The sequence below is a fragment of the Polistes dominula genome, unplaced genomic scaffold (assembly GCF_049000335.1).
Source record: "Polistes dominula isolate Pdom_NZ unplaced genomic scaffold, Pdom_raw_medaka contig_79, whole genome shotgun sequence".
Taxonomy (NCBI): domain Eukaryota; kingdom Metazoa; phylum Arthropoda; class Insecta; order Hymenoptera; family Vespidae; genus Polistes; species Polistes dominula.
Window position 1 is genome coordinate 2,435,932 of NW_028300916.1, and position 540,069 is coordinate 2,976,000.

A 540,069-nucleotide genomic window follows, 5' to 3' on the forward strand; every position below is an offset into this window, starting at 1 on the left:
ATAAATGTTAAATTAGTGAAATAATGATTAGTAATATATATTGTCGGAATAAATTACAATTTTTTATCGTTAATAATATTATTTAAACGTTAATCAATCTTATATAGATATATTGTTCGACAAATATGTGATATAACAAATTTAATTATAAAACTGAATGATAAATTAATCATACTAAGTTATTTTATAAAATAATAAAAAACAATATAGAAAACAATGATGATAGATAGTAATAGAACAAAGTTTCAATTTACGTATCTTTTATAAGTTTACTTATACTCATCCCTTTTACCCCTTAACACTCTACCCTTTTATATGTCCCTTGTTCCAGAACAAACGTATTAAATCTTAACTCGCAAGGACGTAATCATAAGTGCATTGAAATCGGGTGGATTTAACAATGAACAACGAATCCATCTTTGCTTTCTTTTCTTAAGAGGAAGAAAGTAAAATGATAAAAAAATAAAAAAAGAAAGGGAATTGGCATCTTCGTCGTCGTAGTCGTTGGGATTTCTTCGTCCTTGTCGGCGCATACCAAAATGATTAATGTACTTGGTCGTATTCGTCGTCGTAGTCTTCATCGTCATCTTATTCTTAGTCTTCGTTGTCGTCGATTTTACCTGCCTGCAGGATCCGCGCAACGCTCACGTCTTAATTCCCTCGGCATAATGGCCTTAACGATTTTCTACGGTCGAACATGGAGAAACCCTGAGATATACGAACTCGCACGCGAACGAATAAATGAACGAATAAATGAACGAATGAACGAATGAGGGAACATAGTTTGGTTTTACTCTCGTGGATAACGCATGTACCTCTTCGTTAGCTTCTCTTGTGTACCTCGAACTGACGTTTCCTAATCTTTAACTATTTTATTCTTATTAGTATTATTATTATTATTTCTTTTTATTTATTTTTCTTTTTTAGTTCGTTAAAACCGGAAGTAAAGAAATATCTCTTGAACTTCTGTTATTATTATTATTTGGATAAGTTTAATATACAAAATAGGTATGGGGGATAAATATAGATTTATGAAACATCATTGGATGCGGAATACCTTAGTTTATTTCTTTTTTATTATAAATAATTAATAATATATAATTATATATAAAAATATAAAATTTTATGTATAAATTTATAAATATACTAATATAATATATAAAAACAATATATGTTATAATATTATATATATATATATATATATAATAAAAATATAAATTTTTATATATAAATTAATATTTTTAATATTTATAAATTAATATCTATAAATATTAGTTATTAAAATTAACTTATTAATATTATTTATTAAAATAATTATAATAATGATAATATTTTTCTTGTATAAATCAAATCTATGAATAGATATACAATAATTATCGTAATTCGAATAACCGTAATTCGAATAGGAAGAAATTTAGTTTTTTTAAATAGTAATCTCGTTTGAAATCAATGTGAAAAGAAACGAAACAGTTGCGAAATATAGATATTATAATAATAATAATAATAATAAGAAGAAGATAGATATATAAAAATCGGTGGAAGGTAAGGCAGTTGAAATCATAACAAACGAATGAATGTAGAATGATTCGGTACATACGATGGAAAAAGAAAGAAAAAAATATTAAATGAAAAAAATTAGAAAAAAATTGAAAGAGAGAGAGAGAGAGAGAGAGAGAGAGAAAGGGCGAATATATTTCGTTCTTCTTTCGTTTGCCAGGTACGTTTAGGCTGATTTATAGCAAAGGAATGATGAGGCATTGCGCCACGTTAAACGCCGCTTTTATGACCCCCTTGCTCAAGCTCTCCAACTTCGATCGTGGATCATTAATCAGCAGGGTTGCTCGCTGCTGGTGCTACCTCGCGCGTTCCGCTTGTGAGTTTGTTCGAGATTGAGTCCTTTCCTTGCTTATAATCCCGTTTTACTTTACCTGTCTCAAACTTCTCATGGTCTATGCAAAATTACGAAATAAATACCGGTCTGATTATTCAATCGATTTTTCTTTTGATCAAACGAATTTTTAATTATCTGTATTATTTAATTGCAACGTTCGAAAAGTCATATAAATAATAATTTAATAAAAGTAATTTCATAGAGGACAATGTCTCAGTCTAAAGGTAAATTTCGAAGAGAAAGGTACATGGGTAAAATTTTTTTTTAAGGGATGCTCTAATTAAATAAATTGTGAGAATAATTATTTAAAAATTAATAACTGTATAAATTGTGTAAAGTTATATTATTTTATAATTTTAAATCTAATAAACATGGCATACTAAAATAAATTTAATCTAAAATAATAAAATAAATGTTTATATAATATTATAATAAATTATTTATTTTAATAAATAATAATATAAAATTAATAAAATAATAAAATTTAAATTTAAATTTAATTAAAATTATAATAATATAATTAATAAATAATAAAATAAAAAAATTATATTTTCTTATAATAAAATAATATATTTTATTTTATAATAAAAAAGTAATTTTATTAATATTTTAGTAATTACTTTATATCTTTTTACTAATAATATAGAAAGATAAATAATTGATATTAAACAAATTTAATTAATTAATAAATAAAAATTGCATTATTCACACTTTAATCATTTTACAATATTAAATATCGAAACAAATTGATAATTTTATATATTTAGAGATTGAAAAAAAAATATCTATACAAATATTACAAAAATAAATATAGTTAAAAATTTTTTAAAACTAATACAATAATAAGATAGGATTGTAGAGTCATAAATCTAAAGGATTTAAATCCACCTTAACGTTAGAAAGTTAACGCCTGAGGATCGTCCCGTAAAGTAACGAATCGTTCCTCAAACAAAATCGTGAACAGATACGAACTTACCGTACGTGAATGTTTATACGATAGATTAGAAAATCTGTTTGTAGTAATACTTAGTCGCGGCTGAATGATCATCCAGTAGCAAGGAACGTTATTAGACGAACGATCGAGCATGATGCATTCGAGTCTAAGTACATAAAGTTACCCTGTTATTTGCTCAATCGCTTAGTATCACTAGCTGGTCAGATAGAAAAGAAAAACAAAACGAAAATAAAAAAGACAATAAAAAATCTCATCAATAATATTGACTCACACACACACACACACACACACACACAATCGATTAAAAAATTTGTTTATTAATTGTGCCAATAATAATTATGAAAGTAATCTAATGTAAGATCATCATACATCTTTTTTGTTTAAAGATATTTCACAAAATTTTATTTCAACATTAAATTGAATTCTATTTAATAATATTGAAAATAATAACAAATACTATTTAACAAATTCACTTTTTTGACAATATTAAATATATATAATTACATTGAATTAATTTAAGTTTAAAATTATGTGATGAACTATTTTTTTAGTTTTTAATTTTTTATTAGACCACTTTAGTTTATTATGGGTACAATTGATTGACGGTTGGTATGATTTAGTAGATGTTATTTATAAAAGAAAGAAAAAAAAAATAAGAAGGAAACAAGAATTTTTTCGTAATATCATCATTTTCTTTTCAAGTTTAAACGAGATCAGAAGGAAAGAGAGAGAGAGTTTTGCACCCTCGGTGAATCCAATCGAAAGATGAGAAAGAAAAGAAAAGAAAAGAAAACGGAACGGAACCGAACGAAAAAAAAAGAAAAAAAAAAGAGAGAGAGAGAGAGAGAGAGAGAGATCGTTAACGCCACCGTTACGAGATGGTGTACAGCAGGTGTAGCGAACGAAGAGTAGTAGATCGTCTCATCGTCGCGAAGAAAAGGGTCGTGAGTGAGGAAGGAGAATGAAGGAAGAAGACGAGAGAGTGTGTATATATGTTTAAGAGAGAGAGAGAGAGTAAGAGAAAGAGAAAGAGAACGAGAACGAGCCGTGTACGAGGGACGACGAAGAAAAGACTCGGAGGAAAATCTCTCGCTTGCAACCTCGATGAATCTCAATGGTACCAGTGCAAAAATAGGGACGACCAGAAAGCGAAAAAGAAAGAGAAAGAAAGAGAGAGAGAGAGAGAGAGACAGGAAAGGAGGAAAGGGAGGAGGCGTGCAAGCGATTCGTCACAGATATTATTTGAAGGGTCCCCCTCTTCGAGATGAAGCACAATACAAGTCAACACGGCTGTCTGCGTAATGAAGTAGTTTCTGGAGGGTTGATCCCGCCTAACACACAGAATACTCGAGTGAGAGAAAGAGAGAGGGAGAGTTTCTACACGAGAAAGAAGAAGAAGAAAAAGAAGAAGAAGAGATCAGAGGGGAGCCAGTAATTGGGGGGTACCCTACACTACCCGCAACCCCCAGGGGTCTACGAAAACCCCTAACATATGCTCCCTTTCGATTCACCTTTCTTTCTCTCTCTTTCTATCTCAGTTATTTTACCCCCTTGAAACATCTCTCTCCGTCCCACGGTAATCCTTTCGAGTTCCTCTCGATTCGGCCGGTGTGTAATAGATAAATAAAGCTTGTAGCCACTCTCTCCTATCCTTTTCTCTCTTTCTTTCTCTTTCTCGTAAGCTTTTTTTTTTCTCTCTTTACCACCGAAATCTGTTCCACGTCGAGTGGTATCTCAAATGAGCATTCTGCTACGCCGCGGCGTCAAGAGTTTTCCAACTAACGTTTGTGTGGTTTTATCGTTGTTTTCGATATAATACTGCTAAGATAATAGATACTATAGTATTCTTTTCGTTTTCTTTCTTTTTAAACTGATCACGATCGAAGGATTTAATTAACGCTTTTTTAATCGTGAACATTTTTGTTTTGTTTTGATCTCATCATCTAACGAGAAACGTCTAGACAACTCGATTCATGTATAATTCGTCAGAGTCCATTCTATTGATTTTTTTTATATTTCCTTTTATTCTAAAAAATAACATAAGTGTGTCTAACAAGTCGAGTGATAAAATAATTAGATAACATCTACCTATTCGTATACGTAATTATTTTTTATTCTTACTGTTGTAAAGCTCACAATAAACATTCAATTGCAACCAGTCGAGGAAAAGTCAATTCGAAACCCTTCTTCTAACATTCAGTGATTTTTTTTTTTTGTTACTTTTTGCCAACACACCAATCGTATAAAGACGTTAAGAGAATATATGGGCACCGCAATCAAAGGCAACCATCATCGTCATCGTCATCATCATCATCATTCTTCACCCTACTAAAACCCCTTACGTGTTTTTTTTCTCTTTCTTTCTTTTTTACGCTTTCAACGATCACCATCTCATGATCGTAAACTTCTCTCTCTCGTTCTTTCTCCCTACCCTATCACCCAACCATTGTGTTTAACCCCACTCGCCCCCTTGTCTAACACAATTATACTACCAAGCTTGGATGTTTATTTCTATAATTGTGCGGCCAATCCGATGCACACCCTTCCGATACGCTCGAATCGAAAACATCGAGGGGTGTCTGTTAGGTTTCATTCCTAATGCGAGTTACGATAGATCATCAAATTCAATGCCCCCTCCCTCATTCGAAGTATCATGCATACTAAATGCGATAAAACCTACGCGATTTATGTCATATATTTCTCATTCCGTCAAACCTAACTTTAATTAGTCTTTATTTATATTACAGAATAAAAAGATTATATATATATAGTTATTATTATTGTTTTTGAGGTTCATCTTCTTCGTTACTTTTTATATATTTCACTGTAATCAGTTTAATAATATTCATTCTTCACAAAACCTATTCTTAAACAACGTGCTTACTTCGAAAGGTATCTCTCTCGCTCTCTCTCTCTCTTTCTCTCTTTCACTCTCTCGTATACAAAAGTATTCCAATAGGATTCCTTGTCAGAATAAGATATAAGGACTGGATGAAGATAGAAGAGGAAGAGGAGGAGGAGGAAGAGGAGGAGGAGGACATCGGATAAAAGTCACACACAGCGTGAGTCACCTGTCAGATCCACGTGACCGTCCTTGATTTTCCATGATGTCCCAACGTCTCCCTCTTTCAATCCGACATCCTCTTCTCTAGTAGTACTACTACTACTAGCTAACACTACCACCACCACCACCACCATTGCAACAACCACCCTCGTATACTCTCCACCTCTCTTTCCACGTGACTTCCATGTGCTCGTTAGCGTCGGCTTTGGGTGAAATCGAGAGCGTCGACGTCACCGTACCGAGAACGAAGAAAGACGGCCAAGGGGAGGAACAAGTAGAGGAAAAGAGAGAGAAAGAGGGAGAGTAACGGAGAGGGGAAAACGTTGGCAAAGTTCCTCCCTAATTGGGGCGGGACGACGACCACTGCAAACCGGGGATAAAATCAGAGCTACCTCCTTCCCTCTTCCTACTCCTTCTCACTCACTCACTCACTCACTCACTCACTCACTCTAACTCCCACCCCCTTTTTTTACTCTCTACCCTCTTCTTCGTGACCGATTGCGTATTTCGCTCTACGGGATTTTCAATTTTAACCCTCGATTCGACGAAGCGAATAGGCACTCAGATTCGCTTCGTTGACCGCAACTTTGCGTTTAAAATAAAAAAAAAAAAATAATAATAAAAAAGAAAAACAAAAAAAGAAGGATAGAAATTGTTTTGTTCGAAATTTCTCGCTTTACGTTTGAATCTATGACACGTTTGTCTCCCACAATTATGTCTACAATTTTGAATATTTCTTTTGGTTTATGTTTTAAGGGAATATTTTCCATCGATTCATAATAAAAAGAAAAATCAAAGAAAATAAATTCTGATTGGATATTAACAGGAATATATAAGCGATCGAGTTTATTATAAATTACAAAGTGTCAGAGTAAAGTTTCGTTTAGCGATTTGTAGGCGTAACGGAGGAAAATATTTGCGAGCTGAGCCAGCCAGCCAGTCAGCCAACGGCGGCCTACGAAAATGAGCATAATATTTGGTCGCGTAATCAATCAATTAGCGCGCAAGCAACGCGCATTAGTTTGCCACGCTGACCGACCATCAACCCACGATCAATCGAGTAAACAATTCGCTTCACCCTATCTCTCTCCCTCTCTCTTCGTTCCTCTTGTGCTTCACCCTATATTTCCCTTTACATTAGTAAAGCACGCAGCATTGATCATTGCCCTTTTCTCGATTCGTTAACACGCTAAAAATCAAATATTATATATTAGAAAATGAAAAGAAAAGAAAATAAAAGAATATGGTAGTAAGGTAGTGAACATTTCTTGGACATTTAAATTTGCTTCGTGTAATTTTTATTTTGTTTTTGGTTTTTTGGTTAACACACTAAAAATCAAATATTATATATTAAAAAATAAGAAAAAAAAAAAGGAAAGAAAATAAAAGAATATAGGAATAAGGAAGTGAAGCACATTTCATGGACATTTAAATTTCCTTCATGAAAATTGTTTATATTTTTGTTTCTTTATCTTTCTTTCTCTCTTTCTCTCTCTTTCGTTTTTTCTGTCTTGTTATTTTTTCCTTTTTAAGAATAGAATTTATTTTATTTCCATTTAGGTCTACGATCTGCGACTCGACACCCGCGTTCCAATTACAGGAGGCTGACGTCGAAGCAACTGGGGGGAAAAAAAATCTCGATGGGGTGAGTTTACCAGGCTGGAGATGTGAAAAAAGGGGCTCGTATGTAACTTTTGCTTTTTTCCGCATGGAACGCAATATATTCGACAGTAACGAGAAGCTTGTACACGCCGCAACGCCGTTGCTTTTTCCTCCTCCTCATCCTCCTCCACCTCTTTCTATTTTTTATTTTTCACTCTTTACGTTTGCGAACTAATTAAAAAAAAAAAAAAAAAGAAATAGAAAAATGGATAAAAGGAAAAACGAGGAACAGATGGTGGAGGAAGAGGAGGAGGAGGAGGAAGAGAAAGAGGAATATGGATGGAAAAAAGTAGGAAGAGAAAAAAATACGTTTGCGTAATTTTTGGATACGTGGGCATACAATTTTTACCTGATTTATCATTCGAACCGAATAGTGAGGGCTAGTTTTATTTTTTTTATTTTTTTATTTTTTTATTTTTTTATTTTTTTCAGTTACTTTTCGTCTACTCTTCAATAATCGTAACGATTCCCTACGTTTACCTGTTAAATCAACAAAGTTGATATACACACGATACTATTGAAAGTAATTTCGTTTTTTCCTGACACAATAAAGGCATTAGTTGATGCAAATTGGCAAATAACAATACATGAAATCGATGTTGAAGATTAAATTTATCAAATTCAACTTTTTATTTATGTACACTTGAAAGGCCTAGGTTTAATCCCGAAGCAAAAATTGTCTTCATTTTTACAAAAGAAAAACCAAAATTACTTTCCTAACAATCCAATATTATTATAAATTTTATTAGAATTTATTTCACATTAAATATTAATATAATTTTATTATTTACCTATATATATATATATATTACATTACAAATTTGATGTATCGAAAAGAATAATTTTTAAACGAGAATAATGTTTTATTATTTGATTATAATCGAACACACACACACCCCCTATTGCCTTCCCAAGTTACCGTATGATTATTTGTGATGTGTTTTAAATTAGGTATAAAAAAGCATGCTTATTTGTATGTTTTTTTTTTTTTTTTAACCGTGTTAACTTGTGTTACTTCTTTATAATATTCTTTTAACATTTCTTTTTTTCTCAATGAGAATTCTTTCTGTTATATTCATTGCGGTGTGGTTTTTATGAGAACCCAGAGATGCGAATACGCCGACGGTATTCGATTCGTATTTAGCATAAATGGCGAAAATGATCGCGTTAGGAACGAAACATGCGTGTGCGTGAGTGCGTGCATGTATGTGAGCATGCGTGCTCCAAATCTTTTTTTTTTTTTCTTTCTATCTTTTTCTTCTTCTTTTTCTTCTTCGTTGTTAATTTTTTTTTTTTTGGTTTTGTTTTGATCTCTTTCTATCTCACTCATTGTCAGTCAGCTTTCTCTCTCATTTTCTCTCTCTTTTTCTCTTTTCTTTTGAACCGAAGGGAAGCCCTCGTAGTTGGTCTCAGGTATTACGTTTTGTGTTGCGAGAAGCTTTCGTCGTCCACAAAAGGTGCACCGTCGGTTAATGCGGGGTGACGTGTGTTTATAAATACACGTTCAGAACCAAAAGAAGGGGTCGTAAGTGTATTTCATCATCCGTGTTGGTTGCAGCACGCCGCGTATCCTTTTGGTTATTATTGCTCGGTCATCGAGCATGCGTTCACGTGCTTAGGCTACCTATGGAAATCGGAATCCACAGAGAAGGGAATTATTTGCTTTTATTCTATCTCTCTCTCATTCTCGACCACAATGAAGAATTAATATTTTTTATCGACATATAAGTAGATTTCTACATTTCTTTAGATTAATATCTTTTTTCAATTTCTCTTCTTCTTTTTTTTGATTTACATAGATAGATAACATTTATACGTGTTATTTGCAAAACACATATTTGTCTTTTTGATTTAATTAATAATCGTTAATTAATTGTGCTTAACGCAACCCCCTTACAGTTCGTTAAGAATTTATAATAACGATAATCAAGCGCGTGAATTAATTTATTCGATGTAACGCTCTCGTAATTATATGACTCGTAGCGAGGAGTTAAATTTCGCGAAACATCATACTCTCGTTGCTGTTACTGTTGTTGTTGTTGCTGATGCTGCTGCTGCTGCTGCTACATCGTTAAAAAAAAAAATAGCATACACAAGAAAATGAAACAAAAAATGAAGTATAAATACGAAAAAGAAGAAGAAAAAGGAGAATGAAAAAAAGAAAAAATAGGAAAAAAACGAACGGGATGTGAAATAAAATAGCAAATAAACAAGAAATATATGTATATAATAAATCCAAAAAAAGGAGGTAAAAAAGAGAAAAATCTGAGATAGGTGTAGTATACCTGTGTAAAGCGAAAACTTGGTCGTCGTTAGCGTCTCTTTCGCTAATTCTCTCTCACTCCTTTTATTTTCTCACGTTTCTACGTTGAAAAATAAAAAGAGAAAAAGGTAAAAATAAAAAAAAAAAAATTAAAAAGAAGAAATAAAAAACGTCATGAGAAGAAAAGAGAAAGAATGAGAGAGAGAGGTAGGATATACCACGAGGACATAATAAGGCGTATATCCATTATTTTTCTTGGCATCCTTACCACCCACATCCTTTTGCGAATCATTGCTACTGTATACTCGGACCAATAACCCCCGAAGCCCTTTTTCTTTTTTTCTTCTTCTACTTCTTCTCTTCTTTCTCTCTCCATTTTCTTTCGTAGTTTGTTATTCTGAAAGTCTCTCTTTTATAGATGGAGAAATTCTACACAAGCAGTTCGGCCCATTCCACTTTCTCTCTCTCCCTCTCTCTCTCTCATTCACTCTCTTTACAAAAACCCTCTTCGTCGCTAGCATAGGAATAGCCTCTTTTCTTCTGGCGTCTACCCTCAACCTCTCGATCCCCCCATTCCTCCTTTCCTATACGTACCTACCCCGTTTTCTACCCTGTTTCTACCCCCTTTCCAGCGGTTCTTCTCACCCTTCGTTCCTCGTCGTGAGGCTAACCTCCCTTACGAAGAATGAAATTACCTTCGTTACGTGAAACTCGGTTTCCCCAACCCCTCTGGCAGAGCTTGTTTGTTTCTCTCTCTCTCTCTCTCTCTCTTTTTCTCTTTGCTTCTCTTCCAGCCTCCTCTCAGTCCCTCATTTTCTATTTTTCCTCGTCGGCGTCGACCATGGATATACATATATATACGTATACCTTTCGTACCAACACCCACGCATCCTTGGAAAGCAAACTGTGTGTGAGTGAACCGAGGCGATTCCATTGCGCCATTTTTACTCCCTCCTGCATTAAGTAATTCTTAGTTAGGTGGAGGAAACTTTACGAAAGTAATGATTACTTCCAGAAGACGTTCTTAGAGAGATGTCATGTTTCTAATACAAACGAAATATATATATATATATGTACATATATGCTTCAGCCATGCGTTGCTGTGATTTTGTTATAAAATATTGATTTAATATAATTCTAAAATATTTAGTTAATTATAAAAACACTCAAAATGATACAACAATTCCAATGGAATCACATAAAATAATAATACAGAACAAATATAAAAAGTAAGGTTGTGTCGTATGTAAATTGAAATAATTGAATTGTAATTCAGTACCTATACTATATACTATTATATTATTAATTATTATAATATTAATATTAATTATAAATATTATTTATAAAAACTATTAAATATTAATAAAATTAATTATAATAATATTACAATAATTATTATTATAAATGTAATACAGTACTTATACACTATATACTATTATATTATTATTATTAATAATATATATAATAATATATATTTATTATATTACTATTATAATATATACTTTTAGTATAGAATATACTATACTATATACTATACTATACTATACTATACTATACTAAGTATATACTATAATTTACATTACCTAAAGATCTAAGATAACCTTTCAATAATAAATCCTTTAATTAGCAATAAAATACTTATATTGTAAATAAAATGTTATTCTAATAACAATTTAAATATTCATTTCTATCTTTTGGTAGATGTAAATCATACGAATGGTCATAGTTCATTCACATCATCATCATTATCGTGATGATAACCATGATGATAGCGAATAAAATCATCGATAGAATAAAAGTCGCGAATGAATATGAGACAACAAAGGAACTCATCTATATATATATATATACTGACTTATAGTAGTGAATCTTTCAAGCAATATAGACACCTGGTTCATGTATAAAGGTACCTACCAACCTACCATTCGCGATAGAAGAAAGAAGAGAATTATTATTCTCTCGTCGGGAAGATAAATGGAGTTCATTGATAGCCGATCAATCGTGCGTCGAGGGGGATCTCGAGCAGCATTGTCCGCAGTTTTGTCCGCCAAAAGTATCCCCCTTCCACCCCCACCCCGATTCTCCAATTCGTTACACAGAGATTTGATACGCGATACTTACTACTACTCGTAAGTTGTGTATGCTTCAAGTAACTAGCCATCTAGGGGAATTGATATAAATAATTATACTTGTTTTATCTAACTTTTATTACTTCCTTTGTTTTTAACTTTTTTCTTTATTTCTTCTAAATCAAACAAATACGAAAAATTTGTTTGTTAATTTTAATAGTTGTAGATTTTTTAGAATTGTTTTCTTCTCATTTATAATGCAACATCAACTACTGAATACTAACAGAACCAAAGGACTTAAGTATCCTTAAATTAATCCCTAAATTGACAATAAAAAAGTTATAAGTCACTAAATAAACAAATCTATCTTTTAAGTTAATGAACATCAAATAAAATAAATCAATTTCTATTTAGATCGGTTAAAAAGTGTCGTTATTTATCGAAGACAAACATTTGTTCTTTCAAAACATAATGTAATATAATATAGAATCATTTTACGATCGACGGGTCTGTTGTTTATTTATATAAGTTTGTAAAAGATATTTTTGTCTAGATTTTCTTCTTCTTCCACTTCGTCTTCTTCGTCTTCTTCTTCTTCTTCTTTCCTTTGAAAAGAGAATCTCTCTTTTGAATGTACGTTCGTGTCGGGAACACGCCTAACTCTCCTTACAACCTTTCACGCGTCATTAGCCATCGTCCTTTGGGATCAACTAGAAAGAGAAAGAGAGAGAGAGAGAGAGATGCAAAACGAGACGGCAAAGAAAAAGTTTCTTTGGAAGAGAAAGAGAGAGAGAAAGGGAATGGTATAAAAAGGAGAAAAAGATGAAGAAATAGGGTTCACACCCCCTACAGACGTATCACGTGTCCCAAACGCAACGACTTGGCGCCAGCTCATCTTTTCTTCCCTTCCCTTTCCCTTTCCCTTTCCTTTCCTTTCGTTCTTTTAAAAGAAACCGCAAAAATCTGAAGGACTGGCCGCAAGGATCTTATGTTAGTGTATCCGGTTAACACGCGTGCTACTTTTCCTCAACGATTCCTGTGGTGTCGAGTTACACTGTTGCGCCTGCTATAACACCAATCGATGTCGACACGCGCGTCAAAAATGATTGAAATACTAACTCTCATGTTTAGATATGTTCTCTCCTATTTGTTTTCTTTTTATTTTATTTCTTATTTGGTTTTTATACAGATTTTTCTATTTCTTTTAAATGTTTTTATTTTTACGTCTAGCCTTAGAGGTGTGAAAGGAAAACAAAAACAAAAAGAAATAGAAAGAATAATGGAAGTATGAAAATTGGTTTCTTACGTAAAGTAATTTGTTAAATATTTTATTGATAGAATTAATTTAGAATGATAAAAAAGAAAAATTTCGTATTATTTTGTTGTATCATATTGAAGTGAAGAAACTTCTTAAGTTTGACTACTATCAATTGATTATTTTTCCACACGATTTCAAAATACGAGTTTGAACTTTTGTCAAGGGTTCTTGTTTCTTTTCTTTTCTTTTCTTTTTTTTTTTCTTTTTAAATCAACTATCGATCAAATTAACTTTAATATTGAAATAAAAAATATTTCTGTTTGAAGGTAAATAAAAAAAGGGGAGAAGTAAGTAAGAGAAAAAAAAAAGAGAAAGAAAGAAATAGAAAAAGAAAAAAAAAAGAAAACGGAAAAAGAAAGGCAAACTAAAGGCAAGTTGGACTCTCGTGCATTTTATGAATAATGATAGCAAGAAAGGTTCCGCGGTCTTAAGGCGTAGGGGTGGGCGTTCCTTGAGTTTTTTACGCTTCACTTTTACGATCCATTCGCTGTTAAGTCGAGTCAAGTCAGAGAGGATGGAGGCATTGCACGTCCGGTGGGCATCAAGTGAACCGTCACGACTTCGATACGCGTCCGAGTTCTAACGATTTCCTGCCCGATGAAATGTACCCCGTGAATCGTTACGTTGCTTTGCTTTGCTTTTACGTTGCTTTGCGTTGCGTTGCGTTGCTTACGTTGCATTGCGTTGCTTGCGTTCGCGCGCCACGTCCATCTGCATCCGCCATTTCTATATGCATAATAAGCATATGTAGATGCGTTTAAATATGTAAACATTTGTTATGTCCTCGATGATATATCGCTTTGCGTTTCGCTTCGTCCTTTCTTGCCCTTCTCTTTAAAGGTACCTATTCTATATACACATACATCCATACAAATATATATAAAAATGTATATATATATATATATACATATATGTATTCACACGCACGTGTATATATATATGTATAGTGATCAGCCCTTTAAAAAAAAACGCGCTCGTTATTTATTACTTTCGAAATGGATTCGAAACGAAGAGAAGAAGAAGGTCCGCCCTTCGAACTTTCCTTTAATTACAAACGACGGTGAAACGTCGTAATCTTCCTATAATTCTCTCTCTTTCTCATTCTATTCATTTACCTTTCCTTTTTCGTCTCTTACAGGTACGAAAACACGAGAATAGACACTAGAAAGGGATGACCACAGTTGGGGGAAACGGGTGAGGAAGAGGAAAAAATAAATAAAATCTTTTTCGGAGCGCGTAAATCGTGGTAAAATTTTGCAAGGGGGTAAGTTCGAGAGAGGTCGGTTAGGATCGTCGATCGGTTCGCAGCAGGTGCTTTTCCAGCACGTATTTACGGCACCCCTTGACCCCGAGGGTGCCGATCGGAATAAGTTTTCCACTCGGTAGAAGAAATACGTCTCTCCTTTCTAACTCTCTCTCTCTCTCTCTCTCTCTCATTCTCTCTTTTTCTCTCTCTCTCTCTCTCTTTTCGTGATATCGTGTTATACTCAAGATAGTTTGTTGGTTAGCTAGCTAGCAAGTTAACTATTTTTCCTCTTTCACTCTCTCTCTCTCTCTGACTCTCTCACTCGCTCATTCTCACTGATTCTTTCTCTCATTCTCTCTAACTCTCTCTTTTTCACTCATTCATTCTTTCTGACTCTCTGTCTCTCTCTCTCTCTCTTTCTCTGTTTGACTCGTGTGATTCTTTATTTTGTATATTTTTTTGTTCTTGTTTGATGGGCCCCCTCGATTTATGTGTGGCCCCAATCGAACGAATAACGATCTGTAAAGAGGTTTGTAAAGTTGGCGGGTAGCAAGAACCCTGTGGAGAGAACGAAACGGGCGGCCCTCCCTCGGTGAGGTCATCGTGAACCATCGATGCTCATCGCGCCTTCCTTAGAAAACTTTGTTGTAACCTTTCCAATATATCGATTCTCTCTTACTATCTCTTTATATTTTTCTCACAGTTTGTCTATCTCTCTTATATTCATTTACGTCTCTTTTTATCTCGTATCTTTCTCTATCTTTCTCTTATTTCTTTCTATTTTCTTCTATCCCTTTTTTTGATTCTCTTTATTTTTACATTTTTAGTTAGTCTTACTCTCTTTCCATGACTTTCTCTCATTTTTTCATGGTTTCTTTTTCTTTTTCTCTCTCTCTCTCTCTCTTTCTCTCATTGTTTCTGTGATATTCTTTTTCTGTCTTTCTATCATTCATTCATTTTAACTCTGTCTTCCTTTCTTCTTTCATTTCTAGTTTCTTTTTTTCCTTCCGTTTTCCTATATTTCTCTTTTTGCTCATTCCTCTTTTCCTTTTCAACTATTTCTCTCTTTTTCTAGTTCATTTTTTGATGTTTTTCTCTTATTTTTCATTTTGTCTCTATTTCCATCTATTTTTTCATGCGACGTGTCTCTTTTATAATAATTTATTATCTCTCTTTTTATTTTTGCTATCTCTAACAAATTTTTTTGATAACTAAAACGTACGAGAGAGAGAGAGAGAGAGAGAGAGAGAGAGAGAGGGGAGAGGAATAGAAAAAAAAAATCAAAGCACATTTAAAGTTTTTTCGTTCCATGTGTTTAAGGCGGTCCTCGTTAATTATCATTTATCTTCTCGAAAAATTCTCTCATTTTGACTAACATAAGACGATCTATTTATTTGTAGTTCAAAACTCCCCACTCTCCCACCCAAAAAAAAATGAGAGAGAAAAAAGATTAACGTAAGATTAGAATAATTTTGTAAAAAAAAAAAAAATTTATACCCACGTATAAAAGGGAGAAGAGTTCGAACAAAGGATATTACGATGAAAAAGTGAAGATTAAAAAAAAAAAAAATGGGAAAAAAATGATAGTCGAGAAAACGAATATACGTGTATGGTCGCCATTGTGTAGTTTCCACCATCATCGATCATAGTTTTCTACACTCTCTCTTTTTCTTCCTTTCTTTCTCTGTTTCAAATCGTAGGACAATTCTGCGTCGGTGGTTTTACCTTCGCGTAAGTAAAAGGGATGGTTGGAAGATATGAATAAAGTACAAGAGTAAGAATCATGAAAAAAGAAACAGGGAGAACGATGTTGTTGAGGACCACACGCAATATCAACGATATCCTTGTTGCTTCTGTCATTGACCAGTGCCGGACCAAATATGCTAAACATGGTAGGGAGGGGGGAAGCGGGGGGGGAAGTTTGAGGAAAGGGTCGACACGTTTTACAATTTTTCTGCAGAATTATTTCATTATAATTTCAATTGTTTACTTCAGCATGTAGAAAATGTGTAAAATTAATACACATAAAAGTATGATATATATTACTACATATATGTGCCCATAATTATGAAATTGGTCTAAGTCAAAATTAATAAAAAATTACTTCATCAGTTATTACGCACTACATTATTATAAACTAAATAAATTCAATGTAATTTTCACGATATTATGAAAAATGAATCGTTAAATAATGTTTGTTATTTCAATATTGTGTAGAATTCATATAGTGTTCAAGTATAAATCTTGAAATATCTCGAAACAAGAGATATATGACTTAGACCATTTTCATAATTATGGACACATATTATTTATACAATATATATACTCTACTACATACATATATACTCTATAAAATAAATAAATTAGTACAATAAATAAGTAAATGTGTACTAATAGGTTGTCAAGCAGAATATAGCTGAATGTGAAGGTGGAAAGGGAGTCTATAGGTTTTACAATTTTTCTTTACAATTATTTCATTATATAATTTCAATTGTTTTACCTTAACTTGTGTAAAATGTGTAAAATACGTACGAATAGGAATGTAAAGTAAAATGAAAATCTTATGTAAAGTAAATGATTATGCATGTGTAAGGAAGTAGGAAGTGGATATGTATGAAGAGAATGACGAAGGGGTTAAACAGTGGGTTAAGATTTTTGTTATAAAATCGAAACTTTCGTCTTTCGAAGCTTAATGGGAGAAAAAGTAAAAAGGTAGAGGCAAGATCAATAAGGAAGATCGATACGATAGATCCGATAACGTTACCTGTACGAAGATATATCGCTTCGTTAAAGAGAATATGGGATATTTTTGGCTAAAGTAAATTCAGGATCGTTATAAAAGGGCTTGGGAGAGTTTGTTCGTTCCAGCCCTGGAGTTACACCATTATCGTGACACGAAGTCGCGCTTATGGCGTGTCCTCTTTCAACCTTAGTAGTATGCCTTTTTGAACAACAACAACAACAACAACGCCAACAACAGACGGATACCATGATTTCTCATTTTGGCACGCCATGTTTTTTATCTTACATGTTTTGAATCTTCCTAACGTTGTTCTTGAAATATATGTATATATATATATATATTATTTAATAAATGTATCTTATTATGATTTAAAAAAAAAAAAAAATCGAATGAAGAAAATATAAAATACATGACCCTAAAGAAATTTAATGAAAATAAAAAATTCCAATGAACAAAAAGTGTTTTAATTTGATTATCTAGAATTATTAGTTGAAATATAATTTATAATATATATATTTCTTTTGAAAATAAATAATTATTAATTTATATTAATAATAAAAAATTTACATATTATATTATAATTACTATATTGTTAAATATTTAAACTTATTATAAAAAAAATATTTTTATTATTAAATTATTATTATATTATAATTAATATATTAATATTATATTAATAATAATGTAATATTAATTTATAATATGTGTATTTCTTTTGAAAATAAATAATTACCTCTATAATCTGGCCATTTGCAATGTTACCAAGTAGGTAATGAAAATGAAAGATAATATCGATTATGGTCAGGTATTTGAAAATTTCGATTCTACGATAGTTAAGAGATTTAAAAAAAAAAAAAATAATTTCTCATATATACATAGTTAGAGAATATGCGAAAGATACACAACGTTGGTTCGTTCGGTTTTCTAAACTCCCACACATATTTGAGCGTGGGCCTCGAGACAATCGCCACCTACAAGCCCATTCTTCCGTTCGGCCGAGCGCACGCGCTCTTACAACGAGCGAGATCGAAGATTTACGGTTTTCACGAGTTATGGCCAATTAATTAAACCGAAAGGTAGAAGAATGGCGTACCGTACGTGGACCGTAACGATCTCCTCGAGACGATTTTCAATGTTTCTTTCTTACGCGTACAGTTTCGCGATTCGTAAAACGTCCACTTCGCGATGATAATTTTTGTTTAATTCTATGTTCTCCCTTTGAAAAAATTTCATACCGAGAATGCATGAATACAATGTACACCGTAATCCATAATAAGATTTTCTATGAAATTCCTGATAATCCAATTTATCCGTTCGATCCAATTATCTATCAAGTTTTAATCTCTAAAATAAACCAACATATTTTTCTATACTCAGAATTAACACTTACCATTTTCCACAATACTACTACTACTACTATATTTACTACTAAATTATTAAAAAAAAAACAACATACAAAATAATATATAAAAAGTAGGGTTAGTTATGTCATATGAAAATCTGAAAAAAATGTGAAATAATTGAATCGTAATACAAAGCCATCTATTGAATACTTACAGAATCTACAGACTTAGATAACCTCTAAATAAAAAATCCTTAAATTAGATATAACAAATAGAAAATAATCACGATAAAAACTATTCCTATATTCTAAGTTGGACAAAATCACATAAAATCAAATAATTTCATACAAGATCGGTTGAGTAATTTCAGTCTTCATAGCAAATCAACAATGTGACACTACATTTTATATATAGAAGATTGTCAAAACTAAAACGTGCTTGCAATGATAAAGATTTACATTTTATTTACTCGAATATAATTTAACGAAGATAAATTGAGATTTTGAAAAATATTACGTTAGAAGAAAAAACACCTCGAGTTAGAAACTATTACCAAAATGAAGAACAGTATGGGTGGTCCTTTACGTTGATGGGATTCCTCAATGAAGCGGTTCCTTACGCATAAAAAGAAGAAGAAGAAGAAGAAGTATAGGAGGGGGAGGGGGTTGAGGAGGTGGATCTTGTCGGTCGGATTTCGGATGTAGGCGCAACTCGCGTCGTCTCGAAGCGCGAAGGTCCGGTGACGACCTAATGAGGAACAAGCCGGGAGCTCTTTAAACCATCTGGTCACCAGCTTCCGAGCTTCGACGAAGTTCCCTCCGGGCGCAACCACCATACCTCCTCCTCCTCCCTAATCCCCTCCTCAACCCCTCGTGTTCTCTTCTTCCTTCTTTTCCTTCACCTCCTTCGTCTCCTCCCTCTCGCGTACGTCTTCTCATCCTCGCACTTACGGGGGAAATTAATGTACCTCGAGAATTAACGAGCCTTCTCTTCTTCTTCTTTTTTTTTTTTTTTGGGTGTGTTTCCCCTCTTTTCTACTTTGAATTAGAGTGAGTGAATGAAAAAGTAGTGGCTCGAAATTGTTCGACTATTTCCTTTCCTTTTCTTTTTCTTTTTCAAAGTAAATGACGACAACAATTTGTTTTTTTTGTAAGAAATTTTACAAGTTCCTAGAGCAAGTTTTGTTCTAGCAAAGTTGTTGTAGGAAAAGTTTACAAGTTCCATAAATTCTGTAGGAAATTTAACAAATTTCTAGCAAGATTTATCATTGAATTTGTTTAATATTTTTAAATACTATTTCATTGTAAAATTTGTTTTTAAAATAATGTACGAATCCAACGATGAATAACAAAATATTCCTTTTGTTAGCTAAAGGTGTTGTTAACAAACTTTCAATTTAAAAAAATATCACGAATATTATAAATATCCTAAAGATTCACAAAAAATGCATGAATAATTGTACAACAAGTTATATAAATTAATTAATAATTTAAAAAAAAAAAAAACAAGAAAAAATCGAATCGTAGGATTTTTATTCGATTTAACGATTTGCAAGAAGAAAATTCTCTTCGCCCATTATTCGTGGATGTGTGATGCAGATGAAAAACGATGATAAAGAAAGAAAGGAAGAAAGAAAGAAAGAAAGGGGAGAATGAAGGGGGCTAGGAGAGGAAAAGGGGTGGAAGCCTGAGGCTTTGTTCCACGAAGATCAGAGGAGGGCGAGGATCGCGTGCATGGTTCGATCCTCCAACAAATCGTATTATCCGACGGGCAAGCGCATATATATACACACACATATATGTATATATATATATATAGTGATATGTAACGAGTTTCGCGATGATTTACACCCCGTGACCTCCTGAAACTAATCTGTATTTGTTTATTTATTCAAACGGCCGTCGGAATACCGCGAGCCGCATTCTATCCTCCTTGTTTCTCCACCTCGTGCCCCGAGTCCGACACGTGATTTAGGGTTTCGCCTTTCCGATGCACTTTCTCTCTCTCTCTCTCTCTCACTCTTTTACTCTCTCTCTCTCTCTTTCCTCTCTAACCCGCCGTTATATTTACAATTCCCCCGAATTTATAGCCTCACCTAAAGAAGATAGCCGGCGGATGAATCGAAAGGAACGTTCAAGAGAAACTGAGATAGGCTGAAGATGAATAAGAAGAAGAAGAAGAAGAAGAAGAAGAAGAAGAAGAGAAAAAGGGTAGGGATCAAGAGTGATTTCGCAACCTATCTTGCAGGACCTTCTTAGTTGAAACGAGTCCTATTATCTTTAGTGGAGAATCTTGAAAAATTCAACGAAAATGTCTTTCAGAACTCTCGAACCTAGTCTAACCTATTTTCTAATTTTCAGAGATAGTATATTGAGAATAGCATTTACATAATTTTTCAATTTGGTTTTACACTTAGACATATTTATTTAATATGCTAAAAATCAAATAGTCTCTGAACGACAAAAGTCAGGTAAAAAAGGTTATGTCATAGAACGTGTTAACAAATTTAAACATTTCTCGACTATAAAATTCAAATTTGGATTTTTCCTTATAAAAGAAAATATGTGAAAGAATTATGGTAATAAAAATGAGAAATCCTAAAAAAAAGATTTGGAACTTGTGTTACGTATGTGTTGAAAATTGATTTACCGCATGAACAGGTTACACACAGGTTGGAGATATAGGTTGGATTATGTTGTTAAAAGCTGGACGGTTCACCGAAGCATCCATCAGTCGTGGCTCGTATTTCGAGATGCGCACCTGTGCGTTCTCGTTATGGAAGGGCGTCACTTTGGAAATGTCCGCGAGGATGTCGCTTTTCGTTCACGTTCGCGTAACCTGTTAGGCTGAAATAACGCGTCCCGAAACGCACCACGTGCTCTTTCTCTCTCTCTTCTATCGTTTGATACGGGGGAGGTGGTTACGGCGCTTTAACTAACGAGGGTCGTTCGCCTATAAGCTGCCAATTAACGAGCTATGAGCCTTATACCGAGATTGGCCGTCAATTAATTTAGATTCTGCTTCTACCACCACCCTCTCCCTCCCTGAACACGTCAACCAGCCCGTAAACATCTACACTCTCGGACCTTTCTTTTTTTTTTCTTCTTTATATATCCATCTATCTATCTATCTACCTATCTATCTATCTATCTATCTATCTTTCTATCTATCTCTATCTTTGTTAGTCCAATTCTTTCCCCTTACCCTTTCACTCACAACAGCCAAAATAAGGACCACGTGCATCCTACTATTGTACTCTTTCATATTTATTATCCTGTAAGGATCATATCGTTCCCGTTGACAGGTGATATCATACCTAACACACCTGACATCGAAAGGTGTACCATTACTAAATAAAAATCTGTAATAGTATTTTCAAGCAGAGTTTAATCGTTAATTATAATCATAGGTATTTAGTCATCCGTCACTTTGATATAATAATTTCAATTAATATGATTATAAATAGATTATTAAACAAAAAAATATTATAGAAATTTATCGATGACCAGATCGTATACATGATTTATCGTTTAGTCCTCAACGCGATCCATCACAGATTCGTTCGCGTGATTTTCATTTATGATTCCTCGAAATCATTTATCTCTTATGGCTAGCGACGAAATCATTCCTCTCGACTAGGTGAAGAACGTTGAACAGAGAGAAACCTGAACTCGGTTAGATGATGCGCTTGCTTGGCTATGTCAGAATGCCGGAGGCGATAGAACACTCACGTGGTTATTCGTAAATCAATATAATTTATATTACCTGTCATTTTCATTTAGGCGTTCGTCATTACCAAGTCTCCAGATCCCCTAGTGCAATTGCAATCTGTGTTGTCCCTTTAAATGTGTGCATTCCAATAGAGAAATTGAAACTTGTAGGCGTGTTGGGGGTTCAATTTTTAACTTTCTTTTTTTTACGAAGAAATTTTTATTAATTTTCATTTATATAATACCGATTGGAAAGTATGACGAGAAATACTAGTCGAATATGAAAAGTTTGAGTTTTGAAATAAAATGATTGAAAAAAATAGATAAACATTGGATACAGATGAAATGGAAACTTCTGATGAAATCTGCTTCTGCAGATGAAATTGAAAGCTTCAGGTTCAATTTTTAATTTCTTGTTTTTTAGGATTACATTTTTATTAATTTATTTACTTATAATATATAATACTGAGTGAAAAGTATGACGAGAACAATTGAAATATGAAAAGATAAGAAAAGTTTGAATTTTGAAATAAAATGATTGAAAATAATAGATAATTGTACTTTGGATGCAGACGAAATGGTCACGTGTCTTGATGATGGCGCCATGCAGATCGATTATTCGCTAAAATAAAATGCATTTTAATTAATCGACCGATATAAGCCTCTCGTTAGGGGAGTAGACAACGGCTTGGCGTCGGACCGCCAACGACCGGATCGATCTTTTCTGTAATACTTGCGTCATCGATCGATTACGACGATTTCGTTCGATTGGATTACCCACGTTGATAATAATAATAATAATAATAATATTGATAATACAATGAGACGATTCATTATTATATAGTATTATTGTGTAACACGAAATAATACAACGTTTATTCGCAACGTGTTAAATAAAATATTTTATAAATTTTTGTTCATCGTCACAGGCTAACCTTTTATTATTTTTTTTTCATACATCATGTACATTTTAATTTCTATATAAAGTTATTGTATTTTGTTTTGTCTCTTTTAATGTAAAAATATAAATTTGAAAATAATCGTATTGGAAATGGTAAAATTATAAAGAATATGGTGTTGCAGATGAAATAAAATAAAGGTTTACTTATTCTACACCTAGATAGCCACGTGGGCGATCTTGTTGACAAATATGCAAAGGAGTATAACAACCATGCGTGTCTTCTCTTAGCTCCGCCTACCGACTTTGCTCGGCGGTGATGCGTGCAGTTACGTATGTATATCCAGGAACGAAAAGCACACAAGTAGTAGAGTACATCGTCAGACAAAAATTTCTTCGCAAAAGCCAGACACCCTAAAATAACGAGTAGTATCTCTTACTGTGCTACACTGCCAATCGGCACGACAAATAAACCAACTTTCTTCATGAACGTTTCGAACGTACTACGGACGATTTATTTCAACATGACGATTTCTATGGTGCGTATTAAATCGAAAATGGGTTCAAAGGATTGACAGATTTATCGTCAACGTTGTCAAAATATTTTCACAAATTAAAATGATACTTGTCTATGGTGCAATTAGATATCATCTAACTCTGACACATCATTGTTACTTTTCAATAATCCTTTCGTTTAATTTTACTTATTATTATTAAAAACACATATTCTTAAACGTAATAATATTACAACGAACAATCTAAAAGAAGAAGAAAAAATAAACCCAGAGGGTTGTTATATTATTATACCAAAATTTACTCATAAAACAAATACAAAAGACACGTATACGGGGCAAAGATAATTCGTTTAGAAAAAACAACGAATGAGGGTTGATATTTATTGTTAGACCAAAAAGGGGCTAACTTAGGAATTTTGTTTCGGTTTGTACCCCAACGTGACATCTCGCGGCTATTACGCTGACTCCCAGCGGCAGGTGTAACATCGCTCACTGTCCAAAGTCGATATATTCAAATGGCCCACTCACACCGTGGCCTACCATCTTGAGGCAGGTCTTCCTTTTTCCTTCTTCCTTGTCCTCCTCATCTTCCTCTTCATCATCTTCTTCTTCTACTTCTTCTTCTTCTTCTTCTTCTTCTTCTTCTTCCTATTCTTCCTTTTTCCTTTCTTTCATTTCTCATCTCACTTTCTCTCTCTTTCTCTCACTCAGTAACTCACTCGTTCACTGGTTTCACCCTCGCTTGCGCCGAACCTCAACACAGAGCGCCATCTTTTTCTTCTCTTTTTTATTTTCTTTTTTTTTTTCTATTTCTCAGAGTTCTCTTTTTCGGCACGCTCGTGAACCGCTAATTAGCGCGGACTTTGCGCGCCCTGCGAATCCGTGGAATCCGCACGCGGTTGTTTGTCACCCGCACGACTACGGAGGAAGTCCTCCTCCTCCTCCTCCTTCTTCTTTTCCTTCTCCTTCTCTTTCACCTTCTCATTCTCGTATTCTCCTCTACACCAACTTGTATTTTTTTCGTCGACCTCCTCATCGTCATAGGCGCCGAAACTTCTAGAAAACTTGATAAGGGTTACTGAGTAGTCAGTTTCCTGTGTCACGCGACCCCGAAGGTCGTCTCAAAGAAATTCTCATCCGACTAAAATCCCCTTTTCCAATTTTCTTATTTTTCTTGTTTGTTTTTTTTTTGTTTTTCATTCATTCTTTTATTATTTTACCTACCGTATTTCTTACCACCCTTTCAACTATTTCTTTTACCCTTATTTAATTTCTTTTTTTGTTAACCTTTGACCTCGATGCTTTGTCCCAAGGTAAAAAGAATAAGGAGACAAAAGATGGACGAGTTTCGTGAGGTTCATATTTATATATATATATATATAATATATTTTTATACGATTCTACTTGTGGATAAAGGAATAAGGTAAAAATAGTATGGTCAAAGAAATCATTTCTTTTGGGTTATTAAATAGATCATTATTTATTGATAAATATAATAATTATAATGATTATATTCTAGATTTCATAGATTTGTTTATTATAGAGAAATATTTAAATTATTTTGTAATCTAAATCTGTGGGTTTTAAAATAATACAGTAAAATATTAAGTTGCACGAAATATCGGTGCAGATGAATACACTTGACTATATATATATATATATATATATATATATATATATTATAATATTTTTCATAAATTTGTTCATTATAAAAAATATAAACCTCTTGATTATAATCAAATGAAAATATTTTGCTTACTATCGTAATCCAAAAACTTTACCTTAAAGAATAATTTTTACTAAAACATTAAGTTGCACGAAAAATCGGTGCAAATGAATACATTTACCGTTGAAGACATTTTTTTCCTATAAGTATCGATATAAACTTTCCAAACAATCTAACGATACTAAACATCAAAAAAACTCTTATTGATTAGTTTTGTATCTATTTATTAAAAAAATATTCAGCAGATATTATAAATGTTAGCAATGTTTTGATGAAAACCAACTAATCGACACGTTTATCTTGAAGATATTCCCTTAATTTCTACGTCTATGTGCGTCTCGTATTTCTCTCCCTTTTCGCAACGTCGAAGCAGACGCTTTGAGAAACTGCAAAGCACACGAGAAAGAGAAAGAGAAAGAGAAATGAGAGAAAGGGCGTAAAGTACGGCGCTTTTGATATTCCGTCATGGCGATCTTCACGCTCGCGCCTTGAAGTCTGAATTATTGGCCGCGAAGAGCGGCGCCCCTTGTCGAATGGTATCCGAGCGTGACATAGGGCGTCAAAAGTTTCCCCCTTCTTTCTCTTTCTCTGAGGAGCCCCTTTTCCCTTTCCTGACACGACGTAGCACGTGCCTTCTTCTTCTCTAACTATGTGAGTGCGTTTGTGCATAAATTCGTGAGCAAACCTAGCCTCCTCGCGTTCATTCTAAGCTCCCGTTATTTCAACTTCAACTTTCTTCAGAATAAGATCGGTGTTAACTTACCAGGAACTCAGGAAAAAGAATGAGAAAATTTGGAATGGTCTGTATATCCGGGGGAACTTTTAAAGTGTCTACTACACAAAAGTTTCCTTTCTAAAAAAAAACCCCATCAAAGTATTTCATTTCAATTGGATTGTATGTGTTGTTTTTTTTATTATTGTCAGATAATAAATGTTAATGTGGTAATAATGTGGAACTTGTGATTATTTTATATATTTATATTTATTATATATTTATATAATTATATATAATATATTAATTATATATTATATACTTAAACAATATAATATAAATATATATATTTTATATATTTTATATATATTTGAATAATGTTTAACTTAATAATTAGGGATTAGGGATGATGTGTATTATTTTAAGTAAATAAAATAATCTTACGTATGAAAGTTAATAATATAAAAAATAAATAAGAACAAATACGATCTAATTCTAATTTTATCAAATATACCTTCCAATTACATTTTCATACCAAAATATTTCTAACAAATATTGTATTATATTATTCATATAAACAAAAAAGGAAAATTTATATGTTATTTTAATATTTTGTAGATTGTTTTATATATATAGAGAGAGAGACAAAAAAGAAGAAAAAAAAACATCTCAACGAGTCGTATCTTCCATCTTGGAAGTATTCAATGTCGTACCATCGTTGGTGAAATCACGAACGATGGAAGAAAAAAAAACGTAGAAGAAGAAAAATAAAAAAAGGAGGGAATGGTAGGGAATGAAAAAAAAAAAAAATTGAGAGAGGAACACACCGAGAGGAGTCTCTCATATTTCCTTGTCGGATGGTATTCGAGCGTGAACTCGATCCAGGGCGTTAAAGGTCTTCGGATAAGGGTTGCGCGAGTACCGCGGAGAGTATTTCGCGAGAAAAAGCTTTCCTCCTCTTCTTCTGATACGACTGCGAAGCAAACGTAAAAAAAAAAAAAAAAGAAAAAAGAAAAAAACCAGAGGGATGGAATAAGAGAAAAAAAAGTGGTGAAAAAAAAAAAAGAAAAAAGAAAGAAAGAGATGTGGAATCCACGAGTCGTATAAACTCGAGAGAAATGCAACCAGGCAAAGAGATTTGAGAGAGAGAGTGAAAGAGAGAGAGAGAGAGAGAGAACGAAGGTACTAGAAAATCCTCAGGTGGAATTTTCGATAGACGAATGTGAAAATAAGGGGGAAGTAAAAAAAAAGAATAAAATTTTTCTCTCTTTTTCTTTTTTCTTTTTTGCTTTTTCATTTTATTCTTAAATATATATTTAAGAATAAGAATTAATATATATATATCTTAGTTCTACAAGAAATAAAATATAAATATAAAAATATAAATATAAAAAAAAATAAATATAAAATATATAAAATAAGAAATATACGCATAAAAAAAATATATAAATATAAATATAATAGAAAATATCCTAGTTCCATATATAAATATAAAAAAAATAATAAATAATAAAAATAATAAATATATAAAAAATATAAATATAAATATAATAGAACTATATATATATTTTTTATATATTTTATTTAGTATATTTTATATATTATATATTATAATAAAACTAGGGGGGATATTTTGTGAACGTTTCGAGATCAAATTAGAGATAAATTTTGATTAAAAACTCACGTATTATTTTTATCATTGTTACCTTTGATATATATGATAATTCACTTCTTTTTTTGTAACAAGTTAAATCATCTTATGATACGTATAAATTATGTTAGTTATATCATAGTCTAAGGATATATTTTTAAATAATTATAGAACAGAATTAATAATCTATTAAAAGACATGGTAGACATCGTAGACATCGTAGACATCGTAACATATCGTTATCCATATTATTTTCTTTTTATTTACAATCTTTCATTCGTTATCTACTATATTTATGCAATGTTCTTCCTATATTTATATATATATATTCCTATCGACGAATAGTTTTTTTTTGTTTTCCAATACATCAACAAGAATCATAATACTCGATTATACACGTTTTTCATTTTTTACTTTAAAACACACATCGCGTAATTTCTGATGTTGGTGCATTAAGTCATCTCAAAGATTCTCATTATCGTAACTAACGGGAACTATTAATAGACAAAGAGTGCTTTATGAATTTAACGATTTCAACTATTGAGTTGATATAACTATATAGTAGTAATAAAATCTGTTGTGATCGTAAATTTTCAAAAGAGTAATATCAATGTATAATTTAAAAAATCACGATATTGTATTGTAATATTAAATTGGGAAATTTATATAACAAAAAAAGAAAAAAAAGAAACAAAATTAACAATACAATGTATCACAAATTTCATACATGGATTTCATACTTGATATTGGAATAATTAATTGTGCCCATAATTCTGTAAGTGGTCTAAGTTATATTATCATTTATTTGAAGATATTTACAAAATTATATTTAAAATAAATATAAATATAGTAAATATAAATAATATAAATTACAATATATAATAATATAAAATATATTATAATTAATTATATTATATATAAATAAATATTTATATTTATATTAATATTTATATTTTTATACTGAATATAATATTTAAATATAACAAACATTATATGTTATAACAAATTTATTGTAGATAATAATTAATTATAATATATAATAACATTGGAATGAATTTAGTTGTAAAATAATGTGCAGTGTGAAATAATTGGTTTTTTTTTTTTTTTTTTTTTAAATTATGACTCAAATCACTTTGATAATTATGATGCACATATTTAAATAGTTTAATTATTGTAAGTAAGATTAGTATAGAAATAAAATCGATTATAGAACTAAGGAAAGGAAGTCATGTTTTATTTTTTTTTTTTTTTTTTTTTTTTATTTGAGGAATTAAATGAGACATCGCCAAGATGCGACAAGATGAGCGTCTCGTCGTTGTCCATCGGAAAGGTTCTTTTCCGATGAAGCTTCGGCATCGATCATCCGTGTTATCGACATCTCGATCCTTTTTTCGAACCGGTCGAAAAACAACACTCTGGATAACTTGACATCAACGGAAAGATCTAGGAATCTCTTTCGATATCCTCGATCACGCCTCATCGATTTTGAAAATGAACGCTCGTCAAATGTGAACCGAATCCTCTCGTTCTATCGATCCTACCTTTATCGTTTTTCGAAGCAAACGTTAAAACAATTTTATCATTTTATTTATTTATAGATGACCAATATGATTATTATGACGTAACTAAAAAACATTAAGGCAATTCGTTGATCGATAAGAAAAAACGAACGAACGAACGAACGAACAAAATTTTTATATAAAGAAACATGTTTTTTACGTAGATAAAATCAAAATTAATTGAATCACACATTCGTTTAATTATTTTTATAAAAAAAAAACATTAACAATTCAATTCGTTGATCGATAAGGAAAAACAAACAAATGAAACAAATTTATATAAAGAGACATGTTTTTTTTTTTTTACGTAGATAAGATGAAAATTAATTGAATCACATTCGTTTGATTATTTTTTTTTATTTTTTTTTTATTTCGATGAACAATTTTACATATGATGATGAATATAAAGAAAAAGAAAAAAGAAAGAATATTAGAAGAATTCGAAAAAAAAAATATAAATTAATCTTATAAGTATTATATAGAATAAAATAAAGATAGAAAGTAGAAGGTAAGAGAAAAGGAAATAAAGGATAAGGAAAACGAATACAAGGATAAAGCAAGGAGATAAACGGATAACTAATGAGGACTTTTATGGGCGGGCAAATGTTATGTGCGCAAAAGGGAAAAGAAAATTTACACTTAGACGGTTATGTACTCTTGCATAATTTGATCTGCCGCGGCAGCTTATAATTTCAATTTTAATGTTCCAACCCAGGTATTTGCTAGGTGCATCAAGTTTCATAGCATTTTCGCATAATCGAGCCGTTAAATCGATGGTACTATGGCTTCTGTGCATGAACGAATAATAAACGTTCAGTTCTATTAGAATTATTCTCGAAAATAGACACTTTCGTGTGTATCTGTGTCTGTATATATATATATAATGTAATATAATATTATTAAATATAAATAAATATATAATATAATATTATTATATATATTATATATATATATATATATATATATATATATATATATAATAATATTAAATATTTAAATAAATATAAAAATATATATTTATTAATTTATTTATATTTATTTATATTTATTTATATTTATTAATTTAATATAAAATATTACATTAATATTATAATATATATGATATTAATATAAAATATTATATTAATATTATAATATATATAATATTATTATTATATTATATTTATAATATATATATATATATATATATATTATAATATATATATTTATTAATTTAATATATAATATTATATTAATATTATAATATATATATATATATATATATATATATATAATATTAAATATTATAAATATGATATAATATATAATATTGTAATAATAACATACTTACGTATATTTCTCCTACATTTTTATATCACGTATCACTTTAATAAAATATCTATTAGATAATTTTATATCTTATAATATTTAATCGATAAATAATTGGAATTTTTTTTTATTTATTGGCAAAAACCAATCGGTCATAGGGAAGATTAAAATATTATTTTTATTTTCTTATTTATTTAACATACGTTCACTTTTATCAGCGATCGAAAAATCTAACGGGTTTTTAGTTGAACGATCAAAAGGAACATAGAAAATTGTGAATGTAAACGTTTTAATGGGAATTTTGAATCAAAAAAAAAAAAAAAAAGAAAAATAACGAAAAATAAGGTCTGCTTGATTTTTTACGTCTCATTCAGTTTCGTATCATTTTACGTTCGTTTAAAAATTCATGAAATATTTTTTTTTTTTTTACTTTTACAGAGAACGTAATAAAATGGACTTACCTTTTTCTCACTCATGTTTCCAAGAGACACACGATCGAGTTTTAAAAGTAATAAATTTATACTTACCGTCGAGTAAGCGGCATAAATAATGGAAAAAAATGTCAGCAAATAGATCGTAAAAAGAAAAAAACCAAAAAAAAGGGAAGAAAAATATAAAAAAAAAAAAAAAAAAACCAACAAGGTCCAAAGACCATTCTCCTGACCTCGAATAAAAAATAGAAAACAAAAAAAAAGGATACATTAAACTGTTATCGAATCAGAATGTGTTACAGAAGACAGGTGTGTGTATGTGTGTGTGTGTGTGTGTGTATGTTTAGTAATTTTATCTGAGGGTTTTTTCTTTCTTCTTCTTTTTTTTCTTCTTGTTATCGTAGATAGAAAATAAAAAAATCGACAAAACAACGTCAATATTATATTGTCAAAATATATTCAATGAAAAAATCATCTTGTAAAATTAGACAATCGTTCCATTCGTTTACATGGATATTTAATAATAGAAGTAATAATAATAATAGTCGTCGTCATCATCATTATTACCGGTTGGTTGTTTAAAAACACGACCGCTACCGAATGCAATTATAAAACCTTACAACCTATAGCGGTGCCTTAATAAGAACTTCGAGGAACGTCCCTTTATAATATATATATATATATATATATGTATATATATACACAACAATTATGATTATTTTTTTAAGTCAAAGATTTAATCGCTCGTTTGGTTATTTTTTTTTTTTGATCAACGACCATTGCGCAACTGTTTCAGATTTTTTTTTATTTTTTTTTTTTATCATTATTAATATTTATTATTATTAATATTATTAATATTATTATTATTATTATTATTATTATTATTATTATTATTATTATTATTATTATTATTATTATTATTATTATTATTATTATTATTATTATAAATATCGAGTGTTATATTATTATCTAAAAAAAAAAAATTCAACGTTTCGTTTTTTCTCTTTTCTATTCCTTTATTTTTTTTATTTTTTTTTTTTTTTTATGTAGAATGCATTTATTTAAATTACTAAAATTCTTTCGCGTTTAAGTGAAAGAAATATTATAATTTAATATATTTATTTAATCTAATATTTAATATATATATTATATTATATAATAATATATTATAATATATAATATATATATATATATATAATAATGAATTTAAACATTTGTCGCGAAATGAAAGTAAATCGGAAAAAAAGGGATTCGCAAATCGAAACGTTGAATTTTGGGTTAAAAGGGCAGGGGCAGGGGCAGGGTAAGGGTTTGGGCATGGGTGTGGGCATAGGGAAAAAGGGGGTTCAGAGCTCGCTGCATCGTCATAAATCGTAATCGTTTAGCTAATGCATTTTAATTAACTCTGGAGCGATTACACCAATAAATAGACATCGTGTTTAGCTAATTACATTTGATTTCTGCAGAAGGCTCTCCTCGTTTAAGCATTCTTCAGAAATATTTTCATTTTATTTTTTAAACGAGACAAAACTCTCTCTCTCTCTCATTTTTTTCTTTTATTTTTCTTCTTCTTCTTCTTTTTATTATTATTAATAATATTATTATTAATATTATTCTCCATCTTCTATTCCTCTCTATACAAGAAAATAATATTCGCGGACGTTCGCCGATTAGACTACAATAAATACAAGGAATTGTTTTTTTTTTTTCGTTTCTCGACTATTTTCAATTATCTTTACCTACTTCATCCATCCATCCATCCATCCATCCATCCATCCATCCATCCATTCATCCTTCCATCCATCCATCCATCCCTTCGTTTAAGTTTTAAACGTAATCGAGGGGCATTATAAGTTTCTAGAAAATCGATAATAATATTCCCGTGTATTGTGGTACTTGATTGGTTGTTATTTCTTTTCCATTCAAATAGAAAAGAAAAAAATAAAATGTTCTTACTTGTGGGAAAAATTTCCCCCTTGTTCGAAAGGATTCATCATTTCCTTTACGATAAGAACCACAAAAGAAAAAATATTATAGTGTTGCTAAATAAAACAAATAACCAAAAAAAAAAAAAAAAAACCAGGAATCGACTTTAGGAAACGTCGATGAATCTCGGATCACGGAGCTGAATTTGAATTTTTATTTGTTTTTTTTTTTTTTTTTTTTTTTAATTAAATTCATTTACGAATTGTCTTCTCGTGAAAATTCAAATGGTTGTTGTTGTTGTTGATGATCACGCGCAATCCAAGGATGCCAAAGATGCTGGACTATGTGGACCACCAAGCATGAAGGGAGGACTCATAGGTGGACCACCACTTCCACCGCTGTTGCCATAAAGTTCTAGATCACCCAATGAACCTCCGTCAACGACGCTATCGCACTTGTCCGATTTTCCTTCTTGTTTCAACACCATACGTCGCCATTTGGCACGGGCATTTTGGAACCAGACCTATAGGGGTGAGGGGAAACAAACAAATCAAAAAGACAAACGTTTAGTCGCATTATTTAAAAAATTTATTTTAATTTGAATTCATTTAACCCATATCGGGTGGTGTTAAGTTTTTATATCGATGATTTTTACTTATAATAAGTTATAAGTGATTTTCATAAATATGCAACAAAATTAGTTTATTATTATAAGAATAATTTTATTATTTATTAGAAATTATTTATCTTTCTTTTTAAGGGAATACTACAAATATGTGAAATTATTAATTAATTATTGAATAAAATATTTTTTTATTTGTAAGTCACTTTCAACGTGAGTTACGACGGATAAGGGTTAATTTAATTTAATTTGACTTAACTTAATTTTATTTTATTTTCTATAAAAGATTAAAATATATATATATATATATATATATTGTAATTTAAGAAAAAAAGAATTTAAACATTATTTATAATCCAAAGCAAATAAAATATTCATCGTCAATTGCTGTCGTTTCGTGGGAAGTGGGATAAAAAGGCGTGAGTATGATAAAAGTATAAGAAAAAAGAAAAAAAAGATGAAAAATAATTAAAAAGATTCGCGGAACATGATTTATGTCGGTGAGAGGATGACCGGACAAACGATTCGGTTCATAACGAGATGGAGTGGTACTGTGGTAAGGGGAAGGAGAAGGGTAGTAGATTCGCGGGCCCGTCAAAGACACCATTGTGTCTCCGTTCCTAACGAAATTCGTCAAAGTCGTGAAAAGAGAGACAGAGAGAAAGAGAGAGAGAGAGAGAGAGATATATTCTATTTCCGCGCAAAGTCGCGTCAGAGATTCTCTCGCTTTACTTAGAAGATTTCTCTCTTCGAACTTTATATGAGGTACGATATTCCAGAAGGGGTTTTATGAAGTAGGTCGAGTCAAGTCGAGTTGAGTCGAGTAATACGAGCGTTAAATATGAAGATGTCTTTTAAGATACTTCTTCATCTTCTACCTAAGACCTATCCTTGAGTACATTGATATCAAATATGTATACATAGATACATACATATATATATTACTATCAAGAGAAATAAAGAAAGAAAGAAAGAGAAACATTCAATTGGACAAGTAGGAACTCGAGATGAAAGAAGATGAGGATATCATTGAAGTGGAAGTGGGAAGTTAGAGAGGGTAAGAAAAAAAAAAGAATTTCCTTTTTCTCTAACACACAAAAAAGTTACGTGAAGAATAATAACTACATGTATAATACATAGTCGATACACACAATACTATGATATATATGTATATCGAAAAGAAATAGAATAGTAGTGTAGGAAGAAGGTTTAGAAGAAAGGAGAAGGGTAGGTGGTTGAGAAATCCTCTCTTTCATCGTCTCTTTCCTTTCACCCCCTGTTACCCCTTTTTATTCTACCGATAGATAAAAGACGGGCCGTGTGCTCTCGATGCACGTCGCCATTTTCAAGATAGTCTCCTCCCCCGCGAACCGAAAGACCCACCGGAGCCTGGCTGCGACGTCGACGAGAAGTGGAGGAGAAACGAGGAGGATCTCTCTTTCTCTTTTTCTCTTTCTCTTTCTCTTTTTCTCTCTTCCTCCCCCTTCCCCTTTGCCTTCGAAGGACGGACTGCCCTATGTGGCTGCTCGCGCGCTCGCGCACTCAACTCGCGTCTACGGGAAACCCCGTTTCTACGTTTCCTCCTCTTCTACCCACTCTGAACCTCACCCCACCCCACCCCAACCCATTCCCCCTTCTTTATATGTATATACAGAGTGTATATAGCAAACGCAGCCGCGAGCGAGTATTCGTGCGTTTCGCGATCAATATCAAGCAAGATGGCGACCAAGAACCCTATGCTGCGTCGAATACAATAGCCACCTCCTCCTCCTCCTCCTCCACCTCCTCCTCCTTCTACTCCTCGTCTTTCTCTTTCACTACCTTTTCCTTTTTCCATGTCCCGTCCACCCTTGACTCAGTCTTTCTTTCTTTCTTCCTCTTTCTCTCTGTTTCTCTTTTTCTTTTTCTCTTTAACATCGTTGGTACTTCGTATTTTCTCTCTCTCTCTCTTTCTTCTTTTCCTACCATTCTCGTAGCCTCAAGGACACCTTTGCGCACTGTTCTTTCTCTCTCTTTCTTTCTCTTTTTCTTTTCGAAACTCTTCTTCGCCCTTTTGAATAGCGCACGCCTTTCACGACTATATCGAGATGCTTTCCCTCCTCCTACGAGTGGAAAAAAAGCTCTCTTTCCTTTTTATTTTTATTTTCTTTTATGTTCTTTATTAAAAGAAATAGAAAAAAAAAAGAATTGAAACGTGAAAGCGTTAATCAAACGCTCGCCCTATAAATTCCAAAAGAGAAGAGTTTGTGAGAAAGAGAGTGATAGTGTGAGAGTTAGAGAATAAGAATGAGAGAGAATGAGAATGAGACCCGATACGCTTAATAAATTCACTCCTCGTGGGTTTTCTAAGTATAGATTACCAAATATCCATGCGACAATGCGTAACTACAAAAATATATCTTGCGTCTGGCGTTGAACGTAAGTGTACATAAAAAAAAATAAGAGAGTGAAAGAGAAAGAAGAGAGAGAGAGAGAGAGAGAGAGAGAGAGTAACTGAGTAAGTGAGTGAGTGAGTGAGTGAGTGAGTAAGCAAGAAAAGAAAAAGAAAGAGTGAAAACCGAGCGAGAAGATGGATAGTCGGTGGTTCGTCGTGTTCATGTTCGCCCTTTTTTGAAACGAGTATTATAAGGTAGCCGCCCTATAAAAATATTCACGCGAACGTGCGCGCGCGTGCTCCTCACTCGAGCGCACTCCTCCCAATTAGTGCGGCACACCGACCGGCTGACGTTGAAAGTTAAAAAGAACCGCGTGATATTTCCGTCGACGAGTTCCCGTGGCCTTTCTCTCTCGTAATTATGGCCCAACCCCGTCAATCCGGCGCAACTCAAAATCTACGACCGGGCTAAGTTTCTCTGTCGGACGCGACTCGACTTGCGACGAGCTTTACACCCCTCACCTACCTCTCCACCAGTACCCTCCTACCTCAACTCATCCACCAGTTCGTTTTATCTTCCTCCTACTTTTGCGTATCAGCTTGGTTATTATTAATCATCGTTTATAGTTTGTATTTCAATTTTCGAATTGATTTTTATTCGATTTCATTCGAAAATTTCCGACCTTTTCCTCTTCCTCTTCTCCACCAACTTTGATAAGTAAAATGTTTGATAGTGTATATATTTAACTTCTTTGACACGACGCACCACTATAGTGGCTTTCACAAATGTTTCTATCTCTCTGAACGATGCATTACTACAGTGGCTAACTTTATTAACTCTCACTAGCTCACCATTTGTTTACTAAATGTATTATTTAATTATTAAAGTAAATTTTCCAAATTAAAGTATGTGTATCATGTTTTTTATTTTTTTTTTATTTTTTTTTTAAGAAAAATTATAATTTAATCATCAAAAAACTTCATTTCAATGTAGCATCATTGTTCGTCACGTATTATAATTTTACCCATTTACATATAATTTTTGTTGAACCTTGCCGTAAAAAGGAAACAGCACTGCGCAAAATAAATAACCGTACCTAAGAGGTTAAAAATATTTTTTTTGTTGACAAAAATATTTGACTACGTGGAAGAACGTATCCGAATATCGGCAGGATAGTTATATATATATATATATATATATATACATGATTGGTATTATCTGAACAGATAGATAGGAAGTCGAACAAAGATTTTGACCACTTCCTTCCGTTTATTTTTAAAACCGTTGATTTTTCGTTTACTCATAAATAGAACGTTCTATTTTGAAATTTCGATAAGGAAGAGAGAGAGAGAGAGAGAGATGTCGGGGTTGGATGAAATTTAGGACGAAATACGTAGATATGAATTTGAACGTGTCATTTTTTTCGAGACAAGATTCACGCGCGAAAAAAAAAATATATTTTCTTGATTATAAGATGTTCATAAATAGATTTATAAGAAAATAAAAAAACATTGCAATTTTGAGAGATTCAGAATTTGTGTTTAATATTTTATCTCGGAAATTAAAGTTTCTATAGCAAAACTATTATATAAATATAGTTGTATTACGATAAACTAAAATAGAAGATAAAAAAAGGTATTCACAAGTTAAAAGTTCTCGTTTGAATATGATGAGAATCAACATCATGAAATGATAAATTGTAAATATGATTAAAACAAAACTATCATTGTACGTTAAACAAAATTATCATTGATCGATATAAAAACGATGAATGAGATTCGACATATTGTCGGATAAATATTCTACAAAAATAATATTTTAATTTAATATTCTATAATAAATCGGAGAAGAGGGAAGAAACATGTTTCATGAAAGTTTCGAAAATGATTGATAACGACGAGTCATCGGGAAGAAATAGTTTCTCTCTTTTTAATAAACCATTCGAAAACTGTCCCCGTCTGTTTTTCTTTCTCTCCACAAAATTACGAAATTGTTATTTCGAGATGAGATTTGAAAAATAAAAAAGAAAAGAACAGTTTAGAAAATATTCAATCGGTAACAGTTGGTTACCTTAAATAAATATCTAACAAAGAGTCCACCATTTGTTACGTAAGAAAGACGAGTAGCTGTATTAAAGAATGTTTACAAAAAAAAAAAAAAGAAAAGATAAAAGTACAAATACCGTAAAGGGACGTGAGAAAGAAGAAGAAAAGATTATCTCGATTTATCTTCTATTTCTCCTATCTATTCCTCTTTCTATTTTTCTATGAGTGAGTGAGTACGTGAGTTTGTTCGTTCGAATAACGATAGCTCGCGGAATCATCATCATCATCATCATCATCATCATTATTATTATCAAAGAAACAGAGAAATAGAAATAGAATGAGAGAGAGAGAGAGAGAGAGAGAGAGAGAGAGAGAGAGAGAGATAGAGAGATAGAAAAGGGTATTAAAGCTTACCTGCAGTACCCTTTTTGGCAAGCCAGTTTTCTGGGAAAGCTGCTTGAGATCCTTCGCGTCGGGATTGTGATTGATTGCGAAGTAACTCTTCATCGTCCTTAACTGGTGATGCTTGAAACTTGTCCTCATTCGTTTTGTTCTACTATTGGAGCCAGGTATGCCTGGAGTCCCAGGACCGCCTCTACCGAAGGGCATGTCTATGTAGTCGGCGTTCAAGTCTGTAAAACGTAAATTGCGAATCACTTTGATTAGATTTCCACTTAGGATAACCAACTTTCTTTTTTTTTTACTACTAGAGGGATTATGTATTATACATTTACCAAAGTTAAAAAGATTGTAAAAATATGATGAAACAAGTAAGAGTTAAGGGCGAAGAAGGGTAAGAGAAGATCTAAAAGTAAAATGGAGATTAGGACAGCCAATGTGTTATTTTATTTTATTGCAAAGATATTACGTATTATTTATATTTATATTTATGTAAAATTAACTTTGGAAAATGTAATATATATATAAATATTGTAATATAATAATAATAAATATATAATATATAAATATTAAGTAATATAATTTATTATAATAGTAATATAATAATAATATGTAATATATAAATATTACATTTTCCAAAGTTAAATTAGGATAGCCAACAGTGTGTGTTTTGTTTAGCTTTTCTTTCATTGCTAAGAGATTATGTATTATACATCTTCCAAAGTTAAAAAGTTTGTAAAAATATGATGAAACAAGACTAAGTTAAGGACGAAGAAGGGTAAGGGAAGGTTTAAAGGTAAAATGGAGATTGGACTATAGTTGGATAGTAGTAGATAGGTAACTAGCTAGCTAGCTAGTATACAAGCAAGCAAGCAAGCAAGCAAGTAAGCAAGGCACAGGTAGGTATACATTCACGTTGAAACGAGGTATCGTGTCTGCGAACTATTTGCTGCATAGAGTTGTAATTGGCCGTGTATCCAGCGGCCTTTCGCATACGCTATCACCCTTCTTGTTTGCACTCAAGGAGCTAATGAGCCGTGATACACATCAAACAGCGCTATAGACTCACTCGTGGCGGCCAACAACGGCAAACGACGTACACTTCCGACGGTTCGTCCTATCGCTTTCTCTCTCTCTCTCTCTCTTTATGTATATATGTATATACATATATATATACATATCTTTCTCGCTCTGGGAAACATTGAATGATCGTCGATGTTGGGATAACTCCATCGACTGATCGATCCTATCCAACAACTACGAGATCCGATATACCTTCTTGCCACGAGTTACAATCTTCGACGTCCAATGGAACTTAGGTATATGTACATATATACATATATATATATCTATATAGGTACCATAAGCGTCAATTAAAACGATGTGATAGAACCTAACTTACATACTTAAAATATCTATCTGAATGACAACGAGATAACATTGCGATTAATTGATTAAAACTATGAACGATATGAACTATGAATGAACAAGTGCATAAAATACTGATTGGTATATTCAATGGGAAAAGGTTGTTGGGTAGACCAAGACGTAGATGGGAGGATAATATTAGAAGAGATCTGAATACAAAATGGTACTACTTTGGTGCCATGCAGAAATTACGGATGGACAAGCGCCTGGTGGGTGGTTTTATTTAAAAATTAAATACCAATTTGTTGTATTAAACAGAATACATACTAAACAAAAAATAGACGGATACAATTAAGAATTTACGACAAGATTAGTAATAGCCGACAGCAATAAGCGAAATGATGTAAATCAGTCCTACCAAACGTGTGGTCGACAAAGTATTAAATAATACTAGGAAAATAATAAAAAATAAACGATGAATGAAGTTTGAGAAATGAAAAGAGAATAATCAGCAACCCCTGCCAAAATGGGATTTGCAAGAAATAAAATTGACGAAGAAATGTAAGAGAATTCTATTCCATAGACGACGAGTTGGCTAGTTCTAGAGGAACTTGAGGAACAGGAAGGTAGAAAAGAAGGAGGTGGAAGAGGTAGAGAAGGGAACTAGAAACAAGGCGACATTGGTCGACCTCCTCCAATGAAAATAAAAAGAATGGATAGTAGAAGGAGTATAGGAGAGTATTCTCACGTAGGAAAGAATGAGAGAAAGAGAGATAGAGAGAATGAAAGGTAAAAAGAAAAAGAGATTACAAGCAGAAGAAGAAGAAGAGACTCGGTCGTAGTTGTTGTTCCCACGGTTGGTCAACAATCGAAATTAAGTTCTCGAGGAGGAGGAGGAGGAGGAGAAGGAGCTCGTGTCTCGCTGAACTCTGCCCACGCGTACTCTGTCCACCAAGTAACGCGCGCTTCCTTCGGGAATAGGATTCGTGAATTTATGTAGCAGCGACAAATTTTATCAGGGTTCGGTGGCAAACGGCGGACGCCCACGCGTCCCATAAATCACGGGGAAAGGAGAATCGTATTCGTGTATCCGGAACAAGGGACTTTCTTCTTTCCACGTTTATTTGTTTCTCTCTTACTCCTAAGGGGTTTCGTTAGCTGTCTTCGAGCAAAGAAACATTCGTTTCTCTGCGATTTTCTCGATCTACGCGAGTAGATACCCTACTACATTGAATAAGAAAGAAAGAAAGAAAGAGAGAGAGAGAGAGAGAGAGAGAAACGTGTATCGAAATCCTGTTTCTCAGTTCTCACATACTTACTACTTAGGTATACGGATTGTAAGAATCGAATGGAATTTTGGTTTGTGTATAAGGATCTTGATCTAGACACGAGTTTCCGGTTTTAAAAGTAATGGTGGATCATTCGAAAGGAATAAGGATTAACAAGTAAGTAATGGAAATATAAATAAAGCACAACAAACGAAAATGATAATCTTACAATGTTTCATGGAGGAGCTCGATGAGATAGAAATAGTAGAGTAGATGAATAAGAGCTCACCGAGACTGGCGGTCATAGCCTCGAGATCCTTAGGCTTCCTTTTCCTTGGTCGTCCCTTTTGCCTGGGTGGTGGTACGACTGCTGTTGCTGCTGCTGCACCGTTGAAGTATGGTACTTTTGGAGGTGAACCAGCATCAGGGACGGACGGTGTTGAGGGTTGAAGTGGTACCGGACTGATGTGACTGTGAGGATGTTGAGGGTGCATCGAGTGAGGATGAGGTGGACCATGGCCAGCGACCGCAGCTGCCGCTGCCGCAGCCGCGGCCACCGTCGTATGATGATGATGATGATGGTGATGATGATGAAGAAATTCGGGTGATGGAAATTGGCCAGGATAATGTGGACCAGGTGGATAAACAGGAACCGGTGGACTTTGTGCTGGATGTAATTCAGCACCTATCTCGTAATGCAATCGACACAATACCGTGCCGTCCCTCATGCCAAAGTGATCGCCCTTTGTCAATAGGACCGTGCACACTGCGCACGAAAAGCAACGCACGTGGAACACCAAGTCTCGTGCTCGCATCACCAATTCCGAGGATAGAATCGCAGCTTGGCATCGCGCGCACCTCTTCAAACTTCCAAACATCCTGCGAACAAACATTTGATAAAGTTTGTTTTTGTTTTTATTTATTTGCAAAATTATTCTATGATCGATTTACATTTTAAATATCTATGTGTTTGTTAATTCAATAGTAATAATAATAAAATTCATTAAAGAAAAGAAGAAGAAGAAGAAGGAGAAGTAGAAAGTGTTGATAGAGAGAAAGAAAGAATAATATCAAGTAGTTTTGCTTAAACGAACGAAGTCATTCCAGTGTTAAACTCTCTTTCCTCTTTTTCAAAGGTTTCGATATTGCTGAGATATCAGACTACCTTCAGAGATCGTTGCTGGCGAGGTAAAACAAGGTACGATGTAGCGAAAGGTAGAAGAAGAAGAAGAAAGACAGAAATGAAAAAGGAGAAAAAAAAAGTAATATGAAAAAGAATAAAAAGAAAAAGAAGAGAATGAAAGAAAGAAAGAATGAAAGAAAGAGAGAGAGAGAGAGAGAGAGAGAGATGCGTACAACTCTCGTCGATATCGCGAAGGCGTAGAAAGGACACGGCTTATGTTAGTAGCCGCGAAAGTAAAACGGCGGAAGGGAAAAGGAATATACCCAATGCACCGGGCACCATGACATCGCTACTGCATTGGCGGCACCCTGCAGTCTCCATTACCGAAGCCGGTCGACTATCTCGCTCAACATCCACCACGGCTACCTACCTAACCACCTATCTCGTCGTTCTTTCCCCCCTGCCCACCTCCTCACCCACCCACCGCTTCTTCCAAATATATTGGCGTCCCCAACTTGGCCGTATGTTGCCCCAAGAACCTAGATAGAGACGTGTCCGATCTTATAACGCCGATCCGGACCCCGCCACCATAACCACCTCTTCCATAACCACCACCAATACCACCAACAGCACCACCATCACTAGCAACATCAGCAACATCCATAAATACGTGTGTGACTATCTTCTAAGTTCTTTTTTTCCCCCTTTTCTTTCAACTCTTTTCGAAATCCTGTTTTTCGCATTTCACAAACAAGCCACATAAGAACTTCTTTCGGATTAGTTTAATGTCGAATAATCGGTAAATAACAAAGAGGGAAGAAGAATTAATACTTGTCATATGTCATTGGAAAATGATGAAAACCTTTTTTTGTTTTTTCTACAGATGATTTATATTAATACTTCTTTTTTCTTTTCAAAAAGTAAACTATAAAATTTCTATGAGTTTTATAGGGTATTTTTTTTTCTAAATTCACCTTTAATATGCATTTAATATTTTTTTTTTACTAAATAGATATTTGTCGGATACATAAGTGTTATTAGATTTCTGATTTGGTAAGTTATGAATGGAACATTTCATGCGTAAACCCCAAAACCTAATCTAACGGATTAGTCCCAACAGGTCCTCTCCTTTCTAGAGGGTCTCTTGACTTCGAACATATTGTTGTCATTTCATGATCCTATTGACTACCCCAAAGACTTCCCTCTCTCTCTCTCTCTCTCTCTATTTCTCTGTTGGATTCTCTTCTGCTTTGAGTACATGTAAAGCCGAAGTATTTTCGTTTAATCGGATCTACCCAAGCGTGTACTTGGCCCTTGATCGATTGAAATACCCTTTGTACCGGTGCCCACGTATGTAGTCTACCCTTGTGATGATAAATCCTTGCTAAATTCCCTAGTTTTTTCTTTTTTTTTTTTGTTCGCATGAACTTTGCCTTCATCCGATTCGTTAGATTTTTCCTTCGATCTTCATCTATAATTTTCAAAGAAGGAACACGAACATAGAAAGAAGAAGAGGAAGAAGAAGAAGAAAAAAACTGAGAGAGTAAAAAATAAAAAGGGAAACAAGATAAAAAGAAGAAAACATTTTCCTAAGGAGAAAAAAAAAGTCCACGCGTTTATAAGAATAAAGCAAACAAACCGTAAAAACGATTTTGACTCATTCGTAGAAGACTTGGTTTCTGCTTTTGACGAAACCACCGAAAAATTTCCGTCTTCTTTAACGTAGGACAATACACAAGTAGGACGGCGACTTGCCTACGTTTGAGGTCTCACTTTCTCTTTCTACCAGGGTTGCAGATGAATGAATGAATGAACGAACGAACGAACGAACGAATGAATGAATGAATGAATGAATCGGAGCAACCGAGAATAAGCTCATTCACGTTTTCATCCTGTTTCATCGTCTAACGAAAAACCGTACAACATACATCTATACGCAAAATAATAATAATAATAATAATAATAATAATAATAATACTAACACATACATATAAAATTCGTACACGCAAGAATATTCACGTAAGGGTCACGGGGGTATTATTGGAAAGAGGAAAGAGGTGGGGGTTATGGGATGGATGTTAAGAACGCCCGCAGAGTTTTACAAGATGCGCCCCATATGCGATACATTATTATACAATGTGTGTACGAGTATTTCTAAACGCTCGACCAATGGTATTTCCAATACGCCTAAACACCACCGTTGTGTGTTGCCACTCGCCACAAAGAGTCGGAAATCCTTTATATACGCGAATCGGGGACCACTCGCAGTGCGTTCGCACACTCGAAGAATCCCGTGGAGCACGTGGAGATTCACTTTTCTCTCTCTCTCTCTCTCTCTCTCTCATTTCCTCTCTTTTTTTTTTCTTCCTCTTTCTTCTTCTTCTTCTTTTTTTATTATTATTATTATTTTTTTATATTTTTTCATATTTCTTTTTTCTGCTTCGTTTCTTTTCTTTCCTTTCCCTCATCCCCTCCTCTTCCTTCATTCCTTGAGATTCTTTTTCTTTTCTCTTTTTCCTCTTCATTTCTTATTTTTATTCTTATTTTCTCTTCTTTTTTTTCCCCATACACGTTCCCCATCATCATACTAGGACTTCCATGGAGATACAACCGCGAGAACGTGCGCGACTTCTTCGGAAAGGAAAAGGAACGTGATTTCTTCTCACGTATGAGAGAGAGAAAGAGAGAGACTGGACCATCCTCTCGTTTTTTTTCTGTATTTTGTGCACGAGACACCATCGAACTGAAACCACCATCGTTTTCTTCGCCAGCTGCAAGTGAAACCTCCTTCTCTTCTCTCAACGAATTCAACGACGAAATGAAAGAAAAATTACGCGAGTTCGTTTAACGAAATGAATAATGATCGAACCAATTCTCTTGATATAGTTTTCAACCCATATGATCTTTATGAGACCTACTCACGTATCTTACCACCCCCTTAAATTTCTTTCATATAAAAATAATGGTTCTAATAAAAATACGCAAACTCTGTCGAGACGAAATGTGGGGTGGGATTTTGTTTAGCAATGGGAACATTAATAGGATTGAAGTATTTGTGGTATAATTATAATTATATTTATAGTAATATTATAGTATAATATTATATATAATAATATATATGTAATAATAAATATTATATATTTAAATAATAATAAATATAATATTATTACTATATTAATAACAATAAAATAATATATAAAATAAAATTATATATATATATTATATTATATAATATAAATAATATATTACTTATTATACTATAACTATAATTATATAAATTATAATATAATATAAAACGGTTATATTATATTTATATAATAATAAAGATTACTTTTTTTTTTAAATACTATTCTATTTAATACGTGAACTTTAAAGATATCGTGATAGTACGGCATTTATCAGATACGATACACGAACGTCGAGAAAGGTAGCAGCAAAAGCTCTGCATGGAATATTATACTTATATCTACCTACTGCATATTTTCCTTCCGTAATTCTCGCACTGCTAACTCGTCCCCCCTGTTTCCTTCCCTTTTTCTTTTTTTTTTTTTTTTTGTTTAAGAAGGGAAAGGGAGAAAGGATCTTTTTCAAGCTCGTAAATTATTATTTTCGCGATAAAACTTGTCGAGGACCGAACACCAAGTTGAATTTTTTTTTCCTGAAGATCGGTTAATTAATGCATCCACCGATAAGCTATATATATATATATGTATATGTAGCCAATCTAATCTTTTTAAAAAGAAGAGTGAACGAGAGATAATGAGAGAAAATGAGAAGAAAAAAAGAAAGAAGAGAAAGAGAGATATACACGAAATCTCTTTAAAACGTTAATGGACCTTTCGAATTGTCGATTCTTCACCCTGACAATGAATTATTTGACTTCGATTCGACAACCATTCGACGTTTGCATTCATTTTATCTACTTTAAGTGCCGATAAACGTTGTTTCGTGTTAACTGTGTAAATAAACTCGATCTATCGGTTAAATCTTTTTACTTGATTGCATTGGTAATTTTATTAAAAATCATTAATCGAGATATATATATATATATATATATATATATATATATATATATATATATACATCTTTTGTTCTTTTATTGAAATTAATATTTCTGATAATTATTTTCCATTATAATTTGTATTCATAATTGGCAGAAATTTTGATCAATTGTTGTAACAATGATTATTTTCAAAGATCAATTATACGAAGGAGAAATAAATCGTATTTTATCGAGATGACCATTTAAAATTATTATGAAATTATTGTAAAAGAAAATTATTAAAAAAGAAATGACATATTTATGATAAATGGATTTACAATTGAAATTATTTCAAATGTTTAATATTTACATCTTGAAATTCATTAAAGTCATCTTTTTATATATATATTATTTTTATATTTATATTAAGATTTTTATTTTATACAATAAAATATTATATTTATTATAAATACATGAAGTAATATTATTTAAAAATATAATTTATAAATATAGTATTTATATAATATATATTATATTATATAATAACACATAAAAATAAAAAATATTTTTAATTTTGTATTAAAAAAAAATTTATATAAAAAAGTAAAATAAAATATATATTATAAAAATTTAATAAATATTATTAAATATTTATTTATTAAAAAAAAAATCAAATGTGATCCAAAACTAAAGCTATTTTATGCAGAAGAAATTTTGCGTCAGTACTGTAAAAGCTTTCCAGCTACATGGTAAGACTTTGACGGCAAAGCGTCCAGCGTTAAGATTTCGTAAAAATTAAGATGAAATATTGTAAAAAATTGAGACACAAATTCAGTAGTAAAAGTAAAAGATAAAGAAAACTAAAAAGTAAAAGAAAAAGAGTAGATACGTTCGATCGTCAGAAGTGAGAAAAATTGTTCATTGACGGTGGCAACTGTGTGTCGGTATCCCAATAAAAAGACATCAGGGGTAATATAGTGCTGTGATCTAGATTAATGCAAACGTTGCCGGCAGCAGTCACGTAGCATCCCACGCACAGCGGGTGTGTCCTCCTCCTACCCCCTGTTTTCGAGAAGAGTACACATACAACACCATCGGTGCAGTAGCTGATGCTGTTGCTGTTGCTGCTTCTGCTGTTGCTGCTGTTCAAAGTCTCGTGATTTTCATTTATAAATTATTTCTCGGAAAAAATAAAAAGAAATAAAAATAAAAATACAAACGAATCAAAATCGTACAGAAGAAAAAAACGAGAAAGAAAGAATAAGAAAGAAAAATTGAATAAGAGAGACAGAGAAAGAATGTGAATGACGAAAAGTAAGAAAGAGAAAGAAAAAAAAAGATCAAAGAAGAAAATCATTGAAATGCGTTGGATAGTTGGAATTGACATTTCATCTTTGACATGTCAATCTTTGATGCTTCCTTTTCTATCTCATTTCCTTCTTTATAATCAAAAAGTTTTGTATATATGCGTGTAAGAGAGAAGAAAAAGAGGTTACAGAAATACGAAGAAAAATAAGAACAAGAAGGAAGTAAGGGGTAGTAGGAGGGGGAGGAGAGTTTAACGTAACGCGATACTTTCTTAGGAATGTTTTATGCGGTGACATCGACGATATCATGGCTGGTTGGTTGGTTGGTTGGTTTGCTTGCTGGTTGGTTGGTTGGTTGGTTGGTTGAAAACGTAAGACTCGTCGCAAAAAGGAAAAAATAAGAATGAGAGAGAAAGAGAAAGAGAAGGTTGTCCGATAGGAGGGACCCCCCGCCGGGATACGCCGAATCCTCTTACGGTACAACGATGAGCAACGAGGCAGGTACTCGTAAAAATTCCCAACGAATCCCCGTAGAGGCGAATGCCAAAACGCGGACCTTAAAACATCGTACTCTAAGGAGAGATATTCTCGCACTAGGGAGGAGGGTTACTCCTCCCTACCCCTTATAGTCCTGTGAAAACCCCTCAAACCATAGAGAGTATCGAGTTTTATTATGGCGAGTAAGTTGAATCGTCGAACCAAGTTGAAAGAATTATTTCCGAGGAATACGAATGGAAAATAAGACGAAATCTTATTTTTCCTAACGTTTGAAGATTACCGCTTTTAATTCAATGGTTTTGTACCTTTATTTTGCTGGAATTTTTACGTATAAAAATATATATATATCTTTCAAATATTTGTAATTTAATTTACAAATTAATTTTTATATATATAATAAATTAATTATTATATAATTTAATAGTTTTAATATTTTATATAATATTTATATTTTAAAATTATATTACAATATAAGTTATATATATAACGTTTTGTTGTACTAAACACAAGTTTTTATCTCTTTACTTATCTACTTATTAAAAATATTCAATCTAACATTATATCAATCGTTAGATATTAAATTATAATAAAAATACAAATATTACAGTTTCAAAGAAAATTGCAAATTCAGATACCCAAAACCCTCTTTTTTTTATCACCGATAAACGCATACATGAGTATTCGTCCCTGATGTGGTTTTTGAGTTATGTGCAAACGTTTTGAATATAAATGAACGTGAGAAAAGAAAAACAAGACAAAACAAAAAGAAGAAAAGAAAACAAAGTGAAAGAAAAAAAAAGGGGTAAAAATGAGATAAAAAAAGTAAGGATATCTCGTAGATAGTAGATTTGGCGAGATAACCAAAGCGGGTAACCGTATTTGTACAGGTAACACCTGCGTACGGGACACTTCATGTATCACCGAAGGAAGAAGGGCCGTGGCCCTCGACGACATGGCGAGAACACGAACGATAGCTCCTTTTCCTTAGGCGATATCGCTTAAAGGAGGAGCGCAAGGGCCTTTGCTTCCCTATCAGATTCACGAACAATGGCGCCCCGCTATGCCCTACGTTTCTTCCTTCGTGTACCACCCCTTTTGCGTACCAGCTTCCATTTTAAAACATCCTCACTCTTGCTATATCCTTTAAAATATTCTTTTACAATTTATTTTCATTAGAAAAATTCTTCGGAAAATTATTTTTAATACGTCAATCATTATATTTTTCATACTTCGTGATGTATAGTATGATACTATTTTAAAACTTGTTGTTTTATTTCATATTTAGGCTAAGTACTTTTTATATTTATTGTTTTATTTAAAGTACTCTTTGGTTTATTATATTATTGTAATTGATAGAAATATTTTTATAATTATTTCTTGAATTTTTTTCTTTATCTATTGTAATTTTGTTATAAACTATCCCAGAGTTTAATTATTTTTCTTTATTTTGTTTTAATAAATAATATAAATATAAATATAATATAATATAACATATATATATGAGATAATTTAATAATATAATTTAATAAAATAATCTAGTAAATATAATATAACTTAATAAAATTATTTAATATATAGATATTATATGCACAAAATAATTTGTAAATTATATAACAAATATTGGAAATATCCAGATACATGTATGTATATACAAATTAATTTATAAATTATGTTTAAAATCTTTGAAAGATCGAGATACATATATGTAATATACACATTAATTTGTAAATTATATTATAAATATTGAAAAGATAGAAAAAAAAAAATGACAGATATAATAATTCTTGAGACACCCAGTTTCTACTATCTCGAAGGGAGTATCCTATACTACTCTCGGTAGGATAACGAAGGCAAGGAACATAACTCGGTGTCTCCACCGTGTTACGATCTCAGAAAGGGCTTGAGAAATAGCGCGACACCAGGACGGCTACCGATGATGCATGTCCTTGGAACGCGTTACGAGTCCCGCGTATTATGTTACTCGTTTCTTCTTCTTCTTCTTCTCCTTTTCCTCCTCCTCCTCCTCCTTCTCCTTCTAGTACCATATAAAATGTAGAAATAAAGAGATAGAAAGAAAGAGAGAGAAAGAAGGAATAAAAAAAAAATAAAAAAAGAAGATACTAAAGTTAGGGTCGTGACTCTATCATATTTATGTCCTTGACTATATTTTCCTTCTGGAGCCGAAAAAGCAGGGCGAATGCGTTGAAATTCCAACAGAAGATTACCGGATCCGATAACGTACGGATGATGATCGTCGATAGGAAGTTTCACGTTATAGTTATCGAGATTTAATCATTTCGTTCGTTCGTTCATTTCGTTCATTCCCCAACCCCTTCATTTGCTCTGTTCTGGTCAATGTCCGGCGACATTGCTTTGAAGGAGAAGGACGAAGTGGAGAAAGAAACGAAGAAGAAGAAGAAGAAACGACGACGACTAAAGTTTAAAGTCCGAGTCACCAGCAAAGTAGAAGAAGAGGATCCCGCCACGTCGTCGTATGTCAAACGACTGATCTTACTGATATCCTTCTCTCTTCTTTTTTAAGGAGCATGCTTTCGGACAAAATGCAGCCCATGGGATTTCGTAATGTTTCGAGCTTTACGAGCGGCCGTTCTTTTAAAAGCCGTAAGCGTTTTAGAGAGATTTTTTAACGTTCAACCAAACTCATCTTCCCATCTGTTATTTCCTAGTTTGTTTTTTTTTTTCATTTTTTTCTTTTCTTTTCTTTTCTTCTCTCTGTCGTACTATTTTATCGTTCATTTAAAAACACGTTATAATCTAGTCGAAAGTAATCAAAATCTCTTATCTATACAAATAAAAATTTAATTCTTATTACGAGTAATTCTTTTTCTTTTTTTCTTTTTTATATATGTCAAACACCATATGTATATATAGCTTATGTTTTTTTTTTCTTTTAGTTTTATATCTGTTAGTTGGATCGACGAATTTAACGATAATTCATTAATTCATCTTCCTTTTTATTAAAAGACAAATATAAAACGATAAATGGGTTTTTTTTTTTTTTTAACGTAAACCATAATAATAAAACCTTAGTAAATATACGTATAACCTTTACAAACATAAAAATAAATTTTTTGTAAACTACCAATTCTAATATCAAAGAGAGTATCACAAATGAAGTTGACAAATTAAATCAATACATTTCCAAACAACTAATTAATTATCTTACGAAGTAAACAATAATTTGTTTTTTTTTCCTATCAATAAATTAAATAATAATTTCTAATAAGAAAATCACGTTAAATAAAATTTAATCCAAATTTTGGATTCCTAAACATACAAAAGTATAAGTAAAAAAACGAAAATTATGTTAATAAAATAATCCCAAAATTTTGGATTCCTAAATTTACGAAAGTGTCAAGTAAAAAACACAAAAAACAAAAAATCAAACAGAAATAGGTGTTGTTTCTTTACCATTTCTGTTTTATTCATTTGACTTTAGAGTATTTTTTCCACCAATGGCGATGGTAGTAGGTACACCCGTCGGGCGTCTACTGCAGCATCTTAATTACGAGGGGTTAAATTATGAGCGAGCTCCCAGCGCTGAAATATTTGTCCGTTCACCGGGACCCGTGGGTTATGGCTCAATTACATCTCGCTATTTCCCGTTTGCACAGAGTTGATTTAAAGCGACCAAATGTCTACCAAAGCATCGGAGAAGATCTTTCTCTTCCTACCTGCCTTCTCTTCTCACTTCTGTGCATATCTTTCCAATCTTTTTTCTTCTTTATCTTTCGCACTCGAGTAACGAGTCCCCCCCCCTTTTTATTATTTTACGATTTCTACGAATATTATTTATCGTCACTTTCCAACACACATTCTTTTTTTATTCATTTTATTTTTTTTGAAAACCCCTTTTTGTCCGACAATGTAATAACTCAATGTAAAAATGAAATTGCATCCTTATGAAAAGATTCGATTTGAAATTGTACGAGATTAAATGTTTTCTACGAGACTTGGATTGGTGAGACTTCATTGGTGCTTTCTTTTATGATCTTACGAGGTAAGACCAAAAAAAAAAGAATAATAAAAAGGAAGAAGAAAAAGTGCTTGATTAACGATTAACGATGTCGAATGACATTTATGGCAAAGTATAGTGAGAAAATAAATGTCGTTTTGTTTAATATCATTCTATAACGTCACTACATATTAAACGTTGCACATTTTTTATCGAACATTTTAATTCTCTTATTATAAACTCTATAGAAAATTATTATCTTCTTATGTAACAATTATTTGTTCATATATATATATATACAATATATGTGAAACATGTATGCATGTGAAAACAGATATGCATGTGAAAACAAACGTTTTGTATAAATCTTGAAATAGAATGGAATATTAGTGAAATGTTTTATCGTAATACTATGAAACCGCAAGGATGTTACCTCGGTACCTTTTTATCGGATCTAATCATATTAAATAACTAATTGTAGGTATGAAATAATTATCACGTTAATTGTGATAAAAGATAAGACGAAACCACGTTGATAGGAAATCATATACATATTAACAGGTTTCTTACAGTGGAATGTATTTAATAGATTTTATCCACGTGTCGATAATTTATATAAAAAAAAACGATTTAAACGTTTTTTTTACATTGATTGGAATTTATACATAAATTAATATGATAATTATTAAAAAATTTTTTATTTTATTCGCATAGAAAAAATTGAATAAGTTAACACACGTATTTTACTTTAAAAATAAAAACATATTATCTCTCGTGCAACTTTGTTATAAAAGATGTCGTATAAAATAAGTTAACAAATGACAATAAAAATTAATATTAACTATAACCATTTGATAGTAATCTATTCTGTTGAGTATATATACGGCATAATACCACCTACAATAACATAGAAAAAGAAAAAGATGATCATTCTCGTGAAATGAATATCATCTCATGCAACATTGTTGTATTCTTCTAGATTTTATCAAAACTAGGAGAGCCGGATAGACGTTGCTAATGTAACTTTCTGCCTGAGTCTACTTACAATGACACGATGCATGCCGTGAGACTTTACATCCGGAGAATACGTGAAGGAGACGACGAATACGACAAAGACGAGGAAAGTACGAGGCAACGATAACGATGACAGCAACAGACCTTTTCGCATGCGTTTAAAGAAAAAAAAAAGACAGAAAAGATAGATAGAGTAAAAGGGAAGTTTCAAAGGTTTGATGGTGATGGTGCTGCTAATGGTGGTGGTGGGGTAAAGGATGGGTTTGAAAGGGTTAGGTAGTCGTTAAATTTACCGTCGATTCCAAGTACCGAAGGGTACGTCAGATCGGATTTGCGGGAACGTTTCTCTTGTAAGTTTATTTTCGTTATTGGTTAGTCGTAGAAATTATCGCTGGAATCAGCACTTCTCTTTCTCTTTTTTTCATTTTTCATTTTTCATTTTTCTTTTTTCTACTTTCTCTATCTCTTTCTCTTTCTCTCTCTCTCTCTCTCTCTCTCTCTCTTTCATTTTGAACAAAAAAAAAGAAAAAGAAAAAAAGGGATTCACCCGAACTCGCCACTCATTATTTATCGAGCAAACTCGTACCGGTACCACCACCATCACCACGTGGGATGGTGGACACGCATAATTTATCGCACGCGAATTTTTGTACCAATGCTGACTGTATAAGCACGTGTATATATCCTCTATTTCTTCTTCTGTGATCTTCTACATGCAAAAATAAATAATAAAAGAAAAGAAAATGCATACGATGAATAATTGAGATGAAGTTCATATCAAATTATTTTATATTTTTTATTTGTTTATTTTTATTCCAGCAATGGTCTGTAAATATTCTAAATATCTTGAAATTTGACAATACGTTTTGTTTTTTTCTCGAAAAATTACAATTTAAATAGTCAATCGTCGCTACTGTATACGCATGACGAGTATACTCGTTGATCAACTGGTTAAAATGAATCTCATAAAAGAAATAATCTATTTCATTCCTCTGTGATCTTTTCGATGCAAAAATAAAGAATAAGAGAAAGAGAAAGAGAAATTATTTTTAAAGTTATAAAATAAAGTGTTCTAAGGTTAAATATATTTGTTTATTAAAATGAATCTTGTTAATAAAAATGATCGTAAAATAATATTATCGATTTGTAAAGATGATTAGTAAAATGAATTATATGGTTAATTATCATAGAAATAGATCGTCTATTTTCAATGACCAACATTATCAAAATGAAATTCAAATGAAGAGAGAAGACGTATATATATATATATATATATATATATATATATATATATATATATATATATATAATATATGCATAATTTTGAATAAAATTGGCACGTCTTACGATATCGCGTATTTAGATCTTAAAGATTCTTCTTAAATCTTTCGAACGTTTTCATGTCTTAAATCTTAAATGTCCACGAATGAGAAAACAGATAGAGTTGGCAATAATACAAAGTTAGCAAGGTTGTTATATATGTATGAATTATGAGTCTTATTTCTTCTTTTTACTTCTTCTTAGTAAGTCGTAAAAACTGAAGTAATTATTTATTATCCTATTACAAATGAAAAAAAAAACAAGAATTGTCACTAGAAGGTTCTAGAACGGTTTAACAAAGTTTGACCTATTGGAGATCACCACTTGCACACCGTGTGTGCTATCACACTTTGCTATTATCAATTATTTTGTGTAAAGTATTCGTCGAGATAAGATTTTTGTTTTTTTTATAAATAAATAATAATTTTAAAAATATTATAAAATGTAATTAATAATAATAACGTTCTGTGGGGGCAAGCCCTTTTTACCTGACTTGTTTGTCATTCATACCAATTAATTTTGCTTTAACAAAATCAACCATTATACATATAATTATTAATTATTATAAATATAACAATTAAACAAACTTATTTACTTAGTTCTATACAGCATTCTGTATAATTCATCAATATTTTAATAGAAATATTCTTTTACAGAATTTAAATTTGTTATAAACATATATTTTCAGCACAGTAAATAAATATGTCTAATGGTAAGTGTACCACCGGTGGTACACGTGGCACGAAACGTGTTATAGTATAGAAAAACAAAATTTATCATTATAAAATTGACAATCTAACCAAAAAAAAAAAAAAAAAAAATAAAGAAATGACACCTAAGAACCGTGTTCGAAAAAAAGTCGTGGTTTTGAATGGGTTAAGATGGTCTTGTATGAGAGAATTATGAAAAATTTTAAAGGTGATTGTGCTTAGTATCTTATTTCATGAAGTACTTTAGACCAATTTATAAGCAACGTATGGAGAAAGAGATGGAATAAATAGTCTCGGTTCGATTAACGTCTACAGTTTTATAATATCACGTTGGATTATGAGAAATTGTTAAAGAGAGAACAAAAAATGTACATTTGTGGTTAAAATAAAATGAAATAAAAGTAGTCAAAGATTGGAGGATATAGAAACGGAAGAGAAAGAAAGAAAGATAGAATGAAGGAATGAAAGAATGAGATGGAAACAGACAGAAAGAGAGAGATAAATAGATAGATAGATAGATAGATAGATAGATAGATAAATAGGTATATATACAAGCGAAAGGCAAGCAGAAACAGAAATGAAAGAGTTAAGGAAGTTGTTCCTACGTCGACAACCACAACACAACGATCTCTTTACGCGCAAGCAATTTTTACGACAAAACCAGCCGGCCGGGCCGAACCAGCACGCAAGGTGACGAGAAACTTTCAAAGTGTCTTGAATAAACTATTCTTTAATTTCCATTTTTTTCTAAAGGACATCATGGGTTCCATTTCAATATATATATATATATATAGTAGGATGTTTCGGCCACGAGTTGTTATGGTTTTGTTATAAAATGTTACTTTAATATAATTCTAAACTATTTAGTAAATTATAACAACACACTAAATAATATCACAATTATAATAAAATAAATAAAATAATAATACTAGAAAAAATGTAAAAAGTAAAGTTATGTCGTATGCAAATTAAAATAATTGAATTGTGATACAGTGTCATCTATTGAAAACTTACAGTACTTAGGATCTAGATAACCTATAAATAATAAATCCTTAAATTAGCGATAAAAAATAAAAAATAAACGCGGTAAAAATTATCCTGTGTACTAAGTTGAACAAAATCACACAAAATGCAAACAAATTTCATACAAAATTCAATTCATTTCATTGGAAGTTCATTAAAAACCAACAGTGTGACACTGAATTTTTATATATAAAAATATTGACGAAACGTTTCTACTTATCTCATCACTTCATTTATCATCAAATTACGATAACTTAATTCGAGATAATAATTACAATCTTTCAAATTACGAATGAGATCTATCCTATTAAATAAATAATAAAAATAAATTGATTAAAAAACGTTAGATTAATCCGTTTGTCCAAAGTGTTTATGAAATTCTCAAAATTTAAAAACTCATAAAGAAACCTTAATACAATGAATGGAAGTAACTTTATTCATAAATATTTATTCTATTCTTTAAATATTACTTAAATGTACTATTTGAAATTATAAAAACATTGTTTCTAGTTTATAATTATACCACTTTTATCTGAAATTAATCTAAACACGTTTTTATTACATATCCCCTATTTTATTTTCAACCATTACATGTATATTCATTGATTATCTCTTATCCAAATTGTATATAATTTAATCAAATTATTTGAAATTCTCGTTTATAAGAGGATCCCATTAAAAAGACCAAAAAACAAAACAAAAAAATACCCTCTCCGATTAAAACGTGATACCTGATCTCGTAACTTGGGTTATCCAATGATTGGTTTATCGTTTACGAGAATTCTTAGTAATCATTAAGCAATGTGTTAAGTATTAGAAATAATTAAAATGAATATAGAAGAGGAGGGTGGGGGGTGGGGCTGGGGGAAATAGGTAATGACTTATTTCATTGACACAATCTTATTTTTTTTTCTTCTTCTTTTTTTTTTTTTTTTCGATAACTTCGCAATCTGTAGAAAAGTAGAGAGTTAGGCGAAAGTATGTCACGGTAGCATGCATGGCACACGTTAAAGAATGTTTCTTCGTGAAGAGTCGAACCGGACGAGACACGCGACGTGTCTCTGCCTAATAACAGTCAAGAAAGAAGAAAATAAAAAGAAGGAGGAACGACGAACGGTTGGAAACAACTTTGAAGCGACGATGGCAAGTAAGCAAGCAAGCAAGCAAGCAAGCAAGCAAAAGCAAGTACAGAAACGATGCTAACGGCTCGAAACGCGAAACACTGAGATAAGAAAGATTCCTTTAGGTTAAAATCCTGTCGTGACGGGATGTCTACCTTTCTATAATCTTTTTTTGTTCATTTATCTTTCTTGGGTTTTCCCTTTATTACCATTTTTAATCTAAACTTAATAGAACAAAAATGATTATTTTATTAATAATTGGGGTTTTATTTTTTTTAAATCTAATTAGTGCAATATTTAAAATTAATAGAATGCTTGCCACGAGTTGCTGTGGTTTTATTATTAAATGTTGATTTAATATAATTCTAAATTATTATTTTTATTATATTTAGTAAATTATACTTATTCTTTTTATAAATTTATATTTATAATGTTCTTTTTTTATAAATTTATTATTATAAATTATACTTATTATATTTAGTAAATTATGACAACACACAAAATAATATTATAATTAGAATGGAATCACATAATATAAGAAAATCTGAAGAAAATGCGAAATAATTGAATTCTAATACAACACCATCTATTGAAGATCTATAGAACCTAAAGACTTAGATAACTTCTAAAAAATAAATAGTAATCGCAATAAAAACTATTCTATATCCTTAATTGAAAAAAAATTACACAAAATAACCAACAATTTGTCTTACCCAACCTTTATACGAGTTTATGACACTTTTTTATTTAATATCTTCTCAATACTTATTCAATATTATCAGATAGGTCCCATCATTTTCCACTTTTCTGAAATTAACAGCAAACAATTTTTGTCTTTTATTTTTCTTTGAACTGAATTCACCCATCCATGTTATTTAAATGTACCCACATGATTTCAATTTAACTTTGTTATGCTGGTAACTAATAATCCCTCCTAGTTAGACAGTTGATTTATAATCAGATAAAAATAGAAGCAGGTGATATTATAAAAAGGTTGTTTATAAATTTGTATCATTAGATTATAATCGAATGAAATGTCATTTTATTTTTAAGGAGACAATGTTCTTAAAAAAAAAAAAAAAATAGTTTAGAATAATTACCAACACGTGAATCTTAATTTCATTAGATCATAATCAAATGAAATGTCATTTTGGTTTTAATGACAGTAACAACACGTGCAACTTCATTTCTAAAACTAATTCAATCATTTCTGAAGTTCGTTTATATTTATTTTCATTCTGTTTTACTTGCAATTTACATTTTATGCGATTAATACCAACCCTCACGTTCTTCTCTCTCTCTCTCTCTGTACACACACATACACACACATACACACACAAACACACACTTCTTTAATCTTTTTTATATTTTTCTTTTTCTACTTCGCAAGTAGAAACGCGTCCTTCTTGGCGCGATAAAACCAGCTGCTTATCCTAGGATCTCGAGCGTACCCTTCTCTAAGAAGATCGGTTAATGCGATTTTCGAGGCATACCACGTACAAGAGAAAGAGAAAAGAAGAGAAGAAGAAGAAGAAGAAGAAGTACGAAAAGAGCGATGACTGTAACTCCTTATTTTCTCTTTTGCAACCCTAACACTCGTGTGATCACCAAAATTATTTTCAAAGATAACATTTTATTTTCTTACAATTTTTTACATTCATTTTACATTCATTCGCAAATATAATCAAATCTTTACGAAGTATCAATGTGGTTTATCTGTGAACTTTTGTTTTTTTTTTTTTAACTTTTGTATTATTTGTCAAAATGAAATAATGCTTTTTTTTTTTAACTAAAATTCGATTTGATTAAAATGCAATATAAATATTTTTGTAAGTAATAAAACTTGGTCACCCTTTTGCATATTCTAATACATTTTACACGATTAGACATATCTTGTATATCATTACGATCATTTTAAACACCTGTAATTAATTATCATAAAATTTCGTAAAAGAGACAGTAATATTAACATTTTAATAGAATATGTTGATCTAATATGTTTTATTAGATATAATAATTAATTAATTATCATTTTAATCGAATTTATTATTTATTTAGAAAATAATTTAGAATTTTAACGTAATCAAAGTTGAATATCAACAATACCAAAATTAATATTTCAATTTTGTGTATTTTCTCAATCGGAAGTAAAAAATACAAAAAATATTAATTGTATTTAATTGACAATAATTATGTACGAATATTTATGTGACTTTTTGTACATATACATACATATGTATATAAGTTGGTAGTGTATATATATATATGGTGTAGAAAGGTATTGGTTGATCGTAACGCAAAGACATATCGTGGCGTCGCTCCTGAAATGTAGATCGCCGGTGATTTACTTATCAAGAATCGACGCTTCGCCGGAGGTAAATGGTCGAGTCGTGACCATTAGTCGATGGTGCGGTGGTCGAAGGCATTGCCGGTGTCCACTACGGATCTTTAGTATATATATATATACATACATACATACATAGTTCGTTCTTTCGTGCTTGGTAATTTCTTCTCTCTGTACTCTCTACTCTTACATTCGACTGAACCACCATGAGAGAATACGCTAATATCCTCCTTCTCACGGTGTGAGGCCTCAACTTTATCATTACATATATATATATATACTCCATTGAATTATATATTTTTTAATCATTGATATTGTAATGTAAAATTTTCAAATTCTTATACATACATAAAAATCTCTATTCAAATTATTCTACTATATATATTTTATTTATGTTATATATATATAAATTATATATAAATTATTATCTATTTAATATTAAAAAAAATTATATTTATTTAATAAATTAAATTATATATTAATTATTATTATTATTATTATATATATATATATTTATTATATAATAAAATATATAATAAATTATGTATAAATGTAATAATAAATAAATATATTTTATTTTAAATAAAATTAATAAATAAAATATTTTTATTTATTATTATATTTATATATAATTTAAATAATATTATAAAATATAAAATAAAAATTATATTATATAATAATTCATATATATATAATAAAAATAATATTATATAATAATTTATATATATATAATAAAATATATAATAATTTATATATAAAAATATAATAAAATATAATATATAAAAGAATAAATAAATATAATAATAATACGGGTTATAATACTGTAATGTTAAAAATATAGGATGCCATTTAAAAAATTAAAAGTAGCCTTAAAAACATTAAAATACATTCAAATGTTTGCTAATACGTTTAACATTGAACATTGAAATCTAAAGTACACACTGACTCCTTAATTTTTTTTTTATATATACGATTAAATGAACACAACTACTTACACAGTTTGTTAAATAACATTCGACATTCGTTGCGAAATAGTCAAATAAAAATGGCGTACTTTAAACGTGAAAAACTTGAACGTTAAATGTCTATATCCAATTCGCGTATGGGTGGTCCGTTTTTCTCTCTTTCTCTTCTTCCTGAACCTATTTTTTTTATAAATACACACACACACACACATATGCAAGCATATGGAAAAACTCGTTTGGGGTAATTGGCGTTAAATTACAAAAAAAAAAAACTATCCATGTTTAGAACAAAGTATAAGAAAAAAGAAGAAAAGGGAGTGAAAGTGGGATGAAGAGAGAAAAGGAGAGAGAGAGAGAAAGAGAGAGAGAAAAGTTTTCGCATCATCCACTTCATTCGTTAAAAAAAAAAAAAAAAACAAAAAACAAAAATGGCGTTTAGTTAGAATCTAATTCTATGGGTAAAGCTTCGTTACACTAAGTTTTTCTGCAGTCATTAAAGTCTCTTTCGAATTCTATCGAAAGAGAAAGAAATAAAGAAAGAAAGAAGAAAAAGAAGAGGAAGTAGAAGAAGAAAAAGAAGAAAAAGAAGAAGAAGAAGCTTTATAACCTCAAAACGTTTATCCAAACGACGAATGGGAGCAAAACTACGACGATTTTGACGAGTATTTTCTTTACTTTTGCACACTGTACCCGCATCGTGTATGTTAAAAAAGAAAAAAAGAAAGAAAAAAAAAAGAATTATAACGATAACTATCTTTTACTTTTGCATTGCGTTTCCATCATTTTAAAAATTTTTTTTTCTTCTTCTTCTTCTTCTTCTTTTTCTTTTAAAATATATTAAACGCTATTCATTCCTGTGACACACGTTAAACGTACGAGGATAATGATACTAGTTAAGATCAACCGTTTTTCTTCTTCTTTTCTTTATTTTTGTTGTTGTTGTTATTGTGTCGTTGTTATGTTTCTCCTGTTGGTTATTTTTTATTCGCAATACTTGGCCTATTAAAGTGTTGTTAAGGTAAAAAAAGAGGTAAGAGATTAAACAAAAAAAAACGAAGAAACAGGATAAAAATAAAATACTCGTCATTCAGTAATACCAAACACGCGTTGAGTTTAACTTTTTAACTTGGTTTGAATATTTTTCCCATGATTTGTGTTTTTTTTTTTTGTTTTTTTTTTTTTTTCAATTACAAATGAAATCGTGACGAAAGCACTTCGTCGAATACCTTGAAATGTCTCCAAACGATTATCTTAGAAAAATATTAGAAATATTCGATATAAACCTTGTACAAAATTGGAGAAAGAAAAAAAGAAGAAAAAAAGAACAACTAAGAAATCGATAGTTTAAATTAATTTATTCTAAAAAAAAAAAAAATATCAAATTGTATAAGAGGAGGATAAAGAGAGAAAAAAACAACTAAAGATATGTTATCTTTAAAAGAAATAAAAATAAAAGAACAAAAATCTCAATCAACGTGATAAACTACGAAACGTAATTAAAAGTTGGTGGTGGACTGATTATTGAAATAATCGAGAAAAGGGGTGGTGGTGGTGGTGGTGGTGGTGACGTAATATTGTAGAAATATATTTCCCTGAAATTTTAACGAAAAGGTCGAACTGCGATAACAATCCCTTTGGGATTAACTAAAACCTTAACACTTTAATGGCCCCTCACACAACATGTGTATGATAGCCGAAACAACCGTTATTTATTTACAACTTTTTATATATTTTATAAAATGAAATTTGTTGTTAAATTGTTGTTTTTTTTTTATGTTAATTTTTCTCGTGAATTTAATAAAGTTGTTTTTTTTAAATTAATTTTTCAAAAATATTACCGTGACTCCTGGCCACGTTTGACTAAGTAGACGTGCGGCCATTAAAGTGTTAAAATGTAAAGGTTGAAACACTAGGATTCTGTAAAACAACAAAAACAACAACAACAATAACGACGACATTTTACCCACTTACTATACTATTGGTTGCCCTAAGAAGAATCGTTTACTTTAACGTGAGGATTAGTGTCTGAAGTTAGATCGAAATATGGCAAGACAGGTGATTTCCGCGTATTTCTAGCTGCCAGGTCTGGCGATTGTTTCCCGCAATGGAAATTACTGGTTGAAGGGAAAGAGGGAAACGTGAGAAAATTCTTATTAAGTCGACGCGCGTTAAGTAGCAACCATGAGTTGTTTAGCTCACCACCATTACACACGTATTGCGAGTATGGGAAGTTTCGTACGATCAAAGAGAACGAGGAATTTCTTTTCTAACTGATCTGATGATTCAAAAAAAAAAAAAAAAAAAAACTTATGGCTTTTGCTAGAGATAGTTACATTTTTTCTCTCTCTCTCTTTCTCTCTTTATTTTTTTCCTTTTAATGTGACATGTAAGTACGTGTGGCCTGACTCGTTCAACTAATCCTAATTGTAAATTAAAATTAAACATTATCTAATTTCTTACTACAAATTGTCATATTTTTCATTTGAAAAAAGAAGTATAAAACACATGGTATATGAGTGATCAAAGATAAAAGTTAATATAATCAATTTATTTCTAACAGTTAGAATTGATACTTCAAAAATTCGATGTGATTATGGTTGCTCTACTAAAGGTAAAGTCTCGTTGTTTCTTTTCTGGTTTCTTTTTTTTCTGCCAACGTTGCAATAGTATAATGCATAATCGATTGCCATCGGAATTTATAATAAAAATCGTAGCTCGATCGAGCAACTTACCCCCACGTATCCTAATATTTCATTAGCAAAATAATAATCACGAACTGGGTCGGCTTTGATAAATGTTAGTTTCGCGTGCGATACATCGGATGAGATACATCCACTAGTAGTAATAGTAGTAGTAGTAGTAGTAGTAGTAGGTAGTTCTAACATTGCGTGCCGGATTATATTTGCAAATGTTAACTGCCATGAATCGCTTATTTTATCGTAAGAGACCGCGAACTTATGCGACTTATCGAAAGGAATTAGAAATGAAAAATTTACAACGTTGTGTAACTTTTCTTAGAACACTTACAAATAAAATAGATTTTTAATAGAAAATATAATTATATATTTATGTAAAAAAATTTAGTTTCATATCGTTCGTTCGTTTATGGACTTTAAATGAAATTATAAATGAATTTTATATGAAATTATTTTTCATTTTGTGTGTGTGTTTTTTTTTTTATCAACTTAGTACATAGAATAGTTTTTAACTTATTTTAGGATTATTTTGTATTTTTTCTTTTTTTGCTAATTTTAAGGATTTGTTATTTAGAGGTTATATAAGTCTGTAAGTTCTTTAAGTTTTCAATAGATGGTGTTGTATTACAATTCAATTTCAATTTATTCACGTGACACGTTCTTTTCAAATTTACATATGACATAAGTTAACCTTGCTTTTTATATTATTTCGAGTATTAGTTGTTATAATTTATTAAATAACATATAGAATTATATTAAATTACCATTTTCTAACAAAACTACAGCAATGCGTGATCAAACAACTATCCTAGTATTTATATAATAAAAATATAAAAAAAAGATATCTTCATATTAAGAATTAAAAAAAATGGGGTGGTGTGGGGGGTAAGGAAACTAAAAAGAAAAAAAAGAAAAGAAAAGAAAAGATGACGTGTAATTACGCAAAACGTTAGCCGGAATCCGTTTCGCGATTTTGCTGACGACGGCAATGCTGCAGCATGAGCGTTGGTGGTGGTATTGGTGTTGGTGTTGGTATTGGTGTTGGTGGTGGTGATGGTGGCGGCGGATGTATTTTCAAACAGCGCTCGTCTTCGAATGGCTCACGGAATCGCATAAATTACTTCTCGCTTGACTTATTCGCACGAGCCTACCGACCTATTCTCGGTAAGCCGTAACGAGTGTGTGTGTGTGTGGCTTTCATGACGCGGATTGTTCGCCGTCAAAATGCAACTCAGACGTTGCAAACGAGAAGGAGAGGACGTTTGAAACTTTCGAACGACGTCGAAGGACGTCTTTGAACTTTCATCACATGATTTTTCCTTCGACTAATTCGAAATTCGTTAAATTTAATGATTAGTTTTTTTTTTTTTTTTAATTAAAAAAGACAAAAATATAATTCATTTTTCTAATTTTGTTAATTACTCTATAGGATGAACATTCGTGACCATTATTATATGAAAGTGGTCTAATTGTAAGTCAAAATTTAAAAAACACAAATTAGTTTATCGGTTATTTCACAGCACATTATTTGAAACTTCAATTAATTCAACGTAATTATATTATTTAATATTGTCAAATATAAATTTTTGTTAGATAGTGTTTGTTATTTTCAATATTATATAGAATTCAATTTAGATTAAATCAGAGAAGACTCAGACCACTTTTATAATTATGGGCACATTTATCATCTCGTAGGTATATAATTAACCCTTATCGGTTGTCAGATTTTTATAATGATGATTCTCACTATGTTTTAAGTGATTTCACTAAAGATGCAACAAAAATCTTCAATTTTATAAGAATAACTTATTATTTATTACTTTTTTGAAAGAGTACTGCAATTATCTGAGATTATTAATTATATTATAATGAATAACATATGTATTTTGATTAGTAAATCACTAACAACGTGAGTTACGACCGATAAGGGTTAAAATGAAATTTAAAAGGAAAAAAAATATCATTTTAATAGGAATATCATAGTTAGGGTGTCTCCTCTTTTTCTCTCTCTTTCTAACTCATGTTTTAGACTTGATATAATGATTTAACACGGATTTCCGCGAGAGACACGGTAGCGTAAGCGTGACAGGCGTTACCGGCGTGCGATCTCGCTTAATGACCGTACCGAGAAAAATGAGGGCCGGTGGGCGGTCGTGTAAACACGCTCCGCTATGAATGAACCTCCGAGTAACGTAATAAATAAACTCCCTATCGACTTAAAGAGGAAGCGGAAAAGAGATCGCCAAGAACGATCTTTCTCACTTGAGTGTTGTAAGTTCGTCGTCATCTAAGCCGTCATGCGAATCATGTTTTTTCTCTTGATTCAGACCAAGACCAAATTTAAACTTATTCTATTTTATTTTTATTTTTTAATATTATCGACAATAATTAAATCAATCAATCATCTTATCCATGTAATATGATTTTAAACGAAGAAAATAAAAATCATAAGTGTATAATACCATTGTTTTGAATTATATATTAGATTAGCAACTAAGTGATTGCGGATTTTTTTGATAGATGGCTTTTTAAACTCAGTAATAACTTAGTTGCCAGCCCAATATTTTAAAATAAATGAAATTATAAAATGTAAAATAAATATTCCTGTATGTTAAAAACTATGTTGAAAAATAAAATGTACTCACCTATAGTAATCCTTTTTGCAGTAAATATTTCCATTTCTACAGAAACAGGTGACTTCGTTATCGAGGCCTTGACGACAATGAGAGCATTGAAGACATGCAGCATGCCATCTCCTGTCAACCGCCTGAAGGTAATATCTGTCAGATATCCTGAGCCCGCATCCTGCACAAACAACTCCAGGAACATCCTCGGATTGTGCCGGGGGCGTTGGCGGTGGCTCGAGTTTCGGAATGGTCTGCAAATGTTCGGAAGATTGGTGTTCCTGCGTATGAGTTTGTCCATGTAAATGCGAGTGATGATGGTGGTGATGGTGATGATGTGTCCCTTGTGGCGGCATACTCAAGTCACTCGGATTATTATCGAAACTACCGTTGTTTCTGTACTCTGATCCACCTGTTAAATGTTAATTTGTTTTGTTTTGTTTATTTCAAATCTCTGCAAAACTTCACAATTGTTCGATTCAATCTTAAATAACAATTTAGTCATTTTCATCAAACTCAAAATAAAATTACATGAAATAATTTCATTTCAAATGCTATAGAAAACATTTTTATAGAACCCTACAACAATATTTAAATAATAAATAAAAAAAAAAGAAAATAAACGAACCTCCAGGCGAATCGTAGTCCCTGGAATCGTAAGGGGTGGTCGGTCCGTCGTAGCAATTGTTGTTGGTGCCGCAATGTGTTTGATGTAAGGGCGTCTGATGGGACGTGTGATGGGGCGTGTGATGGGACCCGTGGTGGTGGGCGGCGGGAGGACTGCACGGTAAGGTGGTGGGTCGTGCAGCGTCGCCCATCGACGCGGGGAGGCAGGGACTGAGGTCCCTTGCCTGCTCGACTGCTCCGGGGCCCCCGCACTACCGGGCCCCCCTTGACGCCCCACAGCCAAGCCGCTCCCGCGCTCCTGCGAGCTGGCCGGCTGTTGAAACAAAATCGTTCACGTTAAATATTTCTTTTTTTTTTTGTTTTTAATATACATAAACATTTATTTGAAAATATTCTTCAAGAAAATTTTCTAATACTTTAATTATTTTTTGTTTTGTTCTTAGAAGTTTATTCTTATCTTCAATTAAACTTTATTAGCTATTGAAACAAATGATCGATTTAACGATCTTCCTTCCGTACCCTAAGTCGATAAATGTAATCAAGTTGGTAGCATAATCTCTACTACCGTGTCGTAAGAAAATCGTTTTAAGAGCACTAAGGATGATAAAATCGGTAGACTAGTAGTTTTTAGGAAGATTACACGGAAGAAGATCGGATCTAACAAAAAGTAAGAAGTTCAAAAACCGGTTGTCCCAAAAAAGGGTTTACTACGAGTAACAACGTCCATTTGGATGCGTATCGAAAACTCACCTTCGTCTTTCTCTTTCCTTTTCTTTCTTATATTTTGTTTTCTTTTCTTTTAATTTTCCTTTTCTTGATATCGCGTTATTTCAAAGGATCTCAAAAGTGTAAACCTCGTTATCGATCGTAAACTGTCAAAGTCAGAGAATAGAATGAATGAAGATAAACAAAAAATGAAAAGAATAAAAACAGAAAAATGCTTGACATTAGTGTGTTTCTCTGATATTATTTATAATATTAAATATATAAAAATAATAATTATATGCCTGTATATTTTGATCTTTTAACCTACATAACAGAAATTTGCATTACTCGACGGTCCAGAATGATCGTAAAAAGTGGCCTCGGGAAGGAGGAAGATCGATGCAGGAAGCGATCGATGCTACGACGGATCATGATCGATCGACAGGTCGAACCGGTAGGAGAAATCGCATCGAACTGATAAAAAGAAGAAACAACGCACGAGCGCCTGCTCCTCCTCCTTCCTCCTCCCTCTTCCCCACTACCAACCCTATCCCCTCGTATATTGCCTTCTCTCAAATGCTGCTTTCTCTGCAACTTGGTGAAAGAAAAGGAAAAAAAATTAGAAAGAGAGAAAGGATGAACATAAAGAAGGATAAGGAAATTCAAAAAGGACAAAATCAAATAAAAGTAAGAAGAAAAGAAAAGAAAAAAAAAGAGAAAGAAAGGAGAAAGAGAGTCAGAGTCTCGATCGGGTAGCGAATCGGCGGTTCGTTTCTGATGGATGTCGCAAGTCAGTGTGCGCATGCGCGCGACCCTATAAGGCGCCCGAAGCCGACCAATCGGAGTAGCTGCCGTGTTTCAACTGTCAACGCGCTCACGGCGTACCGCGGCGCGTACCGTGGAGACATAAATTACGACTCGAGTTGCCCTACTGTCGTCTCTCCTTCTTTCTCTTTCTCTCTTTCTGTCTCTCCTTCTGTCTCTGTTTCGTTCTTTGAACGTTTTCTGTGTACAGCACAGAGACTTACGTTTTGTAGTATATACCTACGTCTCGTGGAAAACCAATGGTGCACTTTACGACAGTAGATACCGGTATTTACTGCGCCTTAGGCGAAGCGGCACGTTTGCCGATCGTCTCTGAAGCCGCCCAACGGAAACCCAGGGTTGTGTTGTGTGCAAAAGAGAAGAGTAGGGGAGGTTTTGGTAGGGATGACAAAATGTAAAGGGAAACAACGGACAACGGACAACGGATGACAAGAGAACTCTTCCCTAGTTTTTTTGTTGAACGTTGAACGGCTCGATTTACTTGTTAAATTTGAACAAAATAAAAAAACAATTTTCAAGTCTTCTTTCGGTTAACTTTTTATTTACTACTTTAGCCACTATAATAGCTTTCACGAATGTCATATTCTAGTACGATGCACTACTATAGTTTTAAAGTATATTAGACCTAATTTTATTAATAATTATTAAAGTAAATTGTCTAAGTTAAAGTATATGTGTTAAATTTCTTTAATAAAAATTATAATTTAATCATAAAAAAACTTCGTTAAAATGTACTCGTGTAAAGAACACAGCCATTGTTCGTAACACATCGTAGTTTTATCGTTTACACGTAATTGAACCTTGTCGAACCCTACCCAACCTCCGCGCAACATTTAGCAGTGGCTAAGAAATTAAAAAGAAATAGAAATAGAAAAATATCATTAACCCGATTGATTTGCCATGAAATTCTGTAAATAAAAAAAATAAAATAAAACGGTTTTAGAGGTAGAGATTATAAAGAATAAACATGTCGGGCAAACGTAGAGAGAATTACGTTCTTAACCGTTATTTTATTTGAGATAGAGGTAGGAGCCACACGTTTGTGCGGTGCACCGGCGACGGTAGCAAACGTGTCGGACACATCGTCCCGTCGTCGAAGATAATGTTTATCGGCGAGAAACTTCGCCGATAAAATCGTTACCAAGTGGAAAGCTATATCTCTCTCTCTTTCTCTCTTTCTCTCTTGGTGTGCGTACGCTACCGTCTTTCTCCGACCACTAAATCGAAACACTCGACGAAAGTTCTGTTTCAAACCGATAATACCGAAGTGACCATAAAAAATATAAAATGGCTCGTTATGTCGATCGGTATTCCAACAGAAAATATATTATTTCTATCATTTACAATAAATAATAATAATAAATAATAACAACGTGCATTTACATTTTTCCCGTAAGTAAATTCTTTATCTTTATGAGTTAAAAAATAAAAAGAATCAATAAAACAAAGTATAGCAAAGAAGTTAACCCCCTCCCCCTTTACCCCAAATAAATAATAAATAATAACAACGTGCATCTATAAATATTTTGATTATATATATAATAAGTTTTTAATAGGGTTTGGATCTTTGATATTGTTGGCTTTTGAAATAAAGACAAAGTTGCATTTATCTATAACAAATCAAGTTTTATATTTGCAATATTTACAATATAAAAACCAACATGGTTTTTTTTAAATATATATTTTCTTTAAGTAAATTTTGTATCCTTATGCATTAAAAAAAAATAAAAGGAATCAGAACAAAATATAAAATATAGTAAAGAAGTTTCCCATTTATTCTCCCGTCACCCCAGTTATCTTTTCCTTTTAATTAGTCGTCGAAGATAACGATGTAGATTTAATTGGTAAATATATATTCCAGATATTAAATCGAATACGGGCAATAGTACTTGGGAGCCTTTAAGAAAATTCTAAACCGCCTACTTCGGATTAGTTTACAAGGTGTAACGCGCACTTCTCTACTCGGTACACGATCCCCGGTATTCATTCTCTCTTATGTAATATTGCGTCGGGTCAACGAAGGAATCGTTGGAACGCGCGCTTATAAGGATTGCTGGAATAACTCTTCGTTGGCGAGCGTGCGAGGGAACTTGATTTGTTACTTTCTGCATTACTCGTTTGAAACAAGCAAAACTTATTAAAGATTCGCCCAAAATTCACACTCATCCTCCAATTGATTCTTCGTTAGGATCATTTAACGATAAATTAACGTGACGATGAATGCTTTTTCGTATAAGTAAAAAGAAATTGAATACGAACGATTGAAACTATTTCATCGAATTTTCGTTTAACACTTTGACTGCCACGGTGGTCATTGATGACCGGAGCGTATGAACCTTTTACAATTATAAAAAACTAAATGAAAATTAGTTAGTGTATTTAAATATGACAAATACACCTGTGACCATCAGTAAGATAAACGCTCCATTTGATCAAAATGTTGTCTTACAACATGTGTAACATCAATTTAGTATTATTTTGCCGTTATATTCTTTGAATAATAAAAAACACAAGTTAAGTAGATTCATCGTCACCGTTATCATCGTTACCATTCGTTATTCGTTTATTCGGCAAATAATAATGAAAAGAAAAGAAAAAACAGAAGTCCCGTAGGTCTCTTCGATAAATCTTATAAATTTCCCACGAAAGTTACATACGACGATCGATCTTCGTTCGAGAGATCCTTATCCATCCGCGGAGAGTGGACCCAAAGCGGCAAGGAGACCGTGCTCGGACTGCAAAAGAGAGCCGAGACTTTCACCGGCGGCAATACTTGCACAAGACTCCGCCTTTTTCATTTTCACGAAACGTGAAGTAAATAACGAGCGTACAAGAAATCGCAATATAACCGAAGCTAACCAAAAGGCTTACAACAGAATGTCGCCAGAAATGTCGGCCGATCTTACTTACAGTCCTAAGCAAACTCACGGGGGCCCGTACAAGCTCCACGATCTTTTTCCTATTGGTCGAACGTAACCTAACCTCCTCCATTATTCGATAACGAATCCCAGATACTCACAATTCATTATAAATGGTTTTTTATTCTTATAAAATTTACAAATGGATTTTATCTATCGATCTTCTTTGATAGTGGTAATTGTAATAGTTAACTGTATAATGAGTTCATATAAATTTACATTTTAGTTAATTTTAAATTAATATAATATATAATTTAATATAATATTATCTATAATATAAATAAATAAATTATATACTATGTATATTATATATATTTAAACATTAGTTAATTTACTTAATTTTATGTTATAATTATTAATATGTTATTTAATTTAATTATTTAACCAACTAGATAATCTTTATATATAATAAATCATTTAAAAAATATTTTTACTTAGATTATTGTCACAGTATACACATTTCATTGGGTTTGATAATTTTTTGTCGTATTACATTTTTTTTTTATTTGTAACTAATGTAAATGTAAGTAGAACATAAGTTTCCATTAAAAGCCCTTTTTTTCTATTAATTCAATAATAATTTGCTCGAAATGTCAATTTTCTCGCTATCCTAGGAGAACCATTCGTGATCGGAATAACTTTCGAGATCTTCAAGGACTGACGACAACGACGACTATGACGACTACGACGTTCCTTCTCTTTTAACGACAAAACCTCGAGAGAGGACGGATCATTCTGAACGAGTTACCAACACAGTTAACACATACAGCAACTCTGTAAGTCTGAATCTGGGTCTGACCGTTCCATAATTTTTTTTTTTTCTTCTTCTTCTTTATTTTTTCTTTTTTCAATTTTTTTTTCTTCATTTCATTTCTTTTATCCCTCTATCGACCAATGGTCATTTTCCACGGTTTAGTCACAAGGGGATCGGATCGAATCGAATCGATGTAATTGGAACGGTACTACGTTCCTTTTGTCGCGTTATGAGATAACTTATGATTTCTAAGAAGCTCCTTAGTGGAATCGCGAAAGTCTTTAATCAACCAAACCAGAGTTGTATTAATCAATTACAAGATCGTACATTAAAGCATTCGATTTTTTTTCTTTATATTTTTTTTAAGTATTCCTAAGAGAAATATTTCTTAATTATCTTCAATACGAATACGATGTAATTCTAATTATATTAAATTCAATTAAGCAACTAAGCATATATACATTATCTATTTATTATATTATATAATATGATGATCTTATTACATTACATTATTATCAATGCAAATTAAATTACTTTAAATATCTTTATGAAATTAATTTTATCGTTAGATTAATATAAAAAGAATTTTTTTCTATTTGAATAAAAAAAAAAAATAAATAAATATATTTCTACTAGTAAGTAATGAAAATAAAATAATATTATATACAAAATTATTCTCTAATTGAATTAACATAAATTAAAATCACAATACAAAATATATATATACACACATATATATATATATTGTCGAATATAAATAATTTATTCTAGATGAAACAATCAAAAAAATATTAAATAAAATTCGAATGATTTGAAACACGGAAAATACTGCAGATTTGCGAGATGTAAAAAGACAAAAAGAAAAGGATCATGAAATATTCAAAAAAAAAAAAAAAAAAAATAAAATAAAATAAAATAAAGAGAGAAAAAAGATAGAATTTTGTGTTAGTTCGTGGCCGCGTGGTTTCACGAATATATCAGCTTCCCTTCTTACTCGAGAACGACGATAAGCGATAACAATAAACAGCCTAGAGTCCGAGTTCGAGCTCGTTCATGGTTTTCACTCTTATTCTTTTTCACAAACACAAACACACACACACACACACGTATGAAAACATATACATGCACAAAAATCTAAAAAAAATAAGAGTTGAGAGGAAAAATGCGTGGGCGACGGTTAACACCACGGTGGAACGATAAACGTTTCGCTATCTGCACTCAGAACGGCTACCAAGCTTGGGTCCCGGAGTGCCCGGAGAGACCGCAAAAGTCACCTAAAGAGAGAGAGAGAGAGAGAGAGAGAGAGAGAGAAAGAAAGAGAGAGAGAGTAAGGAGAAGAGCAAAGTGGTCTTTTCTCTCGAAAATGTCCGAGCTGCTGGTTTGCTCGACCACCAAGAGCTACCGTCCTAACTCCCCAAACTTCTTCTTCTTCTTCTTCTTCTTCGTACAGAAGAAAAAGAAGCAGAAGGAGAAACAGAAAAGAAACAAAATTTAGGGATGGAAAGGGAAGCCCACCTCTTGGTGGGACTGGGGAGGGGAGTGGAGGGGAAGGGAGGGAGGGGAGGGGGGGAATGGAAGGACCAAAAGGACCGGATGAGAGCGTTACGATCTCGATAAAATAAAAGAAAAGATTTAACCAACGTTCTGTGTCACCAACAGAATTTTATTTTTATTTTTTTTTATTTATTTTTATTTTTAGTTCTCTCTTCCATTAAACTTCCCCCTCTCCCCTACCCTGGCCTACCTCTGGCCAGTCTTCTATCTTTTTTTTATTATTTTATTTTATAACTCTTTTCTTTGACTCTACTTTGAGAGGATGATCGATAACGATGTTAGTTCATTTCTCTTTCTCTCTGTTTTTTTCTTTTTTTTTTTATGTTATTTTATTTTTTCTTAACTTTGTTTGAAAATTTCAATCGTGAGAAGCTTGAAATGAAAATTAAAGTAAAGTAAAGTAAAGTAAAGTAAAGTAAAGTAAAGTAAAGTAAAGTAAAGTAAAGTAAAGTAAAGTAAAGTAAAGGAAGCACTTTTTCTCTTCTAACTTTTGACCAAGTGCTATCGTAAATCGATCAAAAGACTAAAAGACACACAGCTTACTTTTATTAGAAGCTTTAATCTCGCGTTTTCTATTTTTTTTTTTGGCTTTTTACTTTTTACCTTACGCGAAATTAAAACTCTCTTCTTAACTTTTGCATACTGACGAAGACGACGAGGAAGACGATGATGGTGGTGGCATGGCGGTGGTTCTTTTTATGGCAAGCTTATGGATAAAGATCGTGAAAAAAAATCTTATACGAATAGATCAGACATTTTCAAGTAAGTAGAAAAAAGTGGAAAAAGTAACAAGGAAGAAGGTTAGTAGACGGTGAATTGAAAAGGGAGTCCAATTTTGTAGCAAATTTCATTCCATTTTGTCCCAATTAAAAAGGAAACAAAAAAAAAAAAAATAGGAAAAAGATCATCTCGTAATCCTCATTTTAAATTCACAGTTAAAAAAGAAACCCTTTACGAAATTTTGTTCATAGTCAAACGGAACAGAATGGAACAGAACCAAAAAAAAGAAAAAGAAAATATGAGAGTCGTCGATAAATCGAATCAAATTTTCTTCGTTGAGATAATACCAAAGATAACGTTATCTCGATTCTCTACAAACTCATTGTACAAAAAGAGATAAAAAAGCATTTAAAGGAGTTGATAAAGAAAGAATGATAGAAATAAATAAAGAAGAAATTTTGATCGTACCGGACGACAGCATTTTTTTCGCGCCACATCGAATAATGATCGATAGACGATCGAAATTGGAACCCATTCGCCATTTGTCACACGACGAACCTTCGTCAGGGGGGACACGACTTTGCCAAAAACGATCCTCGAGATTAAACGCGAATATTTAAACGTTCAGCCATTTGTTTCTGTTTTCTTTCTTTCTTTCTTTCTTTCTTTCTTATTTATCGGAATTTATCTAATGGATTATTAAATTTTTGTTTTCTTCTATTGCATTGAAATAATGTATCGAACGTGCCTTATATTTTAAAATCAAACGTAAAAAAATTATTCTAATTGAATGATAAATGATTATTTTGATGAATTATTCCATTTCTTTTTTCTTTGGTTTTACTTCAGAAGAAATCCTTTTAAAAAATTAAAGGGAACCAAAATTAAATTCAAATAAATTAAAATAAAATAAACTAAAATGATAGTAATATGAAATTAAATAAAATTAAATAAAATAAACCAAAATGATAGTGAAAAAAAAATAAAATAAATTAAAATAATATAAAATAAAATAATATGAAATAACTCAAAATAAACTAAAATTAAATTAAAATAAAATAAAATAAAATAAACTAAACTAAAATGATAGTAAAAAAAAAAGAAGAAAAAAAAAGCAGATTTGAGAATTGAAATGTTTCCAATGATTATATGAATATATTTCGAGTAGGATTATAACGGTGAATCTCGTTATCGTTAAAACCGCATTTTGCGATGATAGATCACGGTCCCCAAAAAGAAGAAAAAAAAGAAGAAGAAGAAGAAGAGGGGTGTGATCAACGGGTGGTGGGGAATGGAAAAGAGGAAAGAGAGAATCACGATATTTGTCATCGGATCGTAACTGAGTCGACCGATGTCAACGGTGCATGATGAATACTCCAACGATATAGAGTCAGGTGCTCGAAAGATATTCCACCGTGATATTCCTAGCAAAGAAAACCTTCTGGCAAACACACATATTACAGTTTCATCGTGTTGACGAAGATACTCGAATTTTCACGAATTATTCATGACACTTTTTCTTTTGTTTTGTTTCGCACAATTTCAGGAGATTTAATATCGAATATCACACCACCTATCACGTTCTTGCATTTTTGTATCTATTTCTCAAGTGTTAGGATAATATTTAACTATTTTTATGATTATATTCAATATGGTTGAAAAAGAAAAAAATATAATACTTGATTATAAGATATATTAGTTTCTTTTTTTTATTAAATAATTTTGAAAGGTATTTGACAAATTTTTGTTTTAAAGCAGAAATGAAAAGTATAGGTAAAAAAATGAAATTTAATACACTTATTCATTTATTACAATTATAGATAACGAAATAACTATATATATAACTAAATTTATTTATATTTAATATTATATTTATTTAGTTATCTATTATAGATCTATTATAGATAGCTAAATAAATATAATAAACTATAAAATAATATATAAATTATAATAAACTAAAAAAATATATAAAACTAATAAATTATATTAAATATAAATTTTTAATCTAATTTAAAATTAGATTTATAAATTATAATTATAATTGGATAATAATATAATTATTACTCAATATACTCAATAATATTACTCAAATTTAATGTAATTAATGGATCATTCTTAAATTACATCAAAATATTTGAACTTTGATATATCACACAAACCCTTTTTCCAAATACCCAATTCAATTTATGAAAAAAAGAACAAGAACAATAATAAAAATTATGATTAAATACACACGATTAACAAATACACTTAATTGTTTATTCCTAGTGTTACAATAATATTTAATTATTATTATTATTATATTATATTTATTATTCCCTTACCCAGAAGAGTAATAATTTGGCTTATAATTCTTGGTATAAAAGTATTTACTACGAAAACGTTTTGTGGAGGACTTTCATGAAGGAATATGAAATTAAAAAAAAAACACAAAAAGAAAAAAAAAGTGAAAAAAATAAGAAATGAATATCGTAACGATTTGAGCGATAGCACGGTTATATATCTCGTGGGTCGTGACGTAAGGTTATCATATACCGCCTATACTTTTTCCGTGAAAGGCACATTCGAAGCTAAGTTCAACGACAAGATTCGTTCGTTCCTTCTTGAAATTTTACCGAATATACATACACTCGGCCAAATTCATCATATCAAATCATTTCGTTCTTTCTTCTTTCCCATTTTATTGAAATTTTATTTTATTTTTTTTTTTAAATTTTACTTTTATAACATATAGTTCAGAAAATTTGTCGTGAAAAAAAGTAAACGCATAAAATGGTACTTGCTAGTCCCGGATACGTAAAACGCGTTGTTGTAGTTCGCGCACGTTTGTCCAATAGAGTACGTGCAATAAATTTCACTAAAATATAGGAAATAATCGTATAAAACGTTGACTGTTCGTAGTACTTGGATGTCGTTAATAAAATTGCAGTTGCTATTGCCCTTGTCATACATCCGGTACGTTATTACACCGCTGCTTGTGCTGTTTGCTATCGCGTATGATGATTGAGATGCAACCAAGAGAAACTAAACGGAGTTAGTTTTGATCACGAAAATACACGGAATTTCGTTTATGGGTAATCTAATATATCCGATAGCTAACTATAACAAATGATTCAAACGATTCATTTTAGAAAAATGGATTTTTTTTATTTTATTATTATTATCTCATGCAAGACAATTGAATCGTAGTCGAGTAATAAAATGATCAATCAAATGTAAGTAATTTATTTTATTTTAAAATTTGTTGAGAATGATAAAGTAAAATAAACGATATTTCTTAATAGTTTTTTTGTGAAAAATTAATAACTACGTTTTGATAAATTAATAAAATTGTTTTCTATAATGTGACATAATTAAATCTTAATTAACAATAAGAGAAAATTAAATAAGAAATTAAACACTAAATATATCACGGTTACTATTTCAAATTGAGAAATATATTTTGAAATAAATTAGCTATGACGAATGATTACGATATTTTTTTTTAAATAGGTATTATTGAAACACTATTAACAAATTTTTCTATCACGTGAAATAATTAAATCTTAAGAGTAAATAAAAATAACAAAATATATCACAATTTCTATTATTAAAATGGAGAAATATATTTTAAAACAAATTTCTTCTAAAAAAAACTATGACGAATATTGAAACGTAACGAAGAGAAAATTCAACAACAAAGTTTCTTCGAATTTTATATAATAATGATAATAAGAAAAAGAAGAAACCAAAAAAAAAAAAAAAGAAAAAAGAAATCAGGATCGTTAGATACTCGTTAAAATATATTAGACATATTTTACTTTTTATATTTCTTCTCAATAATAATAATAATAATAATAATAATAATAATAATAATAATAATAACATAATTATTATCTGTTAGAGTAAGTAAAAGTCATTTAATTCTGGAATTTAATGTTGTCAGCATTTTCGTAGTTGTAGACAGTGAAGAAGAAAATAAGAAAATGAGAAAATAATGATTGTATTTATGTTTTAAAAGCGACGGAGTGTCTCGGATAGGCACATGCCGTGGAGGCCAAGAATCGCGACCCGACCCAAGAGATTAGTGTTTTCCTCCTTTTCTCTTCAACCCCCTCATCTGAAAGTTTCATCTACCATCAACTCTAAGATTTCTGCGAACTTCTCGATCTTCCTTGCTTTCCCGTTCGAACAAACTCACTCCTAATATATATATATACATATATATATAAATTTGTATTTAATAATTTATTAGAAAAATTCAATACAAAATAAATCTATGAAAGTTATCATAAATAATAATTATTATAAGTATAATCATAAAAATAATTATTTTACACGTAAAGAGTACGATAAGACATTTATTAATATTAATTAATATTTAATTAAGTATTTCTGTAAATCCTGTTTTTCTATTATAAGTGAAGTAGAAACATGATTTGTTTGTAATTAAAGAAATTATTCTAGTTAATTTGTTTTGTAAGATTGGTAAGACATTTTAAATATATTATTTTATTATTTGTACTACAATATGAAAATGTAATACATTCTGTTCTCTTGATAAAACAACTTTTGTGAAACACTGTAACCATATTTACAAAATTCATATTAACGCGATTAAAAATCACGCATTAATTCGTGATAATATCTTTCTATAGATTTGTGATTCATAAATGATCATTCGAGTATCGATCAGTATGAAGAAAAAAGAAGAAAAAAAAAATGTTGGATGAGCAATCGTATGTTAAAGACATGAGAAACACAGAAAACTAGGAGTAATAAATTATGGTTGAAACAAACTCGGTGGACTCTGTGCTATCACTGGCAGACACGCTGTCGGTACAGGGAGGGAAAGGAAAAAAAAGAAGAAAATGAAAAAAAAAAAGAAATAAAAATAAGAGAAAGATGTCCTTATCTCGTCGGTTTACTATACAATAATCACTTTATCATTTATAATATGTGCTTTGCGTGTATTTAACGAAATTTTCCAATCGCTTTTGGGGGATAAATTCCCTTATGCCAATATAACTATATACAAGCGTGCGATTATTTAATTGGAAGTTACCAAAAATCACTGACATCGATATAGTTATTTTTATAAATCGTTCGACATCATTATGCCGGATGTAAGAAGACTACACGAGGTCAAGTTTTCTTATCTCAATCGTTTGGTGGTATCTTTTTATTTTATTTTATTTTATTTTATTTTATTTCTTCTTCTTCGTTAACTTAATCTTGTTCTTCTTGATTTTTCTTTTTCTTTTTTTTTTTACTATTACTATTACTTCTATTTGAAAAGTATTCTAATAATAATAAATATTTGAAAAAACTTATCAAATAAATGATCATTCTTAAAGTAATATCAAAAAAGAAAAAAAAAAGAAAAACAAAAATAAAGATAGATAATTTATTAATCATCACCACGCGATTCTTATCAATATTTTCGTCATTTTTATCTTGGTTTTTTTTTCTTCTTCTTCTTTCGATACGTTTAATGATTCTTTGAGATCTTTGAGAATAATCGATATGCAAATACAATGATACAGGAGCTTATAGATAAAATATTAAAAATAATTCTATTCGAATGAAAGTAAAAATGTTTCAACTTCAACCATCAGCCCTTTTTTGCATACTTTTCATCCGTCCGTCGGACGTCATAGTAAAACTGTACAACCAACCAACCATCATCACCATCGTCGTATTTTCCATTCGATAATTCGTTTAAAGATTTTGCCGAAAGGTGGTTTGTGAATACGAACGAATGAAGAAAATTAAGATGAAGATGAAAATGAAGATGAAAAAAAAAGGAATCAAATGAAAAAGAAACGAACGTGATTCTTTTTATCGACGAACGTACCTTTGAGAAGGCCGAAAAGGGTGACGGAACCTTTCTACCGGTTCTGCGCCTCGTAGATAATTAATTTCGTCTGGAGACAGGGCTATAATAAAACGGACTCGAATGTATGTATGTATGTGAGGATATGTTTGAACGATACCCCATGAATATATCCAAAAGTTAAAATCAACCTCGACCTCCTCATCTTATCCTTAATAATTTTTCTTTCAATATTATCTTTTGGCGATGAATGATAAAGAAACAATTTCATATAATTTTGTTGATGCTTTTTGCAAATGCTTGTTGACCATTTTTGGTCAACCTAAATTTTTCAAATTTTGTTTATCTTTATCGATAAAAATTCAAACTCGATATCATTGGTGTAAATTTTTAAAATTATCTCTACCAACAATTATGTTATTAACTTTTATAATTTTTAAGGGGGTCTTATCATGGAGTGTATTTTTATTTTGTGTGTTAGGAAACCACAACAATTTTGGGATTATTTTTCTATTTTTGTTCGTTTCATTTTTGTTTTAACTTAGAAGACGAACGAAATTTTTATTTTAGCAATGAATTGAAGATTTATAATTTGTATAATTGTTATAAATAACCATTTCAAATATTATATTTTACAATTAACTTTGAATTAGTTGTTCAGAAAATACATTACATAAACTTTTACTCATATTTTTTGGTAATTAGGAGTAAAGAGGATATTCATCTGCATGTATGTGTTAAAAATAAAATATTGAAATGAAATAAATTTTGTATTATTTTAAGTAATCATTTGAAGTGATAGTTTTGATTGAATTTTAGTTAAGTTAATTTGTATTGTACGAATTCGAAGGTCGATGCACCCAACCTTACGAAGAATACTTTCATTCGTCGAACTTCAGGAAAATATCACAAGGAACGATGCAACTCGATTAACGACTGACACTCTACAATCGATTACGCTTGTTTACAAGCTGTACGTATATACGTTCCACGTACGGCCAATTAACGAAAGTCGATCCTTCGGCATTCGATGTTCGATTTGTACGAATGACCCGGTCTCTTTTCTCTTTCTCTTTCTCTCTCTCTCTTTCCATTTCTTTAATCTAACAATAAGATAAAGATTGGTTTCATATATAAATATACTAAGGATGTAAAACGATAATATCAAATTCATATACTGCTACAATACTAACGCACGTGTAAACATGTAGATACAATTTGTACATATTATGGTTTCCTAAATTAATTGATGAAATTTGAATTTCAACCACATGTGGTGGTTCTTGAATATTATATCCACATATCTATATATATTTATACAACATATATATATATATATATATAATTAAGCTATTAAGACTAGCAATAGGGAAATAATTCAACTATAAATATACATAAATATATGTGTATTATAGAATTGTAATTTAATTTAAACAAATTTTTCCAAGCAAACTTTAAGCATGCAAAAAACAAAAAAAAAGGCACATCGATGTTTTTGAAATATCATCTTGTAGTTTAGGGATTTATGTATTGAGAGTTTGACACCATTGGTTAAAGTATTATTTGGACGAATGATGATGTTAAGAAATGACGATGATCGTTAAAGAAAATCGCGTGTGTGAGAAGTTTGAGTTCATTGAGCTTTGGTGATTTGAATTCGAAACGAGTTCGAATAAGAGGAACGCATTGAAGCGCAAACCTAAGAAGCGTAGGAAGGAAGAAGAACATCTCGCTGATGACGATAGGGACTACAGAGCTTGTCACGATATTCCCGACGTATAATTCTGACCTTGCCGGCGGATCCGAACTTCGTACCGTCCGTCGTCGTCGTCGTCGTCCATTTCGCAATCTCCCATTTTTTGTTTTTGCTTCTCGTTTTCTGTATTTCTTTTTAACTTTGTGTCTGTCATCGTTTTTTTTTCTCTATTAAATACTACTTGTTGTTTTGTATTTAGTTTAATTCTAATATTATTTATACCTATTTCTATGCAATTAAATGCATATATATATATATTTTTTTATAAATTAAAACTATTTACAAATCTAATTGTATTCATGTAATTCACAAAACATTTAAATTTTATTACAAATTAAAATATGTATTTTCAAATGTTATCCTAAACTTTGACGAGAATAATAAAAATAAATGTTCATTTAAAATATGAAAATGAATACATTCGATTCGACTAAAATCGATAGAATAAAATGGCACCCCATTTCCAACACCTTCTCTTTCTTTTCGTCATGTTCTTCTGAATTTTTTTTTTTTTTTAATCATTTACTTACTTTTTTCTTCCTGATTCTTTTAATTTTTTGTTTTGTTTTTTTTCTTTCTTCCCACTCCCCGTCTTCCCAATCTCGACAAGACGCGCAATCTACAACGACGCGAGAAAAGAAACCGAGAAACCCGTTTGCCATGTTCACTCAGGGAATATATCACCGGGCGTTACATTGCCGATAAGCCTTGGATTCATCCATGAACACAACACTTTGAATTCGACGATATATATATACATATATATCTATATATATATACTTAATGACGGAGTCAAAAGTATTAGGAATATTCCATTTCCTTTTTTGTATATTTTATTTATTTATTTGATTTTGTATTTCTATTAATTTCTATTTATTTTCTTTTTTATATTTTTTATATATTTTATTTTATTTAAAGTATATGCAATTTTTGAAGTATATTTTCTTTTAAAATCCAATATTTGTAAATATATATATATATATATATAAATTTTATATGTACATTTATTTTATATATTTATAAATTTTAACATTCAACGTCATTAGATATCAAAATCATTATACAGTGTGTTGTTTTCTTTTTGATTTGTCACCTCTTGCAAAACAAAATCCCTTTTTATTTTCTTTTCTTTTTATGTTAAATTGTTTGATTTGTATTTGTATTAAGAAACAAATAACTAAATTGTAAGTAAATCGCGCGTTCACTTTAAAATAGAGAACGAAGCCGGTTAACAGGTTTAACCACGAAAGGAGAGAAATACGAAGAGTGTTACGTAGAATAAACCAAAGTAAGAGCTGTTTATACCTTTAACGGAAAAACCGGAGTCTAACAGGGTAGTCTTACGAGTTTAAGAAAAATCCATAAACAATTGTCATTAAACCATTCATTCGAACTTCGTTATGAATTTATCTAGGAGTTTCTAGTGGAAATATGAATTTTTGTTCTTTGCATTGCAATAAAGATGAAAGATTCGAACGTTAACACGACTTGAACTTACCCCTATACTTCAAAATTCAGAAATATTCTTTACTCGTATCACATGACTCAAGTTTGCAAATTTATGCGAATGCAAAATAACAAAAAACGGTTTTATAATTTTCATTTTACAGATGTTTAATTGTCGAAACAATTTCTTATTTGATAAATAATTAAATTACAATTTTACCAGGTATATTACTATTATTAGGGAATATTACTAGTAGTTAGTGTAATATCACAAAAAACAATTCTAATAAAACGATGCTTGATTACCGGTATTCAATAAAAATATATTTCTATAAATGATAAAGGTATAAGAAAATTAATTGCCATACCTGATAATTAAAACATTAAGACGTATCCTAAATAAAAAAAAAACCATATCCACCAACGTAAAATCAAATCAAATACCAAAGATTCTCTTAACACTCACGATACGGGTGAATATAATGATCGAAATAAAAGAAAAAGGGTGCTAAATTACTCGGATATCTTTGTCGTTAACCAATAAGAAATCAAATAGAAAAAAGACGTGTAAATTCGTCGAGAAGAATAAAAAGACATATAAAAAAAAAAATGAGGGCTTAGAAGGGGGAGGGGATAAGACGATGTCGAATAGAAAACGTATGAAAGAAAATAAAAAAAAATAAAAATGTTCCATCATCCATAGTTGTTGGTTGAATGAGAAAAAAGGGGGATGAAACTCACCCAGTGCATGCCGGTGGTAGGAGGGGCGCGCTCCTCATATACTCCCATCAGGGTGATTTCTGTCTCGGGGTAATTCCCAGCGAGGGTGCGCGACGTCGAAGCTGCTTGGGGGGTGTCCCGGGGGATCCGCTTGCCGATAACGCGGAGATGGCGTCCGGTACGCGGCTTCTCCTCTGCTGCTTCTTCCACCACCACCACCAACACCACCACTACTACCACCTTTGGACTCCTCCTCCACCTCCACCACCACCTTCTCCTCCTCTTCCTCCTCCTTCTCCTCTTCGTTCTCGTCCTCTTCTTCCTCTTCCTTTCTAGCTTCCTCGTTCTCGCCGCGAAACCACACAACAACCCTCTACCCTTCTAAACTATCTGTCTAACCACCCCCTCCCTTCTTCTTCTTACGCCTTTTTAAACGTCCTCTTCATCGATCATCATATTATATATTAATTTTTTTATATTTAATTATTATTATTATATTCTCGGTTTACTTTTATTGTAAATAATTGAATGCTGCTAATATAGCAGCGCCCTCACGGGCACATCTTAAAGCACTCCGGTCCCTTTTTCCCTTATTGCCTTTTAACGACAAACCGAAAAAGAGATAGAGAGGGAAATAGAAGTAAAGAAAACAAAGAGATAAATAAATAAATAGATAGATTTAAGATATAGATGGAAAGAAAAAATATCTTCGAATATTATCACACGTTCGCGTATGTAATAAATATAAAAACTAGATAAAAAGAAAAGAAATAAAAGCACTGATGATCGTTCGCACCACTTGTTATATCGTTCTCACTTCTTTTTCACGTATACTATGCTATACCAACGAAATAAATATCAACACGACGAAGACGACGACGACGATGATGACGATGACTTCTTATTGAAAACCATTTTTTATTGCGATAGAAAAGAAAAGAAATTCTCTTTCTTTCTTTCTTCTCTTATTTTATAATTATTTCTCTTTCGAAGTAAGATTTAGGTTTAACACTTTTTAACGATGACGATGAATTAACGGTGACGATGAATTAACGATGACAATGTAGAAAAGAGATGATGATTTCGTAGTCGCACACGATTACATATCACAAGTTTGGACGCACACTCTTATAAATCCTCACTGTTCGTCGAATAAACGGGAAAATGAAATAGACGCAACGATGGACGAACGCGATTCGTCTCGCGAAAAATATGAGAGGACGACGAATGATCTCATTTCGTGTCGATACGGTCTCGTTCAGGGAAGCTCTTTTGTGGTTTTGGTACGTCGTTTAAAAAGTTTTAAAACACCACGGTCTCTAAAGTTGAGAGAGAGCCCGTCGTCTTCCGACGTGAAAGCCGCGACGCGGAGTGAGGGAACCGGCACACAAGCGACCGCTTTCAGTCGAATACAGCGCCGCCTTGCGACTCATCGGCACAATATTCACGGCCACGCCGAGTACAGTGGATTACAGCGGAGTGGGGGCGGACACGATTTGAAGAAGGCCGGCCCACTTATCACCCCCACCACTAACTATTCTCTACCAACAAGCTCCTCCTATCGACACACAGAACCCTCTTCTTACCCTTCGCACCCCTAAACCTTATACCGTCATTCATTCTCTCTTTCTCTCTCTTTCTTTTCTCTCTTTCTCTTTCCTCACAGACCCTCTTGGCTTCACTGCAATTCCCTCCATTGGCGTAGCATCCGATATTTTCTATATATTATTATTCTTTTCTTTTCTTTTCTTTCTTATTTTTTAATATTTTTTTAAGAAAGTAACTACAAGTTTTCAGGTAGTTTTTTGTTACCTAAAAAAATAACCAGAACGGTTTTCACAGTTAGTAGAATAGACGATGTATTTTGAAATATATCTTTCGAACTTAAGGATTATCTTAAGTAAGTCAATCTTATGTTACTATGACACTTTTCGATCGATCTATTTCATTTGAGATAAGATACTTCGTAAATCATATTTTCTTTCGAATATATTACACGTACGCAATGAATTTATCCAACTATATGAAATTTTACTATTCTTGCGATTATAATATTATTTCAAATGTGACGATGAAAATGGCAAAATCATATTTATAAAGCTTTTATTTCACTTTCTACGTTCCTCCTCTTTCTTTGCTTTTTATCTTTTAAAAATTTGTGTTTGTTTTATTTGGAAGCCGATTCAAACGAACGGTAGCTGACCATGGTCTCGCATCTTTTATTTGTTCCTTTTACGAAGGACTCCTAAAGACTTGGCTCGTACCTTAGTTCGATCTCGCGTGTTTCGTGTTCTTAAAATATCCTTTCATTCTTTATTTAATATCTTATTCATATTTAACAGTAAATTAGTTAATATCTTAATTATCTCATTTGATAATCGAATTAATCAAATTTCAATTAGTTGTATGTGTTGTGCTCAGTTATGTGTATTGTGTTATTTGAGTGCAAGATTTTTCACCAAATAAATATATTTATTTCTATTTCACATGCAATTTATGATTATGCATAATTATAACGAAAAAAGCAAAAACAGTAGTATCTACAATCAACCGAAAAAAAACATCCAAAATATGAAATATTTTTCGAACAAAAAGTCAGAAAAATCAAAACAATATTTCATATAATCGTTTGAAGATAAAAAAGATGATAAACGGAAAGAATAGATCGAGTTTGAGAGCCGCTGAAAAGGAACGAACGACAGGGCAATATTCCGTCATAAAAAAGAACCGGTTTGGTTGCAACGAAGACGGAAAGTGTCGTACGCGGGAGGGGGGGGGGGCGTCAATAAGAAATTCCCTGACATTCGGAGGTTGGCACGATGACGTTTTTGGATACATAGGTGATCCTCTCTTCGAGATGATCTTTTGGTTTGACCCGACGACGACAACGTAAGGACCTTACGACTCGGCGAGCCCTTTGTTACTTTCCTTCGGCAGCAATCATTTTATTTCCTTCGTACGATTAAACCAAGTGTTTACAGGGAGAACCAAGCTTGGAATGCAGAAAAACATGTCGACAAAATGAATCCACCAAGTGAGTCTTCTTCTTCTTCTTCTTCTTCTTCGTTGTCTTACTGCAATGCCCCTGGTTCCAATGATCACGCTTATCCTACCAAAATATTGTCAACAATATTGAATTATTTTTTTCTTTACTAACGTTGCATGTGAAAAATTAAAAGCTACAAGTTACCATTTTATTTAACATCTTTGGAAATTTTGATATTTTTTATAATTTATAATTTATATACTTATATATTTATATTATATTAAAAATAATATTATTATTAATAATTTATATATTTTATAATTTATTATATTTAATAAAATTTGTAAATAAAAAATATTTCTCTACAGTTTAGAAGGTTTCAAAAACGAATTCAATCCAACAAAAATATAAACCTAACAATAATTATATATTTAACACCCTTTCTTAAGTTGCGTTGTCAATTTAAAAAGATGAGGTCGCCAAAAGAAAAATGAATCGTGAGAACCAATCCGCGTATAACGAAACAAACAAAAAAAAAAGAGACAAAAAATCGGTAAGACGATCCTGTAGTATGATTTGATCCTCGTTAACTTTCTAACGCGAAATCGATCCAGAAATTATAGTTCGTTGAACCACGGGGGTGCGAGAAACGTTTTAGAAATTGGTATATAAGGAAGGGATGGAAAATACTCGGTGGCGAGTGTAGTTCGATTATTATTTGAAACGTTTGGATCTGTTCATGTTGGTAGCATGCACTCTCATCGCGGTTGGTCTCGAAACGCGCAAAAGCTTCGAAAAAGATCGACGACGTTGCTTTCATACTTTTCGTCGAGTCCCACTCATGGGGAGGGGCTTCTCAACAGGCGGGGTTCAATTCACCCCATGGGGCGCCGCTCTTCATTGTGCCAATACTGCGTGTTTAGTATTCACGCGTCAACTTAACAGCATCTCTTTCTCTTTCTCTCTTTCTCTTTAGTTTCATTCTTTCTACCTGGTGGTACCTTTCTCTCATTCCAAATGTTCCCGCAGAAAGATCTATTCTTCCTTTTCCGTTTACATTCTTTCCATTGACATTTTCTCAGATACGTCAACTGAGAACCGTTCGGTTTACACTTTTTCTTTTTCTTCTTTTTTCTATCTACTATATTGATACATTTAATATTTTTTTTATACAAATTTTGCAATTAATTTAAAAGAAAAGGTTACTAGTTTGTATTTATACATCATTTTTCTATAAATATATAAATATATTTTTATCATATAAATAATATTGACAGCTAATATACAATCTCTATTTTCTTATTCAAAATATAAATATAATATTATATAAATACATATATTATTAAATATATAAATGATAAATAATCTTATTTTACAAATTAATGAATAACTCAAATATTTTATTTCTCATTTTGATTATCCAAACCAAGTGAAATTTAAATAAAATAAAAGCTAAATCCAAATTGTAAACTTATAATGTCATTGGAAAACAAAAATAATACAAAGAAAAAATACAAATGTATGAATACAAAATATTTAACCCATTCATTGATTGACTTTAAGATTAGAAAAAAATTCATGTTTAGAAACCTTTAAAAAAGAATCAATTTTCTTAGATATACAATACTATTTTACATATCTTTTTTTCAATCTTTACGAAACCATTTTAACTTATAAATCCTATTACACCTGGAAAATTCTTCTTTTGTCATTTTCTGACATTATGTTAAGATATTCTTAAACTTAATAAAAGGGTTAACCTTAGGGACTAGAAAAATATTTATTTTATGTTCTTTATTGTAATAAATTGTGTATGTATCGTATTGAAGTATCATTTTGAAAAATAACATTTCTATGATACTTGAAATGTAAAAATAATATTCTGAAATTCCAATGATTATTATTTATTATTATACTAATCTTTAAGTATAATAAAATTAAAATAACATCTTTTTGTTTTTTTGACATGTTAAAACTACAAACATGAAAGAGATTTAAACATTATCTCCTTTGAAAAAAAAAAAAAAACCAACAATTACATTCATTTTTATTGTTTCAATTGAAAAGTTTACCAAATATCAAAGGATTTAATAATTGTGAAATAACACGAATGATTCTACAACACACACATGTATATATTTACGTATAGAGATACATAGAAGTTTAATGGGTCCTCGAGTAGTGAAAATCTGTTCGAGAATTTCTGCGGTTTCGTTCGTGTAAAAGCTTCAACGACGAGAGTGGGGATGAAGGGTTGGTGGGTGGTTTAACTGAGAGAGAAAGTATCACGAGTTTCAGTGAAAATAATTCACGATGCGCTAAAAGGTGAAAAGAAAGAAAGAAAGAAAGAAAGAAAGAAAGACTGAAACGGAAGGAAAGAAGAAAGGTATTTTTATCGGGAGACTATAAATTGCATGAAAAATGTAAAAACCGAGTGTTGAAAAGTTAAGCGGTACTTTTAAGCGTGACTTTAATGTATCAAAAAAATACACACACTTACCCTTTTAAATATCACCCTATATAGAAATAAAACTTTAATCGACAGAATACAAACTTTAACCGAATGTAAAGTACACATATGGGGGTGGAATGTTTCTTTTTTTTTCCATCATCTTCTCAAAATGTTATTACAAATCTTTGAAGGAAATAAAATATCTAAAAGTCTTTTATGAATGAAAACCTTTTGGATAGGTAGGTAGGTAGCTACACATATATATATATATATACGCGTTTAGAGAAAGCAGATTGAGTCGGTAAAAGTGGAACTAAAAGGAAATAAAGAAAGAAAAGAGTAGTGCGAAATAAGAAAAAAAAAAAAAATAAAATAAAATATAAAATAGGAAGTGAAAGAATAAAAGGGGGAGGACAGTTAGGTATGAAATTGAAAGCGGTAGTTTGTCCGAATGCGGAAGAATCGTTTTTCACGAGTGCAAAGGTGACAATGTCTTGGTATAAGGAAACTAAAACGGTACACCCTACGAACATTGTTGCTATTGTTAGTGGTCAGGAGGAGCACGCGTACAAAGTCGCAAAAACGCAACAATGTCGGCGGGTGGAGCACAGTTACACATACCCGTATATTCTCGACTGGACTATACTCATTTAACAATGATCGAGGAACTCTCATAAAACTTTCAGGATTCTTCTTTTCTCCCCTTTTTTTCTCTCACTCACTCACTCACTCACTCACTCACCCACTCTCTCTCTCTCACTTGACCATTCTATTTTTCTTCTTCTTCTTCAACACAACTATGGCGCACACCGGTCCTTTTACACGAAACGCGTGCTGTTGAATAGACGCTCACGGGATTACAGGAATTTTGTTGGATTCGTGAAAACGAGCGTGCGCCAACTCGTGCCGACGCTTAAGCTTCAAATCGTTTGAAATTAGGTTTAGGAAAAGAGCTCGTCGTTAACCTTTGGTCAAGCTACCCCTCCCTTCTTCCCTCCCTCCCTCCACCTACTCTCTTTTTTCTCGCTCTTTATATATATATATATATATCTTTATACGGTTGATCTATTCAATGGTCAGTTCGAATCCTTGTTGTTAAATCGTCTCTTGTCGATCTATTGATAGGTACGTTTCTAAATCTGAGTACTTTTGCGCTTTTCCGAGCGTTAAACCGTGCTTTGAACGTATTACCATAAGCTTTTGGACCCAGCAGTTTCTATCTGCTAATGATGACTATGATATATATATATTTCCACTCTAATAATGAATATTTTCTATCGGATCAAAATATTATTTTCTATTATAAACGTATATCTCTTTTATATTTAACTTTAGTATTGATTTTCTGTTTTTATTTTTATTTTTTTGATTAATATAAAAAACCATATGTCTAGCGTACAATGAGAGAAAAAATAACATTATTATTATTATCTTATCTTAAAAGTAACACTGTTTATTAAATTATCCTATAATACAGCGGTCGTCAAACTTTTTGACCTCACGGATCAGTAAATTCATAATTTAAATCACGCGAATCACTAATAGGAGTTTTTAAGTGTTAAATATATTTATAAAAAAAAAAAAAAAGGAATTGTGATCTAAGAACACATGAAATGTACCTAGTTAATAAAATGAAACTATTAACCTTTAGAGTGCTATGGATGCATATATGCATCCATACGCGTTTGGTAAAAATTACCAGAGTGGTCTATCGACGCATATACGTGTTTGTTAATATTAATGTAAAATAATATAATGGTAATATTAATTAATATAAATTATATTTAGAAACAAAAACATTAATTATTAAATATAATTTATTATTAATAAATTATTCCGTTGCTACAAAACATTTTAATTAACAGTATTCACCACTGAAATGGTTAATTGTAACCAAATTATGAAAATTATGTATTGTTATAAATTAAATTATGTTTCAATGTATCTTAAAACATAACTTAACGTGATGAGAGTAAATACATTCCACATTTTTCTGGATACCAACGAAATTTTCTCGCGAACCATCACTTTGACGATCACTGCTATAATGGACATAATTTTTATGCAACTTTTTTTTAAAAGCTCAACATATTACTCGCAATAAATTATGAAGTTTGCCCATGTTGTGGTTCACACGAAACCGACAAAGGGTTACCTGTTGTGCCCTATAATGCGTCGAAAAGAAATGGAAATTTCTTCGTGGTTGTGTTTGTCGGATCGGAAAGTTTGTGCCAAAGAAATGGAAAAGAACAAAAAAAAAAAAAAATGAAAAGGAAGAGTGAGAGAGATTGATAAAGGATTTTTACCTTGTTCGAGAAAAGAAGGAAATGGTCTCACGCTGAGACGAGAATAAGGAAAGAGAGAAAAGAAATGAGATGGAACCAAGGGAAAGAGAAAAAGAAGAAGAAGAAGAAGAAAAGGGCCATGGAAAGGGAGTGGGGGGGGGGGAGATGATGGGAGAATGGTAAAAGGAACAGGAACGATGTCTTAAATTTTTCGAAGCTGTCAGAAAGTAATACAGCCGTCGGAAGGTCGAGAAAGGAGAGAAGAAGCGTCTTTTTTTTTTTTTTTTTTTTTTTTTAAAGTTCTTCTCGCGTTTGGCGTTCTTTTTTCTTTTTCTTCTACTTCTTCTTCTTATTCTTTCTCAACCTCCTTTTATCCTACCCATTCTCTTCCTATTTGGGTCTTTCGAACTGAGATTTTTGTCGAATACGGTTCTTAGGAGCCATTTCTTTTTTTTTTTTTTTGTTATATTGCCAATTTTACAATATCAAATTATGTTTTTTTATACTTTAAAGATATTATTGATAAAAAAAAATCTTATCTTGACGAATACTTTACTCAAAATAATTGATAATAGTTCAGTGTAATTGCACACACTGTGTGCAAGTGGTTTCGAATGGGTTAATAAATAAAAGTTAAAAAAATAATAATTAATAGTCAATAAAATAAAATATATAATAATAAATAATATATATATTTTAGAATAATAATAAAATAATATAATAATAAGTCAATAAAATAATAATCTACAATATTACCAACAATGTTACGTATTTAATGTATTATCTAATCAAAAATTGTAAATATCAGAAGCATTTATTCTATCTTTTATTTTTATTTTCGATGATTACGAGGAGGAACACTTCACGGCACCTGAAATATTCTTTTTTTTTCTTTCTCATTCTTTTTTTCTTTTTTCTTTTTCTCTTAACGTAAGGACGATGCAAAAAATGATGGCAGAACAAGCTAACTCTCTTTAGGGTAGAACCGACGGATATCCTCTTACCGACACGTGGCATGCACGTGCCCTTTTGCCACCCGGTCCTCCGTGAACGTAGAATAAGAAAGAAAGAGAAGAAAAGAACAGAAAGAGAAAGAGAGAGAGAGAGAGAGAGAGAGAGAAAGGAATAAGAGAATGAGAAAGAACATTGGTTGAACGCTAAGAAGGGCTCGAATCCTTTTTCTATAAGGCTATTAATTAAGCGAGATTTCGAAACACGTCAGATTTTTCTATCGACGTGTCGTTTAACGTCACTGCTTTTAACATTTCTCTTTAAAAATTCGTACAATTAGTACGAACGTTTATAAACAAAATATTTCATCAAATATATCGTAATATTAACACTTTAATGGTTGCACGTTTACGCAGTCAAACGTTGCCAGGGGCTGGTATAATATTTGTGAAAAATTAATTTAAAAAAACTTTATTAAATTTACGAAAAAACTAGTATAAAAAAAAACAACAAAAACAAATTTAATTTTATATAATTTTAGATATATATAAAGTTATAAATAAATAACGCCCATTAATTGTTTCTCCGGCTATCACACGCATGTTGTGTGAGTGGCCATTAAAGTGTTAATCAACAATTGTTTCGATTTTTTAATCATTTTTTTTTCTCGATACTACTTGAATTTGTATTATAGTAAGCTTATACAACTCGTTGCAATAGGAAAGACTCTTGACGTGAGTCGATCTGACGTGTAAGGGATACTTCAGAAAAAAAAAGTCTCAACACCCTATCAAGTTCACGTGTGCCTTTTATTGTGGGAAACTAGGGATAATCTGAGCAAAACATATTCGCACTAAAATGTTCCCATTTTTTCTTTTTTATATTATACATTTTTTTTCTTCTAACGTAGACTATTAAGGCAAGTAAGCTTCATTATTATTATCATAATGGATATATTATTACAAATGATTCACAAAAAACGATATTCCACATACGAGTTTCCCCAAATCCTTGACAAGTTGATAAAGGCAGTCAGCTAATTTTTTTCTATTTTTTTATTTTCACATAAATCACTCACCATGATGTTTTATCAAAAAAAAAAAAAAAAAAAAAAAGAGATATCCATAACGTTTAGCAAGCAATGACATCTTCATAATTATCGATGGACGTTTTATTATCCGGCTTAATATTGGTAAGGGTCAGTTGATATTTTGCCGATATTTCACCTCCATAAAAATCTCATAAACAATACGATCAGCATGGACCCATGGGTAGGCAAGAGGGAGGGGTTTTGCGAACGTTCCTGTTAACGTTTCTCTCTCTCTCTCTCTTTCTCTCTCTTTCTCTCTCCCCTTTTTGGAGGTCTCGTGTTACGAATTTCCAGAGTTCATCCATCAACTCTGAAAAAGCCGGTCCGCTATGAAAACGACAGAGTGGCAGCTCGTGATTGATAAAACGTCAAATTAGTTAGCCCAAAATTCCACGATAATCTTAAGCCGTTACTAATGGCGGGTTTCTATGGCGTACGCCGCCCATTCGCGGTCTTTGCATTTCTCTTGTTCACGCATCTTTGTAAACTTTGTCCACAAAAAAAAATTATTCAAACACGATCATTATATATATGCTATTCCAAATAATTCCTCAAATACTCGTTGTAAATTCCAAATGAAAGATATTCTCAATGAAATACTTTTAAGAATGTAATCTGGATGATCTAAGGATCTTTGAAACTACTTCGGTTACTTTTAACAGATCCATTTTGATTATGCTTTATATTCGAACAGCTTTAACTTTTTTTCACTTAAAGAAAACTTCAGATAAAGAAAGAGAGAGAGAGAGAGAGAGAGAGAGAGAGAAAAGAAAGTAGTTTGTAACAAGGAGTACAATTTTAGATGGATTTGACCAAATAAAAAGGACTGCTCTCTTTTGTAATAAAAACCGATGAAAACTTTTCGCACGAATGACATTTGAAAAAAATCTTATATGCTGATGGTGTGTTATATTTTGAAAGAAACGACACCTGGATTTTAACGGGATCGTCGCAGGTGTGAGTTATGTTAAAACCCCCATAGGACCTCCTAGAGATTCGACGAGCCTTCCAAAGGGCACACCACAGAGATTGAAAAAGAGAACGAAAGAGAGAGAGAGAGAGAGAGAGAGAGAGAAAGGAAGGAGATGAAAAGTGATACAAAAGGGCGTGACGACACGCTGGGCACGTCAAGGGTAAACGAGTGATTTCACACAAATTAAGCATAGCCTATGGAACGTTAGTTTGCTGATGTATAACAGCTAATGACCCTAGAATCGGTAAAAGAGAGAATGAGTGAGTGAGAAGTGTATCCACAAACTACTACAGAGGATCATCTTTTCCTTTTTTTACTTCATAGGTAGTTTACACCCCATTCACGAATACAAAGAGAATTATCGTCTATGTTGTATCATGAATAGTAAATATTTGGGAAAAAAAGGAAACTCTATCCAACAGTAGTCCGGGTCCTGTCCGTTTAACCATTTTCGTTCGATTTCGTTTAGTTGAGCCTGAGTCTGGGTCCTCTTGCCAAACGAACTAATCACCTTACCCCATACCTTTCTCCAAAACTTTACTTTTAATCTTTTACGCTTTACTAACTGTGCGATGTTTATATATATATATATGTGTGTATCTCGTTGCAGTCTGTCCACTTTCATGTACACAGTCACAATTTCGAGCAATCGAACAAATTGTCAAAGAGGATACCAACCGTTCGGTCTGCCCTTTCATCTACTTTTTATTCAACAGAGTTAACGTTTTATAACGAGTACCAAATCCTGCCATATATATATATATATATATATATATATATATATATATATATATACTGTCTTTTCTCCTCTCTCTTTTTTAATATATTTTTTCTTTTTCTACTTTTTTGTTTAGATTTGTTTTTAATACCAACTAACGATCCAGTTAATTCACCGAGTTCAGGATTTTCCTAAGGATTTTCTATCTCTAAAGAAGAACGTAGTACAGAGAAATAAGTTGGATCCAAAAAAAAAAAAAAAAAAGAAAAAGTGGGCAACAAAATATTCAATTTCACGAGGTAGGTTTATTTTTTTTTTCTTTTCTTTAGTTCTTTTACTTTAGTTATCCTTCTGTAGAAGGTAATGGTCAGGTCGGAGTGAAAGAAAAAAGAAAAAGAAAAAAAAAAGAGAGATCGCACACGAAAGAGTTTCGAAACTCTCTTTTCCCGAGAGTAGGCACGTGCACGTTCGAGAGGGGGGTCTGTCTCTCTCACCATAAGAGCATATACACCAACATCAACTCAACAACAACTACGACGACTACGACGACTACTACGACGACGACGACGACGACGACGACGACACACGGTTGCACCCCATCCATCGAATTACTCACGCTTCAGCAATAACGCATCGGATTTACGCGTGTCGGGGTAGCCCACTACGCGTACCCAACTACAGGAGATCACATAGCAACGATCCTTTTCTACGTCCGTCGAGATCCAACGAAGCGTTTCATTAACGATCAACGATCAGCTTGCTAACTTGCTAGTTTACTTGCTTGCTAGCTTACTTGCTTGCTTTACTTGCCCATCCACGCCCTTCTACGAGAATGAGAAACGGGATTCCTTTTACTAACAGTGTCATCTATTGAAAACTTATAGTACTTAGAACCTAGATAACCTCAAAATAATAACCTTTATTAGCGATAAATAATAAAAAATAAACGCGTTAAAAAATATCTTATGCACTAAGTTGAACAAAAGAATACACAAAATACAAAAAAATTTCATACAAAATTCGTTTAATTTCATTTCAACAACATGACACTGAATTTTCAAATATAAAAATCATGAAACATACTCGTTTATTTAGAATTGTGTGTGTGTTTTTTGTTTGTAATTTATCAAATAGAGATATGAAATAAATGAAAGAAAAAAATAAAAAATGAATTGGTTTTGTTGTTGTTACTTCTTACATTTTGATTTTCCTTTAGTTTTAATACGTAAGCTGCCATTCTTTGCGCTTCGTGCCGCGTGCAATCTTCGAAGTGGCCGGTTATTTATGGCTGGATGTATTAGAGGTGGATATAAATGTCGGTTATTGCAAACACTTAACAGTCCGTATATCAATCAGACGCCAACTTGGACTACAGCCCCTCGAAAGTGAAGAGGGTTTATCCGTTGTTGTTGTTACGCGAGGTACCACGTCGTCAAAGAAATGCATCCTTGTTGATTCTGGGAGTCTTCCGAATAGAAAATGCGTCTGCATACACTCGACATATTACTGTATTAACTTAACCAAATAGTATTTCCGATAAGTATCGTTAAACTGTTATAATATTTATAGCACGATTAAATAACGAAATATTTTAATTGTATAACATTGGAAAGAGAGAGAGAGAAAGAGAGATAGGAGAGTATTATTGCATAATTTATTAATTAATGCAATAATTATAATATTTTTATATATCTTAAAGAAATGAATTATTATATTTATTATGTTTACTTTGTAATATAATATTTTTATATTATATTTTATTTTTTTTTATATAAATTTTAATATCTCTTTTTGTAAAATAATTTCTATTATATTTTTCTATAATAAAAAAAAAAAAAAATAAGTATGCTACCCCCTAAAGCAAAACTTTAATTTTACAATTAAACAAATTTTATCTCTATTCGTAATTATTATGAAAACATTAATTATTATATTTATTATATTTTTTATGTAAAATAATTTCTATTATATTATTCTAAATAAGATAAGTACACCCCCGTTTGTAAAATTTGTTATTCTTATCGTTAACCAAGTTTTATTTCTATTCGTAATCTCGTTTTCTTAAATCCTACAATAAATATCAATTATTATTAATAAATAATATAAAATAATAACATTTATATAATATTATTCCATACCTGTATCATTAACAATTTCTAAAGCAATTCAAAATGAAAAGAATACAAAATAAAAGTTAAACATAGTGGGTTTGAGATTGAAAACACCTTTCAGATTATCCTATCATAGTGCTCGTAAATAATTTAAGAAAGGGTTGGGAGTGAAGGGGAGAGGGTAACGGGGGGTTGGGTAGATTAGACGAGTCTTCGCATCACTACCGACCATTTGATAAGCCACAGATAAGTTTTATACACAAAATTCTTGTCCCTTGTGTCTTTTTTCCTATTCAACTACCACAAACGTGCCTTTTTCCTCCCGTCACTCTTTCCACAATTCAGTGTCGGTATCTTAATGTTCCTCCTCTTCTCTTCTTCTTCTAACCACCCTCCCTCCCTCCCCTCCTCCACCTTTAAGAATCCCTACCGATGCTATAAATTACACACGAACACACAGCACAGCTGCAACAACCTCAACTCACTCTCTTTTTCTTTTTCTTCTTTTTCTTTAAATTCTCATCTTCTTTTCGACACTGATTTTTTTCTCGAAAAAAAAAAAAAATGAATTTTTCTACCTTACAGCAACCGATACCTATCTTGAAAATTATTAATAATAATATTATATATTTATATTCTTCTAAAAATTGTAAAATAATTCATTAACAATTATTGACATTTAATATAAATGTTATTAATTGTAATAAATAAATTGATATAATAAAATGACGATAATAATATTAAATAAAGAAACAATTAAATAAACATTTGTCAATAATTATGTTAAAAATTGATTAGAATAAATTCGACAAAAGTTATTGAGACTCAGTAATTGCAATGATCAATTAGAGTGTGTAGGATGATCCTGTCATAGATCAAAATTTGTTAACTCGACTAGTAGTTGGCTAATATCCAGTTCATATTACTCGACTTAACTCAAATGTTTCGAGCAATGATTTCAATGTGAATTTAAATCTATGCAATTTACAACTAAAAACTTGCAACAGTTTGACGAGATTTTACATGTTGTAAAAAAGACATTGAGGGTTGGAAAGGGGGAGAACTAGTTCGTTTGGTTGTAAGAGTTTTAAATGTTTAAGGATTTCTAAAAAAAGGTAATAGAATTAAATGAGGATAGGAGTGGGAAAAGAAATAAAAGGTTGAAGGGAAACGATCGTTAAAAAAACATTTACCTACGATAGATCTTCATTCACGTACAATAAATAACTCACTCACCTATTCTACTGACTTGGGTGTCTTTTTGTTTCTAATCATAAGTGATATTAAGAATAAATTTAAAAAACATTGAAAAAAGAAAAATAATAAGAAGAAAATCATGCGTGATTATCTATTAAAGAATAATTTTTATATATAATTATAAAAATAAAAATAAAAAAGAAACTAAACTAAAATTGTATTATTAATTATATATAGAATATTATTATATTTATATAAATAATATAATAAATATAGCTAAATTATATAATTTATTATTATGTTTAAATAAAATAATAAATATAATTATAAATTATATAGTTTATTATTATGTTTAAATAATATAATAAATATAATTATAAATTATATAATTTATTATTATATTTAAATAATATAATAAATATAGCTAAATTATACAATTTATTATTATATTTAAATAATATAATAAATATAGCTAAATTATATAATTTATTATTATATTAAAAAAAAAAGAAAGAGAATAAAAAATATTTCAAAATAAAATGACATTCCGTAGTATTCCAATAGAAATGATTTGTTATAATATAATAATTTATTATAATAAAAAAAAGAAAAATTTAGATGAAAATATTATGAATATAAAATAAGATAAATTCTATTGATAGAAATAACTATCCAGAAAAATCGAAATAATTCAATGGTTTCGCTAATACTTATGGGTCAAGAAAAAAAAAGGAAAAAAAAAAGTAAATAGAAAAAAGGAAAGAAGAAGAAGAAAGAAATTGAGTGCTAACTGTCAAAGGAAATAACAAAACAAAAAAAAAAGAAACTTGAATAAGGTATTCGTATAAAAGCCGAAAATCAAAAGGGTAATTCCATGTTTACTCTTTCATTGTCTCCGTAACCGGTACGAGTGGTCCATAACCTAAAAAAATATTTACAGTTCGGCGCCGGAGGGACACTTCACGGATCATCTCTTTTCTTTTCTGTCACTTGAGAATTAAAAAATTTTTTTTTCCTTCAATGGAGGGATAAAAGTCGGATATTCGAGAATAGAAAAGGTGCGAGGAAAAGAAAAGAAAAGAAAAAGGAAAAGGAAAAGGAAAAATGAAAGTGAAAGGAACAAAGTTGAACGCTAATCGCCGATTTGTAAAACATTATTTTTCTAAGATCCTTCTTGATAAAAATGGCGATTGAAAATTTCTTTACTTTCTTTTCTTCCTTTCTTTCTTTTTTTTTTTTTTTTTATATTTTTTCTTCAGTGTCATGGTATTTTCTGGGTATTCTATTTTCCCTTTCTTTTTTTTTTTACTTTCTCGTAATACCTAATCGATAATAACAAGTTAGTAGGCTCGAGAAATACAATGTTTGAATATACGAAACGACTGAAAAAAATGAATTCCTTACAAATAATTAAATAAATGAAAAAATGATAAATGTACGAAAATTCCAACCATGAAATATTCGGATACGTTTTTGTCATCGAATAATAATAAATGAAACATGCTTTACCATTATGATATAAATATATATATATATACGGTCAAATTTGTTCGAAATTATTCAACTTTACGGTATTTATATTATACTGCCACTGTATCCAATATTCCCGTTTGAAATCGTAACAATTTTAACGGCTGATACGAAACGTCAAATAAATCAACGAATATTTCCTTTAAATATTATTCGCAATATTTCGATATACTATCTTTTAGTATAATAATATAATATTATCTTATATAAAAATATATAATAATTTCACGATAACTTTTAATATTATCAAATAAATAATATTAAATATAAATTATCATTTTTTAAAAAAATATTTTCCTTTTTGGATTAATTTCTTTTTTTTTCTTTAAAATTGCAATGCTATCTCATTGTACTTATAATATATCAGACATTATTCGTACGATTTGTTAGAATAAATTCGTGAATTTTGACATATGTGAGTACGTTATCACTAAGGACAAATCGCCGTTTAAAATGTTATCTCGAGTAGTCTGGCTCGTTACGAACCATTGAACGAAAGGTTCAGCCAAAACATCTGGACTTTACAGATAGTCTTGCTTTGAGGGAATTCTAGACGCAACTTTACTTCCCGGAAGCATCTATCTCTTCTTCTTACATCGTGATATGCGTATAAACGCGAGAAACCAGTGAGAAAATATGTGATATTTGTTTCAACATGACGTTTACTATTAGATATCGTTTTAATAAACACAAAATCTTTATTAAATGAGAAAGATAGTTAAGATCTTGTTTAATATAACCTTTTAACGATTTGCAAATGAGTATTAGTTGACATTAAATTGACAGTAAATTAATTACCGTTTACAATGTTATTTACGATGTGGAAATATTTCAGATATATGCGAATATTTTATTATTTTATGCATGCATATTTTATATTTTATTACTGGGACATTTGATAAATATTATATGAGCAATAAATTTAAAATGATCATTTTAAAAACTAATATAATTAAATATATAATACATATATTATAATAAATAATATAATATAAAATATAATATAAAATATAATGTAAAATATAATATAATATAATACAAATATTTAGAATATAATAATAATAACAATAATAATAATAATAATTATAATATTTTTGCAATAAATGATATGCATATATATCTTAAGCTTATATTAAAATAATTACTAATAAAATGGTAATTATTTAATTACTACTACTTATAATTTTAAGATTTTAATTTATTATATGTTATTATACGAAAAATATCAAAATAGTTTGTCAATTACTTGTTAACCAATCAATGTTTCGAATACTCAAAATACTCGGTTAAACATTTCGTTATAAATTTTATTTGTGTATGCTAAGTGTATAATAATAAAAAAAAAAACAAAAAGAAAAAAAAAAACAAGAAACAATTCGTGTGGGTCAAGTTTAGTCTAATTTTTTCTCGGATTCAAAAGATTTCTTCGAAACAGCACAGCACAGCACAGCACAGCATACAGCAGCCAGTCAGGCAGCCAACCAGAAAGCCCTTTTCGTCCAATATAAGAAGTTTCTTCTCGCGAGGAGAGTCTCGACCCATAAATACGCTCGCGTTTGTGCTCCCTACGTTGGGTTTTACGTGTGCGTGTTAGTCTACGATAAAATGAAGAAAGAAAGTACGAGGGAGATGCGTATAGATAAGTTAGAAGGATAAGGACGACAAGAAAGAGAAAAAGAGATAAACAGAGGAAGAGAGAAGAGTGAATTCTCTTGATTATAGATGCCCAACCTTGATAACCCTAAAAATGAATAATGAAACGATCTCTCTTGAGCTTTTAAAATGTACCTAACCGTGTGTATTCTACGCGCTCTGCATACACCTTCAAACAATTTTACTAATAAACAAACCTTTATGTACTTTTTTTTTATTACATTTAATTTAAATAACTTTGATGGTAATGTAATGCAATTTATAGAAATCTTATTAATATTTTATATTTTAGATATTATAATATAATAGAAATATTTAATATGTAATACTAAATTTTTATCATAGCATAGAAATTAATTTTTGTTAATAATTTTATTTAAAAAAAAAGAATTAAATTAAAATTGCTATTTTTATTAAATCCATCTTTGTAAATATATAATCTATATATGTTTTTTAAAATAAGTATTACGCATTTTTGTAGTTTTCAATTTAATTTAATTTGAATAACATTGATGGTAATGCAATGTAATTTTTATAGAAAATTTTAAAGAAATATTTTATTTTATTTTATTTAAAATAAATAAAATATAAACTATTATTTTTATTAAACCCACCCTCGTATATATAATCCATATAAATGTTTTTTAATTTATTATACCTTTTTATAAATTTAATCGTTTACATTTCAAATATCCTAAACCAATAAGAAAAAAAAATATATATATAATAACAATTTTGGCAGATCACTTACTCCATATATATATATATTTGTTAAGATTTATATTTCCATTAAAAAAAAAAAAAAAAAGCAAAAATAAAAAGATTTTCTCTTTAAAGCAAACAATGGAGTGTATCGATAATTTAGAGAATATCGACACGCGTTGCGAGAACAGCAAAATGATCTGTGTGTCGACACAAAGTGCAAAACTCGTCTTGACCGCTCGTTATCCCTTTTCTCAACGAGAGAGAGGGAAAGAGAGAGAAAGGATCCCTGGAATAATAACGTGTCCGTTCTCGCGAATAGTTCGCCGCGAGCTCGGTTAATAATTCATGAATTATGACATGGCGGGACTCCGTGTAATTACCATCTTGCGCTCGATACGATTCGAGACAAAAAAAAATCTACGGATGAACGCAATTAGGTATAAGGTACATCACACACGATGCATTTCTAGGTCGAATGGGGTTTCGTTCCTTTATCCTCTTGAATTCATTTTTTTTTTTTTTCAATCATTTATTTGAATTTGTTACCACGAAAGAGAAACCCCACTCACATTTTCTTTATTAAAAAAGATAAAAAAGAAAACCTAAACGTAAATAGCTTTGAGAACGATATATCGTTTTCACGAAGTTCATCTCTTCTTCATCTTCTTCTTCAGATCTTTTTGATCATCATCTTGGTGTCTCACCGAAAGTATGTTTCTCCCACCACCTTCCATGCTACTCGAGCTACCTCGTTAGATGCTGTATATTCCTTATCTCTAAACGTAAAGATATGTAAAAAGATATTCCCAGGGAATCTCTGACATGTATCGTTTAAAATGAATATATACATATATACATACATATATATATATATAACATTTACCGTAATATTTATCTACGAATGAATTATACACTTGTCGCACTATGTTTCATCGTCAGACAAAAATTCCTATCGATTTAAAACAAACATACATTATCGAAAAATATACATAAACAAAAAATATTAATTGACTTACCATATACTAAAATGAATATATTTAAAGGTATCTTTTTTCTTTTTAGTTCCCCCTTTTTTGGGTCAATCTCTCTCTATCTCTCTCTCTCTCTCTCTCTCTCTCTCTCTCTCTTTCTCACACACACACAAACACAGACTCTCGTATAAATATGTATTATACCTAGTATCTCATTTCAAGAGTCATCATTCATCATTTATCATTCATCAACCCTCATCGAATTACTTATTCATATTTTTCATTTGAAAAGATGATTATCTTCACAAGAACAATTCACTTTCACCTTTAGTCTTTTTCGGGGGTCTTTTCTGTCTCGTACGGTCATCTTCTTTAAATACTCCAACTGGCACGAGTGGCATTTCGTATCAGAAGCTTTCTTCGATCGAGGTACAAGAAAAAAAAAAAAAAGAAAAAAAAAAGAAGAAGAAGAAGAAGAAGAAGAAGAAAAAAAGGCTGACGATGAAGATGAGGATGAGGATGAGAATGAGAAGGTGAAACACGAACACAAGCAGCATTGTGTCGTTGAAGTAACGTGAGACTCAAGCAACTCGAAAGAGCGCCACTTTCTCTCTCTCTCTCTCTTTCTCTCTTTTTCTCTTTTTCTTTTTCTCTTTCTTTTTATATATCCTTCTCTTTCGTTAATACAAAGCTCGCATAACGCATGGCACGAGCGAGAGTCCGAAGAACGAGCGTGATAAACATGTCGACGTGAGTGGACCCCCTGTAGAGGTCCACCGTCGGGGTCCTGGGAGCTTCATGCCACTCCACCTGCCCCTCCACCTGCCCTTCTTCCTTCCATCACCTACCTCGTCCACCTACTTACCTGCTGCCGATTCCTCTCTCTCTCTCTCTCTCTCTCTATCTCTTTCTTTCTATTCCTTTATCTTAATCCTTTTCTCAATGGTATTTTTTTTACTGATTTTTTTCGATTACAAATATTTAACTTTTATGTCATCACTCTGATTTATTTTGTGAATATCTTAATTACGATTAGAAATTATTATTTGTTATGGTTTTATTAACATTTAATAATTTATTTTTATGTATTTAGGTTAAGTGTTTCTAATGTTGATATTTGGATATCTAAAATATGTTCATATTTTGTAATAAAATATTCTTAGTTTATTTGTTAGTTAATACTTTTTTTATAATTAAAAAAATAACATATAACTTTTGTGTTTCTCCCTTTGATCTATGTAAATTATTTATTGTTGCTTAGATTATTTAATAATTCATAATTTTTATTGAATGTAATATTTTTATTAAGGTTCTTTGATTTCTTGATTTTTTTTTCTTTTCTTTTTTTTTATATTAATCTTATTATTTTATTTTATTACTTATTACTGAAGGGATAATTCTTGAAATGAATTTCTAGAACATTTTCCACGTTTCTAACTCGTCATTATCATTCTTGCGTAGAAGAAGAAAAACGTTTTGAGAAATAACAGATGGCACTCGTTCCAATTCCATCCAATTGCACAAATTACGAAATCCCTTTTCGCGCCCTTTCACTCTCTTAACGATTTCCTACTACGAAGTGGTTAAATACTCGACAACAAGATGATTGCTATAATCGTAGCCTTTCTTTTCGTCTAAGAATTCCATAAATCGTTCCATTTTCCACGAACAAAGTTGAAAAGTACATAATACATATCATAATATATAATATTCATTTGAAAAAGTATAATACATACCTACAACCTATTCATACTAAAAACATTTCTATCTTTAAATCATTGTCAATTTTTCTAATATACAAAGAAATACGGCAAAACTAAGATTTTTATCATCGTATTATACCATTGACAAATACGATCCCTATCCCCCTCTAACCCTTTAACACACAAAAAAAAGAATAGAAAAATAAATAGAAAAAAAAATCTAAGATCATAACCGTACGATTGTAAAAATAAAGATTAAAAAGTATAAAAAGAAAGAAAAACTTTAAACGGAAGTTTCGATCTATCCAATCGTTCGTATCCATTCTGTAAGCCTTGAAGATGACATTTGCATGATACTCGGCCCTTAAATAGTCAAGAGGATTCCCTTTTCAATTTGTTTCATCTTTACATGGAAGATCGAGAGACGATCTCTAAGTAAAAGCAAGAACATCAACGTCAAAGAATACAAATGTGTGTGTGTGTGTGTGTGTGTAAGAGAAAGAGAGAGAGAGAGAGAGAGAGAGAGAGAAAGAATATATAGAAAGGGAAAGAAAATCTGATCAGTGATCGACGTTGAAAAGGGCTCATAAACGGAGGCTCATGGAATGTCGCTCATCTCAAATGCTACCTTGGAATCGGGTGGCAATACAGCAAATCAAGTATTTTATTTGGCATAACTGGCTGCCCTGGCAATGCGACAGCACTTCATATAGGTTATCTTTCCCCTCCCCCTAGCCCCTACCCTTCTACATTTGCCGCTCCAAATGCAGTTTTCAAATGCAGTGCGGTTGAACGGGGAATGCGGTCCCAATAGTGTCCAGTGATACTCAAACGTAAAAACAATCTCTCTCTCTCACTCTCTCTCTCTCTCTCTCTCTCTCATTCTTTCTCTTTTTATTTTACTTTCTTTTTTTTTTACTGAAAGTTATAAGTATACTCGTTAAACATCCTCCCGTTATCTACCCTATGATTTTCACCGGTCTCTTTAATACTAAAAACATTAGTTTGGTGTCGGCTTCGTTAACAACACTCTGCCTATTTCAACTTGACGACGTTTATTTTATTTTTATTTTATTTTATTTTATTTTATTTTTTTTTTCTTTGTTTTCTATTTTCTCCGTCTTCTTTGTCTATCTATGTCGGTGCAAGATGAGTTTTAAAGATAATGAGGAAAGAATGCAATTTGGTACGAACTTAATCTCCATTACTTATACGATGATATGAGAGATTAAAGTAAAAAAAAAAAAAAGGAAAAGAATTGAAACAAGGAAAATTAAAATTAGACGTTTTCACTTTTTTTCTCTCTCTCTCTCTTTTATCATATTTTTATTTTGTATCGAGTTTAATTTTAATTGACTTCCTACACTCGTTTAATTATTTCATTAAGTTTTTTTTATGATGTTTTGATATTAAAAATTTTGCTTGGATATCTCGTTAACGAGTATAGTAAAATTTTGTTTGTTTTGTTTTGTGTTTGTCGATTGATAAGAATGACGCGAACGTGTATACCATTTTTATTCCCTATTGGAATTTTTATTGAACCATCTTTTGAACAGGAAATAAAAAAAAAATAAAAAAAAAATACATCTTATTATACGAGATAGTAGAATGGTGAAATGGTGGTTCGAATTTGAGAAGCTCTGCCATGAGTATTATGCCATATTTCGTTTTCAACGTTGACATCGTCCTGCTAACACAGCTGGTATTGAAAAAAGAAGAAAAAAAGAAATAAAGAAAGATTTTTCACTACCTGTATGACATAGATACACCACCACCCACCAACTCCTCCAATCTTTTACACGAAATTATTGTCGACAAATCGATTTGAATATTTATTCGCCAAAAGAAATAAAATAAATGTTGCCTTAACACGTTCCGTTCCAAGTCCTTGTTACATGACCTGTCACTCAAGCCATTTAATTTTCCTTTAACAGAATTAATCATTACATATAATTATTAATTATTGTAAATATAATAATTAATAACAATTAAACAAACTTATGTGCTTTATTGTGCTATATTGCATTTTGTATAATGCATCAATATTTTAATAAAAATATTTTTTTATTTTTACACTACCGTGTACCACCGGTGGTACACCGGTTGCACGGAACGTGTTAATATTTAAAAAATAAAAAATAAAAACAAAACACATCTACTTTCTTAAAACTTTTATTTTACGAGGACACTTTTTAACTTCATCCCCCATCCCATAAAAAATAGAAATTATTATTTTCGTTATATTTATCATCCCTTTCGTAATAAAGTATCGAAAAAAGAAAAGAAAAAAAATAACTTTGAAATATCTTTAGAAAACAATTGTAACGGGAGAGAAAAAAGTAAAATTAGAAAGAAAGCCATTGTTAGGTTTTAAAAATAAAGAGAGAAGAAAAAAAGAAAAAAAAATATCCAGGAATCGGCTTCTAACCTTAAAAAGCATGAGATAGATAGATAGAAAGAGAGAGAAAAAGAGATAGAAACTGGCATTGGAAAAACGAGGAGAAATTTATATCCGCGGGATATATCTCTGTAGCGTTTCCGTTGCAACCGTGCAGGCTTGGATTTATGGTCTACAACCGCCTCATTGCGATCGTAGCGTAAAATCTATGGGCAAAGTATATCGGTCTCTCGTCTCGTTGCCTACGGGGCAAAACGAAAAATCACCACACCGAACGAACGTTTCAACTAGTTTTTTTTTTTGTCGTTTTCTCCTTTTTTCTATTATTATTATTATTATTATTATTATTATTATTATTATAAATTTTAAACGACTTGCTTTCGTACAGGTAAATTTGCGAACAAGTATGCCAAATGTGTTTATGGATTCCTCTCATGGTGTTTTCAAATGTTTCCGAAATTTTTCATTGCAATTGAGGAATACCAAGAAAGTGTATTTTAAAAATAAATATTATTATTAAGATGTTAAAATATCATATTAAAGTATATATGTAGTCTTAAGTTTTTAAATAAATGCGCAGACACGTTGTGTAATAAAAAATAAGGAGCTAAGGAATAAACTCGTCGAAGATAGAATAAGGGTGGATTGATTGAGAGGGGAGGGATGGTTTGAAATGCACGAAGCAGCTGCTGTAAAATTAAATTAAATTATAATGACCACTTATTACGTTGTGTGGTTACTTATTATATTACATTATTATTATTACTACTTAATATTACGACCATCGTACGACTATAAAACAAAAATATAAGTTGTGCAAATGTCTACGTTTTCATATAAACTTTACATAAATACTTATATATTTGTTGAAATTATTTCTATTAAAAAATATTTTACATAGTAATGTATATATATATATAATACTAGAATTAATGTAACTTTGTTATAAAATGTTGATTTAATATAATTTCTAAATTACTTAGTAAATTATAACAATACATAAAATAATACCACAATTAAAATGGAATACATAAAATAATATAGAAAAAGTAAGGTTATGTCGTACATAAAGATAACCTATAAATAATAAATCCTTCAATTATCAATAAAAAATAAAAATAATCTCAATAAAAACTAGCCTTTATCCTAAGTTTACAATGTACTACTGAATTTTTATATATAAAGATTTATAAAATATTCGAATAAAAATTTCAATTATAAAATTCGATAGAGATGGTCAATCCCCCTTCTCCTCTTTCGCGTCTAAGATTTCGATGAAAGGATAAATAACAAAATGAGTGAAAAACAAAGCACAGAAAAAAGAAAACTAGATAATAAAAAGAAAAAGAAGCGGAAGAGGAACAAAAAGGAAGGAAGTGTTACATAATCCGTTAGAATTCACGAGGGCTGAGCTAAACTGAACTGAACTAAAGCGAAGCGGCTAATTAATATTTGCAGTTAAATCTACGATCTAGATTTGAAGTGAACCGCTATCTATCCAGACAAAGTCTTACCCAGCCAGGTAGGATATCTCTGTACCGGCTCCTTGATTCCGTTGTCCGACTCGTTGAAACCGAGCCCCGGCACAGTGTTGTTTCCTCCGAGCATCATCGCGATAGGCGCATTCGTGTGAGTGTTCACTGACCTGACAAAGAAAGTGGCCCGACTGCCAGAAAGAGATACGATATACGAGCTTAAAACTCTACGGAAGACACTAGATACACACATACACACATACATACACCTCGTAGTTGTCGTCGTTGACGTCGTCATACGGAAGGAAACGTCTTGCAAGACTTATCATGTGCGTTCAACCATTTCCTATTTCCTTTTTGAATATAATCCGATGACAAAAATTGCAATAACCTCTCTTATTATAATTTATACATATATATAATTAATATAATTTTTACCTTCTTTCCTATTCCCTCCCTCTCCAATCATTTGTATTTTATTTCTAAACTGTCAATGTTCGAGAAAGCAATATTACTATTTGACATTATTTTAACATTCGTTAAAAAGATCGATCTCGAATGAAAAGGGAAAATAAAAAAAGGAAAATAATCAACAAAAATATAAAAGAATGATAGAAGAGAAATCTCGAAAAAGATCGAAGGAAGAGAACTGAGCAACAAAACTTGCTGCTAACGAGTTACGAGTGCTACGGACTCCGAGAGACAGGTGGAAGAAGAAGAAGAAGAAGAAGAAGAAGAAGAAGAAGAAGAAGAAGAAGAAGAAGAAGAAGCAGAAGTAGAAGAAGAAAATAAGAAAAAGATAGAAGAAGAGAGAAGAAGAAGATCAAAGAAGGTAGTAGCTAGGCATTGAGAAAGAAGATAATTTCATTTGCCGCGTGCACACATGCTTGGGAAGTAGCTCGAAGACGATTACCGAAGGGTTCCCGTGTTCCTGTCATCGACGAATCGAGATCTCCTATCTGATGCTGATTATGCGCGAGCGCGCCTTTACGTGTGTGTTAGTATCTGGCATACAATGTATAATAAAAACGTTAACCGTCTCTTCTACGGTCTCGCCCTCGAACGAACCTACCTTACAACACAACCAATCTTTACTAACCTCTACATCATTTCCGTGTATAAGTATAGTATATAAGTATAGATGCCTTTCTCGTTTATGCGATTTCAACCAAAGTTCCATGAATCTTATACCTTTATAAGTGTTACATAAATGCATCTATTTATATATTTACTAATGTATACTCATATATGTATGAGTATAAGTATTTTACGTAACTTTATATAGAAAAATTCAGTGTTACATTGTTGGTTTTCAATGAAGTTCGAAACTACTGAACCGATCTTCATTCGTGCGATTTGTTTCAATTTAGAATATAAGATAGTTTTAATCGCGATTATTTTGTATTTCTTATTGTTAATATAAGGATTTATTATTTATAGGTTACTTAGGTCTTTAGCTACTGTAAGTTTTCAATAGATGGAACTGTATTACAATTCAATTATTTCACGTTTTTTTTTCAGATTTTCATATGATATAACTAACCTTGTTTTTTATATTTTTTCGTAAAATATTATTTTATGTATTCCATTTTTGTTGTGGTATTATTTTGTGTGTGCTTATAATTTATTAAATTGCTTAAAATAATATTAAATTAATAATTTATCACAAAGATACAGAAACACGTTGCATAAGCATCCTAGTATACATATATATACTATATGTGTATTTCCGAAAAGTTCGTAGGGTACGAAGGGTCCGTTAGCTTCAAAACATGATCAAGTGCACGAGTACTTTGCGAAAATTTCAAGTCGATGTTCCTGAAATCACAGCCTCAAAACGAAAAATTTTTATTCTATATTTTTAATTAATTTTTTCATGTAGAATCACCTTCTTTTCGCTTATACCCCCAATTACCGATCACCCTGTGAATTTATATGTGGTTGTGTTAATATATATATGCACGTATCTACACTAACACTTATTTTACATAGTGTAGGAAGTTCCGCCCCGAAGAAACTCCAAGTTAGAATCAACCACGCGAACCTAGCGTCTCTGATTGGTAATTAAACGCATGACAGCCGACCGCTCATTCATCGCTCATCTTTTTCTTCATCTTCTCCCCCGATCTCCTCTACACCTCCCTTTTTCCTTCACCCTTTTTCATCCTCCCTTTTTTCCTGCTCACTTCTCTATCTGCTGGTTCATCCCTTTGTCCTACAAACTAATTTACGATACGTGTAACGATGCCTGAGCACGTAATTAACGTTAGTTATAATTTTTTAATTTTTTTTTTTTATTTTCACATCGAGCATTGCAACATTATAGTCGAGACAACTATGTATTATATTTAGTATAACTTTTCTTTTTTTCTTTTTTTTTACCCTTTTTGTATTTCAAACCATACGATATAAAACTTAATAAAAGTAGCCACGTTGGATTTAGATTTGAGATTACGTTCAGAGACGTAATAACACCTCGTCAACCCCCTTTTTCTTTTTCTTTTACAAATGCCTAATTGCATTTAATTACTAGCCTTTATCGTCCACGCAAAGCTGGGACTAAACGCGATTTTTCATTTCAACCTGAATGCTACGCGTATCATACATTTTGATTTGTATGTAATTTTGCGAAAAAAAAAAAAAAAAGAAAAAACAGGAGTAAATATAGGAGAAAATTTTCATTTTATTCAAAATCTAACGAGCGTTCAACTTTACACGATATTTTCCTGACAAAATAACATTCCTATGTTTCTCTTTAATATAAAACACTATTATGTAACAATCGATATTTCAAAGGGAGTCTTACTGAAATATTTCTTTCTTTTTATTTGTATTTCATTAAAAAGCGAATGGAAACTAAGCGGATAATCGAGTCGTCGTTGATTTTGACTTGAACAAAAAAAAAAAATAAAGAAAAAGAAAAAAAAAGTAGAAGGAAGTAATACACATACATTAAGTCCGATGAAATTCATGGATTCGCTTATTTATGCAAGATAATTATTCCCGCAGTGAATCGTATCGTGTTCGTGGTAACTCAAGCGGTTATGTAGTAATTTAAATAATGCCATAAGAGAGACCCGTCTGTCGAGAAGTTTACATCTTTATTTTCTATGGATTAACGTTAAATAAAATTTGATTAAAAATTTTCTACACGTAAGCGTGGGTGAATAGAACGACAACGACGACGACGACGACGACGACGACGACGACGACGACGACGACGACGACGACGACGACGACGACGACGACGACGACGACGACGACGACGACGACGACGCATCTCGTTCGATCATTTTATTCTGACGAATGACGGAAAAAAGAAACTAAAAGACTAGGGAAAAAGGTAGGGTTGGCTGAGTTGGAAAGAAATTAAAAAGACAAGAAAAAGAAACATAAAGTTGTTATTGTCAGTTTTATGTTATATCATAATTATATATATATTTTTTCTTTTTCTTTTCAACAAAATGACGTTAGCGTGCTAGTAAGCACTTACCTAAATCCTTACTTACTTACAAGAACACCGAAGCGAAATCTACATTTTAATCGTTCTCATTTTCCAGGAGATGGAAATCCTGCGCGTGCTCATCGATGCCAAAAAGCGAGCCGAGCGTGGAATCTCATTCACAAACAAGGCATTTCAGAAACGTTGCTTGGGTAAGGAGCAAAAGGGATAACAGAAAGTTCCATGAAACACCGTTTGCCAGTCGTTTGTCGGCAAAGCTAATTCCCGTTTATCGCGTTCATCTGGCCCATAAACAATAACAATTACGAGTATCACTAATTTCATGCTCGAGACATCCCCCGATTCTCGTCGTTTCAACGAACAGAGACTAACGATTACAAAAACGTATATATATATACAAGAACAACAAAAACAAAAACAAAAACAATAATCCTCAACCTCTTCCATATAACCGAGATTAAAAAAAAAAAGACATTTTTTTTTCTTACGTCTCATTAGAATATCATTAAACGTTTCTTTGTTAGTAACGAAATCTAAAATAATTTTTGTATTTTTTTTCTCTATGTAGAAATATTAGGACGTTTTGGTTTTGTTATAAATAATATAATTGGAAAAACTACATAAAATATTAGTATACGAAAAAATATAAAAAATAAGGTTGGTTATGTCATATGTAGATCTGAAAAAAAAAACGTGAAATAATTGAATTGTAATACAGTTCAATCTATTAAAAACTTACAGTTCTTAGAAACCTAGATAATCTCTAAATAATAAATTCTTAAATTAGGTATAACAGATAGAAAATAATTGCTATAAAAACTATTCTAAATGGTAAGTTAAAAAATAAGTCACACAAAATAAAATAAATCCTTAATTTAGCGATAAAAAATAAAAAATAAACGCGATAAAAACTATGCTATGTACTAAGTCTAAACAAAGAACACACACACACACAAAATAAAATAAATCCTTAAATTAGCGATAAAAAATAAAAAATAAACGCGATAAATACTATGTTAAGTACTAAGTTGAAAAAAACACACACACAAAATAAAAAATATTTCATTAAGTTCGGTTCAGTAATTTTGAACTTCATTGGAAATCAACAATGTGACACTGAATTTTTACATACAAAGCTAAAAGAAAAATAAAAAACGTAATAACAAAAATCACGATGATATCCAAATCTACAACACACGTGTAAATTTTTAGGGAACTGACGTTCGTCGAAAGAAAAAAAAAACTACACCCAACATTTAGTTTATTGAACTATTGTTAAGAGGAACCAAATTAGGAATAATTATTTTTTTTTTTTTCAAAGGAAAAAGAAACAAGAAGAAGAAGAAGAAGAAGAAAAAGAAGGATAAATAAAAAAAAAGGAAAAGATATGTACGATCATACGTAATCTCTAGTTAACTTCCGCTTTGAAAGGAAACTACGATCACGTGAGGAAGAAATGAAGAGAATGATTCGCACGAAAGGCGACTTACGTAGGCACAAAGTACTATCGTTTCGCCGTCCGGCATATAGGTAATAACAATTACGGATATCGCTAATTTTATGCGCGAGCCATCCCTCATGACCGTGCTCTGGCAATAAATACGAACGAGAATGGTGGAAAGAAGAGTGGTAGTTACTGATGTAGTTCACGGCTTCCCATTACACGGCAGTGTGAACCGTATCCCTTCTCCCTTTCTAACGACTCAACTCATTTATATACAGCCTGATTATGAACGATACATTTCTTTCTTTCTTTCTATCCCTACTCTTCCCTTCCCTTCCCTTTCTTTGCTCTTTTCATCGATTTTTCATTTGTATTTTTTACTATGTCAAATATTTAAAACAAACAAACAAACAAGAAAAAGGGGTTCGATTCGATACATTTTTCTTTCTTTCTTTCTTTCTTTCTTTCTTTCTTTCTATCCCTATCCTACCCTTCCCTTTCCTTTCCTTCCTTTTTTCACTCATTTTTCATTTGTATCTTTTACTATGTAAAATATTAAAAACAAGAAAACTACTCTAGTGACACAAGAATATATTAATTTAATATATTTTTCAAATATTAATTCTAAATATTGTCTATATGTACATAATATGTATATTAAATTTTCCAAAAATATTAATTAAAATTCGAAAAGTATAAAATTGATATTTGAAAAATATACAATAAATATTTTCAAAATATGTATTTAAAAAATATGTATCCAATATAATATTATAATAATATAACTTATAAGTTCGATTCACTTGCAAGGACTTTTACGTATCGTAAAACAATCAAATAAATTTTCTCCCTTAACTCTCATCTATTTGAATATTTTTATATATAATATCGAATAAAAGACAAAAAATTATATTTATTATCAAGTCAAAGATACGGATCAATTGCAATCACCCTATATACATATATACTTACATATGAGTCGCGTTACCAAAAGCGTAGGTGTTTCGATATACCACATACGATATACGTACATGTATATGTATATGTGATTACTACTCGTATGTGTAAGGAAGTAAGTACGAAAGGCGTTATCCCACCTGCACGATATCCACTCCGGAGGTATGCTGGTGTAGCACGGTGAACAAGTATGCCCGCTTCCTTCCACATTAAATCCCAGCGAATCGCGAATCTCTATTTCCATCTCTCTCTGTCTCTCTCTCTTTCTCTTTCTTTCTTTCTTTCATCCTCAATGGTGAATTGCCGTAGGGCACGCACATGGGATATTTCGCGCGTGTTCTATAGAACCGAATCACGAGTGCAACCTCGAGGACGATGATGACGATCAGGAGAATGAGAAGGAGGAAGAAGAAAACTAAGAAAGGTGTCTCTCTTGCGAAACTAACAGCTAGGACCATATATTTATATGTATGTATGTATATATGTATAGATTTAACTGTACGTGGATTAACACATGTGTGTATCTACCTGGGTGTGTATGTATAGCTGTAAATGTGCTCGTTTGTATGTGTATGCATGTATATACATTACTTGGAGTAACATATGTGTGTATCTACCTGGATATGTATGTGTAGTTGTAAATGTGATTGTTGGTACGTATATGCATGACTTATATTAATGTGTGTATCCGTTAGAGTGTGTTTGTATGTATATGCATGACTTCATATTAACGTGTGTATCTGTATGTATGTTTGTGTGTGTGTGTGTGTGTTTGTGAGCAACACGAATCTCCTATCTCTGTCTCTCTCATTTCTCATGGTACGATCACGGTGCTCATGATCAATCAGCACTTTCTTGGTAGAACACACGAAGGTGCTTCTCTGCATTCGCCTTGATCTCGATCCTTTCAAAGTGAAAGAAAAAGAAAAAGAAAAAAGAGAGGTAGAGAGAGAGAGAGAGAGAGAGAGAGGGAACGTTTTCTACGTTGGAAACTGTTGATATCGGTCGAACGATTTACTTACATTTTCAATAGGAATTCGTTATACATGGTGGGTAAAAGATCAGAAAACTTGTTCCTATAGAAAATAATAATTTTATATTCTAACACGTTCGGTTATAAGAAAGGATAAATAATATTCAATAAAATAGATAAATAATAGAAAAAGTTAAGATAACGATTGTACAAATGTCAAATGTTATTACGTTTTTCAAGATCATATCTGTTTAAGATGTTTCACGTAATGGTTCGGCATGTGTAACCAGATAATTATAACAGTGTTATCTGTGAGTATATTTATATATTTTATGATTTATTTTATAATACAAGTATTATATAATTTTAAATATATAGAAAATAAACCATTCATTTAATTTTATTGATTTTTTTTTGTTATTTATGTTAATAAATAACATAATTACGTGTACTCATAATTATGAGTACACGTAAGTTTTTCTTATAAAAATGACAAAAATCAAATAAATAATATTATTAATTAAAAATGAAAAAATAAAACAGATCATTTAAATTGTTGTAAATGGAAAACATAGATTTTTCAGGTTTTACTGTAAATGAAATACAAAGAAAAAAAAATTGTATAATTGTACATACACACACATACACACCATGATATATATATTTGCATGTAATATTATGAATGTATACACGTGAAATTTTAAAATACATATAAACAAGTTAGATTTACGTGATGATAGAAAAAAATGACGAGGGTGTATTCGGAATTAGGCGTAAAACGTTAGCAATTTTGTAAGAAACTTCAAGAAGAGATGGAAAGAGAGAGAGAGAGAGAGAGAAAGAAAAATAAAAATTATAAAAATTACAAAAATTAAAAAAGGATAAGAAAAAAAAAAGAGAGAGAGAGAGAAAAATATAAGAAGCCGTATTTAGTTGTGGTGTATGCATGTGTGTGTGTATGTATATTAGCACACGACTGTAAGAGTTGCATCGTTCGTGAACGGCCCCTCATAATCTCGCATATTTACACTGGTCGCTGTGAATAAAACTGTTACATTATGTTTCGGCATTCCCCACGTGTTCGTACGAGATCGCCGCTAAGAGGATGCTGGATGAAGAAGAGAGGTTGTGAGGGGACCACGAATGGGAATCCTTCGAACGATCATTTTTTTTTTTTTTCATTGCCAGCACAACGATTCTCGTTTAAAACAAAAATTTTCGATTATCAACTTCGGTTTTACTGAAAGGTCCTTCATTATTGTTCGTTTAAATATTCATAGGTAAAAAGTATATTGAAAAATTGCTACAAGTGTATTTAATTGTACCAACGTGAAAGATAAATCTATGACAATATTACGTTTGATACAATATATGTTTCTACAAATTGGTATTATGATGATTTATAATTAAAATGTCACACTCGTATATGTCATTTATAACGAATCTAAAAAAAAAAAAAAAAAAATCTAAACATTAATCTATATATCTCATAAATTTAAATGATATATTTCATTTAAAATATAATTAATTAATAGTGATTTATTATTTTATTTTTCTATTTTTTTTCCTTTTTTTTTATTAAAATATTAAAATACAATTCGTATAATGATAATAACGAGTCTAAAATTTTAAACATCAATCTTCATCTTATTAGTAATATAAATGATATGTTTTTTAATTATAATATAATTTTAAAAATTATATTTTTTAATTTATATTTATTTTAAAAATTATAAAATTATTATTATATCTAACAATTAGAAATAAAAATATTAGCATGAATATTTAAACTTAAATCCGAAATTGTGCACGTAAAAATAACCAAATTATTATTCTCAATCATCGAAATAAAAAAAATAAAAAAAAAAACCATAAAGTAAAATATTAAAAAATTAAAATTCTTATTAGACAACCATAAAAATAACTGGATAAACAATGTTAGTTCTCCAAAGAAGTGAAAGAAAGAGAAACAGACAGACAGCAATATCCTAAATCATTCGGAAGTGTAGACGTTTCGGAGATCGTACAGGACGATATTCAAAAATCGTTGACACACATCGTTGTTGTCGAGAGAACAAGTTGCGAGATGGAGTCTCGATGAAAGAGTGAACCAACCCGAATCTCCCCAGACTTATAGTTCTCGAGGATTACGGTAAAAGAGACGGTATACAACACAACTTTTACAAGAGAAAAAAAAAGAGAAAGAGAGAGAGAGAAAGAACAAGTTAAGATTTAATTATGTCCAAAAGATATAGGAAGGGGAAAGTAATACTTACGTAGAGTTCAGAAACTTTATTACTGTTTAAAGTAAAATTATTGCACCAACCGAGACATTTAATCACGCGTCTACTCGTGCGCAAGCAAACATAAGCATATACATTGTGTATGTGTAATATAAATTCAAAATCTTTTTTAAAAAAGATTTCACCGTAATTTACATAATGTCGTTTGTAAATTCGTCCTATGTTTTTCTTTTCCTTTCTTTTATTTTATTTTATTTTATTTTACTTTATATTATTTCATATTATATTATTTTATTTTATTTTATTTTATTTTATTTTATTTTATATTATTTCATATTATATTATTTTATTTTATTTTACAATACATATTTATTAATAATAAAATAAATGAAATGAAATAGTAGTATTTTATTTTATATTATTTCATATTATATTATTTTATTTTATTTTACAATATTTATTAATAATAAAATAAATGAAATGAAATAGTAGTATTTTATTTTATATTATTTCATATTATTTTATTTTATATTATTTTATTTTATATTATTTTATTTTATATTACTTTATTTTATATTATTTTATTTTATTATATTATATTTTATTTTATTTTAGAATATTTATTAATATATAAAATAAGTGATATAAAATATTAGTCTAGTATTAGAATAAAATTATTTCATCGTCCATTAAAATATAACGAGTATAAAAATAAATGTGCATGTCCTAATCGAATATCGAATAAGAAATAACAATACAATCCTATGTATGTATTATTGATATCAAATTTTAAAGATATACGCGTCATTTTTATTTTGATAATTACCGTGACTTTTAGAAAGTTATTATAATACGGCGATGTGATTAGTATTAGAATGGGAAGATGATAATCGTTACAAAAAAGAGAGAGACTTTGAGTAGTAAAGTAGAATAATTATTGTAACACATATGCTATAAAAGAGACTTGCATGGTGTCTCACGATAATAGATAAGATTATAAAAGAACATTCGTGTCAAAGATGTCAGATCATTGAGATGTCAGTTCGGTAATTTAAAAGAGAAAGAAAAATACAAATGAACACACACACACACACACAGATAAAGAGAGGGGTAAAGAGAAAGAGTAGATACATGCACGATTGTATAATAAAACATTGAATAAATATAATCAAGAAAAATGTGAAATACATATCTATATCATAAGTCCGAATTATTTTCCGCACTATTGCGATTCCTCTTCCGTTGAAAGTAAAATAGGGGAAGGAGGATCAAGGTCAAGGGATCTTAATTAATACACATTGTCCGGCGAATCGAGAAAACGTGTCAGTTGAATATTTTCCACTTTGCAAACCGAGAGGACGTTGTAATTAAATCTGATAAAAATACGAGTAAGAAGAGGGGAGGGAAGGTTAACTTACATGGTTACAAGAAACGTCAAGTTAAACTTCTCTCTTACACGTGTATTACTTTCTCTCTATCCTTTTAAAATAAATAAAGAGAGGAAAGTAAGTAGTAAGAAGGTGGTGTGTATGTAAAAAAGGGCTCGGGGCTCAGCAACAAACATTTACAGAGGTCACAGGCGTGAGATCTATGCAAGATCTTCTAAAGATATGTCGTATTGTCGTACGTAAAGTACCACAGCCGTAACAGAGATTACGCGAGTTAGCTAGAAAGAACGAAAAGAAACAACGAAACGAAACGAAACGAAAGAAGGAAAAGGAACGAATGGAACGAGTTGTGTTCCTATCTCTCGGAACTTTTTCTTCTTCTTCTTCTTCTTCTTCTTCTTGCAAAGTTTGCGGGGCCAACGTGCTACGAACGTTCCTACCGCATCAATTTTCCCATTCTTCTTTCCCCCTATTGTTTCGCGGAGCGTGCACTTACATAGAGAGTATATACATACATACATACATACATACATACATCGGCCAACTACGATCTGGCTCGTGCTTCTATCGTTAAACTTGATCCAACTTGATTTTGTTTCAATAAAAAAAAGAAGAAGAAAAAGATAAATAAAAAAGAAAACAAGTCCACTTTTTTGAAGTCGTTTCGTTAACTCTTTGTGGTAAGGGGGTGAGATTAAACATTGCATCACCTTTTTGGATAGATCGATAATGCACGGTGATACATTGCTAATCCCATCTCGAAATATTATTGCAATAAATCCAATTTGATTTCGTTGCAATTAGAAAAGGAAAAAGAAAATAGAACAATTCCACATTTTTTGTGGTCATTTACTTAACCCTTTGGTTCAGGGTGGGATTAAAAAAAGCTATTACATGATACCAATTATGTACAATTAGGTACGATTGGAAAAGCTTGGAAAAGGAAGCAAAAAATAGTTAAACAAAATAGTAAAATAGAGTTTACTTTGAAAACTAATTATAAACACTAAACTTTGCGTGAGTTGCACTAGCGGGTATAGGTGGATTCCTCAAACCTTTCTACGTCTCCAAATAATAATTACAAAGCAACCAGTGGTTTACAGTAGGCTCTGGAGGATTTTTTTTTGATGCCACTTATTCGCGGTGGTAGGCTATGGGGGATGCATTTTTCTTGCCACTTAAACGCGGCGGTAAGCTGTGGGGATGCTTTGTGAAAGGGTAAGAAAAAGGAAAAAAGAAAAGAATAAACTCGTCTTATCCTGTGATTCCAAAGTTCGATAAAATAAGGTCGACGATCGACACGAGTAGTATACTTTACATATCACATAACCCTCTGATGCACGCGATGACTCCAGCAAATGAACCACGGTCATTAAGGAGAAATTACCCATACAAAGTGGGCCTCATAAAGAAGCAAAGGAGACTCATATTAAAACCGTCGACGGCACTCTGTCGTACTCGACGATGGGGTTTACTCTCTGACGATGGGGTTTCCTCACTGACGACGACTTCCTCGTCGTGGCGCGATACTCGTCAAGCATCGCGAACCACCTGCTTCTATAAGCTTCTCGTTCATCAATTTTTCTTTTAACCTTAACACTTTGTATCATCTTTGCCATTAACTTCTTTGCATCACAGAATTTTAGATAATAAAAATAGTCTAATGTTGCATAGAAATTTTTTATGGAGTTTTAAATCCAACAAAATTGGTATATTTTTTATTACATAATGTAAAAAAGAAAAGTAAAAGTAATTATTTAATTGCATTTGTAACATTTATTGAAAATAATTACTACCAATTGTTTTGCATGAATAAGACGAAATATAATTTTATGAGAGCTATTGTAATAATATTTCAAGGTGGAACTAAAAATATTCCATCATTTGCATTAAGGTGCATCAAAATGGTGGGGCACATTTAATCCCACCGTGTCCTAAAGAGTTAAAGAAATTTCCTCTTCCGACACATTTTGTTTTTAATTATAACACACGGTTAAACACCACAACTAATCGGAAAATATTGCAACAAAGTAGCAAACGATGTACGTTTTTCTTGAAAAAAAAAAAATGTTGTAAAAGAAGAAAAAAAACAAAATTTACGTAATAATACTAACTTACCTGACTACGTAATTATTCATCTACGTATGCGAATAATACCTGTTCCGGTTTCTGCGTCAGAGATGTTTATCCATCGTTATTACGTCTGCCAGACACCTGCCAAAACCGATCTGCAATTAATGCCGAATGCTCGAGTAACATGCAATCCTTTCTCGTACATAACTTAGTATTATTATCTATCGATATATGTACCACATCAACGTCAAATACCGTCATCGACATTTTCCCTTCTTTTGACTTTTCCTGATCCTATTTCTAATCGTAAATTGAATCACTTTGCAATACCGTCAGTCATAAACTTACTTTATCCGATGCTCGTTTTTCCTCATCGATTATCGCCAATCGAAATCAAACTGTCACAATTCTACCTTTTACAAACTTTACATCCAATTACTATCACTTTTTCTACAAACTGATGTAAAAGTTAAAACGTTACACACATTCATCGTCTTTTGCGATTTTTCATTTATCACGGAATGAATTTAAATTGAACTATGATTTTTTTTTTTCAAAGTAAACGTTTCCAACATAATAAAAAAAAAGAAACTAAATAAATTATACTTAAAAATAAAAAAATAAAAAAATAAAAAATAAAAAGAGCATAGAAATAAATAACACGAAATAAACTCGAAAGTAACGTAAACGAGACACTTAAAAATGATAGAAGAATCTTGCATGGTGAAAGTATACGTGATAGAACTCGAAGATTTATTTTATGTATGCATATTATATTTTTTTATTATATTTTTTATATATGCATATTATATATATGTACATTCATATATACATACATACTAATACACGATATACGTTTTTATATAAACGAAGGTTCGAAATCGAGGGAACTCGAGATGGTTCGACGCCTATCGACGAAATTGCTTTATCACGTGAAATTAACGAGATCTTGGATTTTTAATTAATGCACTTTGCACGGCAGAAGAGCTGAGAACCGAGGCCGGCGCATGCATCCTGAGAACCACGAAATAATGCAACGAGTAATATGCGCGTTCTAACTAATTTCCAACCGCGTGAATCGACTATATTATCATCAAGTTCAGAACATTTGCGTGATTCCTGATTGGATACGATGATTACGGGACTTTTTTTTCTTCTTCTTCTTCTTCTACGTTCCATTTTCTTTTTACATATTCTAATTTACAATTAGAAACATACTAGAAGAACAATAGTGCGCATACTAACCGCAAGAAAAAAAAAAGGAAGATTATTAGTCGATAATTTGACTAAAATTTTGTTCCAATGAAATATCGATCGTAAGTCACGTGTGTGTAAGTGATTTAAACAAATAATAAAAATATGTTATTAACACTTTAATGGCCGCTCACACAACATGAGTATGATAGCCGGAACATTGGCCGCACGTTATTTTATTATATTTTTTTTATAACTTTATATATTGTATATTTAAAATTATATAATATATAAAATTAAATTTTTGTTGTTTTTTGTTTTATATAAATTTTTTTTTGTGAATGACAATAAAGTTTTTTTAAAATTATTTTTTGAAAAATATTACCGAAACCCTGACGACGTTTGACTGCGTACACGTACAGCCATTAAAGTGTTAATAATTAAATAATAAATAATTTCATATATTTGTAGAGTACTCCTTTCAAAAAAAAAAAAAAAATAAATACAAAAGAAATAATTTCTAATAAATAATAAATTATTCTTATAATACTGAACAATTTTATTTGTTTGTGTGTTGAACAATATTTAGCAAAGACCACTTATAACATGTGGAAATCATCGATATATATATAAAAATCTGACGAACCGATAAAGGGTTAACTAACGTTAAAAAAATTTGCAAAATTCTATAATTATCCTCTGTTTACCCCCCCCCCCCTCTTTCTCTTTCTCTCTCTCTCTTGGAAAAAAATAAAAAAAAAAAAAAACTTAATTTAAAGTACAACGTAAGCAAACTTTCGTTACGGATTCTTATTATCGCTTTGGACGGACACGATACAAACGTACCGTAAACGTCGACGTCTCGTTTGTCCATCGTTCCCAATCTTCATGCCGTTTTACGAATTAAAAGGAGGCACTAATTTGGTCGAACAATTAGTAACAAACGATAATGTACATTGGTCATGGTGCACGAAGCCCGCTTGCACCGCAACACGCGTTAAAAAAGGACGATACGTGCATGTTTCGCTAACGACTTTTCGACTAATCTTTATTGAAACCAAGCGAAACGGAATTTTTTTTTTTTTTCACCAAGGAAATAACTTTATTTCATTTGGCCAAAGTCATCTAACTATCTCTCTTTTCTTTCGTGAAAGAGAGAAAGAGAAGAAAAGAGAGAAGAAATGAATTTAAAATAAAAAAATAAAAAAGGAAACAAAATGATTTACGTTAATAATTCAATTAAAATTCTTTACAATCAAGCAAATCGCAAAGAAGTATAACTCGGTTACTTTTTTATTCCATATATTTATGAAAAGAATAATAAAGTTAATAGAAATCTTGAAAGAAGAAAAAGAAACATCTTCCTTATACACATTTCTAAGTTTTTATCTATTTGTGATGTATCTTTTTTTCTTTCATAATGATTACAGTAAAATTAAAGAAGAATTTAAACCGATAAACTCTCGTTAAACTATTTCAATATATATGTTTAGCTATAAATCATGAAAATCTTCCATTTTTACTTAAAATAATCAGACATTTTTTTTGAATATTGAACATAGATATGGAAAATAGATTAAACACCAATGTTCTGTTAATCGTACTGTTCTATCGGATCTAATCTATAATTTCAATTTCAATTTTATACTTTATGAATTATTAACACCTGATAAATTCATATATTAACTAATCGAAATACATAATTCTATCTACCTTTCATATTTAAACATTTAGGTATAGTTATTTCAAGATTTAACTAGTCATTTCACAAATTAACGAAATTCCCAAACTAACATTGTATTATTTAACCCTTATCGATCGTAAGTCACGTGGTAAGTAACTTACAAATAATATAAATATCTTATTAATAATTATAATTAATTTGAAATAAAATAAAATAATATAATATTAAAATAATTTCATGTAATAGCAGTATACCTTCAAATAAAAAAATATATAATAAATTACACTTATAATACTGAAGATTTTTGTTGCACATTTACTGAAATCATTTGCAACTTATGGTTAGTGAGGAATCATCAATATAAAAACCTAACACAACCGATAAGGGTTAATAACGTCAACCAAAAAGATAAATCATTTGATTGTATTTGTATTTTCCGCGAATATAGTGTACTTAATCGTGAAGTACGAACCTAAACGCGAGGTTAGTTTGTATGCCTCCTTCCGTTTACATTTTAACGGTTCTCCACTTCCCGTCTCGATCGACCGGTCGCCCTATGGTGTGTGCTCCATGGAAATCGAGAATTCAACTACGTAACGCGACTTGAGCTTCTTTCTCTCTCTCTCTCTCTCTCTCTCTTTCTTCTCTCTTTTCTGCTCCCGTTCGTGAGATCTCAAGCAGAAAAAAATGGTCTGCCGGTCTGATAAGATCGTCTGGTTAAAGCCAAACAAACTATTTCATTAAGTGAAAAAGAAGAAATTTTTCGCTTGCGGACCAACGACCGAGCACCTTGTAAAATCCAACCTTATGCTACATTATACATTGAAACTATATATATAAATGTATGTATGTGTGTATGTATACTAACACAAATATCGAATCAACCATTCTCAACAAACCTCTAGTTACTTTGCCTCTCGCTCATGCGTTTCTACCTTATCTATTCGATCTTTTTCTTTTCGCTCGAATATGCTCGCTCATCGTCTGCTAATTATTCCAAAATTATCTACGGATTTAAAAAAATATATTATATTTATATATATATATATAATGCATATTATATATGCAGATGTAAACTTTGAATCTACAACTTTTTCGTATGGAATCCTTTCTGACTATTCGAATATTTCATCGAGTTCATTATTTATTTTAACAATACTATAAATCTAAAATATATATATATTCGTGAGATAAATTATAATACAATTGAAACGTGCTGATTAATGGGATAACAATATAATTGAATAAAATATCTTTATATGAAAATGAAAATATTAATAATAAAAGAAAATGTATTATATATTTATGAAAATTGTGTTTAGATTGTATAAATCACGTTTGTATTAGAAAAATTCATCAACTTTGAAAAATATTTGTATTATTATTATTATTATTATTATTATTATTAGCGTTATTTAATTTTATTTATTAATTTATATATATATATATATATATATATATATATATTTTTAAATTCATCAAATGAATTTAAAGTGAATTGAAAATGTGATTACTATTAGTATGTAAAAGAATATAAATAATATTAATAAAATTCCTATTTTCGATTGTAAATCACGTACGAATTACTAAAATCAAATTCGATACCTGGAAAATGGAATAAGAGTAGTATAGATGAATTATGTGTATCGATAATCGCATTAGACAACTATTCTAGTGTCCCCTATGGGATAAATCACCTATACATATATATGTATATAATATATAAGTATTTATATGTGTATATATATATATTATCGTTGTTCCTAGAATGAAAACATTCATAGAAAAAAGAACAGATTTAGCAGGGACGTACAAAGTGTTATAGTTTCCTGTTATAGAAAATGGATTATCCTTTGGTTTCGTCTTAACAATACTATTGTACTTTTCGTCCTTTTTTCATTGTCAGGAAAACGAGAATACGAGAGAGAGAAAGAGAGAGAGAGAGAGAGAACGAAAAAGAAAGGAAAAAAAGCAAGAAATAAAGTGGAAGAAAAATAGGAGAAAAAAAGAAGTAGCAATATCTGGCCCCATGTTCTTCAAGCAGGGTTATAATGATATTTAAAAAGGACACATTTTCACGGCTCAACTTGTAAATGGTCGGATTATGGGGAACCTTGCTACCTATATAGTTTCCTACGTGTCACGGTTATTTCGAAGGAATACAAAACCGTCAAAGGCAAACCGCCATATCCTCGACTATATCCGTTCAACCCCTTCTAACATAAGACGATGATTTTAAGCGGTTCAAAGGATTCGAATAAAGGGGAGAGAAGGAGACATGAAAGATTCTTTTGATAATTCCAACGTTTATGAAGTGGTACCAACTGACTACTATGGTCCGAGACGACGACGTTTCTACATTTTGCAAAAGTTTACATATCTCACGTTCGTTTTTATTGTAAGAAACTTTTACCTACCTGTCAATAACCGTAACAAACTCTTTTTCGTCTTTTTTTTCTTTCTTTCGTATTTTTGCTATTTTATTTGAAAAGAAAAACGTTTTGGTAAAAAAAAAAAAACGAAAGATAGATAATAACATTCTACAAAGATTGAACACTTTGTTAACCAATTCCTTGTAAACTAGTGATGCGCTTTTCTTTTTGTGCAGTAAATTTTTCTATTTTACGAGAAACGATTAAAGGATATCCGCTTTGTCTTGAACAAGTTTTTCACACTAGCGTTTTAGATTCTAACCTAAAAAACCTGTTAAAAAAAGGAAGAAGAAGAAGAAGAAGAAGGAAGTCAAAGGAAAAAAGACATAGACAAGTGTCTTTATCGATTCTGACAGCTCATCGGATAACGTTTAAAACCGTGGTATACTTTAAATGAACGACAATGGCCCTTTTTTCCCTTTTTCGAAAGCCCTTCATGTTTTCTATTAACATTATAGATGTGTGTAGGTATATACATATATATATATATAGGTACGTGCGTGGCCATAGGTAAAATGCCACGCGACCACAGAATAAAAATCCCTCGGCGACCTAAAAGCCCATAGAGTTCGCACTGGTCCCCGTAGATGTCCGTCGGATAAGACGACAACTTGAATTATATTCACCGGTGAGCAGCACACGGCAGAGCGGCGAAGGATACCTATCCGGATGAGTTTCAGCTTGGAGATAAGTTAATAGCTTTATTAACTGTGGGAAAATGGGCCTGTTGTCCAACCACCACCGCCACCACCACCACCACCACAACCACCAACTTCGTTACCACTCTCGAGATCTCTTTCGTATTTATAACAAAAAATAAATTACAAATTTTATCCTAACTTCGATTACTCGTTAAATATCACTCATAATTATAAAAGTGTACGTCTAATTGTAAATGAAAATTTAGAAATACAAAAATGTGCTTATCAGTTATTTCACAATACTTGATTTTAAATTATTAATTAATTTGATGCAAAACGATATTGTCAAATATACATTTGTTAGATTGTATTTGTTATTTCAAATGTAATCCTTTATGAAGATAAATTAAATGAATAATAACTACAAATAAAATAATAAATTGTATAATGAAATAAACATTGAAAAAAAGAAGTAGAGGAAAAAATCTCATAAAAGATTTGTAAAGAAGAAAGTAAAAAAATTTCTCAACTACTTCGTTAACGAAGGTAGTAATAGTAGTAGTAGTAGTAGTAGTAGTAGTAGTAGGGCTATCCTTTCGCAAACTATGTTCTCACCCTGGCATGAATAGGCCGCACCCTTCGATGCGATCGAAATCGGTTGGGTAAGTGCGCGTCGTCGCACCGTTCGATGAATCGATACGGCATGAAATCGAAGAAGGGTGATCGGAACGATAACACCAGGATCGATCTTATCACTTTTTCACGTAATTACGCGTGTTGGGCACACATTGATAAGGGCTCGTCATTGTCCGATTCGAGTGGTTTTAACGAAGACGCACTATACCAAACTTGTACGAAAAGGGCTAAAAGATAAAAAAAGAAAAAAAAGGAAATAGGGAAAGAAAGAAAAAGAGAAAGAAAGACAGTGAAAAAGAGTAAGCTTAGAGCTCCCTGCTTACACGCTGGAAAATCAACGCGAGCATCAAGCAGCAAAATAGGAGAAGGGATAAGGCACACCACTGATTGAATTTCCTGTGGCAATAATTCTTCCCTTTTACACGGGCCCGCGCACCGTCGGTTAGCCAGTGTAAAAAGGCGGATGCCGTTAGCAGTGCAATTAATATCGTACGAAATCGTACATCACGGAACTAAGCCTTTGAATCTAAAGATTAAGTCAATCATTTCGAGTTATATTAATGAGAAACGATTAAGCAATAATTTCGTATATTTACAAATTATTTTGATTTATCGTACTGTCTGCACTTTTTATTTTTATTTTTCTTTTTATTTTTATTTTATTTTATTTTATTTTATTTTTTTTTTTGATTCTGATTAATCGTCGATATAATTTTGGTATAAACACAAGGAAATATATTATATTAATAATGTTTATTTATGATTTATTTTAAACGGACTATTTTAAATTATTCGATTAGAAGGGAAACCAATTAGAAATGATTTTCGTAATAATAGAAAAATCATCGTAGAGATAGAAAAGTTAAGAAGATATTTTTATATTTTTTGTAAAAAAGATTTTATATAACAAATCTTTTACCGCTTTCCGATATAAAACTGAGAAATAGTCTTTTTTTAACCACACTAAAGTTTAGAAAATTTATTACAAGCAATATTATATTACGAGTAGTACGAAATCTCGACTTATTGTTGTGTTTGACCGGTTGAAAAGGGAAAGAGAAGGGAAGAGAAGGGAAGAAAAGGCATTTCGAATTGGTACCTTCCAGCAGTAAACCAATAAAGTGATAAAACTGAGCACTTTGTTCAGCCGTTTATATATACGAAGCCTTGACCACTTTCTATAGGTTTTTATCTTACGAAAGTATCATCGTTTCTCTCTCTCTCTCTCTCTCTCTCTCTCTCTCTCTCTCTCTCCTCGACAAACTGACTTCTTCTACAGGACGACGTGAAAACAAGGACGTGGTATTTACAATCCGTTATAGAGACGTATACGTAAGTTCTCTCGTGTTTGAGAATCAGAGCTATCATCATTTCTATAATACAATACTTTATTACCTATGAACGATACTTTAGGAATAATCAACTTTACGACGTTGTTGTTAGAACACATTTTTTCTAACTTTAACCTTTCTTTTTTCTTTTTCTTTTCTATAGTTCAATACAATTATAAATCATTTATAGATCCAAATGATTAACTCAAATTTTATAATTTATTGTATTATTTAAATTATGGGATAATTTTTATCTCTATTTTTTATTTATTAATTACATTATGAAAACGTGCATTAGATAAATAGATAGATAAAATAAAAAGAATAGAGTGGATTTAATTGAATAGGTGAAAGAGAGAAAAGATTATCGTGAAACGTAAGCTTCACGTTAGGGCAGCTAGTAAAATGTCAAAGATGCAAAAACGGAGAGGAGGAAAGATGAAAAAGACGAAAGGCTAACGAGCATCCTCGTTCGATCGAAAGCAATATTTAAGCGCCTTTAGTTCAAGGGGTTGTTGTCGGTCCCCCCATGTAATCGTAGCGCATTACCACGACCAGAACACAACCCTTCGCGAGTTTTACGTCTGGGTATATATCTGTTAGGATCGGCCCATGGAACCGTACAAACTGGCTTATGTCTGCCTACCGATCACGAACAAATACGACCGCAAACATTTGCACGGACCTTTCTAACCACTTTGTACATGACAGAAGGCAACTATAATGTTTGGGGTGACGATTTGATCACATGGGTTTGTGTGTAACAGATTGAAATAATTTCTTCTCGATTCCCAACACGTGGGGGGATGATAAAAAAAAAAGAAAAAAGAAATAATAAAAGAAGAAAAAACTCTTGCGAATTCAAAGATCATGTCAAATATTATTACGAAGAATAAAATATATGTATATTATTATATAATAACACATATATATTTTATATATTTGTACAATTGTTCATTGATTGTTATATATAGAAAGATAAATGATCAATTATTCAAAAAAAACCTCACCAATCTTGTACTTTATATAAAATCTTAGAAATACGTAGAAAAATTTTGACATGATCTAAGAGTAGATAATACTGACACTCTTCCGTTATGTTTATTCAATATAAATCCTTGATTTATATAAATTTAAACATCGCGGTAACCTTGATGTATTAGTTACAATATTTATGAAAGTAAGAGAGAATGAAATAAATACGATCTAAATTCACATCGGTGTAGTTTTTCAAGGATAAATTTTTATCTAGTACCTATCTATGTAGAGTATAAAAAAAAGACAAATGTACAGCTGTGTGAGTATAAAATTATTGTATAAATAAAGTTTATGTGCATATATATATTTGCGAGCGAATATTTTATACTTAACATAAGATTATAAGCACGTTATAAAGAAATGAATTCACATTATTATTTTTTCTTTTCTCTTGAATAAAATAGGCCAATGAAATCGAACGACCACGCAAATATAGTTACGAAATATCCATGTTCATTTATGCTCGTTAAAACGATATTTAATAGAATAGCTAATAAAGCGAGAATAATCTCAACCGATCAATCGAAACTTTCATCATCGTCAAAGATAACGACACAACGATTTTAACTAGCAACACGCACTTACGTATTAGTAAGTATGCAACGTATAGTAATAACCACCCAACACAAGCTTTTCATTTTCCGCCCAACGTAAAATCCATCTTCGTAGATCATCGGAGAGTTCATCGAACGAAAATACCACGCCCACGTTTAGTTCGTGTCAATAAGTAAAGTAGATGATATTTTTATAATCTGTAGAGTGTCAAGTAAAATATATATATATATATATATACACATATATACACATACATAAGTTGATATTTTGTTAAAGTAGCCAATTAACGATCCAAAAATGTTACCGACCCGAATGATAATAATAGAAATAAAATATCTTTATTATTATTTCATATAAATTGTAAGAATTTTTTTAAATTAATCTCGATTAGATAAATTATGTACGAAGCAATACATGTAAGACATTTATTACCTGCTTTTCTGGACGAAAATGAGTAAATTAATGCACCATATCATCACTACTGACCACGAACAAAACACGTAATAAAAAAGAGAATGCATTTATTAATTGCATTATTAATTAAATGAATTTAACTGATGAGACAAGAAAACCAATCCTGAACTAATAATAAAATATACAATAAAATATACAATTTTCATGAGTAACTCCTAAGAAGGAATTACTCATGTGCTCGTCAATAATTTATTTAAATAATTACAACCAGTAACTCGTGCCGATTTGGATCTTTCATCCTTGGCATGATTGAGGACTGGAGGGACTTTAAATAAAAACTCACGGTTTAAGAAGTTTTGCGATGGCTCCAAAACACTCCTACTTCGCAGCAAGTATTTTAGTCTGCCGATGGAAGTCGATACTCGATTTGCCATTGAAGAAGATCTATCGAAGATCCATCGAAGATCCATCGAAGATCCATCAAAGATCCATCGAAGAATTCATCCAACATCTTTGAAAGGAAGAGAATCCATGGTTATATCTGTAAAATAAAATAGAACAAAACGATAAGTTATCTGGAATATTATCAAAAATCATATAAAATAAAATCGAATAAAATGTAAATACTAATATATACTTACAATGCATTCCAAGGAGATGCAGCTCTATTGCACCATGGTGATGCACCTCGCGTGAATCTAAAAACGCGGTATAAACGAAAATAAGAAACTATAGATGAGTTTCTTATCGCGAAACCGAAATATTATTATACGACGAATAACACTGACTCTAATTCGCGTTTGATTTTAACTTATTACTCGCCCGATTACTGATTATACAACTAATTCAAAAACTGCATTGCACGCAGTTTGATGATACCACCATAAACACTGCACATATGGGCCATTCGTGTACGATTGCAATCTGAAACTGAAATAAAAAACAATACTATTAATATCACTACTATTACAGAAAATCATTAAAATTTTTGAGGAATTATTTAATACAAAAATATACTCACTTTAAATCTTTATTGATGAATGCACAATGGGTCTCCTATCCTTAGGATGACGATGACAATGCACAAATAATTAATATAAAACTGCATTACATGAAATTAATTCAATTAACACTAGATTTATGGACTGAGCAAATGTGATTCATTTTAAACTTTTTTGTTACATATATATAAAATAGAAATATTTTAATTAATAGTAATTTCATAAAATTTAAATTTAATTAATTTTAAAGTAGAATATTCTTTTAAAATATATGTTAATTTTTAATACTGTAATGAAATATACATAAATATTAATTCCTCTCCTCTATCCACTTTTTTATTTAAACAATGTTTGTAAATTTTTAAAAAATAGTGAACAAAACAATAGTGAACAAATCTAGTGTTAAACAAATTTCTAAATGAATTTAATTAATAAAATGTGAATACCATTCCAACGATGATCTGAAACATAAGTAAAAACAAAATTATATAAATCGTTGTTATATAAAAATTACTATAGTTATTGACAAAATGTACAATATAAAAATTGACTTACGTTTATTCTTCATTGATGAATGCACGATGGGTCTCCTACCCTTAGGATGACGATGAGCACACGTTTAAACCAAATAAAAGAAACTTGCGAGTTTCTTAACCGAGCAAACGAAACTTTAACATGCGACGATCAACACTGAATCTACTTGTCGACTTTTTTATATTTTATTTTAACACGATGCAACACACGAGAACCTCATTGCCTACACGCTCGATTGCAATGATTTTCTGAAACATAACAAGAAAAAGAACAATTAATATCATTCTCGTAATAAAAATCAATTGAAATTATCATAGAAATGTTGGATAGTAAAATATACTTACTTTTAGTCTTCGTTGATGATTACATGATGGGTATCCTACCCTTAGGATGACGATGTACAAAATAAAATAAAATAAAAAATATAAAAAGCTGAAACATACTAAATATTATATTACAATATTTCCTGTAAATCATTTCTGAAGGCAGGGGACACATTAAAATCATTGAATATTTTATCAAAAATATTCAATGGTAAATATAAAGAAATAATTTAATAATTTATGAGAATTGACATAATTAAAAATTGAAGTTATTAAATATTTGTGAAATTTATCAAAGTATGCAACTATTAGATTGCATTAAATTACATATCAAGTATGTAATATTAGTAAAAATATTCATTAAAAATCTTTAAAGTTGTCTAAATGAAACAGTAATTGTATCAGCAAAATTCAATAAAGAGTAACATAAAAAATAAACCCGTTTTTATACCATTCTATGCAATGAAAAACTTTTTAAACTATTAAAATCAAAAAGATAACGTTAGAAATAAAATTATTAAATAATTTAATACGCCTTATTTTCGTTCATGTTTTCTCGTTGAAAGATAGAAGACGAATACGATATAAGTTACTACGTAACCTTAGTAGAGGAGATCTCGGGAGTTTCGAACGCTCGGCTATTATTCCTATGATATCGGCTGTTTACTTTTTGTAGCGACTCGAGGAGTGAGAGAGAGAGAGAGAAAGAGAAAGAATAAGAAAACAATACACTTGACATATAGACTATTATAAATGCGTATGTATATTTCCAGGAATTTCTCGAGTCGACGACAAAAATAAATAGCCGAAAACATAGGTATAATAGCCGAGCGTTCGACACTTCCGAGATCTCCTCTACCAAGGTTACGTAGTAACGTATCTCGTATTCGTCTTCTATCTTTCAACGAGACAACATAACCGAAAATAAAGCGTATTAAATTATTTAATAATTTTATTTCTAACGTTATCTTTTTGATTTTAATAGTTTAAAAAGTTTTTCATTGCATAGAATGGTATAAAATCTGGTTTATTTTTTATGTTACTCTTTATTGAGTTTGCTGATACAATTACCGTTTTATTTAGACAACTTTAAAGATTTTTAATGAATATTTTTACTAATATTACATACTTGATATGTAATTTAATGCAATCTAATAGTTGCATACTTTGATAAATTTCACAAATATTTAATAACTTCAACTTTTAATTATGTCAATTCTCATAAATTATTAAATTATTTCTTTATATTTACCATTGAATATTTTTGATAAAATATTCAATGGATTTAATATGTGTCCTGCCTTCAGAAATGATTTACAGAAAATATTGTAATATAATCTTTAGTATGTTTCAGCTTTTTATATTTTTTATTTTATACATCGTCATCCTAAGGGTAGGATACCCATCCTGTAATCATCAACGAAGACTAAAAGTAAGTATATTTTACTATCCAACATTTTTCTGATAATTTCAATGGATTTCTTATTACGATAATAACGCTAATTGTTCATTTTCTTTTACCATTGAATATTTTTGATAAAGGGCCCCTTTAAACAAACATATTTATTTAGTTATATTTGTACAATAAATAAATAGAAGCAACAGTGCAGGACAATAAAAGGTATCAAAAGATAATTGATACTTTACATCTTTAATACTCGAAGGAAAACTATTCGATAGATTTGAGTATCGATCAAAATCTAAGAAATTAATGTGAGATCACGAAACGTTACTTTTTCTATGCGTTTATCCGTAACACGTGTATCTCGTCGTATTATTCACCCCCACTTTCCCACTTTCCTCCTTCTCTCTCTTTCTCTCCCCCTATTCCTCTCTCATTTCCTCGCCGTTCTTTTCCATTCTTTTTGTTTTTCTTATTTTCCACACTTCTTCGTCGAAAAGACTACGAGGGCGACTTGACAAATCCACTGAGCTTCTTCGTATTTATAAACACTCTCACGGAACATGAATTTAAAGCCTCCGGACGACGACCACGACAACGACGACGACGACGACGGTAACGAAGAAGAAAAAGAAGAAGAAGGAACACACGTTGACGAAAAGCGTCTCGTATCTCGTCGCAGTTACAAACCCCTTCACAAAGTTTCTCTTTCTGTCTTTCTCTCTCTTTCTATCTCTATCTATGTATCTATCTATCTATCTTTCTATCTTTCTATCTTTCTATCTTTCTATCTCTCTCTCTCTCTCTCTCTATTTCTCTTTTACTTTCATAAATCACTCGAATTTCTCTCGAAGAAAGACATTTCGTTCACTACACAACGCGAGATCTTTTCTTGAACGACACTCAACTATAGTCTTACTTTTAGTTCATTTTTCGATTATCTTATTCGATATAAATAACTACATATGTGACAAAAAATTAATTTATTATTTTAACTAATTTTTTTTTTTGTAATAAACGTGAAATTGAATAATATCGAACACTTTTTAAATAGATGAAGATGAAGATCTAAAGTATAACAGAAAAAAATAAAATATAGTGTGCAACGAACTAAGATGCGATTTAATTCGTGGTAAGAAAAAAATGATGAAACGATGATCTTATAAATAAAAGAGATAAAGAGAGATAGATCGATAGATAGATAGATAGATAGATAGATATATAGATAAATAGTTGAAGTTAAGAAGAAAAAAAAAAAGAGAAATAAAAAGATAGATAATTGTGCGACGAAATGACTAGGAGAACGGTGCAAATGTTCGTTCCAAGAAATCAACGAGCCGGACCGAAGTTGAGAAGTGAAAACCTCTCAACTGGTTGCTCGGAATAGATCGAGATACGCGATGATATTAGAAGCCTGACTTAGGAAGCAAGAAACTACGAGGAAGAAGGTAGTACGAAACCCCTCACCCCACCGCCACAAACCTAACACTCCCTTTTCACCTCCTCTCAACTCAACTAGCAGTCTCTTCCAAATCGTAGGGTGGGTGGTTGGTTGGTTGGGTTGCATTTGAACGTTTCGATTCAACCCTCCCTTCCTCTACCCCCTTCTCTTTCTTTTTTGTTCTCTTTTATTTTGTTTTTTCTTTTATTTTCTTTCTCTTTCCATCTATCTATCTATCTATCTATCTATCTATCTATCTATCTATCTATCTATCTTTCTCATTCGTATACTCAGTCGCAATACCAACTCGGTCTTTGCTTCGCTACATCTCAACCGTTTTTACGACGCTTTGAGTCGCGGGCGTCGCAGCGGAATGCGCTAATGAGGACTTGGCTACCGTCACACTTCCCCCTTCGTTAACTCTCGTGCCACCCCGAGAGAGTATCGCGTGAACGAGAAGAAGAAGTGTGTGCGTCGCGACGCGACGCGTCCTAGCTAAAGCCATGCTGACTTTCCTAAACTTCTTCGAGATGACTTACGTGCTTCTCTCTTCTCTCTTCTATTTTTTCCTTTTATCTTCTTACTATCTTCTAAACTCATCTAATCTCATCTCATCTCATTTCATCTCTTCTCTTCTCTTCTCTTCTTATTTTTCTTTATATTACGTGATAGAGAAGTTTAAGTATTAATAAAGTATACACAATTCATGTCAATTTATTTTTAGTATGATTGATACCTCGTACAAAGTAAAGCTTACAAATATTCTTTTATCATACCCTAGTAGCACAAAATATTAAAAATTTAGAATACATGTGTATTTAATATTACAAAGACATTGAATCTCTTTTTAATATTAAATACACATGTATTCAATATTTTGTGCTACTAGGGTAGTTTGTTACATCTAAAGTACTCTCACTCTCTCTCTCTTTTTTTTTCTGTATTCGATAACAATTTTCTAATGGTATTTTCGTGAAACGAGATAAATCGACGGAAATAAGAGAAGGAAAAAAAAAGAATAAGAAAAAGAAAAAGAAGAAGAGAGTTTGGTGGAGTAATCATAACTACTACACCGTGCTTTCTACGACCTACCTATGTGCGTAGGTGAGTCAAGAAGGACTCGCTTTTGAGAAGTTCGCTTGAAGTAGCGCAGACACGCGAAGAGTTTCGGTGCTTAAGGGAGAATGAAATAAAAAAAAAAAGAAAAAAGAAAGAGAGAACGAGAAACACGTAGAAGTCATCCACGCCAGGCAGGGGTCCTCGTCTTCCAACGCGATGAATAACGAGCGAAACGCATCTTTTCTCCTTTTATTTCTCGACTCGTCGTCGCTTGGATGCACGTAGACGCGTCCTCTCTTCCTCAAAACGCCGTCGTTGCGTTAACACGAAGGGAAAAGTCGAAGGGAAATACCTAAAAGTTAGGATGATCCTTACACATTTATTTTTTTGCTAACATAAGCATACTCTCTTTCAAAGATTCAACCATGGAGTTCATCATGGACTAACTTCGAATCTAAATATCCTTTTTTTTTATAACACTACTTTATCATCATTTGATTTTATAATTAATTTAACATTAACGATGATGTTTAAATCTCACAAAATATCAATACGGTTAAATACGGTTATTACATAAAATAATATTGTTTGTTATGATCACAAAAACTGAATTATTTTCAAGAAAAGGTATATAATGTAACGAGAAATACGAGTATACAACGTAGGGGTAAAAGATTGGAAAAAAATGTAGTGAAAATCGTTGAAGCTTCTTAGATAGATACATATATAGATATACAAAATACCATATTCGGTATAAAATAATTCAATCTAAAGTTAACTTAGTTAGATACTTTGTAAAAGAAGAACAAATATATGTTATCGTTGTTTGGTCATCGGTGTTACCATAAAGGAATGAAAAATAATTGCACAAAAAAAAAGTCACACACAGAGGGAATGTGGAAAAAGTTGAACTCGAAATGGTAGTTCGTGTCAGACACGCGCAAACGTCTTATCCGTTGGGTAAAGGAAAGTGCAAATAGGGCTAAAGTTGGAGAGGAGGCAGGGGGGAGGGACGGGGTGTAGAAAAGTGGCATCCTTTTCCTTGGCGCCAACGTTTACGGTTTAGCGGTCGTGCCCAGTGCAAAACGCGATGCGTATTCCGATCTAGCGGTTGCACGTTGGATTACCTAGAGCGCATATTACCGTACAAGGGGGAAACACACACACACACACACACATATAACACCGGAATCTTTTCCTCTCTTAGGAAACCCTTTTTTTGCGGATACCTTGCTCATCGCGAATGCCTTATCGCGAATCCCGCATACAAGATGATGATACCTTCCTCCTCTCCGAATGGACATGAATCGCGCTTAACTTAATAACAACTAGAAGCCTAGCTAGCTAGTTCCCTTTTTCTTACCTTTTTACGCATAAACATTCTTATCTCTACTAGTGTTCCGTCCAACTGCTTACCTCAAACAATCTTTATTCGTTCCCTTTCTTACCTACTAGTATTCTTTACGTTACAGTTCTATTGTTATTTTATTTTACGCATTTCAGAGTAACTCACCCTTTTTTGCTTATTTTTTTTTTTTTTTTGTATTTTTATACATGTATTTTAGCATTTTATATATTTTAATATCTATTACTATTATATATATATATATTATTTTGTATATTATAGTATTTATATATTTTAGTATTTTTTAGTATTTTTATATAAAATATACAGGATCACATATAAATAATATCAAGTAAAACAAAAAGCAAAATTTGCAAACAAATTTGTTAACAAATTGAACATTAATATTTCTTTCTTGTAATAAAAATTATTCAAATATTGCATATAGAAAATATTGTAGTTAACGATGAAATTATGAAATTGAATTTAAAAAAGAATACAAAAATAAGTTTAAGAATAAAAACGGGGAGAGAGAGAAAAAAAAGAAAAAGGGAAATAAAAAAAGTATTATAAAAATTATAAAAGAGTGTCTCGAGCCAACTAATAATAATAATTATAAAGCGTGGACGGAAGGAAGCGCGAAAAGACGACGAGTGGGCTGTCCCCATTGCGACCGAAGGAAAATCATTATAATTTAAATTCATACGCGGCCGATTTGTAGCGTGCTAACGAATCTTTGTCTTCGCACGCTGTGCTAACGAGCCACGCCCGTTTGCGTGCGTGCAATTGGCTCAAATTGTTTTTCCACCTCGCGAAATGCACGACCCTTTTTCCTATTTACGCACACGCGAAAAAAGAGGAAACATTACGCGCGACGTATTTTTAAATCATACACACTATTATTCGTCCTTCTTAACTCTTAAACTGTGTTACACAGAAAATCTTTTACTTTTCAATAAATACCTTAAAACAACAACAAAAATAATAATAATAATTTTAATAATAATAATAATAATAAAATATACTGATTGTTAAATGAAAATAATTGCATCTTAAATTATACACTGCATACATTATTATTATTATTATTATTATTATTATTATTATTATTATTATTAGACCAAAATAATATTATATTAAAAAATATTATATTCATTTTAATACACACACAATACCATTATAAATTTCTAGTACAATTTTTCTATATATTTCTCTTGAATAAAATAATATTATTAATACCAATACGTAATAACAAACATATATAAGTATATGCACAAAGTGTGCAAGAAACTGACCTACGAAGAAAATCCGCATGAATAATAGTGATCCATTAGATCAAATATTAAATAAAAAAGAAGAATAAGAGAAAAGAAAAGAAAAGTATGTATAATACAATTAGCAATATTATTCCTGGTAATAGTGAAAAGATGAGTTAAATCTAATAATATACTATAAATCTTTTCTATTGCATTAGGCGTGTATACGGTAAAGGTTAATAAAAACAGCATCCTGTGTATAATTAATGAATATAATTTGACGTAGAAAAAGTTATTAGTTATTGAATTTGGCAGGTAAAAAGAGATAGATATAGAGAGAGAGAAAGAGAGATAGAGAGACTTTACGAGCTTTATTTGTGCCTCTGGATAAGGAACAATCGATTGTTGTAAAGGTAGTTGGGTGTTTTGTGTCACACATCAACGAAGTTTAATGAAAAGAGAGTCTCTCTCTCTCTCTCTCTCTCTCTCTTTCTCTCTCTTTCTTTCGATGAGCTGTCTCATAAATTCCATGACCGTCGTGTCGCGTTGGATATGCGGTAAGCCGTATAATGATTTCTTTTAAAAGAACGAAAAAGAGAGAAAGAGAGAGAGAGAGAGAGAGAGAGAGAGAGAGAGGGAGAAGATACGAGACGGTGCATCGGTCTGGCATAAAAATGAGAACTCGGTGCATTAAGCCGAGTAATGGGCGCCTTGAAGAGAAAGCAAGGAACATAGGCGCCGCATCCTTACACGTAATACCCCGTGACAAAGTGGCTCGCGCGCTAGCATCCTTTGATATATGTATGTATGTGTGTATGAGTGTATATGTGGGCGAGACGCGAGCCAGACGAAAGGATATCTTCCGTCTTTGCTTCTTGACCGTATCAAGTCCTATAGATCGCAACTACCCATGCGGATATCCTTCATCGGCCAGGTTCTTGCACCCTTTATATATATATATATATATATATATATATATATATTTATGAAATTGGTTATTCTATAATTTGGAAATTATTATTATTTTATATAGAAATAAACATGATTATAGAATAATGTATGTTTGTATTTGATTGGTTTATTTGTTATATTATTTTTTATATTGTTATATTATTTAATTATATTATATATTATTTATTATTTGTTATAGGGTTGGGGTTTGATCGTTAGAAATAATTTATATTTAATGTATAATTGTTGTTTTTATTAAAGTTAAGTTAATTTGACAAAATTTGTAATATATATATTATGATTATTTATTAGTTATAAATTTGTATATCCAAAAATAAATATTCTAATCTATCAGTCATCTCATCAACAGTGTTTAAAGATTTTGCACGCGGAATGATCGTTCGTACGAAAGGACAGGTGCATCTTTTAAATGCTAACAAATCGACAGGTGTTATCGATCTTACATTTTACTTTGGATACCTCTTAAGTGATCATCGAAATATAATACGCGTGTGTTAAGTATGTTCGTACATTCGACATCCATTTAACAATATTATCTTTGTGATCTTTCGTACGCCTAAATAAATCGTCTTTGATTGTTAATATTTTGTTCGAATAAAAAAACAATTTAATAAATTTAATATTATTGTTTGATTCGTTTGTTCTTATCAATTTCAACCAATTCTAAATTCAATTTCAAACGGAAATGAAAAAAAAAACAAAAAAATCGAATTACGTATTGGCATCGATGAGTTTTCATTTGAAAAAAAAAAAAAAAGAAAAAATGGTAAAAAAAAAAGGAAAGAAAAAAAAACGGTGGATAAACTAAAAGAAGTAACGATGATTGATAGGAACGTAGATCGATCAGCGCAAAAAGAAACTTCTCGTCGGCGGAAATGCGTGTTTTCTATGATATACACACATCCGGCACCACGCCTCCTTGGTTCACCTGCCGTTTCGTACTTAGACGTTTCTACCCTAAAGATAACGATATGATAATCGTATTAATAATATTATTAATAATGTTCGTTCCAATATAAAGTAACATTAATACGAATATATTATATATATATATACGAGAACTACTCGATGATTGATGTTTCGTATCTACGTATATCAAAACACTTGAATAAGATGATGAAGGTTCTCCTAATCGTATAAAAAAAAAAAAAGAGGAAATACAAACAGAAACTCTTAACAAGCTCGATTAATTATAATTAACTTTTAAATATCCTTTAAGTGTATTCGCATAAATTTTATTCAATACTTTCATTAATCTTTTTCTTTCATAAATATATTATTCGATTTATACATAAAAATAAAATCGTATTTTTATACATAAAAATTCAAATATATAACATTTCGTTGATTTTCAATGAAATTTCAACTGATCTTAATGAAATTTATTTTATTTTGTGTGATTTTTTTTTTTTGCAACTAAGGATATAAGATAGTCTTTATCGTGATTATTTTTAATTTTTTAGAGGTTATCTAAGTCTCTAAGTTATGTAAGTTTTCAATAGATGGAACTGTATTACGATTCAATTATTTCACATTTTTTTTTTCAGATTTACATATGACAAAACTAATCTTACTTAGTATATTTTTTCCTGTATTATTATTTTATGTGATTCCATTCTAATTATAGTATTATTTTATATGTTGTTATAAAAAAAAAATGTTTCATAAAATAATTCCTATTAAAAATATACTATTATCAGAAACGTTTGTTTAATTAGACGAAAAATTTATAAAATTAAATTAAATTCGATATTCTACAGGATGGGGGTACGGGAGGGGGGGTGGGTGGGTTAAATAGAAAGTTAAGAAAAAAGAAAAAAAAATATGAAGGATAATGTTTAAAAATAAATAAATATTACGATGAGATTAACGGTAAAAATGAGGACGAGAAGAGACGTTGTTAAAGTAAAAGAAATATTTTAGCAAACTACTACTACTACTACTACTACAACTATCCGAATAACGAGCGGCATCTCGCCGATGAGAAACAAACCGCAACGAGTTTGTCTCTCTCTCTCTCTCTCTCTCTCTCTCTCTCTCTCTCTTTTGTATATGTATACATATACGTATATCCGCGCGTATCAACCGCATTTTCGTTCGTTAATCCCCAACGTTACGTTCCGCCGACCAGAATACTTGTTGTTTTTTTTTCCTCTCAGTTCGAAGGAGGGCGGGGTATCGCCAATTTGTGGGAATATTCTCGTCGAGAATCGTCAATGTATATATATATATATATATATATATATGTATGCACATGCATGTATATATGTGTGTGTGTACGTATTTGTGTACTCGCAAAAGCTCACGTGAAATACATGGAATAATAGCGATGGGTGCTTGCACGCGTGTATATGATGTGTGTGTGCGTGTGTATGTATCGGGTAAATCGGTGTATCTACCATAACGAGCATTGAAGAGAGAAAGAGAGAGAGAGAGAGAGAGAGAGGGGGAGGTCTTGTTGGTCTCACGAGTAAGAACGTTATGCTAGTTACACGCGAACTCGGTTCAGCTCGCGACGAGCATTAAGCAAGCATTATGATAAACTATAATACAACCACCTTCATGTGAGCCAATTCGCGTCTCCGGTGTCTCACGAGACACAAGTCTCGTCAAAATCTTAACATCACAGTTCCTTCTTCCGGTAATGAATACAAATAGTTCAAATTTTTTTAAATTCATCATTATCGTCATCTTCATCTTCATCATGATCGCATCATTATCGTCATTATTTTAAAATGATCGTTAACATTTTCAACTCGTTATGTTATACTAAAAATGATGATTACATTATTGATAAGAAATAATAATCAATGTTACGTTCAATTAGTTTTAAAATAATATTAAATTAATCTATTGTTATGAATAAATATATTGTTAAAGTGGCATATATCTTTGAATAACAAAAATGAATGAAAATAAAATGAAATTGTTAAATACGTTGATAATACCAATCTCGCGTTATTGCAGTATTATTATTTTGCAAATATATGTTTAAACATGTTTTACACGTGATATTATATTATACTTGTCATTGTTTATTTGTTCTTTATGCATTTGTTTAATTTTTAACAAAACATGAATAATGAAAATGTAAAAATATTCATTTAAAAATTAGAATCTATTTTATTCGTAAGACAATCAATGAACAATGTGTTAACAATAAATAAGTACTGCCTGCTTGTTAAATGATGACAAATTTAATTATCATTCGATTATAATAAATAATAAAATAATATTCTATAAGACCATGTATAATAATTATTAAAAAAAAAAAAAGAATTGAATGATACCATTTGTTGTCCGATTATTTGGAACGTTATCAAAAGAACTCTCTTAAGGATCATCTGATTTGATTATTTTCATCATTGTTAACAAAGAAAAAAAAATCTAAACTACATAAGATGGTTATGTTTCCCGTGAGTATTTTTTTTTCACAGAGATGAGACTCTTTGAAGGAAAAGATAATCGTTTGCAACCGAGGCAATCGTAGGGAGCAATCGTGCGACATTCTCGATGAAGAAACTGCTGAATGAAAGGAAACCACGCGCGGTTCACACGAACGGTTGGCACGCACGTAAGACTGCTGACTTCTTCTTCTTCTTCTTCTTCTTCTTCTTCTCCTCCTACGGTCTTCGAGCATTTACTCTAAAGTAAAGCGATTTCCTTTTACACATCGTGATCCCACAACGTGCCGCCGTCAGTCCGCGCGTATCTCCTCTAGATTATCCTTTCCACCGTAGGTACACCTGCGATTACACCGACACGCGAACGAAAGAAAGAAAGAAAGAAAGAAACGAAACGAAACGAAACGAAACGCTACGAAAAAGGATAAGAACAACGAGAAGAAGAACAGATAGAAAAAAAAATTTACGAGATTTTTATACCTACATATATATGCGAGATATGAGAGAATACCTTGATGGTTTTTTGAATCTTTGGAAAAATCTGCATCTAACTGTACATTCTATTTTATTACATTTCTTTTCTTTTCTTTTTTTTTTTAATGATAATGAAGCATTAGTTATTTAATTTTAAATAAATATTACCAACGAATAGTTATTTCAAATCGAATTAATTTTACCTAAAAACTAAAGATTTGAAATTATTAATAAAAATTTGATAAAAATATGATATGGAAATAATTTTTGTAACAAAGAAAAATAAAACATATATCTGTGTATACAAGATAGAAAAATAATCTGTAAGAATGATCGCACCAAATAAAATATAAATTCGAAAAGAAAATAAAAGAAAAGAAAAGAGGTTACAAGGTATGCTATTAATGTCCTTTTTTAAAGGTATTTTCTCTAAGGGATTGTAGGTAATCGAGCGGTAGAATGGATAGAAATCTTGAAAGAAAGAAAAACAGAGAGAGAAAATAGGGTTGTTGTAGAATTTGGTACGCACTTCTAAACCCCTCTACAAAGATGGTTTTATCTGACCATGAGTCCTCTTGAATGCAGCCTAACTCTAGCAACCTGATAGATCCCACAGATACGAGAAAAGCAGTTATCCCAAAGAAAGGCCGTACCTGCTTCTACTATGGTCGTGTTAACAGCCAAAACTCATAAAGACATTTAAAGTGGCCTAAAAGAAAAAGATGTCTCTCTTTTACCGTGTTCCTGTCTTTTGTAGTCCCTTCTCTTACCCCTCAACACCCCAATCCCATCATCTCAACTCTCACACTCTCTCTCTCTCTTCTCTCTCTTACTTGTTCTATCTCTATCTCTATTTTTTCTCTCTCACGCGTTCTCATCTCTTTCGTAAAAGATATTTCAAAGTTGCTGGACACTGGCGACGATGAATAGGCCATTCACCGAACTCATATACACACACACATATATATACATTTGGATATACCTAAATATTCAAAAATATATCTCATCAGTTAGTCGTGAAAGTCGCACGAGCTAGAAAAAGAAAACGTTAATGGACCATAAAAGAAACACAAGATAAATTCTTTAATCATCCCTTCGAATTAAATTGTTCTTTCATTTTTTTAATAAAAGTATTAATGAGATTATTTTAAAGAGATGATCTTTGTGATCATTTGATATACACAGAAATTATTTTTGCAATCAAATCTATAATAAAAAAAAAATACAAATAGAAAAATTTATCTAAATAGATGAAAAATGAATTAATGACAAAAATACAAATAATTTGATATTAAAAGTATTTATGCTATTAACAAAAAAAAAAAAAAGAATTATATCTGCCAATACGATACTTAAAATAAAAAAGAAAGAACAATCAAGTATCATAATAATAAACCAATAATAAATCAATCATATCATCATAGTTCTATTATAATATTGAATAAAAATAATTACATAAAATTGGTTATATCAAAAATTGAAGTAATCGTCATGATCAACAAAAAATTATAATAAAATCGTATACTACATATATTATTTAAATAATTATAAATTATAAATTGTTTGTATTTAACAAAACAAGAATATCAATCAATAATGTGTGTTAAAGTTGATGATTTTTAGTGTCTACTCGATCAGGATTCAAAATAGAAGGATGAAAATCTTTTCTTAAGGTTTATCGGCGTGATCAAAGGGACGACGATAACGCATTGACGCGAGAGGAAGGACTTACCTGTTGTGTCGTCCCTTTTCCATGACAGCTTCACTACCTTCTTCCTTTACGGGCAGGTCGAACCCATTATCTTTTTCGTAGCTGACTTGTCGGCCCCGCGTAAAGTGGGGAGCCTTGTCCAGGAAGCAAAGTCTCTTTCTTTCTTTATATATATCTCTCTCTTTCTCATTCTCTCTTGTTCTCTGTTTCTCTGCGATCGATGCTCGATCAATTTCAAATTCCACAAGAGACAACGCGCGTCAAACGAGAAGAAATTCGTAACGAACTCTTCCGACTCCGAGATCATTTCTGTCCGATCTAACCGTATCGCATGATGTAGATACGATTTCGAATTCAACCGACGATAATAATAATAATAATAATAATAATAATAATAATAATAATAATAATAATAATAATAATAATAATAAATAACGGATATATTATTATAGTAAAAAAATTGATTAACCCATTACCCGCCAATGGCCTTTTTATGGGACGCATTTTCCAATATTTTTTCTTCTTTTTTTATAACTGTAATTTAAGATTGAAATATATTCGTTAAAATTATGAGATCATATCTCGTGTGATTCATGAAAAATATTTAAAATTCTCTATTTATTTTATTTTCAATCAATAATTAATGATATAAAATAATTTTTATTTATATTTAAATATAAAAAGAAACAAAAATCAATTGTTTCAAAAATTCTATTTGGTTAGTAGGAATATCATTATACAGTTAATTTAATTTCTTTTTTCCTTGCATTTTTGTATTGTGACAGGTAATGGGTTAAATTTGTCTTTGTTTTTTTCTCTTTTTTTCTTTTTATCATGAAAAATAAAACGCTTTTTGATAGATTTTATTAATCTTTTTCGTTTTCTTATTAGGACTTTGTTCTGTTGTCCCTAACTTCACACAGTCTAAAGATGTTTGTAGTTGTCATTTCTAACTAAAAATTTCAACCAATTGCATGTGTATCTCTTGTAAACTTCTTTCATTTATAAATTAATCTCATTGTTTGTAAAATTTTTACGTAATTCTCATCAATTCATTTAGAAATTTATTCGGTAATACATTTTCTACTTTGTTCATAAATTCATTCCTCACTTCATGCCAATGCATCAAAGGGAATACTGTGAAGTTGTGCAGTATTTGTATTTTTTCTAGTTTTTTGTGCATTTTTTTGAATGGTACTTTTTCAACAATTTTCAGGATTCATTTATATTGTTTATTTTACTGATAAAACACCTAATTTTTGTTTTGTATCATCGTTTCTCGCATATCATGGTATGTTAAATATTATTCTGAGTTTTGTGCCGTTTTTTAAACCTTCAATTTATCATCATTTGGTAAAAAGGTTTTCTGTTATTTTCGTCTAATGGCAAGAAAAAGTACTACTATTATCTTCAGTAGCTAAAATAGTCCAAAGTAGCTAAAAGTTCTGATATTATTTCTTCTCAATCGGTCAAAAAGGGTCCCGCTATTTTTGCTTGGTTGGTAAGGCAGTTCTGTTTTAAGGTCTTATTTGTTATTTTAGAGCAGCAGATGAACTCAATCGGTATCAGCAGATCTTTAATTTATAACTCTAATACAATTTTTTCCATTAACATATTAATTTAATAAATATTAATTATATGAGTTTACCAAGTGATAATAAGACAGAAGTTTATATTACAGAATTATTTCTGATATACGAAATTTACTTTGAATATTTTTTTGTAATTTTCTTATCGTTCGCTGATACAAACATTTTTGATTATTTATTGAATTATCAAAACAAAGTTTTTTAAGTTACAATATTACCTTCTGAAGATAAGAATAACGAATGGACACCTTTTGATACATCAAACATAAATTTTTATTTGTTTTACCATAAATTGGGAAGAGTTTCAAAGGGTATTATGTATTTTAAGTTAAAATTTTGGATAATATATCAAATTGAGAAATTAACTATCAATTTATACGATATTATATTTGCAAAATCTGTTTTCTGCAAGGTTAATTCAATGTAAAATTATCACGTGGATAATTTTATTAATTTAAATCGAATTTAACAATATTATTCCTCCTCATCAAATGATATTAAATAATGACATTAAATTAATTTGCTTTGAAACGGTAATCGTATTTTCAAAATGTTCGTTCAACTTTCAACTTTGTAATTTGCATTCATGAACCGCGTGAATGGGATTTACGTGTTACGAATGTAACTCTTTGCAGGTAATCGGTTGGCGGATGCAATAGTGCATTAAAAAGCTGTTCTCTGACTTTGTATATTTGTGTGTGTTTACAAAATTTGATATCCCACTCCCTCGAGTAACTTATTAAAATGTTTTTTAGAACGATTGCTTGAGTTTAAGACAAAGCATTGAATTATTAAATTGAATAATTTAATGAATGAGCAATGAATTTGATAATGACAATTTCATTGAAACGAATCAAAATTAAAATCAACGAATTTTTCCATATTCTTGGACAAGAAAAAATAAACAAAACGATTCCTGTACAATTAAAAAAAAAAAAAAAAAAAAGGAAACTTATTTGACGATCGAGTTATTGTTAATTAAATCGATGATGAAGTTCATTTAAAATGTTAGCATTTAGTGTCCCATTGAAAAACTTGAACAAGATACTCGAGTTTAAAACAGTCTATTACTTTCTTAAAGAAAGCGATTTAACTTTTCGGCCCTTGTTAAATACTTTCTTCAAGTTACTTAGCCTCGTGACACGAATTGACACTAATTTCTCGTCGAATTATATCCCTAAGATGCGAGAATTCAAACGTTTCGCAATTTTAACGAGCTTTGTATGTTACTCTTTTACACTTTTATCCATTAAATTGAATATCTATTATCGTTTTTTTTTCTTTTCTTTTCTTCTTTCACTTTCTCTCTCTCTCTCTCTTTCTCTCTTTATCTTTGATATTACAGGAGATAAAAAAAAAAAAGAAAAAAAAACGAGCGTTGTACGTTAAATCGCGATGGTCATTTGTAGGTCGATCGATGTAAGAACCACTTTCGCGCACACCTACGACATTAGAGAATAGTTCGAGTCATATACTACTATTTCTATCCTGACGATCGAGGAAATTGGAGTGCTTCACGTAATACAGGCTCTATCAAAATTAATCATCTTATTTTTAATCATATAAAAAGCTACTCTTGTTCAACGTACCATCAACCATATTTCCCCAATAATAATGAAACTTTAATTATTATTATATTCATTTTTAATCATATTTTTTATAATTCATTTTTCAAGACTATTCCTACATAATGAAACATCACAAATTACATTATTAAACAAAAGAAAAAAAAAGGTTAATAAAAGACACCCTATATGGTAGTAATTGAACGATGATTTAAACGTACACACGTTTATGATTGATGTAATCATTGTAATATCATCATGAAATCAAAGTATTCGAATTATCAAATATGCGTTATGATCATAGAAGCTAGACACTTGCAGCAATTGGCTAATCCAATGGTAGTTGTTAAATTGGGTAATCAAAAGAGAAAAACTGTTGTACGAGAAGGAACCGATTGTCCGTTTTATAACGAGGTAAAAGTTTGTAATTAAGAAATGGTCTTGTTGTAAAAATAAATTGTGTACATCTTTTTAGTTTATTGATATTAAGAATTATTTGTTGTAGTATTTCGTTTTTGATTTTACGGGAAACTTTGAAACGTTACTTTCAACAAGGATAACAATAGCTGTTTACTTGAGAAACTATTTACGGCAATTGAAGTTCTATGGAAGTAGTATCTTCGAAGTTGAAGCTGTGTGGGAACAACCAGGTAAAGATTTATTACATTTAATTAATACATTTCATATAGTTTATATTCTCTTTATCAATTTCTTAAGTAAGACAATCTTAATGGTTCGACGATAACCTAAGAAGATATCTTACAAAGCTTAACCTAACTTCAAGTTTAATCCAAATTTATTGATCGAATAAAATCGATGATAATAAATAACGAATAGGATTAAGTGTTAAATATTCGATGGTAATATTAGAATCTATATATTTTAATAGATCATCAGTATCATCACAAATGGGCGATGCTCACAGATCCAAAAAGCTTATCGACCGAACCAAAGGGATACGTTAAGTGTAATGTGGCTGTTAGAGCTAAAGGTGCAAAAGTTCGGGTTTATCCAGAAACCGAGGGTGAAGATGATATCGAGGGGTTAGGATAAATTATATCTCAATGATGATAAACCTAAAAAAAAGTAGACGTATTATATATCTTCAAGAAAAAAAGAAAAGAAAAATGATGGTGTCACACGAAAATTCATCCCATAAATTGTATGCTCAAATTTTATTATTAACACTTATCGGTCGTAAATAATAATAAATGTGTGTTATTATTAATAAAATAATTATTAATTTTATATCTTTATAGTACCCCTATAAAAAGATATAATTATAATTATAATATATATATTCTAACTAAACAAATATTAAGTTATTCTTATAATACCTGAACACAATTTTGTTGCATATAAATCTAAATCACTTATTACTTACCTTAGTGATAATTTTCAATATAAAAATCTGACGACCAATAAGGGTTAAATATTCGAACAATATCAAAAAGAAAAAGTATAAAACTCGCCAATTTTTATAGGATTTATGTTCCATCGTTTTATTTATTTTTTTGTTGTTCTCTTTCTCCGTTCTATTTTATAAATAAATAGTATCAAAATCGTATTAATCCTTTGAATAATTTCAGAAATTTATTACTTCCTATCGGTGGTGAAGCATTACCATTCGGTCAACGAGCCAGATACATTTTTACTGTCTATCGTGCAGATGGTTTACCGGATATGACGAGTATTTGTGGTTTTGGTGACACAGGAGGTATCAATCCTTACGTACAAATATCGTTCGCTGGTATGAAGGTATTGTTATTTGTCAAATAAATTTAATCCAATGATTTTGTACACACATAAACATGTATATTCACTTGCGTACATATATACAGACGATTTTCAAGTGACAAATACGATTTGTTATTATTAAGGGTACCACAAGAGTCTTATGGAAAACATGTAGTCCAAGATTTAACGAGAGGATCATCTTCTTCGAAACTTTCCCATCCTTTTGTCGACGTATTAGAATTACGCTGAAACATCGAGTCAATAGTTGTCGTACACGTACATTGGCCACACGTGTTATTCATATCGGACTAATATCCAATTCCGGAGAATATGGTTTAAATTTATCACAAATATCATCTTTATTTTATCACAAATTCTTTTAAAACAATTTCTACCTTTTATCGTTCTTATTTTTTTTCTCTCCTCTTATTGAATCTTTTAAATATTTTCTTTTTTTTTGTTTTTATAAAAAACATCTGTTATTTGGTTTAAAAAAAAAAAAAAAAACGAGTGAGATATCATTTTCATGAAAATAAAAGGAAAAAAAAAATGAGATAGTAAGAATAATGGATTTTTATCCAATAGGATTTCTACCAACGTACGGGCCATCTTTTCTTCATTTCTACTCTTCGAATAAAGAGGAAAGGAACATCTGCTGCACCTCCTTCTCTTCGTCTTTACCTTTTTATCGAGGAAGAGTACTCCTGTCTCTAAAAACCGAAATGGATGATCCTGAAACCTCTCCCAGAATCGGCATTGAAACAGAACCGGCTGCTCCCATTATCGAAGTCGGTTAATGTTTCTTTCCTTACACTCTTATAACTTTATCTTAACTTTCTTTTTTTCCTTTTTACTTTATCGATAAGATTTTATTCTTCTCGATTGGGCCACGTTTCATAATAGAGATATATCACAATTTAATATTTCAATTTGTAAGATTAAATCGATGGTAATAATTATTTGATTAGTAATTAAATTGAATAATTTGATTATTATAAAAATGTTTTGCAATTTTTTTTTTTTAGTATACATTTTTTTAAATCGGTCTTTGAATGAATTTATTCAAATTGTAAATATTAGATTGTTCTTAAAATAATTTCATTTCTTTCTTTCGATTTTTTATCATTTGGTTTTGTAAAGATAAATAATATTTCATAAATAAAAAAAAAATTCAAGAAGTTTTTTAATTTAAAATTTTATATTATTAAATATAAAATTTCAAATATTTAAAAATATAATATACGTAAATTTGAAATTTGAAATTTTTAAATTTACGTATGATAAGCGAAAAATTAACTTTTCAAACGACTCCCTTTAGTTATTTATTAAAAATGAAATATTTATTTAATATTTCAGTAGAACTTGTTGAAAACTTTTACGTAGAATGTTAAAGAAATATAAGAATTTACGTTGAAATGACATGAATGTAATTCTACAGTAAAGTAATTTGATATTCTTATAGAAAAGTTTATGGAAAGTGGAAGAATATGTATTACTTGGTATACTTTATGACGTATGTATGATCGATCGAAGTAGATTTGGTAAAAAATCGATAGTATTCGAATTGAGTATTGGTAATGCCGGAAATCAAAGATTTTCACGTGATCGATGTGATCCAGGAAACAATAACGATGACTATAACGAAAACGATGAGTATAACAATGACAATGACGACGACAATAATCAAGGTTTTTTGCTAATATTTATCATTTTGAAATTTACAATTTCATAAATGCGTAAAATGTGACTTTCCTTATTGTAATATAACAGAAACTAAGAGGAATATGTCGGAAAAGGAAAGACGTAAAGATTTGCCGAGTCAAACTGTACGAAGAACAACAGGAACTTTAGATGGGAAATATAATTATTTACCACTGGGATCTAGAAAGCCTTGCATTTATGTCAAATCTTATTGGCCTAATTTTGAACGTAGAATTTTCAACATTAACTATTTACGTTTCATCGTTAATTATTTAGTAAGTTATTATTTTTAAATAAATCAATTATTAAAATTATATGTACAATTAATTTTACAAATTGTAGATAATAATATTTTTATATTATTTTTTTATATTTTATAATTTAATTTTTAATTATATTTAATATTGTATAAATAATTATCATTTATTAAAAATACAAATTATATATTTTAATAAATTATATATATATAATAATTAAATATACAAAATTATATATATTATAATTATATAAAAAAAAATAAAATAAAATATACAAATTATATATATAATAATTAAATATACAAAAATTATAAATTATTGTATATTTAATTATATTTAATATTGTATATTATATATATATATATATACTAGGATGCTCCGGCCACTTATTGTGCTGCGGTTTTGTTATAAAATATTAATTTAATATAATTATAAACTATTTAGTAAATTATAACAACATCTAAGATAATGCCACAATTAGAATGGAATACATAAATTAATAATACAGGAAAAAATATACAAAGTAAGATTAATTTTGTCATATGTAAATCTGAAAAAAAGCGTGAAATAATTGAACTGTAATACAGTTCCATCTATTGAAAACTTACAGAACCTAGAGACTTAGATAATCTCTAAAAAATAAACATAATCACGTTCAAACTATCTCATATTCTAAATTAAAAATTATCACACAAAATAAAAAAAATTTGATTAGGATATACAGGGTGATCGGTAACTGGTGGTACAAGTAAAAAGGGGATGATTCTGCATGAAAAAATAAATCGAAAATATAGAATAAAAATATATATATATATATATTCTTTGATCAATTCAAAGAAACGTCAAATATTTTTTAAATTTATTTAACAATTCCAAACCTCCATATCTTATTTTTTACATAAATTATTCCTACGAGATCAATCAAATTATTGAAAATAAATTTAAAACTATTTTATATACAAATTGTAGATCATTTTTTTTTGTAAGAACCATTTATTCGATATTGAAACATCGAAATTTTTTATTATCAATTTATTATCAATCTTCTTTATAATTCTAACTTCTTAATATATCATCCTCTTCGAGACTGATCAATTATTAAGAAGAGAAAACAAAATCATTTTAAATTATATTACAAATTGTTGGTATAATTTGTTATCGAACGTTTGATCGATTTCGTAACGTTCTACCTTTTAAATTTATTTATAACACTTCTCGTTTAATATCACAACTTCTTTTTAAATTATTCTTACTTAGATCGATCAAAAGTGAAATAAAAAATTTAAAATGACGTGTTACAGATTGTAGATAATTTATTCGTATCATTGCGATCTTCAATATCGAAACGAATTTATTCCGATTTATTATTCCATGATTAATTTAAAAAAATATCTTCTTTTTATTAATTATAATAATCCTGTTTAAAATTTGTACTCGAATCGATCGAATGTGGTTTAGAAAATTGAATGAACGTTGAAGACATTCAATGATTCGTTTTGATTCGATTTGTTTTTTTTTTTTTCAGGAGAACAAACTCGAAGAAATTGAAACATTGGTTGCAGTGGAAAATCCTAAAGCTAGTAAGACTTACAACGAAACTATTCGAACGTTCAAGAGCCATTGCCTGCATTATTTGAATACGTTGGACGATGGTCGATACGATGCTGAGGGTAATGGTGGTGGTGGTGGTGGTGGTAGTGGTAGTGGTGGTGTTGGTAGGGGTACGATCAAATTGGATCGACATCGAGCGAATGTATGTTGTAAGCAAATCGACGATATTCTCAGGAGAATCAAAATAGACGGTGAAATTCCTAACAACCATTATATCAGAATAGCCATGGTACATGCTTATCAATATTTGCGAGAACTTCGGGGATTATGCGAGGATGTAAGTAAATACATTTAATAGCGATAAACGACAAGTAATTTAAGTGTCCTATTATGTCTTCGATCGATGAAAAATATTATTTTTTTTTTCTATTCTTTACATTATACAAAAAAAAATTATTTCTAAATTATTTCTTATTTAATTAATTTACATAATATTTTTTCCATGAGAGACGAAAATTGTGACCATAATTATTAAAAATGTTTTATAATAATTGTAAGTCAAAATTAAAAAAAAAAAAGATGTTTGAGTTTATTAGTTATTTTAAATTAAATTAATTCAATATAATTATATATATAATTTAATATTGGTAAAAATAAATTTGTTATATAGTGTTTGTTATTTCAATATTATTTAGTGTTTAAATGTAATTCCTTTAAATTTCTCGAAACAAAAAAGATATATGACTTATGGTTAGACCACTTTTATAATTATGGTAACAATTGTATATTTTTTTTTTTTGTAATTCTTTCTATTAAAAAACACTACCAAATTTGCTTTAATATTTCTCATATTTAAAAAAAAAAAAAAAAAAGGAAAAGAAAATAAAGAAGAAAAAGTTAAAATTAAAATGTTTATAAGTACCTTTAACGAAATTGTGTGTAACGAATGACGAGTTGAAATCTTGAAATATTAAAGTCGATGGTGAGAAATAATTCGCGAGAAGGAAGGAAGGAAAAAAGGGTAGGGAAGGAAAGGAAAGGGAAGGAAAGGGTCGTCGAACCGAACGAGACGTTGAAATAGATAGAACGTTGAACGAGAAATTAGACGACGACGGGTTCAATTCGATTAGAACGAACGAGACGGGCAATGGCCGTCTCTTTTTCCGGTTACTTTTATCTTTTTTTTTCTTTTTATATTTTTCATAGTCCGATCTAGTTCAGATATCGTTCAATGTACGTCTCTTTCTATCATTTTCCGTCGAGAACTAATCGAATTTAGGTGTGGGTTTATCCAACAGAATGAATCGATCTCATACGTCTCTTTTTTTTATTATTTTTTTTTTTTTCATCTAATTTACTTTACAAGAATTTAATCATCTACATTTCTTAATTTTTTAAACAAATTGTAAATTTTTCTCATCGTCCTGTGTAAAATATTCTAAATCGATTTACGTGGATTATTCGTTTCGTGTGATTTTCGTCTTATATTTTAACGCGATAAAAATAAAATTCGTTTAATACAGAAATTGTTTATCGTGTAATAAAAAAAATAAAAAAATTAGCAACGTTAATCGTAATTTTTTATATATAATTATTTTTTTTTATATATTTATATATTATTTATTACTAGTTTTATATATTATTTTTTATATAATTATTTTCCTACTAAATATATTATATATATATTTATACAAAAAATATATTATAAAATGTATTAAAAAAATATAATAATAAATAAAAATATAATAAATATATTTATATAAAATATTATTACACTTTATATAACAATTTCCCAAATAAAATTAAAAAGAAAACGAATAAAACCAAAATTTTTATTTCGTAGCCGCAAGATGGTTTGCCGCACGTTTATCTTTGGATGTTGGCTGGTTCGAAACGTGTTGCATACGTCAAATTACCTGCAGAAAAGATTATTTACTCTGAGAATAATGCGGAAAGAGGTGAAAAGTGTGGACAATGTATTAACGTCTTTTTGAAGAATCCGAGTAAAGAAACTGAATTTGGGGGTGAAACGATCGATCAGTGTGCTTGCAAAATTGAAATCTTTCTATGGCTTGGTAACGCAAAGTTCGTATCCTCATGTTGGAGTTCTATTCCTCCAGGCTATGTAATTTCGGACCATGAAGTTCGAACCATCGATGCATTTCCAAAGTACTTTGAATATGATCGATCTTCGGTAAAACATACTCTTAAATAACTTATCCTTTTCTTTCCACATTTGTTGTTGGTGTTGTTTTATTTTAAGTTTAACTCAATTAACACGAAATTTAAGTTTCATTCAATTATTTCATTTTAATTCGAATCATATTCGAATACTCGAATAAGATAGATATTATATTATAAATAATTAAATGAAACCAAACGAGAGATTATTACAAATTAATAAATTTGAATGATCTATCTAAAGATAATAAATAATAATTATCATAAATTCGTTAATTAACGATGACTTTTACAAGATGTATCATATATATATTTATATATTTATATAATTCTCTCGTTAATGCATTTGAAAGGATTTTATTACGTATATATATGAAATAATAATTTATTCGAGTTTATTAAAAAAAAAAAAAAAAAAAAAAAATAAGTAACAGATAAATTTTTAATCCCGTAAATGTACTAAACCTCATCGATGTGTGTGTTTTAAAGCGATGATATTGAAAATACATAGTTTATTTATTACTCTTAAATTTTCCTTCGTACGATATTACAATTGCGATGGCATATTTATATTTATATGTGCCATCGCAATTGTGATTTATCACGTAATTTAGTATTCACGAATATATTGGGATTAAAGTGTTGGTAATGTACATCTACGTATTACAAATATCAATAATGCGGTAAGCGAAAATGAATATCAGCAATGAGAATGTATCAATTCGAAACTGTAAAAGGAATGATGTTAATAATCTGCATTGCAGACATTTCAACTACGTGCACATATTTTTCAAGGACGTTTCGAGCCAGGTATGGACACGTCTGCTTTGTTGGATCCATTCGTACGTGTGACATTTTTTGGATACACCTTGACATCTAGCGTGAGTTAATGAGACAATCTTTTAAGATCTTTTGCAACATTGATGTTAACATTCGCTTCTACGAAACTTAATAAAAAAAAAAAAAAAAAAAAATAATAATATTTTATTGATGAATCATTGAATAATTATGAGAACAGGTCATACGTCAAAGTTTGGATCCATTATGGGACGAAAGTTTGGTATTTCCTAAAGTAAAAATTCATGGGACTAGAGAACACATTAAAATTATGCCACCTAAAGTAGTTCTTCAAGTTTTCGACCAGGATATCTGTGTGAGTTAGAGAAACTTCAACGATCATGCTTATGTATTAGTAAGTAAGAAATTTGTGAACTTATATATCATGACTACCATCACCAGCTGTTTCGTTTCGTATCTTCGATTTCGATTTAAAATAAAATAGAGAGAGAGAGAGAGAGAGAGAAAGATAGAAAGATCTAGTTTATCGTCGAGAATTTCCCCAACATATTTTTCTACGAAAATCACAGGGTATGAAGGAGTTTTGCGGAAGGTGCATAGCCGTTCCATTAGTTAAACTCTCTACGGAAACTTACTCACCGCCAGATTTTCAACCTAAACTACGATGGTACAGATTTCAGTCGGGGGGGAAGAATTATACCGGTTCCATTTTAGCTGCTTTAGAGCTTATCGAGGTAAAAGGAAAAGTTACCAACCAAAAAAAATTTTCATCTTGATATTACCAATAACATTTATATATTTGTATCTAGTAACATAAATATCATATAAGAGATACATATATATATATATAATATGATTTTGTGCAGACCGAAGAAACTGATATGGTTGACGTACCATTGGACGAAAGTACAGAAGAGGAAATAAAAAACATACCACCGGAAATAAGACCAAAAATGACAAGTTATCGTTTGGAGGTTATCTTTTGGGGTGTTAGAGATATGAGAAAATTACATTGGGTACCAGTTTATAGGCCAAGAATTGTCATAGAATGTGCTGGTGTTGTCATCAAATCACGTGTCATGGAAAATGCTAAGAAATTTAGTAACTTTGAGGAACCACGTGTTATGGTTGATCTGGTAATACATTATTTTTATATATATTAATTATTATTTATATTATTATATAACAACAAGAACAATAATAAAAAAGGCTATTGTTATAAGTTATAAAAAAATATACAGGAACGTGAGATAAATAATATTCTTCTCAGTTCACATGTCACGTCCTGTCAGTCAAAAGGATGATCGATATTGGCTTCTCGCCTCGCATACCTGGTTTGATGAGTTATTGCTATCAAAAATACTATAGTCAAAGAATATTTGTTAAATCTATGGATACAATAAACGAACAAAGCTTAGTGCTTCGATACGTTCATTGAAAAAAAGACTGAAGAAAATAATTTAAATGACAGTTCGATTAAATGAAAAAAGTTTAACGTACAAAGCAGTTTTGTTCGATCTCGTTAAAATATCTCCAACAGATGACGGATTGATTATGCATATATAGATAGATAGATAGATAGATAGATAGATAGATAGATAGATATATGTTACCTTGAAAGACCGAAATTGGAGAATGTCAAGATTCAAATGGACACTTGATAAATGTTCAAAATATTATAATGTATAAGAAAAAAACCCTCAAATATTCGATCTTTTACCACCATGTGAAACTCAACATTCTCCAATTTTGGTTTTTTTTTTTTTTTTACTGTAACACATGGAAAATGAGAAAATAACAAGTAGGACAGTTTAGTCTATGATCAAATAATTATTTACAACGATACTTGAAAAAAAACTTTTTGTTTTTAATGTTCATATTTATTTTAATCATTGTACAAAATTTCCTTTGCAAAACGTTTGAAGGAGATGCCAGTACTTCACGAATATTATCCATGCGTTACCATACGTGCTTATGATTCGCGTGGATTTGGGTGCTTCAAATATGCCGGTATCTGCATAATTCCAACAGTCAATGTGTTCCTAGAACAATTAATAACTGAAGAAGATTATCATGCACAAATATACCAAACGAAATCAGTACGAAAATTTGTTCGTGGTGTTGTTATACCATCTGCTGCTGCCACTTCTATTAAACGACGACCACCATGTAAGTGATTATAAGAGAAAGAGAGAAAAAGAGAGAGAGAGAGAGAGAGAGAGAGAGAGAGAGAGAGAGAGAGAGAGAGAACGTCGCAATGGATAATCTAAATCGTTCAGGGGATAGAAATTCTAACGGAGTAAAACCTTTGATCGTTTGCCAAACAACCTGGTTCTGGTTTCCCGTCGCAGAAACCATGATTTTACGATGTTAACGTTAGAAAGCTATGTACGTTTGACTAATAACACGTTGAATATCTCTGAAGAAAAATAAAAGGAGAAAAATAAAGATAAAGACAAAAAAATTAACGTAGGAATGAGTCGGGGCCTTTGTAAAAATTTTCCCTTTTAATTTTTCATGACAACTATTTTTGCCGAATCATTGAATCAACTTATTATATAATTATAATATTATAATATTAATTTAATACTATATTATAATATTAGGTTTAATTTAATTTTATAATGAAATTATAAGTTTTATTTACAAATAAATAAATAAATATTATATTATAATATATTATAAAATTATATATATATATATATATATTATAGTATTAAATTAATATTATAATAAGATAATTAAATTTTTAATTATTATATATGTAATTATTATAATTATTTATCATTATATAAATTAATTAAATTAATATCTTAATATAATTATAATATTAATAAATAATATAATATAATTTTTATATTAAAATTATTTATTTTTATTTTATAACTTTTACCTCTATTTATTTATAATGGAAACGATCAAAGTTAATACCCTTATTAAACGAATTAAATAAGTAATAATTATATTAATAATAAAAAATAATTCGAATTATTTGAATTTTTATCCTATTGTTAAAAACAATATATTAAACTTGAAAATTAAATATATGAAAATTTAATAAATACAATTTTTATGGAAAATATATTTGTTTGTTAATAGATGTATTATCACTCGATTCTACCGTTGAAGATGAACGCAAGGGTTTGATGGAATATAAAAAAGTGTCCTACGAAGGGTTTCCACGTAAAAGTTTCAATTTTTTGCAATTCTTCAAAAAATTATTCAAATGGAGAAAAATAATTAAAAATAAAAGAAAGGAAGATTATGGTACGACGACAGATGATGATAGTCTTGATTGGTGGAGCAAATATTTCGCTTCCCTCGAGGTATGTACTATCACTTTATCTCTATCTCTCTCTCTCTCTCTTTTTAATTGCTATTAGCTATACACCGTTCTAAATTTTAGCTTTAATATTAATTTAATTATAATATATATATACATACATACCAGATAATTTTATTATCTATCTTCCTATATCCTCTGTCCTTCACACACACATTTGTCTACCATAAATATAATTTTATTGTTTTCTTTTATATATTACTAATTTTATTACCCTAATTACACGTTGATATGAATAATTTTGAAACTATAATGGCATATGTGGTTTAAATTTATTGTATTATTATATATCAATTAATTTCTTATTTGTGTCAAATGTATAGAAAAGCAGAATTGTGTACACATATGCATATATGTGTCAGAATATTGCATAGAGGATTATGCACGAATACAATTTTATTAAAATGAAATAACAGGTATTTGCATAATCTCTCTTTTTTTTTTTTTTTTTTTTTTTTTATCTGACAGATTGCATTCTTCTTTTATTGTATAATCATAGGTATATACGTTATATCATATTATTCTACACTTCAGTTTTAACATTCATTTCATTTTTGTATGTACTATAATAATCCTACCATATATTTCAAGGATTTAACATAAAACTTGAGACAAACTGACTTTCCTGTATCCAATTTATTTTTTTATTCAAGAATTCATATATTCTTCTTTTAAAAAATACGAAACGTTATATGATAAAATAAAAATAAACATTTTAGTTAGCGAAAAAGAATTTTCTTTGTAATCGGAGTATCTTTTAGGAAGAAAATAAAAGAAAACACGTTGCCATTTCACATTCTTCAAGTTTAGTTTCATCTTTCTCTGAAACACCTTTGAACATTCCAAGAAAAGTATCAGTAGCTACGTTCAAGGTATGTTTACATAATTTAATCTATACAAAACTTTAGTATCGATCGAACTGATATTAGATATATTCCGAGGAATTGGAAACTCAACCAGAATTCCATGGATTTCAAGATAGATTAACCACATTTGAATTGTCGAAAGGAAAAAGAATTGAAAATTTCGAGAATGGCATTGATACTCTTGTAGGAAAATTTAAAGTTAGTTATTTCATTGATAATACATTTTTACATAATTATGATAAATATATTATAGACAAAAAAAGTAACACATGATTGTTTAAGATTTGAATTATGATTGATTAACAACACATTGATGATCTTGTAGAAAAATTCAGAATTTTAGTTATTTTCTTGATAATACATTTTTACATAATTATGATAAATATGTTATAAACAGAAAAAGTAACACATGATTGTTTAAGATTTGAATTATGATTGATCAACAACACATTGATGATCTTGTAGAAAAATTCAGAATTTTAGTTATTTTCTTGATAATACACTTTTACATAATTATGATAAATATATTATAAACAGAAAAAGTAACACATGATTGTTTAAGATTTTAATTATGATCGATCAACAATACACGTACTTGATTTATCTATTGTTTCACGTCTATCAATCATGTGTGTATATGTTTTTTTGTTTTTGTTTTTTATATCGATAATAACGGGAATTTTTGTATCAAGATCGATCATTATGATCATTTATCAAAAGAATAATATAGATTACGTTTAGAAGAGATTATTAAAATACGAATTTTTCCTAACACTACCCCCCACCCTCCCTTCGGGTGGATTTTTATTTACGAAATAAAAAACGAGTGATAAATTAAGGCGAGCAAACGCGGAACGATTTATCTCACAGGGAAATAACACCGGGACACACACTTTCACCTATGAAATAGAAAATAGAAGAAAAAAAAATGGTTCATTTTTTAACATTCGAAAAGTAATTTTTCATTTAACAGGGACACATTTCCGTGTATCGTTGGCCACATCCAGAAAATTTATCTTGCAAGACGAGACACGGTAGAAATGCCATTAATGGTTTATGCGATGATTATCCACCTCAGGAATCGGTTAAACTTTTAGTTAGAGTTTACGTTGTAAAAGGTAATCATTGAAAAGTCAAAAAAAAAAAAAAAAGAAAAGAAATCAAATCAGATAATAATAATATTAAATATATATTTATAATTTTATTTCTATAGGAATTAATTTACATCCTAAAGATCCATTAGGTGGAAAATCTGATCCGTATCTTCGTATAAAATTAGGAAAAATATTTATAAATGACAGAAAAAATCATATACCTAATCAACTTAATCCTACTTTCGGCAGGTAGAAAAACAAATTATAATTATTAGAAAGAGTTTTAAATATAGTAGGGTAGAGAGAATTTAATTGATTAAATTTTTACTTAACTTTATTAAATACTATCTTTCCAATTTAATTTCATTTTCATTAATTACGAAATGCTCCAAGGAATAAAAAAGTAAAAATATATATTATATATTTTTATATATAATTTTATTAATATAAAATTATATATATATTTTTTTATATAATTTTTTTTATATAATATTATTACAGTATATATTTTACTATTTAATATAATAATAAAATGTTATAATATAATATATAATTAATATATAATAAATATTATATTTATAACATATATTTTGACCTTTATTCATTGGCATATATTATACATATATATATATATATATATATATATATATATATATATATATATATATATATATATATATATATATATATATGTATTCGTATAAAAAATTAAAGTAAAATTTCTAGGAATATTTAGAAAGTTACCTCAAGCATAAAATCTTTCCTTTTTTTTAAAACTAAGACTATACAAAATATGTTTGCTTTAGATTTTATCAAGATTCGCTTGAATAATTTCAGAGTTTTTGAGATGGAAGCTACCTTCCCTAGAGATTACATGCTCTCCATTCAAGTTTGGGATCACGACGCAACTACCACGGACGATTTAATCGGTGAAACTAAAATCGATATTGAAAACAGATTCTACAGTAGACATCGAGCCAACTGCGGATTGGCGAGAACTTATGAAACCATTGGTTATAACGTTTGGAGAGATCGCGAGAAACCAACTCAAATTCTTGATTTTCTTTGTAAGAAGAACAATTTACCTTTACCTGTATACAATAAGGAAGAAGTTCGTATCGCTAAACGAAAGTTTCCTTTTCGTTTCTACGTTAACAATGAAACAGGTAAATAATTTAAACGTGAACAATTACAAACTTCCCTTCTATAAGGAAATTCAGGCAGATCAATTAAAATGTTAAACGAGTGATGTATCGATAAATTAAATTGGATACGATCTAATGTATTATTTAAATAATTTTTTAAAATAGGTTAAAATATAAGGTAATTTTTAAAATTAAAATTAAAATTACGAACAATGAAACAAGTAATGAATTTTAACGATAACAATATAAATACAATTGTTCTTACTAACTTCTATATAAAATTTATGCAGATCAATTAAAATGTTAAAACGAGTTATTTATCGATAAATTAAATTAAATATAATCGAATGTTCTTTTTTAAATAACATAATAACTTTAATAAATTTATACTAAAGTAATTTTTAAAATTAATGTTAAAATTGCGAAGAAATATAATAGGACGAATTGATGTCAATAAGACGTATCACGATTTTATACTTTAATACTTTTATACTTTTATACTTTTATACTTTATTATTATTATTATTATTATCTTTACCTTTACTCAGACAGAGAAGAATGCATGGCTTTGAACGTGCTTCATCAATGGCAAGAATTTCCTATTTGCGGATGCGCCCTTGTACCTGAGCACGTCGAAAGACGTCCGCTTTTCAATGCAACAAGACCCGGCCTAGAACAGGTTTTCTTCTATTCTATATTATTTCTTATTTTTTATTTTTATTTTTATTATCATTTATCCCGTTGGAAAAGTAAGCCAAGAAAAAGAAGGTATAGGCAAGGAGGAAAGAAAGAAGGAAAAAGAAAAACGGGGAAGTTGAAAGGAGAATTAGAGATCTTGGATATCTTTTTTGTTCAATTTTAATTTTATTATCGGTTTAAGTTAGCCAATCATCATCCGACTATCCATTTTCTCAACTCCGAAGGTTTCTTTCTGCAAAGAAAGTTTCTTTCCCTTCGTTTTTCATTCGTAAAATGATATTCTACAATGAAAATAAAAGAAAAATATGATAAACGATCGGTGTACTGCCAGTAAAAGAATAAATTGTAAATTAGTTGTACCTTTTTTTTTATTAATACAAAATTATTCTAAGGTTTCAGAAAAGGTTCTCAGAAAAAGGTACGATATTATACAGGGGTTTTGGGTTCGAAAATTGCATAAACGATTTAAACGATCAAACATATATTAGATTTATTTCAATATTTCAGGGTAGATTGGAAATTTGGATCGATATGTTTCCTATTGGAAATCTACCCCCAAAACCTGCGGTCAATATTTCTCCCCTAGTACCAGAGGAATATGAAATTCGAGTGATAGTTTGGAATACCGAAGATGTACCCTTGGTTGAAAGTCAATTTCTCACGGGAGAAATGTCATCGGATATTTATGTTAAAGGGTAATTTATTTTATATATTAATCGGCTGATTTTTAAAGTCTAATTTTAAAATTCTTACTAAATAGTTTAATGATTTATTCTCTTAACCTTCTTGCTTCTTTTTCTCATCATCTTCTTCTTCTTCTTTATCTTCTTCGTTTTTTTCATTTTCTTCATTTTTTTTCTTTCTTTTTCTTCTTCATCTTCGTCTTCTTCTCATTTTCTTCTTCTTCTTTTTCTTCTTCTTCGTCGTCATCGTCTTATTCTCATCTGATTTTTCTTCTTTTACTTTTTCTTCTCATCTTATACTTATTCTAATTCTTCAACTTTATTCTTAAATTTCATTATCGATTTTTTTTAGTTGGATTTTTCCAGAAGACCGACAAAAGACAGACGTTCATTACAATTCTTTAAGCGGCGAAGGTAATTTTAATTGGAGATTCGTCTTTCGTCTGGTATATTCTAAAAGCGAAAACGTTATGATCGTTCGTAAGAAATTATCCGTATTTGCGAGAAGCGAGACCGAGGAAAAACTTCCTTGCAGATTAAATTTAGAAGTTTGGGACAGCGATCATTTTTCCTCAGACGATTTTCTTGGTAATATCATTTTATTATATTTTATTTTTAAAATAATTTATCCTTAATATTTCATTATTATTTTGTTTATAATTTTGTATTCGTATCGTTCGTATTTCATTTCATATTTCCTTTCATTTTTTTTCTTCTTCAAAAATTGATCGAACCATTTTCACATAAAATATTTCTAAGATGTCAGCAGGTTGATATTATTATTATTATTATTATTATTATTACTATTATTATTATTATTATTATTATTATTATCGATAAATATCATCGTTTCCACTTGTGACCTAAGGAAAAAAAATTCCTTTTAGTCGGTTTTTATGACAGGAAGGGTATACCTCGGGGTTATTCTACATTTCCAACCCTTAACGGGAAGATCGTTATTCTTACCTTTTTTTTATGTTCTTTTTTTTTAAGGTGCACTGACATTAGACTTGTCAAAGATGCCACGTGGTAGTGCGAATTCAAAAACGTGTACAATGAAAGTGCTCGATACTAAATTGCCAACGGTGAATCTTTTTAAAGTTTCTCGTATCAAAGCTTGGTGGCCACTCGTACGAAGAACTGACGATGCTAAATATGTTCAAGCGGTATTATTATAATTATTAATTTATATAATTTTATTAATCTTTATATGTGGTTTTTTAATTTAAATGTTATATTACAAAAATTTAATATATCTAGTTATATAGAGTAATATTCTATGGGGGGAAAAAAGTAAATAGAAGGATTTATATTTCTTTATTTATTTTTATTAAAATGTAAAGTAAATTAAAGAAACTTTACTATATATATATAGTAAAAAACTATATATATCTAAAAATATATAACTAAAACTACTATATATTACTAAAACTGATATATATATATATATATAACTAAAACTGCTATATATAACTAAACCTACTATATATAACTATATATATAGTAAAAAATATAGTAAGAAACTTGACTATATATACAAAGGAAATCGATTGAACAATAAAATACAATTACAGGGTAAAATAGAAATGGAACTGTCGACTCTGCGGGGAGTTGAAGCTAATGAACATCCAGTAGGTAAAGGAAGAGATCCACCGGAAGAACTTCCACCACCTAAGTAAGCAAAAATAAAATTCAATAAAATCAAATTCGATTATTTGTTAATGAATCTAATTAAATATAAATATAAATAGGAATAGAAATCAATATAAAAATTATTATTATCATTAACAAAATTTTTATTAATTCAAGTCGACCGGACACTTCATTCTCATGGTTTTTCAATCCATGGAGAGCTTGTCGTCACGTGGTTTGCCGTTACTACAAATGGAGAATCCTGTTATGCGTATTATGCGTTCTATTAGTTTTATTAATTTGTTGTGCAATTTACGCTTTTCCAGGTTATTTGGTAAAACGTCTTTTAGGTGCTTGAAACGATTTTACAAAGTGTTTCGGTGAATTTAAACGAACGAACAGAAAAAAAAGAAAAGAAAAAACAAACGAAACAAAACTAAGAAATAAAAAAAAAAAAGAAATAAAAAGAACACATTCGAGATTTATTTCCTTTAGAAAACCAATAGGAGATAAAAAATAATCGAAATTTTGTATAGGTGACTGTTGAAAACTTATATTCGAGTTTGATAGAGTCAGGGTATTTACAGGTTATGTGCTATACAATCTAGGAAAAAGGGGCAAACGTGACGTAACTAAGAAATCAATAACTCTGAGAGAAAGCTTTTATCGCGAGCCTTCGTTAGGTTCGACTACCGTATTTCCAAGAATTAATACGATGATCACCTAGCGAAATCTATATCTATATGAATATGTAGACCTTACCCTATTGTGATTACAAAAAAAAAAAGAACAAAGAAAGAAGAAGAAGAAGAGACACAATACACAATTTTATCGTAACGTGAAAGAAAAAACACAATGATCGTTTCTGAGATCGTATATTTTTCTAAGTACCCTAGTATACTACCTTATACTTATCGCTTTTAGGTACTCGTTTATTTAAAAGACTGATTAGAAGAGTCATCACGAGTCACCGTACCTTCCCCGGTGTGCAGTTTTACCTTATCACGAATGAGGGAAAGAAATAGAACTGAAGAAAGAAAGAGATGGTGAGATATAATAGAATGGAAAGAGAAAGAGAGAATGAGAGGATAACGGTGTGAAAACGAAAGAGAGAAAGAGAGGAAGAGAGACAGGAAAAGCTTGAGAAAGTTTTCGTTCAGCAAAGTTAACGTTCGGTCATTGGCCCTTGATCGTAGATACCACGTGAAGATAAGACATGCAATGTACTAAAAGTGAATATATGTGTAACATAATGTATCTATGAATGTATGTATGCATGCATGCATGCATGTTTGTGTATGTGTATGTGTATATATATATATATGTGTATGCATTGGTACCACCTCACGTACCAACAACGATTCGTTGGAAACATTCCCAAACTGCTTACCAGTCAGCATGCTCGCGTGACTTTGTTAAAGCTACCAACAAGAGTGGAACGCGAATGCGACACACAGGGTTGAATGTGAAGAGAGGTAAAGAGGGAAGGAAATAGATGAAGGAGGAAGTGGATGAAGGGTTAAAGGGTTCGAGTGTCGTGTTGAGACAGTGGGAAATGGGTGAACAAGTAGATAGACCCATAGAGAGTGTATGAAACTATAGGGAAAAAAAGGTTAGTTTGATATAATACAATAATAGTTTCTACATCCATTAAAGTATCGAAGAAAATTGGTAGAATCGAATTGTCTTCTATGAAGTGACACTTGTATCTTTTTTTTTTTTATTTCTTTCTCGAAGTAGTCCAATGAAACCATTCGTTCTTTTCTAATGGTTTTTTTTTTTGTTTTATTTTTATTTCCTTTAAGATAGAATTATCTTTAAACGATCTAATTGTTTAGTAAATTTTGCAGAGATAAAAGTTCCTTTTTCTTGGATATCTTAGTAGTCTAATTTTCTTCTTTTTTTTTTTTTAAAGTAGAAAATAAAAGATCACGATTTTCTTAATCCCGTGTTATTATATTTTTCTTTATAAAAAAGTATAATAAATTATAGGGGTGTTAAAATAAGGAAACACTATGACTTATTATTTACACATTGGCACGTGCATTATTTGTCCAATTTACAAATATTATCTCGTTTTCGTATTTGCATAAGCCTCTCTTCTACCATTTGTTTTTTTTTTTTTTAAGAGGGGTAAAGGTGTATAAGCTTTTATGGTGAGATCAAGCATCATCGGTGGGACAAACGATCGCTACGAAGAGGGTGAGTGGGCTACGAGACATGACATTTCCATTTTTCTTCGGGATAACATTTTTCAAGAACGTTCCATAAATCTTCTCACGGACCGATGCTGAAAGTTCGCGTTATTTCAAATCTACCGGGCACTGTTTGCCAAACGGCTACTATTACTACTACTACTACTACCACTATTACTGCCATAACTACCATACCCTTCTATTTCTCTTTTTCACCCCTTCGAAAAATCTTTTTCTCCCTGGTAACTCGGAATAGCCCATCCACCTAGCAAGGGTTGGCTAGCTAACCTTCTACTACTTTTCTCTTTACTCTTTAGAAATACAAGCTTTTTACTCGTATACCAGAAAATGCTTTTTGTTTCGTTCCATGTTACACTTTCTATTTGCAGACGACAGAGAAAGAGAGAGGAAAAAAAACAACAAAAATGAAAAGAAAAAAAAATACATATGGAACATTTCTCTCTCTCTCTCTCTCTCTCTCTCTCCCTGTTTCTCTACGATTTAACAGGCGTAAACTAGTCATGCGTGCCATTTGGAACAGTCAAAATGTCCCTTTGGCAAATAATTTCGATTGACGTTCGACGGTAAAACATGGACACCACATAGTTGAATAGTTTTGTTCGTAATGGTTGAAACGTGATTTTCGAAGCTACCACATTTCGTCGGGAATAGTTTAATGACAAACCACGATTGCAAACCATCTAGCTGTCACTTTAACGCCGTTCGTACAGAATCGTTAAAGGAACCTTCGATTTGCTAATTTCTCTAACGCTTCAGTATAACCTTCGAAGTAAAATGACCTCGTTTTTGGATAACAGCCAATTTATTGCTTGTCACATTTCGTATTGCATTTTGTTTTCTTACCTTTTTGACTTTTGTTATTGACAAATTGTTGAAGTATATTTTATCAACTTTAAGTATATTTTCGATGTATCTTTTAAGTCAGTTAAGGTTAATTAAGATTTACGTTAGTTAGTTCGTTTTTCTCAAATCAATCGTCAAATAGTTTTCTTCTTTCTTTTTTTGTCTTTCATTTTTCACTTTGAACCTTTTTCCATCGTTACGGATACGAGAAAAATGCTTTATGTATGACCCCTCTTTGTTATAGAGTAGTTCCACTTGAACATTTCTATTGTAACTTTACACGTATCGTTCTATGTTATTTTTTGTAATTCGATTAAAACACGATGAAACTATTGTGTTACGATTTTTAATTCCAATTATTGAAAATCTTCCATTGTTAATTAAAAACAAATTAATAAGATAGTTCATTTCTAATTAACAATATATTTGTGTTCAACAATAATTTTGTGTTAAATAATATATTCATATGTTTATATGAATGATGTATTTACATAAAGTATTTCCTGTAGTTTAAAATACAATCAAATGCTGTAAATGAATTTGTTGGTACTTTGAACTACGACTAATCAACGTTTAATCGACACGTAAGGCACGTTGTTATCCTTTTGCCATAACACTTTCGTAGTTATCCTTGTAATATGATATTTCGTCGTTTGCACATACATATTCGCAATATTTCCCAGTGAAAATTTTCAAAACAAACTCGAGAATTTTGGTATTGCACGCGAGAATAGCGTAAAATCATGGAACTTTGCCAGTAATAATCGTAACGCTCCAAAAAGTTTGGAGAAAATTTCGAGAGGATTTAAATCCTTTCAACTTCACATCGAAATATCGCGTGACAATGGAATTGTTGTAGGCTTCGTGTGTTATTTAAATTATTATGATTTATTATTAAAAATTAACATCTTTTAAATATTCTCATCTCGCGTGTATGCATGTGTTGTATGCGTGTGTGTACACTGCTATTGTGTAATAAATAAAAGTGTAAAAATACACACATTTTCTAATAGATCGTAAAATGAGAGTTTTTAACTAGTTACATTCTTGTTATTTTTTCTATTATTATTCTTTATATTATTTATAAACCGATTTAATTTTTTTAAATAACTTTTTATATTCCAAAATTATTTTTAAAAACATATTAACGTTGACGAAGATTACGAAACTTATGTTAAATCGAATGTTGAGTTGATTGTTTAATAGTGCGAGTGTGGTTTACTGTGTCAAAGTAATTTTATTTTTTTTTTGTATCGTAAAAATTCTATTTTCTAGTAACATATGTTGAACTACAAATATGTTATTATTGATACCTAAAAATTAAATCTATTTTGCATGTATTTTTCGACGTTTAATTTTTCAAATAACTTTTATGTAATTTCAAAAATAAAAAAAAATAGTAACACTCACATGATAGACAAACTTTAAATAAGAAAAATGAAAACGAGTATGGTCGTTAGATGAAAATTATATCATGAAGTAGTATTATCTTCAACTATCACAATTTTTTTTTCTTCCTTTTTCCAATGAATATATTTAAGAGGAACTAAATAAAATAGATTGAACGAAAAACTTTTTCTCGTGGTCCTAACAAATGTCCCTTTTTCGTTGGTTCCTTCCTCGATCTCATCACACGAAAAGGGACACCGTACATGAACTCTGGAAATAAGGTCAATACGTAACTTTTGCCTATATATATATATACACTATACACTTACACGTGTGTTTCGGAAAAATAAAGTTTTTTTCTGACAATGAGTTTGACACGTTGAAGGATTCCGGTTAGTGGATACTGTCGATAAAACTCGTTGAACAAATTTTCACATGTGGGTTTCTTTTTTTTTTTTTTATTATTGCCTATATGGTTTTTTCCTTTTCCTGGAATATTTTATGGAATATGAGAAGTATAATTTATAAATTTAATATGATCCTTGATATTGATCATTAAATTCATTTTATTTTAATACATTTTTATTCGATTTCTTTTTGAGTTTTTTGTTTGGGGGAAGATGATTCAAGGAAAGTACACGTAAAAATAAGATAGAATATTATTTTTGTTATATTATGTTCTACTAACGAATAAATTTTTATTGTCAAGTGAATTAAATTATGCGAACAAAACATAGCAATCATGTTTCGTACTACTATCATAGATTCAAATAGAAGAAAATTGTATGCTGATATTTTATGCTATGCTAGGAGATACATACCAAGAGAAAAGTGAGTTTGAGAAACATGAAAAAGTAAACGAAATATTTTATGATTATTCGAGAAATGTATCTTTCCGATGCTTTATCGAATCGTTTCGTTCGAATCTTTGGTGATCGTTCTTTCGAGATTTTTGATTGAATAAAATGAAAAAAAAATATTTTAAAATGTTTAAAAATGTTTAAAAATATTTCTATTGTGAAATTAGACAACTTCAAATAGAAAAAGTAGAAAAAGAAGAAGAAGATGAGAAAAGACGAAAAGAAAATAACATATATACAGTAGAATAAAATAAAAATAAAAAATAGTATGAAAATAAAAAAAAATAAAAATAAAAAATAGAAAACAAAAAGAAGAAGAAGAAGAAGAAGAAGAAGAAGAAAGGGAGTCAATAAGAGATAAATAAGATCGAGAATCGAGAAGAAAAAGCAAAACAAACAAAAAATCCAAACTAAACCAAACCAAACTAAAACAAATTAAAAAAAAAATAAAAAAAAAAGATAAAAAGGGAAAAGAAAGAAAAAAAGGGCCGTTATTCGATCGATGTAGTGCAAAGGTTCGCATAACCGACCGAACGAACGAACGTTAACCCGCTCGGACGATAGTACGGCGTCGTCATCGTCGTCGTAATCGTCGTCGTGGTCGTCGTAGTCATAGTAGTTGGTCGTTGTCTTCGTCGGTGTCTGCTTCTGCGTCGGCGCATTTAAGCGTCGCGACGCGGTTCGTGTCCGCGCGAGGGCGTCGCGACGTAGTAAACCAATGAACAAGAGCGAGAACGAAGATAAAACGATAGAACGAGATAGACGTTAGAGAGGGAGAAACAGAGAAAGAGAGAGGAAGAAAGAGAGAGAGAGAGAGAGCAAGAGAGGGAGAAGAGAGAGAGAGAGAGAGAGAGAGAGAGAGAGAGAGATGGAACACGTTTCTACCCTCGGTAGCTTTAGTCTGTCGTGGTGTGTCTCATCGGCCGGCTCGTGCGATACCACGCGCGAACGCTCTCTTTTTCTCTCCCCCTCTCTCGCTCTCTCTCTCACTCTCTCTCTCTCTCTCACACTCACTCATTCACTCACTCACTCACTCACTCACTCACTCACTCAATCTTTTTCTCTCGTTGTTACCCTTTTTTGTCATTTATTTTTTTTTTTTGGTTTTTGTTTTTTATTTATTTATTTATTTTTTGATTCCATTTTTTTTTGTTCATTTCTATTTAACGTTTTTTGTTGTTGTTGTTGTCAAACCAACGGGAAGAATAAAAATAATTTTTCATCACGGATCACGCGACGCGAGAGAATTTTTTTATCGATCGATCATAATATAAAATAACACTGGATTTTTATTAGGTGCTATATATATATATATATACATATATGTATATATTTATTTATTTATATAAATATATATTTATAGTATAGTATAGATATCGGTTTGTCTTAATTCTTGTTTTTTTTTTCTTCCATACAAATAAATTTAAATGAAAGTGAATTATATATTATTTATTTATTTATATGCACCTTTATATAGGAGGAGGGAGGAGGGATTAATTTATATATACATATAAATATAAAGAAAAGAAGAAAAAGAAGAAGGGTGGAGAGGAAGTGGAGAGTGTGCTGTTTGGTAGTTAGGTGTAGTCCGTAGTAATTAGTCGTAGTAGTTTGTAGTAATATAGGGGTGGTAGTAGTAGATGCGCGAACGCGCGCGCGTGCACAACCCCCAAAAGAAAGGAAAAGTTCGCGCGCCAACGCAACTATACACATACATACATATGTGTAAATAATACTTACTCGTGTATATATATATATTACATATTTACATACATATACACACACATATATTTGAACAAAATTTGTCCCTCGTGTTCGTCTTCAATCAACGGATTGGTCATCCACATTTTCTTCTTCATTGGTTTTGTTGTTGTTGCTGTTTTTGTTGGTTGGTTATTATTATTATCAGAAAATAATTGAAAAGAAGAAATACAAGAGAAAGAGAGAGAGAGAGCGAGAGAGAGAAAGAGAGAATAAAAAAATATAGGTGGTTGTGTTGGTGGTGGTTGGTGGTGGTGGTGGTGGTGGTGGTAGTTGGAAACCGTTAAAAGCTAGGGGAAGTAAACGCGCGCGGTACTATCATCGTGTGCACGAGGAGGAAGTGGTTGGAAAAGGGGGTTAGAGGGGAAGGGTGGTTTTGGTTGATTGGTTTCTTGTGGGACGTGCTGCTGGTAGTGGAGGAGGAGGTAGTGGAGGAAGACGTGGGAAGAGGGGAAAGGTTGAACGGACCCGATGTTAACGGAGGTCAGGGAAGGAAACTTCGTTGGACGATAAAGATCTTAAGAAGAAGAGAATTGAAGTTAAGGGGGAAACGAGAGGGAGTTGTTGGCGTGGGTGGTGCTGGTGGTTTGTGAGAAAGGTTAAAGGTGATAGAAAACAAAAAGAAAAACAACAAAGAAAAGAAGAAAAAGTGGAGCTGGAGGAGAAGTAAAGTGGAGAAGATAAAAAAGAAGAAGAGGAAGAAGAAGAGAAAAAAAAAGGGAATGCTTGAGAAGAAAAATAGTCTGGCCGATGGACGACGAGCTTTGTAGTAGTAGTCGTTGTCGTCGTAGTGGCTGCACGTTGCCGTCTCGATACGGAGGGACGCTGAGGTAAGAGTTCAACGAACGCCGACAATGCTCATGCTCGAAGACTTCGCGGCAAACGCGTGTGCTTCCTAGACAAGTGCAGGTAGAGAAAAGCAAGGAAGATCGGGCTAGGAGAAGGGGGGGCGAAAAAATAGAAAAGAGAACGAGGGGGAGGGAGTGAATGGGAGAGAGCGAGAGAGAGGAAAATAGGAAAAGAGACTTTGGTTTTCCTGGGTTAATGTACTCTCGTTGGCCAACTTCGTTTTCGTCTTTCACTCTCTCTCCCACCCTCTATCTCGTTTATTATTTTCTTCTCAGTGTGATTCTTTCGACACCATGCGTGCATAAAAGCTTGTCTTGGTTCGTCAGTTAATGAGCAAGAAAATAAATACGAGTTAAAGGGAGAATATTGTATAATTTATTTAAGATTGGAAATATATGAATAATATAAAAGTTTTTTTTTATTTATTTAAAGTTATAATACAATTTAAGAGTACTTATACTCTATACAATATTATTTTGATAAAGATTTCGTTAAACATATTATATAATTGATTTGGAATTGGAAATATTTCGATAATATAAAAGTTCTTTTTATTTATTTATTTAAAGTTATAATAAAATTGAAAAGAGTACGTATATTTTATGCAATATTGGTTTGATCAAAAGTTTGCTAATTTTTGTCACGAGATTATTTTTATATCTCCAATATCATCACAATTATTCTACTATATTGCGCGTAATAATTAGATATGGAAATATTTTCCTTTGATATGCAGTATAAGTGGCAATTAAAAATTCACAAATTAAATAATCCAGGACGAATGCTCGTATTTTCCTTTGGATCTTTTATCTGCATAAAAAATGCGATTGAAAATTGATCATTTTAACTTGTAGTACGTGTTACGTGTCATACATTTATAATGCATAAAGTGACTCTTTATTTTTTTTTTTATCTTTTTCTTTTTTATTTACTTATTTATTGTTTCCTCTGGTAAAACCAATGGAGAAAAAGAAAAAGAAAAGATAAGAAAAGCAAGTATGTGTTTATTTTGTTGTTATTGTCTCGTCCTTGCAACATCAACCAAGAGCATGATTCTCGTATGCCGTCGGGTTTAGTCGATAAATAATAAGAACGTAGACCTTCCCGATCGAACGTTCGAATCTCCGACGTCCTTTCTCCTATTTAATCGACTAGGAAACTAGGTTTTTTTCCCCTTTTCTTGTCACGAGAAAAGGAATAACACATATACATATACATATACACATATCCTAACTCGACTTTAGCTTGTAACAGTCTTCTTCAAACAATGCTAAAAGTACAGTGCTAAAAGTATATATATCGATGAGAATTGTCTTTTTTATTCTTTCCAACCCTTTTCTAATTCTATTTACCTTTAATCGAACACAGTTCTCATCTTATCCCTCTTTCGATATTCTTTTTTTCTTTCTTTAAGATTTAAAGCAATATGTTATTTCTCTAAACTTTTTCCTCTCTTCCTAACTGTTCTTACTTTCCTTTTTTTTTTTTTTTTTTATATAGCAAGTAGCTAAAAGCGAAAAATTATCGAGCACAACAACGTTGAATGTAAAGACACGTCTAACCTTGACGTTAATATAAACGTTTTTTATCCCTCGTGTGATGCGTTCCTTGCCACCTTATCGATCCTCATGTTCTTTTTTATATTATCATCTATGGGAAACGTTTTTTAACATATGGCAAGAGAAAAAAAGAGAGAGTAAGAAAGAGAGAGATAAAGTGTGAGAGTGAGAACAGGTAACGTTGTCCTTTAATAAACGTTCAGCGTCAAAAAGTTTCCGTTTTCCTTTAACTCCATTATCTCGACCGGAACGCGACAAGCGGAAGGGATCAAGCGGAAGGAAATCTAAAAGCGATATCTCATGACCCTTTTTTTTCTTCTTTCTTTTTTATTTTATTTTATTTTTTTTTTATTTAAACACTGTTTATCTTTCGTTTCTTACACGTTAAACATAGAAGCACGAGGCAAAAATTAGAGTTTTTTCTCTCTCGTTGCTTATCGTTGTTTCGAACCGAAGGAAAATGACCGTACGATCGATCGATCGATCGATCTACCGATCCATCATCGTTAACCGGTTGCACCTAAATACAGCTTCGTGTTCGTCATTCGTCATTTGCATTCACGCACCGTCAAAGGTATTTCCTACTGCTATTTACCGTAAAGCGCGAATATCGACGAATTAATTACAGGTTACCAACCAAGTGCCGCCCTTTTCCCTTTTCCTCTTCCTCCGATTCGATAAACTCGATTGTACGAGTTTCTTTGAAACTGAGAACTGAAAATGTTTCTTCGTTCTTCCTTTTTAATCAACTATAATACTTTTTTATTTCTCATTTTTTTTCCTTTTTTTATATTTTCTTTACAATTTTATTTTACTATCAATTTATTCACTATTTAAAATGGTGACACACGTTTCTTTGTTTTTCTTCGTAATTTACGGCTTTTTTTATTTTTACATTTTTTTTTTCATTTTTATTTTACTATCAATTTATTTGAAATTTAAATTGAGACACTTATTTCTTCGTTCTTCTTTTTCATCCACCACCTTTTCTATTTTTCATTTTTTTCTTTTTTTTTACATTTTTTCTTTTCAATTTTATTTGACTTTGAATTTATTCGCAATTTAAATTGGGACACGGCTTATTCGTTTTAAATCGAATTATATTTTTTTTGTTAGGAAAGAAACACCTAATTTCGTTCATCGACAGTCCATCATTATGATTGGGCTTCTTACCCCAATCACGCAAAGCTTCCAGATAATGGAACCTTTTTGAGATAGGATGAACAACAGAGAGAGAGAGAGAGAGAGAGAAAGGGATAATGTGTGAGAAAAAAAAATAGGAAAGAGATAGTCGGAAGTAAGATAAGTAGAACGAATGAGATTTTTTACCCTTTAGCAAAGTTAGTTCCTCCATCGAAAGGACTGCTTTTTTTGGCAGGGTGAAAATAAATGGATGAGGATCTACAAAGTGACTGGAAAAAAATTCTTCCAAATGAACATGTTGTATTTGTGATCAGTTTAAAAAGAAAATAGGATTGACAATTTATTTAAATAAATAAAAAAAAAATAATAAAAAACAAAATACTTTAAACCAAAGTATCGTTCGTTCAATTAGAAAACTTGTTAAATGACACGTATAATTTTACGACACGATCCCTTCATACTCACGTTAAAGATTGTTCACATTCAAGTTATTATTATTATTATTATTATTATTATTATTATTATTATTATTATTATTATTATTATTTTCTATAAAATAAAACAGGATAATATGGTAAACGTGATGCTTGGCTAATATCATCAACCGAAATATAATTATTACGTAGAGTTTAATACAATTTTCACTCTATGAACGTGATATAAGATAGGTTTAGGGATTTTTTTTTTTTTACATAAAAGTCACGTGAAAGTAATACGAGATGTCCAAGGGGGAGGGAAAGAAAAGTAAAAAAAACCAACGTGCTCGTTAAACGACGAAGTCGTGTGCGATGATACACAACGTCGATGAACTGGATGAAAAGTGTGAAAGAGGGAGAAAGAGATGGATGGATTGAGTGAAAAAATAAAATAAAAAAAGAAAAAAAAACAGAGACGAGAGGGAAAAAAAAGAAGAAAATACGAAAAGTAGGATAAAAGCTAGGTGAGCTAGCTGGGCTAGGGTTGATAGACGAGACTTGGTGTACGATGCACTGACCGATATTCTTGAAGAAACTCCGAAAGAAGTTTTTGACTCGACTTGTTCTTTCCTTCCTTTTACTTTACTTCCTGTCTTCTTTTAGCATGAAACCACCAATAGTATAGTCTCTGAAAAATAAAAGATGAGAAGACATTCTTTTTGGCTTCCTTCTTGTCTTCCTTATTTTTTTTCTTTTTTTTTTTTTCATTCCGTTTCATGTCTTTCTTTTGGCAAAGAACTTTCATTCTACGGTGAAATTTTTCCTTTCCTCCTTCTCAACAGCTGCCTTCTTTCCAGCCGAACCTTATTTCCTCTTTCTCAGGGTTCTTCCTCATACATATATACACAACATACACGCACAAACACACACATGAATTTTAAAAACATACATGAATAGACAAACGGACAGATTCACGCACACATTTTAATATTTACTCGTATATATATATATATATATAGTTTCTCTTCAATCTTCCATATGATCCATTTCTTTTCTTTTCTTTTCTTTTCTTTTCTTTCTTACCATGGTCTTTTGTGAACCATAACCATACTAAAAAAAAAACCTACAATGTTCATACTTTATTTAATATACATTCCGTTCGGCTTAACAAGATAATAAAATATCTTTCAAGCCCTTATCTTCTATTTCGCTCGACCACTTTGCACCACGTTATACTACTACCCTTTGTACTATTTTCCTTGGACCCTCTTTTGCCTATCTTTCTTTTTTTTTTTTTTTTTTTACTGCTCTCTATCTTTCTCATGGTTGTGCAAAATTCAATTTCGTGAGAGTTATACGAAAAAGAGAGGAAGTGAGATGAGATGAAATGAAAAAAAAAAAAAAGAAAAGAAAAGAAAAGAAAAAGAAAAAGAAAACAAGAAATAAGGTATTGTCACGAATAAAATATATATGTTCACTTTCTCTTTCTCTTTTTCTCATTCTCTCATTCTCATCCCCGAGAGTCACCCATCGCAGTTACTTCTGATACGTGAACGAAAGAAGAAAGAATGAGAAAGAGAGAGAGAGAGAGAGAGAGAGAGAGAGAAAGAGAGAAAGAAACTCACTCGATTTATTTTTACTACCGTTGGAACCCAGCAATGCACCAAAAGAGTTTTTTATTCGCCGTGAAAAGTGCGCCGCGAGGAAAAGGGTTGAAAAAGTGGTGTTGCTATTGCGTCTCGCGGTCGCTCGTAAATAGAAATAAAAGTAGGGGGAAAAAAAGCAAAAAGAAAAGAAAAGAAAAGAAAAGAAGAGAAAAAAATCAAAAGAAAGGAGAAGAAAATGTTTTTCGCGCTCGTAAGGCTAGTCATAAGTGGCCTTTTTTTTTTTTATATTTTGCTTATGTGTATATACCCAAATCGAGTAATAAATAATTAAATATAATTATAACGTTAACAAATAAGATATGTACATTTATTAGGTTATGCATTGGTGTAGTTTTATTATAAAATGTTAATTTAATATTAAAATAAAAATATAAAATAAAAATATAAAATTATTTATTAAATTATTACAACACACACAAAATAATATCACAATTAAAATGGAATACATAAAATAGAGAACTACTCTTAAAAATATAAAAAGTTTGGCTAGTTATGTTGTATGTAAATCTGAAAAAAACGTGGAATAATGGAATTGTAATACAGAGCCATCTATCGAAAACTTACAGTACCTAAAGACCTAGATAACCTCTGAATTTTTATATATAAAGATTAGCTTATAAAATATTTCGAATTATTTTACTTCAATTATATATTTGTTTTATAAATTTATTTAATATATTTTTGTTTTATTTACAACGATAAATAGTATCAGGAAATTAATATTAGATTTTATTGAAAAAATTGTTTATATAAACTAACATAAGTAAATTAAAAAATGGCAACAAGTTCGTATGGGAGTTTACAATTATATTATATTTTTAAATTCTTATTTCTATTATATATAAATTAATAATATTTAATTGTAGATTTTCAGGATTGATAAATACTCGTCTGTAAAATATTTTCATTAATTAATTTTATTTGAATAATATTTTAGAATAAAAATGTGTGTGTATTCATTCTTCTCGTTGAAAATTCTACAAAAGTTGTTTAAGAATTTAAGATAAGATTTTGAAGATAATAATTATACGAAGTACCATAGAAAGAGAATAGAGAAATGACAATGAGTTTGTGTTAGTTATGAAACCCATTAATTTCCACGTCGTTGCGTTCTTCCCAACGCAACGTATCGTCAAGGGACCTTGAAAAGAGGAATTCTTTGACCGGAATCTCATGGATGAATACAGAACGGACTAAAGTTCTTTGTACTTTTAGAAATAGCTTAAAAAATATATATATATATATATATATATATATATATATATATATATATATATATGTATGTATGTATGTGTAATACCTGTTGCCATCTTATAATCGCTATTGAAACGATGTACTTTGAGTGTCGTGAAAATGGTACTTCATTTTACGGTTCCATTGCTTTTCTTTTAAACTCGATAAAGATTTGTCGATAAGTTTAACGAGGTAAAGCGTGAAAAGTAATCGTGATTGAATTCGTTCGAGGGTTTAAAAAGCAAAGGACGTTTTATAGATATTTATTGACGTTTCTTTCGAACAGTCTTAAAAAAAAAAAAAAAATAAAAAAAAAATAAAAAACAAATAAAAACTCCCAGACTCGTACGTGTTAAAATCTTTCTTTCTTTCCTGTCTGCAACATTTAAAAAAAAAAAAAAAAAAAAAGAAAAAAAAATTCGCTAGACATAAAGTTAAAAAGAAAAAGAACCATTCTTCATTATTTTTTAGTTGCACCTCGAGGAAGAATAGAAGAATATTAAAAAGAGAATGAAATAAATTTCATTGAAGAAAATTTAGCTAAATCTCTAAGGACAACTAAATAATTTAACGTTGAAAGTAATTGAACTAATTTGTACTATTCTTCTTTCTCTTTGATTTTTTTCTTCAAATAAATCTAATCACGTTTACATTAGTTGTCACTTCAATGACGACAGATGCTAGTCCCAGTACTTTTATCAAGACAACGATTTTTCTTTCCCCAAGAGTATTCCGTTTAAAAAAAGAAAAGAAAAACAACAACAAAAAGAAAAAGAAATATACGTCTGGCATCGTTTAATCCAAACGACTGATTAGCAGGAAATAGTTCAACGGATGTAGTAGTAACAACGGCACTACTACAGCTGAAGAAAAAAGTAACAGGAAAATCAGAATACTCACCCTTATCCTCATCCTACCCCCCCCCCCATTTACATCAGAATCTCTTCCATTTCTTTCGGTGACTCTCGACATCCAATTATCCTTGCACACGCTACGAATCAGGAAACTCGAAACATTCTCTAGTCAATCTTACGAAGAGACCACCATAGTTGTGTAGCAATTTTACGATAAAGTAAGAGAAAGAGAGAGAGAGAGAGAGAAAGAGTGAGATAGGAAGGGATGAGGGGATGCAGGAACATAATTTACATTGGGCAAAGTATAGGCGCATATCGCGACAGTGGAATACGGTGACGGTGGTACATCGATCAGAATAATTTACGTTACTGCTCGTAAATTTTCAAACGGACGGCATTATTTCTGACTCGAAACGGTCGTTAATTTTTGTCGAGAGAGAAAGAAAAAGAAAATGTGTTAGAGAAAAAGAGAGAGCGAGAGAGAGAGAGAATCGTCGTGCCCTGTGCCACGTGTTACCCGACGAATTCTCGTAAAAAAAAAAAGGTTAACCCACTGTTTAAGACATCGTTACAACGCCATTTTTTTTAAAAAGAACACTTCTATAAAAAGAAAAAAGAAATAAGAATAAAAAGAAATTGTAACAATAAGTTATTATCTAAACGAGTCACGTACTCGGTGAAAAAACACATTCCGTGTTAAAAACTTTATTCCAAAGACGTTTCAAACGAAAAGATAAATTATATATATATATGTAAGTTTAGGTAGTGAACGTAACATAAGTTTATTCGAATCGTGCCGAGTCGGGACTTTATTACAGGCCCACGAAATCTCGTAAAAATGTTAACTCCTTGTTTGAAACTTTGTTGATTCGTCGTTAAAAATAAGGAAAAACAAAAATAAAAGGGTAGAAATAAAAAGTTAGTTTTTTCTTAATCTAATGCATACACATCAATTATATACTATATGTGTTCCCATAATTATGAAATTTGTCTAATTGTAAATCATAATTTAAAAAAAAAATGAGTTTATCACTTATTTCACACACTCTACATTATTTTAAAGTTAATTAATTCAATGTAATTTTATAATATTCTTAAAAATGAATTTGTTAAATAATGTTTGTTATTTAAATAGTATATTAAATTCATTTAGTGTATAAATATGTAATTATTTAAATAAATATTATATCTAAAAACTAAAGATGTGTGACTTAAGTTAACCACTTTCATAATTATAAGTACATGTATTTTTATATATAAAAATTCATTGTCACCAACTTAGTACATAGAATAATTTTTATCGCGTTTATTTTTTATTTTTTATCGCTTATAGGATTTTTTATTTAGAGATTATTTATTTCTTTAGATACTGTAAGTTTTCAATAGATGGCGATGTATTACAATTCAATTATTTCACATTTTTTTCAGAGTTATATATGACATAACTAACTTTACTTTTTATATTTTTTCGTGTATTAATATTTTATGTGATTCCATTCTAATTGCAGTATTATTTTGTATATTATAATAATTTACAATTGTATTAAATTAACATTTTATGACCGGTATATCTTAGTATAAGTCTACAATTAAATCTTTCTTCTTTTTAATCTTATGATAAAAATGTATGAAAAAATAATTTTAAAAAAAGTTTTAAAAGAAAAAGAAAAAGAAAAAGGAAATTAATACCTTTCTATTAGGTCTACCAAGGTAGACATTGTAAAGTTTCGAAAACTTCAATATTGCATCAAGAATACCACTTAGGTTCTAAGAGAAGCCTATAATAAGATCAGGAAACTAGAACAATGTACGAACGAACGATGCGCAAAGATGCTTAATGTAACTGAATGGACCGAAATATGAGGTTATTGCGTTACTCTCTCTCTCTCTTTCTTTCTCTCTCTCTCTCTTTCTCTCACCTAACTGAGATAGCGAATAATACGAAAGGACGTGAATCGTTTTCACCGGCTGTTCGATAACTGGGTGAAAAAAATATCACAACATCCCATCGTATTTCATCTCGTTTCAATAACTCTCTCTCTCTCTATCTATCTCTCATTCTCTTTATCTCTCTCTCATGATTATTGATCGTACTTCAGAGTCGCTATTAAACGCGAATAGAATTTCACTAATTTATAAATTCAGTTGGGGATGTAATCAATCTTTGAAACATTTAATCCCTGTTTCCCCCATTTCATTTCAATATCAATCGAATATTCATTTTGAAGAAAATTTGGATCCTTTCGATTGATCCAAAATATCGAAATAAAAAAAATAATAATAAAACAACGGGTTTATGGTATAATAAAAAGAAAAAAGAAGTATTTATTGTTGGAAGAAAAATCACGCGAGGTTTTTATAATTCGTTATTTCAGTCTTGTAGTACTTCGCTCCCTTTTTTATTTCATTCATTATTCACACGGTAAAATCGATCGTTTCTTACTTCGTGTTGAAATACTATGAAAACGAATAAAACATAGTACACTTTTTGTTTTCTTTTTTCATTCCTCCTACCCTTCCTATCCCATATCCCATCGGTTTAAACCGGTGCCAATATCCGTTGTAACGATAAGAAAAACCTTATGCATGTGTATGAATAATTATGCAATTTAACTTGGTGAAATATAAAAAGAAACTGTGTATTAATTTAAGATCATAATTTAAATGTAAAATAAATGTATTTTTAACGAGCATATTATAAGTAAAAAAAAAAAAAAAATAGAAATTAAGTAAGAATAAAATTGGAATGAAGAAATAATAAAAGAAAATTGTTAGGGTTAGAATTAATGAAATTTTATCAACATTGATAGATATACGTTCACACTAAAATCTAAAAGTTCCTTTCAACATACTAATTCACAAAGTTCCCTCTCATAAAAACACATTTAGAACACTATCTTCGATTCTACTAAAGCTGGAGGAGAGCTTATAAATATACATCAGACTATAAACAATCGTAGGAAATCAAAATGTCAAGTTCAATTTGTAAAACATATCGACCTATCGACCATATATTTTCTAGTATTTCCATAACACTTCTCTTTTTTTTTTATATTATTTTATATTCTCTCTCTTAATTTTTCTCTTTTACATACACACCACATACACACTTGTATCGATGTATAAATATCATCGATGTTGAAAACAGAGTATACGATATATTATCGTTTGATATTGTAAAACTGTTTTGATTTTCTGGTATCAAAAAATTAAACTAATCGTTTAGAAACGAAATATAAAAATGCGCATATATGTATGTATTAGTGTATATATATATATAAATAAATGAAAGACGAGGGTAGCAAAGGAATTAACTTTAATGGGACATTTATGAGGGTAATACGTTCCGACGATCCTCTGTGACGATCTCTCTGCAACAAAGGCGAAAGTCTTCAATGTAAAACCCTTCATTTACAACGAGAAAGGTCACGCCCTTAGATAAATTGAATGTCTATATTTATATGCATCTCTAAAATATTATATTTACATATATAATATATATATATTTATATTTATATACATGAATAAAAAATGTGATCATATTATAAATATATTTGATATGTGTGTATTTATGTTTTATCCGAAATATTTGTCATTTGTAAAAAAATTTTTCACTTGCATGCTTTTCTACCGATTAAATAAAAAAAAAAAATAATTAAATAATTAAAATATTATCGTAAGTTAATATTTTTTAATAATTAATATTCGAATTTGCATAATTTGTTTGTCAAACATAACTAAGATGACTTACATAGAAAACAAAGTAATAAAATAATAAAAAAATATTATCGTACGTTAATATTTGTTAATATTTAACACACTAAATAATAAAATAATAAAATAATAAAAAAATCTTATCCTACGTTAATATTTTTAAATATTTAATATTCGAATTTGCATAATTTGTTTATCAAACATGACTACGATGATTTACATTGATAAATAAAATAATAAAATAATAAAATAATAAAAATATTATTTTGTGGGTTAATATTTTAAAATATTTAACAGTCAAATTTGCATAATTTGTTTAGATAAACATGACTACGATGAAAAAATATTGGTAAAAACAACAAGAAGAATGTTTAGCAATTTAAACGAAGTTGCGAAGAAAACTAATATATAATTTTGAGGTAAAACAATTTATTCTTTTGAAAAAATAATTTTAAAGTTGTTCAAAGTATCTAATCAAGATTTATATGTACATTTATATACATATATATGTACAAGTCTAGGCATAAGTGTACATGTATAACTCTGTTGGTTATCCATGAGTGAAATGTAAAGTACAAAATATAGATTCACTTGTTATATTGTTATGCTACTATGCGCACCTTACGACACTAGCATACGAAATATAAATTGGCTTCTTCGTTTCCTCTTTTCCTGTTTTTTTTTTCTTTTATTTTCTTTTTTACACGATAGCGTGATACGACTGAAATCAGTGTGCGGTTTAATTTGACGTTGCTTTGCGCAGAATGCGAGAAATTTACCGCATAGCTTCGTTAGCAAGAGGAAACACGACTAAAACCATTGAATCGTTTCTGTTAATGCACATTTGTCAATGAATTACTAGATTTAGTTAACACGTTCACTAATTACGTCATACTAATCATGTCAAACGATTTTTATCTTTGTTCAATTATCATCAAAACTTACATTTAACAAATTCTCAATATTTTGAGTTCTGTTTGTGTTTTTAAAACATTTACAATATTTTCAATTTTCAATTTAAATACCGAATATTTTATTGAGAAAAAAAGACAATATTAAAAAAAAAAAAATTGGAAAAGAAACCTTCTTTAGTTGTGCATATGACGTAATAAAATTTCGTTCAAAAGGATAGTATACAGTACGATTGACATTGTAACGTAAGAACGTTGTACGATATCAGACCATATCGGAAATGGTATACGACACATAGACCATCTATTTTATGTTCAATCGATTGGATTATGTCCAAGGTTTGATCGAGCATACTCGCTTATACGCGCACCTTTTTTTTTATGTATTTTTTTTTATGTTTTTTAATTTTCATCTTCCTGTAAGATGGATAATACAGAAAAGAAATATATACCATTTTATGTTACATTTTATCGCGAAGAAAAAAAATTACATACGTTACAAGTATCAATGATTATAAAAGTAGTTTTTAAAATAAAGTTTTTTGTAAAAAAAAAATCATGTGGGTAGATCACACGTGTTAGAAGTGAAACCTTCGAAAAACTAAGTTTCGAGGGAAAGAGACGACTGCAGAATGTAAGGAGTAGAATAATTGTTGGGTTTATTTGTTATCATATTATTATTATATTATTGTTATCACATTCAAAAATTATTATACGTTTTATTGAAAACATATATAAATAGATAACATATTAAACAGTAAGTTTGTCCTCAATTCAAAGAAATGAGATGGGTTGCTTCTGGTAACTTAAAAATGCATTGTAACAAAACACCTCTGTTAGTCTAGTAAAAACCTCACTACTTTTCGGAAAAAACCTCACTACTTTTCGGAAAGACCCTACGCACTTATCGGAAAGACCCTACGCACTTATCGGAAAGACCCTACGGACTAATCGGAAAGACCCTACGGACTTATCGGAAAGACCCTACGGACTTATCGGAAAGACCCTACGGACTTATCGGAAAGACCCTACGGACTTATCGGAAAGACCCTACGGACTTATCGGAAAAAACCTCACTGCTTTTCGGAAAAAACCTTACTACTTTTAGTAAAGTTACTCCGAAAGTGGGGTTTTTTCCGAACGGTAGTGAGGTTTTTTCCGATAAGTCCGTAGAGTCTTTCCGATAAGTCCGTAGGGTCTTTCCGATAAGTCCGTAGGGTCTTTCCGATAAGTTCGTAGGGTCTTTCCGATAAGTCCGTAGGGTGTGTTTAATTAGGCCTCGTAGACGAGTCTCGTAAACAAGCCTCGGTAAAAATCCTCGTAATCGAGTTTCTTGTATTTACAAACTTTTCTATTTTATTGAAAAATTAGTATAAATTTCCTTAATACGCAAACATTATAATTAAAAAACATGTCTTTGGATATTTATAAGAAAAGTATTCTACAATGTTGTCTAATTCTTTTTCTCTCATGTATCTTGTAATCAATTTTTTTTTTTGTAAAATTTTGCAGACAATACAATTATTTTAATCTATATATTTCATAATCATTAATAAGAATAATATTTACGAAATAAATAATTTAATATTAATTTTTGAATAAAATAGAAACATTTTTAAATAGAAAAGTAATGACACGTTTGGTAAAAAAAAAAAACATACCACGCTCCTTCCTTGTTTATGTCGACCGTCGGTTCGTTTGGACCTTATACTTTTGTCGCATACCTACGTGCTTATCTCTGTTTATTCTCTTACCCTTCTATCGCTCCTACCTACAAACATTTCGAGTATCGAAAAAATATGTGTTTTTACGCTTTGTAGTATGCAATCGCACACAAACACACACATATACAACCAGGAGCGATAACTACAAAGCATAGCATAAAGAGGAGGCCGAGATTAGGAAAAACTGTATAGCTATATTCCGTCTCATTCCCTCGCAGTCTAAATCCTATGTTTGTCTCTTTTTCTCTCATTATGTAGTATGGCAGCCGTTTCATAGCTTCGTTACATAGCTCCGTTTCCGTTTATTTACTTTTCAGATCACTCCCATTCTAAAGAAGTTTTCACTTCAAAAAAATTTTGCAATGAACAAATCAATTTTTGTTTGTACGTGAAAAAGATGATATGTGATTTTAGAAAGTTTTTATAATATTGTAAAGAAAATATCTATGTGTTATTATAAAATCATCGTCTTTTAATCATGAAAATCACGTTCGAATTCGATTACGTCGTTCAGCACGTGCCACTTTGCATAAACGCGAGTTTCTTGTGAAAGTATAGAAGCGTACTTATTCAGCAACGATCTCTGATTCAATCTTCTCGTTGAATGCATATTATATGAATGTATCCATTACGTATATATGTATATATGTAATATTATTGTATATAACGAATAGGAATTTCGATCGATGATCGAGTTGGATCCTTTGGTTTAGTATGCTTCTTCAATGATTTTGGTTTGGATTTTGCACGAGTGCCACCGTCTCGATACGCCTAACGTAAATAAACGTGAAAGAGTGCGTGTAGCTGATTTTTCTTGGCACTTTGCCGAATCACCAATCCCGTTGACGAGATAAAAGCAAAAAGCAACCTAATGCTTTTGAGATTTTATTTCGTTCAACGACTCTACTATTATTTGTACCTTTACTTAGAATTTTTATTTGTAGAGAAAAAGGGGGAAGAAAGTATGGATTACAATCATTTCATTTTTTTTTTACGATAATTAAAAACGATAAAAACTATCCATCAACGATGTTACTTGTGAAATAAATCAATTTGTATTGAGATACATTTTTTTTCTTTCTTATTTTTTTGTTAGAGATAAATGAAAATATTGTTTTTCAAAATATCAACTTAAATTCGGCGTTATCTTTATTACTAAAAAAATAATTGCGTTGAAAATAATTTTGACTTGTTTCAAAATATTTACAAATTTTTCTAATGGGTAGGAAAAATTTCTATAAACGAATGTTAAAATTGTGATAAATTATTTTTCATTTGTAATTTATGTTAATTGCATTTTCAATAAAAAATGTTAGTTAGTATCAATGATTTGCTAAAAAAACTAAATAAATTTTCATTGAGTTACTTTCTCTTTTTAGGATACAAATAAATGAAAATATTATTTTTAAAAAATATCAACTTAAATTCGACGTATTTTTATTACTAAAAAAAAATAAATGTATAGAAAATAATTTTGATTTGTTTTAAAATATTTCTTTAATGCATCTTAAAAATTTCTCTAAACGAATGTTAAAATTGTAATCAATTATTTTTCATTTGTAATTTAAGTCAATTGCATATATAAGAATAACAAATGTAAGTTAATTTGTGAATGTTATAATTGACAATTCCGTAAGTTCGATAGTATCGATTAAAAGACCTTTCTCGCATCGCTTGACTTGAAACGAATCAATGTTCATTTAATATTCAACGATATCGCCTAACTTCGTCGTCTGACTAACTCGATGCGAAAAGGTATGTCGATAATGGTATACGCGTTGGGATCCTGATTTCATTTTTATTTCATTAAATTCAAGTGCATCTACGTCTATTTGTATAAAATACATTAAATAATAATAATAATAATAATCATATAGTTACATTAACTGTATAATTTATAGAATTAAATCAAACGGAAGGTACAGCGTTTACGTAACTCGAGAATATTTCATTTGCATCCTATGGGTTTTCACATCATAGAATACGTAATAATTACTATCTAATTGTTATCATAGAATTTGTTAGAAAATAGATACTTCAATGAACTTACATTGTCAAAAAAAAAAAGATTATTTTAACTAACAACTTTCAAATAAAATAATAAAATTGTACTTGAAACCAAATTTTGTTCTGATTTCCGATATACACGCATAAATATTCGCATTATTTTTTGAAAGATGACTGAACAATTCGTAAAAACAATTTCCCTCATTCGGTCAATATTTGAAAAAGATGAAACAAAACAATCAACAAAATATTTCCATTCGAATGAAATAAAAAATAATACGTTTACAAAAAAAAAAAATTTAACACTTAAATATGAATCATTTTGTTTAATTGCAATCTCATTTGTAAACTAACATATTAATTATTATATAAACAAAATTACTATTAAATTATTATCATAATGGATTGGAATTAATTAACATCAGCTAATCGATGTGGTTGAACATTTTTAATTTATAGCATCAGTGTGTTTATCTCAGTTTGTTTACCACACAAACACTTTTACTACTAATCAGTGTATGCACACGTGTGCATATATATATCATTTATACGCATATATAGGAATACTTTTATCTGTGGCTATGTGTGTGTGTGTATGGGTAAGACAGGTGTTGACTTGCGCGTAATGGTTTAGGTTTGGGTACCGCCTTAGGCGCGTGTGTACGTGACCTCATTTGGGAAGCTTATTAAAACGTCGTAATAAGGTCATCCCTTCAGCGTGAATACAAGACGTGCTCGAGACGAACTTTCGTGATTTTTTTTTCCTTCTTCTTTTCTTCTTTTTCACCCCTTTATTTCTTTCTTTCGTTCTTTTTTTCCCCTTCCTTTTTTCTTCACTCACCTTTTTTCCACCCCTTCCTTTTCCGTTTCGTTTTTTTTTTCTTTTTCATTTTCTTTTTTATCATTCGACGCGAAACAAAGCCACTTCCTTTCAACTCTTTTCTTCTCTTCTTCCCCTTTTTTTACAGCCACTTATTCCCTTTCGAGTATTTTCCTTTACTCGAACTGAATTCGTTCGTGCAAATAACTCAATCGTCAAAGCATTCAAAATTGGTCAATAAGACTGTACGATTTGGTTTTTATTTTGAATAAATAATTGACCATAATCTTGTTGACTTTTTAACTCGATAAAATTGTTAAATCGATGGATAATCTCTAAACTAGGATTAAGTATAAGTTTGTAGGATCGTAAATGTTGTTGCATCGAAGTAAATCAATGATCACTGAAAGTAGACACTAAAGTCGTTCAAGATATACAATAAATAATTTATAGTAAGTATGTTTCTGAATATTATTTAAACAAATAAGCAAGATGAAAGAATGGTAGTTTAGAATTTTATTTTTTTATAAATTATTCAACTATTTTTGAAAGGTTTAAGAATTGTTTGCCTTTAACTCTTTGTAGAATAGTTTAATCATCGATTAATTGATAAATCATATCTTATTAGATAAAAAATTAAAATACGAATAATTGTTTAAAGATGTCTCACGTATATGCAAATACAATTATATTTAAATATAATTAATATTAAATATTAATAAACAAATGTGAAATTGTTAGAATACTTAACTTCATAATCGAAACTATCTTTTGTTTTAGAATTATAATTGTACAAATTGAACAAAATATATTTTACATATAAGCAAATATAATTACATTGAAATATAATAAATATTATAAGTTTAAATAATCAAATGTGAAATTGTTAGAATACTTAACTTCATGATCAAAACTATCTTCTGTTCTAAAATTATAATAGATATCACCTACTATCACTTAGAGATACGTCGCGAACTCAATTCGTGGGATCGTTGGTTAAATCCAAAACTATGCATTTGAAGTAGTACGATTCGTTAGGTGGAAACAAATCACAAGAGATGCATCTCGACGTTGCATAGCATTTCTGAATTAATGTGCAGTACGCATATAGTTCGTCATTACCTTCATTCGTTCGTTCGTTCGTTCGTTCGTTCGTTCGTTCGTTCGTTCGTTCGTTTGTTCGTACATTAAACATGCTATCTCTAGGTCACGAATAAAGAGTCATAGCAAAGTGTACTATCTCGAAGAAATAAAATTCTCGTACATTTGAAGAAAAAAAAAACTACAAAATTAAAAAACATACACAAAATATCACGTATTTTAGAATTGATTTTTTTCATTCATTCATTCGGTTATATTTTTTCTTTGAAAAATATTTCTTCATCTTCTTTTTCTTTTATTTATATTTATATTTTTATTATTCCTCTTCTTCTTTTCCACTTTGGGACAAAATTTTGTTAAAAGTAAATTTTCTAAGTTAGCAAGAGAATTGTTGGTTTGTAACTTGTGTAAATATTAAATATACTTTTATTTGCAAAATATGAAAATCCCAAATGGATTTCAATCGCATAATGGAATAACGCACTTTCGTGGACATCCCCATGAGTAAAGAACCGCTTCCATTTTTATAGAAAGTGACGTTGATATGCGAGAATTGGGAGAATACACTGGGGTTCAAGACACATAGATAGATTGAAGATGTATTTTCCTTTCCTCTCTCTCTCTCTCTCTTTCTGTATTTCTCTCTTTTATACTCGCTTGTATTCCTCTTGGATAAAAATGAGATCCTTTCATGCCAATCAAAAACAAAAACTTAAACATAATCTCTTACTTGTAACTTCGTATATTTGTAAGATTGATTGATCGACTTCTTAACAACTAAATTTCATAATTGTAATAATAAATTTAATAATAAATAAAAAATATCACTATTTTTTTTATTTTTTATCGTTTATCAGTGAATTGTTGTCCAAGCAAATTGAATAAAATGTATTATTTCGTATATACGTTTATAATATTTTGATAAAAAAAAATATATATATATGTGAAAAAAGGATGCAAAAAAGAGCAAATAAAACGTAGAAGTGTCCGAATTCGAATTAAAAACAAAAAACAAAAAGGAAAAATAAAACGTACTCGTTATAGTCGATAATAACGCAAATTCCCATGATACGTTTGTTTACGAAATGAAAATGTATTTGGAGTAACTGTTTCGAACACATTTTCACGAAAACCTATGAATAAATCGAGAAACGTTTTAATTAATATTGCCTGAAACGTTCGTTTGATTTGTCGAAACGTAAAGAGAAATAAATTAGTCGATACTGGAAAGAGTATCCATCTTTGGTAGTATGATCAAAAATGAATGTTATTTGTCGTTAAAGAAACATCATTTCTTGTACGAAAAAAGAGGATATCAAAATAAATTAATAAACTACAATTTTACGACAATTTTATTTCAAATTGATCAGTATACGAATAAACTTTTTACACACACTGTATAATATTATATAAATAAAAATGTGTTTGATTTAAAAAAAAAAAAAAAGATACTGTTACCTAAAATTAATCAAAAATTCATCGTGTCGATAAATTATGAAAAAATAAATTCGATGTTTCGAACTTTTTAAATAATTTAACATACTAAATAAATAAATAAATCAAAGAAGAATAATGTAAGTAAATAAATAAATGATTTTCTAATCCCTATCTCTCTTGTCAACGTACGAGGCAAGTAGTCTCGTCACAAGTTTCGATATTCTTAAAAAACTTTTCCTGGTAATACTATTGCTATGATAAAAAATACATGCTACAAAATAACGATCGAACTTATGTAACCCTAACGCATTATACGTGTATATTATATGTGTATATATGTATGTGTTTCAACAATATACTATATATATATATATATATATATACTTGTATAAGTTAAAAAGTTTTGAAGTTTGTGTTCAAAAATATAACAAAGTTTGTCCGAAAAAAAGAAAAAGAAAAAAAAAAGAAAAAAAAATTGTTTCTATGTCAGACATACACAAAACTTTTCTCATACCACTAGCATGATATAAAAATACATACTTCAAATCCCAGCCTAAGAAAACTTAGTCTCATATTTTTTTTAGTATAAAAATAATGTTTCTTCTATACGTGTATATATATAGTGTATCGTGTGTAAAATAGTGATAGGGTCTCGAATATCCAACTTTGAGATCGGAGTCCATTAGAAGAAGCGCAACAGCTTACAAAATGCTTATACTAAGAAAGATAAACGATGCTTTCTCAACGATGCTAAAGATTTCTACAAGAATCTTGTATCCTTTCTCCGATAGGATAATTCACATTTGTCAAACTGTAACTTCCTAATAACAAACAGAATTCCTATCGATAATATCAGAATCGATACGACCTCCCGACCTCATATCGTATATATCGATTTTGAATACTTCTACTACGGATATAAACGTATAATAAATTTATGATACTCTTGTACTTCGAATTTAACGAGAGATATAAAGCATAACGACTTTTTAATAACGTGTATTCCGATAAATTACGAAGAAAATTTTACGTATTAAAATTAATTATTATTATTGCAAAATCGTGCTTGTAATTATTAATTAAAAATATTCAAATGATCAAATTTAACTAACGTAAGTTTAGCGAGTAATTCAATTTGTTCTTTTTTTTTTTTTTTTTTAAGATCAAATTATTATTATCCATATTAATTATATTATTAATTATAATTAAAATACAATAGTATTGTATTAATAAAAGGAAATTTATATTATATTGTTACTTTTAATATTTTCCAATAGATTATAAAGTACGTAAAGAAACCAAGTAAAGAAACCAAATAATATTATATAATATAATATTATAATATTATTATATTACATTCTTAATAATTATATTATTAATTATAATTATAATAATATTTACTAATTAATATATTAATAATATTTATATATTAATAAAAGGAAATTCTTATATATATATTATGTTATTACAATAACATTTAATTTAATTTAATTACTATAACTTTTAATTGCAGTAGTACCTATTATATAATATGTAATATTATTATATTATTTTATATTACATTTAAATTAATTATATTATTAATTATAATTATAATAATATTATTCTATTAATAAAAAAAAATTTATATTATATTATTACTATAACATTTATTGTAATGTTACAGTAATATTATTACAGTATATCTAATTTATTAATCGAATACATTATTCTAATTTAATTATTGAATAAAAAAGAAAGAGAGAAAAAGAATAGTTCGTCTCAATTAGATTCTCACTTAGATATATCTCCTTCATTTTCTTTTATTTTCTTCTTTGGCAAGTGAGAACATGTGTGTGATAGTACATCCTTGACGTTGAGTCATTCGTACGGTTATTTCATCACCACCCCGCACACATTCTCTTCTATTACTTTCGTAAACAAAGACCAAAGAGAATCTACAAATGTCTCTCTCTCTCTCACCCTCTCTCTCTCTCTCTTTCTCACTCTCTCATTCTGTCTCTTTTTCATACATGTGTGTTTGTATGTCTATGCGTTTTCTATCCGGTCCATTCGTTTGCTTCATTCCCTTTTCTTTCAATAATGTTGATTTCAATTTGCTTCAAGCAAGCTTCTGCTTTCATCAGTTGAAACTTTTTCAAAAAAGACTCGAAGTTTGAAACTTTTCTTCCCCCACCCCACCCCTCTCTTATCATTTACTCAAAGTATAGAAATGGTACGTACAGTTCATAGTAATTAGCCATAATTATTTTATTATTTCGAGATAATGAGATTATTTGAACATTTTTTATCCTAATGGTAAAATTTTCATTACAATTATTAACATATGTAAAAACTTTATTGGGATTACATTTTATTGAAATGTATATGGCTACTATGTACTTTAAAATCTATTTTAAAATATTCAAAGTAATGTTTATGAATGTAAAATAGTTTATGAATGAAATATTTTAATCTCGTATTTTTAAAAAATATTAAAAAAAAAAAAAAAATTGAAACTTTATCTTTGATACTCGACTTTTCCTGTTTTATTTTTATTTTATTTTTGTAATCTTTATTTTAAAAAGTTATTCACGTCATAGAAAGATAACGTCTTAAATGAATATTTCAAAGCCTAACGAAAGTAAGAGAACTTTTCAATTATTCAGAAAATACAACTTTCCACTCTTACGTTTATTTTTCTTTTTCCTTTTTTTTTTTTTTTTTCTCGAAAACATTCCCCTTGCGACTTTATATTCAACGAAAGTAGAAGAAGATTTTGTGTTTTAGCCATGAAAAGAAAAACAAATCAAAAAAGGTAATAAAAAGAAAGAAAAAGTTCAAATACAATTTCTTTTCTCTTTCTATTTCATTTATCAATCCATCTATCTATCTATCTATCTATCTCGGTCTCTTAAGCTTGTTTTTTTAAGGTAAGGTTGGAATGATGAAAATTGGGATGATCTAGGCTAAGCTAGAAGAGAGATGCATTCCCTGTGTAAAATCTTCGATGTTCGGGTTTGCGTGCAAACAGGTTTTGGTTTGCCGGGGGTTCATTAAACGGAAGATTAATGAAGGGATCCGTCTATGTGGAAGCTCAAAAATTTGAATAATTCGAAGCAGTACCATTAGCAGTACGTTTGTGCAAAAGTACACTTTACCGCAGTACGTTAACGTTCGATAGCTTTTTAAAACGAAACAAATCTTTTAATTAAACACCACAATTTCGCTATTATTATTTAAATGAGTATATAAATATAATAACAAAAAAAAAAAAAAAAAGAATATTGTATCGTCAATATCATTGTTAGAATCATTTGTTGTTTATACAAATTAGAAAAAAAAAATATCAAAATTACACGGAACGATAATTGGAAAGTTAAAGATTTAAAGGATTATGAAAAAAAAAAAACAAACAAAATGAGGTTTATGTTGTCAACGTTAAACAAAAGATTGAACAAATTGAACAAAATAAGTTATTATTTGAACTAACCTATCGTTAGTCACGAAAGTGTTAATGTAGTTTAAGACAAGAGATGTAAAAAATAACAAGTGAAAAAAAGGTTTTATTTTTTCCTTTTTACACGAGCGCGATAACGAGAACATTGTTCCTATTAGAAAGGTGGAACTTTATCAACGATAATCTGGTTTATTATCGGTTCTCGTTAATCTCGATGTCCTGTAGAACAGCAGCCACCCTTTTCGCGAGTCAATTCACCGTTCGTATAATAACGTTGAAACGTCGATCGTGACGCGTACCTGACGTCGTCGTCATTGGTCGTCATACGTCGCGTTCGTTGTTCCGCTAAAATTGTACTTTGTACCAATACGATGACTCGTATCCGTTGGCACGAATCACTATACTAGAAATAACGAATTTCAAATGATAAAAATAGATTTATGTTTTATGTTATTTCTAATCATTATTTTTTACCTTGTTTTTTTTTTTATTTTTTTTATTTTTTTTTTGGGGGGGGGGATAAGAATAGTCATACGTTCGTTGGGTAATTTTTTTTTTATAATGGTACTTAGTAAAGTATAATAAAAAAGATATATGTACCTATACCACACATATGTAGGTATATATATATCTATATATAATAATAATATTATATATATATTACAATATGTATTATATAAATATTTATTATATATATTATATAATAATTATTTATTTATTTATAATAATATAATAATAATATTATATATTTTATAATTTATAATATTATAAAATATTATATATATATATACAATATATTAATAATTAATTAAAATTTATTAATATTAATATATTTTAATAAATTATTTTATTAATATATTATATTAATAGTGTATATTTTTTTAAATATATTTGTAAATATAATATATAATTGTATTTTTATTTTATATTTTTTATTATATTATTATATTATTGTATTATATATATAATATATTTTATCTAAACCAAACGATAGTCTTTATCACTAGGATTTAATCTTTTCCTTTTTTCCCAAGAGAATCTACGATCCAGGTCTTTATCCGGTTAACCGTATTCGTGAACACACACGTAGACATACATACATGACCGAAATTTTATTCTACCTATGTACGAGATTTATACCATTAATGTGATTTTCACGTGCTACTATCACAGAGATAAGTAAGCTAATACTTTTTCATACTTTAATAGCACGTTCGGGGAGTTTTATCCTTTTGATTCTAATATCACTTGACATTATTTAACGATCAAAACGTTCCTATCTACTACTAAACAAAATCATCTTATGTTTGATATCATAATTATAGCATATAAAACTTGTTTTATCAAAGGAACCAATATTTTTGTAATAACCAAATGACTAATCGCATAATAAAAAAAAAAAAACAAAAATCAAAAATAAAACGCTCTCTTCTCGTATTTAAAAATACTCTTTTCAACATTTCTATATAAAAAAATGAAACTATAGAAATATGAAAGAACAAAAATAAAATGACAAGAGCATTTAAACATTTTTATATTACAAAAAAACTTTACTTTTACTACATCGTTACAAAAAACTCATTTTGTCGTAAAATTCATTTATTTTTTTGTTTTGTTTATTTTTTTCCATTTTTCTTTTTCAACCTACTTTTTAAATAATTTGATTTACCAATAAGAATCATTCCCATAAATTTTTACGAAAGAATGATAAACGACACTACGAATGAATGAAAGCGTACGTGCTTGTAGGATAAATCTGGCATTAAGCCAAAGATTTGGTTCGTTTGACTTTTTTTCTTTTTTTTTTTTTCTTTTTTATTTTTTATTATCAATAGATCATTTGCCAGAGACTTTTTTGGAGACACGTGTGGTTTTTTTTTTTTCGTTAGGTTTCTTAAAGTAATCTGTTGCTTTTTCTTTCTCTCTATCTCTGTTTCTCTTTTTTTAAGACTAAGTTTTCTTTACCATGACGTACCATTACGATATATTCGACTGACGTAAATTCCATAAATAAATGTTCTCCTTGTAATATGTTTCAAAATAAGAAACGTTTGAAAATATTCTTACGAAAAAGATTTATTTTTTTTTTATGTTTTGTTTTATTTTTTTTTTTTTTGTATTTTTTTATTTTTATTAGTTACTCTTTTTCTCTTCCTTTTTCTTTTTCTTTCTTTCTTTCTTTCTTTCTTTCTTTCTTTTTTCTTTCTTTCTTCATTTTTCAAACAAACGACTTGGCAAATATTCTTACTATAACAAGACACTTCGTTATAGATTTTGATACAACCAACGTTCTGGACATTTCGAACTAAATCATTCCGATAATACGATCCATTTAATGAGATTTTTATCGAATAAACCGATAGAGAAAAAATTGAGATAAAGAAAATACAAGAATGATAATCTTATAAGATAGTAATAATAAGATTTTTTTATAGATAATACGATTTCTCGATATTAATAATAATTTCAAATAAAATAATTAAGCAATTCTACGAATCATATTAAATTAATTGAAAATTGATTTTTCAATAATACAATTTTGGATTTTTATTTTAAAAAGAAATTTGTGTGATAAAATAGCAATTTCTATATATATATATATATATATATAATAATTATTATAATTATTATTATTAATAATAACATAATTATTTAATATATAATATTAATGTATTATTTATTTTAAATTTAATATATAATATATATTATATATTATTATTAATAATATAATATATTTAATGATAATAATAATAATTATTATTCTTAGTTATTTCAAAGTTATAAACAAAAGTTCATTACAAATGTTATTAATTATTTACAAATAAAAATTTGATTTTCCAATAATACCATTTTGTTATTTCTATTTTAAGAAAACAAATTTGATAAAATCTCATATTCTATATATAATAATAATAATCATTATTATTATTATTATTATATTTTATAGTTATTTCCAAATGGGGTTTCCATGTCAGTGATTTTCGATTATTGATATCGATACGATAAGGGGATTTTTGACAAAGGAACCCTCTTTCTTTCCTTTTTCTTTCTCTCTTTTCCTTTTTGTATTTTTTTTTTCTGTTTCGACCCTACATGAGAGATAAGTACTTAGCATTAAATCAATACAATTATTGACCCGTTTACAAGAGGGAAACCCTGATATACCTACATACTTGAATGCAGGTTCTGTTGTCCTATAAAGATATCTTATATCGAACATCTGCCTCGATTATTCGATCCCTATTTTTGGGTTGACGTCCATTACACGTCCGCCTTTAATTATTCATTATCATAAATATCATTTAACATTCTTGCGAAATGGACGAGAATTCTATAGTAATATGTTATTAATTATTAATATATATATAAGAAGTTTCTATCTGTGTGTGTGTGTGATTATTCATTAATAAGAAACACCATACAAATCTAAAATTTCGAAAACCTCAACTTCCTGTGGTTGATTCTTTTCATATAAGAAATAAACAATTTTTATTTAACAATTCATAGAAAATAATTTTCACGATCCAATTTAAGGTATTTAACAAAAGATTTTTTTATTTTTTTTAAATTTATTCAAACAAATCCTGAAACAAAAGTAAAATAATAATAATAATAATAATAATAATAATAATAATTGTTTACTTCAAATATAAGTATAATAATATAAATTAAATACTAAATTATCTCTTTCTCTTTATCTCTCTCTCTCTTCTTGGAATTATATAAATAAATATTCTCATAAAATGAATCCCAACAAATGAATTAATTAAAATGCTGAATTAAATGTGTACTTGAATTAATTAAAAAAAAAATATTTTTTTCAAACATATTATAAATAACATTTAAAATAAAATCTAAATGTAATATATTCTTTTATCATTTCTATCTAAAAAAAAAAAAAAGAAAAAAACAAAAGCAAACAAACGAACAAAAAAGTACATAAAATTTAATTAAAAAGTAAAACACGTGGAATTTAAATACCAGTTATATATAATATATATATATATATATATATAGGTATATTTATTTACATAATTTCTCTTGGACGAAGTACAGGTAAAAAATCACCATAGGTCGTGGCATTTTCTGTTCGATCTAACAACGAAAAAGACAACTACAACAACGAAGACAACGATATCCCTGAGTTATCCATCGTCCAGGAAATTAAATTGCTAGACGATTTATTCGCAAAATTAACTTTCCACGATTTATACGTCAGAAAAGAGATATAGGGTTTGTCTTAAAGGCTTAAGGTTATCACAGGATGGTGGCAACCTTCGTCGAGGTGTATAAGTCATGCCGGAAAAGCTTACATTATCTAAAAGAGAATACAAAGAAAAGCTTGATTATCCTTTCTTTTTCTATATACGTAACACATTATAATCAAGATTATCTTTAAATTACTATTATATAATACGATAGTATTATGGTGATAATATGGTAATAACCATGTTGACATTTTCATTTTATTTCAACACCCTTATATGCATAGTGTTATTAAAAGTATAATTTAAATATAAAATAATACGAGATTTAGAGATATATATTTTATTATTTTTTAAGATATATTTATATATCTTTATACATAAATTAATTCAGTGTTATATTGTTGGTTTTATATAAATATAATACAATAATGTAATATATATAATATATAAATATTTAAATAATATTATATAATATTATTGTGTGTATAAATATTATAATTATAATATATATAATATATTATAATTATATAATATTATAATTATACAATTAATAATATAATTATATATATTATATATAATTATACATGTCATCTTTCTCTTTTTCTTTTCTTTTCTTTCTCTTCTTTTATTTTTTTTATTTTTTTACTGATTCACAATTCGTAATATTACGTATAAATACATACCAATAACTAATTTACATTTAGTTTACATTTCTTCTAGATTTTACAATTTAATGGGTACACGAAATATATACTAAATGTACATAAGTTCTGCAACGTGTTCCAATCTAAATCATCCTGTCTTATATTCTATTCCTTCTTCTTCTTCTTCTTCTTCTTCTTCTTCCTACTTCTTAAATATGTATATTAATTATTCCACACAGTTGGCACGGTCAAAGAAACTACGAGGAATGAAATATTAAAAAAAAAAAAAAAGAAAAAAAGTAGAAAGAAAGAAAAAAAAAAAAGATCTACTGACGCATAAGAAATCGCACGGTGAAACTCGCACGCGTACCTGGAATTTTTATTAAAGGATAAACCTTTTTTGGAGCACCGGGTTATTCTCTCGAGATACGCGGTAATATGACGAATAAAGAAAAACTACCCCGCCACTAGAGAGAAAAAGAGATAGAGAAATAAGAATTCAAGTAACGTACTTTAGCCACTTTTCTCAAAACCCCAACCCGACCCACCTCCCCAATCTTAAAATGTTAACCCTTAAACCGTAAATCCTAATGACAAGAGTTTTCCTTTTCGATGATAAAATTACGCTCCTTTATCATTCACGTCCCAAATACGTCGGTAGTCGTCATTTATTATTCGTTTAAGAAATAGAGATCAAGAATAAGAAAAATATAAAAGAAAAATCATTTGGACAACTTCCAAAATCAACACGCAGTCGTAACTCGTGCGTGAAATGTTTTCAACTGTACAACGAAACAAATCAAATTTTGTAAGTTATTTTAATAGAGAAGGAAATGTGAATAAATCAATTAAGAAGATTATAAAGAATAAAAAACACTAATATTTATGTTAATTTATTGTTTTACAAGATAATTAATTGTTATTTAGTTGATCATCGATTTATAATCGTAAACGGAAATAGTATTAAACTCTTAAGCACGACACACCACTATAATGTCTTTCACAGACGCCATATTTCTGAATGTGGCGCCATTATAGTGATTTACTCTATAACCTCATTCGCTTAACATTTGTATATCAACTGTATTATTAATTATTGGAATAAATGGTCAAAGTTTAAAGTATGTGTATTCATGTATTTAAGAAAAATAATAATTTAATCATCAAAAACTTCAATTCAATGTAACTAGCGTAAGAGAATTGCAACATTGTTCGTCACGTATTGTAGCTGTACCCATTTACATGCAATTCTCGTTGAACTCTGCCCCATACAGAGAGAAACAGCAACGTGCAAAATTTAACTGTTTCTAAAAGGTTAATAATATTTTCTTTTCAAACAAAGTTGCAAATCTTTGACAAATGTATTGTAACTCTCGTATGAAAAAAATTCCTTCTTACATTTCATTTTTTTTTACGATAGTTAAATAAAGAAACAATAATAAATTCATTATCTTTACTTCCATTTCTGAATTTGACCAAAAAAAAAAGAGAGAGAGAAAGAGAGAAAGAGAGAAAGAGAAAGAGAGTTGAGTTTTGTACGAAGAGGTCAGAGCAGCTTTAATTGGATTCGATTATTAAACAGCTACGACCTCGTGGCAGTTGAACACAAATCGATACTTGTAAAGGTATTAGTGATCTGTTTATATGTACCTGTGTACGTCTATATATCCTGCATGTAGATTAATTTCGACGATGACTATGTTGATATTTTCCCCGTTATATTCATGTATGGATCCATGCATTTAACTTATTATTCTATTATATGTAAATACATGTGTGTAATTGTATATGTAATTGTTGTATACGCGTATAAATAATCAATATATATATATATATATATATATATATATATATATGTATATGCATATATCTCTATTTTTTTATTTTATTTTTGGTAGACACACTCACATTAACGAAGGTGAAAGAAAAGGTGTTATAAAACAAAATGAAAAGAAAAAAATAAATAAAAGAGGAAGAAAAATAGAGGATTAGCAAAGTCATCAAAGTTGACACTGAAATATCGAGACGCCATCGAGAAAAGCTCGTGTGCATTCTATCCTAGACAGTCGAGTATTCTTTCTCTCTCTCTCTCTCTTTGTTCCTCTCGTTGAAACGAACGAAGCCGGTAAGAGGGCCGATTATCCCTCGTCACGATTGGATTTGCGGTCAAACGATGAAAGCCCATTCCCCCCACTCCCCTTCAACCCCCCCCCCATCTACTCTCATCCATTTTATCGAGGGTTGGAACGACGAGATGGAAGAGATCGGACACGAACCGACTCGTCGACTTCCGTTACGCACACACGATTTAACTCGATGCTTCCGTTAAGACGATTCCAAAGTATCCAATCGATTTTATCTTTATTTCTATCTATCCATCTATCTATCTTATTCTTTCACTTTTTCTCAGGATAGGATAGGGGTGGTGTGATGGTGAGCAAATTGTATGGGAAGATAAAAAAAAAGAATAATAAATCAACGAATTGTATTTGTTAGCAATTTATCTCATGGTAATAATGGTAAAATTAATTGGAGTCTTGAAGTTGTTTATTTTTTTTATTTAATAATTGAATTGGAATTAATGTTAATCTATCTATCTTACTATTTCCAGCTTCAGGTTGTGGCAAATTATATGGGAAGATTAAGAGATAGAATAATATTGTAAATGAACAAATTGTGCCCATAATTATGAAAGTGGTGTAATTTTAAGTGAAAATTTAAAAAAAAACAATTAGTTTATTAGAGTTATTTTACACCAAATTATTTTAAAATAAATTAATTCTAATAATTTAATATAAAAAAAAATTAATAAAATTCTAGTAATTATATAATTTAATATTGTCAAAAATTAGCCTTTAAATAGTATGTGTTATTTCAATATTATATATTACAAAATTTATTTAATGTTCAAATGTATTTTATTATTTTTTAAAATAAACAAATATTTCTTTAAATAATTTTATTAAATATCTCAAAACAAAAGATATAGAATATAATTGATATTTATCATATTCCTAATTATGAGCACAATTATTAGTATTATTTATCCAATGTAAATTAAAGTCCTAAATTAATTTAATTTTTTTTTGAACAATTAAATAGGAATAAACGTTTAATTTAAATGATGTTCATCGAGATAAAACATTTCTTTTTTTTGAGGAGGTGAGGTTATGTTTGGATAAAGATGAATCTCATCGTATGTACTATCATTCGTTGTTTAATAATTTAATATAAAAAGTAAAAAAAAAAAACAATGGAGATTAGAGTATTGAGGAATTCGTGCACGTATGCTACTAGTATACTCGTATATCTCAGTTTAAGTATAGTTTATACTTACGAGCTACTAGAAGCGACACCACAACGACGAGCACGGGGATTCCTCTGGCTATTCTTATAATACCACTTCAGGTATTATGGTAGTAGTACCGTTGACGACGGTCAACCCTACAATCTCATTTTCTCTCTTTATCTTTTAGATCCCCTTTCTTACCTGTGACGTTGTGTTGTCATCTCGTTTTATTCCTTTTTGTCATTTAACTCGGTCATAATATTTTTTATTTTTTTCCTGGAAATGATATAATACAATTCAGTTGAATCGGAAAATTTTCTTGGAAATTTATTATATAAAAGTATTTTTTAAATATATAATAATAATAATAATAAATTGTATTTCAACCCCCTTCCATTGTCAGCTGCAAAAAATCTCATAATTTGTTTATTTTATATTTTTATTATATTAAATTTTATCAAAATTTTGGAACCCAAAGAAAAGTGTAACTTTTTTGTTAATTTTTCACTCTATATACTAATTTCTATATTATTATTATTATTATTATTATTATTATTATTATTATTATTAATTATATTTTATAATAATTAAAATGAGAGAGAAAAATTATATATTTAATAATCTACGATATTAATTCTAAGCAAAGTGAATTGTTAGTAAAATAAATTGAAAAATATTTGATAACATTTAAAAATGTTCGTACAAACTTATTCACATTTTAAAAATAATATCGTAGCTTTCGTTGTTATAATTCTTATTGAAATTTTTTTACTAAACTTTATATACTAAATTACACTTGTATACTTGCAAAAAAAAAAAAGAAATACATCTGTCACAGGATAGAATTGTTCGGTATAATTAATTTAAACGCGGCAAGAATTAAAATGTCGAGGCGTAATATTCGTAGTGGAAGGAAAGGGAGGTTAAAAAAGAAACAAAAAAAAAAAAAAAGGAAAAAAATAGAAAAAAAGATGACAAAATTTCCGATAAAACCGGCTTGTCGTATAACCTCGTGTGTTCTCTCCCGGCAAAAGTTATAAAATATTTTATGTCATCTAGACTGGCCGTAAAAAGTGTAATCCAAAAGCATCTGTCGTTTTATATACGAGTCTTAAGTGCATCCTAAAAAGCTCGGCGCATCGCAAATTAATCGAACGACACATTATCGACTAGCTCGTTGATTGACCAATAAAAAAATGGTTATTACTTTTAGAAATTCTTGCCCGATGCATATTATTGTCAGGTTAAACGTTAGATAATATATAATAGGTTAACTCAAAGTTTTCAGAGATTGTATCTTTATATATAAAAATACAGTGTTAGATTTTTGGTTTCAAATGAAGTTCTAAATTATTGAAACGATCTTAATAAATCCTTTTTTATAATTTATTTTTTATTACTAATTTAAGGATTTCTTATTTAGAGGTTATCTAAGTCTGTAGATACTGTAAATTTTCAATAGATGGCATTGTATTACAATTCAATTATATCACGTTATTTTCAGAGTTACATATGACATAACTAAGCTTATTTTTTATATTTTTTGGACTACTGTTATTTTATGTATTCCATTCTAATTGTAGTATTATTTTGTGTATTGTTACAATTTACTAAATAATTTAAAATTATATTAAATTAACATTTAATATAACAAAGCTACAGCAACGTGTGATACGAGCATCCTAGTATATATGTATATATATACAAAAAATATCGATACAACTATTTTGGAATGAATAATACTTGTTTTCAAATAATAAAATCATGAAGCTTAAAAAGTTTGGATAAAAAGAAAGAGATGATCAATTTTTAAAATCACTTAAAAACCAAGTAATTTTAACTCAACTATTATAAACTAACTTTTTAGTACATTGATTTTACAAATAATTTATTAATAATTTAATATATGATTGAACCCGATTGACCTGACACGACTTATTGATCAAATCTTTTCGATTTTAAATAACTTCGTTCGAAAGAAAGAAAAATCGATTGAATTCGATAAAAACCAAACACACACAAAAATAGAAAAGACAAATTCTGTCAATAAAATTGCAGCTAATTAAAGTTAATTATCTAATTTTCGTGATAATAACAAAATTATTCATCTTTACTTTTCCGACTAATTAAAAAAATATTTTTCGTTTGATCTTCGCAGTTCGAAGTATTATTTTTTCGAAAGGAACGAACCTCTTTAAGAATCTTGCATTGGTCGAACGTCGTTCGAACACGTTGAAACGTAGAACCCATTGATTACACCTACGAGTAACACGACTTGCTTTTATAAAGATTTATATGGGTCAACACTTTTTATTCATTCGATTCGTTTGCACCAAACCAACCGAATAAATCTTTCATACTCACAATGCTCTCTACATTTCTTTATTTTCTTACATCTTCTTGGATCTTAGAAAATAACGTGAAAGATAATTAAATAATTAAACATAAACTTTGGCATTTTCTATTGCATAGATCATCAGCATTTTCTATATTCTGAATTTCAATTAATTTCTAGGTAAAAGGTCAATTTAATAATTATACTACAAATTTATTCTAATTAAAAGTAAACATTAATTGTAAGAAAACAAATTTAACGTTATTTAACAATCCTTATTGCAACGTTTTATTAAATTATTCTTTTTAAATACCAGAACTTTATTTTAAAGTAAAAAAGTTACGAAGAATGGATAATGCAAAGTGAGATAGGTATTTGAAAGATTAATGCAATTGCACTTTGCAATAGCATCGTGTACTTCTTTAAAAAAATTCGAATTGAAAACAAACATAAATTGTACAAAAATAATTTAACGTTATTTAACAATCTTTATTGCAACTTTTTATAAAATACTTCTTCATTTAAAACCAAAACTTTGTTTAAAGTAAAAAAGGTACGAAAAATGAATAATACAAAGTGAGATAGGTATTTGAAAAATTAATGCAATTGCACCTTGCAATAGCATCGTGTACTCCTTTAAAAAATATTCTAATTGAAAACAAACATAAATTGTACAAAAACAAATTTGACGTTATTTAACAATCTTTATTGCAACGTTTTATTAAATCATTCTTTTAAATACCAAAACTTTATTTTAAAGTAAAAAAAGGTACGAACAATGAATAATACAAAGTGAAATAGGTATTTGAAAAATTAATGCAATTGCACTTTGCAATAGCATCGTGTACTTTTCTAAAAAAAAAAAAAAAGAAAATTGCACAACGACGTCAGCAGGGTTTGTTAAATGGTCCATACAATTTTTGTGTGTAAATATTTTTTTGTTTTGTTCCATTTTTCAGTAAGAACAAGAGAGCGATAATATTCGGCTTGATATTTCTAGACACACCCTATAAATTCATGGTATAGGACTATAAATGATTTTGTACGATCATTCTCAAAGCTTTAGAGCTTGAACAAAGCGAACGTATGCTTTACATGTGCCATGCCAATAAATTTCGAGTTGGCTGGACATCAGCTTAGAAATAAATTTGGATTTCTAAGGGTGAACAAATGACGTACCTGCAAAAACTTGGAATTTCTCTCTCTCTCTCTCTCTCTCCCTCTTTCTCTTTCAAACTCATTCTCTCGTTTTCCTTTAGTCAGTAAATCGATCGAAAACTTTCTTTCTCGTATCTCACGATGCAAATGAACAAATTTGCAAGTTACCTATTGTTAAACCAAAAAACTTTTTCTTCGTTTGCAAATGAAAAGATTCTTTCAACCGAGAAACTATGTTTCGAGTCGTCGACACTTCGAAAAAGAGAAAAAAAATGAAAAAAAAGGAAGAAAGAAAAAAAAACTCTTTTCATCCTACTCGTATTAACCTTATACGAATATATTCGTTTGTATTTATATTAAATTGTATGCACAAATGTGCGTTTAGTTTAAAAATGGAAAGAAAAAACTTTAACTAACGAGTGACAAATTTGCGAAAGAATAATAAGAAATATAACTAAATAAATAAATAAATAAAGAAAGAAAGAAAGAAAGGTAAAACCAAAAAAAAAACGCATTAACGAGGGAACGACCATTTGTTCTTAGCTAAGGATTAAAATTAATGGATCTTAAATCTAAATAAAAAACTCCCCCTCTTCTAAAAAAAAAAAAAATGAAATTAGTATCATATCTTATATAGTGTGTCACGAAAACAAATGGACAATAAATTTGTTCACAGTAATTCATTTTCATTATACCTGTACAATTAAACGTATTATACGACGTGTGTTTTTTATCTCTGAAAATTTTCGAATAACCAAACGAGAAAGAGAGAGAAGAGAGAGAAAGAGAAAGAGAAAGAGAGAGAGAGAGAGTATTAAATTTTCTCATTTTATGTTTTCAATATACATAAAATAAGTAGACTAAGAGTAAAAGCGTCAAAGTTCGGGGGGGTCGTTTCTTTCATTTTCTACTGAAAAGCCAAAAAGCTGAAAAGCCAAAAGGGTAAAGAAGGAGAGGACGTATAGAATAGAAGATGGTGATGGTGGATGGTTGTAGACTCTTAATACGACGTTTCTGCCAAGTTTCGCCAAGGTCCACTGACGATGTAACGTGTGCCTAAATGTTTACAGTTGTAAGCTTTCAACCAGACAAAGAAGTCTTAACGAACTTCGCCTAGCTTTCTATAAGCTTACTGGGTTAGAACGTATTAAGCTTTTCTATGTATGTATATCTACATTTATATATATATACGTGTATTTATATACTACGACTAAAAGAAAACAAAATAAAACAAACAAATTTAGCGTTTCCGTTTTTTATCCTTCTTTTCTGCTATTCGTGTTCTCTCTCAATCTCATTTGTAATACTTGAAGATGATTAATGTAGGTATTTTTATTTTATTTTATTATAATATTTGATATATTTTGTATTGGGTTATAGATTAACGCAATTTTTTTTGTTTACTATAAATAAGTCATATAATTTACTTAAAATATCAATTATTATTTTAAATAATAATATACTATAGTTTAATTATAATACTAATTATTATTTTATATAATAATATGTTATAGTTTAGTTATAATACTAATTATTATTTTATATAATAATTAGTATTTAAATAATATTTAAATACTTTTATATAATATTATAGTTTATTTAAAATACCAATTATTATTTTATATAATAATATATTATAATTTATTTAAAATATTAATTATTATTTTACATATTAATATATTACAATATAATACGGATATATAACAAACAAGAAACATAAAGATAAAATGAAAAAAAAGGAAGATAAGTAGATAAAAAAGAATAAAAAAGAAAGATATACGATAGAGAACACTTTTAAGTCGAATCGATTTTCATAAAATGGAATATTTTTCTCTTTTAGTTGTTGGTACTATATACTGTGGCTCGCATTTTCAATGAGTGTAGGTACTTACACGACGAGAAGCAGAACAGCATCGGTGAGTGTGTTGACTTATCATTAATGTCCGAGCTAAGCCTTGTTTCAGCACACCCTACCCTAGAGTTTCACTGAGAAAGAAGAATGAGCTCACGTCTACTAACATAAGCGTTCAAACTAGGTCTCGTTTCTCACCATTCGTGGTTTTTCTCTTTGGTCACAGCTGCGACTAACATAAATAATATTTGGCTCGATGAAAATTATCTTTCTTTCAACGTATGGAAAAAAAAAAAAGAAAGACAGAAAGAAAACGTGAAATTAAAAACATTTGGATTTATGGTGTTTTTAAAATTTCGATAGGATTGTATGTGTATTTTTCTTTTTTTCTTTCCTATAAATTAGAAAATTTATAGGAAATATATAACATTTATATTTATAATATTTAATATATATATATATAAAATTTAATTATTATAAATTTAATAATAGTATTAAAAATATTAAATATATTTAAAATATTCATTATTCAATTTAATTTAAAATATCAATTATTATTTTACATAATAATATATAATAAATTTAATAAATTTAAATAAATCGAATTAATAAAATTTATTTATATTACTTCATCATAGTATGAAAAACCTTAATTAAAAAAGAAAATCTCAATTGTATTTTTATTACAACAAAAATAACAAATATATTTCGAATAAAATAATTCTCATGGAATTAGCTTAAAAAAATAACATTAATCTTATAAAAAATTTTCATCTAAAAAATGTAATAGAAAAAAAAAACAAATACGTGAAGAATTCATCACACGTATATCTAACGATAAAAAGGAAGAAAAATAAAAGGGACGATGTGTGAACGAAAAAAGGGATGATATCATTGAGTAGGATTGACTGGCAATTACCAATCTACGATTTGTAGGCTACCAATTGCAAGCCCAACCCTAATCCTTCTTCACACTTTATATTTCTTTCTCTGTCACTCTCTCTCTCTCTCTCTCTCTCTCTCTCTCTTTAGTACTTCATCCCACACATGCAACACATCGTTCTAACACACCTACGCGTTCTACCCCCTTATCGATGTGAAGGGCCTTTGATTGGATTTCCTTCAAGCGACCGTGCTGACCGCTTCATTACATTAATCCTATAATCTTCTATAAGAAACTGCAGGCAAGTGGATTCTTTGCTAAAGCTAGTTGATCATTCATGCCCTTTTACGTAATATCTACTTTAATCGTAGACAAATAGATAAATAGACAGATAATAGTTTGACAGATAGTTTCACGTGTAAAAGTGAAACCTTCATTGGACAAAATTCTCTCATGCGAATTCGATAATCTTCTGTAAACTGTTGCATACAGATGGTTTGAGTTGCAAAAGGCATCTTGCCAGAACCATCAAATATTTTCACCGATGACAACGAAAATCAACGATTTATCTTCATATGCTCTTGGACAAAAGAAAACAAATGGGTTAGATTTGATGCACAATATCTCTCGTCAAATATAAAAAGAGTTCGCGAAGATTATTCTTCGTTTGGTTTTTTGCATTTTTTAGTTCTGTTTGGTTTTTTTTTTGTTTTTTGTTTTTGTTTCCTTTCATTTACTTTTCGTTTGTTTTCGGAATTTTTTCATTTGGAAATTTGTTTTTCCATTCTCGTATATACTGTATATTATATATATGCTTTTATACTTTTGTTTCAGTAAAACAAGGTTAGAATTTGTTAACATACTTTAATATATAAATTTTTTTTTTTTGGTTAAAGTTTTTAACGAAACATTTTTTAAACTACATAATATTTTTCAAAATATTGCTTTTAATAAATCAACAACGTGAATTTAATAGAGTCTAGTATTGAAAGTAATTTGTGAAATGAATACAATGTTATTTTAATTGGTTTAATTGAGTAATCGTTTGTTATGTAATATTTTTCGTCATTTTTTTTTTTTTAACTTTTATTTTTACCTCGTAAAAAAATATTTTGCGTAGAAATATTCAACGTAAAAAATATTGAGTGTATAAAGCGTATTACATTGTATCTATTTTTCAACCAAAAGATGATTCTTTTTATTTTATTTTTTAGAACACTTTCGTACATGTTTCTAAGCAAATATAATTATAACAAGAGGGAAAGAAAACAAGGAAAAAAAAATAAAAAAAAAGATGAAGAAAAAGAATTAAAACCATCTCGACGTTAGACATTCTAAATTTAATTTTCTTTATTAAACATAGCAGAGAGAGAGAGAGAGAGAGAAAGAGTGAACCGGCTGCAGACTGAAATATTCGGTGAGACGACACAAGAGTGTGTGTTACTTTTTTACCGCAATGTTCTTGTCGACATATTGAAATCTTTTTCTTTTTTCTCTTCTTCTTCTTCTTCTTCTTCTTCTCTCGAGATTTTTTACGTACTTACGAAGATATCTTGGTAACGTAGATATCACTTTACGTAAGCGTATTTTTATTATGGTGATCTTCATACGGAGTGTCTGAACAAAAATTCAACGTTGAAGAACTCGTCAAATCGGTTTCAAATAATACAAAAAATAAATACCTTAAATTTACCAATTTTTTATTTTTTATTCTCCTTTTTGTCTCTCTGTGTTTTTGATTTAAAATACTTCTTGACAAAATAGAAAACAAATATTTTAATAATAAACAATTGAGATTTATTTAATCAACATTGTAATTAAATAACTCCACATATGAAAACTATGAAACATCCAAATCGATGACATGCAAAAATTGAAGTTATGTTCTTTTTATCTAATTTTATCATTTGTTTTATTCAATAAACAATTAAAAAAGAAATGACCACATCATACGATTCTCATAAAGATACCCTCCTATTGAAAATTTAGAATAGAAAATCATTTTGACTGAATATTTTACGGTTTTGAATCATTCGAACAAATAAACGAAAAGGTATGAAATAAAAATTAAAAAAAAAAAGATTTGACAAGTTCAATCCTAAAATTTTATTCAAAAGCCATATAAGAACCCATCCTCTGGTATTCACATGCATAAGTTTCGAACAAATACAAAAATATTTACATGCAAATGTAGTTTACAGTTTGTATAGGTATAGGTATAGGTATGAAAGAGAAAAGCAAAGAAGAAACTGAGAAAAAGGAAGTCGATGACCGAGACAGATCGTTGAAAGATAAATTTTGCGTTTGATACAACATCGCACTCACTCGATTTACACGAAAATAAGCTACGGAAGTTTCGAATGATGGGAAGTTATTTATGCACTTTTCACTACGATCGATATAAAACGCATTACCCAACGATACGCTATTCAAAATCAAAGAACGAATGATCGAACCTATCGTTGATTTATACAAACCGATAATTACAATTTCAATAATAAGGATTTCTTGTTTATGTATACGAATTACTAACACGTTCATCCTATTCACATCATGTTCTTCTTACTAACTACAATGTAAAAACTTCGTTTCTCTCATTTCGTTCATATTAAAATCGATAAACGATAATTGATGAGGAAAATCTATAGCATAGAAATATGAAGAAACTTTAATGTCATTTCTTTCGCTTTTATTTGATTTCATTTATTAAAGGTAGGACACATATGAGAAAGATGATTAAATGAAAGTAGTATATTAAATCGTGATTAATTCGAATATAGGTAAATTATTACGAATATTCGTGGTAAAGGTTTTATTTTTATCCTTGATGATATATAAATTGATAGAATTGAAAATGAAATAAAAAAAAAAAACTTCAAAACAGTACGATTTAAACATGGTTGTATTACTTAAACAAACCTAATTCTAATTAATGTCAGATTGAAAGAAGAAAAAAGAAAGAAAAGGAAATAAAATTAGTGATTAAGTTTTTCTTTTTATTCTGTATGATTTATAAATCGATAGAATTGAAAATGAAATAAAAAAAACAAAAGCTTAAAACAGTACGATTTAAACATGGTTGTATTACTTAAACAAACCTAATCCTAATTAATGTCAGATTTAAAGAAGTAGAAGAAGAAGAAAAGAAATAAAAGAAAAGAAAATTCGTAGTAAATTTTTTCTTTTTATTCTGTATGATGTATAAATCGATGGGAATCGAGAATGAAATCGAGAAAATGCATTTTCTTTTGCGGCAATACGTATAAACGTTCTTTCTTCGAGTATCCCAAGAGTATTATTCTATATATCTATATTTATCCTTCCTTTTCAAACCAATGAGAAAAGAAAAGAAATGATAAAGAAAATATATATATATATATATATATATATATATATATATATATATAAAAAAAGATAAAGAGAGAGAGAGAGAGGGAGAGAGGAAGAGAGAGAGTATATGTGAAAAAAGAGGATCACAAGAGCAGAGGAAAGTACAAGAGATAAAAGGGTAAAAGAAGGCCAGAAGAAAAAGCAACGGACCAATGGGCAGTATACCGTAATTCATAGTTTTACGAGCCCGACCCAGATTTGGTCAGATCTAATACGTTCATCTTCTTTGAACCCTTTAATTTTCGATAACTGTCCGATACAATCTTCTTCTCAATTTTCTTCCTATTTCCTTTTCTTCTTTATCCACCATCATCACCCAACCTCGTCTAACCTCACTTTTACTTTAATATGGATATATCGTATAGTTAGGAGAGCATTTTTTTCTATTTCTAATATTAGGACAATTTATTTTTAAGCAAAGGACTCATCACGTATAAGGTCATATGTGGTTTTTATATATTATTTATTTTTAATGATAGATTTTTTAGGAACAAATAAACACATGTTCATTTCATGTGGTTTTTTTAAACATTTTGAAATACAGTTTTATATTTTCTGAAATATTAAATGATAAATATAATATATAATAAAAAAATAAATAAATAATAATTATAATAAGTAATAAATATAAAATCATTTTCTGAAATATAAAGTTTAGTTGAACTAGTTTAAACAAATAAACTTTCATGTGGTTCAAAAATTTTCTAATGCAATTGAATATATCAGAAATTACTTTAAAAAATTGTGATAACACACTTTACCTCTTTATAATATAATAGTATAGAAATCTTGATAGTAATTTAATTTAAAGTAATCAAAGTAATCAAACGTTTCATAGTTTAATGACTTAATACTTCAGATTTTAACACGTTCCATCTGTTCAAGTATAGAACTAGTTTAATTGTTTCAGAATTGTGTTGTAAATTCGATTGTACTTTCTTTATATATATTTTCTATTATTGTTGTTTATTTTTTTTTTATAATTTTCTAATTAAATTTCACAATTTATCAGAACCAATGACAGTAAACTAATATTGTACTTGTTAAAATAGTACTCATGATTACTTTATAGGTACATAATTACCTTTTATTTATTTATGTAATACTCAATTATTTTATTACGCAAGAAAAAATATGAATTTAGAAAGGAAAAGATAACGTCTATGAATAGAAACAAAAAAGAGAGGGAAAAAGTGAAAGAGAAGAAATTTCATTTTTAGAAATAATAGGCAAGAAATTACTGCAACCGCATTGAAAAAGAGATTACACACATGTACGCGTCTATTACGTTTGGAAAAAAGAAGTGAAAAAAAAAAAAAAGAAGGAAAAAAAATATGTGAAACGATTAGAGCGTATAATTTCAAAAGTGAGATGTAAAATGAACACACGTTCGTATAGATCGAATATTTTTCTAATACAATAGATTAGTATCATTTTTCCCCAACCCACCCGTATTCTTCCATTCTATTCTTTTGTTCTGTCTATCTTTCAATCCATTTTTTCTTTTTTTTTTTTTTATTATTTTTCCCCCCTATTCTTTCCAAAGTAAAATAGAGTTTCGTTTAAAAGCGTGACACACGAATATAACCGTGGTACACGTAACCTACGGATAAATGTCAAAGTTCGTAGGATGTCCGTAATGATCGTAGGTTTCTCTTTTTTTTCTTTTTTTTTTCCAAGATAAATGATAACGCGACCGTATTATTTGAGTGAGACATACCGATATATATTTATATGTATGTATATATATGTATCGATGAGTTAAAAGGGAAAAACGAAACGAAAAAATAAAAAAAAGATACACAGAAAGAGATACGATCAAAAATTTGGTACACATTATTATCGGGGGCAAAATAAGATTATCTTCAAAATGTTTATCACGTATACAATGTTAAAAATACGTAAAATATGTAATTCGTACACACATAAATAATATTTTCAATCGAATCTGACATGAGAAACATATTAGTTTTTACTTTTCCTTTGTTTCTTTTCGCAAATTCCCCAAAGCACGATTCTCAATCCCACCCCTACCCCTTTCCAAATTCTTCTCTACTTCCAATGAAATTTTGTAATATCTTTGAAACAACTTATCACGTTATTTTCTTCCTATCGTCGACAGAATACAATGGAAAATGTTAACGCGTGAAAAATCAATTGATAAATAAATAACAAATAAGACGTGTTACGTAAAATTCTACAATAGAACAATCAAACAAAATTTTAAATATAATATGTATATATATATATATATATATAATATTTAAATGTTAATATATGTGTGTGTATAGTATAAAATAAATAAATAAAACTATGAAGTAATATCTCGCGGTTAAAATGTATAATTCTGAAAATTTTTCTCCCTTGGTGTTTCTACGGTAACGTGATTATTTTTAACGAGTATCGGCCTTTTTCTTTTTTTTTTTCTCAACAAAAGGCACAAATGTTCGAATAACGTGTTTTTGTCCTTGAAGAGGTCAACATAAAAGACACACAGGTAGTTTTATGCTCGTACGAGCAAAAAGTGTTGCTTGAATGAAAATTTTTATCAACCATTTATACGAGCTGTTTATTTTTCTTTTTTCTTTTTTCATTTATATTATAAATCTGTTGTTACCTTTTTTTTATAAATCTTGGAAAATCCTTGTGTGTTATCAAGTTTGTGTTCGTAATATTAAACAATTATTATATAAACAACAACAAATATTTCATTATTCCATTCGATATCTATCCATTAGAATTTGATATTCTGTGTATAGTATTTGTTATACAAAATATATATATATATATATATATATATATATATATATATATATATATATACGAATCTTACTGAGAAGTGTATGTAATTTAACACGCGAACGATTCACGGTAAATTCGGCAAAAACCAAATGGGTTTTCCTGTACAATACGAATTTCATTCTTACGATCCGATTAAATCAATTTAACCGTCAACGAAAAAGGGATCTCTCTTTCAACTTGATGGAAATGCTATTAAGGCCTACGCAAGCACCATTACCAATCTCTCTCTCTCTCTCTCTTTCTCTCTATCTTTCTCTCTTTTTCTTTCTATTTTTATACGCTTCGACTGGACCAAGATGATAAAGCATTCTAGGAACCTTCAATCCCGTATAGTCTATTTATAAACCTAGGAAAACGTACGTACATGAGATCGTAAAGGCAAATCATGTTACAAAAGCATCAAAAGTCCTATTTATTAAATCTATTATTGTAATATTAACTAATTTTTTATTTATTATATTTTTAAAATACAATTATAATGATTATTATTATTATTAATAATATTATGATTTCTATATTTAATCAAATGGATTAATTAAAAGTACTACTTAGTAAGTGTATTATGCTAATATTAACCAATTTTTTATTAATTATATTTTTAAAACTAATATATCATTATTATTATTTTTGTATTTAATATTAATGACATTCAAATTGTAACTTATTAAGTGTATTATTCTAATATTAACTAATTTTTATTATGTATATTTTTAAATCTTAAATTTTATAAATTATATTTTTAAATTATTAACTATATCATTATTATTATTTTTATATTTAATTAAATGCCATCAAAAGTCCTCATTATTAAATGTACTATTTTAATATTACAAAATTTGTATATATATTAATTATATTTTAAAAACCAAAATATCATCATCATTATTATTATTAATATTTTTATAATTTTCATATTTAATTAAATGCCATCGATAGTCCTAATTATTAAATGTGTGTGTGTATTATTTTAATATTACAAGATAATTATTAATTTTACTTTAAAAACCAGAATATCTTATCATGATTATTATTATTATTATTATTATTATTATTATGATTTTTAAAATTAATCAAATGATCAAATTGGATATTTTAAGGCTCGATAAATTAACCATTAATTTATTATTTTCCTCTTATCATTTCGAGCGTGCTTATTCCATTAAAATGAACCATCCTATACCGTTGATTCATTTCAATTTACAATCTCGAAAGGATCGATCGTTAGACGATATCATATGAAAAGAACGGTCCTTTTCAATCGGCCCTTCTTTTAATTTGCGATTTTTTTTCCTCCCAGCTATCTCCGTCCTTTCTTTCTTCTTTTTTTCTCTCTCTGTTCTTTTTCCATTTTTTCTTTTTTTTTTTTTTTTTTTTTTTTATTACCAACCCAGCTTACGGATATCAGCCTTTTATCAATTTATTCTATGTATTCTATAAGCCGAATGAAAAATGCGGCGGGGGGGGGAAGAAAACGAGAATGAAAAAAAAGGAACGAAAGGTGAAAAAAAAAAAATAGAAAAATAGAAGAAAAAAAGTAGGAACGAAATAAAAAGAATATACGAAGAAACAGAATGTAACGAATATTCGTGAACTTTTAAATAAAAAAAAAAAAAAAATAAAAATAAAAAATAAAAAAGAGAGAGAAAAATAACAAAAAAAAAAAATGAAAAAAAGGAAAAAGCAAGCTCTCAGGTTGCATTACAATATTGCAAAAATTTTTCTAAAGTTAGAAATTCCTTTAGGTAAATTATAATATTTATAACATATCTCTTTCTCTCTCTCTCTCTCTCTCTCTCTCTCTCTCTTCTCTCTCTTGATACATATATATAATCATCGAACCATATTATAATTCCTAGCAATTTTTTTGATCCACTGAAGAACCTCGATGAAACCTTTTACGAAATATTAACATTACTTCGATAACTTACATTAGACTAAATGAACTTAATAATCGATATGAAAAAAAAAAAATAAAAATTACATTCGTTATTCAACCTATGCGAAACTACGACATTTTTCAAACACAATTTGCCAACAAAACAATCGGTTTTTTTTTCAATATACCATTAGATAATCAGAGAATTATTATTTACTTGCTAGATAAAAGTGATTTATTTCTTACATTAGTGTTTCTTTTAACTCTTTGCACTAGAGTGGCACCGTATTACCACCCGGTAGATTTAAATGGCAACTCGAGCGGCGCTGATAAGACACCCTGACTAATTTGAAATCTTTTATGATGTGATATACTTAAAGATAATACTTAAAGGGTTGAAAAGGGACTGTAAGGTTTACTCAGATCGTAATACGCCTAAAGGTAGGCAGGAAGTAATATATTATTGTGATACGTGTCCTGATAAACCTAGGATGTATCTTGGGTATCTATGGTAAATTTAATTATTTGTGTATACGTTTGTTTGTTTATAAATGATTTTAAAATACATGTAAAAATGTTTCCTTAATTTGACCGAAATCGTCTCGAGTTGCTGATTAAACGCAAGCGAAAAAAAGGGCTCGAGTGCAAAGGGTTAAGGTTTATCTGGTATATGTCATATATATGAATAACTTTTTTTTTTTTTGGATTTGTACTTTTTGTAGTTTTGAAAGTATGAAAGGCAATAACGAGAGCAAATCAACGTAGATAAGAATTCACATTTAAAATCCTATTTTGTTTCAATGACTATGTATATATATATATAGAAATATATCATCGTAGAAGTCGATGGATAATAAAAGTCAATGTCTTTTGCTATCAGAAAGAATGCGAGTAGTAGAACGAGTAAAAGAGGTAAAAGATCGAATAGTTGAAACAACTTGCCATACACTCACAACTTTTTCCTTGAGTTCCTCGTTATAACTCGGCAACGTTATTTCGTTGACTCTTTCTAAAGTATCAACGAAGGGGATCCTTATTTCTTGTAAATGTAAAAATGTAAGTAACATTTTATCTCAAATAGAAAGAAAATGAAAAAAAAAAAAATAATAATAATAAAAAAAAATCTCTTCAAAAACGTTTCTTTTCCATATACTCTTATTTCCTATTTGTTTTATTTCCTTTGCTTTCTTACGTTTCTTTATTTTTTTTTTTTTTTAACGAGATAATATTTTTATTATATTTTTTTTTTTTATACACATAAAGTACAGGCAATTATGAAAGCAAAATTTAAAAAATAAAAAAAAACCTCTACTAAATAACTAAACGTATGCGCATATACTATAGAATATAAATTATACGAGTTTTAAATTTATGTGGAAGAAAAAAGAAACGGGGACTTGGGTGTTCCTCGTTCAGACTCAATGAAAAGAATAGAAAGAAATAAAATTAAAAAAAAAAAAAAAAAAAAAAAAAAGAAAAGAGAAGAAGAAAAAATGAGCGAGTACGTAAATATACAATATTATACTGAAATTTCTCTTATTCATTTCTCTCACTTTCCTTCTCACTTTATATAACACGTTAATCTCTTTTTACATAGGTATTTTTTTTTCTTTCCCCCCTCTCCACCCCCTCCCCCTCTCGTGAAAATGCCAACTGGACGACATTTCTTCTTTTTACATTCATTTACTGAAACACATGTATCTCTTAATGTATATACCCTGTCCACGTATACTTGCATCTACATTCTAAGTATTTAAGTAATTTAAGTCAAAACCGAGTTGGGTTACACATTATTCACGATGTAACAAAGGAAAGAAAAAGACCGAATATAAGAGAAAGAGAGAGAGAGAGAGAGAGAGAGAGAGAGAGAAAGAAAAAGGATAGAACAAGGCAGTAATTTCAGCATCGTACGTGAGAAACTCGAGTATCGTTGGCCCTTACCCTTCTTCTTGTTTGAAGATATACACGTACGATAGAACTTGTAGTTGTTTCGTGCCAGAAGTGGCTACTCGTAGAAGTAGAGACTTTCATCCTTGTCTTTGTCTCCCTCTCTCTCTCTCTTTCTCTCTCTTTCTCTCTTTCTTTTCTTCATTCTTTCTTGAAACCTCTTCGTTTTACTTCACCACTCTTATTTTCCTTGTTCCTATCGTGTACTTTCAAGCTTTCTTCTTTCGCGGTGATAGAACTAACCCTGGGATAAAGTCTGACTACGTGCAAAGCTTTCCCCTTACATTCACCTTCATTTCTATCGAGGAGGATAAGAAACACGAAATGGAAATGTTTTGTATATTTCTATAGAATATTTCTTTCGATACAAGGATTTCACAGAATAACTTCGAGTATTTGGAATCAATATTGACGAAAAACTTTCTTTCCTGCCTGGTTCACTCTGATCACTAGGATCTTTTTGTTTTTTTGTTTTTGTTTAGAAGAAATATTTTTTTTATCATCATTGACATTAACTTTTTCTTCTTTTTCTATAACATGTCCTCTCTGATATTATTCGTCTGATATCATAAAAATAATTATACTAACTATAGTTCTGATCAAGTATAATCATTTAATTATTCTCATCATTTCAATCAATCATATCATTCGTTCAATGTTATCATAAAAATTATTATACTAACTATAGTTCTGATCAAGTATAATCATTTAATTATTTTCATCATTTCAATCAATCATATCATTCGTTCAATGTTATCATAAAAATTATTATACTAACTATAGTTCTGATCAAGTATAATCATTTAATTATTTTCATCATTTCAATCAATCATATCATTCGTTCAATGTTATCATAAAAATTATTATACTAACTATAGTTCTGATCAAGTATAATCTTTTTTTGTTTTTCTATCTACTAAGATAAAATGTAAAATAAATAAATATGTATGTATGTGTGTGTGTGCGTGTGTGTGTGTTTGTACTATCTGTTGAATAGTCTTGAAAAATTTGTTAGTACGTCGGTATACGGTGAGAAACATGAATAAAGCAAACAGGAAGTTAATGAGTAGAACGTTAATACCGAGGAAGAAATTTCTGCTTGAAGATGCATGAATAATAATGTTCCCTCGATACTGTTCCGCAAATTCGCCCTTACACATAGAATAAATGTTAAAAAGTTGTGTTCAAAAGCTCTTGCTAATGACAGATTTAATATTTCCACTTTAAAAATCGTACTTTAATATTATGATGTTTTTTTATTTTTTTTTTTTTTTTTTTACTTGACAATTGGTCTTGTGTGTGTGATAATTTTATTATTTAATTTCTATCCCATCTGGTTCAATAAAAAAATAAATTTATATATATCGGATTACTATTTAAAAAAAAAAAAAAAAAGAAGATAATGAATACTTTTGATCACAAAATTAAATCATTAAATTCTCATGTGATTGAAAAATTAAACGTTCTCGATAAAACTTACATGAAATAATTAACTTTCATTTAATCAAGTTCGTATTAAAATATTTTGAAAATTTAATATTTAAAATTTCTCGATAATTTAATCATATGGTAAAAAAAAAGAATCAATATCATAGTCGAGTGAGCACAAAATTATAATTTAAAATAGAAAAAAAAAACACATTTGATCATAAATTAGATATATTTTTTTTCTGTCAAACCCCAACACGAACGAAAAATTAAAAAAAATGACACGACATTTCAATTAGTAATATAATAAGATATATTATTTAATATAAAATACGTTTTTTTTTATCTTTGATCGATTGGAATAAAAATTAACATAAAAATAGAAAAGAAAAAAAAGAAATAAATATAAATAACAAAAACATAATGAGAAACTAGAGGACAAGTAGGTTTATGACAATTGTGACCTTCTCTTATTTTTTTATTTTTTATTTTTAAATTTAATTGTAACGAGGTAGAAAAAAAATGTGGTGAGTTTTGTGGACGAACGATATGTGTATGCAGATATGCGCACACACATAAACGCACACTTACACGTGTCTTCTAAGAGCCAACGTTGTATTCGTGTCTTTCATTAATGAAATGGAGGCAAACGCCTACGCGTTTGCCAAGGGTCAGCCTCACTTTGAAGGTCTCCGATTCCCGATTTAGATCCATACAGGTCGACAAACGTTCTCTCTCATATCTTTCAACACAAGTATTGATTTTTCTTTTTTTTTTATCCCCTACCCCCTTCCCTCCTTCCTTTATTTGATCGTCAAATTTGAAAAGAATCAAATTACAAATTGGGAAGAGAGTTGATTAAAAGCAAAAAGAAAAAAATTTAAGAAAATAATCTTTATTGTATTTGATGAGAAAAAGATAATCGAGTTTTTTTTTATTAAACACAGATAAGATAAGATAAGGAGGGTTAATATTATTTGATCTTTATGAATTTAACTTCTATTAATACTTTTAATCGAATTAATATTGTTTCTTAAGTGTTTTAGTTTTGTTTTTTTATTAGATTATAAATTTAATAAAAAATATTTAAAATAAAAAAGATTATAAATAAGATAAAAAACTAGATAAAAAGGAATTAAAAATCTTTACTTAATAAGATAATTTTATATGAATCTAATTTCTATTAATACTTTTAATCGAATTAATATTTTTTCTTAAGTGTTTTAGTTTTCTTTTTTATTAGATTGTAAATTTAATAAAAAATATTTAAAATAAAAAAGATTATAAATAAGATAATAAATTAAATAAAAAGGAATGAAAAATCTTTACTCAATAAGATAATTTTATATGGAAAGTTAACGAATACATAAATATATTATAGTATTTTCAATAATTTATACAAATTAAACTATTATTTAACTATAATTTACTAAATTATTATTATTTAATTTAACTAGAGTTTAACTCATTAAATTTTCTCAATACTGTCATTATTATTTACCATGTTTTTATAACATGTAATTAATTTCACAATTATCGATATTGAACGTAATAAATTTACACGTGCTTGGGAAATGAAAAAATACGTATAAATTAATATTTAATGTACATTTTTTTTGTAAAATATGTTATCACGAGTTGTAATCAGCAATTGAACTTTTTACTAAAAATAAAATAAAAATAAAATACCAAATATACGGCGACACTGTAATTATTCTATTACGCATGCTTTAATAATTAACATAGTACAGAAAATTGTTACAATATCTTATTATTATTATTATTATATCATTAATTAAAACATGATTATCAAATTTAATTTATTTACAAATTAACTTTTATCGAGAACAAATTAAATGAATATATATCTAGAAAGAGATGAAATAATATACGGGGTATCATAATTTAACATAGGACAGAGAATTATTATAAAATTGTATTAAACAATTATTTTCAACTTTAATCTATTAAAAAATTCATTTTTTATTTGATAACAAATTACATGAATGTATATCTAGAAAAAGAAATGAAATAATATAAGGGCATCAAAAATAAATAAATTTTGTTGTCACGTCTTAGGTCAATATTTCAAAAGAAGAACTTAAATGAATATACATAGAACATAGTCGACATCTTTCGTCCTTGAAGTTGACGTGTAGCTGTCCCAATTCCATAATATGACAGAAACACAACCCGAGGACTCTCAAACGTAAGATAGAGAGAGATAGTTGTACCTTCTTTGCTTTCCGTGTACGACAAACACGTCGAATTAGTGCGCGTGCGCTTTAACTCTCTCATGGTAATTAATCTTTAATAAGGACTTTTCTGTCCGTCCATCCCCTGTCCATCCCTTTTCTATTCAATATCTTCCATTCTACCCTTTTTCCCTCTACCCCCCCTTCCCTCACAACAACTCCCCCGCAACCTTATAATCTTCCTTTTCATTCTTTTATTCCGGTGCATGAGCGAAAAGACAGACTGAAATGTCCGATATTTGCATTAAATTTTCATGGTTCACCTCGAATGAAACAAGAAGCCAATCAATTTATCTATTTTTCTTTTAGTCCTTTTTTTCATCCTTCAATAAAAAAAGAAACCTTTTTATTACAAGTTTGTACTTTCGATCGAGTATAGAACGTAACTAATCGTTCGATCTATCTAAATTCCATTAGTTTTAAAAATGGATTTGTTCTATCGCAACGTTAATTCACCTGCACGAATAAAATAAATAAATAAATAAATAATTGAAAAAAAATTCGAAGAAACGAATGATATTCTTTTTATTATCCCTCTCTCTCTCTCTCTCTCTCTCTCTTTCTCTCTTTCTCTCTATTTTTCTTTTTTTTCTTGTTAAAGGTTTGAATTATTCTTTTACGAATACTTTCTAACACAAATCCCACATTTATCGCGTTTTATAGTACTTTCTTTTGTTTCAAAGGTGTACTGTTCGTTTTTGTTTTTTTTTTCTATCAGGTTAACCATCAATCATTTTTCTAATTGTTTTTTATTTTGTGTGTTTTTTTTTTCAACTTAGTACATAGGATAGTTTTTACTGTTAATTTATGGATTTGTTATATATTTAGAGATTATCTAAGTCTTTAGGTTCTGTAAGTTTTCAATAGATGGTGTTGCATTACAATTCAATTATACGTTTTTCTAACCTTGCTTTTTGTATTTTTTTTGTATACTATTATTTTCTGTATTTTATTATAATTGTGGTATTATTTTATGTATTGGTATAATTTAGAATTATATTAAATCAACATTTTAAAACAAAATCACAGCAACGCATGGTCGCAGCATCCTAGTATTTCGTATTTTCGATGTTTTGGTAAAAAGAATGCAAAGTAAAAGAAAAGATATAAATATAAAGGAAAAGATAAAAGCGTCTGAGAATTTAACTAAACCGAGGCTAGCGAAAAAGAGTAATAAAAGAAAGCGAAGGGTGTCTCGAGTGATTCGACGAGTAAATTTTATCTTCTCACCCCTTAACCGTCTCAACTAACCCTCGGTGAAAAAAAAGGATCCGCCGATTTAAGGAGCGTATGTTCTCACTCTTTTCATCCTTTATTTTTCCTTTTCCTTATCCTTTTCTTTTTCTTTTTTTCTTTCATTCTATCTTGCTTTCTTATCCTTTCCATTTTCTCGCAAAGTACTTTGGCAATAAAATTCCTAAAACGAACGACGATTCGTTCCCTTCTCCTATATTTTTTTCTTTCTTTTTTTTGGGGGAGATTGCAAAAAACGATGTGGGGAAAAAAAGTTACTCAAAGGTGTCATAAAGATGAAACGAAACGAAACGAAACGAAAAGGAAGAAGGAAGAAGAAGGAAGAAGCAAAAAGGAAAGTTAAGAATCATCGGCAGATTTTTCTTTAAGGAACAGAAATCTAAATTTCCTATCGTATCGTAGAACTATGGGGTTTGTATGAACCTCTCAGAAACACATACATACATACATCGAAACGTCATAAAAATATTCAAAAAGAAGGAAATAAAGAAAAGACATGTGCAGGTAAAGCTTTCATGTTCTCGCCAGATATATTTCCTATCTGAAATAAGGTTTTGTGAGATTAGAAAATCGGTTGACTATCCTTTTTACGATTAGAATGAACAAGAAAACGGAATATAAAGAAAGAAAGAAAAGAATAGAATAGAAAAGTTCACCAACATTCATCTTAAGACTTTCGATCACAATGTCCAGCTTTTTGAAAGTTTCGATTAAACAAAGAATAAAGAAGTTCAAACCTGCTTCTTCTTCTTCTTGTGACAATGTTATATACATATATATATAACAAGAAAGTTATAGGAATAAAATTCATTTTTTTCTTTTATATTATTATATATATTAAATATGTGTGTATGTTATGTGTAAGTGTAGAACGGTTCGATGAAATCATAAAGAATTTAGGCTACTCTCTATAAATACCATTGCCAAGGTTTTTAGTATTATTGATCGTAGCTGACCGTAATAGCCAAATATTGGACCATTTTAAGAAAACTTAATGGATTGACTAACGACCGACAATATATATATATATATATATATATATATATATATATATATATATATATATATATATATCTAATAAATAATATACCTAATAATATACCTAACTAAATTACTGATTAGATAATTGTCTATATAATTATACATATAATCAAAATTTAAGCTATATAAATTTTGTACATAAAATCTATAAAATTATACATATAATTAATATAATTTATATAATATATAATATAGAGTATTTAATATAGTATTTATATAATATGGCGTTGATCACCCTACCCTGAAGATCTTTCGATCAAGAAACGTAACTTAGGCAATTATACTCTGATCATAGCCGGTTGCGAGTTCTAGTCTCTCGAGACCGTAAGCCAAAAATTTATTTATTTTTATGTTTATATATAATATATATATATATATATATGTGCTCATAATTATGAAAGTGATCTAAGTCAAAATTAATAAAAAATGACTTTATCAGTTATTACGCACTACATTATTATAAACTAAATAAATTCAATGTAATTTTCACGATATTATCAAAAATGAATCGTTAAATAATGTTTGTTATTTCAATATTGTGTAGAATTCATATAGTGTTCAAGTATAAATCTTGAAATATCTCGAAACAAGAGATATATGACTTAGACCACTTTATTTATATATATTTATAAATATGTACAATCAATACATAAATTTTCAAACCTTAAAAATTTAACAAACTTTTCTATTTTATTTTTATTTTTTTTTCCAAAAAATAATTCTTACGAATAATATCGAGAGTAATTTAAAGTTATTTCATCTCATATGTCGGATCTTGTCAACTCGTTAACGAGCTCGATAATCGAGCATCGAAAATCAAATAGAAGTTACTTGTCGGAGAAACAAATCAGAAGTTCTTAATGAGTTTCTCCTAAACAACTTCAATAGTCGTACTAGTCGCGAATATGCTCGGAATATTATTTTACCTGGAGAGAAATTTGTTCCTATGGTGTATATTTGGTCGATAACGGAAACAGATAGAGAAAGAGAGAGAGACAGATAGTTAGTTAGACAGAGACAGAGAGAAAGAGAGAGACAGAAAGTTAGTTAGACAGAGACAGAGAGAAAGAGAGAGAGAGAGAGAGAGAGAGGTTAAAAGAAAAAGAAAAAAGTATAAATTTTTTCTAAAGCTTGCGAGGAAAACTTGACTGTGTGTTACACACACGTAAGTCAAGTTTTATACGTAGAGCAATCTGTTGCATGTGTCATGAGACTCTTCTCTCTCTCTCTCTCTCTTTCATGTCATCAAATGATTACGATAATTATGATGATTACGATGACAATTAGGGTGACTTTTAATGAGTTTAACGAAAGAGGATATGAATTTATCTGTCTCTCTCTCTCTCTCTCTCTCTCTCTCTTGAGATTAGGCGTGGTTACATATGGAAAAAGTAACTTTCGTGTTAAACAACGCGATAAAAAAAAGAAAAAAAAAAAGAGGAAAGAGAGAGAGAAAAAGATACACATATAAAAACCAAAAGAGGAAAGGCGAAATGAAAATTAATTAGAAAGTTCGTTAATTAAAGTCCTTCTCTCGTTTTGCATTGCAACGATAAAAGGCTAGAGGATCGAACTACCTCTGAGTAAAGAAGAAAAATTAAAAAAAAAAATTGTAATATTTTCTGTTGAGTATTTTTTATTTTTTCTTATTTTTCGTTTTCCTTTCTTTTTTTATTTATTTATTTTTTTTTTTTTTTTGGCAAAAATTCCACATCGAATATAAGAGTTTGTCTGACGGGAATAAGAAAAGAAAATAGAAAACTAACTAGAAGAAGGACAAAAAAAGTAACTAGGATAGGAAAAAATAAGAAAGAAGAATGAGAGAGAGAGAGAGAGAGAGAGAGAGAGAGAGAGTGAGAGGAGAGTGTAAGAAAGTCTTTAGATTTTATCAGAGGGATCATCAGCAAACGATGTTCGAATTATTTATAGTTCGCGCATAGCAACGAGAATTATGCGTTGACGCGTGCCACGGATATTTTTACTGCAATTATTAATAAATTAAACGGGATCTTAAGGATCCACGCGACGTTATGTTTAGTTCGTCTTCGTTGATAAACCTCCTTTGGCTTTCTTTCCCTTGTAGTCTATAAGACATAAATTTCTTCGTAAAATTATTATACCCATGAACACACACACACACATACACATACACACATACACAGACATGTTCGTTGTGTACACGTGACAATTTCATCTTTTTATTGAAATTTCTTACTATAACTAAAACAGTTGAGAAACCAAACCGATTATTGAAATAATAATTTTGTTGAATTGAGTATAACGTGTAATAAATGAGTCATTTATTTTGAAAGTGACCTAAGTTCATTTATGTTTGGATGAAAATATTGAAGGGCTTTTGAGTTGGATTAAATTTAAAAAAAATGTGATAGATAACAGATGATATAGTAGAATGTATTTTGGTTTCTAAAGGTGTCAAGTTTATTATACCAATTAGAATAATTAAAACTATTTAAGAAATAATATGTTTTTGATAGCTACGATTGGATTTAGGTAACTTTTAAAATAAACCACTCTCATAAGAGATATAAATAAATAATATAATTAAAAATAACATTAATATAATAGTAAATTATAATATAATTAAAAATATTAATAATATAATATTAAATTATTTAATTAAAATAATATATTAATAATATATAATATATGTGTCGTATCTTAAATATTAAATAATTTTTATATGAATTTTTGTTTATATTAATTTTGTAAAATCATCAAGTTAATTATGTTCAATCAAAAATAAATTATTATGTAAATGATATAAACAAATAATATGAATTAAATTAATGGAATATTTCTCATCTTGAATATCAAACAATTTCGAGATTGAATTTTTGTCTACATTAATTTCGTAAAATCATCATTCGTATGTGTCGAACAAATGTCTTATATTTCTTATACGTATGTATGTATGCGTGTGTGTATCTTTCTCTCCCTTTTTTCTTCATTTTCATCATCGGAGAAGGAGAAGAAGAGTATATATTCGAGAATGGCCGCAATAAAGTGTCGAGCGCAGCCCCGCGTGTGTTTACACGCAGAGATGATGAAGGGAGGAAACGTCATCCGACGTGAGTAGGCTTCGGGATCGATCTGCTGACATTTCTGGGTTACGTAATATTGCACTCCCCTTTTTACCTGCGATCTCTAAATGTGTCTTCTTACACACTGAAAGATAGAAGAATTGTGGTGGTGGTAGGTGGTGAGGGGTGATGGGGGTTAGAAAAAGACGAATACGAAATAAGAGACGGGTCTGACGAACTGATGAAGAAACGGGCTGGGTATTTGCTTTTGTTAGTTTCGTTTGCTGTTGAAACATTAGTACCAGCATCAGCATCAGCATCAGCATCAACAGCAACAGCTGTTGTAGCTGCTTCTGCAGCTGTTGATAATGATGATGACGATGACTACGATGATAATAATGATAATGATGATAATGATGATAATGATGATGATGATGATGATGATGATGATAGTGATGGTTTTGATGGTAGTGAGAAACGTTGATGAAATATGTACGCTGTATTATACATACGCTCTGTTCTAGAACTTCATTTTGTTTCAGCATGTACTTGAGGTCATACTAGAGTGATGGGAATTATCTATGGTTATATTCTGTGAGAATATATATATCCACTTTATTTATACCGTGTTATATGTATTTATCTACGTACAATTGTACGAAACTAGAGAGAGTAGAATAGAAAGGACAATGAGAGAGAGTAAGTGAAGAGAGAATTAGACGATTTAGAGAAATCCATCCACTCATCTCCGTTTCTATTTAATAGTCCAAAACCCAAACTCGCCATTTCCCTAATAAATTACTTGAATTTTCGCTTATGCGTTAAATGAAAATACAGAAAAGCTTTGCGTCCCATTGTCATAACCATGATGACATTTCTTCCTAGTAACTAACTAACTTACCCCAGTAATATCCACGTATGCATTTCAACGTAATCCTTCTATCGTATAACTTGTACACTAATTACACTTTCCAAGTAGTTAGTTTTGTTTTGTTTATCAAGTTATCTAATTTATGTTTAATCTGTTTTAACTTCATTTATGTTTTCTATACGTATCTTATAAATATATCTATATATATAATAAATATAATTAATAAATAATAATAAAATAATTAATTAATAAGCACATATAAAAAAATTACAAATATAATATATATATATTTATAATATTATCATATCGCATCATTTATGTTGCATGTATAATATATATACATATAATAATAAAATAATAAATAAACAAAAATAAATATATATAATAAAATAACAAATATAATATATATTAGATTATCAGTAAAGTTCGTCCTAATTTTCGATAGATGGCATAAAGTTCTTTTGCTAAAAAAAACCTGAAAAATTCAGCAAAGACGAAATTTTGAGATTACCTTTAAAGATGGAGAAATGTTGTGGGAACAGAATGCCACTTATATATAATTTAATAAATATATACCAAAAAATATACATATATATGTATATTATATTTGTAATTATAATATTTGTATTGATGATAAATATTTTGTATAAATACGATAATAAAATTATTGAGTGAGGGAGTGAGAATTTGTTCGCTATTACGAATTGTCTTGTCATTTATTGAATTTTTATTTCATTTTTTTATTTTTATTTTTTTTTTTTTTTGGTTGACTTTACGCTCAAACTTTTCCACTAATTTATCGCAAAATCCTCGATAACGAACACACCGTGTTTGGGTTTAGTAAATATTCGAATGTAACAATGAAAAGTTATATAGGTATACACATGGGGAGTAAATTGGGGTCCACGTTTTCGCTTGCACGAAAGTTAACTCTCTCTTTCTCTCTCTCTCTCTCTCTCTCTCTCTCTCGTTGTTTCTCTTTCTCTCTCTCTCTCTCTCTCTCTCTGTCTGTCTGTCTGTCTGTCTGTCTCTTTTTACCACGAGTTATTTTCGTGACCAACGAAAAGTTGTAAAACGTTTTCCACAAGCGAGCACTACATTTCTATCTTTCCTACCTTTTAATGTACCGAACGTCACGCGTTATGATTTACACCGGAGAGTCAAACTAACAGAAATATATTCAATTGGTCGAAGGTTCGGTTTTTGAAACATGAAAAATGTCGAAATATCAACCCAGAAATTCCCATAACAACGAATACGAGAAAGAGAGATTGTTTCGTTACGAAGAATGAATGAAAGAAATAAATTTATGGCAATTTTATCACGAATACATAATCACTCGTTACTAGTACTACGAAAAAAAAAATATTTGTATATATAGATAAAAAAAAAAGAGAGAGAGAGAGAGAGGAAGGGAACAAGAAATTGAAGAACAGAAAATTTCTTTCTTTAGAAACTGTTGTTAAGGTTGATCATAAAATTTGAAAAACATTTTTCCATCATCGATTTTCATCGAGTCAGAATAAAATCTGCATGAAAACGACTATATTGTAGTCGAGAAATCTTTCATAGAAAAAAAAAAATATATGTTAATAATATTTTATAGAAAATAATAACACACGGGAACGAATATATTTTTTTTCTCCATTTTCTTCGCTACAAAAACAAAACAAAAAGAAGACAAAAAGAAAAAAAAACAATAAACACACGTAAAGTCGTTTAGTTTTTTTTTTCTAAATTGTTTTTCCATGTTACTTTTCAGAAATATATTAAATTGCCGCAGTGCAGAGGAAAAAAACCGCTAGAATTAAAAAATAATCAATTGTTATTTTTTTTAAATCTAAATTAAATAATTATTAATTATACAGTATACATATTATAAATTTATCTGTAACAAATTATGAAAATAAATTTATTTGTATTATTTTGATGTTAAATTTTATGAAATAATTTGTATTATTTTGTTATTGTATTAAATTTGTATTTAATACTAATGTGTGTTAAATAAAATTAAATTGTGTTAATCTGTGTTAATTAAAATATTATTAATTAATCTATATTTAATACAGATAAGTATTTAATACTTATCAGTATTAAATACAAATTTAATACAATAACAAAATAATACAAATAAATTTATTTTAATAATTTTTTACAGATAAACTTATAATATGTATACTGTATTACTAATAATTATTTTTGTGGTAAATTTTATATAATTATAATTAAATGTTAAATTTTAATAATTATTTGTTTAATTATTTGTTATGTGTTAAATACTATGATAAGATTTATACACTGTTATAACCAATCATAGTCTATTGAAGTTGAAGTTTTATGTAAGATGTATTTTTACTTTCATAATGTATATTAAACAAAAAAAAAATTGAAATGAGAATAAATTTTTCTCAAACCAAAAAAACCACGTAACGTCGTTAAATCTCAAGTGGTGTGCATTCAAAAAAACATTCATCTGGAAAATAAACATTCAAAGATTTCTCTCTATTATCTATAACAATTATTTATACACGAAATTCTCAACATCAATTTCGTTTCTAACCGTGAGTCTTTTACCTATAGCTTATGTGTTATTCGCAAGAGTAAACATTAAGCTATTTTCGTGAAGACACGCTGACGAGTGAACGAGAGAGAATGAAAGAGAGAGAATGAGAGAGATTGAGAGAGATGAGAGATGTGAAGGAAGGATTAGTAAAAGTATATTGCACCGATGACCCATCAGTATTCTATATTTGTACATTTACTATACTATAACACACACATACGAAATATTAACTAACAGTTAAATTACTTCAAACTATCAATTTATCTTTTTTATTTAAACAATTTCAAATATCTCTCTTTCTCTTTCTCATTTTGTAGAAAATATCACGTAAGTTTGTACATTAATCATGTACTTATAAATTTGTTTGATTACATTCATTATATATTATTTTATTTTTAAATTAATAATTAATTAATATTTGTCAAATATAAATTCCATAGGTGCATGCAAAAAAATTTGTTACGTGACATTTCAAATTCTTTGTATGATTCTTTCTATCTGTATTTTCTATTCTTTAGACAATGTTCTTTATATTCTTTATATGAAATATTAATAATAATTAAATTAATATTTGTCAAATATAAATTCAGTAGGTACATGCAAAAGAATGTGTTACGTGACATTTCAAATTCTTTGGATCATTCTTTCTATCTCTATTTTCTATTCTTTAGACACACTGTTCTTTATATTCTTTATATGAAATATTATTAATAATTAATTTAAAATTTGTCAAATATAAATTCCATAGGTGCATACAAAAAAAAAAAACAAACAAAAAAAAAAGTATAATTCATTACGTGACATTTCGATTTCTTTATGTTTTATTCATCTCATTACTTTAACATTATTTGAGAGAATACAATTTTCAAATATATTTTCTATAAGATTTTCTCAACACGTTCGTATAATTTCATTTTTCATCTTAAAATGAAGAAACTTGTTTAAATATAGTTAGACTTTGGAAAATATCAAATAAGTTAATTCTCGTCACATTTATCAGATTTTTGCATACGCCTAGCATAAGATGTTAACACAAGTGGATTGTATTAAGATTAAAATAAACCAAATTAAAAAAAAAAAAAAAGAAAAAAATAGAAATAAAAAACGAAAGAAAGAAAAAAAGGAAAAGCAAGACAAAATATATTACTCCTGTTCGATGTTTTAAGTACTATCTTCTTCTCGAGGAAGGAACATTTTCTTCTTTTTTTTTTCCTCCACGTTATCGTCGTCGTGAAAATTTATCTGGCTTTCCAACGTAAAAGGAACGAGGAAGAGACGTTTTGAGGGCAGCTGCGAATCTTTTTCCTTGAGATCGCTCTCTATCGTACATTTTCTTTTTTTTTTTTTTTCTTCTTTTTTTTTTAATGCAACGCATTTTTCTTCGAGAGCTACTCCACTAGCAACATTTTCTCTTTCACTCTCTCTCTCTCTCTCTCTTTTTCATTCTTGTCTAGCAAGCAGTTTGCTACACCAGCAATTCCGTTAGGTTACTCTTTTCCGAGGCATACGAAAGTTCGGTTAGAACAGGAGGAAGATGAGAATGAGTAAGAGGAAGTGATAGAGGAAAAAGGATGAGAAGGGTTGAAGGTTTAGAGAGTTGGAGGGGTGTGTGACGAAGTAGGAGAGAAAGGTGGAGCAGATTTAGTACTGCGCTTATGACATAAAGTAATTTTTCCACTTCGGAGGAAAAGAAAGGAACCATACAGTATCAAAAAACTTTGAGAGAGAAAGAGAGAGAGAGAGAGAGAGAGAGAATAAAGAAAGGAAGGGAAATTTAAAAAGATAATAAAAAGATAGAAAATCACATTATTTTTTTTTTCGAATTGATGATAACTGGCACGTAAATGAACAGATTATAAGCTTCTATAATATTTTCATAGTATCTACTCAAAATCTTTATACTAAATGGAATTTTTTTTTTTATCCATAGGTATTACCTTCATAAAGTATTAATCATTATATTGAATCACTCTTACGTAATAATATTTTACTCGATTACTATATTTTTGTATATAAATCAGTAATCAATTTTCTTATTCTTTGGACACTTTATTTAATTAATAAAATAACTTGACGAATTAAACAGTTATATTTATTAAAAAAAAAAAAAAACATAATAAAATTTAAAGGTATTAGAATGAAAATAAAGAACAGAAAAGTAAATCAAAGTCGTCTGAAGATTAAAATAATAATTAATAATAATAATAATAGTAGTAGTAGTAATATTATTGTAAAAACTTTAACTACAAATTCAAAGGTATTAATATAATTCATTTTAAAATGAAAAAAGAACTGAAAGAAAATCAATTAAAAAATAAATGATATAATATATAATAATATAATATAGTATATAATATATATAATAATTATATTATAAATAATAATATATATAATAATATAAATAATAATATATATAATAATATAAATAATAATAAATATAATAATATAAATAATAATAAATATAATAAATTAATGAAAAAATTTAATAAGAAATAAATGTAATATAAAAAAATAAAAGTTATTTAATAACTCAAAATAATAATAATAATAATAATAATAATAATAATAATACTGTTAAAACTTAACATAGAAGTAAGTAAATTAGTTATTTGATCTTGTTAAAATTTCTATATGTACTTAAGAATCTAGAAAGGTTTCCACTAAGAAAGTTAAGTGATCTACTTAAAGATAGTATCAAAAAGGGTTACCACGGATAACTCTTCCTAAACGAGTTCCGAAACCAAGCGTAATAACTTAATCGAGGTTCTACGTTGGACCGTCAAATATTACCGACGAATATCGACGGGCTATTAAACAGGATTTCCGTTCTAACTATACATACACACACACGCACACGAACACATGAATACTACCACCTCTTCACTCGACCCTTCTTCGATCATAAATTTCGAGACGATATTCAAATTTTCGAATTATCCTCTGACACGTATCATACACACGTAACACACAAACACACACACTCACAGACACAAATGCATTATTCGTTTTCATAAGTGATAACGATTAAATCAAATTGACAATAATAATAATAATAATAATGATATGTCAAGAATGTCAACGATTTACCTGAGAAGGGGGGTTTCTATCTAAATTTTTCCATCTTGTTCAATAGAAAACAACATAGAAAGGAAAGAAGTACCATCGAACATTCCAACTTTTCTTTTATGATTTAATAACCCGTGAAAGTATCAGAAGATGCATGGGATGCATATCGATAAGAAAGGATCTTGTTATCTTGAAGAGAAAACTTTTACAGGATAGACGGTGCATGTTCTTTACGTCTCATTGTGTTAGTCCTTAGAGTCAACAGCTTTACAGCTTTCTCTCTGAAACATAAACGAACGTGTTAGACGTTAGAAAAGCTTTACCTATATGCGATCTTATTGTACGTGGGTAGATGTCTAAGTTTACGTGACAAGATAAGACAATGTGTATAAAAATATTTGTGAAATATGTTGTTAAAAGTATTATTGATAATAAATTTTTTTAAAATAATTTATCTTATAGTTTCTTTTCTTTTAGTATTGGTATATGAAAAAAAAAAATATTATTAAAGGTGTTATATTTAAAATTTGTTAAGAAAATAAATCACAAATCAAATTGGTTAAAAACATCTTTATCTTATTTTATAAATTTATAAAATATAATATTTAATATATATATATAATTTAATATAAAATAAACAATTAAAATTTATTTAATTAATTTAATTAAAATTTAATAGATAAAATAAATATTTAAATATAATATCTATAAAAATTTATCTCATTTGTTATTTTTTTTTATTATTATTACTATTATTACTAGAATTGAAGGATATATATAAAAATGAAAAAAAAAAATAATAATAATATTAAACGTGTTAAATTTAAAATCAGTTAAAAAAATCAAATCAAATAAAATCGAATAGAAAGAAAAAATTATAGAAATAAAAATGACAAAATAAAAGGAAAAGTAGTTATAGAAAAATCTAACACAGAATTGCAATACTCTCGCAATCAGCAGATTTACAAAAAGAATGATCGATACGCACGAACTATCTTCATGCTTTCGACAGTTAAGAGAGAAACCGATATTCACGTTTGATTCTCTCTCTCTCTCTCTCTCTCTTTTTCTCTTTCTCTTTCTCTCTCTCTCTCTCTTTGAACGTGTTCCACTCGAAGTGCATGAATTTCAACGTTCGTTCGTATCCTGAAAGAGGTCACGGAAAGTTCGCTCACGGAAATCTGTGGAAAGCAGCTGATTCGAAGAGCAACGATCGGTATATGATAAAACGAGTCTTTACCATGCCAATAAGAACACTCTTTCTTCGTTTAAATTTCATCATGTTTTTTTTCTCTTACTTCAATTTCTTTTTAAATTCTATTTTCTCAATTTATGTATTAGGTAGTTTTATGCTGAAGAATATATAATGAACTATTTAATACGTGAATATCTATAAAAAGAAAGTAAATTATTTGAAAGAAAACTTAATAATATTTATAATACATTTTGAAAGTGTAAAACAAATTCAATGTGTTAAAAAAAGATTGATTTTATATTTAATAAGATGATGTATGATTTATATAACACGTAATATAATATAGTACTATACATATAGATGTAGTAATATAATTTATAATACCAGAGCATATATCTGGAAATATAATATTAATTAAACTTTAGTACACATTTTTAATTAACTAAAAATTACCTGAGATATAAAATGTATTAATACATTTTGAAAACACATAAAAATTATATATAAAATTAATATAAATATAATATAAATAGAATATAAATATAATATAATATATTATTAGATGTAATATAAAATAAATTATAATTTTATATATATATATATATATATATATATATTATTATAAATAAAATATAATAATAATAATAATAATTTATAATATAATTTATAATACTAATTGATATATCTATTAATTAAACTTTATGAAATTTGTAATTAATTAAAAATTATCTGAGATATAATATAAAACGTACTTCTTACAAATTGTTTCTATATAAACTACTTTGACGATGACTTCTATTAGACTAACGTTTCAATACAAAATATTTATTTATGTATTTATTATACCGATGTATTAAAACTTGTCTTTGAAAAAGGTCAAGTCGTATAAGAATCCAACGAAAGTTAGAAACAACGTCTTCGATAATGTCAACAATATTATTACAAACTAATAATTTTCCTCGTTCATTTAAAAGAACCCGATTTTTTAATATTCGTCGTATTACTTTACAGATTAAAATATTCATACATTAAATAAAGACATTATTCATGTCAGGAAAAAATAAACTGGTTATATAGCAAACTTCTGGTAATTCATTAAGATAATTTATTAGAGGAATATTAAGTTTAGAGAAAACAAATTTTGTGTACAGTGCTTTACGAAATTACCCACCCGTTCCAACTCAACTCAGCCCTTTCTCATTTCATCGTAAGGGGTTGTAACCAAACATCGTTAAAATCAAACCTAACGTCGATTAATAGTATTCGCCGTATTACGTCGTAAACATTAACGATATAATGAATTGTAATTGTTATTGAAACCTACGAAGGGATTATTAGCAGCTTTCAAACAAGCGTTTCGTGGTAACAACATTAAACATATTGAGATTGATTTAATTATTCAAACTTTTGAAATAGAATATTAACGTGATTTGGATAAACTACAAGTATTCGGTGGTATTTTAATTTATTCTAATGTAGAATTTGTTAGAAGAAATGTATTGGTTAATTGGTTAAATTAATTATTATACTGGTATAATTAATATTAGTTTTGTCTAATTCAAATATTTAATATATTAAATAATATTTCAATATTTGAAATAAAATATTGAAAAAGTTGGACGTAATTTTTTTCGAAGCAACCGATCATATTTCCAAAACAAAATAATACAAATAACTTAGTAATTAATTTAAAAACAATGACGAAATCTAACCGATAGAAAACAAGTTTTTTTTTTTTCAAAAAAAAAAAAAAGGAAGTTTTAAATTTTTCATAAAAATTTGTTGTGTTGATGACAGAGCCAATAACTATTCAAGCAAAATAATTTAAAATGCAAATTTGAAATAAATTTAAAATAAAAATAGAGGTATTTATTATTTGCAACACTATCACTAACTTTTCAACTAATTATTCAAATGCCAGAAGATTAGCTTTTAGAATGTTGACCTTGTTTAGAATCACATACAATTTTAAACAATTTTTCTCTGCGATGAACCATATTAAAAGCAAACATAAAAGCAAACTAACAGATGAAAGTTTAAAAGCTAAATTAATTCTAATATGTTCGAAGTAAATTTCAAATATGATTAACATAAAATTGTCAAAGAACATACAAGATCAAAAATTACATTGAATATGAACTGAACATTGAAATAAATAACAGTAATATTATTTTTGCAATACTATACGTGAGTATCTACATTTAAACGTATAAAATAAAAATTTATTATACAATAAAGTATCATTTTAATCATTTTACTCTCAAAAAGAAATATCTTTCATAAATGCAAATGCAAATTTTTAATTGAAACTAGAATCCGTACCATACACATTATTAAACATTGAAATATAACAAACAAATTAATTGAATTAATATATTTTGACTCAACCTTTAAATTATGGTTCTTATTTCAAATGAATTCTTAGATTTCCGTCCAAAAATTACATTGAACAAGTAATACATAATAGTAATATTAATTTTGCAATACTATACGTTAGTATTTACATTTAAACGAATATTATAAAAATTTACTACAATAGTTTATTTTATTTATCCTACATTAAAAAAGAAATATCTATCATGAATGAGAATACAAATTCTTATGGAAACTTCCAATAATTTCAAATGTGTTAATAAACATTGAAATTTAAATATATATTACCTAATATATATTTATATTATATAAACCAAACCAAATCAAATTAAAATGTTTTAAGCCCACTTATAAATTTTGTTTCTTACTTAAAATGAATTCTTAGATTTCCGAAAAGTTCCCAAGCCCTTATTAACAAAAACAAAAAAAGAAAAAACCAAATAAATAATAATTAAATTTTTACAAATGTGAATATTTATTTGTTACAGAAAATGGAGAAAAAATCGTGATCGGTGTTTACCATAAAAGAGAAGGGAGGCGAGAGAGAGAGAGAGGAGGAGAAGTGGAGAGGAGAAATGAACAACACAAACGGTAACGTAGGATCTCAGGAGGGCGGCAATGGGAACGATTATGGTGGTAGTAACGAAGAGACAGCCGCCCTTCTGAGTAGGGCACCACCCCCGCCGGTGGTGGTTGCCGCGGCGTCTCAGGGCAAGCCGGTGCTAACGCGACAGAATAGGGCAACATTTTTGGTTGCTTCACCGCAACTGTCAGTGTCTGGACTTGGCGGCTCCGAGGAGAGCGGCACCACCGAAGATCCGGCTACAAGATCGGTACCCGATATCGAATTACACTGTCGATTGGACGGTGAATTTCAACAACAACAACAACAACAACAACAGCAACAACAACAACAACAACAGCAACAGCAGCAACAACAGCAGCAGCTGCAACAACAGCAACAATTGCAACAAATCGTACCACCTACCATTTATAGATCAAGACAAGTGTCTCATCAGTATACTCGTTGCAGATGCGATCGAAGGGATTCTTTAGCGCCCTCCTCGGCCCTTCACTTGGCTCGCAGTGTTTCGAGGTGAGTTTACATTAGAATGTATGATACACGTTAAACTTGACTTCTTTCACGAATCTTGCCATATTAAATAATTATATTAAAAATATCAATTATTATATTAATTATAAAATATATAATTAATATTAAATTATATATAAAAATATTAAATATATAGAATTCATTTATTGTTAGTGTTCAAATATAATTCCTTTAAATATCTCAAAATTAAAGACACATGACTTAGATCACTTTTATAATTATGTGAGAACAATTAATAAATACTTTATTATAAAATATTACATTTTATAAGAAGAATTCAATACAGCCATCGATCAAAAATGTTTTTATTGGAAATTTATTTTCCTCCAACGACAAATGACGAAGAAATATATTTATGTTCGATATTAGTTATCGATCAAAGTAACATCATCGTAAAGATGCACTTATCGTTAACTACTTTTTTATATATATACATATACATATATATTATAATACACATTATAGTAAGTGGGTAGATTTTTAAAAAAATCAGCTATGTACTTATAGAAACTACGTATGCATTATATATCCTATTTCTTAGATTTACATTTAGTAGAATGCTATCTAAGGTTGAAAGGCGTAAAGTGGAGCAAAAAGGTAAATAAATTCGTTCCAATGAAGTTCTCTATTTTTGACGAAGATAGACACGTTCCCGCTGTCTTCGATCTAAAGTATAAAGTAGAAAACCTTTAGAAAGAAGGAAAATCGATCTACCTTAAGAATTTACGTCACGTGCAAGAATTTTAATGATATAATCTATTTCCTTTCAACTAAAATATAAATTAACATGAATGTAGAAAACAAAAAATATAAAATGAAATAATATAAAAAAGAATAGTAAGAGATATACAATATATATATATATATATATTTGACATAATTTATTAAAACAGAAAAGCTAGTTTTGTAAATTATAATACAATCGAAGTAGTATTTCGATTTAAAACTCGATTATAGACAGTTATTCTGTAAATCGATGATCCTTTGAATATTCCAAGTGGAAAATGTCAAATTAGTGTTAAACGTTGCTTCACGTCTCGACGATTTCTCCAATTCCCTCTTTCTCTTTGTTCATAGTAAATTTCGATGTATATATGTATATGTATAGTCAAAGGCACGTCTCTCATTTTCTTGATTATCTTGATTACAAGAATATATTTAATTACCCGAGAGTATAGCTCATCGAAACGTATAAATTACTGCATTTACGTATCTACATATTCCTATATTCATAGTTCTATTATAATAGAGATAGAATTCATCGTCATGGGACTCGACAATATAATTTTCGATATCGATCGATAATACAGAACACAAGGAATATTTTCATATATTTCTAATATAATATTATTTATTATTTGTTATTAATGAAATAATAAATAAACATCATCTATGATGTATTATTTATATGAAAGAATTATTAGATTATTAGATTATTTAAACCATATGTACATATAAATCTGTTCATTTGGAAACAAAAAATAAAAAATGAAAACATTCTTCCATTGAATAAAAAAAGAAAATTTATAACGATTCTCGTTAATGCAATCTTGCAAAAATTGAATTTATCGTAGCGAAGAAAAATTTCAATAAAACTTTTCAAAATACTTCAATGATCCAATTATATTTCTTCTCTCTCTCTCTCTCTCTCTCTCTCTTAAAAACTTCGATCTGTCGTAGTTGGAAATTTGTTAAACTTATTGCTAGTCGAGTTTAATTATTTCGATTTTAAAATATGCAATACGACGTAGAACACACATTTTGATAAGAGAATATGATAGGAAAATTATCATTTATCATTTCTATTTATATTTTTGTTTATTTCTTTTCTTGTTACCATAATCGTTTAAAATTAATTCGTCGCTGATAAATATCATTACAAAGAATAGAAACATAAAAATTTAGTTAAAAAAAAAAAAATAAAATAAAAAGAAGATAAATAAAACGATTAGCCCGACGAATTTCGAAAAATTAATTTGGAATATCGCGAATATACTTTTGACCGACAAAAAAAAAACTTTTAACTCACAATGTAATTCGTGATTTTAAATAATAAATATTTTCTGAATTTACTACGCGAGATAAAAATATTTAAAAAAAAAAAACTGTTGGCTGTATTCTCAAAATAATAATGTTAAAATGTGATTATAATTTATTGAAAAAGAAGAAACAAGGAGAAAAAAAAAGACCAATATATAAAAATAAAAAAGTTACCCAAAAAATGTCACAAATCTTCAATAAATTCAAATTGTATAAAGTTAAAGATGGAATAAAAAAAAAGGAAGAAAAAATAAAGAAAGAATGAAAAAAATTCTAGCAATTCATCTTCAAATGAAAATAAATTCATTTCTCGATATCTATAAAAAAAAAAAAAATATAATAAAAGTAAATTCGAAGAGATCTTTTAAAATAAGAAAGAGAGAGAAAAAAAAGAACTAAAAAAAAAGAAGAAGAAGATAAAAGGAATAAAAAGTATTGAAAGAAGAATAATTTGATCGGAATAGAATAGAAAATTCACTTGAACGAAATCAAACATGACAAATTGCATGGTAATAAGTGTCTTATAAAGATTTTGTATGAATGATAGTTCGACTCATCGACTCGAATGATGATGATGATGATGATGATGATGATGATGATACTAAAAGGAAAAATGGGTGGGAAACCCTGAATGAACGGATGAATTTCCTTCCTTTTCGATCGACGAGTATATTGTCTCGTTCGTTGATGGTTAAAGAGGTCAAAGGTCGTCTCACATAGGGATGATAGCATGTAATACTTATATACATGGTAGGTCCATTTCGTGGTGACGTTTCCCAAGAGAATATAAGGGGGGCAACAGGAAGGGGGGGGGGAGGAAACATAACGCCAGGATTTCGTGTCTTCAACGTTCCGACGTTTCTACGATGTCATTTGCTACAGAAGATTGACTTGGACTTTCGAGATTCTCTCTCACTCTCTCTCTCTCTCTCTCTCTCTCTCTCTCTCTCTCTCTCTCTCTTAGTTTCTATCATTCTTGTTCTATGTTTAGAGAACCTATGCTCTCTCGAACAGTTTGACGAGCTTCAAGTTAAATTACTAGACACAAAATTTATACAATGATGATCTTACCTTTAGATTATTTTATATTTTAATAATAAATTTCTTTGTAAGATAAATATGATCATAATTATAAAAATGGTCTAAGTAAAAATTGAAAGAAAAAATTAATTTATTAGAATTATTTCATATTATATTATTTTAAAGTAAATTAATTAAGTGTAATTTTCATGATATTGTCAAAAATAAATTTGTTATAAATAGGGTTTGTTATTACAATATTATATAGAATTAAATTTTCGTGTTCAAATGTAATTTTTTAAATAATATTTCGAAACCTAGATCACTTTCATAATTGTATGTATATATAATATACAATATAATACACAATTATATAAATAATAAATAAATGTAATTAGATTGGATTAATACGATTCTGTGAATTTGTTATCTACTTGTATATAAATTATGTACAAAATAGTGTTTATTTAATTATTAATGAAATGATTATTTTGTATTAATATTAAAACTACCACGAAGGGTCAGATGTTTTTTTTTTTTTTTTTAACTTTTTGATTATAATAGTATTATTATAATTAGGTTAAGAATATTCTTATTGCATAAATGATATTGTATATATATATATATATATATATATATATATATATATATAATATTTATTAATGTATTGCACATAATAAAGTATGTGTCATTTGATTGGTGGTAATAGAAATAAATATAAATGAAACATTGATAAATTTAATCTTAAACATTGTAATTTAAATAAATAGTAACTTTTTAGTTTGATTTAAAAGAAAAAAAAATGTTCGAGTAGAAATAATATGAGAAATATTTTATTTCCACATTAATCTAAGATGTATCTAATTTAATACGAGATAGAGATAGAGAGTGAAAGAGAAAGAGAGAGAAGAAGAAGATAAAAACGAACATAACGAGAATTCTAGCCACGTTCCTTTAACTTTTTCTTCAAGCGAATATAAGAATTTCATGGGACGGGGTGGATGGTTAAAAACAAAAAAGAAATATAAGATGAAAATAAAAAGAGAAGAAAAAAGAAGAAGAAGAAGAAGAAGAAGAAAAAGAGAGAGAGAAAAAAAGAGTAAAAAAGGTGAATAAAAGTTTATAAGCTGCGGTAAAAAGGAAAAACTTTGGAGAACGACAAGAATTTTCAACTTTCTTCGTTACGCGATAATATTTAACGATATCCCATGATACGCGAGAAGAAGAAAAAAGAAAGGGAACCAACTTAACCATAGAATGTCATCGAGCTTTAATTTCATTTTCATTTCCAGAATTTAAAATAAATAAAAGAAAAATAAAAAATACATAAATGTTATTACTTCGGAACATTTTATCTTATCTTTATTCTTCTTTCGATATAAAAATTGAACGATAGATAGAAAAAAAACAAAAACAAAAACAAAAAGAAATAGAAGAAAATTGTGTTTGTCGAGATTAAAGAAAAATCGAAGAAAAAAAAAGAAAATGAGAAATGAGAATCATGAAAGATTTCAATTTCCATATTTGAAATATCATAAGAACGAAATAAAGTCTATCGAATATAAACGTATAGAAAAGTAAAGATCGAAGGGTTTTAGGGCAATTTTTTCTTTCCTTTTTTTCGTTGATTTAATATACAATCGTTCCTGTGAATTATTCATAAGGTGTGAAGTACAAAGTAGATAATACTAGTAGAGTAGTATACTCAATAGCATCGAAATTGAGAATTTCTCAGAGCTGGGTATTTTCACGAGCGACGTCTGTCAAATTTCAACAAAAGATAATATTAAAATATTCGTAATACGTTTTGTTTCTTCAAATAATATGTAGAATTTCATAAATATGAGCAAAAGCATATAACTGTGTATACAGGTAATTATGTGTGTGTGATAATGGTCTAAGTCTGAAAATTATATTTTATAATAAAATATATATATATTTACAATATAAATTTATTTTCATGATTTATAAAAATATAGATATATAATTCTATAAATCATATTATAATTAGTTTTTTTAATTATTAATTTTATAATTTATAATTCTATAGTTTATTTTTTTATTTATTAATTTTATAATTTATAATTCTATAATTTAATTTTTTATTTATTAATTTTATAATTTATAATTTTATAATTTATAATTCTATAATTTATTTTCTTATTTATTAATTTTATAATTTATAATTTTATATATATTTATCGAATAAATCATAAAATTTATTTCAACAATATTTCATCTTTTTTTTTTCCTGTTACTTTCAATTAATCCACCGTCACAATTACCTGTACATAATTTACAAGGATATTTTAATTTTCAAATGTATTATTATCATTATTATTTATTATCTACAATTATAAAATGGTTGCAATTTGTTTGATTGACATGCGTTAACGTTGATAAACGACAAAGATTTGAAGATATCGAACGAGACGCATTTATTAGATCTTTTTTTATTCGCATATAAAGTTCGTGACATTTAAACCCGTAAAATAATAATGGTTCGTAACATTTTTGCGATAACATTGATCAGATCTTACTAAAAATAAAATTTAAAAAAAGAAAAGGAAAAAATACGAACGTGATAGTAGGTAAGGAGAGAAAGAGAGAGAAAGAGAAAGAGAGAGAGAGAGAGAGACAGAGTAAGATATTTGCATTCTTAGATATTCTCTTTAACTTCTCAACTTCTACCTTTTATTTAAATGGCTTCGTAATCTACGACGAATGGGTGACTCCCGATTTTACGTTGAAATATTAAACTTGATATATACAAACTAAAAAAAGGAAGACAAAATCTACAATCATAAAATGCAATTTGAAGAGATGAAAAAAATAAAAAAGAGAGACGCTAATCAATATATTCCATAAAAAAAATCAACAAAGATTTTATATACGATATTAAAATACAAAATATAAAAATGATATAATAAAAGATGCCAAAAACACAATGGAATATGGAGAAGAAAAATATTATTTAAATAAAAAAACATATATCATAAAAGAGATCAAAAAAAAAAATGTGAGAGAAATAGAGATAACGAGATATGGTTGTGGATAGGGAGGATTATCCGTTGGCAATTAACGAAAGGACCAATTAGCTCTAAAGCAAATATCGATTAGGATGGTCTTCCACAAGAACCATACTTATTAATCGTAGGAAGTATCTAAAAAGTTCTGAAAGTACTTTTTTAACGTTACGTTGTTCACGATTATCACTATAGATTTAAAAAAAAAAAAAAAGAATGATATCTCAGTGAAGTTTTTAATCAACTATAATATCACCTACACATCAAAGAATTTCTTTTGATTAAAGGACTACCTATTTCTCTTTCTTTCATACATCGAAACGAATCTTTTTTCGTTGGATTATCGGAAGAAATTGACGAAGTAATAATAGTAACGAAGTTGAAGTAATTATAGTCCTCTCTTCGTCTTCTTCATCTTACTTACTTAAAGACTTCGTCGGTCCATTATTATCGTAAATAATATCTCTAGTTCAAAGAAGAAGAAGAAGAAGAAGAGGTTCCCTATCGATCGTGTTTAAACAATGTAATCAGAGCCAATGATGGAACGATGCTTGTAATTAACAAACAAGTGTCATTCAGTTGACGATGACATATTTGATTCCTTAAAGATGACCTATCATTACGATTAAATTACCATTAGAATGTGATGTGAACTTTATCATTATTAAATCAAATAAATAATTTCAATTGAATACATTTTTATTTCATATGTGTTTGTTAAAACAGAGAAAGTGTGAAGAGTGGACATCATTGCTGTCCTTGCCAAGCACCACCACCACCAGTTTTGGTGACAACATCACCAAGTGCACGAATAATAAGGCAAAGTTCTCAACCCGAGGCGTCGGCCTGCTGTTGTTCCGGATGTTGTTGCAATTTACACGCTGGAATTGCACCAAGTGCTGCCTCTCTACGGCAACTACGCGAGCCAGGGGATGGAATAGCCGGCATTGCTGCAGATTCTTTGAGAATCAATGGCGGGATACGACAATTCCGGCAGGTAAGACATACGTAATGCAATTATTCTGCATTTTGACAATTTTTTTTTTTTTTTGATATTTTATATCACCCACCACTATATTCTCACCATTTGTCATCAATCACCGATCACCATCCATCACCAACGTCTTGACCAATTACGAAAATGAGTTATTAGTGTACTCTAATTTTATTTTTTAAATAAAAACACAATGAAGATTCAGATCATTTATCTCATCCCCCTACATAATAATCATCGTCATTATCATCATCATTATCAATATTATCATTATCATGATAATTGTAACCCTTCTTTTGTAAAATATTAATCATTATTATTATTCTTGATGTCGTCGTTGTCTTATTCTCTTCGTAATCGTCATTGTCGTTGTGTTGTTGTTACTTTTTTCTCAATGTATTTGCTCGATATATTTCGTTTTGGAAAATCAATTTTGATCCAGAGCAACGAGTATCGAGAGTTTTTCTCTCTTTAATGTCTTCCCCATTTGTGTTCATTATCCTTATCTGTAATCGACATAACAAATTCCTACAATTTCAACCCCAATCTCTACTTTTTCTCTATGTGTTTTCCAAATATTTCGTGTGTTTATTGTTCATCTTTGTCTTCTTAACGAATATCTAATACGTTCGATCACGATTACGTTAAAAAAGAAAAAAAAAACAAATATTTGACATAATTATTTAAAAAAGGAAATATGAAAAGGGGTGAAATAAATCGAAACAGGATTTGAAAAAGAGAAGCAGGATAAATCGTAACAGAAAAGGATTCTACTTCATTTTGTAAGTTTACCGACGAAGGAAAAATTTGGCTTTCATATCCAACGTGGGATTAAAATTACCCTTAGCTTCAAAATCGTTCCCTTATCCTTAGAGTTTCTTTTTTCTATAGCACGCCATCTAACGGAGGGTAGTAAAGTTAGGATGGAAAAAGTAAAAACGAAAAAATAGGAAATGATTGTACCGACCGAGATCGTTTTCAAAATTGTTCGATACGCGGAGCGACTCTATAATAATTAAATATTTACACAAATATTCATTTTTTAAATAAAATAACAAAATTAATTAATAAATTAAAATCTACTTGACGCAAAGCTTTGGTAGAATTTAATCTAGCTAAAGTAGATGGCACTGGATGTGTATGTGTGTATATGTGAATTTTATCGAAGTCCCCGTCGCGAACATATTCCAGAAAAAAAAAATAATAATTTCACCATCCTTCTCTCTCTTATGTTAATTCAAAGTAGAAAGAGAAAACACACACTTTTATACACGAGTGAAATAGATACACGATAAATCGTACAAGTAGTAGAAACGTATAAATATGCCATACACTCGATCAGAAGCTTAAGATAATTGTGTTCACGTATGTTTTCATTTCTAATTTTTATTCTGTAAAACAAACCCTTTAAGGAAACTTTAAAAGAAAATGAGAACGAAAAAGGGGATATTTAAAATAATTATTTAAAAATATATATGTATCTAATTTGTTCAAAAATATACTTAATTATTTAATATTGTCAATGTTCATTGTCAAATGACTAAAACCAGAATTAAACGAGTAAAATAAAAGAAAGAAAAGTCGAAAGAAACAATAGGAGGAATAATAAACTGGAATAGAAAAAAAGAAGGGGATGAAGAAGTTCTTGCAACATTGTTAGTTTAATTATCTTTTCTGGACGTGTTGAGGCCACCTAGGCGGTATCGTAACCAGAATAAGAGTGGAACGAAGAATAGGAAGAGAAAGATGAGGATAAAGAGGAGGAGGAGGAAGGGGTGGAAAAGGAAAGGGACAGAGAAGGAAGGGAGGAAAAGAGCATCCTGTCGTTTGGCTGACTGCCAACGTACTATAATCAAGCTTCACTCTCCACCATCCTCCTCCTCATCCTTCTGTCCACCCCCTTCACCACTATACCCCTCTTCAACCCTTATCCTCGAGTATGTCATGCATAGAATAGAGATTCGTGCTAAAACGTATCGGGCTGTCTCTACACCCCTTTTCTGTCAACCCCCCCCTGTGTTCTCCTCGTACCCCTTCTTCCCTCCTGCCACCCCTTTTAACCCACCTTCATTCGGTCGCAAGCTCGCTTGCTGGGCTTTTCAACAATTTTTCGCTTACTTTATTTTTAATGTTTATTTTATTTGATTTTATTTTTTTAGTTTGTTTTATTTTATTTTGGTTTTGTTTTATTTTTCGTTATATTTGTATTAATTTGTTTTTTTTTTATTTTATTTTATTTTATTTTATTTTCACGTAAAAGTAACTCACCAGTGTGATTTTCAAATCCGACCATGATAAAAAAATAAAATAAAATAAAATAATGAAAAATAAAAAGTAGAAACCTTTAAAAAATGTTAGGAATTAATTTTATTTGAAAAACAGAACGCGTGGGTCAAATTGTATCGCATGTAAAGTTTCTTCAATACGAAACTAAATTCTTTTCACGCGATCACATTTTTTTGGCAATACGTTTTTTTTTTCTATTCTCTTCGTTTTGTCCCATTTTTCTTATTCATTTTTTTTTTCTAATTAGCAGCAAGCGGTTTAATTTGCGCGAAAATTAAATTAAAAAGATACATATATATTTTTACAGTAGTAAAAATGTATTACAACCACACACACAGGGTGTGTTATTGCGATAAGATTTTATTCGATTTGATACGTACGAATGAAAGTGATAATCGAAAAAAAAAAGCAAGCGAAATTAATCGTTAAAAATCGGTTTAAATTAAAGGACTCATTAAAAAGCCAAAATAAAGTTTAATAATAATTGTTAATTATTTGCCGTTATTTATTCAATCAAATCAAATTTTACTTCTCTGTTCACAAAAAAAAAATTAAATAAAAAAATACTTTAGATAACCAATAAAAGAAAAAATTAAATATTTAATTTTTAACAATTTCTAATATTACCCTTTGAAAATTAATAAAAATAAATTTGCAAAAAAGAAATGATTACTTTTTCGTTGAAAAAAAAAACAAAAAATAAAAAAATAATTTCGATATAAAAAAACAAAAAAAGAAAGAAAAGTAACGGGACGAAAAGGTAACGGGAAAGAAAATGAAAAATTGCTAAAAAGGGAAAAAATAATTAAGGACAGAGCGAAATAATCTCCGGGAGTTAGGAGAGCTTAATGAACGGAAAAGAAAATTGCTAGGAAATGTTTCAGAATACTTTGTGAGAAAAAAAGTACTGACTGGTTAGCTACCTACCTACCTACCATCACTAACCATTACTGACACTACTACTACTACTACTATTATAACTACTACCACTCTTCATAGTAATTCCAATCAATTATCACGTCTCCGACGGTGCAGGGTAATCCCAGAACGAGATAATCGTCGGATTATGCAGGACCGTGCACCACTTTCTCCAAGACTTCTTCTATCTCATTTCTTTTTATATTTTTTCATTTCTTACCTTTTCTTTTCTCTTTTATACGTATTTTCTTCTTCTTCTTCTTCTTCTTTTTTTTATTTCTTCGAGTATGATAATAACTACTTTTTCTCATCTGCTTATTATTGTTGAATCTATTTGAGTATCTTTCATTTTATTCATTTCTTGTTTTTTTAAATTTTTTTTTTATTTCTATTTTTTCAACTTATTTCTCGCTTTAACGATTATAATATAATAATTATTATTAATTAACTTCTCCTTTAGACACTCGAATAATTTCATTTAAATGACGAAAAAGATGTTGAAAAATTGCATATTATTTGAAAAATCATCTATTCATAAAATTTCATTTTCTATGATTGCAATTACGATGAATGAAGGAATTTATATTTATTATTTAATTAATTTCTTCTTTAGACACTCGAATAATTTCATTTAATGATATTCCTAAAAGAAGATGTTGAAAGATTGTATATACTTTTGAAATCATTTATTCATAAAATATTAGTTCATTTTCTATGATTGCAATAATTACTATGAATGAATAAATTTATATTTATTATTTAATTAAGTTCCATTTAAAAATTCGAATATTATGTCATTGAAATGATGAAAAAAGATGTTGAAAAATTGTATATACTTGAAAAATCATCTATTCATAAAAAATATAAGGATCATTTTGAATAGGATGGATGAATCATCGTTGGCTGCTAGTACTCATATCTCACTCGATGATATCTAATGCGAATGCAAATGCATTTCTCGTATCTTCATTCGTGCAATTTATCACGCGTTTTAAGCTCTTTGTCAACTAAAAATTTTATATATATATATATATACATATATTTATATATCTATATATAAAATTATATGTGTATAAAATATATCGATTTCCACTATTTTCGTTACATAACATTTTTACTCGGACGAACGAACAGTATAGATGTTCCGTTGCTATCCAAACGAAATATACACATTTCGATATGGAACGAAAAAGATACGTTATTCCGACACGTTGAATATGTAAAAGGTATTTCTCACCTGGATCTCCTCTCCTCTACCTCTTCTTGTTTCTTTAAAAACCTCTTAAAAGATTCTATACAACACCCTCTTTTTTTTTTATTTGATAGTAAAAATGAACACGTTTATTTTTCTCCCCATATTTTTCTTCTTCAAATATACTAAAATATAAAATATAAAATATAATAAAATAAAAGTATATAAATAAAAATAAAATTTATCTACAATAGTAAAGAAGAAAACTTAATCAAAAATTTCATTAAGTAAAAATTAAACACAGTTGCTTCTTCGAAATAATTAATTACTATATTAAATTAGTAATATATTATATTTTAATTTAATTACACAAATTATTTATTATAATTATTATTTATATAATTATTATTATATTTTAATAATATAATTTATAAATTTATATAATTATTTACATATATATAATAATTAATTACTAAATATATATAGTAATTAATTATTATAAATTAATATTTAAATATTTAATATAATTGAATATAATGTAAAATAATATAAAATAATATAAAATAATAATAAAATTATACATAAAAAAAATATAAATTTAATAATAATATAATATAAAATATTTATATAAACAATTTTTGTGATAAATGATATATATATATATAAATTTAAATGTAATTTTAAACTAATGTAAATTATACTCTTTTCTTTTATTTTATTTTTTTTTTTGTTTTCCATCTTAGTTTCCCATCTATTTTCTTTTCTATCTTGGTTTTGATCGTATGCGAATCGTAAAGAGCTTTCATCGAGATCCAACGGTGAGGTTTCTGTTCAAGAATAAGCCAAGGAGCTTTTCTACGGCACGATTTTACTCGGCTCTATCGTTCTCTCGATAGAATAGAAGAAAAGCACGAAATGACTTTTTCTATTCTTTTGCCTCTCCTTTCCCTTCTCCTCCTTTACTCTCACCCGCCGAATCTATCTCGAATTTAGTGGCTATTAACGTCCTATGAAACGTCGCTCCGCGTTCGCAAATCTCTTTTCTTTCTCTCTCTCTCTCTCTCTCTCTCTCTATTTCTCTCTATCCATCACTATCACTTTTTCTTTTTAACTTCTCTCTTTCTGTCTCTTTTTTTTCTTCTTCTTCTTTTTCTTCTTCTTCATCATTTAAACTATAACGACAACCTTTGCAACTTATCGAAAAGGTAAAGTAACTTTTCGATTTATTTCAATTTTCTTGAACATGTTGAACGAAATTAAAATAAAATTACTCATTCGAAGTTAATGAGTTGTTTGGAAAGTAAATTTTTGTTTTGTTAGATGATAATGAAAATAAATGAGATAAATAAATGAGATTTTTGTTGTTTTGTTTTTTTTTCCAATCTAATCGTAAGACGTTTTAAATGATCGTCAATTATTGTTAAATTTGATTCATTTCATTGTTCAATTGTTTCTCATTTGATTATACGAACATTAGCATTCAACGAGTACCTTCATTTTATTCTCATCTTCTTCAATTGAACGACCTAAACGTGATAACATTACTATTTCAATCGAAATTTTGGTAATTCATTTTCTTCTCTCTTTCATTTAACATACTCTTTTTTTTTTTCATAGACGGAACATAATTTTATTCAAACAATTGAACAAAAATATTCAATCCATTTGAATTATATATAAAAGTAAATCAACCTATACCCATACGTTAAGTAATCAACTACACGAGTAGTAATTTTTGAAACAAATACCAACAAATAATAAACATAACAAAAAAGAAAAAATTACAAAGTTGATTAACACAATTTTTCCACCATAAAATTGTTTCGTGAAAATAAATAGGTTTTACGAATGAAGCGCGAAGAAAAAACTTCTATTATTTTTCCCCTACATTACTTCGAAAGTAAAAAAAAAAAACAAAAAAAAAGGGTTTCTAAAAGATCGATCGATTAATCGAGAGATAGAGACAGAGAGAGAGAGAAAGGAAAATAAAAAAAAAGGAGGAAAATAAAGTACAAAATGCTTTCACGTTAACTTTTACGACAAGCTACTACTACTCTTTCGTTCTACCATCTTACCTCATCTTTTTTTTTTAAATTTTATTTTCCTTCTTTTGTTTTTTAAATGAAATTGAACGAGAGAAACTCCGTTTCACAAGATTCTTTGAAAATCGATCGATCGAAAAGGAATCGTAGCGAGTTCGTTGATTCATAGTTAAGCTAATAGTACCAGTATAAACCCGCCCCCCCCCTTTCTATCAACCCCCTACATTTACGTTGAAACTCGTTTCGTTGAATTCTCAAAAGCTGAATTCGCGATAATCGTGAGTTTAGAATTCATTTAAACGTTCTTTCTTCTTCTTTGTTAGTTTCCTATCGCCAATAGTAGTATCATTTGCTTATCTATTTATCTATCTATTTATCTATATATCTACCCCTTTCTCTCATTTGCTTAGATCTTCTTTATCTTCTAACAATCCATAGAAATCTAAATCTTCAAAAAGAAAATAGAAGAAAAAACATAATTAAATTCTGGAAGACATCCCAAGTATAGTAATCGATTATTTTTATCGACGAAATATCGCTTCTCTCATCGAAGTCAGTCGATCACTATCCCCCACTCACCCCCTTATCTTCTTCTTCTATTATCTCTTTATCTCTCTCACTCATTCTAATTACAAATTTGTTCTTTTCTTTTACTTTGTTTTCTTTTACAAATAAACAAGATTTTCATTTTTACAGATCAAAAATATTTATAGTATAGTTTAGTTCTACATATATAGTAACACACATCCAACGTAGAATAATCTAATTTAATTTAGATAATTGAAAATGTTTAGTATATCACGATCAGAGAGAGTTTTCAAAGAGTTCAAGAAAGAAATGAAAATTTAATGTTTAATATAATATAAGCATTAGAAAATTAGAGAGAAATAAAATCAAACAAAATGTGTTCTCATCCTTTTAATCAGTTAACTGAGTTTGACGAGTATACCTGTCATAAAGAAGTGGCAGAATTTTGTGTCATGACTACTATACTCGTCATACGTTAAAAGTAATGACCATTGGCTATTTAAATTGTAATTTTTATAAAAAAAAAAAAAAACGAAACATAATCTCAAATTATAAGATTAGTAAGAAGAAGAAATTGAAGATTTGTAAATCATTAGAGTCCATTTTATCTTCATATATTATCAATTATAACCTCAAAACTCTTCATTAGTCGATTTTAGCGACACAGCGGTATTTACTTTCAAAATGAAGACGTCACAAATTTAACTGGTTAAATCTCCATTTTATGGGTTGAATATATGAAATTTTGAATATCTTCTTTCAAACATATCCAATATTACCAAAAAAAGGTCGTATTCATTTTATTATATCTAGTTACTTTTGAAGTTAACAAGCACAGGAGTTGTTTTGTGTTTTACCAAAGGGGTCATCCATCCATATTAATAATCGTGCCCACGTTTGTTTGAACTACTTTAATGATCTGACGAGAACGTAGATAAGTATATTGACTAATTGCAAAATCAAACAAAATATTCTCTCTCTATTTCTCTTGCTTTGAAACATTAAATTTTTCTATTCTATCTTACCTCATTGCCAATCCATTCTTCGTCAGTCTGATCTATTTGCACCTGTTTGCACTCTCGTCTACCCTTTTCTCTCTTTCTCCATTTCACACGTGTTTCACACCATAAATAAACATATCTCTTTCTCTCTCTCTCTCTCTCTCTTTCTCTTTCTCTCTCGCTCTTTCTCTCTATCTCTATCTCTCTCTATCTCACACATATACACATCCACATACTCTCGTTCTTAACTTATACCAATATAACAACGTGTTAAAAACACGCCCAGTTTCCCTGGTGGTGCAAATCGTCATCGTCATCGATGGCGACAACGCCTCCACCGCCAACGGCTACGATGCCCGCTTCCGGTTCTGGTTCCGGTACTCAGGGCGTCGTACTCTGTCCACGTACGCTGTCTCAGGTTCGAAGATCACGACTAAGAAGAGCCCTCACCGAGGCTACCGCAGAGACCGTCAGCTACGTCAAGACGGTGGGGAAGATTTTACTTTTGATAAGCCAAATTTACACCTATATATTATACGCTTTAATACATAAACACACACATACACACATACGTACAATATATACTTATGTATATATTATTTTTGGCGTTAAATATTACATGCGTTTTGTGAATAATGTGGATGCACGATTTGCTTCAACGAAAATTAGGTCAGGTGTATTAAACGTTCGAAATCGAGATGTTTTGAAAAAGCAGGGTGTTTTTATTTAATACGTTTTAATATACGAGATATTTTTGAAAGTAATTCTCGAAGTATATTATGTTACGAATTACTTTTTTTTTTTTTTTTTTCATTGAGAGAACGTTGTTTTTATTATATCCCGTGTAAATCCCTGTTTTACGAGTAACACCTACCATAAAATGAAAATTGGTAGGATATTAATAGTCTAGGATCAATATATCATTGAATTATATGGATTATATCTTTAATCGCTTGGAAACAATAAATTGACATATATATAACTAATTATTATTAGAACATAATTTATCAGTCGTTGTTCAAATTGAACAATTTTGTGTTTTCGAAAGATAATGAAATTAAAATGAATAAATAATATTAATTAATAACGATAAAGTATCTCGTATATATAAATATGTGTGTTTCGATATTTTTTTTTCTAATCACCCTGTTTTTCAATATCAACGGTTTTTAGCGTCGTAATATACCCCGTAGCACTTAATCGTGCATACTGAGACACGTTCTCTCGTCTACGTAGCTATCGCAACTAGCTTATAGAACACGCCTTTCACCAATACCACTGCTGCATCCACACCATCACCACCACCACCACCATTAATACTACCACACCATGCCATGATCTTATTATCGTTAGGTCCTACCAACCCTGACCTGCATTCTCCAATGATATCCGATGTACATATGTATATATTGTATATACATATATATATATTTATTTGCGGGTGTGTGTATTTTTATACATAGATATAATAATACACACAAATACGCGTATACGATACGTCGATAAATTTATCCAAGATGAATCTGTCTCTGTGTGATGGCATAGATTTTTTTCCAATCATTTTAGTTAACTAATTTTATTCTAAATATATGTATTTTATATTTCTTCCTGTTTTACGAGTAATTAGTGTCGTTAGAAACTATTAGAAACATTATTGACGATCGATATGGTTCGATGAACGCGACTAAGTATATATGAAAGTTTCTATACTCAAGTTAGTGAATATTGACTAATATCAGAACAGAAACTATGCGTTCCCTGGAGCAAAACTACTTTATCGGACAAAGATCAAACGGTTTGTCATGGCAAATATAGTAATACGTTATTCGTACAAATCTTGAAACGTTTACAATAACTGCTTTTCGAATTGTTTCAACTTGTCAGTCTAAAAATGATTTAGGTATTACGACAAAATTAAAAATTGTTCTACGGTAAATTCTGTAAATTAACAGAATGATCAAAAATAATCTCTTTTTATGATACAATTTTTTTTTACGTTTATTTACAGATTATCTCAGAAGGTAAGCTAAACAAATTTTTAACTAGACTTCAAATTTATGTTTAATACAATTCGTGTATTTGAAATAATTTGCAAATAAATCATCCAACATACGCGAAAATGATATAAAATTAATTAACACACCGTTTATTATTTCGAAAGAAAATTAACGTACGTGAACGAATTGCAATTAAAATTAAAAAAAATAAATAAATAAAAAAAAATGTAGTTTTAGGTTTTTTATTTTTAACTTCGTTCTAGCTAAGAAGACGATGCTTCATGCTACAGGTAAACGTATATATACGATAGCAAATTTAATCCCCCACCCACCTTCTTGCAAGTAGTATATCAGGGCACGTGTTTGATCTCCCTTAGAAAGAGAGTACTCTCAATCACAGACCCCCTTACCACCCCACACATACCCTTTTCTAACCTCGTACTTTTCGATAGACACTTGGAAAAAAAGCAAAAAAAAAAAAAGAAACTGAACGCACCTGTAGTTGAGAGAATCCACGTGCACGAAGTTAACGTCACACAGAGCACGATTTTCCAATATCACACGTACTATCAACACGTGAGAGAGTAGCCATCACACATTTAGATACACCACGTATACGTGTGTATACGTATGAGAAAAATACGTCCATGTGAGTATGGACGTGAGAAATCTCCACTTTAATACTACTCGTTTTTATATCGGAAAATCGATATTAAATATCGAACGTCACCATTGGACCGGACCGGTCTGTCCTTCTGTCTTTTTTTTTCTTTTTTTTTCTTTTTTTTTCCATCAGTAACTTTTCACGATGAAAAACGTAAATGAAAGCTAACGAAACTCGATGTTTGTAAACTTTGAATTATGTCAAATCAAATAGAAATTCGTAAAAAGTTATTGCGAATCGTGTGATATAAAATATATTTGTCTTCTTAACATCTTAGGTTAGGCATTGCTGAATGTTGCAGTGAAGTTCAACGAGAATTACGTGTAAACGATGAAACTATGATGTTTCATGATTAAATTATAATTTTTCTTTAAAATTTATTCCACATACTTTAACTTTAACAATGTACTGTAATAATTAATAATAAAAATAAAGAATAATCTATTTTAATAGAGGTTATCCGCGAAAGCCACTATAGTGGCGCGTTGTATAGGAAGATAGCGTACATGAAAACCACTAAGGTGGTGCTTCGTACTGGAAAATGGCATCTATGAAAGCCACTATAGTGACACGTAGTGCTTGAAAGGTTAAAAAAGCGAACAAAAATATGTAAAACTAACGCTAGAAAGAGAATAAAAGCGTAAAATAAGTTTTTTTTATAAGTTGGTAGTAAAGTGAGGTTTCTAACAAGAAAAATCTCGCGTGTATACTTGTGAAAATTCGAATGATGGAAGAGACGAACGACGACTATAGTGTCGTGGATGCCAGTTTAGAAGAGAGAGGATGTTTTCAACAAGACAACGAGAGAACTAGGACGAGATTAGATAGCTAGTCTAAGATTAATTGTATGATATTATTGTCTTTGAACAATGGCTTTGAGAATTTCAAGTATTTTGAGAGGAAATGATATAAGAGTAAGAGAGAGAGAGAGAGAGAGAGAAATAGAGAGATACACTTTCGGTCGAATGTCAGAACTATTGTGTTTAGAAGTGTCCGAGAGGTATGATGATAACTATTCTCTAACTCACTTTATGAAAGAACCACACAAAAAAAGCAGAAACAAATATAAAAAGTATAATAACAACAAGAAGAAACTTCATTAGTCATATTTTTAATTATCCTTTAGAATTGTATCATGAAGTATTACGAAGGAAATAAAAAGATCAGGGTCACAATAGAAATGAAATAATAAATAAACAAAAGAGAAAAGTAAAAGAAACAAAACAATAAGATTAACCTTGGTGAATCAAGGTATAGATAAGGGTTAAGATTAGAAATAAGAAAATGTTACCTAGCAAGAACGAGATTGATGTGTATACATAGCAAACGTCTAACCAATGAGGAAACAGGACTAAAGATGAACTCTGAGAATTGGGGATGTGCATTGTTGCATTGACTCGTTGACGAAAGAAAAGTAAAAAGGTGGAAGGTTGAAGAAACATATGTGTATGTGTGTATGTGTATGTATGTATGTATGTGTGTATAGAACATAAATGGTGACCTCACTAATTCCACGTTTCTTTATTTGGCAGCATCGTGGGTGGTGACACAGAAAAATCTAACCAAGACTACAACTACTACTACTACTACTACTACTACTATTACAAACTACTACTATTGCTATTGCTATTGTTGTTTTTGCTCCTATTGCATTCGTTCTTTTCCTTTCCTTTCCGTTCCTTTCCTTTTCTTTTTCTTTTTTTTTTCTATTATTTTTTGTCTTTCCATCGTTCCTTTCTATTACATCTTTTGGCTTCGAACCATCATCTTCTTCATTTTTTTCATCGTAAACCCTGTACGTTTTTACCCTACGAGTTTATCATCTCGAGAACGATGTCAAGAAATTTGTGTATGTATGTATGTGTGTGTGGTGAAGTTTTATCGGGCTATAGTATGTGAATATTCAAAAACGTATTGAGAATAAAGAGAACAACGACTAGTGACATACAACGAGGACAATGGGAACTTTTCGAATTAAAATAGCTTTTTTTTAAATTCTTTTTTATTAATTTTCAATGTTTTAATAAAATAAATATAAAAAAAAAGGAGGAATAATTATTTTCACGTATGAAACTTGTCAATTATTTAGACATGACAAAATTACGATTTCTTTGTACGATCGATCAAACGTGGTCAAACGAAATATTCACGAATTGTCAGAACGTATTGTAAAAAAGAAACCAACTGATATTATTTACCATAGGAAAAACGAAAGGACGAATAAAAATTGTCAATCAAATATATATTTCAAATCTAGAAAAGAAACGACAGTTTTGTGTGTTTTTTTTTCCTGATAAACGGTAAAAACACAACATATTTTGATCGAACATAATGGAAAATGACAATCACACGTGTGATACTCTTCGTTTTTACGATTGATCGATTTTTATAAATAAAAAAACAAAAAAAAACAAAACAGAAAAAACGTTCGATAATTTGTTTTTCATCCTTTTTTTTTTAGAAAAATAGGAAAGGAAAAAAAGGAATGGGATAAAATATATCATTGTCCGTTACTTCCGTCCTTCTAGGAAAGTCTTTTAACATTCGTCTCGGTCAAGCTGCTTATTCTACTGGTGGTAAAGAAAACGAGAATGCTTTTCTATACCGCGGAAAAGTAAACGTTTCCGATAACATAAGTACGGACACGTGAAGTAAATCGGTCTATCCATCTAGCTTTTCAAGATGTCCGAGAATATACGTTTTGAAAATCGTTGTTCCGTGGTAATCGTGAACAGGATAAAAGATGGATCCAAATTTCTAAAAAAAGTATCAACGAGACGTGCATATCATTTTTATTATATCTGCTGCATATTTATTTTCTATCATATGTTTGTGCGATATATTTTATATAATAATACTAGGATGCTCCGGTTCACACGTTGGTGTGGCTTTGTTATAAAAAAAAAGGTTTATTTAATATAATTTTATACTACTTAATGAAATCAAATTAATATTCACTAATAATTTCTGGGAATTCAAACTTGGCATAAAAAAAACATAAATTTTTTTAATATATATATTATATAATATATAAATAGCAACACACAAAACAATACGTGTGGCTTTGTTATAAAAAAAGGTTTATTTAATATAATTTTATACTACTTAATGAAATCAAATTAATATTCACTAATAATTTCTGGGAATTCAAATTAGACATAAAAAAAATATAAATGTTTAATAAATATAATATATAATATATAAATAATAACACAGAAAATAATACCACAATTACAACGGAATACATAAAATAATAATACACTAAAAACTAGAAAAAGTAAGATTATGTTGTACGTAAATTGAAATAATTCAATTGAAATACGACGCCATTTATTGAATACTTGAACAACCTAAAGATCAAGATAACCTTACAATAATAAATTCCTAAATTAGCGATAAAAAATAAAAAATAAACGCGGTAAAAACTATCCTATGTACTAAATTGAAAAAAATCACACAAAAGATAAAAAATTCCAATAAAATCGGTTCAATAATTTCGAACTTCATTGGAAACCAACCATGTGACACTGAATTTTTATATTTTTTATTTCTTTTTCGATTTATTGTTATATTTATTTCTATATATTTAAAAAATGCATATTTTTTTTTTTCAAGAATTTAATTGAAGTATAAAATAATCATTTTTAATATCCCATCCTAACGAACTGATACGAATTTATGCGAACGAAATGATTCATTGAATCGAAAGAGAAACTTTATTGGAGATTATGTAACAACGCAATGCAACTTGGTATAGAAAGACGGTTCACTCTCGGTTGCGCTACGTAAGTAAGAAACATAATCAAAATCATATTCTGTAGATGGCAGAGACGTTGCCTCGGCTAAACGTCTGTCAATTAATTTGACGGTGAATTCAAGCAAAGTTATTACTTTGTACGTGACAAGACATCTGTTAAGATATTTCTATATACATGTACACATTATCAAAGAAGATAAAATATATTTAATCATATGACTAAGAATCTTTCATTATTTATAATTTATTTATAAATAAATGATATATAAGAATGCATATGAAACTTCTCCTTTTATGTTTTCTTAGAGAGGATTAAATATTGAGTTTTACTACTTGCACAGTGTATGAATATAATCTACTACTATAACTGTGTAAAATTTTAAAAAGATTGATGTTCTGTCAACTTGACTCTCCCTGGTTATCAGTTCACGTAATTAAATGATTATATATTGATGAAAAAAATATTTTAAAAATTATTTTTAAAAAATATATAAAATAGGATTATACTAGGATTAAAATTAATTTATACATTGATCAAAAAAATATTGAAAAAAATTATTTTAAAAAATATATAATATAAAGTAGGATTATACTAGGATTATAATTAAAACATTGATCAAAAAAATATTGAAAAAATTATTTTTAAAATATACATAAATTAGGATTACTAGAATTATAATTAATTTATGCATTAATCAAAAATAATATTTTAAAAAATCTATAAAATAGGATTACTAAGATAATACTTATTAAAATCCATAATAATAATTAAAAAATGTACAAATCGTTTACAATTAACTTTAAATTTGTCGTTGCTTTTGGTAAATTCGTAAACGAGATTTTAGAACAGGGATTGGAATATATGTAAAGCCTACGATGATGTTGACGAACGAAACATGACAAGCACTATGTTATCACGAAAGCGTTGGATTAGAAAATATAAAGTCGACGCATATAGCCCGTGCAACAGGGTAGATCGTACGAGGAAGATAGACATATGCACGACAAGCGAATAGAACAAGAGAATCTACTTCGTCACACGATTGATAATTATCATAAACATAGGACGTATGTTTGCTGATCGTTAGGTATCGTATCTCATGGTTGACATTAACGAGCATCGATACATCGCCTAATCGAAACATTCCCTTTACGGTTTATCTTTGCTCACATAAGAGACCATAGTTCGAGAGGTTCAATTATTTTACAAATTATTAATTACCTTAATTTACGCTTATTTTTTTATTGCTTTATTCGTTTCATATTCAAACATTAAAATTATCAAAAACAATGAAAATGGTTAATTATCATATACCATATTTGAATAATGTAAATATTAATTTGGTTTTGTATTTTATCGAATTGACATTGAATAAAAATTACAACAACAACAAAAGAAATAATATAAGTAAAGTTTTATTCGATGTAAAATAAAAAAGTAATTATTACTACTGATCCTATAAAAATACTAGAACCCATGAAAATGATTGTTTAACATATACCATATTTAAATAAAGTAAATATCAATATGGTTTTTATTTTTCTAAGTATAAATATGTGTGTAACATTTCTTGTAAATTATACCTTTGTTTTCTTTTCATCGAATTAAGATTGAATAAAAATTTAAAAAGAAAAAAAAAGGAATAATATAATTAAAGGTTTATTTCATCAGAAATAAAAAAAAAAAGAAAAAAACAATCATTTCTATTAATCCTATAAAAATACTTGGGTTTTACGAGTGTAAATCATGAGTTTTCTAGATTCTCTCATCGAAATCTCATCAAGTATAGAAAAAAAGAAAGAGAAAGAAGGAAAATAAAAAAAAAGAAAGAAAGAAGAGCGAGAAAAACCCACAAACCGCTTGGAAAGAGAGGATGTACTTTATGAAATAAGTTACTTCCTCACAAAGTTCTTCAATTAAAAAACTTTTCACATTCGAAAGCGCGAACGATAGAAATCCGCGAATCGTTCAACGACGCTCGTTTCCTTCTTTGGCACTGCGATAAAAGGCAAAAGGGATTTTCAAAAGAACCGATATCAAAAGAAATAAAATGGTAAGACCAAGAGAGAGAGAGAGAGAGAGAGAGAGAGAGAGAGAAATGAAAGATAGAGAAAAGGGGAAAGAAAAAAGTATCAGACGACTCTTATAAAAAGAAGATCAAAAACGAGTCTTAGAACAAGTATAGTAAACGTCCAACTGTTTCCTGTTACATTTTTACAAACGATGCACAATTTTTCTCTTTCTCTCTTTCTCTCTTACACATACATATAAACATACATAGATATATATATATAAAAACCAGTGGTATATCGACTTGTATCGATTCAAGTTACAAATACACAAGAAAGAAGTAAAGAAAGATAAAAGTCAACAAGAGATATCTGAAACAACATTCAAGAAAGAAAATAATTTATTCTTAGGTAACCAACTTCTAAATGACTTTTACAACTACTACAACAACTATGACTATTTATAACTATCACTATTACTATTACCTATCACTATTTATAACTATCATTATTATTATTACTATTTGTAGCTATCATTATTACTATTATTATTAATTAGTATTAATTGGCGTTATATATATATATATATATATAGGAACTTGAAAGTTCATTACTACATTATTACTATAACTATTACTATTACCTATTACTATTTATCTATCATTTAGTACTATCTATCTATCATTTATTTATTATATATATTTATCTACTTATCTATTTACTATCATTAATACTATTACTATTACCATATATAACTATTACTATTATTATTTGTAGCTATTATTATTATTACTATTATTATTAATTGCCGTGTGAAACTCGAAAATTCATTGTCGCATTATTACAATTACTATTACTACTTATAGGTATCATTATTACTGCTATTATTAATTATTATTAATTGACGTTAGGAACTCGAAAGTTCATTCTCACATTATTACTATAACTATTATTATTTATACCTATCACTATTAGTATTAACTAACAATTACTATCTACAGAGTTATCCACTACTAATACTAGTATTACTAATACTAATACTATTACTACAATAAGCACTACTTCTATTTCGTCTTCTTCTAGTTACTTTTTAGATTCCGGAAGTCCTCGGTCTTCTAAGTTTCTCTTTCTTCAATATTACTACATTGTCAAAGGAAGAACTTTGGATTTCTACGAAATGAACCTCATAATGCACTAGTTCTACCTAGATAGCTTATGGCATATTATATATATATATACTTTGACATAGGAAGCTTCTGCCAACTTCAAACGTAAAGCAAAATAGAGAAAGTATAAGAAAGAGAGATAGAGAGAGAGAGAGAGAGAATGAGAATGAGTGGGTGGAAAGGGTAGGGAGAGGAGAAAGGGAGGGGGGAATGCTAACCTCGTACAAAACTTACTACTCCGTTCTTCTATAAGCTTTTCCATTTTCACTCCTTTCCTTTCCTTCTTACAGTATTTTCTTTCTTTTCCATTGCGTGAAAAGAAGGTGTGTTATGACCGAATAATAATAATAATAATAATAATACTAATAATAATAAAAAAAAAAGAAGAAGAAAATACGGAAAAGTATTATAAATATCAAAATAAAGTTCTGGGTTGTTAGTGAATGAGTGAGAAAGAGATAGATAGATAGTTTTCTTCTTTCCTCATGTCGTTTTCTCCCATAATGCGAACATTTATTTTTTTTTCTTCTTTTTTATTTTTTTCTTTGTTGCCAACCAAAGTATACAGGAAGCTTCTTTCTATCGCCATAACGTAGTCGTAAAGCTTGCTTTTGTGTCGTAAATGTCGCTAGTATATAACATTTTGTTAGCTATCTCTCTCTCTCTTTTCTCTCTCTCTCTCTCTCTCTCTCTGATTTTTCTATTTTATTCTGTTTTGTTGTTGTTGGTTTCTCTTTCTTCCTTTAAAGCAACGCGAAAAGCTGTACCTTATGAATATTTTTAACGAATTCGAGAATTATGAAAAAATTTCCTGAGTCCCTAAACATAGAAAGTAATGTTTTAAGTGTTAATGTTTATTTCGAATTGTTTCATTTGTTTAAATATGAACAATACGATGATAAATAAATCGTTTGAAAATATGATTTTGATCCATGTTTTATTTGTCATTTTAAATAAAGCTTTATTTGGATTTCACGATGAATTAGATTTGTATTTTTGATTTAAATCCTACGAATATTTTCAAAATAATAATCTCGAGTATTTAAAGACTTCATAATATAGAAATTTTGTTTGTTGAACTATCGAAGTTTACACGATAATTATATTTACTTTTTAAATTTATCATTGCAATCCATTTTATCCATAAATGTGAAGCTTTCTAAGCTAGCAAACAAATGGGAATCTGAACTTTGTAAATCGCATTGCGTGCATCGCAAACATGAAATCTGTTGTTAGAAAGTAAATAAAATTACAATGAGTACAATACAAAATATGCGAACATTAATTTTTAACAACAATGATTCATAACTTCATAATAATAATAATTATTATTATTATTATTAATTTATTGAAAGTATATGAAAGAAAACAAATGTATCAAATTTAAAACACTAACAATAATAAATGAAAAAAACAACTTCTTATCTATGAACAAAAAATTCAAATACGTAATTTGATAATGTGTTAAAGATTAAAATATTTAAAAAATATAAACACACATATATATTTATATATGTGTTAAATAACGAAAAAAAAAATATGCTTATCAATATATCTTCATCTTATAGTTAAGATAAAAAGACTGGAAATGAAATGAAATGAAATGAGAAAAAAAAAAAAGAAGAAAAGAAGAAAAGAAAGAAGAGAAATTGGAAAAATATTTAAAAAAATAATCCGCAGGTATTTAATGGTCAGGCTACGTCTCGCATATAAATTTTTCAAAGCGGTGATAAAAGCCAGCTATCCACTCGTATCACGTTTCTCTTTCTCTCTTTCTCTCTCTCTCACTCTCTTTCCTTCCTTCTCTCTCTTACCTTTTGTGATACTCACGAACGATCCGGAATCCGGTTATACGTATATCCTTGAACGACACCGATATGCAGTCTCGCTCATGAATTATTGATAAAGATATATTGAGTCGAAATCTAACGTTCGTTGTTCTCTAGTGAACAAAATATTACATCGCGATGAAACAAAACTTATAAAAAAAAAAAAAAAATGAAAAGAAACATAAATCGATTAAATGTAATCAAACGAATACACTAACCATTTAACTATAAAAACAAAGATAATATACGTGTACCTATGTAATTAACACTAGATGTAGATGTGTGTCATTTTGATTGGTCGGGCCATTTAATTTCAAAATTTCTACTTCATGTAACATTTGATTTCTGTAAATAATTAAGCGTTTTGTTATTTAAAAATGTCTATAAATCAATTTATCTAGTAAAATTATTATTGCGTCAACATTTTTTTCTTATTTTTTAAGAGTAAATAAAGACTTGAATCCTCAAAAAGCATTTTTTTTTATACACCAGTCATTTTGACTAATGTTAAAAGGTTGTATATTGAAAAAAGGTTAATTTGTGTTGTTGGAAAAGTTTGACAATAGTTTTAAATCAAATATAAATACACGTTGAATCACCATTAATGTTTAATCCGACCAGTAATTAGGATCGTATGTCCAGGATTCCGATTCTATCCGATTTGTACTTACCCTTTTACCCCTAACTAACCCCCTCCCTTGTTCCCTCACCTATTCAATCCCTCATCTGTCCCTCCACAACGTAAATCGATCGATTGTCCCTATAGCAAATAGATAAAGCATTGCGTTCGCAATGAGTGAGAGACAGAATTTACTAGTTTCAACGTGTCCCCCTCCCTCCTTTCTCTACTTGCTTTAAATTCATCTAGATTTTCATCGGTCATTTTAGAGGGATTTTAGCTGGATAGATAGATACCCGTTGCGTCAAATGTATTTCAAACGTTGTTCTCTTTAATTAGCTCGTTGAAATTTATAGCCATAGATGAAGAGATTGGTGGTGGTACCATTCGATATTACGCGTTACGCTCGATCGTATTCATCTTTGGTTGAAATATATATATATATATATATATATATATATATATATATATATATATATATATATATATATATATAGATATAGATATACGTAGATTTAACATTAGTTTAAACGTATACGTACCAATACACAGGTATTGTACGATACGTTACTTACCGCAGCTTGAACTTCGGCATTATGTGGTTCATTACGGGCTTGATGTTACGGTCCAACACTCCATTGTCGGTGCAACAATATTCGTGCTATGGAACCATCACTACTACTATTACTAGAACTACTACTACTACTACTACTATCAAACCACCGCATACCGTTTTCCACTGTAGAATAACCACCAATGCTGCCTGTGTTGTTCACTAAACTTTACAATACGTTCCAATCGAGTTATCCAACATAATTTCGACAAATATTCTTCTTTTCTATTTGTTACTTTCTTTCATTTATCGTTTTCTATGAAACATAAAACACTTCTAACTTTCCTTCATGATTTCTATGGTTGTTTTATACCTATTCTCTTCATTTCTTTGTTTTCATTCCTTATACGTATGAATGTGGATTTAATTCATTAACTTATTCACGATTAACATTTTTTTTTTTAATTGATTTAATTTTTATAATTTTTGATATTAATATTAATTTGTGAATTTAATATTTTTTAATTTTATGTATGATTTATGAAAGAAATAATAGATTTAATTTTGTTTTTTGTTTTTTTCTGAGATTGTAGCAAAAGTTTTCCTAAATCTAGACGACATAAATAATTATTTTTATTTAAAAAATAAAAACTAAAGAGCAATGCTAGTAGTTAAAGGAAATATGTTTCTTTTTTCGAGAGGAAAGAAATTTTGTTGTTGTTTTTATATCTAAAATAGTTATCTACGATAACGAATTATCCAATTTGTCAGAAATAATGCTAATTAAATTTGTCGTAGTGGCGAAACACGCAAACAGACATTTCTACGCTACTATACAAGGTTATTTATACTCAAATCGAAGTGTTACAATCGAGTTGTTCTACATCCAATTCACGTTTCGAACATAAAGGACTACCATGTTGTACAAAATAGTTTATATGTAAAATAATAATAATAATAATAATAATAATAGATACGGATATGTACGTGTGTGTTATAGGCAAATTAAATAAGGATAATTTAAAAAGAAAGGAAAATTAAAAGAAAAAAGTTATTAAACGTGATATAACATTTTTCCAATCTTTTCGTGAACCGTATATACAATAATAATATTTGTTAAATCTACGTAATCGAATTTTTGTTCAAATCTCTCTCTCTACAAAAAATAAAAATAAAAATAGAAAAGAAATTATGGAATATTAAAATAACTACAAATAATTTAAATTATAATTTTTAAAGAAATATATAAAAATATATAAATTATATATTTATGTATTTATTTTATATATAAAAATTTATTATATATTTGTATATGTTTATATTATATATAAAATTACATAAATTATATATATATATTTAAAAGAAATATTAGAAATGCAGAATTTTGTATGGTGTTTACCTGTAAACGAATAACTTTTATTTAATGATTAAAAGTACATTTATTTGAATGGTTGTTTTTAAACATTTCTATAATTGTTTGTCTAGTTTTTTAACCACGTGGTATTAAAAAGGATTAATTGTCATCAACTTTTTTTTTCCTTTTTTTTTTTTTTAAAGATTAGTTAAAATAAACGATCACAACCTCGAGAGACTTGGTAGTTTCATGGAAAGAGATAAGAGAGCTCAAGCTCGTTTCTCAATTTATTTCGTAAGACTCAGGGGTTACGATTTGTAACGTTTCTCTATCGTCGATCTCTCCTTTCGTTTCTGTTCAAACTCGTAGAAAATGTCTAAAAGAGGATTTTCGTTTAATCGTAATAAATATATTTGTGGATTAATTTCTTTCCTTTTTTCACACACACACACACACATAAATAATATTTTGTCACATAAACGAATTTTTTTCTTTTTTTTCCATGTAACACCAATGAATTTATGTTGGAATCGTTTATTTTTCCAATAAAAGTGAAATATATTTGCAAACGATAAAATAATTTTTTCTTATTTATCAATATTCTTATCATCCCGAATATTTTCATATATTTTTATAAAATAAAAATTATATATTTTTATTATGTATTTATATTATTATATATTTTTATTACATATTTTATTATTTGTAAAATATATATTTATTTATTTTTCACGTTATTGAAAAACTCACTTTAAGAAACGTTTGTTAATTTTTAGGGTTTTAGGAATTAAAAATAAAGATAAAGCAATAAACGTGAGAATGAAATCGATAATAAATAGATAAATTATCAAATGTGTTCCCCGATACGCAATATATCGTCGATGTAATAAATTTAATCGAATAAATAATAATTTCAATATTATATTTCTACGAAATATAAAACAAAAGGAACTAAATAAATATAATATAAATATATATATCATGTAAAATGAAATTTGGAAGAAAAATGTTCTCGATAAAATAATTATCGTAGAAATTATTTTCGATCAAACGTCACACGGCACATGGATGTACGATAATTCCGCTAACGTTGAATGAAAAATACGACAAATAATATCTATGATCATCGTATATAACATCGATGAAATACTATTGTTAGTTTGAAATTATTCGAATCAGCTGTGTTGTCCATGAACACATTCCTATTTCGAATTTCCATACATGGCACATTCTACCCAATTCACCTTTGTAGAAATTTAGTTTATAAATTCTCGATCTATAATTGGGTCCTTCAATAAACACACACACACACACATATGAATATAAAACATTTCCATGTATGGTGAAACATTGTTGTTATTTAATATAACAGGTATGTATTATAATTTTAAACCGATAAAAGTATGTGACGACTGTCATCGAGTCGTCTATACGATTTTACTGACGTCAGTTAAATTTTGTTATAGCCAAAATTTCAATCTACAAAGTCGTATACAGTGTAACACGATAATACCAAAAAAAAAAAAAAAAAAAAATAACAACTCATTTTCTTCGTACCACTCGTGGTTTATTTCTACCCCCTTAAACTACTTGATGCGAACATTATAAAACGAACAAAGTATTATACGTCTTAACGTATAACGCGACCAAAAAGTTAATGCTCTCTTTTAAAGCCAAAAATGGGATACGATAAGACGAACCTTTTTTTAAGGCATATTTTTTCATGGTTTTCGAGTTATCGTAGAATATTTTGTAACAACGTCTTCTTTTACGATGTCATAGAATTTAACTGGAAAATATAAACAATATCGATTCTCTTATACGAATCTATTTTAAAATAGTTTTTATTTTCATTAATAATTCTCTAGAATATTATCTTTGATATTATTAAACATTTAACAAGAATAATCTGAAAAAGTGTAATATTTCAATTAAAACTGACCATTAGAAAGGGAAAAATAATTAAGGTTGTGAAAAGTAACAAAATATGTGCACGTAATTATGTATCGAGGTATTTAAAGATTTACATTTGAATATTAAATAAATTCTACTATAACATTAAAATAATAAAAATGCATTTTTAAAAATATTGTGATAATTACATTGAATTTATTTACATTTAAAATAATATAGTGTGAACTAATTGATAAACTAATTTTTATATTTGTAAATTTTGACTTACTTTAGACCACTTTCATAATTATGGAGTTTAAAATAATGTAGTTTGAAATAATTGATAAATTAATTTTTATTTTGAGTTATGTTAGACAACTTACATAATTATGGATTACATATATTTATCTATTACGAATGTGAGATATAAAATGTAATAAATGACGAAGAGTAGTAAATATCTCTGATAGAATCTTAAACCAAGGTCAGAAAGATTTGACGAAGTTTGTTTGGCCTTTACTATGCGATTAGATTTTAGGATCGTCGTCACTATAAGCGAACGATCGTATTACAAAATATAACCAAAATTGAATTATCTCTTTAACGCGGAGAACAACCTAGTTTCCACCTACGTTCTAAAACGCCTTATTCCTTGCTACGAACGTTCAAGAGGAAAAGAGAAAGAGAAAGATAAAGAGAAAGAGAAAGAGAGAAAGAGAGAGAAGGAAAGGGTGAAAAAGTATCGTCTAACAATACCTTTCCCGATAGCTAAACGTTAACGTTTTAAGCTCGTGCCGTGAAATCTCATTAATCAAAATATTAATATCACTAGGATCGTGTGATAAAAGTATCACATACACGAAATTTTATCATTCAACATTTCTCTTTGGTAATATTAACTTTTATATCACAAATGTTCTTTTTCAATTTTCTTTTTTTTTTTTTTATGTTCAAAATTCAATTATCAGACGTAGCGAATTTCATTCGATACCTTTTTACATAAATTTAACACGTATTTATAAATTAATATCATACATTTTAATATATAATAATAAATAATAATATTACATTATTCGAAGTAGTTTCAATTATTGATCATTTAAAATGACGTATTTATCAAATACCAATCGATTATTTATATTCAAGCAAAAATTATTAATATAAATTATTAAAAATTAATAATATTATAATTAATTATAATTAATTAAATTAATAATATAATATATGTTCTTATTAATTATATTTATTATAAATTATAAATCAATGCAACGATTGATATTTTATTATAATACTTTTTACTTATTTATTGTAGATATAAATATTCAATATGAAGTATTATTAAGTGAAAATGTGTTTTCTATAAAAAAAAAAAAAACGAAGATAATCGAGCAATGTAAATCATGGTGTTTTGAGTTCGTAGTTGTTTTCTTCGTTCTTATAACGTGAATCATTCTTTATCTCTTTCTTTCCTGTTACATTTACATAGAAAAGGTATAAGACGAGATGGTAAAGAAGAGAAAGAGAGTGTAAAAGGGCACCTTTAAGGTTCATTTGTAAATGAAGGCTCGTCGTGCGCTTTATTACCCTTTTTAACTATTCCTTCTAATCTTCAAATAAATGCATATTTATTTGCACATTTTTCACTCAACTATTTTCAACCAAATGTATTTCTAAATTTCATTTTTATTTCCTTTTTTTTTTTGACTTTTACATTCACGCAAGCTATAAAATTATCGAATCGTTTATCGTGAAAAAAAAAAGAGAGAGAGAGATAGAGAGATAGATTGAAACATTTTAGAAGAAATATTAGGATTAGATCGAATAGCAATAGAGTAATATTTTCGAATGATCATTTAAACCGGTGAACTCTCACTCTATTAATATTAAATCACGTTGAAACGTTTTTCCAATCAAACAAATCCATATGCCTTTGAATACTTTATAAAGTAGTATATATACATATATGTGTGTGTATCTGTTTGAAAGTGTACGATTTTCCAAGTAATGTCACTTTTACCTGAAGTACAAACATTTGAAAATATCATATTCACACATGCAAACATACATTTGAGAAATATCATCTTATTTTTGAATTTCAAACTCGATCGATATCTACATTATTTTGAAAGATAAATATATAAGACTAAAATGTATATTTTTCTTTTTAACAAACAAACAAATGCACTATTAATAATAATAATAATAATAATAATAATAATAATAATAATAATAATAATAAAGAATAGAACAAATATACAAGCTACTATTCTTTTATTTCTTTTTTTTTTTTAGTTTTCGTATAACGATCCGATAAATCGTTGGAAAAGATATTGTACGGTGTATTTCTATCTCGTTGATCGAACCAAGCTTTTGCGATGAACGAAAAGAGATTAAAAAAAAAAAAAAAAAATAACTGTAAAAGAGAGAAAGAAAATAAAATGAAATAAAAAAAATAAAATAATAAAAAAAAAAAAATAAAAAAGAAAGAAAATAAATGAACGAGGATATTCAGAGAGACACGAAGAGGTGGTTACACCATAAAGAGAGAGAGAAAGAAAGAAAAAAAGAAAGAAAAAGAGACAAGGGATGAAAAAAATAAAAGAAACGAAAAGAAAACAAAAAAAATATACGACAGGACGATTTCGTGACTTGGTTATTTCTCGAATGCGTGACACAGTACGACATGGATAAAGTGCGAAAGGGATATTTATCGAGGTCAAACGAGGGGTGAAAAGAAAATGATCGATCCTGATCGATAGGCTTCTTCTTCTTTTTCTTCCTCTTCCTCTTCTTATTTTTTTTCTTCTTCTTAAACTTCTGTCTCATCGTCTTTTGTCAATGACAGAACAAATAAAAACTAACTAAAACTTTACCGTATGAAAAAACAAATAATGTTCTCACACGATCTCAGGTGTGATAATCTTCTTTCCAACTATTTCTTTATCATCTCATCCTTAAATCCCAAATCCCTTGATTAACCAATTAGATTCCTTCTTGATAGTCTTCGACGTGGCAAAAAAATCAAGATCCTAATTTCTTCTCATTTATCCAGTCGTACCTTTTCCTTGAGTTTCTTCTTATCGTTTCTATGAAACCTTGATCGAATTCGATTGGATCACACGAACCTTCTCGATCATGGATTTTTTGTCCCCTTTCTCTCTCTCTCTTTCTTTTTTTACCTTTTTAATTAAGGCACGTGGAAAAGTGATCGTAAAAGGTTAGATGAAAAATCTGATACGAAAAATTCATTGGGTACGATCAATTAGAATGCTGTATGAATGTCAATAACAAGAGAATGATGATGAATATGTATATAGTAAGTGAAAAAAAATAAAAATTTAATACATATGCACGTATTTATATGTTATACGTACGAATATTTGTTAATATAATCGAAACAAATATATATTATATATTTTAAATCTATTAAATCTATAAAAATGTAGATTTCATTTGTACCTAATGGATAATCTTACTTAAAAAGTGAAAGTACTTTACCGATTGTCTTGAAATTTTGACACAACGTTGCATTCGTATACAGTTAGGTTTTTATTACATTAATTTATTTATAAAATAATTAATTAATTTAAAAAAACAATGAAAAAGATACAGGTAGGTCCATCATTATCTGTTGGTCATAGATTTCGTTGAGTGCTCGAAACATTTGAATATAACTTAACTTTTATTTAATATGACAACGTCATATTTTGACTCACATGAGCCACAGTAACGCATGGCGAGGTACAGACTAGTATAAATTAAAAATATATAATTATTATTATTATATATACAAAAAAAGCCAAATATATATACGTATTTAACGCATATATTTGATCGAATGGGAGAAATTGGTTGGGCGTAAATTCGTTTATCAGAAAATCCGATAGAGATTCGATATGGCACAGGATCGTGAAAGGATGGCTTGTGAAAAAATAAAGGAAAATGGAAAGAGGGAAAGACAGAATAGAATGAAATCCAAGAGAGAGAGAGAGAGAGAGAGAGAGAGAGAGGAAAGGTGTAAGAGGTCTCGTCAGCTGATATTTTCACAGAAAAACGAGGTATAACTGGGAAAACGAGACAATCTACTATTGCAGAGGAAACCATTTGTAATATTTAATCTGTCACGTTCTTTTATCTCATTTCACGTTAATTATTTACATAGATTTTTTATATTCTTTTTAAAGATACATCTTGTATCGATCACGAAATGAAAAAGTTATCTTGTAAATCGTACGATTAATTCATTTGTATTATTCTGCGAATTTTATTTTGATTTATATCCGTGTTTCCGATAATCAATGTTTCATGATTGCTCATTTGAACTATTTAAATTTTCATTAGATTTTACTCGGCATTAGAATTTAGAACGTGTTTAAAATTTAAATGACAATAATCCCGCGTATTACGTGTAACGAACAATTATATTTTGCAATTACTCTTGTTTTTCATCGTTCTATTTGTTTTTTTTTTTTTTTTTTTTTTTTTTTTTTTTTAAATAATCGATTAACTATAGTAATTTATCTCTTTACCTATGTGTTGTTCATTTTTCTACGATATTCCAAATGTCACAGTAAATAGAAAATCAACATCAAGATCTGGAAAAAAAAAGTGGCACGCGAATACGGATAGTGAAATGTTTTAAAATCACTATCTATTATATATTTAAGAATACATTGAATGAAGAGACAAAAGAAACATTAAAAATTAATATGAAAATTGCTATATGTATGAACATAAAAAAATGATGAAATGATGACAAAAAATAGACATTAAAAAAAAAACAAAAGAAAAATGCAATGACAAGTAAAAATAGCATCGTAATAAATCAAACCCTTAACCCTTTCTCTCCACCCCAAGTATAAATACACCGAACAAATAAAAATAATATCTAATGAGGAGACAAAAGGAATAAAATAAATAAATATATATAATACAGAAAAGACGAGTTAATAAATTTTGTGAAGAAAAATGAAAAAGAAATCAAAAAAGATAAATACAAGAAAATACATAAATACACCACATATATATATACAAACATACGCCTACACACTGGATCGCGAGAAGGTTTTGTTCATAGATGGAATATAAGCCTAACCTAAGTAGCAGACTGTGATAGTAGAAAAGACGAGTTAATAAGTTCTGTGGAGAAAAAAAAAGAAATAAGAAATCAAAAAGATAAATAAAAGAAAATACATAAATAAACCATATATATATATATACAATACATACTCCTACACACTGGATCACGAAAAGGGTTGGTTCATAGATGGAATATAAGCCTAATCTAAGTAGGCAGACTGTTATAGTAGTAGGATGATTCAGGTATGAGTAGTGGTTGGTGGTGGTAGTGGTGATGGCGCTGGTAGATGCCTGCGAGGTCGAAGGCGGTGGTAGCAAGGAAGAAGTTGGAAGGGATGATGATGGTGGTGGTAGTAGTGGTGGTGGTGGTTGTAAGTAGTAGTAGTAGTAAACGTTGTAATAGTAGTAACAGCAGCAGCAGCAGTAGTAGTGGTGGTTGGTGGTGGTATGGTGGGCGTACGGGGGTGGTAGTAGAGGTAATGGAGGTGGTGGAAGAAGTTTGGTGGTGGATAAAAGGGGTGAAGGGTAAGGTGGAGAATAAATGGGGACCGACGCAGTCCTGTCGGGAGCGTCAAAGCGGGCGGACGCTCAACACCGACGCTTCTCTCTCTCTCTCTCGCTCGCCTCCGTTTCGTCTCTCGCTTGGCTATCTTTTCTTCTTATTATTATTCTTATTATTCTTATTATTCTTATTTTTTAATCTCTTCTTTCTCCTACCCACCCCCCTTTTTGTTCTATCTTTTAACATTTTCCTTTATTTTCCTCCTATATTTTTTTATTTTACATTTTTCTCTCTATCCACGATCCTTCCTCTTCCCAAAATCCCCGTCCTCCCTTCCCCCTTCCCCGTCCCTCGCCTTATCACAGTCGGATCTCTTTGTAAAGTCCAATTTTATATCCTAAAATTTTGGTTTTATTTTTTTTCTTTATCCTTTGCATTTTTCCCCCTTCCTACCCCTTTCCCCGAATCCCTTTTTCCAACTCTTCTCTTCTTGTTTTCATCCTTTTCTTCTTTCTCTTTCTATTTGATGTGTATGTGTGTTAGTGTGTTGATTTCTGGACGTGTATGTTTTCCCCCGTTTCCGAAAAACATTTAATTTGAAATTATTATTTGTATTATTTTTACGTTTGATCGTATTCCTTATATTTTCTCTATATCCCAGCTTAGGAGAAAAGTTTAAGAGAAAAGTTTAAGAACAAAAAATAATAATAATTGTAATAATAATAATAATAATCTAAAAGGGGTGAGCGAGCACGGTGGTGTGTGTTATCGCGCGAATATACGACGATGCGAGTCGAAAGGACGCGTGTGCAAAACCGCCGGTGGTTATGCCGGTTACGCCGGCGAGAAGACAACATTTATTACTATTACTATTATAACCATTACTATTATTACTACTAAAACTAACTATTACTATTACTACGATTTAGAACGATTATTGTGAATCGTGCGAATTCTCGTTAGAGAGAAAGTTGATTATCGAGAAAAGAGAATATAAGGGAGGTTGCGAGTGAACGAAAGAAGGAAAGAAGAAGAAGAAAAAGAAAGAAAAAACAAGAAAGAAAAATAAAACGAGAAGAATAGATAAAAGAGAAAAAAGGGGTGCTATTGGTGGTGGTGGTGGTGGTGGTGGTGGTTGTCGTCGTCGTCGTCGTTGTAAACACGAACGTGCATGAGGGACGAAAGAAAAAAGAGGAAAAACAATAAAAAAAATAAGAGACACATAGATAGATATAAATAGATAGAAAGATAGATAGATAGATAGATAGATAAATAAATAAATAGAATAAACGGATAAAATAGTTATAGTGATTGACATACATGTCTCGAGGAGATGTATCGTCGTCGCGGATTGCCGGTGCTACTGCCACGAGGATGCTTTCTTCTTCTTCTTCTTCCTCCTTTTCTTCCTCTTCCTCTTCTTCTACTTCTACTTATTCATCGTGGCCCATTGTTAAATCGACAAGATTTTTATTGTCCCGCCAACGTGAGGAAGAACGAAACAATAATCGAAAACAAAGGCTTATTATCATTGAAAACGAAGACGACGAAGACGACGACCATCATCATCATCATCAATATCATCAACATTATCAACATCATCACCATCATCAACAACAACAAAGACCACGAGATAAACAAAAACGAGAACCAGAACAAGAATACGAACAAAAAGAAGAAGAACAGCAACAACAACAACAACAACAACAAAGTGTATTATTTGTACTCATCGTTAAATATTTGGAACCAGGATTTGGTCGTCCCTCTCGTCGATCACTGCCCTCCCCCACCTGTCCCCTCACCGCCAGCACCTCCACCACCACCACCACCATCTCCTCCTCCACCTACATCAACTTCTACTTCCTCAATAATCTCTTACATCATCGACGACAGCTTCTTCACGGTATTATTACACGAGTCCAGCTAAATCCTGATCGACGACCACGTAGACGACGACGACGAATAACACCGCAAACGATCACCACAACAAACTGCTGCTGTAATTCGTGTTGTTGTTGTCATTCTTGTTCCACCTCCTCCTCCTCCTCTTCTTCGTACTGCTACTGCTGCTGCTGCTGTTGCAGTTGCAGTTACTGTTGTTACTGCTTTTACCGTTGCTGCTACACCTGCTATTGTTCAACCTGGCCTGCAACTCAAAACAAACGACGTGTTCGGCCTCGTGAAAGAATTGTTTTCTTTCTAAAAAGTGAAATAACATTTACAATTATTAATTTAGTCTTAACAATTATATTATTGAAATTAACTTGGATCATTCCTCGATCATTTGAGATACTTCGATTTACGATGATCCATAAATTATTATTATTACATATATAAATATATATATATATATATAATATATGATATATATGAATACGTGTTGTTTGTATATGCATATACGCGGTGGATCGTCAAATCCTATTTCACCGTTGTCGAACTGTCCTCACGAGAATGAAGATTACCTGCTGTGCGTTCGTTCTTGTTAGGTATATATGTATATGTATATATATATATATATATATATTTACTCACACTTCCTCTTCACTCTCTCTATCTATCGTACACTTCGTCGTTTGAGATTACAGAACAACAAGACGTCTTTCCCTCGTGGGCGTTAGGTATGTAAATACGTTAGAAAAGGAATTCGAAGGTAGATCGAATAAAGACGAGACTAGACTTTACCAAGTATATTCTATATATATATATATACATATATATATTTTTCTTTTTCTTTTTTCTTCACGTTAGAATTTTCTTCTTCATTTTTTTTTTTAATGTCACGATTTCTTTTTTATTGATGTTTTAGTATAAAAACGTAAGAAAGAAAGAAGGAGATAGAATCAAAAGAATTCTCGGATTTCGTAACTCTAGTCAAATGAATTTGTAAAAGATTCTCAAATTTTCGAGGTATTCGTGCAATATGAAGAAAATAAAAGAAAAATAAAGAGAGTGAGAGAGAAAGAGAGAGAGAAAAGTAAATGATATTTTTGATTTTTCATCGTTTCCTTATATATCGAACGATATTGTCGTCCCAGTTGATAGTTGGAATCCTTTCGGTCCAAAGACATTACCTACAAAGATGATCAAAAAGATCCTCCTCCTTCTGACCCAAACTTGTTACGATGGACAAACTCGATAAATTCTTGTTCTCTTTATTTTTTTTTCTCCCCTTCTTTGAAAATGATATCTCTTCTATTGGCCTTGTACACGAGGCAAAACGTATTTTCGTTATTTTATTGTTATTTGTTCGGAAGGAACATATCAACGAGAGAATTACGTGATATTATATTTGTCAAGGACTTTTTCTCAATTTAGACGAATTGTTTTATAAACGTTGAGAAAAGTGAGAGAAAAAAGAAAAATAAAATCGTAACGTTTTCATTACATTATCAGTGAGGTTTATTTTCGAACGATTGGCTGACCATTGCTATACTGTTACTACTTTTACCGCAGTTACTACTTCATTATATAACCTTAAATAGATAAACTCGTAGAATTGACCTTTGAACTATATTACCCTTATTTTTGTGATATTTACTCAAAGATTTCAAATGATATAACACGCAATTTGCTAAAGGAAATTACATTTATGACGTTTCGTTAAATATTGAAATACTTTTTACGAAATTAAACTGTAATATGCACAGAAAATGAAGGGAGGAAAAAAGAGGTTATGGGTGATAGTTGTAATACAAATGAAAAGAATTATTATTATTATTACGTAAAATATTACTTTTATGTATATACATAGCTGTAATATTTATATTTATATTCTTTAACTTTATTTAGGATAGTTCATTATCTAATTATTATTTTAAAATCTAAATAAATACAAAAATAAAATGAATAAAGTCAAGAAAATAATAAAAAAAAGGTGATCAGAGAGAAATATATCAAATCATTTTATAAATCAATAAAAAATAAATCCTGTCTAATTAATAAACAATTATAATTATTCTTCAACGTCATCTCGATGGTCAATTATCTACCATCAAAATATCTTAAAATCGTAAGAAATAAAAAGATGATAAAACTAACTAAGTTACTATGAAAAATCAAAGATGACAGTATCGAGATAAATTAGGGTTCTTATTGGAAACTAGCCAGATATATTCTCTTTTAATCGTTAAGAAAGAACATAATTTATCCTTAGAATCAAAAAAGAGGACACCCCTCCAATAAGCTATTCTAAAGTGACTTAGATTAAGATCATCGTCCAAAATGGAAGTTCATTTAGGTCTGTTAAGTGTTTTCAAAGTAAAATTCAACGTTTCCTCGTTTCGATTGTAGCTAATACCATGATAGAGAGAGAGAGAGAGAGACACTCATACCATACCAAAGACGATTACTTTTAATCGATCAGGACCTCCATTATCGAGGCCCGACGGTACCCACCAATCCTATCGTTTTACCTTTCACTGGACTAGCTCGGATTTGATCTAAAAACGAACAGAACACACACACTCTTTATCTATCTGTCTCTCTCTTTCTTCTATTCCTTTGTCTGTGTTTTTCTTTTTTTTTGTTGTATTTCTTTTTTTTTGTTTTTTGTTAAAACAACACCATCGAATCGACTAAATCGTATAGCTCGGATCAACGATGGAACGTGTCGGTTCTCTCAAAGTTAAGTGCATTGAGTTCACGTATCTCGATTGTTATCTTGATGAAACATCCACGTAACCTGGTGCAAGGTATAGTTCGATTTAATCCTCGACAAAAGTAAAAAAACGAACGAAGAAAATGAAATAGAAAGAAAAAGAAATGAAATCGAGAAAAATTCTTTATGTCTAACTTCGAGGGGAAAGAAAAAAAGCTTGTTTCGAATAAAAAAAATAGAAAACAACAACATAAAACGCAAGATGAAAAATTTCATTGTATTATACGATAGAGAAAGAGATAGATAGATTGGAAGAGAGAATGAGAAAGAAAGGTAGGACATAAAATCGACGTGTGTTTGCAATCAAACTTCATCATATCTCTTCGAACAAAAACCAATAACGTTCGTTCCAGGTCCATACGGAGAAACGAAACGATGAACAACCAAACGTGAAACAAGTTTTGATCTATTTTACCATGGGGGTAACTCACTTGTAGCAAAAGAGATAGAGAGAAGAAGAGAATGAGAGGTGAAAATATACGAGGAGTGACTAATTTCACAGCTGAAAAGTAGACAAATAAAAAGAGAATGGTAGAAAGATAGATAGATAGATAGATAGATAGCAACGTTATTATTGCATCAAGTTATGATTTCGAGTTATGCGTTTGGAGGTTATCGAATGAATGGTTGACTTTCTCTCCTGTTAAATTGGAACACATCGATTATTCGTCGTCCGTCGATTATTATCGCGATGACACCGTTTCGTTTTCCGTCTATTAAACGAAGGTTCATCACAGACATTTGAGAAACACTGCTAGATAAATAGATAGTTAGATAGTTAGATAGATAGATAGATAGATAGATATAGGTAGGTAGATTAAAAGAAAGAAAAAAAAACTAAATCAAAGTAGGGTCTTTTTCCGAACGGATGAATCCTTTGGAAGGTAAAGTACTTTGACGAATCTTTGAAGGAATTCGTGGAACTAGAAAAGAATCCTAGAACGTTCCTAACTTTTTTGCCAATCCTTAGAACCCTTCGGAATGAATCACAGAGAGTGTCTTTGCAATGGAAATAGAAAGAGAGAAAGGAAAAAAAAAGAAAAAGGGAAAGACGCATTAAGAGAAGGGAAAGTGTGTGTAAAAGAAAGAAAGAGAAAGAGAAAGGGAATAAGATGGAGAGATGAAATTGCGACGCGTCAGCAAGATCGAGAAAAATATTCCAGATTTTAGCGAATTGTTTGAAGAAAAAAAGTATCATTAAACACTTTTCTTAGAAACCATTTATTCTCTTCTTTTTTCTTAATTTTTTGTTTATTTTGTTCTTTCAACTTCTTTCTCTCTCTCTCTTTCTCTCTTTCCCTTTTTTTTTCTTATTAAGATAATAAGAAGGATCATTTAATAAAATTTTTTTTCGTAATTTTATAAAATTTATGAACAAACGCACGAAATATTCTCGAAAGAGTACGACAATGTTATTTTATCTTTTTAGACAAGAAATCATCGCGATGTAACATCTACTGGCAAAAATTTCCATTCGAAAAAAGAACAGCCAGAGAAAAATAATATTCGAAATAGAAGTGTATGTATATATATGTACATATATATACATACCTAAGTTATATATATATATTTATGTATATTCGTGAGTGTGAGATCTAAAAATAAATAGTTCGAACATGAGTGAATTCACGTACATTGACGAACGAATAGTAATCGTGATGGAGTCGATGGAACGCGATGTGTTCAACGTGCAAGTGCATCCTTGCAACGAACAAACTGATTCAAGTTCTAGCGGTGATACCGATCTCGAAGATTCGCCGGATCTAACTTGAGGAAGAGGAGAATCGGATTTAAATGTTACTGAAAAGGTTGGTAAATTGTCTATAAATAATTTAATTTAAAATTAAAACAAAAAATTATCCCCTATACGGAAAACTCCCACAAAGATAAATTAAACAAATTTAAGCTTAAAAAAGAAGTTTTACTGAATAATAAAATAATATAATTTAAATTGTTAATTAATATCGTTTAAGTATATGTAATAATATTATTATAAATTTAAAAAATATTCCAAAATAAATTTTTACAGTCAAATATAAAAAACATCATTGATAAATATTTGATAATTTTGTTAAACATTTATAATAAATTACAAAATGAAAAACAAACAAAAATTTCAATACTTTGACAATGGTCGATCACGTTACACGTTCGATGAACAATAAGATCGGAATGAGAATCAAAATTAGAGATAGTTCGAATGTATCAAGAAGTAACTTGATCTGGAACTATTAAAGCTTCTTTGCGGACTCACCCTCTCGTCCGACCTTTCGTAACTTTCCTCGTCTACTTTGCCAAGTCTTATTTTATTAGGTAAAACCGCTAGGTCCTCTACTATTCAATTTTCTTAACTATCTCGAGAGCGCAATGTTGGACTAGTCGCTTAAAATTGTCACCACGATTCTTTGAAAACGTGTTCTATGAAATGTAACAGTGTCGGTATTTATTTACCTATATAGTTTTCTAAGAACTTTCTTCTATATATATATACTATAAAGAATTTAATTTATACAAAGAATATAGAAAATGTACCTGTGTACGAATAACCAAAGAAAGAAAGGAAGAAAATAAAATAAATAACAACAATAAGAAATAAAATAAAACAAGACAAAAGTAAAAGTACGAACATAACCAAAGTAAGAAAAGAAGAAATAAATGAAATAAAAAAATATATATATATAAAATAAAATAAAATATGACAAGAAAGTAAAAGAATTGGCTGGCTCATGTAAGGCTTAAGAAAGAAAAAAAAAAGAAAAAGTATGAATAGATAGTACATTTTTCTGCCAAGTTTTTTTTTTTTTTTTTTTTTTGATAATTTGCGTTGACTCAGCCATGGAGGCTTAAAATATTTTCAGTCCGATCACGTTTTCTGTACGGTTACTACACCGAGGCCGAAAAGAGGTTCATATATAGGACGAAATTGGCGACCCACTTTATCCTTAGGAGAAATTCTCTTCTCTTTCTCTTTCTCTCTCTCTCTCTCTTTAGAACATTTTGACCCTAGTTCGAAAACTCGACTCGTCAAATCTGATCAACCCTATCCCTACTGATCCAACTTCTACCAGGATGAAAATCTTACAAATTTTATACGATAGCTGTTTGATGTTCTTATCTTATCTACATATTACTTTCCCTTTTACATTAACCGAGTTTTTAAGTATGAATACGTAATACAGGATGAACCAAATATTTTTGAAAGATTTTGAGCGAAAAAATAATTATTTGCTTTATTCTAAAAGTTTCAAATAATTATCTTAAATAAAATCTGGAAATGTACACAAAAATATAAAAGAATTGGTTTATAAAATGATTCAAAAAATATTTAACCAATTTTGTACAATAGAATACAAACGATTGGATATAATAAAAAATAATTAAAATATACTTTATAATAATATTAAATAATAAATAATAATAAAAATATAAATATAAAGTAAAAATGAAATAAATAACATAATAAATTCGTGTTATTGTAGTAATCAAAACAATTTCGTGCAAGAGAATACAAACGAATAGATTTAACAAAAAATAATTAAAATATAAAATAATAATTAAGTAATAATTAAAATATACTATATAATAATATTAAATAGTAAATAATAATAAAAATATAAATAGAAAGTAAATGAAATAAATAACATAATAAATTCGTGTTATTGTAGTAATCAAAACAATTTCGTATAAGAGAATACAAACGAATAGATTTAACAAAAAATAATTAAAATATAAAATAATAATTAAAATATACTATATAATAATATTAAATAATAAATAATAATAAACATATAAATATAAAGTAAAAAAAGAGAAAGAAATGAACGTAATAAATTCGTGTTATTGAAGTAATCAAATCTTAGTATTACAAGTAAATATTTCATAACAGAGTTGAAAAAATAACTAGCATTCTTGGAAGTAGTAAGATACGCATTCCAAGATAAAATGTACTCGTGTCAGAACATTATAAATATACGTGAGAATAGAATGTAAGAGAAGCAGCATCAACCCTCCACATTCGTAGAATTTTACCCTAGTGAATAAGTCACTAGTACAATACTAGAGTAACTTGAAGACATAAAAACAGTTTGAACTTTTTCAAGAATTTTTTTTTTCTTTCCACGTATCATCCTCAATTTATTATTATTTTCTAAACTTCATTTTTTATTATTGTCTGTTTTCTTCTTTTTTTTATATATAAATTATTTCTTCTTTTTCTATAATCTAAAATAGAAAGAGTATATTTCTCTTTTCTATGCAAATAGGGTAAACCATCCATAATAATCGCGAACAATAGCAATCGATTGCTTGTTTTTCTATTTTTTTTCTTTTTTTTTTTTTTACGGTTTCTATCGAGTAACCAACCGTGTGGTAAAGAAAAAAAAATTCCAATCGAAGTCGAGGACAAATATGACATTTATTTTTTTTTTTTTTATAATACACGGACTTCTCACAAAAGCGTCTTGGAACTTACGATTCAATATGTGTATCGAAAGGGATCCTCCCTTAACCCTTTCGCACCGGCTGGAACATATGCTGTCCCAGTCGGAAAAATTTTTCAATCAATTCAAAACTCAATCGTGAAATCACTGTTGTTCATGGTGCACTGTTATGGGCACATTTATGCGTCTCGAAATCCTTCAATCTTTTAGGCATAAAAATTATTTTATCTAATAATCGGTTAGAGAAGAAATTAACTGATCTTTGTAATGGAACCCACTCGAACTGATTTTTCGCCCTATTGAAAGGATTTAAGTAGTATAATTTAAAATACTAAACTATTTTTAAGTTTATCCTTTTGATATCGTGCCTAATGATATCAACATTTATTATAAGCACTCTTTCAAAAAAAAAAAATAAATAAATAAATTATCAACGAGATAAAATTTATTACAAAATCAATTTAACTTCATTAAGTTAATATTATTAAAAAAAAAAAAAATTACATCAAATTTTCATTATTAATTATTAAATGACAAAACATTTATTTCATATAATAATCTCGACAAAAGGTCAAAACAATTAGTACACCCGGTACAGAAGAAAAAATTTCATTTCCGAAAAAATTTTTATTAATTCAATGTCGAACTGTCGAGAAAATTCAATGATTTTGTTTGATAAATGGATTTATAACAAAAAAAAAAGAAAAAAAAAATTAAAAATAAAAATAAAGATACGGAATATTGTGATATAAAAAACAAAACAAAAAAATTTCATTTAAAAAAAATCACACAAGGGAGACAATTTTTGAAACGAATACGATCAATAAGGGCTAAAACGTTGGAGAATTAGCTGTACTCGCCATTCAATTCTCCCAATCTCATCCGGTGACAAGACAAACGAGAACTAAACGGCGTGACTCCCAACACCGATCGATCGAAAGAATTTTAGTTTTATTTTCTAAAAAAAAAAAAAACTTGGAGGAGGGTGAGGGGTAAGAGCTAGAGCTAAATGAAAGTATATAACCCCCGATGGTTACGTCCGGTGTCCGATGACTATCAAATGATTTATATGTATTATATTTGATTACTACTCTCTCTCTCTCTCTCTCTCTCTCTCTCTCTCTCTCTCTGTGTTTTATTTTTTTCCTGGTAGTATGACAAAAATAATTTTTAAAAAATATCAAATTTCAATCGAACGATCACGTTTTAAAAAGAAAACGTTTACTTTTAAACGACTTTGTATAAAATTGTTAACAAATTGCAACACACACATTTCAAATATATAATATTATATTTATGTTTATAATCAAATAAGTTTTAAATACGAGAGGAAATTTTTTTTCTTTTTTTTTTTTTTGACAGAAAATGTACGATCAAATTTCGTGAACGTACTTTAAAAAAAAAAAAAATGATACATTAATCTTTAGTTTAATTTATCTTGAAAATATTGATACGATATAAATAAAAATGAATAAATAAAATATGTGAATATTATTTATTTTTACGCAAAATTTCACTGTGTTTAACATATTATTTAAATAAATGCAATTTATATATACTATGAATATTAAGAAAAAAAAAGAAAAAAAAGGAAAATTTACGAATATCCTGGACACGATATACATTTTGAAATAATCATATCAAATGAATTTTATTTCAAATATTAAAACATGTGTAAATAAAATTAAAAAAAAAAAACATTAAAACGATATGCGATTTTGAATTTTATGTAACAATGTATATATGAAAGGTTTAATGAGTAATCATAAATATGATAATAATATGATTTGACTTTTGAAAAGTGAATAAAAAGTCGATGAATTAAAATTTCACTACCCTTATGCATAAAATTCGATGGAAAAAAAAAATGTCGAAGAATTTGCACACTATTGAATTAAACGATGGTAACCACTACTACTACTACTACTACTACTACTCTCTCTTTATCTTTTTATCTTTTTATCTTTTTATCTCATCGATAATAACGACGCCGAGTCGACAAATCGTCTCTAAATCAACGAATCACATTTTACTGTTTTGTCCATTTCACAAACTCCTTTTTCCAGACATTCTGGCGTCCAAGTAAATTATCGCATTTCCATGTAGGACGATCAAGCGCATTCGATTAAATATATGTACATATTTTAACTTAAAGATAAAAAGAAAAAGAGAAATAAAAAAGAAAGAAAGAAAGCAAGAAAGAAAGAGAGAGAGAGAGAGAACGATATATATATATATTGGGTATATGAGATTTACGATGCAAAACGTTTTGACGTTGAAAGGTGTTAACCAGACCATATTTTCACCCAGTACATTTCATCTGTCTAGTATAAAATAAAAATAGTAAAACAACAAAAAAAAAAAAAGAAGATGATAAGAAACATGAAAAGCTTTCACGTATTACATCGTCCCTACGACATACGATAGATCTAGTATGAAGCATCATTCAACATACTTACGAAAAATGTATCCTAAAAATAACTAAACCGTATAGAAAAATGATAAATTATATATCGTATCGAATATTTGGAGTATTAATATCGTACGTGAATTTATAATTTTTTAAATAATACTGTAAATGTGGGATATGACAAATATTATTATTGTAATTTTATTAATAAATTTAATATTTTTAATTAGAACATAATTTTTTGTTATGTTTTATTCATATTTTTACTTGTAATTGATTTTTGGTTTAGTCGTATTAATATTTTTATTTAGAATTAATTTGTGGCTTTGTGGCATTAATATTTTTATTTATAATTAATTTTTGATTGTGTTATTGTGGTAATATTTTTATTTATAATTGATATTTGGTTTTATTGTATTAATATGCTTATTTAGAATTAATTTCTCGTAATATTGTATTAATATTTTTATTTATAATTAATTTTTTGGTTTTATTGTATTAATATTTGTATTTCTAATTAATTTTTTCTTATATTGTATTAATATTTTTATTTATAATTGATTTTTGGTTTAGTCGTATAAATATTTTTATTTAGAATTAATTTGTGGTTTTATTGTATTAATATTTTTATTTAGAATTAATTTCTCACTATGTTGTATTAATATTTTTATTTATAATTAATTTCTTGTTATGTTGTATTAATATTTTTATTTAGCATTAATTTTTTGTTATGTTGTATTAATAATTTTATTTATAATTAATTTTTCAATCAAATTACTTTATCTCGATTAAGTCATTTTAGTGGAATACTTCGTTTTAAATTTATGTAAAACAAAACCATAAAATGTCGACACAAAGATATAGCTGGAATTACAATATGCATATGTCAACTTTTAAAAATGATATTAAGGAAATGAAATGATAAGAAGGATAATCAGTATAACACTGAATTATTCATATAAAATATTTCTTTTTTTCTTCCCCATTACCGTACGAAATGAATGTTTATTTTTTATTCGAGAAAAAAAAAAGAATGAAACGAATGAAAATGTTAGTAGTAGAAAAGAAGAAACAAATCTTTAGAAACAATAGATTTCAAAGGATAAGAATAAATGAAGGATTTTGTAGAGTAATGATAATGATGATATGCGTATTCACGACTTTGTTTCCGCTTATATGCGTGTATTATCAAGAAAATATTCATTCATTCATTCATTCGTTCGTTCGTTCATTGCAAGGGTGAAACGAAGAAACAAAGGAAAATGCTGCTCGTAAGAATGCAATTGCTGGAAAAAGCTGCTTCGGCGACGATTGCATCGGACATTTTCTGAATTCTTAAGCAATATTCCATTGGTCATGACATCCAATGCGATTTACTGACCCAAATTCGATTCTCTACTGCTTATGATTATTTATACGTAATGATTGATGATGCGATGAAAACAAAATGTAATATTAAAAAAAAAAAAGTATTACTTTGAAATAATAAAACAAAAAAAAACAAACAAACAAACGATCAAATATTTAATCAACGAATGAAAATTTGCAAAGTAATTAAATACGAAAGTAAAAAATATGAATATTGAATTTATTCCAGATTAATTCTATCCACTTTTTGTTTTTATTTACCATTGAACAATAGCAGGAGAAGAGTTTTTAAAGAGAAAAAAAAACAGGAAATGTGTTATCCAACCAATTTCAATTGTTTTCGTGCAAGGATACAAAAGGTTCGAACAATGACGTGTTAATAGATTCTTCGCGAGTTACTGGTCAAATTAACTATCCTATCTACTACATTCAACTTTACATCATATTTTAATGAAAATTCTTTTATCCTTAACTCGGATGTTTAACGAGTTGAAATTTTTAGAAAAGAGAGTGAAAGAGAGAGAGAGAGAAACAAAACCAATATCATTGTTCACTTATTCGAAATCTAATATATTTTTCAAAGACATTTGAAGAGAAATATGTGAGTAATGTGGTAACAATTTTCAAGTTAATTTCAACAAAATGACTGTTTCGTTAACATACTGATCATAAATGTACTCACACAATTGTCACATCATTGCGGTCAAAGCTCAAATTATCCATCCTTGCGGGAATTTCAACTTGTGACAAGTGCATGCACATTTCAAATATACCATTATCTTCCTTTTATCAAATTATTTTATCATAATAATCATATTCTATTTTATTTCATAGTTGAGCAAAAAAAAATGTATGTTTATAATATTAAAATTAAATAATATACGATAAAAATCTTAAATACTGTCTCTCATTTACGAGTTTGAATAGAAAAATATTAAAATATATAAAAATAAAAGTATATATATTAGAATTAAATTAAAAAAATAAAAAAATAAAACTGTAAGCGAAAAAAAAAACAAGAAATGCAATACTAATGTTTTACTAATGTTCATGCACATATGCATGCATGTTGCAAATTTCTACGAGTGAATTTAATTTGAACCTTTCATTATGGCAGAGTACAACATTGCAGTGTATATTTGGTACTATGTCGAATTATGCAAATAGTTGCTTTCTTATTTCAATTATATCTAATTAAATTACGAATATATATGTGTAAAAAATATAGAAAGTTGGTTGCCATAAAAATATCAAGATATACTATTATAGATTGACCTAAAATTATTTCAATGATGCAGTATTTTGTCGTTTTACTATAATCATCTTCGATTTACTGTAACTATAGTTACTATGTATAATAACGAAAAGAGTTAAAATAAAAACAAATATAATAAATAAAGAAGTAATTAAAATACAATAATTAAAATATGATAAATATATATATATATATATATATATATATATATATATATATATATATATATATATATATATAAATATTATAGTATATAAAATATATAAAATATATAATATAAATATAAATGCTATAATTTAATTATAATTAAAAAATTATAAATTATAAATTAAAAAATAAAAAAATTAAATACTATAAATTAATTATAAATATTATAATATATAAATATATATAAATTATTTATATATATTATAATATATAAATATATATAAATTATATATAAATATTATAATAATATAAATATAATAAGTAAATAAATAATTAAAAAAAAAATAAGATCATAGAATATCAATATTTTCTTATATCAAATGCGCGTATCAAATTTCTATTAAAAAATAAAATTAAAACATACACGAGAAACATACTACACCATATATATATATATATATATATATAGTAGGAACACATACTCGTCGATTTTAATTTCAAACTTTTCGTGAGAAAATAAAAGAAATATCAAATTTTCTTCGAGAGATATTTCATTTGCTATACATGGAACATACTACAAATATATATACCGAATTTATTGATCATGCTAGTCACATGCTTTGTCTTTTCTTTATTCCACTATTCCTATACATTTTCCAAAGTGCATTGTCTTTCTATCTTTCTCTTTTTCTTCCTATCTCTCTCTCTCTCTCTTTCTGTATCTCTTTCTCTCTCTTTCCGTTTTCAAGTTCCATTAGAAATATTATGTTACCACCCTTGCAATGAGTATAATCGCCAAAAACTGGAACAATACTATATGGAGAATCGTTCGAGTGAATAATAAATGTTTCCTCTAACTTTTAACCACATTGGGGTCTCTGATTCTAACTCTATTTCATTCCTACGACACATTTCCATCGAATATATCACCCATCCCCTTTATCAGAAATCCTCGATGACGGATATTCGTCATATTCAACGACAGACTCGTTACAGATTTTTTCTTCTTTTTTTCTTCATGTTTTTGTTTTGTTTTGTTTTGTTTTCTTTTCTTTTCTTTTCTTTCCTTCGTGAATCTTTTTCGTTAACGATACGCGTTTTTGTGACATTCGATTAAAATGAAAGGTAAAGAATATTCACCCTCTCCGTTCTACAATCCCTTTTCCTTTTACTATAAAAACAATACTGGAGTGCATAAGCGAATTACGAAAAATAATTCTTAACGAAACACCATACGCGTGTACGTGTACGTGTACGTGTACGTACATGTAAGTGTGTTATACGTGTGTATAACATTTGCAAATATAAATTTATTCATTTAGTATGAAATTTCAACTATACGAGAAAGACTTCCCTGTACATCCGCTAAGCACTGTCTAAGTATACGAAATATAATATTATAAGAGAAAATATCTCTCACTTGAGAATTAAATGATACATAGTGTCGTTCAAAACGCTTATGCTCGTTAACGAGATTATAGGCAGAATTTAATATACACGATAATGATAGTTGAGTAAGAGAGAAAGAGTGAAAGAGTAAGAGAGAGAGAGAGAGAGAGAGAGAGAGAGAGAGAGAGAAATCCTTGACGTTGGATTTTCTTGAAGAAGAAAAACAAGACAGGATCGATTGATCGCGATTTAATGAAATTCGTTAAGGACTTTAAAAGATTAGGGTTTTTTTTATCTCTCTTGCATCTCTCTCTCTCTCTCTCTCTCTCTCTCTGTCTCTCTCTCTCTCTCTCTCTCTCTCTCTGTCTCTCTCTATCTCAACCCTTCACCTTTTTCTTTTTTACTTTCTCTTAATTTCTATCTTTCTGTGTTTTATATCTTTTCCTCTTATTTTACAAGTTAGACGAATTTTCGAACAAATTTTATTTCCAATTAAGATCGTCAGCTTGTGAAAAAGAGAGAGAAAAAAAAAAAGAGAGGAAGAATACAATTTGACGAGTGTCTCTTTTCTCTCTCTCTCTCTCTCTCTCTTTCTCTCGAAATTCTCTAGGACTTTCGTAATTGAAAACGCGAATCGAATCGCGTTATATACAATAATTTACGAAATGTTAATTAGTTCATTAATTTCTTTGTTTGTTTTTTTATTATTGTGAAATGATTTGATGAAAATTTTACTAGACGATAAATATTTCAAAAATATCTATTATATATTTGTGTGTAATAATATTATATTATATAATTTACATATAATATAATATATAATTAACATATATATATATAATAAAATTATACAATATTATATAATTTATATATATTATATAATTATAATATTATATTTATTAAATTATTTTATATAAATTTATATTTTAAAATTTATACCTTATATAAATTTATAAATTATTATTATTAAAATATTATATTTATATTAATATTATTATTATATATATATAAAGATTATATTATAATTTATATATTAGATAATAAAAAAAAATTCGTACTATAGAGATTAATATATATGTATATTATATCTGTAAATGTTGTTACAAAAAAAAGCAATATATATAAAAAAAAAAAAGAGAAAAATGTATACAATATCTTCTTCTATGTATTGTAGGCAATAAAAATAAAATAAGTGTAATTTCGTAATACGATTTTTCTGCGAAAAAACAGGACGAATACGAAATGTGTATCTCGAATATGGGCGTGCCTCTGTACTTTGTGAAAATTCCTAGTTCGAACGGAATTTTGTCTCTCTCTCTCTCTCTCTCTTTCTCTCTATCTCATTCGCTCTCTTGTCGCTCGATATTTCAACTTTTATGCTTTTATCGCGAAGCGAGGTAAAACGATCTTGCGTAGAATCGAACCGAGATTAAAGGGAAATAAGTTGAGAGACAACAAAATTTCTTTAATTTTTCATTGATTAAAAAATACATAAATACGTCGAATATATACATCTATAATATTTAAATAATGTATATAATTAATTGATTATTAATATATATGTATATGAATAATTGTAAACTCAAAATCGTATTCTTATATATTTTATAATATTGCAATGAATAATATATTTAAAATATTGCAAACAAACAACATTACAAAATTCATATTACATAAATACATATAATATATATATATTTATAATTATATTTATAATTTTATAATATTAATTTATATATTAATTATGATATATTTTAATATACTTATATTAGTATATTAATAATATAATTATTATTAATATATAATAATATATTAATGGTCGATATTATTAAATATATTAATAGTTATTACATATAATAATCATTATTATATATTAATTAAATATATAATATATATTTATATGAGATACATAAATACATATCTATTTATATAAATAACTATAATAATAAATAAATATATAAATGCATATCTATTTATATAAATAATTATATTAATAAATAAATATAAAAATACATATTACACAAATGATACACCTATTATTTTCTAATTAACAATTTTTCATTATCTAAATACCTACAAGAAATATTCAAACACAATTATATATATACTCTCCCTTTAAAAATTCTAAAAACATACAAAAAATATTTAAAAAAAAGTATTACTACATAAAAAAAATTGATTATTCATCGTATCGTATCAGTATCAATATCGTATCCTATGCATGATCGATAAAATCAAAAGATTAAGTTCAAAGTTTGTTTCCGACAAAGCGATTAATTAATGATTGATCCTATTAGAAACTGTTGTTCCAAAGAAAATGAAACTAATTGCTATCTAATATCGTCCGATAAATTACAAGAGGTTCACGTAGAAAGAGAGAGAGAGAGAGAGAGAGAGAGAGACCCTTGGACCCTTTTGTTCTTGTCTTGCTTTGCGTTAATTATGGAACTGCTGTCGATGCATTATCTAGCACATCTTAGGAAATATGTGCATACGTGCTACGAACTAAAACGTCAATGTTCAACGTTGTCTCTCTATCGATCCTCCTTTCTCTCTCTCTCTCTCTCTCTTTCTTTTTTCTCTCTCTCTCTCTTTCTCTTCCTTTCTTTCTCTTTTTCTCTTGTGAATGTGCCAAACGCAGCATCTTCTCTTTATGTTTCTCTCATACAAATAGAACCCCGTTAAACGCATCGACATTTTACAAGATTCAAAAAATTTCCTAAGAAAAAGAAAGAAAGAAAGAAAGAAAAAAAAAAAAAGAAAAAAGAATCAAGAAAAATATTTTCAATCCTTCGTAATTGTTTAATTGCAATTGAATTTTGAAAAGAAATCGAGAAAAATATTTTCAATCTTTCGTAATTGTTTAATTGCAGTTGAATTCTTAACTAGAAATTAATCGTTCGCCAAACGATTCGTTAAAGAAAGAATTAAAAATAGTTCGACGCGGCTAATTTGAATTGTAAATAAAAAAAAAAACACCCTTGATCGTAAAAAAGAATTTTAAAATGCGAATAATAATGAAAAGAAACTACCTTTTTTGCTTGGAAAGAAAAGAAAAAAAAAAAGAAAAAAAACAGTGGTAGAAGAGAAGAGAAGGAGGAGGAGGAGGAGGAGGAGGAGGAGGAGGAGGAGGAGCAGTAGGAGGAGGAGGAAGAAGAAAAAAAAATAGAAAAAGAAAGATAATAGTCTTGTCGTCTTGATTAATGAAATTCGAGATCGAACTTTGATCTCTCAAGGCCGAAGATCCTCTGAAGGAGAAAAGTTTAAAATTATCTTAACCAATCAAAGCATAATATAGAGATCACGGTTACCATAGTTACCATCCCCACCCCCTTCTCATCATCCTTCTCCTTATCCTCCTACTCCTTCTTCCTATCTTTTTCCCAATAACACGACCTACTATTTTTTATTTCTTCACCACTTTATCCTTTCATTCCTTCCTCTCTCTCTCTCTCTCTCTCTCTCTCTCTTTCTGGTACTCCCTTTGAAATAGAAAAGGTCACGGGGTTACAAGCTACGAAATTATACTCACGTGATGCGTGCCACAACCTTCCGGGGTTAGAATAATTAGCACGGTTTGCCTGAGTTTCGTGTAACAGGTTGCAACGATGACTTCTAACTCATCTATATGTATCATGCTTGCATTCTCATCATCAATGAACTACTATTATTCACTGAATGCATAATTATACGTGACTTTACATTACAATGTTTTAATCAACCATTATTATATATATCGTGTGTGTGTGTGTGTGTGTGACTAAAGCTTTTATTCCATTACTTATTTATAAACGATAATCTTTTTTTCCTTATTATTATAATAGTATTCGGTAATTCTTAAGAACAATAATAATATAATAATAATAATTATTATTATTATTAGCATCAACCCTTATTGGTCGTAAGGCCAATGGTACAAGTGACTTTACAAATAAAAATATGTTATTAATAATTAATAATTAAATAATTTATAATTTCATATATATATTTTTAGTATTCCTTCACAAAAATAAAATAAATAATTTCTATTAAATAATAAAGTTATTTTTATAATATTGAACAATTTTGTTACATACACAGATACATACAAATCGTGTGTTTCTAAGACTTTTCAAGTGAATTTACAAATAAAAAAATATGTTTTTAAATAATTAAATAATTAATAATTTCATATATATTTGTAATACTCCTTCAAAAAAAAAAAACAAAAAATAAATAATATCTAATAAATAATAAAGTTATTCTTATAATATTAAACAATTTTGATACATATTTACCTAAACCACTTAAAACTTACAAATCATCAATGTAAAAACCTGGTGACCAATAAGAATTAACTTATTGTATAATTAAAATACGAAATATAATATATAATCTATAAAATATTTCCAATTTTTTATACAATAAGTCTACTTAAATTATAAATTATTCTTATAACTTTGAACAATTTTATTACATATTTACCAAAACCACTTATAACTTACAATTAGTAAGAATTTTCAATATAAAAACCTAACGACCAATAAGAGTCAACTTATTGTATAATTAAAATACGAAATATAATTTATAATATAAAATATTTCTAATTATTTATACAATAAGTCTACTTAAATTATAAATTATTCTTATAACTTTGAACAATTTTATTACATATTTACCAAAACCACTTATAACTTACAATTAGTAAGAATTTTCAATATAAAAACCTAACGACCAATAAGAGTCAACTTATTATATAATTAAAATACGAAATATAATATCTTATATAAAATATTTTCAATTTTTTATACAATAAGTCTACTTTATTTTCATTTAATTGGTTTATACGATTGGAAATGATTTTATGTTAATAAAAAAACACAGAATAATTTCAAATTTTACATAAACAATTATAAGAAGATTAGAATAGAGATAAAAAAAAAGTCATGAATTTGATGATAAAAGTACAATTTTACATTTTGAATATGTCTGTGAGAGCTTGCATGAGAGAAATCTAAAGGATAGAAGAAAATGCAAAACGAAATCACGTCCTAGGAAGCTCTTAATTCCAAAAACCATAATGACATTGGACATGCCACTGCCGGAAGGGAAAAAAAAAAGGAAAAGTACTTTTGAGAGGAAAGTTAAAGAGAAAAAAGAAAAAGAGAGAAAGAGAAAAAGAGGATTGGAAGGGTTAGTTGGTTGTGAAAAAGGGAGAAAAAAAAGAAAAAGAAAAAAAAGATAAAGAGGAAAGGGGAGTCATATGTACAACTAGGCTCTTCTTCTTCTTCATCTTCTTTCTCTTCTTCTTTTCCTCATCGTGGTGGTATCGCTTCGTTACACGAAAACCCCATTTAAGTGTTCACACTGAAGATTACTTTGAAAACTCTAATTTATCGTATCGCATCAAGTCCTTCGGTTGCAAGAGAGCATTATGTCTACGATACTCCCATTAGCACTGACAAAAAGGGCTGCTATGAAGGAAATGACAAAAGAAAAGGAAAGAGATAGAGAGAGAGAGAGAGAGAGAGAAAAAAAAGAGATCAAGAATAATAAAAATAAAAATAAAACAAGAAGGAAGTAAATCTTTTATGAAGAAAGTGTCCTCTCGATATTTCTTTTTTGTTCCTTTCCCTTTCTTTTATCTTCTTGCGAATCGATCTTGGAAGAAAAAAAATGAACGAAAGAAAGAAAAAATGAGCAAGAGAGGCAGAGACTTTGTGAAAACTCATCGATATATCGCAAACAGGTTAAGCTCAAAGTAGAAAGAAGTATATCGAGCGTGGATTTTTCTTTCATTCGAGACTTAAAAAGTAAACCACCAGATTCGTTTTGTGATTTCCAGCCACGTTCCGACATTTTATTCGATAAATCAGTTTTCGATGTAAGTATGTGGGTACATTGAGTTCTACGAAAAATAGAAAAATGAAAAATTCGTTACACTGCACATGTGACATTAATATATAGTACGAAGTACTAAAATTCATCAAAATCACAAAATCATTTTTCCAAACTCAAAAAATTGATCAAATCCTGGATTTGTTAATTTCAATGAATTTTGCTTAATATATGTGTAACATATTTCAATTATTTCTGTAATATGTGAACTACGAAAACTATGTAAAATGTGTAACATATTTCAATTATTTCTGTAATATGTGAACTACGAAAACTATGTAAAATGTGTAACATATTTAAATTATTTCTGTAATATGTGAACTACGAAAACTATGTAAAAATTTAAACACTGTGAGAGAACATTTGATCAATTGTTTGAGTCACTGTATACATTGTTATGTGTCCCTTTACAACGTTAATGTTTTTTCATTTAATACAATTCGTTTTTAGAATCTTTTATCTTGATTATATATACATGTGTGTATTTCATAAGGTATTATAAAAAAAAAACAAAGAAAAAAATTATCAAGTTCCATCAAATCAAACAAAAAAAAAAAAAAAAGCAAAAGTTTATAAAGTGGGCCACAAGAATTCTTAGCAGAGTTTAAAAATCAATTAGTCCTTTTTGAAACTTCTTACACTAATTTTCTTTTCTTCTTGTAATTCTTTTTTTTTTTTTTTGTTCCTTTTTATTCGCATTGCAAAAAAGTTTTCACGCTATGTAGTTTAAAAATCTGAACGAAAAAAAAAGAAAAAGAAAAAGAAAGAGAAGGTTGCCTAAAGAAGTCTTAAGAAAGAGTATAATCGATTTAAAAAAAAAAAAACACTCCAAAACTTTTTTGACTTGCCCTATAACAAAATGAGAGTAAAGTTTAATTAATGTTACAGAAGGTTTATAGCCAAAAGTATAATAGATAGGAATAAATAATTGATATTATGTTATAAAAAAAGTAATTTAAAAACAAAAAAACAGATCTGTGCAGATCACACATGGCAGAAGTGAAACTTTCAAAGAAATTCAAGCTTCGAGACGTGAATATATCGAAATAATTGAATTGTAATACAGCACCATCTATTGAAAACTTGCAATACCTACAGACCCAGATAACCTTTAAATAATAAATCCTTAAATTAGCGATAAAAAATAAAAAATAAACGCAATAAAAACTATGCTATGCACTAAGTTGAAAAAAAAACACACACACACAAAATAAAATAAATCCTTAAATTAGCGATAAAAAATAAAAAATAAACGCGATAAAAATTATGCTATGCACTAAGTTGAAAAAAAACACACACACAAAATAAAATAAATCCTTAAATTAGCGATAAAAAATAAAAAATAAACGCGATAAAAACTACCCTGTATACTAAATTTAAAAAAAAATCACACAAAATAATAAAAACTTCATTAAGTTCAGTTCAATAATTTCGAACTTCATTGGAAATCAACAATTGTAACACTAAATTTTTATAGAGAAAGATATAAATAATGTTGAATAATTTACAGATATTATTTTAAGAAGATTTGTAACGAATCTTAATCAAAAAAGTATTATTTAAATCTAAGAATGTATATATATATATATATATATATATAGATAATAATGAATAATTTAATAAATCGTCTCTGCTTTGAATTCGGAGTGAAATCGCATGAAGTCTCGATTTGGTACGACGTGAGAGAGAGACAGAACCATTTCGCGGACCGTTGGCATTGTCCTCGTTATGCATCGTTCGACACAACGTTCAATGCAACCTTTGAACGCTCGTTAAACGTTATTTCGTATCTCGTTGATTCTACTATTCTCTACCCCTTATCTCGCGACTTTATAATACATGCTGTTTCAAAAATATCAAACGATCCAATAATAATTGTCCTAAGAATTCTTAAAAATTCACAATAATAAAATATCTATTTCCTACCGTTTACGATTGTACCATCCTACTTTAACCGCAATTACTATTTTTTATTTCTTTATATGAAAATGTATTAAGTAATTCCTTTGTTTAAACATACTAAATAATACTAATAAAAATATATAATATATTAATCTCTTAGTTTAAAATATTCGTGTTAGTTTAAAACAAGTCTTATCAATAGCGAATATCTAATTGGATTATAAAGTTTTAATCCTAACATGGAAACTATTTTAAAAAATACAAATTTTTTCTTGTTTTTTTTTTTTTTTGGTTAAAATTCAAAACTTTTCAAATCCATCCTCCGTAATTATGCTTGAATACAAAACTATGATCTACCTGAAATACAATAAAAAATATACATGCACACACCTGGATACATAATTTCATTGATAAACATATAAATATATGTTTTAATAATCTATCTATTAAAAATGAGAAAGAAATATTACAGTTGTAAAAATGTTAAATCATGTAATTCATTTTAAGGTTAGTTTTTGGTGTGTAAAGTACTTAATAGACGTTCAAATCGAGGTTGATCCTTTGAACGTTACTCGACTTGTCGACAACTATAATCATTCCTTATCCTGACACCTCTTACTTTCAAACTTTTCTTACTAGTTCACCTATCGTCGTAATAATAAATATTGTCTTTGACAATTCTCACCTTATAGCGAGAAGAACACGGATGGGTTACAATCGTTAATCTGTATAAAACATTACGAATGCGAATAAGGAAAAAGGAAATTTTCATCTTTTTACTTTTATTCACCAATAATTCTTTCTTTCCACCTTTCTCTTTCCACTTCTTTTTCACCGAAAGATAAGGGCTTATCTACTTTTCTGCATTTAACTTGCCGTTTCCTTCAACTTACCGATATCGAATTTCAAAGTTTCCTTCGTAGATATGGGGGAAGATAAATAACGCGAATAATTCATCGATTAATATTAAATCTATCGTCATTTTTACATCGTTAACAAATCTTTTTAAAAATGTACCTTTTTTTATTTATAAATAAATTTCTAGTTATCTACGATTGAGTATCAAATAATTATAAAATGATGGAAATTAAGAAAACATCTTTTTTAATTCTACGAAAGTAAAATTGTTATTAGAAGTTTGAAGGGTTGATTCATAATTATATAGAGAAACTAATTGTGATATTACTAAAGTCATATTATTAATAAAAAAATTAAATAATTAAATATAGCAAGTATTTATGAAGAAACTTTGTAGTTAATAAAAATATATTATAAATAAAAAATTAAATAATTAAATTTATTAAGTATTTATGAAGAAACTTGGTAGTTAATAAAAATATATTATAAATAAAAAATTAAATAATTAAATTTATTAAGTATTTATGAAGAAACTTGGTAGTTAATAAAAATATATTATAAATAAAAAGTTGAATAATTAAATATAGCAAGTATATTTATGAACAAACTTTATAGTTATTAAAAATAGAATAAAATATATTTTCAATAAAAAATAATATAAAGTCGTATCATATTAAGTTCTTAAAATAACTTAATCCGATATTCCATAATATTTTTTTAAATACCTTTTTAAATCTTCCAATTTTACAAATATTATACTGATAATAATTATTGAACCATTTTATATTAATAAATGAACGCATAAAAAGTGACATTATAAATAAAAAAATAACATAATTAAATATACCATTAATTTAGAAAAAAGCGCAATTCAATAATTATTATAAAAATATTATATTTATTATTACAATATATAATTTGATTATGTGATATTATTGATATTATTAGAATATAATTTGATTATAAAATATCGTGGTAAATTAATAAATAATTAAATACGATATTCCATATAAATTTATTAAGTGTATTTTGTAATTATGTAATTTTTTTTTTTGAATATAAACTTCCTAATAATTAATGAAACATATTTTTAAATAACCAATTAAAACCATATCAACCGAGTTACATTACTCGATAATTAGTAACACCGATACTTGGTTTCCATTGATATATATATATATACCTAAATATAATACTTCTCGACCCTTTCTATATGCTTTCTCGTTTTTCGGGTTACTCTCTCACTTTAAACTAGAAAATGAATACTCTCTCGTAAGTTTCGTGTTAAAGGTAATAAATGTTGAACAAACTACTCCACATTTCGTGATTTCAGGATAATTTGATACACGAAATGTTATTTTTTATTTCATTTGTCAAACAGATATTTTTTATCGAATACAATTGTTAATTACTTTACACTTAAAATGTCTTGTATTTGATCAACAAAAATAATAGAAAATAATGCACCAGTTGTATATGTGTTTCAATGTCTTAGATCACACCTGTTGAAATTAATTAGATTTTTTATCTTTGTCGTCACAATTGTTAACCCTCTATAATTTTGATATTATTCCTGTTGTAAAAACAAAAAGTGTACTGTGATTATTGCACTAGTATTAGTATTAGTATAATATTACACACTTAAATTATTATATATATATATAAATACATGTGCATGTTTAAAAAATCATCAAAGTATCATAAATCAATATCAAAAATATAATATATAATAATTATAAAATAAAATACAACTTATATTTCATTAATAAATTATAATATATAATTATAATATACTATAATAATATTATTAATGTAACTTAATAAATTATAATTATAATAATATAATTTATTTATTTTTTATTTAAATTACATTATTCTAATTATAGTTTATTAAATTATTAACTTTCGAGTTCCTAATGCCAATTATTAATAATAATAACGAATTATTAATAAAATATATTATACGTAATTATTATAATATATATAAAATAAAATACGATTTTACAAAATAGTTATAGATGGTCAACAACGTGTTATACGAGAATCTATTTTATATCAAAAACTGAAATAAAAAACAAAAAAAGAAAGAATGAAAAAACGAAAAGAAAAAAAATATAGAGGAAATTAATTGTTAACAATAGAACGATAAATTGTTACAGTTGCGGAAGCCAGTATCGACACTCTCGATTCCGGGAGCGATGAAGAACAGCGGTGGAAGTGGTGGTGGTGGTGGTGGAGGTGTAGGAAGTGGAGTTGGTAGCAGTGGTGGAGCAGGAGGGGGTATCGGTGGTACCGGTTGCGGAAGTGCAGGAGCTGCGAATGCTGGCGAGGATGCAGGAATCGCACTCGTTGGCGTCCACAGCGAGTATCCGCGTTACGTTGACGATAGGGTACTGGGTGCTGGTGGCCCTATGAAAGGACCATCCGGTAGTATCGGACCTGGCTCCAAACACAAACCCAACGTTGGTTATCGTCTCGGAAGGCGGAAGGCACTTTTCGAGAAACGCAAACGCATCAGCGATTATGCATTAGTTATGGGAATGTTCGGGATCATTGTCATGGTCATCGAGAATGAACTCTCCAGCGCCGGCGTTTACGGAAAGGTCAGTTTATATTTCAATTCTTTTTTATATTTTTTGAAATACATTTATATCGCATATGACGACATTGATCGTTATAATTCATTTTTTTATATGATGCAATTGATAATATTTTGTTAGGTTTACCAATTTTTTCGTTCAAGTATTTGTTCTAACAATGAAATGTTCGTAAAAGAATTTTCTGAGATGAATAATAATTGTATCGACGTGTTTAAGTTTCTATAATAAAATTTTTAATTATAATATTATACTACATATTTATTTAGGATGCTTCGGCAACGCATTGCTGTAGTTTTGTTGATTTAATATAATTCTAAACTGTTTAATGTAATTAAATTAATTTTAACTAATAATTTCTGGGAATTCAAATTAGGCATAAAACAACATAAATTGTTAATATATATAATATATAATATATAATATAAAAAATATATAATATATAATATATAAATAACAACACACACAAAATAATATCACAATTACAATAAAATACATAAAATAATAATACACTAAAAAAAATATAACAAGCAAGGTTAATTTATCTAATAATTGAGTTGTAATACAACACCATCTATTAAAAACATAAAATACCTAGAGACTTACATAACTCTTTAAATAAAAAATCCTATTAACGATAAAAAGTAAAAAATAAACGCGATAAAAATTATCCTATGCGCTAAGTTGAAAAAAAGAACACACAAAATACAAAAATTTCATTAAGATCGGTTCAATAGTTTTGAAATTCATTGAAAACCAATAATGTGACACTAAATTTTATTAAACCAATCAATCTTCTTTCACAGTCTATTATAATGATTAATTATATTTAAAATATTAATTAACAGATAGTTATTAATCAACGTGTATACATACATGTGTTAATTAAAACGACGAATTTGTTAAATCCAATTCAAAATCCAACCTCTTTAAATGAAAAATCCCAGAGCAATGCAAAAACACGTTCGTTAACGTCGAGCGTTGAACTTGAAATGATTTATACCGTGTATACCTGGTGTTTACATCGATAATATCCTTGAATACGTGTCATCAAAAATTCTATGAATTGATAAACACGTAAAATTAGAAGATACTTTTATTTCCTACGTATATCTATCTATGTATATGTGTATGTATGTGTGTTGTTTTTCTTTCTCCATATATGTACACCAGTTGTAAACACTTGTATTTTTATCACGCGTTCGGCGTTTTTTAAATTTTACACGCCCATTCGAACTGGTTGATTTGATTTTTACGTTGCAAAGTGAACATTACTATGATTTTTTCTTTTTTCTTGTTTTTTTTTTCTATTTTTTTGTTTTTGTTAACGTCAAGCGTGATAAACGTAGCGGATGCTTTTCAAATGGTAGAAATTCAAAAAGTGAATAATTGATTTTTTATTCGTCGGTAAAAAAGAATAATTTAGAAAACTCGAAACATTTTTTAACTTTTTTTTTGTTTCTTGTTTTTTTGTTTTTTTTTTTTATAAAAATTCACCGTAGACTGAGTATGACCTAAATTTGTCGACAAAAGACTATAATCTATGTGAAACACAATTTTTATTTAATACATTTTTTTTTTTATCAATTCATGGCTTTTACAAGATTTATTAATTAAATTAAATTCATAGCAATACTAATTAACAATTAGTTACTGAAAAGAATTTTTTAATAACACTATCTATTACTACTACTTCGTATTAAATGAAAATTCCAACAACTACTTAAGATAATTATGTTTGAAAGTTTTCTTCTCTTCTTGATCATTAACAATGATAACGTCCCTTTCTCTAGAGCGTTTTAACAAAAAGAACAAGAAGTCAAGTATTACAAAAAAAAAAAAAAATAAAAGTAAACGAATTAGAAATGGATTTTCTTCAAGAACTTTCGTTATGAATTAACAAACCTATTTAATCTTGACACAGATAATAATAATTTGATCATCGATCATAATCATAGATTTTACATTTGTTTTTTTTTTTATCTATGAAAAATCAATTTCCGTAAAAATTTAATTATACAAGAAACTACTACACGTTATATATTAACATTATACGGAATTAATTAAAAAAAATTCTTAGATAATATTAAAAAATTGATTTTCTTTATTTAAGAGACTAATTTTTCCCAAATCTACGAACTTTTGACCACAACCTTATATAATTAATTTTCACAAGTTAATTATCGATATAATAAACCTATACTTATTACGAAACCACAAACTTTCAGCTTATATAAAAACTTTTGGTTAACCCTCCTATAACTAATGTATTCACGAATTAATTATATAATATATAGAAATATTATATATATAACGAACACCTGACCACCCAAATTAATAAAAAAAAAAATTAATAAAAAATCAAAATTTAATTAATAAAATAAATAAAAAATTTATTTAATAAAATAAATGTTAAAAAAATAAAAAAACCTATATATATATATTACAAAATCACAAACTTTCAGCTTATATAAAAAACTTTTGGTTATAATCCTCCTATAACTAATGTGTTCACGGATTAGTTATATAATATATATCATTTTTATATTACATATATAATTAAATCTGACAAAGGTTGGACTAATGTCACCAAAAATGAATGAAACTTTTAACTATGTTTCCCCATTATATCCAGTTTTTCACCCAAACACCCAAATCATACTTTTTCAAAGATGACATCGGGAGATTTCTCTTTAACTTTGTGGCCCTTAGTGATCCTTACAAACGACGCGTCGTATTGATTTTTCCGTCTTCTACATTAACGTTCGTCTACCCTGATAGGATTTACTTCGGACGGGCGACGACTAAACGAAAAGAGAAAACTAGTTTTCCTTTCTACGAAACTTTTTTTCGGATAAGCACGAAGCGACACTTAAGTAGAAGCTTTATTGTCGTCCCTGTTCGTTCTTTCCTTCATTCTCACTCACTCTCTCTCTCTCTCTCTCTCATTCACTCTCATATACACTTTTATTCTTCCACTTTTTTCTTGTTTTTTTTTTTTCTTTTCTTTTTTTTCTATATAAAAACATACACACATAGTTTCGTTTCCAAAGCACGATCTTTTTCAAGAAGGAGTCGTAGCATGTATCGAACGGATAACCATATCTTTTGAAAAATATATCCTACGTGAGAAACGCGAATGGATCAAAAAGAAGTATTTTTCTTTGAAATATCCTACCCTAATACTTATATTCCTTACACAAAATCCTTTTACAAGATCCAACAAATCCACTTGTAATAGTCCCAAAGGATTTAAGATAAAATGTAACGATAATAATAATGATAATAATGATAATAATAATAATAAAAATAATAATAATAAAAATAATAATAATAATAATATGTAAATAACAAATTCTATTTTGTTCAATTTATTTTACATCCCTCACAGTCTACCATTGCGTATAAGTGGCATGAATGAATGCATCCCCCACAACTTACTGCCAACTATAAGTGGCATCAAATAAAGTCTTCCACAGCCTACTGTAGGCTACTGATATTATTATAAATATTATCTGCAAACGTAGAAATGTTCGAGGAATCTACCAATAGTAGTAAGGCCCAGTAACGGAAATTTTTTGTGGGTATAATTAGTCTTCAAAGTAAGCCTAATTTTACTGTGTTTTACTATTGTTTTCTTCCATTTGTCGGCTGTTCTACTCGTTTCTATACATAATTGGTATCATTAAACAGCGTTTATTAATTATATATACAGTATAAAGTAGTTTAAAGTCTTTAAAATATATTAAATATTATATATATAATAATATCTCTACCGCAGATTTTATTTTGCATCCCTCCACAGTCTACTACCAACTATAAGTTTCATCAAAAAAAGTCCTCCATAGCCTACTGTAGACCACAGACGGCATTTTAATTATTCTCTGCAGATGTAGAAAGGTTTGAGAATTTCACCAATACCTGCTGGTGTCATCCACGAATGGTTCCTTTGGTTTTATTACTCCCTAAACTTACTCAATAATTTACTATTTTCTGATTTAAATTTCCAAGTGTTCTATTCGTATCTCATTACTTATTTATCTTATTCCTGATACTTTGCATTCGTCTCATTTTCTGTCATAGTTTTTTGTTTTTTTTTTCTTGCTATTCTATGTTCCTTTTTTTTTACTTTTTTTTCTTTTGTTAAATAACCGAGAAAAATCAAACTAAAGAGCCAAGATAGGAAAATATCTCTGACGACTGAATTACTTTGTTGATCGGAACAATCTTCCTTCTGAGTTTGTGCCAAAAACTAAGAAATGGATTAACAATATTGATAGATAAAAGGGTAGAAAGCGAACGAAAGATTGTAGAAGGAACAGAAAAAGGGAGAGGGAGAGGAAGAGAGAAAGAGAGAGAGAGAGAGAGAGAAAGACAGCTTCGTGTGTTTGCCTTTAAAAAGACGACGGTTATGTCTCCATTTACTTTATTTTTCTATATCGAAAACTGAATTCTGCGCCAAATCATACATGAGAATATAAAATCTTCTTTTATTGGTATAATATCAAAATATTATATAATACACAGACTATATATATAGTATATATTGACGTAGTTATAAAATAATATCGTCATTGCTTATCGAAAATGAACTCTAATGGATGTAATAAAAGACCTAATTTATATTTTATTCTTTTGATTGAAATGAAATTTAAGATCAAATTGTTTATAAGAAAAATATTATGTTAGCATTGTTTGTATTTATTACAATGTATAAATTATTATTACAAATGTAATTTGTTAATAATATTATCAATTTTCTTATCAATTTAAATATTAACTGAATTTTAACAAACATATCATTCGAGACTTTATTTTTCATTTTTTCAAATTTTTGAAAGCAATGTTCTGTGTATGTTTCACTAGCTGTGTTAAATGTATATATTCATTTACAATATATATATATATATATATATATATATATGAAAGTATACTTGTACATGCACACATAGGTACATAGAGTCGACTTGCAAATCGGAGAATGAAACATTCCAAGAAACCGAAACTTGGTAGAATGTATCAAGAAAACTCTTGGCATTCGTGAGAACGTGAAAGACCGTCAAGAAAGTGCATTACGTTTCTTTCTCCGTGAGAATAAAGGAAACGTGAAAGAAGAACTCCCTCTTCCAGCACACCGATAAATATATCGTGCTTTTCACGCTTTCTTTATGTTCCTTGTATCACCGTACCGATATAGATATATATATATATATATATATATATGTATATGTATATATGCACGTACACGTGATCTTTTTTCTTTCTTTTTAACAACGCCCAAAAAGAACAGTTCTTCTTATTATTATTCTCCTTGACACCGTGAAAGAAAAATTCAATTTTCAAAAGCTAAGAGAAAACTACGTTTACCAAAAAAGAAATTTTCTAAAATTACATTTGCATGTTTTTTTCTTTTTTTTTTTTTTTGATAATTATATCATTTAACGGGTCAGTATTTTTCAAACTACGTGTTAATAGTTATAAATATATTAATATAATAAAAATATTTTGTTTTGTAAAACAGTCGAATTCTTATAGTAATTTTTCTGTATTTTAAATCGTTTTGTTAAGTAGTACAAGTCAATAATATCTATGCACAATCAGAAATTGAAATAGTAAGAGTCAAGGTTTTAAACGACAGATATTTAAGTAGTACAAGTCAGCGATTTGTACGTGATAAAACATTAAAGTAGTAACAGTCAGTAAATCTACACATGATCCAGACATGTTATCGACATCGATCACTTGTAAAGTGATCAAATGAAAGATTAGATCTAATTGATAATACTTAACAAACTAAGCTTCGTTAATTTATGAAATAAAATTTGATACATGAAATTCAAAGATACAAAAATATCGTTCCTCATGATTTTAATCAAATTTATAATAATATTATAATAATATTTTTCTGTATTTTAAATCGTTTTGTTAAGTAGTACAAGTAAATAATATCTATGCACAATCAGAAATTGAAATAGTAAGAGTCAAGGTTTTAAACGACAGATATTTAAGTAGTACAAGTCAGCGATTTGTACGTGATAAAACATTAAAGTAGTAACAGTCAGTAAATCTACACATGATCCAGACATATTACCGACATCGATCACTTGTAAAGTGATCAAATGAAAGATTAGATCTAATTGATAATACTTAACAAACTAAGCTTCGTTAATTTATGAAATAAAATTTGATACATAAAATTCAAAGATACAAAAATATCGTTCCTCATGATTTTAATCAAATTTATAATAATATTGAAAAGTTTTCCCATAGCTAGAAAATGTCTGTTACGCGTTATCTACTTAAAAGAAAGAAAGAAAAATTCTATAAAAAGTAATGGGATTGAAATTCTCGAGCGACGAATAAGAGAAGAGTTATAAATGAGACGCAAAATGTCAGGAGAAACAAAAACAAAAATAAAATGCGATATAAAAAAAAAAAATGTAGACAATGAAAGAAAAGAAAAAAAAGAAATAGAAAAAAATTGAATCACACGTAACAACAAACTACTACTGCACGGATAATTACTACGAGAAGAGTTTTATAGAAATATAAAACCAAAAGACATTTGTCAGAAAAGTAAATGAAAAAAAAAAAAGAAAAGTAAGAAAAGTAAGTAAAAAAAAAGAAAACGTAAAGTAAGTAAGTAAGTAAGTAAGTAAGTAAGTAAGTAAGTAAGTAAGTAAGTAACAACTAATTAAAAATTTTCAAATATTATTTGTAATTATCCATTTTATCTTTATATATATATATATCTTTCTTTCTACATTTTAATGATACCAAGAGAAATCCTTTTGTTTGTCCTTACAATTAGTACCTTAATCCATATCTCTTTTGTTTTACTTTATGATGAATCGAAATTACTCTGGAATATGAAAGACATGTATCTCGAGAATAGCATGATGAATAAATAAGAATATATATACTTATACAGATATCTTTCTAAGTTCTTTCTGAAAGAGATAATAAGACAAATAAAACCATTTAGTTTTCTTTTTATTACACAGCAACCATTTTCAATCTTTGCTCTTTCTTCTTATCTTTTACAATTAGTATTATAAAAGTATTACAGAATATCTGCCTATTTACTAACATCTACGTTATATATATATATTGTATAATATCGATTTATACAATTTCTTTAACATTAAACACAAATTAAAATTTACTAATTAATAAAAAAATAAAAATAATAAAAACAAATTTGCTAGGTTGCATCTAAATTTCTATAATAACTTAAGTAATTATATGCAATGTTTTATTTAATATTAAATAATAAACATAATATTTTAAATAATAAAAATAATATTTATATTATTTTATAAAATAATAAATATGTTTTAATAAATATTAGATAATAATATATTATATGTATATAATAAAATAAATAAAAATAAAATAATAAATATATTACATAATAAAATTTGTTTAGGAAATTTAATAATATTATAAAATATGATATATAATAATTATACAATAACGTAATTAAAATGAATACTTATTTTATTTTTGAAAATATGTACGCAATTTTTATTTAAAAGATATGATTTTTTTCTCTGTCATTGATATAACAATTGCCGATAAAAATCTTATAATCAGAATGATATACATTTATCGAATTCGTCCTCGTATTCAGTCAAGTCGTTATCTCGTGTTCTTTGTTTTTCTTTTAAAACGCTTGACAAATAACAACCGGATATAAAAACTATCCTGTTGTCAGAGCATTATTGTTCCAGTGACGGGAGAAGCTTTACTGGATTATTCGTTTAAAAAACGAAGGTAATTAAACAAGAATACTCGCGTAAACAAACGAAATCACGTCTGCTATCTCTTTTCTCTTTTCTCTCTCTCTCTCTCTCTCTCTATCTCTATCTCTATCTTTTTCGAGCTGCGAAAATATAATTGAATTAAACAAATCGATGTTTCAACATTCGTGAAAATATTTGTGTTGGTTAATAAATAATGTTGGAAATTTACAGTAATTATACTATTCAAAAATTGTCTATCTCTCTTTCTATTCAAATTTCTATGTATTAGTATATTGTATAAAATACTTATACCCCTAACACTAATAATTATAATAAAATTAAATAAAAATTAAATAATTATTATACATTATATTTAAATTATATTATATTTAAATTATATTGTATTTGAATTATATATTAAATTATTATCCTAAAATATTTTTATAATAAATAACGGTATACTTTAAAAATTATTTTATTTTATATAAATTCCACATACAAAAAAAGCGAAAATAATACAATAAATAAATAATTATAAATTATAATATCTGTTTAATAATATATACATTATCGTATACAACAATATTATTGAATATTTCTCTAAATAAAAAAAAATAAATTAACTTCCTCATTCTTATTTGAAAATATTTATAAAAATATTTAATTAATATAGTAATAAAATAAATTTTATTGTATTTTTTAATATATATTATATTATATTATATTACAAATGCATGTTAATGTGTATATAAAAATATACACAGGTAAACAAAAATACCAAAACACATATACCGAATTTAATGATTTTTCATGATATACATTTGTATAGTGATTACATGTTTAATGCTATCATAGAAAAATTTATTTGAAAACATTTTATTGGTTAAGTTCGAGAAAGAAAGAATAAAATAAAAGTCTGACAGTGTAGAGAGGGGTAGAAAAAATTGGTGGTAGTGGTAGTGGTGGTGGTGATGGTGAAGAGGATAAACGAGGGTTGAAATAACGAAAGATGAAACTGATCGACGGCAGTTAAGGAGAGGTTAAATAACGTACTCTAACCCCTCATTCCCCTATGTTTCTCCACCCCTCTCTTTTTCGTTAAAAAGTAAGGAAAAATATCTTAGAAAAGAATGAAAGTAAGAAGAAACTGCAAAAGATAAAAGAGAATGACAATCTTTTCTCTCTAGAAAAAGATCACACACACATACACACACACACACACACACACACACACAGACAGGAATCCCCCATACAAAGAAAATCTTCTGTTTGCTTTCTTTTTTGATCCTGTGGACACGTTTTAATGGGAATCAAACGTTAAGAAAAAGAGAAAACGAATGACTCAAATTTACTAAAAGAAAATAAATAAAAGAGAGAAAGAGAGAGAGAAAGAGAGAAAGAAAGAGAATTATTTAACAAATCTATCGAGTATTTTATTATCACCTCTTGAATATTTATTAAATTTAATTAAATGTAGTAAATAAAAAAAAAATTGTTTAATTAAAAAGATCAACGATGGTAAATGGAATAATCGATAATATCACGAATTTAATTTGTTACTTTTATTACATTTTGTTGTTCTGTTTCCTTTTTAATTATTTTCTTTTCTCTTTCTTTGTTTCTTTTTTTAATGAAAATTTATTCATTAATACAATAACATTTGTTATTTGAATAATATTATTTCATCGTACATTTAATTAACAAAAATATATTTTTTGTTATTTTATTTCACTTAAAACGTATATTCCTTTTTACTATGTTAAATAAGATAAATTAACAAAATGAGCTCGCTAATCACCCTGATTAAATGAAAGAGAAATTATTCCGGAGAGATCTTGATTAACAAAAAGCAGCATCGAGGGGTAGAAATACAAAAGGAGGGTGAGAAGAACTAGGTACGTCCTTTTACAAAAGACTAGTAGAGTAGTACGTTTAATATCTCAAGCTTTTGTTACCTTCTTATATATTTATACAAATTATTCAATTGTAATGTAAGATAACGAGATAAATGGTACCAAATTTTCTCAAAAACATTTATCGAAATAACTACGAATATATAATGAAAATTAGAATTATGATAGACAAAAAAAAATAATAAAAAACAAATTAAATAAGATGAAAATTCTTCATAGAATATAAAAAGTATATTTTATTAAGTATGTTTCAACAAATGCAATAATTTATAACGAGATAAAGAGTCCGAAATTTTCTCAAACAAAATTTATCGAAATAACTACGAGTATATAATGAAAATGAGAATGATGGTAGACAAAAACAAATTAAAAATAAAATTAAATAAGAAGATAATTCTTCATAGAATATAAAGTATATTTTATTATGTATGTTTCAACAAATGTAATAATCTTTTAGCACACTTCTTATATATTTAAAACAAATTATTCAATTGAAATATAAGATAACGAGATAAAGGGTCCCAAATTGTCTCAAAAACATTTATCTAAATAACTACGAGTATGTAATAATAAAAATGAGAATTATGATAGACAAAAATAAATAAAAAATAAAATTCAATAAGATGAAAATTCTTCATAAAATATAAAAAGTATATTTTATTATATATGTGTCAACAAATGTAATAATCTTTTAGCAGGTGATTATTATCTTTAAGCTACGTGTTTTTATGATATCCATGGATTACAGTGAAACCCTTGTATTTTCTAGAGTTTTAAGTAAAATATATATCTCTTTCTCTCTCACTCTCTCTCTCTCTCTCTCTCTCTCTCTCTCTTTCTTCTTTAGTATTTGTTTTTCTAAAAATAAGAGAAATAAAATAATAACGCGTGGGTGAAAGTAAATAAAACTACAAACAAATACGATCTCACACTATGGTGTGCTATAGTCATCGATAGAAATTAAGTCTCTTTTATAATGAAGCTTTTTTTTTCTTTCTTTTTGCTGTAACAATTTTCAACTACGAAAATATAGGGTTTTTTGAATCGAAATAAACGAACGAAAGGGAAAAAAAAACAAAAGTGGTAGAAAGGATGAGAAAGAGTGAGAGAGAGAGAGAGAGAGAAAAAAAAGAAGATAAAGATCCCTCTTAACTTTCGCACAACACGCTGCCATTCAACAACTTGTTTGTTTTCACGGCTCCGCTCTGTGTTTTTTTTCTTTTTTTTATTCTCACTTTCTCCCTTTTTCTCTGTCTCTCTCTCATTCTTGATTTCTTTCTTTCTTCCTTTCATTTTCTTTCACGAAAAAATAACCGCAAGTGGCTCTTTCTTTTCAGGGACATTTCTTTATCAGCCTCCCTGAATCCTACGAAAATTTACTCTTATATTCGTTATAAAGGATAAAAGAAAAATTCTTACTTATACTTTTTTTTTGTTTTTTTTGTTTTTTTATACATTTAAAAATAAATTCTAAAAAGATTTCAAACAACAAAGAAGAAAAAGAAGAAGAAGTAGTACTATTCAACGTTTATGTACTACTAAAGTATATTTTTGATAGAAAATCATAATTGTTTTCATTTGATCTTATTGTTTATCGAAGCAAAATATGAAATCAGTCAGTTGAAAAATATTGTCAAAGAAAAACTCTTATTCTTTTCTTTTTAATTTACCATTTAAGTTGCTCACATAATGCATTATTTTCTCTATAGAATTCTATATAGAATAAAATCTTATTCGTGCAAGAAAATAATATTTGATTTATATTCAATACTTTGATATATATATATATATATATATAAATTTTAACACGTTCCATGCCAAGTCCTTATTATCTGACTTCTCATTCAAACCCTTTTTGATTTTACTTTAACAAAATCAACCATTACGTGTAATTATTAATTATTGTTAATGTAACAATTAAATAAACTTATGTGCTTTGTTCTATACTGCTGCATTTTGTATAATTTAATAGGAATATCTTTGTACAGAATTAAATTTATTATAAACATATATTTGAAACAAATATGTCTAATAATATGTGTACCACAGGTGGTGGTACACGTGGCATGAAACGTGTTAATAATAAAAAATTGAAAAAAATTCTGCTAACTTTGAGAACATTAATTTGGAAGTATGTTGATAAAAAAAAAAAAAAGAAAAAAGAAGAAACAATAAGAAAAAATTGTAGATTACATTCTTGAGACATTGTCAATGTTTCGTTGAACGTGACAAATGGAACAACCAATATTCCCTCCTGTATATTTTCAATACACATATGCATATTATTTAGATATATACAATACATGAATATACATATATATATAAATCTATGCAAATCCCAGTTTCAATTATTATACGTATTTCCAATCAGTCTTCTCTTCATAATAAACATGACAATTGTGATATCTAGTGCAATACACGTCCTATTATATCGTCCGATATTTTCTAATAAACGAGATCGTCTAATTGTCATAATTAGCATATACTACTTGACGAAGAGAAGAATGATTAATTGCATGACAAATTTTTTCTAAATTTTCAACAAAATTCTCTATCAAAAAAAAAAACACACACACACACAAAAATATATTACGAAATATACATCAAACTTTAAACTGAATATATTTTTCGACATATGTGTATTATTCAATTTTTCAACTTTATATATAATATAATAATATTTGTATACATAAATAGGAAAAAAAAAGATATTTTTCTAGGTTAAAATCATCTAGAAAATAATTAATATAAAACAAATAATATTATTAATTAACTAAAGTATTAAAAACAATTAGTCTGATAAAACAAACTAGAAACTGAGGGAAAAATTCGTGAAATTTATGATACGTGACATATTTCAATATAAACGAAAGCTTTTAAAGGAATAATTTCAACAACACCAACCACAACAACAAAAAGGATTTCAAAAATAGAAAAAAAAAAATATGAAAGAAAGTTAAAAATAAGAAAAGAAATAAAAAAGAAGTAGAATAGAAAAAGGTTCAAAGTAACGTCTTATCTTTTTCAACGTCTGTTATACACTATCTTCTTCTTCCACTATCCTTTTGGAAACCCAGACAGTTTCTTTTCGCAATATACCTACCCATCATCATCGTCATCACAATTTCACTCAAAAGATACAATCTTTTTCTTCGAGGATTAATTTTTCGGTTAGCTTAGAAGAAAAGTCTTTGGTTCCATTATTCGACACAAAAAGGATGGCTAGAAAAAAGGGACTTTACGTTTCGACTGGTCTCTACTATTCTACCCCTATGACATAGCTAGTAACAAAGAGACATCTTGTCGGCTTGGACAAAAAGATGATCGTTCTTTAATTTTCCACTACAAGCTAGAAAGAGAGAGAGAAAAAGAGACAGAGAAAAATAGAAAAGTCGATACAAAGGGTTCGCGATTATTTTCTGCTTTTTTTCTCTTTTCCTCTTTCGTTCATTCTTTCTTTCTTTCTCTCAACGAGATTACTGGAAAGGAACAAAAAAAAAAACAAAGGAAATTATATTCGCACACGAATTAATATTTCAAAGGTAAATTGTTAAGACAAGTATTTCTACAGGTGTATTGGAAAAATTTCACAATGCTCGTTCACGACGCTCGTTCATGAGAAAGAAGTTTTCACTTCAAAAATGAATCACAGTGATAACAAATTATCACATTAATAATCATCACCAGAATGGGATAGAGTTGTAATAATAGAAAAAACATTGTTAAACGAGTAGAAAGAGAGAAAGAGAAAGAGAGAGATAGAGTACTCGAAATGTCTCTTGTAAAATTAAACCGACCACCTTTCGCGATAATTAAATTTGCATCGCATGGTGTCTGCAGTACGAGTCTAGAATTGTGATTATGTTATGTATATATATCTATATATGTTCTATACATATGTATATACATATATATATATGTACTACTTCGGATAACAATACAACGGACAATGGTGCCTGCGAGCGATAGATCATAGAGCCCTTTAAACGTCTTCGAACTCGTTTATTTACTTGCCTATCGCGTTTCATCGGGGACAGCCGAATCTACTATACATATACATGAAATATATTGGGTGTTCGAAAAAAATCCATTCAATATTAATATAGGATAAACTGTACTGAGTACAAAATACCCTGTAAATACCACGTGTATTATGTCACGACTGGTATACTCGTCATGTGTTAAAAGTAATAACCATTTGCTATTTAAATTGCAATTTTTGTAAAAAACAAAAAAAAACGAAACATAATTATATTTGTAAATTACTATTTTTTATTTTTATCTTTAGAGTTCATTTTATCCTTATAAATGAGCAATTATAACCTCAAAACTCGTCATCGGTCGATTTTAGCGACACACAGCGGTGCTCACTTTCAAAACGGAGCGTCACAATTAACTGGTTAAATAGGTAATTTTCTGACACGAACTATGACCTTAAAATATCGTTCAAGATCTACTACGATAAAATATATTTTACCTTAAAAATTAATTGACTCAGATTAAAAAGGAGAAGATATGAAAAAATAATCGAATTAAATTTGAAAACAAGCCAGTCTCTCGTCTGATACATTTTGTTCCTATCACAAATATCAAGTGAATTATTATTTGTGTGAATGATCTATTTAATGTAGTTCACCCGGTACATAATATAGACGAGATTAGATAGATAGATAGATAGATAGATAGATAGATAGATAGATAGATAGATAGATAGATAGATATACACACCAGTCCCTGCGACAATTTATGACGAAGAGATACCGCGACAGCTTTCGATATATCGGATTTTACGTTTCGATCGAGAGCCACCCCAAAAACTACCCACACCGCACGCTATCGTAATTCGTACGAATTTGTTTGAATTTGAAAACGAAATGGATTATGACAACGAGGAAGGGGGGGGGGGAAGGATAAAAAAAAATCAACTGGCAGATTATCATCATTTGGATTTAACCGGTTATGAATATGATCAAATATGTAATATACACATTATAATATTGATTATAATAATTAATCTAACAAGTAAGTACGTATACACATATATATATATGCATATACATCTCTACATCCTCTTAAATTATGTACAATATATATGTATATAATATTATGTAAGGTTGATTAATTAAAGTACTTACACAAATACGATTATATAAATCTATATACATATATATAGTAATAATTCAATGAATTATCCGTTCATATGCGTACGACGTACGAATTAATTGATTTACATCCCTTCCTCCCTTCCTCCCTCCCTCCTTCTGAAACCCTCTCTTTCGTCAAGCATATTACATCACTTGACCACTTAACGCTCCTAATTAATTTCTAAGTGTATACTTAGGCGAGCTTAGTAAATTCATGATGACAAGAAGAAACGTCAAAACCCATTATACATAACTATACATGCGTGTGTATGCATTTATGTATATATGTGTGTATAGAATATATCCGATATAAAACTCATTAGAGAAAGCAAAGAATTATCAGACAAAGCAAACTGTTTGGAATATTCATTCATCTACTTATCTATCTATCTATCTATCTATCTATCTATCTATCTATCTATTCATCTCTTTCTTCTTTTGCTTTATTCTGTAGTCATCATCATCATCATCATCATCATTCTCTCTTTCTATCGCTATCTTTTTGTTCTATATTTTTTATTTCTATTTTCTTTGTTTTTCTTTTTTTTTTTTTGTTTTCTTTTAAACGCACCTTCACAGTACCGCTAACGACGTACAAAAGACGCCATAATTCATAAACAAAGAGCTCAGAGTATGGTATACAGGTATATATGTATTTATATATGTATATATATTACGTATAGCATTAACGGACACCGAAGAGAGACTTTAAGACGCGGATGAGGTCGTCATAGCGACGGCATGATCTGTTCCTGCGCATGTCGGATTCGACCGGATTCACGATGCATGTGAAAGAGTAAGACCACACTGCTTCGCGGTCACGCCCTTCGAAATTACGATAAACTATCTATCTTGTTAACACGTTGACACGTACATCTTTCTTTTCAAATCTCCCTCGGAAACACCCTTTCTCTTCTTTTTCTATTTATCTTTCACCTTTCTTTTTCTTTTTCTTTTTCTTTTTTCAATTTTGATACAAGAAATTTGATGAAAGGAACGATAATTATAAAAGTTAATTAGTACGATGATCTTGATTTGATATATTGTATGTAAAATTATTTTTTTAAAAGAGTTATATTACAAATTATATTATTTGATAATTAATTTAATAAATTATATTATGTATTAAATTATAAATATATATATATATATATCGCTATTATAATTAAAATAAAATTTATAAAATACATATATGTATTATTTTTTTATTATACATAACATAATATATTTATATTATATATTATATAATAAATTTTAATATATAAATAATAATTTTTATTATATATTATTTAATAATTTATTTTATATTATATAATATTATTTTATATAATACTATATATAATTTATTATATTGTATATAATATTTTTTTATTAATATATATATAATTTTTATTATATATAATTTAAAAATATATTAGTCTACAAAACATTAATTAAGAATATAATTAAATAATAATTGTCGGGTCTATAACATTAAATCACAATTCTGGTATGTTTAATCTCTTGTCATAGACAGAATAATAGAAAGGATGCAACTGAAGCCATTCTAAATCGTTCTGGACAGGAGTAACGTTTGGCAAACTTTTGCTAGAAGTGTGAAACAAAGTTTCTTCTGTCCGTTGCACGTGAATAGTAAATATATATTATTTAACTATTAATAATTACTAGCAAAACTAACATGATATGTAAATTTCTAGTTGGTTCATCAATGGGAAACGATAATAATCAAAATCGAAATAGAATGATGTGGTTTGCGTCAGCATCAGCAAAAACTTTCTTATAATCAATGAGAGCAAAGTAAAAGAACAAGAACAAGAAGAAAGAACAAAAGAAAAAGAAAGAAAAATAAAACTAGTAATTAATTTCGTAGAATGAGAAGAAACATGCTAAAAGTGAATCACATTTTGTGGTTTTGTATTTCATTCTTGTTTTGCTTTCAACCTTTTCTCAACTAGAACGAATAATATCTTATACACGCACGCGTACACCTACACGCTAATTAACCATCTACCTGGTTTATATTTTATTCGTAACTCATTAGTCTCGATCAAAGTGGATGACATTTTCTCTAATCGTCGAAAAATGAGAGATTTACATTTTCACTATGTTCAATTAAATTTATTCTAAATCATACACTGGAAAATTATTTACATATTTTTCCTATTATTTAAAAAATAATATAATTTATTATGTTAATTATCAAATTATAATATTATTATTTTCTTAATAAAAATTATTTATTTTATACATATAACAAATATCGATTGATGAAGTATAATAAATAAAAAGAAATTTCATACTTTGAAAAAACATAAAAGACAATACCGCGTTACATTTATTTCTACAAATAGGAATAGAAATAATATAGGAAATAGGTAAAAGAAAGTTTCTTCTTTTTTTTTTTGTGTTCCCCACCTTGTCTGCCCCTTTCAAAAACAAATATCAAAAGTGCCGACTATAAATACTAACGTTACTTTACGATTACCTTTGCATAAAGAACGATATCGATATCCAATAACCCTCGATATATACAAATAAAAAGAATGAAAAAAAAAAACATTTGCAGTTAATCTTTCGATGCATCTATCAGTGATTAACTATCGTAGATAAAAAAAGAAAAGAAAAGAAAAGAAAGAAAGAAAAAAGAAATAATCAAAAAGAAAAAGATTTATCGTTGAAATAAGATTTTCTAATTTCTCCCATAAAACGTTGGGGATTGATATATATATATATATATATATATATATATATCATCATCATCTCTGATAAAACACGGAACAACAACAACAATAGTTCGAGTTATTTATTCGAGTACGAGATATCGATTGTTCAAAAGTACTTTTGGTCTTAACGTACAACCGTCAATCACGAAAGAACATTGAAATAGTGGAAACACGGATATTTCGATGGTTTTCGTTTCTCCTCTTCGTTTTCTTTTCTTTTCTTTTCTTTTCTTTTCTTTTCTTTTCTTTTTGTTTTTTTTTAATTCAACCCTTGTTTCTTTCTTTTCAATGTTTGATAATAACGACTACTTAATGACAATATGAAAAAAAAAGAAGAACAAAATCGATTGAAACACACTGAAGTTCTATTAAACTTATATAATTTTAGAAATCGATACTTTCCTCGATACTGCGACATTTCTTCTTACTCGTCACGTGTACAGATAATAAAAACTAAAAATAGTTAAATAAAAAACGCAAATGAAATAACGTGTATATAGTTGGTACGAATACATGGTTCACAATACACGTTTCAGTTAGTTTAGTCTCTCTTTTTCTCTCTTTCAACGTTGATGAAATTCTAACAGATTTTTCATCGTCAAAAAGTTCATTCTTTCGTACCTTTAAAAGCTTTTTAGAAAAGAAAAAAAGAACAAAAATAAAGTATAGTTATATGTAAACGAATTTGTACGCCATCAAACATTTCTCTATTCATTTCAGTGCACACGTTAAACCACAATTTTACGGATTACCACGATAATATTTTGCTAATTTGATTAGTTAACGATTATACGATTAACGTTAAATAAAAATATACGTTTGATCTTTAAGCTTGTTAATACAATCGTTTAAAAAACATTATTTTTATGTACGTACTTTTATTAAACTTTATGAAGTTTGATTTATTACTTATTTATCTCGTTTATTCTTTTTTTTATCTTTTTGTTTTGCCTTATAAATATTTATAAAGATATTTTATATATTATACCAAACCATATATATTATATACAAATTATAATTATATAAATATATTAAATTATAATATTTTATTATAATATTATTATATTAATTTATTATTTTATATTATATATAATTATTATAATTATAAATATATTATAATTTTTATAATTATATATAAATTTATATTTGTATAAATATATAATATATTTATTATTATATAATAATATATAATAATAATATAATAAAATTATATAATAATGAATATATTATATACAAATTATAATATTAATATATAAATTATATATTATATACCCAACTTTTTTTACCATCGATTATGAAAATTGGCCATTGAAAATTCCTTGGAATACTTTTTGCATGCATTATATTTGAAATGTGACGCATATTTTTACAGTAAACCTCGTCTCGTATATTTTTTATTTATCGTATACGATTTTTGTACTAAAACAATATTAAATATGAATAAAAATAATTGACAAGGGATACGATTTAAAGGCTAGCCAAATTTTTCCTCTCCTTCTTCCTCCACTCTTTTTGGCCCTCATTGCACAACACCCAAAGGTACGCATTACTAAACCAGGAAATTTCATTGGCTTTAATCCTTCTGCGGTAGGATAAACTTCAAGGAAACTTTTTAAATATTTCAACGCACTGAAACCCCCTCGGTTTCAAAAGTAAGCACGAATGTGAATCGTTGAAGAGCAGAAACACCAACGGACTGCTACCAGAATCGTATTAAAAAGTACCTAACCCCTCTCTCCCGCCATATTTGCGTTACCATAGCACGTAATTGGTAAAGCAAGGACGCCATATTTTTTATTAACTCTCCTTTTTAACGTTTTATTGAAAAATATTATAGAAAAGAAATGTTTCTAAAGAAAGAACAGTTTCGTTCAATATTTCAATTTTTCGTCTACTATTGTAAACAAGTTGTACATAATTTGAACTATCAACAAATTTATTGTTACTACATATAAAATAATAATAATATTAATATAAAAAATTGAATGTTTTTTTTTTAATGTCACGTACTGCAAAATATATAAAATATTCTACAACAAAATTTAATATAAAATCTTTTTCTAAATATTCATTCAATTGTCGTATAACATATCATACAAACTTGCTTAAAGTTTTTTTTTTTTTTTTTTTTTTTTTACGATGACATATAAAGTAATTTAAAAAATATAAATATACGATGACATATAAAGTAATTTAACAAATATAATTTCGTATAACAGACGTGTGTTTTAAAATAACGAGCAAAAGTAAAAAAAAAAAAAACAACAAAATAAAATGAAATAACATTGTAAGAAAGAAAGTTTTTAAAAATCATATAAAAATGATGAAATAATTAATAATCTAAAATATATAATATTTAATTTATTTAAAACATCTCAAAAGAAGTACTACCTAACATTTATTTCAAAACAACATATATATAAAATAAATAAATAATTAATAATCTAAAATATTATCTTGAATTTGTTTAAAACTAATGTTTACGTAACTGGATCCCAACGAAAACTATCCTTTCTCTGTTCTCTTTCAAACACACGATGTTTTTCTTTCTTCACACACACATACACATTCTCTGTAATTCTCATGCACATTTCCATAAGTTTGATCTCTATGCGTTCTCTAGCCTAAGTTCGTCTGACAAAGAAAGACCACATAGAACTGTTTGTGTTTATCTTTTACCTAACGTATCCTGTGTGTCGTTCAAGGACGCTCAAATTGAAACGTTCTCTTATCACTCATAGAACACATAAACACGTTAAACTGTGTAAATCTTTACGAACGATAACAAAAAATCTTACAACGTAAATACAAAATACAAATAAATAATTCAATAAAACATGAATGATTTTTCGAGTTTAACAGACTACGAATTTTCTTTCTAATATCGATAAATCAAATTTGATTATTTTTTCGAATAAAAATAATATAATAATAATTAATGTCGCTAATAATTCCCGTTGCTTGATTTATATAAAGCTATATAAAAAAAATATAATTATAATAATTACAATATTTATAATATACATAATATAATATAATAAAATTAATATAATAATAAAATTAATAATAATATAAATAATAATTCGTTTGTTATATTAAGTAATAAATATTATTTCAATTTTCTAAAATCAAATTTGTTCGAAAATACAATATTATACAAAAGCAAATTGTTAAACGTATAGCGTGCATCGTAAACTTGATCTTACTGTTTCTATCGTTTAAGATTATATACTTAAATACATTCATACCTATATATATATATATATAAAAGCATAAGCAAGTAATGGTACTTACGTTGGTAAATGTGACTATCGTAAAGTTTGGTCATAGCATAGACCACAGGTATATCCTATACGACGTAATCTCACGTTTCTCGCTTATGCGTGTGCTCTTGTATTAACACATTTACTTATACCAACATTATATATTGCACAAGCTACTACTAACAACCCTTTATCAAACTCTTCCTACTCGTATACGTCTACGTAAATGTATCTGTCTAATTGAATGTATGTGTACATGTATGTATGTATGTATGTATGTATATATTATATGTATACACATAAAGTCGACAAACGTTGCACCTAAGCGAATTCTAACAATAGTATTAACGCAGTTTTCCCACATGTATCGTAATATACCAACTAATCTCCACGGTAACGTTAAAATGCTCGTATGAACATTCACATTCTCACGTACGTAATACATCAAACGTATCTCAGGTGCAAAAATTTTTAATTCGTTTCAAATAATTTTTCCTTTTTCTTTTTGTTTCTTTTTACATTTATCACAAAGTTCCTCTGGGGCAAGAAAAATAACGTGTTATCAATTAGTTTTTCTATTTTTTTTTTTTTTTTTTTTTTTACATCCATATAAAGAAGTAATTCAAAAATATCGTTTTATTTCGATAATAGTGATGAAACAAAAAAAAAAGAAAAAAAACCAAAAGAAAAGATAAAACCGTCTCTCGTTAAATCTCATTTTCTTTGACAAACGCAGCAACTTTGATTGGAGGGGTGTGTTTTTTTCTGCCCCCTTTTGAAATTTTCTCATCTCGTTTTGCCGCACACGATGAATTTTTCTTTTCCTTTCTCTCTTTCATTTTTATCATTTCTTTTTGCTCTATTTTCGTATGCTTTCGGGATTCGGTTGTTTTTTATTATTTTTTATTTTTTTTTTTTTTTTTATTAACGTTTGGGATGATATTTATTGCATGTTTTTAAGAGTAGTCACAAATAAGAAGAAAAATAACAATTTTTATATCAGAAATGTCGAGAACTTTGAAGAAAAATAAAGTTGTTTCAAATTCGCGTATAGTTTAATAATCTGTTTTATCGATAAGATAATTGAAAGACCACTTTACGATGTTCGATTCGAAGTGAGGGATGAACTGATGAAAACGGTGGAAATGGTAGATCTCTAGATGGGGGGGGGAAGAAGGACGGGGGTGAATGGTGAGAGGGTGAAAGAAGAAGAAGAAGAGGTGGGTAGTGGCAAACGGTTGGCTCGTAAACGCATTATAGACACTTCTGAATGCAATTAGAGTCCAGGGAATCGTCGAAGGACTTTGAGGAAGAACTTTCGTCACGTTTTCGATAATCCAAAATCAACTTTAGATGGTAGTCGAGAATTTCCGATATTTTTTTTGTTTCCACTTAAAACGTTATTCTCATAAACAATTATTTTTCACACTCATCTTACTTTTTATTTTTATTATGTTTACTTACAATAATAATTATAATTCTAAACTATTTAATACAGTCAAATTAATATTCACTAATAATTTCTGTGAATTCAAATTTGGAATATAACAATTTTTAATATACCTAATATATGATGTACAAATAAAAATACACAAAATAATATTACACAATTAGAATGAAATACATAAAATAATATTAAACGAAAGAATATAGAAAGTAAGGTTAGTTTTATCGAAATAATTGAATTGTAATATAACACCATCTATTGAAACTTAAGGAACCTTGAGACCCAGATAACCTGTAAATATTAAATCCTTAAATTAGCGATAAAAAATAAAAAATAAACGCGATAAAGACTAAGCTATGTACTAAGTTGAGAAAAAACACACACACAAAATAAAATAAATCCTTAAATTGGCGATAAAAAATAAAAAAATAAACGCGATAAAAACTATGCTATGTACTAAGTTGAAAAAAAATCACAAAAAATACAAATAATTTCATTAACATCAGTTTAGTAGTTCGTCAACATCGTTTTTTATATTACTCGCCTTTGAAATAATTTTCTTTTTTTATTTTTTCAAAAGGAAAGAGATTCGTTTCACGTTTCTTATTCAAAAATAATCTTGTAATAAATCTAAAAAAAATCTACGCATTAAAAATTTGTTTCTAATTTGCAATTAATTTCTAATATAAACCTTTTTTTAAGGTATATTTTTTTTTATTTAATTTGAATAAATTCAAAGCGAAATAAAATTTGCGCAAAAAACATTTTTTTTCTATACGAACGTAAATTTGTATATAAAATTACGAAATGTAAAAATTACGTGATTACGAAACTCTTCCACGTCGTGAATATTCAAAAGGTTTTCTTTCCGATGGATTATAACTTGTTTAAACATTTACGCCACTTTATTTTTTATTTTTTTTTTTTTTAAAGAAAAAATTGTTCATTAAAGCAATACAAAACGTCCCCCACCACTTGACAAAAATATTCATTGCTAAAAGTCGAATTTCAGTATAAACGAACGTTAATGTATTTTTATCGCGTTATCAAAAATGTGTTATCAATTAACGATAATATTAATTATGATATCAAAATTTCACATTTTAAACAAATTATAATTATAAATATTATTTTTATTATAACTATCACAATCAAAATTTGACAATATCATCAAGTTCACACGTGCAATAAGATTAACAACAATTTTCTATTTTTTTATTAATAATCATCACATATTGCATAAATATATATTTATATAAAAAGAAAATAAAAAGAATATCGCAATAAAAAAAAAAAAATAGGAAATAAACGTACAATTAATAAAGGAAAAGAAAATTCTTTTCATTTTGTTATATTTAACCTTAGTGAAACAATTTGTTGCATTTTCCTTCATATGTGAGCATCAATACACCTACACGTACGTATATATGTGTGTATAGTTATATCCAATAACGCGGCAACGACCGTAAAGTTCGTAAAGAGCAAAGGCAAAAAGCCTCGACTGACGTTCGAGTTATATGCTTCCGACGTGGCATCTCCTTCTCCGGGGTTGTTTACACAACGAGAAGGGTTTGCCCGGCAGCTTTTCAGGGTAAAACGACCCTTCTTCTCTTCTCTCTCTTCTCTCTCTTCTCTCTCTTTCTCTCTTTCTCTCTTTCTCTTTCTCTTTCGTTTTCCTAACAGTTTATTCTCTCTTTGTTCCTCTTACGAAGCAAACCAGGGCCATAGGGCAAAGTTATTGCGAGCCACAATTCACCTGCACGGAAATCTCTTAATCTGAGCTTACAATCGCGACGAATGAATTACGTAGGTGAAATTCTATCGTAGAACCTAGCCACACAACGATCCATTGATGACTACGTATACACCTACACATATGTATGCATACATACATGCACACATATGTATATAACTTATATGCAGATAGGAAGAGGACTTAGAGAGTTCGTTAAATCTCACTAAAATATGACGATGAATTATTTTTATTTTCTAACAGATCGTATTTTTATCGGAAACGATAAAAAAAAAAAAAAAAAAACCAACAAGATAAAAGTGAGATTAGAGAAGTGAAATGGTCTTATCGAAAATGAAAGTTCGAAAATAAAACATATAATATAATATTGTATACAAAATGTAAGTATACTTATTTAATTCTTTCACGTTTTAAATGAAAACGTTGATCGCTTCTAGCTCGAAATGAGTTTAACTAACCACGTTTTGATTTTACTCCTTGTTACCCGTTAGATTAGACAGCTAACATGTTCAAATAAAGAGCGTGCGAAATTACAGAATATATCATGAGGAATGGGAGGAGTTGGGAGGGAGACTGGGGTCAGGGAAGAAAGTTCTATCTGTCTAAAAGCTTGCAGTGCTTTTTACGAGCTCTAAAAACATTATCGTCGCTAAGTCATTAAACTCGACATCCTTTCTCTATTTCACTTCTCTCTCTTTCTCTCTCTCTCTCTCTCTCTCTCTCTTTCTCTCTCTCTTATTCTCTTCAACACTATATACTGCAATTTCTAGCTAACCGTTATACATAAATTTACACGTCCAACTATAATATAAGTGCGTCTGTTATGCGTTTGACTTCTATGAGATAATAATAATCAAGTAAAGCTGAAACATTTGAATATTTAATCGCTCCCCATCACGGGTTTACACTTTCGAGTTATATTACAAGGATTCAATCGTTCGTGATAATCGATAGAATAAATTTACAATCGAATATTTACATATGATAGAAACAGTTTAACATACCTCATTCTACACATACACACACACATATATATATATACGTACAAGTATTTTCAAATGAATTTATTCATGTATATCAGAATGATTAATAATTAATTAATAAAATATTTTTAATTTCTATGTTACAGGCCTCGTTTTACTCGACAGCACTGAAAACCTTGATCTCCGTGTCTACTGTGATACTGCTTGGCCTCATATTTGCTTACCATGCCTTAGAAGTTCAGGTGTGTATAAAAATATAAATCTCGACCTTAGTTTAATCCATATATCTTTTTTATTTTTCTTTATCTTTTTCTCCTTCTATTTTGTATAATATAATAGCGTGCGCGTAAACAATCGTGCAGGTTGAACGTGCAGTGTTCTCAGTTTAGAATTACGAGCATCGGCGTCGATTCAACAACGTTTAATGTAAAACCGTATTCGTAGCATATAGGCTGCTACCTCATATAAAAGGATTATGTTCGAATGAGTAGATTTTAGTATACTCGATAACAAATACTTTAACGTCGAAATGTCACGATAGGAAAAAAAACAAGTGATTCTTACAAAGGTAAGATCTTTGATTACAACCCTTTTGAATATTATGAATAATAAGTATCGAAACAATTAAGCCTATTTCCGAATTTAATCAAACATTTTCACTTTTTTTTAACCTTTTTACTGAATAAAAAACTGGAAGGAAAATAAAAAGAAAAAAAAAAAAAGAAAAATACAAAACTCGAGAATGTTCAGAATCGAAAGTTAAGTACTTACGAGTTTCTCTCCCTCTTTCTCTCAAGATGACTCTATTCGACCTTTCTGTAATGATGTTCGTTCGAGTGGTAAACCCTTTCCACGAATCGCACTTGACAAACTTCCGTTCGTTTCCGGCGGAATATTAAAGAGCTATCAAACCGAGACACCTACTTTAGAATCAGTGGTTCTCAAACTTGCAATTAGATGATCTATTCGACCAAACTACAAACCTATTTTCATTTGCTGAATGATTCTTTTTTTTTTCAAATCATTTTATTCACAAATAATTTACGATACGATCGATTTGTTCGAAAATTTCTTATTTTTTTTTGTGTTTTTTTTTTTTATTATTACTTTCTTGTAATTTATGGGATACGTGTGTAAAATTTTGAATAAGTGTGTCAAAATAATTTTGCAATTTTTAAGAAAATCAAAGAACGATTTATATTTGTTTTATTTTCTTTTTCTTTTTATATTCTATCTTTATTTACTTTTTTTCTCTTTCTCTATCTATCTTTTTCTATATTACTATTCGATTTTCAATACCCTTTAACAATACAGTATCGATATTCCGGTTACCTCTAAATTGTCTTCGAAGCTTGGAGTTATTGTGTGCCTGTCGTTGATGCAACGTCACGACGATAGAAAATTTCAACTGGAACTAAACGAGACCCGTCCAAATAGTCAACAAGAATCCGTTTTCATATGGTTTTTCCTATATTCCAAAAGTAAAAATAAAAATAAATACATAAATAAATAAAAAGAGAGTCAAATAATAATAACCAACCGTTAACAATTCATCGTGAATATTAACATTTTTCAAATGTATATCAAAATTTTATCAAAAATTGTGTAAACAAGTTGAATAGAAAATTTGTTTAAATATTTGTCAAAATATATTACATATATACAGGGTGATCTGTAACTGGTGGTACAAGCGAAAAGGGGGTGAGTTTACATGAAACAATTATTAGAAGATATAGAATAAAAATTTTTCGTTTAAGGTTTTATTTTCGAGAAAATAGACTTTAAATTTTCGTAAAGTACGCGTGCCCTTAATCATGTCTCGTTATAACGTACCTACGAACTTTTTGGGAAGGGTGTATACATATATATATATATATATTCTTGTAACATGACAGGTATAATCATGAAGGTCATAATATTGGCCGTACGTCTATTTTACAGCTATTGCGTTAAAACAATACACGTATGAATTATACGTATTCATGCACATATCTATATACATACATATATATGTGAATATACAATGGTTTATAGAGGTATGGATAGTATCTAAATAAATATAGATATAGGGATGGATAGTGAAATTCGTATTTCCAATGTCACGGCTTGAACATTTTCGTAGGTCGTAACTTTGGTCTATCTACATTTCCATACCTAGGATAATACCTTGAAATTTTATTGATGGCTTCTGTTGGAATCGATTCCGTTTCAATTTTTCGATAATAGCTCGATAACATTTAACGAGAGAAATCGACTAAATCGTATTCGTTTAACATACCTCATATCATATATTCTATCGTACGATAGAAATACGTATAATAATATCGTAAATTGTTATTACGAACATTATATTTCTTTCAAATAAGAATTTAATATCTCATCGAATTTTTCAATAATTAATTTTTAATCGATAATCACGAAAGTTTCAATCATATCCATTTATATATATATATATATATATATATATATATATATATATATATATTTTACGATACGAAAAGTTTGATTTATTGGACAATTATTTTTTTCCCATAAAAACTTTTCGTATCGATAAAAAAAGAATTACAAAAAAAAAAAAAAATAATAATAATTTAAATGTCTGTTAAATATTTGACACGATTTTGATTTAATTTGATTTGATTTTGGTTCTAATATAACAATACTATATTATTAATATATATTTAATATCTTTATTAGAAAATAATGAAAAAGTTAATTAAATTTGACAGTTTTATTGATTAACACTTTAGGTTGTAACTTAGAGACACGGTTACTCTACGTTTGAAGTCAAATTCGCAATTAATTTTCCTTTGCGTGATAGCAATTTTCGTACTCTCTCTCTCTCTCTATCTCTGTCATTCTCTCACTCTCTCAGTATGTGACTTCAGCAGGATGCGTAGAGACCTGTCAAAGGGGAATTAAGTTCGTCGGAATCTCAGAGTATTATCGATGAAATCCATGAGGTCTCTGAAAGGAAGGTACAGGATTTGTGTGTTACGATAACTACGTGATATCTACCTCATCCCATACTAATTACGAGTAATATAGAGAAGTGATAACACTAGTCTATCTCTACCTCTTCCCGAATTCCCCTTTCGTATTGCACGACATTTTGCGGGTTGAACTGGACATTTGTATCAAGAGAATGCTTCGTCCTTCCTAAATTATCTACGATATATCTAATCTCTCTTTCTCTCTGTTTGTATACACGTATGTTATATATACATATATATTATCTAATATATAACTTATATGATTAATATATGATTAAATTAAATATATTTAATTCTATATAAAATTATTTTCATTCTAATTAATACATTATCTGTCGCTAATAATCCCTGTTGGTTGATGCGACAATAAATAAAGCTACATAAAAAAATATATATATAGTATAAAATTATATTACTGTATCTACAATTTCTTGCTGGTTCCTGCCAAATTGTAAATTCATCAATATTTAATATATAATATTACTAGGATGTAATTATATATATATATTAATTATTTTTATATTCTATAATAATATAATTCTAAACTATTTAGTAAATTATAACAATACACAAAATAATACCACAATGAAAATAAACTGCATAAAATAATAGTACACGAAAAAATATGAAAAGCAAGGTTAGTTACTTAAAATTGAATTGAAATACAACACCCATCTATTGAAAACTTAAAGAACATAGAAACCTAGAGATAACTTCTAAATAATTAATTCTTAAATTAGCAATATAAAAAATAAAAATAATAGCGATATAAACGATCCTACAAATAAATTTAATCCTATTTATCCCTAATAAATTAATTTAATCGATGTAATTTAATCTTAACCTTATTAACAAACCATAAACAGGTGGCTCATAATTTATGAACGATTAACTCAACTAAGGATCATATTCTTTTGTAAACAAAATTATTAGAAACTTTTTTAAATGTTATTAATTAATAATAAATAAATATTTCATTTAATATAAGCTACTTTCCGTTTATTAATCTCATTCGTTACTCATTTCCAAAAATATCGAGAATTAGGATTGAGAATCACTGAAGAAGGGGAGAGATACTGCAAATCAACTCGAGTATCAATATTTAAGTTGCTGCTTTAAACGATTTTGGTAAAAGGAGCTTCGAAGTATTACGAAGCTTGGGGTTTACTATTACCAATTGCTTCCTATTTTATTAAAGGAAAGTTCTGAAAATGTTTATAAACAGAAAAATGACTAATATTATATTGGCAACTAAGTCATTGCTGATTTTTAAAAGCAACCTATAGAAAAAATCCGCAATTATTTACTTGCTAACCTAATAATTTATTAATCGTTGTTAAAAATATGCTATCGAAAAATTTTCTTTTCTTTTTTCTTCTTCTTCTTCTTCTTCTTCTTCTTCTTCTTCTCTTTTCAAATCTTTTGTCATATTTTTTGCTTTCCTTTCTACCCTAGTAACAGAAAATATTGAAAAATATTCAATACATGACATTGAATCTCTTTTTAATATTAAATATACACATGTATTCAATATTTTTCAATATTTTGTACTACTATAATACGTTTTCTTGTAATTTATCTATGAGAACGCTTCTCATTTCGTTTTCTACGAATTAGTTTAAAACGACAGCCGTATTTTATTATAAACCACCGTAAGGATTCTGCGGTAAAACGTAAATTTCAAGTAAGTTTCCCTTGGCCCAAAGTAGAAACCTAGAGCTTGATTACAATGGCAGTTAAATATTACTTCCGTCTTAAAACGTGAGACGTGCCTTGTACTACGATCGTGCTTGCACACGATTCCTTTATTAAAAAAAAAAAAAACCTTTTTATTTACGTTCTTAATTTCTCTCTCATAAATTCTATTTGAAATCTCATCTTCATCTAAGTAATTTATATATAATACGTAATAATTAATGATAAATCTAATAATCCTAATAACATTTTAATATGAAATTTCACTTAAATTCAAGACTTTTTGAAATCATCTCTCAAAGATTTCATTTTTCAATCTTATCATTGACGTAAGACATTTTTTCTTTTTCTTTTTTTTTTTTCTTTCAATAATATTTTTACAATAAATTGAGCAAAGGAGCAATGTGAATAAAATTACTGACGAATGAAACGCGTAACTAGAATCGTCAAAAAAATGATCTTTCGTCTCGGACTTATGAAAAAAAGAAGACAAAAAAGATACAAAAAAAGATAAATAAGGATACATATATATATGTGCAAGGATTTTATGTGGAGAAAATCTAAAATGCAAATTTTTCCTTGTCTCTATACGAAATCACACACGAGCAACGTGACGACGCGAATCACCGGCTCGAATAAAAGCTTGGCACATGCTAAAACCTTTTGCCTAGAGAAACTTTTCGTCTTTTTGACGATCTGTGATTTATGCATGTATGTATACATGTATGTATGTATGTATGTATGTATGTATGTATGTATGTATGTATGTATGTTGTAAGAATCAATAGTATTCATTGAATATTTCCACGGTTCTGTGAGCTTTTCAAGAGCACTTGCGGCTTATAATAACTGAAAGACGAAGAAAAGTACAACTTTTCTTAACTTTTCTTCTCTTCGAGATCGTATCGTTATGTATGTGTGGTATGTATGTTTGTGTATTTTTATGTTATAGCCGAAATATCTCTACCTCAAAAGGTTTTATATTCGAAAAGAAAGCAAATAAAAATTATTTCAAGAAAAAAAAATCTTAACAGAGTTTTCAGTTATAAAAGAAAAGTACGAAAAGAATGAAATATTGGGGGGAAAAAAGAGAAAAAAAAAACCAACAGAAGAAGAAGAAGAAGAAGAAGAAGAAGAAAGAAATGTCAGACTTCGAAAAAGTTTTTCGTAGTTCAATTAGAAGTTTTCTTTTTTCTTTGAGAAGATTTTTTTTATTACTCCGGTCCAATTTCTTACGCACTTTGATATCCCACAAAATTAAGATAGAAAAATTAAGATAGACGAGTAGACAGAAAAAAAAAGAGGAAAAGTAAAGCAAAACAATGACACCTTAACTATCGTTCATTTCTTTCTATTTGCTCATCGTATTCTGTGTAGACGTGACTTCATAAAAAATAGTTTCCTAGACTACTGAAAAAGAAATTGAACGAGTTGAAACGTTAGGGAAATATGCCAAGTCACGAAAATTTTAACAACTGCATTCTGACAGATTTTACATAGCAAAAAACTTTCTTAACGAAACAGATTACTCCTTTTTTCTACTAAATTTCTACTCAATTTTACATTTTCTTTTGTTTTATCATATTTATACATAAAAAATAGAAAGTAAAAGAGTAACATTAATTTGTTTAATCCATTTATTCGTGAAATATGATGATAAATGATAACATTTTATAATGTAAGTAATATCTGACAAGTAAAGAATGCATAAACAAATAAAAAACAAAAAAAATAGTCAAGAAACGGGTTCTTTCAATTAAATTAATTTCTACTCACCCTTCTGCTATCAATCGTCATTCTTCTCAGCTTCTAACCAGACGTGAAGACGTGTTGAGATATCTTCCTGCTTGATGTATTATTCACTTATATTCTTTCACTTGATACAACACTAAACTAGTATTTTTAACGATAGTCTAATAATTAATTAAAAAATATCTCAATAATTAATCGCGTTAGATATATTTTCGTTTATACACGATGTTAATGTTATTGCAAAATTAAATTATGCACATCACTTGTCACTGATACACACACTAGTTCACATATTCTTGCTTGTATTCACTTTTCTATTTCACTTACATTCTTTCACTAAATGCAACACTATACTAGTATTTTTAACGATACTCTAATTAATAATTAATAAAAATGTCAATAATTATTCGTTTTATACACAATGTTAATATATAAACTTATACACATCACTTGTCACTGATACACACACTAGTACACATATTCTTGTTTGTATTCACTTTTCTATTTCACTTACATTCTTTCACTAAGTGCAACACTACACTAGTATTTTTAACAATAATCTAATTAATAGTTAATAAATATTTCAATAATTATTCGTTTTATAGACGATGTTAATATATAAACTTATACACATCACTTGTCACTGATGATACACATACTAGTTCACATATTCTTGCTTGTATTCACTTTTCTATTTCACTTATATTCTTTCACTAAATGCAACACTACACTACTATTTTTAACGATACTTTAGTTAATAGTTATTAAACATTTCAATAAATAATCACGTTAAATGTATTTTGTTTTATACACCATACACTTATGCACTTCACTAGTCACTAGTACACATACACTCGCGCATATATATGCATATCATTTGCATAACGATAAAACACGCGTACATTTATTCACCAATTAAATATTTCATACTTTTCTAATACATCATTAACGTTCCTATGTTTCACGACGTTTGAAGAAGACAATAAGCATGAAAGTTAACAACTACGTAGGTATACTAAACGAATACCTCGAATCAACAAAGGTCAATGTTTATACAAATTCAACGACGAGATTTGTAATAGATGAAAAATGACAACATTGAAATATAAAAACCGGCAGGAGGTGGGGTAATATTCGTTGAATCTTTTTGTAAACACTCGGTCTCGTTTCATACGTCATTTCTTCGAATTATTATTAACAATAAAAACATCTTCATAAGAACGTTGAAACGTTTATTTACATTTTCTAAAATCGTTGTAGTAAAGTGTGTCTTTCTCGTCGGAGAGTTAGTTTTCGAAATGATCTCATCGGAGAAGAGGATTTTAATATTTTAGGTATGTTTCTTTTTATGTGTGTGTGTGTGTGTGTACGTTTATATATGTTAAAAATAATAATTTTTAATAATTAAATAAAAGAAAGAGCATATGTGTAGAGTACGATTATCAAAAATGTTTATATAACATTTATTGTTAGTTATTTTGTATAAACTTTAATGATAACACATACATAGATAATTTTCATACATTTATATACAATTACATCAGTATTTGTTATAATATCATAATTTTTATTATTTAAATAAGCAAAAAGTTGTAGTATGATTATCAAAAATGTTTATATAAAATTTTGATTACAACATTTATTGTTAGTTATTTAGTATAAACTTTAATGATAACACATACATACATGAATTTTTATACATTTATCACTAGTATTAAATTAATAAGTTTTATTATTGAATTAAATCGTGAAAAATCTTACGTCTAAACCAAAATATTCAGACATTTTTAGGAAAATTTATAAAAAGAATGTTATTATACAGTTATCGAGAAATTAATAAAATTGATATTTTAATTAATAATTATCCAAATTTTTTCTTTAAAATTTATTTCTATTTAATTGTACACACGTGTATGTATACGTTTAAAATAATTAAATGAAATAATTAGATAATAAAAATAGAATGCACGTTAATTAATTGAAAAGCAAAATGAAATCAAACGATAAATCGAAATTATTAATATGTCAATACTTACTAAAGATAAAAATACGCCAATTAACGAAACTGTAGAGAATTTTCGGCTGATTATGCATTTCAATCATGTCGTTTTCGAGTCACGTTCGTTCAATTAAACTACATTCATTTGCTGCTACCTGATAAACGATTATCGAGATTTCTAATTGACAAATTCTATCAACTATTATTTAACTATTACTGATCAAATTTTCATTTATTCGTTTCATCAAAAATATTAGATTTTACTGTTGCAAAAAAAAAAAAGAACAAATTTCTATAAAAAAAAAACAATTCGAAAATCTTCTTTTTATACTTCTCAAATATATTTTTCTACAAAAATATTCTTAACTAACAATTCATTTATTTAACATCATACTTTCATATTATGATTAATCGAAATAAAATGGATTACAATTTAAATACTTTTGACGGGTAAAGATCAAAAATCATTTTTTCGCGATAGCCAACGAAGCTCGAAACGTTTATAAAAAAAAAAAAAAAAGAAATGTTAATAAAACTTTTTATAGCATGGTAATATTATAGTACAGTATTTAAATAAATATGCGTATAGATGTATTTCGATTATTTGTACAGCTTAACGTTAACATCAATTTAATTGTGTGATGCACACGAGAGAATATGTATCAAACGCAATATTTTACAATTCTTTGAACGATAATAAAATATCAACATTTTCCGTTGACTGAACGAAAATCTCGTGTTCATTTCAATATTGCATTTTAATATTCATTATTTCAATATAATAATTACATTTTATATATATATATATATATATATCATATCAACTGGATATATATATATCAACTGGCTTGAATAGAACTATGGAATAACATTGAAAAATATTTGTACTTTTATCGAAACGATTGATTTATTAATCCTACAATTTTTCATTATTATTATTATTATTTTTATTATTATTATTTCGTATTTCTAACTTTGAGTTGTACAATAAAGTATTAATATAATTCAATATAAAAGGAGTTGTGTCAGAAATGAACAAAGTTAATCATCAATTTCCCATGACTATGAAGTACTAAATAAACAATGTTTATTGTTTATCCACGAGTGTCTCAAGTTTTTCACACAAGATTCAATATATTCCACCCTATGTTTGCAAAACGTTACCACCGCTATCAAAGTAACCCTCGCAAAGTGCACTTTGGATCTCATCGACGACAACGACGACGAGTTGATGCGTAACACGTGCTACTCTTATTCCTGATAAAATCTTCAAAAGTTTTACACTTTTATCAAGAAGGAAAGAAAAAGCTCTTTTTGATATTAGATAATGATTTGATCGTATAAAAGTAAAACGAATACAAAGTATTTCCTTATTTTACTTATTAATAAATTCACCTAAATTTTTTAGTATGTAAACTTTTTTATTCAAAATTTAAATATTTCCAACAAAATTTTTAATATTTGGTTCCTGATATTATCTAATATGAAGATAATATACTTGTATTAGATAATACAAATTAATTATTATTCATTGATCAAAAGATATATATATATATATATAAATTATTATAATATAATCGAGTACCATTATTTTATATATTCCTAGAAATTATTATAATATTAATATTATATTTATATAATATTAATTATATAATTATATATCATTATAACATTAATAATAATTTAAATTGTAATATATATATTTCATTAATTTAAATTAGAATTACAATAATTTGAATTATATTATGTATGATATTATTATATATATATATATATATATATATATATATATATATATATATATATATATATGTAAATATAGATAATATAATATAAATATTTATACGTATAAATATTAGATAATTACAATTTTCAAGAAAACACCATATTTTTCCATGAAGTGCAATAAATAAAATAAAAATGATCACGTTTCTTCGTATGTTGCGTGCTTGATCATTGGGTTTGGATTAAATTTGTTTTCCTGATAACAACGCTTATTGTTTGATAACAAAGCATTTCATTCCTTTGTCGTATGGATTTTTTCAAATCTTTTTATTCGATATTTTCATCGAGCTAACAATATCTTCTTTATCTTCGAATATGCTATTACTAACGAAAGATAAACTATACTTCAATTGAAAAATAACAAAATTACATATGCACTTATATTACATATTATATAAAAATATAATGTATATGACATATACTATAAAAACGTAACATAAGGTTAAATAATAATAATATTTAATATTATGAATATAAATATATACTCTATAAATTATATTATAATTTAATAATAATAATAATAATAATAATAATAATAATAATAATAATAATAATATAATTTATTATATTATATCTATTTATTAATTATTTATTTATATATTTTTATTTATTATTTATTTATTAATTTTATTATATATTTATAGTATTTTAATTATTACTTATTATTATTATTATTATTATTATTTATTATTATATTATAATTTATTATTAAATTATATATATTTATTAAATGTTTTTAAATTATATAACATTTCTTATATATCAAAACTTGTACTGTAAATAAATGATAAAAATATTAAAATAAAATGAAAGATATAGTTGTTTGAAAAAAATGAGATCTCATAAAATTTCGTTAAATAATAATAATATTTAATAATATGAATATAAATATATACATTGTATAATATTTTTTATATATCAAAATTAATACTATAAATAAATGATAAAAATATTGAAATAAAATAAAAGGTAGTTATTTTAAAGAATGAGATCCCGTAAAATTTTGATTCAACTATATAAACCAAATAGAAAACGAAAGAGAGAGAGAGAGAGAAAAATAGTTTGGGAAAGGATAAAACTATCAAACAAAACCTTGGAAAATTGATATCCCTTCGACAGTATCAATTTGAAGAAAGGAAGGAATGAACAGTGTGTGAATTTTCGAATTACCGAATACGACTTGAAAAGCTTGGCTCTCAATTTTCTACGATCACACCGTTATACTTTACGATACTTTATTACCGAACGAGCCCAATGTTCGACGAAGTTATGGTAGTTTCGTGCTTTCTCATTTTGACGTCAACTGCAGTCTAGAATTGCAATGCCAACTGCTACCAATCGTCAATAGTACAAAATGAATTGTAACTTCTAAACGTCAGAATGAAATTTTAGTAAAAATTTTCCTTCCTTTTTTTTTTCTTTTTTATTATTTCATATCACTCTCGTTTATAGAAAAATTAAAAAAAAATATTCTTTATCTTTTCGTTTAATCGGTATGAAAATAAAACGACATATTTTTTATCATCTGTCGTCAAATTTTTTTATAATTTTTTTTTATTTTATATTACCTATATATTATTATATTTATTATATATTATTTTTTATTTATAATATTTTATTATATTTATTATATTTATATTTTATATTACTTATATATTATTTTTATTTTATATTTTCTTTTTTTTATTTATATTACGCTTATATTTAATATTGAAATAAAAAATATTACTATACTCGCTAGACAATTATTTATAAAAATCGTTAATTATATATATATATATATATATTTTTTATACGATTAGAATATTTATATTCAATTTTCTTTTTTTTTCTTTTTTTGTAAAGCACAATTTTGATTGATTTATTAATAAATATTATTTTAAAACGTAATTAATCGTTTAATCCTAATTAAACTTCTTTACAACACAAGTTAACCCAATTATTATAGTATGAAAACTCCATTATCAGATAAAAATCGATAAGAAGTAATTTTCTAACAAAAATATAATCTTGTAACTTGAAAGTTTAAATTACATTTAAAAAAAAAAAAAAGAAGGAAGGGGTGTATTATAGTTGGAAAATTTTTGTTTCGTATTAGATAAGAAAAGGATATAGAAAATAAAAAAAAAAAAAGAAAAAAGAAAAATCGATGAACACATTCGAGGTACGAAGCAATGCATGCAAATGTAAATAAAAAAAAAAAAATGTATCCGAGTTTTCTTCGATAGTTTTGTATCCCTTTTTAAAGGTAATCCGTGCGTACAAATCTAGCACAGTATGTAAGTAAGCAGTTTTGGTAAAATGATACTGAAAATGATTGAACTTATCCTGTTTTTGTATTTCACTCTCTCTCTCTCTCTTTTCTTTTTACATTTACGATATAAACGTTGGTACATGACCGGAGAAAAAAGGAACTTAAATAAAAAATAACACTTTAACCCTATACTTCAAGCTATAAGTATGAGAGTAACATTGTCAACCGATTATTTAACGTAGTAAAAAAAAAAAAAACAAACAATGTGAGAATACACGCAACGTTGCACTTTAACTCAAATTTTAACAGCCAAGTGCTTACATGCACTTCACGTTTTACTGCGACACAATGTATATATTGTATTTAAATGTGTATAAATTTACTTGCGTATGTATAATACATGTTTTTTTATGTGTGTTGTATATGAAAGGAATACGAGTTGGTATAAGTATGTTGCACAGTTCGTTGAACAATTATTTTTTTTAATTCTTAAATCACGATACAAGTTAATTAAGAGTTAATCTAATAATTCACGGTATTTCGAACAGTTGCTGTGCATTTCATAGAGAGAAAGGTTTTAAAACTTTAATGCATTTAATGTATGCTCTGTTTCTGAAAAACTGTTTCTCTCTCTTTTTCTATTGTTTTCTTTTTCTGCTTTTTCTTTTCTTGTTCTTTTCTTTGTTATATATCCTCTAGTTAAATTTTTTCAACAAAGCTAAAATTTGTACCATTTTTATTATGATATTTTTACATCATTAGTTTGAATAAATTCCACAAACGTTTTATTATATTGTACAATGATGATAATAATGGTTAAATAATTCGACGTAAACTTAAATAAATAACTGTTTATTATAATATTTTACGAGAAATGGTTTGTTAAATGAAATGAAAATATATTATAAAGGAAATAAGAATAGAAATATTAAATGAAAAAAATAATTGATAGAATGTAATTAATGATAAAGTAGAAAATTTCATTACCAGATGTCCGAAATCTAACTTAAAAGAAAAAGACAAAAAAAATGGAGAAGAAGAAGTAGAATAGAAAAAGAAAAAGAAAAAGAAAAAGCATAGAATCGGTAGGTAGGTATAAATCGTTCTAATTCGTCCAACAAGACTACATTTTCTTCTGTCTCATAAATCACACGTTCAACGTGGATTATTTTCTGGCTCAAATTCTTTCTCCTTTTCTGGTATTTTTTTTTTTCTATTTCTATTTCTTTATCAGGGTTCGTTGACGATGAAGAAGTTGAAAAAAAAAGGAAATATAAGTGTGAAGATTAAAAATAATAATGTGATAACGTATTAAGATAAGTAATGTGAAATAATTTTTTTGAAAAAGATCATTTCAAATGAAAACAAATGCTTGGTAGAGATTTTGAGTTAATCGTTTTGAATATAGAAAGAAGAATAAAAAAGAAAAGGAAAAGAAGAAAAGAAGAAAAGTAGTAATGAAAATTGTATGCTTTGCGTTTAATTAAAAGCCAATGTTTAATTGTAGACTTTAATATTCATTTGTAATTAGAAACATCCGTTTACCGAGAATCTTTTCTTCTTTTTTTTTTGTTTTTTTTTTTTTATTATACAAGCACGTGTACAATGTATTATATGTATGTGTATGTATGTATATATATATATACATAATTATAAGGGAAGCACGTTTTTCAAATTAATCGAGCTTATGCACGTATTCCAACGATGTCTGGAACTTGATATTCGTATAAATGCAAATGAAAATTGCATTGATACCAAAAAAAAAAAAAAAGAAAAAAAATTAAAACGAATTACGTATTATCGGATTATTTATTTAAAATCTTTCAATTTCATATATATGTATATATATTTTTTTTTTTAGTTCATTTATAATCTTACGAACAATCGTTGTGATATTAAAATTGAACAATGATTATTAATAATAAATGTTAAATAATTTTCGAACGAACGAACTTACGAATTAAATATATAATTTTATTAAATTATTTCATTTGATTTTTTTTTCATTGAATTTAATTCACGAATGTTATTATGAATATTTAATTAAATAAATTTATTTCTGCGAAAATTAAATTTTTATGAATTATATTTATCATAATATATATATTAATAAAAAATCCGATATTTTTATTAAAATATAAATATATACTAGTATTATTATTACTAGTATATATATATATATTATTAATAAATCAGATATTTAATTAATACTAAATTAAACGTGGGAAAAATTCGATAAAAATTGAAACCATGGAACCAATCCATAATTGAAATGAAACTTCTTAAAATTATCCCTTGTCACGTATTTCCCCATCGATATTTTTCAATTCTCTCACACTCAAATAACACACACACCCTCTTCTATATTTTTATCTTTCACTGTTCATATTGGTTGAAAATTTTCAAGTACTCCTATCCTTCCTCTCCTTCTCCAAAAAAAAAAAAGAAATTTCATTTGAAATATGATAAAAAAATCCTAATCCAAATGTCAAAAAGTTTGTCAAGAAGAACCGAATAAGTATGATTGGAGAATGACAATTTTTCTTTTTACATTAGACGATCTACCCTTCCAATTTTGGCCCTGACATTTTTATCTTACTCTCTCTCTCTCTCTCTCTTTCTGAACGATCCGAAAGACAAATTGATGCTGTCGTAGTACGATCGATCCCAAGAATCAAAGTTGAGAGAAAAAGAGTGAGTGAGAAAGAGAGAGATGGGGGAGAAGAAAGCGTGAAAGCACACACATCTTACAATCGCTTTTGACTGAAAGCTTCGTCTCGTTTTTCCACCCCCAACCCAACTCATCACCACTACTACTACTATTTCCTGGATATCTTATCGTCATTCTTTCACAAAGACGTTCTCGTTCGTTCTTTCGTTCGTTCGTTCGTTCGTTCTTGTCCACTCATCTTTCTTTCTAGCATCACTTGATTCTTCAAAAATTTACTCGCTACGCTATTCTCATCGGCCTTTCATCAAGTTAAACAAATCTTATCGTTTGATGGAACAAAAGAAGGTTTTGTTATATGATCGATAGCTCTTAATACGTACACTACTACTACACATACACATAATACATATATATATATATATATATGTATTTATGTGTGTCACGAAGAACACTTTGGAAAAAGGGGAGTTCATCAATCTTATTTTTTTTTTTTTTTTTTTTTTTTTTAAGAAGAAAACCCCCTAAGAAGATATCAGAAACATAAGAGGGATGATAGAAAGTTCAAAAACGAAAGAGTATTATTCCAAATCATGATAATCGTATGTTAGAAAAATCTAATGTATTATTCAACGAATGCACTTTCTTATCACTTTGCTAATACCAATTCGCAGTATGATAATATTCTCGAAGATATCGATCAATCATTTACAATGTGTCAATAACAAACGATATTTTTTTGTTAATTTTATTTTGTAATTTTAGGCTTCCCTTATTTCAATTGAATTTTTTTCTTGCTGCTTCTACTTTTACTTCCCTTTCTTTTTTTCTTATTTACGATCGATCGTTCGTACGTATAAATAAACGATCTATACGTTTTTTTTTGTTTTTTTTTTTTTTAAATTTGGACGCACACTTTAAAAAATTGCAAAATAAATTCGTACGTAGATTTCGATTAAAAGCACGAATGTAATTATTAGAATATGTGTATGTGTGTGTGTGTGTGTGTGTTATTTTTTACACCACTCTTTTCTATTTTTTATTTTTTGTTTTTATGGATTAATCTTTAACGAAGAGAAAACGATTTAACGAGAAACTATCCATCCGCATGATCTTTCAGTAACAACATACACACATACTGCTTGGATTCGAGCCTAATGGCTCGTTGACCTTTCGGCACCTGTTGATTGTCGTTTATCAATGATTTGTACTAGCAAATTTGCAGTTGATCGGTATAGTTAACCAAGTAAAATGAAATCTTGTCCATATGTCTAGTGATTTGTCTGTTCTAGTTATTTTTAATTCACTGAGATGATCGTTTCTGACTTGTATACTGAGAATAAAATCTTCATTGTTTTTCATATTTTATTGTCTTAAGTATTGTAGTACATATTTTTGACGTAGAACTAAACAGTAGCCAAGTTTTTAGATTATAACATTTTTTTAATTGTTTTTATAATACTAAATTTGCCTAACCTTTAACTGGTGGTTTAAGGTTAGTAGGGTTAACTAGGTATTTAGGGTTAATAATATATATATATATATATATATATATATATATTTCATATATCATATATTTTATTATAATATATATATATTAATAGATTTACAATTAATGCAATATCAATAAATAAATAAATGTGAAATTAAAATGTAACAATTTAATTATTAATAGATTTATAATTAATGCAATATTAATAAATAATTAGGTGTGAAATTAAAATTAAGAAAGTATTAGATAATATTAGAAATTTGACAAATTACTTGATTTTACACATGACATTTTGAATAATTATTTGCAAAATAAAAAGTTCATTCTGACATTTATATCCTGTGGTTAGTATTAAAACTAAGAAATATACGTCCCAAACGAAAAGTTAATCTTTCCCTTTTTGTTTTCCTCACGTTAGATATTTTCTCAACGTTAATTAAAGATGACGAATGATCAATAAAAAAAATTGTGTTTATTTTTTTTTCTATCGAGTACCTTTTGCTTTCCCCCATTAATTCGCTCTTGGGCGTTTCTTTCTGACGCTTTTAACGAACAAACGTTGTGAACCTCTGTGGAATCATAATTTCTCAGAATTACTAGAAATACCTTTGGGAAATGGAAGTATTACACTTTCGAGAATAGCACAATGTCGTTTAAAGAATATTAAGAATTTCGAACGTGTTTTGGAAAACAATTGAAAGCATTTTTGAACGATATTATTGTTCGATCGTTAATACTTATTGTTTATGATATTATATATACATTTTCGTTAAAAAGAACAAGACAAAAAAAAAGAGAATGTGTGTATATATAATTTTTGTATAATTTTTGCTTATAAATATTGGATCATTTTTAAAACAAAAACAAAAAATCGATAAACAGTTCGTACAGAGATTAATTGTTATTTGTAAAATTCGAGAGTACTTTAAAATATTCGAATATTGAAATCATACAAATATTGTTCACTAGAAAATATTGAATATCCTCCAATTATATATACAGAACGATTCAGTAACTCTTGCCACCTAAATAGCTCTGAAAATATGAAGTAGTAGCTGTAAAGTTTATTAAAATAAAAATTGCAGGAAAAATTTAGGACTATAATATAACATTAGATTTTTTTTTATTAGGTTCAGTAGTTATAATGTTACAGTTGCTATCAGAAAATAAATATTAATATATAGCATTGTACTTAAAAAACGAAAGTTAACCTATAAATCTTGAAAGCTATTGAACCTAACAAAAAACTAACGTCATATTATAGTTGGCAAAAATTACTGAATCACCCTGTGTATAAAAATAATCTTTATGACTTATTAATGAATCCACACACGTTGTATTGGCGATTAGTTAAAAAAAAAAAAAAAAGAAACATTCTAACGGGCCAAATTAAATGTAGAATTTGATATTTTTCTCGAAACAAGAACAACAACAAAAAGAAATCTACAAAAATGAAGTAATAATTCAGAAGAATTTGTTGTTGATTAATCCGAAAACACGCAAGATTTGATCCCTTGGAATGGACGTTGAAAATTTGATCGGCTTACTTGGTCGTTATCACGTAAAAAAAAAAAAAACTTTTTCGATTACTCTCTTCTAGGAAAAATCTGGGTCAACATATTTTCACTGCTCCTCGATATTTCCCGCGATTGAGTTTCAAATATTACGATGTTCATATAAATTTCAATAACAAAGACAACGTATCGGTCAGTCCTTAACGTTATAATATAGCAGCACTGTGTTTTATCATTTTTTAATAGAATGTACGATATTATAATATAAATAAAGTTTTTTATCGGATGCTTCAGATATTAAATTCATGGTCCCCTGTGCAGAATAATAATAATAATAATAATAATAATAATAATAATAATAATAATACAACAACAAAATCAAACTTAAACGTTCTAATCTCGATTGAACATTTTAATCGAAATATTTTAGTCTGAAATATTTTAATCAAAAAATTGTAGTCAAAGATGTTTGCTTTAAATATAATAGAAAAAGAAAAAAAAAATTCATTTCAAAGAAAAAGAATCAAACTAAAAAATGATAATTTTTCTAATAAATTTGTCGACTCATTACAAAAATAAATAAATTATGTTTAATTTACTTTAATTATTAATTTAATTTAATTATTTGAAAATTTTTTTGAAGTAAATATTCGCAAGAGAGACAAATTTCTCAATTAGAATAATAGTAAGAACTGTATTTTTTTTTTTTTTTAAAGAAACGTTAACTACTTGACTTAATTCGATGAAATAAAAATTTCACGATGCTCAAATGTTTTCATCAAATGAACGAACACTTTACTCTACACCGTCAAGAACCAGAAAAAAAAAATCGTGGGGTAATACTTTATTAGAATAATTTGGTTTCGGAGGGTTACACCCACGTTTAACGTTTGCACAAGATACAGGGGAATGGGAAGAGATGTAGGGGGTGGGTTGGATGGGGGTGTAAGGGAAATGTAGGGAAGGATTACGGACATCGCAACAAATCAAGTGAGTATAGCGCGAAGTTTAAAATCATCCTCGTGGGAATATACTTTCCCTTATTTTTTTTTTTTTGGTTTGTTCCCTTTTTTTTCTCTTTTTCTCTTCAATCTCGAGGGGATACGTTCGAATAACACGTTACGAATTTTATTTACACTTGTTAGTTACGAAAGGACGACTAAGATGACTAAGACGACTAAGACGACGACGATTATCTTTATTCTCAGTTAAAATATCATCTTATCTTTGTGTAATTTACATTGATTATACGGGCCAAAAGAATAAATTACAAAGAAAATGTTAAAAATGTTAAAAAGGTAAGATGTATTTTAGATAATCGTTAAGATACCTTATTAAGATAAGAAACGAAATTGTCTATTTATTTACGCATTTACATATCTGGTACAGAAAGAGAGATACATGGAAATTTTATCGTTCGAGAATAAATGAGATAATTTCTTTCTTTTATTTCTTTTTTTTTCTTTTTTTTTTTTTATTTAAAGTACTTGGTACGTATAAGTCTAATTTCGAAAGAAAAAAAAATATAAAAAGAAAAAAGAAAAAGAAATTGTTCGATGGTAAGTAATTTCAGCTACGCGAATAAAATTTGTATATTTTATACATTTATATTTTTAATGATACAATTGTTCTGGATGAATTTAATTTCAACAAATTGGATTGTTAAACGATATTTTGTCTCTTTTTCTTTTTTAACGTAGTTAATATAAATCTATTTGCAATTAACGAAAATACTTAATTTTAGTTAATTTTTATAAGAATATTTAATTAGAATGATCGTATAATGAAATGAATAATATTAGAAAATTTGTAAAACATGAAGCAGTCATCTTACCTTTTAATAATGTTAATAATTAAGAATTAATTAAAAAAAACAAATGAATAAAAACTGTGCTCCTACTATTATTATAAGATAATATTTCTACGTCTATTCTATCAATGATTAGATCAGTCGTGATCGTGACAACAACACAAGGTCGGTCGTTTTCAATATCTACGTTTCACCTTTCAATGTTTATGTTTCTCACGTTAGTTGAACTCGAATCCTAACAGCGAGAATACTTAATCGTAATCGTGTTCCACGTTATATATCATTTTATTAAATATAATATTACATACAATAATACAGTATAATTTACAATATAATATATACAGTATAAATATACAATAATACAGTATAATTTGATTTCATTTACGAATTAATCAAATATCGTATCAATAAAACAAAACATTAATATTAATTGTATAAAATCTTATAAAATGACAAACTTAGAAATATTTCAAACGACTAAAAAAAATATGTCGAGCAAATTTAACACCTTATATTTAATACCTTATCAACAAATTGACGACAAATTTTTATATTATACTTTTTCTCTCTCTCTCTCTTTTCTCTCTCTCTCTCTCTCTCTCTCTCTCTCTCTCTTTACGCATTAATTCTATCTATCGTTAAATTGATCACGGTATTTGTTTTTATCACGAAGTCATCATATTTTCCGTTCCCATTTTCTAAGTAATAAATCAAAAATAATGATACGATCGTTAAAGGTGTTAATAGAAGAAATTTCGAATACACAGATATAAAAAGATATTGTTTATGAAAAAGAGAATAAATTGAAAGAAAGAGAAAGAGAGAAAGAAAAAGAAGATTGAACCAAACTAAACAATGCGTCTAGCAATAAAGAAGAAATCGAATGATACTATCACCGATATTGCAGTGACACGTTACCTCCGTAACGAATTATATGTCATAAAATTTACTATATGACATATTTGTTATGTGTTACCTGACAATGGTATAGCATATGCCCCCCTAGTATAGGTCATTGTAAAGATTTTACGATAGGTCGTTATAGAACCTGCATGTGGAACTACTTCTCTCTTTCTCTCTGTCTCTCTCTCTCTCTCTCTGTATTCTCTACAAGCCACTAATTCTCTGTCTCTCTTTCTTTTTATCGGCTTGTCTCACTCTCTCTCTCTCTCTCTCTCTCTCTCTCTCTCTCTCTCTCTCTCTTATTCTCTCCCTTGAAATAAACGGGGTTCTATTTCGCTTCTAATTAAAAGCACTGGATTTCTGCTGCGACGTACGGTGAACTGTTATTACCAATACTACTATAGTTAATATAACCACTATCACTACTACCTATAACTATAGTTACAAATACAACACCACTGTTACGTGTTCACAGTTTAAACTGGATATCCCTTAAAACTGGCCCCTTATTCCTATTGCATAGCAATATTCCTTGTACATATTCCGGGGGATGAGACATTTGCGATTAAGTTGTAATACGAATAGAAAGAGGGAAAGATAAAAAGAGAAAGCACACGTTTTAATATCGTATGAGTTAACATTTCACGTAGACAAAGGAGCTCACCCGACTTGATATTCACAACCGTATTTAATGAGAAAACTCGAAAATTGTTATCCCCCCTCCCTCCCTCCCTTCCCCCCAAGAGATTTTCAACCAACTCAACGTTTTCAAGTTCTTAATTATTATTCCATTTCTAATATGTATTTGCATCAATATATTGTATATGTTCCCATAATTAATGTAAGTAATTCTAAATGAAAATTTTGAAAAAGTACAAATTATTTTTTAGGTTATCTCACATTGCATTATTTTAAAACAAAATAAATTTCGAATGTATTATAATTTTCACGATATTGTAAAAATGATTTATTAGATAATGCTTGTTATTTTAATATTATATAGAATAATATTAATTACTTTATAATTATTTTATTTTATTTAATTGTATAACGTTACAAAAACGAATTTTTTTAAATTATCACGATTTATTGGTGTTAGGTCTAGTTTATGTGTTATAAAAAAGAAAATATATATAATTTATATCCCGAAAAATTGATGATCTAAGTATAAATAAAAAAATATTATTATATATTTAGCGTTTCGAAGAACTATGTATTTTTAAGGTTATGCAATTTTGTATTTAATAGTTGCTGAAGAAGTTCTTATAAAAGGACGAAAGATTTAACAGGATTAAAACAATATGTTCTGATTGTTTTACTTGTCCAACTTTCCAATGATACAAAGTTTTTATATATTTTTATTTTGTGGATGCAAAAAACAACTAATTGAATTATGAAAAAATTCAATTTAATGTTTAAATGTATCTCGAAACAAGATGACTTATGTTAAACCACTTTTATAATTATGAGCACTAATGTTAAGAAGTTATTTCGTGAGAACCGTTAATTCGTGAAATTGACCATGTAAATCTTGAAATATTGAAAATTTCCATAAATTTTAAAGAGTTTCAATCTCTTTGATAAGTAATTGAAACTTGTCTTACTTTCAAGAATATTTGAAAAGAAAGTTTTACTCATTTTAGTTAATTTTACTAACTTTACTATGATTCTTGAGTATGTCCATCCCCTTCAATTTCGAATGGTTCAATCCTTTGACTGTTACGTCGGAAATTCCTCAGCATCCAATTGCTTTGTATTAGCCATTTCTCTCTCTCTCTCTCTCTCTCTCTCTCTCTCTCTCTGTCTCTCTCTCTCTTTCTCTCACTCTCCTCTTCAGATCTTGAAACGTGTTTACTTTACCTTTGTGATGACGGAACTCTTACCGTAGTGCAATAAACTTTGATCCATCACTTCCCTTTTATTTCGTATTATTTCTCTCTCTTTCTCTTTCTCTCTCTCTCTCTCTCTCATTTTCTATTTCACTTCCTCTTTTTTATTTATTCATAATCGGGAGTAACTCTTTGAAAACTCTTTTTTCAAAGAAAAGGATAGTGAACAAAAGGTAACAGTGTAAAAACATTTTTAAATTTTTGTCCAATTAAAAAAGGAATCACACACCATGGAAACACAAGATGATCTACCTTTTTGCGATTTTATAGAAAATTATTGTACGTATATGCTAAGTAGAAAAAAAAAAGAAATTCTTGGGTAGAAATTGTACGATAAATCCATCAAGGTTTTCACATTAAATATCAGTACAACATTTTCGACCAATCTTTTTCGTTCTGTATTTCATTCTTTCTTATTTTTTCTTTTTTTTTACCTATCTTTTACTTTATCATTTCTTCTTTCCACTCATATACATATATATATATATATATATATATGTATACATACCTATTCGCGAAAATTTCTGGAGAAATGTCGGAAAAGAAGAAATGCAGTAGAAAAAAATAACATAAAAGAAAAAAGATAAAAGATAAAAGAGATAGAAAAATAGAGAAGGTGTGTCTATATATGTGTTGTATATGCATATGCGTGAACGTATAAATATTGGTACTTATCTATGCTTGCCATGCAACTTTACGAAAAATGAAGCATCCACGGTGTATTATGATAATCATATGCAAAAGACGAGAAAACGCATATTTCAAGAATCACGAAAAGTATTCGTAAGCATTGTGTTATGCTAGAAATGGTTCCTGGTAGATGAGCCCAGGAATCCATTTCACAAAAAGCATTTGGAAAAACATCATCGTTAAGTCAGTTCTGATTTCTTGCTTGAACATCATACTGATCGTTATCGAGTATCATGATAAATGAAATGGTTAATAGCATTAACATTTTGTCTTTTTACGTGTATATGTGTATATGTTATATAAACATTTACATATATTTATATAAATTATAATTTTTCTTACAAATATTTTAACTTTATGTAATATATATATATATAATATGTGTAATAACTATTTATTTATTAATATACATTAATATGTATATTAATAAATGTATGTATGTATATAACATATTTATGTATAATAACTTTATTTGTATATATTTTAATTTTAACAATTTACTTTAATAATTAATAATACAATTAGGTATAATATATTTTATAAAAGATGTTATATACATATATTTTAAAATATGTTATAGATATGACATATTTATGTATAATAACTTTATTTGCATATACTTTAACTTTAACTATTTACTTTAATAATTAATAATACAATTAGGTATAATATATTTTATAAAAGATGTTATATCTGCGAGAAGTTGTAGCAAAAGCTACTATAGTTGCGCCTCGTACTGGAAGTTAGCATCCGCAAAAGCCACTATAATGGTGTGTAGTGCCTAAGAAGTTAATAATAATATATATATATTATATAATATGTGAATATATTAGACTATTCAAAAAGAACACATCATTTTTAGAAAGGAAATTTCATAAATCACGTTTACCGATATCTAATCTTATTCTACATCTAAAAATCATTTGAAATTCTAGCAATAGAACCTTCAGACATGATTTAGAACCTTCTTGTATTTCGTTCGAGTAGATTTTTTTAAAGTCACATCAGAAATAGATAAAACAATGTCAGCATTTTTGTCATATTGTGGTTTGTTATTACTGTAAGGGTAATAATTCAACGTAAGGAAAAACAAAATTATGTGACGTTTACGAAAAGAATATGTTAAATAAATGTCAGTGTCAAAAAAAAAATTTATTTTTATAATATCAATTTTAAAAATGTACTAATGAAAATAACAATAAAATAAAATCATTGCTTGATGCTAATTCTCGCATAACAACAGTAGAAATAATTGTGAAGATGAATTAATCAAATTCAATTTGTTTAAAACACCTTGAATACTAAACATGAACAAAATTCTTCTTTTAATTAATCATAAACAAAAAGAAAAAGAAAAACGTAATTACTATCCTTGAAACTATAATTATAATATACGCGCCAATAATTAATATAAAATAATTATGCAAATTAATTTGATAATTAATTTTATAATTAAGAAAGAATTTATATAATTAATTATGTAACAATTTGCATATTAATTATAAATTTAATTTATGAAATTAATTTGTATGCAAAAAATACATCATTAAATTGATTTCTGTTTTACAATCAGTCTTGTTGCGTAATAAATAATTATATCACTACAGATAATTTATTATATTATATATAAATAAAATAGCAAATAAAAAGGATATCGAACGAGGAAAGAAGAAAATGATTTAATAAAAAAAAGGAAAAAAGAAAAAAAGAAATGAAAGTTTAGAATAAAATTTTCACCTTTTTTATGCACTCGATAATATTTACACGTATACTTATCATCAATTTCTCGCTCGAGATAAAGAAAAAAAATGGGGGGGGGGGTGATGCACCAAGTTAGTTGGCACAAGAGATGATCGTCGTCACACTCTTCTTCTTCTTCTTCTTCTTCGTGATGCGGCATTTTCTGCGGACAAATATCGACGGACCAACACGGATATATTAAATCGCGTGAGCACGAACGAACACACCACACAATTTTATCTCATCGAATATAAGCGAGTTTTGCAGTACGTATATTATGGTATCGTTTATTCGTTCGTGTGTGAACAATATTCGAGAGAATAAATATAAAAATGGAAAAAGAAAAAAAAACAAAGTATAGGAAAAAAGACAAAAAAAAATGGAAACCAAAAATATTTTTAGACCGACGAATGAGAACAATTTCTAATACGTGCTATGAAAAATATCATTAAATTATTTGAATCATATTTAGAACGAATGAGAACAAATTTATAATACGTGCTATGAAATATCACTAAATTATTTGAATGATATTTAGAATCGAATTATTATTTATATTACTTAAAAAAAAAAAAAAAAAAAAGAATCGAAATTTTTAAAATGCATATTAAAATGTCAATACAAGTTATAACTGGAGTAATTAAATATATACGATTAGTATTTTAAAATACTACCATTTTTGTATCGTTATTTTATAAAAGAAACAACGATTATTATAATACAAATTATTTGGTTAAATAAAATAAAATGAAAACAAAATTTATCAATACTTTAAATAAATGGTCAGTATTTATAAAAGGTATCAGAATTGCATTATAGGATTAAATATCAATGCAACGTACTCGATATTTAACTATATAATATATTGATCATTTATTTTTGAAACAGATTGAACAAATGTATAAATAAAATAACAAATTTTGATAAATCTCATTGTTATATCAAAAGAAAATAAAAAAAAGAAAAACTGTGTCAATTTTTAACCGAAACGTTAGATTAATTTCACGATATTTAACAATAAATACCGATCACTTAGTTGATGTCTAAATGATTGATTGTCTACAAAAAAAAAAAAAAATACATTTATAAAAACCTGAAATTATTTTAAAAAGAAAAAACAAAAGGAAGAAACATATGTCAAGAGTTGTATAAATCTTCTTTTTTTTTTATTTTGATGATCTCTGAAAAAAGAAAATGATTAAAAACATAGTTAATAAATCACTTACGTTAGTTTGAAAATGATTGATTGTCTAAAAGAAAATATTTAAAAATAAAACTGAAATTATTTGAAAAAGAAAGAAACATACCAAGTTGTATAAATCTTCTTTTTTTTATTTTGATGATGATGATGATGATCTCTAAAAAAAGAAAAAAAAACAGAAAGTTATTAAAAAAACATAATAACTAAAAACATTATAGTATCGTGATAGATAATAGGATGCCATAGATAGATAGATAGATAGATAGATAGATAGATAGATAAAACACACATCGATCAAACTTAATATCGCTGATATGTCAGATCCTCACGTAATATTTGCTTTCTCTGGTTTTTTTTGTTTCATGTTAATGGCAGTTGTTCATGATCGATAACTGCGCTGACGATTGGAGGATCGCGATGACCTGGCAAAGGATATCCCAAATTTCGTTGGAATTGTTGATCTGTGCGATCCATCCGATACCCGGGGAGTATTATTTCCTATGGACGACCAAGTTGGCGAATAAGGGTGGTGATATAGGTTCCAAATGGGTGCCATATGACGTAACCCTTTCGCTACCGATGTTCCTTAGACTCTACCTCATCTGTCGAGTGATGTTACTACATTCGAAGCTTTTCACCGATGCATCATCTCGCAGCATTGGGGCCTTGAATCGTATTAACTTCAACACACGTTTCGTATTGAAGACCCTTATGACCATTTGCCCGGGTACCGTCTTATTGGTCTTCATGGTCTCATTATGGATCATTGCATCGTGGACGTTACGACAATGCGAAAGGTAAATCTCATTTCTGTGTGTTTCCTATATTTTTTTGAAAATTATACAAATAATTATTATCAGAGTAGTAAAATAATTAGGCTAAATTGTACGAATAATTAATACATTTTTGTATTATTTTTAATTATAATTTTGATGAATACTAAGGATGCATTTGTTATAAAATGTTGATTTAATATAATTTCTAAACTATTTAGTAAATTATAACAACACATAAAATAATAATACAGGAAAAAAATAGAAAAAGTAAGGTTAGTTATGCCATATGTAAATCTGAAAAAAAATAACGTGAAATAATTGAATTGTAATACAGTTCCATCTATTAAAAATTTACAGTACCTAGAGACTTAACAATCTCTAAATAATAATTAAATAATATACCAACAATGTATATAAAGATAATATAACTGTGATTTTTAATTGTATAATGAATTTTAAATAATTAACATTCAATATTTTTATTTTAAGAAATTTAATATTTATTTACATACTGCTATTACTCGAAATGGTTTGCATTATTGTAAAATTACTTTGATCCATCTTTTAGATAATTATCAAATAATATAATTTGACATAAAACGAACTGCAATATTAATACAATGAATTTAATATCAAAGCATAGAATTAATCACATTGCACTTAATATAATGTGAACGTTGTTTTAGATTATGTTTAATGAATTATATCTTAATTTGCAAAATTAGTAGATTTCTGTATAATTTGGCATAATTATATAAATTATACAGCAAGAGAAATATATATATATATATATATATATATATATATATATATATATATATATATATATTTTATTCAGAATATTCACCATTTTCTGTTATAAACTCGACATTTGATATTGAGGTTGATTTAAGATTAAGGTCTCATTTAATAGGATACACGTGGGTATGTATCATAAATTATAATCTATCAATCTGTCTAGAGAATACTTTTTCTTTTCATTTATTTTTTTTTTATTTTTCAGAATATACATGTATATATCTTAAGTAAGTACTTAAAGTACTTCTAAGCACGAAGATTATAAAATCGTAGACGTTGAAATTACGGTATTCCGTTGGATAATTTTGATTTCGTGCCTAGGAATATAAGTAAAAGTAAAATACTTTTGTTCCCTTTTTTATTTATTTATTTTTTTTTTTTTTTTTTTACGAATTGAAATAAGTAAACACGAAAAGGAATCGTTTGGCCATAAGAGAGAAAAAATACGTAAAAGACACGAAATCGTCTTTACGAGGTATTAATTCGTGAAGGGTCGCTCAGTAAAAGTTCTTCGTCTTACTTAGTCTACCGATAACGGGGAATTAAATCGGAAATTTCGACATTGTACCGTTAAAATGATCGTTCGGTATCAATAGCGAATCTCTCTTGAGAGATTCCAATCGGCGTAATTAAATTCTTACGTAAATGGCAGAGTCGTTCGAAGGTAAAGAAATAATCGATCTTATAAATGTCATACATTTTTAATCAAAATAAATTAAAACCATTTCATTACGTGCTTTTATTACTGTTTTCTTTTACGATCGGTGATAATTGAAAATGAAAACAAAAAAAAAATAAATAAATAAATTATTTCAATTTTTATTCGATTGAAATCTTAAAAAAAAAAAAATAAAATAAGATTCTAAAATAATACGATCAATTTTTATTCATTTTCTTTTTTTATTTTTGTTCTTTATTTTTTCAATTAACAATAATCGTTGTAAAAGAAAAATAAATTATTTCAATATTTATTCGATTTAAATCTTAAAAAAATAAAATAAAATAAGATACCAAAACGATATGACCAATTTGTATTCACTTTCTTTTATTACTTTCCTTCTTTATTTTTTCAATTAAAAATAATCGTTGTAAAAGAAAAATAAATTATTTCAATTTTTATTCGATTTAAATCTTAAAAAAAAAAAAATAAAATAAAATAAGATACCAAAACGGTATGACCAATTTTTATTCACTTTCTTTTTTGATTTTCCCTTTTTATTTTTCCAATTATCAATAATTGTTGCAGAAGAAAAATAAATTATTTCAATTTATTCGATTTATTTCCAGTAAATAAATTATTTCCATTTGGTTAGTTTAACAATTCCGGAAACTAGTCCTCCCCTCCCCCCTTACTATAACTTTAAGATTTGACTCGCATGTATAAGCAAAAATGTTTTTCTCCTTTTCTAACTACCCCTTTTTCCAAATGACGTTTTCTACCAGTTCGATAAAACCTTCCGGCCTGTTCCTCTTTCTTTCTTTTATTCTTACTATCTTTTTTTCTCGTTTCCTTTTGTTTTTTTTTTTGTTTTTATATTTCCCTTATTTTCCCTTTTCTCATCCTTTTCCCATTTTATATCCCTTTTTTCCTCTTCTCTTCTTATTCTCCTTCGTTTATTCCTTTCCTTTTCTTTCTTTGGCCTACTTAATGGACGAAACTTCTTCCGCCTTTTTTCCTTTAAACTGAAATATTTATCACCCATTTGGAATATTTATAGTTGCTACGTAACTACTTAGAAATTTCTGATAAATCTTCTCCGTGAACGATCATCAGAGGATAACAAAAATTCACCTCACATATATTAAAAAAAAAAAAGTTTAAAAAAAAAAAAAAGATGCAAAAAGTGTATCTACATATTCGGTACATCATTCCTCAACCTAATTCGATATTCACCCTAATGAAATCAGGAAAACGATGTCTCGTAATACGCTAGACACGTCCCTGACCGATATGCCATTTCTTTCTAACAAAGGATTCGAATTTCTTGCAAACATAAATTCTTCTACTTCATTAATCTTCCACATTTTACTGTCAATTCCTTGTTAAACTGTGAAAACTAATCTTAAACTTCCTAATCTTAATTGAATCCTATAAATACAGAATTTTATATAATTTCAAATCAATAGGAATACCAGTACTCATATTATACACACACACACACACACACAGACACACACACAATGTTTGCTTCGTGTTTATCTCATGCACGAAAATACGATTGAATTCTAAGAGAATTTAACATCACGTTTTAAAATTTAATGAAATCAATTGGAGCAAAATCGATAACCACGTTATATCGATTTCGATATTTTCTCCTCCTATCGAAGGTCATTCGATTAACAGAAGTAAATAGGAATTACCCCAGAGTGTTTCGTTTAAGATCAATTTATTCTTTTTCATAGAAAAAAACAAAAGAGATATTTTTAATTAATCGAATTAAAATACCTTTTGATAGATACAAAATTAGGTTGTTTGTTTGTTTGTTTTTTTTTCTTTTTTAGTTTATTCAATTTTTGGTTTTGATAGTACAAAAAGAGCATTTAGGCAAATCAGCTAATAAAGTTTAATGGTCGAGTGAGATATGGCAAGGTATGCAAGACCGAACAGAAACAAGTTCCTCCACCCTCTTCTTCACTTTTGGATATCCTTGCCAACCCCTTGAGAATTGGTCTTGCTTGTAGAACGAGAGAAGCTGAACGCAGATGTAGGTATACAAAAGTTTTCATTGTTACTTTTCAAGAAACTTTTGGGAAAACGTGTCTCTGGAGAACTTTAGCTTTCTTCGTTATTTTACCTTCTTTTTTTTTTTTTTTGAAGAAAATGTGCACCTTTACGTTTAGATCGTATTTCGAACGGGAGATCCTTTTACAAAGATTTAACATAAAACATTTTAATAGTGACATACACGTCAAGTTTTTTACATAATATATAACATTAGAAAATAAAATATTTAATTGTAAGTTTATTATTATTTGGTAAATATATAATGTTAATAATTTTCACGAATTTCAATCTATCGTTTAAATAACAAAATATGTTTATAGAATATTTAATTATATAATATATACTATAATATATATAATATTTATATATTATATAATATAATATAATATTAATATAATATATATAATATTATTAATATTATTAAAAATATAAATTACAATTTATATTATTATATAATATTATATTTAAATAAAAAATAAAATAATATAATAAAAAATATATAAAATTATATAATATTTATATAATATATAATATATAATATATATATAATTTTTAAAACCTATATATAAATAGTGTATAATCCTATGTTATATATATATATAATATTTAACTGTAATATTTAATATAATATTTAATTATAATAAAACTATATATATATATATATATATATATATATATATATATATATATAGTTTTCTTATATATTGTTTAACCTGACATTTTGTGGAAATGCGATGTTACTAAGAAACACCCACATATATGTGCATAGAGACACACGAAGCAAAGAAACTTTATCGATCGTATCGGGCACAGCTTATCTGAAGGAGCCCTTTCCCTTCTATTTACGATTTACATGTCTAACACGATTCTCGGATTAGAATACGCGGATTCGATTCCATTCAAGATTCGTAGAATCGAAATATGTCGAGCAACGTTGATCTGATGGGGGTCCAAGAGTTGATAGGAATTGCTACCTTAGCAGAATGTTAATGTCATTTATTATTATTATATGGTTTGAAGAAACCCAAAAGAAACTTTTTCCCTTTCTATTTACAGAAACATTCATTTTATATTAATAGAGTAAGTAAAGTCATCACATTTCTTTTGAAAATTCTTTCTATCAATGAATATTACACCTATGTATATGTTCACGAATAATCTAATTTGTTATTCAACTTTTTGTAACTTATTCAAATTAAAATCAACGATAAAAAGAAGATTTAAACGAAATTCTCATTAACATAACATAGCAAGTTTGACCTAGCTAGTTGGTAGATAAAAAATCATGGAAAATGATATAAAAGCTATTATATTAAATATTACTTTATATAAATATTATATTAAATATTATAGAGAGGTAAATATTATATATAAATATATATATATATATATATATATATATATATATATATATATATATGAAATATTATATAAAATTATTTATAAATATATTTTATATATATATTATATATATTAATAAAATATTATATATAATTATAAAAATAATTATTATATTATTCATAAGTATAAATATTAAATATTATATTAAATATTATAGTTAAATATTATAGCTAAATATTATAGTTAAATATTATAGTTAAATATTAAATATATAATATTTGAAAAATAATAATTATATTATTCATAAGTTAATTCATAAAGTAGAATTTAAGAAAATTTTACTTTAGAAAAATATAATTTGAAAATCATAAGAAAAATATAATAAAAATATATATATATATATATATATTTAACTCAAGGTTGCTGAGAGAAATATTCTTTTCATAAATAATTAATTATACATATATTTGAAAATTGAGCAAGTACAATATTTATGTCAATTTTTTTTTCTTTAATTTAATATATACCTTATCATACATAATGCGACAAATTGAAATGAATTGAAGAATATAATAATATAATTCGTTTTATTTATGAGAATGATCTATTGTATTGGCAATAATATCACGTTTCAATATTTGCCAATGTAGGTTCCACGACGAAGAACATGCGAATCTTCTTAATGCCATGTGGTTGATCGCCATCACGTTTCTCAGCGTTGGTTTCGGTGACATCGTACCGAACACGTATTGCGGTCGAGGTATAGCGGTTTCCACCGGAATGATGGTAAGATTTTATCTTTAATTCGATTGACCATATTTTTTTGTATTTTTTTATTTTTATTTTAATCTCATTCAAACGATTCCTAATCATAACGCAATCATCTAATTTGAAATTTTTTTTTCCAAAAGAACGTGATAATTTAATTTGATATTTTTCTAATAAATTATTCCGCAGGTTTTTTTTTTTTTTTTTTTTAATAAAAATTAAAATGCAAGCTATGCATATGCATTTATGAAAGTAAAATCGATGGTAAAGCGTTGCAAAACTTAATTAAAGTCGATGTTTAGTCTTTGAAGCTATGCATAATATTATTATAATCTTGTCTTTGAAAATAATTGTTTAGTTATAATGAAATAATTGTTAAAATAAAGTCATTTATTCTAATTTGAATTTTAAATTAATAATACTTGTAGAAAAAGATTTTTGTTATTCACAGTGTGATACTTATTAATATTGAAATATCATATTAATTTCATTATTAATATTATTAATACTATTATTCTATTGTAAAATAATAGAATACTCTTTGTAGTTTATGTGAAGATTAATTTTTATTTTCTATAGTATTAATAAATATTCAATAATATTATTACATTTAATTAAAAAGAATAATAATTTATAGAATATAATTTATACTAATTAATACTATCATTCTATTGTAAAATAATAGAATACTCTTTGTAGTTTATATGAAGATTAATTTTTATTTTTATTTTTAATCGCATAATAAATTTTTAATAATATTTATTATAATAATTTTTATAGCATAAATATATTATATTATTTATATTATTATTAATAGCATTAGAATATAATAACAAATATAATTATAGATTCGTTTGAAATCGAGTTGAAATTAATTCTTTTCATTTTCTTTTTCAATTTCGTGATATTTTTAAACGAAATAACATGAAACAGAAATTCATATACGTTTGAACATATATACTCTTTGAAAAAAAAAAATAAAATAAAAAAAAATAAAACAAATAATGATATCGTGAAATAGAGGAAGAGATACACCACTTCCCTGTATAATCGTCAAAATAAATAAACAGCTTGGTGAGGACATGATTGATTGATACAAGCCGGAGGCCAGATACGAATTTTCGTTTCCAAGTCGTTTACCATGATCCATTTGATCTCTTTAGAAGGATATCTAATAGGCTTCAATGACGACATCGTGAATTCCGTTTTACCGTTCATTAATCTTCATCGTGATGCATTATCGATACCCTAGGAAAATGAAAAATAGATATAGATTAACTATATGTATATCTGAACTGGTGCATGTGGCACTAATTAATTCAATTCAAGATTAACGATTTCAATTGCAATATTTCATTGATTAACTGAACTCTAACTTATTACGTTATTACTGTTTCAAAGTAAATTCAAATGATAAATGTGAAATGAATTAATAAATCTAACCCTCAAGTAGTTCTCTTCTATTATTTATGACATATCTATAAAAGAAAAAAAAGAAACAATTGTCATTTATACTGGGTGTAATTGAATCAGATTATAACTTTGTTTCTTGTAGGGATAAAAAAAGAAATTGCAGATAAAAAAAATTCACACAAAATAAAAAATAATTCCTTAATATCGTTTCAGTAGTTTCGAAGTTCATTGGAAACCCCTGTGAATTTTTATATATTTTATTATATATAATTATAATATAATATCACTTATAATTATAATTATAATATATTATATTATATTTATTTATATTTATTATTATTATTATTATTATTATTATATATTTATAATTATAATATAATATAATTATGTGAAAATCCGTGAAATCCGCAATTACTTAGTTGCCAACCCAATATATAATATCTAATATATAATAATATATATAATATTTTATAAATAATATATAATATATATATATATGTATATCACAAATAATAAAAGGTGGTTTTAATTGTAAAATTACAATAACTTTGGATGTAGTTTATATCTCAAGCATAGGATTTTGCTGGCACGAGAACAGCAATCCTAGACGTTCTTAGATATATCGAAAAGAGGGTTTACGATAGTAACAGCAGTGGTAGAGTCAAGTAGAGTCGGGGAAAACGTTTTAAAGGTGCAACCAGCCGGGCCATAACAAACTGTACTCATGCCGAGTCTAATCTTCCTAGCTAAGAGAGAATATACCAGTTACTTATCGTTATTGTTCTACCATGTTCCAACTGCTAATTCAGTGGCACAAATTTTCAAGGCAACACCACGAAGAAGCATTAAACAATTTAGTCAGAAGCATTACGTTGCAAGAAGCTAATTTTCCGTTAAAGTTCAATTAGATGAATGCATACTATATATATATATATATATATGAGAGCGTGGAGATCAAAATGATTTAAAGTCATTAAAAGTGACTAGATCATTATAGATCACACGAATAATTCAAAATGAAAACTGAAGAAAGATACAAATCGTTTCATTTCAAATTGTAACTTACAGTTAAATCATTTTGATGGCTTACCTTCCACACCTTTGTCGACATTAATACAAATATAACGTTTTGATTTATTACAAGACTTGATAGAAAAGTATTGATCTTAAAAAGTTACATTTTTATGATTTAGAATCATTTATTCTCATATATAAATGGGATGCATTAATTCATGTGTCGATCAATTTACCGTTTCCACTTTTCTTCGTCTTATAGATCGAATCGTTTAAGAACTTAATCTAAAGATTTGCTTACGTATGCACTAAAGTAAAATCGAAAGAATAAAAGATAGAATAATGTAGTATTATCGATTAGATAATAATCATACGTCTTGCCTATACCTTCAATTTATAAACTCTCATATTTTTTACCATTGAATGGAATTGATACAAAATTTATCATTCGTTTCTTTTCTTGTTTTTTTGTTTTTCTATTTTATTTGTTAAGAAAAGAAAAAAATATTTTTAAAAAAGTAAATCTTTCTTACTTTGTTTTTCAGGGAGCAGGTTGTACGGCTTTGCTCGTCGCTGTTGTTTCCAGGAAACTGGAACTTACAAGGGCGGAGAAGCACGTTCACAACTTCATGATGGACACGCAGCTAACAAAAAGGGTAAGAGCTCGTTTACTTGTATTACCACCTTGAAATATGAAACAAATATTTCGTAGTCATGGGAGTAAAGAAAAGTATATACCATTAAGGATGAAATATAAAGAAGAAAAAAGTATGATAAGAGTGAGAAGAAAGATGCGATGAAAGGGTTGAAATACGAGCTTAACACTTGCTTCTTTTTTTTTCTTTTTTCTTCTTTTTTTATTAAAAAATTCACTTCAATAAAAATATAAATATCCAATTCTCTTTGGTGATTCTCGTCGGTTCAAAAATGTTCAAGTAGATGCGAAAGATAACGACAAACGATTATTGGATATTCCATAATTAGTTTAATAACTTTATTGTTTGTTAAAACAACAGATAAATTAACTTTAAATCGGATTTGTTTAATTTTCGATCAAAATGTTATAAGTTTATCGATCGGTAGGTTCGAACGTACACTGGGGGTACGTTGAAAGTCGTTCGTTACGATAAGTTCGTAACGGCTGACTACGTTGGGCATTTTTCTCGACTGTACATCCGGATCGAAGTAAGAAAGCCTTTACCCAAAGACTACTGAAATAATCACTAGCCTCTGATATTTATAAACCTTGCAAATATCAAGGAGTGATTTAGATATAGTTGCCTACGTGCTTTGTTTTATCGACGAGAATTTCAAAGTCGTACGTATTCCACAACTTTTCGATCGGAAACATTCGTCTTAAGAAGGAAAAGAAAAAAGAGGAAGAAAATGTTTGAAACTTTTATCCAATTAAATGATGAAATATGTTCATTGAAATTTATTTACGATTTTCAGCTGAAAAATGCTGCAGCAAACGTATTAAGAGAAACGTGGTTGATCTATAAACACACACGCCTAGTGAAACGCGTCAATCCTGGTCGTGTTCGAACTCATCAACGAAAATTCCTATTGGCTATATACGCGTAAGTTGATATCTAAGTTAGTTCAAAGTCGATTGTTTGTAATCTTCAATAATAAGTGAACGTAAGTTAATTCGCGTTTTCACATACGTACTATTTAAAATGAAATTTGTTTGCAGACTGAGAAAAGTAAAAATGGATCAACGGAAGCTAATGGACAACGCTAATACGATAACGGACATGGCCAAGGTAGTAAAGGAAAAGAATAACGTCCATCGATCGTGGTAAAGAGCGAAAGTGGAATTGGCCGTGAGTGATTATAAGAATAAACACAAGGTATTAGATACATATACATATATATACATATATTTCGCCTTTTGCTACGATCGAGAAAGAGGACGTGATATGAATCTGATTTCATTGAATAGAAATAAATTGATTGGATTAACGAGAGGAATGGTTGAGGAGATGTGTTTTGCATTGTTATTTATTGTTTAAATCGAATAGACGCAGAACACGGTCTACGAGATAGTCTCGGATATGAGTACGCGACAGGACGGTCTAGAGGAACGGCTCGTGAGCGTGGAGGACCGTTTGGTAAACCTTGAGGAAAAACTGAGCACGTTGCAGAGCCAATTGGAGATGCTGCCGGAGGAGCTGACGCGGTGCCTAGCGCAACATGCCGAGCGTATGGAGCAGAGACGCAACTTCCTGCACCCGGACACGGCGGTGGCGATGGCGTCTTCCGGTGGTGCCGGTGGTGGCGTCTCCGCCGGTAACAGCCTCGGTTTGGGGATGTCCCATGGCGTTTTGGCTAGCGGCAACGCCTCCGGTCATCATCCTTTGGCAAATTTATCAAACTCGCCATCCCTTTTGCCGCACTCAAGAAGCGTGCCTAGTGGCCCGAGTGCACCCAGCGCGATGTCCCTTCATCCTTGGCCGGTGAGTCCGGTCCTACCATCTGTCGCTAGTCGTACGCCTCACCTCGTCCCGGAAACTGGTCGACATCACGGCCACTCGACTGTCGTTGCTACCATCTCGAGCAGCACGCATACGCCGGCAGCAGGGCTGACGGCTGCTACGACGACGACGATGACAACGACGACAACGATGACGTCGATGATGAGCACAACCTCGCAATCGACCACTAGGCTAACCTCACAAGCCGGCATGGGTGGACTCGGCAACAGCCAAGGCTCGGATACGTCCGCGCACAGCTGAGTTTCATCACTGCAGCCGCAGCATTCTTACTAAACGGGGATCCTTCGAGGCCTCCTCCCTCTCTATCTCTCTCTCACACATTCTCTCTCTCATACTTTCTACCAAACGACGATCACATCGCATTCTTTGAGAGAGAAAACCCCTAAAATTTCCAACCTCAACGAAACAATCCTGTTCCTCATCCTCCTACTCCTCATTCACGATGGGTCCAATCCTTTTACCGATTGACGTTGCCTATTCGCCTAAATAATGCAAAGGACGGAAATGTTATTATCGATTAATTGATTCGGATCGATCGATCGAACAACCAACCAACCAACCAACCAACCGACCTTGCGAGAGACGACGAGAGTGCGGTTATCGGTGGGGTGTACTGTGCTAACACAACGAGAAAGAGAAGGGAGGGAAGAAGGAAACTTGAGGCCAGTTTCTTCCAATCTTTGCTGCGTGCTGCTGTTGTTACCCTCTGCCCAACTTGCGTGCCTGAAAACTTTTTTTCTTATCGATTAAAAATATATATTCGACAACACGGATAAGCTCCAACTTATAATATCTCTCTCTAATATACCTCGAAGTCAGTCGAGTAAGCGCGGACGGGCACGATGATGCGTGTGTGTTATTATAATCTCCAATTGGGATGTGCTAAATATTGCGTTCAAGGAAAATAAATCGCTATCCTTTCGAGATAAACTCGTTTGATGTACTCTCCACAAAAATTCATACAATTTAACTCATTCGTAATACAATCATAGTTCATTTTTTTGTTCTTCTCTTTTGTATTCGTTTAATGAAATATTTTTTTTTCTTCTATAATTATTTGATAATATTAATAATTAAAATGTACTTTCGATAAGATCAAATTCAAATTGATGCGCAAACTATTAATAACAAAATATATATTATATATATATGACTGTAACCATAAAGAGCAACTAAAAAGAAAAAAAAAAAGAAGATATAGCCGATCTTTTTTTAATCTTATTACCTACGATAAAAATTAGAGAGAACGATATTATTATATAACTATTCATATAATAAAGAAACATTTTAGAATTGAAATAATAAATGCACGAGTCAAGAGAAAGAAGATTATAAATACATAGTTTGCGTATCGTTTGTCAAAATACGAATGTGTAAAATTGACGTGACCGATGTTTGGAGTAGTTTGCGAAAAGATTGTTTAAAAAAAAAAAAAAAAACAGAAACAAAGAAATATCTTTCAGCACCTTTCGTCGTTGCTCGTATCTTCGATGTTTAAAAACAAAATATAGTGATACAAAAAAAAAATTATGATAAAAAATATACTTTTCGTATTCGATTCCAACATCAACGTGTAATACTTTTCGTATGAAAAGTTTTCCGTACGAAAACGACGAGAGTCATTTCAAGTTACTCGAAAGGATTCCTGGTAGATCGGAGACGAATCAAAATACTGTTGGAAGAAAAAAAAAAGATATTTCTACTTCTTCTAGTTCGATGCTCACTACGATAAATTTATTTCATACTGAAGAAAAAAAAAACCAAATGTAAATTTTACTTTATGCGTTCGAGATTGGTTACGATGGTTACATATACATAAATGCATATACATATGTATATATATGTATATATATATTATGTATATGTATATGTTTGCCGATGAACTTTTTCTCTCTCTCTCTCTCTCTCTTTCTCTTTTTCTTTTTCTTTACCCTCACTCTTTCTCTCTCTCTCTCTCTCTTTCTATCTCTTTTTTTTTATTCTACAAGTATTTCGTTCGAACAAAGACGATAGGAAAATAAATATAAAAAAAATAAAATTAAAAAAAATGGAAAAATTCATTGATCGTGGTTGCAGTATTTTTACACGGCTCCGAAGTGCTCTGGAACATAAGGAAAAAATAAACGCAAAGTGATCTTATCCGCTTTAACGTCCGTAGGATTATGAAGCATATTTAATATTATTAGCGTATACATAAATATATACATAAATATACACATAAACACACATACATACATACACATATATATATATATATATATATATATATATATATAACAACATACATGTACATGGCGGACGGGTAAAAAAAAAAGATTTTTAGAAAAGGAATAAGATGATAATAAATAAAAAGAGGATCACGTTTCTAATCGAAAAAGAAGGACACTTTTTTTAAAAACTAATAAGAGATTAATAAAACTCGGCACGTATCTAATTTTAAATGAATTCATTTCAAAAGAGTATATAACATGCACGTGAGCATGCAAGTATACAAATATATATATAAACATTTGAAATGAATTATAAAAAAAAAAAAAAACAACTTAAACATTGAAATCGGCCAAAAGTTATATAATAATTAATAATAATAAAATATGTAGTAATTATCCTTCTCAAGGACTTTAAGTTTTGACGTACGTGTATCGATATAATGTGTTGTCTATATTGAGAGTAGGTGATTGGTAAGAGGAAAAAGGGGGAGAAAAAAAAGAGGGAGATGGAATAAAAAAGAAAAGAAAAAAAGAAAGAAAAGAAGGAGCGAGTAAAAGTGAGGTGAAGTGGGGTGGGGTGGGGTGGGGTGGGGGTGGGGATAAGAAACAACATAGAAAAGAACAAAACTAAGGTAAGAAGAAAAAGGATGGGGGATGAGGATGAGGATGAGGATGAAGGGGATGGAAGTGGGGTTGGGGGGTTAGTTCGGAGAAAGGAAACGTGCCACAGGATAAAATGGGAAAGTGTAGGAAAAGAAACGCAAAAGAAAAGAAGTCAAGGGAAAAAGTAGTTGGCAATGGCGTACGTGAGCGTTCGTTGTTTTCTTGGAGAGAAATAAAAAAGGAAAAGAAAAAGGGAAAAAGAAACGGAAAGTAAAGTGAAGTAAGGTAAAGTAAAAGGGAGAAGGGGGGAAAAAAGCAACGAAACGAAATTAAAAGGGATGGAAAGGGAGGGTAGTAGGAGGGTAGGGTAGGGGGAAAAAAAGAAAGAAAGGAAAAAGAAAAAGCGTGGAAAGGAAACACACGAGTGATTTATACAGGAAAATAAAATCGGAGCTGTTCCGTAAAAGTTCGTTGCATCGATATACCGTTCACCGCCTAAAAAAATATATAAATAAATAAATAAATAATTAATTAAATGAATGAATGAACAATTGAGAGAAACGTGCAACCGTAGCCAAGGACTTTCTGTGAGCGCAGATTTTGGTGAAAATCGACAATGAAATGCGCAAATCTTTCAAACGAGGGTGAGACGATCGCGTCATTCGCGTGAGAAAAATCTAAAAAAAAAAAACAATAAAATAGGGTGAAAAGAAAGATAGAAATAAAATAAAATAAAATAAAATAAAATAACAAGGAAAAGAAAAAGATGCAAGATAAAATTCATAAAAAAATAAAAAATAGACAAGTTTTCACTTGAAAAATTAGCGAACGTAAAACGGGGTTGTCTCGCCCTCGCATATAACCTCGTCTTATTCGTTTATATTAGCGAGACGAAAGTTTGGGACCTGGTTTGTCATGTCCGACGACGAATTCATTTTCATTTTGCATTGAAAAGCGCAGTTTCGCGGCTGTTTCGAAACGCGAAACGGGACCAAAAAAAAGACGACACACGTTTGTCACGATTTTCTCATACTATTTATATATGTATATGTATATATACATACTAACTTCTTATTCTCTGTATCTTTATACTTTTCTAATCTGATTTTTTTCTATTTTTTTGTTTTTTTGTTTTTGTGCTTTTGATTTCGTTCATCTCGTTCTATTTCGATTAATACGAAAGTTGATATTTCGTTTTGAATAAAAATTGATTTTTTTTTTCTTTCTTTTTTCTTTCATTTTCAGTATCTGTTTCTTCTTTCTCTTACTCATGTCAATCTGATTCCATAATACATCCGTCTGTCTGTCATTCTGTCTGTCTCTCTCTTTCTCTCTTTCTTTCCGCGACTCAACGCGCTGGACACGACAACTCCACGATATTTTTATATAGATTTCTTAAAAGTGCATTATAGTGCCAGGAAGACCACACCGAGTTAAACTAAATAAATAAATAATTAAACGAATGAAAAAAAAAATAATAAATAAATAAAATAAAAAAGAAAGAAAGATAAAGAAAAAGTAACAATCTCAATATTGGAACATTAGACGATAGACACTGATTCTATAATAATAATAATAATAATAATAATAATATAATTATATTATAATGTATAAATACACGATGATAATAGAAATAATAATCAGAACACAGTTGTACGGTATGACGAATAATCGCTAATTTCCTTTCAATTTTGTTTCTTTTTCTTCATAGTGAAAGATTAAATTTTGTTTTAAAATATGAATCGTAACAAATGAGATAATTTTAAGAATAAATTCTTTTTGAAATAATTAAAATTCAATTTAATTGAATTAAATTAATAAAACCAAATTTATACTTTAGTTCTATATGTATTACTAAAATAATATATTAATAAGATAATTATATGCTTTGTATTATTATAATATTTATTATTATATTATAATAGTATTGTAATAAATATTATAATTATATTATTATAATAAATAATATAATTATAATATTATAATATTTATTATTATACTATTATAATATCACAATAAATATTATAATTATAGTATTGTAATAAATATTATAATTATATTATAATAAATGTAATACTTATAATAATAATAATAATAATAATAATAATAATATTATTATTATTATTATTATTATTATTATTATTATTATTATATATAATACTAAATTTGATCGTGAAAGATAATAAAACCAATAAGAATGAATATTAAACATAGAATCCTAATCGAAGAGTCAGATTAATTGTAAATCGAAACTAAACATAACAACATAACAAGTATTTATAGCAATTAATGGGATTTAACGATTATTCGTCGTAATCGTAAGCTGGTTGAAAGTTTAGCCACGACCACTTTAGAGAGACTTAGTAGCGAAAATCTGGTACGAGGTAGCAGCGGTCGTTACCGGAGTATCTGCCAGAGCCAGTTTAGATCATTTATTTAGGATTATTTAATATGTAATGTATTTTCGCGGAACGAGAGAGCAGCGAGAAGATGCGAATTATCAAATAAGATAAAGTTACTCAAAGTTTGAACAGCAACAAAAAATATGAAAAGAATATAAGAAAAAAAAAGAAAAAAAAATCAATAAAATCCTGAAGCAAGAGAGACGGAAAAATTCTTTGAAAAATATGTGAAGAGAAAAAAAAAGAATTAAAAAAAATTGATTAATTAATTAAATTAAATAAATAAATAAATAAATAAATAAATAAATAAGATCTCTCCCATTCTCGCGCGACTAGACGCACTCACGTTTAGTAATTACACTTACTACGGCCTTCGAATCTAATAAACGAATTTCAAATTACATTAATAAAATGCGTTTTTTTTTTTCTTCTTTTCTTCTCACGGTCACACGTTGTCGTTACGAATATGGACACGAAATGCGAAAAAGAAATAGGACAAAAAACAATTTTTAAATGGACTAACGTAAAATAAAAAAAATAAAACGAATAATAATAAATAAATAACCGGAAAGTTTTGTGTTGTTCCTTTAAACTTTCGGATAAATAATAAAAAATAAAATAATAATAATAGAAAAAAAAGAAAAAAAAAAAAAAACGTCCAACGACGAGAAATGAGGAATAAGATGTAGAAAAAAAGAAAAGAGAAAGAAAGATAAAAAATAAAACACAGAAAATATATATATATATATAACGTTAAACCCGACAGAAAAAAAAAATAAAATAAAATAAAATAAAAAAAGAACGTAACCATTTATTGTAGGATAGTACGAGAAAAAAAAAGCCCGATTAAAAGTTAACTTTATACAGGACTTAGAAAACGCACGTTTCACTCTTTCTCTTTCCCTCTCTCTCTCACTCTCTTTATCTTTATCTTTATCTTCCTATTTCCCTTTTCGAACTATTCCACCCCATTTTCTCCATTCACCATCACCACCCTTCCTCCTAACACCACTTGGACCATTAGTCCTTTCATCGTATCCAATATCCACTCGAAGATATTATTTCTTCTTTTCTTTCCTATTGATAAATCGATTAATCATAATCAGAAAGCTCAAAAAACGACAATTTAAAATTGACGTTTGAGGCATGACCTTAGTAGTCATTTTAATTTTTCACACACGAGATAAAGTAATAATTCATATTAAGAGAAATTAATATACGAGGGTAAAGCTTATTACAAAAAAAAAAATAAAATAAAATTAAATTAAAAGAAGAAGAGAAGACAACAAAATAAAAAAAAAATAATAATAATCTAATGGCGAGAAAAAAAACCGTCTCGAGCGGAAATTTCAATAGGATCGCAAATTATATGATTATTATATTATTGCGTAATTGATAATTTATTATTATATTATTATTATTATTGTTGTTGTTGTTGTTATTATTATTATTATCACATTATTATATGATTATATTCATTAACGTCTACGATTTAATCTAATCAAACAACTACTATTTATTAAAATCTAGGAAATTTAGATTTAAAAAAAAAATTGAAAAATTAACGACGGTCTTAAATAAAAAAAAAAAAAAAAGAAAAGAAAAATCAGCAGAAGGAGAAGTAAAGTTAGGGAGAAGGTAAATAGAAAAAGAAAGACAAGAAAATTATGTAAAAAGTTAAATTACGGAGAAGAGGAGAGAAGAAGAAAAAGAAGAAGAAGAAGAAGAAGAAAAATATAAAAGATGAATGAAATAACGAATCTAATTGATAAACAAACAAAAAAATCTTTCAATAAATACACGACATCTTCTTCTTATTAAAAAAAAAAAAATAATAATAATAAAAACTAAAAAGAGAGAAATCTTTACCAGAAATATAAATTTAAAAAAAATATATATATTTATTATTCCTAGTCGGCATAATTAATTAGCCGTTAATCTTATCTCATAACTTATTACGTAAAATGACCAAAGAGATATTTAACTAAATAATAACGTTATATATATATACATAATAATAATAATAATAATAATCTAATAATTATCTTTAAATAGTATGATGATTTTAGTCGACCACGAGTTTAATAAACGAGAATTTTTTTTCTTTTCTTTTTTTTTTTTTTTAAGCGGCTCTCTATACATATTCCTCTAATATAAAATATATATATATATATTACATTCTAATATTATAAATTATTCTATTTCGAAATGACACGAACATTGACGTCATGCCAAAATCGCGACCCAATGAAAATACATTTAACTTTAATTACTTAATTAATTAATTAATTAATTAATTACAATTACTTAAAAGAACGTAGTAAGTATATATATATTATATATAATTATTTAACTATATTTATAACCGGTTATTAAAATGATCATCGCATTATGATCGTTTTTAAAAACGTGATTAGAAACGTTTTTTCAACGATTCGTTCATTAATTAGAAAGAAAAAAAGAAAAAAAAAAAACAGAAACGTCGGCACTACGACGAAACGTGGCTTATCTCGTGCTGGTTCTCCATAAATAAGATTTACGAATTTAATAGGATCTTTTTATTTTTTACGAAATAAGTTTGTAAATTTATAATAATGCGAGATTATATACTCCGAACACACAGAGAGATAACATTTATGCGTATTTACTTGTGTAGTATATACGTGTATTTAATATTGGTTGGTCAAAGAAATTTTTGTCGGAGATTTATATTTATCTTTTTTTTTCTGTTTTTTATTTTATTTTATTTTTTTTTTTTTAATATGACAAAATACAATTTCAAAGTTTGATTTAAACGTAGAGACATTAATACGCGATATAAAGTAATTAAAAATTGACAAAAAAATTTTCATCTTTTTATTAATGTTGCGAAAAAAGAAAAAAGAACAAATGGGAATACACACGTTTGGGCATACATTAATTTCATTTGACAGAAATAAATTGTTGCTTTACAAAAAAAAAAAAAAATATAAATTTATAAAAATATTAGAAAAAAAATTTTCTTATAATTGTTTTATAGAAAGAAAAGAAAAAAAAAAAGAAAAGAAAAATAATATATTGACTTTTTAAAATGATTTCCGTTTGAAATTTCTTTGATTGACGATATTATACTAACGCGCACGAATAGATCTATAATTTTGTGATACTTTTATACGTAATCCTTTACATATGAACAACAGTGACACGAAATATACATGCACATGCTTAAATTTAGTTAAATCTTCTTCGCTTCATATCCGTTCGAAACGGTTTGATAGAATTTTAAAAGACGCAGGTGATATTCGGGAACGGTCACTCGCTATAAATATTCACTGTTATTTAAATAATCAATCAATCAATCAATCGAACGATCGATCAGTTGAATAATTAATTGAAAAATTAATTTTTTATGATACATCGTCCATCGTGAAGAAATAATATCTTTTAGTTTCCTTGAAAAGTTGAAGACAACAAAAAATGATATAAATAAAACATTTGCTTGAAATAATACAAATAAATTTCTTCCTTTGGACACAACGATGACATTGGAAGACTAGAGACATACCTAATACACATATTCACGTATACAATAATTATACATATATATACATAAAATATAAATTAATTATAGCTAATGCAAAGAGTTAACCTTTATTCGATGATTATAATATTAAAAAAAAATAAAAAATAAAAAATACCTACAAGGAATTTATATTAAAAGATCTGTAAGAATAAAAAGCTAATATCTGATATTACTTTCTTACGAATGAATTTAGAAACGAGGCACAAATTAAACTTGTACACGTGTAATTTAGAAAAAAAAAACAAACAAAAAAAAATTCAAGGAAGAAGAGGAACCATATAATAATTAAAAAAAATAAAAAATAAAAATCTTAGCGTGCATAATAATAGATTATTGTTATTATTATTATTTATTATCTTGGCATTGATCTCTTTAAAAATTAATAATAAAAATAATAATAATAATAATTAAATAATAATAATAATAATAATAATAATAGTAATAATAATATTAATATAATAATAGTAACACAATAAAACGGTTTTTATACTACGAAACACCAATCGAGAAATTTTTTTATCAACACGAAACTCGTCGAGAATATATTTTTGAATTCTTCGCGATGAACGAGATATGATGTTTGTCGAATAATAAGCTTGGGATCGATTTATTTGTATAATATGTGTGTGTCGGAGAAGATCAGAATATAAAAAAAAAAAGAAATGTCCCTTATAAAATATTCCCTTTTGTCCTTCCATGAATATCACGATAACAGTCGAATATCGGATGAAGTATCGATAAATATTATTCGATATTATCAAACGAATTTAATCTTAAGAAGTTTCTTCTTCGAATTTTGATCAAATTTCAAATTTCACTTAACTTAGGAAATATTATTTTTTAATTTATAAAGAAATGAATATAAAACAAATAATGGGATTCTCTTCAAAAAAAAGAAAAAAAAAGTTTGTATTATTGTTAAAAATATCGCGTGAAATTAATTTGTACTTAGATGAATTTCTCTCTCGACACGTTTTCGTTGAACTTAAAGAAAAAACAAACTTGTGTTTTTTCAAATTAAAAAAAACAAACAAAAAATGACAAATAAAAAATGGTATTTCGTCCGATCCCAATAATAATCCTGCGTCCTCTTCTACGACCAACCAGCACGAATAAAATGAAAATCAATTAGAATTGATTTAGATATAAAGCATGCGTAAGTAAATTTTTCGTCTAATATTTCCTTTTAATCTAACAAGCCGCCTGCTGATTAAAAAGAAAACAAAAATAAGAAAAGAAAATGTCGAACGGCCGTAAACATATCTTTCCTCTCTCTCCTCTTTTTACATTTTTTCACGTAACAATCCTTCCCCCGTCCTCCCTCTCCTTCACCCCACCCCCCCCCCAACCAACCCACCCGTTTCGTTCGATCGTATATTATTAATAATAAAATAATCGTCACCGTTGACAAAATTAGATTAACTTATATTTTTAATTGAATTAACCTCTTAGTCACTACGCGTCATTATAGTGGTTTTCGTGGATGGCATCTTCCAGTAGGACGCGCCACTATAATGGCTTTCACGGATGACATCTTTTAAAATATATCATACATAATTGTATTATTCATTATAATTATAAAGTAAATTGTTCATAATTATAATTATTACTATATAATTGTTATTAATTATAATTATAAAGTAAATAATAATTATTAAAGAATAAATTTTGTTCAAGTTAAAGTATATATGAAATATATTTTCAAGAAAAATTGTAATATTTAATTATTAAATACTTCATTTCAATGTACTCGTGTAGAAAATGGTGAACCATTGTCTGTTGAACCAACAACTTCACACAAAATTCAGCAGTGCCTAAGAGGTTAAAAATAAATAAATAAATAAATAATTAAGAAATGCACTCTCTCGACTAATTAAAAATAGAAACAATTGAGAAGAAAGAATAATAAAAAAGCAAATTTCTTATTATCGATGCTTAAACCCTTGTATCAGCGTTTTACAATATTTCCTTGATATATTAATATTAATATAATTATTATTATTATTATTATTATTATTATTATTATTATTATTATTATTATTATTATTATTATTAGTATTAGTATTAATTATTATATACAACGTGAGAGAAACCGTACGATTAGAAACGAGTACTCGAACGATAAAAGAGACTAATTATTTAATTTAAAAAATATATATATATATAGAAAATTACACAAGAATTAGTCTTACGAAAGATTTTACGACGAGAGAACAACAACAACAAAATTTCAATTAAAAAAGGATACCAAAAATAACAAAACAAAAAAAAATAAAAATAATAAAAAAAAAAAACGAAAAGCAAAGAAAAGAAAGTAGAAATAAAAAAAAAAAAAAGATTAAAAAAAAAAAAAAAGAAAAAAAGAGTAAATTTCGTATGAACGTAAGTACAAGATACTGCCTGTCGATTCAGAACCATTGAGAAAAGCACACACATTTTCCCAGTTTGAACAAATTGTTCTTTTACAGAAAATCATAGTTATGCAAACCCACCCACAATACCACCCACCACACACGCGTACACACACACCATACACGTGAATTCAAACATACACACACATAACACATATAGTGATAACAAGAAAGTTTAAATGCAAAATAAATATATTATATATATATATAGAAAGAGCACGTACATAATTAAAAACAAAACAAAATGAATTTTACGTGGACGTTTATAAAAGGTATGCGTATGTGCGGAAAAATTAAAAGCTGTTGTTTGAATGGAAACGTAATAATTTTTTTTAAATAAAACAAACAAAAGAAAAGAAAGAAATTAATAAACGAAGAAAGAAAGAAAGAAAGAAAAAAAAATAGGGAAAATGTTTTAATCTGCGAATGCAAACGTAACATAATTAAAATGTAAAAATACATAGTACGAACGGAGTATAACGATTGATATAGAAAAATCCATCATCGTTGTTTTTCGTCCGCTCGAACGAAAACTCATGGAAACAAATATTAATTATTATTATGATTATTATTATTATCATTATTATTATTAATAATACTTACAAGATGTGAAAAGAAAAACCTGAAGAAATAAATGAACAGGAATTTGCAGATAAACGAAATACAATAAGCAGAAACATTTTAAAATAATAATTATATGGTAAGATCATTAAATGGAAAAAGAATGCAAGGGTTTGTTACCTCATATATACATACAACATACATACACACAAATACACATTCGATTTCACATTTCTTTCATATTAAAAAAAGAAAAAAAACAGAAAAATAATAAATGCAAACAAAAAAAGGTTCAACTATAACATTAAGTACCACGTATACAAGCCAGTCAAAAAAAAAAAAAAAACAATACAATTACATAAATAATTCCTTCCTTTCTATCGTATTAACTCGCAATAATTTTCACTTTCACGATTTAAATTAAACAAAAATAAATAAATAAATAAAATAAAATAAAATAGGAGAGTAAATTTCACGAGAAACATTATATTATCTTTGATATATACATATATATAATACAATAAATTATCTGTTACTGCTGTCGCAAAATCTTTTTGCAGCCAAAATAAATAAGAGAAGAAAAAAAAGATTTAAAGAGAATAAAAAATAAAAAATTAAAAATATATATATATATATAGAAAACAAAAATAATAATAACAATACCAATAAAAATAAATAATAATAATAATAATGATAATAATAATAATAATAATAATAATAATAATAATAATAAACGTTCGGAAAAATAAATAATACATATATTATATCCGACGTACTTTTCTACGCCGATTAAGCTCCTTTCTTAACCAAAAAAAAAAAAAGAAAGAAAAAGAAAACAAAGAAAAAAAAAAAGCTCGTCTTTAAACCACAAATCTTTTTCTCTTTCTATTTCTCTCCTTAGAAGTTCGTCTCGAACGATTCTTACAAAGTCATTACTGTGACTTTAACGTTGGAACCAAAATATACATACACGAACACACACACACACACACACACACACACACACACACAAACATAAGAAAATAAATAAATCAAAGAAAAGGAACAACAATAATAGCAATCGAATAGGAAAGATGCTTAAAATTTCAAACTTTCGAAAATTTTCCTTTAAAAATAATTCAAGTTCTTCTTCAAAATTGAAGAATCTATCGTATCAAAAATATATACTTTCGGCATTATGAATTAAAAATATTAAAAAAAAAAAAAAAAATACAAAAACCTTTGGAAAATACTTCCGTTAATAAAAAAGAAAAATGAGAAGAAAAGTAAAAAGCAATTTACAAAAGGGGTGTCCTTAAAAGTCTTACGATGCCTGTCGTGCAAATCGCGGAGGACGATGATGTCGTGTGCGTTCAAACGTATTGTACGTTCAATATAATATATTTCAAATATAAAACAATTATTATAGTTTTACAATTGCGTCCAGATCGATGATCGGCTAAAGAAATTCTCTTTTTAGACAAAAAAAAATAAAAAAAATACAAGAAGAAAAATACATTTAATAATAAGTTCGAGTATATTATTGTATATTACACAGATTTCTAGTTTCTATCTTTTTCTCTCTCTCTTTCTCTTTCTCTCTTTGCTCTCTCTCTCTCTCTCTCTCTCTCTCTCTCTCTCTCTATCTTTCTTTCTCCAAATAAAAAAAAAAAAAAAGAAAAGAAATTCATAAAAAAAAGACAAACTATTCGCAAATGATAGCGCTCGTCTCGTATAAAAATTAATTATTTATTTTAAAACGATACGTTTTAAAAAAAAAATAATACAAAAAAAATAATAATAATAATAATAATGTATATATATATAAATACTTATGCATATATGAATGCACGTATATGTGCATATCAAATTGGGGACCTTGTATTTTCTTGATTCTTTCTTTTCCTACTTTCTCGGTTATATTTTTCTTAGTTTCTTGAATGTTTATTCTTTTTTTTTTCTTATAAATAGAGAAAAAATACATCGGCTAAAAATAATAAAAATGATTATTATAAATGATAATACGGGAAAAAAGAGACGCTATCGGTTTGATCTTAAGAAACAATTCCCACGCAACGAATCTTGAAAGTAGTCAATATTTAACCAATTCCGAATATACCGTAGTTATATTATAGTAGAGAAGAAAAATAATAATAATAATAATAATAATAATAATAATAATAATAATAAAAAGAGTAATGCCAATAACGTTAAATTTGTAACTATAAAATATTATGTTCAGAATGGTTAAAAATCTTCCATTAGAGATTGAGATCATTATGGAGCATTGAATATGATAGTTTAAACCGAGAAACATACGAGGGGTGACGATTATGCGAAAAGCGCGTGTATATATACATATATATATATATATATATACATTAAAAATAGCTATGAGAAATGTAGCAAATATTTTTAAAGAAATAGAAAAAAAGAAACAAATGTCGAAGAAGAATAAAAAAAAAAAAAAGGTGAAGAAGAAACGTTGGGTGACTGCGAATCATTTAAAAAGAAAAATGGCACTAAGTTAACCCGATGATATATAAATAAATTAATAGCGAAAATATAATAGTTCGATGATCATACATGGTATATGTCTCGAATTAATAATTACTTAATATTGAATCTTATATAAGAAAGAGAATGTTTGTGAGTAAGACGATTTAAGAAAAAGAACAAAAAAAAAAAAAGAAAAGAAAAAAAAACCAGTGTCTCTATGAACCAACCAACGCATTTTCATGCCAAGAACAAATAAATTTGCAAGTCGAATGAAATCGGTGAGATATCTCTTTCTTTATTCCTTTCATCATTATCATTATCATCATCGTCATTATTATTATTATACTGCCCCACTTTTATCTTTTTTTTTAAATTTATTATTGAGAGATGAATTTGTTTTTTCGAAAATAAACCAAGATCCTAATAGATCGATTTCCTTTCATTTATATTCTTTCTCATACCGAGAATCTCGCGTACGAAAGGCAACGAGTGTTTAAAAACTACTACATTTTACAACGCAATAACACAACACAAGAGAACTGTGTGTTATCTACAAATCGATATTTGTATTTCAATAAGTAAGTAGTAATTTACTATTTTTTTTTTTTTTTAATGAGTATGAGTATGTGTATATTATGTACAAAGTATATTCATCGGTAAAGGGGAGGAGACATATCAATATTATCAACATCGATCACGACATTATTCGCATTAAAGATTTTGAAGATGTTTTCTTTTTATATATGCCTATGAAAATAAATTCATTTAAAAAAAAGTCAATCCTGTATCGACATTATATCAATTAGAAATTTATATAAATACACAATTGTATGTTAATACATAACATATATAAATACAAATGATATTTTCCATTATTACAAAAAAAGAAAAAAAGTAAAGAAAGAAAGAAAGAACTTATTTGAGATAATGCGTCGACAAAAAATATGATTAAATTATACAATATATATATTATATATATATTATATTAAAAAAAAGAAAAAAAACACATGGATAAAAGAAATGTGTTTTTTAGGCTACTTTTCCGATATTGTTGCTGTATGCGAAGATCTTGATTCTTCTTTATTAGCTGTTTCTTGATTTTTATTATCTTTTTCCTTTTCCTTTTCCTTAGATTCTTGAGTATCTCCAGTAGAATTAGTATTATCGATAGTTTTTGACCACGAACAACTTCTTCTATCCAATGACTTTGGCATAGACCACGTACTGCTACGTGATCTTCTTTTAGGCGATACCGAACGTGATTTTGCTCGAGTGATTTTCACTCTGGAAGGTGATCTTACGTTACGTCTACGTCTATTGTATCGACTTCTAGAATTATTACTACGAGATCTTGAACGACTTCTCGAACGAAACTTTTTTCTTGATCTTGATCGACGTGAACGCGATCTTTTTCTCGATGGTGGTGATTTAGATTTCGTTTTTGATCTTTTGTTGTTACTTTTCCTCGAATGAGATCTACTTTTGCTTCTGCTACGTCTTTGACTTCGCGATCTTCCACCTCTTGACTTTGTATGAGATTTAGATTTCGATCTGGATCTTGATCTTGATCTTGATCTTGACCTCGACCTTGATCGAGATCGCGATCTAGATCTGGATTTTGGATGAGATTTAGATCTCGATCTAGACGTGGATCTTGACTTTGATCGAGATTTTGATCGAGAGATTGATCTTTTACGACTACGAGATCGGGAACTTCTCTCATAATCGCTCTCGTAATCATGATAATCTTGACCAGCTAAATGAGCAAAATATTTGTAATATTGATCGTTGTAGAATTGTGGATTAAATCCTCGTAGATTATGTGCATTTCCACCACCACGCCAAGATAAAAATCCTCGATTTCTGCCACGTAAGAAACGCGAACCTCCTCTACCGTTGCCTCTTGTTATTGGTGGATACATCATTGGTAATGTTGCTTCGTAATACCAATGTTGAGGAAATCTTGAATAAATTGGTGGTGGATATGGAAGTGCTGGAGCTGCGGGAACTGGACCTGTTATGTTAATAAATAATCAATAATTAAATATGAAAAATATGAAATAATTAAATAATTAAAAACCTTACCTGTATTTGCTGGTGGATACGTGACCGTTTTTGTTAAGACGCTTTTTATTTTTTTTCTAGAATTATCAGCATCTGTAGCATCTGTTTCACTACCAGAACCAGATCCTTTATCCTTTTTATGTTTTCTCTGTTTAAACAACATATATACAGAATATTAAAATTACTTTTATATAGTATATTTTATTTGATAAGATTTAAAAAGGATTGAAATTTATACCTTCTTCTTTTTTTCTTTCTTTATTTTCTTCTTTTTTAACTTTTTCATTTTTTTATTTTTCTTTTCGTCTCCCGACTCAGATTTCGTGCTAATTTCATTGATCTTTTCGTTTTTCTTATCATCCTTCTTAATATCGGAATTTGATATTTGATCCAATTTAATTTCGTTTCTTTCTACTTTTATCTGTTGATGATATGTAAAAAGAATATAATCTTTGGTTTTATAATATTTCATTACAGTTATTATTTTTGTTTTATTTTTTTAAATATATTTTACCTTTATCCTATCAAACAATTCGTCTAAAAGACGGATACTTTCAAGCTGCCTTTGTGCTTTGATTAATTTTTGTTCTTCTCTAGCTATTTTCATTGAAACTTTATCTTCTTCCTGCTTACGAAATATCGTAAGGGCTTTTCGTTTACGTTTTTCCTCTCGTTTTTGTCGTCTACTAGCTTTAGCCACTGAATCAGCTTCTTCTTTCTTTCTGTAAAAATTCGAATATGAATAAACGATGTTTAAAAAATAAATTAAATATATGAGAAAGAGGTAACAAACTAACTTTTGTTCCTCTCTACGCTTCTCTTCGACTTCTTCCTTCCTACGTTGCCTTTCTGCAGCCAAATTATCCTGCGCTATAAGACGTTTCCTTTCAAATTCTCTGTGAGCAACAGTACTATCACTCATATGCTTTGTCTTATCAAAATCAACCTAAAATCCATGGATCACAATGAAGATTAGTTGAATTTCATATAATTTGAATACAACGACAAATATAATATCTCTCAAACCTTTATCACAGCAGTAAGAGCATTTTGTCCTTCTTTTTTAAGAAGTTTCATACCACGCAAAGCATCCATTGCTCTAACAAAATCCATATATTCAATATATTGAATATAAGCATCAAAGAAAATTCCATCTTCGTAGCTGAATTTATGTATATTTGTACCAAGCCGCATTCTTGGCCTGTATCTATCAGCAGCAGGTACATCGATGCGCCTAATAGGACCCCATTTCTTAAAAATTTTACTGATAAGTAATTCGTTAGGTACATTTCCTCCATCGTCGATAAACCATTTGACCGGTAGTCCTGAAATATGTATCGTATCTGGTCTTTCTCCAGGTTTTAATTCATTCATATGTTTGGCATCTCTGAAGTATGAATCCCAACTATGCCTAGTAGGAAAATCATCCTTTGCTTCTGCTGCTCGAATTTTGAGCACATTGGGAAATCCGGCCAAATTTAAACGCTGAGAATCCAATCTTGCTAATACACGCTGCAGTCTGCACCTGTCTCGTAGATCTCCTTCCAGTCTGATGAATTCCAAAGTACTTTTGGCTACTTTCAGAGAAGCAAACTCGTCTGGTAGTATGAGTGTTCGTATTTTCTCCATTACCTCCCATGTTGATATAGTTTTTCCTGTTTATATCGCAGTTAACTTTCTATAAAAACCTGCTGTACTAAAAAGGCCACATATAATAGATTTTTATGAAAGTTCTGTTTATGAAGATTCCTTTTAATATTTTTTCCTTTCTTTTTTTTTTTTTTTTTTTTTTTTTTTTTTTCCCCTATAGATGTAAATTAATGCAGATTGTGTACGAAGGAGAGAACCATTGAAACTGTGCATAGATAAATAAGTTATATAAAATTGATTAGTTCAAAAATAAGAAAAAGAAAAAAAATATATTTCAATTAAACCTCGACAAACTTGTAAATAAAAGATAACCAAGATAGTTGTCTCTCAATAAGTAAACTTTGATGTTCTTACTTGAAATATAATTATGCAAAGATATATCAATATATCAAATAAATTTATTTACAAAATGTAATTTGAATTTGTTTTTTTTTTTTTTTTTTTTTTTAGAGTCATCCCCAATGGTAGATCAACAAAGTGAAATAACTTACGTGACATAAAACTGACAAATAAAGATAGATATTATATTTAAGATGGTAAAAAATATAAGAGAGAAGGGTGCTGCTGACTTAGAAGATTTTACCTGGCGTCTTCAGTTGGGGAAGATTAACAGACACATTTACTTTTGCAAGTGGTTTTAGATAAAGCGCACGTGGTGTATACAGTGGTACAATATCGCTCACATCCCTACAGCTTCGAAATTGATTAACAACCTCACTACTGGAATTTTCACCTACCTTTTTATTATCGTTCATTGTCTATCTCAAGAAACTCATCCGTATGATCAAAAAATGTGTGACAAATTATGCAAAATATTTGGAAATAAATAATTTAATAAATACAATATAATGATAGCTTACAACAAGAAATTTCCAAGTAAGGTGAAAAATATTCAGTAGAGAGGTTGCATTTAAAGCTCCAAAGATGAGCAATCTTCAAGATGAATTCTCTTTTTGTATTCCACTTTACTAAGTTATTTTCTTTCAAAAATAACACATAAATGCTAATTAAGGACACCACCGTTAAATGATTTACAAGATTATGGAATAACACCTTCTAATGACACATTCTAAATCCATTCCACACTAATATTCCCGTCAATACTAGAGCAAGTCACAAAAGATAGGGTACAATATATATGTACCCTAATATATAAATATATATACATATAAATATATGTACATGCATGTTTCTATGTGCAACTATAGTTATATATAACTTATATTAATAAGCTTATCTGATTGGACGGTCAACAGCGAATCAGTAATGAGCTATGACAGAAGTAGCGCTGTGATGTAGTTTAGTCGACTAATAGAAACTGATTTTAAATTCGTTACGGTAGATAATGATTTTTTTTCGTTAAAATAATTCAATTTAGAGAATAATTAATAATATATTGTTATATTTAAAGTTTAAAGCTTTATTAAAAATACACATGAGAGGTTATAATATTATTTTCAAAAGTTTATAAACTCATTGATCAGAAACACAGTATAGGTTAGTTTAAAGTATAAAATTTGTATCTCTTTTCAATACACGCGATAACAATGATGTCATCTTTTTTCATTGACGCATATGCCATATAGAAAGATTAAACGTTGTTAATTGTATCGTTTGAGAACCACTGAGCGTTAGACGCTCACTTCACTATAGATAAAAGTTGCTTTGAGTTGCATTCTGAAAGGGGAAAGGTTGTAGAACTTCTTATGTATACAAGTAATAAAAAGTGACGTAATTAAATTCATTGAAATGGTTTGATAATTAAATTGTCTATATATATAACAATCATGATACACGTTGAAAATTGTGAATTGGGACAATAGTATTTGTTATTAAAAAAGAAAGGAAGAAAAAAAATATCGTGCCATATATGTAAGACCCACCTTATTTATTGCACGTTTAAAATAACCAAGAGTATTATTTACAAGAATATTATTATAAATATTATTTAAGAATATTATTTAAAAACAAGAAAAAAGGAAATAAAACTAAGCACACGATGTCGCTCAGTGCCAGTGCCGAAAATTTATCGTCCGAAGGACAAGTAAGTAAAACGTATTTTAATAAGAGGATTGTTCATACTATGACTCATGTTTTAATACTTCCTTTAGACTTATTTTTATAATTGCACTATTGTATCTAATTTATTCTTACATTCATTCTATTTGGTGTCATACATAACCTTACATTCATTTTATTTTAAAGTTGAATTTATTTATTATAGTAATTAGAGATTATAGGAGCTCAACCATGTATTCATAATTAATTTAATTAAGTTCAGTAATTTATTCTAGTATCTTACACATTACTTACTTAAGATTTGATAAATGTTGTCATTCAATTCTATTAAGATTAACATTAAGAGTATAACTGTTAATTATTATTTGTTAGAACAACGAAAGATGGAACATGTGTCTGGAATTAGCACTCGAAGGAGAACGTCTCTGCAAAGCAGGGGATTGCAAATCAGGTGTTGCATTTTTCCAAGCAGCTATACAAGCTGGAACAGATGATCTGAGAATATTGAGTGCAATTTATAGTCAGTTAGGAAATGCATATTTTTATCTTGGTGATTATGTTAAGGCAATGCAATATCATAAATTGGATTTAACGCTTGCAAGAAATATGGGAGATAAATTGGGAGAAGCTAAGTCGAGTGGTAATTTAGGGAATACGTTAAAAGTCATGGGAAAGTTTGACGAAGCTATGTTATGTTGTAAAAGGCATTTAGAGATATCAAGAGAAATTGGTGATAAGGTAAAAAACTAAAACAATATTATAAACAATGTTATGATTATAATTATAATATTAAATATAATAAATAATTATTATATAGCTCAGTGAAGGAAGAGCTTTATACAATTTGGGAAACGTATATCATGCAAAAGGAAAACAAGCTGGAAGAGTAGGACAACATGATCCTGGAGAATTTTCTGAAGATATTAGACAGTGTTTACAGGAAGCTGTGCGATATTACGAGTAAGAATATTTTGAATAAAATAAAGTTAAAAATTAAAAATTCTTTAAACATATATTTCAATATATATTTAAATTGTACATGTATAGAGAAAATTTAGAACTTATGAGAGAATTGGAAGATTCAGCTGCACAAGGTAGAGCTTGTGGCAATCTAGGTAATACGTTCTACCTTTTGGGAGATTTTCAGCAAGCCATATACTATCACAATGAACGATTAAAAATTGCTAAGGAATTTGGTGATAAAGCAGCGGAAAGAAGGGCAAACAGTAACCTAGGAAATTCACACATATTTCTTGGAGAATTTGAGAAGGCTGCACAGCATTATAAGTAAATATCCTATTTTCTAAGAATATTCTTATATCAGCAATATTAAAAGAACATAATTAAAGTAATCATTAATATTTCTTATAGGAGAACTTTGGTTCTTGCACAAGAATTGGGTGATAGAGAAGTGGAAGCTCAAGCATGCTATTCTTTAGGAAACACATATACACTTCTTCGTGATTATCCAGCCGCTATAGAATATCACTTATGGCACCTTGGAATTGCTCAACAATTGAAAGATCGTGTAGGCGAAGGACGTGCATGTTGGTCATTAGGCAACGCATATGCTGCTATGGGCAACCATGAGAAAGCATTATATTATGCAAATTTACATTTGAGTATTTCGAAAGAATTAGAGGATCCAATGGGACAGGCTACTGCACAAATGAACGTTGATGATTTACAAAAACTTTTGGGTATAGAAAAAGGACCAGAGCATAATAAAGAAAATCAAATGAATAAACTTACTACAAATGCAACATCGAATTACAATAATTCATCTCCTGGCAGATACAGACTTCGTCGACAGAGCATGGATAATTTAGATCTCATTAAGGTTGAAATTATTATTATTATTAAATAAATAAATGTAATACATCATTCATATGAATGGAGAATGATGCAGTATATTATTTTTTTAGCTTACACCCGATGGTAAACAAAAGGAGCCTATTGAACCATTACCAGATGTTGCTAGCAGTGCTACTGCACAATTAATGCTGCAAAAAGAGGAAGATAACTTCTTTGATCTTTTATCTCGTTTTCAATCTGGTAGAATGGACGATCAACGTTGTGCTCTTCGTGTTAATCGTAACGCTAAAGTTCGAAGTATTACCCCTGAAAATGACAAGTATGAATAATTTTAATTCACGTATTTAACATTGTGTGAAATATTATTTGTTTCGTGACTTCATATATATATATAATTAATTACATGTTTAGAGACGGAGAAGATTTGATGGAATTGATTGCTGGAATGCAAAGTAAAAGAATGGATGAACAACGTGTTACTTTACCCTTTTTGCCAGGATTAAATACTAATGGAAATGATCAAGCTAAATCATCTACTCAAGCACATGCAGATGCTGATGATTCGTTCATCGAAATGCTTGTAAGATGTCAAGTGAGTTTCGTCTGATGAAATTCATTCGTAAATTGATTAATTCTTTAAATATATTTTTTCTTAATTAATTTTGTACAATTTTAGGGTTCACGATTAGAAGATCAACGTAGTCCATTACCAGCTTCATCATCGTTACAAGATGCAGAAGAAGAAAGAAATCCAAGACCTAATGGAAATACCCACTCTGGTTCAACAGTTCCAGAAGAAGATTTATTTGCTTTGATCCAAAGACTTCAAGCTGGACGAATGGAAGATCAACGTGCATCCGGACCTGGAAAAATATGTTAAACGCGTACAGAAATGTTGTAATAATAGGAATTGACGATACCAAGCAGCAGTAATGCAACATACGATGACATTTTGATCTCCTAACTTCATTCGAAGTTTTTTGCTATGCAGGAGATATTAGATCTCTAATATTTGTAGAGGTTTATTTTTGTCTATTGTATCCAATATTTCCGTATAAGATTTATTTTTTTATTTCATACAAACATTATTGATCCCTGAAATGACGAGATGTAACCTACCGTCCATTAATATCAGGCCCTTTATTCATCGTATCAAATTTTATCGTATAAATATGCAATAATCTTATAAATATATATATTATATTATATATTATGTTTTATCAAAGAGTAATCGATTTCACATATGTCAGAGAGCTTAGCATGTGGTGCCAAATTTGATACTAACAAGCTTGAATTATTTCTAGGAAAAGATAATGATTGAAAATTGTTCATAAGATATCAAATCCGCATATAATATCAATAGATTTATTTCTTGAGAAGTCTAGCGATTTTAAACTATTAGTTATACTAGAAAAAAATGCTTAAAAAAAATGCCTAAGAATATCTCAAGCACTGCCAATACTGGAGCACAGATTAGTTGAGCATACAAATACATTTAGGAAGTGTAATCTATACCAAAGGATGTCAATCTTTTGCGTGTAAGATTAAATATACTTAAAAAGTATTATAATAATATACAAACACATGTATGGAGTCTTAAATACACGACTCGTTAATTTTTCTAATACGTTCATTTTGAACTCAACGATTAAACATATTTTATGTTCTTTCTTTTGGAAAGAATATATTTCGCCAGATTATTCGAATTATAAGAAATATTATCGATAATAAAATTTGTGCCAAAATGATGTAAAATGAAAAAGAAAGTAAAATTAAGTGAAATGAAAGAACGGCATCATCAAACAATCAAGGCACCATAAATATGAAACAAGCTCCTAAAGATTTACCGATACATACAAAATATCTAATTAAATCAAAATGAATTGGATTTTTGAAAATGACCAAAATTGATAAAATATTGAAAATAATTTGTTATTTGAATTTAAAATATTTATCAAAGTACACATTTGCTATCATTGAATCCTCGCTGTTATAAAGCAAGCTGGTTCTTGCTATCCAAATATAGAAAAATGCATTTTTTGGTAAAACAAAAATAAAAGCAATTTTACACACGAATAAGGACACACAACACACATACACATACACATACACGTAATGACATACATGTACGAATATAAAGACTACATCAGGAATTCCAGTAGGATAATTTTTTGATCGAGAAAATAATTCATATTTTTTTATCAAGCTTACATTACGTTCAATTGCATAATTAACATGGATGTACGTATTTTAGATAATAATTCATCAATTAAAAATAAATAAATCTATTATTTAATGGCTCTAACTGATGGTCTAGCGCTTGAAATGTTTCAAACGGTTCAAGTGTTTTATAAACAAAAAAAAACTCAAAAAAATAACTTAAGTGTTATAACGTTTGATCGCATTTAAATGTATACAATATGTATTTAGTACATAAAAAAAAAAAAAAAAAATCCTGTTATTCGGACCTAATACATTTTTCTGTATAATAATACGCTTTTACTGATGCTACAATTTGTAATATTTTTCCGTTGTTACAAAGATGTTAATTATTCGATCAATGATCCCGAATATGTGTAAGTAATTGTGAATGTATATCGTTTAAAGATATATATTTTGATAAACTCCATTTAGAGAGAATAATTCTACATTATTGAATGAAATAATCTAATAATCATTATTTTCATAGTTCAAATATTATAATCGTATACATAAAATGACAATTTTTCGTAAGAGAAAGAAAGATAAAGAAAATATTTAAACGATACATTTCATATAGAACAAGTTCAATATAATTTGAGCAATGAATTGCTTCGAATGTTTATGAATTAACTGTTACTATATCTATATATATATATACATATGTATAGTTTTAAGACTTAAAAGAACTCGTTATATGCGAATGACAGGATAGATCATAATCTGTGACATATTGCTTTTATATATGTTTTAATTAATTCTATATAATGTTGATTTACACAATGACAGGGACAAAAATATTGCTACTTAAATGATAGCTACTTACTTTATGTAATTTTCGTTAAAAAGACAATTACTTGATTATTAATATCTCCCTTTTAGTTTAATTAATAATAGTAATTAACAATCACTAAGCTAGTAGAATAAGCGAACAATAATAATAATATTAATATTAATAATAATAATATTGAAATGTAATAATAATTATTTTTTGTAAAATGTTTTATTACTATTGTAATAATTCTTATTATTTTGCTAATCAGTTTTTATTCTTATTATTGCAATTGAAATTGCGATAATGAAATATTAGGTACTAACAATTCTACGATTGCGTTTAATAATATGTAGAATTTTTTTATAGAGATTTTTCTTTTAAAATAATAAATTTCGGAATTCCTTATTTTAAGGAGTAGAAATATATATATACATTCCACTGTCTCACAAAAATACAGAAATGTATAAGAAATTGAATAAATAATAAAGATATACATTTTTCAAAAAAAAAAAAAAAAAAAACAAATGCAACATATTATTATAATAATATATTTATTTGTAAAGAATAAAATACAAATGGACGCTTCGGTAAAATCGAAAAAATTAATAGATAAGAATTTAAACGATTACTCGAAAGAAAATATTGCCATACTTTGGCCCGAGTGGAAAGATACTGAATTAAATAACGAAAAATGGTCTTTACCAAAAAGTAAATAGAGTATACATTAAAATAAAAAATATTTCTAACCTGTTATAATGTATAAAATAAAAATTACAATTAATTTAATTAATTAAAAATTTAGACGGTATAGATGGATTATTTTTAGACACGGAATTAACTCCGATGCCACCATCTTTGGAACCGTACGAATGGATTCGTCCACGTTATTTAAAAGATTTAAAGGTATATTAAAATTAATGTGTGACTATATTTTATTTTATTTATATACAAGGAAAGATAATTTTAGGAACCATTAACTGTTTTTACTATGACCGGAGAATATCCTGATTTAATTAAACGGAACAAGCATCTGTTGCACAGCGAAGTACGTCGAAGTTTTTCGACATTTTATTAAAAGAAAATATATATATATTTTTTTTTAATTAAATTTTCTACACGAATATTATTTAGTTCGTCAGATGTTTTATTTCAAGTATTATAAATCTACAATATTGTGGGAAAAATGGTTTAGAAATAAGTGGAGAATCAGATCATTTTATTTGGAATGGACGAGAAGAAAAATGGCAGGGTTGGATGCACGTTTATTCGAATAATAAAGCTGGTCGTAATGTACATCATCGTCCAATTATTAATCCAAATGGTAAGTGGATTATTTTATATGTTTTTCGTTTATTTAATTATTATTTATAAGATATAATAAGCATAATATTTCATTAGGAAAATACATCGTACGTCTTCATTTTTTGGGATGTTGGCGTCGAATAGTGGTGGATGATTTTATACCAGTCGATAAGGATGGTAATCCTGTCTTACCAACTACAGATAATCATGCCGAATTATGGCCAATACTTTTGGCAAAAGCTTTATTAAAAATCGCATCTTTAACTTGGTCCCAACGAAGAGAAATCGTGGATTTTAATCCGATTTCTTGTCTCACTGGTACGTAAAAAAAAAAACAAAAAAGAAATAAATATAATTAAATAAATATATTTATTATTTTTAATTCATAAATGTTTATATTAAATTATTACATAATTATGTTTGAATAAAATTAAAGTATATAATTGTTAAAGAGAAAAATATTTAACATTTAATGTTAGTCTATTAAACAATATATTTATGAAAAAAATATAATTAATTAATTTGTTTTGACAGGATGGATTTGTTTGTCTTTGGACGTTGTTCGACTTCCTCCTTTAGACAAGTGGGAATTTTTAGTAAAATATGCTGAACACTTTGAATTGAAGAAGGAAGGAACAAACTTGGAAAACGTAAAGCTAGGTTTGCTTTATTTTTGTCATCATTGATAAATTTTATAAGATAGACAAATAATTGTATCTCTAAACACAGTATTTTCATAGATAAACTTTGTAAAAAAGAAGAAAAAGAATATTAAAAAATGATTTATCCTTTTCTTATCAAAAAGGATTTTTATATATTTTTTGTTTAGACGATGAAGTCGAGAAAAAGTCTAGCATAAAAGGGAAAAGAATTCGTCGAGGCATTGAAGGGTTGCAACTTCCCGATAAACCTCGACCTATCACGCTGTTTCTCGATTTGAAAGATATGAAAGAGGTCACGCCCGAGACAGTGGCCGGTTTGTCGCCTTGTTGGAGCCATTTGGTTCACGTTGTTCAATCGCGTGATCTTCCATTAAATCCCAAAGACGTAAACTATTCATTCTCTATGATAGAATTTTTGTTTTAATAAACAAACAGATATATAGAATCTTTTCCTCGTTAAATAGATAAAAGAACCTTTGGCAAGATGGAAAAAATATCGATGGATAAATTGGGCCATCGATCGAGGTTTGCTCGATCCAGCGGAATATTTTATTCCTATTCGTTGTTTAAAAATCGTTAGTCCTTTGAGACAATGCAATAATAATCGATATTTATTTAATAACGATTTTTTGAGAGATACCAAACATCAGAAAATAACATCTTTGAATAATAATGTGAAAGAAGATACGATTGATGATATCAGTTTTTGGTGCGATTTCAATAAAATGGCATCGTACGTGAAAACAATTCAACTCTATTACAAACCTGAATATTTCGAATTTACATTGAAAATGTCTGATTTCTATTTATTGGATGATCAGAAGAAAATGAATTTGGCATCGAGGGAACAGAAGAAAAAAGGTAGTAAAAAGAGTTCAACAACCGAAGTTGTTCATGGTGATTCGATTGAATTTATGAACACTTATGTTTGGCCTAGAAGTATGAAATCATCCAGAAACGAACCGTTGTATCTTTTTTGCGATTCACTAGAGGATAAATTCTTCTTAATAAATTTGAGTATCATGGAAAAAAGATTACCATTTTCGAGTCAAGTCTCGAACGAAGAAGATGTGGTAGATGATTCGATAACCATAAGATTATCATCCGAAGATGTGAGTTATCTCATCGTAGAAAAACATAGTTGGTTTTACAGGCCAACCGAATCAAGAACACTTATATCAATTTCAACGTCTGGTAGCAAATCGAGAGTATTGGAATTAGAATCAGGAAGACATCTTTTGCGTATTTATTGTCGATCTGAGTCACATTGTTTCGTATCGATCTCATCTAACACGATCTTTCACGTAGGTGATCGTTTTAAAATACATCGTTTAATGATCACGGAATCGGATAGAATTGATTTTCTTGTCAAACAAATTAGCAATTCTATTTCTACAGCTTTTTCCAGTTTTGGTAATATAAATTATGTGAAAAACTTGATGGCATTTTATCGAAGTTATATGCCAGATTTAACGAACTTAACCGAAAGACGTGATCGTGCTTTTTACAAACAAATACACGATTATTTCATAGAAGAATTATTGGAATCGATAAAAATGATTTTTCAATCGGAAGACATTCCCGAAATGTTATCATCCTTGAGAATATTTTTTTAGATCCTATGATTGGTTACGAACGTCACAAAACTCCGTCGATCATTTTGAATGCATTCCGAGAAATCAACGACGACAACGACGACGACAACGACAACGACAACGACAACGAGTCGATTATATTTAAAGAAAATTATTACTCGAGTGAATCGATCGATGGCGAAATGGCGACACGGATCGATTATAATCAAGCGGCAACGGTGATTCAATCATTTTTTAAGATGGTCATAGTTAAACGTTATAAACAACGACACAATATCAATCACAAGGATCATTCGAAGATCTTAACGGGTCTATTAAAGATCGCTAAACTTTTTGATTATTCTAATGGCGAGTCGTTAGCTTCTAGTTTGATTCGAAAGGTCATAGAAAAAAATCAACGATTTAACGAAGCTTATCCTTGCTCTGAAGACTTTCAATACGTATTAAAGGTAATTTTAAAAAAATTACCATACAAACAAAAAATATATTTTTGTTTACTTCGTTCCAGATTCAAGAGTGCAAAGGACATTTGTTAAATGTTAAACCCAATCAGTGGATTCCAATAACCAGACTAATCGTAAATGCAAAAGAAAATGAAACGATCTTTGGAACGATACAACTTTTTACCAACTTGTCGTGTCACAATTTGCGATTATTCGAGAATGAAACCGGTCGAGAAATGTGGAGAATCGTTAACAACGTTGCACCGTCTAATTATCATTATACAACTTGTGGTTACACGTTATTCGCTTATGGATGGTGTGATAATCCAAAATTAAGAGACGTGGAATGGATTATTCATTTTGTTACCATCAAAGGAAAATCAATGTTTTATCAATTAACTGACAAGGAACCAATATCATTGAACACGAAAATACCTAATTTAATTATCGAAGAAACATTTAATACTTATATACCTAACTCAATGAATCTAATTTCTAAATGGATCGTCAATATCGTTAAAGATAGTGTCTTATCATTAAGATTAATGACCTCTTACGAATTGGTTCAAATGAAAATTAGAATAGTTGATAATAAAGAAAACGTTTTGTTAGAAATCGAAGGTAGATCGATTTTGTGTATTCCAGTTGTATATTTGAAATTAGAAGATTCACAAACTGTTTATTACATCGAAGCATTTGTTCTTGATAATAGTTGGCCGTTAACTGATGCTGAATGGTCAGTGGTAAGTTAAAACAAATTAAATTATAAATGATATAAAAATAATTCAATGAGATTGAGTTTATAAATTTTGTCAAGGTATTGGAGAAAAAGACAAAAAGGGAAAACTTACCGGTTCGTAATAAATCTAGTATTAGTTCGTCTATTAGATTAATAAAGAGATCTGAAACAACAAGAACGAGACGTAGTTCAAAACATCAAAATGATCAACATTTGGATCCACCTTTTTGGACATTGCAAGCTGTCATCGATGCTGACAGTGGTGTAGAGGTAATTTTATTTCTAAACAAAATAATAAAATAAAATAAATGCTTTTGCAAATAATAAATATTTGTTTTTGTTATGAAAAAGATTATTCAAGACAGAAGAAGAGAAGAGGAGATAGCATCATTGAAAGAATCCTGGTCAAAGGACGATCCTGAACGACCTAAACGTTGCAAACAACTCAGAGAAACTTTTTTAAACGCCCACGCTTTACCTCCTTCAACAACTTCTTTGAATAATTTAAATAACAAAATTTCTGTTAAAACGAACGAACGTATGGAAAAACACAAAGTTCGAAATTCATCGAAGATTTGTCGATCATCCTCTTCAACGGAAAATTTTGCCATTAGGTCTTTGAAAGAACCTAAATATCGCAGTTTTCATTTACCAAAATTAGATTTGAGTAAGTACGAAAAAATTGAAGAAAATGGAAAGGAACGTCGAGCGAGAACCAAATCGGAAGAAGAATTGTTGAAAGATCGACTATACGCTGATATTCTTGAATTTAATCATTCACACGATTATTTTATTCAACGATTAAACGATTGGTCGTTAAAACAAATAACAAAATATAAACAATTGTGGAACATTTACGAAGAAAATAGTACACAAAGAAAAGCTCAATTAGAGGAAGCTTACGAGATGCGTCAAGATTATATTTCTAATGTTAAATCGATTGATACTTCGATAAAAGTGAAAGGCGGAAAGAAAAGTGTAAAAAGATAAACCCCTCAAAAAAAAGTATTAATAATTTAATCAAATAATATTGTAAATAAATCATCGATAATTTTAAACGAATTCTACGAAATCGTTTGCATTGATAATACAATTGAATAATTTAGTAGAATCATTCTAAGAAAAGTTCAAAGAGTTCTTCGGTCTGGTATATTTTTTATTTTAATTTTCTCGATACTTCGGGTTAAGAAAAATGAGAATCAAGTCTTAAGGGGAAAGTGCACACAAACGTATAAACAAAAAAGAATAATAATAAATGAATGAATAATTATAAAATAGATGATGATGATGATCATCATCGACAATATTAAACGAATTCTACGAAAACGTTTTGCGTATAGAATTGTTAGATTGATTAATTAAAATGATTATGAGAAAAAGAACAAAGTTTTTCTCTCTTTCGTATAATTTTTGATTAGAATTATCTCGATACTACCGGTCAAGGATAGACTGTTGCTTTTCCGTAGAAGTTTCTCTAACGTAGATCATGCTCCGTAGCAAGAATATACAGGCTTTACACACATATATTGCGTTGTTGATGACGGTGCGCGATATACCTTTTAATGACGCCACTCCCGACGTTCTCTCTCTCTTTCTCAAAAAAAAAAAAATAAAAAAAAAACAAAAAAAGAACCATGATTATCGTTCTGACGATTTTTCATACACCAGACCAGTCTCTCTTTCCTTTACCGTGTCGCCCCACCAACGATTATTACAAAATTACGAGAGAAAGACGACGAGAAAGCAAAAAGGGATTCATAATAAACCTAGGTAGCTTAAGGTACAGTGTTAGTAGTTGAACTTATCAGATTATCACAAATTATCATATTTAAAAGTAATCATCATTGTAATTAAATAAATAATATATATATTTATATCATCTTGTTTTCTTTTTTATTTTGTTTCAAGTTGTTTAATGAAATAATTACAAGGATTTTCAATTGATTTGATATGAATTAATTTAACATTAAAACATTGAAATGTTTTGATTTAATCTTTAATGATGTTAATACGTGGTGTTAGAAAAATGATATAAAAAATATAAAAGACTATTGTAATTTTTCTGATAAATATTGATTTGTTTTGTATTAATTGTTGTTGAAAAATAGTTGGAATTTTGTAGAATGTTGTTAATCGAGCACACTGTACGTGTTCGATCACGAGCCAAGCACGTTTGCGTATGCTCCTTGATTGCAGGTGCAGTAGCTGTTGTGTAGACACGGTGTTGGATCGTGCGTGAAGGATCAGAAGTCGCGTGTCGGTGTGAGAGCACCCGCCGAGCCGGTGGTAATCATTGTCCTTCGTGTTTGTTAGCGGTTAGTTCATCATCTCTCTTTCTCTTTCTGTCTTTTTCTAGATTTTCTACCATGAAAGAAAAAGAAAAGGAAGAAAATGAATAAGAGTTATTCTCATATATAATGCCAACGACATAACAAATCCTATACACACACAGATACAACTAACAAATCCTTTTAATTCTAAAAATCTGATTTCTTCAAAAAAAAAAAGAATTTCTATTTGTTTTTTATATTTTCTTTTCTATTTTTTAAGTTAGTCAATAATTTTTCTTGATGAAAAGCATTCTATTTTAGAATAAAATAAATCGTAATGATTTATTTTTATTTTTTAAGTTACTAGATAATCTGCCTTGACAAAAAGTTTTCTATTTTAGAATAAAATAAATCTTAATGATTTATTTTTATTTTTTAAGTTAGTAGATAATCTTAATTGACGAAACGTTTTCTATTTTAGTATGAAATAAATAGAAATATAAATATAGTAAAAAAAAAAAAACAAGAGAAGAAAAAAACGAATTATTAAGATAAAATCCTTTCTGAGAAGAAAATTAGTTTTGAAGTTGAGATTTTAGGGAGGATTATTTTCTCTTTAGGAACGGTTCAAACAACTCGACCTTCTCTACTCGATCGTATCTTCTCGTGTCTTTCATCGTGAAACATTATCTCTGCCGCCATCCGACACCCGTTCTCGGACCCCCCAGGAGTTTGTTACTCGTGTCGTCGTCTTCCTCGTCGTCCTTTCTCGAAGGAGGAAGCATTGGTTAGGTTTGAAAGAAGAATTCACTGAGAAGAAGTTAACCTATGTGTGCATCTATACAACAGAAGCACACGTTCATTTTGCATGGCTCGTTTAACAGAAGGAATTCACCTAACGAACCTAACGAATTGACTACTACTACTACTACTACTACTACTACTACTACTACTACTACTACTACTACTGCTACTACTACTACTATTACTAATAATAATAATAATAATACTAAGCAAAGGATTCTCAATCGGCAATTTCTTCTTTGCAAAAGACAAATACAACAACATAGGAAAATGGAAATGATCGTTTAGTTTGGTTCGAAACAAGTTAACAGATAGGTAAAGAGATAAAGGTAGCTTTATTTGTGATATAAGAGAGAGAGACAATAAAGTGGTAATTACAACGAATGAACAACATCGTTCCTTTTATCTATTTGACATCTCTCCTACGATATCGTATCGTATCGTATCGTATCAAAGGCGGTTCCGTTCTATTATAGATACGCCACACAACATACGCCTTTATATGCCCTAATTAACAAGCATAGTATAGCATCATCATGATCATCATCATCATCATCATCATCATCATCATCATCCTTCCTTTCTTTCTTCTTTCTCACGCATTCACACCATACGCGGATTCGATTCGTCACCTCGACGATATATTCTTACCCGCATCGAACATTATTTTCTCTCTTTGTTGAGATTCATTTTAAAATCAAACGATAGATTTTTCTATTTTTTTTATTATTTTTTTTTCATTTTTTACGATCTAAGTACTTACATAATGAATAGTATTATTCATTTGATGCAAAAATCATTTCGTTTGATTTATCGTAAGATTTTTCTTATTATTTTCTATATATATCATTTGTGAATGAATTAATATTATAAAAATAGTTTTGAAATTTAGAAAATCATTGAATTAGAAAAATCTTGATTTGTAGAAAATATTAAATACAATTTATAATAATGTTTAGAAAACGAATTAATTGGTCCAAAACAAAAGGTCAATGTCATTAAGTTATTTCTTAATCAATGTGCTCTCGTCATTTTGATAAAATTACATTGCGAAATGTATATTCTTACGACCTACTTTTCGCATACCTAAATTAACATAATTGTTATTATAATATTCTAATGTAGAACGAGATCTCTCAACAATAAAACTGTTAACTACTTATCGCGTAAAATATTACTTTCACGATAACGCCGAATGATTATTATTGTATTAGTGTTACCAGAACGAACAACGAACCTAATGCTTGTGTCTAATTGTTTATTTATCAAACAGACGTTTGTTTTTCGCGTTAACAAGATTAGTTTCTGTAATATATAATTGCGAATATATAATATATATAATATTAAAAAAAAAAAAAAGAAAATTTTTTTTAATTCTTAAGACAACTATGTGACAAGATAAGAACATTTTTAGAAGAGTTATACAGTTGTCCTACATTACAAATGAAATAGTAAAAATAGTTTAAAAGGAATGAATGCATCTTGTATATTTGTTGTCTTTTAATTAATTAATTAGTTAAGATTGATGACTCGTACAAAGTATATTTATATTTATATTTATATATATATTATATTATTTTTTATATTTTAATTTTTTTTCTATTTCTATTTTATTCTATTTTATTTTATATATAGTATATAATATATTATATATTATATAGTATGTGTGTATATTATATTTTGTATTATATTTTTATGTTATTATGTTATATATGTGTGTGGTATATTATATATTATGTAGTATATGATATTATTTTTTATATTTTTATTTTATTATATATATTATATATATAATATTATTTATATAAGTATATATATATATTTTTTTTGAATTTTTTTTAATTATCGTGCAAACACGTACGCGTGCCCCCATTCATAATTGTATTGAAATCGCGTTTAAATTGTTCTTGAATAAGGAAAGAAATAGAATCATAGAAATATCGAAAGAGAAAGAGAGATAGACAAAAAAAGAAAGAAAGAAAAAGATAGAAAGATGTTCATACATGCATGTTTGAGCGTTGACAAGAAGATGGTAGAAAAAGGGTTGAGAACATCGTCTTCGTTCGAAGATGGGGGAAAATGAAAGAGAAAGATAGGAAGAGTAGAAGAAAGAGAAAGAAAGAGAGTGAATGAGAGAGAAAGAGAGAGAGAAAGAGAGTGAGAAAGAAAATAAGATAGAAAAGGAAAGAAGAAGTTTACGCGTAAGTGCGATAAAGTGTGAGTAAGAAAGATGAAAAAGGGTGGGAGAGGGTAAAAGAAGGAGAGAGAGAGAGAGAGAGAGAGAGAGAGAGAGAAAGAGAGGGAAAGATGCTGGAGAGACTTCACTCTCCGGATGAGCCCCTCTCTCGGAGTATCTTGTCTACGGCGATTTGCTGCTCCAGTCTTGCGCCAAGTCCCGTAGGCGCATCTCTTTTCGTCATCTTCCGTTTTCTCTTCGATTTATTATCTCGTTTATTCATCTACTTTCTTTTAACACGCGCGATTTACATTGAGAAAGAAAGAGTGTGAGAAAGAGAGAGAGAGAGAGAGAGAGAGAGAAAAGACAGAAAGAGAGAGAGAGAGAGAGAAAGAGAGAGAAGAAAAACACGCGCGTTTTTTTCAAAATATTCAAATCGCGTTTAATTTTCATAAATTTATTTTTATTCACCGATCGATTCTAGTCTGAAATTGATTTCTTTTTATTTTTTTTTATTTTTAGTTTTGATTACACCACTAAACTTTCTTTTTAAACAAATTTAGTTTATAGTTATATTTTAAATTGAATTAATTTTCTACATTTATTTTTATCCACCATTGATTCTAGTTTGAAATTTGTTTTTTTTTTATTTTTTAGTTTTGGTTACACCACTAAACTTCTTTAAAAATAATTTAGTTTAGTTAAATTTATATAATTTTTTTTTTTTTTTAAATTGACATTTATTTCTTTATTTGTTATTACTATTATCGTTATTAATTATTATTAAATACAAAAAATTATGATTGATATTAGAAAAGATTGGCAAATTTAATGGTGAAACGAAATTTGAATTTTACAGTGGAAATTGGAAGACAATGTTTGTGATTTAGTGAAATTATTCGGTGATCTATCGTATCAAGGTATAATGACAAGACAATGACACGAGATAAATAAGTCCTTTAAAAGGAAAAAAAGGGCCATGTATAAAGTGTAGTTTGAATATAACATATATTTGTTTTTCTATTTTTTGTTTTTTTTTTTGGTCTTTTTTGTGGTTCCAAAAGGCAGAGCACTCACACGATGCTCATTATTCGTATCGCTCGTTTCTTAGAGCGGAAGTTATCGATCATTTTTTTTTCCTTCTCCCTTTTCTCTCTTACTCTTTCTTTTATTATTCTACGATTAATAATCTCCCAACACCTACTCGCTTATCTTAAAACTCATTTTTCATTAAGGAACTCAAAGATTCCCTCGCGTGTTTGGAATTCTCGCGTTGAACGGAAGAAATTTGTCACAAATCGATCTCTTCTCATTTTTTTATCTTCTTTTTTTTTTTTTTTAATGTTTTTTTAACTCATACATATTACGTACATGTTTTATGATACTTTAATAATAGTGTACAGTGACCAGTCTTGCTTTTACGTTATGATAACGAGAGAAAGTCACGTTCGTGAATTTGCGAAAAAGAAAATCTTATTCGTCGTTTAAAATATCTCGTATTAAAAAAAAAAAAAAAAAAACAAAACAAATATTCGAAAGTTAATAAAATAATATTTAACGAAAAAAAAAACAAAAAAATAGAAAAAGGAAAGGATAGATAGACGATTAAAATGAATTTCGCATAAGTTCCTCCATCTGTTTTGTGTTTTGTGACAAAAGGATGGCAACGTTAGCATAGAGTGTTGGATATTAATATCAGAAGATAATTTCCGGACTATCTCATCGTACTAATTTGGTGCTTCCGGAACGTCCTCGTCTCATATCTCTTTCTCTTTTTATTTTTTTTTTATTTTCATTTTGTTATCTCCCTCTCTTTCTTACTCTTTCACAGTATTTCACAGATTCATCGTAAGCAAAACGCTTGAAAATTTGCATCGCATGAAACGATAAAGTTTAAAACAACGGAGAGTGGTTGGTAAGGTGTTTTGTCCCATACAATTTCTCTTAGAGTGATTCAGCTTTGAACACCTGTCTGTGTATATGTGTATGTGTGTGTTATTCAAGTTGATATCCTTTTGAATAAAAGGACATTAACGATGATGGGATTGTACGTGATTAAGTGCCAAAGAAGAGGACGATGATAATCATTTTAATAATACTCTACACACGCCTGCCTGACTGCTTGACTGCCTGTCTGCCTGCATGCCTGCCTGTCCAAGGACTATCAACGACGTTTGATCTTTGAAAAGGACATCGAACATGCGTGTTAATAAACTTATCCTCTTTTATGATCTATCGAAAGCTTAACTCACGAATCGGACATCTTTTTCTTTTTCTTTGAAGATTGAAAGAGAAGGAAGAAAGTGAAGAGAACAAAATATAGGAAAAGGAATAAAAATATATATAGGAGGAAGGACGAAAGGAAGGGAGGAAGGAAGGGAGGAAGGAAGGGAGGAAGGAAGGTGAAAAAAAATCGATAGAAGATGAAGAATTTGCGAACAATGTTACCGAGACGTGAAAGGACCTGTCAAAGGAATGGATTCTCCTTATGGTTGTTGTTCGTACCATCGATCCTTCTTCTTCTTACGAGTCGAGTCATCGAAGAATGTAATGCGACGGGACAACGTTATAACACGCCAAGTTCTACGCAGGAATTGGATAATACTTTGCAAAATGTACCACCAATTGGGTAAGTATCATCTTTGTCTTTTGTTCATTTGTTATTTGTCATTTGTCATCGTTGTTATAACGTTCTAATTTATGAATTATGATTTGCCATAATTATCAAATCGAAATGTTTGAAAATTAGGTTTTCATCGAGATTTATGTTATATACCAGATATAATTTTATATTAATATAATATATTATATTATAATAATTAATATATAACAACTATTACTAGTTACTATAACTACTATATAGCCTACTATTATAATTTATTATAATAACTAGAATGCTTCGGTTCAATCTTTGTTGTGACTTTGTTATAAAATGTTGATTTAATATAATTCTAAACTATTTAATAAATTATAACAAAACCTAAATTAATAATACAAAAAAATTTAAAAAGCAAGCTTAGTTATGTTGTATGCAAATCTGCAAAAAATGCGAAATAATTAAATTGTAATAGAGTGCCATCTATTAAAAATTTACAGTACCTAAAGACTTAGATAACCTCTAAATAAAATAAATCCTTAAATTAACAATAAAAAAAATACTAAAAACTATCCTATATTCTAAGTTGAAAAAAAAATCATACAAAATAACAAAAAATTTCAAATCAAATCAACAATATGACACTGATTTTTTATATAATATAAAGATTAATATATTAATATATTATATAATATTATAATTTATCAGAGAATCTTCTTTCATTTTGAATGATTTATATGTAAGATATCAATTTAGAAAAAAAAAGAAATTATTTTTGGAAACAAGACAAAAATATACAAGTAATCGTAAAAGACCGTATCCGTAAGCCGCGAAATGTTTCTTTTTCTTTTTCTTTTTTTTTCCTCTATTTATAATAAAAACTTCGAAAGGGGAAGGCAGGCAGGCAAGCAAGCAGGCAGGCGTTGAGAGAATTTTAAGATAAGACGTGTGATTCATCATACTTTAAACCCACGAGGATTCTTCTTGATGACTATTACGCGAGGCGTTTAATTACTAAAACAGATCGTGGTAAAAAAGCCCCCATCCTTATCTTTTTTTTTTTTAGCTTTTGTATTTTTGGCTATTTCAGATCTGGAGGGTAAATGAAATTGTTTTGATAAAAAAAGAATGGTAGAATGACGTAACGATCTCACGTTGTTACGTCAATTGTCTTATATGGTATGTTTAACACGTGTTTTTTATTTTTTTTTTTTATTAAAATAATAATGTGAGGATTAAAGAAATATCGCTGATTAAATAAAATAACATTTCGGTCATCGAACCGTAAAATCATATTTCCGGAAAATCACGTTCATTACTTTTTATTATATTCTTTTTTTAGATATTATTTTTATCACTTTTATCACTTCCGAAGAATTCGGAAGCCGATTCGCCATTCGTTGTTTCTTTGACCGTGTCTTTTATGATTCCTTAGTGAATCGCGCGTTCCAAACATTCTGATAACTTTTAATTAGGTTATCGCAGTGTTACGTTACAACGTTTCTGGTTGAATTCAACTAGTTCTACTACAATCCACTTTTTTGCACCAAAAGTGATGAGAAAGAGAGAGAGAGAGAGAGAGAGAGAGAGAGAGAGACCGATAATGCACTCGCATTCTTCTTCCATTGTCCTCCCACGCTTAAACTCATTTTTTTTTAACTCAATCGAGAACAATGAGATCTTAAATACGATCGGTAATTCGACAAAGGGACAAACTCTAAAATTGATTTAGCTGGAAACTATTGGTGCATTGTGACACAGTTGTTTTAAAAAACGGAAACAATTATTCATATTAATGAAAATAAACGTTTAAAGGAATTTAGAACGATGTTATACAGAGATACCTTAGACAAAATTATGAGATTGTTGATGATTGTTAAATTGTAGAGCATTAGTTTTAGCTTAATTTATAATTTGATTAACCTTGGACAGTAATCAATTCTTATATTATAATAGAATATATAATATTACAGTGAAAAAGATCGAAATTGGAGAATGTCAAGATTGTCAATTAACAAGATTGTAAATTAAAGTAAAAACTTAAAATACAGGATAATTTTTATTTTTATTTTGTATTACTAATTTAAGGATTTATTATTTTAAGGTTATCTAGGTCTTTAGTTTTCAATAGATCGCGCAGTATCACAATTTAATTATTTTCCTTTTTTTCAGATTTACATATGACATAACTAACCTTGCTTTTTATATTTTTTAGTGCATTATTATTTTATGTATTCCATTGTAATTGTGATATTATTTTGTGTGTTGTTATAATTTACTAAATAGTTTAAAATTATATATTATAAATCACCATTTTATAATAAACCCACAACAACGAATAACCGAAGCATCCTAGTATAATATATATGCAATAAAAAAAATATTAAAAATGATAGAATATTTTATAAATCATAATTAATAAAAAAAAAAAACAAATGTAACATTATAAAAATCACAATAGTTTTTCTTCGCAAACGTAAAATTAAATGATACGCTATTATATTGACTCTAGTTATTTAGTTTTCCATAAAAAAAAAAAAAGAAAAAAAAAGAAGAAAAATGTGTTCAGTTCATTGGAGCTTTTTCTTTCTGTATTTTTTTTTTTTTTCTTTCGCCGCACAAAAGCCACCAACCAACTAACTCTCCGAGGCGTTAGCCACTCTCCGCGAGAAAAGTATTCAGCATTAACTGAAGATATCGTATAACTGGGACCAGAAGAACTAGTTTGTTACGGTAAAAGATTCTTGGCAGCTCATTGCACGCGGTAGCACCAATAGCGATCTATACGTAGATCTTTCTACTCGGACGACATCCTCCTCTTCCTCTTATAAACAACGACGACAACTACCAACCGTCAATGATTCTCGATACCTTCTAATGCTAATAAAAGACAACAAGTTTATCTATCCCACTGATTTCACTTTGGTACTACGAGTTACATTGGATGACCACTAATGAAAATATAAATCATAACCTTAATTTCATTTATTTATTTTGTTATTTTTATTTTCAAGAAGAGAGAGAGAGAGAGAGAGAGAGAGAGAGTGAGAAAGAGAAGAGAAAAAAAGACACGTTATATAAAATATTATATTTTATTTATTAGTAAAACGTACGATTATAGAATCACGTTAGATTTAAATTAACATATTTTAACATGCATTATTAAAATGATGAAACGTATCAGATAGAAATAATATTTATTTTCTTATCTCTTAGCAAACTAATCGTTGTATCACGTATAACTGGTATTTATATCGTTTTATTTGAAAATAAGAAAAAAAAGAAAAAAAAAACACTAGATAAATCTTAAATGTTTGAACAACTTTGTTTTTTCGCGCAAAAAGATACGAGTTTATCTATCATTTTCTGACTCTGGTATGCATTTACAATGATCCAACGATCTTTCTCAACACATTTTTCATTTAGTTTTTTTTATTTATCACATTTATCTCTTTTCATCGTGTTCGTACGTGTCGTGCAATGTGAATCGAAGTTGACACGTGTTAATTATCCCCTTTTGATCGCGATCCTTAACTGTGTAAAACATTTTCATTGATAGTGGTAGTTGTAATACGATACGGTTAAACGGATAAAGTATTACTAATGAGCACGATTAAACTGAGAAATGATTGAAGTGATAGGGTAAATAGTCAAATTAAATTTAACACTTATCGATCTAATTTATAATATTATTATTATTATTATTATTATTTGTTTTCAATATTTTTTCATTCATTTTAAAATTGATTTATTTTTTATTTCATTATAATATATTAATTTATATATTTAATTATTTATTTTAATTATAATTTTAATTTATATATTTGGAATATATATAAATAACATAATAATATAATATATAAATTATTCCATTCCATCCACATAATAATATATAAATCCATGTAATAATATATAAATAATATATGGAATATATTATATTAAAAATTAATATATTGTGTAAAATTATGTAAAATAAATGCTTCATTTTTTTTTATTACAAATTTCTTAACAAAAATGTATATGTAAGTTACTTGCTACGTTCCAATGTTTTCACCTTCTTGCGTTAGTTAATTTAACTCTCTCTCTCTCTCTTTCTTTCTTTTTATCTTTCTTTCCAGTACCGACAGCTTCGTTAACTTCGACATCATTTCTCATAAGCACGTAACAAATGATTATTCACGTATGCGTTAGACACGTATGCTAAGATAATATTGAACTAACGTAATAATAAGAAAAAAATACAATAATTTATTTCATTTCATGAATTTTATAAACGTCGATAAAATAAAATATAAAACTAAAAAGATGATATTACTGCAAATATTTATCCGTAAATTCCTTCGAAATACGAGTATTCCAAGATGATGATGATGATGATCTTGTGGAATATAAAGAAAGCAAAGAAAATAAAATGTTCAGTTGGTATCTTAAGTTAAGAATAATATCGGTGTGAAATGTAAATGCCGTGAAACGCTTTTCCAGAGGGAAGTGTGTTAGAGAACACACTGTATGTTCTTTCACTTCCTCTCACATATATTATTACGTAAAACGTAATTTAAACCAATCCTAAGTGGCAGACTAACCGTGAATAATTATGTAAGTGGTAGTCCTATTAGGCGTAAAATAGACCCTATCCTATTTTCGAACATCCTACGATTGTTACTCATGTAGTAAATGAACGGTTAGGTTTACTACAAAGTTTGATAAGATTAATTCGATTGATTGGTTCAACGAGATCCATAATGTTTCGTCATTTAAACGAATATCATTTCATATCAAAATGATATTATTTCTTTTTCTTATCATAGTTAACATGTTCTCACACGCTATATATAACGTGCTCGTTAATTGACGTAACAACACTTAGGTACTTGCCATTTCTCAACTTTAATCGCAATGCACTCGCATTTTGATCGCTTTAATTCTAATCGCTCGTTAATGCACTAAACTCGTACTAAACTCGGTGAACGGTTAAACGCTATTACACGCACTTTTCAATTGAACCTTTGAACCGTGTTCACCCACGCGTTATAAATAAATGTTTCTTATATTACAACGGAATGATCATTAATTAAAGTGGTATTTATATAAACGAGTAGTATCGAGATGGATCGTTATTGAAGATTCGCGATCTAAATTGTTCAAAGTTAAGAAATATTTCATGTTTTTTTTTCTTTTTTTTTTTTTTTTTTTTTAAATAAGACGTCAAACAACCATAACCATCATCACCCTTCTCATATCATGTTCCTTCCAATATAAGATGATGAACATTGATTTTAGCCTTGGGCCCGTTAAACCAAGGCTATTATTACGGGCTGGGTGTTAAAATGATGTTCTGACTAGCGGTTTACGTTCCGCTACGTGTCGATCAATACTTTCCTACCAGGATATAAATTTGATAATGAACCCATTCCCGTGTATCCTTGCATCTACATACAGATCGGATCAAAAGTTTTCATCGTCAAAGAAAGTTATGGTACGATCCTTTTTTTTTGTTCGATTTCATACACGATTATATATGATGGAATATGATCTATCGATCTTTCATTTTTTAATCTAATAATTTATAAAATATTATTTGAAAAAAACAATTATTATTCTTGGTATTTCAAATATTTAAATATTGCAAATTTCTCTTTCCAATTATTTGATACAATTTATATACAATTTTTCCAATTAATAATATAATTTTAATTCAATTATTATAATATTATGATTTTTCTAATTAATAATATAACTTTTTATCCAATTATTCCAATTAATAATATATTTTTTCATCTTCAATGTAATTCTAGTTATTACATATAAATATATGAAAGAAATAATTAAATAGAGATTGTAAAAGAAACAAATATTCAATTTCGACGGTTCGTTTTATTAATTAATAAAACCAAACAAAAATGAAAAGTTTCACGGTTCGTTGAAACTTAGGGGAACGACGGGAAAATCGGCGGCGCCAAGGCGCATAAGTGGAACTACTTAGAGGCGTTCTATAGCAGCTGACGTTAATTACGAGCCGCGTGATGTGAATGCCCGCCTTGTTTCGAGGTGGTACTCTGCTCTCTTCTCATTCTTTCTCCCTTCATAATATCTTTTTCTTCTTCTACTTTTCTTTATATCTTTCTTTCCGAAAAGAAAAAAAAAATCTTATTTCCGCCTTGTCATAAAGAATCCCAAGTGCGTATCTACTTTAAATACTTGAGTACTCAAATAAGTAGGGATGAGAAGATTTCATCTTCATGAAATTCTTCTATCATTAAAATTCTAATCAGATAGATTTTAATTATAATGTTACATCATTTACAGACCTAACGTGTGCAGATCGAGATTAAAAAATTATTGTTGTCCAGGATGGACGAAAAAACCGGAAACGGGACTCTGCGTTATTCGTAAGTACGATTGATACAGTGGTTTTTCTTTTGTTTTCTTTTTATATTAGATTAAATAATGTTTAAAAGAATTAATTAAATAAATAATGCATTTAAATATAATATACGATATTGAAGAAAATGTTAATTGAGTCAACTAGTTTTATAGGTTATATCGAATAGAATTGGTTTTTAATAAACGATAGGATATCTCTAATTAGTATAGAATGTATAATTTCGATATTTATTATGTTTTTCTCTGCGTGTTGTTTGTATAAGCTCTTTTGCTAGATTTAAAGTACTTGGAACTATTATTAAGATCGCATAACCGGTCATCTATCATTACTAACTCCTTGGAGTTTGTTTCACTCTACACGATAATAATTGCGCAATTACGTAACGGATAAATGAGTATCTATGCTACATAACCGATCGTTTCTTCGAACGAAACTGGTTTAATGGCCTGTTACACGAGGCTTCCTGTTGATCGCATTGTCTCTTCTTTGGATATAATTCGATCGACCTTCTTCGATATATATATATATGAGTATGAAACGAGAATTAACCTTTTAGACACTTCACATCACTATAGTGGTTTTCACAGATACCATCTTCCAATAAGACACGCCACGCTATGGTGGCTTTCGAGGATAACATCTTTTAAAATATATTATACCTAATTTTATTAATAATTATTAAAGTAAATTGTCTAATAAGTTAAAGTATACCTATGTGTATCATTTCTTTGAGAACAATTATAATTTAATCATCAAAAACTAAATTCCAATGTACTCTCGTAGAGAATAACATTTTTCATCGTCACACATTGTAGTTGTATTCGTTTACATGTAATTCTCATTGAAAGTTAGTGAAATTTAAGAATTCACGTTAACGTGACATTCGTTTTTAGCTATTTGCACGAGGAGATGTGGTACAGGAAGATGCATAAAACCAAATATTTGTCTTTGCGAGGGTGGTACAGTTGCATCAAATTGCGGTTCGATTTCAACCAAAAGTAAGAGTTTCATTTGTTTTTTAACTCATTCGAGACCACAACTTTTTTCAAACACAGTTTTCGGGAGCCATTTCTTTTCTTTTTTATTATATTGACAATTTTACAATGTCAAATTTTATTTTTTTATTCTTTAAAGATATTATTTATACAAACAAAAATCTTATCTTGACGAATACTTTATTCAAAATAACTGATAATAGGTCAGTATTCACATGCGGTGTGCAAGTGAATCTCGAATGGTTTAATCAGTTAAACATTTTTTTCATAAATTCTATACGATTATAATAATATTGAAATAAAATATTTTTTCTATGATATGGATAGTAATGACTCATGAAAGTAGCAGTTCAATCGATCGAGGAGAGTCAGGTAGATGCAGGGTTCATTGTATCAACGGTAATTGCGTTGATGGCAGATGTCAATGTCGAAATGGATATCAAGGAGAATTTTGTAATGAACGTTAGTATCTATTACAAATTTTCTTGTTTTTTTTATTTTTTTTTTAAGAAAATCATAATAATAGATTAAAATAATAAATTAAAATGGTTATCGATTACGCTAATGAAATATTTTCAGCGATATGTCGAGAACCTTGTTTGAATCAGGGTAGATGTATCGGTCCGGACCGTTGCGCATGCATTTACGGATATACCGGAAGACGTTGTGAAACGGATTACAGAACTGGCCCTTGTTATATGAAAATTAAAAATGGTCAATGCTTGGCGAATCTACAGGGTGTTGTTTGTACGAGACAGTTGTGTTGCGCAACAGTTGGTAAAGGTTGGGGCCATCCTTGCGAAATGTGTCCCATGAGACTCGATTGCGAATTGGGATATTTGAAGACCGCTCAAGGTCAATGCGTAGGTACGATAATTTTATAATATACAATAAATCATAAAATTCATTTTTTTTTTCATTTAGTTCAACTGTCATGGTAACTGGTGCGTAATATACCAATATATGGGTTGAGAAGTTTAGAGCTTACATCGAAAAATAAAACTGGGGTTTTATTTTTTGTTTACCTTGTGCTAGAAACTTTTCAATCTAATCATTTGCATTATTTTTCAAATTTGTCTTTACTCGTTAAAAAAAAATTATATATTGTAAAAACAATGAATGCCTTGTGAGATCTGCATGCGACCTCGATTAAAGAAAAATGTTAGAAAAAAAAAAAAAAATAATGATCTATCAATAAAAGTTGCGTCAATAAAGCTGAACGGTACACGCCTATAAATGAATCTTCGATAATCATATGTCATAACTTTATCATAAATCTTCTTCACCCGTACGATCTTAGATGTTTGCGTCATTAGATTAATTACTATCAAGATCTGAGATACTAAATACTAATTACTTGTTCAGATATCGACGAATGCGATGCGATCCCGGGTTTATGCGAAGGAGGAAAATGCGTAAATACTCAAGGATCGTTCACTTGCGAATGTCCCGAAGGACAAGCTCGAGATCCTGAAACGAATGAATGTAAGGATCGGGACGAGTGTCAGCAGGAAGGAATATGTCCTGATGGTCGATGTGTGAACACCAATGGTGGCTATTATTGTTTTTGTAATCCTGGATTTATACAGAGTCAAGATCGTAAATCTTGCATTGGTAATTGATTTGGTTTTTATGATATCAACATTGTTAATAGACGTTTTAATTATGAATGAATTTTATTATGGTAGACGGAAGACAAGGGCTTTGCTATACCGCGGTTAATAGGAATCGTCAATGTAAAAATAGATTAACTATGAGACTAAGTAAACACGATTGTTGTTGTGGCAAAAATATGGGTCGTGGTTGGGGAGATGAATGCTACATTTGTCCTAATCCTGGAAGTGGTGTGTATCTAATGAATATTTTTATTTTATAAATTATCTACAATGATAAACAGTAGTTATAAGTTAATGTTATTACTCAATTGTAGACGATTACAACAAACTTTGCGCCAAATTGCAAGAAATCACACAAATTAACGAGTGTGCCTTGAGACCAGGTATATGTGGCAATGGCAAATGCGTTGATACTGTAAAGGGTTACGAATGCGAATGTTATCCTGGCTATACGAAAAAGGCTGGCCGTTGTGAAGACATTGACGAGTGTCGATTAGGTTATTGTCAAGGTGGTAATTGTCGAAATAACGAGGGAAGTTTTACTTGCCAATGTCCAGTTGGATTCACTGTTTCAGGAGAAGGAAGATACTGCACTGGTCAGTAATTTTTCTTTCTAAACATTTCATAAAAAAAAAATTAACAATGATTTTTAATTCATTAATAGATCACGATGAATGTCAAGATACTGGAATGTGTAATAACGGTCATTGTATCAATATGAATGGTTCGTTCAAATGTAAATGCAACGATGGATACACCTTATCGCCAACACAAAATACCTGTATAGGTGAGAGAAATTTTTCTATAATATTTGTTCTTTATATTTTTAATATTTTATAAATAGCAAAAACGTTTTTCAACAGATATCAACGAGTGCAGTGAAAACCCACGGATATGTTTGAACGGACGTTGCGAGAATACTCCAGGATCTTATCATTGCCTTTGTCAATCAGGATTTACACCTTCGAGAGATAATACTTTCTGCGTGGATATGGACGAGTGTTCCACGAGTGGAATGTGTGAGAATGGAAAGTGCGTCAACATGGAGGGTTCCTTCAAATGTGTTTGCGATTCTGGCTTTCGAATTGCACCCGATCAAAGTCATTGCTTAGGTATTAAAGGACTAGTTTGATTTCAATTTCATTCTAACATTCGTTGATTATTAATAATCTTTTTTGTTTTTTTATAATTAAACAGACATCAACGAATGCTTGAGTGCACCCTGTCAAAGTGGCAGATGCATAAATACCGCTGGAAGTTTTCGTTGCGAATGTAATGCAGGATTTAATTTGGGACCCGATGGTAGATCTTGTTTAGGTAAATTAATTTATATTAAAATATTCTTTTAATAATTCATGTAAATTAATTAATAGATAAATAGAATAAAAATAATATTTAACATTTTAGATACAAGAAGAGACCTTTGTTACTCGCAATACAGAGACGGCCAATGTTCTAATCCAACCTCAACAGCAGTGACAAAATCAAGTTGCTGTTGCTGCACCGTAATACTTGGACAACCTATGGGTTGGGGTAGCACTTGTCAACCTTGTCCTTTGCCTGGTACTACAGAGTTCGATGCCCTTTGTCCTCATGGTGCTGGAATGACGTATAACGGAGATGGTAATTAGCATTCATTTTGATGACAATATTAATCAATCATATTTACGATCCTTCTATCTATATGCAACAACAGACATAAACGAATGTGCCCAAAATCCAAACATTTGTATAAATGGCGGCTGTGAAAATCTGATGGGTACTTATCGTTGTATTTGCAATAATGGTTACGAGGTTGATGCAACGGGAAAGATTTGTAGCGATATAAATGAATGCGAATTGGAGGAATCCTTATGTAGTGGTGGACAATGTCGAAATATACCTGGTAGTTATCAGGTAAATACAAATTTATATTTATAAAATTAATAATAAATCGATAGTGTGTTAGACTTTAGTTGATTGTTCAATTGTATAGTGTATTTGTCCAACTGGCACGAGACTGAACACGGAAAATCAAATGTGCGAGGATATCGACGAGTGCGAAGAATTAGGTCCAGATGTTTGTTTCAATGGAATTTGTGTGAACGTTCCTGAATCCTACGAATGCGAATGTTCTCCAGGGTATATTCTTGACAATACTGGACATATTTGCATGGGTAAGTAAATTAACATCATAACTCGATTATTTTTTTCATATTTTTTCAATTAATATTTATAACTTTGATATTATGTCATATCGTATTACGTTAGATAATAGAAAAGGATCATGTTGGACAAAAATGGTGGATGGCCGATGTGAGAACAATTTACCTAGACTTGCTCTAAGATCAGAGTGTTGTTGTTCAGTTGGTGTTGCTTGGGGAAGTCCCTGTGAAGTTTGCGACCAGTCATTTTGCGAATGTTCCAAAGGATACGCTAAAGTTGATGGTAAAGCATGCGTGGATGTTAACGAGTGCGAATTAAATGCTGGAATCTGTAGAGGAGGTGGTACATGTGTTAACACTGATGGATCTTATCGCTGCGAGTGTCCTCCTGGTTTGACTCTTGATCCGACTCGTTAGTATTGTTCTTTTTTTAAATTGAAAAATCAATTTTAAGAATAATCTTTCTTCATTCATTAATATATTTAATTTAGATACAACTTGTATCGACACCAGAGAAGAAACTTGTTACTTGGAATATCGTCATGGTCAGTGTTCAACCCCAATAGAAGGACACTTCTCCAAGATTCTTTGTTGTTGTTCGGTTGGTCGTGCTTGGGGTAACGAAAAATGTGAAGCTTGTCCAAAAGTAGGAACTCATGCTCATTCAGAATTATGTCCAAGAGGACTTGGTTTTACCGAACGTCAAGATATCAACGAGTGTGTCGAATTTCCTGGCATGTGTGTCAACGGTAGATGCAAGAATACCGTCGGTAGTTACAGTTGCAGGTGTAATCAAGGATTCGCTTTGGATGAACATGGCATCAAATGTAACGGTAAGTAATTTGGAAATTATTGATTATGAAGAACATTGATAGAAGAACAATCGTGAGGAAATATATTTGTAGATATCGACGAGTGTGGAATTATGCATGGTGTATGTGGTAATGGTACGTGTCGAAATACACCTGGTAATTTCCAATGCGATTGCAATCCTGGCTATCGTAGTAGCGACATCATGAAAATTTGTATGGGTAAGGGATTTAATAATTTTCATTGATCTTCGATAAAAATACAATTCATAGGTTCTACACGTGTCATTGATTTTAGACATTAACGAATGCGAGGAGACTCAAGGTTTATGCAGAGGTGGTACTTGTGTAAATACCGAAGGTGGATTCAAATGTCAGTGTCCACCAGGACACGAATTGAGTTCTGACAAAGATTCCTGCAAGGATATCGACGAATGTTCTAGGACAAGTGGTATATGTTCCAATGGGATTTGCGAAAATATGATGGGCACATATCAATGTATTTGCGATGACGGTTATCAACAAACTGGACACAAATCTCATTGCGAGGATATAGACGAATGTTTGGTGAACAATGGTGGCTGCGATGATATTTGTATAAACACACCTGGTAGTTTTTCCTGTTCGTGCGGGTAATTAAAAAAGTTACATTAACAATTGGCCGATAGATTTTAAGATAGTAATTCGTAGCAGGTTGAATTATATGTTTGCAAAACGAATGTTGAACACAGTACGGGCTACGCGCTTAACTTGGACAGTCGTTCTTGTTCCGACGTGGACGAGTGTAAAGAAAATCCTCGAATCTGTAACGGTGGGAAGTGTTCCAATATACCTGGTGGATACATTTGTACGTGTACGGAAGGATTGTTACCTGGAAGGGATGGTGCATCTTGCATCGGTAAGTTTCATCGTAAATTATTTGTTATAATATTGAAAGAATACTTTACTTATTGAGCAATTTTTTTATTCAGACGTCGACGAGTGCGTAACGCACCCAGAAATTTGTGGTTTCGGAGAGTGTCATAATACGATAGGATCTTTCGAGTGTCGTTGCGAGGAAGGTTACTCTGTTAAACCGGATGCAGGATCAGCTTGTACAGACGACGACGAGTGTTTACTGAACGCTTACTCCTGCAGCGAGTTTGCCGAATGTCACAATACTCAAGGCTCTTACGAATGTACTTGTCACGAAGGTTTCACTGGAAATGGTATTGAGTGTAGGGATATTAATGAATGTCAAACCAATAATGGTGGGTGTGATTCTAACGCTCAGTGTATCAACAGCGATGGCTCCTTTAAGGTAAAATTAACTCAAAACAATGAAATTGATTATAAAATATAGTCAATTATACTTAAAGATATCTAATTAATTGAATATTTATATAAAGAAACAAGTTAACAAGAAAATGGGACGCAGTGCGTCTGCGATGCTGGTTTCAGGGGCGACGGTTATACTTGCAAAGACATTGATGAATGTGCAAACGACAATACTCTTTGTCAGAATGGTCACTGTTTGAATTTCCCTGGTTCGTTCCGTTGTGAATGCGAAATGGGTTTTATGCATCCAGACGAGAAAAATGAGCAAGCATGCGTGGACATAAACGAATGCGACATGTTCAACAATCTTTGCGTTTATGGTCGTTGCGAGAACAGTTTTGGTATGTTTCGATGCATGTGTAACGAGGGTTACAAGCTGGATGGTTCTGGTGGTAATTGCACGGACATCGACGAATGCGAGAGTCCGCAGTCATGCCAATATGGTACTTGCATAAATACTCAAGGAAAATATATCTGTAAGTGTCCACCCCATTACGAATTGGTTGAAGATGGAAAGGCATGTGTAGGTAAGTTTGTGTCATCGATATTCACCTTTGATCTTAAAAGTAATGCAATATATGTTCGTTCTAACGACTGAACATTATGACGTTTCTCAGATAGGCGCGAGTCACTCTGTTTCTCCAGTTTCGAGCATGGTACTGGCAGACCTCAATGTGTTTTCGACATGTCAACGTCGGTAACGAAAGCAACGTGTTGTTGTAGCGTCGGTGTTGCTTGGGGTAATCGTTGTGAGGAATGCCCCAAACCAGGCACCAAAGAATTCGAGGAACTCTGTCCTGGTGGTTTGGGCTATAGGCCAAACCGTGTCACGGTCATATTGGAAGACATTAACGAGTGCGAGGAACATGAGAATATATGTCAGAATGGTCATTGCACCAATACCTTTGGCAGTTTTATGTGTTCCTGCTACGAGGGTTTCGTTTTGGACGACACGAAAACAAGCTGCGTCGGTAATGTCGATGGACGATCGTTATATCCATATATGGGAGTTGTGTGTGTGTTCCTTGCTTTAAAAGGATTGATCCTCTTTAAAATGATTTTTCAGATATTAACGAGTGCGAGTTACATCCGTACATATGTAGCGTGGGTCGTTGCATCAACGACGAGGGTAAATATCACTGCGAGTGTCCCGAAGGTTACATGGCCATGCCAGGAGGAAGTGAGCATTTGGAATATTTTTTTTAACATATTCTTTTGTTTTAATGAATAATTATTAAAACGAGATATTAAACTCATGACAGAGGAATGCGTCGATATGAGGAAAGAATTCTGTTATCTTTCATACGAATCTGGACAATGCATCACACCTATGGCTCAACCTCAGACCAAAATGTTATGTTGTTGTTCGATGGGAGCAGCCTGGGGTAGTCCTTGTGAAAAATGTCCATCCGAAAGGACTCGTAAATATCAATTAATTATTTTTATTATTTTTCTTAATCTTAGTCAGTTATTTTTGCAACGAATTTCTTTAGGTGAACATGAAATTTTATGCGGAATGGTACCAGGACAATATATGAACCCAATTACCAATCATACCGAAGAAATCGACGAATGCGCACTTATGCCAACAATGTGCACTCATGGTCGTTGTTTAAACACACCCGGTAGTTTTGAGTGTCAATGCGAACAAGGATTTGTTTATGATCAGGATTCTCATCAGTGTATCGATGAAAACGAATGTTTGCAAGTAAGATTTACATGATTCTATTTAAAAAATTATTTTGATTTAATTAGTTAATGTTAAATTTTTCATGAAATATTATTTGATTTATTTAGATACCAAATCCTTGTAGCGGTAATGCACAGTGCATCAATCAACAAGGATATTTCGAGTGTGTTTGTCCTGCTGGATACAAATTAGGTATCACCCAACGGAATTGTGTCGACATCGATGAATGTTACGAAAGATCGGGTATATGCAATAACGGAGTTTGCAACAATCTACAGGGTAGTTTCCAATGTGTTTGTCATTCTGGTTTTGTTTTAACTCACGATCGAGAAAATTGCGTGGACATCGATGAATGTCAACGAAATCCAAATATTTGTAATAATGGCACTTGCATCAATAGTCTTGGTTCTTACAAATGTCAATGTTACGATGGTTTCAAATTGAGCCCTAATAACGATTGTGCTGGTACGAATTAGCTACAATATTTTTCAATTTAATTTGTTTTATTTAACAAACGGGTTTATTGTAAATTATTTGACTAAATATTTTGTAGACATTGACGAATGTAGGATAATGCCATTCCTGTGTCGCAACGGTAGATGTCGTAATACTGTTGGTGCGTTTATTTGTGAATGTGCCGATGGTTACACATTGGCTCAAGATAGACAACATTGTCGAGACATTGACGAATGCCACGAGGTAATTTAAAAAAAAGAAAATTTTACAACTAAAACATTAAACATCAATTTAAAAATATTCTTTAATTTTTTGTTCTTAGATACCTGGCTTGTGTCCGTTCCCAGGAAAATGTCAAAATTTAATGGGATCTTATATGTGTAATTGTCCACCTGGTTACGAATTGAACAGTGAAAGAAGAAGATGCGTTGGTACGTGAGTTCATTATTATTAACAAAGATATTTCATTATTAATTGTTATTTTATTTACAGATATCGACGAGTGTTTAGAGACAATCGGTATTTGTGAAAATGGTCAATGCATTAATACGGATGGTGGTGTTATCTGTGAATGTCCAGTTGGTTATCAATTGAGCGACAAACCTAATTCGATGAGATGCATTGATGTTAGAGAGGAACAATGTTATGATAGCTATAGACGTGGCCAATGTTCTTTTCCTAGGAAAGGTGGAATGACGAAGAAACATTGTTGTTGTACCATGGGTAAAGCTTGGGGCAAATATTGCGAACAATGTCCATCAGAGAACAGTGGTAAATAATTAAGTAACAAATAAATTATCTTACACCTCTAAGTGATCAAAATTTAATGGTAATAACAATTTCGTATACATTTATTTATTCAGAGGATTTCAGAAGATTATGTCCAGAAGGATCAGGTCGTGACGATACGGGTATAGATTTGAACGAATGTCTTTTCATGCCTGATGCTTGTTCCGGTGGCGATTGTATAAATACTGATGGTTCATTCCGATGCGAGTGTCCATCTGGTTACGTTTTGGATGAAACTGGAAGACGTTGCATCGACAACAACGAATGTTTAACCGTACAGAATATTTGTGGCAACGGTACCTGCAACAACATAGATGGTGGTTTCGAATGTTCCTGTAACGATGGTTTTACACCTGGTGTTAATCAAGTTTGCGAGGATATCAATGAGTGCCTTGAATTAGGCAACCAATGTGCTTTTAGATGTCACAATGCACCTGGATCGTTCAGATGTATATGTCCATATGGATATACTTTGGCTCCTGATGGAAGACATTGTATTGGTATGTTGTAATAATAAATAAATTACTACTTAAATATCTTGATGATACTTCATGATGATTTTGAATCAATCAGATGTCGACGAGTGTGCAACACCAGCAAACAATTGCAAATATCAATGCAAAAATTTAATTGGAACGTTCATGTGCATTTGTCCACCTGGATATCAACAAATTGGCATGGCTGACGAATGTAAGGACATTAATGAGTGTTCCATTAATTCTGGATTATGCAGACATGGACATTGCGTCAATTTAGAAGGAAGTTATCAATGTTATTGTTCCGAAGGTTTTGTACAAAGCGCTGATGGCAAATCTTGCATTGGTGAGAAGACAAAATATAATTTTGCTTTTATTAAAAAATTGCAACAAATATTTCATTATTCACAATGACTTTTTATAATTGTATGTCTGAACTATATTTAATCGTATGATGTAATTGTTTATTGAAGGAAATCATTGTTACGTTTCAGACCGTAGAGTTGGTTATTGTTTCTTGCAAACGATTGGTGGTAGATGTACAGCAAGAACCTCAGAATTACGTACAGTGACTAAAGCTGATTGTTGTTGCACTATGGGTGCTGCATGGGGTCAATATTGTGAAATATGTCCTTCCAGAGACTCGGACGATTACAACGAATTATGCTTGGACAAGGGCTTCTCTATAAATGGTCAAGGTAAATATTCGAACTAGTTTAAATATTACTTAATAAAATAACAATATTCTTATAGTTTATTAATTTTTTTTTCTACACAGATATTGACGAATGTAAAACGATACCGGATTTGTGTAGAAACGGAATGTGCATTAACACTTTGGGTTCCTACAGATGCATTTGCAACAAGGGATACAAATCTGATAAATCAGGAGCACATTGCATTGGTATAAAAAAACAATATTAAATAATAATTTTGTATTTATTATTAAATGATTAAGTATTAGAAAAGAAAATTTTTCATCGTAGATGTGAACGAGTGCGAATTAACACCCAAACCATGCAAATACACTTGCCAAAATACTGAAGGAAGTTTCATATGTTCCTGTCCAACCGGTTTTATATTAAATCCTGACGGTATCAGTTGTCGTGACATGGATGAATGTGCTACAGGAAATCATCTTTGTCAACAAAATTGTGTCAATACTCAAGGAAGTTATACTTGTGGTTGTCGCGAAGGATACACTCAAGATGGGGATGCTTGTCATGGTTTGTAATAAGACAATTTTTCTATTTGAATTAATGTGTTTGATATATATATATATATATGTATATATGCATAAAAAAAATTATTTGCAGATATTAACGAGTGTGAACAACCTGGGACTTGTCCGAAACCGGGTACGTGCGTCAATACTCTTGGCAGTTTCCGATGTATCTGTCCCAGAGGATTTAAGCTTGATCAGTCTGGAAGATTTTGTACCGATCATAACGAATGTGCCGATGATAGTAATTGCGAACATGGTTGTCAAGTAAGCAAAACGTACTTATCATAGTCTAAATTTATCAATGAAATAATCGATCTGAAATATTTATAGAACTTCATGGGAAGCTATCGTTGTGGTTGTCCTGAAGGATTTGTTCAACATCTTTATTATAGTCAATGCATTGATGAAAACGAATGCAACAATTCTCCTTGCGGTGAAAATACTTGCATTAACACTATAGGAAGTTACAAGTGTGGTTGTCCTGACGGTTATCAATTTGATAATAATTTACAGATTTGCGTTCAGGTACGGATTCGTAAGATGTTCTTTTTTCTTATTTGAGTATTTGATATATTTTTGTATTTTTAGGTTAGCGCTGGTTGTCTGGGATCTCCTTGTGCTTTTGGATGCACACCTAACGGTGCTAATGGTTTCATTTGTGGTTGTCCAACCGGTTATCAACGAATTGGACAAGTTTGTTACTAATAATATTATGTTTTTTTAAAATTATAATTATAATACAATTCATTTGACACTATATAATATAATTTTCGATTTTATTCAGGGCCATTGTTTGTCTACGATTAATCCTTTATCTCAACCGAATTATGGTGAGGAAATTGGTAATGTTCCAACTTATGTAATTAATCCTGATACTTATCACATTCCACCAACCGATGATAAGACTATTTCTACCGAAGGATGTTTCTCTTGCAAGGTATAAACTTCACAATTTTTCTTTTTTTAATGTTTTTATATCGTCATAAATAAAAAGACAATAAAATTGATAAAATATTACAGATTAACGGTAAAGGAAGACGTAGAAGAGGTGTAAGATTGAGATCGGTTGATGAAGAATTGCAACAAAAACGAAACGAATTAATCAAACGTCGTGTTACTCGAAAAGCAAGAAGACATCATCATGGTGAAGAGCACGTTTTGAAAATCAGTATACGTCAGACTAAACATAAAATGAGGATCATCAAATTGCAACCTGCGATAAAGGTAAAATATTTGAGTGAAATTGAGAAATCTTGAGTCCAATTACATTACAGAAATAATTTTGTTTTTGAAACATAAGTTGTTTTTTTGTTTTTGTTAAAGCTCAAAGCTTTTAAATTTACTTTAGTAGGAAATGTATATTCTGGACAATAATTATGTTTATACTTTGTTTAAATTATAGGACGAAGAGATGGAATATACGATAGTTCATGGTAACAAACACGAAAATTTTGAGATTGCTAAAGATTATGGAATCTGGGCACTTCATTTCCGTAGTCGTTTGAAGAAACCAGGTGAATTTCATATAGTCATACATGGTCGTCCAAGAAATGGTATAACCGAGGAAAATGAAGTTTGGGAGAAACCATTGACATTTAGAATTCATCTTATAGTCACGGAATGAATTAGATCAAATTATTTACTGTCCGTTTGAATGTACTAATAGGGGAACATTAACGTCCTAATATCTCAATGAAACAGTATACTTTAAAATTTAATACGAAGATATCGGGGACGTTGATTGGATTTTTTTTTATTTTATGAAAGTTTTCTTTTAGGATTTAAGAAACAAACAATTATTTTATTATCTAATTTTATTCGGTGGGCACCGATGGAGGACACATAAGTTGTATCCAAAACAAATTTGGATCATCATTTTAAATGATACAATTATTATTAATTAATTAACACTGCCAATGATTTAATTAATCATATTCTCAATGTGTTCAAAAACAAAACAAAACAAAAAAAAATAAAAAAAGAATTAAAAGAAAAATTTGGGATTTAGGAACTTGAAAGTTTTCTATGATATAGTTATTACCAAAGTTAATACACACATACACAAACATACATCGTCACTGCCAACCGAAATCTCTTTATCTATACGAATCTTTATCGATATAATAATAATAATTATTATTATTATTACTGCCCGTTATAATGCAAAAAAAAAAAAGAAAAAAATGTTCTAACGATAGTGATAACAATCGATTAGAGTTGTACAAACATATTGAAATCTTATTCTAATTGTAAGTAAAACAATAATTGTACACAGAAAACAAATTTTAGCTTTATAAATATAGATATATATAAATATATTAATATAATTTATGAAATTGTAGCATTAACATAATTTGTAGGATGTAATTTAGGATGATACGTAAAAGAGAAAAATGAAAGAGACAATATTTTCTAACGTCGAGTCTCTCGAATGAGTCAATTTCTTATTTAACTTACTATGTGCCTTTTAACATGATTTAACAAAAAAAAAAAAAAATTAAAGATTATATGCATATAATTATATATATATATATAAAGAAAAAAAAAAGAAGAAATAAGATAAATCATGTATAATTACAGTGCCTAACATATATTACCGAATAATATTATAAATAGAATTTAAGTGAATAATTTCGTAAAAGTGCAGAGCACTATAGTTAACACATTAACCATGTGAATAATATAAAAAAAAATACAAATTTCATTTTATACAGCCAATCAATGTTTATTTCGATACGAATTTTGATGACAGTAAAAAACGACAAAAAATAAAGAAATAACCTGTAAATTAAGTTACGTTTAACAAACCAAATTTATAGGACATGTCATGGACGTAAACCTTTCCAGGATAAAGGATACAAGAAGGAAAATGATTGATATTAATAGCGTTAGGATAATTTTGTGGTGATAAAACGAATGCACCGTGTCTTCGGTAAGGAATACCTTCTTTTCCATACATTTTCAAATTTGTTCGATTCTAAAACGAACGTAACATTTATACAATTTTGATTTAATTCAAATGAAACTATAATAATTGTGTGTCATACTTTATCACAAAATTCTGGAATATAATTTGGCCAATCTGGTGGATAAACACGATCAGGATCAGGTAAATCGTTTCCAGTGTAAAATTGCAATCCAGGATGATTAGAATAAATTTCTAAGGTTCTTCCTGATTCAGGATGTATAATCCTTAATAAGAAAAAAATATAATTAATCCTAATAGAAGTGATAAATCGTCTCAAATTTACCTTGCATGAAATCGATAACACCAAGAACTTGGACTGCAAATACACAGATTATGGTTGTAACCACCTCCTGGTACGCGATAAAGGGTTTCTTTGGTTAATTGTGTCGGTAAACGTAAATCATAAACCGTATTCTTGACAGGACAAATTGCACCGGTCGGCAAATTATTTTTAATGTCCATGAATGTCCAACTATCGGCATTTATCGTAATAACGTGTTTTTTTAATTCTTTCGGACCCATACCCTAACAAAATCAAATGATTATATATTATAAAAATAATTTCTTATTAATTAATTATATCTTACGTGACCAGCTAAATTGAAAAAACAATAATTAGTGATATTAGCTGGAGTTGGTTCAGTAGCAGTTGCACGAATATTGATATTCAATTGATTATCATCAGTCCAAGTATATTTGACTTGAGTCAACATATGACCAGGATATCCTTCTCTACCTGCAGGACTTACATGAGACATTACCTGTTTATCAGGATTCAAAGAATTTAAAAAAAAAAAGAATACAAACATAAAAATGGTTTAATAGGTATTTAATTCATGACATTACCACTTGTTTGTTCAATATATAGGAATTCCAATTAACATTATCAAACCCAACAATTCCACCATTAACGTGATCCTTTCCACATTCGTCATTGATCGTCAAAGAATAGATAGTTTTCTTGATACGCATTTTACCATCGGCAACTCGATTGACTAAACGACCGATTATACTTCCCATAAACCTGTTCTCCAAATATCCTGATTAAGTTGTCATTGAAAATATTGATAATTGTATAAATATTGAATTAAAATGAGACAAGAATAAATGATCTTTTACCGTTTATATCGTCAAATCCTAAAACTACGTCACATAGGACACCATTTTTGTTTGGTATTTTGATGGATTGTATTCCTGCACCCCAAGATATTAATTGTACCATTGCTTTATTTTTATTCGTCAAGGTGTATCTGATTAGATTGATAACAATTTGTTCTAAATCATTCAACATATTATATTTTTTATGAATGGTATAGAAAATAAAAATACCTGCGAACAATTTCGTAAGATCTTTCGTATTGTTTAACATTTGGCCTTGGTACAAATCCAAATCCATCCTCTTCGATGAAAGTATTTTCAGTTGACATATTGTCGAGGTTAAACGGTTTGATAAATTTTCTTTTAATCTCATATCTTCGTAGATTGAAATGAGAGATTGTATTTTGAATAAAAAAAATTTGGATTCGGATTCACATATGGGCAACACAATCAACGTTTGACGATTTGACTTAACATATTTTTTTGTTGATTTGATAAAACGATTAATTTAAAAAAAAAAAATAGTATTGAAAAGTCATAAAAGAGAAACGTGATAGACGACGATTAAACGGACAGAAAATTTTCATGCGACTCATTTCACTTGGAAAGAAAAAAAAAAAAGAAATAACGAAATCGAGGGGGCATGAAATCGACTGTCTAACGACAGAGAAAAATCCCATTTGTATTAAAAGCTAGGCTCGTTCTCTTGGAAAGTAATTAAATCGTGTCGCATACGCGCGTAAACGAGTTTCACGCGAGAACGATTCGATAATATCCGTCGTGCTTTTTTACATTTTCGAGGCACTTTAATCACCGACCGCGCAAGAATCGAATTGAATCAAATCAATGGAAAAAGGGAGAGAAAGAGAAAGAAATATATATATATATAAATATATAGGGTGTGTTCCAGGAATGTGACAATACAACATGAAAAAAAAAAACACCAAAAATAATTCCGAGAAATATAATAAAGTATAATTTTATTCAATTTGTATTAATAAAAATTTCATTTTCTCTACTACAAAATATATCATAAACAATATTATAGAGTATTGTATTATAATTATAAAATTATAAAATTATTTCTAAACAGCAACACCCTGTACAAATGAATATAAATATCTTTATTACAATGATTTGAATTTCTGCGACAATAACTAATTATAAAATTATAAATTAATATAAAAAAATATAAAAATAATTATATAATATAATTATTTTGATAAAATTATTTCTAAAAAAAAACACCCTGTACAAATGAATATAAATATCTTTACAATAATTTGAATTCCTGAAACAATAATTAAAGAAAATAAAAAAGAAAAGTTGAGTAGGACTCACAGATGAAATATAAGTATCGAATGAAAAGAAATTTCGATTTTTCCAAGGAAATAATTATTTCGAGGCTTCGAAAACACTCGGTAGAAATAATCACATTAATGGAAACACCGGCTAAAAAGACAGTGGGGAAGATACATTGCGATTCAAGTCTGTCTCGTGGTTCTCTACCATCGTTCCTGAGCACCCTCGATGAATGCTACGAAAGCACGTTCCTCCCCTTCTACCTAACTTCCAACGTCTCTTACTATCTCTTTCCAACCCCCTTTTCTTCTTTATCCACCACCCATCCCCACTCTCTCTTTCTCTTTCTTCTCTTTAGCTCAACGAAGCATAATGTTCCACCTACGCGATGGCTAAGGTATAACAGTAGAGATCTCTCAACGTTGTTGTTGTTTCTGTTGTTGTTTGCCGTTGTTGTTGTTGTTTGTTGTGTTGTTGTTGTTGTACTTACTCGCCTACCAACTCTACTACTCTCACATTTTCTTCACGACAATACATAATACCATTCTGTCGCGGTAACGACGACAATATGAACGTGCACATCCTCCTAGAAAATAATTATCTTAATGTCGACGAGCCAACACCGAATGGAAACGACGACAACGACAACAACAACGACGAATACGACGAAGACGATGAAGGAGACCTTCTTGGAGAACTCACGAATTCGTTCTCGCTCATTTGAACAATAACTCGACGAATGTCACTCGTCTTCTGTTCCTTCTTCTTCTTCTTTTTCTTCTTCTTCTTCTTGTTCTTCTTCTTCTTTTGCCACCTTTCAACATTACGAATACTATCCGACATTCTAACCACCCTTCCCTCTCTCTTTTCTTATTTCATGACAAACTATATAAAATGAATATAATACTTCAATATACTTGATCTTTTCTTGTTATTTAAATGAAAAAATTACAAGTTATGATCATTTTATGTTCAATTAATTTATTCATCGATTTTTAGTTTATTTAAATCTTTTAATGATGAATACACCAACATAATTATGTTGAGGACGAAACAATTTTTTTGAAGTGAAAACTTCTTTAGAATGGGAGTGATCTGAAAAGTAAAGAAACGGAGCTATGTAACGAAGCTATGAAACGGCTGCTATACTAAATAATGAGAAAAAAAGAGACAAACATATAGGATTTAGCCTGCGAAAAAACCTCACAACTTTTCAAAAAAACCCCACTTTCGGAGTAACTTTACTAAAAGTAGTAAGGTTTTTTCCGATCAGTCCGTAGGGTCTTTCCAAAAAGTCCGTAGGGTCTTTCCGATAAGTCCGTAGGGTCTTTCCGATAAGTCCGTAGGATCTCTCTAAAAAACGTCACTAGTTTTCGGAAAAAACCTCAATACTTTTAGTAAAGTTACTCCGAAAGTGGGGTTTTTTCGAAAAGTAGTGAGGTTTTTTTCGATAAGTCCGTAGGGTCTTCCCAATAAGTCCGTAGGGTCTTTCCGATAAGTCCGTAGGGTCTCTCTAAAAAACGTCACTAGTTTTCGGAAAAAACCTCACTACTTACCGGAAAAAACCCCACTTTCAGAGTAACTTTACTAAAAGTAGTAAGGTTTTTTCCGAAAAGTAGTAAGGTTTTTTAGAGAGACCGTACGGACAAATCGGAAAGACCCTACGGACTTATCGGAAAGACCCTACGGACTTATCGGAAAGACCCTACGGACTTATCGGAAAAACCTCACTGCTTTTCGAAAAAAACATTACTACTTTTAGTAAAGTTACTCCGAAAGTAGGGTTTTTTTCGAAAAGTAGTGAGGTTTTTTCCGATAAGTCCGTAGGGTCTTTCCGATAAGTCCGTAGGGTCTTTCCGATAAGTCCGTAGGGTCTTTTCGATAAGTGCGTAGGGTCTTTCCGAAAAGTAGTGAGGTTTTTTCCGAATAGTAGTGAGGTTTTTTCCGAAAAGTAGTGAGGTTTTTTCCGAAAAGTAGTGAGGTTTTTTCCGAAAAGTAGTGAGGTTTTTTTCGAAAAGTAGGGATTTTTTCTTCTAAATGTAGTAGAAACCTCACTACCCTTAGGATCTTAGGACTTTATTAAATAGCTTTTAATCAATATATATCTCTTTTTATCCTTTTTACTCATTCTAGGCAAACATAATTTTAATTTATCACTTTTGTATCTTTTTTTAATTTTTCTATTCAGATTATTTGTAATTTTATTTCGCCAATTATTATTTAAGTGTATTGCCACCGAATATTTATGCCAGTTTCGTGAAAATCTGCAGAAAGAAAATACTAGGGTAATTTCAAAGAGTTCGACGGATGGTGTTTTTGCATTTCTTGCATGCAGAGAGGTGTTTAGTTCCTATACATTTTTAGTTTCCAGAAGCAACTTGTCTCATTTCTTCGTATTGAGATTTTTCTACTGTGTTATAAGTTATGCATTATATGTTAATGAAATGTAAATTAATTTTTGAAAGTGTTAACAATATAATAATAATAATTTTATAAAAAAACATCCCTATAACTATCCTACACCTGATATTCTGCATTCGTCTCATTTTTTTGAAACTTAGTTTTTCGCAAGTTTCACTTCTAACACGTGTGATCTGTCCACATGATATTTTTTTGCTAATATGTGAAGTAATTTGATCGAATAAAACTAAAAAGAAAATCATTTCAAGTACTAGAAAGATCAAAATTGTGATAAACGCATATATTATGATTCCTTTGTTCATACAGCTAGCTTTCATTGAACGTATATGTGCTTTCATAAAATTCAAAAGGGTTAATGAATTACGAATTTAAATAGAATTTTTGATAGATTCGAATTGTTCGATTATTTTTGTTGAAGTTAAAAGTTTTTTATAATTTTAATACGGTTTATGTGAGTTCTGAATTGAAATAGAATTTTTGACAGATTTTCATAAACAAATTCACAAAGGTTAAATTTAGAAAATAAAAAAACTACTTTTAGACTATAAAAAAATTATTAAAAAACTCTCTTCTAACGAGTTAATTTTTGTTTCGCATCCCTATTTTGCTGAAGTCAAACAATTAATCCATAGATGGTATACAATCGGTTTTACATTTTACCAAGATATTACTGAGTTCCGCTAGATGTCGTGTAAAGTATTCCTTTTCCTGTAAATGCATGTAGAGTCGTTGAGAAATTATTTATCTTCCTAATTGGTTTTTCATTTCTCATGGGAATAAAATGAACTTAAATTACAATTAAACACACACAATGTAAATGCTAGTATAATTTAATATTTATAATTAAAAAATCGTGTCACATAATTATTCATAAAATAAATCAAAGAAACCAATTTGACTCATGGACATGAATGAAATGAACAAATGATAGACTTCAACAAATTATGACAACGAAAATAATAAAAATAATAAAAAAATATAGTTAAAATCCTTTAGAGAAATTAAAACTGATATTTATCGAGTGAAAAAAAGGGGTAGGGAGACTTGGTAGAAAGTAGAAAAGTCTCAAAGAGAGAAAGTTCATTAAAATCGATCGAGAATCATAATCGCGTGAAAGAAAAGATTTGAAGATCGGTAAACGACAGCAGTGCAAATCTGTTGTAGTTTTGTAAATCAATTTTTTGTGCCTGCAAGCGAGAGATCTTTTGTCGTCTAACTAAGCTAAAGAGAGAAAAAGTGGATTCTCGAAAAGGGGTGGTGGTGGTGGTGGTGGTGGTAAGGGCTCTGAGGCTGATGAAGGAGAACATCAACGTCGAGAAGTTGGTGGAAAGGAAAGGAAAGAGAGAGAGAAAGAGTGCGTTTTACCGTGACCACCCGGATCGTATTATTCCCCCTTTTCCAATCTCAATTAGTCATTACGTCTCACGGCACGGCATAGCGATGCCCTTCTCGAAACTCCCTCGACGTCCGTGCTGGGTTTCTGCATTAATTGCGTCTACGCCTCGGTAGTCTCTCTACGTTGTGTTCTCTTCCTCTCTCCCTTTTACCTCCTTCCTTCATACAGGGTGTTTCGAAAGGGATTAGCGTCGTAAACAGGGATAACAATAAAATCTATTATTTCACTTGAACACTTAAAAACGTTTAAATAAATATATATTCTATATAATTTATCTTTATCAAATATATATTTAATTATCATATTCTTTTTTCGTAACTAATTCACTCACAAACAAAAATCACAATTCTTTCTCATATTAAATTACATAAATGATTTTCTTTTCTTTTACTATATTAATTACAACAATTCCTACAAACATATAATTTGTTATTTAAATTGGACACAAAGTTTAAGAATTAATTTAGATCGTGTATTTCATCTTACGTCTAAAAGTCACCACCCAGTAGATGGGTAGATGCGTTAACGCACGTGGCAGAACGCGAGTCGCTCGAACGGGTTCTGGGGTTGCTAGCACCCATTTCACCCGCGCCCACCCACAAAACCGGCGAGGCAGTCGCTAATTACGCAACGCGTTCGAGCGTACATATCGGGGTGGGCGACGTGGTATGGACCAATCCTGTCTCTCACTCTCTAACTGCTTTTATGCAACATCGTTCGCACCCTCTAACAGCACCGTATCTTCCGACCTGCGATTGCCTATAATCAGCAGAAATTCGATGCGATTATCGCACTATCCTGCACATCAGGAAGGAAATATTCTCCAACCCATAACACTTTAAAACTTCCCTCTCCCCTTACCTTGCCCCGACCCCTTTCATTTGCCGGTCTCGATCGTTCCTGTTGGTCGAGCAATCGACTTAATTTGCAGGGTTCGACGTTGCACGAATAATCGGACTCATCCGAGTGATGTGTTTCTTCTCTCAATATATATGTATATATAATTATATAATATATCGTTACACCTGTGCATGTACCTGAAATTCAACAATCCCTAATTAGTGAATTCTACGATCTCCCTCAACGTCTTACTTAAAGTTTACTCGAATGTTTTCTCATAAGAAGATGATTTTGAATGATTAATAAAAAAGAATAAAAAGAAAATGAATGAGAATGATGACAATAATAATAATAATGATGATGATAATGATGATGATAGTGGTTTTGATGATGATGATGATGATGATGGGTAGTGGTGAAAGCAAGAAAGCCACACACTTAAATTACCTAGGAAGCATTGGTGGCATTCATACGTGGGGTAAGCATTGTCATCCCAAGGGATTGTCTCGCGGAGACACCTCACTGGCACACGCTTTATGTCGCAGCGAGAAGCTAGAAAGGAGGGGTGGCGAGGAAGTCGACAAAGGGAGAGGAAGGGAATACCTTTATTAGGTAGATAAGCGAGATGCGAGTGCGTTATATAGATGCCCATCCAGCACATGAAGCTGCCTCGTTTTACTCACTTCAATGCCTAATGGAATTGAGTTCTTGTAAGCGAATACTACCACTACCAACACTATCACCACCACCATCAACACTCTTCAAACCCCTCGCCCTGATTCGACCGCTCACCTCTACGTTCGTATTCGACGTAAGGGATGGTCCGATGGACTGCACAGAGAGAGTGAGAAGAGAGAAGACCCAGTGAAGCGTAGGACACGAGATAATTGGTATTTTGTCTCGCCGAATCCTTTGTATCCAGAGTTTTAATTGACTTCGAGATTTTTCAATACCAATTACTATATATATATATATCATCTATTACGATTTTTCTTCGGAGATTCATTTTTTCATTTTTATTATCTTTTCTTTTTTTCCTTTTTCTTTTCTTCTTTTGTTTTTTTTTTGTATTTTTACTTTTATATTATTATTCTGTGCATAGTTGGTACGTTTTGTAACAGACTAGATAAATCTATGGCAATATTATGTGAGTAATTTAACTTAACCTTATAGTATTACGCTTCATTATAATTGTTTTCACTGATGCCATCTTCCAGTAGGAAGCTCCACTTTCGTGGATAACATCTTTTAACCTAACCTTAATATACCTAATTTTATTTTTTTTAATTTAATTTTATTTTTTTTCTTTGAGAAAATTAAGTGTAACAATTTTATTCAAAAAAAAATCTTGCAATATTTAATCGTCAATTTTACATAGAACAAAACGTAAAAAATAAATACAGAATTTCGAATGGAATTTTAAAAACGATTATTTGACCAATCGCGTTACGTTTAGAGTCCAAGATCTTCAACGTGAATAAGCATAAATTATAAATGATAATTTATTTTTCTTATTCTCGTATTGCTTGTCACATTTAAAACGATTTGCTGGTTCGGAAAGTCAGAAAAATTGTCAAAGTAACCGCTTTTTGTTTTCTACCTTTTTCGGTTTTATTTTCATCTTTTTTTTGTATTCAATTTCCGAAACAAATTCCATTCTTCATCCATTTCTATCGGATATCTTTCGGCTTCCATAAATATGAACTAATCTTTTTCAATCTTAATCGTGTTGCATGACTTATAAAAAAAAAAAAGAAAGAAAACGTCATCCTTAACCTGTCAGGTATTGAACGAATACATAATTTCATACAGAAATTGGTAAAAGTTTTTTTTTCAATTGATTTTCACAGTTATTAAAATAAATTTGGTACTTATACAGAGCCTTTTTTTTCCAGATAAAAATTTATTGCATTTTACGTTCCTTCTTCCTACCTTTCTTCATTTTCCTTTCTTACCATTTATACTATCGGCAAGTTCATCTATTTTTCTGTAGCTTAAAATATACCAGAGAAAGAGAGAGAGAGAGAGAGAGAGAGAGAGAGAAAGAAAGAGAGGGACTCTAAATACCACCTAAATGCTTCTAAATGCGAGAACACGCATTGACAGACGTATAAAACGTAATTTATTTGAAAAGGGTAAGGAATGCTTTCCTAAGGGCACGAATGGTACAACTACATTCAGAAAACTAATACTGATCATGGATGAGGATAAAAAAAGAGAGAGAGAGAAAGACAATCTTTATATTCGGTAGTATTGTCGAATGTCCTAAGGGATTTGGAAGGGCATGAGGAAGGCCGAGATTGGAGGGGATGGTTCTTGGAGTAGGAGGGAGGGGAAAGGAGGCAAAGTTCATCTCGTTCCTTTAGCCGCTGTTCATTCTAATCCAAGTGCCTGTCGTCGAGAGAAATTCTTTTCTTTTTCTCTCTCTCTCTCTCCCCATTGTATGTCAGATTTCCCATAGGAAAGGCAAACGGCAGATTTCGACGTCTATTGTTTTAACGAAAGAACCCGGGGGTAGGGACAGGTAGGGGAGATTCAGCCGAGATACGAAATCTCGTGATAGACCCTGATTGATTACTCGAACAAGCTAAAAAGCTTCTTGCTAGAGACAGCAAGAATCGTAAACGTTTTTTTTACACGTTTTATCTTTTTATATTTCTAAATTTTGTTCTTTATCGATCTAAAATTAGTATTAATGAATGATTATCATGATCATAGATTTGTTATTGGATAAATTTTGGTATAAATAAAGTGTTGAACATATGACAAATAAGGGAAAGAACCTAATCGTTGCTAACAGAAATCAAAGAGACTCGTAGCAATAATAGAATATACATGGTAAGGGCTAGAGATGGAGGAGGAGGAGGAGGAGGAGAAGGAAGGGTTTCGAGGTGTCGACAGAAAAGGGTGAGTGGGTGGGTGAGGATGGTAGGGGAGGAGCCGTGACCAATTATCGCGCGATATCACGTCGCGGTGTTTCCCCTGCGCTGCTAGGCGAACGGTGCCAGTCGATAACGGCTGGTCTATACGCTATTTGTACTTGGTCGTATCGAGGTAATCGATAATAATAATTGCAGCTCGTGGTATCGTAGAGTAAAGGAGAGGTACAACTCTCTTTCTCTTTCCCTCACTCCATCCTCCATCTCCTTTTGGAACGGCCCTACAACTAACGGCCAGGATGCAGAGTTGGGAATCTTGCTTTAGGTAAAAAGAGTGTTTGTATTGGGATACGGTAGAAAGAAAAGGCACACGTATCGTGGAAGAACGCCTCGAATAGTCAGAGAGGGTTATACAAGAACGAATAGCAAGATGAGGGTTGTTGGTGGGCTGGCCTATTCGAACCTGCCAACGCAAAGGTTCCGCCCTCCAAAAGGTTCCCAGAGAGAGAGAGAGGGAAAAATGGATGAAGAAGGGGATCTTTTGCTATATACGTCTACCCGAGAGAATGGGAACATATTGAAAGGAAGAGTGAGACACGAAAGATCCTCGGACAGCAAATCGTAGGTACGTTTAGTCGTCTCCGGTTCTTCAGACGAGAATGGTCGAATGTTGTCAGTGATAGATTATTAGAGACAAATGTATTGATAAATAATTTAAATATTATTTATTATATTATTATAATAATTATTTTTATTGTTTAAAAAAGAAAAAAAGGTTATTTTATATATATTTTTTTTTTCGTTTTTTTTTTTCATTTTTATATTTTTTAGTGTGGTGTATAATTTTTATATAATTTGTGATTAACGATATTAATTTGATTGGAGTTTATTCGGAAGAAAGTTTATTTGGTTTTTTTTTGGTTTTGTTTTTCCCAACAGTAGGACAAATATCATCATGAACAGTCAAGACCTAACATTTGAATTAATTTCTGCTATGTCCTCGAAGTCTGTGCAAGAAGTGAGCCAAAGTGAATTACTAGGCATGAAACAGGTAATGGATAAAGTCGAAATAAAAGGTCCTATTAAAAGACCAATGAACCCATTCCTTGTATTTTCGCAACAAAGACGAAAGGAAATATCAATGCAGCATCCAAAAATGCATAATTCTGAGATATCGAAAATTCTTGGAACCGAGTGGCATGATTTAACCGCAGATCAGAAGCAACCTTATGTCGACAAATCTAGAAGAATAAGGGATGCTCTTTTGAAAGCAAACCCAAATTATAAATATCAACCAAGAAGGAAGAAAAAGGTAAAAACGGTAGTTACATACAATCCCCCCGCCGCCTCCTTGTTGCAGCAATAATGTTCCTTTTCAAGCACCACCTCCTGCTCCTCCACCAACTTCAGATAATAATTATTATGATCAAAAATATTATCAACCTATACAACGAATCCATTATTCAGCAGATGCGTCATCATATGCTAGACCACATAATTACAATGAAGTGCAATTTTATAATTTTATGCCTAATGATGGTCAGTTACAAAATGTGAATATTGGTAACTATTATGTAAACAATCAGAATTTGAACACTCAAGTTAATAACTATTATCCTGCTCCTCCTCTTATCCAAAACTATCCCCAACCCCAACCCCAACCCCAACCTCAACCCCAACCCCAATCCCAATATGCAATACTATAAATCATGTTGAATTTTCATTTGAAAATGAACGTTATATAAAAAAAAAAAAGCAAATAAGTCAAAACCATCCAACAAAACTAGCAGCATCATCATCACAACGACTAGCAGACCAAATTCATCTTCAGTATTTTCCACGAAATACAATTATTAATTACCATTAACACGTTCACGTCGGCGCCGATTTTTAGTGTTTGTACTGTAGGGCGGCGCTCGAATCTATGGTGCGCTTTATCTGGCGGCGCGCGATTTTTGTTTGTTCAAACCTGGACCAAGGCCAATTTCTAGTCCCATTTCCGACATTTATTATAACATTTTGTTTTTCTTAATTTTTTTTTTCATAAATAAAATTACAATTTAGTGAAATAATAAAATAAGATTATATTTGAAATAATATTTATTCTTTTCTCTTAAATTTGTTCTCTGTTTACATTTTTTTATTTCATTAAAAAAAAAAAAAGAAGAAATTTATTTAAGAGAAAAAAATAAATTTTTTGAGACATCTTAATAAGATTGACATTAAGTTAAATATATATTAAATATTTGACGTTAAAATACTTTTTTTTTTTATATTCTTTTTACAGTTGTCACATTGTAATACCTTTTATATTTTTCTGTCTTTATTTTTAATTATTATTATTTTAATTTAAATATATTACTGTCTTTTTAATATTTAAAAAATACTATTTTTTTTTGTGATCAACTATCTATATGGTAGATATTTTTTTATTCATTTTTAATTATTATTAATTTTTTGAATAGAGTGGGTAATCTTTTTGATTATTTTAATTATTAATAATTAAAAATAGCAATGAATTACTTATTAATTATAATTAATGTCGGAAGATATTAACGTTAATTATTAAATAATTGATTTAGCTAAATGTGACCAAAAAATAGTTTAATTTTTTCAACACAACTATTATTTAATAATATATTTATATTAATATCTCAAATTGTTTATATGTATTGTAATACAAGCCGTCCATTTCCAAAATTGGTTAGTTTATTCCACACAAAAAAAAAAGATAGGTTAGGATTAATTGTTTAATTTTTTCTACGTAAGTTTAGATTGCGTTTATTTAAACCTTTGCACTCGGCACTGTTTCCAACGTTACCTACCAGCAACTCGACGCCACTTTCTTGCGAAAACGTACACCCTGGAAACGTGATATTATACAGTACAATTTTATAACCCAGTAAGGAATTGTAATGAAATTTAGTTTATATATATATATATATATATATATATATATATATATATATATTTGTGAACATTGAAGAACACATATTTACAAAAAAAAAAATAAAAATTTATTTTTTATAATCTTCTACAGTATAGTAAAGTCCGAAGCAATTCCCAATATGAATAGCAGGTTGATTTGTACATGTTTCACAAATATATATATTTCTTATTATTATCATTTTTATTATCTTTTGTGCCATTTTAATAGAAAACTACAGGAAAACACTTGTTTCTTAAAAAATTGCGATGGAACAAGTTCATTTTTCGTAATCGCTAATAAACTTTCATGTCACCTCAGAGGGGACAACCGAGTGCAAAGGGTTAATAATTAGTTCTTTTTTTATTGAAAATTAATTATACTTAATATGTAAGAGCTAATGTTGTCGAGATAAGGAAAAATGTATAAAGCATTAAAAAATGTGGCATAATTTTGTAAATTATGAGTATTTCAAGTGTTCTATTAGTAAATTGAATAAAAAGAAAAAAAAAGAAAAAAAAAAAAAAAAAAGAAAAAAAAAAGAAAAAAGAAAAAAAAACTGAAAAACGAAAAAAAAACTGAAAAAAAATACAAAATCGTGAGAATTAGTCGTTTTGGTAATTGTACGGCTTTATACATTCATTTTTTTTCTCCAACCAAAAAGTTCATTTATCCATAATGTTTAATATTAAAGACCATTGTATTCAATATTTTACTTCGTACTGACATAAATGTAAATTCTAAGTTTTCCAAAGGCTATAATTGTAATACGCAAATGTGATAATTCCAAATGTTATATTAAATGCATATTTATAATTTAGAAATATTACAAACAAAATATAAATAGTGTTAACAGGAGAGAGAGAAAAAAAGACAGAATGTAATAAATGGTTTTAAATGAAACCATTTATCGTTGCTTATTTATAGTTGTAATGAAAAAATTATTTCTATTGTACATTATAAACAAATGAGATATAAGATAATTAAAGACAGAAAAAAATAATAAATAATAAATATCTCCTGGTAGAGATATAATTATGAAAAATTGTCTTAGTATATGTGTTTTAAATATATTCCCCTTTTTTTATTTAACAACAAATTTTGTACAATCTTTTTATCCAACGAATGAAATTAAATACGTATACTAGATAATAATATAAATAGTACAAAAGAAATAAATAAATAAATCTTGTGCCATATTTTATATTAATAATTATTTGACGTTGTACACTGAAATAAAAAAAAAAAACCAAACGAAAGGGGAAAATTTTTATTATTCTTGTTTCTTATCTCAAGTGTTCTAAATGATTGTATAAAATTTTGAAAATTAATTGTTTATCATAAAGAAGAAATGAGATTTATTATTATTATTTTTTTTTTTTTTTGTAAAATAAAAGGAAAAAAGAAAAGTAAAATATTATAAAACTTTTCAATTAATCTACAATATTCTATAAACAATTTTTATGTATAAAATATTGTTTCATTTTTTCCTTTTTTTTTTTTTTTTTTTTGTAAATTGTCACGTTATGTTCGTAATACAAAGTTTATATTCTCTAACGTGATCAATAAGAAAGTTTACAGTTAGAAACAGATTTAGAAAAAAAAAAGAAAAACCCAAAAGATTTCTTATTGTTCAAATTTATAATTGCATAATTTACTTATAAAAAATACTTATAAAAATAAAAATAATAAACTTTCTTATAACGATTTATAAATTGTTTTATTGTTCTTATATTAATATAATATAAATTAATTAATATAATAATAAAACTTGTTCTATTTCTTGTTCCTTATTCGTCTTGATCATTTCCAAGGTTATTTTTGAAGGAATTCTATAAATCAAGAATTCTAAGAACATGTGTCGACTAACTCAGTATGGGGTCTGAAACATTTAAAAAAAGAAAAATAAAGTTTGATAAATTTATTCAAAATCAATTTGGTATAGCAACACGTGTAGCATTGTCTGTGAGTTAATGTGACAGTGTTGAGAAAAGATAGCATAGAATTCTACTACATTCAGGGTCGTGAAAATATTTGTTCGAGTTAAAAAGGATCGACAAAAGGGAAAACTTTGAGAAGTACTGGCATATATAAACAAAGGTATTTATTTAAACAAAGAGATCATTTAACTATGCTTTTTCAAATGGTTATAACTGTAATTGCTTATCGATTATCGTTAAGATAAATAGATAATGCGTTATCGAAGTAAAAAAAAAAAAAAAAGTACAAAAGTTGTTGGTACCGTTATGAGTATTTTCTTTTCTTCATACTGTACAAACGTTAATAAAACAAAACAAAAAATTAATGAACATCATAAATTAATATTTATCGATAATTTCGAATATGAATATTGATCGAAGTTAATCTGGTAACCGATTTATTTTTGTTTTTCGTCCTTCTATAACAGTAATGTCGTATTTTCGTAAATATAACATCATTCTGTAAATATAATAAATAACCTTTGTCAATTTATTATTAGAAAAAAAAAAAATTCTAAATATTATTATCGTTAAATATGTTGTCATCGAATTAATGATATTATATTTCTAATAATTTATCAAAGTGAAATTATTTTTACTCATGTATTACAATTTTACATTATTTGAAGTCACAGTGTGTGATTCAATGCTATCATCAATTATTAATTAACATTTATTTCAAAATTAATCAAAATCTTTTCAATCATTTCATATGTAAAATCTTTCGTCGAGATATTTCTATCTTTAGATGATCAGTTTTATACGAGAATAATAAACTTGAAAGAATTTAGTTGTGTGCAGTTGAAGGTTTGTTTTCACAGTAAACACAAATTCAAAAAAAAAAAAGAAAAGGTAGAAGGGGTAAAGGGGTCTTGGGAATAAGATAGACATCAAATTCGTGAATATTATTTTACGAAAGGTGAATAAGATAAGCACGTCATGGTGAATCTTTTGTCTGTCATTCATGATAAATGTTACTTGCTTATATTTTCTCTCATAATTTTTTGTTTATTTTTTCTTTTTTTTTTTATCATTAACAATAATGTGTCCATTATTGACGTTTAGATCAAAAATATTGATGAATATTTACAGACTATTATGTAGTTGGATATTTCTCATATTTCGGTTAGTAAAATTTCAAATATAAGAATAAATGAATAAAATCACTTTTAATCCTTTTATCCTTTTTTTTCTAAAATATTTTTTTCCATTTTTATCCAATATTTATTTAATTCCATATCTGATTTAACGTAATCCTTTCAAAATATTCTATTATGATGATCATTCTGAGATAGGTAAGAAATATATAAAGGATTTTTATATTATTTTTTTTTATAGATTATTATTCCTTATATATAATAGAATTTTATATAAAAAGAAAATATTTATATATTTTATATATATATATATATATATAATAATAATATAATTAAAAATTATAAATAATATAATATATTTTATATATAATAATATAATTAAAATTATAAATAATATAATATATTTTATAATATATTAGGATATATTAAGAAAAATAAATAAATAAAAAAATACAAACGAAAGTTTCTATTATTGTCATCGTTAAAACAACTTTTAACAATGTTTCTATTAGAAAAATGTTAACCTGAAACTTCCGTATTGCAATACCAGACAAACTAAAATGTCTATTGAAAAGGTTTCGAAAGAAAGAGAATAATAAAAAGGTAAAAAAAAATAGAGAAAGAAAGAGAGAAAGAGAGAGAGAGAGAAAAAGAAAACAAGGAAACTTCAGGTTCTCGTCAAACGGCACTTTTCGTTGCACCGCACACCCCTTTCTCTCTTCAAATTATTTTCTCTCTCTCATTTTGTATATTCGGTGCATTGAAAAAGTCTCACCCTGAAACGTCGAAGGTGACTACCCTTTACTTTACTTTTATGGGAGGTATAGACGCGAGAGAACTTCTCCCCCGTCTCTCTCTCTCTCTTTCTCTTTCTCTCTTTCTTTCTCTCTCTTCTTCTTCTTTAGTAAAGCAGCACTCTTCGTCACCCCAATGGGCATTGCGTTTCGCAATAACTACCCTCTGTTTAGAGGCCAATTGTATTGGCGCGGGGCCCTTTTTACTCCTTTTCAAACGGAGAAACCCCATCGGCTCTGTTGGCCTGTTTCCTCGGTGGGGTGCGTATAGATTCTCCTTTTTTTTCTCTTTCTCTTTCTCTTTCTCTCTCTCTCTCTCTCTCTCTCTCTCTCTCTTTATTTTCTACTCTCTTTCTCATATTCGTGTGTATATTATTACTCTTATATAAGCGTTCCTATCGAGAACTCGCTTGAAAACTTTCCTTGGCGCTTCCTGAACGGACTTCCGATCGAGCTTTGTACTTTTCGCGAGCCCTTCTTTTTTTTTTTCTTTCAAACATAACCTTTACCTTTTAACTTTTTATTTTTTTTATTTTTCCTGACTTTACTCGATCAAAAACTTGATTATCTCTTTTTCGATCGTGCGAAAAGAAAAAGATTTTGATTTCTTGTACGTTTGAATACAAAATTTAGAATAAAAAAAAAAAAAGAAAAAAAAAGAAAAAACATTCAAGTCATCGATAAAAAAAAAATAGAACGACAGGGGGGTTTGAAAGAAAAAGCTTTAACGAGGAGTCAAAGTACTTAGGGGTACTACGGTCAAGGTTCTTTTAAAGTGATCGATACCACCACCACAGAGAGTGGTAACTGTTAAAGTGAAAAACGTACATACGTTATTATACTTTATTTCCAATGGTATCAAAGAAAAGTACTCGATTATTTATTCTCCATTGTTTCATTTCTAACATAATTGAAACAATGTCCACTTTAAAATGGGAGTTAAGGATTCTTGTTCTACGAGATTAAACAATGAACGTAAAAAAGAGTTTCGTTAGTTTCGTGACTCGAACTCTTGACTCTACTTATTATTTTTTTTTTTTTTCATCGTCATTCATTTTAATGGTAAAAGTGCCATCCGTCTACTTTTAATGCTACTTATTATTATTATTATTTTTTATTCAATTGATATGTTATTTGACAATGAAGAAGCTCATTGTGTGTTCGATTTCCGAAACATTTGGCACGACAGAAGTTCTTCCATCTTCTTCCTCTTCTTTCTCTCTTTCTCTCTTTCTCTTTTGATTCTCATTGAAAGGATTGTATTGAAATTGAAGAGAAATCAAGATAAGAGAATATTACCGTTAAATTTGTGACGATAAATTTCAAACGATACGCTTCTTCCTATTTGTAAATAACTTTCCTTTCCAAAGGTAAAGACTTATAAACGTTTCTTCTTACGTTCGAGTTTCTCATTCTTTCCCTCTCTCTCTCTCTCTTTCTCTATCTTACTCTCTCTCTCTCTCTCTCTCTCTCATTCTCTTCACAGAGAGAAACGTTTCGTTGAAACAACAGTCGAAGCTATTCTCTCGATGATTAGTTAATCAATTAGCGTCTCCAAGTTATAGCTATTCGGAATCCCTTTGAATACCCTTTGAAAGCGTACCGATCGAGATCTGACGCAAAGGAATACTGGAAGCCCTTCCTAGTTTCAGAAATCAAATGTTTCCATTAGATTCTATAATAGTGTATCATATATATATATATATATGTACATATATATATTGTATACATACTTCTATGTATAATACTTGAATATAATACTATGTTAACTTATATCGTTTCATTAAACCCTTGAGTACTGAATTATTTGATGATTTTTATACATATGTAAAGGATTTAATTTGTTGCTATATGGATTAATATGTAATATGGATTAATATGTAAAAGTAATATATTTTATTTGGAATATATTTATATTGGTAATATAAATAGAAATATAGATATATTATATATATATTTATTTATTTAATATATTTTATATATTATATAAATATATTTTTGAAAATACATTTTAATTACAAATTATAAATAAATATATATATAAATGAAACAATATAGAAATATTTATATATTTTATATACATTATGTATGTATTTATTTATTTTAAATATTTATATAAGCTTCTTAAATTCAGATGACAAGTCTCACTCATCAGATGTACCCCCAAAAGGGTTAATGTTTCATTCATAAGACCTATAGATTAAAATTAATTATTTTATTTATATTAATTAAACGAATAAAATGTATTTGTTATAAAGATTGTATAAAAATTAAAAAAAACAAAAAATTAAATCCTGCGTGATATTAGTTACATTTATTGTACGATTATCAGATCGATCGTATAAGAACTTTTACCCTTCTGTTGGTTGGAAGTTAACTTTTTGAATGGTCTTTCCAAGGATCTTACCAAATCCCTTTACACTCTCTCTCTCTCTCTCTCTCTCTCTCTCTCTCTCTCTCTCTATCTTCCTCTCTTTCTCTCTTTCAAGAAAGAAACTTTAGTCAAAGACGAAAAGCTAAATAATTAAGAAATCCACTTAGCACCCTACTGCCATTTCTCGACAAAGATTCCACATTTATCAAGCGTCAAGAACGCTTTAGTATCGGTACGATTGTTTCTTAGTAATAAAACTTAAGTAGAAATTGAAGAGAGAGAAATGAGAGAGGATATCTTTTCTACTCATTCAAAATGATTCCTTTTTGCTGAAAATATATATCTAAAAACACAAAGCATTTCCCATTTCCGACAAAGGGCATCATTTTCTCTCTGAATATTAACTCATTTTAATTTTATCTATTTTTTGCTAAATTAAGATATTACTAAAAATCAATATATAATTAATGAATTAATTTTTGACACTCTTAACATGTTCTTAAAACCAAAATGAATGCAGCTTTCTTGTGTGTAGAATTTGTTTTTTTCTATACTTAACCGTAATCGATTGTAAGTCACGTAGGACGTGACTTACAATATAAAATACAAAAATAAAAATAAAATAATATTATAATAATATTATATATATATAAATAATTGCAATAATATTATTATATACAAAATAAAATTGTAATTGTAATGATAAAATTACAAAATAAAAATATGTCATTTAATAATAAATTATTAATTACATATAGTTGTAATACTCCTTAAAAAAAAAAATAAATATTAAGTTAACTAATACTACTGCATATTTAACGAAATTACTTATAACTTTTTAGTGAGAATCATTCATACAAAAACCTGACAATCAATAAGGGTTGATGAATGGTTTCCAACACGTGTACCATTATTGCATATGTTATTAATTATTTTCTTATTAATATTTAATAAAAACATTAAACCTATGCTTTTTATTTCAAAATAATTGCAAAGTTCTGTTTTTAGTGTATTCATAAACCCAGTTTGATATTTAAAAATTTTCAATAATTTGACAGACAGACAAACAGACAGGGGTGTACAAATTGTTACGCATCCTCTTTTATCGGTATTCGGCACGTTAGAAAATAAAAGTACTTAGGGTACATAAGTATGTATACAAAAAGGGAAGTTATATATATATATATATATATATATATATATATATATATATATATATATATATATATATATATATATATTAAATGTGTATCCAGAAAGCGTTCCTTTCAAGCAACTCGACTCCTCGAAAGACTCGCGAAACGCGGCTCGCATTACCGTATCAAGTGCATCGGATGAATGGAACCAGACCTTCCGTGGTCCAGGATGGGTTTTCTTCAACGACGAGACGGTACAGGATGTATAATTTTCAATCCACGTATATCTCGCTTCTATATATCCAACTATACTATATATACATATGTATAATATCTCATACTTACATATCAAATATAAATACATATATTTGTGTAAATGTATAGGTTACATTGGGTCTTCTTCTAAAAGGGATAAAATAGTCGGTGGGAGTGTGTGGAAAAAAAGGGATAAAGTGTCGGCGAGACGAAGAAATAAAAAAAGGGGGAGAACCAACATAATGGCACTCCGTGGACACTCCTGGCCCTTTCTTTTTTTTCAAGTAATAATAATAATAATAATAATAATAATAATAATAATAATAATAATAATAATGATAATAATAATGGAAAAAAGAAATATATATATATATATCTCACACACTCACCATCATCCTCCCTTGACCCTTGAACGAGTGTGTAGAGGCAAAGCTGAGAAGACGTTGATTATGTACATATACCCTTTTAATGGTCTCCACGGTAGGATCCTTTAAAGAATTTTGTTTCGTAATGAATAGGCGCGAAACCACGTCACTTTCCTTTTAAGGGTGTACCTTCTCATCTCTTCTTTTTTTTTTTTTTTGTTTTTTTTTCTATTCTGTTTTTACTCGTAAACGCAATTCAAGCGAGTCTTCCATCGATTCTAATCGTCGTATATATCTCGGTACTTTACGTTTAAGAAGGGACAGATAGGGTTGGGTGGGAGAAGGGTTGTTACATTTATCTTAAAAAATTTTAAACCATGAAAATTATAACCGTAGGAATCTATTTTTATTGCATATAATGCAATATTCATTCAAAATAAAAATAATAATAATGATTCACAATTTTAACCCGTTAGGTATGGCTGTTTCTCTGTACAGCAGGGTTCAACGAGAATTAAGTGTAAACGATAAAACTATACAAATTATAATTTTTCTCAAAAAAATAATACACATATATTTTAACTTAAACAATTTATTTTAATAATTAATAATAAAATTAGGTAGAATAAATAAGAGATGTTTTCCACGAAAGCAACTATAGTAGCACGTTGTATCGAAAGTTACTGTAGTTACGCGTCATACTTGAAAATGACGTCCGCGAAAGCCACTATAGTGATGCGTAGTGCCTAAAAAGGTTAAACGTAAAATGTAAATACAACAAATTGTAAAGTCCAAATTGGTGTAACTTTAGAAAAATCTATCAATTCATTTTTCAAACTCGTATATCCGTTTGAAATTCGTTAAAACCTCGAATAAGATAGTTTAATAGAATCGGTGAAGGTTTAATTAAAAGAAATCGTCCGTGAATATGGGAATGGAAAGTTGATGAGAAAAAAAAAAAAGAAGAAGAAGAAATCCCTGTCCTCCCTAAGCATTTGAGCAACGTCATTCGACGAAAAGAAAAAGAAAAATAAAAAAGAAAAAGAAAGAAAGGAAGAAATAAAGAAAAAGAGAGAGAGAGAGAGAGAGAGTTCTATGCACGTTCGCCCTTTACTTGCGTACAAAGCTTTGGAAAAACATTCGAGGGTTCGCGCATAAATGTTTCTTTCAGCATTATCGATGCTAGCCGAGGAAGGGCCCCCGGCCTCTCCCAGCACTTGAAAAATATCGTCGCGAGTCAAGATTGTGCTGAGCTTCGGCATAATAAGACCGAGGTTCTTGAACGGGCTATAGGTTCCCGCACTCTCTCTCTCTCTCTTTTTCTATATTCCTCTCTTTTTCATTCTCCTCTCTTTTCTTTTTCCAAACGCCATTATGGTCGGTTCTTACGTTTTGCGATGTCGAGTACAGGCAAAGCATTGACCTTTGCCATCATGTATGAAAACGCAAAAGGGGTCCTTTTCTCGTTGAGTGGGTCACATAGAGGGAGGTATCATTGCATGCATGGTTCCCGATGTCAAGACTAAGTACTTCCAAACGTTTCGATTTTGCGACTTGAATAATAATGCTTTTCTTTGTTTCTTTGTTTTTTTTTTTATTTAATTTTTTTCTACTCCTTTCCTTGAACTTTCTCATTTCGGTTTTTTTTTTAATCTTTTTTTTAAAAACGTTCAAAAATATGTTTCCTTTCATTCGTTTTTTTTTTTATTATAAGTTCGGTACGATATAGAAGTTTTTCATAATAAAAAAAGGATAATTTATTGAATCACGGTATTTTGTTGCTTTTTGTTAGATCATATTTTTTAATACACTTAACATAAATTTAATTTGACATTTTTATTATTCACGATAACAAAGATAAATTAGAAAAAAGAACTTAAAGGGATATAAAATACCGTAAAAAACGAGACGGTAAGTTTGATCGAAACTTCTATTTTTTAATCCATTTCAATTGAAATTTATCGCTTAAACTATAATGTAACCGACAAAATTGACTTTATTTTTTATGCTTTTGTCCAAATTCTAAAGAACAGCTGGTGGCATAAGGATCTTTTTAAATGCTCAAGAAATTATTTCAGTTATTTATATATAAAGAAAAATAATTTAAAGTGTCAAAATTATAAATTGTCGGAAAATTGAAAAAAAAAAGATTTAAAATTTTTGTACATTGTTTGTTTAAAGGGATGCATTCCAATCCGTTATTCTGGTATTTTTTTTTTCACACGGTCAATTCCTTTACCCCACTCCTTCCATTTTTATCTCTCCTTCTCTCCAACTCTCACTCTCTTCCTCACTCTCTCTTTTTTCCTTCCTATTCGTTAGATCGGAACAATGTAACCTTTGGGCTCGTTTATAATACACGAGCTTATGAAATTCGCGAATTATTGTCAACGTCGTGGGTCATGGATGTTGCCCCCCCCTCGAGTTGGGTTTTGCAATGTGTTTGGTATGGGATAGATATGAGGGTGGTAAAGAGTGCGGGTAAAGGGAGATTCAAGCAGCGATGATTTATCGAAAATCGTCATTCCATTCAACGAAAATTCGTACGAGCACCGAAACGAGACAGGGAGGGAGGGAGGGAGGGGGAGAGGGTGGTGGGATTAACAATGAGCGTCGTGTCAACGTCGGAACAAATTAATCGAATCAGTGCGCAGATTTACCGCGGAACGTGAAAAAAAAAATAATAATAATAAAAAAAAAAGGAAGAAGAGAAGCGTACATGACAGTGTGCCACATTGTTCGTTGAATACGAATGAATGGTATACGGTGCTGTATGACTATAACTATGACTATGACGACGAAGACGGCAGTGGCGGCAACTACGACGAACGTGGTGTTGGTTGTGATAGTAAATGGTGTTGAAAGAATGACGGAGAAAGATAGAAAATATGAAAGAGAAAGAGAGAAGGAGTGAGAGGGAGAGAGGAAATAAAAGGGGAACAGAGAAGCGTATGTTTTGTCTCCGATTGTGGGGTGATGATTGATGATACCGTTAATGGTATTTTATTAGAGACACTTTAGAGGGTCAATAGACAACGGACGGATGAATAATAACTCTGTTACGGTGTTACTTATTAGAATTACCTCTGTCGTTGTTTTCGAACAGCATCACCATTAAGGACCAGGTACGTTTCTCTTTATTTGATTGGACGTGTGAAAGACATTCGTTTTCTTACAAGATATGACTTCAAGATCTTTTACTTCATGTGTGTTTTTTATTTTTTTTTTTAACTCAAAGATATAGCATTGATTCGTTAGAAGATAAATGTTTTTAATGAGCATCTACAAAAAGGGCTTATGTTATTGTAAATTTGTATTGTAGGTTCTTCTCTCTTACAGATACTGATTTATATTTAATTAACGAGATGAAATTAACGAATTAATATTACAAATATTAGTACTATATAATTAGTAAAATAAAGAATTAATTAAAAGTGTATTTTTTTAAGAAGTCATCTAGAGATACCTGTTTTGTGTTGTGTGTGTGTGTGTAAAAATAAGTGTTAAAATTAATTCGCGAAAGAATTTTCTATTACATTTTAAAGTTTTAAAGAATAAATAAGCGAGACCGCGTCTTTCTCTAGAAGTTCCCGAGGTAAACGCCAAGTTAAATTATTGCTATCATATATTTTGCTCAGTGACACAAAAGGAGGAGGACAAAAGAGGTATCCAACATCGGGAGGATTCGTGAGGACTCAGCGATCTTTTGGATTATCTTGTTAACTCGAATTGCGTTAAATGATTTTAGGGGTATTGTGTATTGCACAAAGTAATAATAATAATAATAATAATAATAATAATAATAATAATAATAATAATAATAAAAATAAAGATAATAATAATATAGAAGAAAAAAAAAGATTAACCAGTCCTCCATTTATGCGCACTTAAGATTTATAGGCTGCATCCAATGCTAGCTTCAATATCGTCGCATTTATGACTGTTTGGCTTATTAAAAGAATACCAGTTTTATTGGTCGTTTCTTGGGAAATGACTTGGACGTGTATTTATTCCATTCTGAACATAGTTCGATCGTTAATTATTATAAACAATGGTAGGGTGTATTACGAGGTATACTTTTGATATCGAATAAAACATTAAATTCGTACTATATACATATAAAGGATATTTAAGTGAAATATTTTTCCTACTATTTTTTTTCAAAGCAAAGTACTTCATTATTTCACGTTGGACGTCAAAGTAATTTATTCGAGATAGTACGAGTGAAATAAAAAGAATAAATATATATAAGAGAGAAAGAAGGGAGCTCGCAACCAACGCGATTTAAAACACGAGTATCTCGTGTTTCTAACGAAAACGTGATACAAAATATCATTTTGTTGAAAGATAAAAAAAAAAAAAAGAAAAAGAAAAAAAAATTGTTACGTTCTGTCACGATATAAATTAAGAGTCCCCACCGTCGGGAAAACGCAGGTCGTTTTATGGAATCCCAACGAATCTCTAGTTAAAAATCCTATTAATTCTTCAAATTAACATATGTACATGAATTTCGGTAGAACGAGGCCACACAAACACTACTACTACTATGGTAGGTGTACGATTTCTATAAGCGACTCTCACTCGACGAATTAACATATATTTATTTGGAGTAATAACGTTGACTGGGGTTAACGACAAAACGAAACGAACCACCACGGCCGTCGCTTCATCAAAGATAAGCGTATTTTCTCTACCACGAATGAATACGCGAAATCAACATGGTGATACTAGAAAAATGGTAGGTCAATTTAAATCGAAAAGAATTGAAATTTGTCTGAATCGAAATAATTCATAAATCATTAGGAAAGATTTTGTTGAGGATCGGTAATTTTCATTCAAACGAGCATACATCGAGTCGTTTGTTAAACATTTTTTTATTTTATTTTATTACATAAGTAAATACATAATCAAAATGTGTTTGTTGTCAGTTAACAATATATTATTATTATTATTTTTTTTTTAATTTTTGTCTCATTTTCTATTTCTTGAAATAGCTGAAACGTCGACTTGTTGTATACTCGAGATGAAAGACAGCCATGTCGTTGGTCAACACTTTTCTTCGAATAATCTCATTACGAAAGGGACAAGAAATTACGAACAGAACGTTTTGCAGGACCATTAGATAAGATGAAAAGGATTACAAGGGTCAAAAAAATTTATGATTATCCTTAAACTCGAACGACACTTTCTCTTAGCATCCCTCGCGTTTCTATTTAATTTTGTTTTTTCTTTTCTCAATGCCATATGTATTGTAAATAAAAACGAAAATTCCCATGACGGAGAAATCTTGTAAAACAACAAATTTATTACTCTTAAATTTGTCTTCTTTTTATAGTATTAGAAATCTCTTGAAAATCGGATTGATAAAAGACAATGATTTATTTCTTAGAAAGTTTTATTACCTTGTACTATATGACAAAGAAAAAAAGAACCTTCAACCTAGAGCTTTACAATAAAAGTGAAACTTTTTTTGATCACTTGAATAGTACAATGTCACGTTTACTAAATTTTTATTGGAAAATTTTGTTATGAATTACAGGACAGGGTCGTTCGACAGCATGTGGTAGGTTCGGTGTTAAAATGTGATATCAAAGTGAAATTCTAAAAACATTTTTAACTTGAATGTGTTTTCCAAAATTGCAGTTAAAGGTTGTAAACATTCCGATGCAAAATTCACGGAAAAATTGTCACTCCATATCATTAATATTTTATCGTAATTATTGTAGGATAATTACCCCATGCTAAACTTAGATATGCATATGTGGAAGAGGGTTTGTCGGTGGGCTCTGGATAGCCCAATTGATAAAAAACAGTCACCCGAAAAGCAAAAGGTCCGTCAGTCCAGCGGTTTGATCTTTTTTTATTAATTTGGGGACTCGTCTAGGATGAAGATCTATCAAGAAAAGGTTAAGTGCGAATAATAGCAACAGTGAACGGTTGAATGGGGAACTAGGCGAGTATTTTATTAAGGAATGCAACACAATCTATTCTTGTCGATATTTTATTATTTGTTTTAGTTAAACAAGTTATTAAAAAGATAGAATATATCAGACAAACTGGTTTCTTCATATTTTATATCGAATTCTCAGTATAAGAGATCCTCATTAATATGATAAACCTTGTCATTCGAATACATTTTAATCCATTATTAATGAACGTTAAATAGTATTTTCTTTATTATTATTTTTTTATCTTAAATAATAAGGAGATAATCTCAGAAGATATTACATGTATATATATATGAAATCAAAAATCTTTCTTATTATAATTGAAATATTCTTCTTCGAATCATTATTATCAATCGTGAGATTTTCAAACGTTCTTAACCTTTTCATTTATGACATCATTTAATTTATAATATGCACACATACACATTTATATTTAATAAAAAAAAATCAACAAATGACGTTATTTAGAAAAAGAAAAAAAATATCATTCGAATGTTCGAATTCTAATCAAAAAACTTCCATCGACGAATTTAACAAAACAATGGTAGTTGAGGGGGAAGAAAAATTTTCTTACAATCGTGTCAGAATGGGGGTGGGGTGGGGGAGGAGAAATAAAGAAAGAAAGAATTAAATGCAAATTTCGTGAATTCACGTTTAAAATGAAATTTCATCGTGGCTATAGCTTTTTACTGAAAAGAAAGAACGAAAGAAAAAAAAAACAGAGAGATCTACCCTTCGGGTGTAAAATAAAAAATCATCGAGACTTGTGTTGGTGGGCGGAGCATCGTCGTCGTAGTCGATCGGTGTGGTATTAATTATTTAACGCAACGAATAAAAACGAACTTGTCTACCGCATTAGCTCGAATATTTTATTAACCGATAAAAAAAAAAATGTAAAAAGAATAATGAGAATGAGAAGAAGAGAAAGAAAAAAAGATGGCGTTGGATAACGAGAAAGAGAAAAAAACACGAGAGAGAGAGAGAGAGAGAGAGAGAGAGAGGAAAAATGAGATGAGAGAAAATATTTCTAATGGCGGTCGTTACGGTGAAATAATGCGAATGCTGATATCGTGACGAATAAAACAAAAACAAAAAAATAAGGGGGGGGGGTAGTACAAAAAAAAAAAAGGAGAAATAAACAGGCTGGGGTTAGAATGAGAGAGAAAAAAAGAATGAATAAAGATAAAAGATGGAAGAATCCTCAAAGTTTCTGATGTCGAATGGGAATCGGTATAACCTTCGATGAATGGCCCGAGGTTCTCGAATTCGTCAGAGCATGATAGTGAGATAGTGAGATTGGTGAGGAGTAGAGGCAAATGGTATATATACATATACATATTTGTATATATGCACGTATATGTATATGTATATTTGTTAAAACGCGTTAACGTTCGGCCTCACGCGATATTACCGATATTTCAAGCGCGGCCTCTAATTAAAAAGAGTCCGTAATTAATGCTAATTGGATGACGTAATTATCTGTAGATTGTACGACGCGAGTTCGTCCCTCCTCCTCCTCCTCTCTTACTCCTCTCCCCTCACCACTCCTCGAGTGCACAGGGCCGAAGGGGGGGGGTTAAAAATATAAATATACATTAGGTAGATGTGCACTCGCCACATGTATATTTACTTACTCATACACCTACGATATATATATTCCCCGAGCTTAAGAGAAGCGCCAAAGAAAAGAGAGTGAGAGAAATAGAAATGAAAGAATGAGAATGAGAAAGAGAAGAGCACGGGTTATGGCGGGCTTCCGTATTTTCATATGAAACACCCAACGACATACTATTATAACGCCATAACCGTCGATGGCGATACTACCCTTCTCTGTAAGTCGTAAAGTCACGTCTGATCCGAAAGTTCAAAGCCGCGAAAGAACTCGCCTTGCATTTGAGTCATTCTCTTTTCTCTCTCTCTCTCTCTCTCTCTCTTACTATTTCTCTTTCTATACTCGTTTCTACTCGTACTTTGGTATACGTACAAATGCACGTGTATGGTAGGTTTATATGTGAAAGAAAGAGAGAGAAGTAAAACGTTCCCTCGCGTTCAGCTAATATGGCGGTTACGCGTCGACGCGGAAAACCGACGCGTTTTCTACCCCCAATCTCTCCCCCACAACCCTTCCCCACGCAGTTCTTTTTCTAACCCTTTCCACGTTTCACGCTGAAACCTTTGACACCGGCGATAAATTTAATTAGCCGAATTCGATAATAATTTTCTCTCTTTTTTTTTCTCTCTCTCTCTCTCTCTCGGTCTTTTTGTTATTTTCTCTCTTTATTTCTTTTTCTTTCATTCGTTACTGTTTTTTTTTTTTTTTTTTTTTTTTATTTTTTTTTTCTAGTTAACGAGTGTTCTTTTCTTCTCGTCAAACTACACCGTTCTAGTCGTCGATCACCGTAATCGTGACTGTTACGAACGTTAATTATATTCTTAGACAAAGTGTATTTTCTAAAGAGCCTTGTATATTCCTATAACGTATAACTCACAACGTTATTTTCGAAAACGTTAAATTATTTCTTTTCACGATATTCGAACAACTCAAAACATTCGAGAGAGTAAGAGAAAGAGAGAGAGAGAGAGAGAGAGAGAGAGAGAGAGAGAGAGAAAGAGAAAGTTTGAAAATTTTCGTTCATCTACATAATAACGTTCTCGTTCTAGCTCGTTAGAATCATTGGCATTGATATTTTATGCGTGCACGCGTTACCAGCAACCCTCTCTTTCTTTTTATTTCTATCTCTTTTCCTGGTCACGAATGTTAATTATCGAATGGTGAACAAGAAGAGGAATAAAAAATAAAAGAGAAGTGTGTATATGAATAATGAATAATGTGTGTATGTGTTGAGAGAAACATAACGAAATGAACGTTTCTACGAAAATTCTTTCGGAACTGTTCCATTGATGCGTAATCGAGTGTGAACGGCACGTTTCCCTGACGAGTATTTGTTTATCCGACGACGTTTCTCTCCTTCATTAGAAAAAAAAAACGAAAAAGAGAGTAGAAGAAGAAGAAGAAGAAGAAGAAGAAGAAGAAGAGGAAGAAGAAAAAGTCTCGTCCATTATTACGTGTACACAAAACTTTCCTTCTTCTAACGTGGAAAAGCCGTCAGTTCCAATGCCAGTGTATATTTGTTTTTCTATTAAAAACCAGAAACCCTCCCCCATCCTTCCCCTCGTCTCCACGAAAAGTTTCCTTCGAGGAGTAAACGCAGACGACAAACTTTGACCGTTGCTACCGAATAGAACGTCTCCAAAGAATTTCGACGTTCGACGATAATCAACGAGGACTTTTTTTTTTTTTTTACAAAAGAGTTGACACATTTTTTTCTTCATTGAAATTCTTTACAAACTCTACTTCAAATATTTTTCATCCAAACTTTTCGTTAGATTATTTTTTTACGTATTTTTTTTTTTTTATTTTATTTTCATTTTTATTCTTCTACCCTTTTCACATTATTTATTTAATCTTCTCTCATAAGTTTGATAAATATTCTTAAGATACGTAACACTAGTTGGATTATTCTATATATTTGTTTTATCGAAATGATTTGTGATATTTTTCGACAAACAAAATTGTAAAATAAAATATAGGATCTGTAAGGAATATATTTATTATTAATTAAAATTATTAGGAATATAAATATAATTAATTTACTTAATTAATATTTATAATTAGTTTAATTATTTAATATTTTACTTTTTTGTTTTGTATTGTACAATTTAAAAAAATTGGTCGGTAAAAGAAATTGAGTAATCATTGATATGGAAACTTTTAATTTTCTCGAAACAAAAGAAAGTGGACTTACATCACTTTACAAATATCATTCCATATATATATATAATAAAATTTTATATATCATATATAATATTAATTTAAAATAATATAAATTATAATAAATAATATAAATAAAAGGAAAAAATATTTTTTTTAAGAAATAAAAGTTTATAAAAATGAATAGGATAACGAAGTAACTTTTAAAAGTCATACGACAAAATATATAAACATAAAAGGATTATCGTCTTTGGTCTGAAGTGTTTTCTTCTATTTTGCGACAGAGTCAGGTCGATGAGGATGCAACTCCGAATGGATAAGCAATCTTCTACGCTGTCCTTTTTAACAGCCATGACTGTCGGCCGAAGAAGCCACGCTCGACTCGCGTCGTAAAGCATCGGCGGACAATGCGTGACTGATTTCCGCCAGTGTAGTCCATTGTCCGAGACACAAGTCTCATTAACCCCTTAACGTAATAACACGCGTTTATGCGCGACAGCGTGTAAAACGAATTCAACCGCGACCAAAGAGTCTTCTTATTTCTTATTTCTTATTTCTTATTCGTAAAACGAAGAATAAGAACTTAAGAAAATATCTGCTAACTTCCTGTCCAAGGCGCCATTATCTATTATAATTCAAATATAATTAATTTTATTCTTGTAATTGTAATAGAAAATATAATATATAGTATATGTTATATAAATATTATTTATAATTATTATATTATATTTAATTTATATAATACATATAAAATAATAACACACGAACAAATATAAAAAGCAAGGTTAGTTATGTAATAATTGAAGTCTGATTCAGTACCATCTATTGAAAACTTCCAGTGCCTAAGGATCTACATAAACTATAAATAACAAACCCTTAAATTAGCAATAAAAAATACAAAACAATTGCGATAAAAACTATCCTATATTCTAAGTTAAAACAAAATCACACAAAATATAAAATAAATATGACATTTAATTTTTATAAAGATTTTAAAATTGCATAATATAAATTTGTTGTATAAAAAATATGTTTGTTAGAGTTACAAAGAAACCATAGGTATAACTTACTATAGAATTTATTCAATTTGTTCTCTCTTTCTTTCCCTCTGAGAAAACTGGAAACGCATAGACCATCGCATCGGTATCGCAATGCAAACATAAGACGGGAGCTCTTCACGTCCGTCTCTTGCTAAGTGGAAGAATCATCGCGTAAGGTCCGAGGAAGCCTCCTGACCATATCCGATCCAACGTTCTAATGGTCATTATCATTTACAAACATCTCTACTGGCACGGCTTATAGCGGCACACACGATGTGCCACTTGTTTGCATAGGTTGCAAGTGTACAGACCCCAACCGGCTTCCAGTGCTTTGTAAATCTATCCTAGCTAACTAAGCTCGTATAGAAGTAAGGAGAGAGAGAGAGAGAGAGAGAGAGAGAGAGAGATAGACAGTTAGAGTAGGGTCTCTCTTGTATTCCTGAAACGATACCTTTCTACTTCACTTTCAACCTTATTCGATCCGATGCTACTTTGCGATCTATTCTCAATGATGATCCAAGAGGATACTCGATTACAGTTCTTTAAATATTATAAATTAACAATACATTCTAAAGAAAAAAAAAATCACATATTCGTAGAATAATCTTTATTGAAAAAAAAAAAAGAAAAAACATAAAGAAAGAATAGAACCAAAATGTTCTGGTAGTTCGTAGTGTCACCATTAGTACGTGACGAATTTAACACTGTAGTGTTAATTACATTAGAGTCCGATGACTTTTCGGTGGCATCCCTTTTCACATACTTGCGTATAGTACTTACGATTAAACAAAATGGAATGATGTATAAGTACAAGATAGAGTATGATCTTGGATATTACCAGTCGTCACATGATTAATAATTATCTTCCTTGACAAGTCAATTGAATTAGAATGAAAGATATTATTTATTTGTCTATCTCGTTAAACGACAGTCAAAAAAAAAGAAGGAAGAGAGAGAGAGAGAGAGAGACATTATTGTAGAATTTCGAGTCAAATTCTTGGAATCTTTCTTTAGAAATTTCAAGGTCCGTAGAGAAAGAGAAGTGTAATAAAAAAAAAAAACAAAGAAAAAAATATAGGAAAAAAATAGAATAAAATAAAAAGGGAACAGACTAAGAAGAAGAAGAAGAAGAAGAAGAAGAAAAAAAAGGAAGATGGTCGACCAAAAAGCCTAATATCTTCCTCGAGGGACGCAAGCGAATCGAGGTAGAACCGTTAAAACGAAAATTTTGCGTGGACGTGCCGATGGCGACTCGACTCTTTCTTCCCTCTCTCTTTCTTTCTCTTTCTTAGTTGTGCAGAGAGGCCCTGAAATATTCGCGGATGCATAAAGATGTGAAATATGGCCGCATGAATCAGCTGGTCTTCCTGCAGAGTGAACGGGTCCGCAGGAGGGTTTGACAATATCCTCGCGGCGGCATTCTGCGCGGATTAGCGCCTCGAGGTTTTATGGGCCATTTTGTTTATGCACAGACGGGGCAAGGTTGCCCTTCCATACGGGAGGCGCGCACGCTTCTCTTTTCTTCTTCTAGTCACACAGAAAAAGAGTGAGAGAGAGAGAGAGAGAGAGAGAGATGCACCTATGGACACACGCTTCTTCCTTCTCACCTTCTTACCTTTTTTTTTTTACTTAACTTTTTTTTTTATTCTTCTTTATTCCATCTTTATTCTTCTTCTTCTTCTTCTTCTTCTTCTTCTTAACCATAGCCTGCAGCAGCCAGAAGCGAAAATTTAATGACACGTTTGTTTGCTAGCATTTGATCGTGTTTTTAATATATATATATCGTTAAAGGGAGAAAGAGGACCAATATAAAATAAGAATTGTACTCGTAAATCGATTAATTAATCCTTTTGAAAAAAAATCCTAACAAAGTGTATAGGAGTGTTTAAGTATTTATCATATTTACCTTAATCCATGTATTTAGTTGATATACTAATTCTGTGTAACAATTGAAAGTAAAGGATTGAGATAGGTGACCCTGTTAGGGGTTAGTTTATCCCAGTATCCTCTACTGTCCCGTTAGGAGACAATAATAATCGGAATCTCTCTCTCTCCCCCTCATCTCACTCGTTGTCTCTTTCCCCCTTTTGGAGTTCCAGTCGATTGAACAAACGCTGTCTTATTCCGATGTCAGAGATCAAAATGTGTGTTTCGTGGGGTGAGTTCGATATCGTTTCTTCTCGACAATGGACGCATGTGTCGCACGGTGCTTCCGTTCATTGTACGCGATTCGGAACGATTAGGAGCCACTAAATAGTTTGCTCTCTGCGATCCACTCAACCCGAGACTACTCTCTCTCTCTCTCTCTCTCTCTCTCTCTCTCTGTCTCTCTTACTCTCGAAACACCTCTTTTAATCCCACAAAAGCGGATGCATCGAATAAATAAAAGAGACAGAGAGAAAAACGAGATGGGATAGAGAATCTAGAAAGAGTGAGAGAGAAAGAGAGTGTATGAATGAGTGAGAGAGAAAAGAAGGAAAACGTATGAACGTAAATGCGTGTAGAATATGTGTACGGCCTATCCGAATAGTAGTGTTGGTAGGTGTACACAATCTGCGAACAATGATGGACCGAACGCGGAACAATGAAGTATACAAGCGACGTCACAATGCAGGGATCAGCGAAACAACGCGCGGTCTCACTACGGATTACAGGCAGATGCGCTTCAGCTCTGCTAAATCCACGCTCTACCTACTACCTACGAAGCATTTCCGCTTTTCCGTATACCTTCCTGTTATCCCCTACGCATCCTACGATCTTTCATATTCGACAAACTTGTTTTCAGAACGAATTTTTCATCGTCATCTTATTCAATCCAAAGATTTTATACCATGCATAGAATTTCTTTTTGTAAAAATGTTAAATTTTTATACATAATTCATCGTATATTATATGAATTACTTTAAAATGGTTTATAACTTGTTTCATTTTATATGTTGAGTTTATTTTTTTTTTTAAACCATTCGACGCAATCTCTGACAACATTTTACGATGAAATCATTAAAAGCTTAATACGACTTGCTAAACTTATTAAGTAAATTTTAATATAGAAAAATGTTTAAATAATTACTGATGTCAAATAGGTACAAGATTTATTTTTGAATTGAAAAAAGGTTAGAATTTTTATTTTGTTACTTCGAGAAAATCACGTGAACTTATTATTGTCTAATACAATACCATGTTATTGGATTTCACTTCACATAATCCTTCCCTTGTTAAATATTATTACCATTATTCATAATTGTAAGGCTACTATTGTACAAGTTACTATTATTATTAAAATATAATTATAATACTGCTAAACTTAGACATTCCCCTTTTTCATTACAGAAGCTTTTAATAACACCCATTAACTCTCTAAACCTAATCCCCCTTTTCTTTTTGTTTTTTGAAAATCAACTTTGTACATTATTAGTATATTTAGCTTGAATCATCACAAATCTCAACAATTTCATCCAATCTCAATGAAATAAAGTATACAACCTCAACGTATCAATTCAACTAACTCTAATTATTGTATCTTAAGTATTCCTGATCCTGACAGAAAGCAATATTCATTCGAAATATCCTTGATAATCCTGATTGTCTTCCAATAACCCAGAAGAATCTTTGCTACATTTTACATTCTTCGTTATGTCTTCAAACACTTACATACATCAGAAAGATCATGTTACCAATCGACGACATTGATGACAATGGTGATCAACAATGGTAGCCTTTAAATCGGATATAACATCGAATAAGAAGAACCGACGGCAAATAGCAACCGGACGAAACCGTGCCGAATACTGCAAATACAGCGGGTGGGCGTTATTCCCACTGTATCGGAAAGCGACAATGGGGGACAAACTGCATGCTTGTTCGGTCGGTAATACCTCGTTGGGTCGCCGAGCAGACCCACTCTACCCATTGTCGATGCATCACCAGCGTATATACCCATAGATCTGCGAGCCCGTACATTTCGAGTAGATACGTGCGAACAATGGCATTAATCCGTGATTGTTGTTGGTGTGGTATTACCGTTTGGTATGAGAGAGACAGAGAGAGAGTGAGAGAAGTCCCAGAGAACTACAGAGAGAGAGAAAACCTATGGTCTTCCTGTTATCAATAATGCTTAGGTGAAGATAGTCAACCACGATCTTCACTTTCTTATTTCTCTCGTTCCGATTTATTCTACAATGTTAACTTTTATCTAACAGTACTGCTATTAGATCATGCACATTAATCAGGATATAATGGAACATATTTCGAGTGTTGATTGTATGGACAACTAAAAATGAAGAATTTTATTATATCAACATTTATGATATATTTGTTTTGATCTTACGTTGTTTTATTATCCTCACAGAAAATGTTTAAAATGATGACATTGTATCCAAATGCAAACCCGTAGACGTTTTGTCATACATTCAAATATATTCTTAATGATTCTTATTGTTTTCTGAATTTCTTTCAAAGCTTGCACTATTCTGTTTACTGACAGAGATTTGTTGTATCTTATAAACGATCTTTTCATTATTTTTAGGTATACGAACAGTTCCCGATTTACATAAATCCTGTTACCACCTGTCTATATGATTGTATTATGCATGTGATGTTAATATAAATAAAAAAAAAGGAAGCATTATTCTATCAAGCTCGTACTCATCAAAAAATATCGTATTTACTTATTCGCGTTCGTACGATAACGATGGATACCGTGATGCGAGCTGATTCGTGCAATTTCCCTCGTGTTACGTCGGCGTCGTTAGAGAAAGGAAGGAAGAGAGAGAGAGAGAGAGAGAAGGGTGGAAGAGGCGGGTGGTGTAAAAGGTGGAGGGTGAGTTGGAAGGAGGTGGGGTGGGAAAAAAAGCTTGTCGATAGGATCGTCCGTCGTTTTACGATATCGGTGCACGCTACTCTCGCATAGGAACAGCGAGAATAAGAGATATCATCGTTTCCATAAAAATCCCCAGACGTAGCAGTGACACGTAGGAAATTAAGAGATAGGATTTTAAATTGGAAAAATACAGTACACGGGAGAATGAGGGTGATGTAAAAAGAGAGATGGGAGAATGGGAGGGTGAGGAGGTCGAAGAGGGCCTGGATCGAATGATCGGGGGAGGACTGGGCACGGTGGGAGGATAGCGATAGAAAAGAACGATGAAAAAAAAGGAAGATAGATAAAGAAAGAAAAGAAAATAAAGAAAAGAAAAGAAAGAAAGAGATGGAACGATGCTCCGTGGTAATTAACGGTTTAAATTGGATCTCAGTTGGGCGGCTTATTGCCGATTGTCGGTCCGAAGACGACGTAGAACAAAATTGAGAACAAAATTGCGCCGGCAGTCGAGAGGACCGATTGTCCTTTAAAACGAGAAAGATAAAGATAAAGAGAGAAAATAGAGAATGAAAACTAGAGAGTAAGATAGATAAATGGGAAGTATATTATGTCGAAAAAAAGAGGAAGAAAGAGATAGATAGAGAAACATAGTCTCGGGATACGATGTGTCCAGGGAGAAAGCATTGTTAAACTGTCTTGAGGGTTGTCCTCGCGAACGTAGCCAACAAAGAACTTCATTTAGCGAGAAAGAGACGACCCCACGCGTCGGCGTCGCACGTCAAACTCTCAGAATATCGATTTACCTCAAGTGTTTATATATTTAATAATACTTTATATTTTTTAGTTTGGTTATTAGTTAGGGTTTCAAAAAGGTTTGGTTTCGAATCGAATCAAGGGTGTTTATACTATTTCAAAGGGCCACAAATTAACTGATAATCTAATTGTGTTTTACTTAACTTGTGTGGACTTACGAATCGCGAATGTAAGTTTTTAAAGATATATATTTGAAAAATTGATCTTTATTTTTGTAAGTATCATTATCAGTATCTCTCGATAAAGTTATTTATAGTTATATACGAATAATCGAAAGTTTGAAATAATTATTTCATTCAGAGAAAAAGAGAAAGAGATATATTTTATTGTGTATTTTATATGCGTTCTAAAAAGCAAAAGCTAAAGTGCATTAGAGATAGCAGCGCGTCGATCAATATATCTATGTATGTGTTTGTGTGTATGTGTGTAAAGAATTTCTTGGAAATAGGAGACAACGAGTTTCTATAATTAGTAGTTTATTGGGCGCAGTTCTCGATAGTCTCCGTATACGCCTTCCATTCTAACATTTCACCACGACCACTTCAATCCAAGTGTATATTTCTTTCTGTCTTCCTCTTTTTCCCTTGTCTCCTTTCTAACCATCTTTCTTCTTTCCTTCCTGATTCTCTCTCTCTTTTCTTTTCGTTCTCCATTTGGCCCTCCCCTTTTAACTCGGGCAGCGGTCGAGACTTCGTTCTGTCCACTTTGGTCGGCTTTCGCCAACTGTAGGGGTTTTTGCGGCGGCGAGGGACCGGAGGATTACGTTCACAATTAAACTCAATCCTATACAAGTTGTTTTTCTTTTGATTCGCTTCGCTCACCCTCACATGACAATTCCAATTTAGCCCGGGCAACTTGTTCTCCTCGACCTACCACCAACCACCCAACCCAAAGTCCACCACCACCCTCTTTTCCAGTTCAACTCTATCTCTCTCTCGTTTGCTCTTTACTGTTTACGGAACAACAACAACGGAAGAGGGCTGAGAGGAGGAGGAGGAGGAAGAGGGTGTACGTTGGAGAGACTTTTCGATGTTTCAATCAGACATGACCGTCGTCCGAGTACCAAAGCTTCTCTCTCTCCCACATTCTCTCTCGGTTACTCTCGCAGTTTGGGAGGGTGGTTTTAGATAGATACCAAGCTAGCGAGGTGGTAGTAACAACGAGGATGATTCGGATGGTACTAGTGGTGGTGATGGTGGTAGTGGTGGGATAGACCAGGCCAGGCCCAGCTCTCTCCGTTTCAGCCAATTCGTCGGCTCTCTCGAATTCAATGCATGTTTTAATGAAACACCGCTGGCCCGCTGCCCATTGTCAGAAGCATTGTTGCCTAGATGACTGGTCGATCGAAGGCCTCCGCGCTTTTGTGAATCCACCACCCTGTTTCGACTATACCTACTACTCGTTTTACCTCACTCTTTCTCTCTAACTTTCATCCTCATCCATATACTACTCCTCTAACCTAAGCTGCCTTCAGAATCCAACGTATAGCGGTTATCCACGCTCGCGGTACCCATATCGGCGTTTTGGAGAACGTCCAAAACAACGTTCAAGACTCCGAAACGTCCGAATCCTTCTCTCCTTTTTTACCACGGTAGAAACCAGTAGCCTGTACGTACCTTTCAGGTACTTGGATAAGGGGTCGGAGAGGGTGTACCGGTGGGAACATTCGTAATTCGGCAATTACGAATGGAACCAACGGTTTAAATCTACTCTTCAACGAGACCACCTCTTCTCTTGGTTCCCTCCCCCAACTCAAATCCCACCACAACCGTTAATGATGCATCCTTCTCGATAGTCGGTCTTTTGGATCTTTGTTCATTGCTCCGACTCTTGTTTTAATCGAGGATAGCGTCGATTCAGAAATCGCGTTGTTATCTAGCCGTTTAAGTACTTCGGAATGCTTCCGAAACGAAGGGGGACACGCTGCTTTTCAAAATGTCAAAGGTTGTACCCGGTTAAACTCCTAATACGTTCGTTCGAGCTGACGATGAAAAGGAGACATCGTATAAAAAGAATAATAAATTAAAAAAAGAATAAGAAACAAAAAACAGGAATGCAAGGATCGAGTGAATGTCACAGAAATACCCGTACACACGATTCCTCGGTGAATCCTAAAAATTCTTTTCTCTTTAAATTTCGTCTCCATGAAAGAAGACCAGTCTTTCGATCGCATAGAATCCAACAGCAATTTGGCAAGGACGAGTAACCACCTATTCTATAGGAAACAGAAAATAGAAAGTACGTTAACTGGCTTTTACATTCAATTTCTACTATATTAATTTTGATTCTTTCATTTCCTTGTATCCATTCTCATTTATTTATTTCTTCATTTATCTATAATAAAAATACGAATATGTTTAATACAGCGATACATTTAATTAGTGAGTCCTTTGTCGATAGGCGTTCGGGCTCACGATGTTCCTCACGCTACTCTATGTATTTTTTTTTCTTTTTCTCTCTTTCAGTGATCGAATAGCTCGACATCACCATCAGAAAGACTACCACTACCAGTAGTAGTGGTAGCAATAGCACCACCACCACCACCACCATCACCACCCCTGGTCTCTCGCAAACCATGCACGGATTGCCACCGATAAGATACAACGCTTTTCATTCGTACACAGCTAGTAGCATTGACGGACAGAAAGACCGGCGGACGTCGCGACTTTTTTCCGTTTATGAACGTTTTCTACGGTACTCGGCATATCCAGTGGGTGGATGTGGATACCAACCAGGATACGAGGGGTTGGGAATATGTCATTGTGCGGTATTATCGGCTCTCTCTACCTCCTTTTCCTCTTCTACCGACAGTACCACCATCACTACTACCACTACCACCACCACCACTACCTGTTTCTCCTACTCCTCGGACACAACCTGCACGTGAGAGAATCCGGTAAGTGGGGGTGCTTCAGGAAACTGGTTAGAGGGTTCGTCAGTCGGTTCCATCACCACTAACGTCGAAGGTACTTTTCTACCGGTTCTTTTTTTTCACCAGTTCTTTTTTCTTTTTTTATCAGGGAATTTGTATTCATTGTCCGTTGCACACCCACCGTACACACGTGGTCATGATAAAAATTCTTCACTCGGTTCGAAATAGGAATGGGAGGATAGTATGAAAGAATTTTCCCTGACGTTCGCGATACCCATTCTATACCTAGATTATACGTCATAGTCATGGCGAACGATGCGGAACAGACGGCGCAATACAGTTTTTATTAGGCTGATTTATCCATTTCATATGTTTCTACGAATTAGTATTCCTTTGTGTTTTAATTAATATTTTGTATATCAATTTATATAGTTGTTGTTTTATAATAAGAGTTTTTTTTAAAAAAAGATATGAAATACAATGAATTTTCAATGAAATTTAAACTTATTTTTAACACAGATATATTTAAATATAATAACATAATCCTACATACCCACATAACGCGAAAACTTTTGAAATCTTTCAGCGAAAATTTTCATAAAGTATTTCCAACAAATCTTTCAGAAATCTTGCAGGCATCATTCTAAAATATTGTGAAAAGGATTCATAAAAGATTTAACAAAAATATTTCAAGAATATTTCTAAAATATTGTACTGAATGAGTAGTTAAAATGTTTGAAACTATTTTCATGAAACCTAGCAGAAATCATGCTAAAAGATTTCATAAAATATTGCAAGAAAGTTTGTAAGAATATTATTAAAAATATTTCATTAAATGTTGCAGAAAGGTTGTTAAAGTTTTTCTAGTATTCATTTTTTCAAAACGTTTTATAAATCTTGTAGCAACCTTGCAAATAATATTTTTCAAAACATTTTTGAAAACTTTCTTGATATCTTTTGCGATATGTTCAGAAAATCTTCCAAAAACCTTTTGTGGGACGAGCGCCTCCATGCCAAACTTATGAGGCATTCGTAAGAAGTATTTATCGGTAGTCCTGGATAGCTCAATTGGTTAAAGAGCAGTCGCGCCCGGAAAGCGAATGGAGGAATATCCGTGGTTCGAATCCCCGTCGGTCCAAGTCAGTCAGAGAGTGGTCCAATTTTTTTCACGAATCCCATACAGGGGGCTCAGCCGGGTGGAAGGTGGTCTGTGTTTCGTAATAATATGTTCCACAGTCTTTTACAACGAAAAAAAAAAAAATTCGGTCATTCGTGAGAACGATTGGTCGGTTCAGCCCTTGCTGGAGAAAAAAGCTCTCAATTGTCTTTTATGAAAAAATTTCAAAAATGTTTTCTAGAAACCTTTCGCAAAATATGGTGATATGATTTTAAAAAATCTTTCAAAAAAAAACCTTTTTAGAAATCGTTTTGAAAGACTTAAAGCTTTCCAAGAAATGTTTCAGAAAGTTTTTATGTTATGTGGGTATATACATAGTACTTTTATGAACAATTTATAATATTAAAAATTAAAAAAAAAACCTAATACCTGTACCTGTACCTGTACCTAGGCAGCTAATTACTATACACCCATATTTTATAAAGTTTCATAAATGTCTTTAAAATACAAGCTCTGGGTTCTCTGGTTCACAGTTCTTTGTGAAATAATATGAGCCGATGCTTCGTAATATACAATTGCACACAAACACACACATATAAAACGCTTAGTAGCCAGGAATGGGAAGGTTACTAAGCTACGAAGCACTGTAAATCGAGGAAACTGAGAATAGAAAAAACTGTATACTTAATTATATTCTGTCTCATTCTTTTGCAGGCTCTATCCTATAGATGTATATATGTTTGTCGCTTTTTTCTCTTTTTAATGACCGTAGTAGCATTTCGTAATAAAAATAAAAATAAAATAAATTGGCGGGTATTCCCGCCAATATTCAGATATTCTCGTCGGTATACCGTTTCATCAATTTTCAAATCATCCCGATTCTAAAGAAGTTTTTACTTCGAAAATTTATTTATCGAAAATTTTTGGGTGGTCTAATCCTTTAATAACTTTTCATTCTAAATATATTGATTATCTCAAATCTTTTTGTCACGTGACACCAAAGATAGTTCTGAAATCTTGCATATTTCATAGATGATAGATTAAAAAGAAAAAAGGACGACTAAAATCATCTTCGGTTGTATATTTCTAACTAAGTATCCTAGTACAATGTATTTTTTTCTTAGAAACTTTAGGTTTTTAAACCTAAGAAAACGTAGAAAAAGGTAAAAAGGATTTTTCAATTTTTCTGACTATTCAGGATAAAGGAATATTAATTATCCTCAACAAAAGAGAACTATAGAAGTTAGACTATAAAAACTATTCTTCAGAAAATGAAAGGTAGTATGGAAGTTTTCAACCATAAAGTTTTGTCCATTGGTTTAAAATGCAGGTATTTGGGTAAATTATCTTTGCTTTTCTTTTTCATCTTCCATCACTATTACCTTCACCTTTGATGGATAAGGTCCTGGTCCTTTATTATAATACCGAAAGTCGGAGAGTCTCTCTTGTTCTCATCCCATTTAGGTGACAATTTTTTATTAAGTATACGAAAAAATATTAATATTTCATTCTCATTCAACTCTTACTTTTTCTTTGTTGTTATTATTTGTATCACAATTTAAAATTGTTTCTTTTGTTAAGTAAAATATTAAAATCTTTTTCCTTTTTACCTTGTAGGCGTGACGAAGAACTATGACTATGACTTTCACGGTCAATTTTATGAATGAACCTCTACCATAGAGGCCTTCACAAAATTCATCCCTCTGAACAAAGCTACACCACTATGGTGGCTTTCACAGATTTTATCTCTCTGCATGAAGCATTGTTCGTCCATATATTATAATTGTAACGTTTCCATATAAATTCTTATTGAACCCTACCGCACAAAAAAATACCATTGCGCAAAATTTAGCAGTGCCTAAGAATTTAATCTTAATTTAATCTCACGTTACTAGACACCGTTATCTCTCTTTCAATTTAGAAATAAAAATATATATCTTTACAATAAAAAAAAAAAAAAGAACACTTAAGAAAATAATATTTCAAAAATAATAAATTTCGTACCAACGAATTTTGCGAAATAAAAATAATAATTGTTAATTGAGAACGAATCGTGGTAGAATAAAAACAGAGATAGAGAGAGAAAGAGAGAGAGGGAAATAAAGATGGGGGTTGGGGGTAAAAAGTATCTAACGCAACGAGCTAAGTTTTCACGGGAATCCTACCGTGTCAGAGATACTATATGCATTTAGTATCTTTAGCAGGGCGTCAGCCTGTGACGACGAGACGAAACAGAGCTCGAAAAACGCTCTTCTACCCTTTTCACCCGGTCTTTCCTCCCTTCTTTTTTTTTTTTAAATTTTCTTTTTTTTCTTTTCTTTTTTTTATCTTTCTCTTTCTCTCTCTCGTTTTCTCTTGGAATGTTAGGCGCGAGTGCACGGTCTGGTCTCTAATTAAGTAAATGCCTGGCAGCTTTGCACACGTTGCGGCGATAGACAATGTTTCCCAGTTCTCATACGTACCACCCCATCCTCCTCCTCCTCCTCCTCCCTCCCCCCTTTTTGCTGATGTGCGTCGGACTGAGTTCGCGCGTTCCTCTCTCTCTTTCTTTCTCTTTCCATCCTTCTCACCCTCTTTACGTTTTCCTCTCATTCTCACCAACAACCGAGATCCCTGCTTCCCTGTTCCATCAGCGCGTGTAGCTCGCTTTAATTAAATGCTTTCAGCGGGGCGATTTTCGAGCCCGGCGAGCTCCGAGCCGTGTAAAAGCCCCATAAGAATCGCGAGGTGTCAGCCTAGAAAGAGTTTTGAGTCCCGTGAACGCGACAGAAAGAGATGAAGGAGCAAAAGTGAACGACTGACTCCGAATGAAAAAGTGAGAAAGTAATAGTGACAGAATAAGGGTTGTGTCGAAGAGGATGCAAAACTTCTAACGCAACTATATTTCTTCTTCTTCTTCTTCTTCTTCTTTTTACTGATATTTTTATTCGTCCTTCCTCATTTCTTCTATCCCTTTATATTTACTTATCATCTTCTTCCTCCTACTTTTTCCTCTTCTTCTTCTTCTTCTTCTTCTTTTTCCTTTACTTTAAAGCTTCTTCTTCTTCTACTTTTTATTCTTCTTTCCTTTTCTTCTTATTCTTCTCATAATTTTGTGCACAAGTGTTCTTTCTCTCTCGTTTTATTTTTTGTTCAGTCAGATTGAAGAAAAAGCAGGCGAGAAGCGTGTAACTCCGATTGTAAAAGACTTGCCACTTTGTCGCGTACAACCCCTTTTCACCCCCACCCTTACCACGTTGACTTTTAACATGTTGTTACACCTCAACTTCGTTTCTCTTTGTTTATTTCTTTCGTGGTTATACCACCGCTTGCTTTCGAAAGCGCGAGCTCGTTAATACGTGTACGCACTGACGCGAAGAAAGATGAATCGTTTTAAACATTTTATTAGCGAGTTGTGTTTTCTTATATAAGAATCATTGTAACATAAAACAATCTTATTATTATTATTATTATTATTTTTATTTTTATAATACGAAATGACGAAGATGGAATAATAAAATTTTTATAAATAATTGTTTATTATAATTTAAATTTTTTATAAATAATATAGTAATATAAATTATATGTATATTTAATATATATAGTATAATATTATATGTAATATTATCTTAAATTATAATAACATTATAATTATAATTATTATTATTATTATATTATAATATATGATTATTAATATTATAATTATAATATAAATTAAATATGATATTTAAAACAATCATAATAATAAATATTATTCCGGTTAATGAAATAATTAAGCAATTAGGATGAATAATTGGTATATTTATAAAAATGCATTTCTTTATGTTATTTCACAAAATTCGTTCGTTAGTTGGCAGAATATTGCCGTTCTTCTTTCTCGTTCATGTGTCCAAGAACAATGGTTATGAAATTTTTTCACCGGAGCGGCAAACCCTTTTCCCTTTTTCATTTACGGAGCAGAAAGAAAGGGGCGCTAATTTCTCTAATTTGATTGCGGCAATAGTCTCGGTCATGCGGCAGCGTGACGGTACCACCACCCAACGGCTAGAAAAAAAGAGAATGAGAAGGAAAAGGGAGAGACACGCGCCCAACGGTATCAAGGGCCGCGTGATTTCACGATTCGCGGTTCCGTCGACGCGAGTGCCAGGGAATTTTAAAATCCAGCCGCGTGTGTGTCTCGCATCCGCGACACCCACCACCGACTCAAAACAAAAAGAGGAGAAAAAAGAAAAGGGAAGAGAAAAAAGGAAGGAATGACGAGGGGGGATTAGGGGCAAGGGGATGGGAGTTGGGGGGGGGGAGAGAGGACGTCGAGGTAGAGGTGGAGGTAAAGATGCAGGTAGGAGGAAAAAAAAGAAAGCAAAATAGGAAAGAAGGAAAAAGAAAAGGAAGGTTTTTTTTTGTTTTACAGAGGAGATGTGGATGCATAGGAGTTTTACTCGGTGCTAGAGAGTGGCGAGGAGAGTTGAGAGGGGATGAGGGGGTAATAAAGAAACAGCGCGTAGCGTCGAGCATGTGCACGGTGAGGGCGCGTTACGGCGCCCAGACTTCAAAGGGCTCAACGCCAATTACACAGAACTGGAGAGAAAGAAAGAAAGGAAGAAAGAAAGAAAGAAAGAAAGAAAGAGATAGAGAGAAAAAGAGAGAGTAACGAAGAAAGAGTTGACGAAAAAAAAAGGAAATTAGAAAGAGTTGGGGAAAGAAAAAAAAAGAAAAGAAGAAAGACAGGAAAATTTTTTCCTTCTGAAAAGGAACTCCCTTCTTCAGTGGTCTTACCCTCTGTGCAACGCGTCAGAACCTTTCAAATGCCAATGAGTATTAGCATTCGTTTCATCTTTGTTAATATCTTGTAAGTTTTCATACGAGATGTAATCGTAATGTTTCTTAAAGACATACTTATTTCAAACATTATTTTTAATTGCAATGAAGTAATAAGATCAATTTTGAAGTCACGTAAAGTAGTATTAGCAAGTAAACTTCTCTGGAGACATATTGAAAATTCTTCTTTGAATTTTATCATTAAAAAAGAAAAGGGAAATAAAAAAAATAAAAATTAGTAGAGTAATGTCTTATTTGGTATGCATTAATCGAAGCTTAATCAACGCTAATTGGCATTGAAAATAGGTGCTGATGATGATATATATATATATATATATATAAGCTTTATAAGAACTCAACCGAGAAATGAACTCGGTTTCAGTCTTTCTCACTCTTTTTCTCTCGCTTTTCTTCTTCTCTTTTTCTTTCTTTACTTGTTTCTGCCTCTGAGAAACGATTACAATGACATCATGGCACGCTCGTAAGAAGTCAACTCGGCGATCCCTACAAGCATATCGTCAAAGCCATGAACTTGCCCACGAAAGAATTTCGCTCACAAAACGACCGAGTAATTAATTAAAGCGCTGCAGAGACAGAAAGACTGGGAGAGTAAGAGAAAAAGAGAGCAAGAGAGAGAGAGAGTGAGAGAATGCTTTTTTTAGGTTTCCTTTTCTGTAAACGAAAGAAATAACAAGGTGTCTACCACGACAAAACTCTCTCTTCTCTTTTATGTTATTTATTTTGATTTTCCTATCAGATCGAACTCAATTTCAACCCCTTTATTTGATCGACATAATAAAAAAGAAAATTGTTTGAAATATTTACGATGATATTATTGTTGTTAAAATAAAGGAAAATGATTGAGGATGTAAACGGTTAAATAAAAGATAGAAGAAGTATTTTTTACATCGAAATATTAAAAAGATTTCAATGTAGAAAACTTCAGAGCATTTGTACTGTCCCCTGGTATGTTGCAAATGAAACTGTACCACAATAAAGGAGGGAATCGCAAATTTTAGCTCACTGTTATAATTCTCGTTTAGTTCGTCATCTAAATCCTTTAGCAAAAAATCTGTTAAAGACGACAGACAAAGGATATCTATCTTTCTGATTTATTAACAAGATTTGAATAAACAAAATCGAGTAAAAGTAGAAATATAATTAGCAATAAGATATATTTCGATACACCTGTAACGTAAGGTCTTTTTTTCATGTCATTGTATCACGTCGTGTTAAATATTTATAAACTTGTATAATGCATTTAGAAAAGGATTCTACAAAAGGAATACAACATGAGAAATTGAGAAATTTATCAAATTTAAATGGTAAAAAAGGAAGAACCTTTTTTCAAGTATTTGTTGACAGCTAAAGTTGAAATTTAACAAACGATGTCCACTTGACTTTTTACAAAGGAATAAAAAAACGTTTTAAATTAACACTGACCCCCTCTAAGTTTCCCATACAAATATCACCAATTGTATTTTGAAAAAAGAATATTCTTATTTTCGTTTATTTACCGAAGATAATAGTGAATCTTCCTTTATTCTGTTTTTTTTTTTCTACTACTGTTTACTACAATCTTTTCATGTATTCAATTGGAAAATGAAAATTCTTTTCTCGTAGTAGCATTTGAAGAATAGTCTAACAATATGGATCAACTTTTCTCTTTTATTATATTTTCTTGATGACTATACTACATCCATACAATTTATACAATTTATTTTCAGACTAACATGTTGAATTCTACTCCAATTTTACAGAGATTATCCGTGGCGCTACCATGTATTATATATATTTTTATTAATCTGGTAGCGCGCGGGTCACCGGTGAGCCCCGTAACATTCAACATTTTAATTGGAAACCCAGTGTAAATTTGAAGTATTAAAATATATTTCTAAACACTTGATAAAAATATTTAAATTTTTAAAAGAAAAAAAAAAACAAAGAAAATTTTTGTGACAAAGTAATATGAAAGAAAATAAGCATAAATGTATTTACTTGAAACAGGATACAGGTTAGGATCGATTGAAACAAACGTCCATTTTTTCAAGCTCCATCTGGTAGTCGAATGTTTCTTTTTGTCAAGAGAAAAAGAGAAAGAAAGAGAGAGAGAGACAAACATTTTTCAGACGTATCGGGCCTCGTTTCCCGGTGAGATTCATGGTGCGGACATCCGGGTATTTGTGCAACGGCGATGTGCAACATGTAGGCACTTAGAACGTTCCTTTGTCCCACATTGTGAACCCCAAACACACATTTCTTCTAATGTCCATTGTTATGGACCATACAGCTTCAGTTATGGACGTTTTTCCACGCAACGGCCATTCTTTGGAAACAACCCCCATAACCTTACAGGGTCTGCTTTCTAACACTATAGATTTGCAATTTTTATTCTACAATAAGAAGACTCGACACAATTGACATTGTATATATACAACTTTTATGTAATATATAGTGTATCAAATAACATAATAATCAAAACTGTTTCAAACGTTACAATGAAACTATCGACCTGATTATCATTTTTTTTTTAAATAAATAAAAAAATATGTCTGTGTATGTGTGTGTGTGGTTCAAACGACTCTCGATAATATACACTCATACCTTGTAATACCACGTACAAAAGATTATACTCCAAAGAAAAAAATGAACTTAAAAAACAACTTTAAATATATTTCGATGTATTTGTTTATTACCAAAATGTAACTGACTAAGTGCAACGCCGTTTCGGAGTGCAGGTTTCGTTTACATCGGGTCAGGTCCTACTCAGGGCGTATTGCTTTCCGTGGGATTGAAGTGCTCGTAAAACAAACCATCCTCTCTCGTCTCCCCACCCATCCCACTTTGAAATTAGAGCAGTCTTGTGGCTCCTGCTAACGCACGCATGTTACACACGTATATGAAAACACAGAAACTCATACACATACACACATATATATCTATCGTACGAGAGCACCGACTCGTCCAACGTGTACGTCCTCCTCACCTCCTTCCTTCCTCACGCGATACAATGTTCTTCCTTCCCCTCACCCCGTCGTGAAACTAACACTGCGCATTACCATGACAATGGCTAGATTAAAAAGGAAGGGGAGTGTACACGCACCCCTAGTTTCCTTTTCTCTACTGTGCTCGCGCGGATAGGGGGAGGGGGCGGTGGAGGAAAAAAAAGAGGAGGGGAAGTAGAGAACGACGTGTCTGACACGTATGACCGAACCTTGGAAACAGAACGTTTTACGAACGCCCAAACTTTGCAACGGGAAACGAGGGCTGCCGCCGCCTCGAACCCTTTTTCCCTTTCAGGTGAATCGATTGCGCGAGTAATCCACCCATGTCACCCCATAGTAATATAAGAACCAGAACCTCAAGGAAGGAGTTCGATAGAACGGATTCATTTCGAATATCCACTTTCCCCTTTTCAAATTTTAGATCGATCGACATTTTATGATCTGACGACCTTGGATTATTTTCAACTATACGCTTAGAATTTTATCGTCATGTTTGATCGATCGATCTTTTTTTTTGTAGATCTTAATCTTGTAACGTTTTAAATATTGGATCATTTAACCCTGTATGGTTGAATTAGAGACATGGTAGTTGATTATAGTGTTCAGTGAATTCGATGCTAAGGATAATCAATTATACGTTTATCAAAAATAGAATAAGATTGTTTTGTATGTTCTAAAGTGTCTTTTCTAAATGGTTTAGAACTGTTTCTTGTTCGAATTTTAATACCTTATGCAACGTAAAAGTTACTGGATCCTAAAGCCATCTACAGGAAAAATACTATAATATTAATATAGATTTAGTATCTCCACTTTGTTATTTGGTTTTGTTAAGAGTTTTAGGAAAGAATTTTCGTTAAACAAAACTCTTTGAAACAGTTACCGATGTAATTTTAAATAACAATTTTGATGCAACTATTACATCTGCATTTGATACAATTTATGATACAATTTTCAATATAGACACTTTGTGAATATAACTTTTATAAAATCGATGAAGAATCGACTATTGTCGTGAAAAGAGTTAATGTTTTTCAATAACTATCGAACGTCAGCGTCACTCTTTGGCAATCAGAGAATGACGCTGACATTCGGACAAACGAACAATTGCAAAGCGCTAAATGCTCTACGGTACGCGTTCAATTCTATGAATGTAGCCGTCGTCTATTCGGGGTTCTACCCTGCTATTACAGTCAATGGCGGGAACATACGAAACACTATTCATGCAGCACGCTTGTTCCTTACACACATCATTCTAAGTATAGTGTAACTCGACTGGATGAATCCACCAAGCTCTCTCTTAATGGTGGGGGATGCGAGTGACGCCTGTTTGCAAACGTTCGACCAAAATTCTCGGGGAATCGAACAATGGCTCCTTTCCTCCTACGATGTTAACGAATGGAAGAGAAATAAATTGCTTTAGATTTAATATACTTACTGTATTTAATCTGTTACAAAAGAAATAATATTATAAACATATTATATTTAAAAAAAAGAAAATTAATTCAATTAACAACAATTTCAAATAATCAACATTTTCACTTATTTATCGAGATAATATAGAAAATGTTTGGAATTATAAAAGTCAAGTGGTTGTTGGAGGTCACGTTGAATCCAATAGGAACTTGGTGGGATCCTTTCGATCCTCGGCAAGTATTTGAACCGAGGCAAGGAATCGGTGTCGCGTGAAATTCAATTATGTCATTCATTGCTCTTGGCGGCTTTTCTAACTCCCTCCCTTCCTCCTCATCGTTCCGTAACCCTAAAACCCTCGATGATCCCCATGCAACGTGGTGCTGGATGATCCGCAGATGCGTCACACACGAGTGTATGTCGCCGATCGTGTCCCACCCCAGAAGATATATATCGCCTTTCACAACGTCACCGCAATCACTGTCCCGTCGAATTAGCTAGATTTCTCTTGCTCGTCCTTTTCTCTTTCTGCTCCTTTTACTCCATTCTTTTTCCTTTTTCTTTTTTCTTTTCTTTTTTTTTTATCTTCCCTTTTTCTCTCTTTCTATCTTTCCCTCGCAAATTCCTCGTATTTGCCAGTCGATTTTTCATCTCAACGACAAAACGTTGCTTCCTTTATCTTGTTTTCTTTATCTTTTCTTTTTTCTCTTTTTTCTTTCCTTTTTCTTTCAACTATCTTCAATCGAAACCCTTAAGCGATTTAGACGGAGACATTCACCCTTCCCAACTTCCGTATTCTTCCACCTTCGTAAAGACCAGGAGAATCGGAAGAACCAACGTCGACGATACTTACACGCGTCGTTGACTCGTCCTTTGCTATCCTTAAAGGATCTACCGCCGAGAGAAAGTACCGACGACCTTTTTTCTTTCACTCTCGAGAGTCCATCCACTCGCGGCAAACAGGACGCTTAATTGGCCGATTTCATGCTTTATTTCATTCCCTTTCCAACATTCGAGTTTGTGTATCTTACCGCAGCATTGAAGAAAGAAAAGTAAATACTCTAGTCTAAAGATATCTCTCATATTATATTTATCTTATAGAAATGATTTTTATTGTTTAATGTTAAATACATTTCTCTATTTGTACAATAAATAACAAAACGTTTTTCATTGTGATTAGTTAACGATCTTATCTCACGTTTCTTCTATTCTATTCTACGTACAATAGAACTCTTGCACACAAGGCTGTTAATTCTAGCTGTAGGTTGGTAATAGTGACGGTGTTCATGAATGGACTGACCATCGCACGATGAATGACGATAGTTCCGTCTGGAAAGTAGGTGGGTCTAACCTTGGATCCGTTAGCCGACCATGCAATAAATTTACACGTGGCCTGAGCTTTTCTTCGGTTGTCGACACTTCACTATTTGTCGAATGAAATAGAAAAAAGAGAATAGAAAAACGAAACCTTCCGAATATTTATTAATTTTCAATCTTTTTATTATTTATCTTTATTGTCTTTCTACAGTTATTTTAATATCATTGATTGACACTTGCACACACCCAACGTCAAATAGAAAAAAAAAAGATCCTAGGTAATGCATATTCAAAGAAGAAGAATAAAAAAAGCTTGTGAAATTTTTTTCCACGGTGAATAATAGAAAATTCATAGGTTATTTTAGAGACATAGAAAATTCCACGATGGGGTCCGTGATGTAACACACATGACATGTAACACCGCGAACATTTTTCTTAACGCTAAGAAAGACCCGTCGACTCAGGGCGTGACACGATAGACGTCGGAGTCTGAAAATTATGGGGCCATTATCGATGCTCTCTCCTTTCACCTCTTTCTTTCTCCCTTTTAACGCCCTCCTTCGTTTCCCTCCTTCGTCCTCGGTGGTTCCGCATCGCAACGGGGGTAATTATTCCCTTCTAGCAACAAGTAAGGAAACACATGTCTCGAGGTAGAGTATACCAAAAACGTTGGAGCACCGGCCGCGACCGACCACGTGGACCAAAAAACGATATAATAAATCCGAACCCTCGTTGTAACGCAATTTCATAGGCATTGTCCTCGACATGGCCCAAGCACGGCCGGTTATGAAACTCAATTCTCATTGTGGATTCCTCCATTCGGAAGGTATAAGCTCGACCCCTCGTTTTTAGCCTTTCGAACCCATTGCAACGTGGAGAAAGAATGAAAGAGAAGAAAAAGAAGAGAAAAAAAAACAAGAGAAAAGAAAGACAGAGAGTTAGTGAAAGTGAGAGAAATACAGATGATGAAGAAGAAGAAGACACAGAAGAGGAACAACCAGTTTCTACATCGTACCATTGGGAAGAATGTCCTAAGTCCAAGAGTCCTGTTTTTCTCAGGACTACGAAAAGTTTAAGTTCAAAATGAGACGAGCTCTAAGAGACGAGTTTAGCCCCTTACCTTCTAAAAAGAAAGGGAAGGAGATAAGGAGAAAGAGAGAGAGAGAGAGAGAAGGTTTCAGCCATGAATATTCCAAACTATCAGGAATGGTCGGAAGAAGGCGCCAGGAGGAGAGAAGGAAGGCTATGAATGTCATCCGCAAACGTTAATCGACGAAATACAAAAGCCATTAGACGCTACCGTCGAGTGGTGCACGTCGAGGGCACCGGAGCGCAACACGCCCATGTCATTTTCGCCATTGTACCGGTGCTACAATTAGAGCCGACTCGACACCGCACCGGTATCGTTGATTGCTACCTATTGTCATCATCCTGACGATGAGAAGAAGCAGAGTATCTTGTTGTGTTTCGTGCCAATCCAATTATGCGAGATCAATTCTTTGTTTTCAGAAAAAAAGGGACTAACTTTATACGATTAAAATCTTCCTGGTGATCGTTGAATTCTAATTTAAATAACAATAATAAAAGAAAATATTAATAATAATGTAGGATTCGTGATAAAATTTGGTCGCTGGACTGATTGGACCGGGACTTGAACCACGGATCTTTCGTTTTATGGTCCAGTCAGTCTAGCAGATCAATTTTTTATTTATTCCTACAAATTGGGGGCTCAGTTGGAATGAAATTTTGTTTCGTAACACGCTTAACAATCGTGTAACAACATGAGAAAAATAATTAATTGTAAGATTTATCAAAAAGAGGTTAGGCGATCGCAGCGACATGAATGGTAGACTGAGGAATTAGATTTGTTGAACGTATCAATATCGTTCAGGTTTTTTTGTTTAACATTTAGGCTCAAATATTTTTATACGTAAGTAAAGTTTGGTACAAACATTTTCACATCCAAAAACTTGAATAGGAATTCGTGAACTATTGAATGGTTGGCTATCCATAACTCATTCATAACTATCTATTGCTCAATGAATATGGCAGCCGCCCTTAAAGAAAAGGATCTTTGATTTGAGTTCCGATCCAGTTAGTCCAGTGATTCCATTCTTAAGAATACTACAATAATAATAATAATAAGAAGAAGAATATTCTTATTGATTATTCTTGTTCGTTTCATGCACAGCGACATAAAAGAGACAATAAACTTCATATACAAAGGTTTCCTTAGCAGTTTTTATATTTTGTTCCCTGATTTCCTTAATCTCACCAGATCTTAGGGCGTTACAAACATTAGGTAGTAGATCTGGAGAAAGAAACTATTTGCCGCCCCATCTTTGTTCCAATCTTTCCAACACTTTGGAGGTGTTTTTAACATAAAACCCTCACAAAGCCTTTTTTCTTGAATTGATGACGATATTTTCAACGGATGGGTTTTTGTTACCCTTGCTATGTTTTGTGACTATCTCTTTTACTAGAATCGGCGGTGCCAACTTTTACTGGCGATTCTTTGGTGCTGCAGAAAAGATGTCTATCTTGAGGTGGGCGAAGAATATCCTGACAAAGCAAGCCTTTTCATTCTTTTGAAAAAGAACAAAAAGAAAAGTAGAAAAATAGAAAAGAAGAGGAGGTAGAGAGGAAGGAATAGCAAGCACGTAGACCTTTCTCGAATTCGAATATGCACGAGCACCTGTAAGAATTAAACCTACCCAAAATCTCCCTTCATATCCTACTTTCTATTGAATAAAAAGAAAACTACGATGTATGCGGGATCAACGGGATTGTCATCTGGCTATAAGTTTCGTGTTATACTAGTTTCACCATGCATTATGCTGGAAATATCCACTGACGTTGATATATTTTCATTATTCCATTTGAATAGATGGATCCTAGTGGGCGCACGTTTTGATCTCTAAATTATTTATTTATTTATATATTTATTTATTTATTTATGATAACTCGACGATTGTGATAAAAAAAAAAATATTCAATTATTTTTATAGACATTTCCATAAATTTATCAGACTTATTGAAAATCTATAATATTGTATAAGCAAAGGTTTATTTATTTATAGAAAACACATAACATATTTTCGTAATTATAATTAACAAATATTTCAACTATTTGTTCAACGTACAAGGTTTCTTTTTATATCTTATTATTATTTAATAATATATATTTAATTGTTATTAAAAAGCAAGATTATGTCATATAAAAATCTAAAAAAAACGTGTGACCTGAAATAAATCGAAATTATTGAATTGAAATACAGCATCATCTATTGAATACTTTCCCAACCTAGAGACCTACATAACCTCAAAATAATAAATCAAAGAACTTTTGGTTATGGTAGAATCTCTAATGGTTTTAGCACAAAAAAAGCAGACTTTTATCTCTTACATCTTGTTCCGTTTGGTTTGTTCGATGAAAGTCGCGATTTTACAAAGGTGGCCCATTTCGAGGGAAAAATAAAACGACTTGTCATTGGACAAGAAACCGTCACTCTCATCGTCATCGTCGGAGACGAAAGAGGGCACACCCTTCGGTAGGTTGCTATAGGTATATATGTATATACATATACATAGTTATAAGTACTTATGTATATCTCTTTTTAGCATTTTAAAAGCATTCCACTGCGAGTCAATTTTTTTCGCGTTGCTTCGATCGTCTGGTAGAAAACTCATCGTCTTCTGAGCGAGTCCTCGTCGTCCCTTATCGTATGATCATCCGATATCTTTAAATACACGACCAAGAAAGAAAGAAAGAAAGATATAAATAAAGAAAAAGAGAGAGAGAAGTAATAATAATAATAATAATAACAATAAATATTATCTGTAGTAGGAAGAAACGAAAGATCGAATTGTTGCCCACGCTGAACGATCAATCCTCCAAATGTGTTTCATCTTTCTCGAAGCACAGACAGACACATATTATAAGATTGAGTCGCGTGCCATATCATCTTCTTACTTTTTTTCTTTTCCTTCTTTTTTTTCTCTCCAACGAAGTATTATAAGTAAAAATTATTTGTATTTTCGAGCATCTCTTTTCTACTCTTCCTCTTTCTCTTTTCAACTTTTAACATGGCATTAGCATCAAACATTGTACTCTGACACGAGAAAGAGACAGACAGAAATATAATAAGAAGAAAATATATTACCATGGGTTGTACCCACGCGTTCTCTTCTTTACAGTAGTAGTAAGGAACATATAATGAACATATCAGATGGCCGCCAGCTATGTCTGGGGATTACATATTTGTATCCTATGTTAATTCGGTGAGTCGCGTTGCCGTGCATCAGCGCGATATTATTGTGATTTAGAGATTGAATGGTTAAGGTACGGGGGCAGAGAGTATTCCTACGTGAGGGAGTATTCGGGAGTAAACGGGACGAAGTGGGAAGAGGGTGTAAAACCCATAGAGAGAGAGTGAGAGAGTAAATTCCAGGGGTGGGGCTAGAACGGATCGATGCCGTGTCGTAGCTTTGCTAAAGAATATCTTGCAGAAAACGCATTGACGTCTACAAGCGATGCGATTAAATCTGCGATTGCTTCTCACCTCCTTGATGGATCCTTCTTCTTGTTCTTCTTCTTCGTCTTCTTCTTCTTCTTCTTCTTTATTTCTTCGATAGTACCGAAGTTATACTACTACGAAGAGAAAGTTGTAGAAAGACGATATATATATTTATATCTATATATATATATTTCGAATAAGAACTTCGTTTTCAATCTACGAAAGAGAAGCGTAATCGTTCGACTCGGAGTAATCCTTTCAACGAATCAAAGAATATCTTTTTCTATCTTTTTGTCTTTACGATCCTTTCTCAAAATTGTTCATCGTTAAGAAATACAAAAAGAATGCATCGTTTAATATCGAACTACACTGTTAGATAAAACACTTCGATTTGACTTGTTTTTTCTTTTTGAAATTAAACATAAAAAATAAAATAATATGTATTAATATTTATAAAGATTCGAAAGTTTGTTCTTATACTCGAAGAATTTTCTTTAGCGACTGTACATAAGTATATGCGAGAAAGAGTAAAAAAAGAAGAAGTTTAACCGATGGTAACCGGGTGATGCGTTCGTAGCTCCAAACGAAACAATAGAAGCTGATGGTGTTTGATGGATGTAACCCCATGACCCGGCTAATAAGCCGCACGGAAATAAAGAAAGACGACCGGTTAGACCGCCACTATCGAAACCTACAGTTTATATCATCGATACCGTCAAAGACTGAATTTAGATAGGATAATTTGCTGTTCACCAAGCTCTCCCAACGATACTTTCGTACCAACAAACTAATATAAGAAAACGTAAACGTTTATAGGTTGAAATTTCGTATCCTTGTCTTATTTCAATTCACACACACACAAACACGCGCACATACATTTATAGATATTTTCTTTTATTGTAAATCAGTTAAATTTCTTATAAATTTTGAGAAATGGCCAGATGACCCGTAGAAGACGATTTCGAAAGGTAATACAATGGTGTATCACGGTGGCCCCGGATTTCTACCTACGGAAAGAAAGAATTCGATTACGCGTCGAGTCGCATCCCTCGTCGAGTGCAACGACATGCCATTTGGTATATAAAGGCTCACCTGCCAGAGTGCATAATAGTGGAACAATCCCGTGGGCGTTGGACCGAGTAACACACACTGCTGCTGCTTCTGCTGCTGCTGCTGCTCCTCTTCCTACCGTTTTGTTGCTGTTACTGTTGCTCTTGCTGTTATATACTGTTATACTGTTGGCTGCTGTTACTGCTGCTGCTTCTTTTGTTATTTCTTTCTTCCACCAGCAACTCGTCTCGACACTCGTCCTTTTCCATCTTCCTCCTTCTTCTACATACTCGAGGAGTTAGTTTTTATCTTCTTTTTATCATTCTTTCTCTTTCTTTCTTTCTTTAAAAGGCCACCCGCAGCGAATCGATCACCGCCGTCCGTTTCGTTCGTTCGTTCAACGATTTCGTTGAATTTCAAACCAACTCCTTACAGCGAGTTCTTAACACCCGACCATTATTATATCCTATCTTTCCCATTCAAGAAACACAATTTATTTAGAATTGTATTATACTAATGCAACACAAATTGTTCCTTATCTTTGACAATATTCCTTCGATGTTTCTATTACAACGATAACCTAAAAAAAGAAAGAAAGAAAGAAAGAACAAAAAATCGTCAAAGTTGCAAGATGACGTTCTATTATATTTTCATTCTATCGCGTCTAGTAATTTTTCGAATATTGGCAGGAAGTGACTACGCAGATCACTTCGAAAAACAAAATCTGGCCCACGGCTATATCTTCTCCTCCTGTTGTCCGTCCCAAAGAAAACAGACGATTCTTCATTCTTTCTCTTTCTTCCTTTCTTTCTTTCTCCTTTCCCGAGTCTTCCTATTCTTTCGATCTTCTCTCTTTACCTTCTTTTTTTAATTTACGCATTGTGAACTACGTTTGCCCTTTACAAAGGCGTTCCCACGAGCGGCCAATGAGTTGGCACATATAACAAAAACATTACTTCGTATATATATCCAGTTCGTCCTCTTCTATTTATCTCTCCTTTCTCTTTATCTTCTTTATCTTCTTCCTTTTTTTTCTTCTTCTCTTTCTTCACCACCATCACCCCCGCCGTCTTTTCCACCTACTCCTCTTTTCTATTTTTCCTTCTTCTCCTCCTTAAAAAGTTGAGTTTTTAAATATTCCTACGACGGTAGCCGCGTAAAATCTTTTGTTGCTTTCAAAGGAGGCTGGACCAAAAGAATTAAGAATGAGAAGCACGTGTGAGAAATAAGGTTTGAATGAAAAACTTGTTTCTCGGGAAAAAGGGCCGCAGCATCTTTTTGATAGAAACCTAAACTTGCTTTTCTAATATTTGTTATATTTCTCGTGAATGTCTTCTATATATATATATATATATATATATATATATATATATATATATATATATATATATATATATATATATATATATATATATGTACAGTTTTTTATTAAATAAAATAAATTCTTATTTATATTTTCAGACGATTATTAAATTAATTTAAAATTTGTTGATTATTTTAATCTATGTAACACATATATATATATATATATTTTCAATCTATGATGATATCTGTCAATAATAAAAAACCTTGGAATGGTTGCACGGATTTCCATTAGTATTAGGTAAACGCATCCGTTTTGTTTTCTGATAACGGTCGACCTCGACTCACCTCGTCCGGTCAATTTCAGTAACTGTGGAATTAGAGACAGAAGCACGAGCCACGCTTGGTAACTTGCTATCCGCGTGCTCGTTTAGTACAGTAAATAATACTTCCAATGTACAATGAATTTACTCGAGCGTGATATAAAGCAAAAAAATCTGCCTTATTCTTAAAACGCTAACAAAAGGAAAAATAAAATAAAAAGGAAGAAGAAAAATCATAATAATAATAATAATAATAATAATAAAAAAGGGATGAAGAAGAAAAAAAGAAAAGGAAGTAAAAAGTGAGAACATCAGACAGTGGATACAGGTATCTATACAAGCAGGTTTCCTCCCCCATTCATCGTTCTCTACGTTCAACCGCGAAGGATTTGAAAATAGTGCATAATCGTTGGCATTCGAAGGGAAATAAAAGTTATTTTTCAAAACGTACGACGTTTTTGATCATAAGAGGGGTGGTAGACGCGCTTGGTAGGAAATGAAAGATCGTTGAAAAGGAAAAAAGAAGAAACACCATTGTATCCGTTGGAATTTCGTTGAGTCCGGCCCCCGAGAATTTTTATTGGGTCCCATATGCTTCGGTATATGGTCCCATATAGCGTTCGATGGTGCCAAGCAGTCTGGCGCGGTCTACCCATATCCCATATAAGATGGATCCATTTACTGTCTACGATATTTCAAGATAAACGAATATACGATGCATATATATCGCTGACTAATTTAAATGCTGAATCATTTGATTTATCTTTTTAGTTCGTATTGATAATAATATGAATAATCATGTGGATACAATAATAATTATTTATTTACTTAAGCAAATCATTTGTTTTTTTTTTTAATATCAAAGATTATTTTTATTTATTTTAAAAGAAAAATATACTTTTATATAATTAATTCTATATAATTACATTTACTTTATAGATAGGAAGAAAAAATAACTTTAATATCTTATTAATAATAAATTATTAATCATAGAATTAAACGTTACGAATATAATATAAATTATTTATTTACTTTCAACAAATTATTTGTCAATATTTATATTTATATATACATATATATATTCTTTATTAATTATTACAAATATTTCTTATCTATCTATATAATATCTACTAATAATTAATTCCAATCGTATAACCAAATTCATTCCCCATGGAAAGAGTGAAAAAAGAAAGAACAAAAAAAAGAACCAAATAATAACGAGAGAATATAACGCACGCACGTGCAATATGCACTCTTCCGATATTCCCCGTACTTTTTCTCTTCAGTGCATACGCTAGCACGTGTGAGTAGTAGTATCATGAATCACGTGTCGCCGTTCTTGACCGTAGTTGACTCGAGTTCATTCGTCGGAGCCGACAATAAGCTTTGTGCCAGTCGTCCGGTTAATAGTGGATACATAATGTAAGACCAACCAAGGAAGGAATAGTCCTCAGCGTTGCTCTCTTCGAGGAATGCTAATATGACGGCTCAAACGATTCTCTCTCTCTCTCTCTCTCTCTCTCTCATTTCACATGTTTTTAACTTCATTTTGTGTCCCCTACGATGTGTCCTCCAATGTCGCAAGGTTTCTCGGGGCTGATCGTAAATTTTCGAGAGAAACTTTTTCGACCAAATAAAAAAGAAAAAACATCCTAACCAAGGTTAGAAATTTGAAACATCGTTCCAAGAAGTTCAATGTTCTGTAAACACCTTTTTTTTTCTTTTATTTATGAGTTATATCTTTCATTCTTTTTTTCTTTATCTTTTTTGTCTGTCTCATTTGTGTTTTATTCTTTTTCTCTATTGTTCTTTTTCTCTCTTTCTCTCTCTCTCTCTCTCTCTCTCTCTCTCTCTCTCTTAGGTGTTATAACAAACTTAACACGCGTAAGTTCGTAAAAAACGATACTTTCTTCCAGGTCTACAACTACGATACGTATTTACGTAAATCCAATTACGTTACGAACGTGTACGAGATAGCAGCAGCAGTTAGACACCATGGATCGACAATATTTTCTACTGAATATCTACCCTCTCTCGTTGGAATTTCTGTGGATACAATCGCAATTAAAAGAGTAGAATTTAATTGGCTCCGTTAACACGTTCGCCGTTAACACTCCGACTCACGCCTTCGTATATCCCCATTTATTGTTTTCGTCTTTCTGACCACACAACTAACCCCAATACGAATAAGCACGAACACGAGAGAGGAGTATTCGTAAAATATCGAAATAAATTTTATCGAACGTAGACTACCTCCAACAACTACTATAGACGATTAATTAACTTGTAACTTATAAAAGGAAACTACTTCATCAATTTTTATAGATAGATTAGGTTATGTTCATAACAAATGATTTAAATTTATTCCTTTTACAAAAGATTTCTAAAATTAACAGAAGAAAGAATAATCTAATAAAAACGTTAAATTAAAACGTAGTGACTATCGTTAAATACGATTATTCATTTAATATATTTTGATTTGATAGTTAACGAACATACACGACGATTCTTGTATTGTTAAGAGAATTTCTGTTTGTATACTCAACGAGATGAACTTATTATACTTAATCATTCATGAGATCTCCGACCGATTATATCTTTCTCTTTTATACCACTCACATACACACACACACACACATATACACGAATAGATTAGAATAGTATAGTACAACGTAATAAAAAAAAAAAAGGTTCTTAAGATCGTGAGATTTAAAAAAGGCGAGAGAGTAGAGTTATAAACGAGTTCGATTCTATCAAACTCGAGACGCTATGGCGATTTCTAAACGATTCTTCATTTCAACTTATACCTTCAGTTCAACATTATAACGCGTATACAACATACATTCATTCGTTTTCTTTAACTCCTTCAACAACGTTCACCCTCTCTTCTTTATTCTCTTTCTATTTTTATTATTTTATTTTTATTTTTTTTTCTGTTTCCTTTAAATCTCTTATTCGGCGGAACGGTCGTACCTCCTTTTTCTTTTTCTTCTTCTTTCATTGATCGTACGTGGTACTTGAACGACAATAAAAAAATATAATACAACACACATATACACGGAGGAGACATTGTTGACTTTATAGAAGCCGAGTGGTTCACGTATCGTTGTTAGGTTTTCATGTTTGAACCAATGAACGAGTCATTAAACGTTATTCGGTGTGCCCCAGTATTTTCGAATGATATCATACAATGCCTTGCTTGCTTGCTTGCTTTTGTTCGTAAGCATGTATACTATAATACCCCGTGTAAAATACTGGTTATACAGCATTATCGGCCAACGCGTTATTCGTTCACTTTGTGTCGCGCGTTAAACAGAAAAAAAGGGAAAACTATGAGAAAAATAAAAACAAAAAAAAACACAAAAAAATAAACAAAAGGGGTAAGAAAAAGGGAAAGTTTTAGGTTTAGGAAAGATTTAATGGGGAGGAGGAGAAGTTGTGTCACCCTAAAACTTGACAATACTCATCTACCATCGATACTAATCCTTGGAATTTTTTTGTCCACACGCAACCCCTGTTTCTTCGTTTTCTTTATTTTTTTATTTTTATATATATACAATCCTATTTTTCTTTTTCTTTTTCTTCTTTTGTTACCTTCTTTTGTTATCCATTGTACGACGCATAGTTTTCGAAGAAATACCTGGAAAAGGTTATAAAATAAAAAAAAAACACCTGCTCATTCTTTCTACACATTCCTTTCTAAATCCCACAGAGGAACTATAAAAGAGAACAACACATGTATTACATATATAATCCTTCGATTTCTATACACCTGAATAAATATTATGATTAATTCTTTTTCTTTTTTTCTTTTTTTCTTTTTTTAACCAAAAAAAAAAACATATTTAATTTTTCCTATAACAACGTGTCTCTGAGACTCGCTCTCGAATATAACGTCGTTTGTAATCGAATCGATACTCTCAAACGTCGATTCTTAGGAGAACGACGAAGGCAATCAACAGAGGTTTTCTTTGGAAGATCGTTTTTTTCTTTTTCCATGATCTTACGTGATATCCGTACGAGGAAATAAGGAAAGAAAGAAAGAAAGAAATCAAAGAAATGAAAAGAAAAGAGAGTCAGAGAAAGAGAAAGAAAAAAGAAAAATAACTGGTATCGCGAGTACCGTCGCATTAGCAAGCTTTTTCCATCGTCAATGGCGTCGGTATTGTGGTACAGCAACAACGAGAAAGAAGCAGAGGAGTAAGGGGGGAGAGGTGGTTAGGGGGTGGAATTAGGATGGGGGAGGAGGCAGAGGAGTCCCCGATGGGGACGTGAAAAATAAAAGGAGAGTCGATGCTAAACAGAATTTAATTACGCATTAAATGCACTCTCCCTCCTCCTCCTCCTCCTCCTCCATCACCACTTCCTCTTTCTCGTCCTCTTCCACTTCCTTATATGTATGTATACATATATATATACATATATATTTCAGCGGCCGCACCGGTGGAACTTCACAAGAGGCACAGGTACTCGACTTTCAATGACTGGCCCGAGGCCATTGTGAACGAATTCAAAGGATATAATTACGCTCACCTATGCCACGCTCGAATATCGCGAGCCGTTTTGTTCGCTCGTGCGAATTATCCTCGGCTCGATCGCTTCGATTCCCGATAAGAACTGCCTTCTTCTCTCTCTCTCTCTCTCTCTCTCTCTCTCTCTCTCTCTCTCTTTCTCTCATCTGGTTCGTTTCGATCTTTTTTCTTTTTTTCGTTTCTTTTTTTTTTTTTACCCCCTTTCCATTCTTTTCACTCTTTCCCTTTTTCTTTTCTACTTCTTCTTCCAATCCCCCTACCACCACGCCCTTCTTCCTTTTCCTCCTTCTTCTCTTACCCCCTTTTTTCCTATTCCCTTTTTTTTTTTTTAAATCCCTTTCAATGAGGGTGGCTCCAACGTTCGGAAGGAGGAAGTTGATTAACAACGGTATATCGTTACGATCGAACAATGTAAAGAACTAATTTCCTAACACACCATCGAGACAGAAGCCAATCCGTACTAATGAAGTACCTAGATACGTCCGTAATTGGACGACAGCTTTGCGATTCTACTGTCGATCGGTAGATAACTATTTTTAGCGATATCGAGAATATATACATATGTATATATGGTGTCCTGTAACTGGTAGTACGAATTTGTTAGGTATTACTTTATATGAAAAAATCTAATGTTAGACGAAAATAAATCTTTATATGTATATAAAGATTTTTTGTTTTGATGAAAAATACATTTTTAAAATAAGTATATATATATAAACTTATATTTAATTCAATTTAAGTTAAATAAATATTATTATTATTATTGTATTTGTAAATATTTTAGAATGCATTTGGACGATTCTCAATATGTCTAGGAATAATTTCGTTACGATCATATTTCTTGTTAAGTTTCTCGTTTTACATTTATTGCACAATATTTTTAGTTTCTATGATTACAAGTAGTCAAATTTCGTTTGTGCTACCAATTATGACACCCTATATATTATATGTGATAAGTATGTATCTATTATTACATCCTGTGTTGTATTGTAATATTAAACTGGTCAGTTGTTTGTCAAGTTGTGAGACATTTGATAACATAATTTGGATAGGAAATGTGAGCTGGCAATGAACTAACCTTAGTGAGAAAATAAAATACCTAAATGATTAAAATGGAAAAGAAAAGTAATTGGAGAAAGGAAAAGGATTAGAATTCATTTTATTTTAAGTTCCTGCTGATTTTAAATACAAAATCAATGGTTAAACTGTGTAAATATCGGATACTGTTTAAGGACTTATTAACTAAAAACAGAAATGCACCACAAGATTTTGGAAAAGAATTATATTTCAGATTAGGTTTTCTATCTATTGTTATAACTGATTTTCATTCCCAATACCTAACCTACAACTTTATTCGTATAATAAATTATGTTTCAAAAGTCATAATATTTGTTCTTCATTAGATAGAAATGTAACCCCTGTATAACCCGAATTGGTTTTAAGAAAACCTTGTTGAGTTAAAACTGATACCAAATTGACCCAAGAAAGTATTCAAAATTTTCACAGATTATCCTTTAAAAGTAAAGTTGTAAAGTTCTCGAATATCGTTAGAAATATTTAGGACCTTTGACACACAAAATGTCATCATCAACATTTAAGGACAAAATGTAAGCTTACACCAGAGGTAATAGGACGATAGAAGAAACGTCAAACAACAAAAAAATGAAATAAAAAGAAAGGTTTGAAGATGTAACATCTGGCAGAAGGTAACAAATCTTTCCAATGGCATAACTTATAAACATATATTTTCTAGCACAATACGAAGAGAGAGAGAGAGAGAGAGAGAGAGAGAGAGAAATACACGAGTTACTGGGTTGCCACAATTATTCATACGTGCAAACTAGTCAGATCGGTCAGTTAAAAGAAATATTCTTCCCTTTTCTCTGTTACGTGTGGCTTGCTCTCGGTATCCACGACATTAATTCCACTTACGTTCTTTACCCCATAACTCTTCTTCAACTACGGTGTTGTAAACAAAACCGGATATCGTAATGGATAGATAAAGATCATATGTATTTCTAAAGCAATTGATAAAATCTAATCCAGTTATGATACATTAAAACAAGTTTTCTACGATTGTCATCTGTTTATATTTAACAAAAAGTCATTTCTATTTTTTTCCCGTTCATATTATTTCACCCTATTGAGATTTTTTTCCATCGAGTTAACCGTAAATAAAGAAAAAGGTAAACATAATAAACATTTCATGAATAATCTTTATCTATACGATGATTCTTTTACCGATAGAAAAGGTTCACTAGAAAACAAGAATATTTCGAATAAAGTAGTATTACGTACTATAGGGATATTATTATTCGGTAGCAAGGTGAAAAGAAGTTACCTAAAGAGTAGAGGGTAAAATAGAGAGAGAGAGAAAAAAAAAAAGTTAACCGAAGGACCTAGAGTGACCCTGGCGAGAAGCTGATAAACGACGTCCAAACTATAAAGAGAACCTGATCCGGACAGCGGTTCGCTTATTGTATGGTCGCGCGAGCTGCACGTCGTATTTGGACAGTCAGTTGTTAACGGCAATGAAATCCGCCATTGTGGCACCATTCGCTGGGGACAATTGCCCATTATGGCGGTGACTACCTTCCGTGCTTCGTGTACCATAATTACATTACGCGCGTTACGCCACCGACACGCACGCGTTCCCATACACATGCATATTTCCATATGTGTGTATGCTTGTCTGTGTATAGATATACAGAAAGGAGTCAACTTCGATGCGCGTTCGACCCATTGTTTGCAACAACGAGCAGAATGCGTTCATGGGTGTGCCGAGCATCGACGATTCGCGGTTTCGTCATTTGACCGATCGATTACAAGTTCCAACAACCATTGGACTAATCCTTTCCAAAGTTTCCTATCTTTCCAACGATTATTTGGAAATGAATTTTTGAAATTAGTCTACGACATTGATTTTAATATATTGGATTAAAAGAAATAAATGAATAGTAGCAAATGATTGATACTTAAACCTTTGCACTCAAATTTCTTTTTTTCATTCCATATATTAGCAGTAACTCACAAAACAATTTCAATAGAAACATCATATTCATATATTATAAATAAATGATATATGAGCATTAAAAGTAAAGTCATAGTTGATATGTTGTAGAGTACATTGAATTTGATTCAGTTCTTTTTATTGTCCCGATAGCGAAGTCCTAGAGTGCAATGTGTTAATTATAAGTTTATTAATTATTTCGATTACTCTCAAACATAATCTATCTCAAATACTTCATCGTTAGAAATTTGTAACACATCTTATTTCTTAGGGGTGTCATGAGACATCTGAGTCTACGCCAATGTTGTTCCTTGGATTGAATTTCTATTTCTTTTATTTAAAAATCTCTACCATTGTAAGAAAAATAATACATTAGACACAGCCTTCAAATGTGAGGTATCCCATGTCTAATAAATCATGTCAGAGAATACGTGCCTTTATATATTTCCCATCAGTTTGACACTTTTCCTTTCCTTTTATTCTATCCATTATCTTATACATTGACATTTTATCACGAACAGATAAACTTTTAGTTTTTATCCACTTTTCTATTTCATTAGTGAGTCTATATTCATTTGTAAGATTGAAATAATTTTATCTTATCTCAATCAAAATGTTAGAATTCTCTAGATATATCAAAACTATACTGAACATACACACTCAAATTGTAGAAAAAGGTTTTTTCTCACACCTTGAAACATTTTATTGGAAAAGTTACAAGGTTTCTCTTGTAACTTTCTATTTCCAGATTTCTCTATTTTTTTTGAAGCTTAATCTTGACAACAGCACATGGTGAGCACCTGTTTTTCCTATTGTCTTTTTTAAAGATCACAAAATAAATTTCTAATTTACTGCTCTATGGAAACAAAAGGCCTCTAAAATTCCTTTTGATATTTAGATTCCTCTAGACCTTTTTGGACCCCTTGTGGTTTATAGAAAAGTTTTAATGCTTCGTTAAGCTTTTAAGTTATTTTTTGAAAAAATATATATATAACTGAATTTTTTAAACAATAGTATAAGTAATATTATATAGTATGTATAGTACATATATTATATATATTTTATTATTTAAAGAACCCACCATTTTTTTCATTTTTTATGTTTGATATTTCTTTAAGTCAGTAAAAATGAAATTTAAAAATTGATTGGTCCACATGGTATTGAGAAAATTGAGAAATATATCAAAATCTATGACATTTTTTAACAAGAAAGAAGGCACGTATTTTCAGAAGATTAATCAATTTGCCTAAAAAATCATATGTCTTCTTCTACTATTCTTTAGACTAATCAACATGTGTTTAACTAATGAATAGGTTTCTTTTAAATGAGAAAAAGGCCTATTTATTTTTATTCTTTTGTGGCATGCAATATGTTAATGTCATGGATGCTCTCTTCCCACATTTACTGTAAAAGTTTTGGAATTAATGTAAGTGGTAAAATAATTTTGACCTGCAGTATAGGTTATTATACAAGTTTGGAGTTGTAGGTTCACTCTTCTTCCAGATACTTATTCAAATAATTTGAATTGTTGAAAAAAATCAATGTCTTATAAAATAATTATTTTTTATTTAAACTAATGTTCATATAAATTGGACTATACAACCTTTATTTTTTCAAGAGGTTTAAAAGAGAAAGTGAAAACGTTTTGAAAAGGGTGTTGATCGAACATATATATATATATAAAAGGGGGGTGTCCTGAGAAAATAATTCTCAGCTTAGGAGAGACTCGAGTACCGTGGGTTTCGTGCGAGACATTGGAACCCCCAAACAAGTGCTTTTGCGTATGACGCATAAAGTCAAAGGGGTAGCATACGTTCTTATTCACGATGGCCCCGACAATTTGTGGTCGGCCAGTTTTCGAAGGGTCCACAAATTGTTGGTTAGGGATTAAAGCCAATCGACCGAACTAGAGTTTGGTATAGCACCTAAGAGTTTCCTCTGGTCTTTCGATCTAAACCTTCCTAAGTGACATTCCTTTGTTTCTTGCGAATCAATAGCTAGGCTATTATCTAGTCCTGATATCTGATTTGTCTCTATTAAAGGAGAATAACGAACATACGTATATTTTCCCTAATATTAATTAATAATAAATAATTGAATATTACAAATAATTTTTTCTATTAATCTTACAGGTAACAGTAGAACTATTTATTTTTACAGAGCTAATAAAAATGATTATCTATATATAAATTTAGAATCATATTATACGTCAACTTATAACTCCGAAACTATTCAACATTTTTTTTTTATTTTCTACGATTTTTTTCCAACTTAGAATACAGGTTAGTTTTTATCGAGATTTCACTTAGGGTAAAATGCTCTAAATTTTGTCGACAATGAATAAGGTTAAGGAATAATATTTACCAGTGTTGGTATTCGTAGTATGTTGAAGTATCACATAGTTATTGTCAATAAACAATCGTACCCTCCAAATGGGGGATAAAGGATACTATGGAACAAGTTCAGGCCTACCGCAACGCCTTCCCGTAGGCTGTTTTCGACAAATACTCCCCGTGTGGTGTTCAAACCTCAGTCAGATAGATCCTCTCGTTCTCGTTCATATGCGTTGCTCGCGTATGACGAACACCAGGATGACGACGGGAGGTCCCCCATGGAAGGAAGGCGGCTGGTTGCTATATCTCTCCAAGGGCAAAAGAAGAATTTGCGCGACGTGCGGGCCTTTTCTACTCTTTCTCTCTCTTGTTTCTTTTTTTTTCTTTCTTTTTTTCCCCCCTCGTTTCTTTCTATCTCTATCTCTGTCTCTGTTTCTCTTTATCTATCTCTTTGACCGGACCAACCGGACGCGGCAGCGCGGAATCGTTCCGCCTCTTCCTTCTCGTTAGCCGGTTCTTCTATGCTCCTTTATTTTTCCCTGCTTTTTGATTTATGCCAACTTTCTTACTACGATATTGTATTATATTATATATATAGGTATATATATATATTCAAGTAAAGAATATTCTTATATATGATACAAGTTCACACGCGTTTATTCATTTATATACTCTCTTTTCTAGAAACATTTATCACAAAACAGCGAATTGTAAAGAAAAGAAAAATGGAAAATCTTAATTCGATGTAAAAGAAATTGAACAATAGGAAAACAAAATATTTTTAAATTGCGACGTTTAATGATAATAATTTATATGAATCTGACCTTGCAAAAAGCTATAAACCCTTTTTTACTGTTTGTTTTTTTCTTGTCCTTTATTTCTTCTTTTCTTCGTCCCTCTCTTCTTCATCCTATTTTTCCCTTCTTTCTTTTTCTCTTGTTCTTTTTCCTTTTACGGCTTGTTCTTTTGTTTCGTCAATGATTTCATTCTTTCGCGGGACACCTTGTGTCCATGTGAGATAAGCCGAGAAGAGAATGGCTTAGGGCTTCTCATCTCCCACAAAACGGACGACACTATCTGGATATCTTATCTCTTGCTAGAAAAAAAGAAAGAGGGGAATGTTTTTTACTAAGCCAATGTCACTTCCTATTACGAATTAACGTCATGTCTTCTTTTGGTCTCGACCAATTTCAATACATTTTCAAAATAATACAAAATGAACAGTGAAATATAAAAAAAAGTTAATTTATATTCGTGTATAGGAATATATACGGTTGATGTAGAAATTATTCGTGACTTAATCAAATTTTACATCAAACATTTTGAAATTGTTGTATATTGAGAATGTTGCGTAAAAAAAGAAATGTTTGATTTTATAAATATTTTTTTGATTACCAAAGTGGTTTAACCCTTTAAGTAATTTTTGATAAACATGGACAAATCTAAAGTTTCTAAAATAAGTAAATTTTTATGAGTGCAACTCATATTTCTACTCAGTGCAATATATAAATAATAAAATAATATAAATTAAAGCTTACATTAATATTTTCAAATGTTGTTTTCATGCACGATACAATCTAAAACATATTGTGTATAATATCTACATGTTAATACTTTATAATACATAAATATATCTAAATAATCTATCCTAACCTCCAAATATGGGATTACCTGCTACATCACGAAACATTCAATTTCAGAAAAGTGGAAGCAGATTATGTTATACTTAACATCAAATTTAATAATAACAACAATTATAAAATCTATAGAATATTTCATAAAATATTAATTAACTATTACTTTTAATTTTGTTGCTGTGTCAAAAGTTAAATGCATTGTCTTTAGACGAATTTTGAAACAAAAATTACGTGATGTACGAATATTTATTATCTATACATTTCCATTAATCTTTGTATTTTTTTTTTTGTTACATCAAAATTACATTATGCATTCAGTACCGTTTATTTTTCTATATACTTTATATTCAAATCCTATAATACTTAACGTTAATAATTCATGCTCAAGACGAAAGAATCCTCTTATATATTTATAACTTTTTTGTCTATATACTTTTTCTTTTCTTTATCATCATTCGAGTAAGTGTTTTAAACCGAAAATAATTCAAATCTAAAATGTATCTCTCTTGTTCTTGTTCTTGTTCTTGTTCATATAAAAAGGTAATAATATTCAACGTCCTTGCCTATGAATACGGATTTTTTTGTTACAGATATACGATACTTTAGTTGGGCAAAGTATATGAAGAAGAATAAGAAGTAAAAAAAAAAAAGAATAAGGATCGTCAAGAGCAGTGGACCGTGGATCCCAAGGAATGAGAGTAAGCGAGACGTTTTGCCACCGAGTTGAGTTGAGTTGAGTTAAGTTGAGTTGAGTCCCGCTCGTGCAAGCACCTTTTCAAACTGATTGGAATGGAAAGGGAGTGGAAGAAGCGAAGGGGGAAAAGCTAGCCGATTCTCTCTGAGGCCAGACCTTACCAAGATACTCTGCAGGAGGGGGGTTGGATACCTAGAAAACCCCTTTCTATGATCAAAACGAGATAACATCTTGATACAATGTTCTGGCTCATCTCGAGCACCGGCTACTTCTATCTTTCTCTTTTTTTTTCCTTGATATATTCTTACCATACGCATTTTGATATTCTTTGACCATGAATCGAGCGAGGACTGGTCGTCGGCTCGGGGAGCATCTATTAAGAGACCATGGAAGAAGATAAAAGATGAAAAAGAAGAAGAAAAAGAAAAAAAAAATATTGGGTTCATATAATAGAAAAGGTTTCGTCTACCGTGAGAACTATTTTAATATTTATATTTATTATCTATCATCGAAAATAATAATATCGATTACAGATCGTAGAATATCAAGTAGATGGATACTCAAGAACCCGTAATTCCTTCCCTTTTGTAAAAGAAACCTTGCCAGATGGTGGTACTGCTGCTACAACCTTGTCCTTTGACTATAGTTTGTCTGCGTAATTTTGGCGAAACTCCAAAAGCTTTAACCTTTTCTCCCTTTTCTCTTTTTTTTTTTTTTCATGCTATGAGCTTTCAGAAGAGGCACCTTCCGTCCTTGTGAACGGAAAAACAACTTTTTTTCTTCTCCCTACACCCTTACTAATACTTATGTTTCCAAAACATTTAATATTTCTCGCTCGAATGAACGTATAGATTCATATTTTTCTTTTCTTTTCTTCTTTACTCTCTTTTTTATTTATTTTATTTTATTTTATTTTATTTTTTTTCATAGATATCTACTTATATATTTTTTCTTTTGAAGGGATTACATCCGGTATGCTATACAATCATACATATATATGTATGTGTTCATCCAACTCAAAAGGGTCTATCTTTCTTTCTATCTTTTTATCTTATTATCTATCAATATATCTCTTTATTTCTTTCATTATTTTCTCGCTATAGATAAATGTAAGATATACATAAGTGTTCGTATAAGCATCGAACGAACAGATTGGCAGGCGTGAAGAATTTCGCACAATAAACTACCCGAAAATACTGTTCATCGGATCGCGTTCATAATGGACGACAAACGAGATATCCTGCTGAATCAGCCATTATTCATCTGTTCGTAGCTGAAATCATCTTTGCGGTAGATTCTACGTTTTGTCGTATCACTACCTATACTTACTCGAAGAATTTTTCTAAAAGAAAATTCTTCTGCAAATATAAGTCTCCTTCATGGTGTTTTTTTTTTTTTTTTTTATTTCCTAGACGTCACATTTCATATAAATGAATATACTACGATGATCGTAGGTATTGAAATGTTTTGTAAAAATTTATGTATTTATTTGTGTATATATATATATTATTATAATACCAAACATTTTCTATAGAACATAGTTAGCTCGTTAATATTATACTGTATACGAAGTATTACAAAGTTTCTCACGATAAGTGTAAAAGTGTAAGTTATACTTTACGTATGATATTATTACGGTAAAATCTTGTAATCAATAATACGAGTTAGATTTTGTTGTAGTGTGTTATATTACGTTAATTAATGTTACTTGGGTAACTATAAAAAATGTATCTTTTTATATATCAATATACTTATATTACTTGTCAGGAGTAGAACAACTTGGTGACTTGTGTTACAACAGATAGTCATTTCAAAAACAACCTCCGGAATCCGCATCCGGAATTCTCTCATCGTGTGAGTTACCTAGCGAGCGGGTGTGAAACACGCATGAAACTTTTCTCTCTCTTTTTTTTTTTTCTCTCCTTTTCTTTTCTTTCTTTTGTTGTTTTCTTTTTCTTTCTTTCTTTCTACACCAGCACGCTCGGTCACAGGACCATACATTCCGATGTCCGAAGTAATATGCAGTTGGACGGGTTCCCGGCTCGGCTTTTCTATTTTTACACGCACCAGCAGCATCACCGCCACCTTCGACATCATACCTAAGGACCATTCGTTCCTTTCAAAATCACTGCACTTTCTATCCCTCCAAGATATAATCGCATTGATAACCGTATTCTACACGTAGACATTTATTGAGATAAAAGAAAACAAATCTGAACCAACCTTGTATTATTCTACCACTATCGATCATACGACAGGTTTTATATTCCATTTTCAATAAACTTTATCAGTGATAAAGAATTATAACGATTAATATTCTTGTAATTTTTTAATTGATTCACACATTTTTATTTGGATTTTAATTGTAAACAAATGTCAATGTTATATAAAAATTGAAAAATAGTTTGATCTCGATTATGGTAGAAATCGGTAGAAATAAACCATAACCTAATATATTATATTAATTATTATATTATATATTGTGAGACGAGAATTCGTATGCCAAGTGAATATAATAAACCTTACAATTAAAGGAATGAAGGTTTGTTTCGTAGCAAGCTGTAGCAATCATGCCATAATACGAGAAAACAATTAATTGTTAGGTTATTCTAAAAGAAGAGTTTAGGCGATAGTAGCGACGCTGAACGATTGGTTGGGAACTAGGCAAGAAGCCTTTTTAAGTGACCAGCAACCTGTTCAAAATTTAGTTAAAAATTACGTCGTGAACAAAAAATAGAATAATAAATATTACCGATTATAAATTATTGTTTATTATTATTTAAGTTAAATATACTTTTACGTAGTTTATTTTTTTCTTTTTTAAAAATTCAAAAACTTTTGAATAGACCACTAGAAAGGGCCAGATGTGACTGATTCTTTGTACCACAACCAGTAGACTGCCTGGTGCCAGTACAGTCCCAAACCACTTATACTGAAAGAAAAACTAATTCGACTCTGTCCTAACTTCACCATTAGTTTATAATACGTTTTAAATTTTATTTTGATATTTTATACATATTATTAATTTTTACGATTTGTTTTTTCATACACGTAATATTTTTATATTATTTATTACCTACTCAAATCAACCTAATCAAGTTTGATATCGTTACAATAACATTGTCATCTCTCAAACGAGAATAGGGGAAGACGTAAGAATGAAAACGAGTATTCTAGCGTTCCTAAAACAACACAAATATCTGAATATTTAATCAAATAATAAATCAACATAACTAATGAATAATATTCATTTTGTTACTGTCCCTTTTTATGGGTTCCAAGTATTTCTCTATTAACAGATCAAATATTAAATAATGTCAATAATTTGTAAAATAATTAAATCCTTCGTATTGAGGGTTTAAATAAATCACAAAAATCTAAAAGAAATATCAAGAACTATTTAAAACAAAATTAATTAATTATTAAAAAAAATAAATAAACTTTTACTGAAATATACTTAAAATCTGAAAGGCGTGTCTAATGGAAAACACATGGAAGAACCTAGTTGGTCGAATAAGATAATTTGGTCAACATATGAGGGTTCTTGGAAGGTCAGGATCATACTCACATTGTCGGGTCGTCCTTTTCTTTTCTAGTCGAAGGGCTGTAGACAATGACGGTCGACCATCTTTGTCTAAAACGTGCGGCCATATGATAATACGTTAACCGTTAAGCTGACTCTCTTTTTTCTCTTTCTATTTCTTTTTCTTTTTCTCTCTTACTCGGGGTCTGTGTGGTCCGCCATTGAGTCTTAACTCTTTGATGCATCGTGCACATATTCATTCGGTCTCGCGTCTCACAATGCCCATAGTGTCCATACACGAGCATTGTACGATCCTCGCGCCGAGCGTTAAACTCCCCGACGCACTCACTTTTCATATATATATATACATACATAAACACATACACACATACACATATATACTATGTATATATGTAGAAATACTCATACGTAGAGAAGAAACAAGATATTTGTTCCTTGTGCCGGTTCGCGAACGAATAATACCATATACCTCGCGCAATAACTCACTTCAAAGTAAAACATAAGCAGTTTATCGTATCCTACGACACGATTTCTCTGGATTATATCTATTTACTTTTCTGTCCAAATTTTATTTCAAGTGAAAAGAAATAGATGAAGGTGATTAGACGTGTCGTTTTTAGTAAATGGGGTTAACAAGTTTATTCATTACAATAACCGTTTTGAATATTCATCTTAATATCAATATAATAGTTAGTTTAATTATAATAGTTAATATATACATATATAGTTAATTAATATATTGTAAATTATATACTATATATACTACATATAGTTATTGTTTTGTTTTTGTTTTCAAGTTATCTCATTTCTCTAATTAATTATTTAAACATTAACTCGAATATTAGAAAATTCTCTAAACACTGGTTCGTTAAATTATTGAAATTAGTTAATTAATTATATTGTTTTTATCAAATCATAGTTTATCTTATTAATTGATTAAATATTACCTGAAGTATTAGAAAAATCTTTAAACATTTAATATAATATTTAACATTTTGTAATTGTTAAAACTGTGAACATTCTTTTATTATTTGTAAAAATGAAGATGTACATATAGGTGATAAAACTATTGAAAGAAATAGAAAAATCGTATTTCGAAATTTCGTATGAAATAAGAAAAATAAAAGTAAGAATCGGCCAGAAAGTGTCAGTGAAATAAATGTCATATTATATTGACAATATACATAGGTACGTATATGAATATGTAAACACTAGTTTGTATTCGTTCGATGTAAACTGTGAATGCTTATTTTCATTTCAAATGTTATCTTCGAACGAACTCAAACGATAGAAAGAATATTAGCGTTCAATCATTTACTTTTTGTTATTTTGAAACTTTTCGAGAATAAGGTTTATAATCTATATGTAAATTCTTTTTTTTTTTTTTTTTGATTTGATAATTTTAAAAAATACAAAAATAAATTGAAATTTTGTTTTATTTCAAGGAATCATTTACAAGAGGCATGTACGAATATTTTCCGGAGCACAGGTGCGTTAAATTATCTCTACAATAATTTCTATGCTACAAAAATGTTTTGTTAGTGTTTACTTTAGTTATTCATTGTCTTCTGTAACGTTTACATATCGTTTCTAATCGCGTGGCTTATTATTTCTCTCTAATTTTACCATTCAAACTGTCAACATGACGCATAAGAGAGCAGCTGTTCAATATTATAAATAACAAATATCAAATAGGTTAGTTACAGTAGAAATTAATCGATTACAGTATGTTGTAAGGACAATAAGATTTTTATAATTCTAATGTAGAACATACGATTTTGCTAAATAATTTTACTTTAATTTTTCATAGTAATTTAATCGATCGTTACAATAACGTACACACAATAATCACTTTTATATCGATAATGATATTCAACCTATGTTAAAACTTTGACGTGTATCATCATTATTATAATTATGATTATTATTATTATTATTATTATTATTATTATTATTATTATTATTATTATTATTATTCGCGATGATAAGTGTAACGTGAATTAACGAGGTCGAGTTAAAAGGGAACTAAAGAAAAATTACAAACGCGAAGAGGAAGAACGATGACGCGTGATTCGAGAACGGTGAATGAAAAATGACCTCTGCAACGCGTTTTCTTCTCAACGAAAAAAGAAAAGAAAAAAGAAACAGAAGGAGAAGGAGTAAAAGTAAGAAAAAGGAAAAATTCAACGGTAACACCGGACATGATTTTCCGGACATTAACGATGCAGAGTTCCGGATCATCGAACGGTTGTTCGAGCAGCGACCCCACGTAAGAGGAGTCACAAAGGGCCACGAGTACTGTGTTTCCAATTTAGACAAACTCGTTCGAATAATAGCAAATTCATCCAGTCATTTCCGGGACTCTACGTGTTCTTTTTTTTTTTTCCTTTTCTTTCTTTTATTTTCTGTATATGTTAGCAGTGAATCGTTTGGCTTTACGTTAGATCGAAAAAGTGCCATTTCATCGGCCAACTTCTATGAGCTCGAACGAACGACGACATCGTCGGTTAATTAATGAACCCCCTTTGTTCGTACGAAACCTTTCAAAGGTAAAAGTATTAATTTGTTGGTAACGTTTTCGTTCGAATTATTTCATATTTTCTTGGACGAGTGTTATTTACCGTTTGCTTTGTATGTATATTTCTTTTGTTTATTTTTCATTATCCTAAAGATAATGTCAAAAATACCGACTATCACCCATTTCGGAATTTACAGGACCTTTATGGCAGCCCTTTAGAAATTTTACGACCAGAGTTATCTCTGTTAAAAGTCGTATCCAAACGAATGTGTTAAAACGTTGCCTTCGAGATAATAACGAACGTAAAAGTCTACTGCAAAATAGTCGAAAAAAAAAATCATCGACGAATTAGAATCTCTTTTTCTCGTACTACGTGGAATTCGATCGTTCGTAAAGAAAAAAAAAACGGAAAAAAAAAAAACAGAAAAATATATTACATATTATAAAAATGAAAAAGTATTTTGAAAAGATCCACTTTCTTTTTTTCCATTTAACAGGTGATGTCCGAATTCGAGTAGTATAGTAGAGATCGGCAAATCTCGTTCTTATTAGACACTTAGCGATCGTAAATCGTTGAATTCGGCTGCGGTCGAGCTACTCAGCTAATTTTATCCACAGTTTACAAGCACTTCCATCGCTATAAATGACTGTTACGACTGTCATCTCTTTTCAGTAACGGGTCGCAGTTAAAACGGAACGACTAAGGGGTCCGAACTTTTTTTTGTTCATCGCCCGGTATATTTCCGAACGAGTAATTTTTCTCTATAGGCAGCACGAGGTGGATCTTAATCCTCGCGAACGAGAAAGAAGTAAGGAAGGAAGAAAAGAAAGAAGAAAAAAGAAAGAATATATGAAGAAAGAATGAAAGAAAGAAAGAAATGAAAGAAGGAAAAAATAAAGGAAGGAAGAAGGACGTAGAGAGAAACCGGACGCGGTCACGTCGGTTTTTCGACTTGTTTCGGACAACACGCGTACGGTTTGGCGCGTTCCCAAAGGCCCACGTCGGTTCGTTTTTCTTTTCCACCTAGTCCTTTTCACCCCTTCGCGATTTCACCCTGATTCTAATGCAAATCGGGGTCAGTTATGGCGATACCCCATTGCAAAGCCGAATCCCCATTGAAATAACATTAATCTAGTGTGGCACCGAGCACGCCACACGGCTGCCACGTTTGATTATTCCTTACACTTCTTTAAGACCTACAAGAAAGTCTACGTTAGATGAATAGGAAGTTTCCCCTACTTCTTCTTCTTCTTCTTCTTCCTTCTCCTCGTCCTTCGTTCCTCTTATCCTTCTTACTTCGTCTTTCATCATACTCGAGTAAACGTCGCGAACGTTGTTGCCTCACACGCCATCTTTTTTATAAAAACTCTTTTCTTCGCTGTACACTGTTGGGTTGTTCCGAGAAAAAATGGTTCCTGCATCAATCGTCTTTCATTATTCATAAGATCCAAAATTCCAAACAAATTATTCAATTTAAAAATAATATTTATAAAAACTTTTTATATCATAGGGAAGAGTTAGACAGGTAACAAAATCAGAATATATTGTTTTGATCCTGTTGAACGTTTCGTCGTTCAGCAACAAATACAAGCAAATACAAAAATTACATAATCTCAAAAATATATGTTTTTACATTGATGCACACACAAACACACACACACAATTTTATGCAAAAGAAAAAAATAATACTTTTTGGATAACCCCATTGTAATTACAGGTGCATTTATTTATAATCGATCAAATATTATAAATTTTCTTCTAAGAAATATAATTACGAAGAACCGGAAGTCTCACATTGTCATTTTAATATTAAAACAAATCAACTAAAAATATCCTAGAAAGAGGGAGAGGACAATGTCGTTCGTGTAAATGCGTGACGAAGCGCTGAAACAGCTAAGTGGAATTTATTGCACTACCAACGACGAACGGGTCGGCTATACTTTAGTTTGACTACACACCGTTGCGTGAAACTCGCGAGAGTATAGCAGGTTTGCATATCCCTATCTTTCTTTTTTTCTTTCTTTCTTTCTTTCTTTCTTTCGTAACATCGATGCATCTAAGTGTCAGTGGGTTGTACGTGTTTGTATTTGGTCAGAAAACGTTCGGGTCTCTCGTAAGATGATTTACGTGCTTTCCGTTAGAATTCGTGGCGGACCATAAAACTGAATTAATCGTTCCGAAAAAGGTCCCTTTTTCTAGCTAAGCTCTTGCTACTATCGCGAATAAAAAAAAAAGGAAGAAAAAAACCTAAGGTTCATTCTCTCTTTCATCATCATCATTATCATCTGCTTCTTCTTTGACTTTTTATTCATTTTACGTATTTTTTTTCTTTCGTTCATTCGTTCGTTTCTTCTTTCTTTCTTTCGTTCTTTTTCTTCCATTATTATTATTATTATTATTATTATTATTATTATTATTATTATTATTATTATTATTATTATTATTATTATTATTATTATTTTCTTCCTTTTTTTTTATTACAATTTTTTTTTCTACTTCTTTCTCATTCGTTCAAAAAGCATCGCTAAAATTTATGCCCGACTCGTTCGTCCACCTAGCACCTTTATAATTTTCTTAAAGCGCAACCTCATTTTCAGCTTATTCGTGGATCGCACAAAGAGACGTTTAGGAATGCCACGTTTCCTGCATAAAAGAATATATTACGTCTCCGAGAAGGTGGTTCGAAGGCGCAACAACGTGTGCGATTTAAAAACTCGACCGACTACGAAACTACGAGCTACGAATTATTTTCTACTTTCTCGGAAGCGATCATTTAAATGGACGAGAATCGTTTAGAAAGTTTCGTTTTTAAATGGGGTGGTAAGGGGGACATGAGGAGGGGGTTGAGAAAAAGAATATCCCAATCGCGTTGAGCCTTTTTAAACGAGATATAAATTCTAACAAGGACTGGGGAGGGGGTTTCTTTTTTCTTCAAGGGGTTCAGTGTATCGAAAAAAAAAGGTGGTGAGAAAAATGTTTCTTTTTCTTTCGAAATCCTACAAAAACGTGCAGATATATTTTTTTATTTGGAAAAAAAAGGGGTTTTGTAAAGCAAGCAGTTTTTTTTTACATGTTACGAGAAAGGGTGAGATTATTTTGTAAAAGTATCGAAAGCTTATACTTAAACTCACCTGACGATCGTCTAGAAATCAACTTTACCGAAATTGAACAATTCGATTAAATCCGATCGAGGAAAAAAGGGGTGCAAGTTAACATGAAAGATTTCACATTGTGAGGTGAACCCTTTTTCTCGTGGATAGAAAAAAAAAATGTCATGAGAAATATTTCGTAAGAATCAAACAACGACTTTCTCGTGAGAAAAATTCAAGAATCCAAGAAATGTGAAATTCCATCCTGATTGGTAGAATTGTATTCGAAACATCGTAGTTGGTAATTAATGGTCGAAACGTTTTTCTTTAAAATAAAAATACAAATAAAAAATTAAGAGACATCGAATAGTCGAAGAATTGATAAATTGTTGATAAATGTTGTTTGAAAATTCGGAAACTGGTGTTTATTATGGGTCAACTATAATTTACGAATATAAATTTAGCGTTGGAAGTTGTTGAGAAACGAGCGATTAGTAACGCGCGATACTTTTCACGCTCCTTTTGCATAATACGAATCTTATGGGGGGTATATAACGTACGCGGCGCCATATATGATACTAGCCGGTATAAGTATTATTATACTTAACCTAAGGCGTGTATAATAACGCAAGTAAGAAACATCGCGACCTGAAATATCACGCCTCGATTACTTTCAATGGGGATTCTTGCTCATAGTTTACGATCTTACCATGGTAAGCATTCTTTTTCTTTTTCTTTCGAGACACCAGATAGAGGAACGTCGTTCCTTTTGTCGTATACCCCCTTTTTTACTCGCACCACCAAAACTATTTTACTTTCGACTCTACTCGAGGTATTAAAGGGTTTACGAGCTTCGAAAAAAAGGGTGAGCGATAGAGCTCGAGCAAAAAGTCGAAAAGTACTTTCTCTACGTGATACCTACCCCATGATTATTCATTCGTTGAATTCATAATCGGTAATTATGTTTTGATCTTTTGCAGGTTTTATTTTTAAAATATTTTTTAAAAAATCTAAATCACACATGTAAACTTAAATTAAACGACAAATAAATATAATAATTATCTTGTATTTGTTCGTAATAAAACTATAAACCATTCAATGGTTTTATCATTTCATTTTAAAAGCATCGTTCGTTCTACCATTTGTCATACATCTAAAAGAATCACATGTTGATTTCAAATTAACTATCAATATACAATTAATAATAATTTGTTGTTTGTGTTACAATTAAAAGCATCACCCCTTCCTAGGTCTCGTGATAGTGATAGTGTCGTTTCATTGTGATAGTCATCGTTTGGTGCAATTTGCCATATACCGATGAAGGGTGAAAAAATAAGTTATCTCGTATAAGAGAGCTCTTCTCGCAAGCCGACGACAATAATGGATCGGTACTTCCCTGCTTCGACATTATATGGAAGAGGCGCACCACTCGAACGTGGTCCATTGATAAGAAGTACAATCGGGGATTCCATTAGAAGGTATCGACTATGAAGAATGAGAGAGATAGAAAAAGAGGGAAAAGAGAGAAGCAGAAAGAGAGATAGAAAAGAGAGAGAGAGAGAGAGAGGGTTGCTATTGGTGAATTCGGACATGGGCTATCCATTACGAATCTACCAGTGGAATTCTGTCCTATCAATCTTTGCAAGAACCGTGTTCACTCGTTCTCCTCTTCCTTCCTTCCCTTCATTCGATCGAAAATATTCGTCGGACGTTCGATGTCCGAAGGCACGAATCAAGCGTTAATGCATACTATAGACGGCCAAGTGCCAAGGGAGAAATTAATAGTCATCCCTGCTCACCTTCTTTCTCACGTATACGCTTTCACGTTCCTCTGCCAATGTCCAGTCCACTCTGACGAGTGGAAAAATAACGTTTTCGAGTTCACCGAACGAAAGAAACACGTTGGGAGTATGTGTGTGTGTGTGTGTGTGTGTGTGTGTGTGTGTGTTGGATAGACGTAATCAAAAAAGAACAAAAAAATAAATAAATAGAGACTTCCTAAAAGAGGGCTGATACCCTTGGATACGAGGGAAAAAAAACGATATCAAACGGTTAATCACTTTTCATCCTTAACCAGGGGGATAGAGAGATTGTTTTCTTTAAAATAATTTACTTCTCGATGTGAAAACCATCTGTGATTTTGAGAACATTTCGCGTTCATGCTTTTTTGTTACAGACGTGTTAAAAGAAAAACTTTTTAAATTCGTCACGGTTTACTTCGTATCAAAAGAGAACGAAAAAAAAAAAAAAAAAAAAAGTAGAAAACTTTATCGATTCTTCGAAAGCTTTCAGGTGAATTCGTCACGGATCTCGTTTCAACGAGAACTGGACCATTATTGGTCAAAAAGAAAACGTCAGAGTCATTCCTCGAATTTGTATCGGAAAATGAATAAGTATTACCGCATAGTTGGGTGTACTCTTACGTAATGTAAATATATTTTATACAAATGTATATTTTTCGACGTATCGTAGAAAAATTTATTCAACTAACTAAAAACACAATAAAGAAAGAAAAAGAAATAAGCCTTTTTCAATTGGCACGAGAGATGATCGTTGGATAAATATCACGATGCTAGCTTCGACTAAACTGAAAACTCAAGTAGAAAAGTAGAGAAAAAGAGAGAGAGAGAGAGAGAGAGAGAAAGAAAAAACTGTAGTATTGAAAACGTGGGAAGCGAATAATCGGAGGCTCGCGTATCTATATCTATTGGCTTTTTATTTTTTCGAGAAAAGGAGAACGTAACGCGCGCGAAATTGCGAAAGAATTTCAACGAATAAAAAAAGGAAAAGTAGAAGGAGAAGGAAAAGGAGGAGGAGGAGGATAAAAAGGAAATGCCTTGGTATAAAAAGAAAAAAAAGGCCAAAAAAAAAAAACAGAGGTCGTTTCCAGCCTTCGTTCGTTCGTTTTCCAGCCTGACTCTACCCGTTCCCTACTTCGGCAAAGAAGAAGGGGTAGTAGATCTATAAGCGAGACATTCGAAATGTACGAGTTTGAAAAGCTCCAAGAGACGGAATGCCAAGGTAGAAAGATGGAAAAGACGGGAGGAGTTACCGAACCCTTCACGATGGGGTGAGGAAGAGGAGAGAGGGTGAACGGGGCTGGGGGTGGGTAGAGAAAACGAGAAAAGAGAATAAGAGAAAGAGATTGATAGAAAGAGATAGGAGAAAGATAAAAGAGATAAAGAGAGATGGAACGGAGTGAAACTTTTGCGAGGAATAGGAAAGATATTCAGGGATCCGCGGTCTAATTATGAGTTTGTGGAATAAAGCGAGCATTATGGCGACGCGCTCGTGCAGGAGGCATTCGGCGGTGCAACGCAGAGAGGTACCTTCATCGCATAGAAACGGGGACTCGGAATTTCCGCGAGTCCTCCATGGAACCGATGCATAGATGCATGCTTGCTTGGATGGATGGATGGATGGATGGATGGATGGATGAGTTGAGTTGGATAGGTTCGTTGGATGAACGGGGTGGGATGAAGGGATGGTTGTACGGATGGAAGGTGCCCGTATGCTTATATTATATAAGCATATAGGCGGTTAGGCGGCGCCCTGCTACGGATAGAAACGGAAAGGGACAGAGACGGAAGGAAAAGGAAGAGACAGAGGAAGAAAAGAATCAGACATACAGATAGACAGACAGGCAGAAACAGAGAGAGAGAAACAGTAAGATAGAATGAGAGAGAGAGAGAGAGAGAGAGAGAAGAGGATTGGGCGCACAAAATCCAAATGTTATTCGTAATATTCAGCGGTGGCGCGACTGGATAGATGCAAGTATTATGCTTCGTATATACATATGCATGTATATGTATATACACACATATACTTACATCGTCGGTGGCGGTAATGCGGTAATGCTGGTAATACCCGTATATATCGTAATTATGCGCGGATTCCGTGCGATACCCAAGTCTCTAGCCTTTCCACCTCTTCCTCTTACTCCCTCTTGACTCTCTTTCTCTCTCTATATATATATCTTTCTCTTTCTCTCCTATAAACGAGTTCGCTTGCAGCTCGCATCCACGAATTCCCTGATCCTCCACCCACGCTCTTCGACGTTCCACCTCTTCTTCTATATTTCTCTTTGTCCCTTATCGTCCTTCTCTCTTTTCTCTTCTTCTTCTTCTTCTTCATCTTCCTCCTTTTTCTTTTTGTTTTCTTTCTTTTTCATCCCACACCGATGGAATTCTCTCTATCTGTCTCTTTTTCTTTTAAATAATTATACATATATATATATATGTATCTATATACATATACCTTCATGTGTATAGATTCATATATAGATACAAACATATATATATATATATATATATATATATATATATATATATATATATATGTGTGTGTATCTTGTTCTCCCTTCCTTCAACCCTTTTCTCTCCTTTCTGTATTTTTCTCTTTGTTCGTTTTCACACGTCACAGTGACGTTACTCTTTCACGCATCTGTGTCGCGCGGTCGAAACAAAAGTTTGCGACATAACGCGCGTTCTCTCCTCTCTTTTTCTTCTTCTTCTTCTTCTTCTTCGTTTTCTTTATCTTTTTCTTTCTTTTTATTTTTCACCTTCAAGTACATAGTCATCGTCGTCGCCACGAGCCTCTGCCCCCAACTCGTTAACTAACGAGTCGGCCGAGCACGTGCGTCAGATAAAGACAGACACATAAATGCATATACTCATACATAAATCATACTTATACATGCATGCATACACACAACAGACGAACCATCGCTAGCTTCCAATAGAAGCGTTAGATTCGTATTCGTATTTCTTTCAATATATTTATAGTGGGATGAATGTGTAACGAGACGCACGTACGCCAAAAGAAAAGAATGCCATGTATTTCCCTCTTTTTTTTTCACCTGTTTTCTTTTTATATACATTTTTTATTTTATTTTATTTTTTTCTTCTTCTTCTTCTTCTTCCTCAACCAAAGCAGCAACACAGCACGAGTCGTCGTTTCACGTTTTCTCTTTTCTATTTTCTTCATTATTTTTTTCTTTTTCTTTATTGAAAACTCCCGCCCTCCCCACCATTATTCCCAAGGCAACGTCACTCTGTTGAACGAAAAATGGCGAAGAAAAAAAGGATACAACCTATTCGCACCTTTCAATAGAAATATTTGTATACGCGTTTAGAGAAAGATATATGAAAATATACATAAATAAATAAATGTATGCATAAATATATATATACATATATAAACTTACATATAAATGCATTTATTTATTCGAAACGGCTCGTCGTCGGGTGGTCTCGCGCACGCATGCTTGCGCACGCTTGAAAGCGCATGCCCGCGCCATTCGATATTCATTCTTTCTTGCTAATTTCTTTCCTCGTTGGTATTCCCTTTTCAAATCGTATGGCTATTGATGTGTCTCATAATTATTTTATATTCGCTTGAATCGTAATTATCCGCGCTTCGAATTTTTCCCTTCTTCTAACTTTTCCTTGTTTTGTTTTTTCTTGTTTATTCTTGTATTTTTTTATTTGTTTTTTCTTGTTTCGTTCCTCTTTGTATCTTTTTCTTTTTTCTTTCTTTCTTTCTTTCTTTCTTTCTTTCTTTCTTTCTTTCTCTTTCCTTCTTTCGTATTTTCTCGCGAACGGGCGCGAGGGAGAAGGCTTGTACTATATCGTCAGAATTAATTATGGCTTGATTAAAATTTCATCCGACACGTGAAAGCATTTCTCGTGTGAATTTTATTTTTGTCAAGTGTTACAAAAAAAAAAATACTTACTAACCGGGGAACTTGGTGGTACTGCAAATGTCAAATGGATTACTGAACACAGTAGTTTACATCACACAGTTAATCGTATACTTTCTATCAGATGTTCTATAATGATAAATATTTGTATTCATTAATAATCTTATAAAATTAGAAATAATATAAATGTTATGAACAAAATAAGTAGATTAAAAATGTTTCATTACAGTTTAACGTGTATAAACTTGTTTCATAGTTTATCGATGGGTACAGCTTATATTTTTGGTAAAGATTGTAGTGGAAACTATACATAAAGGAACTTTGTTCTAAAATAACGGAATATCATTTCTTCTTATGGTGTCGCATGTGTTTACATAGGAATCCGATACCACTCGAAGAGCCCGACACTGTACAAAGGTTTTCGTCGCACCAATATGTCTCGATAATTCTTAAGTTTGTTTGGGATTTTATGGCCCTCCCAGAATATTCCTCTTAATTTTTAAGTGGAGTTTTTTTCAAGCATACAACCCCGCCCCCGTTGGTAATAGGTTATTTTTGCTTTTTGGGTTTACAATCCCGCCCCCGTTAATCCTAGGTCTCCTCAACTTTTTATAAATAAGACCCAATCACCGTTGGTCATAAGCCATTTTAATTTCTTGAGCCTATAATCCCGCCCCTGTTGGTCGTAGTTTGTTTCAACCTCAAGTTCACGACCAGGAACTAAGAATATTGGAAAGTAAATACTTAGTTTTCAATTTTTATTATATTTTCACGTTATAATAAGAACGAAAGGTATGTGTATTTATAGATAATTGATAATCACTTCATAAAAAGCAAAAAAATTTATTGTACTATAACAATTAAAAAATTACAAAGAAAAGTTAAAAGTTGGCCTTTCACTATTATAGATCAAATGGAAATTATCGAATGTGAGCTAGGTTGGCCGAGCGGTCTAAGGCGCCAGATTTAAGCTCTGGTTCCCCATGGGAGCGTGGGTTCGAATCCCACACCTAGCAAATTTTTTTTTTTGGTTTTTCAATAAAATTTATATATTTCATCTATTTTCTGAAATGAAAAGTATAAAATAATGATAAAAACATTTTTTTTAAATCGTTTTTTATTAAAAATATTCGTAAATTATAAAATTCATATAACACATATGTAGGAATTTTTGGTTTGAGTTAGAGGTGCGAGGTGAGCATACACCCAGTTTAATCTTACTGATAAGATATATTTAAAATGGGTATTAGAAAAAGTACAATAGTAGCATCACAATATAACGATAACAACTGAGATAAGTAACTGCACTATTACAAATGATAACGACTGATGACGACTTGCGACCGATGACGACTTTTACTAGACTGCGACTGTTACGACTGATCAACTGTTACTAACTAACTGCCTGCTAGCCTTCGACTCAATCCCCGTCTCTTTGTATCCATCTACACGTGGTTCTCGAATATTCCAAACATCCGATCCGATGCAATAAACAAAGCATCGATATCGCTCGAGAACTTTCACATAGACTTACACACTTTACTTACACAACTTACAAAGAACAGACCACACACTGTCTTTCTTTATTTCAACTATCGGTTCCCTTGGCCCTTATTCTTTCGTCGTCTACTCGCTTATCTATGTTTATTCTTCTACACTTAAAACTCTCCTAAACATATATTTCAATATATTGGGTTGGCAAGAAAGTAATTTCGGTTTTCTAGTGTGAAATATTACTTTCTTGCCAACCCCCAATAATATTATATATATTAAAATACTTATATTATTTTATAATATAATATATATATATATATATATATATATATATATATATATATTAATGTATATATAATTTTATAATATATATATATATATATTTTATCGAATAAAAAAAATGGGAATAATTTATTTCTAAATATTACTTCGATAAAATAATATAATATAAAATTACGAAATAAAAAGAAAAAAAAAGAAATTAACAAGAAAACTTTTAGGATGACTTAATATCTACGCCTATGTAAAATAAGGTATACTATATATACTAGCATATTTATACTTCTAAACGTATATACATATATGTTTACATTAATAGAAGAACATATATAGACGTATTAAATATATATTAATACTTTAGTTATATATAAATAAGTTGCGCTCGCGTGCGATTAGCGCAGGAAGAGATCATTCGTAATGTTCGCGCGTTTAGGGATGGACGGACAGCTCGACAGAAATCTCCGTGTCGAGTATCTTTAACAAGACGGACGTGGCAGGGCTAAGGGGTATTGTCGGACGATCTTCTTGCGTGAATCAAAGATATATTTCGTATCGGTGCGCCTTGGGTGGCTTCTCTTGTTCATCGCGACGTACATTAGCAGCTATCGTTCGTACGGACAGAGAGATCCGATCGGGATGTATCTTTCTGCTATCGCGACGTATCTGACAAGCATCGGACATCAAACCGACGTTGGAAGATCGTTACGATCCTCTTTCCTCATCCTCACCTCTTCCTCTCTCTCTCTCTCTCTCTCTCTTTCTCCTCCTTTTCATTTGAACGCATAATTGTGGTGGAAGAAACGTTCTATGCCAACTAGGAACTTATTTCAAATCGAACTGATATACTTTACTGGGTTATCATTAAATACAGGAAACAATTACAATACTAAATTGTTTTTATCGTATTTTATATAATATATAATTACAAACAAATTATATACATATTATATTTTTATCTGTCCAACTTCTATATGATACAAAGTTTCTACAAATTATGTATTCTTCCAAAAGAAAGAAAAACAATTCTTATTTAATTCTGATTTCATTAAACACTGAAATCTAAAAACTTATAACATTTATTTTAGTTATTCTTAGTATTTTTCTTTAGATTATTTCTTTCCTCACTTTGCAGACACCAATATTCTTGCATCTAAATAATAAAAAGAAACAAATACTTCATTCAGACAATAAACCGTGCAAAGCAAATCATTAACATATTTATTTATTTGCATTAAGAATTGTGAATATATAGAGTTTTACAATCGTTCAAAATTGAAGAGTTACATTTTTAAGAGAAATAAAACGAAAGATCGTGGAAAAAAGGAAAGGTCGGGTTCGATCCATCAATTATTTCCTATAGAAACGTAATCAACATACGAAAGAGGAAGAGGAGGAGTATGGCAGGAAGAAAAGAAGAAGATAAGAATATCGTTTCATGCGTGAGAAATATGGAGAAAAAGGGAGTGGGGGAGATAAGAGAGAGGGATATCATTTCTCTCTCTCTCTCTCATGGTGATGATGATTCGAGTGACAGGAGCAGCGTGTTGACGTGACACACTTCATGGTCACGGTGTACCGACGATTCGTTCCTTGAGTTTTCTTACTTTCTCTCTCTCACTCTCTTTAGTGAGAGAGTCCAACACCTGCGAGAGGACCAATCAGGCATAGGAGGTGAACTTGGTAATAAATCAACCTGTACCTTTCCACGTAAGGTAGACGCGTGTAGAGTCTACCTATGGGGCCCCGTATATATGCGAGTTATTATTTATGGGCGTTCGTTAGCGCGGCAACAGTTCGAAAACGTTGTGTCGAGCCAAGGCGTATTTAAAAGGGTTCCTCTCGCGGCTTCTCGCCAAAGACGACGACCATAACGAAGAGAGAGAAGGAAGAGGATGAGAGGAGGTGGAGGTGAACGTCATCGATTCGTGCACCCCACACATCTCGTTCTTAAAATCTTTGAATAACGGCCTTCACCCTCTTCGGACATATTTATTATCCTATGGTCGACTTCCTGGTAGGTGGCTAAACCATGGTGTACCTTGGCAATACGATTTATTTCAAATTCGTTACTTTCTTTCGAAATAGAGATAAATATGTATATAGATAAATAAATAGATAGATAAATAGAAAGAGAGAGAGAGGGAGAGAGGGTTAATAATATCCGATCAAACCGTTCGAGAATACTCGCTCGTGTATTATTCACCCTCTTGATACACCCCGAACCCAGCATAGTCCAGATCAGTGATTCTATAAGCGAGATTGAAATAACATCCAATAGACGACGTTATCGATGTACCCTGGCCTCTTCAACTACAGTAAAGGAGCATTTGCTCTTTCTATCTCTCTCTCTCTCTATCTATCTTTCTATGGTTGAAGCTAACGGAGACGACAAGGGGAGTGAAAGAGGTTAGAAGGAGGAATGGAAGGAAGGATGGAAGGAAGGAAGAGTACCAAGAGACGGATAGAGATTCGCCAATAGGAATTCCATACAATGCTAATTAAGAGAAGGGTTTATTCCCGGCCAAAGGGCACGAAAAGGAATTTGTAACACACGTGGATCACAATGGGAACGTTTATAGGACACAATGTCTCTTGTCCCGTGCAAGGGTTTCTCTCTCTCTCTCTCTCTCTCTCTCTCTCTCTTTCTCTTTCTCTTTCTCATTCTTCGTCTTCGAAATCTATCCATCTTTCTTTCTCTCCCGACAATTCGCCGATTTCTATCCTTTTTCTATTCCCGAGTCTATCCGCGTATCCCAAAGTTATTCTTACGAGACACGCCTGCTTCATGCAACAATACGAATCTCTTTTATCGCATCTTTTTCTCCCTCACTCACCTTTTCTCTCCCTTCTTTTCTGTATCTCTTTTCTTTCCTTTTCTTTTCTTTTCTTTTTTTTATTTTATTTTTTGTATTCGGAGAAGCGTAACGGATGTATGCACCACCACCACCATCACCAGCAGCAACACCATCACCTTATTTCGCACCTGAACTGGATCGACGTGATTATTAGAAAATATTTTCGTTGCATAATCGATCGACATCTGGATACTGAATCTCTCACATATATTATATTCACCGATCTCTCATCATCATCGTCATAGGAATAATAATTAAATAATAAAATCGATAGGCAAATCGTGTCACGTTACTATCGTATTACCATGTATTATATACATCATTTATGCGAATCATTGGCTATAGTTCGATAAAAATTTACATTTACCAAGCTCGTGAGAAAAAAATTAATAATAATAATAACAATAATACCTAATATAAAGAATATGAAGAAAAAATATTGGATTGGATTGTGAGAATATCGTAAGCCGTAAGTTAGTTGATATTAAAATAAGGGTCTAATATGATTGAAAACAAATTGTCAATATTCTCTTTTTATTTTGTTTTCTTCCTGCTCGATAGGAACGAACTAGATTTTTCACAGGCCCTTCGATTCTAGTCACGAGAAAAGAAAAGTTATGATCGTATTGGTACGGTGCAAGTTTTCAAACGGTGACTCTCTTTCTTCGCAGAAAAAAAATATGAGAGAAAAAGAGAAAGAAACAGAGAGAGAGAGAGAGAGAGAGAGAGAGAAAGAAAGAGAAAGAGAGGAAGAACGTCTGTCAAGTCCATCACTCTAGAAAGAAAACGAGAAAGAAAAAAAAAGAAGCGAAAAGAAATAAGGGTGTCAAAAGTCTCGAGGCGACCCCTCCGTTTCATCGTCAGGAGGAGTCCAAGAGTATGTGTATGTAAGAGAGGGATAAGAGATTTAGAAAGAGAGAAGGAACTATGAAGGAGAGTAGTATACAAGTGTCAGGAACACGTGTAGCCTCGATGCTCCCGCACTCAAGCGCTACTTCACCAAGATGTCACCGCAACGAAATTGGTCTGGATACATGCACCTTATAAACTCTGCGTTATTTTATTTCCTATTATTATATAGATCTTTAATATAATACAACAAATCGATTAGATCTATACTAATCTATACATAAGTACTTTCATTACGTGTATTTTGTTATTCGAATGTTCTATTAAATGAATTGTATTCCTACTATAGAATTGTATTCTATAATATACAGTATAATCTAGTAATTTAATACAGTATAGTAATGTATAATATGTATATATTATTACATTAACCTCTTAGGTATTGCTGAGAAATGAAATATTTTTTAAATATATTCCACACATATATATATATATTTTAACTTAAACAATTTATTTTAATAATTAATAATAAAATTAGGTATAACAAAGTTAGGTTAAAAGATGTTATGCGTGAAAGCCATTATAGTTGCGCGTCATACTGGAAGATGGCATCCGCAAAATAGATAGAAAATAAATTAGAGATACTTATGAGATTTTAAACTACATTTGCAAGTAAGAAAATTGGTAAACCTAATACCACAAATATACAAATTGCATAAAATAGTTGTAAAATATAAAACATCATATACAGAGAACACAATTTCCAATAATATCAAGATACTTCATATAGGAGTACACATGCATATACTAAACGCTTTACTTTTGCTAGCCAATTAAAATTTCACATAAATAAAATTCCATCTTAGACAAAAAAAAAAATAATGAATAAAATCAAATTAGATTTGAAATCAATGTAAATAAAGGTTTATAGATGTATACATAAATCTTTGAAAGTGATGAGAAATTTGTAGGCTCGTAAAAAAAGGAAGGAAGGAAGCAAGGAAGGAAGGAAGTAAAGAAATAAGGAAGTAAGTACGAGAAAGGATGAAATCGTGCTCTTGTCATTTGGAGAGGCTCGAATTCCAATCTTGTTAATCGGTGTCGCGAGCAATCGCTTTACGACAAGGATATCACCGCGTCTCATCGTCAAGGGTAAATTAAACGTCGAGCTTAGGCGATTTACGTCGGCCGATGTTAAAAGGAAATAAAGAAGAACGAGACTTGACGACAACTTCGACGACTCGATGATGAATCCTCTCGGCCCACGAATAGAGGAAAAGGAGTGTTGGATGATGATGGGGGTGGGATAGCTTAGCTTGGTAGTTGTGATGGTAGTGGTGGTGGTGGTGGTGGTGGCACTGCTTCGGAGTTCAATCAATCCCGAATGCAAATTCGTCAAAGCCCGAGGACGGAAGAGGAGAACATCGAACAATCGTTTCCGATGGCATGCTCGAACGCTCGTATGAGAAAGGGAAGGGGCGGAGGAGGAGGAGAAGAAGAAGGAGAGAAGGGGGAAAATAAACTATGCCTTATCAACCGGGGTATGGGTTGGTGCTATCGACATCAACCTCGTCCTCGTCCTCGTCGTCTTTATCGTCGTCGTAGTCGTCATCGTCGTTGTTGTTGTAGTCGTCGTAGTTGTTGAGTGGTTATCTTAATCAATGGGAACGAGAAATCTTGGTCGATGAACGAAAGCGCGAACCCACGATAAAAGTAATCACGGTTTTATAGCGGTTAGTTGGAAAACGATAGAAATGGGGTGGGAGGGGCTAGAGGATATATATATATATTGGATATAAAAGTGTGGGTGGGAAATGTGCCCGTAGGAAGAACACCCTACCTAACAGAGTGCCCGACAAACATTTCTCCGTTGGAAAAACGGATAATTATCCGATGTGCCTCGACTCCCGTCGTCTATTTACATATCGACAATGACTTGGTTTCGAACGGACGGATCGTTTCGAGTGGGATTTAAATTAAAATCTTGTTTGCGCCGATACTTAAATCTTACGATTCTCTTTCTCCCTACCACTATCTTTCTTTTTCTCTTTCTCCCTCTTTCTCACTCTCTTTCTTTTTCATTTCATTTAAAACATTCAACGAGAACACATTATTTATATACACTTTTGTTTATTTCCCTTTTTTTTTTATCGATGTGGAGTCGCATATAATAAATTTTGTTTTGTTTATTCGTGAAATATTAAAATGAATGATCCCAACTTACAAATATAATGCGACAAACCAATCTCAATGGTTATCAAAATATCATCTGCACTAAAGAACAAGTCCCACACGTTCAAAGAATTTAAAAACCTTATATATTAGGTTAGTATATGAATGTACTATACTTGTTTAAAAAAAAAAATTTTTTTTATCAAAACCTTCCCCCCTCCACCCCATTTGATAAAACATTTAACATTAGCATCTATGATGGATCTCTTTTGTAAGAAAAAAAAGAACAGTACAATTCCATAAAAGACCCATGTCTTATTCGACATACAATACACGGTAAATGTCGTAGAATGAATAAGAAGTAAACGGAATGGGTAATAACAATGACGATCCAGGGTCCGGTTTAGGAGTGATGTAAAGTTGTCTATTCCCAATGGGGGGCGTGGTTTTGGTATTAAGAAGCTTCTTACTTATTATTGTCCCAGGAGAGTTTTTTTTAACAATTTTCTTTGGCACGCTTCTGAAATGCGTTACAGATCATCTGTTTCGTCAAATTCATTCATGTTATTTCTTTTTAAAATTGTCAGGTAATTATTACTTCATTACTATTCAAGAAAGAAATGTTGTGAAATATATTGTTAAGTATAATAGAGAAATGATAATAGAAAAAAAAAAAAAAGAAAAAAGAGATAGAAATGAAAGGAATAAAGAATTTTTCTAAACTGAACATTGTTACAATGAAGGAACCACAAATGGATACTTGACTCCCGATGACTTTGAAAGTACCGGAACGTTCACATCCTTTCCATGAATCGTGTAGAATCCATTATGTCGCTGCAAAACGTTTTCCAGAGAAACGTCCACCGTCCGAGATAGAAAAGGCTAAGCTTGGAAGTCCCCTCTCTCTCTCTCTCTCTCTCTCTCTCTCTTTCTCTGTGTCTCCCTCTCTTTCTTTCTTTCTCTCTCTCTCTTTCTCTACTTTACTTCCTCCTGGACAATCCATCTCTTTCCTTCGTGACACGTTGCACCATGCTTTTACTGTACTGCGTATGTATGACAAAGGAAGGGCATTTTTCTACAGGTATTCGATGCATTGTAAAAGATATTTTGTTGGATGCGTTCTTTCACATATGAAGATTCTTAAATAAGGGGTCATTGTTAGTGTGTAGGTGTAGAAGAAACTAACATTGTATGACTGCTTGTTAGGAGACCATATCACGATGCTCGAAGCAATGGTAAAACGCCATTGAAGATTTTAAAATGGTCAAATAGAAAAAAAGAGAAACGGAAGCTTTATAGTATTCTTTTACTTTATTCACCAAAAATAGGAGATTTTGCGAGCGAGAAGTATCGAAAAAGATTTTGAAATGTTTATCCTTCACTAAACCATCGTAAAAACGAACTTCTACTATTCTTTTTCTATTATGTGATTCTATAGCGAATGATTTGGCATGTATTCTATCGAATAAAGACGGACAATAATTTCTCAATCTTTTATGGCAGATTTTTTTTCTTCTTCTTTTTTTACTTTATTTTTCTTTATTCTTCTCTGATTCTTTTCTAGCTACCTCTCTTTTGATCATTTCGTAAAACGTTAAATTTATTATTTCCTGTTATTATATTGTTGATTCTTAAATGTGGTTTCTGCTAGTTATTGACACATAGTTATTCATTTTTCACAATATGTGAACGATTTTATATTCTTAAAATAAGTCAATTTCATTCATTTTTAACCTACACATATTGGAATATATTGAAATTTTTCAAATATTTATTTAAACATATCTTATATCTATATACGTATATATAAAAATGTAGAGTTTTCGTTTACAGGTATGTTTTTATTACATTAATTTATTTATAAGATAATTAATTAATTTAAAAAACAAAAAAAAAAGATACATGTAAGTCCATCTGTTGGCCATAGATTTTGGGTGAGTGAGCACAACATTTGAGTATTGGGATCTCTAGCACTTGAGTACGCTATCTGGTGGTTAAATTTAAAATTAGGGTAGATAAGTCGAATTGCTATGCCACATGAGATCTCTAGCACTTGAATACGCTATCTGGTGGCTAAATTCAAAATTAAATAAGATAGGTCGATTGCTACGCCACGTTCCTGCCTGTGCTGTCAGATCGTAGGTAAATCTTACCCTCTCCCTGTGCCACTGGGATTGCACACAATGAAAGTTATCCATGTCCGTGTGTTCGGGATGTCGAAAGAAGTCGAGTGTAACCGAAGTTGGCGGGCACGTCGGAGTGGCACACTATGAAAGCGACTCGTGTCCATGTGTTCGGACACTCGTGTTTCGACACGAGTCGCTTTCATAGTGTGCCACTCCGACGTGCCCGCCAACTTCGGTTACACTCGACTTCTTTCGACATCCCGAACACACGGACATGGATAACTTTCATTGTGTGCAATCCCAGTGGCACAGGGAGAGGGTAAGATTTACCCACGAGAAACCCTGCCAGAGATCCTAATAACCTAACTTTTATCTATACGACAACGTCATATTTTGGCTTATGTTAGTCTAATATTTCAATACACATTACACAATACACAATTCACAGCTTTAGCTTATTGTATAAAATTAATTTATTATACAAATAATTATAGAAGTTATATAATACAAAATCATGAATTAAGTTTTGTATTTTAATGTTTTAAATCAAATTGAAAAAGTAACATAAGCAATTTGAAACGATATCTTCTATTCTAATTTAATTAACCCTAAAAGCTATAAAATTATATGAATTATTCAACTATTGTTAAAACCAATGAATTATCTTATAATGTAAATCATTTAACTGGACAATACTGGATCTTTATGAAATTAAATGAACATTAGACCGGTTTGATATAGGCAACATTACCTATCTATTCAAAATCTAATCGTGATACCTATTCTCATATATTTTAATATCGACATAGCGTGTAACTTATATATGCATACATATGGCGAATGAAATCGGTTTTAATCGTATCGGATAGGTCATAGATTAGGTGAGCTAAAAGCGACAGGCGTTTACGAGTCAATCGATATCTTCTTTCACGAAACACGCCTACCAATAAATAATCATTTATTACCATACCATTGATGGTGGTGGTGGTGGTTCCTGTGAATCAATTGGCATCGACGATAGCAACGAAGAAAGAAAAAAAGAAAAGAAAAGAAAAATTTAATACTAGTTAGAATTTTCAATAAATTTATAAGACACGTACGTATGTGTGTGTATATATATATATAAGTATAAATAAATGATCTAAACGTGTTATATCAAAACGATTTATCCAACGTCCCTTATATGCTTCTAACATAAGCGTCTTGTAAAGCCGGTTTTATATTAGCCACGCCTCGAACGCGATCATGGCGATGATCACCGAAAGGGCTACACGATTGATTTTGCATTCCTCTCGTTTAGTTAATAAATCGTTGGAAAATCACGCCCAGCGTTTCAAAGAGAGCAACGATGAAAGATGAATTCGGATGGAAATATCTAAGGGTTGAGACCTCATCTAATATTTTAGAGAGAGAGAGAGAGAGGGAGAGAACTTTAGATATATTCCTGTATTATATACATATCCAATAATATATTTATAATATATATATATATAGGTATAACGTTTTATAAATTTGTTCATTCATTATACCATATATGAATATAAGCATATACGTAACATATATATGTAAGGAAGCAGCAGAGACGTTAGAGAACGTCATGAATTTCAATGAACCTTACGAGAACGAATAAATAGGAATTGAGAAACGTCACGAGATCGAATGCAAAACTCGATAGAGTTCTCCTATATATGAATTACTTTACGATCTTACCAAACACACATACTGACACAGTCATTCATTTGCTTTCCTAACAAGCTAAGTTAACACTAACGGTTTTAACGAATCAAATCAAAACGAAAAGAACATTCTGATAAAGCTTGACGTGTTTGATTCGCGTTTACATTCATGCATAGAAGATACATATACATATGCATTCATAGATTACCAATAACACCTATATATACATACATAATGTTACATATGTGCATTACGAACCGCTAATCGCGTCCGCCACGAAGTGTACAACGGGCATAGGCCTTTTACGCGTAAAATCATCGGTAAATTGGCGCGGTATACGACCGATTTGACATCGTCTATTCGGTGTACCATTTTAACGTCGCTTACACTCAGAGCCATGGCACGGCACGGTCGTCCACTGTCATGCAAAACCGCGACACGAATCTCAAATCCCGATTCGATTGGCATTCATCGAAAATCGAGGGTCGAACTATTGCTTGTCATAGAAGGATGGGAAAATACAGAAAGAGTAAAAGAGAGAGAGAGATAGAGATAGTTGAGAAGAGAATTGACTGAGAGAGGGGGGTAGCAAGTGGTGAAGAGGGGTGAGGGGGAACTGGTCGACTAGTTTGGTAATCGAATCGAATCGATGTTTCAATGCCTATAACCTTTAAAGAAGGTTACCTATTATTATTTGTTACGTACAAATGGTATGCGTTATACTAGCCTACTTTCTTTTTATTTATTTCCAGAATTCCCCCTTTCTTCACCCCATATGGTCGACACATGGGAGGAATGGAGGGGTTAGGTGAATTTGTATTTAAATGTAGAACGTGCGCGCAAGATCAGGTACGACTAAGCACGCTTATTCACGATCGAAAAGTTCTTCCTCTATGAATAATTTTCTAATCGGCCGTTAAACCCTTTTTTTCTTCTTTTTCATTTGTTGTTGTTGTTGCTTTATCGTCTTCTTCTTCTTCTTTTTGCTCTTCCTCTTCCTACTCTTTTGCTTCTGCTTCTTCTTCTTCATCTTCTTCTTCATCTTTTGATTCTTTCTTTTTCTTTTTTTTATTTCTATTTTCTTTTTTTGCCTTCAACCCCTTTAGCACCGTATTCTTACCTCCATTCTTCTTAAGTAATTCGATACGTGGTGGCACACGGCGCAATTCTTTACAACACACATTGATCCCTTAGATTCTGTCGGTTACAAGTCGACCTTTCGATTTCTATTCGATCTGAATTTCTTAGCGGTATCACAATCGCAAAAAATAACATTATCGTTTGCGCTTAGGAACACGCCTTTTCTACGTTTCTTTCTTATTCTTTTTTATCTCTATCTCTTACTCTCACTCTCTCTCTCTCTCTCTTTCTTTTTTTAGTTAACCGTACCTATGGATTTATGTATATATATATATATGTTTATTTCAGAGTGAAACCTAACCAAGAGACGCGTCTACCTTTTTCATTTCCTTTTAGAATACGATAGGAATATCAAAACGTTTCGTATTTTCTTGCTAATAAATCGCCATTATATATATTTCCTATTCGTTACATTTAGATAGAATCGATGTAACCGGTATGATAATCTACGAACGTCTTTATTGTAGATCTTGTAGATATTATCCCGACATTTATTAACATTCGTTTTTCATTTTCATTTCTAAGGGTGATCTATTTATTGTAATGTACACTTTGAATAAATATAATATGCAAAGATAGAAAATATCATATAATCTACTTCAGAGATATTTCTATCAAATTATTTTTATCATAACAAATAATTATTAATAATAAAAAAATATCTTGTTATTTGGAAAGTATCAGATTTGTACGATTGTTTTTTTTATTAATCCTTACATTGTTTAGATAAAATCAAACTTTTGGAATTAATTTTTGATTAGATAATTTTGATAGCAATTTTAATAATTACGAATTGATAACTAAATTTATTAAAAAAATAATTACATGTTGTATTATCTATAAAAATAAATAAAAAACATTTAATTGAATCGAACCAAATCGAATTCGTGCCACTTGAGTATCAAAATAATTTTGTTGCTCTATTTCTTGTTTGGTTTTTCAAATAATATTAATATTAAGCTTAACAAAAATTAAATTTGTAATAATTGTTTCACCAAAAAATATAAACGATGATAAAGTTTATATATGTAAACGAACGTTTGCAATTGGTGATATTTTTCACGCTGATTTCCTAGCAAAGCAAAATTGTTCCTGACGCTCGATTGAGTTTCCTGCGGTGCGAACGTACGTCACGATAGGGGAATACCTGTTCCTTCCAAGCGTTAAGAATTAAACCAATGTCTTGAATGAACGAAAGAGAGAGAGAAAGAGAGAGAGAGAGAGAGAGAGTGAGATTGATAGAGAAAAAACGGCAGGAAAGAGATACGTAGATCCCGCTGAGGTGAATGGCGCCCATAGGTCTACTACTCGGTAAGAAAAAGAAACAGAATAGAAAAAGAGAAAAAATAAATAAAAAAAAGAAAAAAAAAGAAAGAAGTATGAACGAAAAGAATGAAAGAATGCTTAGGTTAGGTTAAGTCGTTTCTACTATACCCCCTCCCCCCATAGATCGTATCTTCAATCTTTCCCTCAATGAAATCTGACACGTTTCCACCCTCTTCTTCTTTTTTCTTTTTTCTACTGGACAACTTTTCTCTCTCTCTCTCTCTCTCTCTCTCTCTCCCTCACTCTTTCTTTTTCTCACACACCACACACATACATTCTATCTAATGGTTAGTTTTAGAAAAAAGAAATGAATCTGTGTAGAGTTTAAAGAAAGAATGCAAAGAAAAAGAAATTAAATGAGTTGTAAATGTTAGACTTTTAGGTCAGATTTATTTGAATGGATCATTTAGCAGGTACATTTTGAGTTGAAAAGAAAAATAAATAAAAAAAAAGATAATAAAATGAATAATATCAGAACATGTAAATCTTTAACGACACATCTCCTATTTATCTTATTCTTTCAATATATATTCTTATAGTTCTTACATAGTTCTTTTTTTTTACCTGCTTTTATATATATATAGAAAATTTATTCTTTTCCTCTTTTAACCATAAGATATTTAAGCGATGTTCAATATACAGGTAGAAAACTTTATTGTTTATAAGAAAAAGAAGAAGGATATTTCTTTAACATACAATGGAAATAAAATGTTTCTGTACAAAGATAACAAAAATATTCAATCCTTTTTTTTTCTTGTTCGAATTCTTTTAAATGTATTATTTTTTACCTTTATGGGAAAGTAACGTTAAGAAATTGGTTATTATTTTTTCTATATTTATTATCTTTTTTTCTTACCTGCTTTAATATATTCCAATTTTGATTTATTTTCTTTCTAAAATATTCAAACGATATTTAAAATAAAGATTTCATCTTTTAGGCACACCTGAATGTTGCGCGAGGCTGTTCCAATTTACGACACAGGGGTTCAATAAGAATTACGTGTAAACGATCAAACTACGATGAATGACGAACAACATTTCTACAATATGTGAGTACATTTTAACAAAGTTTTTTTTTTATAATAAAATTATAATTTTTTTTTTTTATAAAAAAATGGTACACACACACATATATACTTAAACTTAAACAATTTACTTTAATATTGGGTTGTTCGGAAAGTTCGTGCCAATTTTCGATAGGTGACATAAAGTTTGTTTGCTGAAAAACCTGAAAAGTTTTCGAGGGAGAAAATTTGTAAGTTATCCTATAAGATGAAGAAAGGGTTGTAAAACAGAAAATGACACTTATATATTATTAATTAAATATATACTAAAAAAAAAAAAGATAACTTAAATACGTTGCATTTCAATCTTCTTTCAAAATCGGCACGAACTTTCAGGACAATTCAATAATTAATAATAAAATTAGATATAATATATTTGAAAAGATGGCATCCGAGATGCGCCACTATAGTGACGCGTGGTGTCTAAAAGGTTAACTTTATTGCTTCTGAGAAAGAAAAAAAAAAGCATTTCTATAACGTACAATATAACGGAAATAGAATATTCTTGTACAAAGATAACAAAAACAAGAAATCCCATTTTCTTGTTCGAATTCTTCTAATATGTATTTACGATTATATGGGCAAATAAGATTAGGTTTGTTCCGACAAAATAAAATTAAAAAAATAAAAAGAGAAAAGTAAAGTTAGAGATAGGGAGAAATTAGAAGAGGAAATTCCACAAAGGGACGCCGCAAAAGGAGAAGACTTTGCCGGGTCGTTGCACGCTTTTCCACGAGGATCGAGACAGATAAGAGATCTATGAGAGAATAACTTCCCTTTTGTAGAGGTTCGAGCGAGCGTGTTGGGGCTGCTTACGTTTCCTCCTCCTCCTCTTCTTCTTCTTCTTCTTCTTCTACTTCTTCCCCTTCTACCTTTTTTTCCTACCGATCACTCTCTCCCTCTGATTCATTCTATTTCTTAGTTCTCTCTCTCTCTCTCTCTCTCTCTCTCTCTCTCTCTCTCTCTCTCTCATACACGATTTAAAGTTACCACGCGTACGTATATATTCGTTTACCCGGATAATCCCATCGCGTAAGTATTGTTACTATACTATAGTGAAAAACGGCTGGCCAACCTAATCGTTCTTACGTTATACGCGAGCATACGTGTATTTTTTTTTTTATTTTTTTTTTTCGATTTTCACTTTTCCCTCGTTTAATCCTCTAACTGTAAAACGAGAATAAGAAAGAGAGAGAGAAAGAGAGAGAGAGAATTCGATACAATCGATTAAACTCGACTCGATGAAATCACGTTTCCTTCTATTTCCTGTACGTTAAACTAACGTGACAGTAAACTCGTTATCGATTATCGTAATGTGTTGTATTGTACAATAACATCGTAAAATAGAAATATTCATATTGAATTTGATAATGTTAGTGTATTGATATTTGGATTAATTATAGATGTAAATGGTATATTATTTTTGTAAAATTTTACGTGACAATTTTAAATATAAATACAAGGTCGATTGAAGTTAGAGATAATCGTTCGTTTTCTTCGTTACTATGTTTAGATACTTTTCAATGTTAGTCGTTTAATGATCATCCTCAGAATAAGTCGTAAGTTTATTATTATCCTTTATTTTAACTAATCTCGTATTTAAATATTCGTTCTTTTTTTCGTATATTAATAATATTATATTACATATTAATTATTAAGAATAAAGATGATTTAATAATTATAATTATAATTATAATAATAATTTAATTATTTCATAATTTGATACTTTCAAAAAGGGTTATCGCGTTTTCTTTTACAATTTTCTAACACGGTAAACAAGTTCCTAGAAAATGCCGTGTTGTTATATAACACAATAAATTTATTTAATATTTTAACATCTACATAAACAACTTAATTTATTAAACAAAAAATATTATTTTAATTTAACGCAACTGAAATAAATTTCTTCATGGTCACACTGATCAGTATAATCAACCGTGAACGTTTTTGAACGGTGGAAATGACATATCTTCCTTAACTTTCAGAACTTTTTCTTGACTTAAAGTGAAGATGCATCTTCTTGCATTTTTTTTTAAAATACAAAATTTGTAATTTTACTTTGCTTGCTGATTCTTTTATCAGGTTATTGTAAATTTTGTCGGTATAGTTTATAGGACAGTTTTACAACTCCTGTTTGAATTTTCGGGTTTTATCAGTGCAAGGGTTTCAGCATTCCAGAAAAGTGACTCAAAATTTTCAGCTAATCTAAACTTAGGCTTTCTTGTTTTTTTTTTGTAATTGTTAAATGATTAACTGCACAATCTTTATCGGTACAAGTGTCCTTAGAATCGATTTGACTTTTGGTTTTTGTAATAGGATACACCATATTGTAGGAGGATTAGCTATACATAAGTTGAATGCATGTTTTTAAATCTTTTTCTACTATTAGACTATTATACGTCTCAGTGGGAGATTTGTTTGGGTTGTCCTTTTATATATTAGTAAAAAAAATTTTTATTATATTTAACAATAATTTATAGTTTCCTTTGTAACCGTACATCATCATTTCATTTTAACACATAATTGTCGATTTGTATTCGATTAGAGTATTCATTCTTGATATAAAAGATCTTTTACATTTTTCTGTGCCTCTGTAAATGTAAACATTTTTAGCTGGTCAACATCTATTCTTCCCTAAAACCTTTTGTTAATATAATGTTAACTATAAATCCTATAGACATCGTAGGAAAAAGACGAATTTCGTGAGAACTTAATCCTTTCATTTATTATTTCTCGTCTCTACTATTTAAATATTATATTTATAATATTTATAATATTAAAAATTATTTTTTTCAATAATAAAATAAGATAAATCATAGAATATATATTTTTACAATTATTTCTATTAATCATTTATAATACACTATTGTAATTAACAAAACATACGTTATTATTATCATTAACCCTTAAAGTGCTGTGGACGCATATATGCGTTTGGTAAAAATTACCAAAGTGGTCTATCGACGCACTATATACGTGTTTGTTAATATTAATGTAAAATAATGTAATGTTTATATTAACCCTATGCCGTCGCACTTGCGCGATAATTTCCGAATGGCACCAACGTGGAGCCACCGGACGACATAATGTTAATTAATTAAATTATATTCAGAATGAAAAACTTGAATTATTAAATATAATTTATTATTAGAATCGTATTAATAATAAATTATTCCGTTCCTACAAAACATTTTAGTTCAAAGTATTCATAAATCAAAGGGTTAAAAGTTCAACTTTATCACACATTAATCCCATTTAAATTGTTACCAAATTAACGAAACATAAACGTTAAATATTATATTATTAACCAATTGTCATTATTATTATTTTCCCAAAATAATGTTTTTTAAAAATCGATCAAATAAGAGATCGTAGAATACGATTCGTCTCGATGACAACAACTGCAACGGACGTTTTCTTTTCTTCGTAAAGCGTAATCGTATTTTTGTTAAAATACGTGAATGCCATAGGGAGAATGAAATAAGAAAAAAGAGAGTAAGAGAGAGTAAGAGAGAGAGAGAGAGAGAGAGTGAGAGGAGAGGGGTGGAAGAGGATTGAAAATCTCTTGGCTTTTTCTCCCTCTTATATCCCCGGTAGCTTCGAATTACGTGGCGATCCACGCAGGAGGTATTGGAACCACGCAGGAATAAAAGGCACACAAGAGAACAGACGACTACACACACATTATATATATATATATATATACTTATATATACATCCTTGGCTGCCTTTCTCCGACCAATCTTCCTAATCTCGAAGATGGACCGATAACGTCAGTCAATTGGCGATCGACTCACTCGAAATAGAAAAAAAAAATAGAAAAAAGAGAAGAGTAGTGTATCATAGTATGAGAATTAAAGAATAAGAAAGAGACAGATAATATGAGTGCAAGTGAGAAGAATATAAAATGAAAGAGAATGAGAAGACCAAAAAAAAGAAAACAGAAGAAAAGAAGAAAAGAAAAATTATACTGATTGTGAGAAAAAGTGAGAGTGAGAGTAAGATAAAATAAAAGAGAAAGAGAGAGGAAAGGAGAGAAAGAAGGGAGGTGAAGGTGAAGGGGATGGAGAGGGGTAGGAGTGGGGAGGGGTGGGGAGGAAGGTGATAGTCTGGTCCCCTTTTTTTGGTGGCGTGCGAGCCAAAAGGCACCCTCGTCCTCTCTCCTTGGTCCATTGTGGGAAAAAATGTACCAAACAATCGGTTAGTTCGCAAGGATAGCCCAGGCTTCGTCCCCATTGTGTCGCCGTTAAATGCACTCGGAGATCTTGCGATTTCTTTTCTTCCTATTTAACGAGATGTTCCGCGAATTTCGATCATCGTCCATCGTCATCCCTTCCTTCTTCTTCTTCTTCTTCTTCTTTTCTTCTTTTATTTTTTTGTTCCTCTTATTCTTATTCTTTCTGTTTGTTGTTTTTTTTTTCGATTAGCGTATTCGATATTTATTCGAGCGTATTATCGTTTGTTTGTTAAATTAACTTAACTAGTAGTTGTTTTCATGAGTTATAAAATCAAATTTTATATCACGATTAATTATTTATTATAAGTTGTTTATTTTCTGTGTTATTTTTTGTGCTTTTTATTTTGTAATAATTGTGAGTTTGAGGTTAGAGTTACTTTGAGTTATTCGTTAATGCAACGATTATATAGGTTATGATTAGTTACAGGATTTAAACTGAAATCTACAGAGAAAGTGTTTTGTTTAAATTGATCCAATTATAAATATCTTTTCGTATAAAATATATAATTTATTAATTATCATAATTAATAAAAAAAATAAAAAATCGTATTGAGATAATAATTTATTATTACGTAAAATATAATTTATTAATTATATAATAATATATAAGACTAATTATATTATAATATTTTATAGTATATGTAATAAATTTATTTTAATATTTAAGAATAAATTTTATTACATTTATAATATTTATATTATAATAAATAAAAAATATAATCTATATATATATAACAGATATAAAAAAATTAGTACGAATGAAGAATAGTATTATGGAGAAGAACGGAGCAACGAAGGTCACACCTTACAAGGAACATGTATAGAGTATTCTGATAAAAAAGGAAATATCCTAAGCTCAATTTCGAGATGAACGTAAGAGGATCTCGGAAGGATACAGAAAGAGTCTAATTTCAACGTGAACGGATTCGTATCGATGTACATGAAAGAAAGAGAGAGAGAGAGGGAGAGTGAAAATAAGAGAAAGTGAGATAGAGTTGGGGGGGGGGGGTTGGAATGGGGTTAAAGGGAGAGAATGAAACGAAAAATAAAAGTAAAAGAAAAATGCGGTGACCAGTAGCTGAGAATAGTACATAAGTAACTATATAGAACTCGAATCCTAAACTCAGCTTATCCTGGATATTCCTCTTTTACTCCTGCAAGTTGAATAATGTGGAAGAATAAACTTACCCCAAAAAAAAAAAAAAATATATAAGAACACGAATCATTTTAGCTTTCTTTTAATAAGCAACGATGTGTGAATTTTTACAATGTGTATCGATGAATCGTATTGGGGGGAAAAAAAAAGAAAGTTTAGAAAATAAAAAAAAAAAAAAAAAGAAATCTCCAGTTTAAATATTTCTATATAATATTTTCTTTTATTTACCGTTGTTATCCGCGGGGGGTGGGGCGGCAATATAATCCTTATAATCCTTTTTATTTAAATTTTGAATAAAAAGGTAGAAAAAAAGGAATTTCTATTTTTTTTTTTTTTTGATACAACGTTTCTCTATTTATTTTTTATTGGAAAGTGAAATATAAAGGAAATATGTAAAAAAAAAAAAAAAAAGAGGAATTGTAAAAACATCTCTCTCCCTTTCTCTCTCTCGCTCTCTCTTGCCCCCGCTCTCACTTTTTTCTAGACTGAACAGATGGCATACGTCAAATACGTGAGGTGTCGTAAGAGATTTAAAAACGAAAAGTGGAAGAAGGAAATAGAAGTACGTGTGTATTTGTGTGCGAGAGAATAAAAAAAAGAGAGAGAGAGAGAGAGAGAGAAGGTGAATTTATCCGCGAATGTTGGCTCTTTCGCAAACCACGATTTATTTGCCTGGGCTAAAAGCTTGAGAGCCCCGTCTTCTATTCGTCCTGTATTCCTGTATTTCTCCTGTATTCCTCCTCAATGTATCCCGTATTCCGTTCTGTATTCCTCACTGGGAATAGCATTCGATGGTGATGCCGCCTCTGCTCCTATTCTGGATTCGCGTCGTCTTATTTTCATCCATCAATCCTACGTTAAGTATTTGAAGGAAATGAAAAAAAAGTGCCTTATACGTTTGCATAAAACAGAGATGTAAAACATTGAGAGAGAGAGAGAGAGAAAGAGAGAGAGTCCAATAGTTTTATTTTTGTCCTTTACCCCTATCCCCTGGTCACTTATTGTACCATTGAAAAAAATGTATTGTTTCATGCATACCAAAAAAAAATTAATTCATTTTATTTTTAGAATAGGAATAGGAGAAATTGAATTCTAATTAGAATAAATATATTATTATTAATAATATAAGAATTAAATATAAATAAATATTTTAGAATATATATATATATATATATATATATATATATATATATATATATATATATATATATATATATATATATATATATATATACATAATAAAATAAATATAATAAAATAATAATATAATAAAAATTTTAATTAAAATATTTATATATATATCATATTATTAAACATATAATATTTATATTATAATGTAATAATTATTATTTGATATAATATAATATAATTAAATATAAAAATAATAAATATAATATAAAAATTAAATAAATAAATATTTTCATTAAAAATTTGATTAACTTAAACTTTTAGTAACTTCAAAATTTTAGCCTTCCACAATTTTTCAGGTTTTTTTTTTTTTTTTAGTAAAACAACTTTATGACACTTATCGAAAATTTGCACGAACTTTCCGAACAATTCACAATATTTACATTATAAAATAATAATTATTAATTGAAAAGTATTTTATTTATTTAATTATGCACGTGTATAAAATTGTTAGAAAAAAAGAAAAATGTAATTCTAAATTAGATTTTATTATCGATTCAATAACATTGTCCAATTTTATGAAATAACTTAGTCATCAAAGAATACGTAATAATATGATAAAAGGTGCATGTGAGAAGTACCATTGAAGGATACACATTTGTGGTTAGAATTGAACGAAGTCCCTTTTTGTAGGTGCAAATTCGCATGTAAGTAGGTGACTGAAGGAGGATGATATCCATGCCGAAACCCTCGAGTTTCCGTCGGATGCTTTTAAAGGACTTACTGGTTAGTATTAGCTAGGTATTAGTTCTATCCTTGATCCCTCTATTTATTTCTCTTTCTACCCTCTTTATCCCTTTTCTCTCGTTATCATTGTCCCATTTCCCTTTTCATTTTCTCATCGTGTTTTGTTCCAACGACTTATCAGGCTTCTTACTTTTCTGATTCGTTGTTGAACTGTTATTAAATAATAGCAGGCTTAGGTTTTCGATCTAATAGGTATTAATCCTTAAAGAAGGGTCAATATTTTATTTGAACAAATAATGTTTTTTAAGAAGGGTTTTTTTTTCTTTTTCTTTCCCATCGATTTTGACACCAAATGTTTAATTTAAATTCATGATGACAAACAAATCATTCAACTATTTATTCATGGGTTGAAAATTTAAAAAATGCATCTTTTTTTTTTATAGAATTTCTAAAAAAAAATGTTTCACAGAATATCATACTTTAAAAAAACTGCTAGACAACTACTATGGTAAAATTTATTTTGAAATAAAATTTTATAATTATTGTAAAAATATTTTATGATAATTATTAGAAAAATTAATTGTTTTTATTTAAATAAAATTATTAATATTAAACAAAATTATGTATAAAAAATATAAAGAATGTATTTGAAGTTATTTAAGGAATATTGCTGTTGGTCAGTTTCGACCACCATTTTCTTTTTACCGATTGCATCATCTTTCCCATCATTTTTCTAGAAAAAAACAACTCTTTTTGGATTGGTTAACCATGTCACAAAAGAAAAAGGTCAACGAAAGAAAGAAATTTAAATAGAATAAAAGATTTTCTCTATAACTTAGATAGACAGGAAAATTGGTTGTTTTTTTCTATTGTATAGAATAAAACATTCTTCCATGAATCATATTTCTTTTATAAGAGTCAAATATATCGACAAAAGCCATTGTAAAAAAAAAAAAAACAAGAAAAGACAGGTAAAAAATGAAATCTTTTGAAGATACCTAAAAATGTAAAATATCCCGAGCTTAGGTTTCCTACGGAAGAATAATTTCGTTTAAAGAATTTAGAAAATTTTTATCATCCTGTGAATATATTCAAGATACATCTGTAAATATCAGGAATACATAAATTATAGTGTACTTGTGTACATAACATCACCAACAGTTGATTTATTTCAAAATGCTTAAACAATCTGGGAATGGAAAAAAAATTAAAAAAAAAAAAACGACCGAAGCAAAGTTTATTTAGAAATGAAAAAACAAAGGACAGAAGAAGACTTGATAGAAAAATCAAAAAAAATAAAAAAAAAAACCAAAAGAATTGATCACTTTTAACCTTAGATGCATATTTTTTAAATAACAGGCCTGAATTATTGTACCATGTGGCAATTTTTTAATCAGTCATGGACTTATTAAAGTTAAAAAATAATCAAACATAACTCATCAATACAATTGATTCGTGTTTGAAAGTATAATGAATATAAAAATAAAAAGAAAGAAACGAAATAAAATGAAGAAGAAAAAAAAAAAATAAAATAAAACTAACTTAGAAATCTGAGTAAGGTGGTTTTAATATAAACTGTAATTATATTTTTTAATCAAAGATATTTTACAGTAACAGTAAATATTTGTGATCAGTCTTATTTTTTCAACATTTTTTTTGTTTTCGTTCTTATTTTAAACTTTTCTTTTCTAAAAAGAATGTTAGTTTAGTCATCAAATTACTTACTGTATGATTATTTTGAAAAGTATAGTCGAACATCTTTGAATGTTCGACTCTCTCTTGAGAAATAGACATAAAAAATGATGGTGAATAAATAATAATATCGACAGGTTGTTTTTTCTTTCTATAGAAAACTTACCTGTTCTTTTTTCTTTTTTTTTTCTTTCTTTGAATATCGAATAAGAATAGAATATATAAAAAAGGCCTTTGACGATCAAAATTTACATAAAAAAAAAAAAATGATAAATAAATTTACAATAAAAAAACTAACAAAGGTTATTTGTCTAGATTTTTGTATTTCTTAGAAATAAAAAAACTCCTTTCAACGTAAAGAGAAGATTAATTTTCCTTATATTGCCTTAAAACGTGACCAACCATAAAATATTTTTTATAAGAATTGAAGAACTTTTAAAATTGTAAATAATACAATAATTTAGATTCACAACACGTTTTTCCTGATGGAATTTATATTATACAGGGTGACTCACTAACTTTTGCCACCTACTTAGCTGCAAAGGTATGATCTGAAGTATTGAACTCTTCGTCGTAATTTTTACATCACTTATACTTACTTCTTTTTTCTTTTTTTTTGTCAATTTTACTTCACTTTTTTACATCTTTACATTTAAGTTGTTTAAAGTAACACAAAATATTACAAAATAAATTATTATTAATTTAAATTATAGATATTTACTATATTATTCTATAACATTTTATTATATTTTATGAAAAACATTATATTAAATATTAAATAAAGTAAATTAAAAATAAATAAATATATTGTAAAATCTTACAAAAAATATGATTTATCCTATGTTCTTTTATTTATAATTATTAATTATATAATAACAATTTATTGTGTCGAATCGATGTCTCTCGAGAATTCTTTGAGTGTGTTCTTGAATTCTATGGTTTTCTTGAACATTCCTTTTAATATTCGAATCGAGTATTATTATAATTCACACCTTAAGTTGTTTGCTATGCAACATATTGTGTAGCTAAATTTGTATTATTAATTAATTAATTAATACTCTAAAAAAATAGATGTAAAAAAAAATAAAGTTATTAGAAAAATACTTTACAATAAAAAAAAAATAAGAAATAAAGAATTATTATACATATATATATATATAAAATAATAAATTGTCTCATCTCTCACTATAGCTCATCATTTTAATTTAATTTAATAAGATTAACCCCTTAGTGCACATTTAAAAAAAAAAAAAAATAACCGGCCAAAAAAAATCAATTTTTTTTTTAATGTAAAAAAAACACAATTTAGAACATTGTCTTGGGGAAAAAAATGTAAAAAGTAAAAAATTAATCAAAATTTTTATAGCAGCATAGAATACAACACCGCTCGAGTTAATTCGAGCGTGCAACTTTAGGGGTTAATATAACATGTGTGTGTGTGTGTGTAGAAATTTTCGAAAAATAAAAAAACAATGTAAGTCCAATCAATTATCTGAAAATAAAATATTGAAAATTGATCAAGCTAATATTGATAAGAATCTCGCAAACACTAACCTCGTTTGGTCAAACTTATTATCTACGTGCTCTATGTGGGTACATAGACACATACGGTAAGATTTACACTTAGGGTGTTATTCAATGTCGAGGAGGGTGGCAAAAGGGAGAAGGGCCAAGCATCCCTCGAGCAATAGAACCCCCCTTCGGAAAGCCTCACCCCTCGTGTCCTTAGTTCGAGAGGGTGGTGAACGTTCCTCCACCCCTTCTCGAAACAAAACATATTGTCCGAATTTAATTGTGGATGGGGTGCATTAGATATTCATACGTTACATGTTCCACGACGCGTACAACAATGTCCCATGGAATAAAAGAGAAAGACAGAGAGACAGAGAGAGAACACGTGCACGTCCTTGCTTTCAAACTCGAAGGGTAGTTGTCAGAACGAATAAATCTTTCTAACGATAAACACTGAGTTCACAACGTTGGCACGTTTCATAAGTACCTATCCATAGTACGTACCATTTTAATTGTAAATAGATATCAATAATACAATTATTAATTATTTAATAATTCGAGACACACATATATTAAATCTCATTCATTTTTTAAATAAAAATACAAAAATTGAAAACAAAAATAAATATAAGTAAATATTGTACAATTGATTTGTTTTTTTTTTTTTTTGAAAACTTTTAACATTCTAATATTAAATTTCGTTGAAACAATTTTTATAGAAATAAATTAACCATAAAACAATTGTACGAATTGTTAAATCCTATAATTCGAAGAAGGGAGATTAGATCGAAGTAGGTTGAAGTGGTAACGATTAAATTATTAGATCGACGACGGTTGTAGACTCGAAATCCAATCGTCGCCTATGACGATGTACCCTCATTGGCCCTTGGGAGTAAACAAGAGGCGATCGATGGACCCATAGAGGGTGGAATCGAGTGTCTACATATACAAAATACACAGACATCGAACGCTCTATAAAATCTTTTGTAATCTGCGCCACTTCGTGACGCCATTAACGAGAACCATTTTATTTTTGTTCCATTGACGTAGCAAATTTTTACGTATATAAGTATAATTATATATTTTTTCGATAAAGAGAAAAACACAAAATGGGTTTAGAGTTTCAAAGTTAAATTGTTGATTTAACATTAGAATCATTGAACCTTATCAAAATTACAGGTTAAAATTAATCGAATTTTTGATATTAAAAAATTTTTTAATTTAATTAATAATTTATTTGATAAAAAAAATAATTATTAAATTTATTGTCTTCTGAAAATATTTAATTAAATTTGTATAATTAATAAAATTATTCAAATTATTTTTTTTTTTTTTCTAAAAATATTTCACTAAATTTGATATTTAAATTTAATTATTGAAATTATTATCTTCTAAAAATATTTAATTAAATTTGATTAATTAATTTAATTAATAATAAATTTAATAATTAGATTTATATATTAGAAAGAAGTATACAATAATTATAACCATTTATAATTTTAATATTAAATAATTTCTAGAGAATATCGCATAAATGATATTGTTAATAAAATAAAATAAAAAAATAATCTTTCATTCGCTTTAACCTCATCGTAGGAATACAGAAAGAGCAACCATCTTGTACGAGTAGCGAACCATTTTATTCGTTCTCTGATAGAAGAAAATAAGTACAAGAGGTGAAAGAGAGTAAAAAGGGAAAGAGGACCGAGAAAATGGTGGAAGAGAGAGAGCTAAAGTTAAGAATGTGAATAGGTGTCTTTAAGAAAAAGAAAAAGAAAAAGAAAAAGATGAAAAAAGAAAAAGGCCGAAAAAAAGAGAAAGTAGTCACTTTCTTATTTTCATTCTTAAATGCATAATATTCTCTTGAATGTAAATTGGATGATACGATCGACCACCATTACAAACATATCCTTCTCCATTTCTTTTTCCTTTTCTTTTTCTTATCCCCTCCCCCATCATTCTAACCATCCCCACCACTAATAGTTTCGTCAGCTGAAACGAACTGAAATTTCGTGAAATTTCTTTGACAGTTTTTGATATTTGTCCTAATGTAATAATTGATTTATTATAAAACAAATTAAAAATATCTATTGGCTTGTTCGGAAAATTCGTGCCGATTTTCGATAAGTGGCATAAAGTTGTTTTACTAAAAAAACCTGAAAAGTTGTGGAAGGCTAAAATTTTGAAGTTAGGTATCCTTAAAGATGGAGAAAGATTGTGGAACAAAATGGCACTTATATATAATTTAATAAACATATACCCCCCAAAAAAAGCGTAAATGCATTGCGTTTCAATCTTTCGTCAAAATTGGCACAAACTTTCCGGACAACTCAATATATTACGAGATTCATTGTTAATCATAAAATACAAATGACGATTAATTATTTATTTATTTATTCAATTATATTAATTTGTTTGAACGTATCGATGTTGTGTTAGTCGATATGCGAAAGTTATTATATGTAATCGTGAGTATTATAAGTTAAAAATGGAAACACGAGGATTACCGTTTAAATGATAATTAAGTCCGGTTAGTTTAGAAGATAAGGTTGCCACAAATGTAATAAGAATAAAAAAAAAAAAAAGAATATACAGTACTTATTCTCTCTCGACGAGAGAAGACGAGGAGAATGGAGAAGAGTTCGCGGGACGTTTTGTTCATAAGAGAGAGAGTTACAGAGACAGAGAGAGAGAGAGAGAAAGGTAGGAAAGGTGAATTCGACAAGCAACGTATCCCATCGTTTGAATTAAACTTATATCGAC

The 540,069-nt window shown here is 29.7% G+C and overlaps 12 protein-coding genes, 1 long non-coding RNA gene and 1 other non-coding gene across 26 annotated transcripts; 11 read left to right on the forward strand and 3 right to left on the reverse strand.

Moving 5' to 3' along the window:
• Window positions 1-32,443: 32,443 nt before the first annotated feature.
• Window positions 32,444-85,045, reverse strand: LOC107074501 (protein apterous). The gene is made up of 6 exons (XM_015336001.2): window positions 83,632-85,045; window positions 66,399-66,710; window positions 65,792-66,182; window positions 41,357-41,946; window positions 38,447-38,664; window positions 32,444-33,513 (listed from the first exon to the last, which is right to left on the reverse strand). Exons 2-6 carry the CDS (start codon window positions 66,586-66,588, stop codon window positions 33,298-33,300), a joined length of 1,605 nt encoding a protein of 534 aa, XP_015191487.2. The 5' UTR covers window positions 66,589-66,710; window positions 83,632-85,045; the 3' UTR covers window positions 32,444-33,297.
• A 64,563-nt stretch (window positions 85,046-149,608) lies between these two features.
• Window positions 149,609-150,403, forward strand: LOC149033078 (otoferlin-like). The gene is made up of 3 exons (XM_089170678.1): window positions 149,609-149,764; window positions 149,856-150,000; window positions 150,240-150,403. Exons 1-3 carry the CDS (start codon window positions 149,609-149,611, stop codon window positions 150,401-150,403), a joined length of 465 nt encoding a protein of 154 aa, XP_089026804.1.
• Window positions 150,404-154,882: 4,479 nt separating this feature from the next.
• LOC107074243 (otoferlin-like) lies at window positions 154,883-164,193 on the forward strand. The gene is made up of 15 exons (XM_089170843.1): window positions 154,883-154,933; window positions 156,440-156,765; window positions 157,418-157,460; window positions 157,542-157,658; window positions 157,796-157,930; window positions 158,145-158,309; window positions 158,442-158,711; window positions 159,501-159,744; window positions 160,675-160,736; window positions 161,680-161,790; window positions 161,848-161,982; window positions 162,758-162,902; window positions 162,998-163,127; window positions 163,716-164,044; window positions 164,189-164,193. The coding sequence occupies exons 1-15, from the start codon at window positions 154,883-154,885 to the stop codon at window positions 164,191-164,193; spliced, it is 2,268 nt and encodes a 755-aa protein (XP_089026969.1).
• Window positions 164,194-165,244: 1,051 nt separating this feature from the next.
• LOC149033079 (otoferlin-like) lies at window positions 165,245-167,395 on the forward strand. The gene is made up of 5 exons (XM_089170903.1): window positions 165,245-165,417; window positions 165,758-165,993; window positions 166,399-166,571; window positions 166,980-167,080; window positions 167,215-167,395. The coding sequence occupies exons 1-5, from the start codon at window positions 165,254-165,256 to the stop codon at window positions 167,393-167,395; spliced, it is 855 nt and encodes a 284-aa protein (XP_089027029.1). The 5' UTR covers window positions 165,245-165,253.
• Window positions 167,396-173,238: 5,843 nt separating this feature from the next.
• Window positions 173,239-380,865, forward strand: SK (small conductance calcium-activated potassium channel). 2 transcript variants are annotated; one of them, XM_089170796.1, is made up of 14 exons: window positions 173,239-173,641; window positions 173,823-174,070; window positions 174,380-174,936; window positions 240,940-241,547; window positions 248,378-248,648; window positions 256,899-257,099; window positions 304,497-304,940; window positions 330,052-330,147; window positions 356,666-357,087; window positions 362,581-362,716; window positions 365,671-365,781; window positions 366,578-366,705; window positions 366,822-366,891; window positions 367,150-380,865. In XM_089170796.1, exons 4-14 carry the CDS (start codon window positions 241,027-241,029, stop codon window positions 367,861-367,863), a joined length of 3,114 nt encoding a protein of 1,037 aa, XP_089026922.1. In that variant the 5' UTR covers window positions 173,239-173,641; window positions 173,823-174,070; window positions 174,380-174,936; window positions 240,940-241,026; the 3' UTR covers window positions 367,864-380,865. The 2 variants fall into 2 exon arrangements, with proteins under 2 accessions (XP_089026922.1, XP_089026923.1); XM_089170797.1 differs by lacking the exon at window positions 256,899-257,099 and having other exon boundaries at window positions 173,240-174,070.
• Window positions 277,966-284,494, forward strand: LOC149033080 (uncharacterized). Its single transcript, XM_089170804.1, has 2 exons — window positions 277,966-280,241; window positions 284,122-284,494. Exons 1-2 carry the CDS (start codon window positions 279,356-279,358, stop codon window positions 284,193-284,195), a joined length of 960 nt encoding a protein of 319 aa, XP_089026930.1. The 5' UTR covers window positions 277,966-279,355; the 3' UTR covers window positions 284,196-284,494.
• LOC107074242 (uncharacterized) lies at window positions 375,623-386,699 on the reverse strand. Of its 6 annotated transcripts, none has more exons than XM_089170802.1 (8): window positions 386,425-386,697; window positions 386,148-386,257; window positions 384,941-385,605; window positions 384,712-384,860; window positions 384,429-384,636; window positions 384,153-384,335; window positions 383,936-384,062; window positions 375,623-383,864 (listed from the first exon to the last, which is right to left on the reverse strand). In XM_089170802.1, the coding sequence occupies exons 3-8, from the start codon at window positions 385,541-385,543 to the stop codon at window positions 382,885-382,887; spliced, it is 2,250 nt and encodes a 749-aa protein (XP_089026928.1). In that variant the 5' UTR covers window positions 385,544-385,605; window positions 386,148-386,257; window positions 386,425-386,697; the 3' UTR covers window positions 375,623-382,884. The 6 variants fall into 6 exon arrangements, with proteins under 6 accessions (XP_089026928.1, XP_089026927.1, XP_089026925.1 ...); XM_089170801.1 differs by having other exon boundaries at window positions 384,941-385,610; XM_089170799.1 differs by having other exon boundaries at window positions 384,941-385,569; window positions 386,148-386,697.
• Window positions 386,700-386,832: 133 nt separating this feature from the next.
• pins (G-protein-signaling modulator pins) lies at window positions 386,833-391,023 on the forward strand. The gene is made up of 8 exons (XM_015335745.2): window positions 386,833-387,608; window positions 387,956-388,321; window positions 388,401-388,543; window positions 388,631-388,870; window positions 388,955-389,423; window positions 389,509-389,717; window positions 389,810-389,990; window positions 390,075-391,023. Exons 1-8 carry the CDS (start codon window positions 387,564-387,566, stop codon window positions 390,276-390,278), a joined length of 1,857 nt encoding a protein of 618 aa, XP_015191231.1. The 5' UTR covers window positions 386,833-387,563; the 3' UTR covers window positions 390,279-391,023.
• A 1,850-nt stretch (window positions 391,024-392,873) lies between these two features.
• Window positions 392,874-398,987, forward strand: LOC107074241 (androglobin). The gene is given in 12 exon segments (XM_089170805.1): window positions 392,874-393,080; window positions 393,175-393,275; window positions 393,340-393,417; window positions 393,504-393,693; window positions 393,771-393,992; window positions 394,209-394,334; window positions 394,504-394,721; window positions 394,801-395,947; window positions 395,950-396,380; window positions 396,440-397,117; window positions 397,192-397,383; window positions 397,465-398,987. Coding segments are annotated over 12 exon segments (4,206 nt in total). The 5' UTR covers window positions 392,874-392,896; the 3' UTR covers window positions 398,104-398,987.
• Window positions 398,988-402,553: 3,566 nt separating this feature from the next.
• On the forward strand, window positions 402,554-425,197 carry LOC107074458 (fibrillin-2). Of its 6 annotated transcripts, XM_089170808.1 has the most exons (43): window positions 402,554-402,691; window positions 403,223-403,283; window positions 404,195-404,278; window positions 404,390-404,992; window positions 411,266-411,348; window positions 412,238-412,342; window positions 412,667-412,801; window positions 412,919-413,206; window positions 413,705-413,953; window positions 414,028-414,183; window positions 414,270-414,551; window positions 414,620-414,742; window positions 414,819-415,067; window positions 415,153-415,272; window positions 415,363-415,578; window positions 415,652-415,851; window positions 415,931-416,111; window positions 416,206-416,511; window positions 416,591-416,932; window positions 417,005-417,130; window positions 417,207-417,540; window positions 417,640-417,806; window positions 417,880-418,208; window positions 418,326-418,752; window positions 418,843-419,196; window positions 419,292-419,405; window positions 419,488-419,646; window positions 419,719-419,933; window positions 420,023-420,380; window positions 420,469-420,614; window positions 420,694-420,802; window positions 420,864-421,142; window positions 421,235-421,660; window positions 421,734-421,982; window positions 422,131-422,334; window positions 422,415-422,540; window positions 422,623-422,862; window positions 422,953-423,125; window positions 423,192-423,386; window positions 423,450-423,554; window positions 423,646-423,798; window positions 423,882-424,085; window positions 424,264-425,197. In XM_089170808.1, exons 4-43 carry the CDS (start codon window positions 404,787-404,789, stop codon window positions 424,483-424,485), a joined length of 8,655 nt encoding a protein of 2,884 aa, XP_089026934.1. In that variant the 5' UTR covers window positions 402,554-402,691; window positions 403,223-403,283; window positions 404,195-404,278; window positions 404,390-404,786; the 3' UTR covers window positions 424,486-425,197. The 6 variants fall into 6 exon arrangements, with proteins under 6 accessions (XP_089026934.1, XP_089026932.1, XP_089026935.1 ...); XM_089170806.1 differs by having other exon boundaries at window positions 404,195-404,992; XM_089170809.1 differs by lacking the exon at window positions 404,195-404,278 and having other exon boundaries at window positions 404,312-404,992.
• On the reverse strand, window positions 424,656-428,014 carry LOC107074240 (galactose mutarotase). Its single transcript, XM_089170811.1, has 7 exons — window positions 427,159-428,014; window positions 426,949-427,079; window positions 426,676-426,869; window positions 426,417-426,590; window positions 426,113-426,354; window positions 425,909-426,053; window positions 424,656-425,838 (listed from the first exon to the last, which is right to left on the reverse strand). Exons 1-7 carry the CDS (start codon window positions 427,254-427,256, stop codon window positions 425,650-425,652), a joined length of 1,173 nt encoding a protein of 390 aa, XP_089026937.1. The 5' UTR covers window positions 427,257-428,014; the 3' UTR covers window positions 424,656-425,649.
• Window positions 428,015-436,396: 8,382 nt separating this feature from the next.
• LOC107074263 (transcription factor sox-2) lies at window positions 436,397-439,976 on the forward strand. 2 transcript variants are annotated; one of them, XM_089170681.1, is made up of 2 exons: window positions 436,397-437,077; window positions 437,233-439,976. In XM_089170681.1, the coding sequence occupies exons 1-2, from the start codon at window positions 436,721-436,723 to the stop codon at window positions 437,320-437,322; spliced, it is 447 nt and encodes a 148-aa protein (XP_089026807.1). In that variant the 5' UTR covers window positions 436,397-436,720; the 3' UTR covers window positions 437,323-439,976. The 2 variants fall into 2 exon arrangements, with proteins under 2 accessions (XP_089026807.1, XP_089026808.1); XM_089170682.1 differs by having other exon boundaries at window positions 437,236-439,975.
• Window positions 439,977-501,602: 61,626 nt separating this feature from the next.
• On the forward strand, window positions 501,603-526,812 carry LOC149033081 (uncharacterized). Its single transcript, XR_016175997.1, has 3 exons — window positions 501,603-501,731; window positions 501,989-502,032; window positions 526,709-526,812. It is a non-coding gene; the product is annotated as an uncharacterized LOC149033081 (long non-coding RNA).
• Window positions 512,786-512,868, forward strand: TRNAL-UAA (transfer RNA leucine (anticodon UAA)). Its single transcript has one exon. It is a non-coding gene; the product is annotated as a tRNA-Leu (tRNA).
• Window positions 526,813-540,069: the final 13,257 nt, after the last annotated feature.

What these genes read in the sequence shown, in the direction of transcription:
- LOC107074501 (XM_015336001.2), bottom strand. Translation starts at nt 66,588, where the DNA reads ATGGGCGACGCTGCACGACCCACCACCTTACCGTGCAGTCCTCCCGCC. An exon ending in GGACTACGATTCGCCTGGAG is followed by an intron (nt 66,183 to 66,398) that starts GTTCGTTTATTT and finishes AACATTTAACAG; the next exon opens with GTGGATCAGAGTACAGAAAC. An exon ending in TGCCAAAAAGGGTACTGCAG is followed by an intron (nt 33,514 to 38,446) that starts GTAAGCTTTAAT and finishes TCACCCCTATAG; the next exon opens with GTCTGGTTCCAAAATGCCCG.
- LOC149033078 (XM_089170678.1), top strand. Translation starts at nt 149,609, where the DNA reads ATGAAATCAAAGTATTCGAATTATCAAATATGCGTTATGATCATAGAA. An exon ending in ATTGTCCGTTTTATAACGAG is followed by an intron (nt 149,765 to 149,855) that starts GTAAAAGTTTGT and finishes TATTTGTTGTAG; the next exon opens with TATTTCGTTTTTGATTTTAC. An exon ending in AGCTGTGTGGGAACAACCAG is followed by an intron (nt 150,001 to 150,239) that starts GTAAAGATTTAT and finishes ATATTTTAATAG; the next exon opens with ATCATCAGTATCATCACAAA.
- LOC107074243 (XM_089170843.1), top strand. Translation starts at nt 154,883, where the DNA reads ATGGTACATGCTTATCAATATTTGCGAGAACTTCGGGGATTATGCGAG. An exon ending in CACGTGTTATGGTTGATCTG is followed by an intron (nt 158,712 to 159,500) that starts GTAATACATTAT and finishes AAACGTTTGAAG; the next exon opens with GAGATGCCAGTACTTCACGA. An exon ending in TAGAGTTTACGTTGTAAAAG is followed by an intron (nt 162,903 to 162,997) that starts GTAATCATTGAA and finishes TTATTTCTATAG; the next exon opens with GAATTAATTTACATCCTAAA.
- LOC149033079 (XM_089170903.1), top strand. Translation starts at nt 165,254, where the DNA reads ATGTTTCCTATTGGAAATCTACCCCCAAAACCTGCGGTCAATATTTCT. An exon ending in TTCCTCAGACGATTTTCTTG is followed by an intron (nt 165,994 to 166,398) that starts GTAATATCATTT and finishes TTTTTTTTTAAG; the next exon opens with GTGCACTGACATTAGACTTG. An exon ending in GAAGAACTTCCACCACCTAA is followed by an intron (nt 167,081 to 167,214) that starts GTAAGCAAAAAT and finishes TATTAATTCAAG; the next exon opens with TCGACCGGACACTTCATTCT.
- SK (XM_089170796.1), top strand. Translation starts at nt 241,027, where the DNA reads ATGAACAACACAAACGGTAACGTAGGATCTCAGGAGGGCGGCAATGGG. An exon ending in ACACGCAGCTAACAAAAAGG is followed by an intron (nt 365,782 to 366,577) that starts GTAAGAGCTCGT and finishes TACGATTTTCAG; the next exon opens with CTGAAAAATGCTGCAGCAAA. An exon ending in CGATAACGGACATGGCCAAG is followed by an intron (nt 366,892 to 367,149) that starts GTAGTAAAGGAA and finishes TAAATCGAATAG; the next exon opens with ACGCAGAACACGGTCTACGA.
- LOC149033080 (XM_089170804.1), top strand. Translation starts at nt 279,356, where the DNA reads ATGTCTCGAGGAGATGTATCGTCGTCGCGGATTGCCGGTGCTACTGCC. An exon ending in AATTGTTTTCTTTCTAAAAA is followed by an intron (nt 280,242 to 284,121) that starts GTGAAATAACAT and finishes TTATCTTTTTAG; the next exon opens with ACAAGAAATCATCGCGATGT.
- LOC107074242 (XM_089170798.1), bottom strand. Translation starts at nt 386,319, where the DNA reads ATGAACGATAATAAAAAGGTAGGTGAAAATTCCAGTAGTGAGGTTGTT. An exon ending in CTCTTACTGCTGTGATAAAG is followed by an intron (nt 384,861 to 384,940) that starts GTTTGAGAGATA and finishes CATGGATTTTAG; the next exon opens with GTTGATTTTGATAAGACAAA. An exon ending in GTATCCACCAGCAAATACAG is followed by an intron (nt 383,865 to 383,935) that starts GTAAGGTTTTTA and finishes TTAACATAACAG; the next exon opens with GTCCAGTTCCCGCAGCTCCA.
- pins (XM_015335745.2), top strand. Translation starts at nt 387,564, where the DNA reads ATGTCGCTCAGTGCCAGTGCCGAAAATTTATCGTCCGAAGGACAA. An exon ending in ATAATTTAGATCTCATTAAG is followed by an intron (nt 389,424 to 389,508) that starts GTTGAAATTATT and finishes TTATTTTTTTAG; the next exon opens with CTTACACCCGATGGTAAACA. An exon ending in AAATGCTTGTAAGATGTCAA is followed by an intron (nt 389,991 to 390,074) that starts GTGAGTTTCGTC and finishes GTACAATTTTAG; the next exon opens with GGTTCACGATTAGAAGATCA.
- LOC107074458 (XM_089170806.1), top strand. Translation starts at nt 404,787, where the DNA reads ATGAAGAATTTGCGAACAATGTTACCGAGACGTGAAAGGACCTGTCAA. An exon ending in ACATTGACGAATGCCACGAG is followed by an intron (nt 420,615 to 420,693) that starts GTAATTTAAAAA and finishes TTTTGTTCTTAG; the next exon opens with ATACCTGGCTTGTGTCCGTT. An exon ending in AGATGGGGATGCTTGTCATG is followed by an intron (nt 422,863 to 422,952) that starts GTTTGTAATAAG and finishes AATTATTTGCAG; the next exon opens with ATATTAACGAGTGTGAACAA.
- LOC107074240 (XM_089170811.1), bottom strand. Translation starts at nt 427,256, where the DNA reads ATGTCAACTGAAAATACTTTCATCGAAGAGGATGGATTTGGATTTGTA. An exon ending in TCTTACGAAATTGTTCGCAG is followed by an intron (nt 427,080 to 427,158) that starts GTATTTTTATTT and finishes CAATCTAATCAG; the next exon opens with ATACACCTTGACGAATAAAA. An exon ending in TTTTCAATTTAGCTGGTCAC is followed by an intron (nt 426,355 to 426,416) that starts GTAAGATATAAT and finishes TGATTTTGTTAG; the next exon opens with GGTATGGGTCCGAAAGAATT.
- LOC107074263 (XM_089170681.1), top strand. Translation starts at nt 436,721, where the DNA reads ATGAACAGTCAAGACCTAACATTTGAATTAATTTCTGCTATGTCCTCG. An exon ending in AACCAAGAAGGAAGAAAAAG is followed by an intron (nt 437,078 to 437,232) that starts GTAAAAACGGTA and finishes TCCATTATTCAG; the next exon opens with CAGATGCGTCATCATATGCT.